The 549,722-nt window shown below is 52.8% G+C and overlaps 27 protein-coding genes across 55 annotated transcripts; 10 read left to right on the top strand and 17 right to left on the bottom strand.

Annotated features, from left to right (window-relative positions):
- Nucleotides 1-21,651: 21,651 nt before the first annotated feature.
- Nucleotides 21,652-91,493, top strand: CREBBP (CREB binding protein). 4 transcript variants are annotated; one of them, XM_035130448.2, is made up of 31 exons: nt 21,652-22,405; nt 25,050-25,765; nt 36,655-36,837; nt 43,296-43,545; nt 51,344-51,457; nt 52,697-52,939; nt 53,592-53,688; nt 56,923-57,045; nt 57,451-57,568; nt 58,099-58,291; nt 60,077-60,130; nt 61,315-61,409; nt 62,245-62,433; nt 64,123-64,536; nt 67,979-68,158; nt 68,569-68,743; nt 69,228-69,346; nt 70,783-71,022; nt 72,436-72,524; nt 75,212-75,292; nt 76,845-76,901; nt 78,231-78,308; nt 79,885-79,952; nt 82,150-82,300; nt 83,544-83,690; nt 84,668-84,781; nt 85,241-85,406; nt 86,024-86,191; nt 86,681-86,842; nt 87,012-87,293; nt 88,153-91,493. In XM_035130448.2, the coding sequence occupies exons 1-31, from the start codon at nt 22,321-22,323 to the stop codon at nt 90,403-90,405; spliced, it is 7,404 nt and encodes a 2,467-aa protein (XP_034986339.2). In that variant the 5' UTR covers nt 21,652-22,320; the 3' UTR covers nt 90,406-91,493. The 4 variants fall into 4 exon arrangements, with proteins under 4 accessions (XP_034986339.2, XP_034986337.2, XP_034986340.2 ...); XM_035130446.2 differs by having other exon boundaries at nt 61,285-61,409; XM_035130449.2 differs by lacking the exon at nt 36,655-36,837 and having other exon boundaries at nt 61,285-61,409.
- A 2,325-nt stretch (nt 91,494-93,818) lies between these two features.
- SLX4 (SLX4 structure-specific endonuclease subunit) lies at nt 93,819-104,957 on the bottom strand. 2 transcript variants are annotated; one of them, XM_035130450.2, is made up of 14 exons: nt 104,718-104,957; nt 104,334-104,537; nt 103,875-104,016; nt 103,096-103,320; nt 102,068-102,273; nt 101,316-101,617; nt 99,692-99,908; nt 99,422-99,510; nt 98,795-98,941; nt 98,087-98,256; nt 96,397-97,931; nt 96,086-96,191; nt 95,541-95,978; nt 93,819-94,579 (listed from the first exon to the last, which is right to left on the bottom strand). In XM_035130450.2, exons 1-14 carry the CDS (start codon nt 104,929-104,931, stop codon nt 94,258-94,260), a joined length of 4,317 nt encoding a protein of 1,438 aa, XP_034986341.2. In that variant the 5' UTR covers nt 104,932-104,957; the 3' UTR covers nt 93,819-94,257. The 2 variants fall into 2 exon arrangements, with proteins under 2 accessions (XP_034986341.2, XP_034986342.2); XM_035130451.2 differs by having other exon boundaries at nt 104,364-104,537.
- A 1,670-nt stretch (nt 104,958-106,627) lies between these two features.
- Nucleotides 106,628-119,286, bottom strand: TRAP1 (TNF receptor associated protein 1). The gene is made up of 18 exons (XM_035131480.2): nt 119,176-119,286; nt 117,615-117,770; nt 117,401-117,483; nt 115,323-115,463; nt 114,870-114,941; nt 114,513-114,673; nt 114,012-114,121; nt 113,458-113,531; nt 112,459-112,614; nt 112,179-112,299; nt 111,997-112,066; nt 110,783-110,930; nt 110,387-110,572; nt 110,116-110,254; nt 109,802-109,887; nt 107,859-108,004; nt 107,489-107,561; nt 106,628-107,008 (listed from the first exon to the last, which is right to left on the bottom strand). The coding sequence occupies exons 1-18, from the start codon at nt 119,264-119,266 to the stop codon at nt 106,907-106,909; spliced, it is 2,115 nt and encodes a 704-aa protein (XP_034987371.2). The 5' UTR covers nt 119,267-119,286; the 3' UTR covers nt 106,628-106,906.
- A 134-nt stretch (nt 119,287-119,420) lies between these two features.
- On the top strand, nt 119,421-129,544 carry FAM234A (family with sequence similarity 234 member A). 2 transcript variants are annotated; one of them, XM_035131481.2, is made up of 12 exons: nt 119,421-119,474; nt 121,598-121,889; nt 121,983-122,102; nt 122,210-122,389; nt 123,647-123,777; nt 124,570-124,702; nt 124,857-124,998; nt 125,812-125,952; nt 126,382-126,457; nt 127,571-127,729; nt 128,333-128,438; nt 128,553-129,544. In XM_035131481.2, the coding sequence occupies exons 2-12, from the start codon at nt 121,634-121,636 to the stop codon at nt 128,762-128,764; spliced, it is 1,656 nt and encodes a 551-aa protein (XP_034987372.2). In that variant the 5' UTR covers nt 119,421-119,474; nt 121,598-121,633; the 3' UTR covers nt 128,765-129,544. The 2 variants fall into 2 exon arrangements, with proteins under 2 accessions (XP_034987372.2, XP_034987373.2); XM_035131482.2 differs by having other exon boundaries at nt 119,433-119,474; nt 121,601-121,889.
- Nucleotides 129,545-132,849: 3,305 nt separating this feature from the next.
- On the bottom strand, nt 132,850-142,103 carry RGS11 (regulator of G protein signaling 11). The gene is made up of 15 exons (XM_035131364.2): nt 142,007-142,103; nt 141,691-141,741; nt 141,433-141,539; nt 140,838-140,889; nt 140,646-140,704; nt 140,456-140,532; nt 140,271-140,352; nt 139,153-139,221; nt 137,439-137,468; nt 136,489-136,550; nt 134,560-134,673; nt 134,224-134,339; nt 133,674-133,761; nt 133,047-133,185; nt 132,850-132,936 (listed from the first exon to the last, which is right to left on the bottom strand). The coding sequence occupies exons 1-15, from the start codon at nt 142,101-142,103 to the stop codon at nt 132,850-132,852; spliced, it is 1,230 nt and encodes a 409-aa protein (XP_034987255.1).
- A 10,135-nt stretch (nt 142,104-152,238) lies between these two features.
- Nucleotides 152,239-161,613, top strand: PDIA2 (protein disulfide isomerase family A member 2). The gene is made up of 11 exons (XM_035131363.2): nt 152,239-152,445; nt 153,203-153,409; nt 154,471-154,604; nt 154,980-155,120; nt 155,867-155,983; nt 157,514-157,639; nt 157,817-158,014; nt 159,612-159,732; nt 160,868-161,049; nt 161,235-161,324; nt 161,412-161,613. The coding sequence occupies exons 1-11, from the start codon at nt 152,256-152,258 to the stop codon at nt 161,487-161,489; spliced, it is 1,584 nt and encodes a 527-aa protein (XP_034987254.2). The 5' UTR covers nt 152,239-152,255; the 3' UTR covers nt 161,490-161,613.
- A 979-nt stretch (nt 161,614-162,592) lies between these two features.
- AXIN1 (axin 1) lies at nt 162,593-186,687 on the bottom strand. Of its 5 annotated transcripts, none has more exons than XM_060282654.1 (11): nt 186,369-186,687; nt 184,488-185,477; nt 174,910-175,050; nt 172,546-172,642; nt 172,203-172,340; nt 171,162-171,697; nt 170,640-170,816; nt 169,264-169,509; nt 167,327-167,434; nt 164,807-164,974; nt 162,593-163,771 (listed from the first exon to the last, which is right to left on the bottom strand). In XM_060282654.1, exons 2-11 carry the CDS (start codon nt 185,366-185,368, stop codon nt 163,645-163,647), a joined length of 2,619 nt encoding a protein of 872 aa, XP_060138637.1. In that variant the 5' UTR covers nt 185,369-185,477; nt 186,369-186,687; the 3' UTR covers nt 162,593-163,644. The 5 variants fall into 5 exon arrangements, with proteins under 5 accessions (XP_060138637.1, XP_060138639.1, XP_060138640.1 ...); XM_060282656.1 differs by having other exon boundaries at nt 171,162-171,694; nt 186,369-186,686; XM_060282657.1 differs by lacking the exon at nt 167,327-167,434 and having other exon boundaries at nt 186,369-186,686.
- Nucleotides 186,688-196,365: 9,678 nt separating this feature from the next.
- On the bottom strand, nt 196,366-199,616 carry MRPL28 (mitochondrial ribosomal protein L28). Its single transcript, XM_035130553.2, has 5 exons — nt 199,203-199,616; nt 198,822-198,974; nt 198,400-198,534; nt 197,524-197,610; nt 196,366-197,012 (listed from the first exon to the last, which is right to left on the bottom strand). Exons 1-5 carry the CDS (start codon nt 199,494-199,496, stop codon nt 196,917-196,919), a joined length of 765 nt encoding a protein of 254 aa, XP_034986444.1. The 5' UTR covers nt 199,497-199,616; the 3' UTR covers nt 196,366-196,916.
- A 200-nt stretch (nt 199,617-199,816) lies between these two features.
- Nucleotides 199,817-220,341, top strand: LOC118092497 (hemoglobin subunit beta-Z-like). 3 transcript variants are annotated; one of them, XM_060282653.1, is made up of 4 exons: nt 199,817-201,067; nt 215,750-215,866; nt 218,552-218,774; nt 220,117-220,341. In XM_060282653.1, the coding sequence occupies exons 1-4, from the start codon at nt 200,907-200,909 to the stop codon at nt 220,258-220,260; spliced, it is 645 nt and encodes a 214-aa protein (XP_060138636.1). In that variant the 5' UTR covers nt 199,817-200,906; the 3' UTR covers nt 220,261-220,341. The 3 variants fall into 3 exon arrangements, with proteins under 3 accessions (XP_060138636.1, XP_034986447.1, XP_034986450.1); XM_035130556.2 differs by lacking the exon at nt 199,817-201,067 and adding an exon at nt 210,172-210,259; XM_035130559.2 differs by lacking the exon at nt 199,817-201,067 and adding an exon at nt 210,315-210,462.
- On the bottom strand, nt 201,712-209,802 carry PGAP6 (post-GPI attachment to proteins 6). 2 transcript variants are annotated; one of them, XM_035130554.2, is made up of 13 exons: nt 209,581-209,802; nt 207,793-207,970; nt 207,464-207,671; nt 207,108-207,241; nt 206,737-206,996; nt 206,269-206,561; nt 206,076-206,169; nt 205,764-205,887; nt 205,431-205,564; nt 204,898-205,076; nt 204,392-204,538; nt 203,651-203,767; nt 201,712-203,321 (listed from the first exon to the last, which is right to left on the bottom strand). In XM_035130554.2, exons 1-13 carry the CDS (start codon nt 209,681-209,683, stop codon nt 203,025-203,027), a joined length of 2,268 nt encoding a protein of 755 aa, XP_034986445.2. In that variant the 5' UTR covers nt 209,684-209,802; the 3' UTR covers nt 201,712-203,024. The 2 variants fall into 2 exon arrangements, with proteins under 2 accessions (XP_034986445.2, XP_034986446.2); XM_035130555.2 differs by having other exon boundaries at nt 201,712-203,172.
- Nucleotides 220,342-222,916: 2,575 nt separating the features above from the next.
- On the bottom strand, nt 222,917-223,705 carry LOC118092499 (hemoglobin subunit alpha-A). Its single transcript, XM_035130561.1, has 3 exons — nt 223,556-223,705; nt 223,244-223,448; nt 222,917-223,133 (listed from the first exon to the last, which is right to left on the bottom strand). The coding sequence occupies exons 1-3, from the start codon at nt 223,648-223,650 to the stop codon at nt 223,005-223,007; spliced, it is 429 nt and encodes a 142-aa protein (XP_034986452.1). The 5' UTR covers nt 223,651-223,705; the 3' UTR covers nt 222,917-223,004.
- Nucleotides 223,706-229,631: 5,926 nt separating this feature from the next.
- Nucleotides 229,632-230,435, bottom strand: LOC118092498 (hemoglobin subunit alpha-D). Its single transcript, XM_035130560.2, has 3 exons — nt 230,261-230,435; nt 229,964-230,168; nt 229,632-229,855 (listed from the first exon to the last, which is right to left on the bottom strand). Exons 1-3 carry the CDS (start codon nt 230,353-230,355, stop codon nt 229,727-229,729), a joined length of 429 nt encoding a protein of 142 aa, XP_034986451.1. The 5' UTR covers nt 230,356-230,435; the 3' UTR covers nt 229,632-229,726.
- Nucleotides 230,436-239,471: 9,036 nt separating this feature from the next.
- Nucleotides 239,472-256,204, top strand: NPRL3 (NPR3 like, GATOR1 complex subunit). Of its 4 annotated transcripts, none has more exons than XM_035131518.2 (14): nt 239,472-239,629; nt 240,968-241,037; nt 243,310-243,348; nt 246,485-246,614; nt 248,646-248,720; nt 250,003-250,156; nt 250,458-250,539; nt 251,738-251,875; nt 252,082-252,238; nt 252,979-253,085; nt 253,229-253,358; nt 253,464-253,653; nt 254,449-254,641; nt 255,254-256,204. In XM_035131518.2, the coding sequence occupies exons 1-14, from the start codon at nt 239,512-239,514 to the stop codon at nt 255,417-255,419; spliced, it is 1,749 nt and encodes a 582-aa protein (XP_034987409.2). In that variant the 5' UTR covers nt 239,472-239,511; the 3' UTR covers nt 255,420-256,204. The 4 variants fall into 4 exon arrangements, with proteins under 4 accessions (XP_034987409.2, XP_034987410.2, XP_060138630.1 ...); XM_060282647.1 differs by lacking the exon at nt 239,472-239,629 and adding an exon at nt 240,318-240,641; XM_035131519.2 differs by lacking the exon at nt 243,310-243,348.
- Nucleotides 256,150-259,561, bottom strand: MPG (N-methylpurine DNA glycosylase). The gene is made up of 3 exons (XM_035131575.2): nt 259,395-259,561; nt 258,314-258,518; nt 256,150-256,670 (listed from the first exon to the last, which is right to left on the bottom strand). The coding sequence occupies exons 1-3, from the start codon at nt 259,557-259,559 to the stop codon at nt 256,273-256,275; spliced, it is 768 nt and encodes a 255-aa protein (XP_034987466.2). The 5' UTR covers nt 259,560-259,561; the 3' UTR covers nt 256,150-256,272.
- Nucleotides 259,562-271,712: 12,151 nt separating this feature from the next.
- RHBDF1 (rhomboid 5 homolog 1) lies at nt 271,713-291,799 on the top strand. Of its 5 annotated transcripts, none has more exons than XM_035130537.2 (19): nt 271,713-272,011; nt 279,464-279,593; nt 280,970-281,100; nt 281,752-281,853; nt 282,542-282,755; nt 283,013-283,219; nt 284,352-284,474; nt 284,576-284,745; nt 286,019-286,276; nt 286,537-286,648; nt 286,879-286,953; nt 287,783-287,944; nt 288,103-288,203; nt 288,376-288,439; nt 289,819-289,913; nt 290,133-290,208; nt 290,293-290,393; nt 290,509-290,662; nt 291,103-291,799. In XM_035130537.2, the coding sequence occupies exons 2-19, from the start codon at nt 279,477-279,479 to the stop codon at nt 291,520-291,522; spliced, it is 2,682 nt and encodes an 893-aa protein (XP_034986428.1). In that variant the 5' UTR covers nt 271,713-272,011; nt 279,464-279,476; the 3' UTR covers nt 291,523-291,799. The 5 variants fall into 5 exon arrangements, with proteins under 5 accessions (XP_034986428.1, XP_034986430.1, XP_060138626.1 ...); XM_035130538.2 differs by lacking the exon at nt 271,713-272,011 and adding an exon at nt 272,305-272,713; XM_060282642.1 differs by lacking the exon at nt 271,713-272,011 and adding an exon at nt 274,632-275,153.
- Nucleotides 291,800-292,253: 454 nt separating this feature from the next.
- Nucleotides 292,254-295,766, bottom strand: SNRNP25 (small nuclear ribonucleoprotein U11/U12 subunit 25). Its single transcript, XM_035131576.2, has 6 exons — nt 295,598-295,766; nt 295,427-295,523; nt 294,439-294,544; nt 293,905-293,979; nt 293,302-293,364; nt 292,254-292,597 (listed from the first exon to the last, which is right to left on the bottom strand). Exons 1-5 carry the CDS (start codon nt 295,730-295,732, stop codon nt 293,310-293,312), a joined length of 468 nt encoding a protein of 155 aa, XP_034987467.1. The 5' UTR covers nt 295,733-295,766; the 3' UTR covers nt 292,254-292,597; nt 293,302-293,309.
- Nucleotides 295,767-295,775: 9 nt separating this feature from the next.
- On the top strand, nt 295,776-299,141 carry POLR3K (RNA polymerase III subunit K). Of its 2 annotated transcripts, XM_035130543.2 has the most exons (4): nt 295,776-295,946; nt 296,038-296,125; nt 296,884-297,041; nt 299,041-299,141. In XM_035130543.2, the coding sequence occupies exons 1-3, from the start codon at nt 295,836-295,838 to the stop codon at nt 297,009-297,011; spliced, it is 327 nt and encodes a 108-aa protein (XP_034986434.1). In that variant the 5' UTR covers nt 295,776-295,835; the 3' UTR covers nt 297,012-297,041; nt 299,041-299,141. The 2 variants fall into 2 exon arrangements, with proteins under 2 accessions (XP_034986434.1, XP_034986433.1); XM_035130542.2 differs by lacking the exon at nt 299,041-299,141 and having other exon boundaries at nt 296,884-297,097.
- On the bottom strand, nt 297,167-336,925 carry GTF3C1 (general transcription factor IIIC subunit 1). Of its 2 annotated transcripts, XM_035130536.2 has the most exons (37): nt 336,673-336,925; nt 335,361-335,570; nt 334,017-334,190; nt 333,131-333,274; nt 331,456-331,552; nt 330,965-331,088; nt 329,971-330,129; nt 329,472-329,587; nt 329,024-329,366; nt 328,447-328,658; nt 326,911-327,053; nt 326,608-326,761; nt 325,153-325,256; nt 324,348-324,517; nt 323,976-324,224; nt 322,452-322,597; nt 322,019-322,116; nt 320,990-321,086; nt 319,551-319,728; nt 319,226-319,367; nt 318,297-318,432; nt 316,185-316,266; nt 314,158-314,355; nt 313,694-313,851; nt 313,364-313,506; nt 309,804-309,885; nt 308,552-308,664; nt 308,157-308,219; nt 307,766-307,859; nt 306,514-306,686; nt 305,134-305,421; nt 303,132-303,394; nt 302,716-302,999; nt 301,508-302,063; nt 300,590-300,629; nt 299,135-299,327; nt 297,167-297,760 (listed from the first exon to the last, which is right to left on the bottom strand). In XM_035130536.2, the coding sequence occupies exons 1-37, from the start codon at nt 336,891-336,893 to the stop codon at nt 297,539-297,541; spliced, it is 6,369 nt and encodes a 2,122-aa protein (XP_034986427.2). In that variant the 5' UTR covers nt 336,894-336,925; the 3' UTR covers nt 297,167-297,538. The 2 variants fall into 2 exon arrangements, with proteins under 2 accessions (XP_034986427.2, XP_060138621.1); XM_060282638.1 differs by lacking the exons at nt 329,971-330,129; nt 330,965-331,088; nt 331,456-331,552; ... (2 more) ...; nt 335,361-335,570; nt 336,673-336,925 and having other exon boundaries at nt 329,024-329,383; nt 329,472-329,565.
- A 56-nt stretch (nt 336,926-336,981) lies between these two features.
- On the top strand, nt 336,982-371,176 carry KATNIP (katanin interacting protein). 2 transcript variants are annotated; one of them, XM_035131801.2, is made up of 27 exons: nt 336,982-337,134; nt 339,132-339,208; nt 340,373-340,542; nt 341,362-341,465; nt 343,503-343,637; nt 345,055-345,177; nt 347,396-347,681; nt 348,029-348,169; nt 349,342-349,538; nt 352,424-352,533; nt 353,160-353,232; nt 353,571-353,783; nt 355,429-355,569; nt 357,766-358,585; nt 360,600-361,340; nt 362,045-362,253; nt 362,642-362,717; nt 363,044-363,221; nt 364,073-364,238; nt 364,499-364,656; nt 364,759-364,823; nt 365,100-365,210; nt 365,756-365,895; nt 366,902-367,003; nt 367,997-368,157; nt 369,713-369,801; nt 370,241-371,176. In XM_035131801.2, the coding sequence occupies exons 2-27, from the start codon at nt 339,147-339,149 to the stop codon at nt 370,297-370,299; spliced, it is 4,830 nt and encodes a 1,609-aa protein (XP_034987692.2). In that variant the 5' UTR covers nt 336,982-337,134; nt 339,132-339,146; the 3' UTR covers nt 370,300-371,176. The 2 variants fall into 2 exon arrangements, with proteins under 2 accessions (XP_034987692.2, XP_060138622.1); XM_060282639.1 differs by lacking the exons at nt 336,982-337,134; nt 339,132-339,208; nt 340,373-340,542; ... (1 more) ...; nt 343,503-343,637; nt 345,055-345,177 and adding an exon at nt 346,038-347,309.
- Nucleotides 371,177-372,450: 1,274 nt separating this feature from the next.
- Nucleotides 372,451-400,676, bottom strand: LOC118092903 (germ cell-specific gene 1-like protein). The gene is made up of 7 exons (XM_060282421.1): nt 400,304-400,676; nt 392,788-392,835; nt 391,367-391,519; nt 390,128-390,239; nt 387,601-387,768; nt 373,923-374,426; nt 372,451-373,220 (listed from the first exon to the last, which is right to left on the bottom strand). The coding sequence occupies exons 1-7, from the start codon at nt 400,674-400,676 to the stop codon at nt 372,815-372,817; spliced, it is 1,764 nt and encodes a 587-aa protein (XP_060138404.1). The 3' UTR covers nt 372,451-372,814.
- Nucleotides 400,677-404,326: 3,650 nt separating this feature from the next.
- Nucleotides 404,327-408,597, top strand: LOC118093266 (hemoglobin subunit alpha). 2 transcript variants are annotated; one of them, XM_060282645.1, is made up of 3 exons: nt 404,327-404,938; nt 407,746-407,950; nt 408,057-408,597. In XM_060282645.1, the coding sequence occupies exons 1-3, from the start codon at nt 404,622-404,624 to the stop codon at nt 408,183-408,185; spliced, it is 651 nt and encodes a 216-aa protein (XP_060138628.1). In that variant the 5' UTR covers nt 404,327-404,621; the 3' UTR covers nt 408,186-408,597. The 2 variants fall into 2 exon arrangements, with proteins under 2 accessions (XP_060138628.1, XP_034988134.1); XM_035132243.2 differs by lacking the exon at nt 404,327-404,938 and adding an exon at nt 407,454-407,645 and having other exon boundaries at nt 408,057-408,593.
- LOC118093265 (hemoglobin subunit alpha-2) lies at nt 405,058-405,844 on the bottom strand. The gene is made up of 3 exons (XM_035132242.1): nt 405,697-405,844; nt 405,385-405,589; nt 405,058-405,274 (listed from the first exon to the last, which is right to left on the bottom strand). The coding sequence occupies exons 1-3, from the start codon at nt 405,789-405,791 to the stop codon at nt 405,146-405,148; spliced, it is 429 nt and encodes a 142-aa protein (XP_034988133.1). The 5' UTR covers nt 405,792-405,844; the 3' UTR covers nt 405,058-405,145.
- A 5,853-nt stretch (nt 408,598-414,450) lies between the features above and the next one.
- ADCY9 (adenylate cyclase 9) lies at nt 414,451-444,680 on the bottom strand. Of its 2 annotated transcripts, none has more exons than XM_035131579.2 (12): nt 442,464-444,680; nt 439,446-439,618; nt 433,300-433,404; nt 432,169-432,386; nt 430,122-430,224; nt 428,136-428,344; nt 427,416-427,575; nt 425,858-426,006; nt 425,383-425,424; nt 424,010-424,051; nt 422,668-422,709; nt 414,451-421,376 (listed from the first exon to the last, which is right to left on the bottom strand). In XM_035131579.2, the coding sequence occupies exons 1-12, from the start codon at nt 444,331-444,333 to the stop codon at nt 420,185-420,187; spliced, it is 4,305 nt and encodes a 1,434-aa protein (XP_034987470.2). In that variant the 5' UTR covers nt 444,334-444,680; the 3' UTR covers nt 414,451-420,184. The 2 variants fall into 2 exon arrangements, with proteins under 2 accessions (XP_034987470.2, XP_060138624.1); XM_060282641.1 differs by having other exon boundaries at nt 432,169-432,284.
- Nucleotides 444,681-454,530: 9,850 nt separating this feature from the next.
- Nucleotides 454,531-483,542, bottom strand: SRL (sarcalumenin). Of its 2 annotated transcripts, XM_035130874.1 has the most exons (8): nt 483,347-483,542; nt 469,884-471,335; nt 465,558-465,656; nt 463,651-463,746; nt 462,522-462,557; nt 461,127-461,243; nt 459,421-459,654; nt 454,531-458,224 (listed from the first exon to the last, which is right to left on the bottom strand). In XM_035130874.1, exons 1-8 carry the CDS (start codon nt 483,408-483,410, stop codon nt 457,413-457,415), a joined length of 2,910 nt encoding a protein of 969 aa, XP_034986765.1. In that variant the 5' UTR covers nt 483,411-483,542; the 3' UTR covers nt 454,531-457,412. The 2 variants fall into 2 exon arrangements, with proteins under 2 accessions (XP_034986765.1, XP_034986766.1); XM_035130875.1 differs by lacking the exon at nt 462,522-462,557.
- A 3,890-nt stretch (nt 483,543-487,432) lies between these two features.
- TFAP4 (transcription factor AP-4) lies at nt 487,433-499,363 on the bottom strand. 3 transcript variants are annotated; one of them, XM_035130876.2, is made up of 7 exons: nt 498,970-499,363; nt 496,231-496,396; nt 493,897-493,995; nt 493,427-493,597; nt 492,653-492,796; nt 490,365-490,526; nt 487,435-489,155 (listed from the first exon to the last, which is right to left on the bottom strand). In XM_035130876.2, exons 1-7 carry the CDS (start codon nt 499,056-499,058, stop codon nt 488,967-488,969), a joined length of 1,020 nt encoding a protein of 339 aa, XP_034986767.1. In that variant the 5' UTR covers nt 499,059-499,363; the 3' UTR covers nt 487,435-488,966. The 3 variants fall into 3 exon arrangements, with proteins under 3 accessions (XP_034986769.1, XP_034986767.1, XP_034986768.1); XM_035130877.2 differs by having other exon boundaries at nt 492,707-492,796; XM_035130878.2 differs by lacking the exon at nt 492,653-492,796 and having other exon boundaries at nt 487,433-489,155.
- Nucleotides 499,364-515,597: 16,234 nt separating this feature from the next.
- On the top strand, nt 515,598-543,542 carry GLIS2 (GLIS family zinc finger 2). Of its 2 annotated transcripts, none has more exons than XM_060282636.1 (7): nt 515,598-515,863; nt 536,350-536,600; nt 536,738-536,919; nt 538,223-538,399; nt 538,507-538,640; nt 539,227-539,345; nt 540,404-543,542. In XM_060282636.1, exons 2-7 carry the CDS (start codon nt 536,432-536,434, stop codon nt 541,171-541,173), a joined length of 1,551 nt encoding a protein of 516 aa, XP_060138619.1. In that variant the 5' UTR covers nt 515,598-515,863; nt 536,350-536,431; the 3' UTR covers nt 541,174-543,542. The 2 variants fall into 2 exon arrangements, with proteins under 2 accessions (XP_060138619.1, XP_034987816.1); XM_035131925.2 differs by lacking the exon at nt 515,598-515,863 and adding an exon at nt 516,435-516,885.
- A 1,336-nt stretch (nt 543,543-544,878) lies between these two features.
- Nucleotides 544,879-549,148, bottom strand: PAM16 (presequence translocase associated motor 16). The gene is made up of 5 exons (XM_035132217.2): nt 549,020-549,148; nt 548,128-548,212; nt 547,670-547,806; nt 545,672-545,737; nt 544,879-545,035 (listed from the first exon to the last, which is right to left on the bottom strand). Exons 1-5 carry the CDS (start codon nt 549,020-549,022, stop codon nt 544,943-544,945), a joined length of 384 nt encoding a protein of 127 aa, XP_034988108.1. The 5' UTR covers nt 549,023-549,148; the 3' UTR covers nt 544,879-544,942.
- Nucleotides 549,149-549,722: the final 574 nt, after the last annotated feature.

Below are 549,722 nucleotides of genomic sequence, written 5' to 3'. Positions count from 1 at the left end.
GAGGGCCAAGGTTGCCTATGCCTGCCATAAGGGAAGGCGGCATCTGGAGCCGAAGGGAAGCTAGAGCTGCAGGTCGCCTGCAGAGAAAAAGGGGTGGGGCCATCTGCTTTCTGATTTGGGGGTCCCCCCATGCAGAAAGTGAGCAACCCCCCCCAGGGCCCCTCCCCTGCAGCCCTGGGACTCCCCCATGGCCAAAGGGAGGAGGCGCCCAGGCAGCACTTGCAGAGGAGAGAGACCAAGGCCGCCCCACCCTGGCAGAAAGGGGAAGGGCTTTGGCTCGGGAAGACCTGCCCCTCCCCGCCTTTCTTGCCCGGCTCATGTTAACCCTTGGCAAGCCAGGCGTGCCCACTTCACCCCCCTCAGAGTCATAGACAGGGCCGTCTCGAGCAGGTCGGGTGCCCTGGCGCTGAGATCGCTCCGGTGCCCCCGCCCTCGCAGTGTGCTCCCCGCGCCACTGGGACTGCACCTAGAGCCAGGTTCTGGTCATAGAATCATAGATTCATAGGGTTGGAAGAGACCACAAGGGCCATCCAGTCCAACCCCCTGCCAAGCAGGAAACACCATGAAAGCATTCCTGACAGATGGCTGTCAAGCCTCTGCTTAAAGACCTCCAAAGAAGGAGACTCCACCACACTCCTTGGCAGCAAATTCCACTGTTGAACAGCTCTTACTGTCAGGAAGTTCTTTCTAATGTTGAGGTGGAATCTTCTTTCTTGTAGTTTGAATCCATTGCTCCGTGTCTGCTTCTCTGGAGCAGCAGAAAACAACCTTTCTCCCTCCTCTATATGACATCCTTTTATATATTTGAACATGGCTATCATATCACCCCTTAACCTTCTCTTCTCCAGGCTAAACATACCCAGCTCCCTAAGCCGTTCCTCATAAGGCATCGTTTCCAGGCCTTTGACCATTTGGGTTGCCCTCTTCTGGACACGTTCCAGCTTATCAGTATCCTTCTTGAACTGTGGTGCCCAGAACTGGACACAGTACTCCAGGTGAGGTCTGACCAGAGCAGAATACAGTGGTACTATTGCTTCCCTAGATCTAGATGCTATACTCCTATTGATGCAGCCCAGAATTGCATTGGCTTTTTTAGCTGCTGCATCACACTGCTGACTCATGTCAAGTCTGTGGTCTACCAAGACTCCTAGATCCTTTTCACATGTACTGCTCTCAAGCCAGGTGTCTCCCATCCTGTATTTGTGCCTTTCATTTTTTTTGCCCAAGTCTCCCAAGCAGGTGGAGCCACGTGTCTCGCGACCCCCAAAGAAGGTTCATGGGGGGGGGGCGAACAAGAGTGGGAAAGGGAAGCCCCATCCTAGAATCCCAGGAGACGAGAGTGGGAAGGGTCTACCCCCGGGCCATCTAGTCCAGCCCCCTCCTCGAAAGCATCCCAGGCAACCTTCCTCTGAGCACACGCAGAGCGCGCCTGGGAGCCCGGCAGCCCTCCTCCTGCTCGGCCCGGAGAGGCTCCCGCACCGCCAATCCTCCACTCCCAAAGGCCGCCAGCCTGACCCCTCCGCTCGCCAAGAGGCGCGTGCATGACGGGGACCGCAGCACTCCCGACTCCGCCGCAGGCACAGCAGGAGCGCCCCCTCCCCTCCTCGCAGGCGGGGGAAGAGACGGTCACTCCCACACACGCCACACGCCCCCCAGGAATGGGAAGGGCGCCCCTTCGCCCCCAGGAACCACCCAAGAGCCAGATTGGAACTCAGTGCCGGATCAGAACTCAGAAGGCAACCCGATGGCCCCTCGCCGGCTACAGCCTTCACCTCGGCCAGCCCCCTTGGAAAGCCACCCCAGGGGGAGCCCGGGCAGTGGGGGTGGGCTCTCTTGGATGGAAGGACCGGAGCACAGGGGTCAGTCCCATGCATGCCTCACTAGTGGGGGGGCTGGAAATAAGGCCCAACTGTCACTCACATCACAAAGAGCTCATAAACCCCCACCACCACCACTCTCATCGCGTAGCCAGACCCTGGAGAGACCTGTCAGGAGTAAGCATAGACCAATGGTATCAAATACAGTGGTACCTCAACTTACGAATGCCTCGACTTCCAAAGGTTTCGACTTCCAAAGTCCGCTAACCCAGAAGTATTTTCACCGTGCATGCGTTCTGCGGAAGCGGCGCGCGCGCGCTTTGCACATGCACAAAATGCACAAAATCCTTCAACTTATGAAGGATTCGACTTCCCAAGAGCGCAGCGGAACGGATCGCCTTTGTAAGTTGAGGTACCACTGTAGTGTGGAAAACAGCCCTATTTGAAAAAACTGAATACTGTATATTCCTGCTTATAAGACTACTTTTTAACCCAGGAAAATCTTCTCAAAAGTCGGGGGTCGTCTTATACGCCGGGTCGTATTTCTTATATGGCGAGTATATCCAAAACTCTATATTTTAACTGGAAAAGTTGGGGGCCATCTTATATGCCCAGCCGTCTTATACGCCGGAATATACGGGAAGCTGAAACTGACACGGGGACAAATGAAAGAGGACGCCTTCACCCCGCATGGCTCCTCTTGATCACATACACAGCTCAACAAGACAACGACAAGAATCTGCCAACAGCATGCAAATCCATCTGGCTAACCTGATTCAAAAATGCACCCACAAATCTCACTACAGCGAACCAACCACCCCCTAGGCTCTGGGCCTCTCTCACCACCAAGGAAACACAACGAGTGAATAGTAAGAGACTCCGCACAAGTGAAGCGGACACAGGTCAGTCTCAAGCACGTTGGGCGCCCTGGCGCAGAGATCGCTCCGGCGCCACTGCCCTCGCAGCATGCAGCGCCCCACCTCCCAGCCCAGCGCCCTGGCACTCCCCCACCACCGGGACTATACCTAGAGCCGGCCCTGAGCTGACACAAAACCCCACACATACGCCAAGTAGAAGAAGAGAAGCATTGCCACCCCACTCACCCTTCCCCCCCTTTCCCCCTCTTCTCTTCCTAACCTAGCATTGTATGTAACACTAATGTCTCACAACAAGTGAAACTGAATTGTAGAAAACACAACTTGGAAAAAGAGACAACGCATGTGTTTATGTACACTAAGAAATCTTTAATAAAAAAATTTTTTAAAAAAGGATGGGCTGCCCCTGCTGCTCCGAGTCTGAGCCAAAAAGGCCACACAGACCATCATCAGAGAAGTTAAATAAGGCATGGAAATACAATGAACAATCATAGAATGGTGGAGTTGGAAGGAGCCCAAAGGCCATCTAGTCCAACCCCCTGCAACCAGGAATCTCAACCTAAGCATCCATGGCCATATCTATGAATAAGTACACACAAAATATTCTGATGTTTCCTTTATTGCATGCTTATTTGAAAATTTAATTTAAAACATCCTTGAATAGTGCCTAAGAAAACATTCAAACATTAAATAAAGGCCGTCCCGCATCCAGTCATTAATCCTCGGTCTAAAATGTTGTCTGAAAAGATTAGTTACTTGTAATGGGTGCGAAGAACACAATAAACAGTAAATCCGTCGCCCAACATCTTCGGAGGAGGGAGAGGATTTGGCTATTCTGAATTTGGATGTTTGGGGGCACCTGCGAGGTCCTCATTCTTCCTCCTCCTCCTCCTCCTCCTCCTCCTCCTCCTCCTCCTTCTGCTCTTGCTCTCCCACCTCCAGCTCCCTGGGGGGCACCTGGATGCCCAGTATGGCCTCCACCCGCCAAAGTCTGCTCCGCACTTTCTGCAGCTGCGCCCTCAGCTCCCGGAGGGACCTCAGGCACTCCTGGCATGTCCGAATGTCCCTTTTCCCTGCAGGGGAAGAGAGAAGAAGGTGATGGACGGGTGGGTGAGGGCCCCTCCTTGTCCTGGGTGCTCCTGGCCCCTTCCCAGGTGGGGGCGGCCAATTGCTCTGCTTTTGCAATTGCTGTGGATCGCTGTGGTTTCAATGGGTTTTAGGGAATCTGTGGGCATTGAACTTTGAATCATGGAATGCCTGGGACGAGATGGATTTCTGGGGGGTGCACCTCTGGCTGAAGAGGATGGCATGCTTAAGGGAGGAAAGCTGACGGTTTGGGGACTGGGGTTGGAAAAGACACAGAGACCGGACTTGCTCTCTGTGCGAATCCAAAATGGATAGCTTTGGTGCTGCACCTGGAACCCTAAAGGGAGGAAGGGGGATCAGTTGGAGTGTTAATGCTGGGAGCTGCTCTGTCTTCTTCTCAGCCTGAATGTACATGAAAATAAACCTTGGACCACAGGACATGCCGCCAATTTCCAGTAGAACTTCATCCCAAGGAAGCCAGGCCCAAGAAATGCCCAGCTCAGAGACTGGGGTATTGGCAATGATGGGATAGTTAGAAAATTGAGCTATGATATACTGTACTTTTCCGTGTATAACACCCCACCCTCTTGCATAAGACGCCCCCTATTTGGGGGGGCCTCCAAATTAAGAAAATGGCCCACAGTTGTTGAGCATTTTTTTTGGAGAGGATGGCCAAAAGTTGTTGAACTTTTTGGGGGGGAGGACTGGAGTTGTTGAGCTTCTTTTGGGGAGGATGACCCAAAGTTGTTGAGCTTTTTGAGAGGAAGTGCCACTCGCTAACAATCCCTCGTGTCTGCAAAACGTGTCTGTAAGATCACCAACAGCAGAAGGAAATCCCAAGCCCAATTGCAGCAGCAGCAGCAGCAAATCAACAACAGCCTTTGCCACAGCCACCAATCACACCCCAACTCGCCAATGACAATCATCCTTCAGCGCCACCCACTGCCCATGTATAAAACGCCCCCAGTTTTTCGGCATTAAAAAGGTAAAGGTAAAGGGACCCCTGGCCATTAGGTCCAGCCATGACCGACTCTGGGGTTGCACGCTCATCTCGCATTATTGGCCGAGGGAGCCGGCGTATAGCTTCCAGATCATGTGGCCAGCATGACAAAGCCGCTTCTGGCAAACCAGAGCAGCACATGGAAACGCCGTTTACCTTCCCGCTGTAGCGGTTCCTATTTATCTACTTGCATTTTGACGTGCTTTCGAACTGCTAGGTTGGCAGGAGCTGGGACCGAGCAACGGGAGCTCACCCCGTCACAGGGATTCGAACCGCCGACCTTCTGATCAGCAAGCCCTAGGCTCAGTAGTTTAACCACAGCGCCACCTGGGTCCCCTTTTTGGCATTATTTTAGAGTAAAAGAAACCTTGTCGTATACACGGAAAAGTATGGTAGCTATTAATGATAAATTAACATGTGCCATTAAGGTAAGATGGAGAATATGCAGGAGAAATGATTTTTAAGAGATATGCAGGGTGTTTGTAGAATTTGTACTGTTTAAACGGAAAGGGGTCAAACCATTGCAAGAGGTGTTGAAATTTTGGGAGGTTGGATAGTTACAATGGAATGGTCTTGGCGCTGCGGTGCACATCTTTATTCTTATTTATGTATGATTATTACTTTGTCAAAGTAAAGAAAAAAGAAAAATGTGCTATAGGGACTATGAGTTAGTGAGATAGTTTGCCGAGGAAGGTGTCTGTGATCTGAAAGGCCATCTCCATTGCTAGGACCTCCTCGGGAGCGAAGTTCCGCAGGGGTGAAGCGGTCTTCCATGGTAGTTCCACTGGCCCTCAGAAGTATGGGGGAGTGTGGCCCAGAGGGCAAGAGAGAGTGGGGAGACAGGACCTTCTCTGTGGCGGCCCCCACATTGTGGAACTCCCTCCCTCCCTCCCTATGGAGATGCACCTGGCCCCTTCATTGTGGGAGGTTTAATCTCTTTCACCTTAGCCTTTGCCATCTCTGTGGGACTCCTTTGGCTGAAATGTATGCTGCTCTCCACTGGGAACAGTTTTATCTGCCCAGCAAGGGTTGGACTGGATGAGCTCTGGGTTCCTTTCCGATTCTATGATTCTACACCTCTTTTTTATAACTGTATATTATAGGACTGTCACCGACCCTGGGGATAAGGCATCTTGTAAACGGAATCAAAGGGAAGAGCCACGGGAGGGAGAAGGTTCTGTCTGGTACTTACGCTCCTGCAGCTGGTGGGCCTCAATTTCAAGCAAAGTCTCCAACCCTTCTTGGAGGACCCTGATATCTGGCTGGAGGAGGGGCGGGGAGGGGGGAGGCGGGGAAAGCGGGTTGGCCGGGAGGGAGAAGCTGGAGGTGGTGGGGGTGATGGAGACCACCTCCCCAGAGCTGGAGGCGGAAGTTGACTCCAAAGTGGGCTTCAAAGAAGACAGGCTTGTGCCTGGGGTGCTTTGGCAGACACCTGCAAGAAATGAGGTTGGGGCAGTAGAAAGCATAAATTTGGCAGGCATGGAAGGCCAGCAGCCCCCACCATCCACCTGCTTGGCCCCTCCATCCCCTGTTTATCCTTTTAAGCTGTTTTCACACCACCAGAGGAACTTGGAGGCCAGCAAGACAGAAAGGAATGGGGCATTTCATCAGAGTCTAGCCAAGGATGTGTTGAGTATTGTTAAATTGTACATTGAAATGGAAAATTGCTCTGTGTGTCTATTGCTAAAGGTTTAACATTGGAAAATTCCATTGAGGTCAACTAGAGCTCTCAGAATGCCTAACAGGTTAATGGTTACCGTAGCTGCTGATGTATCTCTGCTGCTCTGACATGAGGTGTTTAACACAGATCACCTGAGAAAGGTATTCAGTTACAAATCTCCATTTCGGGTCTGTGAGTTAGGCTTTGTTCTCAGGCCACCAGAGAAAAGGGGTGTGCTTCGTCTCTCTTCAGGAACACAGCCTCCTGCTAAGGTAGTCCGTGTTTCGGAAACACAGAGCGTTGTTTTCAGTTCCAGGTGAAGTAATTTCCTATTTCTAAGATGTTGTTCCTATGCTATGTTCCAAGCACATGATATTATGAAACTATCTGGATGTAACATTATTTGTTTTTTTATCTGTTTTACTAACAAGTTCTGTTAGTAAAGCTTTGGAACCATATTTTTGGACTGGACAGTTTTTATTTCAATAAGAGTGTGTTTTAGTTCATCCTATATATTTGAGTGTCAAAATGTGTGATTTGCAAAATAAGTGATTTGCAAAACAAACCAAAACAAACCCCCCAAAATGAAGCTACAATGTTAACATTATAAATCAAGAGGGTTAAAATCCATTTGGCAGATGATTGAAACCCGCAGCAGCTTCCGAAGAGGCTCACCGGGGCTGCTGGCTTGACGCTGCAGGCGGACCTCCGTGCGGATGAGCCTCCTCCGGGTGCGGCAGATCTGGAGGCTGGCAGCCCGCAGGGAGCGTGGGAACTGATGGCAAGCGCTGCGGATTTTCACTTCTGGAATTGGGGAGGGGGAAGGAGAGGAAAGGGATCAGGCCCCTGGCAAGCGGGTTCCCCGGCTGGGAGCTGAAGGCCAGGAGGTACCCCTCTCCAAGACTGACTTACCTGCCTGAAGGTACTGGCCCTGCATCTCCTTGAGGACCTGCAGGTGCTTCTGCAGAAGCAACAGGGGGTCCCTGGTGGGGTCCAGGAGGGTCTCCGCAGGGGGGCTGGCCAGGAGCGGCTTGACTTCCTGCTGTTGCGGCTCTGGGTGCGGGGCAGGAGTCGTCGCAGGAGCAGCAGGGAGGGTTTCTGCAGGAGGCAAGAAAGGGGACTCGCAAGAAAGAGCAGGAGACAGCTAGCCCAGTGGGCTAAGGCCCTGACCTGCCTCCTCTGCAGCAGGGGGCAGGCTGGTGAGGGGCAGGCGGCATGTTTCCTTGGCAACCCCCGTGGGGCAAATGTGGGCTGGGGCAGGGTCCCCAAGCAGAGCCCAGCATGTTGTTGGTGGGGTGGGGTATGAATTTGGGGGGTGATCTGGGTTGCTGTACTGGACACCCCCAGATCCCCACTCACCCCCTTCCTGTGGCTCCTCTTTCGTCTTAGGCAGCCTGGAAAGAGAGAGAAGCAAGGACTGCTCTTTGCAGCAGGGGGGCACCGGGAATGCCCCCCAGGATGCCAAGGGGAACAAGGCACCCCCTTGGGACATGCACAGCGCCCTCCCCCAATGACCCCAGAGGTGGCCCTGGCTAGCTGGGGGTGCCTGCCAGCCTGCCCTTGACCTTCCAAGCGTGGGCAAGAGGAGCAGCTTCTCTTGCTGGACCCTCCGGAATCGGAAGCTGATACTTTCTTATCAAAGGTACATTCAAGGGTGTGAAAGAGCCACTCACTTTGTATCATTTTCAGATCTGCTCCTGAGGGAGGAGAAAGAGGAGGAAAAGGTTGAGGCAAATTTCTTGGAAGTAACTCTGGGAAATTTAATGCAGACAAATGCAGCTGTGCATTGGAATCAGGGCCGGATTGAGGTTTGATGTGGCCCTAAGCTACCAAAGGTAATGGGGCCCTTTTTATGTCCAGCTGTCCTTTGTCAACAACAAATTGTTGCTTTTTTGTGTGTTGAATATATGCTTAATAATAATAATAATTTATTATTTATACCCTGCCCATCTGGCTGGGTTTCCCCAGCCACTCTGGGCAGCTACCAACAAAAGATTTAAAATACATTAAAACATCAGTCATTAAAAAGTTCCCTGAACAGGGCTGCCTTCAGATGTCTTCTAAATGTCAGATAGTTGTTTATTTCTTTGACATCTGGTGGGAGGGCGTTCCACAGGGCGGGCGCCACTACCGAGAAGGCCCTCTCTGCCTGGTAATTGATGGACCTAATAGGTACCTAAAGCCATTTGCTCAGGGTGCCCTGCAACCAGTCCATGCAGAATGTAGGCACCCTATATATAGAAATGAGCAAACCAGTGATATTTGAGGGAGCAGGCTAGCAGGCGGGGGCCATGACTTACATCCTGGGAGCCTACACAACACAAAACACTGTTGCTGTAGGTAGGTTTTATTTTATTTGTTTTTTATCTTGTATTTTGGAAATGTACATCCAGGTTTTTTTCCTTTAATTTTTTTTTGGGGGGGGCAAGAGAGTAGGGCCTTGAGCTAGAGTTTGTTTAGCTTATAGGTAAATCCGGCACTGGAGAACAACCAGAGCAGGGTCCCCAACCTAAGGCCCGGGGGCCAGATCCGGCCCAATCACCTTCTAAATCTGGCCCGCGGTAAAAGGTAAAGGGTAAAGGGACCCCTGACCATTAGGTCCAGTCGTGACCGACTCTGGGGTTGCGCGCTCATCTCGCATTATTGGCCGAAGGAGCCGGCGTACAGCTTCCAGGTCATGGGGCCAGCATGACAAAGCCGCTTCTGGCAAACCAGAGCAGCACACGGAAACGCCGTTTACCTTCCCGCTGTAGCGGTTCCTATTTATCTACTTGCACTTTGACGTGCTTTCGAACTGCTAGGTTGGCAGGAGCTGGGACCAAGCAATGGGAGCTCACCCCGTCACAGGGATTCGAACCGCCGACCTTCTGATCAGCAAGCCCTAGGCTCAGTGGTTTAACCACAGCGCCACCTGGGTCCCTGCCCTGGCCCGCGGAGGGTCCGGCAATCAGCATGTTTTTACATGAGTAGAATGTGTCCTTTTATTTAAAATGCATCTCTGAGTTATTTGTGGGGCAAAGGAATTCGTTCATTTAAATATATATATAGTCCGGCCCCCCACAAGGTCTGAGGGACAGTGGAGCGGCCCCCTGCTGAAAAAGTTTGCTGACCCCTGAAGTCTTTAAATCCTGGAGAAAGCTCCGTGTGGTCGCGATCCCTCATCTCTCCAGCAGGAGGAGTCAAAGGGTCCGTTTGCCTTTGCCAAGCAGTGCAATTTCTCTCTCCCTGAGCTCTGGAACCGAAGGGATGTCTGGCGGCTGCAGGCGCGCGCAGAGGACCTTCCAGCTGCTGCTAACATCTGTATTTTTGCTCTGAGTCGATCTCCTGTGCCTCGCTCTGCCTATATCCATACTGCACCGAAGGGCACAAGTTCCCTGTAAGTAAACCTTTCTCTTCTTACTTGAAAGGCCGCTCTGATTGTTTTGCAAGCGTCCGGAAAGAGGCTTCGCCGCCTGGTCCCTCCCTGCTGGATTGCTGGGCAAACGAGGAAACTTCGCGGCGAGAGGCTTTCAGGCGAGAGCCAAGTCTCGTGGATTTGAATGCAGGTCCCGGGGTTGTTGCAAATGCACGGGGGGGGGGCAGCCGAGGTAGATTTAGGGGAGTGCAAGGGGCACGGAGCCTGGCCTGGGGGGCGATGCTGCGGCGCCCCAACTGTGCCTTCGAGAAGAATGCTGGATGCTGGCGCTGAAATTGGAGACCCTGGGATCCGCCGCTAGTAGCAGGGATCACTAGGAAAGCATTCAATGTATTGCTCAGTAACATCGGTCCATTTGCCCCGTAGAGGAAGGTCTGCCACTCCGTGGGAGAGCATCGACTTTGCGTGCAGAAGGTTGCAGGATCAGTTCCCCCTGGGAGAGAATCCTCCTCGCCTGAAGCCCTGGACAGCGCCTGCCGGTCTGGCTTGAAAGGGCTGCGCTAGGGTAGAATTTGTTCTAGATCTTTCAACATTTTTATTAAGTGCAATGGAATATTTATTTATATCTTAGAATATGTAGTTGAGGATCAATTTATTCTTTTTATTTGTTCTTTGTAAACTTTTTAAATGAAATAAAATGAAGGAAGGAAGGACGGAAGGAAGGAGGGAAAGAAAGAAAGAAAGAAAGAAAGAAAGAAAGAAAGAAAGAAAGAAAGAAAGAAAGAAAGAAAGAAAGAAAGAAAGAAAGAAAGAAAGAAAGAAAGAAGAGGCTAGTGGATAGTGCCCATTACATCATAGGAGCCTACACAACACAAAACACTCTTGCTGTACGTAGGTTTTATTTTATTTCTTTTTTTATCTTATATTTTGGAAATGTGCATCCAGTTTTGTTTCCCTTTAAAAAAAATTGGGGCCCCCAAGAGAGTGGGGCCCTAAACTAGAGCTTGTCTGGCTTATTCGTAAATCCAGCACTGTTCAAGGGGACTGACAGCTCTTTGGTGCTTGTGTCACAGAGGACTAGCCCCTTGAATGCAATTTAAGACGCTGGAAATGCACCCGAGGAAGGAGCACCCAAGAGGGCAGCTGTGAGCCCTGCAGAGGTGGAGGGTGTATTTCAGGGCTGAGTGTAAGATGGGCTTCCAGGGTTCCTCATCCTATTTGGGGGTGGTGAAAGTGGGGGCAAGGGGGTGCATTTGTCTGAATATTTGCTGGGTTGGGTGGGGTTCTCCTGCAAATTGAACGGAGACGAGAAAGAAAACTCTCAGAATATTCACCAGGAAAACTTTTGTCTCCCGTAACAGCCAGCACAGGAGTTGTTGTTGTTTAGTCGTTTAGTCGTGTCCGACTCTTCGTGACCCCATGGACCATAGCACGCCAGGCACTCCTGTCTTGCACTGCCTCCCGCAGTTTGGTCAAACTCATGTTCGTAGCTTCGAGAACACTGTCCAACCATCTCGTCCTCTGTCGTCCCCTTCTCCTTGTGCCCTCCATCTTTCCCAACATCAGGGTCTTTTCCGGGGAGTCCTCTCTTCTCATGAGGTGGCCAAAGTATTGGAGCCTCAGCTTCAGGATCTGTCCTTCCAGTGAGCACTCAGGGCTGATTTCCTTCAGAATGGATAGGTTTGGTCTTATTGCAGTCCATGGGACTCTCAAGAGTCTCCTCCAGCACCAGAATTCAAAAGCATCAATTCTTCAGTGATCAGCTTTCCTGATGGTCCAGCTCTCACTTCCATACATCACTGCTGGGAAAACCATAGCTTTAACTATACGAACCTTTGTCGGCAAGGTGATGTCTCTGCTTTTTAAGATGCTGTCTAGGTTTGTCATTGCTTTTCTCCCAAGAAGCAGGCGTCTTTTAATTTCGTGACTGCTGTCACCATCTGCAGTGATCAAGGAGCCCAAGAAGGTAAAATCTCTCACTGCCTCCATTTCTTCCCCTTCCATTTGCCAGGAGGTGATGGGACCAGTGGCCATGATTTTTTTTTTTTTTTGATGTTGAGCTTCAGACCATATTTTGATGTTGAGCTTCAGACCATATCTGAGGTTGTTGATATTGTTGATATTTCTTCCGGCAATCTTAATTCCGGTTTGGGATTCATCCAGTCCAGCCTTTCACATGATGAATATAAGTTAAATAAGCAGGGAGACAATATACCGGTACAACCTTGTCGTACTCCTTTCCCAATTTTGAACCAATCAGTTGTTCCATATCCAGTTCTAACTGTAGCTTCTTGTCCCACATAGAGATTTCTCAGGAGACAGATGAGGTGATCAGGCACTCCCATTTCTTTAAGAACTTGCCATAGTTTGCTGTGGTCGACACAGTCAAAGGCTTTTGCATAGTCAATGAAGCAGAAGTAGACGTTTTTCTGGAACTCTCTAGCTTTCTCCATAATCCAGCGCATGTTTGCTATTTGGTCTCTGGTTCCTCTGCCCTTTCGAAATCCAGCTTGCACTTCTGGGAGTTCTCGGTCCACATACTGCCTAAGCCTGCCTTGTAGAATTTTAAGCATAACCTTGCTAGCGTGTGAAATGAGCGCAATTGTGCGGTAGTTGGAGCATTCTTTGGCACTGCCCTTCTTTGGAATTGGGATGTAGACTGATCTTCTCCAATCCTCTGGCCACTGCTGAGTTTTCCAAACTTGCTGGCACATTGGGTGTAGCATCTTCATGGATCCTTCATGGATCACTGCCTTGTCGTGGTAAAGGGTTTGAATCACTCAGAGAGTTATGCCATGCAGGGCCACCCAAGATGGACAGTTCATAGTGGAGAGTTTTGACTAAACGTGATCCACCTGGAGAAGGAACTGGCAAGCCACTCCAGTATCCCTGCCAAGAAAACTCCATGGAGGAAGACAGCACAGGAGTTAGAGGAGTCAAATAACAATTCAAAGTATTGGTGCTGAACTTGAAAGCCCTAAACGGCCCGGCCCAGTAGACCTGAAGGAGCATCTCCACCCCCATCGTTCTGCCCAGACACTGAGGTCCAGTGCTGAGGGCCTTCTGGCAGGTCCCTCCAGGGGCGGAGCAAGCGGGGGCGGGGGGCGGTCCGCCCCGGACACCGCCCTGGAGGGGGTGTGTCCATAAGCTTTAATTAGCTTGTGTTTAAGTAAACAACGTTACCGGTCCAGTCGCGCTTCCGGACGTAAATCTTCCCTTTCAGCAGAGCTTTTTTTAGCACAACGGCAAAGAGTAAGGTGAGTCAGCAAGAGTTAATTCAGGAACTCTGGAGCATGTTGCAAACTCAAAAGGCTTTATTTACAAAACGTAGCCAGGAGATAAGGCAGACATTCTTCATCTCTGGCCAAGTAAAAACTTAAACAAAACTGTGTCTCAGTGCACAAACTTGAGGCATCACTCCTACACACAGCAATCAAAACTAAGAGATAACGCTACTCAGAGAGAAAAAACGCTCCTAAGAGAAAGAACACATCAAGGAACTGACTATTTATACAGGCTGTCTTACATTCCCGGATGCTTAATTAGGTTCAGCTGCTCAGTGTTTAGAGCGACTAGTGTAACTTAACCCTTTAATACCAACAGGGTGTCACTCGGGGCCATGCCCCCGCCCCTCGCCTCTGCACGGCAGCCTCAGGAAACAAACAAACAAAAAAGCTGCCGGCGCGGCCGAGCGATTGGGCGTCGCGTGGGTGCCTGCTGGAAGGGGAGGTGGCACTCAGGGCCGAGGCCCCACCCCGCAATCGGCACCTGAGCCTGGACGCTCTGTTTAGAAGTCACAGGGGGCGCGATCCCCCTCTACCTAGCACACATATGCAGCGGGATGCTGCGCATGCGTACAACGTACAGGGGATCGCATCCTCCCCCCCCCAATGACTTCAAAACAGAGCCTAAACGGAGCATTCAGGCTCTGTTTTGAATTCGCAGGGGGGTTGTGATCCTCCTCTACATAGCGACGCATGCATCGTTACATAGCGGCGATGCCCCCCCCGGGGGGGCATGGCAATTTGCGGCCCCCGGTGTTGCGGCGCCTCGCTACGTCCCTGGTTCCCTCCCTGTGAGAAGTGAGGTTACAGGGAACCAGGCAGAGGGCCTTCTCGGTAGTGGCGCCCGCCCTGTGGAACGCCCTCCCTCCCATCAGATGTCAAGGAAATAAACAACTATCTGAATTTTAGAAGACATTTGTTTAGGGATGTTTTTTCATGTTTGATGCTGTATTGTGCTTTTAATTCTGTTGGGAGCCGCCCAGAGTGGCTGGAGAAACCCTGCTAGATGGATGGGGTATAAATAATAAGTTGTTGTTGTTGTTGTTATATATATTATTATCAAAGATTGTCTTTAAAATCTTGCGGGGGGGGGGGGAACAAGGCTTCAGGATGTCTCCCCTCTCCCCCCTGACTTTACCTTCTCTGGCAGCAGGTGAAGCAGCCTGGCATGGTGCCACAGGGAGGCCGAAGCCCGTTCCCTTGGCTTTCAACAGATCCAAAGAAGACAGTTCTCCAAAGGAGACAGGTGTCTGCGATGTCAGCTGATCTAGGGGTCCTTTCAAACAACCCACCTGGTCTCCTGGGAAACAGGCTTCCGCAGCCTACTGTGAGGTCAGAGCCTGGCCAGGGATTGGCCCCGAGGGATGCTGGGCTCCCGGCCCGGGTCACCACTTGGTACCTTCAGGCCGGTGGATCTGGGCTCCCCTTTTAGCTATCTCCAAACGCCCCCAGCCTTGTGTCCCTCTGGGGCATAAAAGGAAATAAAGTAGACCACAACTGTTAGCCTCTGACCAGTGCCTCCTTAAAACTCACCTGTTCACCCAGATGTTGCCCGACTCATTTGTGTGCCAAAAAAATGGCTCCCTTCATTGAGAATGAAGTCTTATTCAACCTCTTTATCAATGACTTGGATGATGGGCTTGAGGGCAACCTGAGCAAGTCTGCAGATGACACCAAATTGGGAGGGGTGGCTAATACCCCAGAGGACAGGATCACACTTCAAAATGACCTTAGCAGATTGGACAACTGGGCCAAAGCAAACAAGATGAATTTTTAACAAGGAGAAATGTAAGGTACTACACTTGGGCAGAAAAAATGAAAGGCACAAATACAGGATGGGTGACACCTGGCTTGAGAGCAGTACATGTGAAAAGGATCTAGGAGTCTTGGTAGACCACAAACTTGACATGAGTCAGCAGTGTGATGCAGCAGCTAAAAAAGCCAATGCAATTCTGGGCTGCATCAATAGGAGTATAGCATCTAGATCTAGGGAAGTAATAGTACCACTGTATTCTGCTCTGGTCAGACCTCACCTGGAGTACTGTGTCCAGTTCTGGGCATCACAGTTCAAGAAGGATACTGACAAGCTGGAACGTGTCCAGAAGAGGGCAACCAAAATGGTCAAAGGCCTGGAAACGATGCCTTATGAGGAACGGCTTAGGGAGCTGGGTATGTTTAGCCTGGAGAAGAGAAGGTTAAGGGGTGATATGATAGCCATGTTCAAATATATAAAAGAATGTCATATAGAAGAGGGTGAAAGATGGTTTTCTGCTGCTCCAGAGAAGCGGACACGGAGCAATGGATTCAAACTACAAGAAAGAAGATTCCACCTCAACATTAGGAAGAACTTCCTGACAGTAAGAGCTGTTCGGCAGTGGAATTTGCTACCAAGGAGTGTGGTGGAGTCTCCCTCTTTGGAGGTCTTTAAGCAGAGGCTTGACAGGCATATGTCAAGAATGCTTTGATGGTGTTTCCTGCTTGGCAGGGGGTTGGACTGGATGGCCCTTGTGGTCTCTTCCAACTCTATGATTCTAGGATAGCATCCCACCAATGGGGCCACTGCAGAAAATCCTTCCCGTTCCAGCGGCAGAGGATGGGCTGACCCGTCTTACGGAGCCATCTTCTCTCTCCACCTGGGTGTGAACCTGCAGTCCCCACCTCCAAGGGAAAGTTTAGTTTCTGTTGGGCAGGTTGAGTCCCCAGGTGTTTTCTTTTCCTTTTTTCCCTCCCAGCAATTGATTAAGGTACGGCAGCCTCTGATTGGCTGAGGTTCCAGGAGGGGGAGTTGAAAAGGAGAGGATTTGGAGAGACAGAGTTAGTTGAGGGAGGAGGGTGGGATTGAGGTTGGGAGGATCGGGTAGGTCACAGGGGTCAGCAATCTTTTTCAGGAGGGAGACGGTCCACTGTCCCCCAGAGCTTGTGGGGGACCGGACTAGATTTAGAAAAGAAAAATGGAAAAATGCCCCACAAATAACCCAGAGATGCATTTTAAATAAAAGGACACATTCTACTCATGTAAAAACTCGCTGATTCCTGGACCGTCCGTTGGCCGGATTTAGAAGGCGATTTGGCCGGATCCGGCCCCTGGGCCTTAGTTTGCCTACCCATGGTATTTTAAAGGTTAAACCTGACCCTATATTCCACCGGGAGCCAGTGCAGCTGGTGTAGCACTGGATGAATGTGATCCCACGACGAGGACCCTGTAAGGAGCCTCGCTGCGGTTTCAGGGTCAGCTTCATGGGCAGCCCCGCGTAGAGCGAGTTACAATAATCAAGCCTGGAGGTGACCGTCACAAGGATCACAGTGGCGAGATCAGGGTGAGAAAGATAAGGAACCAACTGCTTAACACAGTGGGGGTGGGAAAATGCCACCTTTGCTGTAGCTGCAACCTGCGTCTCCATAGAGAGGGCGTCGTCGAGGGTTACACCCAGACTCTTGACAGAAGGTGCTGGCACGCATTGAGCCCCCGCAAGGGATGGGAGTTTACCCCCCAAATAGAGATGGGAAGGCCTGGGGGGAGACCTGGAAAAATGGGGGGCAGGTTTTTTTCTCCTGGAAAAATTGAAAAAAAATATTTGATATAGTTTGAATATTTCTCTTCTTCTTCTTCTTCTTCTTTCAAATTTCCTGAATTTTTTTTCCATCCGCCCCCCCCCCCGGCTTCCGGGCACCCACACTTTGAAGCTCCCTTCCGACTGACACCAGGCAGGTGCTCTCACTGTCCTCTTTCCGGCAACTGCTCAAAACATTTTTGTTAGGGCAGCCCATCTGAACACGTAGAAGCTGCATGTGATTTACGTCCTTTTAACCCCTGCTGACTTTAATCATCTTTTGAATACTCTTAAATACCTGCCTTTAACTGTGTTTTAGCAATCATTTTAATGTTCTGCTGTATATTTTTGTAAACTGTTTAGAAGCTCTCTTACCATCATGTGGTTTATAATATATAATAACAAATTCAATTTAAAACACACACACACTCCTTTTCCTTTCAAACAGAGTTTGAGCCTGGGTGCTCAAATATAAATAAAATACCGGTATAAATAAAATATATAAATAAATATAAATAAATTATTATTATTAAACAACCTCAAGGGTTTGGGGATCTTTGAGAGAGGCCATTCTCGCAGTCCTGCCACCCTCAAAGGCACACTTGGTAAGGATGCAGGAGAAGGCCTTCTCGGTGGTGGCTCCTCCCAGACAACTTTGGAACTCCCTGCCTAGGGAAACCAGACTGGCTCCCTCCTTGCTGTCCTTGCGTTGGCAGACAGAGACCTTCTTGTTCAAACAGGCTTTGGGGATCTGACTGCTTTTAATGAAAGGGGTGGTCCCATGCTGCTTTTATTGTAATGATTGGTATGGGTTTAATATATTTTATATGCGTATATGTCACGGTCTGGTCGGTGGGCGTCAGGACCAGAGGCAAGATGGTGGTGAAGAAGCAGGAACAGGTGCAGGGCTGAGGGTCCAGCAGTAGGCAGTCGCAGGGTCAAGGAGCAAGGCAGAGGCGAGGGTCTGGGAGTCAAGGAGCAAGGTGTCGGCAAGGCGAAGGTCCAAGGAGCAAGGAGCAAGGCGAAGGTCCAAGGGTCAAGGATCAAGGCGAAGGTCCAAGGGTCAAGGATCAAGGCGTCGGCAAGGCAAGGGTCCAAGGAGCAAGGTGTTGGCAAGGCAAGGGTCCACGTAGCAAGAATCAAGGCATCGGCAAGGCAAGGGTCCACGGAGCAAGAATCAAGGCGTCGGCAAGGCAAGGGTCCACGGAGCAAGGATCAAGACGTCGGCAAGGCAAGGGTCCAAGGAGCAAGGTGTTGGCAAGGCAAGGGTCCACGTAGCAAGAATCAAGGCATCGGCAAGGCAAGGGTCCACGGAGCAAGAATCAAGGCGTCGGCAAGGCAAGGGTCCACGGAGCAAGGATCAAGACGTCGGCAAGGCAAGGGTCCAAGGAGCAAGGATCAAGAGGCCAGCTGCAACCAGGCAGAGATAGTGTTGCTGTGGCAAAGAGCTGAAGGGAAATGCTGAGCTTTTATCCCTCCCAGCTCCTGCCACCAGGTGCAGTGAGGTATCAAGTGGCCTCACCTGAGTGACCACTCCTTGCCTCTCCAGCACAAGCTGAGGTCTTCACCTGTGTGGCCACGCCTTGCTTCTCCAGCACAAGCTGAGGCAGGCCCCAGTCCTGCAAAGCACTACAGGCCCCAGAGCCTGACTCCTGCCCATACTCCTGACAGTATATAGTTTTAATTCTATCAACGTTTAATTGCTTTATGTCAGTGCTGGCAGGGCTGCCGCACACCCGGTACTTATCTCCACATGTGGTGGGAATGTACAAAAATCCAGCCTTTCTGGAATTTGATATTCCAATAAATTAACAAAATGAGAAAACTACCATTGGAAGTCAAACCAAATTTAGCTTTATGAAATATATTTCAAGACAACAATCTGGATTTACATAATAAAGAATTATTAACCATTTATTACAAGCAGTGAGAAGTAACATAACTAGACTGGAAAGACATTTCAGGGACGATGATAGACAATTGATACAAAACAGCTTGGGAAACAGCCCTTTTTGAGAGATTAGCAAATAGCCTACGGTTGACACACGGACAGATCAAGAAATATGGTTTTACTTTAAGATTTAATCAATAACATGCCAATATTCCAGAAAATGAACAATCCCTCTTCAGCATTTGGCTCAATCTAGTGGATCTAAATTTAAATTTAAACATAAATTATTATCTTCCCTTTGACCCCTGCTCCCACATTCATCAATATACCTTCATATTGATTCATTGGTAGCTTAAGAGGAAAAATGACTATTACTCACACTTCATCTAAGCACAACCGCAAGGGTTCCTGACTAGGCATTTAGCTATGCAATGCTGCATGTTATCTGTTAATTCTGTTCTATCCTGTTTCCCTTTTGGTTTTGTTTAAAACCAATTCACAAACCAAGAACTCACACATTGACCGCTAATAATGAGCCCTATGTTGCTGCAAATTTATCATGCTGTTTTTATGACACACAAACAACACAAGAAGACTTGGTCTATTAATTTGTGTCCTTTCTTATTCCTATGATCCTTGTTTATAAAACCCAACAAAAAGTTATTCAAAAAGGGGGGGACAAGAGGTCCTCAGGGTGACCCTTTCCCTAGTAGTATTCTCCATGTACTAGTTTGATTTTTAATTCCCTGCTTCTCTTGAGGATGATGAGATTTGCTCCATAGTTGTTCATTACAGAGCTCAGAGGGGGCAGGAAGAGATTCCTGGATGCTACCGAAATGCTGCAATGAAGTGTGGCTCTTTCGGATGCCCTGTTTTGGAGAGGGGCTTGCAAAGCGAATGTTTGGCTCTTGGAATGTAGTTTAGATTCTTAATTATATCCTTTTGTGTTAATATTCAGCAGAAGACAGTGGAGCAGCTTGCAGGACAGCAGGGGTACTGTGACCAAGAGAAGGCGAGAACTAGGAAGCATAAACAGCAGAGCAGCCGAGGAGTGTGAGGTTAGGAAAAGGTAAAGTTAGGTAAAGGTAAAGGGACCCCTGACCATTAGGTCCAGTCGTGACCGACTCTGGGGTTGCGCGCTCATCTCCTCGCATTATTGGCCGAGGGAGCCGGCGTATAGCTTCCAGGTCATGTGGCCAGCATGACAAAGCCGCTGCTGGCAAACCAGAGCAGCACATGGAAACGCCGTTTACCTTCCCGCTGTAGCGGTTCCTATTTATCTACTTGCATTTTGACGTGCTTTCGAACTGCTAGGTTGGCAGGAGCTGGGACCAAGCAACAGGAGCTCACCCCGTCACAGGGATTCGAACCGCCAACCTTCTGATCAGCAAGCCCTAGGCTCAGTGGTTTAACCCACAGCGCCACCTGGGTCCCTAAAAGTAAAGTTAAGTCCAGTCCAAGGTGACTCTTTATCTACTTGCACTGGCACGTACTTTCGAACTGCTAGGTTGGCAGGTGCTGGGACAGCAAGAGGAGCTCAACCCCTTGGAGGGGGGGCTGAAGGGTTTGGGCTCTACAAATGCACAAACTTTATGCCACCCTTCACCAATGGTCAGGTGAAAATAGCTGGAAGACATACAAAAGACAGTCCACAGCTGAACAAAGTGCCTAAACTATGGCAGTCACTCACTCCCATAAGAGCCACCAATTTGGATGGTTTTAGAAAAAGATTTGTCACGTTCGTGGAGGATGGGGAAGCTATCAGAGCCTCCTAGCCAGAGCCACGTTCTGCTTGGAGGCAGCGATGCTTCTGAGTCCCTGTTGCCAGAAACCGCAGGAGGGGAGAATTTGGATCTCAGGTAGGAACAAAGTTGACCAGGGGCTTCTGCAGAACAGCAAGAGCTGCAAACTGCACATTCAGGTCACAGGCCCAACTCTCCTGCAAGTCTTTGTGCCATTTGCACAAGTCTCAAACCCACTGCTCCCCTTAAAAAAACAACTGCCTTTTCTTCCTCCCAGAGCTCACCCCCTTGCCCGCTGACCTTCCGCAGCCCACTGCATCAAAGAGCGTCCAAGTGGTCCCTGCCTGCCTGCCTGCCACCTTGCCCAACAAAGTCCCAGGGTGGGGGGGGGGGACCTTGCTGGCTACTTTCTGCTTCCCCTGGGAATCTGCTCGGCCACCAGGAGGTCAGGAAGTCTGGCCACATGGCCGGCTCCCCTGATGTTCTTAACCTCCATGTCTCTGGCCACCCCACAGCTTCCACACAATAACCACAACCAGCAGCTCTTTCCTCCTTCGAGGCCCCAGCCTTTGCCTGTTGCCTGGGTGGGCCTTGCGATGGATTGGCTGACTCTCCCAAGGCAAATCTGAAAAAATGTAGCATAATCACGACAACTGGGAAACACTGGCCTGCGAGCGCTCCGGTTGGAGAACAGCCTTGACCAAAGGTGTTATGGGCTTTGAAGACACTCGAACTCAGGACACAAGGGAGAAATGTGCTAAGAGGAAGTCACGCTTGGCAAATGTCCAGCTGTCCTTTGTCAACAACAAATTGTTGCTTTTTGTGTGTTGAATATAGTGTGCTTTATGTGGGGCCCATGACTTACATCCTAGGAGCCTACACAACACAAACACTGTTGCTGTAGGTAGGGTGTTTTTTTTTAATCTTGTATTTTGGAAGTGTACATCCAGTTGTTTTTTCCTTTACATTTTTTTTGGGAGGGGGGGCCAATAGAGTGGGGCCCTAAGCTAGAGCTTGTTTAGCTTATACGGTACGTCAATCTGGCCATGGCTGCCCCTCCAGTGGCAGAGAGTTCCGCCGGACTGGGCCGGGCGGTGTCTCTTGTCGACCAAGGAGCCTCACCAACTCGCTATGCCAGGAGCGGGACCCGACCCTGCCGGGCAGCCGGGGAACCAGCCACGCCCGCGACGGAGCCGCCCGTCCCTCGCCAGCCGCGGCTGCTCCCCGGCGGGCGCTCCTTCTTCTCCTGCCTCCCTCCCGCTGCTGCGCCTCTGCTCGCGCCTTTACGGCGGACGGCGGGGGCGTGTCCTGGCGCGCTGACGCCACCGCGCACGCCCCGCCCCTCCGTCTCTGGAAAAGAGAAGAGAAAAAACTTTTCTCTTTTTTTTTTAATTGAGGAATCAACAGCCGCCATCTTGTCGCGGAGCCGGAGCGCGTCGCGGGCGGGAGCCGGGCCGGGCCAGGCAGGCGAGCCAGCGAGCGAGCCAGGCGGGCCGGGGGGCGCGGGCACGTCGACGCGGACGCCGCCGCCGCAGGACACCACCCCGACGCCGGCCCTCGCCGAGCCCCAGCCGGGCCGGACGCCGCGCCGGGAAGGCGGCCAGAGACGCCGCCGCCGCTGAGGAGACGCCGCCCGGCCGCCCGCCCGCCTGCCTGTCCGGGGCCTGGTACCTGGCGGGCCGCCCGCCTGCCCGGCTCTCTCCCTCCGCTCGCCCGCCTGCCTCTGGGCCCGAGGCGAGGCCGCGCCGCTGGGAGGGGCGAGCGAGCGAGAGGGGGGGCCGGGGCGGCGGGGCGGGCGCCATCCGGGCACCTCCGGGGGGCAGGGGGAGGGGCTCCCGGGCCTGCCTGCCTGCCTGCCTGCTTGCCGCCGGCCTGGGCCATGGGGGGGCAGCGGCGGCGGCGGCAGCAGCAGCAGCAGCGGGAGGCCCCTCCGCCCCCCGCGGCCGTGCAGCGCTGATCGCCGCCGGCGGCGCCGCCCCGAGGAGGAGCAGCTGCCTCCGGGCAGCTCCAGCGCCAGCGCTACGGGGACGCCGACGAGGAGCCGCCGCTGCTGCAGGCCATGGCGGAGAACTTGCTGGACGGGCCGCCCAACGCCAAGCGGGCCAAGCTCAACTCGCCCGGCTTCTCCGCCGCCGACCCCGCAGGTGAGCCCGGCCCGACACATCCCACATCCCACATGGAAGGGATGCGGAAAGCCTCCCGGTTAGGGTTGGGCCACGGAGACCCGCCGGAGGGGGTGGCTCTGCCTGCTCGTCCTCCCTGGCCCCCCGGAGTAATGGGATGCTGCCCGGCCTCTCCCCTCGGGGATCCCGCGCAGGTGTGGGCAGCCGCCTGGCAGCCGCGCACATGGACTCACTCCCGGGTTCAGGGATGAAAGGAAGGCGGAGTTTCAGTGGGTGTCAGGAATGGATCGCCCTCGCTCTCCGCAGATCCCCCTGCAAGGGCAGAGCAGCGGTTCATTTGGTGGGGTTGCTCTGGCAGGTTCAAAGGGCACCGGGGCCGATCCAGCGTGGGGCTTGGGGATGCTGGGGAACTTCCCTTCTTTTCCAGCAGGTTGAGTCTTCTGGTATCTATTGAGGGGAAGTAACATTGTGGCCCTTCGAAGATGCTGAGCAAAGCTGTATCCTTTCGCCACAGCCGGATCGCTGTCCCTTGGAAGTTTTCTGTCCACACAATGTTGCGCTAATGCCAATGCTGCTATACAACTTCAAGGGTTGAGCATTAGATCTTACCGCCTGGGACAAAAGCTGGCTTGGTGTTGGAATACCAATTTTATGGTAGAAGGAGCTTCAGTAGGTGGTTTATCTGATGATGCCTATTCTTGCTGTATTTAGCTTTCAAATTACTAAATGTTTCCACAATTTGGACTGTACGTATTCCAATAGCTGTTTAACTCAGTGGAACGCCTCCATCAGAAATCAACTTTGTCTCAATGAAGGAGAGAGCTTGCTTGGCAATGTGGCACCCCAGCTATGGAATGCCCTCCCTAGAGAGGGACATCTGACGCCAACTTGGTTGTCTTTTAAGCGCTGGGCAAAATATTTTCTATTTATCCAGATGTTTAAAGCATTTCCACTGTTGTGACTATTTTAAACTGTCTCATCAGGTGGTGGCCTTGTATCTTTATTTTTGGTTTACTTGTTTATTGCTTTCAAACTGTTTGAAATATCGGATAAAATGTTCCATATTAATATTTTAAACAGATAATTTGGGCTTGAAATTATATAAAAATAAATATTTACGCTGATACCTAAATACTGAAACTATATGCATGCATTGTACACCCCAAACTCGGTTAAGGAGTTGGTTCATAGGTAATGCTTCGCCATGGTTTGGTCCTGTGCTCATGTGCCGCACTGTCTGGTTTTCAGCAAACTACTTTGCATGTAACAGCAAGCTAAACTATGGCATATTGGGACTATGCAAAGGTGCTGGCTCCCTGAGAGGAGCTTGGACCCTTTTATAGTCCTGTGCAGCATTGGCAGCAACGCCAAGGTATGCTTTAGCACATTGTTTGAAAACAGGATCATAATTAAGCGTTGTCTTCCTTAAACACCTTCCGCAGCAAAGAAAAAACCTCAGCTATAGATCATGGTTAGGGAAGAGAGAGCTTAACTACACTGCTGGGTCCAGACAACATGCTAAACCCTCCCTTGGCTTAGTTGCCACTGCCATGCCTGGCTGAGCTAAAAGGAGGAGCAAAGTGACTGGGATCTCCTCTTTGGGAGCCTTGTGTTTGTGCTAAGCCATGGTCTGCCTTAGTGTTCCATGTGAACGTGGCCATTATTTCCAACTGAGTTTGTGCAAGCCTTGGAAACTAGGCTTTGAAGTGGGTCTTCAAACCAAAAGTGGTGCTGAGTATGGCTTGGTGAGATACTACTAATAGGCTTCTACATGGAAAGGGTGTTGCAATATCTGATTCTAACATACTTTTCCATTGGCAATGTCTTGACATAAGCATCAGATTAGTTTATCCTAAATTTGTGTGTGCTGCTTCGTTCTTGATTGCTCTTTGTTTTGTTATGACGTGGAAGGTACATTAGTTCATTCCACATTTATCTCACCCTTCCTTCTAGACACTAAGGCAGGCATCCCCAAACTTGGTCCTCCAGATGTTTGGGCACTACTATTCCCATCATCCCTGACCACTGTTCCTGTTAGCTAGGGATGATGAGAGTTGTAGCCCCAAAACATCTGGAGGGCTGAGTTTGGGGGTGCCTGCACTAAGGTGTTGACAGGTCCCCACTCTCTCTCAAGGCTAACATACATGATTTGATTTAGATCTGAGTACTATCTTGAAGCAGTTCTACTGTGGAAAGAAGTTCATAAACCTCATGCATGTGGAAACTAGATTTAAAAAGAGAGGAAAGCGTTTGACAGATTGTTATTTGCTTAAAGATTTTGCTTCCCAGTCATACTTGAGTAGAGATAGTTGAGAGGACAACATTACATTCCCCCCCTTGCTCCTACATGCACCTAATTTACTGGTATTTTGCTTCTTGTGTACAAGGTATTTTTGCGTTATGCTAAAGTTAAGCCATATGGTGCTTTATACAACAATTTAAAACATGTTGGGCTGCTCAGCAAAGTATCAGAATACAGAATGGCTTCGCTTTTCTTTAGCAACTGCCTCTCAGTTATTTGGACGGGGAAGCTGTAACATGTAGGCATAGTTGCACACAGCAGAACTTGTCTTGAGCAGCGTTGCTGAGCAGCTGCATCAAGAAGGAAATCAACTGGGTGTGAATGTTCTGTCTCTTACACCAACCTCTTCTGTTCACCTTGCAGATTTTGAACCCCTGTTTGACTTGGAAAATGATCTTCCGGATGAGCTGATCCCTAATGGAGAGTTGAGTCTCTTAAGCAGCAGTGGGAACCTTATTCAAGATGCAGCTTCCAAACACAAGCAACTTTCTGAACTTCTGAGGGGAGGCAGTGGCTCTTCTCTTAATCCGGGAATTGGGGCCGTGAACTCCAGCAGCCCCTCCACGCCAGGAGTGAATAACCAAGTCCAGGGGCAGCCGAGCGGCGTCACCATTAGCAGCCTGGGGGTCCTGGGCAAGAACCCCTTAAGCCAGGTGGACGCTGCGGCATCGAGTCTGACCAAGCAGGCCGCCAGCACGTCTGGGCCTAGCACCCCAGCTGCTCCAGCCTTGAACTCCCAAGCCCAGAAGCAAGTGGGGATGGTGGCGAGCAGCCCAGCAGCCTCCCAGGCAGGAGCTGCGATGTGCCTGAACACTGGCTTCAACCAGGCTCACCCGGGTCTTCACAATAGTAACTCTGGCAGCCACACGTTAATGAACCAGGCCCAGCAAGGGCAAGGGCAGGTAATGAATGGATCCCTTGGAGCAGCTGGAAGAGGACGAGGTGCCGGAATGCAGTATTCTACCCCCGCCATGCAGGGAAATGCAAGCAGCGTGCTGGCAGAGACCTTGACGCAAGTGTCTCCTCAAATGACGGGTCATACAGGCCTGAACACAGCCCAGGCAGGAACCATGGCAAAAGTACGTGGCACTCGCTTTAGTTGTTTTTGTTATAGTGTCTCAGACTGATCTTACGGATGCTAAAGTTGAAGACGTTTGCTTCTGGCTTGGGTCCTATTTAAATGATTGGTCTCCGTGTGCAGCTATCAGAATTCTTGTAGGAATAAATACTACGGAATTGTCCTAAGCAGTCAAGGAATTAGCTGGGCCAGTTAAAGTATTGATTCTTTGTGTTTAGTGAGGAGGATAATGTTAAATCTTGCAAGTGTGCCTCTATAACCTTACTTTTAAATATGTGCCCATGTGTTATTGTTTCTCAAACACTGGTTTTCACAAGCAGCAGTTGTTGACAATTTCCAAGTAAGTCAGGATGCCACTTTTGTGGTACAGTCAAACCTTGGTTGTCGAACGTAATCCATTCCGGAAGCCCTTTCAGAAATGTCCGACAACCAAGGCGCAGCTTCCGGTGGGTTGCAGGAGCTTCCTGCACTCAAGCGGAAGCTACGTCGGACGTTTGGCTTCTGAAAAATGTTCGAATACCGGAACACTTCTGGGGTTTTGGTGTTTGGGAGCCGAAACATACCACCAAGGAGGCTTTCAGGAGCTGAGGTTTGAATGTACCTGGTAAACTTCATTTTTCTTGGAACTACACACTTACTTAGGGTTGTATCCAACTAAGCTCTACTCAGCATAGACCTTTAAAAATCAATGGATCTACTGGTAAGTTAATCATGTCCATTGCTTTAATGGGTCTTTCTTCTCTGAGTAGGACTAGCCTTGGATACAGCTCTTAATACTTTCAGGTAAATATTCTGTGTAAGGAGCCCTTTATTCTATTGCTGTTCAGGAAAGGATTTTGGTTGGACTTGAGCATCTCTACTAAATGCTGCCACCAGTTGCAGGGAAGAAGACAATGGAACAGAAAGCAGCCTTATATACCTGGGTGGGATAAAGGGGACAAGCAAGAGCAGCCCCCTCCCCAAAAACGTTCTGAGGGTCATATCATTAACTCAGCTTGCTTTACATTAACATTCAATGTTACGGTCTCGAACTTTGATCAACCTGAGGGCTGCTGTCCCCTGTGGAAGATCTGCTGGGGAGGGGGGCATGGCAGTGGTAGATGAGGCCAGAGGCAAAAAAGTTGGCAGAGCAATGGCTATGCAATCTTTTCACAGTAGAGTGTATTTCACCCTCACAAAGAAGCCGGGTTTATACACAAACAGCAACTGCACGTGAGGTGGATGTGGCCCAGCATAGGAGAGAGATGACCTGGGGAGATCCCAAGGGCCAGGCAGAGAAGCCTGAAGGTCCCTGCTTCTGCTATGGATCACAGATATTTTACAGTGTTGGATACCTCGTTTTCAGTGGAATTAAAAAATAGTTACATGTACATTTGTAACAGGGACCCAGGTGGCGCTGTGGTTAAACCACTGAGCCTAGGGCTTGCTGATCAGAAGGTCGGCGGTTCGAATCCCTGTGACGGGGTGAGCTCCCGTTGCTTGGTCCCAGCTCCTGCCAACCTAGCAGTTTGAAAGCACGTCAAAATGCAAGTAGATAAATAGGAACTGCTACAGCGGGAAAGTAAACGGCGTTTCCATGTGCTGCTCTGGTTTGCCAGAAGCGGCTTTGTCATGCTGGCCACATGACCTGGAAGCTGTACACCGGCTCCCTCGGCCAATAATGCGAGATGAGCGCGCAACCCCCGAGTTGGTCACAACTGGACCTAATGGTCAGGGGTCCCTTTACCTTTACATTTGTAACACTGAATTGTACTTAAAACCCAGAAGCCCAAATTAATCTCTTCTCCGCCTCAAAACGTCTGAGGGTCAAATACTGAAAATGTAATAGGCATGAGTTTCTGTATTCTAATTCCAGGTGAGAACAGCTCCTCCTCAGAGGGATTAGAATTGGAGGGTCTGCGGTGAATCACTAAAGTCTCTCCTACCTTGAGGAGTTGCATGCTCTTCCATCTCTCCATGGCAAAGCAGACTTTGCTGCCTTTTGCTTTTCATGCGAAATGTGAAGTTTTGACTTCAGGAGATAAAATTAGTGTGGCAAAAGAGTGTGTGTGTGTGTTTGTGTGTAGAGGTGATCTTTTCTCCCTTTGGACCTGGAAGCTTGTACTGTAATAGCTATTGTCCAGTTGTGGAAACCTTGTTTTTGGATGAGGAGCTGTAGAAGGTGGCGGAGATTCAGCTCCAAGTGCAGCTGGATATAGTGGGTTACCTGGGTCCATTTTAGTCCAGGTTCAGTGCTAGGTTTGATCCTGAGACAGTCTTGCCATGATGAATGACCATTGTTGGGGGAGAAATGGGAGATGTGTGACCCTGTTGATTCTCAGTGGCTTGGGCCATGTTATCCTGCTGTATCATCTCTGAGATGGGAGTCGGTGACTTTTTTTTTACTGGTTTGCTGCTTTTAACAAATATGTGATCTGGGGGTGCTTCTGCATCCAACATTGTTACTTATAGGTTCAGGTGGCCTTTTTCCATGTTCAGGTGGTTCATTGGCCATGACTGTCCCTAGGCAAGGATAGTCTCAGGTCGTAGTACCTTTGCTCTAGTATCCATCTGACTGCATTGCTGTGATGTGATGTGATGTGATGGATGTGGGGCTGCCCTTGAAGACGGTCAGAGAACATGAATTACCTGTCAGAATTGGTAGACTCAAACCAATTCTAAAAGAATTATATTGACTGCCTATTTGCTTTCAAGGCCAGTTAGAAATACTGTTGCTTACCTTTAAGAATCCTACATGTCTTGGGATCCAAATACTTTAAGGATTGCCTCTTCCATAGACCAGTCTGCCAGATTCTTGGGATCATCAAAAGAGGCTCCTCTTTGCATTCCACTGTTGGCAGCAGCTTGCTATGTGGTGATTTGGGATAAACCCTTCTCCTTGTTGGTGCCTTGTCTGGAATGACTGGTGCAAACTTTGCTATAACTTAAGTGGCATGTTAAGACTGACACATTTTCCCAGGCATTGTAAGTTGGTGAACATTTGGCCTGCTCTGCTGCTTTTAAGCTACATTTATTTGTTTTAATGGGTGTGTGTGTGTGTTGTTGTTGTATGTTACATTATTTGCTTTGTATGTTCTGGTATCTCTGTAGATGAAGAGTTGGTTATAAATAGTTTAAAGAAGTAGCATTGGTCAGCAGCTAGTTTTGCTGGTGGGCCACTGAGATTGCATGTGATAAAGGACAACAGACCCAGGTGGCGCTAAGGGACCCAGGTGGCGCTGTGGGCTAAACCACTGAGCCTAGGGCTTGCTGATCAGAAGGTCGGCGGTTCGAATCCCTGCGATGGGGTGAGCTCCCATTGCTTGGTCCCAGCTCCTGCCAACCTAGCAGTTCAAAAGCACATCAAAATGCAAGTAGATAAATAGGAACCGCTACAGCGGGAAGGTAAACGGCGTTTCCATGTGCTGCTCTGGTTTGCCAAAAGCGGCTTTGTCATGCTGGCCACATGACTTGGAAGCTATACGCCGGCTTTCTCGGCCGAATAATGCGAGATGAGCGTGCAACCCCAGAGTCGGTCACGACTGGACCTAATGGTCAGGGGTCCCTTTACCTTTATCTCTGTAGATGAAGAGTTGGATATAAATAGTTTAAAGAAGTAGTATTGGTCAGCAGCTAGTTTTGCTGGTGGGCCACTGAGATTGCATGTGATAAAGGACAACAGACTTCCATAGGTATTAGAGAGAACTCCCATGGACTCCAGACTGTACTTGAGTCTCATGTACATTATCTAGGTGGCAGAAAGCCAAGATATCAGTTGTCCTTTTTACTTGGGTTAAGGTTTTGCAGCTGTTGCCCCACCCAGAAAGGATTTTAGGTCATTTAGCTTGGTGTTCTTGTGAATGGAAGTCATGTTGGCTCCAAATCCCTACCAGCAGTTAATGCAGGCTTCCTCAACCTCGGCCCTCCAGCTGTTTTGAGACTACAATTCCCATCATTCCTGACCACTGGTCTTGCTAGCTAGGAATGATGGGAATTGTAGTCTGAAAACAGCTGGAGGCACAAGGTTGGGAAACACGGCTCTACTCCACCTCCTGCAATGCAGGAATCTCAGCTAGGTCATAAATGACAAATCGCCATCCATCCTCTTCTTAAAAACCTCCAAGAAAGGAGAGTCCACAACCTTCCAAGGGAGACCGTTCCACTGTCGAACAGCTCTTACTGTCAGAAAGGTCTTCCTGATGTTGATTTGGAATCTCCTTTCTTGTAACTTGAAGCCATTTTATGACACTTTATTATTGTTTATTCAGTATTTTGCTGGAAGCTGCCCAGAGTGGCTGGGGAAACCCAGCCAGATGGGTGGGGTATAAACAATAAAATTATCATTATCATTATTGGTTCAAGCCCTACCCTCCAGAGCAGGAGGAAACAAGCTTGCTCCATCTTCCATGTGACAGCATTTAGATATTTGAAGAAGACCCTCATATCTCCTCTCAGTCTCCTCTTTTCCAGGCTAAACATACCCAGCTCCTTCAACCTTTCCAGACGCTTTATCATCTTGGTCACTCTCCTCTGCACACATTTCAGCTTGTCAATACCCTCCTTACATTGTTGTGTGCAGAACTGGGCACAGTACTCCAGGTGTGGTACAAGGCACAAGAGAGTGGTACTATTGCTTTCCTTGATCGGTTTTGCTGCTGCATCACACTGTTGACTTGTGTTCAGCTTGTGGTCTGCCTAGATCCTTTTCACATGTGCTACTGGCAAGCCAGGTGTCCCCCATCTTCTATTTGTGCAGCTGGTTATTCCTGCCTGTGTAGAATCTTACATTGTCTCTGCTGAAATTAATTTTCTTAGGTTGGGCCCAGTTCTCCAATCTGTTACGGCCATATTGAATCCCAATTCTGTTTTCTGCTGCATTAGCCACCTTCCGAATTTGGTGTCATCTGCCAATTGGATGAGCATCCCCTCAATACCTTCACTGAGGTTTATAAAGACATTGAACAACAACAGCCCCAGGCCAGACCTTCTACAAACATGGAACGGAATGGAAAACCCCAGGTTTCTTCCCCCCACTTTTCATTATATTCAGGGGGAATTGCAGTAAAGGATGTAATTTTAGACCTTTCCCAGTGTTGCTCCCAAACCGTTTCAGCACAAGGCCTTGTTACAGGCTGATCTGGTGTTTAATGGCACCACCACTAAACTAGAGGGCTCAGCAGATGAGCTACCAGGAACTTCCAGAGAAATGTGGGTTGAAACTGGGGGTGGGGACCAAACATCTGGGCCTCTGCCTGAGGTGGTAGTCAACTGCTCTGCTCAGACTGTACCTTCCGCTGAAATTGGGGTCATGTAAGCCCCTATGACACACACACCACACACACACACACACACACACGGGCAAATCATAACACCAGCACCACTAAGTGCAGCACAGAGATGATAAGCTTGCAACTAGCAGGAAGCACCCAGGTGGCGCTGTGGTTAAACCACAGAGTCTCTAGGGCTTGCCGATCAGAAGGTCGGCAGTTCGAATCCCTGCAACGGGGTGAGCTCCCATTGCTCGGTCCCAGCTCCTGCCCACCTAGCAGTTCGAAAGCACGTCAAAGTGCAAGTAGATAAATAGGGACCGCTCCGGCGGGAAGGTAAAGCGGTGTTTCCGTGCGCTGCTCTGGTTCGCCAGAAGCAGCTTTGTCATGCTGGCCACATGACCCGGAAGCTGTCTGCGGACAAATGCCGGCTCCCTCGGCCTATAGAGCGAGATGAGCGCCGCAACCCCAGAGTCGGACACGACTGGACCTGATGGTCAGGGGCCCCTTTAGCAGGAAGCACACCTTACACTGCCAGCTGGAAGACTGAAATGCCTTGGCCACACTTCTCCCCCTGCCTCCCACTCCTCAGGAGGAGCCCATCAAACCAAATCCTAACTGTCCTGTAAATCCCCCCAATGGCAATATCCTTTGGTCTCAGCCCTTTGGGGGATGACCTGACCACAGCCCCCCCTCCCACTGCTGGTAAGAGAGTTCTTACTACTCCTGCTTTGTTCACTCAGCCAGCAGTCAAATCTGCCACACTTTGCAGTCGGCCAGAAGACCCCTCTAACCTGCAGGCAAATACTAAGTGGGACAAGGCAACCAAGCAACTGAGGCCGACAAATACACACACTCACTCACTCTCCCCACCCCCACCCCCCTCTTTCTCTGGCCAGGAGAGCAGGCAGGCAGGGGCCAGGATAGTGCCAACCAGCCCCTTCACCTTCATCTTCCTGTGGGTCTGCTTCTTATAGCCAAGGCCAGGTTCTGGAATCTGGACCATGCCCACCCTCCAGCTGGGTTCATTCAGCCAGTGATCAAACAGTGCCACACTCTGCCCCTGTGGTTATAAAAACAAATAGCACCCTTGCAATTATAAAAACAAGTCAAGCCATTCTAAATGGAGCAGAATGGTACAAATTCAGCCAAGCAACTCTTGAGGGCCAGGGCAAAGAGGTGCGTCCTCAGCATGCTATGGAAACTGTACAGTGAAGGTGTTAGGAGGAGCACCTCGGGGGGGGGGGAGGGAGTTCCACAATTTAGGGGCTGCCATCATAATAATAATAATAATAATAATAATAATAATAATAATAATAATTTATTATTTATACCCTGCCCATCTGGCCAGGTTCCCCCAGCCACTCTGGGCAGCTTCCAACAAGATATTAAAATACAGAAATCCATCAAACATTAAAAGCTTCCCTAAACAGGGCTGCCTTAAGATGCCTTCTAAAGGTCTGGTAATTGTTATTCTCTTTGACCTCTGGTGGGAGGGCATTCCACAGGGTGGGTGCCACTACCAAGAAGGCCCTCTGCCTGGTTCCCTGTAACTTAGCTTCTCGTAGCGAGGGAACCGCCAGAAGGCCCTCGGTGCTGGAAAGCCCTCCCCCCCTGAGGGCCATTCCCCACACTTCTGAGCGTGGTGGAACTACCAAGAAACACAAACCCACCCACTCACCCAGAAAGAGAGCTAAACACCCATGAAGGTCAGTAGGGATGGAGGTGGTCAGATATTTGGGGCACAAGTCATGTACCGTGTTTCCCCTTTTTTAATACGTAGTCAAAAAGTAAGCCATGGCAGGGTTTTTAATCATTTGAGAAATGTAAGACATACCCCGAAAATAAGCCATACTTCCGCGATGTGCGGAGCAAGACCACTGAGCGCCCCAACCAGCTAGCGGGACCCAGCACGCTGGCTGTAAGAGGAGGAGGAAGCCTGCCGGGTCGGGTCGGTGCCCGGAAGCGGCGGCGGCCCGGAAGCGGCGGCAGCAATGCCGATAAAGCGTGCAGCAGTGCCGCACGGAGCACCGAGGGCACAAGCTAGCAGAACCCAGCTCCTGCAATGCCGGCCGCGGCAGGAGGAAGAAGCCTGCCAGGTCGGGTCAGCGTCCGGAAGCGGCGGCGGCTGCAGCGCTGACAAAGCGCGAAGCAGCGCCGCACGGAGCACCAAGGGCACGAGCGTCAGGAGGAAAGAGAGAGGGGCTCGTTGCTTGCGGAGAGAAAAGTGTGGGCTCGTTGCAGGTTTACCTCACAGCTGAGGGGGCAGCAGGGGCCAAGCACCTTCCCACCCCTCCCCAGAGCCCAGCCCGCAGGCTGCTCCCCTCAGGAAATGCGGCTCTTCCCGTCCCCGAGGAGAGCCGCCGGCCCTGGAGCGCCTCTCTGCCGCCCAAGTGAGGCTCTCGAAAGGCCGTCTCAGAAGCGGGCAGCTCCCTTACGCCATCTCCGTATCCCGCCGGCGGGGTTACTCAACCCGTTCGGCAGGACTGCCCCCGCCCCCGCCTCTTTGCAGAGTTTGTGCAGCTTGTGCGGCTCTGCCTAACTTCTTGCGCGGCAGGCAGGCGGGCGTCCTCCCATCGGCGCGGCGAGCTTTGCAGAATCAGGTGCTGCAACTCGGAAGCCGGCCAGGCGAAGCTTAGCTGCCAATCAAAAGGACAGGGGTGTATGCAAGACGTTCTCCTTAGTTGCTTGGACCAGTTTGGTGATGGTGATGATTATGCCCTTTGTTGAGTCGGTAGAATTGTAGAGTTAGAAGGGACCCTCGGGGGTCATCTAGTCCAACCCCCTACAATGCAAAAATCTCAGCTAGGTCATACATGGCAGGTGGCCATCCAGCCTCTGCTTAAAAGGAAGGAGAGCCCTTGACTCAGGATGGGTAGGAGGGGAAAGGGAGAGAATGCATAAGGATCCCAGGTTTAACCGCCAGGTACCCCCAAGTTTGAAATCCTGGAGAGCTGCTGCCAGCCTGGTTGACAGCAATAATGGTAGAGGACACACGTAGCATGACAAAAGAATATTTTTTTTTAAAAAAAAATCCCAGTTTCAATTGCTGCCATTGCTTGCTGTGTATTATGTATTGTATTTAAATAATCACCTTATTTTCTTGTTTCATTTAATGGATGTTATGTACATCATGTTGTGCATTATGTTACAGGATTATGTTGTAAAACCTGGATAGCTCAGTTGGCTAGAGTGTGGTGCTGATAATGCACATGGAAGAGAGCGCCGAGCATCCTGAGCCAGTGGGACCCAGTTGTACCGGCACTTTAAAAAAAAGAAAGAAAAAAAGACACCCCCTGAAAATAAGCCACCGTGTGGTTTTTTGAGGGGAAAAAGTTATAAGACGGTGTCTTAAAAAAGGGGAAACACGGTACCTATTTTGAGTTTTTATCTTTTATCTTTATGTTATGAACCACCCTGAGATTTTCAGATGAAGCATGCTATACAAATTTAATAAACAAATAAGTAAAATGTAGGGCTTTAAGCAGTAATGGGAGCACCTTGACTTGGACTGTATAGGGTGTAGGGGACCACTGGCTCTCCAGATGTTGTTGAACTACAACTCCCATCACTGACATAGGCTCGTGTGCTAGGTCTGATGGGAGTTGTAGTTTGAAACTGTGGCTATCCTCAGGGTGTTGAGGGTGGGGATAGATGGAGGCACCTCTCTGCTCATAATGGACTTGGAGAACTCTTTGCTACAAGTAGCTTAGATGGGCTATAAGAAAATGATTGGACAAATTTGTGAGTGCTAGATGCAGGGTTCCTCTGCTTGCTAAATGTCAGGAACAAACAGCAGGCTTGGGAGTTCACATTGTGCCCTCCTTGTGAGCTGCTCAGATGTGTCTGGTGAGCCCCAGAACGGGAAACAAGGCTGGTGTTGATGGCCTTTGATTAGGTGAGATGCTGATGTAGCTTTTGATGTGGCCCAATCCTCAACACTTACAGGAGGGCGCAGTAAGTCTGATGATGTAAGGGCATTGCAAATAAAATGACAAAAAGGAAGAGAGAACCTCAAAAAGGTATGTCCCTTCCCACACCATGTGGGGGTGCGTATTCCATGTTGCAGGCACATGCTGCAACCCCCCCCCCCCTTTTCAGCAGATTGTAGCAGACAGTGCAATGAGGGCAAGGGCAGAGGCCAGCTTGGCTGTGTGGAACTGTGACCAGCATTTAAAGGCACGTCTTAACCCACACTGAAGCGAACAGAAGCATGTTTTTAATAATTGCTATTTAATTGACAGCAAAAGTGCTGGGCTTTAGTTAGAGGTTTGTCTAAGCTTTGCCCTTTGAAAGTTGCCTTAAGGCAACTTTGTTCAAGAATTTCACAGGGAAGGACTGCCACTCACTGGCAGAGCATGCTCTTTGCACACAGAAGGTCTCGCAGGCTCAGTTAAGACCCTGGAGGGCTGCTGCCTGCCAGAGTAGGCAGCATTGGTCTTAGGTGAACAAAGAGTCCGTCCTCTAGTGTAATGCAGCTTCTTATGTAAATCATTGTATTCAGCAACATAAGAATATTGGAGGAGCCTTGCTTGTCCAGACTAGTCACTTGAAGCTCTGCATGAAGACCAAGAGTCCTGTTCCACTCCTGTCTCCAGCAGCTGCTTTCCAGAGCCACGAAGGTGTGAGGTGTTGGGAGTGGAAAGTGAATATATAAAGTCTAATGCAAGCACACCAGCAGGGCCTAATATTGAAAAGGTGTAGAAAACTGACCGCCTACATTTTCAGATGCACTGACAATTTGTTTCAGGGAACAGGGCTAAAAAAGTTGAGGCTCAAGAATTGTTCCTTGGCACTGTCACTTTCCACAGTAGGATGCCTGGTAATGCCTCACACTTGGTATTTCTGCATAGCATTGTGCTCCCTCAGGACACAACTGAATCATGGCTTTCCTTTGCCACCGTTTGCTCCACTGGTGTCACAAACAGCAGAGAGTCTCAACTGGAGGAAAAATATGTTGGTGTTAAAAATGTGCATCCCATCTGATAATGAAAAAATTTGGTAGCTTGCTTAGAGAGAGCCATAAATCAGGAAATACAAGTTAAAAATACAGTACTCCTAAAGAGCATCACCTTTCGAGTGGCGAGGCAGCCACTGCAGCCTCCTGGACCTTGGTTGGCTGGTAGACTCAAGGGAGAGCAAAACAGCTGCCATTCTGCCCTTTTCCTTTGGCTTGAGGGGCAGGAGCTGCGCATTTTGAGCATCAGAACTGCAAACTCTTAAGCATTGCCTGTCAGAGTAGACAGAGAAGTTGCAATTTGCTCTTCTGCTTCCCACTTACAGGATGTGGTTGCAGCCCAAACTCTTTTGGGCAGAGCTTTAGCTATCCTTGGGCCATCACAATGAAGTGTTCTAAGCAGGAATAAAAAGGTAACAGGCAAGCAACTTCCCCTTTGTGGGTTGTGTGCTTAACCCCATGTTAAGTACGGTGGCAAATCTCATTTATTCAAAAGAAATATTTGCAGTTTGTGGCTGGGGTAAAGCAAAACCATACCTGTAGTTAGATCACTCACTTGTAAGATAGGGGCAGGTTATTCAGTCAGCTGAGACTCAGAGAAAGAGATAGCTTTCCTTACTGTCTGTACCCGCATTTGGTTGAATTCAAGGCACTAATGGTACCGTAATCCTGTTGCTTTCATTCCAGATGGGAATGGCCAGTAACCCAAGTCCCTTTGGGCAGCCATTTAGTCAAGCTGGAGGGCAGCAGCAGATGGGAGGAGCAGCAGGAGTCAACTCTCCATTACCAAATAAGCCAGGCATGGCAAATAGCTTGTCGCCTTTTCCTTCAGACATCAAGAGTGTTTCAGTTACCAGTGTGCCAAATATGGTGAGTTTTCTGCAGCTCACAGTTTTTCTCCATAGTTCTTGTATGTCTTGCATTGACACACAATTTCTAAGCCGGTAAAAATTGACCTGGAAAAGACAGCTTCTTATATTCAGTAGAAATTGTGTTGGATCTGTCATATGACACGGGGAAATGGGCACCCTGAGTAGCTTGGAGTCACAGCAGTCAGTTTTACCAGACTACCTGCTAAGATGCACATGTGCCAATCCTGCTTCTTAGCTGGATATTTGGCATCCTTGTGCACCATGCATTTCAGCCGTTTTCAGGAACAGCTCTGATGGTTTGTGCTGCTGGAGTTTCATTTGTTAAAATAAGGAAGCTAATGAGAAACATTAATTGTCATGCAACTTTTGGAAACATAACTATAAATGAAAGGGGTGTTTTTCAAACATATAATGCATATAATCTCTTCAGTCTCTACACCAAGGAAGGAATATACTTCTGTAAATGAGTTGGAGGGTTTTATCTGCTCATGCTTGGCATCTCAAAACCCTTTTTGCTTCTGAAAATATTGAGGTAGGTGGCAGTGCAAGACCATTCAGGATTTGGAAACCTCAGACTTTTAACCATAAATGCGAGTTGGGGTAATCTCTTGGAACAGTTTGCTATGATCTCTTCCTCTTCTAGCTGTCCCTACTAAGCTTTCCTCCTGTCTGCGTTGCTTGATGAATTGACCACCCTGCTGTCCTCCTCTAACCCTCCAGATGTGCCCACCTCATCCTGTCCTGTTTTCTGGGTTGCCATCTGTCCTGCCATTATTCTCCTCCACACAATCAGACCCTTTGCTCCTTTTTCCAGCCCCATTTTGAATGTGTCAATACCTCCGTCCTCAAGAAACCATCTTTAGGTCCACCTTCCTTGTTTGGAGCGTGCTCCATCTGCCCAGGACTTTTCCTCCTCCAGCTTCTGCCCCCCCCCCCCCAGCATTCCCCTGCCTTCACAGAGACCACTGGCCCTCCACACTGCAAAATCTAAAACCTTCTTGGTACTTCAAACACCTTTGATACTTGATCACTCTTCCCTACTTGATTCCTTTTACACGTTAGGTTTCCATGATTCTCTTACTGAAGCATTCTTTCAGTTTTTGGGTAGGCATAAGCTCTTCCACTGCTTTTCTCCTCTTTCTGTCGGGATCTCTGCACACACTGTCCCTGGGTGACCTTATGTACTCCCCATGGCCTTTAGTACTCCCTGTGCAGAAGTGACCTAGCTCTGTGTGCTTCTGAACTGTCTCCCCTCGCACCAGTCTCACATCTCCAGCTGCTTTTCTGATGCTTCTGCTGGGATGCATTGTTACTGTCTCCAACTCAACATGTCTCTGGCTGAACTTCTCATCTTTTCCCCCAAGCCCTCCTTGCTTCGCATGTTTTCCTTCTCCAGTGGCAATGCTACCACCCACCCTCGTGAACGTGCACATAGCCTTGGCTTAGATCTTTGACTCTCTGTTCCCCATATTCAATCCATGGCCCGGTTGTGGCACTCCGCCCTTTTTGAAACGTTAGATCAATAGGGCTTTTCTAAGACCAGCCGTTGTGCCCTGCAGAAGCATGTCCAAAACAACCTGGAAAACTGAGGGAAGGCAAGCTTTTGAGAGGAAGCTATGTTATACAAACAAGTTCACTCCCTAGAATTCCATTTGTGCCACAGAACCTGTTAGTGCCCAGGTCAAAATCAATAACCACATATTGACAAAAATAAAATTATTTATTCAGTTAAGACCAATATTAAGGCTCTGTTATGGATAAGGATAGGAAAATAATCTTTGGAGGGGAATCTTACATAATAAACATAGGTTTAGAAATTTGGGATTGATATAAACAGTCTTTATCACCCAAAACATCCCCATTGGTTTCTTTATTGGAAGGTGAATGGTTTAATCTAAAACACCATTGAGCAAGTAAAAGCCAAAATGAAGATAGTCCCACCTAGATATCAGTATTTGCAAATTTTGACTTTGCTGAATAGGTGGTCTATTTGGAGGGATAACACTTGAGTTTGAAATAGGACTAGAGAGAAATAAACCAGGGTGTTTCTCAAAGATATATTGTTATTTTTTAAAAAAAAAGCATAGGAAACATAATTATATGATGAAATGCAATAAAGATCAAAATAGATGAATTCCAAGGGAAGTAAGGCAATTTTTGTTTCAATAGGCTCCAGTTTCTCAATTGGCACATCTTATAATGAAAACCATTTTAAAAAGGCAGTTAGGTAGTATTGGACTCCATGAAAAATAAAATGATCAGGAAAGAGAAAGTGTTGGATTTGTCATGAACCAGCACAGTCATTTTGGTGAATGGGCGTAGGAATACTTGGAGAATGGCTTTGGATGAAAGTAGATGCGGATCCATTGTTTTGCTTGTTGAATTGTACACATGCACAGGAGAGGGTTAAAAAGCATCAAAGACAAGTTTTTCATATAATGACCATTGTGAGGATACTGTGTGCTAAATGGGACACGAGTGGCGCTGTGGTCTAAACCACTGAGCCTCTTGGGCATGCCGATCAGAAGGTCAGCGATTCAGATCTGTCCCAGCTCCTGCCAACCTAGCAGTTCGAAAGCTCACCAGTGCAAGTAGATAAGAGAGTACTGCTGCAGCGGGAATGTAAACGGCGTTTCTTTTGCGCTTTGGCTTACATCACGGTGTCCCGTTGCGCCAGAAGCAGTTTAGTCCTGCTAGCCACATGACCTGGAAAGCTGTCTGTGGACAAACGGCAGCTCCCTCGGCCTGAAAAGCGAGATGAGCCCCTCACCCCATAGTCGCCTTTGACTGGACTTAACCATCTAGGGGTCCTTTACCCTTTTTACTGTGTGCTAAAACAGAATAGAGCACAAAATAACCCTGGACTTATAGGAAAATTTGGGCACAGTTAGAGACCACAAAACAAACACTGATAATGCACCCCTATAAAATTATTGTTATCATTTATTAATTAATTAAATTTGTATACCGCCCTATAGCTGTCGGCCTCAGGGCTGTTCACAACATTAGAGAGGAAATGGCTGAGTGGGTTGCGTGGGTCCCTGCATTAGTTTTGTTGAAAGAGAATTGGGTGTAATGACTGCAGGGGTAAATTACATGCTGCCATTAAGAATGTAAGCGACATGGAAAATGAGGAATCAGCTGTGTTCGTTTTTAAGATTGATATCTGCATATTTAATCCAGGGGTCAATTTTCCCATGCATGTATGTGTGTGTTATTGAATGTGAGCAAGTGGGGAAAAGATTTACGGATAGTTTTTAAAAAAAATTCAATAAATTTATATTTTTATCAGAAGAAAAACGTGGTGGGGAGGGGACCTTCCCTTTTTCATTGGTCTTCCGTTATCTTAAAATTATTCCTCGCCTCTCTTTATCACATGACCCCTGTCCTAAAATCCATTCCCAGATGTTGCTCCTCCCGCTCCTTGTCCTTGCCTTCAGAACCTTGCATGGCCTTTCTGCAGCTGTGATCTTTCCTTGCCCTTCTCCCTTGTGGCCACCAGGGCTTGGATTTCCTCGTGTTTTGCCACCTCTCGTCACTTAAACGCGTCTTCAAGACACATTTTCACTCCCTAGTTCCCATGCGCTGTGTGTCATCTTAAGCATGTGCAGCTGAAAGAACCACACATTGCTTCCCTCTTTTCTCGTGCCTCTCCTTGCCCTTTCTCTGCTTCTCTGCTTCTTTTTCTCAAATTTTAGAGGATTTGCTCCTGACCACAGGATGGCCTGTCCTCCTGTACTCTCTAAAGCAGATGAGCGCCGCAACCCCAGAGTCGTCCTCGACTGGACCTAATGGTCAGGGGTCCCTTTACCTTTATCCCTTGACCAACTACATTCTTTTTGCGGCGCCCGGAAATCCCAAATGTATGGCAACCCTGGCTTGGAAGCCCAATTATGTCACCCCAGTGCTGGCGCCTCCTCATACTGCCCCACAGGGGCCTGGGAAGAGGATGTCCCCAGCTTTACTGGTCCAGAGGTGAACATGAGGCCCTCACCTTGGGGGGGGGGCGGCAGTGGGCGTTGCCAGGCCTACATGGCAGAAAGGCTCCCCTTCAGCATTGGGCACTCAGCTCCCAGGCAGGCCTTGCACACAGCAAGCACAAGAAAGGCCAGCGCACTGCCTGCCTACCTGCCGGATCTCCCACTAATCCAGGCATCCCCAAACTGCAGCCCTCCAGATGTTTTGGCCTACAACTCCCATGATTCCTAGCTAACAGGACCAGTGGTCGGGGAAGGTGGGAATTGTAGTCCAAAACATCTGGAGGGCCGAAGTTTGGGGATGCCTGCACTAGTCTGTCCCTCTCCAGCCACAAGGGCTGGTGGACTAGCTGGCTGGGCTCCCTGCCTTGCTTGCTTGCTTGCTTGCTTGCTTGCTCTGAGGCCGCCTCAGCTCCTGGCAACCAGCACCCCCTAGCCAGCCCCAGAGGCAGCACTCGCCTGCGGAGTTTGTAGCTGGGGCTGCTGCAATAAACAACTGTGCAAGCCTTTGGGAAGCAGAGACACAAGAGGACATCAGAGGAAGGAGGGAAGGAAAACGGGACAGAGGCCAGGGTTGCCCGTGGCACCCTTGACCATCATTCAAGGCACCCCAGGGTGCCACGACACACTGGTTGAAAGCCACTGCTCTAAAGCATCAGGCACACTGAAGGTGCTATATATGAACATAAATGATATTTGATGTTAAATCCAGTGCTGCTTTTGATTCAGCAGAAGGGCCTGCTGTCTGAGGAGGAGGCAGTGTTCTTCGTTTTCCTCTTCCTGATCCAGCCTCGCAGGCTTTCCCCTGCTGTTCTGCAGTGGCTCCCCATTTGTGGAATGCTCCCCCCAGGGAGGTTCTCCTGGCACATTCATTGCACACCTTCAGGCACCAGGTGAAAACGTTCCTCTTTGACCAGGCCTTTGGCTGATTGATACCCAATGCCCTCCTAAAATGTGTTCATAGAATCTCAGCGTTGGAAGAGGCCACAAGGGCCATCCAGTCCAACCCCCTGCCAAGCAGGAAACACCACCCAAGCATTCCTGATATATGGCCGCCAAGCCTCCGCTTAAAGACCTCCAAAGAAGGAGACTCCACTACACTCCTTGGCAGCAAATTCCACTCTTGGGGAGGGTGGAAGTTATTGGGTTGTGTTTGTTTTTGCTTTTATTATGTATCTTGTGCTTTTACACTGTAACCGGCCTGAGACCTGCAGGGAAAGGACGGTATACAAACTTAATAAAGAATAATTTAACAAGCAATAATAATAAAATAATGGCCAGGGCCTGAGGTTTTCCGAGACACTTGGCCTTATAAATGGAGCCAGTTCTGGTTGCTTGCAGGAGCCACCAATCCTTAAAGCCTTTTAAGCCACTGGGGAGCATTTTCCAAACCCAGGAGGAACCAGCTGCTGCTTTGGTAGAGTGAAGGAGAAATGTTGGGGTTCCCTGCCTTGTTCTTCTTCCACTTGCTAAGAAGGCAGGAGGTGGAGGCCTTAGCAGAGAAGAGCCCCGCATTGGTGGGGCTGCTGTGCTTGGCAGCTTCCCCACTGGGTCATTCCCACATTGGTCACGGGTTTGGGATGTGTCTTCAGAAGTGAAGGGGATGGGCTTCCTTCAGAAACCGCCTTGTATGAAAGAAGACCATGTTGGGCCAGTCAGTACCTGTTGATATGAGAGTGTACTGTTCTCTTTACCTGCAGAACATACTTAGCAAAGTCTGAGGAACAGTGCCTGCTTCTGTTAGGACATTTCTGTGCCAGCTATTGTTGGCCCAGGAAAAGCACTGCAGTTTTTGTTTGATATCTCTAATTCTTTGGGATGGCAGCGACTTTTTCTTTGCTGAATAAGCATGAATGCTTTGCCTGTTTCCCAAACTAAAAATGAAAGCTTTTTAAAATACCTGTTTTAAACTGACAAATGTGATCTGGAGAAGAGTGAATTGACCTCCAGGTATGTCTAAGGTGGTCCACATTGAACTGCTTGGAGTGCTAGTTGTGATTTAGTGATAATTTAGCAAGAGAACATACAGTACTGCCTGCTGAAATATTACTAAAAAGGAAAGCAACAAATGTGGAAGGAGACAAGAACAGGTGCTTTCAGATGGAGGCAAAGTAGCTTAAACTGTCAGTCATTCTCATCTAATATCATGTGGGTGGCAGCTGCATTGAAAGGAACGAGACTTGCATGCAACATGTTTAGAATCATGCACACATCTGATTCACAGCACACCTCAGGAGGTCCCATTGAATTTACTGGCACTTCTGAGTATTTATGTCCATAGTAGAGTGCTTAGCTATAAGTTCTCCCCCAAAGTAAATGCTAAAAATTGCATGGTGGAATCTTAGTAGCTGTTAGTTTTGGCAGATTAGTTTGAGATGGTGATCAAACGGATGCTCTGTAATAAGATTGCCTTGCAAGTTGTTCTGTCCTAAGTGAAGCTTTGTAAGGTGATACAACAATGTTTTGTCTTTCTTTTTAGTCTCAAATGCAAACCCAGGTACAGCAGGTGGGAATTGTACCAACGCAGGCGATGGCAGCCGGGCCAACAGCTGACCCCGAGAAACGCAAACTTATTCAGCAACAGTTGGTTCTGCTCCTTCATGCTCACAAGTGTCAGAGGCGAGAGCAAGCCAACGGAGAGGTGCGGCCATGTGCCCTCCCCCACTGCCGGACCATGAAAAATGTCCTCAATCATATGACCCATTGTCAAGCTGGAAAGGCCTGTCAAGGTAAGAGCAAGGCTTTAAAACCATGTCAGGAGGTCTGCGGTATATGGTCCCCCAGTTGTTTGTCTTCTGCATGATTGTGTCCCTCTCTCTGGTCAGTGAAACTGGGCCTCCTTAGGTTTGAGTGTCATGGCCAAGTTGACTTTATTGCAGCAGGAGGCACTTCTCCAATTCCAGACCAGACCAGATACGGAGTTCAGGGCTTCTGGCATTGGGGGTTAATTCCCTCCCTTGTGGTTTAGTCCTATGTTGTTTCTGAAACTGGCATCATGCCTCAGTTCACTTGGAAGCCGATGGGATCATAAGTAGAGATTGCCTCTAGAAGCACACCTGTTGGCCCCAGCAGAAGGTTCCAGGCTATTGCTGCTTTTCTCAGCAGTCCTCAAGGTCTTGCAACAAACCTGCAGCACAAGACGGGCAGGACACTCGGATCCTTTCAGAAGTACTTTGGCAGGCTGAGCAAGTTGGGGTAGCAAGTCCCACCCTGGCCATGTAGGCATGTAGCTTGACCCCCTGCTAAAAGTTGGAGATCCAGAGCTAGAGTACTCCCCTCCCTACGCACGACAAAGAGATGACTGCCCACCCTCTGCTGGAGGCCCCCTTTCCAGAAAACTGCTTCCATTGCCAAGCTGCTCTTACTCTTCTAAAGTTCAGCTGAAATCTACCCCATTGATCTTAAACCTGTGTGTTCCCTCTTTGCTCTCTTCATGGGTTGGAAGAGGGCTGCTATGTCTCCTCTCAGTCTTCAACCTTTCCTGATAAGACTTGTTTCTCATACTACCGACCAACTTCATTCCCCTTCTGAATCTATCCCCGTTTGCCTGCATTCTTGGAAGTGTGGCGCCCAGAGCTAGACTCAGGACTCCAGAACTCCAGATGCAGTCTTACTAATGCAGAATAAAGTGGACCTGCTAATTCTCACCACTTAGAAACACTGGTTGACATCTGTCTGTCTCGGGAGACAGTGGAAGAGTGTGCCTTCAAGGGTGAAGTCAAACCATTGGAGAGTTACAGCGCCTGCTGTGGCTGCAGAGGACGATATGGAGGGGAATATGTTTTGCTGTGGCTGGTTGTGCTGGTGCAGGTGTGCCATGATGTTTCTTCTGATAAACAGTGGTTCTACTAAAGCAGCCTAAACTTGTATTAGCCTATTTCTGTAGCTGCAGCAGACGACTCAGGTGCTCTTTGCAAATTACTTCAATCCCAAGGTCCTTTTCATGTGTACTTCTGTCCGGCCTGGTATCCCCCACACTAGACCTGAGCAGCTAATTTTGCTTGAATGCAGAACTCTGCATTTGTCTCTGTTGAATTTTATTTCGTTAGTTTCAGTCCAGTTTTCCACTCTTTATCATTTCTTCATCATTATGATCCCCGTCTTCTGAGGTTTGGTTATCCCCCCCCCAGTTTTGTTTCGGTTGAAAATTAGATAATAATTTCCTTCCTCGTAAGTCAGACATGTCCAACCGGTCGACCGCAATCGAACAGTAGATTGCAGGAGTGATCCTGGTCGATTGCAGGATTAAATAAAGCAGCCAAGGAATGTTGCTGCCCCCAGCGCTGGGTCCCTCCGCTGCCGCAACAGCAGGGAAGGCTGGGACAGGCGGCAAGCACAAGGAATGTCACCCAGCCTGGCCTTCCCTGCTGCAGTGGTGGCCCTGGCGCTGGGGCCCTTGGCAAGGGGGGAGGAGGAGGGAGGGAGGGAGGGTGCAATTGGGATCCGCATCAACTGCGCAGCTCCCTTTGACAGGGAGGGGGAAGAAAGAAAGGACTGGCTTGGTGTGGGGAGAGAGCTACTTGGGGGGAGGGAAGGAGAAAGGGATGGTTTGGGGGAGGAGAAGCTGACTGGCTTATCAAAGAGAGAACTTTTGCCTCCCTTCCCTTCCCTCCACTTAAACTCCCCCCTCCTGTGTCCAGTTAGCCACCTCCTTCCACACACACACACACCCCATGCGCGCTCCTCGTCCCTCCAATGACAATGGGTAGATCACTGCCAGTTTTTTATACTGGGAGTAGATTGCAGTCCTTTGGAAGTTGGACATGCCTGGTCTAAGTCACTGATAAAAATGTTACACAGCTGCTCCCAGGACAGCCCTGCAGCACCTCCTTGAAACTTCCCTCCGACATGATGCAGAGCCTTGATGGGCCTGCATCCCTCTGTGAACCCACCGGGTGGTTTTCATCATCTACCCTGCCTTCAGTCCATGGCATGGAGATTTTTGTGTAATGCTTTGCTGAAACCAAGGTGAATTGCACTGAGAGCGTTCTCACAATCCTTCAAAGGATACGAGGACAAAAGGGGGAGAAGGCTGCTTTTCTGTGCCAGGAATGTGACTCTTGACTTCAAAAAGTTTGCCTACCAATAAGATGGTACGGTAGTCCAGGGTGAGGCCCCGGTCCCCGTTCGTGTGGTGGGCAGGGCTGGAACCTGCTGCTCTCTTATGAGTCCACCTGCAGAAGAGGAAACGGGGCAGGGCAGGCATTTCCCCCGCAGCTGACTAGTAACGAAAGGTTTGTAAGGCCCTCCTACAGCTGGATGCTGCCCCAGCAGACCCAACCTACCACTGTCCTCCCTCATAGGTTCATGGCAGCCAGAATTTGACCTACCTCTGAATTCTGCTTTTGCACAGGTACCTGTTTGGTTGCTCATTAAGGTTATCCATTGTTAGTTAAGCCTCGTAACTTTACTGTAATGAGTATAAATAAAAGAGCTCTGCAGAATCAGGCCAAAGACCCATGTGGTCCACCCCCCTGCTGTAATAGTTGCCAGTCAGGTGCCTGTGGGAAGCCTGCAAGCAGGACATGAGGGCAAGAACAACTCTCCCCCCTCCTGTGGTTTCCAGCAACTGCTTTTCAGAGGCACATTGCCTCTCCCAGTGGAGGTCCAACAAAGTCACTGTGGCTGGTAGCCCTTGGCAGCCCTCTTCTCCTCCAGGAATCTGCTTAATCCTCTTTTGAAGGCCTCCACTCGAGTTCCTCCCTGCCTCTTGCAGGAGCAAATTCCATAGTCTTACTTGTGCTGTGTGCAGAAGTCACTTCCTTTGTCTATCCTGAATCTTCCAACATTCAGCTTCATTAGTTGTCATTGAGCTCTAGTATTATGGAAGAGGAAGAAAAACATCTCTACTCATTTTCTCCACATCACAAAGTCCCCTCTCACTGGCCTTTTCTCTTAACGAAAAGATCCGATCCTCGCAGGGGAGCTGCTCCATTTCCTTCTTTGAACTCTTTCCAGTTCTACTGTATCCTCCTTGAGATGAGGCAACCAAAACAGCACACAGTTCCAAGTTCCAATGAGAGCAGTAGGATACTGATAGTTTTATCCTTGGTTCCTTTCTTAATAATGATCCCTTGTATGAAATCCGCCTTTTTCACAGCTGCTGCAGACTGGGTCGACCTCTTCATTGAATGATCCACTTCTGGCCCCAAAGTCTCATTCCTGGTCAGTTGCTGCCAGCTGAGATCCTATAAACATATATGCAGAGATTGTGCATTACTTTGCATTTGCTTCCATCGAATGAGCATTGAAATGGCAACTGCAATCCACACAGTTTGGCAAGATCCTTTTGGTGCTACTCACTGTCTCTTTGTTTTAACCACACTAAACAATTTTGGTATCATCAGTGAACTTGGCTACCTCACTGCTCACCCCTGACTCTAGATCATCCATGACAGATTAAAAAGCACGTCCCAGTAACAATAATTGGGGAACCCCATTTCTTACATCCCTCCATTGGGAGAGCTGTCTATTCATATGCCATGCTTCCCGTTCCTTAACTAGTTACTGATCAATAAGAACAACTTTGCCTCTTATTCCTTGACTGCTGCGCTTACTCAGGAGTCTTTGGTAAGGTACTTTATCAAACCTGTTTTGGTTATGAATGTTGCATTGATTATGAAAGGCACAAATACAGGATGGGTGACACCTGGCTTGAGAGCAGTACATGTGAAAAGGACCACAAACTTGACATGAGTCAGCAGTGTGATGCAGCAGCTAAAAAAGCCAATGCAATTCTGGGCTGCATCAATAGGAGTATAGCATCAAGGGAAGTAATAGTACCACTGTATTCCGCTCTGGTCAGACCTCACCTGGAATACTGTGCCCAGTTATGGCCACCACGGTTGAAGAAGGATACTGACAAGCTGGAATGTGTCCTGAAGAGGGCAACCAAAATGGTCAAAGGCCTGGAAACGATGCCTCATGAGGAACGGCTTAGAGAGCTGGGTATGTTTAGCCTGGAGAAGAGAAGGTTAAGGGGTGATATGATAGTAAAGGTAAAGGGACCCCTGACCATTAGGTCCAGTCGTGACCGACTCTGGGGTTGCGCGCTCATCTCGCATTATTGGCCAAGGGAGCCGGTGTATAGCTTCCAGGTCATGTGGCCAGCATGACAAAGCCGCTTCTGGCAAACCAGAGCAGCACATGGAAACGCCGTTTACCTTCCCGCTATAGCGGTTCCTATTTATCTACTTGCACTTTGACGTGCTTTTGAACTGCTAGGTTGGCAGGAGCTGGGACCAAGCAACAGGAGCTCACCCCGTCACAGGGATTCGAACCGCCAACCTTCTGATCAGCAAGCCCTAGGCTCAGTGGTTTAACCACAGCGCCACCTGGGTCCTGGTGATATGATAGCCATGTTCAAATATATAAAAGGATGTCATGTAGAGGAGGGAGAAAGATTGTTTTCTGCTGCTCCAGAGAAGCGGACACGGAGCAATGGATTCAAACTACAAGAAAGAAGCTTCCACCTCAACATTAGGAAGAACTTCCTGACAGTAAGAGCTGTTCGGCAGTGGAATTTGCTGCCAAGGAGTGTGGTGGAGTCTCCTTCTTTGGAGGTCTTTAAGCGGAGGCTTGACAGCCATCTGTCAGGAATGCTTTGATAGTGTTTCCTGCTTGGCAGGGGGTTGGACTGGATGGCCCTTGTGGTCTCTTCCAACTCTATGATTCTATGACAGTTGATAGGGCAATTGCAGTCTCCGCTCCGTTTTGCAAGTTAAGAAAGAAAAACATGTTCTCTATGTGCAGTGTGCATGTTGGAGTTGCACTCATTTTCGGAAAAGTCTGTCTGAAGAATTCCTCCAGTTCTTCTCCAAATGGATAACAGTCTTCCCAGAAAAGTTAATGCTCTGACTTCTGTACAGAAACCCATTGTGGTCCGCTTCCATTTTTCTGGCACCAGAGGAAGCTAAGCACCAGGCAGAAGGTGATAAGAAAGGAGTACTAAGCAAGATGTCATTCACAGCAGCCTATCTTGCAAATGTCAATCTGTCAGGGACTGGCTGGACACAGAGGAATGGTGGGAAGCAGCAACTGGGGAAACCCCAAGGGAGGAAGGCTCAGAGTTTGGGGGTTGGTGGTGGGACGACAGGGAGTCAGAAGAGGGAGAAGAGGGAGCAGAGATAGGCCTGTCAGCGGAATCTCGGATTGCTTGAGAAGGATCTGGGGGTGGGGGGAGACTGTGAGAAGGCAGGGACCTTCAACCTCCACAATGCCTCTTTGGGGGCAAGAACTTCTACGAAGAGTTGCTGGCCTCCTTAGGCCTGGCACTCCAGATCAGACCTTCTTTCTTCTAGCAAAGAGTTAACTTCACTTACTCCCTGACCCGCTCTCTTCTCTTATTCCTGACCTGCTCCTGACACAATCTCCCTTTGAGCAGAATTTCAGCTCAGGCCATTGCTATAGGCATGACAACTAGAGGGCATTTGTTGCTCCGACCGTGGAGCGCAGGCGCCTTGTGTGATAGGCCTGCCTTGTCAATGGGCTCAGCAGCTGTGCTCAGTCACCTGCTCATTGAACTAGCAGGAGCCTGGGAAAGGTCTCCACCAACATCCATGCCAAAATCTAGCTTGATACTCCTCCCGGGGCTTTCTGCACTACCCATCAGCTATGTCAACATGTGCCTGCAAAGAGTGGAAGAGGAAGAAGAAGAAGTTCCTTACCTGTAACTGATTATCTTCCAGTGGCTTTTTCACAGGCACAATACAAAAGCATAGCTTCCCCATTGCAGGTGTCTTCATATTTTCTGTGTATATAATTTTTTACTAGTTGGGGAGTAAGAAAGTAGGGAGACACTTTCACATCCATTTTGGCATGTGGCCAGTACAGGACCCTTGAGGGACTGCCTGGTCCTGGGTTTTAGCTCTGGAAAGTTTCCCCAGCTGTGATCTGCCTAAGGACAGATCTCACGGGTATAGCTGGACCAATTGCCTCTTGGAACAGCATCCGTTTCTGTGGTTTATTCTGAAGGGTGGTAGCCCTTCTCCTTGGCAATATAAACAGGGAACTGGAGTTCGGTGCTTTATCTCTACGAAAGCAGGATGTGCATAATTCGTAAGGATAAGACTGCCCTTGAATCCGGCTCAGGCTTTCAACCCGTTGTGATTCCTGTTTCAGGGTTTGCAAGATCCAAAACCACAGGGAAGAAGTGTGGCACACAGCAGGTGTTTGGAGAGCAGCTAAGATCTCCGGGATGAGTTCTCTTAGACCAGGCATTGCTGCTGGTGGGGGGGGGGTCTTGAAAGGCTTGGAGAATTTCTGTATTAAACTGTCTCTCTAACCTTTGGGGCTTCCCGCTGTCCCAGTTCACTGTGATGGGGGGCCGGCAATGGAGGAGCCACTTCCTGGGCACTGCAACCCAAGGCCAACTTTGCAGGCCATGACACGGAGGGCTTTGACTTGTTCTATTGTTGTTGTTGTTGTTTGTTTGTTTAAATTTGTATACCACCCTTCATGCAAAGCTCTCAGTGTAGTTCGTAACAAAAAAAAATACATAATAAGAATACATAATAAAACAAAAACTGCAGTCAGCCCAGGCCCTGCCCTCCTAGTCTAGGTGGAAATATCGCCTGAGCGGGGGGGGGGGGAGAGGTCTGGACTTGGAAACATTGCCTGCTCTCAATTTCCCTGCTCTGGATCTATTTGCCCAGGAGAAATGGACTCGGGGCTCCAGTGGAGGAAGGAGAACTCCCTCTACAGTGTCTGTAGCCTTTTCCTTCACAATGTTCACATTGCATTTATTCAGGGATTAATGGCTAAAGTGGGGTGTGTTGTTGCTTTGGAAGAACGGTGAGAGGCTGAGGTTGCAGGATGGGGCCTGGTCTCTTGAGGCGCGATCTCTACTCCCTTTTTGGAGCATAGTTGCAAAAGCCCTAGGAGCGGATTTAAGTTCAGTTGGCCTTCTCTCGCTAAGAGTTCTGAGGTTTACTTTTTCTATTTCTGGTGGCGAAGCATCAGTGCTGAGCCCATGTCTTTGGGATATCAGCCACTGTGCAGTGGGTACAAATTGCATTTCTTGTCTTTCCATCAATTGTAATTGAGCGGCATGTTGAGGGTTCTGTTATTACAGTCATGGAAGGTGGATTTAATGTTGGATAGTCTTATTTCAGTTTGCCATTTATGCATTTTTAGATATATCCTTTTACCTTCTGAGAACCTCTAAATAGCTTTAAATAGGTGAAGCATCTTTCAAATATTTCATTTTTATAAGTTACTGTTACTTACCTTTGGTAGGAGACCATTTAGTCATGAAAGCCTTTTTAAAAAGATAAAATAGAATAAGGAAATGATTTGTGTCGCCCTTATCTTCATTAGTCTAGTAGGTGACACTGTCAGCGTTCAGTTTCTACACCAATGTAGAATGTTCTCCTGCTGCATTGTCTGCTTTGCTTTTCCCAGAAATGCTCCTTGTTCGTAGATGTGAACTTCTGCAGCATTTGCAGGAGAAAACAGGTGACCTCAGAGTGGAAATGAGATCCTTCGAACCTATGAAGGTGTTGCTTATGGCTTCTCTTCTTGTCCTAGTTGCCCACTGTGCATCGTCACGTCAGATCATATCCCACTGGAAGAATTGTACGCGGCACGATTGTCCTGTGTGTCTCCCGTTGAAAAATGCCAGTGACAAGAGAAACCAGCAACGTACGTATTCACCAGTGTCAGGAAAGTCTGGTTTGGAATACATACTTAGGAGATTCTGCCCTGAAGAATTCCAGCGTAAATGTAATGCCAGCCTGATTCCCCTTCTGATTATTTTTGTGATTTGCTAGTTCGCTAACCTGCACTAGCAAGTTGAGATTCTTCTTCTTTGGCGATCCCTCGTAGCTGAGTAAGATTGTCTTCCATAAACACTGTTTTAACAATGAGTCCATAAGTGACTGTGGAGGCCAATTCTGGATCCACACGTCCTTCCACAGTGAGGACATTGGTTTCCAGGCGGGAGTTGATCCCGGTGAGGGTTTGCCAAGCGTTCCTTCCTCTTAGCACATATCTCCCTTGTGTCCTGAGTTCAAGTGTCTTCAAAGCCCATGACACCTTTGGTAAAGGCTGTTCTCCAGTTGGAGCGCTTGCAGGCAAGGGTTTCCCAGTTGTCAGTGTTTATACTACATTTTTTTAGATTTGCCTTGCATAAAACTGTAAGGGTGTATCTCATGCTGTCTCTACATGAGAAGGTGCAATGGGTTCTCTCCCCCTGCCTTCAGCACCCCCCCCTCCAGCACCCCTTTGCAATCTCCTGTGGAGGGTTGAGGGACCCCACCTCCCCAAAATGGTCTTGGCATGCTTGTAAGACTGCAATGGGGAAGAGAAAGGTGGGATCTCGTTGCACAAGTCCACTTCCACAATGTTGGATTCCACTCACAGCAGTTAGAAGAATCCCTAAAAAGATCTCTTTGTTGCCAGGCGTCTTGGATGACAACTATAGCAAACGAAACACAGGCTGAGCAAGGGTCAGTCAACGTGCCTGCTCCTCCGTCGTGTGGGGCAGTGGGGTGTAGTTCTTCGCCTTGGCCCAGGTCTCTCCAGTCTGTAAAAAGGCAGTTACAGTGGTACCTCGGTTTACAACCACAATTGGTTCCGGAACTCTGTACTTAACCTGAAGCGAACTTCCCATTGAAAGTAATGGAAAGTGGATTAATCCGTTCCAGATGGGTCCGCGGTGGTTGTAAACCGAGGTATGACTGTATTTCGAGCCCCTTGCCATCTCATCCTAACCTACATCCCAGGGTTGTTGTGAGGATAAAGAGGGTGAACACTGCCACAAGCTTCTTAGAGGAAAGGCCATTCAGGAAAGGTTTTAAGAATCCAACCCTAATTTGGCCAGGTTCCTCTGCTCTGTCCAACAGCATTTCATGCTTCTTCTTTTCTCCTCCTCTTTTGCAGCACTCCTTGGATCCCCAGTTGGCGGCATCCAGAATTCTATTGCCTCTGGGACAGGACAGGCAACGACTCCTGCTTTGAGCAACCCAAACCCCATTGACCCCAGTTCCATGCAACGAGCCTATGCAGCTCTTGGCCTGCCCTATGGCAACCAGGCCCAGCAGGCGCCCCTGCCGCCCCAAGTGCAAAGCCAGCCAGCCGCCCAGCCCCAGGCTCATCCGCAAATGAGAACCATGAATGCACTGGGTAGGTGGGGGCGCATGCAGGAGGGGGGCGGGGCGGGCTTCAGACAAATGTTAACTGCTTTAGGGAGGGCATGGAGGGGAAGGGGGAACAAATCTTAGTAGAAATACAACAGCAAATGTAACTGCAGCCTCATTCAGAAACTGCAAAAAAGTGGAGTCTCCCCTTTTTGTGTTTGGTCTCTCTCTCTCTCTCTCTCTCTCTCTCTCTCTCTCTCTCTCTCTCTCTCTTGTCCTCCTTGACACCCACCCTTGTGCCACAGATTCCTCTTTCCTGGTGTAGAAATTGTGGGGGTGTGGGTGGAATAACAGTTAACAATGACAAGGGAAATATATGAGATGAAACGGGGTGGAATAAAAGGATATGCAGCAGAATACTTTTTGAGTAGAATGCCAAGGCGAGATGGACTGGGAAGTCCTGAGAGAGGTGATTTGTGAGGGAAAAGGCATAATGTATATACTATAACTTTGGGAAATGTATATATATATATGTGTGTATATATATTTAAAATAGTGAATCTGGTAGGACCACTATTTATACAGTTAAAGATCTTGCTTGATTTATCTCACAGTACATATAAAAATGTTAGTGATTTAATGGTGTGAATTGACTGGTATTTCCTCTGAACTAAATGAGGGATCATCTTATTCCACAGGAACTAATCAAATGACCCTGACTGCTGGAGGAATAACAGACCAGCAACCGAGCATGATCCCAGAAACCGCTCTTCCGACTTCACTTGGGGCAGCAAAGTAAGAAATGTTTTTGAAGGGTCATTGCGTGTTTACATATGATTCCTATTTTCAGTTGTAGAAATAACTAGTCCTTAGTAACACTTTTTCTCACAGTTGTTTCATAGTCCCCTTTTCCAAACAACTCCTCAGTTCTTTGTTTTCTATTTTCCCTTCAAAAGCAAAATTGTACTTGTCACGGTCCTTGTTTGGCTACCGTGTTTCTCATATTATAAGTCATGTCTTATATTAATTTTTTTTTCCAAAAAACACGACATGGCTTATTTTTGAGGGATGTCTTATTTTTTAATAAAGTGCACGCGGGCGCTGTTTGCCGGGCTTCTCAAGCCCGGCAAACAGCGCCCGCCGATCTTCGGTGACAGGCGGGGGTGGGCGGAGAGCGGAGAACGATCTCCGCTTCCCCCCCACCCCCGCCTGTCACACAGCACAGGTCGGCGGGCGCTGTTTGCCGGGCTTGTCAAGCCCAGCTAGGAGCGCCCGCCGATCTTCGGTGACAGGCGGGGATGGGGGGAGAGCGGAGAACGATCTCCGCATCTCCCCCACCCCCGCCTGTCACACAGCACAGGTCGGCGGGCGCTGTTTGCCGGGCTTGTCAAGCCCAGCAAACAGCGCCCGCCGATCTTTGGTGACAGGCGGGGGTGGGGGGAGAGCGGAGCACGATCTCCGCTTCCCCCCCACCCCCGCCTGTAACACAGGACAGGTCCGAAGATCGGCGGGCGCTGTTTGCCGGGCTTGTCAAGCCCAGCAAACAGCGCCCGCCGATCTTTGGTGACAGGCGGGGGTGGGGGGAGAGCGGAGCACGATCTCCGCTTCCCCCCCACCCCCGCCTGTCACACAGGACAGGTCGGCGGGCGCTGTTTGCCGGGCTTGTCAAGCCCAGCTAGGAGCGCCCGCCGATCTTCGGTGACAGGCGGGGATGGGGGGAGAGCGGAGAACGATCTCCGCTTCTCCCCCACCCCCGCCTGTCACACAGCACAGGGCCGAAGATCGGCGGGCGCTGTTTGCCGGGCTTGTCAAGCCCAGCAAACAGCGCCCGCCGATCTTCGGTGACAGGCGGGGGTGGGCGGAGAGCAGAGAACGATCTCCGCTTCCCCCCCACCCCCGCCTGTCACACAGCACAGGTCGGCGGGCGCTGTTTGCCGGGCTTGTCAAGCCCAGCTAGGAGCGCCCGCCGATCTTCGGTGACAGGCGGGGATGGGGGGAGAGCGGAGAACGATCTCCGCATCTCCCCCACCCCCGCCTGTCACACAGCACAGGTCGGCGGGCGCTGTTTGCCGGGCTTGTCAAGCCCAGCAAACAGCGCCCGCCGATCTTTGGTGACAGGCGGGGGTGGGGGGAGAGCGGAGCACGATCTCCGCTTCCCCCCCACCCCCGCCTGTCACACAGGACAGGTCCGAAGATCGGCGGGCGCTGTTTGCCGGGCTTGTCAAGCCCAGCAAACAGCGCCCGCCGATCTTTGGTGACAGGCGGGGGTGGGGGGAGAGCGGAGCACGATCTCCGCTTCCCCCCCACCCCCGCCTGTCACACAGGACAGGTCCGAAGATCGGCGGGCGCTGTTTGCCGGGCTTGTCAAGCCCAGCAAACAGCGCCCGCCGATCTTTGGTGACAGGCGGGGGTGGGGGGAGAGCGGAGCACGATCTCCGCTTCCCCCCCACCCCCGCCTGTCACACAGGACAGGTCCGAAGATCGGCGGGCGCTGTTTGCCGGGCTTGTCAAGCCCAGCAAACAGCGCCCGCCGATCTTCGGTGACAGGCGGGGGTGGGGGGAGAGCGGAGAACGATCTCCGCTTCCCCCCCACCCCCGCCTGTCACACAGCACAGGTCGGCGGGCGCTGTTTGCCGGGCTTGTCAAGCCCAGCTAGGAGCGCCCGCCGATCTTCGGTGACAGGCGGGGATGGGGGGAGAGCGGAGAACGATCTCCGCTTCCCCCCCACCCCCGCCTGTCACACAGCACAGGTCGGCGGGCGCTGTTTGCCGGGCTTGTCAAGCCCAGCTAGGAGCGCCCGCCGATCTTCGGTGACAGGCGGGGATGGGGGGAGAGCGGAGAACGATCTCCGCTTCTCCCCCACCCCCGCCTGTCACACAGCACAGGGCCGAAGATCGGCGGGCGCTGTTTGCCGGGCTTGTCAAGCCCAGCAAACAGCGCCCGCCGATCTTCGGTGACAGGCGGGGATGGGGGGAGAGCGGAGAACGATCTCCGCTTCTCCCCCACCCCCGCCTGTCACACAGCACAGGGCCGAAGATCGGCGGGCGCTGTTTGCCGGGCTTGTCAAGCCCAGCAAACAGCGCCCGCCGATCTTCGGTGACAGGCGGGGGTGGGGGGAGAGCGGAGAACGATCTCCGCTTCCCCCCACCCCCGCCTGTCACACAGGACAGGTCCGAAGATCGGCGGGCGCTCCTTGCTGGGCTTGACAAGCCCGGCAAACAGCGCCCGCCGATCTTTGGTGACAGGCGGGGGTGGGGGGAGAGCGGAGAACGATCTCCGCTTCCCCCCACCCCTGCCTGTCACACAGCACAGGTCCGAAGATCGGCGGGCGCTGTTTGCCGGGCTTGTCAAGCCCAGCAAGGAGCGCCCGCCGATCTTCGGCTCTGTCCCCCGATGCGCGACGGCTCGGGGAAGCAGGCAGGGAGCTCCTGCTGTGTCCCGCGCCTTCGCCTCTCGCTCGGTCGGGGCTACACGACATGGCTTATTTTCGGGGTATGTCTTATTTTTCACCAACCCTTAGAAATCCTGTCATGGCTTATTTTTTGGGGATGCCTTAAAATATGAGAAACACGGTACTTCTGAGAAACTCGTACCACAGCCATTCTGTCTTTAAGGCTTTTATTTTGCCTGATATTTACAATGTGATTCAGTATCAAGAATACATGTCCGATCAGTCTGACGAAGATTCCTGCCCTCCTCCCTTTGCGCCTGCGCACCTTGGAATGTCTTAAGTCAGGCATGAACTTAAAAGGGCGAGGCATCTCCCCGCTGGACACTTCCCTTGATCCCTCCCCCTGATATCCTGTCTGAGGTTGCAGTAAGGGCTCTAGGATGCTGCCTGAGCCAGGGTGCCTCTCTTCTGCAATTATCAGGGGATGCTCACTGCTAGAACAATCTCTGACAGTACTTGAATTTCATTACCTGCTTTGTTGTAGTCAGTTACTGGATAATTTCTTAGCCTTAAAAGCAAGACTTTTCTGGAATGCAACAGAGAGCTTCAAGAGTTTCCCTCGCTGCCTTTTCTTTTAGCTCCTTAATGAATGATGGCACAAATTCGATGCCCACAGCTGCACCACCTTCAAGCACTGGGGTGAGGAAAGCCTGGCACGAGCATGTCACTCAGGACCTGCGCAATCACTTAGTGCACAAACTGTAAGTGTGTCACGTGGGTGGACCCAGATTGCTGCGGGACAGGGCCAGAGTCTTGCCAGAGCTGCACCCCTGCTCCTTGCCTTTGGGGGGCTTCATGAGTCTGAAGGCTTCAGGAGGGGTTGGAGGGTAGCAGTCAGAACTGGTTTAAGAAGATTCTCCATTCTTTCCACTTCCATTTTTATTTTCAACAACCCGACCCTAGACCCACATTTCCCCCCAGGTAACTATCATCGATTTCAATTATGCCATCCTAGGGGAAGACTGAATCTCTCCCAATTACCTGAAAGCTGGGCTTTTGAAATCATTTTGCATGGTGTAGGGCACTGTAGGCAGAGAGGGGAAGGTAAGGTTTACCAGGTCTTCCAGCAGCATTCGTGATGGAATTTATGTCTCTTCTTTCTGCAGCGTGCAAGCCATCTTCCCAACTCCTGACCCAGCGGCGCTGAAAGATCGCCGGATGGAGAATCTGGTGGCTTACGCTAGGAAAGTAGAAGGGGATATGTATGAATCGGCTAACAGTAGGGTAGGTTCTGTGCTGGACAAGAGCTTGGTCTTGTGAAGTCCTGTGTGGCTAAAAGCGGCTCCTTTGGACTGTGCTCCTCAGTCAACTGCAAGGCATGCCAATGCTTCCATTGCAGGTTGTGTTGCTTTCTAGCAAGCAGCTCTGAAATAGACTGGGATTAGTACAGTGTATAATTCCTGAAATCTTGAGTGCTGCACCTCCTTTGTTCAACAAACCAAGGAGCGCCTCGAAGTGTTCCTAGTTAAAGAAAATACTGTAATCTTACTGGGGATAGCCTTCATAAATCGGCAAAAGCTGGACTGGCTGTGGCCCTTCCAGGCCTTGTTATTGCCAATTTAGCCATTGTTCCTTTTGTCAAAGAGTCTGCTTGTTGGTCAAGGTCTTCACAGCATAGGCACTCAAGTTATGAAGGAGAACTCTTCAGATCACTTTTCACACAAAATAAAATTTCAGCCAGTATTAACCAGTCATCCTTGCTGCTTTTTTCTAATATATTCTAAAACCTAATCCTCACATTTTCCCCCTTCTAGGATGAATATTACCATTTATTGGCAGAGAAAATATATAAAATACAAAAGGAGCTAGAAGAGAAGCGGAGGTCTCGTTTACATAAGCAAGGGATCTTGGGTAATCCGCCAGCCTTACAGGCTCCCGGGACTCAGCCTCCTGGCATTCCACAGGTGGCGGCAGCTGTGGGACAAGCCCAGCCTGTGAGACCTCCCAGTAAGTACTCCCCAAAGGAATGGACAAGTGAAGCAAGGAAGTCTTGGTCAGCTTCTGTCTCTATGGTGCACCATTCAGACTTTCATGAGACACAGAAAGTGGGTTACAATAAGAACACAAAAGGAAAAAGCAGTATTGAATAAAATCACCCCAGAAAGGAAAATACTGTGTCTATAAAGCCATGTTGAGCAGCAGCATGCTTTCATCCCCTAGAGCCCAAAGGCCCTCTCAGGCAGAAGTACTTTACCGCCTTCTAACAATCTGAAAAGAAGGTGCCACAAAGGAAAAGGCCCTGCTCCTTGCAGATGTACAGGTAGCTTCTGTGAAGGATGATATGTGGAGAAGGTGCTCTTTGAGGGGGCCTGAATTTAGGGTGGTTTGTTGTCAAGATCAAAAGCAACATATTGAATTGACCAAGATGCAAACTGTTAGCCGGTGAGCTTCTTGCAGGACTGGCATTGTCTTCCATACTTGTAGGTTCTCGCAGTAGGTTGAGGGGTTTTTTGCCATTCTGAGCTGTCATCAAGTACGCTGCCCCCCCCCCACATTACAGCAGTTCAGCTGAGACACTGTGGAAGGTGTGGTAGTGACAGGTTCCCGTCCACCAAGGAGAGAATGCCATTGGTGCACCAGCCAAAACCGCGAGAATTATATCTAGGTCTCCGGGGGGCAGCAGCCCCAGAGAGAGCACGGCCAAAATGAAGACGTCTTCCTTCAGAGGCCAATGTGAGCAGAAGCAGCTCACTAGCTCAAACCCTGACCATCCCCTCTTCCATGGATGGACCTGGTTTAGCATAAACCCCATTACTGTCTTCAGACATCATTTGGGAAACCGCTCACGGAGGAAAAGAGAAGTAAATAGGTGCCATCAACATCCAGAGACTTCCCTCAGCAGTTTCATGTACAGTGGTACCTCGGTTTACAAACACAATTTGCTCCGGAAGTCTGTACTTAACCTGAAGTATACTTAACCTGAAGCGAACTTCCCATTGAAAGTAATGGAAAGTGGATTAATCCGTTCCAGACGATCCGTGGAGTACTTAAACTGAAGCGTACTTAACCTGAAGCAAACTTTTCCATTGAAAGTAATGGAAAGTGGATTAATCCGTTCCAGATGGGTCTGCAGAGTACTTAAACTGAAAATACTCAAACCAAGGCGTACTTAAACCGAGGTATGACTGTAGATGTTCAGCAGTGCGGGAAACAAGATTGAACTCTACAGCACCCCACAGGTTACTTTCCTTGGAGTGGAGCAACTATCTTCTCTCACATCCTTCTGGAACCACCATCCCCCCCCTCCAAACTAGTAAGCCCAGGGCTGCCGTAATACAGGGGCCCCGCTCCACACCAGGCAGGTAAGGAGGACACCCTGGTTGGTGGCCTCGGAAGACAGTTACAACCCCAAAGCTCACCTGGAGCCCCAGTTGCAGGGCTGTTTGTTGATTAAAGACCTCTGAGTTGATTGTTCAGTGAGTTTTAATCATTTTAAATTGCCATATGCCTAAAATGCGTCTGTTGCACCATCTTGGAAGAGGCATCAGCTGTAGTTTTGATAGGCTCTGATATTAAAAATAGGGTTTGTTTTTGTTTGTTTGTTTTTTAAAAAACAATGCCTAACTTGGGTGACTTTCTATTTAATTGAAATCTATTTTAATCTACACATTATATGAAGTTTGCAGCCCTGTTGGTTTGATTTCTAGCATTTTGATTTGTCTGTTAAGTGAAGATTCTGCTGAATGAAGCCGCCAAGGGAAAACTGACCGTGCTGCTTTTGTCCTCTTGCAGGTGGGCCTCTGTCCATGCCGAATGGGCCTCTCAGCCGCATGCAGGGCTCTCAAGGTATTCCACTTGCGCTCACCTGCTCCTTTCCTTAGCCCCACTCTTGCGAGTCTCCTATTTTGGGGGGGATGAGGTTGTATCCTGCCTCCTCTGTGCCACACTTTCACCTGAGCCTTTGTTCCAAGGGAATAGACTGAGAGCATGCCACAGGGGGAGGGCACGGCCATTGAGGCAGATACTTCCCCCAACCCACAGCAAACCAGGGCTGCAACTTGGTAGCAGTCTTGGGGAGAAACACCAATCCTCTCTCAACATGGCACTACTGGATGGCCCAGTTGCTGGGAGTGGTAGAGGGGATGGAGGTCAGCTGTTAGTGGGGGTGGGGAGGGATGCCCAGGGCTGGGAGTGTCTGTGGCTAGACCTGCGCAGGACATATCCCATGTGGGGAAGACCACTAAGACATGCCCTAAACGGCCTTGGTCCAGTATACCTAAAGGAGCGTCTCCACCCCCATCGTTCTGCCCAGACACTGAGGTCCAGCTCCGAGGGCCTTCTGGCAGTTCCCTCATTGCGAGAAGCCAAGTTGCAGGGAACCAGGCAGAGGGCCTTTTTGGTGGTGGCACCTGCCCTGTGGAACGCCCTCCCATCAGATGTCAAAAAGGAAAACAGCTACCAGATTTTTAGAAGACATCTGAAGGCAGCCCTGTTTGGGGAGGCTTTTAATGTTTAAGAAATTAGTGTATTTTAATGTTTCTGTTGGAAGCCGCCCAGAGTGGCTGGGGAAACCCAGCCAGATGGGCGGGGTATAAATAATAAATTATTATTATTATTATTATTATTATTATTATTATTATTATTATATGCTTGGAGAACAGTGTTTGCTGACAGTAGCAACTCTTCTCCCATCCGGGCCCAGGCATCGCTCAAGAACAAGACAAGGGACAACGAATGTCCCTGTGCTGCCCTTTAAACAGAGTAAGAAGAAGAAGAGAGCTCTCCACATTTAGAGCTTTCTGTCTTTAGTCCCTCTGCTAAGTGTCTTCTGGCTGCATCTTGACTTCTGTGGGTTTCCTCCACAGTCACTACTGCAAAGAGGGCTTAGCTCTCCTCTGCTCAGCTGCCCTGCAGGCCAGGCTGGAATGGGGACAGGAACGGGGTGGGCTGATCTGTGTGTCGATCCTCCTAATGAGCTCTTCTGGGGGTGCATTTTGCAGGGGTGAATCAGTTTAACCCCATGTCCACAGGGAATGTCCAAATGTCCCAGGCATCGATAGGACCCCGCAGCACCCCTCCAATGAACCATCCTGTCCAGATGAACAACATGGGATCCATTTCAACGGTTTGTAGCGCTCGCTCTCTCTCTCTCTCTCTCTCTCTCTCTCTCTCTCTCTTCTTCCTGGCAATTTAAAGCTTAGGATACGTCAAGAGAAATAAATTCAGGTGCTGGTTACCTCATGTTGTTTCCGGTATTGCATCATTCTGTTTTGGATTAATTCGGTCACTTTATTTTATTTCATAAAAGTTATGTACCGTAGGCCTGCAACTTGCATGGGAGCTGTGTTCCAGGGTTCTGCACGCAAAGTCAGGAAGGCCCTGGAACCAGTTCTCCATGTGATCCCTCGCTTACTGGGCTTTCTGGAAGGCTGTGGGTGGATCCTGCAAAATCTGGGGGAGCGCCTTCCAACAATCCCCCCTCCCCCATTCTCCATTTACTTATTTAGTTTCCCGCCACCTCTGCAAATCTGTAAGTTGTGGGTGTACTGAACCACTTGATTTTTATTTATTTAAAAAACCCTCAAAGCTATTCACAAAAAGAATAAAACAATGTTGTTTTTAGTTAAAAACAACTATTTAGAACGTTTAAAAAATAATTAAAATCAATGATAAGCTGGAAACCAGGTTAAAATACATGTCAGCTTTCTAAATTAGACATTGTCAGGGCAATTTTCTGTTTCAGTTAGAAATAGAAATCAAATAAATACATTGGATGATTCAGTGTAGTGAAAATGTAAGAGGGTAGCCTGGCGGGAGGGAAGAAGAGACTGCAGCTGGCGAGCCCATTCAGCCCCCTGGTGCCTGGTGCCTGTTTTTCCTCTCTTCTGAAACGGATTCCGTGAGCACCGAACTCTCTTGTGGTCCAGACCCTTAATGCGCAGGGCCTGCTTTCTTTGCAGATGGCTCTGTCTCCCTCCCGGATGCCTCAGTCCCAGAACCTGATAGCAGCTCATTCCAACAGTCTGATGGGCCAGGCCTCCGCCCCCAGCCCCTTCCTGCCACAGAACCAGTTTTCTGCCTCCAGTGGAGCTTTGAATGTCAACAGCGTTGCTTTGGGGCCAGCAGCAGCGCAGGCAGGAGTGGCACAGGTACGACTCACGGTTTGCTTTCTCTTGCTAGCCTTGGTATAATGTGGAATTCCAGGTTTTCATCAAAACGGTGAGGACCATTCGCTCACTTCAGATATTTGTGTCTGCACCTTAGCATTCCTGTGGCTTCCACCATTTCCCTGAATGTCAGAGTCAAGGCCCTGTTTCGCTGTGGGCCTGCTGTGAACCTTTGTATGCAAGAGAACCCCAGCAATGCCGTCTTGTGACAGTGGTGGAGGAGCTGAGCTCTCAAGCCCAGCCATGACTCTGACATGGACCACAGCCACTTGCTTCCCAGGCCTCATGAGTAAATTCTAACCTGGGTGATCTCAGGAGTTGTCTACCGAGCTTACCTAATGTGCACCTCTTCCCTCAGTCTGTTCTCCTGGCAGATGGTGAGCCAGCCCCTGTGGGCCACGTCATAGCCTGTTCCCCCAGCCCGCTGCAAAATCCTGGTGAATCTGCATATCCCCTTCCTCTGTGCCTTTGCAGACCTCTCCTTTCCTCCTCGGTCCTGCTTGTGCCGAGGTGTAGCAGTATCTCTCTTCCTCTCTTATGTGGTTCTTTCCTTGCCCTCCCATCTCCTGGGGGGACACCCCACTTTTGCATCTCCCCCTCCCACCTTTCCTCCTCTCCCCCAACCTCACTCTGGCTCCAAGGCAGCAGAATCCAATGCAGCCTCTTTCCTGGCCGCTCAGGCAGCTTCCCATGCAAAGCCCATGGGCAACATGGCTCAGCCTTCAGCTGCAGCATGCAGGGAGCAGCACGCCATGCCTCCCTGGCCCAGCAATGCCTCCAGCCACATCTGGACGGGGTGGGGAACTCCCAAGCAAGAAGAGGATGCAAATGTACCAGAAATGGCCTCAGCACACACCCGCAGGTTAGACAACTCCTGAGAGGAGCCCCTCTCCTCAGTCCGCCAACCACCCACACATTCACAGCCATGGAAAATACAGTCCTTCAAGCACTAGCACAGACTCCCTTGAACCTCTTAGGGCTGTGCTTCCTGCTGGTCATCCCAGCCAGGCGAGTTTTAGAGCTCAACACCCTCCGGAAGGAAGGAACTGTTTCTTCCACAAGCCCAGCATGACATTTGCATACAGACCTTGCCTTTATCCAAAAGGGAAGAGGGAATCCTGCTGTTCCCCCCCTTCCCATCCGATCGAGAGGACCAGGGGATCCCCGAGAGGTTAGAAGGGCACTTAGGAGTTCCATCAAGAGCACTGAAACAAACAGTGGCCTTCTCTGGCAGGCAAGGGAGCTGGCCACCACCCAGCCCTGCATAGCAGCTGCTCACCACAAGTCTCGCCAGGCCTCAGGATCCGTCCTTCTGCCACAGCTGTCTGTGTCCATCCACTGATCCATCTGTCAACTCAGGAACTGATCTGACCAAGCTTAGTCACAAACGGAAACTTGAAGGGGAGGCAGGAGGAGGAGGTTGGTGCAAATTAATTGAGTTTCCCATTTTAGTGAAACGCATATGATGTAACTCACAGTGGCTGGCTCACCTGCCTACCCAAAAAGCGTACTTTGTGCCACATGGGATATTTCCCGTTTGAGTACTGGTAACTCTTGGGGAAACGGTGTGGCAGAGGGACGCAGCCAGACTGGCGCTTGGTCTCCTTGTGTTGCCGACTTTTGCCCAGAGGAGTTTTTGAATGCAGCACTAACAGTGTCTCCTTCCGGCAGGGGCAAGTTCCTGGAGCTGCTCTTCCCAACTCCGTGGATATTCTGGGACCACAAAGCCAGCAGCTCTCGTGTCCTCCTGCGACCCAACCAGCCCTTCACCAGCCCGTGGCTCCTCTCTTGTCCAGCGTGGCAGCTGGCATGCCGCCGGTCCAGCACCAGACCCCGCCAGGGATGACGCCTCCACAGCCTGCAGCGCCTGCCCAGCCATCCACACCGGTCTCCGCAGCGGGACAGGCGCCCACGCCAGCAGCCGGCTCCGTCCCCAATGCCACGCAGGTGCAGAGCACACCTTCAGGGCAAGCCGCAGCCCAGTCGCAGATCCCACCGCAGCCTCAGACCCCAGTGCAGCCCCCACCTGTGCCAACCCCACAGCAGCAGCAGCAGCCAATGTCTGCCCAGGCGCCTGGCACTCCGGTGAGTATTTGGCCTTTTTGCATTACTGGGCGCAGCATTTGCACCCGGGAGCACTCTGTCATGAAGGACAGCGGGGCTCTCGCAGCCCCCGTGCAGCACCCCAGAGTACAGGGCACGTTTCCTCACCTTCGGAGCAGCATAGGAAGCCGCCTGACCCTGAGACAGGCACCTGGTCCACCTCCCTCAGTACCGCAACAAGCAGAATCTCTCCTAGTCAGGGACAGAACCGGGAGCCTTTTGTCTCTCCCACTGAACTAGGGCTTCTCTAGAAGCATGGTGCGTAGTTTCAGAACTGAAGGAGATCGGGGCTCCTGTTCCCAAGTTGCTTGCAATCCAGATTCCATCTAAGAGGATTAGGAGAAGAACAAAAGAAGAGAAGATCCTAGGATGGGCTGGAGAACCTGTGGCCCTTCAGATATGCAGGCCACATGGTCAGGGTGACAAGGGTTGTAGCCTAACAACATCTGGAGAGACGCAGGTTCTAACCAGGTGCTAGTTCACAGCCCAGGTGTTTCAATAGCACATGGTCTGGCAGCCAGCCAAGCTGCTCCTAATGCTTAGAGTGGCTGCTGAAGAGCAGAAGTATCTCTCCCACCTGGGAGGGTAAGCCTGCCTGCCTGCCTGCCTGCCTGCCTACTCAGGAGACGGCTCAAGTCTTTTAAGCCTTCTGATGTTGGAAGATGGGCAGAAGAGCATGTCTTGTTCGCATGTTCCCCTCAGGCTGCTCTTCCTTTGACGTTGGCGGAGTGTGGCTCTTACTGTGACACAATCATATTTCCCAGCCTTTCACCAGTTGGTGTGCTCTCAGCAAAGGGCAGCCCCCTATTTTTGTACCGTCAGGAGATGTTGATGTTGGTGTTGATGTAATAATTGTGTTTGTATAAGGGGAAAGGCCACAGCCCCTCAGCAGGCAGCACTGGGTGAAGAGGTAAAGGCAAGCTCTGAGGAGGAGGCCAAGACTAGTTGTGTTCATGTAGGTCAGGAGGCCCCACCCCACGAGGCCATTGTGGCCAAGAAGACATGAGCCCACCCGCCTACAAGGGGAGACAGGTAAAGAGCGGGGTGGAAGGGGGCATCGTGGGCAAAGTAGCAGCTGAGCATGGGCACCTGCACAACCCCATATCGAGCGCTTGGCAAGTTCCATCTCACCCGATGGGCTTCCCCTGCCGGCCTTAATCTTGGGCCAAAATGGGTCACCCAACATCATTGTGAGGCCCTTAGGAAACTGAGCCAGCCTGACTAGGGGGAGGCCGGAAGGGACCACAGAATGAGCACAAAGTTAGCAGAGACAACTCCTGGGAAGAAATGGCTCCGTTTAGGAGGAATGGAATGTGTGCGCTTAGAGAGCACAATGTTAGGGCTGGCTGGAGAAGCTGCATGCGCCAGTGGAGTCCGGCGGAGGGGAGCTGAGGATGGCAAGAAGCAGCCTTGGGACATGGGGGACCACTTTTGTTGGGCATTTTCAAGGAAAGGTTGCTTGGGTGAGCTTGAAGAAAATATGGTGTTCCGTTAGGCAGGAGCAATGGCATGGAGGCAACTGCAGAACATGCAGGGTTCCGCTCTTGCTTCCATGCTTCTAACTCTGGTGGGAATTGTAGTCCCAAAAGATCTGGAGGGCCGAGTTTGGAGATGCCTGTGTTAGCCTATCAAAACTAGGAGGAGGGTATGGAGAGGGTTGCAGCGCTTGAGGAGGGTCCCTGCTGCTCTTGTGTGCAGAGCAGAGGAATGTCCGAATCCCACCTCTGGTCCTGAGCTTCCCTCTCCTGACCAGTAAGTGCAGAGATCGGCCAGCTGAGGACACTCTTCAGGCCTCTGACAAAGTGGCCTCTAGGCAGGGAAAGCTTTGGCCACAATCAATGTTAATATTTAAGAAGTTGATATTTAATACCAGTATCCTGTCCTCTGAAAACTTTTCCCAGGGCTGCTCACAGACTCCTGTGTTTGTTTTCTGTGCATTTGGATCCCTCTTAAGAGATCACAATCATACTTTGAGGGGTGGTTGCTGAGATCGAGGAGCAGGTTTTTGACTGTTTGGATGTACAGCAAACTCAGCTCTTCCAAATCACTGGCTTTGTTGGTTTGTTTCTTAAAATTCCCAAGCAGCTATTGGAACATAAAGCAAAGTAGTGAGAGGGGAGAGGAACAATCCAAAATACAACTAAAAACCACCACCAAGAGTAATAACAGGCAGCAGACAAAGAGCAAGTGAAAAATAAAAGCCAGGCACCAGAATGAGGTTAACATGGGTGTCAGGGAAGCTCTCTTTGTGAGAAGCATTTCATATTCAGAACACCACCACACCACTTGAAAGATTCTATCTCTGAGAAGTGGAGTCCCCAGAGAGTAGCCTCTTCACATGACTTTTCAGTTGCAGGGAGGCTCAGGTGGGGAAAGGGAACCGACTAGCACCCTGATCCTAAGCTGTGCAGGGTTGATCCAGCAAAATCATGGCGCTCCCAAAATCATTTGCACAGCAGAAGTCCCCACCCCTGCACCCCACTAAATCTGCTCCAGGGGGCTTGGGGTGCCTTCAGAGCAGATATTGGGGGGGGGGGGTGAGAGGAAGTTCTGTTCCCTGAGCACAGCAAATGCACAACCCTTTTTGGACTGAGCTTGGAAATGGATCCTGCTCCGGGTCTCTGCACTCTCACAGCCATAGCTTGTTCTATCTGCAGAATATTTTCCAGGGCAGCCTCAGGTATAATGCCTGACTATCCTCCAGCTTCCAGCACCATGCATAATGGATCCTAGGGTATTTTTCAAGACTTTCTTTATAGTTTGCTATAACACAGCTGCCCTTCCAGTATTTGCAGCCATGCTATGGGAGACACTTCTTGAGTATTCCCCATTTTAGACTATTAACAGTTATTTACTGATTAGATTTCTACACCACTCCTCGGATAAATTATCAGGGCAGCTTACAATAAGAAGCTTAGGAGGCGGATGATTCCCTGACGGTTATGCTATAACATCCTGTTAGGCCTCTTGTTATCAGATGTGAATTCTAGGCAAGGATAAACGAAATGGATTACTCATAGTATTATAGAAGGTACCCCCAAGGGTCACCTAGTCCAACCCCCTGCGATGCAGGAATCTCAACTTAAGCCTCCATGACTGATGGCCACCCGACCTCTGCTTAAGAACCTCCAAGGAAGGTGATCCCACTGTCGAATGGCTCTTACTGTCAGAAAGGTCTTCCTGGTGTTTAGTCACAATCTCCTTTCTTGTCATTTGAATCAGTCGCTTTGGGTCTTGCCCTCGGGAACAGCAGGAAATAAGGTGGCTCCATCTTCCATGGGATAGCCTTTCAGGTGGCGTGCTGGGTGCTGTTGGTGATGCCCCTGTCCTCTCGCCTGGCCTTTCCTCTTTTTTTGGAGTTCTGCACTGGAACACAAGGCTTCCGTGTCTTCAGTGTCTTTTCCCCCCCTCCCCCCCCCACCAGCTATCCCAAGCAGCAGCAAGCATCGACAACAGGGTGCCCACACCAGGCTCTGCCGCCAGTGCCGACATGAATGCTCAGCAGCTGGGGCTGGAGACCCAAACACAAGAGATTAAGCAGGAAGGGAAGGTGGAAAAAGCAGAGTCGGAATGTGGTGAAACTCAACTCGATCCAAAATCGGAGGTAAGCAAGGGCCCAAGGGATAGTGCTGTTCAGGGACACAGGGGGGAGGAGGAGTTTGGTGCCCACCAGATATTGTTGGGCTTCTTACCTCCAGCATAACCTGTAGTTGGGGCTTATGGGAATTCTAGCCCAGAAGCACCTGGTGGTTCCCCATATTGGGATTAGGCAGCAATTTCTAGCTTTCGGGAGGAAACGGTAAGGAAATAAAGCCTGCTCTTTGTGGGATAGAGCAGAGAAGACCCACTGCCTGGTAAACTAGAAGGAGAATTGACAGGGAAGGGAAATCATCCAGAATATTGGATGGATGGATATTAACACGTTAAATATTCCATTCTCTCTTGCTTTGCTGGGGGAGCTGACCTGCGTGGCTGCCGCGGTCGTGACTCCTCACTGTGCCATGTGCTTTTCAGGTGGAGGAGGACGTTCCAGGCCCCACACAAACCAAAGAAGAAACAAATGGGGTGGAGATCAAGCAGGAGCCCATGGAGATAGAAGGGAAGAAACCGGAGATAAAAGAGGAGGAGGACGGGGGCAGTAACGGTGCCGCTTCCCAGTCCACGTCACCATCTCAGCCACGGAAAAAGAGTAAGTCTACATCTGTGGAGCCCTCAAGTCTGTCTGCCTGCCACTAGCTTGTGCTCCACTTTAATGTTCTCCCCGTCTTCTTAAATTCAAGTAGGAAGCTCAGAAGCATCTTGCTCAGTCGGGCTTCCCCAGGTTAACTCCTGCACTTTGCTGTCCCTCAGCCTCTCCTGAGCAAAGGCATTCTGTCTCTGAATAGGGAGAGACTTCTTTTTTACCTGTCACAGTTCAAGACACTTCTTTCTTCCCTGTGAAGTGGTCCAAGTCCTCTAGTTGTTATTGTTATTTAAATGCATAAACCGCCCTTCATCTATCGATCCCAGAGTGACTCCCTGCATAAAAACAAAGCGCCACATCTTATAGATTGAATTCCACCAGCTCTTTACGAATTGATGACGAAATACTGCTTATTTCATGAATGAGATGACTGTAGATAGAATGGACCTGTGGTTTTATTTACGTTAACTCATTTGGATGTTTTCAACAGTCTTTAAGCCTGAAGAGCTGCGCCAAGCCCTCATGCCCACCCTGGAAGCTTTGTATCGCCAGGACCCAGAGTCCTTGCCCTTCCGGCAGCCTGTGGACCCTCAACTCCTGGGGATTCCGGTAAGTGAGAAGGTGGACCTTCCCAGGAACCAATGGGTCAGTCTTTGCACCATAGCTGAGTAACAATCTCAGGCAGATTGGATTGAAGCCAGTTGAGCAGCAGAGTGTTTTGCAAGCAGGTCACAGCCATCTCTCGCAGGGTGGGGGCCGTTGGGCAGTCCTTGGACTGGTGGCAATTATTTTGGGTTGAGGTTCTCAAGTAGTCCATGTGGTCTTGCTGCCCAGGAACTCCTGTAGCTCCCAGAGCCAAGCGCTTAGTTTATTAGTCTGCCCTGCAGCCAGAGTCGTCTTCCACGTCTGTCTCCAAGTAGACAAATGCTGTACAGGAAATTAGAATTTCTTTCAAGTGGGGACTGTTTTCAAGATTTACTGTACCTTTCTGTCTAGGTCATTACAGTATTTTGTGTAGCACTGCTCAGAAGTTGGGAGAGTTGGCTTCAGTATGTGGGGCGAGGATGTGTGAGCTGCTTAATGGCTGCTGTTGCTAACGGAGATTTGGGCATCCGTTGATTCAGAGCTGTAGGAATCCAGAGGGTGGTGATGTCATCCCACCCAGAGGGCAGCTCAGCCCAACTCTCTCTAAACCCGGACAAGGGGTGATTTTTGCAAGAAACATCCACCTGTGACAGCACCCTAATTTCAGGTGCATCAGACTGGTCAATAGTCATTTTTGGGAAACTTTGAATTTGAGAGCTTGAGAGCAGTACATGTGAAAAGGATCTAGGAGTCTTGGTAGACCACAGACTTGACATGAGTCAACAGTGTGATGCAGCAGCTAAAAAAGCCAATGCAATTCTGGGCTGCTTCAATAGGAGTATAGCATCTAGATCAAGGGAAGTAATAGTACCACTGTATTCTGCTCTGGTCAGACCTCACCTGGAGTACTGTGTCCAGTTCTGGGCACCACAGTTCAAGAAGGATACTGACAAGCTGGAACGTGTCCAGAAGAGGGCAACCAAAATGGTAAAAGGCCTGGAAACAATGCCTTATGAGGAACGGCTTAGGGAGCTGGGTATGTTTAGCCTGGAGAAGAGAAGGTTAAGGGGCAATATGATAGCCATGTTCAAATATATGAAAGGACGTCATATGGAGGAAGGAGAAGGATTGTTTTCTGCTTCTCTAGAGAAGCGGACACGGAGCAATGGATTCAAACTACAAGAAAGAAGATTCCACCTAAACATTAGGAAGAACTTCCTGACAGTAAGAGCTGTTCAGCAGTGGAATTTGCTGCCAAGGAGTGTGGTGGAGTCTCCTTCTTTGGAGGTCTTTAAGCAGAGGCTTGACAGCCATCTGTCAGGAATGCTTTGATGGTGTTTCCTGCTTGGCAGGGGGTTGGACTGGATGGCCCTTGTGGTCTCTTCCAACTCTATGATTCTATTCTATCATTCTATGAATGCCCAGCTGACGCTGTGTTTCTTCTTTTTTCTAATTTGCAGGACTATTTTGACATCGTGAAGAATCCCATGGATCTTTCCACCATTAAGCGCAAGTTGGACACAGGGCAGTATCAAGAGCCCTGGCAGTACGTGGACGATGTCTGGCTAATGTTCAATAATGCCTGGCTTTATAATCGCAAGACGTCACGAGTCTATAAATTTTGCACTAAGCTGGCTGAGGTCTTTGAACAAGAAATCGACCCTGTTATGCAGTCCTTGGGATACTGTTGTGGACGCAAGGTATTCATGGTTTCTTCACAGCTCTGGTCTTTGAACATACAAAACCTGTGTGTTTCATATTCACAGTGTGCATTTATCAGAATACGTGCATTTATCAGAACTTTCTGTTTGAGAAGCTGCTTTTATGAGATTTACTTTAAATGTCATTGAAAAGAGGTTGTATCCATTAGGCATAATGACCCCCTGAAATTAGTGGACCCAAGTTAATCCTATTAATTTCAATGGATCTACTCTGAGTAGGGCCAGCAGATCCTTATTTTCAAAATCCCTGTGTTGAATTTTGACTAATTCTTATATTATACTTAAAAACTTTGACTCAGATATATGTGCAGATATGTGTTCCATTTGTTACAATTTGATGAGAACTAGATTGACTTCATATGCGCAGCACATCATGCTCTAGAACTAGTAGAATTGTGAAAGTGTGGGCTTCTTTTGTGGCTCCTCGCAACAGGGGCTGCATGCTTCCCTCAGAATGAGGCCGCAAAAGCCGCTGAGTATCAGTTGGGGCGGAGCAGCAGCAGGAGAGAGGGCTTGTGATCTCATGCCCTGCTTGCAGGCTTCCCCGATGCGCCTGGTTGGACACTGTGGGAAATGGGGTGTGAGACCAGAGGGACCACTTTGGTCTGATCCAGCAGTAGCCAGGCTTTTTTAATTCTTCCTAAAAAGTGCTCTTCAATTTTTAAAAAGATGAGCCGCTGTCATGTTTTTGGAACACATGGATCTTTCTCAGGGAGATCTGTGTGTGAACCTTCCTGCCTTGAGCATTTGGTTATTGATTTTAGGGTGCAGATCGTGAGAGCAAACATTTTAAGGTATTGTGCTTTGCCAATATGATGCAGAATGTTGCAGTTGTCTACTGTCTGTAATAAAGTGAGCCAGCAGCTAACACTATTTTAAATTCATACATAAAGGTCAGAACACAGAACATTCTGCTTAAAATATTTTTTTAATACTACAGATTTTAGTTAGATGTTGCATTATGCTCAATCTCTTACTGTTTTCTGTGAATTTCAAACTTTCTGGATTGATCTCTTTTAATGAGAGCAAGCGCAGCCCAGTGTGGCTGTGTCTCCTTCCTGCTCTTCCCAGAGGCAGCCCAGCTGTGCTCTTCAGCCGCCTGTCAGTTCCAGGGGCTCAAACCGGCCACTTTGCACCCACCCACTTTGCTTTTCCAATTGGCACATGGTATTCAGTGACTGCTGGCTATGCTCTCCATACAGGACTATTTGTTGAGGGGAAGGGGGTTGTCCGCTTGGAGAGAACAACAGTGAACAGTGAATTGAAACCCTAAAATGCTGAAACTAAAAAAAAGTGCTGCCTCTGCTGTAGAAGAAATTTGTGCCACACAAATGTGTGCCCATAGGTGTTGCATATAGTCATCTGTTCTCTCTGGCTTTTCTTCTTTTTCAGTACGAATTTTCTCCCCAGACCTTGTGCTGTTATGGGAAGCAGCTGTGTACTATTCCACGGGATGCCGCCTACTTCAGTTACCAGAACAGGTAAGTCTGGGCCTTCTTAGGACTCAGAGTGCCGTAGTATTTTCTTAGAGCAGGACCTGAGCTTAGAGGCGGCTCCTCGCCCCGCAAGAACACGGACAAGGAGTCCCTGGAAAGTTCCCACCAAGACTTACTGGCCCCCGAGGGGCTGCAAGTGGCATATTTTGATGTTTTCAGAAAAGCTCCCCAGCCCACTTCAGGCTTGGGCTATTGCGGTGATTTAGTGAAGGTACCCCCTGGCAAGGTCCTTGGCTGGTGGGCTGCATGTAGCTTGGAAGCTCATGAGTCAAAATAAAAGAGAGAGAGCGAAAATCAAGAGAAGGGGAAGGAAGGAGAGGTGGCAATTTCACGTTGGCTTATTTACAATACAGTGGGACCTTGGTTTAAGAACAGCTTATTTTATGAACAACTTGGATTAAGAACGCTGCAAACCCGGAAGTGCGTAGGTGTTTTGGTTTGTGAACTGTGTTCAGTGTGTTCCATTTGTAAATTCTGCTATGGGAAAGCACGCCTTGGTTTAAGAACAGCCATATGTCAAGAATGCTTTGATGGTGTCTCCTGCTTGGCAGGGGGTTGGACTGGATGGCCCTTGTGGTCTCTTCCAACTCTAGGATTCTATGGTTTAAGAACGGACTTCCGGAACGGTTTAAGTTCATAAACCAAGGTACCACTGTACCATATTGGGACTAGCAGGTTGTTCCAAAAAACTTCCAGGAAAGGTGGGTTTTTAGGTTGCAATCCTATAAATGCTTACCTAAACAGCCTCAATCCTGCATACCTGAAGGAGCGTCTCCACCCCCATCATTCAGCCCGGACACTGAGATCCAGGGCCGAGGGCCTTCTGGCGGTTCCCTCATTGCAAGAAGTGAGGTTACAGGGAACCAGACAGAGGGCCTTCTCGGTAGTGGCACCCGCCCTGTGGAACACCCTCCCAGCAGATGTCAAGGAAATAAGCAGCTATCCTATTTTTAAAAGACACCTGAAGGCAGCCTTGTTTAGGGAAGTTTTTAATATTTAATGCTGTATTGTTTAATATTCAATTAGGAGCCGCCCAGAGTGGCTGGGGAGACTCAGCCAGATGGGCGGGGTACAAATAATAAATTATTATTATTATTATTATTATTATTATTATTATTATTATTATTATTATTATATTACCTGGGAGCAAATCAGCTGAACTCAACGTGGATTACTTCTGAGCAGGATGTGCTCTTATATTGTCCAAGAATCATGGAGTTATATATTTTTTGTAGTTATTCAGTGACTGCACACATAGTCAGAATGTAAAAACGTCAACTACTGAATGGAGGCCTTGGGCAAAGTCCTGGTTTTAAAAATTCCTCCCTCTGGTTGCTGTCAGTTGTGCCCCCTGCTCTCGAGGCCACCCAGCCCTCCTCACTTGCTCACGGGGTCCCCTATGGAGGAGCGGGTGCCTGTTCTGCTGCCTGAACAGATGCTCCTTTCAGCACCGGCCCCTGATTTTATGAGTAGCTCTTGGTTGCGAGCTTGTCTTCCGGGAACAGACCTGCTCCCTTGAACGAGATAGTCCCAGGAGACTCTCGGCCTGTGGACATTGGTGTGCTTGTGTTTGTCAAGACCTCCCAGGAAACGGCTTTCTCACCTCCCCTTGGTTGGTTCATTGTGGTGACCAGAGTGGAGAGCGGTGGCGTTTGGACGGCGGAAGCTGCTGCCAGGGCTGCTCCCACCTGCTTCCTCCCTTTGTGTCTCTATGGATTGCCCTAGCCTGTGTTTCTTACCTTCCTTGGTGTGTCAGTTCATACCCTTTCCAAACATTTAGTCAAGATTGCCTTAGAAGGGGATAGTTTGGCTTCCAGTTTACCCAAAGCAAAACAAGAAAGATGGACTTGGGCCTTATTCGAGCGCAGGTTGTGTCTGAAAGAGACCTTTGCTTTTAACCTCCTTGGATTACTTAAAAGCAGCAAGGGATGCGGAAGACTGACCAGTTCAGTTTGGTTCACAAAATTTTTCACAAGTTCCTATTTCAGTTTGCAAAGTCTTGATCTATTTTTTATTTTTGGTCTATATTGTATTTAATTACAATATAAATGATGTAATTCATAAAGTTTACATACGTGACTGGAAACACAGTGATAGAAATGCATTTCTGTTAAATGTTTGTCTAGAGTATGAATTGGGTGTCATTTGTGTTCTACTACATTTTAATTGAGCAGCTGGTCACATTCGACGCAAGGTTATCAATCTTGGGTGCATGAATGCATTTGGCAATGTTAAAATTCTTCCTGCTTCTGTAGCTTTAATAAAATAATGGCAGTCTCATGATTCTGGCTACCGTAAGACTGCTTGCTTCTTTAAACCTGGCCTGAGAATTGGATCCAAATTCTGAAATGGATGCCCTTGGAAGTCTGCTCCAGAGCCTCTTCTGGTCACCGGCGGTGGCCTGTGGCGGCTGGAATGCGACCGAATGCTCCCCTGCGCTCTTGGCCGTGCCTGTCTGCTCTGCCGTGTCCTGGTGTTTGTCTCTTACTACTTCTGTCTGTGCTGTTTGTCCCTTTCCCTCCCCTCTGCTCCTCCTCAATCGACCAACCAACGACGCTCCCCCTCCTCTCGCCTTGGGGATCTCTGCCCTGCTCTGATTGGTGGCTCCCTTGCTGGGGTTGCTCTGTGTTTTGATGGACCAGTTCACCCAAATATGGCCTTCTTGCTGACAGGTATCACTTCTGTGAGAGATGTTTCACTGAAATCCAGGGGGAAAACGTTACCCTTGGGGATGACCCTGCCCAGCCACAAACGTAAGTCATTTCTTTTCTTTAAATGCTCGGTAAATGTCATGAGAGGACACGTTCCGTCGTGCCTCGGGTGAAGCGGGAAGAGATGTGCTCATCCCTCCAGGTGCAACTTCTGCTTGGCTGTGGAGTCTTGTTCACTCAAGGAAAGCGGCATCTCCCGGCCTTTGCCTGGAACAAAGGAGCATGGCGCTTAGAAGTTCCACAGGGTTCACGCGGAAGGGCCCCAGTTCACACACTCGGCGACCTCACTTGGGAAAACCCTTGTGCTTCAGCCTTCAGCCCTGTGTTCTGCAATTTGTGGTTAATAATCTAGGCTGGTTGAAAAGATTTCGAAAAGTGAATTAAGTGCAGATTTTCAATGCCCAGGCAAGATGCCCAAAACGTAGCTTTTGTGAATGTTGTTTATTCTCCGTAGGTGATGTGTTTGCTTAGGTGGCCCTCTGACCTGCAAGGCCCTTCCCTGCCATGTCCCTTGGCAGCTTGGAATGCAGCTATTGTGATTAACCTACATGATAGCCTAAGTGGTTTCTCAAATTGGGTTCAAGAATTGAATAGACTTGGGATCTGTTCTTACTCCCTGATAGTTAGCCTGCCATAGCTGGTGTGGCATATCTGGGCTGGCAATTATTTAGTTCAAAGGTTTGCTTGTTTAAAAAGTTTATGGCCCTCTCTTCCTTCAAATAATCCCAGAGCAAGGTACAATATAAAATAGAGACTCTAAATTATACACAGCAATAAAAGATGAATATGTCAATAGCACAAGTCACGTGGATCCAGTGGGAAGGCGTGCTGTCTCTACCCATAAAAATTAGCCAAGTCCAAAAGCTTGAGCGAATAAATGCTGCAAACACTCCAGGGTCAGCCACCCCCGAGAGAGGAGGGTGCCTCTATAATGGGGACACCAGCCCTGAGAATGCCTCTCCCAAGTTGCATCCTAACAGAGACTGCAAACACAGAGTCCTAGCAAATGAGCAGGTCCACATGGGAGCAAGTGAATCGTCAAATATCTAGGTCCTGAGCCGTGAGGGAGGGGCTTTGTGTGTTGGAACAAGCACCTTGAACTTGGTTGGGGAGCAAACCAGCCGCCTATGCAGCTCTTTCAGAATGGGTGTCCTGATTTCTTGGCGGGCTGCTGCTGCTGAGGCTTCTGGACCTGGTTCAAGGGATGCCCCACAGGGAGCACATTGCAGTAATCCAGACACGAGGTACCAGTGTGTGGATTGCCATAGCCAAGCTATCCCTGCCCAGGAATGTCAGCCAGAGCCGATAACAGGCCCTCCTTGCCTTGGAGCCCACTTTTACCTTCTTCAGACACCTTGGATCCAGGGGTGCCCCAGGCTATGACCCTCTTCCTCCAGGGGGTGTGTGACCCCGTCCCAAAGCAGCAAACTGCCCAGTTCCCAGACCTGGCAGGCAGCTGCCTTCTCCCCACATCCTTGCTCTTGGGAGTGTCCTGAAGGAGCCCGGCCTGCCTCAGCAGGTGCCTTTTTAGGAAGAGGATGAAGCCAAGCGAATTGCAAGACTTCCCTTCCTTACGCTGTGTCTCTTTCTGCAGAACAATATCAAAAGAACAGTTTGAGAAGAAGAAAAATGATACACTAGACCCAGAGCCGTAAGTATCAAGACATCTCCGCACGAAGCCCTTTTTCCTACTTTTTTAACGTCCTTGGCTAGAATTAGCATGAGCCAGTCAAAGGAATCGCAGAGGCAGGCAGGCAGTTTATTGTATCACATTAGCCTTTATTTCGTAAAGACGCATTAGCGCATGTGGCTCCATGGAGTGAGGTATTTCGATTCCAGCAGCTGTTGCTGTTCAGCTGCGGCCCTTCCCTAGCAGCCGTTGCTGCTTAAACCAAAACGAACTAATTCAATATAATTTTGCCTTTTGTGCTGCTGTTTCCCTATTGCATCCTCCCTGATTACTAGCCACACACAACTTTAGTATTTCCTCTTGTGGTCTGAGTAATGTCGCAGGTGTGGATGCTCATTACCCAGCCCAAACAGAGCTGCTGGGGGCCTGATCCTGATTCATTTGGGAGAGATCCCCGCCTGCATCGTGTGCTTTTTGCCTGGTTAGCAAGTGCAGGACACCTGCACACAGCCTCTCTTGCCATCTGGGCCTAAGCGAGAACTGCTTCTGTTTCCGTTTGCCTCGTGGTGGCACTTTGTCCTCACGTAGCAGATCTGCTCTGCGCTCTTTGTGCCAAATCTGTTGTCTTTATACCATCTACTGATGGGTGCAAGTATTGCAGCTTCACTCCCAATGTTTCTGCAAGAGCCAGTTTCTAATTCAACTACTCCAGCAGTTTCCCAGGGAGTCAGTAAGAAATGATGCTCTAGGCTGCAAACAAGGGACAGATTTAATGGGGTTTCCATGAAATGCCCATTCCTGCCTACCACCTTTGAACTTTTTCTTCATGGCTTTAGGTATATAGTGCAAAACATAAGCTGGACATGATATAGTCGTCGTATTTCATATTTATTGTCCACTGAGGTTCCCCAACCCTTTAAAAATCCAAATTCCAAGAAAACTATATTTTTTTAAAAAAAAAATACTGGCAATATAAAATACTACACATTGCTCAAATCACCCTTTCTTATTCTTGGTCGTAGCATAGCATAGCATAGCATAGCACCATAGCATGGACCATAGACCTGCCTGGCGTGCTATGGTCCATGGGGTCACGAAGAGTCGGACACGACTAAATGACTAAACAACAACATTCTTGGTCGTTAAAACAAGTGAAAGGTTTTGCAAACTTAGGGAGGAAGTGAGTTAATAATCTCCTTATAACATTCAGACATTTAAAATATTATTATTATTTATGTTATTATTTAAAGTTTTGTGGCCAGGGAAGTATTCTCTGGCTCCTCTTTGTGCTTCCACATTTTCGCTTTAAGAAAACCAAGGCTTGTTCTCTTGCCTGCTTTCCTCCCTCAGCTTTGTGGACTGCAAAGAATGTGGCCGGAAGATGCACCAGATCTGCGTGTTGCATTATGACATTATTTGGCCTTCGGGGTGAGTAGCTTCAAAAGGTGCCGAGGTTTGGGATGGTGAAGCTCTAGCAAACGTCCTGGGTTCTGTTTCAGTTCAAATGATTCGGAACAATAATGCCTGCACTCTGGCCAAGATGCAAAGTTTTAATGGGAAGCTCAGCATTTGCCCAAGCGCCTTGGGGTCGAGTCCCCTTGGGGTCTTGAGCCAGAGGCCTCCCTCTCATTTTCTGCTTTCCCACGGGATGCCCAGTCCCAGCCCTCTCGGCAGTTTCTCCCTAGCATTCACTCTCTGCCTCGCTGCCAGCAAGTTTCTAAAGGTATAGGCTTTTGTGCGCACTTCGTCCATTGCCGGAAGGGGGGCAGATGAATGGGTCGGAGGATTTCGAAGTAAATTTTTTACCAAAAATTTTAACTTTTTTGGGACATACATGTAATATGGTCAACAAAATAGCTTTGACCATATCATTGCAGAAGTGTTTTACACAATAAAATGAACAAGGGCTCTGAGATGTATTTTGTTTTTTATTATATAATCAATAAAACTTAATTTTCAAAATACATCAAATGACATTGTAACGTAAGAGGGTACAATTTTAACTATTCTCATGAATGTGTGAGTTATTTCAGGGTCAAAGAGACCTTAAACCTGTCATTTTTTTGTAAAAAAAAAAAATTACTTCAAGATCAATCTATTTTATAACCACAAAAACACCCTCCTTATTTTTACAACATAACAAGTACATGGTTAGCCTATTCTACAACAAAAGTATGACACACATGTTAGGCATGGTTTGCGCGCTATGGCTTATTGAACCTACCAGGAATAAAATGACAAAAATTCACTTTGAATGGTCGGTGACACTTTTCTGTGGTGCTTAGTACCATTTTTATACCTTATTTTGAAAGAGACCACAACTACCTTTATTTTGATACCAAAATAAGCCCAATCGATTGAAAAAGAAGCGAAACAGGAGGTTTTTTCTAAACTGATGCAGAAATTGCATTACCCAAAATAATGTGAAAATCGAAATTTTCAAAAAAATTCCCCTGCGCCCAATTTTGAACCAAAAAAATCTTTTAAAATGAATTTTTGTAAAGAAAATCTGAGTTGTGAGAGCACATGGCACCAGGTGGTTTGGTATGGAATGATCCCCATGTGACCTCTAAAGGAAGGAAGGGGAGAGAGGTCTTTGGCCCCCCTGGTTTCTCTGCACTCAGGTGCTGTGGCCTCTTCCCTCCGGCAGAACTGCCCTGCCAGGTGCTGGATGTGCCTGTTTGGGAGAGCCTGTCAGAGCTGCCGCCAGGCCGGGTTGAGGTTTGGTGTCACCCAGTGGTCAGTAGGCAACATGGCAAGCTTGCCCATGGACTGCCAGGCAGCACCAAACCCAAACCCAATCCTGCCCAAGATGCCCCCCTGAAAGCCAGAAGGGCTGGAGCTGGAGCCCCCCGAACATGGGCTGGAGCCCCCCCCCCGGTGGTAGGGCCAGGGCCAGGAAGAAGCGGCTGAAACACCCAGAGATTTGTGTCTGCCACTGTGCTCACTGTGTTTGCGTCTATATTAACTTTCATAACTTACTAGCTCTCCGTTGTGGTTTTAGCTTTGTGTGTGACAACTGCTTGAAGAAAACTGGCCGAACACGCAAAGAAAACAAATTCTGTGCCAAAAGTAAGTCTGTGGCCTCCTTAGTTGTATATATGAAGATGCTATTAATGCAGTGTCTTGATGCACCTTTCTAAGATCTCTATTTTTGGAAAGTAAGCTTGCGGGGGAAGGGGTGCTGTCGGGCTAGATCCTGCGGGGAGGAAAATCAAGGGTGCCGTTTTAAAACTCAAGTAAAAGCATGTAGTCTGTTACAAATAAGCAGAATATGCCTAGCACTGGTATGTAGATTGCATCAAATGAGTCGTAAGTTGACTGTTGTGATGTACTGTTAATCCCGTGGACACTCTCCAAAGGCTACTGAGTAGATGTAGCAGTCACAGAATCAGAGGGCAGGACTCCTCTTCTGGGCAGGAAGCTGGTTAAAGAACAGGAAGCAGGAAAGACAGAAGGAAACAGACATTCTCACAAATCAAGGGAAATAGGAAGTAGAGTCCCCGAGAATCTGTTCTGGGGCTGGTGGTATTTCACATGCTCACCAATGATCTTGTCGGGGATGAGCAGTGAAGTGGCAAGTTTGCCGATAACACCAAAGTATTTAGAATTGAGTTGGGACCTTTTAGGATTTACATTGGGTGTCTAGGTAAGCAAGTTAGTACCAGATAGTTGTGGGATAGTAACTTATTTTGGAGGCTGTGGTAAGGTTAAGGGAAATTGCTCGAATAAGTGGGAAAGTTGGTTAAACAAGGAGAATGCAGTATAAACATGTTTAGGATTCAGAAGGTGGTAGATCTTGAAAAGGGAAATGTGAAAAGAATGGCCCTTGATACTTGCCGGGAGGGCAAGATTCACTATTTATGCATTGTGCCACTTCAGCAAGTAGGCAGGACTCATAGAATCATAGAGTTGGAAGAGACCACAAGGGCCATCCAGTCCAACCCCCTGCCAAGCAGGAAACACCATCAAAGCATTCTTGACATATGCCTGTCAAGCCTCTGCTTAAAGACCTCCAAAGAAGGAGACTCCACCACACTCCTTGGCAGAAAGTTCCACTGTCGAACAGCTCTTACTGTCAGGAAGTTCTTCCTAATGTTTAGGTGGAATCTTCTTTCTTGTAGTGTGAATCCATTGCTCCGTGTCCGCTTCTCTGGAGCAGCAGAAAACAATCTTTCTCCCTCCTCCATATGACATCCTTTCATATATTTGAACATGGCTATCATGTCACCCCTTACCCTTCTCTTCTCCAGGCTAAACATACCCAGCTCCCTAAGCTGTTCCTCATAAGGCATTGTTTCCAGGCCTTTGACCATTTTGGTTGCCCTCCTCTGGACACGTTCTAGCTTGTCACTATCCTTCTTGATCTGTGGTGCCCAGAACTGGACACAGTACTCCAGGTGAGGTCTGACCAGAGCAGAATACAGTGGTACTATTACTTCCCTTGATCTAGATGCTATACTCCTATTGATGCAGCCCAGAATTGCATTGACTTTTTTAGCTGCTGCATCACACTGCTGACTCATGTCAGGTTTGTGGTCTACCAAGACTCCTAGATCCTTTTCACATGTACTGCTCTCAAGCCAGGTGTCACCCATCCTGTATTTGTGCCTTTCATTTTTTTTGCCCAAGTGTAGTACTTTACATTTCTCCTTGTTAAAATTCATCTTGTTTGCTTTGGCCCAGTTGTCTAATCTGTTAAGGTCATTTTGAAGTGTGATCCTGTCCTCTGGGGTATTAGCCACCCCTCCCAATTTGGGAGTCATCTGCAAACTTGCTCAGGATGCCCTCAAGCCCATCATCCAAGTCATTGATAAAGATGTTGAAGAAGACTTGGCCCAAGACAGAACCCTGTGGCACCCCACTAGTCACCACTCTCCAGGATGAGGAGGAGCCATTGATGAGCACCCTTTGGGTTCGGTCAGTCAGCCAGTTACAAATCCACTGAAGGGTAGCATTCAACATGCCTTTGCTAGCCAGGTAAATGTTCTTATTCCATGGAGCCTTCAGACACAAACACTTCCCTGCCTTCCCCTTTGCTTCCTGCTCAGTTCTTCTCAGCTTGGAACACAGACATCGTTTTTCAAAGCTGGCTTTGAACCCGACCCAAACTATCTTTCCCCATTGGTTTCCAAGGGAGCACAGCAAAGGGATCAAGCCTTACATTTTCCCAAGTCTGACCTGAACATGCTTGGAATCTGGATGCTCTCTTTCTGCCTCCCAAGGGGGACTTCCTCCCACAGCTCATTCCTTGCACTTTCCCCTGTAGGGTTGCAGACCACGCGGCTAGGAAACCATTTGGAAGAGAGAGTCAATAAATTTTTGCGACGGCAGAATCACCCGGAAGCTGGCGAAGTGTTTGTGAGAGTGGTGGCCAGCTCAGATAAAACGGTGGAAGTGAAACCGGGGATGAAATCCAGGTGAGTTCTGCCCTTCCTCAGTGGGCACACACGGCTACCAAACTATTGAAACAGTTGTCATCTGCACCATTTCATTTATTCTGACTACATAAATATTAATTCTTAATTATACTATACTATTAGCATTTTGTCTCCATAGAACCTTTTTTTAATGTGCTTTATAGGCAGGTGAGGAGAAGACCTGGTTGAGTGCATAGCAGCAGCACATAGAGCTGGAATCAGCTTGGGGGGGGGATTCCCAAAACATTGTCATTTTCAGCTGTTTTCATGCAAGATACTAGCCAGTGGGCTGGATTGAGCCCAGTATCATAGAATGGCAGTTGCAAACGGTGCCGCTTGGCTGCCCGGGGCGGCACCCCCTGGGGACGGGGCGAGGCGTCGCTCCACAGCATGCATGCGTCCTGACATCACGACGCACGACATGTGTGCCAGGACAAGCCAGGACGGACTGCGCATGTCCGCACATGCGCAGTCTGTCCGGGTTGGCGCTGCTGCTCTGCTCGGCCGGCACGCTCTGAAGCAGGGCGGTTGCCACCCAGCAACCTGCTCCGTAGCGCGCTCTGCTTCTTCCTGCTCGGGCAGAGGAGGCGAGGGGCAGGCCAGGGGCCGGGGGCGCTGCCCCCGCACGCTGCCCCCACCAGAGTGGAGCTAGGGGCGGCCCGCCCCCTTCACCCCTCCCTTTCTATGCGCCTGTAGAATGGTAGGGTTGGAAGGGACCCTGAGGGTCATCTATTCTAGGACAACCCCCTGCAATGCAGGAATCTCATGTAAAACTTCCCTGAGAGATGGCTGTCCAACCTCTGCTTAAAAACCTCCAAGGAAGGAGAATCGGAGGAAGTCTGTTCCACTGTTGAACAGTTCTTACAGTCAGAAAGGTCTCCCTGATGTTGAGTCGGCACCTCCTTTCTTGTAACTTGAATCCTTTGGTTTGTGCCCTGCCCTATGTAGCAGTAGGAAACACTCTCGCACCGTCTTCCATGTGACAGCCCTTAAGATAGTTGGCTATCGTACCTCCTCATTTCCAAGCTAAACATTCCCAGTTCCTTTGGTACAAAGCCTAACTGGCCTATTCCAAAGCTAGCGGCCTGTTTCCAGTCTAACTTTCCCCATAACTTAATCGTATAGGAAGGTTTCCTTGAGAATAGCAGGGGCTCTGTTGCCGTTGATAATCAGCCCATCCTAATAGTTCCAGAGGAGTATGTGTGCAATGAAGTGTCTGGTGACAGCATTCTCTTTCCTTCAGATTTGTAGACTCTCGTGAGATGCCCGAGTCGTTCCCCTATCGCACAAAGGCTCTCTTTGCTTTTGAAGAGATAGATGGCGTGGACGTCTGTTTCTTTGGCATGCATGTGCAGGAATATGGTTGGGATTGCCCGCCCCCAAACACCAGGTACGTGGCATTGCTTCCTGTAGCGTTCTGGGTGCAAAGGAAGAACTAACTGGACTCTGGTTAAAGTAAAAGAAAGAAGACAGACACGAGGCTTGGCCAGCAAAGCCTCTGGGAGCAAGTGCGCCCCCCACTCACTCACCGCCCAGGGCTGCGTTTTTATTAACAAGGGAATTTCCACACCGCATTTGTAAGAACCAATCAAATCCTCTCTGGACATTTCCAAAAATATCCCCACGTGGGACACAGTGACAGGAAACTTTTCGATTACAAAGGCTACTTTGAGGTACGCCTACATAATCAAAACAGATAAACAGGAGGCAAGAAGGGATGCACTTCGGAAATCACTTCCATGCTGCAATCTATTTAGAGCTTACAAAACCACATCAAAGCTATCTTGTATCTTTATGGTAGGAAGGATGCCTTGAAAGGATGCCTGGCAAATGGTCTGCGGTATGTGACTGCTTTGTGCTGCTTTGTACGTGATTGTCATGCTTTGAGAAAATGACATAGCTGCAGAGGCTTCTGGGATTTGATCAGAAATCATGTCTCATGAACCCAGACCCAGTCGACACAATGGCCTGCTTCAGATTCATAATTCCTCATAGTAATTCCCTATGGAATTATCCCCACACTTCCAGTGGGGCTCCAGGAAAGGAGGGGCGGTGGTTCTACTTGCCTTGCCAATGAGACACATTTCCCTCAATTTTGCCTTGATTCCTCTCCTTGGTTCCATTTTTGTCTCTTTCTCCCCTTCTCTTCTATCTTGTTCTCAGATGTCAAAAATTGTGTTGCTTAGGTCTGCATGCAACTTAGCTCTGCCCACGCATTAAAAACACATGGCCTGAAATTGTAGGTCATTTGAATTGTGATGACGATGAGGCCCAGCAGGCAACTCTCCTTCCAACTCTGTCGTTTTGGGGACAACCACGTAGCTGCCAAGCGCAACTCCACAAACTCTCTCTTCCCTTTTGTCACAGGCGTGTTTACATCTCCTACTTAGATAGCATTCATTTCTTCCGCCCAAGATGCCTGCGAACTGCCGTCTATCATGAAATCCTTATTGGGTATCTGGAATATGTCAAGAAACTGGGGTGAGTGTTTCGTTGGGGCGTCTGCATCAGCACATCCCGGGGGGGGGGGCTCTGCCTCATTACGTGCTGCTTACTCCTGCGTTGTGAAGTAGGGTCATGTATGAAGGCATTTCAGTGCAAAAAAGTGTGTTGCCTGGTGCGCTAGCCGCAAGGTCACATGCACTAGTTCTGGAAACGTTGCAGGGCTGCTTCAACTCTGAGCCGCTGCAGAAGCAGCCAGATGTTAGAGCTCCACCAAGGTTGTGGTGGCTGATAGTAGAGGCTGATGGGAGGGGTAAGGCAGGCCAAATGCGTTTTCCAAGCCTCCCTCTGGTCCTTAGATGTTCCTGTCCGTAGGTGGCAATACCTTCAGGTGTGGGCCCAAGGCATCTCTCGGCCTCCAACTGAGCAGTTTCCCAGCAGTGGCCATCCTGAGATTCTGGGTGGGACAGTCCTTAACCGGGACGCTTTTGCTTCCAGGTACGTGACGGGCCACATCTGGGCCTGCCCCCCGAGTGAGGGGGATGATTACATCTTCCACTGCCACCCTCCTGACCAGAAAATCCCCAAGCCCAAGCGCCTGCAGGAATGGTACAAGAAGATGCTGGACAAGGCCTTTGCGGAGAGGATCATTCATGACTACAAGGTGAGGGGGAAGGGGAGCTGGGGAGACAGGCTGGCCAGGCCTCTCTGAGATGAAGGGTCACCTCCTTCAAGCTAAGAAGGGGGTGCTTGTTTTTAAGCATCCATATTGGAAATTTAAAATACTGTACGGCTAATTTGGCATTAGTATTTTAGGGGATTTTTTAAATGTTTGATCATGTTTTTAATATTCTGTTGGGAGCTGCCCAGAGTGGCTGGGGAAACCCAGCCAGATGGGCAGGGTATAAATAAATAAAGTATTACTATTAATATTTATTTATTTATTTATTTATTTATTTATTGTTTTAAATGAAAAGGAGTGTCTATTTTATGACCTTCAGCACAGTGGCATGTGTTTTTTTCACAAATGCCTGGTGTGTGATAGACTCTGGCTGCAATCCTAAACCCATCTGCTGGGGAATAAGGCTCATTTAGCAGAGCAGACATTCAGAAGATCGTGAACAAGCTGAAATGAAACATAGGAAAGAGCCTGCAAGTACTAGGAGCCGGATTGCGCTAAAGGAGCCTCACCCTGTACGTTCCTGGGCCTCTGTTGCTGCATCTGCTGGGGGTGTCATCCTGTCCGCCATTGTAACTAAGCCTCTTGTGGTGTTTTTGCAGGACATCTTCAAGCAAGCAACGGAGGACCGGCTGACAAGTGCCAAGGAGCTGCCTTACTTTGAGGGTGACTTTTGGCCCAACGTGCTGGAAGAGAGCATTAAGGAGCTGGAACAAGAGGAGGAGGAGAGGAAGAAGGAGGAAAGCACGGCAGCCTGCGAAACAACGGAGGTGACTGGAGTCCTGAGGGCTGGGGGTGGCTGGGAGGTTTGGGCTGGTCTGCTTGGAAATCAGGGGCAGAAATTCAGTGAGTGGTAATGGTAACAGACACGTGTCGTTCTCCCAGCTCCAGAGCTGATCAGAAAATCCAGGGCCTCCCCTTGTCCTTTGCTGGGCAAGTTCTGGGCTGGAGGAGCCTGCTGGAGCCAATGGGGTGGGCGGGGTATCCTGAAGCCTGAACAAATCAGAATGCCACCCTGCAAAAAAGGGTGTTTAAGAAATTCCTTTTACCTGGCTTTCCAGGGTGTGGGATACCACAAATTGTCTTCTTTGGGCAGTTCCTCCTGCCCCCGCCTCTATTCATTCCAATCTCTGCCCCACTTGATTGCAAACCCTCCTGTTTCTATGGGAGCGAGAAACGGCTTCCCCCTCCCCACGCTCCCCTGCCTGCCTTGGCGGGAGAAGGTGCTGAGGCCTTTCTGCGTCCGCCTTGCCTTGCAGGGCAGTCAGGGGGACAGCAAGAATGCCAAGAAGAAGAACAACAAGAAGACCAACAAGAACAAGAGCAGCATCAGCAGAGCCAACAAGAAGAAGCCCACCCTGCCCAGCGTCTCCAATGACTTGTCCCAGAAGCTGTATGCCACCATGGAGAAGCATAAGGAGGTACCTACAGATGCCCTTCCTTCCTTCCCCCCCTCTCCCTCCCTCCCTCCCTCCCTCTGCACTGACTTGGGGCATCCATGGGGAGGTGGGGGGGCAGGGAGCTCCTTCCCCAGGCCCCGCCTCGGAGGTGTCTTTGGGCTCACCTGTCACTTTGCCTGCGCACCTGCAGGTCTTTTTTGTCATCCACCTGCACGCCGGGCCCGTCGTCAACACCTTGCCCCCCATTGTGGATCCGGACCCGATGCTCAGCTGCGACCTGATGGACGGCCGGGACGCCTTCCTCACCTTGGCCAGAGACAAGCACTGGGAGTTCTCCTCGCTGCGCCGCTCAAAGTGGTCCACGCTCTGCATGCTGGTGGAGCTGCACACGCAGGGCCAGGACCGCTTTGTCTACACCTGCAACGAGTGCAAGCACCACGTGGAGACCCGCTGGCATTGCACTGTCTGCGAGGTGAGTGCCTGTCGGCTGCTGGGGGGGGGGGCTCCCGGGATGGCATCCCTTCCTTGTTTGGGGAATGCAGGAAGCCATCTCAGTCAAGGGCACGGACAGGAATGTGTTCTGCCTTCTGCTGTGCTGTAGAGAGACTTCCCTGCGGTGTCCAGGTTCTGCGAGGCAAGGGAGCCTCTGGACATTTTCATTCCTGTTTTCTCAAGAGCATTGCTCAGTAGGAACGAAGCCCTTTAATCCTTTATTCTCCCCATCCCAGTCCTGTGCCTCGGGGCATTTCCCTCCGGCCAGACCAGACAGCCTTCTGCATTGTGGAGAGAGAGAGAGAGGCTCATGGGCCTTCGTTTCCCCTTCCAGTGTCCTTGGCAATTAACTGGGTGGCTCCTATGACAAGAACAGACAACCTGCTTTGTGTGGAATGCTGTCTGTTTCAGGGGGACAGGTTTTGTTGCCATATTTTAAAAGCTGACCACAAGCAGCTACATGTCGCAGTTGTATTTGGCTCTGAAGCCCACAAAGTTGACTCCCTTGGGAAGTTGTGGACTCTCCTTCCCGGGAGGTTTTTAAGCAGAACTTGGATGGCCATCTGTCAGGGATGCTTTAGCTGAGATTCCTGCATTGCAAGGGGCATAATCCCATGAAATGAATGTGCCTCCTTATCTAAAGGATGTGCATCTTGGAGCTCTCTTGGGTGGTTGGGATGCGTGTCCACAGGCCCAACAGGGAGGGTGGCCCAGCCTGAGACCCCACATTTGTGACGGACGGGGTTTGTGGACCCCCAGGCCCCCTCGGCGGTCTGGTCTCCCTTGTGTGTGTGCCCTGTTTGAGCTCTGACTTTTGCCTCCCTCCCCTCCGCTTCCAGGATTACGACCTCTGCATCAACTGCTACAACAGCAAGAGCCACGAGCACAAGATGGTCAAGTGGGGCCTGGGCCTGGACGACGACAGCAACAGCCAGGGGGAGCAGCAGTCCAAGAGCCCCCAGGAGTCTCGCCGCCTCAGCATCCAGCGCTGCATCCAGTCCCTGGTGCACGCCTGCCAGTGCCGCAACGCCAACTGCTCGCTGCCGTCCTGCCAGAAGATGAAGCGGGTGGTGCAGCACACCAAGGGCTGCAAGCGCAAGACCAACGGCGGCTGCCCCGTCTGCAAGCAGCTGATCGCCCTGTGCTGCTACCACGCCAAGCACTGCCAGGAGAACAAGTGCCCCGTGCCCTTCTGCATCAACATCAAACACAAGCTCCGCCAGCAGCAGCTCCAGCACCGCCTGCAGCAGGCGCAGCTCATCCGCCGCAGGATGGCCACCATGACCACCCGCAATGTGCCTCAGCAAAGTTTGCCTTCTCCTACCTCAGCCACGCCGGGGACCCCCACGCAGCAGCCAAGCACCCCGCAGGCGCCCCAGCCCACGCCCCAGCCCACGCCCGTCAACATGTCGCCAGCCGCCTTCCCTCCCGGGACAAGGACTCAGCCTCCGCCCCCCATTTCCGCTGGAAAGGCTGCTCCCCAGGCCCAGGCCCCCCCGCCACCTGCCCAGCCACCCCCCGGAGCCGTGGAAGCAGCACGGCAGATCGAGATCGAGGCTGCCCAGCAGCAGCAGCAGCAGCAGCTCTATCGGGTGAGCAGCAACGGCTTGCCTCCTGCCCGCGCTGCTGCAATGGGGAGCCCGGCCGTGGGCGCCGTGAACCCCCTGCAGGCAGCTGGCATGAGCGTGCCCCGGGGGCCCAGCTCTGGGAGCGGCCCCCTCATGCCCAGCATGCCGGCCGGGCAGTGGCAGGCAGCCGCCCTGGCCCCGCAGCAGCCCCTGCAGCCCGGCATGCCCCGGCCATCCCTGCCCCTCGCCACTCAGCAGGCGGGGCCCGGCCCCCGCATGCCGGGCGTCCAGCAGCCCCCTCGCAGCATCCCCCCCAACGCCGCTCTGCAGGAGCTGCTGCGGACTCTCAAGTCTCCCAGCTCCCCCCAGCAGCAGCAGCAGGTGCTCAACATCCTCAAGTCCAACCCGCAGCTCATGGCCGCTTTCATCAAGCAGAGAACAGCCAAGTACGTAGCCAACCAGCCGGGCATCCAGCCCCAGCCCCAGCCCCAGCCCCAGCCGGCCCTGCAGCAGCAGCCCCCGCCGCCTCCACCCCCGCCGGCAGGCCTGCACCCTCCGGCCGGCTTGCAGAACCTGAGCGCCCTGCAGGCAGGCGTCCAGCGGCCAGGCGTCCCGCTGCAGCAGCCGGGAATGGGGGGCTTGAGCCCCCAGGGCCAGCCCATCAGCATCATGAACCCCGCCCATGGCGCTGGCATGGCCAACATGAGCCCGCAGTACCGGGAGATGATCCGGAGGCAGTTGCTGCAGCAGCAACAACAGCAGCAGCAGCAGCAGCAACAGCAAGGAGTGGCAGGGCTGCCTGCGCACGGCCAGTTCCCGCAGCCGCAAGGCCCAGGGGGAGGCTACTCGCAAGCCATGCAGCAGCAGCGTCTGCAACAGCAGCAACAGCAGCAGCAGCACCTCTCCATGCAGGCCGGGGGGCTGGGCCAAATGGCTTCCATGGGACAGCTGAACCCCATGGGGGGGCAGCCCGGCCTTGGCGGGGCCGAGGGCAGCACCAACCTCCAGCAGGCGCTGCAGCAGCGGATCCTCCAGCAGCAGCAGCAGCAGCAGATGAAGCAGCAGATGGGCTCCCCGGGGCAGCCCAACCCCATGAGCCCCCAGCAGCAGCAGCAGCAGCAGCACCTGCTCTCAGGACAGACGCAGCCAGCCCCCCACCTCCCCGGGGGGCAGCAGCAGCAGCAGCAGCTCAGCGCCTCCCTGGGCAGCCAGGTGCGGTCGCCTGCACCAGTCCAGTCCCCCCGGCCCCAGTCGCAGCCGCCACATTCCAGCCCGTCCCCCCGGATCCAGCCCCAGCCCTCCCCACACCACGCCTCCCCGCAGACTGGCTCCCCCCACCCGGGGCTGGGGGGCGTGGCGGCCCTGGCCGGCCCCCTGGACCAGCAGGGGCACCTGGGCAACCCCGAGCAGCAGATGCTGCCCCAGCTCAACCCGCCCAACAGGAACGTGCTGCCCAGCGAGCTGTCCCTGGTGGGCGACACGACGGGGGGGGACACGCTGGAGAAGTTTGTGGAGGGCTTGTAGCAGCAGCCGCCGCCACTGCCGCCGTCCTCGCAGGCCTGGACCTTTGGCTCCCCAAACACTCGAGGGCAACCCTGGATGGGGCTGGTCGATCCTGAACCCACGGGAGGGTGAATTGCTGTTAAAAACAAACAAAGAATATATAAATATATATATTTTTTGTTAAAGCCAGCCAGGTGTGGTTAAAATATCTGGTCTCTCTTTGTTGTTCTTGTTGTGGGGGGTTTTTTGGTTTGTTTTTTTAGTTGTTACTGTTTGTTGACTTTGCTTTTTTAAAGGGGGAGAACAAGTCCATTTTAGTCATATTTTTATTTGTACTTTCAAGACTAAGCATTTGTGTTTTAACAGAGAAGAACAATAATATTCAGAAACGGATTCCTCAAATAATGCCACATTCTAATGTATCCTGCTCACTTTCTGGCGTTTGGCAGAAAGGATTTTTTAAAATTCTATACTGAACTCTGCAGGTATTTGAAGTATTATCACCCCTGGGAAAGATGAGAACGGACTCTCGTGCTCGCACAGACACCGAGATACCTGTCTTGCAATGTAGAAATCGTTGCTTTGTTTCTCTGACAAAAACTGGTTTTAGATTTACAAAGAAATAAAATACAATAGGGATGATCACTTCTTAGGCCATGCTAATTTTAATACAGAAGAAGCATATTCTTTTCTTTAATTCATCGATGTGAAACTTGAAATGAGGAAAAGCAATTAGAGTGTAAATCATGCAAGTTCTAGAATTACTATAAATATGAAAAATGCAAGAAGATTCAATCACTGTATAGAATGTGGGGGGGACAAAACTCATTTCTTACTTCTATAGCATATTGTTAAATAAACTGCAACAGACAAAAGGGTGGTCCTTCTTGAATTCATGTACATGGTATTAACTTAGTGTTTGGATTTTTTGTTATGAAAAATGCTGTTTTCAACATTGTATTTGGACTATGCATGTCTTTTTCCATTGTATATAAAGTATTGCTTCAAAGTGATATAAATTACTGAAGTTTTTAACATGTATTCTGTTCTTCAAAACCCATGTAAGAATGTTTAAGGTTTTTATTTATTTATATATATATTTTGGATCATGTTCTTTGTAAGACATGGCTAATTATTCACTCATCACATAGACCCAGCCAGCGGTACCTTGCAAACAGCATATCTGGTCTACAGAGCCCATCGGTGTGTGCCTACGAAAGGGATGGAGAAGGGCAGCCATAGGTTCCACAGTGGTTTAGTATTTGGAGATGTGCATAAGTGTTAAGTGGAATAAAAAAAATCATCTTTGCTTTTTCTAAAAATCAAAAGCATTAATTTTGGCAGAGACCGCCAATTGGGAGTTAAACATTAATTTTAGGATCCAGGAAATTTGCCCCATACAAATTCCTGATTTGAAAACCAAGGGCAAAATCCAGGGCTTTCTGTGCAGGAACTGATGCAAGCAGCCCTCTTCCATTTTCTCTTGCTTGTTGGACAAGCCAGTATCACTTGGGAGGCTGCTGCTGCTGTGAGCCTCTTGCCTCATCTGTAGAATCCAATTTTTTGGCCAGGAAATGGTAAAAACAACTTGCCTTTTTCATGTGTTGAACATCTGACCTGCTTGGTTTTGAACGTGAAATACGGGCTTCCTTCTATCGTTTGTGTTGGAATAGGAACCCAAACACACCAGTGTTTCCCAATGCGAACTGCAGTCGCGTCGTCTCTGATTTCCTAAACTGGACACCTGCACACCAGACAGTTGGAGCTCTGGGCTCGTCTCCCTTGTAACAATCTTCTTCAGCAAGCAAGATGTCCAGTCTGAGCTGCGGTCAGTGGGTACAACCCAAGACATGTTTAAAAGGATGGAAAGCCCTAATGCTGTGTCATATTGTATACGTAAAAAGAAAAGCAAAAACCTATATTTGTGATCAAAAAGGAAGAAACTTGAAATGTGCTGGTGTTTCTAATAAAGCTGGTAAAAAATGCGTCAAGGGTGGTTCCAAGTGGCTCAGTGCCCTATTGGGCCAAGTGGAGATTTGCTGGCAACTCGCTCTTCCGGCGGCTATTTCTGCCTGGCTTCTGATGTTGAAGCGGAAAAGATCGAAAGCGGCAGCCACTGACTCCATGCAAGCTACCATTTCCCTCGTAAGTAGCACATCTCCAGCCTTTGTAGATGAAAGCAGCCCACGGCTGGACCCTCGCCAAGTTTTAGTCCTATGGAGTTTTTAGTTACCTTTTGGGGTTGCGGCTACAAACACCCAAGCGCATTTGATGCGAGTCAGACCTCTTGCATGCATCAGGGCATGTTTCTGCCTTAAAACGTTTTAAGTGCTAGTGTGAAAAAGAGGGTAGATTCCTCATCAACTGCCGTTGCCCCCCCCCCAAAGAAAACACTCAAACTTTTTTACTGGTTAAAAGGCTGCTTGTGTGTTCTATATAGAATCCCTGATAGAAATAGTTAAAAGTCCACGAACAAGTGACAATTGGCAGTGCTCTTGGCCAGAGAGACATCACAGCTTTACAATAAACAACTTGCACTGAATGCTAGTCATGTGAAGGGCATCTTAGGGAGTCCACCAGAGTTCGGTTTTCTGCTAGAAAGAGCACAAGGCCGAAATGGCAGTCGATTTGATTCTGAGCTTCCTGTGCTCTTCCCTTTGAGATACGCCTATGCAGGCCAAGGGGCCTGTTGCAGAAGCACAGCCACTGGGAACAACGGCAGGTGCATCATTTAAAAACAAATCCAGGCTCCAGTGTAGACTAAACTGCAAAAACACTCAATATAAAGCCTCTCTCCTGCTATAGAGTAAGCTTAAGCCATAGAATCATAGGATCCTAGAGTTGGAAGAGACCACAAGGGCCATCCAGTCCAACCCCCTGCCAAGCAGGAAACACCATCAAAGCATTCTTGACATATGCCTGTCAAGCCTCTGCTTAAAGACCTCCAAAGAAGGAGACTCCCGCCAACCTGTTTTTGTGCACAGTACAAACACTTCAACTTCAGCCTTATACTGTACAGTCAAACCTTGGTTCTCAAAACTGCTCTGTTTTTGAACGTTTCGGCTCCCAGACGCTGAAAACCCAGAAGTAAATTGCTCCCGTTTTCAAACGTTTTTTGGAAGCTGAACGTCTGATGTGGCTTGTTTTGAGTTTCCCTATTGAATTGAGGCTTCTGCTTTCAGTTTTTGAATGTTTCAGAAGTCTTCTGGAACAGATTACGTTCAAAAACAGGTTCCACTGTATATGAGCAGCTAGAAATGCCAGCCCCAATTCTCCCGCCTTGGGACCAGCCCCTAGCAGCACCAGGCCACCTTGCAAAAGATGTGGGTTGCACAGCACTTGCTGGAGCTGACGGCAGTTGTCCAGACAATGGGGAAAGCAGCACGTTGGGGGCAGGCTGAGGAAACCTCTCACTCGCTGCTCATCCCAATCGCTTTCAGTGAAACATTTTTATTACACAGGCATGTTACACCCACATGTTTAAAACTTTAATGGTCGGCACAGATCAATGGGTACAGAGGGATGCTCAAGCTGAGCCACACCTAACTCTCAATCTTGGCCAGCGAACACAGGTCGAGATGCGGCAGCAGCTGCACCTGCAATGAGGATGCCTTGAAGCAACTGCAGTGTGTTTCAGCTTCTCTCTTCGCTCCCCCTCAAGCTGCTCCAGGGACCTCTGTACAGATTTGAACTGACTTCCAAGGAAGCGCTTTTCTCCCAGTTCAGTCCGAGTGCATCATCTAAGTGGAAGGCTTAGTCGTGTCTTTGCCACAGCTCTTCCAGTCAAAGAAAAACCACACACAGGGAAATGAGAAGAGGCGGCTGAGTGGGCAAAGCACCAGCGGTTCCACCCTCAAGGCCCATAGAAACCCCTCAGAACCGCCGCCTCCTCTTTTTGGAGTGCCGTTGCTTCTCCCTCCGGGCTTCTGCAGTAGTGAAGGTGATGCAGTGCGCATCGAGGAAGTCCATCAGCTTGCCCATCGCAATCCTGATGCCGCTTTCCTTCAGTTCTGCCTGCAGCCCAGCCAACTCAATGGGCTGGTACAGGAGGATTTGGCGGCAAAGAGCTGGCTTTGAGACGAGGTGGCGCCGCAAGGCCTCTAGTTTGTGTGCCTCACGGACTGCAGCCTGAGAAGCCGGGACGTGCTCCTCCTCTTCCTCCTCAACCAGCGAGCCAAATTCCATTGAAGAAGAGCTGAGAGAGAGAGAGAGAGTGTCAGAAGCTCTTCCCTTAGTCAGGGACCAGGCGCCACAACAGGAGAAAACATAGGCAGATTGTTTGCTATCTAGCAGACTGGGAAGCAGGTATTGGGGGGGTTAGGCAGGAGTTATTTACTCATTTCATTAAATGTATACATCACTAGACTGTAAACCACTTTAAGGTTTTTTTAACAAACGGAATAAAAAAATAAAATTATCAGTAAACGGTAAACAAACCGTTTACTGGTAATAACATTACCAGTAAACCATTCAATAAACTAAAGCCAAATTTAAACGCACACCCCTCTTCTGCATCTAAAGAGAAATGTTTTCAGCAGGTGCCGAAAAGAGGACCGTGAAGGCGTTTGCCTGGTGTCCAGAGGCAGGGAGTTCCAAAGTAGGTGGAGCCATGCTAAAAGATTGGAGTTCTTGCCAAGACAGAACAAGATGCAAGGGATTGAAGGTGGGGACTTCTGCATGCAAAGCAGCTGCTCTGCCCTTCCCTTCCCAAACCCTGTTGCAGCCAAAGTAACTGCCTGCCTAGGCACCCTTGGGAAACCACTCCAGCGTGGCTCTGGGCACACAATCCGCTTCCTAAGTCTCTCTGCTCTCAGTGTGTTTCTAAAGAAGCCCTGATTCCACCTGGGACAGCGATGTTTACAGGCAGTGGGTTGAGGCTGCTGTGGAAACTCAAGAGAGGAAGGAAGAGCAGCTGGATGGGACAGGGTGGGTTGGTTGCAGCTCTGAGCAAATTCCCACTGAGTAGGAAAAGGAGAATAGATTATGTGGAGTCACAGGAATGCCTTTTCATCCACAGGACACACTTTCAAGGGGTGAGAAAGGCTGGGTTTGGGTTTTGGCAGCCTGGGCATTGTCTGAACAGCTCTGTTCAGTGGCATTTTCTGGCCAGAGGGAACCAGCAGGAAGGAGCGTGCCACCCCCAGCCAGCCTCCTACCTCTGGGACACGACAGACACATCACTGCCAGTCCCTGAAGACGCAGTTGATTCCTGGGAAGCTGTGGGTGCCGAATCCTTGGTGCTTCCTCCAGGGGGAAATCCTGTTGGGAGTGAGGCTGTCCCCTGCAGCCGCCCTGAAGTGTGAGGATCGGACACCTGCCCAAGCCTCTCATCCCTGAAGCCGCAGACCATCTGGCTGCCCCGAGCGCCCTGGTGAGGCTCAGCAGATCCTGGTAGCCGCTTGCCAACGGGGCTGGAGGCGACGGCCAGCCTTGGCTTCCTCGGGACCGGCTGGGCTGGGCTGTGGGGCAAGGTCCGCTGGGAGGCCACAGCCGCCTTTTCCTGGGGGTTGGCTCTCGCCCCTTGGTGAGTGTACTGAAATATTTCCTTCAGCTTCAAGATCATCTTCCGCTTGGGGAGAGCACGGACTCCAAACCTGAAAAGACACAAAAGACAGGCGGTCGCAGGGGTAAACGCCTTTCTCTCCTCGGCCGTTCTCCCTGCTGGAGGGGCCTGCCTCCCCCCCGCCCCGACAGCACCCACCTGCGCAGCTCCTTCTTCAGCTTCGGGGTCTCCATGATGGAGTAAGATGGCATCGGGGTGGGTGGAGCTGCGCTCGGCGTCTCACTCCCGGCCTCAAAGGCAAGATCTGGAACAGAGCAAGGTGGAGGCAACCCTTGGGAGGTCAGCTGGGCGGCCCGACGAGGGGAAGGTGACCAGCAGGGCCAAAGGGGCTTGGCCAGGGGGTAGCACTCCAGGCAGCAAGTGACCAGAGCCCCAATGCCACACAGCACAAGCACAGAGCCCCATGCCCAGCACTCACCACCCTCTGCTCCCCCAAAGCGGCCACTTACCAGGCGTTCTCTGGGTCAAAGGAAAGACCTCGCTGCTATCAGAGTCTTCTGTCGAGGCACCTCTCTCTCCTAAGTGGGGGGCAGCTGCTCCCCCAGCCATGGGACTCCTAGCTGGGGGGCTTTTCACACCCACGGCTGGTGGCGGAGTCCCCAGTGGGGCTGGGGCATTTGGTGTCAGACAAAGAAGGCTGTCACCTTCCCCCTCCGAGGGACACAGGGAGTCCTCCCCAGGCACAAGGGTGCCACTCTGGGGCAAAGGAGCTGCTGAATCGAGCTCCTCTTCGCTGTCGCCCACGATCACCACGGGGCTGCTGGAAGGCTTCTCCTGGGCAGACGGGGGTCCCAGCAGAGGCAGCCTGGGAGTGGAGCTGTGGGTGGGCAGGCTCTCTCCAGCCCCTTTAGAGCCCTGCTCCTCGGTCCCAGGCGCCAAGGTGTACCCGCCCAGCAGTGGAGTGTCTGGCACCCTCCAACTGGAGGCCTCCTCCCAGCTGTCCTCTCCATTGCTGGCCAGCCTCAGAAGCAGAGGACTTCCTCCACCAGCATCCCAAAGCTCCCCAGGGCCCACCTGGGCGGGGGACAGGGATGGCCTCTGCCCACTGGAAACACCTGCCCCCCCTTGGCTCGACTGCAAGGCCCCTGTGCATGGCCCAGAGAGGGCCGCTCCAGCAAGCAAGACGCCGGCCTCTGCCCGCTCTGCCTCTTCATCAGAATCCAAAAGCACAATGGGGCTGCTCTCCAAGGTCCCACAGCCACCTGGGCTCTTGTTCCGCGCAGGCCGCTCTAACTCGCCGTGCGGAGGGGGAGATGACAAGCCCAGGGGGCTCAGCCCTGGCAGAACAAGAGAGAGGACTGCCAAGGGGCTGGTGGGCGATGCTGCGCTCTGTTTGGGAGAGGAGGATCCCAGGGGCAAGAGGTCCCTCGGTGGCCCCCAGAGGAGGCTGGGAAATCCCTGAGATGCAGGGCCTTGGCTGGCTGCATTGCCCTTCTGCTCCTTGGCGCAATGGCTCTGCTGAGAGAGCCCAGAGCAGTCACCCTGGGTGGCAGGAAACAGGACAGCCGAATGCTCGTGCTGTTCTGAATTCTCCTCCTCCTCCATCTGGGGAACGCTTCCGGTGGCAGCTCTGAGGGGGGGCCCTGTGCCCCTGGCGGCGGCATCAGCAGCAGCACCTGGCAACTGGGACTGTTCCGGGCAGAGGCTTCCTGTCCACTCTGCCATGGCTGCCCTGCTCTCTGCAGGCTCCTTCCTGGGGTTGGCGGCTCCCTTGCGGAAGACAAGCCTATCGTGGGCAGCTTTGCGCTGGGTGGCAGCAAACTCGTAGATCTGCTCCAGTTCCTGCTCGCCCACTTCCTCGCTGTCGGCTTCCTCCAGCTGCCCGCCCTGCAACACGGCTTCTTCCTCTTCCTCCAGCCACATGGATCTCAGGAGCTCCTCAAAGGTCCCGGCCCTGTCCTCTCCTGCCTCATCTTCGGCTCCAGGAACCCCCGGGCCAGGCTGGCAGCTGCGGCACATGCCAGCCAGCTCCGTCGCTCCAAACCTGCAACGAAAGACATGTGTGCAAATGGTCCTCCAGGGGGGGGGGGTGTCTCCATCAGGCTTCAAAGTGGAAGTCAGCCTGGGAGGGGGGGGGCAGAGGGCAGGGCCCAATCCAGCAGCACCAAGGAAAACACCAGGAAGCAGCAGCCCACCAACCTCCTGGCCAAAGCAGCCACTTCTGACAGCACATGGCGAGGGACGGAGACGTCAGCCGTGTAAAGGTAGCTCAGGAAGACGCCCAGGGCCTCCTTCGACACATCGCTCAGCAGCACCCGGCGGGTCCCTGCGCCCCCTTCTTCAGCCACGAGGAAACCTTCGCAGCCCACCTAGCAAGAGACGGAGGACTCTGAAGCAGCCACCAGATTGGGGGGGCACCTGCTTTGAGCACCATTCCCTCTTGCCAAAGTGCCCCTAAGCAGCCTGGCTGCAGGCTCACTCTTCCTCCTTGGATAAAAGGCAAGCTCCAATCCCTCCCTCTCTCTCTCTCTCACCCTTTTTGGCCCCCGCTTCCCTCGGTCCTCCCTGCCTCCTCTCGCCCCTCAACCCCACACCCTCCTGCACAAGGAGCTCTTGCCTGCAACAGCGCATGGCTGCTGGGTGCTCCGCGGAACAAACCCTCCCCTCCTGTGGCTCCTGCGTTGGAGCGACAAAGACCCAAAGGCTGCAGGGGATTCCATCGCCCTCGCCCTCACCCTGGCTGGGCTTCCTCCTCAAAGCCAACATGAAGAGAAACCGGCAAGGGCAAAGTATTGCTCCACGGCTGAGACCCAGACCCAGAACCCAGGCCAGGAGCAATGAGCAAGGATCCCCCTCCATTTGTTTGAAGTGCCTGTTTACACCAACCCCCCAGCTGCTCCTCCTTACCATTTCCATCAGCTGGGGGCACCGGGCATAAAGCACAAACAGGTGCGCATAGAGGACCTCCCCAGTGTCCACCTGAAACTGGATGTCGCTCAGGTGGGGGTTGTTCACCATCCCCCTGAAGGCATCAGCCAAGGAGCCAAGCGGGAGCTGAGAGAGAGAGAGAGAGAGAGAGAGAGAGAGAGAGAGAGAGAGAGAGAGAGAGAGAGAGAGAGAGAGAGAGAGAGAGAGAATATGGCCACACTCCACCTCCTGCTCAAGCTCCTCCCTGGAAAGCAGCAGGGGCCAGACGGACCTTGAGGAAGGACTGCAGTGGGACTCAACCCCCCCCTCACCCCCCCCTCCTCACGCAGAGGCACCCAGGTTCCCCTTGCACATCAACAAGAGGCTGAGGGGGGGGGCTTCCTCCCAGGGTGTCGCCTCTGTTTTCAGAAGACATCTGAAGGCAGCCCTGTATAGGGAAGTTTTGAATGTTTGATGTTTTATCATGTTTTTAATATTCTCTTGGGAGCCGCCCAGGCCAGCCAGATGGGCAGGGTACAAATAATTATTTATTATTGTTATTTTATTTTTTATTCCCAGCTAATACAGTGCCCCCCCTTCCAACAAAGCATGAGGATCTAACCTTACCGTTTGAGGACAGATCCTTTGGGGCAGCTGCTTCTCCAGTGGTTGGAGAAAACTGCTCTGCTGAGCGTCCCCAGGAAGCCAACCTTGACCTGGAGCAAAGAGAGAAAAACACAGGCCCACAAGAAGGAGCCTGACGGCCTGCCCTGGGGTCCAGGGCCCAGGCAAGTCTCTGCCCCCGTCCGCAGCCCAGACTCCCCGAGGGGATGGGCCTCTTTCCAGGCTCACTTCTACGCTTGCCGGCCCCTTTTCCCCCAGGAAGTCCTTCCTCACCTGGCCCCTCCATCTGCCACTGGGTGAGGGTCAGCCCTTCTCCCGCCAGCTCCACCAGGTCCTCCAGGGCCTCTGCATCGCCCGGTCGGCAAGGCAGCCTCTCCCGTGAATCTCCAGGGGCGCTTCCTTGGAGAAGCACAGCACCAGCCAGCCCTTGCTCCCTCTCTGGCGCTCTGGCGGGCCCCAAGGATGGCAAAGCCACGCCCAGCACAGCTCCCTGGGAAAGGAAGGGGGTTTGGGGTGCAGACAGGAAGTTTAGCCTCAACATGCCAGAAGCCAGTCCAAACGCCAACACTTCCAGCATCTCTCAACCCATATATATATATATATATATATATATATATATATATATATATATACTCTCTCCCTCTCTCTCTGTGTGTGTGTGTGTGTGTGTGTGTGAGAGAGAGAGAGAGAGAGAGAGAGAGAGAGAGAGAGAGAGAGAGAGAGAGAGAGATTTTTATTAAATTCTCTGTTTTACAATTTAAAGTACTCATTTTCACATCCTTAAGATATCAATGACTTCCCTTCTTTTTCCATGGTTCATTTTGCATACCATAAATCAGGCATCCCCAAACTTCGGCCCTCCAGATGTTTTGGCCTACAACTCCCATGATCCCTAGCTAACAGGACCAGTGGTCGGGGAAGATGGGAATTGTACTCCAAAACATCTGGAGGGCCGAAGTTTGGGGGTGCCTGGCATAAATCCCTGCATATTTGACAGAAACTATACCACAGGAATCCATTATCACAACCATCACAACTTATTTACACTGTTGAATTTTATCTTAATGCTGCCACCCTTTTCAGCTGTACGCAGTTATTTCCCATATATTCAATAAACGTTTTCCAAATCTCTCTAAACATATGTTCTTCTTGTTCTCTTATTCTTTGTGTTAAGTCTACAAGCTGCGCACATCCCATCAGTTTAAGTTGCCCTCCTCCTTTAGCTGGGACCTCGCTCCTTTTCCATTTTGGGGCGGCATCTCTCAACCCTTGTCCAGCCTCCTAGGATGGAGGTGTCTATCTCCTATCTGCCTGTGAGCAGCCAGCCCCAGAGCACCCAGGGGAAGAAGCTGCTGAGCGAGGCTGGCCCCAAACCAAGGGGGGGCCATTTCATGTCCAAAACACCCCACCCACCTCCCCTACCCATTTGCCCAGAAACGGGACCCAGCAGAGGAGGGGGCTGGGGGTCACCTGCTCCTCCCCACCGCACCTCAGGGCAGAGCATCCTGGGCCTGCTGAGGCCCCTTCCGTGGTCCAAGCCCCACCCCCATGCCCCAGAGGCAGCAGCAGGAAGAGACTGGGAACCATGAGAACAGGCAGCAGAAGGAAAGAGAAACAGAATGAAGCAAAAGTGGAGGCCCCGGCAAATGATGGGCGCAGATCTGGCCTCAACAGAGCATCTTGAAGCCACGGGCGGCACTTCTGGGAAGCTCCTCGGCGGGGCCAGGGGGCCAGAACCCGGGAGTCCCAGGCTCCATTGCTCCCTGGCTAGACAGTCCCAGGAACGCCAATGGGTGGATGAGATTGCCTACACCTTGCAAACCTGAGCCCAGCCACTCTGCCTGCACCGAGGGTGGGAGGGGGACCCTTATAAGTCCCCACAGACCCAGACACCCACCTCCTTGGGCATCTGCAACGAGACAGAGCGGGCAAAGTCCGTGGCCCGAAAGCTCCCCGGAGGACAAAGTCTGGCCAGTGAGCTGGCTTCCCACAGAGATCCGCCTGCTCCCTGGGGCAGCTCAGCATCCATGAGGCGGCTGGGGGGGAGCAGGGGGGTGCTGGGGAACTCCTCCTCCTCCGCTTCGGAGAGCAGCTGCGCCACACGAGCCTCAATCCGCCGGCGGGTCTCCTGGGGGTCCTGGGGCAGCAGCAGAGGCAGAGGAGGCAGCGGGAGGCCCAGCTTCGCTCGGCTCTTCTTCTCTAGGAAGCAACACACAGGGAATGGGGCTGTGAGCCGCCAGTCTCCCCACGGAGGAAGCCCCGGCCTGCCCCACAGCAAGCGTTGCCCAGGCCTCCGAAGGGCAAGGAGGAGAAGCAGGGGGAGGAAGCAGCCCCAATGCAGCGGGGGCCACAGCCGTTCCCCACATCGCCCTCTGGGAACAACGGCACTTTGTCTGAGAAGCTTCTTTTGAAGGATGCTGGCAGGAGAGAGTCAGGGAGGGGGAAAGAGACCCCAGGGGTCATCCAGTCCAACCCCCCGCAGTGAAGAAATCGCAACCACAGACAGAAATGCAGGAAATGGACCTGCGTCTGGCCTGGAGCACATTTCGAGAGGACATAGAAGACACCTGCCTGTTCCCTTGAGCCCAGAAGCCAGAGGCAGCTGCCAGACCTTCCCTGGGTGCCAACCACCTTCCACCTGCAGCTCACCTGCTTTTCGGGGCTTCCTGCTTTTCAAAGCGCCATCCTGCCTGCTCCCAGCCAGCTGTTTGGCCTTCCCCTCCTCCTCCTCCAAGAGAGAGCGGGACATCGCCATGGCAACCAGCAGGTCCTCCGTCGCTCCGTCCACCTCGGCCGCCACCTTGCGCTTCTTCGGCAAGCGTTGCGTGGAAGAGGCGCCTTTTCGCTTGGACCCGCTGGACGGGGCAGGAGAGGTCGGTTAACCCACCTCAGGAGCTGCAGTGGGCAGCAGCTGCCCCCCCCCCAATCTGAGCAGACCACCCTAAGCGCCCTGCATCACTCATGTCTACAGACCAGGCTGCCTTTCAGAGGGGAGATGCTCCTATCTCGGCTGGCCAGGAAGCTCCCTCACGTCAGGGCAGCTCCGTCTCTAAGCATCTGAACCACCTCTTCTGATTCAAGCAGAGCTACTGGGGAGATCTCACTCCTGACCTCCAGACAATGACAGCTCCCAGCTGCTTCAGACAGACATCAAATAGGGCAAGGAACAAGAAGGGAGCAGGAGGCCACAGAAAGTGCCCCGTGGTACCAAGCAGTGCCCTTTCTAAAAATGGTCCTGGAGGCAGCAGCAAAATCACTGGCTTACGATGTCCCCAGTGCCCACCTCCCTGGGCCGCTCCAGAAGGACAGCAAGGTCCCCAGCGCCAAAAGACCGAGGAGAAGGAGAAGAGTGAGCCTTCCCATGACAAGTGTGACGTCCCCAGCCAGGGTGACCAAGCCACTTCAGCACCACTGAGCAAGCCTGGAGGCAGGGAAGCGCTTTTCTCCAAGTCCCAAAAGGAGGAGGGTTGCTCAGCACTTGGGGGTCCAGAGAGGTCTTCTCAAGAAGGGGAACGGGCGCAGCACCCCCTCCTCCCCTCGGCCCAAGTGAGGCATTCATTGCGCCCCAGGCCCACCCTGTTAACTCCAGAGGCCAAGAGGGGAAAGAGAGCAGGACAGCTTCCCTGAGCAAGACTCCACATCCATTGGGCTATTGCTTGGTAGGACTCTGGACTCACCTCTGGGCAGCTGGGAGGCCAAGGAGCAAGGTCTCCTGTTGCTGCTGCCGCACCGCCTGAAGGAGCAGCGTGGGGGGGACCTCCATCCTGGCTGCGCAGCGCTTCAAGTGGCCGCCCCGGCTCCTGAGGGAGCTGAAGCCCTTTCCGCAGATGGGGCACTCGGGAACAACAGGGCCCCTGGCAGCAGGGGGGGCAGGAAGGGGGCCCTCTAGGTCATCCAGGCACCTGGAGGAAAAGCAGAGTCTCTTCAGGCAGGAAGCCCTCGGAGCAGAGGAGACGCCCCCCCCCCCGCCCCCCCCAAGTCAGCTTCAAAAGCAGCCTTTTGTTTTTTATTTAGATTTTAGTCATATTTGGTTGAACTCTTTACAGATTAAATAGAAAAGAAAAAAACATGAAAATGTAGTTTGTTACACATACGTATGTATGTATAAATGTATATATATGTACATATACGGTATGTATATGCAATGTATATATAAATAGACCTGTTTTATTCCCTACATATACATTAGTTCATGAGTCACTCTGGTTTTGATAAATGCTTTTCAGCCTTTCCCAAAGAAATGAAAAAAAGGCCTGGAGCCACTGCCTGCCAGGCTTTCTGGATGTCACTGTTTCTCAGCAAGGCTGTTGAAGGTGAGGCCCAGGAGAAAATGCAACAAGCCGAGCCAGCAGACACCGAGGCAGCCCAGCCAGGCCTCTCTCAGGCTGCCACTCAAAAGCAGGACGGCTCACCTGGCCAGAGTCTCCCAGCAGTGCCCAAACCAAGGAGCCCCCACCTGTTGACATGCTGCTCCCTCCGGACGGAGTTCATGGCAGAGAGGTCCTTCTGGCAGATCTGGCAGAACACCCAGCCTGCCTCCTCCAGGCTTCCTGGCTGCAGCTCCTCCGGAACAGCCCCCTGGCACCCCCAGGACTGGTCTAGGGTGGAAGAAGAGAGTCAGCCCCAGGCCCCCTGGCTCCCTCAGAGCAGCCTCACCCCCGGGACACCCTGGGCGGGGTGTGTGGAGGAGGGCGGTGGTCTGGCGCCTGGGACACGGCCGGTGCCTCTTTGGACCGTGACCCACCGTGGGAGCCAGACCTTAAATCCAGCAAGCAGGCTTGGACAGGATCCTGTTTTCCTTGGATGCAAACACTGTGTCTGAGCTGGGGGGGGGGGGTTGAAGGATCTGCCCATCGCCAGCCCCCCACACACCGCCCCGAGCCGTGGCAGGAAACAGGGCAGTCCTGACACTGACCACCCCTCAATGCCTCCTCCTCCTCCTCACAAGCGGGTGGCCTCCTGGCATGGTCCTTCTCCTCCTCCTCCTTCCTGGCTGAGGCACCTGGGAGTGCCAGGGGCTCCAGCGTCACCTGCGCGGATCCCTGCGCCTGCTCCTGGCAGTGGCGGCTGCCCCTTCCTCCTTCCTCTGCTGCTGCGTCTCCCGCTCCTGGAGGGGCTCCTGCCAGGGAAAAACCAGGCGGGCTCCATCGCTGCTGCTGCAAAGAGAGGAGCTGCCCCAGGTGTGTGTCCCCCAGGTCCCCCACCCCACCAGAACCCCCAGAAACAGGCTGAGACACCCACCCCCGCATCGCTTATTGGTATGACCCGCCTGAGCGAAGCAAAAGGAAGGGGGCCATACCAAGAAGCGATGCGGGGGGGAGTCCAGACGCCCCTGAAGGGGCCCCTCCGCCTCCTTCTCCGCCATCCTGGGTCTTCCCGGGGGCCTCCGCCTCGTCCCCGCGGGCAGGAGCAGGGGGAGGTGGCCGGCGGCGGAGGCGGCGACCCCCCTGCGGACCCCCGGCTTTGAGGCGCCCGCGGCGGGACTCCCGGAACTCGTCCTCGGAGTCGCCCATGGGCGGCGGAGTGCCTGCCGCGCATGCGCCGCTCGCGGCCGGAGGACTCGCCATAGAGACGCAGAAGGGGAGAGCAGCCAGGATGGGAGGCGGAAGCGCCGCCCCGCCCCCGGAAGGGGTCCGGAGGCGTCGGGTGGGGGCGCGGAGCATGCCGGGACCCGGCCTGGGAGCCGATGGGCGGATCCACCTCCGCGCCGGATGAGCGAGACGGAGGGAGGGCCGGGCTGTAGTTTTCGGACTACAATTCCCATCATCCTTAGCTAGCAAGACCAGTGGTCAGGGATGATGGGAATTGTAGTCCGAAAACTGCTGGAGACCCGAGTGGGAAACCCTGGACTACGGTAGATGACCCCGGGACCCCCCCTCCCCTTCCAGACCCCCAGCTGATTCTTGCTCAGGTCCAAGGGCAGCAGAAGGCTGGCTGCTTGACTTGCCCCTCAAGGAGGCAGCTGCCTCGGGGTAGCCAAGGGCCAGGCGAGCTCTGCAAAGCGCCCGGACTGTGACGGCGCTGCCCCTTTTGCAAGGCACAGCGACCAAGAAAATTGGACCCCCGACACACACACACACGAGGAGTCTCCGCTGCACATTACCACACCAGTCCCTCACACACATTTCCCCGCCCTTCACCTGTCAAAGCAAATCCTCCAGTGTCAAGAGAAAAGAACAGCAACATCTCTGCAAAATAAAAAAATTCCTTCAGTAGCACCTTAAAGACCAACTAAGTTCTTTAAGGTGCTACTGAAGGAATTTTTTTATTTTGCTTCGACTCAGACCAACACGGCTACCTACCTGTAACTAGATCTCTGCAAAGGCATTGATTGCACCTGCAAAGGGAGCTCAGCTCAGGAGCCTGCGGTCTCCAACAAAGGAAAGCAGGGAAAGTGTCAATACCAAATGTAGCAATTCGCTGATAAATGTATCTATATAGTGGCTCAATGAGAAAACTTTAGAAATTCATAAGAAATCACTCGTATCAATCTTCTCCGTTCCAATGGCATTTAGGACCCAGGGAAGTGAGGTATAAGGTATAAGGTATAAGGAGGATATCCTGCCCCAAGAGTGTCAGACAGGTAGCCATCTCAATCACAATGCCTACCCACCCCATGTGGATGAAGCCCCGTCAAGACAAAGGGGTGTATTTGACGTGACTCGGGACCTGGAAACTGTAAATGCTTTCCTTTGTACTGTGATGGAGTAAGTGTGGAAGGCTATACAGTATTTGAGTGACAGGGGCATGCCTCAGGTTCTACCCGAGACCGCACCTTTTCTGACATATCTATGATGTCTTGATGATGCATTCTGGGAAACTTTGGGAAACTTTGAAATGAGATGTAACCCATTGATCGGGGCTTCTGTCTGCTCCTATGTTGTAGCTGGGAGCTTTGTTGCAACAATAAAGATCAGGCCTCTTGGCTGCTGGCCCGCTGCTTTGTTTCAGTTTCTTGGCTGTAGTCCATTTGACCTTCCAACCTAAGCCTGCGGAACTCACTGCTGCAGGAAAAGATCTGCTCCTTGCATCTGCCACTGGGGGCGGGGGGAGTTCTGTGCATGTTTAGAAGCACTTCGTCCTAACTGCCAGTACGTTTTGTGAACAGTGCGGAGCCACTCTCTTCCCAGGTGCACTGTAGAAGGGATCCAAGGACCACCCGCTCCCAGACAGGCTCAGAATAAAAGCAGGGCAAGACATTTCAGAACTGGGGGTTGAAAAGTCTTTACTTAGAGGTACTGCCAACACACGCAGCCTGAAGGGAAGTCCAGAAATGCACACTCTGACAGCCGGCTGCACAAACACACGTTTTGAAATAAAGGACAACGGCTCCACGAGGCTCTACTCTGACCCCTCTGCTCTTTCCAACGGGCCAAGAGCCGGACGTGGGACCCCAGGCCAAGAGCTTGCCCAAAGAGCAGGCAAGCCAGGCCAGACCCCCCTCTGAAGACAGGCAGAACTATCGCAGCTCTGCTCCAGGCAGGACTCTCAGTGCTTCTCCAGGGCTTTGGCAAGGAGCTCGTTCAGCCGGTTCACCATCGGCCGGGGGTCATCATTCAGGCCTGCTGCTATCATGGCGTTGTCGTAGATCTGCCAGCAAAGGAAGGAACAATGAAGCGGCTTGGGGTAGAGTGGGCTACCTTGGCTTGCTGTGTCCCAGGGTATGGCAGGAGCACCAAGGGACAGAGATGGGATTCTGCTGAATGCCAGCCAGGAGTGGGCAAGGAGAACATGACAGGAGGGACCCATTCCCCTCAGTAGCTGCTCTCCTAGGGGGTTGGAATACATGATCCGCTTGGCCCCTTCTATGATAATTCTATGATTCTTGTGCCCACCCCTCGAAGGCTCTCAGAGAAGCCCCAGGGAATCCACGTGGGGGTGGCAGGGGGTTACATTGTTCCCTGCTTGTGCAGGTGCCAATTGTTTCAGCTCCAGACATTGCAAAGGCACTGGATGCCTCCCCCCCCTTCCACTGCTCTCCTAGGGCATGACAAGACCCTGGCAGTCCATGTGTCCCTCCCTGTGTGTGCCTAGGCTTCTCCCCTGAGGAGGAAGCAGAAGCTAGCTCACCTGGTCAAGCAGCATAAGGGCCAGATCAGGCTGGCTGGAGCGGAGCTGGTTGAGCTTCTGGATCAGAGCATGCCTAGCAAGAGAAGGCGAAGGGGAAGATTGAGCACTGCAGCAGGCAGAGCGCATGGGCTTCCTCCCCCAAAGCCTCCTCTTCACCTCTCCCCAAGGAGAGCCCTTGCAGAGGCCCCAAAGGGAGGCGTCCGAAAGCAAGATATCCGGGTGAGAATGTGGTCCCCAGGGCATCACATCCAGGGCTGGAGGAAGCCCACAGGCCCTTCAACCAGCACCTGCTGGAAGGCAGATGTATTCAGAGCCCCCCTTCCCCAGGTCCAGCTCTGCCTGCCCCCCCGCCCGCCCCCAAACCCAATACCCGGTATTGATCTCCAGTGTGGGCTGCAGGATCTGGGCTCGCTCCTCGGTGGTCTTGGCCAGCTGCTGCATCCGGAGGAAGTGGCGGGCGGCACCCATTTCCAGCACGGTGATCATGGCCGGGTGCATCTCCAGGCGCGGAGTCACCTGCGGGAAGGAGGGCTGGGGCGTCAAGGCCAAGCTGCCCCTTCTGCCTCCCCACCAGGTCCCAGGAAGCAAGCCCCCCCCCCGGCTGCTGAGAGGAAATGGCAGGCCGGTACATGGGTTTGCCCAGGTCCCCCCACAACCGCCCTGCTTCCAGTCATTTACGCTCTCAGCCCTTCACACAAACAGTCCCCACCATCCTGACACGTCACACTGTGGCTGCAGAAAGAGCTCCCAGTGACGGCCAATCCTGGAAAGGCCTCCCTGAAGCCCAAAGTCTTGCCAGGCCCAGCCAGGGGGCTTCCCGAGACCCAAGCCCTCAAGGTGGCCAAAATGTGTGCAAATGCAGGCCTCCCTCTCAGGCAGAGTGGTGCATGCTCTGCTTATCTCCTGCTTGGACTCCTGCCATGCAATCTACACGGGGCTACCTTTTTATTACGGTATTACAGTATTATTATTATTAAAGGTTTTCTTGATTGACAGAAATATATGCAATGTCTCTCGTAACAAATTGGTTTCAGTTTTGAGACACTGGGAAGAAAGAGGGGGATAGAAGGAGATGGGGGAGATGGGGGGGTCAGGTGACGGTGTTTCTATTTTACTTAATATAAGTTGGGGGGTTGTCAGCGTCGCTTGTGCAGGTTCTCTGTTGTTCCCTTGTGTTCCTTTGGTGGTGAGAGAGGTTGGGATCGGCCAAGGGTATGGTTGTTCATTTGTGGTTGGCTGTGGTGGTCTTTGTTTCATGTGTGAGTGGGGTGGGTGGGTGTTTTGGATCAGGTAAGCCATATTGATTTGTATGCTGATGGTGGATTTTTGTCATTGTCTTGTTGGGCTGTGTATGTGATAAAGGGGAGCCATACCGGGGTGAAGTCGTCTTCTTCTATTTGTCCCCGTCTCAGTTTCAGCTTATTGGTTAATTTTTCTAGAAGAGCTGTTTCCCATACTATTTGGTACCATTGGTCCATGCTTACTCCTGACAGGTCTTTCCAGTGTCTGGTTATGGTGCTTCTGGTTGCGGAGAGTAAGTGGATTATGAGTTCTTTGTAGTGTACTTGGGCATTGTTGTCTTAGAAAATGTTTAGAAAGGCCAATTATGGGGTCATTTCTAATGTTTGCTTCATTATTTTACTTATTTCCCGTATGGTTGTTGTCCAGAATAGTTGAATTTTGGGGCACTCCCACAACATGTGGAAATATGTGCCTGTTAGGATGCACCCTCTCCAGCACCCAGAAACTGCAACTAATCCAGAATGCAGCCACCAGGACCATATAACACTGGTTCTAAAGGATCTTCACTAGCTCCCAGTATGTTTCCGAGCACAATTCAAAGCGTTGGTGCTGACCTTGAAAGCCCTGAATGGCCTTGAAAGACCCTGAAAGCCACTATACCTGAATGACCTTGAAAGACCCTGAAAGCCACTATACCTGAAAGAGCGTCTCCACCCCCATCATTCAGCCGGGACACTGGGGTCCAGCTCCGAGGGCCTTCTGGCGGTTCCTTCACTGCTAGAAGTGAAGTTAGAGGGAACCAGGTGGAGGGCCTTATTGGTAGTGGCACCTGGCCTGTAGAACGCCCTCCCATCAGATGTCAAGGAAATAAACAACTATCCGACTTTTAGAAGACATCTGAAAGTAGCCCTGTATTGAGAAATATTTTGTGTCTGATGTTTTACAATGTTTTATGTGCTCTAAGCCACTCAGAGTGGCTGGGGAAATCGAGCTGGATGGGCAGGGTATAAATTATAAAATTATTCTAATTATTACTTACCCGCCCCCCCCTCCCCTGCCCTGGACCCTCACCTTGATGGCAGCAACCCGTGGACCAAGCGCATTCCTCATCCAGGCCAGGAGCTCCTCTGCAACCGAGGCACTCAGAGACTCTTCTCCTGCAGGAGGAGGAGGAGGAGGAACACAGTGGAATGGATCAGGGTGGGGGAAGAGGAGAGACACCCCTCAATCACAGCCTCAAAGTCCTTCCTGAGAGGGTGGGGAGTGCTGACAAGAGGCCAGCCTCTAGGACGCCTCCTGGGGTTTTCCCACCTCCTCCAAGCTAGGCAGCCAACTCTGCTTGAAAAGGGCTCACACCCTCTTCCCGCCCCACAGCAGAAGCCCACCTGGGTGCTTCTCCTCAAACTTCTCCTCCTTGTAGTGGTCGACGACGATATCCGTCTCCACAGACATCAGCTTCTTCTTGTCAAACTCCCGGAGGTGCAGGAGGGTCAGTTCATCAAACTGCTCGTAGCAGAAGAGCACCTGTGGGGCCCAAATGGGGGGGGGCGGTGCTCAGTTCCAAGGAAAGGAAGAGTGGCCACCCCCCGGGCACAGGGCTTCCTCCTCTGAGCCCAGCGCCCAACCCTACAGGCCCCTCTTTGCTCTCCTGCTCACCTCCACATCCTTCTTCTTCATGGCTTCGTAGTAGGGCGAGTGCTCGGCCAGGTGGCGGTTGGGAGAGCACAGGTAGTAGATGTTCCGGCTGCCGGCCTGCATGCGGCCGGCGTAGTCCGAGAGGCTGGTCAGCTGGCCAGCGGGCAGTGCCGATGACTCGTAGCGAAGCAGCTTAGCTATGTCTTCCTGCGAAGGAGAGTCCCGCCGGTCACAGGGCAAAGGAGGCAGGCCCCTCGCCCCTCGCCCTTGGGGCATCCATTCCCCAAGTAAACCACTTTTGAGGATGTGTTTTACAATCACATTTTATGAAGTAGGTGGCACCACTCCCGGTTTCCCACCTCCCTCTGGAAACTTGGCAAGGAAAAAACCTCACCCACCAGCTGTCGGCCAACACACCTTGACATCCTGCTCAGCGATTGTGACAATCCCTTCGCGCATGAAGAGCCCGTAGTCCTCAAAGAACTTGGCGTACTTCTCAGGGTCCTTCTTGCTCTGCTCAATGAAGAACTTGATCAGCCTCTGCTGCAAGACTCCCCGGAGCTTCCTGCAGGACGACACCCAACATCAGGGAGACTGGGGGCAGGGGGAGAGAAGTGCCTGGAAGCCCCAAAGATCAAAAGAGGAGCAGGAGAGGCAGCGGAGGAAAGAAGCACCTCTGGCTGGGAGGGGGGGTTCTATTCTTTCCCCCCTTTACCAAGAGATCTGCCCAGGTGCCATGTGCAATCTCAATGAAGCTGGCATTGCTCTGTGACCAAGAAGCCTCCCTCCGCCTGCCGGGATCCCAACTCCTGGCATTAGGCACACCAGGTGCCAGGGCTGATGGGAACAGGAGTCACAGCAACACTGGGAGGGCCCAATCCCTGCTCCCTGGTGACCAAGCAGGGAGCAGGCCTGCAGGAGGAGGTACCAGGGCCCAGCCCAAAGGAGCAGGCAGGAAAGGGGGAGCCAATTTTTCTGGCAAAGGGTGTCTAAGGAGATAACAGAAATCACTGGGATAAAGCTGACCAAAAGTCCAGAGGTAGCATTATTATCAGTTTACAATGGGGTGGAAGGTTCGCAGGCTAGGAAAGACTTGCTCACAAATTTATTGACAGCTGCACACATTATTATAGCTAGGAAGTGGAAGGGGCAAGCAGAATATAAAATGGAAGAATGGTATAAAGAGGTGTGGGATATAGCTATTAATGATAAATTAACATGTGCCATTAAGGCAAGACGGGGAATATGCAGGAGAAGTGATTTTGAGGAGATATGGAGGGTGTTTGTAGAATTTCTATTGTTAAAATGGAAAGGGGTCAAACCATCACAAGAGGTGTTGAAATTGTGGGAGGTTGGATAGTTACAATGGAATGGTCTCAGTGGTGGGGTGCATTTTTTATTATTACTTTGTCAAAAAAAACAAAAAGGAAAGGGGAACCTTGGAGGGCCACTGCCAGTTAGAGCAGCCGACACTGGGCAGGGCAGATCAACAGCCTGTCTTGGGGGGAGGCAGATCAGCGAGCTGAGCCTCACACTCCCCCTTGCAGGCCACAGCAGAATTGCTTCCAGGAAAGCCCCAGGGCAGAAGGGTGGGCAGGCGCAGACACCGACACGGCCCACAGGTAGCTCACCTGACGAGTGCGCTCTCCTGGAGCAGCTCCCGGCTGAGGTTCAGAGGGAGATCTTCGCTGTCCACAACTCCTGCACCAAACAGAGGGAGGGGCAGCCTCAGGGGGGGGGGGCAAGGGGGAGCTGGGGCCCAGAAGCAACCCCCTTGCCTGCCCAGGGCACCTGAAAAGGGGAGGGTGGCTACCTTTCAGGAAGCGGAGCCATTTCGGCAAGATGTCTGCGGCTTTGGTCAGGATGAGGACCTTGCGGCTGTAGAGAGAGACGCTGGAGCCCAGCTCCCGGCTGACGTCAAACATAGAGGGCTTCTGGAGGCACAGGAAGTCATAAGAATGATGTTATTATTTGTACCCATCCATCTGATTGGGTTGCCCAGGTTGAAACCGGATATTCTGCCAGCCAGGAGGGACTTGGCTCAACCTCCCTTCTGGGGTGTGGCTGCCCCCCTCCTGCAGACCACTCCTCACCGCCTCTGGGACATAGAAGATGCTGCGGATATTGATAGGCGCATCTGTCTTGTAATGCAGGACGTAGCGCGGCTCGTCGTAGGCCTGAGCAATGAAGCGGTAGAACTCCTTGTGCTGCCAGTCCCCGATGTCCTTTGGCTCCAGGGTCCAGAGGGCCTGCGCAGAGGGAGGGGGAACAGGGGGGGCTCAGCTCCTGCCAAGGCCAGAGGGATTCGTGGGGTGGAGGCTGCTGAGGCATTCAGAAGGCGCAAGGGACCAAGGCCAATGCTGTCAGAAGGAGTTTGGTAGAGGCAAGCCCAAAACACCCGGAGGCTCCAGGAAGACCAGCAAAGAGGAGCCCAGAATCATTCTCCTCCTCCTCCTGCCCCCAAAGCGGACCAAGTGTGGGACTAGGAGGGCATTAGCAACCTTCTCCAAGCCACTACCCCACCCTGAAATGAAAAGGCCACGGGAAGAGGACCCGGCATTGAGAAGCACGTGAGAATAATAATAATAATAATAATAATAATAATAATAATAATAATAATAATAATAATAATAATATATTATTATTATTATTATTATTATTTATACCCCGTCCATCTGGCCGGGTTCCCCCAGCCACTCTGGGCGGCTTCCAACAAAACACTAAAATACAGAAATCCATCAAACATTAAAAGCTTCCCTAAACAGGGCTGCCTTGAGATGCCTTCTAAAGGTCTGGTAATTGTTGTTCTCTTTGACCTCTAGTGGGAGGGCATCCTCCACTGTCCTTTTGGGAACTCACAGGAGAGAGCAAGCGCTGCCCCTGTGCTCCAGAGAGGGGGCTGCTCCTCTGAGCCACTTGCACAGGACCCCCACAAAGCCCAGGGTGGAGGCAAAATCCCAGGCAGGCCTTTCCTAAGCCTTTCCTCTTCCTGACCAGCACCTTGTTCTGAGCTGGGCGGAAGAGGGCAGAAGAGGACCCTGGGGCCTCTGCACATTCAAGGCCCAGGCAGCACAAGTCGGCAGCCGCCTTACCTGCATGGCGTTGACACGCCGACCGTTGAGGAAGAGGGGGTAGCCAACAAAGTTGCTGTACTTTGTGATGACCTCTGGCGGAAGAAAGGAAGGAAGGAAGGGGTTTGATGATCAACCTGGGTCAACAGCCCTGCCCGGGATACCCAAACTCCAGAAGTGCCCACTGGCCCACCCACCCACCCAAGGGGGGCCCAGAAACACTCTGGAACAGCCCACAGCAGCCCACTAGGAAAGGAAAGGCGGGGCTGGATGCTGCGGAGATCCTGGAAGGCGGAACCGCGAGCGCATGGAGGTCCACCGCAGACATGTTGCACGTGGAGGACCAGAAGGGGTCAGAAAGGCCCCCCAGCCCAGTTAACAAGCCCAGAAGCCAGGGACAGCAAATCTTTGGTGGTGGCAGCTCTTTGGATTCTTGATCCTCACAGGAGATGCTGCCAGAGACCGAAAGTGGGAGCTTCTCAGTGCAAAGCCTTTCTCCCACCCCCACGCACATTCCCCAAGCCAAAGCCCGCAAAGCCTCCCTGGGGAACCCCAGCTAGCTGCAGGGGGATCACCTTTGACGCGCTCCTCGTTGGCGAACTCCTTGCAGTCTTCCTTGAGGTGGAGAATTATTTTCGTCCCTGTTTGAACTCCAGAGGCTTCCAAGATCTCAAATGTCCCAGATCTAGAATTAGAAAACCATTTCCTTAATAACAATTTAAACAATTTATTTAACTAAATCATTAACATTATAGGATATGTATCCGTGTTTGTTAACTGAGGTGGTTAAACCATTTTTTAAAATAAAAAAACCCTAGACTTGAGCTTTAGCACACATGAGAAACTTAAAACGAATCCTTCTTTCCTGATAAATAGCCTTTGGGCTATAATGAAACTTAAATGGAACACTACCTTTAGAAAGATTTTTCCTCTAAAAGCATTTTATTTTAAAAATCCAATTTAAATGGTAAAAAAATGATTTAAATTTAAAAAATATCCAAGATTTCTGCCCCCAACCTGCACTTCCTCCTGCCCGCCCCCTAGTCTTGCCCAGGTCCCTCCAGAGCACCACTTACCCATCCGAGTGCCAACAGTACCCAGGGCTGCCTGGCTCTGCGGACTGTGAGAAAACTTCCACCCGATCCGCCACCATGAAGGCCGAGTAGAAGCCCACTCCAAACTGGCCAATGATCCTGCTGCCGGCTTCTGCCTGGTTCCGCAGCGTGTCCAGGAAGGCCTGTGGACACAAAAGCCCCTTGCTTGCAGCCAGGCTGCCACGACAGATGTCTAGCCACTTCCCAACAACTCAAAGGTGGGTCACAAACGTGCCAGAAGCCAGTGCCCCCTCTCCTTGTAGCCTCAGGGATCGCTCCACCCTGGAACAGTGGCAAGCCTAGCTGCACCCGCTGTCAAAAACCCTTCTGCCCTGTTACCTTGGAGCCAGACCTGGCGATGGTCCCAAGATTAGAGATTAGCTCCTCCTGGGTCATCCCGATGCCTGTGTCCTGCAGGGAAGAGAATGGCAAAGACATCTGTGTCATGTCCTGGCCCCCACTCTGGAACAGGAAGGGCAAAGCTCTCTCATCTCCACAGACTCGGGCAAGAGAGAGATTTTGTTTCTAGCTCTGACCTGAGCAAAGCACAAGAAGGTTGCTCTATGGGGTCCAGCACTAAGGTCAGAAGTTAAGTCAGGGCCAAATCTCACCAGACACCAAGCTCATTGGGTAGCTGCGGCCAAGGCTACATCTCAAGCCAGGCAGTCTCCGCACACCAGTCCCCCTTGGGCCAGAGGCAGCAAAATCTCTCCGGTCCAGAGACCTTCCTTGGTAGCCCTGGCCAAGGAAAAGGAACACAGGGTGCACAAGGCACCCTCCCAGCAGCAGTACCTGGATGGTGATGGTTCCTTGTTTGGAGTCTGTCTCAAGGTGGATTTCCAGTTCTGGCAGGACCTCCCCTTTGGACATCATCTTGTGGCGCAATTTTTCTAAAGCATCACTGCAGTTGGAGATCAGCTCTCGGATAAACACCTGCAGGGAGAGGCCACACTGAGGCAAATGGGCACCACAGAGACAGCAGAGACTAGCCAAAGACAGGGTAGACTTCACACACCCTAACAGCAGGCATCCTCTAGAGCAGGCACGTCCAACAGGTAGATCGTGATCTACTGGTAGATCACTGGCTCCCCCCAAACTTTAGCTCCCGTAAAAAAAAAGCTCAAAAAGTTTGTCCTGCACCCCCCAAAAATGTGGCTTTACTCCTCCCTAAAAGGTCAACAACTCTGACCTGAACCCCCCCCCCAAAAAAAACAGGGCTTTCCTCCTCCCTAAAAAGCTCAACAACTTCAACCTGAACCTCAAAAAACAGGGCTTTCCTTCATAGAAAAAGTTCAACAACCTGAAACGGGGGTAGATCACTGCCAGTTTTTAACTCTATGAGTAGATCACAGTCTCTTGGGAGTTGGCCACCCCTGCTCTAGAGCAGAGCTTTCCAAACTGTGTGTCGTGACATGTTGGTGTGTCAGCTGCAGTAATGCTGGCGGTCAACGAAAGAGGTTTAAAGACTGTCTCTAGGCAAATCTTTAAAAATGTAGTATAAACACCAACAATTGGGAAACCCTTGCCTGCAAGCGCTCCAACTGGAGAACAGCCTTTACCAAAGGGGTCATGGGCTTTGAAGACACTTGAATTCAGGACACAAGGGAGAAATGTGCTAAGAGGAAGGCACGCTTGGCAAATCCACACCGTGATCAACTCCTGCCCAGAAACCAATGTCCCCACCGTGGAAGGTCGTGTGGATCCAGAATTGGTTTCCACAGTCATTTACAGACTCATTGTTAAAACTGTGTTTATGGAAGACAATCTTACTCAGCTACGAGGGATCACCAAAGAAGAAGAAGCAGAAGCAGGTATGTCACGTGAATGCTCTCTACACTCATCCAGAGCCGGAAAGGGGTGAGTTTAACCTCCGGTTTGCTAGTAAAACTGAATTGCTCTGTTGTGTAATGTTGCACGTCTAAAAAGTATGTCACCAACATGAAATGTTTGTTGGAGCTACCCTGGATTTGCAAGCACACTGCACTGCTGCCCCAATCTGATCGGACTCCTCAAGCCCTTCAACTCACTCCCTTTCCTGGAAGCCTGTTCTGGTTCTTGCAGTTCCCAGGAGTTGGAGGGCTTCAGGGAAGCTCCACGGACTGTGGCGTGTGCAGCTTGGAAGAAAGACATGTCGGGCAAGCCCCTACATCAGCCATATCCCCTAAGACAGGCATGTCCAACAGGTAGATCGTGATCTACCGGTAGATCCCTGGACGTCTGCGGTAGATCACTGGTAGATCACTTGCTCCCCCCAAAGAAGCTGAACAACTGTGGCTGCCCTAAAAAAGCTCAACATCTTTGCCCTGCACCCCTAAAATGACCTGAACCACAAAAAACAGGGCTTTCCTTCCAAAAAAAAGAAGCTCAACGTCACTTTCTTCCCTAAAGAAGCTCTTTTACAAATTTTATGTGAACTCCCCAAAACAGGGCTTTCTTTCTTAAAAAAAAAGCTCCACAACTTTGACCAGAACCCCAAAAAGGGGGTAGATCACTGCCACTTTTTAAACTCTGTGAGTAGATCGCAGTCTCTTGGAAGTTGGCCACCCCTGCCCTAAGAGGTCCAAGGACTGTACAAGGACTGCTTCCCGACTGAGGTGAGAGGAGAGTCGAGTCTGTAACAAAGCACACCTGCTTTCCACCAACCTGGGGAAACTAACCAACCCACTGCAGAAGAGGTGCAGTGATGCCCTCCAAATGTCTGCATCTGGGAAGTTGCTTCAAATTAAGGCAGCAGCCCCTACCAGGGCTCAGGATCCTCCAACGAGGAGTTAGGGTCAAGCCACCTCAGCAGGTATGAGCAGTGGCAGGCGCTGGTTGCAGCCCTGCAAAAGGACCCTTGGGATGCACCAGGGCAGGAGCGGCTAGCCTACCTCCTTCTCCGAGTAGAGAGAGCGGGCCACGATATCCAGCAGCTCCTTGGTCTCTGCTTGAAACTCGTGCCTGGAGGCAGAACCTGCAAGATGGAGAGGAGGGAGAGGAAAGGGCTGCTGCTGCTGCTGTTCTCGGCAAAGGGCTGCCCCTTTGCCCCCCACAGCAGGGCGCAGGGTGGAGCATAGCTTGCCTCCAGGGGAGGGGGAGCCTGACCTGGGAGTGCCTCAGGGTTGCTGGTCAGCCGGTGCAGCGGAGGGGCCTCCTCATCGTTCTGGGCAGCTTGAGAGCTGTAGCTCTTCCTGGACGCCCAGCTCAGCCCTGGAGGCAGCAGCGAAGGGGCCGGTCGGGGCAGGAGTGCAGCCCTTGGACCTGAAACGGAAGAAGCATTGGGCAAGGAACCCTTATGAACACAGAGCTTTAGTGGATGCTACCCGCTGTTATAAGAATTCTAAGGCCTCCAATATAGAATAAATGTTCATAAATGTACAAGGCAAACACATATGTAAGTATATAAACCACATCTGAAATAGTACAGGAGAGCAATCCTGAAGCCATTTGTCTCTCCCAAATTGACCTCAAATATTTCTCTGCAAGGAGGAAGGAAATGGGAAAAGCTTTCCAATTGTCTTTGGACTGTAGGGGCTGAAACATCCCGGCAAATACAGTCCGGCAAGTATCTGTTAAACTGAGCACACTATCAATATGCTTAAGAGATTCAGGAACTATAGTATTTATGATCTCAACATGCAATCAAGAAAGGCATTTTCAGGTATCTTGGCAGACAGGCGAGAAGCAACACACTCAAATCTCTGCTGGAGGCTGCCTCCTTCTGTATGATGTTTTTGGGGGGGTCTTGGGCTACAGGGTGCACAATTTCAAAAGTCTTTATAGATGCTTGCACACCATTGTTCTGGGAATCCTGTTGCAACAGTTACTAGCCACTTTGCTTCTCAATATACTCTGGTTGGCCTCTGCGTTCTCTCCTGAGGGACTCTAGATACCCCATAAGGCAGGGATGTCCAAGAAGTCGATCGTGGAGCGCCCCTGATTGATCATGTGATCCTAATGGACCCCCCCCCAAAAAAAGCTCAACAACTTTGGTCAAAGCAATGGGTAGATCACTGCCAGTTTTTAGTGGGGGGTAAATCGCAGTCTCTTGGAAGTTGGACATCACTGCCATAAGGGAATTTGAACCATGGTTCCCAATGTATGGCCCCACGGGGTGGGGGTGGGGCAATTTGATTTTTAAGAGGGGCAATTCGAGAATGAGTTATTAAGAGTGAATGGCCTTTCAGGCTTCCTCCACGTGAATAGATCATAGAATCATAGAGTTGGAAGAGACCACAAGGGCCATCCAGTCCAACCCCTGCCAAGCAGGAAACACCACCATATGCCTGTCAAGCCTCTGCTTAAAGACCTCCAAAGAAGGAGACTCCACCACACTCCTTGGTAGCAAATTCCACTGCCGAACAGCTCTTACTGTCAAGAAGTTCTTCCTAATATTTAGGTGGAATTTAGGTGGAGCTCACTTTTTGAATAATAAGAATTAAATGTCACGGGGGGGCGGGGATCAGGATTTGAGAGATGCTTAGGTGGAGCCTGGCCAAGAAAAGGTTGGCAACCCCTGAATTAGACGTGTTTTTCTTGTAACGGGCCAGATCCGCGGCGGGGACGGGGCCTGTGGGGTCAGAGGGTCGCGAGGGTCACGCGGCGCCCAGGGAAGCAGCCGCCGCCGCCTCCTCCTGGGGCCTCGCCAGGGCCCGGCCTCCCTCACCTGCTCCCGCCGCCGCCGCCGCCGCTGCTCCCGGGCGGACCAGGAGACGGAGGAGGCATCGCCCGCCGCGCAGCACCTCCAACCTCGCCATCGCGACTTCTCTCACGCCGACCCGACTTCCGGCGCGGGAATAGCGTCATGCGAGCAGTAGCCGGCGCTCCCGTGACGTCGATTCTCCTCAGCCCCGCCCCCTCGCCGGGCTCCGGAGCGAGGCGGCGCTTGGCGCATGCGCTCTTCCGGTGCTCGCCAGGCCCCGCCCCTCGGCCGGACCGGTCGGAAGGAGCGCCGGCGCCCCCGAGGTAAGCCGGGACGGCGCCCCTGGGCATGTGCAGAGCGCCGCCAGGAGGGAGGCAGCGGGCACTGGAAGGACCCCCGGCGTCGAGGCGGAGGGAGGGCGCCGTCGGGGCAGCCGAGGGGCTCCGGGCCCGGCTCCGCTTGGGTGCCCCTTCCGCCTTCCGGGGCTCCGGACTACAGCTCCCAGCAGCCCCGGCAGGGCGGCCCCAGAGGGGGCCGATGGGAGTCGTAGTACGAAGCGCCTGCAGGCCACGGGGGGGCGGAGGAATACCCAACTGCAGCAGGGAGCCTGCCCCCTCCGCCTCGCTTTCCTGCTTCCCCGGGCACAACACTCCCAGCCCGGGACGCCCCCCCCCCCGGTGCCTCCGCGGTCCCGATCCGGGGGCTCCGTCGGTGGCAAAGAGAATTAGGCCCGTTCCTGGAGCAGAAGGACGCTGCTGGGGGCTGCTAGGCGACTCTCAGCCGCCTCTAGCATATCATATTATCATTATTATTAATGTTGCTATGATGAGTATTATCATTAATTATTTCAACCCCTATAACGACTATAATTATTAATTCTTAGTATTACTTGCAGGAAGAAATAGGAATCGCTAAAAACATAGAAAAAAGCAATAATTTATAAAGAAACTAGCTGGCCTGGCCATGTGTTGCGGTAGCTTGTCCCTGTGACTGCCCCCACCCTGTTCTGACCTATGACCTATTCTGCCCCCCCCATGCTGTGGAGAGGGAAGCTTTCCTAGCTGCAGTACCAGTGTAGCCATTGCTAGACTCCGAGGACTGTTTTGCAACCTCTCCTGTGCTCCCAGCATCCCCGGCTGTCGTGAGTTTTGTGTTCAGGAACAATGGGTTTTACCTGCCATAGGTGTGACATGTTAAGATTTCCTCCTAATGAGCAATTTAGGTGGCTCATTCGAGGCTTTGCCAACCTTCCCACAGTCCAGCCCGCTTCCTTAGTAGCTGCGGACCTTGGCAAAGATAGCAAAGTAAATCATCTTCTGTCTCTCTTCTTGCGCAGCTGGAAGTCTGCGTGTGAACTAACAAGAAGCAGCACACTAAAAATCACAAAGAATAGCTTCTGTCTTCTAAACTAAAAGCTTTATTTACAGAGCAATAAACAACAGCCCTGGCGAGAGACAAGGCATGACTGCTCTCTTCGCCAGGCAAAAAACGAAACTGAACCATGTAGACTCAGAGAACAAAGAACTGTAACATGATCCCCCTTTGCTCCCTCCTTCCCAGTGATCAGGCGACACAGCAAAACAGCTCAACCCTTTAGTGGGTCTTCTGCTACTCCTTACATGACATCTATCTACACAAACTGTATATGGTCAGTCGCATTCAGTGGTACTTCTACTTACAAATTTAATGCGTTCCGAAGGCACATTTGTAAGTCGAATCCCATAGGAATGCATTGGGAGAAAAGAAATTGTAAGTCGAAGCAACCCTATCTAAAAATTCGTAAGTAGAAAAAATCCTATCTAAACCTCATCCAAGATGGCAGACGGAGCGCCGTTCATAAGTAAAAACATTTGTAAGTAGAGTTATTCGTAAGTCGAGGTACCACTGTATTCGCTTGGGACGTTGTGCCCAAATTTGAACACAATCAGTCAAGCGGTTTCAGAGAAAAGTGGAGACACACCCACATGGTCAGTTTACATTTCTTTTATATACAGTACAGTGGTACCTCGACTTACGAATGACTCGACTTACAAATGTTTCGACTTACGAACGGAACTCCGTCTGCCATCTTGGATGCGGTTTAGATAGGATTTTTCCGACTTACGAATTTTTAGATAGGTAGGGTTGCTTCGACTTACGAATTTTTTCTCCCAATGCATTCCTATGGGATTTGACTTACGAATGTACGTTTGGAACGCATTAAATTCGTAAGTCGAGGTACCACTGTATATAGATTACACATTTTAAAAAGCAGCTGTGCACAAATGAATTCTGTGCGGACCCCACAAACTGTAGCAAGGAAAGCACCGCTCTGAATGCTGTTTGCTGGGAAAGGCGAGAGGGCTGTTGTCCTGCTTACAGGCTTTCTGCAGGAGTTGGGTTGGCCGCTGTGGGTCTGGGCCAGGGCGGCATTTGTTTGGCCTGATCTAGGCTCCCTTGCGTGCAGCAGGATCCAAGCCCCTTGCCCAAAGAGTCGGCTAGGATGGAGAGCAAAGACCTGGAAGCCGAGATCCACCCGCTCAAGAACGACGAGGGCAAAGGTCCCGAGGGCCTGGCCAACTGCACCCAGAAGGAAGCGGCCCCCAAGAAGCTCAAGCGGCTCTCGCAATGGCGTACGGCAGCCTTCTTCCTCTCCCTGTTCCTGTGCCTCACGGTGGTGTTTGCCTTCTCCTTTATTATCCCATGCCCTGTGAGGCCCATTTCCCAAAGGATGTGGAGCAGAACGTACGAGGACGCAGGTGAGTGCGTGGGCGCAGGGGCGGCAGCCGCTCCTGGGACCCACGGGTGCTTGCGGCCCATTGCTGAAGCCGCCCATTCTGGCCTCTTTGCAGCGACCTACGCATTCCTGGCCTTGCGGGACGTCAACAAGGACCGGGTGCAGGATGTCCTCTTTGCCTTCAAGGCTGCCAATGCCAACAGCAACAGCACCAACAGCTCTTGCTCCAGCCAAGGTGAGGGTTCCTGGGGCTCAAGCAGGCTCGGCTCTGCAGGGGCTGCTCCTTGGGGGAGAGAGGGAAGGAGGCCGTCGGGGCTGAACGGGCTGCTCCTCTTCCTCCAGGCTTGGCCTCCCCCTGTGCCTTCCTGGCCGCTCATTCAGGCACCAACGGCAGCACGCTCTGGCAGAGGCCTGTCGCCCAAGAGCTCCTGCTGATGGACTGCTCTGGGCAGCATGAGCACACCCCAGCCTGCCTCATTGTAGGGGAGCCGGACATCCTGGAAGCCATCAGCTTGGAGACAGGTAGGCAGGTGTCCAGCAGTCCCTTGCCCAGAGCGTCACGGCAAGAGGCATGCAGGGAACCTTCCTGGTGCGACAAGGGGGTTGTGGGGGGTGTCTTGCCAAAGGCAAGGTGGTTCTACAGCGGTGCCTCGCTAGACGAATTTAATTCGTTCCACATGTCTTTTCTTATAACGAAAAATTTGTCTAGCGAATCCCATAGGAATGCATTGATATATTTTTTTATTTTTTTTTTGCCCATAGGAACGCATCAATTGAATTTCAATGCATTCCTATGGGAAACCGCGATTCGCTAGACGAATTTTTCACAAAACGAATTCGTCTAGCGAGGCAACCTCCGCTAGAAAAAACCTTTCGTTAAGCGGAAATTTAGTTAAGTAGGGCATTCGTTAAGCGAGGCACCACTGTATTAAAATGAAATTAGTGAGCAATACAAAATACACAAGCGAGTGGGAAGATTAAAAATTACATTCTAAAATATAATACATACCAAGCACGCACTTCAGCCTGCCACTTGGAAACCCTCAAGAAGCGGCAAAGCGACTCCCCCAGGTAGCCTCCACTTGCATGGCCCTGTGGCCGCTCAGTCCACGTACAAGCTTCAGAGAAACTCTTCCCAAACTGTCTGATTTTATAGATAGCCACCCCCTCCCAATGCCTCACTTTTTCAAAACAATGTCCAACATCAAAGAAGGTACCCATGTGGAGCTTCTCCTCCTCCCCACATTCCTAGGACATTGAAGACTGTTCTCACACCATCAGAAAAGTCAACAAGGGGGGGAAGGAACAGAGGAGGCAGGAAGGGCTCTGTGTCAGATCACTAGCTCCTCAATATAGTTTGTCTTCCGCATGCACTTCCCATACGGCGGGGATTCCATTCTGCTCCGACAGACGAGAGCTGCCTACAGGATCACCCACAGATCTGTCTGCCTGGATCAGCCACAGGAGGGATCAGCGACTGGGTGGCTGCTGGGCCTCTTGAGTCTAATTCCATTGGGTGCCAGAGCCTGCTCTGCTGCAGTCCACTTTGATGCCCAAGCCAGGAGAGCCTTGGAGCTCCTGACTTCTGGACATTTCTATTCTAGCCCATATTGTGAGTTCCAAAACAGAAAGTGGGCAAGAGGGAAGGAGAGGCAGAGTTGTGGCCGGGAGTGTGAGTTGGCTACCATGGCAAAGGCCCCCCAAATGCTGGGAACTGCGGTCCTTTATCCCCTTCCTCCCCTTACCCCACAAGGCCCTTGCTTCCTGCTTATTCCTCAGGCCAGACTCTGTGGAAGGAGCCTGCCGACCTCAGGCCTAATTCGACAGTGCTGAGTCCATTGCTGAAGATCCCAGACGTCAACGGAGACGGCACTTCTGACCTTTTGGTCTTCACTGAGATGGAAGAGGAGGTGAGCTTGCCTGCTGGGGCAGCTAGAGGTGCCCCCCCTCCAACCGCCCGGGGAAGGGTGGGCCACTTTCCCTCTCCGAGGGAAAGAACTATAGATAACTAGCTGGCCCTGCACACCTTGCTGTGCGTTAGTCTGTGAAATGGAGGGTAATAGTCCCCCTTCAGATACCCCTGAGCCTCAGAGTCCCCCTGAGTCGAGGTGAGATACTGTGGAGAGGGCAGGTTTCATCCCTGTGTCTCCCCCCACCCTGTTCTGACCCATTACGTATCCCTGCTCCCTATTTGCCCCCCCCCCCCGGCATCCCCTCCAGGCAGGCCCCTACCTCCACTTGGCAATGTTGGTTATTTGGTGGTGGCCTAGGGGTCTGATAATGGCCGCCTTGGTGGTTTCAGTTGCTTGGTTGATGATGTCATTTGGTTTGTGGGTGTGGCTTAGATTTCACAGGAAGGGAGGGGGTGGGGGAGGGTATTACGCCACTTGAGGGCGCTGTTTGACTTGGTGGAAAACCAGGTCTATACCTGCCCAGGTGTGTGATTTGAGGGATTTGAGTGGCCTGGATCGTTGTGTCAAAATTTCAGGGCGATCGGTCAAGTGGTTACGGAGAAAAGTGGAAAACGCAGTTTCACGATTTTTACATTTATATATATATATATAGACTATAGCAAGGAAACTTGGCATTTATTCAGCTTTGCCATGCAAGCCTCTTTAAGGCTGGGCAGGCAATGGCGGCAGCAAGGGAGCTCAGCTTCCTCCCCAGGAGCGAGAATCCCATGGCCTTCGCTTGCTCTGCAGATTCAAGCCCACTTCTATTCAGGGAAACATGGCACCCAGATTGGATCGGCTGGCACCTTGCATCTTCTGGGACATGTCAGCTACCTCATGCAAGTCACTCCGAAGGGCTCCTACTATGTGCTCCTGTACACAGGTGAGTCCTTCCGCCTCCAGAGACGGGCCCTGTCTTGGCCCAGCGGTCCCTGGCGAGGGCGGGGTCCTCTCTGGAGAAGGGCTGTCCTGAGACGCTCTTTGGAGTCTGGCAAAGACGCTGCTGCTTGGCTCACCTGACTCCCTTCCTCCCCCAGCAAAGGCCCTTTATGCCTTCTCTCTGAAAGCGCTTTGTGAGATGGCGTTCATCTCTCCTGTCCACAGCAGCTCTGGTCTGACAGAAGATCCCCACTGGGAGATGGCCATCAACAGTGCTACGCACCAAATCACCTTGCTCAGGTACCGCTTGTAGCTCTTCCAGCAGGGGCGGGAGGCGGGGTTGACCATTGGGGGGCTTGGGGAGAATCCGTAGGATGGGAACTTGGGAAGAACTCAGTTCATAGGAAGGGGGACGCCTGAGAGCAGCAAGTGGGGTTGAGAGAGAGAGGTGGTGCTGCTCCTGTGAGCCAAAAAGTCGCCAGTTCAGCTGGTGACCTTGTATTAGGAAGCCCCAGTGCTTTTTTTCTTAAAAAATGTTTAGGGCAACCATACCCTAGGCTGAGCCCAACTTCTCTCACCACCAAACACAAGGGAACAACGTATATTAAGTAAAATAGAAACACCATCACCTGACCCCCCCATCTCCTTCTATCCCCCTCTTTCTTCCCAATGTCTCAACAAGTGAAACTGATTTGTAAAAATGTTATGTAAATCAAGAAAACCTTTAATAAAAAAAATGTTTAGGGGTACTTTCATTTTGACTCAAGAAATACGGCAAATGAACAAAAGTACAAAGAACATGCATTACAGCGGGAAAGGAAAGGAAGCCGCCATCGGAGGTGGTAACAGCAAAACGGAACGATCCCTGTGCTAGATTCCAACTCCTACTTCACACATTAAACGCTCACTTCGCTTCCGTCTGAGACTCAGGAAATGAGGCCACCATCGGGGGGGGGCAGCAACAGAACTGACGATTCTCTTCTGGGGGTCAGGAGGGTAATGTGGGTCTCTCCCCACCAGCCTCCTCTTGCCCTCATTGGTGTCAGCTGGCACAAGCGCCCCCTGCAGGCCCAGCTGAGCAATGACCGGTGCTCTTGGTCCCTCCCTCTTTAGCACGGGAGAAATCCAGTACCTGACAAAGATGCCTGTGACTTCGAGCGCCGATTTTCTGGTTTCAAGATCGAACATGCTTGAGCTGGTGGACGGGCAGCACTTGGGCTCGATGTGGGTCACAGAGACACCCCGCATCCTAAGGTAAGGGGTGCCTGCCAACAACCATGACCTGTGGGGTCTGACTCTGGCTTGTGCCTCGCCTTCAGTGGTGCAGGGAGAGTGACCTGAGCTGTGACTTTGCACAGGAGGGAGAAGGGGAAAGGAGGGCAGGCCAGCCGGTGGTTTTGCCATGTGTGAGGCTCTGAGCAATTAATTACAGGTGGGCTTAGCAGCCCAGAGGAATTTGCCAATGGTGCTTCTGAGCGCAGGCAGACTGCCCAAGGAAAGAGAAGGTCTTGTGCAACTGGGAAGGGAGGGGGGCTTCCCCACAGCTCTCTGGAGATAAATCCCTCTCTCCGCTTCCCGTTTTTCACCAAAGATTTCTTCCCCCTTTTCGGGAAGGGTGGGGTGGAGGAGGGAGAGGGCTGCTGGGAAGGGCTTGTTCAGCTCCTCCTCGTCTCCCTCTTGCAGCAAACCCGTGCTCGGATCCTACAGGAAGGATGAGGTCGACGTTATTCTTGTGACCAGAGAGTCTTCCAGGAAGAAGGTTTGTTTAAAGGCCCTTGCAGCAAAGGCAGAGTTTTATGAGGCTGATCGATTTCTTTTATCAATTAAATTCCAATGCTGCCTTCATCTGGGGATCACAGGGTGGTCTGCAGCAAAAAAGAGCAGACCTGTTCAGGGAAGTTTTTAATGTCTGCCATTTTATTATTTTTTTGTATTGTGCTGGAAGCTGCCCAGAGTGGCTGGGGCAACCAGCCAGATGGGCAGGGCATAAACAAGGAAATCATCATCATCATCATCATCATCAAAATGCACAGCACAATAGCAAGCAAGAACAATGCCTTTGGCCCCCTGGGGCCCTGCCCCCCCCATTAAAAAGGCGCCTGGCAATCCTTCCTGGGGAGAACATCCACATCGGGAGTCCTTGTGTCACCACCCTCCAGACTTCTTGTGGAGTAGAGCCGTGGGCACAGATAGAAGGGCCTTGGGTGACAATCGCAGGGTCTCGGTCGGTTCATATGGGGAGAGACAGTTCCTTGGGGTATTGAAGGCTTTTAAACCAGTACTTTGAATTGGGCCCCCAAACTGATTGGCAGCCAGTGCAGTTGGGCCAGGCTTGGCAATGCACGCTCAGACCGTCTTGCCCCGCTGAGCATCGTGGCCACTGAATTCCAGAGTGTCTTCAGAGGCAGCCCCAGGTGTACCGCCTTGCAGTAACCTAGCCTAGAGGTTACAGGAGGACAGGTGACAGAGGTTGGGCTGCCCCAGTGCAGGTGGGGGCACAGCTGGACCACCAGCCAAAGCTGAAGGAGGGCCCCAAGCAACAGCAGTGCACCCAGGAGGACCCCAAGTTGCGTACCTGCTCCTTCAGGGAGAGTGTCACCCCCTCAAGCAGGACACCTCCCACCCTCAGGACTTGGGTGGCTCCTTAAAGATGGCACAACCTCTGGTGAAGTAGAGTCCGCTTGATCAGTTACAGATAGGCGTGCATTTTATAGGCTTGGTCCTGGCCTGCCATGGAGCAGCTTCCGGGTGCTGAGAGCTGTTGCATTGCCCAGCACCCCGTGGCAGAAAGACCCGGAGGGGCTCCTTGGGGGCAGGGGCTGCTGAGAAGGCAGCACCCTCTAAGGCGGGCCTCCTCTCTCTCTCTCTGCAGGTCCTGGTCATCGGAGGCACCTCTGGAGACACCGAGTGGGAGGCCGGCCTGCAGCTGCTCTCGGGCGCTGACACCCCCCGGCCGGCCACCCTGCCCACTGCCGACCGCAGATCGATCTTCCTCTTCTGGGGCCTGTACCAGAGGGATGCAAACGGAACGGTAAGCGGAGATGGTCGGGGGGGGGGGCAGGCAGCCTTCACTGCAGGGAGGGGGGCATGCTGGAGCTGCAGGGAGGGAATGCAAAGAAAGTGTTTCTTCTGCCAGCTGGCTTTGGATGGGGAGGGTTGGCTGAATGGAATTTGCCTTTGGGAATCTCTAGCTCAGTTGGCAGAGCATGAGACTCTGAATCCCAAGGTCGTCGGTTTGAGCCCCACGTTGGGCAAAAGAGTGGACTTCGCATGCAGTTGGACTAACGACCTTTGCGCTCCCTCCCAACTCCACTGCGATTCTATGAATGCCTTCTGTACCCCAAAAGGAGAACCCCAGCCTTCCCCCAGATCTGGCTTGGTGTGCCCGGGGCGACAGTCGCGCTGGCACGGAGTTGCCCGGTGCCCCTGCCCCTCTCTTCTGCCGCCATGTAACAGAATCACTTTCCCTAATTTCCACAACCTCGCCAGGGCACATTTCAAGCAGGGAATGCGCTGCCTCTGCGTGTTTGGGGGGGGGGTCTTGTTGGCAGGGCCTGCTCTGCACGGTTTGCCCAGCCTGGGCCGCCCTTGCCTGGCGCCTGGACTGCAGCGCTCTCTTCTCTCTTGGCGCCAGGGGTCCTGGGACGGCGCCCAGCAGCACCTGTACCTGTTCCACCCCGCCTTGCCCAACGTCCTCCTGGAGGCGAGCAACGGCACGGAGCACATCGTGGCCTTTGAGGGTGAGTCGGGGGCCTCCCGGGACCCTTCCCCAGGCTGGCTGGGTGGCTGCAAAGAGGAGGAGGGTGTCGCTGCTGCAGCCTATCCCCCAATCCCTCACCCTCTTTCACTTCCAGGGGTGCTCTTTGAGCGGAGCCGCCATGCCTGCTATGTTCTCCTGACGGGGCCCCAGGTGGGGCAGCCCCCTGGGCAGGTGGTGCTGTCGAAGCAGAAGCTGAAGGAGGCCATCGCCGGCAGCCGCGTGATCTGGCTCAACCAGGTGGTGCAGGACAGCGAGCAGAACGTCCGGGAGCACTTCCTCCGGATGAGGTACCGCAGCCCCCGCTGAGCGCCGGCAGGGCAGGGGTGCGAGGAGAAGACGACCCCCCAGGACCCGAGGCAGCGCCAGAAGGCAGAGAGAAGAGCTGCCGTGAGGCTGACGATGGGCAGGGGGGGAAACGGGCAGGGCTGGCATGGCGGAGGGGGCCTTCCCAGCGCTGCTCCTCACCTGAACCCCGGGAGATTCCTGCAGGAAATGCTCCCCTCTGTCTTTGCGGAGGCCTGGATTGGGGGGCAAGCAAGCATGTGGCCCCTTGACTGGCGCTGGAAGGCTCCTCCACCAATGGACTCTCCTGGGGGGAGGAGAGGGCTCGGCACCCCCCACCTCACTGGGGCTGATGTCAGCAGCCCCCACTCCCTTGGCTGCCCAGCTCCTCCTTCCTCCCTCCCTCGCTGCTGCCTCCACCGGCAGGGAGCCAGGGCCAGTCGCTTGGGTGGGGGGGCCTTGAGTGGTCAGGGGGACCCTGGCCCGCAGCCTGGGAGGAGGCTGTGGGGCTCTCCCTTCCTCCCCCTTCCCCAGGCGCCTGCCTTGCCCCCCTGCTGGCCTTGGCTTCAGGCCCCACCTGGCAGAGGGAGGAGGAAGGGGGTTGGCTGCTTTGCAAGGGGAAGGGCCCGAGACTCGCCGCCCCCAACCTCCTTTGCGCAGGCAGCCCACCCCCCACTGTCAGGACTGGAGCCAATGGGGCTGTTTTTCGGCCTCCTTTGGGCTTTGGTGGTGGAAGTTTCGCACGCAGGGCCACTTCTTGTGCCTGAGGCGGTGGGGACTTAGCCAGCTCGCTGCTGCTGCTGCTGCTGCTGTTGCTGCTACTGTGGTTTCAATAAATCCTGGTTCCTTGTCCACAACCTCCGTTTTCCGTCTGTCTCGGGGCTCCTGCATTTGGTCGCCAGAATGAGCTGGGCCCCCAAACCTGTGGCATTCACTTGGGGGGAAGGAAGGAGGCGCCATTGGCAGAGGCACCTCCCCTCGACACCCTCTCCCCCTGCACATGCTCTCTCGGGGATGAAGAGGCTCAAATTCAAATCCCCAGGACTGGCAAGGAGAACCCCGTGACCTGGTTATATGCCAAATAAATGGGGGGTGGGGGTTTCAAAGAGAGGCCTCTGTGGCAGGGAAGCCCCCCCCCTTCGCCCCAATAAGCCCTTAGGGACTCGCAAGCGTCTCTTGACATAAGAGGGGAGTGTTTGCGGTCTTGCCGAGTCCTTGGTCGGCCATACCCTTGCTGGAGACCTGCCTGCCACCTCCTGGACTCAGTAGCAAGAGGACCTCTGCCCTTCGGCAGAGTTGATCCTGCGCAGGTTTTCGGTGAAGGACTGGTTTGCTTTCTGCCATGTCAGACCACTGGTTCCTAGAGCCTGCTGCTGCCTACACTGCCAGGCAGGAGACGTCCAAGGAGCCAGAGCTTGGCCGGGAGAGGCTAATGGGAAAGGACTTCTGGAGGCCAAGCAGCCGCTCTGCTCCTGCACTTTGTTCCACGCTGCATCCCCTGGGAGCAGGAGCTGGAGGAGGAGTCCCCCCTCCGTGAAGCCTGCGGCGAGCACAGCCGCACCAGAAAGAGAGCTGCAGCAGGGACTGCAGAAGAAGCGGCTCTTGGCCCTGGCACCAGGGGCTTGGCTTGCCCCCCTCTCAGCTGTGCATGTCCCCCCCCCCCCCGGCAGAGCAGCTCCTGGCTGACTTCCAGCCCTCGGCCCCCATCCATCTGCTCCCAAAGTGCTTTGCTGGCATCCATTCAGCAGTGGCGGCAGAACGCCACGCTGGGATTAGCGAGAGGGAAAGGGCAGCAGTGCCAGGCTAAGAGGATGCCCTGCCCCAGTTTCCCCCAGGCATGAGGACGGTGGGCCAGGCAGCAGAAATGTGGGGGGCAAAGCGGCCCTTTTGCGGCCCAGGCCTGCCAGGGGAATGAGGGAGACTCGGCTGCAAGCCTCTGCTCAAAGATGGGGCCAAGTGGGGCTTTCAGGCTCTGCAATGGGAGAGCGGAGCTTGGCAGCCCCTGCTAATCTCCTTAGTGGGCAGATGGCAAATACCTCCCAAGCCCCAGAAATGCGGAAAGATCCTCGCAGGGGATTTGGGGCTGGGGGGGGGGCATGGAGCAGATGGACACAGCTGGTCCCGGAGCTCTTTGATGATCTGCCCAAAGCCTCAAGGTTAGGTTACTGCAATGCCTTCTACGTGGGGCTGCCTCTGAAGACGCTTTGGAAACTTCAGCTGGTGCCGAATTCAGGGGCCAGGTTGCGCACTGGCTGCCAGTTAGTTTCCGGGCCCAATTCAAAGTGCTGTTTTTGACCTATAAAGCCTTAAACTGCTCAGGATGGCAAGACCTCAAGGACCGTCTCTCTCCAGATGACCCTACCCAGACCCTGAGATCATCTCCTGAGGCCCTCCCTGTTTGCCACCTCCTGAGAAGTCCAGAGGGTTGCAACACGAGAACGGGGCCTTCTCTGCGGTGGCTCCCCTTCTGTGGAATGCTCTCCCCAGGGAAGTTTGCCTGGTGCCTTCATTATACACTTTTAGGCGCCGGGCCTTTGGATGATCCGAATTGCATCCTATGCCCTTTTAAAATGTGTTTTTGGTGGGGGGTGGGCTATTGGGTTGTTTTTATTTTTACTGTATTAGGTATTTTGGGGTTTTATATCTTGATTTTGTTTTGTGAACCACCCTGAAACCCCCGGGTATAGGGTGGTATATAAACTAGAAGAAGAAGAAGAAGAATTGGAAGGGACCCCCCACACCCACAAGGGTCATCCAGGCCAGCCCCCGCAATGCAGGAATGGCACTGTGAGGGTCTCATCCGCTGCTTCTCTCCCCACCACCACCACCATTGCAGGCCACCTGACTCCTTGCAACTGCCTGAAGCCCAGGCATCTTCCCTGCCCAAGACATGGCTGCCCCCTCCCCTCCCCCTGCTCAGACCCCTGCCACCCCCTTTGGGGAAGGAAAGGCACTGGGGAAAAAAGGCACTGGGGGCTCCTGAATGAGCAGCCTTTGCTCCCTGCCCTCCACCCTTTCTCCCTGTTGACTGCAAATCCCCCCCCCGGTTCTTTGGGGTGGAGAAAGGAAGAAAAACTGACCAGCCCCCAGGCAGCTCTGCTGTTTCTACGGGTTTTTATTGGATTCCATCTTTGCCACGAGGTTCCAGGGTGGTTTCTTAGACTGCAAGAACAGATCCTGCAGCTCCTTCGCACATCAGACAGGTGCTGGAAGACATCTGGAGGGGGTGAGTGGGTGCAGGGGGGGGCGCAGAGCAGAAGAAAGTCTGGCCCTTCCGGCCTTGCACTGCCCCCTCCCCTCGGGCAGCTGCGGGAGCAAAGGACACCCCCACCCTGCTCAGGGACCCATCTGGTCAGGGGTGGGTGGCATCCCTCACAAACCACGGGAGGAGGACGACCCGGGGGGGGGCACACACAAGGCCTTCCACCTCGGGGGTTTTATGGACAGCCTGAGTCAGTTGTGCATGGAAGGGAGGGGGCCAGGAGCGCTGCTCAGCTGAAGGAGGGGGGCTAGGAGCAGGGGGGCGCTGTAGGCAGGGAGGGGGGCAATTCCTGAGGCAAGACAGTGTCTGGGGGCAGCTGTGCTCCAAGAAGCAGATAAGGCAGAGGAGGTGATGCGACTGTGCTGGGCTCCTGCCCAGCCGCCAGCATCCTATGGCTTCTTTCCAGTGGGGGGGGGGACAGGAAGGTCAGTTGTGAGGGTCAGTCGAGGGACGTCCAGGCGAGTCAGCAGTACTTGTCTAGGGGGGCAAAGGCAGGCCGTTCTCCTGCCGGTGTGGATGGTAAGGGGAATGGGGGGGGCAGGCTCAGCGGCAAAGCCCCGCCCCACCCCCTAGGTGCCGGCGTCCTCTTCGCCCCCCTCCTCCACCGGGGCAGGCGGCCCCGCTTTGCTCTTGTCTTCGGCCTTTGCCTCGTGGTCCCCCTGGGGGGGCGGCAGGGCAGGGCTGGGGCTGGAGTGACGCTGCTTCCGCATGAAGGGAAAGACCCTGCGGGGGGAGAGGAAGGGTCCGGTCGGACACTGCAGAGAGGCAATCTCACCCCAGCCCCGCCGTGAGCACCCTCCCTCTCCCTGGAGTGGGGGGGGCACTTGCGGACCCCCTCCCCATCCGCTCACCGCTTCTTAGTCTCCGGGGGGATGACAGCCTCGGCCAACAGGTTCTTGTAGAGATCGGACTTCAGGAAGCGAGGGTAGGAGTCCTGGCAGGGAAGGGGGAGAGCTCTGGGGTGACTGGTGGGGGGGCGGCAGTGGCCAAGGCAGCCCCAACCCGGCCAGGCCCTGAGCACCCTCCCCCGGAAGGGCTCCGCACCTTCTTCATCAGCATGTAGATGTGCATCTGGGCATCATCCATGACGTAGCGGTGGGGGGTCTTTATCCCTTCCAGGGTCCGCTCCATCGTCTTGCTGTCGATGTTCACCCAGCGGGTGGCCCCGGGGGCCAGGAACTGCCTGGAAGGAGCAAGAGCCACCTTGGCATGGGTGGGGGGCAGAGAGCTGCTGGGGTGGGCACTGAGCAGAGGAGCCTGTGTGGGGTCTGGGAAACACAGCCTGGCTTGGAGGTCCTGGCTTGGAGGGCTCTGGAGAAGTGCCAGACGGCCCCATTGGAGCCCCCTAGAGGTGAGAGGCCATCCAGGGCCGGCCCTACCATGAGGCAGCTACCTCGGGTGGCAAAGGTTGAAGACCAGCCAAGCGCAGGGAGCTCCGGGTGGGCGAGTGCTTTGCAACCCGTCCTGAACCCGCTAAACTCAGCCGCTGCCTTTTGGGGTGCAGCAGAGGAGGCAGAAACAAGAGCCGAGGGTCCGCTGAGATTTCGCGCATGGAATGGGACAGGGAAGGGGCTGCTTCTTGCCCTCGCCTTCGGGCAGCAAAACGGCTTGGGCCGGCCGTGCACCCCAGGCCTGCGGGAGCCAGCGAGGGGAGGAGAGCAAGGCGCTTACTGGTAGATGGAGTCCACGATCTCCTCGATCCGGCCCTGCTCTCCGTAGCGCAGCTCTTCGCAGGCCTCCCAGAAGCTCAGGTTCTCGGCTGGAGAAGCAGGAGAGGAAGAGGAGAGAGGTAAGAAGCCAAAGAGGCAGCAGCACGACAGGCCCCAGGGGGAAAGGCAAGTGGGTCTTCCGAGCACTTCCGAGTGTTGGTGCTGACCTTGAAAGCCCTAAACAGCCTCAGCCCAGAATATCTGAAGGAGCATCTCCACCCCCATCGTTCTGCCCGGACACTGAGGTCCAGCTCCGAGGGCCGCCTGGCAGTTCCCTCACTGAGAAGTGAGGTTGCAGGGAACCAGGCAGAGGGCCTTCTTGGTGGTGGCACCCGCCCTGTGGAACACCCTCCCATTGTCAAAGAGATAAACAACAATCCGATTGTATTTTTAGTATTTTGTTGGAAGGCACCCTGAGTGGCTGGAGAAACCCAGCCAGATGGGCGGGGTATAAAAATTATTATTATTATTATTATTATTATTATTATTATTATTATTATAGCTGGACCTACCGCTGAACTCCTTCTTGAGGAACTCCAGGAGCTGCACCCGGCCCAGGGTGTCCCCGATCAGCTCACTGAAGCCAAAGCTCCAGCGCTCCACTCGCAGCTTGGTGGGGGCCGTCACCCTGCAGGCAAGCGGGGGGGGGGGGAGAGAGAGGTCAGGGTGTAATGCAAGCCCAGAGGGACCCCTGAAAGCCAAGGGGCCTTTCCCCAAAGAGAGAGGAAGGCAGGCAAGGGGAGCCCTGTCTGGACCATGGCCCTCCTGGTCACCTTCCCAGCACAGATGCAGGAGGGGGGGCGGGGGGGCCTCTGGGGCTCCTCCCCCAATTGGGAGGGTGCACTTACGTGGGGGCGTTCATGGCCCAGTAGGTGGTGTCGTCTGTGATCCAGGGATTACTGGGGAGGCATCCGGACATGATGGGGTCGTGCGGCACGTATTGCTCGTTGAACTTGAGGTACCTGCAGAGACAGCAGGAGGCCAGTGGGGGGGGTCATGGGGGGGATTCCCCGGGGGGGTGCTTCTCTGCTGCCAGGTACAGCAAAGAGGCTAAGCCCACCCTGGGAGTAACAGGCAGAGAGATGCAAGGATCCCCCCCAACAAGAAACACGTATGAAAGAGGCGACTCACATCACCCAGTAAGGCTTGGAATCAAGGAATGGGCAGATCCCGGCTTCCCCCCCCCACCTGCCCCTCCGTCATTGTCAGTGTCAGATTTATGTATAAGCTAAACAAGCTCTAGCTTAGGGGGCCCCCCACTCTTGGGAGCCCCCCAAAAAATTAAAGGAAAAAAACTGGATGTACATTTCCAAAATGTAAGATGAAAAAAGAAATAAAGTAAAACCTACATACAGCAACCGTGTTTTGTGTTGTGTAGGCTCCCTCAAATATCCCTGGTTTGCTCCTTTCTATATATAGGGCGCCTACAATCTGCATGGACTGTTATGTTCAAATGGCTTGAGGTCCATACCTATTAGGTCCATAAATAGCATCTGTTAGGTCCATAAATAGCATCTATTAGGTCCATATATAGCACCCAGACTGGTGACTGGGAGCGGCCGCCGGGACCACATAACACCGGTCCTGAAAGACCTACATTGGCTCCCAGTGCGTTTCCGAGCACAATTCAAAGTGTTGGTGTTGACCTTTAAAGCCCTAAACGGCCTCGGTCCGGTATACCTGAAGGAGCGTCTCCACCCCCATCGTTCTGCCTGGACACTGAGGTCCAGCTCCGAGGGCCTTCTGGCGGTTCCCTCATTACGAGAAGCCAAGTTACAGGGAACCAGGCAGAGGGCCTTCTCGGTAGTGGCACCCACCCTGTGGAATGCCCTCCCACTAGAGGTCAAGGAGAACAACAATTAGAAGGCATCTCAAGGCAGCCCTGTTTAGGGAAGCTTTTAATGTTTGATGGATTTCTGTATTTTAGAATTTCTGTTTTGTTGGAAGCCGCCCAGAGTGGCTGGGGGGACCCGGCCAGATGGGCGGGGTATAAATAAATTATTATTATTATTATTATTATTATTATTATTATTATTATTATTATTATATATTCAGGGACCCAGGTGGCGCTGTGGGTTAAACGACAGAGTCTAGGGCTTGCTGATCAGAAGGTCGGTGGTTCGAATACCTGCAACGGGGTGAGCTCCCGTTGCTCGGTCCCAGCTCCTGCCCACCTAGCAGTTCGAAAGCACATCAAAGTGCAAGTAGATAAATAGGGACCGCTCTGGCGGGAAGGTAAACGGCGTTTCCGTGCGCTGCTCTGGTTTGCCAGAAGCAGCTTTGTCATGCTGGCCACATGACCCAGAAGCTGTCTGCGGACAAATGCCGGCTCCCTCGGCCTATAGAGCGAGATGAGTGCCGCAACCCCAGTCGGACACGACTGGACCTGATGGTGAGGGGCCCCTTTACCTTTATAGCATATATTCAACACAAAAAACAGCAACAATTTGTTGTTGACAAAGGACAGCTGGACATACCAAGGGCCCCATTACCTTCAGGAGCTGAGGGCCTCATCAAACCTAAATCTGACCCTGGTCATTGCCACCTGCCTTTTAGATTGTAAGCCTGAGGACTGGAACCAAATGTGGCTGGATGAGGCAACTGTGAGGTGGATTTGTAGCTGGTTCACTGAAAGAACCCAAAGATTGCTCATTCATGGTTCCTCATCCTCCTGGGGGAAAGTGGGCCTGTTGTTGTTCCACCTGCAGAGCCCCAGGTGAGCCCCACCTGCCCTTGGAAGCCCCATGCCAGCTGGGAGCCCTGGCACTGCCACTCACCCTTCCAGGCAGACGGAAGACTTGACCCTTGTCCTGCCCATGGCAGCGCGGCAGTAGCGGATCTGTGTCCAAGAGAGCGGGGGGGGGGGTCAAGGAGCTGCCTGCAACCCCCACCACCCACTCCAGCTGGCCCAAGGCATCTCAGCAACAGCCTCAAGGGAGGCAGGATAGGGCAGGGCACCTCCGGATCCGAACCTGCGTCGCTCTTGGCCCACCTGCCTCCCATATTAACCCTTCAAGAGGTAAGGGGGGGTCTCCCCCCATCCCTGATCCCTGACACCCAGGAGCTGCAGGCCTGACTGGGCAAACTAGGAAGGAAACACAACCCTCCCACGTTCCCCAGACCGAGTCTGGAACATGGTGTCTCCACCCCCATGACCCTGAGGTCCAGATCCAAAGGCCTTCTGGCAGTTCCCTCCCTGCGAGAAGCGACGTTACAGGGAACCAGGCAGAGGGCCTTCTCGGTGGTGGCGCCCGCCCTGTGGAACACCCTCCCATCAGATGTCAAGGAAATAAACAACTATCCAACTTTTGGAAGACATCTGAAGGCAGCCCTGTTTAGGGAAGTTTTTAATGTTTGAAGTTTTTTGCTGGAAGCTGCCCAGAGTGGCTGGGGAAACCCAGCCAAATTATCATTATCATCATCATCATCATCATCATCATCATCATCATCACTGCCCTCTGGAAGATAAAGCCAGTTTGTTTTTCTCCTGCTCTGGAGGGTAGGACCCAAAAGAATGGCTTCAAGTTCTAAGAAAGGAGATTCTGAAGGTGGTGGGCTCTCCTTCCTGGGAGGTTTTTAACCAGAGGTTGAATGGCCGTCTGTCAGGGGTGCTTTAGCTGAGACTCCTGCATTGCCGGGGGTGGGACTAGAAGACCCTGGAGGTCCCCTCCAACTCTACAGTTCTGTGATTCCTGTATCCCTCCCCCCCAAAAAAAAAAAAACTCACCTCCCGTTTGTAATGATCTGTGTTCTTTTCCTGGGAAGGGAAGAGGGAGAGAAAGAGGTGAGGAAATCTCAGGGGCTGCCTTTGCCTCGCTGCCCCCCCCTCATTTCCTCAGAGAGGGTCAGACTCCAGGGTTGCTGCTCCCTTCCCCCCCCCACTGGCCTTTCCCTCCCCTGCCCCCCAGCTCCCTTTAACCAGAGATGCCCACAGTTGAAGCAAGAGGGCAAAGCGGCAGGCTCAGACCTCTCCCGATGGGTGGGCCTGCCTCCCACCCACTCAAAAGGCTGCATGGGGCTAAGGGACCCTTCCCACCCACCTCCGAGCTGAGCCCACCCCCAGCCCCAGCCCAGCGGCAAACAGTGAGTTAGTTACATGGCCGTGTTAGTGACTTACGTGGACGGACAGACGGACAAAGCGGCAGACAGAAGAGAAGAAAGCAGACCCCAGTGGTCAGTAGGGAGGGGAGCACAGGCAGACAGAGCAATATGAGACAGACAGACAGACAGACAGACAGACAGATGCAGCTCTGCCCCCCCTCCCAGCACACAAACAAGGGGGGAGGCCCTTCCCTCTGTCATCATCTCCCCCCTTCGCAGCCCTTCTTGGTGGGGATTCAAGGAGGGCCTTCTCGGTGGTGGCTCCTCCCAGGGAACTTTGGAACTCCCTGCCTAGGGAAGCCCGGCTGGTTCCCTCCTGGTACCATATCGGCCCGAATATAAGCCACACTTTTCCCCCCAAATTCCAACTGTGAAAATTAAAGTGCGGCTTAAATTCATGGTCATACAAAAATTGGCTTTTTTGTGAAATCGCTGCTGAGACAGACATATGGTCAAAGGGAACGGGTGTGAGTGCCTGCGGAATTTTAAGGGAGCGGCTTATATTCAGGTATTGTCTTTTTTCTTTTTCCCGCTTGAATTTTAAAGGTGTGGCTTATATTTGGGTGCAGCTTATATTCAAGCCGATATGGTATACTGTTTTACTTCTATGAATGTTCAATTATTTTTTAACAACACACCCCCCCCCCGGCCAGCTTTATAGCAGTTTTTATTTGCATCTGTAAGCCGCCTTGAGTCCCATTAGGGGAAAAGGTGAAATATGAATAATTATATTAATATTATAAGCTGCAAAGCACGGGGGGGTCTGCCGAGGGGGAGAAGGGAGCCAGGGCAACAGGCAGGGCACTCTCGAGCAGGTCAGGCGCCCTGGCGCTGAGGGGCGGAGATCGCTCTGGCGCCCCCGTCCTCACAGGGCGCAGTATGGTTTCCGCGTGGCTTTGCCGCGCAGCGCCCCACCTACCGGCCTGGCGCCCTGGCGCACCGCACCACCGGGACTCTACCTAGAGCCGGCCCTGCCAACAGGCACCTCACCAAAGGGGATCCCGCAGTGGGGCCAGGCACAGGTGGGGGTTGGCAGCCCCACCCTGGGCCGGGCAACTCACCCACTACAATGGAGGAGCAGGGAACAGAGAGAACCCCTTCCATGGAAGCCAAAGGCAGGCATAGCTCTACCACCAAGCAAAAGCAGGCGGTAAGGCTGGCACAAAGGGTGCCCCCCACCATGGGTGAACAAGAGGCAGGCACTGGGGGGGAGTGTTGCTGGGAGCCAGCAAGCCCTGCCAGAGGCTCCTAGCACAGAGCCCAGAGCAAGGGTGGCCCAGCAGTGCGCCCATCTCTCACCACTGCCCCCCAGATCTGCCATCCCCTCCCCCTGCGCTCACCAGCTGGACTCGGGTGCTCTGGCAGTTCCTCCTCTCAGGCCCTTCCTCCATCACGTTCAGGCTGCCAGGCTGCAAGCAGGGGAGAAAGGCTGGATTTTACTTTTCCCTCCCAGAGCGGGAGACCCACCCTGCGCCCGGTCTCTGCCGCCAACCTGGAGGCGTCCTGTGGGTGCAGGATAAACCCTTGGCCTGCCTCCTGGAGCGAGAGGGGTCAAGGAGGGGCCTCCAGGGCCTCCTCTGCTCTGGACTGGGCAAGGGAAGCCAGCGCTGGAGAAGGAGGAGGAGCTCAATGGCCAGGAGATGCCAGCCACCCCCTCTCTCTGCAATGCCATTCTGCCTGGAAGAACAGGGCCGTGGGAGGCAGTAAGGTAAGATGGCTGGGAAAGGGAGCCAAGAAGCTCATGTGGTGCCTATTAGCAATAACAACCATATAGGCCAAGGACCCCTGGGTGGTGAAGTCCAGCCCAAGGCGACTATGGGGTGTGGGGCTCATCTCGCTTTTCAGGCCATTTGTCCACAGACAGCTTTCCAGGTCATGTGGTCAGCAGGACTAAACCACTTCTGGCGCAACAGGACACCATGGCAGAAGCCAGAGCGCACAGAAACGCCGTTTACCTTCCTGCCACAGTGGTACCTATTTATCTACTTGCACTGGCGTGCTTTCAAACTGCTACATTGGCAGGAGCTGGGACAGAGCAATGGGAGCACACACTGTTGCACAGATTCGAACCGCCGACTTTCTAATCGGCAAGCTCCAGAGGCTCAGTGATTTAGACCACTGCACCACCTGCATCCCAAATAGCCACACAGACCCTCCCTGTTCATGGGCAGTCTACCCCTAAACACCAGTTGCTAGGGGGTCACACTGTTCAGCTCGTGCCCCACTTGTGGGCTTCTTAGGAGGCATCTGCCTGGCCTAGAAGGGCCTTTGGTCCAATCCAACGACAGGTCTCCTCTGGAGTCCTTCTGACAGCTACACTGGAAGTGGAGGGATGCGAATTCAAATCCCGGCTCAGCCATAAAGCTGGGGCTGGTGGGCATGGCTGGCCGACAGCAGCCCAAAGCCCCTGCCCCCATGGGCCCCTGCAAGTTAGCACAAAGCCCCTTCCCCGCCTCACCGGGGGCCTGTTGACGAGCCAGTAGGCCTGTTCCTGGCACTCGATGACAATCCGGTCGCCTTTCCGCCGCTGCTTGGCTGCCCTGGGGGGGTCAAGAGGAGGGAGGGAGGGAGTTTCAGGGCCTCTGGCTTCCCAGCCCTGCATCCCACATGGCTGCCCCCTCCGCCTGCCCCCCACAAACTCACCGGAGCTGCTCTCTGGCCTGCATCACCACAAAGTCCCAGGTGTGGTTGATCCTCTTGTGGAGCTGGTTGTAATCTTCCTGCAGGGGAGGCCGTCATTCCAGAGGAGGGGAGCCAGGAAGCATGAAGAGGGGGGCTGCACTTCCCCCTCCCCCTCCCCCACCTGCCCCCACCCACCATGCCCCCCCTTTACCTTCTCATGCTCAATGAGCTCTCCCTGCTTCCGGATGTTCTTCTTGGCCAGGTAGATGGCTGAAAAGGGGAGGGTCTGTCGTTGGCCAGGGAACCTGGGTGGGGCTTCCCCCACTGCCTGGGGTCAAGCTGCCCAGAGGGCTCCTGGGACTCCCTTGACTCTGGGGGGGCCAGGGAAGTAGCTCGCTCTCACCATAATCCAGGTCTGTCGCTGGCCACTTGGTGCTCATCCAAAAATAGGGGGTCTGTGGAGCCCAGAGAAAGAGGCCGGATTAACTATGAACCGAAACCAGCACCTGCTAAGGGCATCAAGGAAAGAGGGGGCACCACAGACATCTCCCGCTGCCGGATTTACCATGGACTTTGCAGATAGAAAAAGTATGGGATCCCCCCCCCATGTAAATAAAGTATATGAAAATGAATGTTATTTTCCATTTGAATGTAGGTTTTGTTTCATTTCGAAAAACAAAAATCTATTCTGCAGTTTATTATAGTTTATATCTTGAATTAGATATCTATTGGGGGGGCACCCAAATCTTCGAAGTGCTTAGGGCCTCTAGAGATCTTAACCCTGCCCTGCCTGATTCGGGGGAGTTGGGGGAGGGGGCAAGAGCCAGCCAAGCCCCTTTGGCCCGCAGAGGCCGCGCTGCCCCCCACCCAGCTGTGCTCCAAGGCCCTCCTGGAGGGCGATGGTGCTCCCCCAGGCTTCCTGGAGCCTGAGAGGAGGACCGCCCTCCTCCTCCTCCTCGTCCTCCTCCCTCCCCCGAGATGCTCGCTCGCCGACCCACCTGGAAGCGGTAGGGCGTCTCGTCGACGCGCAGGGCGAGGCTGCGGGGCTCCTTCAGCGGGTAGATGTAGCCGTGCTTCACGATCAGCTTGCCCAGGTGCAGGGACTCTGCGAGAGGGACGAGGGTGGCGAGCAGACCCCCGGGACTGAGGCGCCCCCTGCCCAGCCGCCCCCTACCCGCCCTCCCGCAGCCCCTCGCCCCAGCAGCGCCGCGCCCTAGAGCAGCGCCTCCGCGGGGCGCGCGGCGGCAGAGACTCACCCTCTTCCGAGAGGCCGTATTTCTGCAGGAGCCACTCCACGATGTCGCTTCCTGCGGGGAGAGGGAGCCCCCCGGTCAGCAGGGAGCCCCCCGCCGCCCGCCCCCACCGGCCCCGTCATTGCTGGGGCAGGGGCGCCACGGCGGGGCTCAGACAGACCGGCCCTCCCGCGTCCATCCATCCATCTCCAGAGGCAGCTTTGCGCCGCCGGCGCCGCCGAGATCCCCGCGGGCGGGCGGGAGGCGCCGCTGCCGGGAAGGCGAAGGGGCGGCGGGCGGGCGGGGCGGGCGCCCCCTCGGGGGAGACTCAGTCACTCACCGGTCATGGCGTGCGGGATGACCGTGAGCAGGAGGCGCTGACTGCGCAGCTTGATGCCCATGTCCGGGTCCTGCATGCCCAGCACCACGCGCTCCATCTGCGGGGCGGCAGCCGCTCAGAGTAGACCCAGACCTCCGGGCTCCCTCCCGGAGGGGCAGCGCGGGGAGTCGGGACCCGGCCGGGGCTCCCTCCCCCACCCCGACCCGACCCAAGGCAACCTCCGGTGCCCCTCGGGCGTTGCAGGCGCGCGAGCAACCGCCCTCCGCCCGCCCCCACCCACCTTGGCCAGGCAGGGCAGCTGCAGGCGCGGGCTGCCCCCCGGGCGGAGCGCGCTGATGGTCATGGCGGCGGCCCCGGAGCGCCCGGGCTGCTGCAGGCGGGCGGCGGCGGCGGCGGCGCCAAGTGGCCGCTTCTGCGGCGGGGCACCGTCGTCGGGCCGGAGGCCGGGCGACTCTTGGCTGCCCCCTGCTGGCCTGCACCGCCAGGCTTAGCTCCACCTGACGCCCGGTGCCTCTGCGCGCGTGCAGAGCGCGGCAGCGGGATGCGGCCAACCCTGGGAAGCCCCGCAGCAGCGGCGGGGAAGCGCCCCGTCCGGCTCCTTCAGTTTTGCGCGGGGCTGGTGCGGGGCCAGCAGCAGCAGCAGCCCGGCGGGCGAGTCCCTTCCCTCCTCTTGGCCGGACCGCCGAGTGGGCCGGACGGTGCGGAGTCGGACAGGAGCAGAGGTGGCGCCTTGGGTCGCCGCCGCCATCCTTCGCGGCCCCTTCTTTGCACTTCGAGGCCGCTTTTGCAGAAAGCTCGTTCCAAGTGCCTCCCGTTCGAAGGAGCCTCCGCTCCCTCGCCCACTTCTCCCTGCGAAACCTGGCCCCCGACGCAGCAATCAGGCCCGAGACAGGCGGCTGGCTCTTCGGCTCTTTATTGGGAAGGGATCAAGACAGGGGCTGGGTCCGCACGGCTAGCGCAGGGGGCGCCGTCGAGGCCGCGCGGAGCGGCGCGGGGCCGTCTTCAGCGGGCTGCTCCGCGCGGACTTGCGCGAGAAGCCACGGAGCGGGTAGGAAGACATGGAGGTGCCCAGGCCAGGGTCTCCCGCGGCGGCGGCGGCGGCGGCTGCCGTTGGCCCTTCCCTCGACGGCCGGTATCTGCAGCCGGGCGACTTGCACAGGCAAGCCCAGCGGCGGCCGTTCGCCTCCCAGAAGCGCTCGCCGTAGTCGAACCTGCGAGGGGCAGAAACGCCGTCGGTCCTCGCCGGGGGCAAACTGGGCCCCTCCCGCCGCCCCCATTCCGGCAGGGGATCAGAGGAAGCATCGGGACGGGACCGGCTCTCGCCACCCCAGCTGCTGCAGCCAAAGTGCTGCTCTGTTCAAGGGCGGGGAGGGCCCTGGAGCAGGCAGAGAGCCACGTCTCCGGCGGTTGCCAGGCGCCCATGCGGGAGTGGCTGAAGCCCCCCCCCGGGAGGCCACCAGCAGGTGGCGCCAGAGCCGATGACGGGCGGAGCCAAGTGGCTTGGCTCCAAGCAGCGCCTCCTCCCGGCTGAGTCTTCCAAGGGCAAACCTGAGACCGAAGTCCGAGAAGCCCCCCTCCTGGCTGGTTGTAAGTCCAGGGGGCAGGCATGGAGGTGGCGGGGGCCCCTTCAACCCACGGCAAGCCCCCCTTTCTCTCCGGCGGCAGCACCACCTACACCAGCTCTTCGCCCGCCTGGATGGCCCGGGCGCTGAAGAAAGCGATGCCGGGGATCTCATGCCCAACGACCACCGGCAGAGCCACCAGGTTGGGCTGGCACGAATGGTTCAGGAAGCGGCCCACGCTGCCGTAGAAGCGCCCGTCCAGGCAGCACCCAGGGCCCGCCTGCGGGGAGAGGTGGGCAACGCTGAGCTCCAGTGCCACCGCCCCCCGCCCAGGAAGGGGGCACAATCCCTCCCACCGCCCAAGTGGAGGCGGAGATGTCACCTGCATGTCCACCACAAAGGAGTAGGCGGCGTCCTCTCGCTGGGCAGCTTCTGTGCTGGAAATCAGCTCCCCAAAGTACCTGGGGGGGGGAGAGAAGGGCCATGAGGTTTTTTTGGGGGGGGGGAATTGCCTGGATTCAGTCCCTCTCTTCTCTCCCCCCCCCCCCGCTCTGGGACTTACTGGCAAAGGAAGGCTCCTCGGGGCAGCTCCTGCATCGTGCGCACTGCCCAGCCCTTGCCTGGCATCCGGTAGAGCTGCAGCTGAGTCCTGTGGGCGAGAGGCTGCTGGGGCCCACCTCGGGCAGCGGAAAGCGGGGCCCCCAGAGGGGCGAGGGGAGTTATGGGGCGAGAAGAGAAGCAGGCAAGCAAGAGTCCCAATGGCGGGGTGACAAGTGTGTTGTTTTTTAGGGGGCGACTTGGAAATTGGGGTTCTCAGCTCTATCGCGCCCCCCAGGCCTCTCCCCTTGGCAGCTGGGCTGGCACGGAGTGAGAGGAAAGTGGCCCCTTTGCTCCTCTTGCTGGGCTGCTGCAAGTATTTCTGCCCCAATGGAAGGGGCAGGGTTTGAACACGCAAAGCGCTGTCTCAGAGGAAAAGAACAAAGGATCCCCTCACAGAAGCGGGAATCTGGAAAGGGGCTGCTCATAGAATCACAGAATGGCAAGGTTGGGAGGGACACCAGGGGTCATCTAGTCCAACCCCCTGCCATGCGGGAGTCCATCCAAGCTCTGCTTCAGAATGTCCCAATCGTGTGCCATTTGGCCAGGGGCAAAGGAAGAGGGTGCTGCCAAGGAGTGTGGTGGAGTCTCCTTCTTTGGAGGTCTTTAAGCGGAGGCTTGACAGCCATATTTGATGGTGTTTCCTGCTTGGCAGGGGGTTGGACTGGATGGCCCTTGGGGTCTCTTCCAACTCTAGGATTCTAAGAGGGTGCCAAGGCATCTGACCCAGGCTGGTGGTTGCTCCTACCAGTGGTAGAAATGAGCCAGGCACCTGACCCATTTCACGACGTGCACGGGTGCCAATTGCGACCTCACGGAGATCTCTGGGCACCAGGTTGGTGTTGCTGACATGCCCACCTGGCTGGCCCCTCCAGCTTTCTTAAGCAAGTCAGCAGAAGAGCCTATTCAGGCATAGGGCAAACTTGGCCCTGCAGATGTAATGGGACTACAACTCCCATCATCCCTAGCTAACAGGACCAGTGGTCAGGGATGATGGGAATTGTAGTCCCATAACATCTGGAGGGCCAAGTTTGCCTGTGCCTGAGCTTATTCATTGCATTTGTCTCCCACCTTTTTCTCCAAGGAGTTCATGGTCCATCCCCCACCTCAGCTGATCCCTACGACGACCCTGCGAGGTAGGCTAAGAGGCTGAGACTGACTCCAAGGTCACCCAGTGAGCTTCATGACAAAGTGGGGATTCGAACCCTGATCCCCCAGGTCTTCGTCTGACATTCTCACCACTACACCCCACTGCCTTCCTGAAGTACTTCTGCTGTGGGGCAGCTCTAAATTGAGGAGGCCGGGGAGCCCGCAGGCCCTGGCCCAGGGAACGGGGGCTCACCTGAGGCCCCTCTGCACCACCCGGTTGGGGCAGGAGCTGGCGCAAGAGCAGAGCATGTGGCACTCGTAGATGGGGCCCCCCTCGGCTGTACTGCCGGCCGCGTCTGGTGCCAGCCGGCCATCCTGGACCACGAGAGGAGAGAAAGGGGCGGCTGGCCCTCAGTGGCTCCAGCTGACCTCCCCGCCTGACCCCAGGAAGGGCAGGAGCGGTTCTCACCGGAGTGTACCAGGAGCGCAGGCCGCGCGCGACACACGGGCAGGTGGGCGCAGAGCAGGAACTGGCACACTCGCAGTGCTGAAAGAAGGCAAGGCAGTCAGGCCCCAGGGAAGGCGGTTCAGGGGTCATGCTCAGACACTCTGCAGCCACAGCTTGGCAGACGCCTAATTTATTATTATTATTATTTGATTGATTGATTGCTATTTTGCTTTTGCAGTCCTCTGCAGGGAGCCAGCCCAGGCAGAGGCCCGCCAGATCCTCCCTCCCAAGCCACCTGGTTTGGGTATCCTCCAGGCTCCCGGTGCAGCATTCGCCAACCAGCCGCCCTCCAGGGGGTTCTGAGGACAGACTCTGTCAGCCCCAGATCATCCAAAACATGCTCTTTGTTGGGTTTGGGAGAGCGCCAGGTTGGCAAAGGATGCTTTCAAACAGCACAGGGAGGCCTGAATGGTCAAAATGCAGGTGGGGATCAGGCCTGCGAAATGTCTCTGGTTTGGAGGGGCTGCTCAGAAGATGCCCCAGAGTTGTGGGGCATCTGGATGGATGGTGGGGCAACTCCAGCCCCTCCGATTCACCCTGGGGCACAGAAGAGGAGTGGGTGGGAAATGCCCCTCACCTGACTTCTGCCGCAGCCCGTCCCTGGGAGCACCACAGAGTCCGACACAAAGTTCTGCGTGACATAGAGGAAGCCTCCGGGGGCCGGCTCCTCGTCCACCCCGTTGACGCAAGGGATGGGGACTTGCTCAAAGCCCCGGGAGATGTCTCTGGGGATGACAGGAGCGGCCGTTGAGCCACAGCTGCAGCCCAGTCGAAGGGAGGGGGTCCCACCTTAGACCGGCCACCCCAGGGTCCCGCTCACCTGCAGAGGAGCCTCTCCGTCGGGTGGGGGGGCCGTGCCGAGGCCGCCTCCAGGGCCCGCCAGGAAGGGGAGCTGGGCTTGGAGCACTGCAGGGCCACTTGGCCAGCTCTGTTCTTCAGGGAGACTTTGGCTCCATGGGCAAGAAGCAGGCTGTGGGACACAAAGAGGGGCAGCCCCCAAGTCCTCCAGTCAGAAGTACTAAGAAGGGCTGGGGGAGGCCCTATCTACCCCGACAGGAGCCCCAGGGGGAACCTCGGGGGGGTCATTTCTTTGCTCTTCATCCACACAACACCCCCCCCCGGAAGCCTCCTGCTGCCTTCTCCTCTAGCCAAGCTCTCCCCCCCCCCCAAGACCTCCCTCCTCTCCTGTTGCAACTCCTGACTCCCTGGGGGGTCAGCTAGGTTAAGGTTACCAGAAGTCCCCGTTTCCCGGGGACAGTCCCCAGATTTACAAATCAGTCCCCTGACAAAATCCTATCATTCCAACTCATTTCAATGAAGTGTCCCTGGATTCATTGGAAAAAATCTGGCAACCTTAGGCGAGGGTGACCCCCCCCCAAAAAAAATCCTTCCCATCTGGCTCAGAGCGGCTAGGAGCTCGCCTGCCGGCCTCTGGGCTCCTCCACTGCTCTCTCTTGGGATGAGAATAGATGCTGAGAGAGGATATATTGCTTAGATATTATCCTTCCTGCCTCGCGGTTTGTGAGTTCAGCAGAGTGTCCTTCCTTTGCAGCTTAAAAGGAAAGCTTAGATCGGCTGGTTTGAGCCTTTTTGATGGAGGAATCCAGGATGCTTTAAGGTGGAGCGTCAGACTCAGCAGAATGATGCTCTCACAGTTCTGTCTGGGTGGGAAGTGACGGAAAAGAGAGGAAGACGTAGCTGGGCCCCCCCCCCCCCGCTCTCAGGGCATAGCGGGAGCATCTCTCACTGCAGAGCCCTCTCCAGCAGACTAGAGCAGTGGTCCTCAACCTTGGGCCTCCAGATGTTTTGAGACTACAATTCCCATCATCCCTGACCACTGGTCCTGCTAGCTAGGGATCATGGGAGTTGTAGGTCAAAAACATCTGGAGGCCCAAGGTTGAGGATCACTGGTTAGAGCTTCAGCGCCTCTCATGTGCCTGCCTAGCAAAGAGTGAGCGTCTGGTCTGCACAGCTCTTGAAATATCCCAGCCTGCACAGCCAGGCCAAGGGAGAGGCGGGGGCTGACCTATCATCTCCTTGCCAAGGGCACAAGGGAGCTTTTGGGCGATGGCTGCTTCGCCGCCGCAGCCAAGCTCTGGGCCTGGCTAGGACCACTGGGCTGCGGGATGGGACACCACTGGAGCAGTCAAATGCTGTACCACATTTCCTGTTTGCCCAGAGTGGACACGCACTCCCACCTGTCTGGAGCATCCTCCCCCTGCATGTAACCAGGTAGGTGGGCGTGACCTGGCATGCAGCCATCTTTCTCTTGTTGCTCTTGATGCCTTTTGCTGTCTGCTGGCTCTCAGCCAGCAGCACATGGGCTCAATCCCCATATGGGATGAACCCACACTCTCTTCTGTAACTACAAGCTAAAGGCTGCCTTCAGGATCATACTGTGAACGGAATGTAAGTAAACTTCTTACTTTTAAGAGAAGACTGTTGTGTCTTTATTCTTTTTAAAGGGGAATTGACCAGGAATAATCCAATCTGGACAAGCCAAACTGGATTGCTTAACTCAAGAGAGTCGTAACGAATCTACCAACTAGCTTCCTGCAATATACAGGGGAATGTAATAGCGTGGGTGAGGAAGGATAATATTTAATCAATAGATCCTCTCCTATTATCCACAACATTCCCACATGAGACCCTCACTCACACGAGACATTCATAGCGCCTCTCCTGGGCCGCCAGGTGCAGGGGAGAGTCGCCTTGGCCATTCAGCGCATCCACATCGGACCCGGCATCCAGCAGCATTCTGGCGATGGAGGGGCTGCCCACATACACCGCCCAGTGCAGACAGAGGTTCCCTTCCTAAGGAGGGAAGGGGGGTGGGCAGCAGAGAGAAGGGGTTGAGCTGAGCTGGGGGAGAAGGGGGGCCCTCGACCAAGGACCTCCCAGGCCACCCTTGAGGGGTTGTGTGACTCTGCAGTCTGTGGACCCCAGGGGCCCCACGGCCTGCTGCCCCCAGGATCCCCAAGTGAGCAGCAGCCTTCCCTTGCAGCCTCCCTGCCTGCCTCTGGTTGCAACACACAGTCACACACAGCGTCTCCTCGGTCAGCCCCACAAGGTGCCTCCGGCTTCCTCCCTGGCTGGCAGAGCCCACCCTCTCCAGTGCCGTGGCACCATGTGGCAGTATGCCAGCAGGGAACTTGTGCCTGGGAGAGCTGCTTCTCCACACTGGCAGCCCAGCCCACTTTGGAGATTCCCCACTCAGCTCTGCCCTCTTCCTACCAGCTGGGCCAGATCTACTAAGAAATGAACGAAGCTTCAGTTTATGGGCCCCTCATTCCACAGGGGCCCGAGAAGCCACTTTAATCCACATACTTTAATTTGGGGGACACCATTTGAGTCACATGATGGAGGCCAATTGCTTTGACTCAAATTGATTATTTTTGTGGTGTATATATCAATCAACACAAAGTTTGAGAGTAAGTAGTGCAGATGTTGTAAAGGAAGGAAGGAAGGAAGGAAGGAAGGAAGGAAGGAAGGAAGGAAGGAAGGAAGGAAGGAAGGAAGGAAGGAAGGAAGGAAGGGAGGGGAAAGTTGTCTGCTCTGCTGTGGCTCATGTAACACCCCCCCCTTTCTCACAGACCTCTTTCTGGTTGTGAAGGGGGCCCCATAACAGTTTAAGCTTGAGGTGCATCACTGCTCCCAACTGGTCATCTGGCTGGGTGGGCAATAGGGAGTGAATACCCCCACCCCAATTCATTCCTCCCCACCCCCAGGTGTCCAGCCTCGCAGCGCAATCGGAGGGCCAATTCCTCACGTGATCCCGCACGGCTGGATCTGCTCCACGGGCCAGCAGGAACTCCACCAGGCTCTCGTGTCTGTACTCCGTGGCCCAGAAAAGGGGCGTCCTGCCACTGGCATCCTGGAGAGAGCAAGCGTGGGGTGGGCCTTGTGCAGACGCGGGGCCTTGGAGGGGGGCAAGGAGTCATCTCCCACCAAGGGAAGGGGGTCCAGGGGGCAGGTGGGCCCCCCAACCCATCCTCTGCAGCCGCTGGCTGTCCTACCTGGCTGTTGAGGGCCTCTGGGTCCTGGGCAAGGAGTTGGCGGGCTGTGTCGCAGTGGCCCTTCCTGGCCTCCATGTGCAAAGGGGGGTCTGCGGCTGCCGCCTCGCCCTCCTCATCCACCTGCAGGCAGGAAGCCCAAAGCAATTGGCCTCCAAGCAGCCTCTGCCCCCCTGCCCTGGCCCTCCCCACAAACGGGCCATCCTGGCTGTGAGTGGCCGAGCCCAAGGGAGTCTGCGGGACCCCCTTCTACTCCTCACAGAGGGCCAAGGCCAGAGACCTGGAGAATCTGCTTTGCTGGGCAATGGAGCAGACGGCCAAGGGTCAGGGAGATGGAGGCTCCCCTCTTGCTCAGCAATGTGGGGAGGGAGGAAAGAAGCCAGTCCCCCCCATCAGGGACCCCAAGGGGGTCTCTGCCCACCAGCATTCCTTACCTGTCTTTCAGAAGGGGCTTCACCAGGCCCCAAACCTCTACTCTCTGTGGGGAAAGGGTTAATACAACGTGCAGTTAGCTTGATGCTGGTTGGGGTGCAAAGCTGAATAAAATATGGGGGGGGGGAATAAGCCCTATCCCATATAATCAATCACAAGATGCAGTGCATGCCCACCATTTGAATGGCAATACCCATCAATTGGGGGGGGTGTTCCTGGCCCCCTCAAATATTTTATTGCGGAGGCCAAAGGGACCTCAGCCAATAGGAGTTGGCTCCTACACTGGGGGGGGGTGAGCACTTGAGAAACACACACACGCCACTGCTTCTTGGAGGAAGAACTATGTTCCTCAGTTTCTTTTGCTCCCCCTGCTCAGGGAAGAAGCCCCCCACTCTGTGCCCTGGTTCCCATTTCCAACACACCCACCCCACCAAGCCTCCCTCACCGCTGAGCCCCATGGTCGTGCCACTCTGCCTGGGCAGCAGCCGTTGGGGAGGAATTCAAACAATGCCTGGAGCAGAGCGGACATTCCATGGAATGGCGCTGCGTCCGGCCAAGACCAAGTGAGGAAGGGCAAGGGGTAGCTGGCCAGGACCCCAGACAAGAGCCCCATGTGGGGCCGCTGCTCCTGCTTGGGGAGCCCCCCTCTGGGTTGCTGAGCACAGGAGGTCTGGCCAAGCAAGGAGAGACCTTCTAGAGATGGCCTGCTATTGCTTATTGCTATTACTCTTCCCTTTACTCTAAAGTCCCAGGGATTAGGGAGGTTACAGCAATTAAACAACATCATGAATAGTGTTGTGATTTGGGAGCAGGGTCAGTCTGCAGGGGGTCTGGAGCCCCTCGGAGTCCTGAGTCCAGGAAGGGTTAATAGCTGGTGAGAGAAGCCATTGCTAATTGGACAGTTGCAAGTGAATGGCTTGTCATTTAAGCCCCTCCACCAGCATCTCTTTGCCCAGCCAATGGGTCAAAAAAAAATAAAAAAATTGTCCAGCGGCACCTAAAAGGTAAAGGGTAAAGGGACCCCTGGCCATTAGGTCCAGTCGTGACCGTCTCTGGGGTTGCAGCTTAGAGACCAACTAAATAGGTGTTGGCCAAGGACTAGCGCTGCCGGATTTCAGAAGGTGAAAATCCTGAAACAAAAGTTGTTTGGCTTTTCTTTTCTTTTTGCCCAAAGTTGTTGATCTTTTTGGGCAAAATCGCAGAAAAGACATAAAGACATGTATGCCAAAATGGCACTGTTAACATGGCTGGCCACACACCTGGATTTTCCTGGACATTTTGCTGAACGCTGCTTCCCACTGCAGTATTCTGGGTATGTCCAGGAAATTCACACCAAGGACCACCAGTGTCCGGATTGCCAAGGCAATGACTGACTGCGGGTGCCCCGCCCGGCTGGGGTGTGGAAGGACAATGGCCAGTGGGGTGGGGTGAGAGCTGAGCTGAGTGGAGGCTGCAGGCTGAGAAGCCAGGCTTGATCTAGGGGTGATTCCAAGGCTGTCACAATGAGAGAAGAAAGGCCTTTTGGGGTGTCAGTGCTGCGAGATCCTCCATCTTTGGCTCAGGCTGTAGGCATGTAAATAAACCATCGATCCTACAAACACCACAGTCTCTGCTGTCCTTCATTCCAAGGGAACCCAATCCTGCAATCTCGCCCTGCTTGGCAACCAGCACTTTTCTTCTAGGGGGAAAAGGTGCCAGTGCTGCGTACCCTCCAGTACCCCCAGAAAAAAAGCACGGATGCCATCAAAGTTGGCCAATTAGCTTCTATCAAAGCAAGTGAGTATAAATAAGTTCATTGCTCCAATTAATGGTGGGGTTATCTTGACTTCCAAGATGGTGTTTGCCGAGCTTCCAGAGCAGTTTGCCTTGGGTTCAGCACCCCCTCCCCAGCAGCTCTTATCGGGCAGCCAGTGGGGAAGGGCCACGTGGGGCAAACTCTGGCTCCACGTCACGGAAAGGCTTGCCCCCGGAGCGTTATCTGCCCCCTTCCCTGCCTGGCATCTCCTGGCTCCGCCACTCTGCTGCCTCTCTCTCTCCTCCAGGCCACTATGGGCTGCCTCCCGAGACTCCTGCTGGCCGTGGGGCTGGCGGTGGCTTTAGTGCAGCCTTTGGGGGCTCAGGAGGGCAGGAACCAGGCAGAGGAAGAGGAGGAACGGGAGGACGAGGGGGTCTTGGTGCTCAACCAGAGCAACTTTGCACAAGCCCTGCAGAAGCACAAACTGCTCCTGGTGGAGTTCTGTGAGTAGCAGCTGCTGGGGGGGGGACTTGAACAGGGCACCACCAGGGACTCCCCTGGCCTGCACCCCCAGGCGAAAAGCAGCAGGCGCTGGGAGGGGGCAGGTGGGGAAAACTAGAGTGCCCCCTTCAGAGGGTGGCTGCTTGGTTGCTTAGGGGAGGGAGCACGGCGGACCCTGTTAAGAGACATCCCCTCTGGCAAGGGTGCCCTTCTTGGAGCTCTTGTCTCTCCTTCCAGCCCCCCCACCACCACCATCACCCCCACCAAGCAAGAGAGCTGCCTCTGTTCTATGCGCTGGAAGGCGAAAAAGGAGATGAGATTAAGCAGAAGCAGCTATCAGCAGCCTCTTGGGAGAGGAAACATGGCATGCCAGGCCCACAGAGCCTGCCCCATGGGACAGGAGGGAGGGCAGCTCAAAGAACCACACACTCCTCCTGCTGTGCCTGTGGCTCCTGACACCCACCGGGGTGCATGTACCCCCCCCACACACACACACCACCACAATGGGGTTGCTCTGGCCCCACAGTCAGAGACAGCAAATGCTTCCCAAGGCCAGTTGCCAGAAACCGCAGGAGGGGAGAGTAGCTCTCGCACCCAGGTCTCGCTTGTGGGCTTCTCTGTGGGGCTGCTGGCTGGCCACTGTGAGAACAGGATGCTGGACCCGATCCAGCAGGCTCCTCGGATGTCCTTACACAGCTCCACACTGCTATTTGTTGCCTGCGGGGTTGACGCTTCGCCCCTCCTCCTTTTCCCTCCCAGATGCCCCCTGGAGCGGGCACTGCCAGGCTCTGGCCCCGGAGTATGCCAAGGCCGCTGCCCTGCTGAAGGAGGAGGGCTCTGCGCTGAGGCTGGCCAAGGTGGACGGGGAGCAGGAGAAGGAGCTGAGCGCGGAGTTCGGAGTCAGCAGGTTCCCCGTCCTCAAGCTGTTCAGAGATGGCAACCGCACTCACCCGGCAGACTTCACAGGTCAGAAGAGGCAGTGGTTTTGCATGGTGTTCTCCGCCACCCTGGTGTCTCTGAATACCCATTGGCCGGAAGGAAGCATTGGTGTGGCCCTTAGGTCCCTTTGGGGGCATCCCATTGGCCCTTTGAGAACAAGACGCTAGACTAGACTAGACTTTGGCCTGATCCAGCAGCAGCTCGGGTCTCCCTTGGTTCTTGTCCTGTGGCTCTTTGGGCATGAGATGCCAAGCGTGGGAGTTCCCCTCTCCCTCCAGTAGCTCACAGATAACAATCAACGAGCAGTTGATAGATTTATAGTCCTTTATTACAGCATCGTGTTGCAAGCACACACAGACAACCCTCTGCAAGGAGATCAGTTGCCTATTCTGAATCTGACTTCCAACGCCCGACTTCCGCAGCAAGGAGTACACCAATGGGAAGTCCCTCCCCCTCTCAGTCTCCTTTGTTCTCTGATCTGTTTGGACCTCTGAGTCAGGGAGGGGGTTTCCCCACACACACTTTCAATTGATGTGTCTCCCAGCTGCCCCTTCCCTTCCAGATCTCTTGTCATTCTCTCGTAGCTGGGTTGTTGTTGTTGTTTAGTCGTTTAGTCGTGTCCGACTCTTCATGACCCCATGGGCCAGACCAGAGCACAGCAGGCACTCCTGTCTTGCACCGCCTCCCGCAGTTTGGTCAGACTCATGTTCGTAGCTACTCCTCCCTAATCTGTTCAGCTTCTACGTTTCTTTCTGCCTCTCTCTCTGCTTCTACGCTGGAGGCAGCCGGGGGGGGGTATTCTCCCTCCTCTTCTGAGAGGAGCTGATCTGCCTGCGACTGCGTCCCCCAATCTTCAGGTCCAGGCCATTCCCTGACATGAGGGCTTCACCTCAGAGGAAGCAACAAGAGCTCTTCGCTTCAGCTCCTCGCCTAGATTTCCCGGGCATCACACCAGGGGCTTATTCTCATCTGAACCTCAGCCGCCATGAGCCCCTGCGAGAGAGAGGAGTGGTGCCATTCTTAACGCAGCGCCTGGTCCAGCAGGTGGCGTGGCCCCACAACTCACACTTTTGCCGCCTGTTTGCCAGGCCAGCGAGACGCCGAGGGAATCGTGAAGTGGCTGAAACGGAAAGCTGGGCCCAGTGCGGTGCTGCTGGAGAATGTCAGCCAGGCGGCTGCTTTCCTGGATGCCAACGTGGTGGCGGTGGTCGGATTCTTCCCCGTGAGTGGCCCGCGTGAGCCTCTGCACTCCTGCAGCCAAGCCAAACTGCTACTCCTGAGCTGCTGTTTCCTGGTGCAGCCTGCTGCTTGTTCCCTGCAGCTGGGGAAGGGGGGAAATGCGAGGGTCAGCCTCTGGCATATTCCAGGGGACGTTTGGGCCCCAATTGGAAGGCTAGGGAGCCCCCAGGGAGTTGCTTGTGTCTTAGGGCAGCTTCCCTGCAGTCAAGCCGAGGTGCCCAAGGCTCTGCCAGGAGAAGCAGGTCTCCCAGAATGAGGCTCTCTTTCCTCTCCGCAAACAGAGTGCAGGCCTCGGACATCCTTTGTGTGCTGCTCCTGGCCCCTTGTGCCCGGCTCAGCCGCTGTGTGTTGCTTGCAGGACCTGCAGGATGAAGACGTGCGCCTCTTCTACGATGTGGCCAGCGATGCTCCAGACGTTGCCTTTGCACTCACCAACCGCTCGGAGCTCTTTGAGAAGTTCAACGTGACCCACCCTGGCACCGTCGCTCTCTTCCGGAAGGTGAGAGCTGTGCCAGGCGGGCACTTCCAGGAGCTTAGCAGGGTTGGGTAAAAGACCGGGGGGGGGGGGGCCTTGAGAGGGGGGTGTTTCTTTCTGTGGCCGATGCAGCTGCTGAGATGGAGATGGTGCCCTCCTGGATCTGCCCAGACAGACTCTGCCACCTCTTGCAGCACAGGGACATAACCGTTTTTTGAGTGGAACTTTTTGGAAACGTCCCTCAAGTACAGTTGATGGCAGTATATTGAATCTGGCAAGAGTAAAGGGGCATCTAATTATTAAGTTATGCAAACAGGGTGCCAGAGAGTCAAGACAACTGGTTGGAAAATAGTCATACCATGGGCAAAATTCCTTATTGTGGCCAGATTGTTCTGTCACTCGATATCATTTTAGGCGCTGTCTAATTAAGTTGTTTGCTTTTCTAAAACCCAGTGTGAGTAGCTGGGTTCTTATCCCTCGATTATTGTCCACTCTGGGTCATCCAAGCACTCTTATAGTGTCCTTTCTCTTGGCAGATCAAGATGAGCAGGGGACAGCAAAGGTGGCAAGGGGCAATTAGAATAAGATCCATTATTTGACTATTGACCCAAACCCCCAAAATGTATTTTATATAATTGACTTTTTACCTTTATCCTCTGTATACCCCAATTTTGTTTGTTTTATTGCTATGGCTGGTGGCTGATGCAAAGAAAGATTCATTCATTCATTCATTCATTCATTCATTCATTCATTCATTCATTCTCTTGCAGCATGATGAGTCCCGGGAAGACTTCTTGGTGGATGAAGAGCTGGGCCTGGACGGGGCGGAGCTGGCACAATTCATCCTGGCACAGAGTCTGGAGCTGGTGATGGAGTTTACGAGCCAGGTGAGAGGGAGACCCTTCTTCCTCCTGGCTGCCAGCCAGGGCCCAGCTCCTCCTTTGAGGGATTTTCCAGCATTGCAGGGGGTTGGCCCCGGGGGGGGGGCTTCCAACTCTGCAATTCTGTGATTCCAAAATATGACCTCCCCTTCTACCAAGCAAAGCCCTGCCGCAGCTCAGCACCTCCAGAGGGAGAGAAATCACCGTGTGTCAGGCTCTAGGGAATATGATCCCTCTCACGGTGGCAGCCAAGAAGCAGATAAAAAAAAAGAGTTCTTACCAAGTCTTTTATTCAATATTTACAGAGGAAGAATGCAGAAACCACAATTTCTGCATTCTTTCTCTGTAAATATGTCCAGGGAGGCAGGAGAGGATATATTGTTTATTAATATCCTTCCAAACTTGTGCTAGCAAGTTCTATCACTTAGTAGAGTTTTAACATTCCCCTTTAAACACAGAGTAGGTAGCTGGTTGCAAGCTTGTTTAAGTTTCTCGATTGGTAAGATCCCTTATTTCCCTCTTAAAAGAATAAGCACGCCACCATCTTATTTAAGATATATAAAAGTAGTTTACTCACATCATCTGTTCACAGCTGGATCCCTGAAGGCAGACTTAGTTACAGATATATATACAAGTGAGTCTATCCCATATGGAGATAGTCTCTTTGTCCTCTGTTGGCCAACAGAGCATCTCTAGCTAAAAAGCTAGATGGCTGCATGCCTTGTGCTTTTGTTACCTGCACAGGTAAGGTCATGCCACCTCTAGCCACCTGCCAGAGGAAGTATGTCCCAGCCCAGGAGGAAACAGGAAGTTTTTGACTGGCCGGTCCAAACATCCCCTTGCATGTCCACTGTAGGAAAACAAGGAATGTTGTACTTGACTGCTACTTATGTATCATATCCCACAGAAATGCTCTGAGTTGCTCCGAGTAAAGCCCCACCCCCTCCGTCTCTCCTACTGTACGTCATCCCTGCTCCAGTTGGGCTGTGCTTTCTGCCTCTGAGCTTTCTGTTCTACTACTCTCAATGCACACCTGGTCCTAGGAGATGCTTTCGAATGATAACGTGTCAGTCAGCTGCTCCCGCTCTGGTGCTCCCCCCTCCTCTTCCATTACCTCCCAGCTATTTCCCCCTTCTGTCTCAGAGTCATGGCTTTCTGCAAACCACCGTTGTGATTCTATACTGCCCTCCTCCTCTTGGGAAAGTTCAGGAGGGGGGGGCTGTCTCCACTATTCCTCCTCCAATGTCCAGTCCCCGACGCTGCAGGTGGGACCCCTCTGCTCAGTGGAAGAACCCTGGCTGGGCCTGGAGCCTCCCTGGGAGGCAGCTGCTCACGGTCAGCTCTGGGCCTTTGGGTCTGCCTGACAGGGAAGGGGGGCCCTGAGAGCCCAGCGCAGCCCCCTCGCCCTTTCTGCTGCAGAGATGCAGGCCTCCTCCCTGGGGAGAGTGGGCTGCTCTTCTGCTTCTGGGATTTGGGGGCACCTGTCCTCACACCCCTCCACCCCTGGGGGGGTCCACACCTGTGTCTTTCCTTTAGAACTCCTCCAGGATATTTGGGGCAAAGATCCCAAACCACCTGCTGCTCTTCATCAACAAGACACAGGACTCTCACCTGGAGCTCCTGAGCAGCTTCCGAGATGCTGCCCCTCCCTTCCGGGGACAGGTGAGTCCCCCGGCCAGCCGGCACATTTGCCCTGGGGCTTTGGGGGGGTCCCATGCAGGGAGGGGGCTGGGGTTTGTGTGGGTGCTGTTTTTCTGCTTCTGGGAGGCAAGTCTCCGGGAGCATATACCGGGGGTTGGACTAGACGCATCTCTGCCCCTCTATGCATCCCCTGGGCAGGTGCTTTTTGTGCTGGCCGACGTCAACGGGGAAGGAGCCCAGATCCTGCACTTCTTTGGCCTCAAGAGCCACGAGGCTCCCGCCATCCGCTTCATCAACATCGAGAGCAACAGGAAATACCTCTTGGGGGCAGACGGATCCCTCACGGCTCCTGCCATCCATGCCTTCTGCCAGGAGGCGATGGAGGGCAAAGTCCAGGTGGGCAGCCGCATGGTCAGGCTGGGCGTGTGTGGGAGAAAGGGACAAGGACTCTTCTTTATATTCATTTATACTGTATTAGGAGTTTCACAAAAAAATGTATTTCACATACAATTTATCATTCCCTTGTATGTTTCTTTTTGTCTTCCCACCCTCCCCTCGCTGATGTTTTTATCCTTAAATGCTGCATTTATACTTCTTACTAGGCCCTCCAATTCCATCTTATCATCCTTTTCCCTCACACTCCTATTTCAAATCCTGCACACGATTTCCTACCACTCAAATAGTCCAAAAAAGGCCTCCCATTTCCCATAAGCAGTTCATCGTTGTGATCTCTGAGTTTTACCGTCCGTTTTGCCAGTTTCAGCATAATCCGTTCTTTTTATAAAGCATTCTTCTTTGGTTGGAGTCTCTTGGAAGGCTCTCCAGGGATGCCCCCCTCCCTCACCCCAGATGGGAAAGAGCAGATGCGGAGCAAGGTGGGGGCGGTTCGCCCCGGGTGTCATCCTGAGCGCGGGTGACATTCGGCGCCCCTCCCTCCCCGCCCGCGGCTCCCAAGCCTACAGCAAGTGGCAGCAAAACTCTCCCCCCCTTCCCCAGGCTCGCTGTGGACTTGGGGGTCGCAGGCAGGGGGGTGACAAACAAATTTCCGCACCGGGTACCACTTGAACCTGCTACACCTCTGGGAAGGAGCTCTGCCCCACATGTGAGCTGCTGGTGGGGCAGCGGCCACAGCCTCCGCCAGGTCCCCTCTCCCCCCAGTAGAAGGGAAGGGGCAAAAAATGCAGAGTGGAGAGGGCTACCCCCCTTGCCAAGCTGCCTCTCTTGCTTCCTGTCCAGGCAAGCTTGCAGGGGGGGAACTGCCCTCGGCAGCCAGTGGGGGGGAGACCCTAGGCCTGAAGTCTCTCACCACTCCTGGTCTTGTAGTAAGGTTAAAGCTTACTGGGAAATGATATATAATGAATTGAAAAAGATGTTTAAAATAACGTTTGTAAAAAAAAAACCCAGAAGCTTTCCTTTTGGGAATTATAGGGTATAATTATAGGGTATAATTCCCTTTTGGGAATTATAGGGAAGTATTGGGTATTTCTATACCCAAACAGCACAGAAATTTATTCATGTATGCGATTACAGTGGCAAGAATGGTACTTGCCCAAAAATGGAAAGAAGAAGTCCCAGCAAAAGAAGAATGGATACAAAAACTTATGGAATATGCAGAAATGGTGAAACTTATAAGAAAAACATGAAATCAAGATAGCAAACTTTTTATAAAAGAATGGAAACAGTTTATTGAATATTTACAAATAAACTGTAGACAGATAAGAACATTGGCAGGGTTATTGTAATAACCTGCAGTTTTATAAGAGTATGTATTTAGAGTAGATGGATAAATGAGCAAATTAAGTTAATTTGGATGTGCAGAGAATATTAAAAATTAATTTAAGGAACCACAGAAAGAGGGAGAAGGAAGTCAAGTTTTGAAATGATTGCAAAATTGTTGAAATGCATAAAAGAAGAAAATAAAAAATAAAAAATAAAAATAAGTCTCTCCCCACTCCACCGACCCACAGCACTAAGCGTTGCTTCATCTTTTCAGCCACACCTGATGAGCGAGGAGATTCCAGAGGACTGGGATAAGGCACCCGTCAAGACCCTGGTGGGCAGAAACTTTGAGCAAGTGGCGTTTGACGAGAGCAAGAGCGTCTTTGTGAAGTTCTGTAAGTGGCACTTTGGGACTGGGGAGGGGGAACCTCCAAGCTGCCTCTGGGGCTCGTCCACGTTCCCTCCTGGCGTCCTGTGGAAACTCACCGGGAGGGCAGAGGAAGCAGAGGGCAGCCCTCCTTGGGGGTTTTCCTTCTCATCCCCGGATGGCAGAAGCAGGCTCAGTGATATATACATCTACAGAATTGCAGGAATCTTTTTGCCCAGTGTGGGACTCGAAGCCATGACCCTGAGATTCGAAGTCTCACGCTCTACTGACTGAGCTGTCTCCAGGCAAATTGCTGTCGAGAGACCTTGCCTGCTTTGCAGACTTTCAGAGCCCAGTCCTTTCCAAGCAGTTCAGAAAACATTGATTGCAAAAATCACATAGAAATAATTTACCAAAGTGTCCCCTTCGAGGAACAGCAAATGTGTATCAGCCAAACAGTTTGGAATTTCTAAAGTCTTCACAGGATACTTTGAAACGGGGCCAGGATACTCAATGGGACCAGAATTCCCTGTGGAGGAAATCCCAAAAGGCTGGGCCCACCACCGAGAAGGTCCCTTTTCCAGTACCCGTCAATCCAATAGGCCAAAACAACAGGCCACAACGGAGCGGGGGCTTTGAAGCTGAAGTCCCAGCAGGCTGACAGTGGGGCAAGGGGTCCCAAACTATGTAGGGTTTTAACAGTTAAAACCAGGGCCTGAAAATGGGAACAGAAAGCAACCGGCAGCCGGTTCAATTCGCACTGAATCAGTGCAAACACCCACAGCCTCTTCATCCTCTGTGCCAGTTGCCAGAGAGTGGCTGGGGAAACCCAGCCAGATGGGCAGGGTATAAATTTTATTATTATTATTATTATTATTATTATTATTATTATTATTATTATTATTATTGACAGCCCCACAGCAAGGTGTTAATGAGGGACGCAGCCTGCACAACTTTCTCCAGGTCAGCTTTTTCCAGAGAGGGATGCAGCTGGTGAACTTGTTGTTGTTGTTGTTTAGTCGTTTAGTCGTGTCCGACTCATTGTGACTCCATAGACCATAGCATGCCAGGCACTCCTGTCTTGCACTGCCTCCCGCAGTTTGGTGAACTGGCCTGGTGATAAAACAGACTTGCGTCTTCCTAACTCCATCCCGCTTCCACAGATGCCCCCTGGTGCCCCCACTCCAAGGCGATGGCGCCTGCCTGGGCAGAGCTGGGCGAGAAATATAAAGACCGCGAGGATGTCCTCATCGCCGAGATGGACGCCACGGCCAACGAGGTAGCAGAGATCCCTATCCGAGCCTACCCAACGCTGTACTACTTCCCTGCAGGGCAGGGCAAGAAGGTAATGCAGGTGCCCCATGGGGTGGGGGGGACGGTGCTGTGGCTCCTGGGATCCTCTGCAGAATGTGCCTGGGTCCTATGGGACAGTAGAGCAAGGAGGCTGCGACAGGAGGTACTGTAGATGGGAGGCGGCAGCAGCCGCTTGTGGGGCAAAGCCAGGCCAACGCCCCCCGTTTTCCGCCCCAGATGATCGAGTACCGGAGCACCAGAGAGCTGGAATCCTTCTCGGCGTTCTTGGAGAACGGGGGTGAGGTCCCTCCCCAGGACGACCCCAAGGTGAGTTTCAGCGGCAACCCCTCATGCCCACCCCAAACATTGAGTTTGTCCCCGTTCCCACGGTGACACTGGGCTCTGGCTTTCCAGGCTGCTGAGACCCCCGAGGAACCCCAGGAGAATCGAACGAGCCCACCCGGCTCCCCAGAACCAAGAGACGAGCTGTAGAGCCTGCCGTGGCCTCCGAGGGCCTCGCTTCCTTCGTGGCTCCGCTGCACGTTTGCCGGGGGCCAAAAACCTGAGAATCTGGGACAGCCGCCACGTGTGAGAATTGTGCAATGGAGGGCACAACAGCTCCCTTCGCCCCCCCCCCGCCACTGATCAGGCCCCCCCCCTCCTGCCTAAATGCTGCCCTGGGAAGAGGCCAGCAGCCCCTTCCTCCTCCTCCTTGTTTTTATATATTTATTTATATCCTGCCTTCTCCCCTGAAAGGGACTCAAAGGTGGCTTACAGATGAAAACATCCGAAGGAAGCAGCAACTGAAAAGCAATTAAGCACTAACAGAAATCTATCTATCAATCATTATGATCTATTAAAAACATGCAGATAATTACAGCAACAGTGTGGTGTAGTGGTTAAGAACGGTAGACTTGTAATCTGGGGAACCGGGTTCGTGTCTCCGCTCCTCCCCATGCAGCTGCTGGGTGACCTTGGGCTAGTCACACTTCTCTGAAGTCTCTCAGCCTCACTCACCTCACAGAGTGTTTGTTGTGGGAGAGGAAGGGAAAGGAGAATGTGAGCCGCTTTAAGACTCCTTCGGGTAGTGATAAAGCGGGATATCAAATCCAAACTCCTCCTCCTCCTCTTCTTCTTCTTTTAATAGCAGCCCCCGTGTCCCACCCTCCCCAGGGACAGCCTCCATCCCGGGGAGAAAGCTGCAAATATCTGCAGCTTAGTTAGAAGGCGGCAGCGCTAGAGGAGAAGCAAGTTTAGAAGTCACACAGGGCTCTTCCTCGGGGAGAAGGGAAAGGCTGCAAGCACAGACCATTGGGGTCTGTTGCTGCATCTGCGCAGATTGCAAGAGCAACGCTGCTTCTGCTGCTGTTCCCCACATGGAAAAAGGGTCCCAGAGCATGTCCGGTGTCTACCAGGGCTGCGTATTGGCCACATCTGAGTGAGCTCAGTTCCTGAGGGGTCTCAGTGCAGGTTGAGGTGATCGGTGCCCCAAATAGTCCATGTTGGAGCAGGCTTCGCCCCCCTCTCCCCCAACGCAAGCACAGGCACCCTCAGGAAGAGGACGGCGACACACACAACTCACAAACACGCAGAGCTGCCATCTGAACATGGGCTTTTATTCCATTATTATCCAAGTACCTTTTAAAAGATAAATTGTACAAGTCAACATGTGAAAAAACATTCGGAAGATGCCAGCCGCTGTCCCAACCGCTGGTGGCTGATGCCGTCTTTAGAAAATGTACATATTTACAATGGAACCCTTCAGGAAAAAAGGGAAAAGAAAAACCCGCAACGGGTCCGAGGCCTTCGGGGTCCCCCCTGGCGCAGAGGGCAAGCGGGACCCGGGGAGGAGGCCGTCCGGGGCAGCGGGTGGCTAACAGAACAGGCGTTTGAAGGCACTCGGTGACGTACGCAAGAAGGTGCAGGGCTCTGGCGAGGGCAGGCAGCCCCCCACAGCCCAGGGGTACCTGGAGAGCAGCAGGGGGAGGAGCAGGCACCTGGGGAGGAGTGGGGAGGTGAAGGGAGGCAGAGCAGGGGCAGCCACCATCCAGGGTGGGGGCACTGAATGCACCCAGATCTATGGGGCACAAGGAAGAGGCTCAAAGGGGCAGCCCAGATCTGAGGTCCCGTCCCACCTCCCAGCAAATACCAGGCTGCCCCTTCTCTAGACGATGAAATCTGCCCTCTCCTCAAGACTCCCCCCCCAACCTGGCAAGGTGGGCAGCAAGGCGTGGAAACGAAAGGCCACGGGCTGAGATGGAGGGGCCAGTTGCCAGCCGCAGAGCAGCAAGGTGCAAAGTATCAAGAGGCAGCTTGTTCCACGGGTGAACAAGCACCCTTTGGAGCTTCCCCACCTGTGGGGCTGCTGCCGCCCTCCCCGTCCCAGAGGAGCGTGTGCACTTTTTTTTGGGAGGGGGGGATGGCTGGGCCGCCCCGTTCCTAATGATATCAAAACGGGCGGCTTCGGTGAACAGCCCCCTAATGCGCAAAACATTGACGTGCTGAGGGGGCTGGTGGCCGCCCCAGAGGCAGGCAGGGGAAGGCAGCGGGTGTGGAAAGATGCCAGGGCTGCCGGTGCCCCCCCTGCCCCCCGCCCGGCGCTTCCGCCCATCTCTGGCTGCTTCTGTCTCGCTCGGCCTCCTCTGGGCTAGTCAATCTTCTCCACCTTCCCAATGATCTTCTCCTCAAAAATGGGCAGGACGGCCTCATCCTCCCGCACCTCTTCGAACACCACGCCGCAGTCAAACTCGTCGCTTACTTTCTTGAAGTAATACCTGCAAGACAGGGACAGAGAGCTGTGGGGGGGTCCAGAGCCTGCGGCCTCTCGGAGGCTCAGTGGGGGCTTTCCAGCACTAACTCAAAGCAGAAGGCAAAGGGGCAGCAAGGAGGACCCCGGGCCAGAATCCCACCCTGCCCGCAGCTGGGCCCTGTCCTCCGAGCACCCATGTTGGGCAAAATATTCTTGGACCAGAAGAACCTCAGGCTCTCTTCCAACTCTACAGATTCACTGGAAACCATCAACAGCGTTTTAGCACAAGTGACGAGGACAGAGGAAATGTGCAAACTTTTGCAGGGCTTCCGGCAGACTAATGGGCCGAACCCTCTGCGGATCCTGATGCAGAATGACCGGCAACCCAGCGCACTTTTTAAACCGGGGTGGAGAAATCTGTGTCACTCCAGGGGATTTGGGACTGCAGCTCCCATAATTTCTGACTGCTGGCCATGCTGTTGGGAGCTGAAGTCTGGCGACACCAGGAGGATCCCCACAGCTCCCCCTGATTTAAAGCAAGTCTCTAGTCCTCATCAGAATGTGAAGAAGGGTCATGTGGTGCATGGCTGCGCTGACAGAGGGCTCCCCTCACAGCTCAGCTGCCCCCGAATCCCGCCACCCCCACCTCTAAAATGGGCCCAATCTGCTCTCTGCCCAGAAACTAAAGGAGAGGTTCTGCAAAAAAATGGAAATTGTCGGTTCAGAAGAAAGCGTGCAACTCTGAACATGCTCAACTGACGTGCCATATAGTGTGTTTGGGGTTTCCCTTGGCACAGGCTTCCTCAGCTCTGGTGCAAACAAAATCGGGTTTTGACTTGAGTTTCCTTCTCCAAGGACCTCTTGGCTTGGTTTTGTGGAGGTGAGATTTGCACAGTGATCCGTCTCCCAGGCGCCCTCCCCCTGCCTCTTTCCTGGTTCTGTGCCAACCATCAGAGTTGGGCCCACACGTCTGTGGGGCTTGTCACCCCTAGGGGCAGAGGCTGGAGCCAAAGAGGCGAGGCTCATTGGCCAGGGACCTGAGGCATCCCTCCCTGCTCACCTGTAGTTCCCTTTCTTGGTGAGCAGCTCCTTGAAGTGGCCCAGGGTGACGACGCGGCCTTTGACCAGGGTGCGGTAGGGGATGGGCTCTCCGCAGAAGTAGTAGGCCACCACAATGTTCTCGCAGGGCTGAGCGGAGCTGCCCCCCGGCCTCTTCTGCACCTTCGCCCTGCAAGGCAAACACAGTGCAAGCCCTTTACACCGCGGGAAGCGGATACATCACCTGCTGAGCTTCCTTGGAGGAGGGAGGGAACCGGCTCCCTTGCGAACCAGGGGCAAGAACGGCACAGGCACCCCCTATCAGAACCCAGGAAGCTCTGGGGGGAGAACAGCTTCCTCTACAGTCCCAGAAGCGCAAAGGAGAAGGGCGGCAGGTGACTGGAACTTCCTGTAACCAAAGGGCAGGAACACAGAGAGAAGAACAAGGCACAGCCCAGAGAAGGGGGTGACCAGGCCAGGGGGGGTCCTGCAGGTCCTGCAGCCATACCGGCATTGCTATCTGGGGAAGGGGGAGACAGATGCCCCCAATGTAGCGACGCTTACTAGGCAGGGAGCTGAGCAAAAGACATTCCCAAAAGAGTGGGGGGGGGAGGCTGCCCCAAAGACTGGAGGGTTTGTTCAGACAAAAGAATGCCACCTCTTTCTCGGGGAACGACTCGGCCCCAAGATGTCCCTGCTAAGGCAAAAGCCCTCGCTTGCCAAGGAGCCTCCTTCAAGGAGCTTCGCCAAGAGCCCTGGACCAGCCCACAGCTCGGCTCCTGCACAATTCAGCTCTCCTCTCAAGGAAAAGGGGCAGGAGGGGCTCCAAGCAAGAAGCCGTCCCAGCCCACTGCTCCAGCGCAAGCAATGAGGGGCCATTGGCCGCACCAGACACAAAACCTTCTAGTGCGGCAGGAGAGCTGGAATAAAATTCACATCTGGCAACCGAGCGCCCCTTTGGTATCAGTGCATGGGTAAAGGAGACTAAAAAGACCAGAACACAAATGTTCATGGCCCTCTAGTGGTTATGGTGGCTCACTTACAGAAGTAATGTACTGTAGTCAAAACAAAACAAAAAAATTCCTTCCAGCAGCACCTTAGAGACCAACTAAGTTTGTCATTGACATGCGTGCACACTTCTTCTGATTGGTTTGAGAAAGCTCAGACCAATGACAAACTTAGTTGGTCTCTAAGGTGCTGCTGGAAGGAATTTTTTTTTGTTTTGTTTTGACTACATTACTTCTGTAAGTGAGCCACCATAACCACTAGAGGAAGCTCCTGCAGCCAAGCAGAAGCCGTGGAAGCCCTGTCGGATGTTCGGGTTCCAAAAGAAAGTTCGCAAACCAGAACAGTCACTTCCGGGTTTGCGGCATTTGGGAGCCAAAACGTCCGAGTTCCAGGGCGTTTGGGATCCAAGGTATGACTGTATACACCAGGAGGCTTAATTTAGTCAGAATCGAGTCTGCACTTCCAGAGTTAACACTAAATACATTCCTTCTGGTAAGTGAGCCACCAGAACCTCTAGAGATCTGTGGAAATGTGTGTCCTGGGCTTTTGAGACTCATGTACTACCCATGTAGGAGCACATTGGTTGACAGATGCGAAAAATCTTGGCATTCTTTTCAGCTCCCCTACCCCACTATTCTCCAAAAGGCAAGCCACAGAACCAGCCTGACAGGCCTCCTGGCAACAGGTTGGGAAGAACATCGGAGAAACTCTGCTGCCACAAAGGCCCCCCTGGCCCAGCACCCTCTCCCTGTGGCCAAATGCAGCAGCTGGAGGCCAGAAGCTTCAAGAAAGAAGATTCCACCTCAACATTAGGAAGAACTTCCTGACAGTAAGAGCTGTTCGGCAGTGGAACTTGCTACCAAGGAGTGTGGTGGAGTCTCCTTCTTTGGAGGTCTTTAAGCAGAGGCTTGACAGGCATATGTCAAGAATGCTTTGATGGTGTTTCCTGCTTGGCAGGGGGTTGGACTGGATGGCCCTCGTGGTCTCTTCCAACTCTATGATTCTGGGATTCTATGATTCTATGAAGCCCTCTCCTGCTGTTGCCCCCCCCCCCAATGAGAAGCAGGTGGCCTTCCACTGGCACCACTTGGCATCAGCACTAGAAGCCACGGACCCTCCTCCTCCTCCTCCTCGTCCTCCTCCTCCAACTTGTCTACTCCCATTTCAAAGCTGCCCCAAACTACCTGCCGCTAGCACCTGAGCTGCACTGGGCACCAGGGGCAGGTGGGAGGCTGAGGCCAGAAAAAAAACTAGGCTCTCCACCTGCCTAGTGGCTGCTGCCTCCCAGATCGGAGGCTTCCCAGCAGCGAGCAAACGGGCACGTTGGGGCCAAGGGGGCTCCAGAGGGGTCGCTGCAGCCTCTCTGCTGTGCCCAGTGGCATTTGGGCTCCCTGGTCCAGCTGCCCCATGGGTGAGGCCGGTCCTGGCAAGGCGGCAGAGTGAAGCCCCCCAGGGTGGGGGGTGGGGAGGGTTCTAGAGGCACTACAGGGCGGGTAGGTGGGAGGGAGAAGACACGAAGAGCTGGGGCACATACTCAGACTCGGAGAGATCCAGGTCGGAGACGGCAGGCACCACACTCAGCAGCGGCATGCAAGCCGGCCTGACAGAGGAGCGACCTCGCTGGATCACCTCTTGGGCATACCTGGGGAACAATCTCAGACATTAGACAAGCCTTCCTGCCGCAGGCCGGGGAGCCCCGTGGGGTGCAGGCCCCAAAGGCTGGGGAACTGGGGCCTCTTCTCTCTGGCCCTCTCCCGGGGAGAACAGGAGGGAAGCTCTGCCGGCTGCTGAGAAGCCACGTGGGAAAGGAGGGAGTCCGGGAGAGACGCCTCGCCTGGCAAGAGACCCAAAGCACAGCTCTGCTCGGGGCCCAGAAACACAACAGGAGCCGACCTCGTGGCTGCTTTGGGCAGGAGGATGAATGGGTTTCAAAGGGGATCAGACAACTTTGCGGAGGAGAAGAGGGCTCTCAATGGCCAGTAGTCCCCCGGCTACGCTCTGACGGCGCAGTCAGAGGAGGCAGCGATGCTTCTGATCGACAGCAGCTGAGAGTCTCCCTGGGCTCAGGCAGGCCCTGCGTCCAGATTCCCTTTGGGGCTTTGGGATGTTGGACTAGATGGGCCACTGGCTGGATCCAGCAGGATCTCCTTTGTTCCTATGAAGGGGGCGCCAGCAGCAGAGGTGGCTTCCCCCCATGAGCAAGGGGGCTGAGAGCTAGTCACCTGTGCCCAAAATGCACACAGCCCACACCCCCTCAGCCCCCTCACATTCGCCAGTGTCTTTGCTGGGGGGTTCTCACAGAGCCAGTGAGTCTCACGCCACAGACCCCCAACTGCAGCAGAGAACCCAAGCAGCTCTGTCCGTTCCTCAAGTCAAAGAAGCAGCGAGCAACATGGAGCAATAATAATAATAATAATAATAATAATAATAATAATTTATTATTTATACCCTGCCCATCTGGCTAGGTTTCCCCAGCCACCCTGGGCGGCTCCCAACAAATTATTAAAAATAGAATCCAACATTAAAAACTTCCCTAAACAGGGCTGCCTTCATGTGTCTTCTAAAAGTCAGATAGTTGTTTATTTCCTTGACATTTGACAGGAGGGTGTTCCACAGGGCGGGCACCACTACCGAGAAGGCCCTCTGCCTGGTTCCCTGTAACCTCGCTTCTCGCAGTGAGGGCAAAGGGAGCTGCTCTCTCCGTTGCAGCTGAGAAACCCCCGCCAGCCACTACCCCAAGGCCCCAGAGGAGAAGGGGGCACTTTCTCTTCCCAGGCCCCTCAGGGCTGCTGGGACCCCTTCTCCACCCCCACCCCCAAGTGCTGCTCTGCTTTGCAGGTAAAAGTGCAAAGGGGAGGACTGTGCACAGAACCCACCAGTCAGCAGCAAGCGCCGGGTTGCAGTTTCACCCGTGAGTGGAGTGGCCAGACCAGCCCCTGGAGGGCAGCAGAACCCCTGCAAGGCACATGCTCCCCCCCCCCGTTGGCTACAAGCCCTTGAGGGTGGGGAGTGTCTTTTGGCCCCCATCTGCAGCTGCTCGGGGCTTTTTTGCCTGCCTGCCTGCCTGGGAGCCAAACCCGCGCAAAACAACAACAACAAAACTATGCCGTGATAAATCCCTGACACGAGATATTGATAAAGTGAACGATACTAAAACTCAACTAACGATTACTCAAAGAAACATAATAGGTTTAAATTTCCCCAAAGAAACTTGGATATAGAAAAGACAAAAATTTCTCAAAGTAACGTCTAAATAAAGTAAACCTTGACGAGGTGCCGGCTAAGTGACTCGTTTCACTGGAAAAGCTCTATCTGTTTCCTAGCAGCCCTCTCCTCGCTCTAAAAGACAGTGGACCAGGTGCAGGCCCAGGGGCTTTGGGGGGAGACAGTCACCCACCCATTCTTGGTCCATCCCGCGGCCAGGACAAGGCCACCCCCCTCCCCCCCAAAGAGCGCCCCCCTTGGCCGTACCGCTGCTTGGCTGGCGGCTTCCCCGTCCTCTTCTCCTCCTCCTCCAGGCGCCGCCGGGCTTCCTCCAGCTGCGTCAGCGGGTTGGGGGCCGGGTTGGGGGGCATGGTGGGGTCCTGGATGAAGGGGTGCGAAGGCTGGACGACGTTGCGCAGCTGGGCGCTGACCCACGGGTGGACGGCCATGGGGCGCTCCACAGAGACCGGCCGGGGCAACTCATGGGGCAGCTGCTTCTTGACCCCGGAAGAGCTGTGGGGGGGGGAGAGAAAGGAGAAGAGGTTTTGGGATAGTACAACTGCTGTAGAAGGGACTGAAAGAGGCGGGGGGGGGGTGAATTTTAGAATCACACAGAGTGCCACTGGAATTAGAGAAACCAATTTCCCCCTCCTTGTGGAATTGGAAGAAAAACCTGTCAAAGGTCTGGCCGGTTCTTTCCCTCTCGTATGCCCCCCCCCCCGCAAGAACCCCCTTCCCGACAGATCAGTGCAGAGCAGCAGATAAGAGGCCCTCTGCCTCCTGCCCCTTCCCTGGGTAACTGCACCCTCTGAATGGAGGGGGAGGAGCTCCATGGGGAAGTGGGGGGGCATCTTCTTCGGAAGGCCTGGAGGGGGGAAGTTGGGGCAGCCAAACATGCAAAGAGAGAAGCTGCGAGGGGCTAAGGTTGTGGTTCCTGACGTGGGGCACACGCCCCACAAGGGAGCAATTTGATTTTTAAGGGGGGCAATTTGAGAATGAGTTGTTAACAGTGAATGGCCCTTTAGGCTTCCGCCACATGAATCGTTCACTTTTTGAATAATAATAATAATAATAATAATAATAATAATAATAATAATATGTCACAGGGGGGGTCCAGGATTCGAGAGATGCTTAGGTGGGGCTTGGCCCAAAAAAAGTTGGCAACCACAGGGCTAAAGGGGAGCCCCAAGAACAGAAGCAGCACCAGCTGATCTCCGAGGGAGGAGCATAAGAGTTGCCTCATACAGAGCCAGACTCTTGGTCCATCTAGCTCAGTATTGCCCACACTGACTGGCAGCAGCAGCTCTCTGGGATTCAGGCAGCCTCTGCTAGCCCCACCTGGAGACACCAGCAAAGATGGAGCCAGGGACCTTCTGCCAGCCAGGAAGGGGCTCTGCTGCTGAGCCACGGCCCCTAAAGAAACGGAGGCCTGCGAGGGGAGGGGGTGCTCTGGCTTGTGGCATGAGGGATGCCCCCCGCGAGTTGCTCCCAAGGCTGCCAACTAGGAGCAATGAGAGGATTGGGACCATGCTGATGCTGAAGGAGGCAAGCCCCCTTGGGCTCCCCCCTGCAGCCAGGCAGCCTTGCTCTCTGGCAGCGGAGCTTTCGCACCCGTGACCGCCCGCTCCCCCTGCCCCTCTCACCCATGGCCTGTCTTCTTGTGCCTGCTGATCTCCTTCTCGCCTTCGATGATCCACTGCATGATCTTCTGGTTCTTCTCCACGTCCTCCGAGGAGCCTGCAGCATCGTAGCCGCTGCCGTCGCTCTTCCCCAAATCGGCTTTCTTGACGCTCCTCTTGGAGAGCAGGCCGGCTTTCCCGCTGCGAGGAAGGAGGAGGAGGCAGCGGCCTCAGCCATGAGTTGCTCCCAAGAGTGGGGTGGGCAGCAGAGGCCCAGGGGGTCGGGACCCCAACCCTGCGCTTGCCAGCAGAAGGAGCTCTCTCTCTGTGCTGGGACACCCTCCCTCGCTGCCCCGCAGACACTGGACCTCTTCCAGGCCCAGCGCTCCAGCCTGCCACTGGCTTGCACCAGAAATCCTCCTCGCCAGGAAGGAAGCTCCATGGAGTCCCCCAACCCCTTGAGCATTTCTGCCTGGCTGCCCCTGCCCAGCTGCGGCTCACAGCGGCCAACGCCCGTCCCAATGGGCCCCCTCCGCCGCCACTCACCCATAAGCCGAGGCCTCTGGAGGGCCCAGGCTCTCCCCGTAGGCCCGCGACTTGGCAGCGTAGCTGTGTGCGTCCACGTTCCAGGCAAAGGGTCCTGGGGCGCCCTGGCCGGCCTCTGCCTCAGGCGGCTCCTTGGGCTTGAGCGCCCCATGGTGGTGGACTAGGTGGTGGTGGTAGACGTGCTTGTGGTGGTGGAGGCCGGCCGCGTCCGCCTTGAGGGCCGCCTTGGCGCCGTGCTTGCCGTGCCCGAGGGGCACCGTGCCCAGGAAGTTGTGCAGCTTGCCGGCCAGGCCGCCCTCGGGGGAGCGGGGCTTGGGCGAGTGGCGCCCGGGGCCTGGGGACTGGCAGCCCGGCGTCTTCATGACCCTCTGCACGTGCTCGTCCAGGATGCTCTCGGGGTTCTCCTCGTGGGCGTCCCGGAGCTGCAGCTCGGCAAAGCGGGGGGCAAAGTGGGGCAAGGCCTGCGGCAGAGGGAGCTTGTGGCCCGCCACGGGGGCCCCCAAGGAGACGTCGCCTTCCTCGCCTTCCTCCTCCTGCTGGGAAACAAAAGGCGGGTCAAGGGAGGGTGGGGGGAGACAGATCTTAGGGAACTCCGGCAGGGAAGAATAAGTGAGGGGGCTGGAGGGGGGGGCAAGATGTCAGGGGCTGGCTGGAGAAAGAGGAGAGGTGGGGGACTCCAGCTGGGGAACCCCCAGAGGAGCCAGGGGGTTGGTGGTGGGACTCCGGGGAGACGTCAGAGGGAGAAGATTGGGAAGTGGAGGTGGAGGATGCTGAAGGGGCAACAGGGTTTAGGGAGCAGGTAGAGCCAGTGTCAGGGAGCAGTTCAGACTCGGAGGCTGAAGCGGGGTGGGGTGGGGGGTCTCCCTCTCCGTTTGTGACAAGCCCTGCTCCCCCCGGTCTCTGAGAGCGTGCAGAGTAATGAGAAGAGCAGAACAGAGGTGCACAGACACCGTCTGAGACTGCTTAGGAAACATCCAGGCGGGGCTGGGGCAGGGATCCCCACCCAGGCCGCAGCTGCCCCCTCCGCCTGCCCCTACTGACCGCTCGGACACGCTTCAGGCGCTCCTCCAGCTTGGCCGCCGCCTCCCGGTCCCTGAGGACTTCCTCCAGGCGGTTGATCAGCTCGGCAGCAAATTTCTGTGGTTCAACGTGGATATCCTTTGGCATTCGGTAAGTACGCTGTGGGAACGACACACAGCCCCGGTTGGCAAAGGGGCCGGCCACACCCCAGGCCATGCAGCGCACAAGGCCCCGGCCAGAGCCCACCCTCGTTTGCCCTCCAGCCCTCCCACTCTGACTGGCAGCTGCAGAGGGAGAAAGGCCTTTCCTCATCCCATAAGCAGAGCGGATGCTCTCCCTCTGCCCTCTGGAAGTCGTGACTCACGGGAATGTGAGGTAGTGGCACACGTCCATTTGCTTTGGCACTTTCCTGCATCTCTCGGCGATGCTGCTTCCGGAGTCGGTACGGCGGGATCCCGTCTCTGGCAAGAGGAAACAGCGACAGTTTGCGCAGGGCAAAGCAAGCTCCAGGTGGAAAGGGGTGCAGGGGACACAGGCCAGATGTTATGGACCAGCTGGAGGCAGCAGCCGGGGAACCCCCAGGGGAAGGAGCCTCAGGGCCAGAGGACTGGAGGCTGGGTGACCGGGAGAGGGAGAAGAGGGAGCAGGCTGGCAGGTGTCGGAAGCAGAAGAGGCAACGGGGTTTAGTGAGCAGGAAGAGAGCAGGGCGGACTCCGAGGCAGAGTGTAGGCAGGCTGTGGAAGAAGACAGGGAGACTCCCCTCCTCCTGTGAGCAGCTGCCCTCCCTGCTGGTCTCCCAGAATATGCGGAGCAACGAGAGGCAAGAAGGCAACTTAGGCTTCCTTAGAGAGCGAAAGGAACTCCTTGCAACTGCTTCAGTGGGGAAAGAGTTCCTGAGACCACTAGGCCTGGGTAGTGGTTTGTTTCTTTGAAGAAAGAGGTAACTTCACTGGCCTTGGGGGATTTATTGTGTCATTGCTGACCTGAGTGGGGGGTTTTCAGGGGGTACTCAAAAAGTGCGGCACATACCGTAACAGCTTCATGGCAAGGACTGGCACTTATTTTTCTAGGGGAAAAGCCCTGCCTGCACCTGACACTGGGTGGGGCTGCCTTTCCCCGCAGAGGCTGATTCCAGAAGCCCTCCCTGGATGCCAGGCCCACACCCTGAAGCAGGGGAGCAGGGTCCACATGGAAGGGTGTGAGGGCCACATTGCAAGGCATCTCACAAGGCGGGATCTTGTCCCCACCCCCCGAGGCCAAGTCCTGCCAGCATCCTCCTCGGACGCAGGCTGGCTGCCACCATTGCATTCCCACAGCGGCCTCCGTGCTCAGCTGCTCAGACTTCTCCCCATCTCTCACTGCCATTGCAGGTGCCAACTTGCCCAGGGCAACTTGTAGATGGCTCAAGACCACCCCACCCCCCTTATTTATAAGAAGAGGCTGGCCAATGTGTCCTCTGTGGCAGGCATGGCAGGGGGCCTTAGGCGTGGAGCTGTAATTGCGGCAAAGATTCAGTATTTATTAGGTGTTCTTTTTAGAAATAGGCAGCCTGTGGGGATCATTCTTAAGGGTGAACCACAACCCCCTTTCGACCAGCATCTCTGCAATGGGGAAGGGGCTTCACCCCCCACTGCAGCTCCAGCAGCAGTTTCCTGACCTTCAGCACAGAAAAAAACCCTTGTAAACCCAACATTTGTTCTTCATTAGAGACTGCTGCTGGCGGCTCTCGTTACAGCTTGCGTGGATTTATTCAGGTTAAAGAAATCCGGAGTTTCAAAAAGGAATTCCTGCAGAAAGGGAAGGTCGAGCCTTGCAGAGACCCTTGTGATGCTGCAAGGGTGGCGAGCGTGTCTCTGCCCTCAGAGGAACGCAAATGGCTCTGACCGCAAGCAGGTGCATGCTTTCCAAACACACAAGTCCTCCGGGGACAGGGAAAGTCACACCTGGCCACCACTCCAAAGGAGGCCTGGCAAGGAGAGCCCTCGCCCACGGTGCAACGTGAAGCTTCTCCTAGCGGGCAGGGGGGGGGATGGAGCTATTAGTCCTGCATCTGGGAAAGCCCAGGGGGTCTGTAGAAACAGCCGGAGCAGGCGATGGGAGGCAGGCTCTGAGGACAAGACTCCCCTCAGCCACTTGCTGGGAGCCAGGCCTACTTGCCTGCAGCGATGGGAAGGGCAAGGCAAGCTGCCATTTTGCTAATATTGCTTTACAGATTATAACTGCTTTACTGATGACTTGTTAATCATATAACATGACTTTTGCTGTAACTGTGATGCTGGGCTTATTTTTTAGCTGCTGGCTTGTTAAGTGTAATTGCTTTACTGGCTATTTGTTAATTATTACATATATCATATGCAATCCTATTATATTTTAGGCTGTTCTTGTGATGCTCTCTTCTGCTGTTGCTGTTTGTTTGTAAGCCACTTTGGGATTCGTTGGAATGGAAGGGAGTGTAGAAAGACAGTAAACCAAATTGAATCAAGGCAGTGAGAAGCAGGCTCCCCTTAGCTCCCTGCGTCCTCCAGGTGTTGCTGGCCTTTGACTCTCCCCTTCCTCCTCCTCCTCCTCCTCCTCCTCCTCCTCCCTGGCTCCCATGGGGCCAAGCTGGCAGCTGGGGCTGATGGGATTTGGAGTCCAGCAGCGCCTGGAGAGGACTCCTGCGCAGGCGACGCCCCCTCTGCTCCCTGCTCCACCCCCTGGTCCTGGCAGCCCAGTCCCAGGTACTCACACACTGCTGTCTGTCAGCGACATGGTGTCGGCGTCACTGGACATGCTGTGCTGCTCGCTGTCGTTGGCGCTGGTGGCGGGTGCCAAGGCATAGCCCGTGTTGACGTAGTAAGGGTTGACTGGCTCTCTCCAAGGCCCATGCCTGCAAAGGAGCAAAAAGAGACTCCAGACTCCAGTTCCTTGAGGACCCCTCCCATCTAGCATTCAAAATTCCCCAGGCACCAAGGGCGTTTCACGACCACACAGAGATCTCTGTGCACCAGATTGGTGACAGACATGCCCACCTGGCTGGCCCCTCCAGCTTTCTCAAGCAGGTCAGCAGAAGAGCTTATTTGTTCCATTCGTCTCCCACCTTTTTCTCCAAGGAGTCCATGGTTCATGCCCCTCCTCAGTTGATCCCTACAGTGACCGTGTGAAGTAGGCTAAGAGCCTGTGGCTGACTCCAAGGTCACCCAGTGAGTTGGGATTTGAACCCTGATCTCTTAGGTCCTCCGCCAACCCTCTAACCACTACACCCCACTGCCTTCCTAAAGTACTTCTGCTATGGGGCTGCTCTGAACATTAAGTAGGTCAATAAATAGTGGGAAAGCAATATGTCCCTTAGAGAAGGATCAGAAATATTTTCCGGGAAGCCTGAATTTGATTTATTCTGGATGGTTTAATTTGAGGTTTTAATGCGTTACAAATCACCGAGAACTTTTCTCTTTAAAATATTAAGCGGTAGAGACATGAACGATGGTGATCATGGCGATGAAGAATAGTCCCCACTGGGGGGAAATGGCTCCTCTGACATTCAGTTGTGGCAACCATAATAACCAAGGTTGAAGGTGCCATTCGGCAATTAGCTTATATATCTGAGCCACTACAGAAACATGGAGCCAACGCAAGTGGAGGACGGCACGTATAGGACACTTAACTCACCACCAGAGGGCGATAAGAGGAACAACAAAGAAAAGTGGGCTTGATTCTGCCCAGTCTCAATTTATATCTTTGATGACCAACAGCACAGACATCTCCCTCCCATCTCAGTCACAGCAGCCACTATGGAGAAATCATCTTAAGGCTTTAGACCAGGGGTAGGCAAACTAAGGCCCATGGCCCGGATCAGGCCCAAGGGCCTTCTGGATCCAGCCTCGGACAGTCCAGGAATCGTCACGTGGATCGCCAGCACACACGTTCCTCTCCTTCATGTGGCGGCACCTCCCCCCCCCTCCTGGCTTCTCCCCGCCCTGCCTAGAGGAGGAAGGGGGCTGGGCTTTGTTGGTGCCAACAGCAGCAGCAGCAGCAGCAGCAGCAGCAGCAGCAGCACTCAAGTGGCCGCCAGTTTAAGCAGCCCCTCTCCGGAGCCCTTTTGTGCGCCGCTCACTGTCCCGCCGCCGCCAGCCCCTGCCGCTCGCAAGACACAGGTAAGCAGCCACTGGGGCTCGTGGTACTCTTGCATCATTTTTATTTTATTTTTTTCAAAATATAGTCCAGCCCCCCACAAGGTCTGAGGGACAGTGGACCAGCCCCCTGCTGAAAAAGTTTGCTGACCCCTGCTTTAGACTGACGTGTACCCTGAGGATGGCAGCTTAATCTCTAATGTCAAAGTTTTTCCAAGTTGGTTTTGTTGCCCATACAACTGTATACAAGACTTAACACCTGTACGTGTATTTCGTCCTGGAAAGCAACACTTCCTGCTTGGTAACTGTTTTGAAAAGTCCCCATAAAGTTTGTAATGAAAAATAAATGATAATGGAATGTTTTGCCTTTGGCACCTTCCTGATCCCACCAATGGGGTCTGCAAAGGGGGCAGAAGCAGATTGGAAGCTCCTGCAGAGAAGCAGCCCCACAACTCGGAAGTGCCAAAGGCCTCTGATCACACGTACAAAAGCCCCGACCCCAGCACAGACCTCCACCATTTCCCAAACTAGATGGCACTGAGCAGCCAGCAGAGGGAAAACACCAGCCCCACAAGGCACCACCACATTGCACTGGGTCAAGGGGTAAGTCACGGGAAGCCAAAACTTCCCCAAACCCCAAGAAGGCAGCCAAGGAGCTGGGCTCAGGGGCAGAGCTCAGGCTAGCCGGCAGGAGGCCCCAATTCATTCCCTGGCAGCTGGGGAGGAAAGTGCTGGGGGAAATCCTTGGAAAGAAGACAGCGGCCAACCAGAGAGGACCCAAGGCTGCTTCACATGCGCCTCTGGAGAGAGTCTTGGGCAGAAGTCTCCCAAAGAGAGCAAAGGAGCAAGGATCCCGTATTGCCCACCCCCAGGGCTGGGCTCTTACAGGTGCTATAAATGGGGAAAGGTAAAGGTAAAGGGCCCTTGGACGGTTAAGTCCAATGAAAAGCAACTATGGGGTTGCGGCGCTCATCTCGCTTTCAGGCCAAGGGAGCCAGCATTTGTCCACAGACAGCTTTCCGGGTCATGTGGCTAGCATGACTAAACCGCTTCTGGCCCTATGGAACACTGTGACGGAAGCCAGAGCGCATGGAAATGCCATTTACCTTCTCGCCACAGCGCTCCCTATTTATCTACTTGCGCTGGCGTGCTTTCGAACTGCTAGGTTGGCAGGAGCTAGGACAGAGCATCGGGAGCGCACCCTGTTGCGGGGATTTGAATCGCCGACCTTCCGATCGGCAAGCCCAAGAGGCTCAGTGGTTTAGACCACAGCGCCACCCGCATCCCTGCTGTAAATGAAAGTGGGAAGGAGACCTGGGTTTTCCACTTGAGGCTGGAGTTTAAAAATGCTTCCCTGTGGACGTGGAATGCCCAAAGGGAGACCCAGCCGGCCATGAACAGGGACAGCACAGTTTAAAACACCACATAAAGCTGATTAATATTCTACAGTGGTACCTCGGTTTATGAACACAATTGGTTCCGGAAATCTGTTCATAAACTGAAGCGTTCATAAACTGAAGCGAACTTTCCCATTGAAAGTAATCGAAAGTGGATTACTCCGTTCCAGATGGGTCCGCGGAGTACTCAACCTGAAGCGTACTTAACCCAAAGCATGGGTGTAATTGGTTCCGGAAGTCTGTTCATAAACTGAAGCGTTCATAAACTGAAGCGAACTTTCCCATTGAAAGTAATGGAAAGTGAATTAATCCGTTCCAGATGGGTCCACGGCATTCGTAAACCGAAAATTCGTAAACCGAGGTGTTCATAAACCGAGGTTCCACTGTGCACACTTTTAAATATGCTGGGGGGTTAGGGTGTTTTCTTTGTTTTGCTTTAACTATTTACTTGTGTTTTTACCTTGCATTTTCCCCTGTGACTCACCCCCCCCTGAGATCTTGTGAGAAAGGGCTGAATAGAAATCTAATACATAACAACAACAATAATATGATCAAGTGTGGGGCAAACTGAAAGGGCTTCTGGAAGAAGCAGCAGCTGCATCCTTCACCCACCCTCATACTCCCCCCCCCCGGGGTGTGGATCTGGCTCAGGAGATCAGGCTGCTCCACGTTTAGGGCCCTCGGAAGTGCCAGCACAAGGCTTCCTCCGACCCGAGACAGCGGAGCTCTCCCCAAAGGCACCGCCGGCGTCCCTCCCTTGCTGGCTGTGCAAGAAGCAGCCCCTGAGCTTCTCCAGGTGACCCTTCCCAGAAAGGCCCAAGCTTTCTCCGCATCCAGCAGGCCCAGCTCAGGGCAGGCAGCCATGAACATTTCCCTTTATTAACAGAAATTCCAGGGAACTTTTCATCTGGAATGCATTACTATGAGCAGAAGGAAGGAATGAAAGAAAGAAACGCCACCATCCGCACACAGGCAGACGGGGGCAAACTGCTCCAGATCCCTTTCTGCCATGTTTACAAGAGCAGCTTCGGCTAGGGAAGTCGAGGCAGAAAACAAGCCTCCTGTTTCGGGAACTCCAGCCATTGTTCCCGCAGGGCGCAGGCAGCCTCTGGGGCCAGCACGGCTCCTTCACCTCCAAGGAGCAGGACCCAGGTCCCAGCATGGGCAAAAGCCACCTTCACATGGCTCAGGACACCCAGCTGGGCCAAGAGCAGCCCTCAGGGGCCAAAGCAAGAGGGGCAGCAGGATGGGCAGGGGGGGGGGACTCCACCAGAACATGCCAGCAGGAGGCCTGAGCTGAGGGATTGGTAGAAAGGCTCAGCACTGGTGATGGAAGGGAAAGATGGAGCAAGCGAAGCTGCTGAGATGCTGGAAGAAGGAGCCTCAGGTGGGGAGAGAGTCAAAGCCTGGGGGTGAGGGGCAGGAGGGCTGGCCGGAGGTGGCAGGGGGCTGGAAGGAAGCAAGGCATGGAGAGGAGGCAGCAGAGGCCTCCTCTGGCAGGCAGTTCTGGCTGTGTGACGCAGGATCTGAGCAAGAGCCTGAGAGGTGGACAGACCCAAGGGGGAGTGGAGGGGTCAGGCCGTGGCCATGCCCCCCTGGGCGGAAGAGCAAAGGAAGGAGACAGGCCCCGACCCAACGGAAAGAGGCCCCGGTCCCCAAGCAGCGAGGAGTCTGAGGGTGCCCATCCACAGGGCAGGCCAGGGATGAGGTGGGCTCAGGGGCCCAGCCTGCGTCCAGAAGCATACCAGCCTGGCTTCACCTCAGGGCACAGGCCGGCCTTCAGGGTGAGCAAGTTGGGAGCTTTCAGCTCTGGCGGCTGAAATGTCTCTCTTGGCAGAGCTCAGAAGGAATCTCAACAATTTAAACAACAAGAGCCTCCCCCGCCCCCTCCCAGGCCGCCAGATTCGGAGCCACATTTTCCATTTCAGCCAAATCCCATCTGCAAAGCTTCTGGTTTTTTGTGGGGGTTTTTTAACACCTGTGCTACTTCGGATGCGGTGCAAGAGGGGCAAAAGGTTCCACGAAAAGCGTTTTTTACAGAGTTGCTTCCATTCCTAACCCTTCCATTCTGCAGTCTATTTTTACCCCCAACATTTGGTGCACAATTGAGGAGCAGCAGCAACAGGTGATGCCTGCAAGGCGGGACGTGTGTTCGGATCACACTCACCAATCCAATTAGCTGTCAAAAGGGGATGCAGGCAGAACCCTTCGGCAGAAATAAATCGCCCCAGCACAAGCCCGCATGCTTGGAGCTCCCTTTATTGGTAGGAAGTGCCACAGGTGTCTATTGCACCCACAAGCTTTACGGCAACCCCTAGCATGGTCTGGAGGCACCTGGCACAGGTACCCTGCTGAAGGCGGGCAGGTCTGGGGAGAGGAGCCTCCTGGAAAGAACACAGATGCTGCCTTGCGTTCCACGACTGTGGAAAGGCAGGCAGGACATCATGGTGGAAATGGTTAAAAATAAAACCGCAAAATCGGCAAGATACGGTATTTATGTAGAAATGGGACTTCTTGTTCCAAGAGGCAGTCAATATTTTTTAATGGATACTATAACGCAGAGGATGTGTAGCAAATTGTGTTTTGATCCAGTCAAAAAGTCTCTACCTGCCTTTGAGGGACTGTGCAAATGTATAGCTAGGGGGGCTCATTTGGGTGACTCCAAGGGAGAGAAAAACAGCCCCCCAAGTGCGCACGCAAAACCGCTGAGACCCTTCCTGGGTCACATGTTCCCCATGGAATTGTGCTAGGAGGAGAACGTGCTTTTTCACATTATGTGCCATGAAAAACACTTTCCTGAAGATGAATGAGTTCTTCTCCCTTGGAAACACACCAAGGGGCAATCTGAAGTTGAACTCTGAACTGATCCAGGTGCATCAACTTCAACACAAAACAAACACCCAATGAGACTGACATTTGGGGGGGAATTGGGAATAAAACAGCCTTGAAGCTTGCCACTTCCACTGCCAGTATCGGGGCCCAAAGAAGACGATCCCATTGATCCCTTAGGCAGGGCAGCAGCAACTTTTAAACCAGTGAAGTAAGAAAACCAGATGGCTGTGGGCTCTGCTTAATAATAATAATAATAATAATAATAATTTTATTATTTATACCCCGCCCATCTGGCTGGGTTTCCCCAGCCACTCTGAGTGGCTCTGCTTGCCCTCTCTTGCTAGCTCTGGAAACTGGGGAGGAAGAGGAGCAGGAGCAGAAGGAGAAGGTTTCTCTTCCCATCGGCCCTGAAATAGGGTTTCCTTAGGAGTCTGAAAGCAGCCCCCAAGAAACAAGGACCACAGGTGTACTTTGCAAGGAAAACTTTGCAAGGATGTCTAGGCAAATGTTGCTAAAAGTGTCCCATCTCAGCATCAGCAGGTGCCCCAGCAGGTCCCAAAGCTTCTCTACCCCCCTCCCCGCTTGCCTCCCTCCCCCTAGGAGCATCCTTCAGATCATGAGTCATTTATGAGACCAGCTCTATCATGGCAGACACTCAGGAAGGAAGGCCTTCACCACCTCATGGGCTGGGCGCAAAAGGGGCTTTTCAGCAACAGCCACCTGGAACGTTTTTCATGAAGGTGGTACTGGCAGCCCCGCCCCACCCCCCGGTCACAATTCACCCAGAGAACCCTGTTCCCGGGAGGGACTGCTTCCCATCTCCAAACACACTGGCGACCTTAAATCAAGGAATCCAGGAATCATGTTGCCAGAGGTAATCCTGGGTGATAGTCCATTAAGTTTTACTCAAGTGCAGACTGGCTGAAATTAATCGACCTGTACAGATGGTGTTCATTCATTTCAAAGGGATTACTCTGAGTAAAACTTAGCAGACTACCACCCCACAGATTTCATTCTGGTGACCAGCAGGAAAAGCTCCCAGTGGGGTGACTCTGCCATAGGGACCAGCAAGGGAGGCAGAGAATCCATCTTTTCAAATGGCACCAGGCTGTGTCGAGATGCTGTGTCAGCATCGCAGGTGGACCAGGAAGGGATGCTCAGAGCGTGTCCCACTTTGTCCCTTTCCCCATATAATCCCCCCTCCCTTTGCACACCTTCACAAGACATAAACAAGGAACACACATACTCTGTCATTGTAGAAGAAGAAGAAACCTCTATAGGCCTTGCAGTCTAGAGCAGGGGGCGGCAAAGTTTTTGTGGCCTGGGCCGGTTCACAGTCCCGCAGACACCGTGGTGGGCCAGAGTGTGTGCGCACAAACACTATTTCTGACGCTCCTTCCGGCGCAGAGGAGGCATACACAGCTTCCCATTGGCTGCAGAAGCTTCCTGCAGCCAATGGGAAGCCAGCCAGCATCGCAGAAAGCTGTCCCTGGTCTGCACTGCGCCGGTTTAGCGTGGTGCATGGGAACCGACCGAGCGGGTGGCGGGGGTCCATTGGCCAGTTAAATGACCCCCATGGACCACTTGTGGCCCATGGGCCTTAGGTTGCCAACCCCTGGTCTAGAGAAACAGTGAATGGTTACCAAACTCAGCCAAAGTTACTTCAAAGCTACCATCTTGCAACCACCCATCCCCGACAGCCAGTGTTAGAAATTCCCCAGGTGCCAAGTGCGTTTTGCGACTGGTATGGGTCCAATTATGCCCATGTGAAGATCTCTGGGTGCCAAGTTGGCAACACCATCTGGCTGGCCCCTCCCGCTTTCTTAAGCAGAGAAGCAGAAGAGTTTATTTACTGCCTTTATATCCCACCTTTTTCTCCAAGGAGTCCATGGTTCACCCCCCCCCCTTTTCAGTTTGATCCCTACAAAAATATCTCAGGGTCCCCCTTGGGTCCTAGAGTCCTTCTGCTATGGGCAGCTATATAAATTAAGTAGCTAAATAAATATGGGGAAAGCAAAATGTCACATAGAGAAGGATCTGAAATGTTTTCATTGAAGCTTGAATTTGTTTTATTCTGGATTGTTTAATTTGATGTTTTAGTACAGGCATCCCCAAACTTCAGCCCTCCAGATGTTTTGGGCTACAATTCCCATCATCCCTGACCACTGGTCCTCTTAGCTAGGGATCATGGGAGTTGTAGGCCAAAACATCTGGAGGGCCGCGGTTTGGGGATGCCTGTTTTAGTGTGTCGTAAACCATTTTTAGATTTTTTTTTCTTTAAAATATGAAGCTGTATAGTTAATCATCATCATTCTCATCATCATCATCATCCCCGACTTGGGGGGGGGGGGGCTAAGCATTCCATTGTGGCAACCATAACTGAGGTTTGAGGTGCCAGTTGGTGATTTGCTTAGACATTGGAGTTTCTAACACAGCCTGAACTGCTGCAGCTCGCCTGGATGTTAACACCACCCTTTAAATGCAACTGTGCAGACTTCCAGCAACTCACCTGTCCACGAGAGTCACAGCATAAGTCTCTGGGTCTGACCTCTGTAGTGTCAAATGGTGGCCTTGCTTAAGCTAGAGTTGGCTACTTGCTGGCCTACAAAGTTTCCCATCTCTTATCTAGGAGGGGAAAGTTCCGGGACCTTTTGTATCTGGAAGACCTCCAAGGCCAGGAATGGTCACCTGGAGTTCAGGTGGAGGAATGCCATGGAGATACAGAGGAACAAGTCATAAACCTCTCTCTCTCTCTCTCTCTCTCTCTCCCTCCCTCCCTGAAAGGGTCTCTTAGGAGTTCCAAAACTTTGCCCCCAGACCAGGTGGTGGGCCGGTCTATATTTTGGAGGAAAAAAAGAACGAATTTTTATGCCCCACAAATAAGCCAGAGATGCATTTTAAATAAAAGTACACATTCCACTCATGTAAAAACACGCTGATTCCCAGACCGTCCGCGGGCCGGATTTAGAAGGCGATTGGGCCGCATCCGGCCCCCGGGCCTTAGACTGCCTACCCCTGACTTGGAGGTTCAAACTCCACAAGGAAGTTTGAACCTCCTGATTAAACTAGCAAGAGATCAGTGAAGGGTCTCCTTCTCTTGCAGTTTCGCATGCAACATTCCTGTTTCAAAACTCAGATGAAAACGGTACTCAAAACAGAAAGCTCCCAGCATCTGCAACAAGGGGGGGGGAATTTGCTTGGTGGACGATGAAATCCAGCTGTTGCCCTCCAGACTGCTAAGACAGTAAATGCAATAGGGGGAGGGGGGTGGAAGAGCCTATCTCCAGATCCTAGCAAGAGGGAGGGGGTCCCGCAAAAGCACTCCTTGGAGCTCCCGGGCTGTTTCTAGAACCTGTTTATGTTGGGGTTGGGTGGGGGGGCAAAGAGAGACAATCATAAAATAAAATGTAATTCGAGCCTGGAAGTTGATCATGGGATATCTGGATTGAGTGGGTCTTCTTTAATCTTACTAGTTTATGTGCTATGTTCTTCTAGCAAGTTTAGAGCTTATTCTACGGTAGGTTATGACAAAGTCGTTGGGATGGGGTGGAATAGACAGTGTGAGACCCAGAGGCCAATTCTGGAGAAATTTCCAGCAATGCATCTATCGATAACTTCACCAAATTTGTTGCGAGAGCAGTTAGGCAGGACAGCAAAACTGCCAGGAGCTTCAGGCAGGGGCCGCAGCCAAGCGGCAGAGCACCTGTTCTGCACACAGATCCAGGATCGGGCCCCAGCACCTGCACCCTCCAGGCGGCAGGGCTGGGGATGAGCTTCGCTCAAATCTCTGCCGCTGAAAGGAGCTGGGCCTGTAACCCCCTTCCAGCTCTTCCCCAGCTGCCAGGGGGCGCCTCCACATCCTGCCCTGCTACCTGGCGGAAGCAGGCTTCTGTCCCCCCTGCAACCACCAGCACCACATGGCGGGGCAAGCAAGCGCGGCTCACGCGAAGACAACCTGCAGCTCTCACCTGAACTCTCTCCCCTCACTGTATCTCCTGGACGACGTGGCTCGCTGCGTGGCCGTCTCCAGGAGAAGCTTCTGGGTGAGTCGGCTGGAGGGAGCAGACTCCCGGCCGGCCATCTCCTCCTCCACCTCTTTGTCGCACTTCCATTCCTCGTCCTCGTTAAGGGTAGGCAAATAGCCGGGGAGACACTTTCCTGTCCCCGACCCTGAGCTCTGGTCACTGTACACCTTCGGACTCTCCCCACCCGTCCTTGTATACTCCAAATAAATATCCGACTTAAGGAAGAGGGGGTACGTGTTCTCCTCGATCATGGACTGGATCTCTGTCTGGGCCTGGTCAAACATGGCCGGGTCAATCAGCTGCTTCATCACGCAATCTTTTATAAAGCTCTTCGTGGCTGGCTTGATCTGCCGCGACACAATCCCGTTATTGTCCAGAATGTACTTTTTGTAAATGGCCTTGGCCAGCTTGAGCCTCTTCTCCTCGTTGGAGTCACATGGCTCCAGCTTCCGGAAGCCACTGCAAGCAAACCAGAAGTCCAGCAGGTCCACGCAATCCTCCTGCTTCAGGAAGGTCCGGAAGAGGTTGATCCCATCTTGGTCGTCCAGCAGAGAGTGAAGAGACTCTGCCCACCTCAGGTAGGGAGGGGTGGGAGAAGCGCTCCCCTCCGGCTCGTAGCCCAGGTCCAGGTCGGGGCGCCTCGGAGTGGCCGTGGAAGTCTCGCTTTTGATGGCATCGCACTTCCCGGAGTAGAAGCCGTGGCCGCTTAGCCGCAGGTCCGTGGAAACGAGTTCCCCTTCCTCTCCTGGCACCGGGGGCCTCGGAGCATCCTCGGTGAATCTCCCCCCAAGGTCCAGAGGGAAACCTTGGCCCTGCACACTCATCTTGACGGCATCCGCGGGTGCAGCAGCAGCAGCAGCAGCAGCAGCAGAACGGCGGCCCACGCCTCAGCGGCCCAGCAGCCCCTGCCCCAGGGGGGAGACACACGGCCGGCTGCAAGGTTGGAGAAGGACGGTTAGAAAGCAGCGCAACGCTCGCAGGCTCACCCTTCCCAAGGCCCTGCAGCCCATTCGAAGGAAAATAAGGCAAGGCTTTGTCGGGCAAAGCGGGAAAAAGATGAGCATCTTCTCCCCCAAATTAAGAGCCCAGGGCTCCGAACGAGCCACGCAAAGAGCCTGAACGTATCACACGCTCCTTTCCCCATCATCCTCAGACGGGCGATGGCCCCCCTGAACCCTAAGAACTTCCTGTCAATTCCCGCACTGCAAAGATAACACGACCAATTTCCCTTTCTGGTCCTGATCCTGGAAAGGCCCAAAGGGGGGAAATCAACACCGGTCGTAGCTTTTTTTTTGACAGCACACCGGGATGCAATACGATGCAGCAGGGACTTTAAAGAAACCTCCCGAAAAGATTATTTGTGCAAAGTGTCGCTGAGGGATCTTAAGAGGTGAATGGGCAAGAACCCACCAGCAGGAAGAGCTCTCTCTCCAGGACAGGAGAGTCATTTCTGGAGGACTGAGGGGCTGCCCTGTCCCCCCCATTCCCAGCTGCCCTGGAAAAAGCCACCCCCCTCTGAGTCTCAGGGTGGGGGTGCAACAGACTCCTGCCTTGCAGGGGGTGGACTAGATGACCCTGGGGGTCCCTCCGGAGGGAGCTCTCAGCGACCCCTTCGTGGGGGCCCGGCCCGCCCCGCCGAGGGGGGGGGTCCGACGGGGCACTTCCTGGGGGGAGACCCTCCTCCCTCCGCGCCCCTTCGGAACCCGCCGCCTGACCCCGACACGCGACGGGCACGTGTGAAGGCGGCCGCCCGACCCCGGCGCCGGGCGAGGGCAGGAGGCGCAGGCCCGCCTTGCTCCGTCTCCCTCCGCCTGTCTCCCTCACCGGGACAAGGAGGCCAGCGACGGCCGCGGCCCCGGACAGGAAGCCGCCGCCGCGCAAGGCCGGCGGGCCCGAGACTCCTCCTCCGCCGCCGCCATCATCCGCGCCGCCGCCGCCGCCGCCTCTCCGGCCGAGGGCTTCCGCTGCGCCGCCGCCGCCGCCGCTGCTCCTGGTGCTGGTGGTTGGGGTGGGCCTCCGTCTCCTCCGTCTCCCGGCCTGGGCCTCCTCTCCGGCCTCCCTCGCGCTCCCTTCCGCCGCCGCCGCCGGAGACGGACGAGGCTCGCCAGCGCCCCCACAGGACGCTCCGGGGCACCGGAGGCCGAGGCAGGCAGGGAGGGAGCGCAGGGGCTGCGCGCGCATGCGGGCCGCGGGGGAGGTCGCCTAGCAACGCGAGGGGAGGACTCGGCCCGGCGCGGACCACTAGGCGGCGCTGCTGCCTGCCTGCCTGCCCGCCCGCCCGGCCGGGGGAAAGAGCGGACCGGAAGCACGGGAGGCTTGGGCCCAGGCACCGGCCCGGCCAGGGGTCGGACTAGACCACCCCCGGGGTCCCCCCCGGGCTCCATGAAATAAACCACCCTCAAGGAGGACGCGGGGTCCTCGAAGAGGCCTTGGGACGATGAATATTCCACAGCTTTTTAAACACGTTTTTTGGGGGGTTACTGTTTTCGTTTTGTTTTTTGATAACATTTGTTTGATTTTCCAAAAATAACAAAACGGGGGGGGGGGGCGGAAAAAAATCATAACCAGATTAAACCATAATTTTTTTGGTCGACTTCCCTCCACTCCCCCTCTTGGTTCCATTATAATGTACTGTACTTGTTCATGCACGTCCATAAAGCCTTATATTCTTTAAAACCTTCTTCCTCTTATTACAAGTGACTTTTAAAGGTTATACCCATGTGAAAAAATCTATACACAAAGCTTAGAAAATATGCATTGAGCCGTTGCCCTTTTGGGGGGGGGGCGTACTGTTTTGTTGCTTCTGTCGGGGCTATTTGTTTGTGCATCTTTGATCTAGGTCTGTTTTTTATATCTCGCGAAGCACCCTGAGATATTTTTGACGAAGGGAGGTATAAATCAAATAAATAGAAGGCAACAGCCAAGTGCAGGGAGACGGGAGGCAGCTGCTTCTGCTCTTAAACTTCAGCAGCATTCAAAACATTGGTGAGCTGAAGCCAAGGGACAAGCCACCCCCATCCACACAGAGGCCCACGTGGCCAGGCTGACACACACACACACACATGCCTTTGTTGTCGTAGAATCATGGAGTTGGAAGGGACCCCCAAGAGTCATCTAGCCCAACTAAATCGGCTTCCCCATCTTCCCCCGAGGGTTTTCTGGGCCTGTGTCACACATGTGAAGCGCCCTGAGACCTCTGGGTATAGGGCGGTATATAAATTCAATAAGTAAATAAAGTGACATCTCGGACTCTGCTCTGCCCTCCCACTTATCCAACGCAAGGATGGAAGACCACCTTGCAGGCGAAGCCAACTGGGGGAACCTTTCGTTTTTGGCTATCCCTTGCCGTCAACCTTTTATGATTTTGCTGTCAGGTTTAAAATTGTTATAAACTGCTATGGTATAATTCTATGCACACACACACACACACACTGCTGCATTCTACACAGGATTACAGGCCAGCACAAAAATTGGAAGTGTAAATTTGCTAGTACAGTTCTGCTGTGCTAGCACAATCCTCTGCCTAAGAATCCCCCCAGCTGTGGGACTATAGCACCCAGCAAAAGCCCCGCTTTCCTATGAAAATGGCAGACAGGCCATGGCTATATATTGATCCATTGATTTACTGCACTTCCCACCATTTTCTCCAAGGAGCTCCAGGTTGCCTTCATGGAGCTCTTCCTGGTTCATCCTCACAACCCTGTGAGGTAAGCTGGGCTGAGTGGCAGGCACTGGCCCCCAAGGTCACCCACTGCGCCCAATGGCCGAGTGCCGTGCTTTTTTCTCGCAAAAGAGGTGCCCGGACTCACCTTGAAGTTGTTACAGCAAGTGCCACACTTATTAACAACAACAACAACAAGAGGTGCTGGTACTGCGTGCCCCTTAGTACCCCTGGGGGGAAAGCACTGGCCAAGTGGGGAATCTGAACCCAGGTCTCCCAGGTCCCAGTCCACTGCCTCTCGGGTGATGGTAGATGCTTGCTGGCAGGAGGCAGCACCCAGCCCATCTGAAGGGGGGGGGGCACCTGCACCCCTCAAGTCCAGAGGGAGGCACTGCTTGCTTCCTCCGAGATCTAAAAACTGTGCTGTTAACACAGACCATCGGAATGTGAGCTTTTTCTGTACAGTGGTACCTTGGTACTCAAATGGCTTGGCTCCCAAACAAATCAGCTCCCAAACGCCGCAAACCTGTAAGTAAGTGTCCCGTTTCTCGGAAGTCAAATTTTCGACGCGGCTTCCCCTGAAGTGCAGGAAGCTCCTGCAGCCAATCAGAAGCCCTGCCTCAGTTTTCGAACGGTTCCAGGGGTCGAACAGACTAAGTTCACACTGATTTTATTGCGTTGACCAGGTCACATTCACCATGAAAGTGCAGCTTATAAATACTTAAACAAATGCTGTATTGCTATTACCTTAAGAGAAGCTGTCCTCTTGCATGCTTGCAGTGAAGGGTTGGGGGGGGAGGGGGCTACCTCTGAAAACAGTCGGCTTCCTTCAGCCGGGGCAGAGGACCCCATGACCCCACCCAGCACGGGCTGCAGGCTCTTTTGTGGGCTCCAATCCAGGTGACGAGTTTCGCCTACAGAGAAAATCCTAAACAGCGTGTGGCCTTACTCTCTCCAGTTGCCCACGCAGACATCAAGGTCTGCTCCAAGGGCCCATTTCTCCCAAGGGGCAAAGAGGGGCAAAGCGGGAGGGGGGAGGAACCAACAGGAACCAACACGGTGGCAGCAGCCAAAAACTCTCCTCTTCTCCAAGGACATTTAAAAGCATTTTTAAGGGTGTCCCTTCCACCCAGCAGCTTCAACAGATCCCCTTTGTTGGGATGCTGCAGCACACAGCAGATACAGATGGAGAGATCACACGGAGACTGTGCGCTATAGCAGTGTCTTGGGCCAGGACCTGGGAGACCAGAGTTCGAATTCCCCACCTAGCTTTCAAAGCACAGTGGGTGACCTTGGCCTGGTCACTGCCTCCCTCTACCTGACTTACCTTTCAGGGTTGTTGTGAGGTTAAGATGTGGCCGGGGGGGAGACCATGTGCACCACCTTTAGCTGCTCAGAGGAAATGTGATATACAGTAAATCCAAATAATAATAAAAGTAGGACTGTTATCTGTTTAAATAATGGATCACCTCAATTATTCTTTATTAGTCTCCATAACACCTCTGGGAGACTTGCAATGCCTGCCTCCGTGGGCCACAGATCTCTGGCAAGTGCAGCGGCTGGACTGCCTTGGTCCCCATCTCCATCACCATTTGTGGCATCACCAGTCGCAAGCCCTGCCAGCCCTTTGGGAACATCTTGGTAATACACTAGATCTGTCCGTCCCCCCCTTTCTGCACAGCATTAACCTGCCCATCTCCCCCTCCCCAAACACTGAAAAGAGCAAGAAGCCACTATGCCCTTCAGTAGCTCCCCTGCCCCATAAGTCAGTGCCCCCTGGCATCGGCAGCAGTGCAAGAGATTTGTGCTCTACAAGGATACCCGTGCAAGGTCAAAGGAGCGGGGAGACAGAAGGTTCACAGGACCCTCCTCACCAACCTGTCCTGGTGGGCATGCATGCCCAGAGCTGGACACAGCAAAATGTGGGAGCAAAACCAAGCAGCGCTCTACAGAATCAGGTTGGGGCCAGCTTCAAAAGAATGCAGGATGGGCAGGCCTCGCCCTGAGGCACCTTCTCGCCTCTTAGCTATTTGGAAATCATCAGCAGATACTTGGGACTCATGCATTTAAAATTGCAGAGATCCTACCTAGTCTAAGCAAAACAAGCCAGCCCACTAGCCCAAGTCTTGCACACCGGGGGGGGGGCACTTTGCACAGCAGCAGGAGCACCCCCACAGTTAGGGGGGTGTTTGTGGGCTGCGACCCACCCCCTGCCTCGAAAGAATGTCTTTGTCACTGGCCCTGAAAGTGCTGCTGGGGCAAATTCGAAGTCCTATTCCTAGCATCCCAAACCCTAAATCCCCTGGCCCCAAGTACCTGCAAGGGCCCCTCTGCCAAGGCGAACCACTTCAGACCCTGCTGTGAGTGGATGAGGCCATGGCTGGAGCTGCCCATTTGGCCCGGACCCCAGGCAGGGCCTTTGCAGCGACTGCTTCCCATTTGTGGAAGGACCACCTGGCCAGGTGCATCAGCCTCCCTCTTCCAAGAGAGATGCGTTGGATGGCCAAGAGATACTGTTCCCGGCACCCCTGAAATCATGGGTGGGGAGACAAGTGAATGTTCGTAGCTTTTTTTTAGAAGGTTTTCAATCCTGTGTTGGCTGCCCTGGACTCCTTTGGGAGGAATGGTGGGGTCTGAATTGAATATTGATCTTAATCCTATTTACCTGCCACTGAGAGTAAACCTTTGTACATAAGAACAGGAGGAAAGCCTACAGCTGGATCAGGCCCATGGCTCATCTCGCCTAGCATCCTGTTCTCAAAGGGGCCAACCAGAAGTCCCAATGCAGGATGTGAGCACAACCCCCCCTCCCTCCCAGCGCTTTCCAGCAGCTGCGATTCAGAGGTATTGCTACTTGCAACTGGGGAGGCAAAGCAGAGCCCTCCTGGCTGGGAGCCATCCATAGATTGTTTTTATTTTCTATCTATGTCGTTTTAAATTGTTATTGATATTAATGTTGTATTTTTAGTTTTAGATTTTATGATTTATGCGGAAATGTTTTCCATTTGGTTGTGTACCTTTGTGTTTCATTTATTGCTTACGGCTTTTGTTACGTTGGTAATTATGTAAATCTCGTCATGTCGTAAGCCGCCTTGAGCGTTGTTTTAACTATGGAAAGGCAGCTTACAAATAAAATGATGGTGGTGGTGGTGGTGGTGGTGAAATGGACCTATAAAAGCCACTGCTGAAATAAAATCTGGTAGCATTTAAGGTACAACAAACATCGTGAAACCGCCCTTGGGACCAAGAAGCTCCCTCCGCTGCTCAGCTGAGCTCTCCGGCCTTCCTTCTGCCCCAGAGACCTCCTCTCGGCCTCAGCGAGGGGCAGCAGAGAGTCTTGGCTCTCCTCCATGCAGCTGCCTTACCAGGAAGAGAGAGCTGGGGGGAGGCAGGCTCTCCCTCTTCCCACCCCCTTTTCACATTTCTTCCCAGGACCATCTTCCCTGCCCTCTCCAGAGCCCTTGCCAGGGAAGAGGCAGCTGCCCATTTTGAAGGGACAGACTGTGCCGCCCTATTCCAGCCCACTCTGAAGCCGCACACAGCCCATGGGACTCCCTGGAGGCTTAAGGGGGGCAGAGGGACCCAAAGTGACCAGGAGGGGCAGGTCGCAGGCTGTGAAAACCCCCCCACACCCTGCTTAATCCGATCAGCAGCCCCCTTAACTATCACCTACCCCCACCCTGCCCAAAATGTGCTTGCTCCATGTCCAGAATCCTCTTGCCTGTGGAGCTGCGCTTGGCAGGGAATGGGCAGCCTCCCCCTGCACTGACGGCGAGGAAGGGGCGACTGCACTTTTGACGGCCCCAGTGGCGAGATCCCAGGGTCCCTTTTGGGCAAAGCCCCCTGGCTCCTCTCCCAGCTGTTCACGGCTCCTGCAAAAGGCAATGTCAGCCCCGCTCTGCCCCCCCTTGAGGTTGCCGGCCTGAGCGCTCCAGCCAAGCCCAGCGGGAGAGAGGATTCCGCTTTAAGCGAGGTGCCGATTCCTTCATTTTCTTGCACACCAAGCAAAGCTCTTTGGAACGAGAGATGAAAACTTGATAAAAGTTTGGCGGCGCCTCTGTCCCAGCCCCAGGGGGGCGGCGGAAGGGAGGGGGGAGCCTGTCAATCTGCCGCTCTGACAGCAGAGCAGCCGGGTTACAAATGCATTATGTATGCCGGTGTCGACCCCGAAGCACCTTTTGTTGGGGCTGAATGTGTCATGGCCAACAAAAGTAGACTGGATTAGCCACAGTGGATTAAAAGATTTTCTTCTTTGAGTTCACCTAATAATGCAACAATCGCCCTAGAATGTCCCTTTGAAGGGGACGCAATGGCCTTCCCTTTGCCATCTGTGAGATTCCTCCCCATCCAAGATACATGGCGGGAGGCTTTTGCGTCCGGCAGGAGGAGAGAAATCGCTGGACACTATTTCCGTCAGGTAGGAAAGAGTTTGTGCCCACCTCCTAAGCCCACAGCCACATGGTTTGGGGAGGAAAATGGACAGTCTGTCGCCTCCACCAGACTGGCAAAGAAAGCCTCCGTCAGCTTCAGACAAGGACAAGAGCCGCTGGACAGCTCACAAGGTGCTCAGAGCCTCCTGCTGGGAGAAGCTGACCGATGAGGGGCAGATCACAGATTCAAGCAGTTCTGCTTTTCACGCACCCCCCCCCACCCTGTGTTAGTTTGGAGAAGTTTAGAGCCCCCTCTTCCTCTCCCCACCAGGCTTCGTTCCCTGCCGTGTCCATTGTGCAAGGCAAGTTCATCTGTTAGTGCCAAGACATTTACAAGCGTGGGGGTGGCAGCGGGGACACCCCCCGCCCTCCTGACGCTGTCACCCAGCGCCCCTCCTCCTCCTCCCTCCCCACCATCACAATAGCAAACGTGCAACTCTGCCACAACCCTTGGGGGCTTTGATCTCCAAGCGGGCATTTGGGCATTACCTCCAGGAAAGGGGCTGGGGAGGGCGGCAAATTTGGGCACAGCGCTCCCCCACCCCACCCCGCTGAGAAATGCGCCTCCCAAGCTGGAGTGGCTTTGCGGCAAATGGTGGCCCTCAGGGGGGGAGGGGCCAGTGGGTGGCAGCCGTGGGGCGTTAACCTCGCTCTGCAGGAGCCCAGCTGGGGGCTTCTAATGAGCTGGCTTTGCGAAATGCAATCTGAAAGGCCCACAAAGGCAACCCAGGGAGAGGAGCTCCATATTTCCCCATCCCGGTTTCCTTTGTCCGCCTTTTATTCTTATTTCGTGGGGCAGGGCAGGGTGGCGGCTTGCGGCGGCCCAGGGCAGGACGGGGCAGCCGAGGGGTGATGGCGAAAGAAGGAGCCGTCAATGGCGGCCGAGGAAGGGCCTCCATTGTCTCACCTGCCGTCTGCGCAGCGCCGGCCTCCTGCTGGTTCTTCCGCCGTCCGCCATGACAGGACCCATCCGGAACACTTCCCAGCACTCTGGGAGCCTCTTTGCCTTTCATGGCCACGGACTGGCTGGAAGATGATGGCAATCTTTACTTTATACTGCAGCTTTGGCTCCTCACCCTGATTGGCTGAGGCCACGACCAAAGGATGGTCCTTCAAATCCTATTGTAGCTATGGCAACCAGCCCCCGTAGGCACCACTGATGTACTTATAATTGCCGGATAAACAGTCGAGACAGGACACTTTCATCCCGCCTAGGACCGCTTCCCCCCCCCCCTCGGCTTTTAGGGCGAGGCAAGAAGAGGCAGCAAACTCCCCGACGCCGTGGGAAGAAGGTGCCACCTCACTTTCCCCATCTGAGCACCTTCCACTCCTCGTGGCAACTGAGCGCACAGCGCCTCGCGGTCATGGGACTCCTCTGGTGCACGGGCGGCCCTACCCAGCGCCAAACCGAGGAATCTTTGGGCGGAAAACGAAGGCTGAAGGCAGAGAGAGAGGAGAGCGAAAAGCATCGAGCTGCAGCGGGGTGCGGGGAGGATATTGTGGCAGTCCAATTGAATGAACATTATTCTTGCATCAGCTGCTTTTGCCTTTCACGGGAATTTATTGCAGACTGACTAGGACCTTCCTTCCCACGGTACCAGCGGTGAAGCGGGCACCTGTCTAGCATGGAAGAGGCACATCACCAAACGCCACTTTCTCCAAGGAGTCAGATGAAGACATGGCCAGTAAAAGGCACGAGACTCTCTCCATGGGGGGGCTCCACTGTCATGTGGGCCTCTGCCTTCGGGCAGGAGCATATCGTGGGCACCTGCATCGCTTTGGACTTGCCCCCAAGCCCACAGGTGTCTGGTGGCCCCACACCCCTGTAGTCCCAAGGATAGGGATTTTCCAGCCCTGAAGTGCCCTTGGCTGGCAAATGCGACCTGGAACCCTAACAGCCAGCAACTGACATTTAAGTAAGTTCCTGCAAAAAGAGAGGAGGCAAAGGCCAAAGGATGGAACCTGCTGCACCAAGAGAAGGAGAAGAAGAGGAGGGAGCCTCTTCCATAGCATTGGCAGCTCATCAAGGAGGCTTCCCACCCATAGAAGCCACACCACAGAACGATACATTCCGAAGAGCATCCGGAGAATCTGGAGCAGGCAATGGCCACAGAGATAGAGAGAGTCTCAAAAAGGATAGCCTGGCCTTGGAAAAGTCGCAGAAAAGGACAGCTGAGGCCATCAGGGAATTTGAGGATGATAGAACTAGAGACTGGAGCTGTTATTTCTCAGACAGCCCCCAAAACACACACAAACATCTCAGGGGGGCATCAGAGGCAACAGCAGGCAGCAGGTTCCAAACAAAAAGACAGGATTATTCCCCCAGGTGTCAACTATGTTGTAATGACCATAACACAAATGACTTTAGAAACATTTACATCAAGGTATCTGGTCATTCATTACCAGCTAGACAAGACAGCAAATGATGAAGGCCCTGTTTCTGTGCCTCCCCAAGGCATCTGGCAGACTCCAGTCAGAGGCAGCAAGCAGAAGCCCCAGCACTCCACAAGCTCTCCTATCCGTCCTGCTCACATCAGCACATCTGCAAAGGCTCATCTAGTCTAGCATCCTGTACTCACAAGCAGATGCCTGTGGGACATGATCACAACAGCCCTCTCTTTACTCGTACCCCCAAGCAGCTGCTACTCAAGAGCCAGGGGGGTGCAGCAGTTGGAGCGGCCAGGGTTCCATTTCCCTTTCAGCCATAAAGCTTGCTCAGTGACCTTAGGCCAGTGGCTCCCTCACAGGGTTGTCGTAAGGATAAAGGGGAAAGTGGGGAGGAGAACAAGTGTAACAAACAGGTGAAGAGGCAAACCACCTCCAATACTGGAGCTCGTACAGGGCCATTACTAGCAGCCAATGACCACCTTTTTGTGGTCAAATTATACTATACGTTTGTGTGTGTGTGTGTGTGTGAGAGAGAGAGAGAGAGAGAGAGAGAGAGAGAGAGAGAGAGAGAGAGAGAGAGAGAATTCTGCAAGGCAAGATTTGAAGTAGAAACTTTCAGTCCCACATGCTATTTAAATTCTTTAGATTTTAAATTTTAACATTTTTAATTTTGTATTTGTTGTTTAGTCATTTAGTCGTGGCTGACTCTTCGTGACCCCATGGACCAGAGCATGCCAGGCACTCCTGTCTTCATTTTTGTATACTGTGTGTTTTATCCTGTAAGCGACTTTGCACCCTATAAATGGTGAAAAGTGGGGTGTATAATTTTAAAATAAATAAATGAGGGCCATTACACTGCAGCCTGACTCATCAAGGTGACTCTTTCATTTAAAACTAAGGAGCCATAGGATACTTGGCAACTAAAGCTGAACTCAGATGACTTCAGGACAGGAACAGATGCTTGCATACAGAAATTCTTGCTGCTCTATGTAAACAAAGCTGCCGTGCCCCCACCCCTTGATGCTGCCCAGGCTGCCTCTCCCAGTGGCTGCTGCTGCTGCTGCCACTTTCCTGGTCTATGCCTGGGAGGGCAAATGGGCTTGTGTTCCTTCTACACATCAAAACAGCCAGACCATGTCCTGGTAGGCATGTGCCTTAACTGGGCTTGAGGGACATTCCAGAAAGCAGGGACACAGGGGCTCAGAGGTCTGCCACACAGCATCCAGGTAGATCAAAGCAGAAGCTGGGGAGGCAGGAAGCCAGTTCCTAACGCTCCAGCTTTTGTCCCTTTGGTTTCTTTGGTTTCTTACTCCAGCTAAAAAGAACAACTACACTGTTTCAATAATATTTCACAAGCCATTTATTCTTTTCTTTCCTGCTGTGCTTTGGATCTTAATTAAGGTTACAGGATGTGGCTTATTCCTCAAGAGAAGTCAGCCGACTGCTTTTCTATTCTGCTGCAAATGTTGCTGTCTGGCCCTGCAGACCTGAGGGTGTACGAGGACTCCAAGGCGGGCTGCATTCTAGGGTGCTCCAAAGCCTGGTGGCAAAAGGCTCTCATGACGACCAGCCTCAAAGTTGGGGATCACGGACCACATGGTGGCTGCAGGTGTAGAGACTGAGCAGCAACCTGCAGGAGAAGCTGGGAAGCCATGAAGGAAAGCCTCCTCCTTTTCTTTACGGCAAAAGCATCGTAAATGGAACGTGAGGAGGTAACTCAAGGCAGCTTAGTCCCTCCCAAGTCCAGGGGGCAGAGCAGCCTTTATGCCACAAGTATCAGACAATGAGCACATACTTAACCATTCTGGATCCAGCTCTATCAGGGGGAAAGTTCCATCCCTTGGTCTGTTTAATATGAGCCCAAAGAGAAGTTCACAGCACTTGATTCTCCTGTTAGACCTTCTGCACTTCAGCCGATTCAGACAGTTTCTGTGCTTCGAGCTGCTGCACCAGTTCTTCTGCATAGACTTTGAACAAAGGAACAGGGTCCTGAGAGAAAGATTGGGGGCAGGGAGGGAAGACACGGTGAGGAAGAGACCGGATTGCACAAAGGCTAGGTTTGCACCTTATAACAAGGCCACAGTCAATGTTAACCACAGATTATAATCCCAGATTTACTAACGTGGCTTTTTCACAGTGAAGCCTCTGGGCTGGGCTCAGATAATCCAAGTAAGACACGCCTTAAGTGTTATGTGTGAGCTAATCCAAAGCATCACAGCAGCCCTCGAGAGAAATCCACAGCATTTTGGATACAAGTGATTACAGGAGCCAGACTAGCATCTGCAGAGTCTGACTAAGTTGCCTCCCACCCCTCGGTAACTAAGCAAACTATATTGCATGTAGTCCCATAAACAGCAAACCTTAGCAATGGAATGTATTGCACCTTAGCATAAAAGCATAAAGCACTGTTATTTTACACAGCTTCGAGGGTCATAGGTGGATGTTTCAGAGACAATACTTGACTGGGACTGGGCCACAAACACAAAGGGTGAAGACATACCTTCTTCTCCAGGAGTCGCTGCTTTTCCACAGCTTCTTCCAAACTCAGCCCAACCCATTCTGCCTCTTCCTCTGGGATCACAAACTCCTGCATGCAAAGGTAACACATGTTAGCTCTCAGCACAGAGACTCATTGGGAGACAGCAAAGACAGCAAGATTGAAAACTACCTTGTCAGACCACTAGCCCATCATATTGTTCACTGACTAGCAGCTTTTCAGGGGTTCCCAACCCTATCCTGCTGATAATAGGGCATACAAAGCAAATGTGGGCTCTATCACCCTTGTCACTACAGCCTTTCCCAAGATGCCACTGGATTCCACATTACCAGGGGTGGAAAGACAGTAACAACCCCCATTATATCCGCAGGCATATTAAGGATAGTTATACGGGCCTTTCTATGCCCTCTAACTATGCAACTTCCACCAGCGCCGTGTGTCCCTCTAGCCAAATTCTAGGAATTGGGAGATAGAGCACAGCTGGGGAAAAAGCTGGGGAAAGCTTTCATAACAAATCTACAGCCCTTATTGTTGCTACAAGAATGATGATTTGCAGATTATGGTGGATGCTGGCTCAAAAGCAAAAAATTAGCTACTGCAATCACCCAACCAATGTGGGCATCTTGGGGTGGGGAAATAATTTTTACTATTATGTATTTAAAGCATTCTACAGACATTATTCTATTTGTAATCCTTAAAGCAACACTGCAAGATCTGAACTGGGACTTCCTGATTCGTAGGTGTGCCTCTTCACCCACTACAATAGCTCCCTGGACCAAACTGAACTGAGAGGGAACTGAAATGGTACTGCAGCATTCCCACGGGAAGGCCACCACTTATGGGCCCCTCCAGGCCCTCGCAGCAAAGGAAGGCACCCACCTTGTATTTGTCGTAAATAGCCTCCCTCTTTGCTGGGTCATCTGGATGGAGGGAAGGATCCCGGCGGGCAAGTCGTAAAAGCATTGTGCGTTTCAGGTCCATGCCCAGTTTAGAACACAGCTCAGCTTTTGGGGTCTGTGAGGTCAGAGAAAGATGCAACGGCTCGTCAACAGTTTCCACTTATTTGTTCAGGGCAAAGAGAGGCCTTCAAGGGCAAGCAGACTACAGTCCTTATGATTTCTGGCAAATAGTTCAGGGAAGAACCTGCATCACTCAAAGGAGAGCTCTGGGATGTGGCCCACAAAGGCTGCTTCATGCCACACCGTTCACAGCCATCATGAAGTATCCATCTGATAGCTGTCATATTGACTTTCCCACGCTTGCAGACAGAACAGCCTGTCAAGCTATCACCACAAACCTACCTTTAAGATGTAATAATCAAAGCCATAGGCGGCATCAATCTGGTCCATCGTCCGCATAGTGACTGTAATCGTCAGCGTCTTATCCAGGATCTCACTGTAGAGAGTTCGATAGAAGAGCTGCGGCTTCCAGGTCTTCTTTACCCTGGCGGCAAGCTGTGGACACAAGGAAGAGCAGGTGCAGCCAAGATCCTGGCAGCTGGGAAGGGACAGCTTAGACTGAATGGGAGGCCCCACTGGGCGTCGCTTCTACTGACCGGCAGCAGCGGCTCCCCGGATCCTGGAGCCAGGCGCCTCCTCCGCCGTGCGAGGCATGCGCCCCCGACCTTCCCCCGAGCCGGGGTCCGCCCGCCCCGCCCCGCCCCCTGGGCCCCGGCTGCGCACCTTGTCTCCCTTGGCGTAGCGCCAGCCGCACACCAGGCCCTCGCCGCCCCACAGGCCCTGCTGGCTCTCGGGAGGGAAGTAGACAGGCACGGGCACGTCCTGCACGCGCTCCCGCTGGCCGGTCTTGCGGTTCCGCGCGTGCTGGACGCCGCGGGGCTTCCAGTGGACGGCGACGGGCGGCGCCGCGGTCTCCTCCTTCAGCGCGCGGAGGTAGTGGGCCGGCAGGCGCGCGTAGATGCCCTTCTGCAGCTTCAGCGCGTCCCACAGCCGCGGAGGGATCTTGTGCAGAGGCATCCCGCCGCCGGCTGAACCGAGAGGGCGAGAGAGCGAAGGAGGGCTGCCGGTCAGTCGGTCGGGCGTCCCCTAGGCCTCCGTCTGCGCCCGCCGAGCCATGGCGCAAGCTCCTTCCGCCAAAGCGAGGGCAAAGGTCAAGAAGCGGTCTCGCGCAGGCGCAGGGCACCGCCGACCCGGAAGCAAAGCGCGGCCGCGAGACGGGGAGGAAAGAAGGATGTTCTTCCTGCTTCCTTCTCATTGGAGCAGAGCGCCGCTGAGGGCGTGACCTAAGGGAAGCGAGAGCGCCGCGTTTCCGAGAGTTCCGCCGTTACCATGGCAGCGGGCCCGCGGCGCCTCGCGAGGATCCGAGGGGGCTTCGCTCGACAAGGCCGCGCGCGGGAGTCGGGGCGACCAGGCCTTCTCCTTGCTTCGGCTTCGCCCCCACAGCGCCCCGCTTTCCCCAGGGGCTCCAGGCGGGCGCGGGTGCTGCGCTTCTCCCCCCGCGCCCTCTTCCCCTCGTACAACAACCACGGGAGGCGGACTGAAGCAGGGAATGGGGTCACTAACCCTCTTATCATTAGGGTGTATTAATCTATTGTTATTATTATTATTATTTATTAAATTTATGTGCTGCGTCAGGGAAATTGGGTATCACATGGCAGGACAGATGTGCTCTCCCAAGCCCACATTCCCAGCATGTTTGCACTCCTGTCTCAGCAACATCTACGCTGGCTTGGCCATATCCACGGACTGGAAGATGGCAGGATCCCCAAGGATGTGCTCTTTTGGGAGCTGGCTTCACGCACCAGGCCAACGCTGTGTTACAAAGATGTCTGCAAATGGGACATGAAGGCTGGCCGACATCAATGCTGCCGTGTGGCAATTCCTTGCAGGCAACCACAGTAAAAAGGGTCAATGATCCCTGGGCGGTTAAGTCCAGTCAAAGGCGACTCTGGGGTTGCGGTGCTCCTCTCGCTTTTCAGGCCAAAGGAGCCAGCGTTTGTCCGCAGACAGCTTTCCGGGTCATGTGGCCAGGCCACCATGACCAAACCGCTTCTGGCACAATGGAGGGCTGTCAATGGAGAGCACACGGAAACGCCATTTACCTTCCCACCGCAGCGGTACCTGTTTATCTACTTGCACTGGTGTGCTTTCAAACTGCTAGATTGGCAGAAGCTGGGACAGAGCAATGGGAGCTCACCCCCAGATTCAAACCACCGACCTTCCGATTGGCAAGCCCAAGTGGCTCAGTGGTTTAGACCACAGCAGCAGCACCCGCTCCCTACTACGACCACAGTGCCTGGAGGCAGTCAGATTGTGCATCCATAGCAGTGACCAGAGGAGGAATAACCACTGGGAGGAGCACAGAGATAAGAAACACCATGGTGCAGCACAACTGGATGTCTTCACCTGCCCCTGCTGCAATAAAACATGTCTCTCCTGTATCGGTCTCGTCACCTCACAGGTCTCTACAGCCACAGCAAGCACTGCAACCTTCCAAGAGTTTGCCTTCGCCCCCAAGGGCACAGTCCCCTGAGACAGATGGATCCAACCAACCAACCATACACTGCCCTTCATCAAAAGACCACAGGGTAGGTTACAGCATAAAACACAAAATGCATAATATAATAATGGGAAAAGGGGAGGGGAAAAGACAACCCCCCCCTCTACTAAACCTTGAGAGCCAGTGTGGTGTAGTGGTTAGGAGCAGTAGATTCGCTTCCCCGCTCCTCCACAAGCAGCTGCTGGGTGACCTTGGGCTAGTCACACTGCTCTGAAGTCTCTCAGCCCCACTCACCTCACAGATAAAGCGGGATATCAAATCCAAACTCTTCTAAATTGTTTAGTTAAGTTTCTGGCGCCTAAAGATATGTAATAAAGGCGCCGTGCGAGGCTCTCCAAGGAGAGCATCCTACAGCAGGCAGTCACTGCAGAAAAGGCCCCATGATCATGTTGCCACCCTCTGGACCTTTGATGAAGTAAGTGGCACACAGAGAATTGAAGCAAGAAGCCCCCTCATCTCTGAGCAAACTTTGTGTGGCTGGCCAGCCATCACCCCACACAGCAGAAGGCAGCTCTTCCAAGGTCGAGGTAAGAGTCCCAAAGTGGAGGCTGCCCAGTCTGCTGTGGGGCGGGGGGGGGGAAGGGTGCCTCCTGCTTCTGCTCCAAGGGTTGTCAGGCGCACTCCCTGCACTTTTTATTAGATTGCTGGAAGTAAGCACCAAAGGCAAAGGAGCACAGTGTGCATGACTTTTAATTGAACGAAATGACAGTTTAAACAGCTTAAAATGATTTAAACAGCTTCCAAAAGGCAAAGTATTATAACATTAAGTTAACAAGGTACTAACAGAACTTTCTGAACTGCAGTTGCTGAAGTTCTTCCTGAGGTAATCAACAAAATAACCATTTTCCCATTTAAGATTAGTGTCCCTTCCATCCCCTGCAGTGACTACGGGGAAGAAAAAATAAATAAACACCCCAAATTAAGGACCTTGAAACAGGAGTGTGTGTTATTGCGCTAAAAGAACACTCTGGAGTTCCTGGCTCTTCCACTTGTGTCTGCATTTGCAAAAGGGTCTCATCCTGGCCCAGCAGTGCCAGCTGCAAGAGCCAGAAGACGGGTGAGCAAACAGTGCTGGGCTCTTGCCTGCCCACGAGGACTAAGAGCTCCTGGACTGCAAAGAGCTCAGTCATTTGGCTGAGGGCTTTTACATTCATTGTGGCTCCCCCAAAACGGGGAACAGCCCCAAAGTGGGGGAGAGAAAGATGCAAGAACAGGATCCCCCTGCTTGCACCCAAGTCCAAAGCCCACCAGCAGTTGAAGAATCTTAAACCACCTGGCTGGTGGATGCGCACCGCTGAATGGCAACAGTGCCATGAGGTTTTCATTCAGCAATATCACATGACCAAGTCAGGCCTGGCAGTGAGCGGCAGAGCTCGCTTGGCACCCACAGGCAGGGGAACAGAACTGGGCTGCTCCAGCTCAGCTTTTTAGTTCAGGACAGAGAAACTTGGCACCTCCCTGAGCAATACATGGTACCTCCAACCATGGCCAGCAAGGACGCCTCTCCTCCTGTCCCAGGCATTCATTCATTCACACACCCTTCCTGGGTTTGAGCAACCCACACTAACTGGAGTGAGGGTGCCAAGAGCTGCACACCAGCCTCCTGTCTTGGGATCGCCCACCACGCTACAAACACTGGACTCTCGTTGTCACTCCAGCCCCACTCCCAGCATTGCAGGACTGCCTGCTTCCCAGTTCCCAGCCACGCAGATTCAATGAAAGCAGGCTGCGGTGATGCACCTGAAGGCTCCAGAAAGCGCTGCTGGTTCCACTGGAGGAGAGACCTGCTCCATGAGGGAGCGACCTCTCAGGTTAGGATGAAGACCAGTGAGCTGTCTGTCTTGTGGACCCTCGCAGCTCCCTGTTCTTCACCCAGCCAGCGTGATGGTCTCTCCTGCAGGATGGGTGGCCCCGACCCGGAAGCGTGGAGGGAGACACTTGGGGCCAGAGCCTCGCCTCATGAGAGCCCGCCCCCTCTCAGTCCGTCACGTCACCGCATAGAGCTCCTCGCGGTCGTTCTTGCAAATCTGGTAGCGGCAGAGCAGCTTGCGGGGCCAGTCCCACGGATTCTGGAGCTTGTCTCCGGGTGGGAGGAGGAAGGCCACACTGGAGGCCACCAGGATGTGCCAGATGCTGTGGGTGTAGAAATAGTTCTCTTTGGTCTGAATGAAGGCATAAACCAGAATTGCCACCACAGCCAGGGTGATCCCAGGGCAGAGGAAGAAAGCCCAGCGCTTCCAGGAGGGCGGGTAGCAGTCGCGCCGTGTCACGCCACGGTGAACCTGCAGGAGGAGGTCGGGGGTTATGAGCCATCCCAGGTAGGGCAGAGGACAGCCAGAGGGTCTCTAGATGTGGGCTCTGCCCATCCACGGAGACCAGGCGTACCCACCCACCCAGCCCAAGGCTCTGGGAGGAGTCAGCTGGGTCTTTCCTCAGCTGGCTGCGCTCCAAAAGCGCTTGATGGGTGATGAAGTTAAGGGCGGGGGAAGCCTACACCTTAAAGGTAAAATACCTGCTGCAGGTTCCGCCCAGCCCACTGCTAAGAGCTGCAACCTGAGCCAGGAGATGCTCAAGACTCGATCCATAAGGGGTCATAGAAGGAGCCACCTACCCAAGCGGCAATCATGATGAGGAGGGCAACAAGGCAGGGCCCCATCATGTTCCAAACCCCTCGGCGGTCCAGCTGCAGTGACATGGCGATGAACAGGGTCCCCATCACACAGAGGACCTGCAAGGAAGGAGAGGAGAAGTCAGAGCTGTTCTTGGAACCTCCTTGGGAGTCTGTGGCTGGTGGATGAGGAAGGCAGCCCGGGCCGCTCCAGCTCACCTGCTGGTATCACTTCAGGATGCCAGGGGCAAAGACAGGAGGTCCCAGCCACAAAATCTTGCTGGGATAGTTCATTTCTGAACTCTGCATTCTGCCTTTTGGCGAAATGGTGCCTTGAGTCCTCATGCAGCCCCTTCCGCCTTTGGGACATTTGGCCATACTGCTGGCATCTTTACCTTTTCTAACATCCAGTGACACCCTTGCTTTTCAATGAGAAACAGCAGCGGAGGCCCAGGAAGACGGGAAGCCTGCCTGCCTGCCTCTCTGGCCCAACTCTGGCTCTCAGTCCACCTGGCAACACCAGGATGGGAAACCCGCAAAATACACAGGGCAAAAATACATAGCGTTCATTTTCTTGCATCCATTTTGTTTCTTATTCAGTGCCTCCCGCCCGAGGGGAAGTCGTGCTGGCGACACTCAAGGTGTGAGCTCAGGACTGGGCCTGCCCTGGCTTTAGAGGGGCTCGCTGCCAACAACAGCCCCCTCCCATGCAGTACCCCACCTGCTGGCTTGCCCCCAACGTACATATTTCAGGGTCTTCTCCAGTCGAGCCATGCACAGGACGGTCACCCAGATGGAGACCACAGAGCCAAAGAAGTCGCAGAACTGCAGTGTGTCATAATCCATGATGCACATCACTGCAACGCCGGGCTGGTCACAGGCATGGTAGAACTGTGGCCACAGAGGAGAGAAAAGGTGCCGGTCAGAAGGCCCCACTCCCACTGCAGCTCTTTGCCACCTGAGCCCAAAGTCTGGAGGTGCCAAAGCCCCACTGGGCACATGGCCAGAGCAGCAGCCTGAGGATGCCACAGGGCAGTGCAAGGGGCACTGAACCAGGATCAAGGAGCCCTCCGCTTTCCCCCAGCCGCCCCACTACCAGAATGAGGCAAGCAGAGAAAGTGGAGGGTTGGGCTGGCTTGCCTGCCTGCCGTGCCCCCCAGAGAAGGGCCTGCTCGGGCCTTGCCCCACCCCAACAGGCGGCTGGGATCCCGCTCAGCACCCATCCCACTGAAGGGGAAGCCTGGACGTACGGTGGAGAAGAACATGTTGAAGGTGTAAACGGAGGCTTCCACCAAGTGGTAGTGGTAAAGTGCAACAGCGATCGCCGGCAGGAAGAAGAGGTTGCTGAGCGTCAGCAGGAGCGTGGCCAGGATCTGTGTGCCGACAGGCTGGGCCTTGGTGTCTTCCGTGCAGCTCCAGCCACTCCAGCCTGCCAGGGGAGGCAGCGTTACCTGTCAGGAGCATCGCGCCAATGCAGCCTCTGCCCCAGGTGGGGAGCGGAGGGCCCATCCTTAAGGCTGCCACCTTGCGCAGCATCCCCCAGAGCCCCCAGGATGGGCCCCCTCCAGCTAGGCTCACTTTCTAAGAGGCTGGTTGCTGTGCAGGATACCACCCTGCGGCCTTTTCACTCTGGGCTTGGGGCATGAGAGGTTTGAGGAGAACAGATGCTGATTATGGTCAGGCTAGCCCTGCCCAGGGAAGGAAGCCAAAGAGGAGGAAAGGAGGGTAGAGGAGGGACAGGCCCTGGTGGCCTTGGCCCCAGGCAGTCCAGAAAAGCTCTTACCCGCTTTGCAGCTGCACCCGGCATAAGGGTAACTGCGTCCCAGGAGGCTACACTGCCCATACGTCCCACAGTTATCGAAGCAGGGGCTGAGGTAGGTCACAATAGACACCCGGGCTTTGGCTTTGTCACATTCCCTGCAGAGAGAGAGAGAGCACCCATGTGCCACTCAAGGACACTGAGCCCTCCTGGCACCAACCCACAAAGGCAAAGAGGCCCAAGGCAAGGGGAGTACCAGGCAGCAGAAACCCCTGCCTGAGAGGTGCTCAGGAACCTTGGCCCCAGAGGCCTTGCTGCCACCACTACTGCTGGCACCACCAGAGTGACAGGACTCACCCCACAGCCTCCGGACAGAGGAGCTGCAGGGACAGGAACCAGTTGTCCGTTTCTGGGTACGGGATGATGAGTGTAGCATCTGGAGAAGAGGTGGACACGTTCAGCGGGTAGCCTTGGGAGAAAGCTGTGGGGCAGAGAAGAGAGGCAGGCCTGCTGTTAGTGCCCAAACTCCGTCAGCAACCAGCGCCCAGCCTGCCAGTTTCAGTGCCCTCCCAGGGCTCGGGTGCAACAAGCAGAGAAGCACTTTGTCCCGGGCATTCCCACCCCCAGCACCGGTCGTTGCTGCGAGCAAGGACCTGCTGTGCCATGTACCTGTGTGGCAGCCCCTCGTGGCGTTCGCAGAGAGCACAGGGGAGCTGGCACTCAAGCAGGCCCACACCGAGGCATTCCCAAGGCTCCAGTCAGTCTGCAAGGACAAAGCAGGAAAGAAACTCAGCTGGCACCTCTCCCCTAGCAGTCAGGCTTCAGTGCCCCAAGAGGGGCAGTGCCAGGTCAACCCTCTTACCTGGTTAAGGGCCAGATTCAGCACCAGCGTCCCCCCGCTGTCCATGCCCGAGTTCAGGTTGAAGAGAAGCAAAGCCGGGGGCTCGGCCTGGACAGGCACACCAACGTCCCCAAGGACACGGAAATGCAGAGACACCACGTCCAGGTCTTCGCGGATGACAGGCTGGTTGCGCAGGCAGGGGCTGCTTTGGCCAAGGGTGGCGTTGGGGCTTCCTCCTGGCAAAGGTGCCTCCTGGCTCCGGTTCAGGCTCTGGTAGAAGCTGAGGAAGGAGCTGGCCCTGTCAGGCTGGCATACTGCAAAGGATACGGCACAGGGTCAGCGAGGGCCTCAGGACAAGAAGGCAGCAGGGCAGGGCAACCCACCTCCTGACCCACAGCTGGGGCATCCGCAGCAGAGACTCAGGCACTGGCGAGCTGACACAGCTTGGCACCCCACCTTTGCCCCTCCCCTCTTGCAGCTGGCACACACCTGTGAAGGAGGCCTTCAGCTGAAAGGAGACCTTGGTCCCAGGGCCGCTGAGGCTTTCCACCGTGATGGGCAGCCACTTCTCCCACGGTGGCGAAGCGAGGACGCCGCTGCAGTCCCCGGAGCAGTTGAGCACCTTCTGGGAGCGCAAAGGCAGCGTGGCAGAGCCCAGCGTGACACGGAGGGCGCAGGGGCTGGAAGTGTTCACCTTGCAGCCGCTCAGCTCAAAGTGCAGCACGGCACTGTAGCCGGGGACAAAGACCCTGCAGGGGGAAGAAGGATAGAGAGGGAGGAGCGGCTGACTCTAGCTGGCCAGCACATGGCAGGCCCACCAGCACCAGGATTTGGTGCCCAGGGAGATGGGGGGCACTCACTTGGCATGAAGGGGCCTGGCGGGCTGGGCAATGGACTGCTGCACAGGAGTGTCGGGCTCAAGAATCAGCGTGTCGATGACGCGCAGCACAAACATGTCCGGCTGGAAACTGTAGGTGCATGGCGTTGAGATGCCCTGCAGGGAGGGAGGGACGCATCACGGCCAGCCTCCTGGACCACCGTGGCTGGCAGGAGGAGGCCACACTCGGCACAAGAGGACATTCAGGGGCCTCCGCCTGCAGCCCCGGGCACAGCAGAAGATCGTCCAGAAACTGCCAGCAAAGTCCCAATGCAGCAGCTGCAGGATCCTCCCACCCCCACCCCCCAGACTCCAACCAAGCAGGCCCCCTGCTCTCACCTTCACCTCAATCCTCTCTGCAGCCTTGGGCAGGTGGGCCACCATGAACCAGTCGCCTGCGGCAGGCCCTGTGACATTGACAAAGGTGGTGTTCTGCACCAGAGTGGCCAGAGTCGTGGTCAGATTGTAGGCGAGGCGGACGCTTGTGTTGGCTGGGAACTGCGTGCCCAGGGGGTTGATAACAGGAGGGGCACCATGGCGGAAGTGGCTGGAAGTCAGCAGGAGACACACAGGTCAGTGGGGCAGAAGGAGGGGAGGCGGCCACCCTCTTTCCAGGAGGAAGCCGGCAGGCTGAGCTCCCCGGGGAGAAGGGGGAGGTAGCTACGTACATGGTGACGTTTGTGCTGCCGCAGTCGGGACCCCTTCCCTGGGCCGCCTGAAGGAGCCAGCGCAGCTGGACGGTATCCTCTGGCACGCGGAAGCGGAAGAGCCTGGCATTGGCATACCAGCTGTAGAAGGAGAGTTTCTGGGCACCCTGGACGAAATACTCCGCCACTAAGGACCGGTCTGCGGGGGGAGGAGGGGGGCAGGCGGTCAGGAAATGGGCAGGGGAAAGAATTCTGGCTCAGCCAGCCTTGGGCAGGTAGTGCTTCCCACCACAGGCGGATCAGCAGCCAGCCCCCCCCCCCCCGCCAGTCTCTGCCAAGTGCAGCAGCATGAAGGGGCGGGCAGTGCCCCCCCATGCCTCTGGCTTCCCACAAGGAGCTGGCAGGGGGCTTGTCCAAAGCCACGGGATCCTCTCTGGCCTCCAGGCAATAGAAGCTGGCCTGGTGCTTGCCCCTTCCCCCTGAGGGCCAGGAAGGTCTTGCCTTGCCCAAGCTTGCCCTGCAGCAAGGTCAAGGGGAGTTCAGGAAAGGAGGTCATGGGGAGGAGGCAGCTCTGCCAAGCACACAGCCTGCCACAAGGACTGGCATTTCCTGAAAGGGCTGAGCCGGCAAGCCCAGGGGATTGGCCTGCGGGGACCAGGGCGCCAGGCACCTGCCTGTTTGCGGAGTGCACAGCGCAGTGACTGACAAACAAAGGTGCGATAGGCAGGGATAGGGGACGGGGCAGGGTGTGCCATGCCAACCCCCTGCACCCCATGCTCAGCCCCTCACGCAACAAGATCAAGTCTAAGATGGGCAAGAAGTGGAGGTTCGGGTGACCGACCCTAAAAGGAAAGGAATCCGCTGGGGGAGGGGTGCTGGTTCTCCCCAAGGCAGAGGAAGCAGTGGGCGCTGAGTCAAGGCGCACACGCGAGAGAATGCGGACAAGCCGGCTGACCCGTCGGGCGGGAGGGAGGGAGCCTGCCTGACCGGTCCAGCCATCCGCCGCTCTTCCGGCGAGGAGAGAGACCCCCTCCGCCGCTTTCCACGCGCCCAAGTGATGCTCAACCAACGTCCCGCCCCGCCGCCCGCGCAACTCGCTGCAAAGGCAAAGGTTGCCCTGCGGGTAACTGGGAACCGGGCGTTGCGCCACCGGCCTCCCCGGGCAAAGCAAGGACTCCGTGACCCGGGCGCCGCCCCAGCCTGGCAGCGGCACTTTTCCATCGCGGCACCGCCCCGCCCCCCCCCCGCGCCAAGCGAGAACCGGACGAACCATCCGTTCCCCCAAATAAGAGACGAAAACACGGCGCCCCTCCCCCCCAGGCAACCCGAGGAAGGGGTCACCTCCAACAGGGACTGGCCGGGAGGGGGCCCTTTTAGCCAAATGACTGCTGGGGTCCCCACAAGCGCCTTCTCTCTGCGGGCGAGGGGGCTAAAGGGGGCTGGAAGACTGAAGACGGGGCGGCCCGCGGGCCTCTCCCCGAGGTAACCCAAGGCCACCTGCGCCGTGGCTGAACTGGACCTCCGTCTCGCCTCCTTGCGCCCCTCCTCCGCTGCCGCCGCCGCCACGGGCTCAAACCCGAGCGAGCATCCAAAGGTGTCGGGTCAGGAAGAGGGAAACGGTCCACACACACACACCCAATCCCCCCAAGCAGCTGCGGGGCAGGAGGCGCCGCTGTCCCTGCCAGGCGCGACCCTGTCACGAAGGCGCAGGAGCCGCGGTCCTCTAGGCGTGTGCAGAGTGCCACTCCGTCCCGCTGCTCCGCAGTGCGGCTCCGCCGGGCAGTGGCGCTGCCTCCGGCCGTTACTTACCGTCGGGGCCGCCGCCGTTGCTGCTCCGCGTCTCCTTGGCGGGCGAGGGGGCGGCGGGGGCCAGGAGCACCAGCAGCGCCAGCACGAGCGGGCCGGACGCCATCGGAGCCGTGGCGGCGGCGGCCCCCGGGGCCAGGGGAAGCCGGCAGCAGCAGGCGCGCCTCAGCCCGGAGCGCCTGCCTTCTCGCCCTCCTGCGTCGCCATCGCCCGCCGAGGCCCCGGGCCGGCGCTGACGTCACGGGGACACCCGAGGGGGGGGGCCAGGGAGGGACGGACAGAGGGAGGGAGGCGGTTGCGGGCGCGCGCCTCGGCCGCTGCGCTGCGGGCTGTGCCCCGCCCCTAACCCTCCCGGAGACGGGCACGAGCGACGGGCCTGGCAGTGGCACCGCTGCACCGCGCACGGGGACGGGGACGGGGAGCCTCGCCGGGAAGCCGCCCGCCGGCGCACGGGCGCATCTTGCGCGGAGCCCCCTGGGCCACATGGCCCTTTGGGGGTGGAGCCCCCCTCGACAGGAGCTTTGCAAAAAAAAAAACCCCTCATATGGCAAGCGGCAGCGTCTCCCCGGCGCGCCTCGCGAAGCGCCCCCCAACCGCCCCCCGCGGCCGTTGTCGGTCGAAAGTTCGGTGGTGGCAGAGGCATGGCTTCCCCCGGGCGCTCCTGGTGCAGGGCGCCCCCTGAGTGAGTGGGGTAGGGGCGGGGGCCGAGCCAGGCCCGGGAAGGGAGGGAGCCGGACAGGGGGACTGCGCCCGAGCAGGGAGGCTCCATTGAGACGGCCTGCCTGGAGCTGCGGAGAGCGCTTCTCCGTGGATTGGACTCATCGCCTTTTAAGCCAAGGGAGCCCGTGCAGATAAGATCTCACCAATGGCACATTGTCTAAGGAAGTAATAATAATAATAATAATAATTAATAAGTATGATGATGACGATGTAGTTTCCCCAGCCACTCTGGGAGTCCTCCAACAAAAGATTTAAAATATATTAAAACATCAGTCATTAAAAACTTCCCTAAACAGGGAAGAACTTCCCTAAAGAAGAACTTGCCTCTCTTCTGAATTTGCTGCCAGAGTAGCTGCAAGTTCTTATTTATTACAGAAGAGAGGGAAGCTGTCCATGCCGCTTGCCTTTCTTCTAAACAGGTTCAGGTTCCCTCTCTTCTGTAATAAATAAGAACTTGCAGCTACTCTGGCAGCAAATTCAGAATGACCTTAACAGATTAGACAACTGGGCCAAAGCAAACAAGATGAATTTTAACAAGGAGAAATGTAAAGTACTACATTTGGGCAAAAAAAATGAAAGGCACAAATACAGGATGGGAGACACCTGGCTTGAGAGCAGTACATGTGAAAAGGATCTAGGAGTCTTGGTAGACCACAGACTTGACATGAGTCAGCAGTGTGATGCAGCAGCTAAAAAAGCCAATGCAATTCTGGGCTGCATCAATAGGAGTATAGCATCTAGATCAGGCATGTCAAACCTGCAGCCCTCCAGATGTTTTGGCCTACAACTCCCATGATCCCTAGCTAGCAGGACCAGTGGTTGGGGAAGATGGGAATTGTAGTCCAAAACATCTGGAGGGCCGCAGGTTTGACATGCCTGATCTAGATCAAGGGAAGTAATAGTACCACTGTATTCTGCTCTGGTCAGACCTCACCTGGAGTACTGTGTCCAGTTCTGGGCACCACAGTTCAAGAAGGATACTGATAAGCTGGAACGTGTCCAGAAGAGGGCAACCAAAATGGTCAAAGGCCTGGAAACGATGCCTTATGAGGAACGGCTTAGGGAGCTGGGTATGTTTAGCCTGGAGAAGAGAAGGTTAAGGGGTGATATGATAGCCATGTTCAAATATATAAAAGGATGTCATATAGAGGAGGGAGAAAGGTTGTTTTCTGCTGCTCCAGAGAAGCGGACACGGAGCAACGGATTCAAACTACAAGAGGGAAAATTCCACCTAAACATTAGGAAGAACTTCCTGACAGTAAGAGCTGTTCGGCAGTGGAATTTGCTGCCAAGGAGTGTGGTGGAGTCTCCTTCTTTGGAGGTCTTTAAGCAGAGGCTTGACAGCCATCTGTCAGGAATGCTTTGATGGTGTTTCCTGCTTGGCAGGGGGTTGGACTGGATGGCCCTTGTGGTCTCTTCCAACTCTATGATTCTATGATTCTATGATTCTATAAACGCAACAGACTCTAAAGTTGCCGACTGGGTGCCATTTTCTACCCAAACAATACATACATAACAATAACAAGTACAGCATAAATCCTGCAATAGAAAATGGTCTGTAGCGTGATTGCAATCCATGAAAGCACCATTATCAAACCAGCATCTAAAAAATAAGCTAAACAGCATAATTGCAGCATACGTCATACGATCACCAAATAGACATTTATAATCTATGAAGCAATATTAACAAGTTAGCAACTAAAAAATAAGCTAAACTCTATGAATGTACTATTTTTTAAATCCACGGCATCCGCCACACACCCCATGACTCGTAGTAACCTTTTGCGCTATTGAATTCATTAAAATCCACCTGGATGACACGCATCATACAAGAGGACCCTAGAGGTAGACTTTATGAGTAACTCCAAGCCATGATGAGCGACGTTCAAGGCAGTTGCCAGCTAAAGCACAGATGCCGCAAGCTACAGTGGAGCCTCGCCAGACGAATTTAATTCGTTCCACGGGTCTTTTCTTATAACGAAAAAATTCGTCCAGCGAGTCCCATAGGAATGCATTTGCATTTTTTCCGAATTGTTTTTTGCCCATGTTGTTGTTGAGTCGTTTAGCCGTGTCCGACTCTTCGTGACCCCATGGACCAGAGGACGCCAGGCACTCCTGTCTTCCACTGCCTCCCGCAGTTTGGTCAAACTCATGTTCGTAGCTTCGAGAACACTTTTGCCCATAGGAACGCATTAATTGAATTTCAATGCATTCCTATGGGAAACCGCGATTTGCTAGACGAAAACGCATTCGTCTAGCGAAGCAACCTCCGCTCGAAAAATCCTTTCGTTAAGCGGAAATTTCGTTAAGCAGGGCGTTCGTTAAGCGAGGCACCACTGTACTTTTTCCTCTCAAGCCCTTGGCCCCCGTCTCTCTCGGATCTGCCCCCACCTCACTGAGCAACCCTTTATCTGAAGGTTTTTTCTCTTCAAATTCTAACCCATATTATCCTGTGGGGGACCGTTGTGAGGGGATAACTAGCCAGTTGGAGTCTCAGGTGGGTTTTCTTTAAATAAACAATAAAGATTTGTTTAAGGCAAGATAGTATATAACACAAGTAAAAAAACTTAGGTTACTTCAGGAATACAATGCTATTTAACTCATCCTCAGTTGTTTTTGGTTGCGTTATAAGTTGGTTCCTTTTTTTTTATAATAGGCATAGCCAAACTTTGCCCTCCAGATGTTTTGGGACTACAACTCCCACCATCCCTAGCTAACAGGACCAGTGGTCAGAGATGATGGGAATTGGAGTCCCAAAATATCTGGTGGAAATTCTTTTTTGTTTGTTCGCAACCTTTCCCTCTTTTTACCTCAACCTGTCTCCCAACCTCTCCACCCTCAATTCCAACTGCACCTCCCTGTCTCTCTTCAAATCCTCTGCTTTTAAACTCTCCCTCCCGGAACCACAGCCAATCAGAAGCTGCCTTTTCTGAACCATTTGCTGGCAGGGAAAGAAAGAAAAAAGAAACTCTTGTTGAACCAACCTGTCCAGCAAAACCAACTTTTTCGCCACACCTACTCCCCACCCCTGGCCTCTGCTCTGCAACTGTAGGGCTGTGGTTCCTGTTGGGCTGTCTCAGCCTGACGGCAATCAAATTGTTCCCTTTCCTTTTGGGGAACTTGCTCCTCCAACCACTGATCGTCTCCATTGCCCTCTCCTGCGCTTTTCCCAGCTCTTAAAATATTTTTTAGGTAATAACCAGAACTGTATGCACTACATCATGGGTAGTTAAACTCAGGCCCGGGAGCCAGAGCCAGCCCAATGGCCTTCTAAATACGGTCCAGGAATCAGTGTGTTTTTACGTGAGTAGAATGTGTGCTTTTATTTCCAATGCATCTCTGGGTTATTGGTGGGGCATAGGAATTCGTTCATATTTTATTTATTTTTTTCAAAATATAGTCCGTCCGCCCCCCACAAGGTCTGAGGGACGGTGGAACGCCCCCCTGCTGAAAAAGTTTGCTGGCCCCTGAATTACATCCCGGAAAGTAGAATAAAGAGAACTGTGATAAGTAAAGCGTTCCACGTGTGGCCGTGCCATAGATGTGTTACAATACAGCTCGTAACACAGTTTTAAGTTTTCACAATGCCCTCCTAAGTGCCAATAATCTGGAAGCGCAAAGAAAAGGCCTTCCTAGTCCAGCCTCCTGTTCTCACAGCGGCCGACCAGATGCCTCAAAAGGGAAGTCCGGCAGCAGGACCTGAGTGCAAAACTGAGACAAATGACCTCCAGTTGTGGAAGTAGAACATAATCAATGGCCACTAGCTGCAGTGGCAATCTTCCATTAATTTTCCCATCCCTCTTAAAGCTGTCCAAGCTGCTGGCCATTAATACATCTTGTGGGAGCAAAGTCCACAGAGCAACTGTGCAGCGTGTGCAAGTTCTTTTTAAAAGTCCCCACTTTTAAACTAATTTGTATTTAATTATTTCAACATATAAAGACGTCATATAGATAAATCATTAAATATCTCAGCCCAACCCTGAAGCTGGGGTTTAGAAAGCACATGATGCAGAATAAGAACCAAAGAGCATAGTAAGTTCTTATCCAAAAAAAACTTCTGTTTGTACAGCAGGCAAAAAACTGTTTAAGGAAACCAAAATGTTTTGCAATGTGAAGGAAGTTTATATTTAACCATGCGCATAATAAAGCTGAGCCAATCAGCAGCAAGAGAATCTTTGTGCCTCGAGCCTTGTAGCAATTTTATTTTATTGCTTTATAATTCCACAAGTTCAGTTTGGCATACTTAATTGGACCAATTTGTCAGAGAAACCTCCTTGAAGTTCTTCCCGTATCTTGTTCTTATGAGCCTGGCAGCTCGAAAAAGGTTTACTAAAGGGTGAAGCTGTAAGTTAATACTCCCTCCTGTAAAAAGATTGCAGAGAGCCAGCTCCAGGCATTTAGAGGCATTTGTCCAGTAGTTGCTTCTATTTGGACAAATACTTCCGCCCAGAACTGAGCCACTTTCCCACACGTCCACCACATGGTTTGGTTAGAACCTGAGATACTCCAGCAGTTTGGCCATAGAATCAGAATTGAAAGGTACCCCCAAGGGTCACCTAGCCCAACCCCCTGCAATGCAGGAATCTCAGCTCAAGCATCCATGACAGGTGGCCATTCAACCTCTGCTTTAAAACCTCCAAGGAAGGGGACTCTGCAACCTCCTGAGGGAGACAGTTCCCCTGCTGAACAGCTCTGGGCCCTGCTACCCTCTTACTGTCAGGCCTTCCTGATGTTGAGTCAGAATCTCCTTTCTTGTATGTAACTTGAAGCCATGGGTTCAAGTCCTACCCTCCAGACCAGGAGAAAACAAGTTTGCTTCCTCTTCCGTGCGACAGGCCTTCAGATACTTGAAGGTGGCACTAATATCTCCTCTCAGTCTCCTCCAGGCGAGTAGGAGGAGCGAGTAAGGGCCAAGACTGATTTAAAAGGAAATTCCCTCCTGCACATTGAGGTCCACACCTCCTTGCTGATAGTCATCTGCCAATCAGCTTCCCACATCTACCTGAAGCCACCTGCTGTAGCCATATCCACTAGGATTAGCATACTTTAGAGTCTGGACTCCCCACCCTGTTCTGCCTTCCTAGCCAATCCCAACAATAATTCAAAAGGAGTTGGGGCTCTCAATGACTGTCCCTTGACGTGGGTTTGGCGTATCGATAATATTTCTACTGCTCTGCACAAACTCCGGATGAAAGTCAAATGGACAAAGCGGGAGAATCTTAGGCGCACAATCCCACTGCCCTCCTTGCCGCAAAGGTCCTCCATCAGCACCACCAAGCCCGATTCGGGGGCCCCTACCTAACGGGGCCTGAGCCCCACCTGGAACTGCAGATGGAACCAGGGGCTCTCTCTCCCTCTGGGCCCCAGGGGATGCTGCTTGCTGGCCTCCAAGCCTGAGCTCTCCAAGGTCCTGAGGCCCAGCTCACCTGCCTCCTTCTTCTCCCCTCCCCAGGCTGCCCATCCTGGAGCCCCTGGTGCCTCTGACTGATCTACAGCTGCTGCACATCCAGACTTGCTGGCTCAAGGCTTTTGACGAGGCGGAAGCCAATGGCAGGCTCATTCTCATCAGGTCAGGTGCTGCCGCCTGGTGGCCGGAGGCGGTTTCTCCCCGCCTGGCCTTTCTCTTTTAAAGTGATACCTTGGTTTATAACCGTAATCCGTTCTGGAGGTCCAGTTGTAAACCAAAACAGGTTATAACCCAAGGCACGCTTTCGCCAATGCCCCCCCCCAAAGGGTTGCAATAAAAAAAAGGGGGTTGTAAGGGACACACACTTCAGGGTTTGACGTGGTTGTAATTCAAAACGGTTGCAAACCAAGGTACCACTGTATATAGATACATTCTTTATTAACTTTGCTTGTTAGAACTGCTGTTATTTCTATTCATTACTCAAAACACAATAACATACATAAAGGAAAATCATAATAGCTCAACATCAAGTAACACTTCTACGTTCATACTTCAAAAATGACTTCTCTCCACGGACCCTTCATTCTTTCTTTTTAACTGTGTCCTTTTTCACCTTTTCGCAGTTTAGCTCATTGCTCTTACATGACGTACATTATCTGCCTGTTATCTAATTTGCGAAAGTTAATCACGGCATGTTAAGAATTTTGGTTTGGGAATGCTGTTCTTCTAAATATACTCTGTAACACTCCCATTCAGTTTTGAATTTTTGGATTGTTTGGTTCCTGATTGCCTCTGTCATATTTGCTAGTTCTAAGTGTTCACATAATTTGATTTGCCGTTCTTTCTTCGTTGTAATTTTATCTCCCTTCTAGTTTTTGGCAATCAACATTCTTGCTGCTGTTGTTGCATGTAAGAAAACCCTCCTCTTGTCATCTGGAATATCAGTTGTCAGAATGTCTGGAAGAAAGGCTTCCGGTTTTTTCCGCAAATGTTTGTTTAAACATTTTTTTAAGTTCCTCATATACAATATCCCAAAAGTTCTTACTTTTTTCACAGCCCCACCCCATTGTCCCCTCCCCCTGTTTGCACCTCCAACATAGGATTGAATTAGTTTTGTGTAACAGCCTGGCCTTTTTCATACCTCATTTGCAGTCCATGCAGAAGGCAACGGGCCTCAACCCACTGCAGCCCTTTGCTTCACTCAGCTCGCTCAGCGGCGTAGCGAGCCGCTGCGGCACCCAGGGCGGCAAATTGCCATGCACCGGGGGGGGGGGTCGCTACATAACAACGCATGCGTCGCTACGTGGCGGGGTATCGCTGCCCCCCCGGCGCCTCCAAAGCCCCGCGCCTCCAGCTACAAACTCCAGGTAAAAAGCCTATTCAGGAGTTTGTAGCTCAGGAGTGGGCTTTCTACCTGGAGTTTGTAGCTGGAGGCGCGCGGCTATGGAGGCGCCGGGGGGGCGGCGATACCCTGCTACGTAACATGCATGTACAGCATCCCGAGCGGGTTTTCTACCTGGAGTTTGTAGCTGGAGGTGAGCGGCTTTGGAGGCGCGGGGGCGGTGATATCCCGCCACATAACGACGCATGCGCAGCATCGCGCTGCGCATGCGTGTTACGTAGCGGGGTATCGCCGCCCCGCCCCCGGCGACTCCAAAGCCGCGTGCCTCCAGATCCAGGTAGAAGGCCCACTTGGCACAGCGGGGGGGGGTGCCACTTGGTGCCCCCACCCCCGCGACTCCCAAGCCCAGCCTCCCGGTAAAAAGTCCGCTTGGCGCACCGCTGAGCGGACTTTTTACCGGGAGCCTGGAGGCTCGGCTTGGGAATCGAGGGGGTGAGGGCGCCAAGTGGCACCCCCCTGGAGTGGAACCCAGGGCGGACCGCCCCCATCCAATGCCCCTGGCTTCACTCCCTCACCATTTAAGAGACCACCTCCTGAGCACCTCCTGGAGCCATATCAGAATGACTTTTAGAAAGAGTTAGGAGATGGAGGGCACCATCCTCTCCTCCTCCTCCTGAGGGCCCTTTGGGTGCACATCATCGGTGAACCCCTCAGAGACAAAAAGAGACAGAAAGCAGGGGGTGGCCATTTCTCCACCTCTGTTCAGGGAGGAGCCCCCACTAGCAGCTTCAGGGAGAGCAGAGGGGCCTCTGGGATGCTGGGCTCCTCTTCAGAACCCTGCAGTGTGCTGGCTGGCTGGGGAAGGGCGACTTCCAGGTGAGCAGCTCTTGGAGGGAAGCAGGAGGCCATTGTTGTGGGAGCCAGAGGAGGCTGGCAGAATGTCTGCTGCAGAAGATATGCTGCAGCTCCCCTGGCATCCTCTGCTTTCCGGAGGTCCCAAGTGGGTGTGTGGGTGAAAGCCATCTACAAATTCCTTTCTGGAATTAAGTGGAAGGGGGGGGGGCAGAGCAGGACAAGTAAGATCAGACTTCTGTGAATGCTGTTTTGTCCAGGTTTGGAAGCAGAGATTTCTGTGGTCGAGGGGCCTATTGATTAGTGAAAGAAACAGGCCACTGGGCATTACTGCCACCCACCCAACAGAGTTGAGGGAGTGCACCATCTATGCAAACCAAATCCACAGGGGATCAAGCGGGGCGGTCAGGGAGGGAGCAGCCGGCAGCCAGCAGACACTTCTAGAAAGAACCCAGCTGAGACTCCTGAGCAAAGCAGACTCTGCAGACCGTGAGGCCAGGCTGTCCTCCTCAGCCAGGCCCAGAGGGGGGGGGGAGAGTTAAGAAGGGGGTCAAATGCTGCTTCCCCCACAGCCTTTGGCAGCGATACTCAAAAGGGTCTGTACGAAATCTGAGCTCTGCGCTCAAGGCGAACCTTCGCTCTTCCGCACGCAGGTTCTTCACAGACCACCCTGACAGCAAGCAGTTCTTCAAGAACATCCCAACGGAAGGCGACCTGCTGGGGGACCCTGAGGTGGGCTCCCATGGCCGGAGGGTCATGGTGGCTCTGAACCAGCTGGTTGAAAACGTGGACAACCGGAAGCAGGGCTGCCGGCTGGTGGCGCGCCTGGTGGAAAACCACAAGAACGTCCACCAAGTGCCCTCACAGATGTTCCAGGTAGTGGGGGGGGGCGAGCAAGCGGGGAGGACACAGGAGCTGCTGGGCTGGCAGCGTGCCCTCGGGGCAACTGGGATCCTTCAAACCGGAGGGGGCACAGGGGGTGTGGGCATGTTGAGGAAAGTAGGAGAGGATATATTGATTAAACATCATCCCTCCTCACTCACGCTAGTGAGCAAGCAGCAGAGCACATTCCCTTGTGCATTGCCAAGTTGATGGATTCGTTAGAATCATTTAAGTTACGCAATCCAGTCTGGATTGTTGCTGGTAAGTTTCCCCTTTTATTTCCCACTAATAATAATAATAATAATAATAATAACAACAACAACAACAACAACACGACAGTCTTGTTTAAAAGTAAGGGTAAAGAATTTTGAAGGCAGGCTTCATGTTGCAGTTACAGTTACATTTGTAGAGAAAAGAAGTCTGAGCTAGGCCTCAGACTTTCCACCTTGTGGCTTCCGTCCTGCCATGTGCTGCTGGCTAAGAGCCAGCAGAGAGCCCAAGAGAGCAGAAGAGGAAGGTGCCTGCATGGCCAGCCCTTTTGTAGGGTCTGCTAAGGTCCCGCCCACCTACCTGGCCACACACAGGGGGAGGATGCTCCAGAGCAGGTATGACAGGAAGCCCTCCCGGTCTAGAGCCACATTCCCCTGTGTGTCCACCATTCTAGGCAACAGGAAATGTTGCATTTGACTGCATCGTTGATTATACATCCCATGGGGGGGGGGGACCTGAGTCTGATCCTGGCATCCCCAGCAGGCCACCCCCTGCCACTCTCCTGGCATTGTCTTGAGGTCAGGGGGCCACATCAGTGGGGCTCACTGCAAAGCCTGTCTGGCGCAGGGGTGCTCTGAAGCCAAGCCAAGCAGGTCTCACTGAAGGCACCAGGGGGCTGCAGACAGGACCTTCCAGACGAAGAACTCCCTGGCGCAGCCCACCCCAGCTTTCCCTGCAAGGAGGCCCCAGGAAGTGTGCAAGTGCCCGGGCCACACCTGCTGGCACAGGTGGCATCAGGTGTGGGACAGGTGGGCACGGCTTGGGGGGAAATGGCCTCAGGGACCAGATAGGGAGCCCAGCTGGGCCTCCTCAGCACTGCTCTTTGCCACAAGAGCAGCCACAGGCTTCCTCCGCTGCCCTCCCCCCCCCCATCAGGCTTAATGCCTTTCCTGGGGCTGTCTCCTGCAGGCTAAGCCAGGCAGGGAATCCATGAGGCGCTCAAGCAAGGGCTTCTGGAAAGGGAGCCTAGTGGTTAGAGCCTTGGAGGTCACTGGGAATGCATCCCAAGCTGCCCCCTAAATAATAATAATAATAATAATAATAATAATAATAATTTTTTGCCCAGCTTCTGTTTCAGACCATTCTCTGTGTCTTCCAAGAACTCCTGGAAGATGAGTTCACCGATGACATGAGGCTCTCTTGGGTAAAGTTCTTTGACGCCGTCTTTGCAGAAGTAGAAGCCGCCTACAGTCGCCCCCTTTCTCCCTAGAGAAAGGAAGGGGGTACCCTGCTCCACGCTCTCCCCCCCTTCTTACGTTTGTATTGATGGAATAAAGAGGACAGCATTTACTTTTGGGACCTCTATCCAGGGTGCCTGGTCAATTCTGCCACGGGTTTCTTGCAGGATTGGGCCCCTTCTCCGCAGGTGCAGAAGCATGCCTAAGGCCACAGCAAGGAGTCAAGCAAGGGAGCAGGGATGTAGCTCAGGGGTTGAGCACCTGCCTTGCATGCAGAATGCTTCGCCAGGTGCTGCTGCCAGACAGACCCCTGAGCTGCCTGGAAACCTGAAGATCCATTGGTCCGAAAAGGCAGCTATGAGCCAGTCTGGCCCGTCCCCTGGCAGGCTGCCATCTTCCTTTGAGACCACATGGGCCAAGGCAAAAGTCAGAAGAAGGGCGAGGCTCAAGCTGGCAGGACGGGGAGAGTCCAGGAAGATCCCCTGCAGAAGCAGGCGAGAGAAGGCAGGATGGTGGGAGGTGACTGGCTGGAAGCAGATGCCAAGCTGGTGGCAACCCAGGGGAGCAGGTTGGGCATGAAAGGGTGAGGCGGCCCAGGCCTGAGCTCTGCCCTGGGTGCTTAGGTGGCCAGTCAGCAGCCAGGTCTGCACTCATAGCAAAGGGCCACAGCTCTGCAACAGAGAAGCTGCTTGGCATGCAGAAGTTCCCAGCTTCATTCCCCACCTAGGCCTGTCTCCACACCAGGCAGCTTCCCAGCTGCGGTCTTTCCCTTGGAGGGCGCAGGGTCCTGGACTCCCCGTCCTCCAGAGCGACTGGTCTGGGGCAGGAGAGCAGGCAAGCGCCACTTCTTCCTACCCCCCATTGCCCTTCTGCAGCTCAGAGCAGCCTTCTCTGAAGAATCTCCTGAGCCCCACAACTCACACGAAACACACACCCTGCCCTGCACTGGAGTTCTGCTGGCTCAGGCAGCAGTAGCACCCCCCCAGCCCCAGCCCCTTAACCCCCACACAGCCACCACCTGCCCTCCATGCTGGCAGGAAGCCTCTAGGGCACCCCCCCCAAAGGCTTTGGCTTAGCAGTCCAGGGGAGGAGACAGGATGCTAAGGTGGCAGTAAAGGGGCCTTTCCACTTCATTGCAGCATTTTTTAGGTAACTGCGGGAGAGAGGTGCGTGTTGGATTGGGGCCAAAAGCCCGGCTGGCTCTGCAGCCCTCGACTCGTGCAGGGGGGCACGGGGGGAGCACCACATGCAGAAAAGCCCCTCCGGCGGGGGCACATGAGCTGATGGGGGGGGGCAGACTGAGGCCTCGCTTCCCAAAGGGCTGCCCTTCCTGCCATTCCCACCCAGGAGCAGCAGGGGGCGCCTGCGCGCTGGGAATTCAGCGGCTGCCCCGAGGCCCCACATGGGGTTAACCCCTTGGGGCCCAGAGCCAACTCCTTTCTGCTTCAGAGGTGCCTGACGTTTGCCTTCCTGCCTGACCCGAGGCTCTGCCTGGCCGAGCGAGCAGGACGTGGGACACCGAGGAAGGAGCTTGCCTGGGCAGCCCGTAAGGACAGGATGCGGAGCTAGAGGGGCATTTGGCCTGATCCAGCGGGCTCCGCTTACAGTAGTTTCTTAGAGCATCATCTCAGAGAGCAGCAGCGGGGAAGGGGAGGTGTTTTTTTGGGGGGGGAGCGGGAAGCTGCCCCCTCTCTCTGCTGGGGCTGTGGGTATTTTTAGAGGGTCTCTGATTCCCCAGAGACAGGTAGACAAGTCGTGCATCCAAAGCAATGAGCAGAGGAAGAAGAACCTCTGCGGGGAGCAGAGAGAAGAGATGTCTTGGTGCGTCTGCAGCAGCAGCAGGTGCGTCTACAACCGGACATCTTCAGGTGCCCCGCCCGGCCCCCAACTGCACCAAAGCACGTCACGTCTCTCCCATATCGGCCTCTGCAGCCACAGCAGGCGCCGCAGCCTTCCAACGGTTTGACTTGACCCCCAAAAGCCCAAGACGCAGGGATGCAAACTCTGGTTCCCCTCCTGCAACCCGGAGGGCTTTTGGCCCTGCCTCTGGGGCGCCGCCGCCATTGCAATGGGCCTCCTGGCGCTGGGCTAGATCTGGCCCACGCAGCCCACCTGTGCCACTGTGTGCGTGGCTTCTCCGACTGCCGCCATGCGCCCTTCCCCATTGCTCTGGTGGGTCCTCGGGATCTCAGGAACTGGCGGTGGTTCCAGAGCCCGAGTCGCCCCCTCCCAGGCAGAGTTCCTGCTTGGGGGCCTCTTCCCGTGCCCTCTCAGTGCGGGTGTGGAGGGGACCCCTAGCACTGCCCCCCGGCCTTGAAGTGGGCTTGGCTGTGGGGAGGGGGCTGCCTCTGCCCTCGAGCGGAGAGTCCTAGGAAGCTGCCTTCTTTTGCATCCAACCTGGGCCGTACTGCATACACGGGCTGGCAGCTGTGGTTCTCGGGGCTTTCGGGCTGGACGGAGCCGGACTCTGCGCCCCCGTCCGGCAAAGGCCACGCGTGCCTGCGGCTCTTTCAGGGCCCCCACCTAGCAGGCGACTCGGTCCAAGGGCCCCGGGTTCAAGGAGCGCCAAGGTAGGGACTATCCCGCGGGACGGGGTCTCCCTCGCCAGAGCCGTCCAGGCCCCCGGGGCCCCCTCTCCCTTCTTCCCGCCCGCCCCCAGTTCAGCCCAAGAAGACGTGAGAGATCAGATAAAGTCAAGAGCAGGTTTATTGTGGTGTTTGGGGGTCGCGGGGCGGCGTCGAGGCGGCTCCTCCGGCGGGCTTGGGCTTCGTGGGGTCTAGCGGTACTTGGAGGTCAGCACGATACCGACGCGGCCCAGGAACTTGTCCATGGAGACGAGGGTGCTGGCCTTGAGGAGCCCCGGGTGGTTGGAGGCGATGGCCACCAGGATGCAGTGGCCCAGCAGCTGCGGGAAAAGCGGAGGGAGAGCGTTAGTCGGGGCCCCGGACGGAGCGAAGCAGGAATCCAGCCCGCCCGCCTGCCCTGGAGCCCCGACGGGGAGCGAGAGAGACTCACCGCGAAGTTGACGGGGTCCACGCGCAGCTTCTGGGCATGCAGGTCGCTGAGCTTGTCGAGGGCGCCGGCGATGTTGTCGATGTGCGCCACGGCCTCACCGATGGCCGCCGCGACCTTCTTGCCGTGCGCCTTGATGTCAGCGGAGCCGGGGTGCACGTCGATGTGCGCGAAGTAGGTCTTGGTGGTGGGGTGCGCTGCGAACATCCTGCGGGAGAAGGAGGAGGAGAGGAGCAGGGAGACGACGGTCCGACTCCCGCCCGGCCCGCGGCCTCGTCCCCGGGAGAGGGTCTGTGCCCGACGGGGCGGGCTTACCTGGTGATGGCCTCGGCGCCGATGTCCCCGGCATGGGACTGGATCTCGGCCCAAACGGCCTTCACGTGGTTCTTGTCGTCGTCGGTCAACACCATCCTGGCAGCTCAAAGTCTCGGGTGCCGTCAGAGCGCGAGCGGCTCTTTTAAAGGGGGCGCCCCGCCCCGCCTGGGGCCTCTCCCTCGGTCTCCAGGGGCTCTCCGCCCATCAGCGCCGCCTCTGGGCACCTCCTGGAGGGAAGGGATAGGGGCCACGCCCGCAGGCTGTTACAGGGAGGGGGCGCCAACTGCCCCCATCAGCTGGCTGGGCTCCAGGCAAGCCCGGGAGCGCTGCTCCTGTCCCGCCGCATCCCCGGCTTGCGGAGGCTGGCGAGGCTAACGCGGCTGCGTCTTTGCGACATGGAGGAGCCGCTTCAAAGCAGCCGGGCTCAGTCGCGAGCTCCCCAATCTCCCGATCTCCTCTACCCTAAGGTCTCTCCGTGGCTAAACTGAGCGTCCACAGTCAGGGGCAGTGTACCTCTGCAAAGGAAATAAAAATTTAAAAAGATTACTCCAGTAGCACCATAGAGACCAACTCAGTTTGTTATAGGTATAAGCTTTCGTGTGCATGCACACGAAGCTTATACTGTACCTAGAACAAACTTAGTTGGTCGCTAAGGTTCTACTGTATTTCGTTTGCAGAGGTACTGCGTCAGACCTACACGGCTACCTACCTGACTCTGCAAACGAGTAACAGGCGCACCGCGGGTGGCCCTGAGGCCCCGCTCTCAAAGCGTCCGCGGGCTTTCAAGAGCCTTTCGACAAAGTACTTCACCAACTACTCTCGAGTAAAATAAAAAATTCCTTCAGTAGCACCTTAAAGACCAACTAAGTTTATATTTTGGTATGAGCTTTCGTGTGCATGCACACTTCTTCAGATACACTACTCTCGAGTAAGCTTAGCAGTGAAGGAATAAGAGGAACTGCTTTCGCTGCGGTTCCTGCATCGCAGGGAGTTGAAACAGATGACATTTGAGGTCCCTTCCAAGTTCCAACTCTTCAATTCCATAATTCTAAGAGCAGAGATGTCCTCTTCCGGATCAGAGGTTGGCTAAGTTTCATGAAGCAGGGAGAAATGCCCCTATTTTCAAAAAGGGGGAAAGAGAGGACCCAAACAATTACCGCCCAGTCAGCCTGACATCAATACCAGGAAAGATTCTAGAGCAGATCATTAAGCAAACAGTCTGTGAGCATCTAGAAAGGAACGCTGTGATCACTAAAAGTCAGCATGGGTTCCTGAAAAATAAGTCATGTCAGACTAATTGATCTCATTTTTTGACAGAATTACAAGCCTGGTAGATGAAGGGAACGCTGTGGATATAGCCTATCTTGATTTCAGCAAGGCCTTTGACAAGGTGCTCCATGATATTCTTGTAATGAAGCTGGTAAAATGCGGGCTAGACAATGCTACCATTCAGTGGATTTGTAACTGGCTGACTGACCGAACCCAAAGGGTGCTCATCAATGGCTCCTCCTCATCCTGGAGAGTAGTGACTAGTGGGGTGCCACAGGATTCTGTCTTGGGCCCAGTCTTATTCAACATCTTTATCAATGACTTGGATGATGGGCTTGAGGGCATCCTGAGCAAGTTTGCAGATGACACCAAATTGGGAGCGGTGGCTAATACCCCAGAGGACAGGATCACACTTCAAAATGACCTTAACAGATTAGACAACTGGGCCAAAGCAAACAAGATGAATTTTAACAAGGAGAAATGTAAGGTACTACACTTGGGCAAAAAAAAAAATGAAAGGCACAAATACAGGATGGGAGACACGTGGCTTGAGAGCAGTACATGTGAAAAGGATCTAGGAGTCTTGGTAGACCACAAACTTGACATGAGTCAGCAGTGTGATGCAGCAGCTTAAAAAGCCAATGCAATTCTGGGCTGCATCAATAGGAGTATAGCATCTTTTGTTGTTGTTTAGTCGTTTAGTCGTGTCCGACTCTTCGTGACCCCATGGACCTATGCCTGTTGTCTTTGTCCATGGAGTTTTCTTGGCAGGGATACTGGAGTGGCTTGCCAGTTCCTTCTCCAGGTGGATCACGTTTAGTCAAAACTCTCCACTATGACCTGTCCATCTTGGGTGGCCCTGCATGGCATAGCTCATAGCTTCTCTGAGTTATTCAAGCCCCTTCGCCACGACAAGGCATTGATCCATGAAGGGGAGGGAAGTAATAGTACCACTGTATTCTGCTCTGGTCAGACCTCACCTGACCTGGAGTACTGTGTCCAGTTCTGGGCACCACAGTTCAAGAAGGATACTGACAAGCTGGAACGTGTCCAGAAGAGGGCAACCAAAATGGTCAAAGGCCTGGAAAAGATGCCTTATGAGGAACGGCTTAGTGAGCTGGGTATGTTTAGCCTGGAGAAGAGAAGCTTAAGGGGTGATATGATAGCCATGTTCAAATATATCAAAGGATGTCATATAGAGGAGGGAGAAAGGTTGTTTTCTGCTGCTCCAGAGAAGCGGACACGGAGCAATGGATTCAAACTACAAGAAAGAAGATTCCACCTAAACATTAGGAAGAACTTCCTGACAGTAAGAGCTGTTCGGCAGTGGAATTTGCTACCAAGGAGTGTGGTGGAGTCTCCTTCTTTGGAGGTCTTTAAGCAGAGGCTTGACAGCCATCTGACAGGAATGCTTTGATGGTGTTTCCTGCTTGGCAGGGGGTTGGACTGGATGACCCTTGTGGTCTCTTCCAACTCTATGATTCTATGATTCTATGAAATGGACCCGGCCACCAAAGGAGAGATGCAGAAGCGGAGTCCTCCAAGGATCGGGATCTGTGCTTTCTAAACGAGTTATAGATGAGCGGCGAAGTGGTCACGTTTGCTGGAGGCACTAAACCAGGCATCCCCAAGCTCGGCCCTCCAGATGTTTTGGGACTACAACTCCGATCATCCCTGACCACTGTTCCTGTTAGCTAGGGATGATGGGAGTTGTAGTCTCAAGACATCTGGAGGACCGAGCTTGGGGATGCCTGCACTAAACTGTTCAGGGTCATTGTAACCAAAGGGCAATTCATTGTAGAAAAGTGTCTACAATACACGGGGGCGAAAAGTCTTAATGTCACATGTTTATGGAGTCTGAACTGGCAGAGACTGGTCAGGATCACGACTTTGTGGTCCTAGTGGAGATACGGATGAAGATGCGCCCTCTGTGCGCGGCAGCTCTGGAAAAGGCAACCTCCGCGCTAAGGATCATTATTGACAAGAAAGCTGTCTATATCATAATGCTATTATTCAAATCTATGGGGCGTCCGCAGGATATTGTTTGTGGAAAAGGTTCGGGAAAGGGCCACAAAATGATCAAGGCGCTGGAGCGACTGCCCTATGGGGAAAAGTTGCGTGTTTGAGACTGTTTGGTTTAACTTTAGAGAAAAGGCAAATAAAATGAGACATGGGGGGGGGGGGAGTTTATAGTATTACGCACGGCCTAGAGAAAGTGGAAAGTTTTTTCCTTCCTCTCTCACGACACTCGAACGGGAGCCGAATGTCGGAAGATTCGGGACAGAAAGAAAGTCTTTCTTCACGCTGCGCAAGAATTAACCTATGGAACTCGCTACCACAGGAGGTAGGCGATGGGCAGCAACTTGGACGGCTTGACAAAAAGATCGTATAAATTCCTGGAGGAGGAGGAGGAGGAGCGAGACTATCGAGGAGGGCTACCAGCCACGAAGGGTCGTCTCTGCCCTCCACAGTCAGAGGCAGCCATGCTTCTGAATACGTTACTGGAAACCACAGGACGAGAGAGTGTCGCTCCTGGGCTCGGATCCTGCTTGCTGGTTTCCTACGGGCATCTGGTTGTCCACTGCTGGCTTTCCTTATGTTCCTACATTCGTCTTTCCTCGCCGGCGCCCCCAAGGACAGCTGCCTTCTCTCTACGTTCCTCTATGCGCCTGACTCACTCCACCCCCGGGGGTTCGACGGAGCAGGCTCTCACCCCCCCCCAGTCTCTTAACTCTGCGGGTCCCTGCCAAGGGGGCTCCAGGCGGCTGCCTAGGCGCGGCTCGCTGGCCTCTTTGGCGTGGCCCGTGGACGTCCAGCGGCGCCCACCCCCGTCACCGGTGCTGGGATGCCGGCGGCGCCCCCCGCGCAAGACCAGGAGAGGCTTACAGCTGCCCCCCCACATTCCTCTCTGCCCCCAAACAGGCACTCCAGAGTCTTTGAACTGTGCTCTGCCTGGGCGGGCACATCCCTGCTCCCGATAGTCCTCACAACCCGCTTGCGGAGTAGCCCAGTGTCCCCAAAAGATATATTATTTCCACAATAATTCCTTTTGGTACAGCCGCTTTCTTACGGATCTTCTCATTAGGCTCACTGAAAATTACATTACAAAAACTTTATTCACACATTCATACATTCTGATTTTTTGGGGGTATTATTGGGTTGTTTTTATTTTGATTATATATGTTGTGGTTTCTATGTTGATCTTTTTTTGCGAACTGCCCTGAGACCTCTGGGTATGGGGCGGTATATAAATTCAATAAATAATAATTATCCTTATCATTATTTTGCGTCCCCTCGGCTCGGTCCCCTGTGCTGCTCTCCTTCAGTGCTTTACGCATGAGCACCAGAGGAGGGTGTCTAACTTGACGTTGCATAACGCCATTAAAAGATGACACGTGTGTGAGGGTCCCTGGGAAGTGAGAACTTGGTTCGGTCAAAGCACAAGGGCCGGAAACAGGCGCACCCCGCACCCTGCAACTCCCCTCCCCACCAGCATCACCCCCAAAGGCTTTCCAGGGAAGGGGAGGGCCGTTTGTGCGGGCGGGCCCATGAGGAGCCAAGGCGGGAGTGCCTCTGAGCAGGGGCAGAGCGCGTCCCCTCGGAGAGGGAGAGATTCTAGACGGCAGTGGGGCGGGTGCACGTGAGCATGTGCAGAGTGCTCTGGAACGGCTCTGGCGGGAAGGACGGGCGGCCCTCTCGCCCACCGAAGGAGTCATGCTGCTCCATGTCAAGGGCCCGGAGGGGGCGGGGGTACGGGTGCTGTAGGGCGCCTGGCCGTTCCCTCCCCCACTTGGGGTGCCCCTCGGGGGCAGAGTCCTGGCCCCACGGCTGGGAGAGCGGGCGCCCACATTCCGAGGCAGCGGCGAAGAGGCCTGCCTCCGCCCCGGGACAGGTGTGGGCTTCGGGGGCCCACCTGAGCAGGCGGCGGTCGCCCCGGCACCCTTTCTTAGTTCTTTCCTTATTTTATTCGTATTTTTAAAAACAACTTTTAATAGGCAGCGTCCGGGCGCGATCACTTTGTTGTGTTCACTTCGAAAGCATCCGAGAATACTCCCCCCCCCCGATAAAAGGATGCTTATTCCCAGGTGCCTCAGGGCAGCAAAGAGCAGCTTTAAAAATGAGAAAATGTGTGCATAGTCAGAGGACTTCCCCCTTTTAAACAGGGCCGGGGGGTTGGCAAGCCTCCCCCTCTGTAGTCTATAATATCAGAAACGTACGGTAGAAGCCGCAGAGAAATGAGCCTGGGGGTCTCCTTCATGCCAGCCCCAGCCCCGCCGCCTCCCTCTTCTTCTGCCCTCCCCAGATGCTTCGGGGGGGGCAGACTCGCACACCTGGGGGTAAGGGCTCCCTCCTCGGCGGGATCCCTGGGAGAGCCCTCTCCCCGCCGGGTCAGGTTGCCTCTGAGGGTGAAGAGCTCTGGACCGCCCCCTCCGTCGAGTTTCTGCCCGGGCTCCGCTGCGTTTAGCGGAGGACTTGGTGGGGTGGAAGTGGGGAGAAAGGGGTCTCAGCGGGCACTGGACTCCGTCTTCCCTCCCCTCCCCTCCGGAGGTGCCTGCGAAACGGGACAGGGCTACGGGGGAGTTGGGGAGGCGGTTGTGGCGTGCGCTCCCTCGGAAGTGGACGGCAGAATTGCCGAGGCGGCGACGGTTGTCTCTTCTCTGTCTCCCCCACCCTCTTCTCTGCGAAGCTCACTTGAGGCTTTCTCGCCCCCCTTGGCATACAGTATCTGCTCCCCCTGAGACCCCTCCCCGCGTCTCCCACGCATGGGACCCCCTCCCCACGGCAGAAAAGTGAAGGACGCCAGAGCGAGGTTCACGCATTTTATTGCTCAGTGGCACAGCGGAGGCGGAGTGCCCGAGACGGGGCGCAAACGGCAGCTCCGAGGCGAGAGGGGGGTGGGGCTCATCTGTACTTCTCGGTCAGCACCTCGCCCACCAGGCAGAAGAACTTGTCAAAGGCCATGTAGACCAGGGCGTTGTAGTCTCCGCGGAGGCTGGAAGCCAGTGTCACGTGGAGGCACCTGGTCATAAACTGCAAAGAAGAGAGAGAGAGACAGGGGGGGTCAGGTGGGGGGGTCGGTCAAGGGAAGACCCAAGGCGCGCCCCTCCTGGCCCTCGTCCGCCCCGTCGGCGCGCTTGCCTTGAAGTTGACGGGGTCCACGCGGAGGTTGTAGGCGTGCAGGTCGCTGAGATCGGACAGGCAGGCGCGGATGTTGTCCAGGTTCTTGATGGCGCCGTCGAGGGCCTTGATGATCTTGTGGCCCTGGCGGTGAATGTCGTTGGAGCCGGGGCACAGGTCGAAGTGCGGGAAGTAGATCTTGGACTGCGGGTAGACCTGGAAAAGCCTGCGGGGAGAGATGGAAGGGGGCCGTCAGAAAAAAGGACGCGGCGGGAGGAACCAGAGGCTTCTCTCCCTTGGCCGCCCCGTCGAGCCTACCTGGTCATGCATTCGCCGCCCAGATCCTCGTGCTCGGAGGCCAGTTTGGACCAGGTGGTCTGGATCAGCTTGCGCTCTTCACCAGTCAGCACCATGTTGACAGCAGGCAGGAGGTCGAGTTGCTCTGTAAGTCCCAGGAGGTGGCGGAGCTGGGAGTCCTGCAGGGGCCGCCGCTTTTATAGCGGCCCGCGCTGCCCTCCTCGGCCCGCCCCAGCTTATCTTATCGCCCTGGGACTGCCGGAGAGGTCGGCTGCGCGGCGGAGCAGCCAAACCCACCGACAGCGCAAGGAGGGGCCTCGGCGACGGCGGTACTACTGGGGAAGAGCCGTCTGTGCTGCCGGAGGGGAGGCGGGGGCGACTTAGAAGAACAGAATAGCATCAGAAGAGACGGCTGGATCCGTGCAGCCTCCTGTTTTCACGGTGGTCACCCAGCTGCCTCTCGCAGGAAACGCGCAAGCAGGATCCGAGCGCAAGAGCGCCTTCCCCACCAAACAGCAGCTGCCCTTCAGAAGCCTTTATGTCTCCCCCGTTAGCCCTCTCTTCCTCCCTGAATTTCTCTCCTCGTTTAAAGCCATCCCACTTGGACTGAGGAAGCCTTCTGCCGGGGCACGTGGCAAGTGGGGAGAGGACACAGGACTTCAGGCGCTGCCAAAGTTCAGACGACCAAAGAACCCGGGAAGATGCCCCGACTCTTTTCGCGACGCGGGAGAGCCCGGCGGCATATAAATCCGGCCGCCCCCGCCCCCGCCCCCGATTTAATGGCCTCGCAGGTCCCCATCCCAAATCAAACACGCAGGGGATTTACGGTATCCGTCTGAAAAGCCTCTCGAGGCGCCCCAGGCGGTGGCATGAGGGCCGCGCAGGAGACGAATAGGTGGCAGGCTGATGCGTAAAGCGCATATTGTTAAGTTCAGCCGGGCAGGGAAAGGTGGATTTTTTTTTTGCTTAGAATGATCAAGCTCAGAAAAAGGGGTCGAGAGATCCTTGAAAGGCAAGCAGGAGACACCTGCAGCAGTCTGTCTGAGGCCAAGGATGTGTTTTCAGTCCCAGGAACAAACTCCTGGTTTCTCACACTATTCCTGGTTCTCCCCTCCCCACCAAAAACAGCCTTCATTTGTTCCAATAGCTTAATTTGTTAAACAATTCGGGACCACAAAAAGCGCTGTTTTGTTTCATACAACCAAGCGGTATATAAATGTTATCAAACAAACAAACAAGTCTTCAGAGATCTACCACGAATCAATCCCTGCTCCCCTCAACACACCACTTCCCCCCTCCCATCCCCCGACCTGGTGCCAGGAGGTTCTCAGCCTAGCCCCCCTCACAGGGGTGTGGTGGGGATTAAATGGTGGGGAGAGGAGGACCACGTAGAGCACCTTGAGATCCTTGGAATATATTCATGACATAAATACAATACAGCAAAAAAGGAAAAAGAGCATAAAAAATCTTTTTGGAATTAAACATTCTGAGGACCTAACTTCACATTACATTAAGTGTGTAGTGATTTTGAGTTGATCTGGGGAGGCAGATTTGCAACAGGACTATAGTGCTTGGGGAAGGGAAGTTTCATCTTTTGTACCACAGTCGTGGAAGGATACAGAACTCTTAGAATTTTGAAGTGTCAGGCATAGCTCTAGTGGCTTTAGCCCAAACATAGCAGAGTTTTCCTGCACAGCGCAGAAGCTAGTTGAGGTGGAAATGACTAGTCGGCTAGATGCAGAATAACTATTTACAGGATTTATTAAAAGAAAATAAAACCAGCAGAGTTTCTGCATACAAAGCAAAGCAAAATAAATCCTCTCTCTCTCTCTCTCTCTCTCTCTCTCTCTCTCTCTCTCTCTCTCTCTCTCTCTCTCTCTCTCTCCCCAACCATACGCAGTACTCCTACTGCTAACACCCACAAGAAACAACTGTGCTAGCATTCCTAGATAACAGAGTTCAGTGCTGGTCATTAACCAGTCAGAGAGCTGTTGCCAGGCCAGGCAAACCTTGGCTTTCTGCCAAGAGTAAATTGACACTGCCTGCCTTGAGTTAATTGTGTGAAGCAAGAATCTGTAAGTTTCCCATGAGAACCAATTATCAGAAACCGAACAAGAACGGCCAGCAACAGGTGACTTGGGAACATCAGGCAGCACTAGCCAGAACCAAGAGGACCTCTGGCACCTCCTGTCCTACCGTGCTGTGCCTTGAGTCCTTGCTATATGGGCTCTCTAATCATCATCATCATCATCATCATCATCATCATTATTAATACCCCACCCATCTGACTGGGTTTCCCCAGCCACTGGGCAGCTCCCGATAGAATGTTAAAAATATGATAAAACATCAAACATTAAAAATGTCCCTAAACAGATGTCTTCTAAAAGTCAGAGAGTTTTTTATTTCCTTGACATCTGATGGGAGGGCGCCACCACCAAAGAGGCCCTCTGCCTGGTTCCCTGTAGCCTCACTTCTCGCAGGGAGAGAACCGCCAGAAGGCCCTTGGAGCTGGACCTCAGTGTCCAGGTCGGACGATGGGGGTGGAGATGCTCCTTCAGGTCTACTGGGCCGAGGCCGTTTAGGGCTTTCAAGGTCAGCACCAACACTTTGAATTGTGCTTGGAAACATACTGGCAGCCAATGTAGGTCTTTCAGGACCGGTGTTATATGGTCTCGGTGGCCGCTCCCAGTTACCAGAACATACCATGGACACAAGCCAGGCCTGGCAACTGAGCTGCAATGGCGGTGGGAGGAGTGGAGGGAGCTGCTGGGGACCAGGTGAGCATGTTTAAACAGGCACATTCCCTTTCCCTCCCTGCCCCAAGGGTGGGAGGAGTGTGAGAGGAAGGGCCAGGCAGAAGTTATGTTCTGGGTGCTTTCACACAGGGGCAATGCCAATGGCAATAATCATCAACTTGGGGTGGGTGGCCCCTCAAAATATTTGGGGGGTCCCAAGAGCCCTCAAACCCTAGTTGGTGCCCATGTACTGTGTGAAGAAGCATTTCTCCGTCCTGAATCTCAGGTGAACAGGGAGCCAGGCATTGGCCAGCTCCAGGCACTCTTGGCTGAAACTTATTTTCTCCATCCATTCAAGTTTGGGTTCAGCTCTGATTCTGGAACAGTCACAGTCAGGGGCAGCCCATCCCATTTCACCACCTGAGGCAAAAAGGGGAAGGTGTTGCAGGCTTGGGCGCGCAGGGACTTTTGGCGAGATCTCCCTGGAAGCAGCTGCCACAGCCGCAGCAGGACCCCCTGGCAGCAGGCCCCATGGGATTCTCCCGCCTGAGGCAGGCTGCTTCTACACTTTGCCTCATAGTCACTGGTCATTGCCTGACTGTCCTGCTGCCCCAGCTCTTTGCTGAGAGAAGGGCAGGGTGAGAGCGACCTCCCTTTGACGCCTCTCCCACAGCCTTCCATACCATTTCCCCTGACATCCTCCTCCTGGAGAGTCCGCATGAGTCGCCGTGTTGGAGGTCCTGTGAGGCTCCTCCTGGGCTGGCCAATGCCGGAAGGGAAGTTACTAGTAATTCATGGATTTATTGCCAGGTGTTGTTCAGAAAAGCAGGCCTTCTGGCGAACGGGGAGCTGCGATTCTGAGCAGAGAAGCAGGAGGGGGGGTGCTTAACCCTTTCTCCACCATATTCTGCTCCAGAAAGTCCCTCTCCAAAGCTGCCTTTCCAGCTGCGAGGATCCAGATGTCTGTGCCCACTCTCAGACTAATGGGCTACTGAAACTGACCTGGCTCATTAAGGACATCTGGCGACCTGCTTCCCTGCTGCCAATGCCAAAGAGGCCTGTGAGTGATCGCCTTCATGTGCATCCTCAGAACTCTCCATCCTTCCACTTCAACCTCCTGGCTCAATCTCAAGTTCTGAGCTGGTCAAGAGGCAGAGCCTCCATTCCCTCTCCCTCCTGGAGAACCATCTCCTGCAGCAGCATCTGGGACCCTTCCCTGGGCAGCAAGGATTCAGCCAGGCCCTCACCCTCATATCTCCTTCCCCTCGACTCTCCTCTTCCCCACTTTTCACTTTCATTTGAAGTGTGTGTGTGTGTGTGTGTGTGTGTGTGTGTGTGTGTGTGTAATTAAATGGTGTGTATTAAATGGAGAGCTCAGAAATCAAGAATACAATAACTTTTAAAAGGATGGGAAATATTTATAATTTATATACGAGACCACTGCAAGCAGATTAAAACATTGGCAGGATTTTCATTATACTTGTAAAGTAACGCAAACTATGGATAATTCAGAAGGAAAATATTTAGATAATTATTGATATGCAGATGTATTTATTTGTACTAGGAGCCATGGAAGGGATGGAGGGAAGTTAAGAGATTCAAAGTGTTAACGGTAATCTCAATATTTGGATGTTGAATTGATGTTTGTTGTGTGTATTTTTAAAAGGCAAATAAAAATTATTATTTTTTAAAATATGTATTTATTTATTCAGAGTCCTAAGACACAAACAACCACCACAACTCGCCTTGGTTAGGAGGTCGCAATGCACACCTAGGGACAGGTGCTGCAAGTGTGCAAGTCATTAAGAGCTCCTTGTTTATTTTTGCATGGCTGAGAGGGAATCTTGCAAGCCTGAGCTTGAAGCGTAGGTTGGAAAGTCCCCCCCCAAAACAGCACAGAAATGTCTGGGTGTTTCTTTTCCTCCAAGCCCCCTGGTCCTCCCCCCCCACGACCCCTTTAGGCAGCAGGCCTGGGGGCAAGGAAGGGCCCTGCCCTTTCTCCTTCTAGGGCAGCCACTTTAGGAGTCCTCATCCCCATCTATACTGCTTATTTCTTTCCCAGTGAAGAATTGGACTCTTTGGCTGGCAGAAAGAGCCAGAGTTGCTGGAGGCCTGAGGGAGCTGCCCTGCCAGAGTACCCTCCCTCCCGCTATCTCCTCAGAGACACAGCCTGCCTTATCCTCCAGCTTGCAGGGGGTGGCCAGGGTGATAGGAAGGAGGAGAAGGAGCCTGGGCTCTCCGCCCACCACGATCTCTGCGCAGAAAGCCACCCTGCTGGCCTCATCCTGAGGGATGCTCCTCTCCTGCGATCTCACCAAACTGGCAGGCACGGGACTCTGTGCTCCCTGCTGCTTCGGGTGCAGAAAGAAAGATGTCTTTTCGTGGAGGCAACGGAGCTCTGCTTCAGGGCAGAACCCAGGAGGGCGGAATCCGTTCCTCAATCCGTCCAGTGCTGCTCTGAGTGCCTCTTAAGCAGACAGGAGAAGACATCTCAGTGAAAGAATTAATTGAAAATCCACCCGAGTCCATTTTTGCTGACTGTGCATTGCAATTCCTTGTTTTTCTGACCACACAGGCATTGTCCTCCCAGAGGATCTGAGATGGGAATTTCTCTTCTGGGGGACTCTGCAGTTGGGGATTCCCCCTCCCCATACCATCCTCTGTAATTATTCCAGTTTATTTAGCCTGGCAATTGAGGGATAAAGGGGTGGTGGTGGTGGTGAACCTCCCCACTCCCCCCCTTGGGCCCCCTTGAGCTGCTACTCTGAATGAAAACTTCCTAGACCAGGCGTGGTCCTCATTTGACAGGAGCATCACACCGAGCAAAAACAGGATCTGCATAGGAGTGTCAGGCCTAATGACCACAGCGACGCATCTCCAGTAGGTCTTGCCCCTCATGGATCACTTGCTGATACTAATGGTCCCCACCTCCGACTACTGGTATGTGTCCCCCCCAAGAAATCTGAAACTATGCCTATGTGAAGCTAACTTATCCTCTGCCCTTTTCATGCCTCTCCTGGTTCTGGGCGACCAGAGGAGAAGAGAGCTTGTTGCAGCAGAAGAGGGAGACTCCTGCGCCTCTTCACCAGCCGGACTCATCTCTGCCTCTTGGCCTCCCTCCTCTCCTTGTTTCAACTTTTGCCTCTGATTCTGGACTTCTCTCTGCCACAGACTCTCCCAGCTCACTAAACCCTGTTACCTCTTCCGCTTCCAACACCTCCTCTTCTAAGTCTCCTCCCTCTTACCCAGGCATCCCCAAACTGCGGCCCTCCAGATGTTTTGGCCTACAACTCCCATGATCCCTAGCTAAGAGGACCAGTGGTCAGGGATGATGGGAATTGTAGTCCAAAACAGTGGTTCCCAACAGGTGGTCCGCGGACCCCCAGGGGTCCGCGAGCTATGCTAGAGGGGTCCGCAAGATGCTATTAGAATAAAAAATATATTAAATATATTTTGTATGATAACAGATTTTTTGTTTTGGCCGCTTCCTGCGTGAGCAGAGTCTAGCGCAAAACTAGAATTAGATAGAGGCAGTAGTTCTGCTGTATGCCGTTAGGTGGCGCTTCACAAACACTACTGTTTTGCAAAGAGGCAGCGCGTGCATTCTACTCACGCTCACCTCCCCAAGATGCTTTGCGCGCGTCGGCTTCATTTGCGCGCTACTGCACAGATACCCTGTCTTCTCCATTCCCCTCCCTCCTCCCTGGCGCGCGCTGCCTCTTTGCAAAACAGTCGTGTTTGTAAAGAAAGCGTTGTTTTTCGCAGAAGCTACAATTCGCGTAGTTAAAAATGGACCGTTGGTTAAAAAGCGGTTCGTTAAAACGACAAAGGCCTACAGATGAAGAGGAAGATAATGCATTTGATGTTTAAGCAAGTAAGTCAGTGACTCTCGAACCGATCTCGTCAGTGTCCATTGAACCTAAATCGTCGGCGTCCCTTGAACCTAACCCTTCCAAGATCAGTGTTAAGTTTACTGGAAAAATTAGATTAGGAATTAGAAATTAGATTGAGGATTAGGAATTAATGGGGGTCCTTGTCACAATAGCGTCTCAATGAGGGGTCCTCGAGAAAATTTTGTTGGGAACCCCTGGTCCAAAACATCTGGAGGGCCGCAGTTTGGGGATGCCTGCTCTTACCAGTCATCATAGCTGCCAAGTTCTCCCTTTTTTAAAGGGAAATTCCCTTATGCTGAATAGGCTTCCTCATGAGAAAAGGGAAAACTTGGCAGCTATGCCAGTCATGTTGTCCCACCACCAATCCCTGGGCTCTGAGCCTTCTTCCCTTGATGGTTCCCCAGCTGGTTCCTCCCATCATTCCTCTGCATCCAACCAGTTCAGGACATCATTTTGCGTTTGGGGGAAACAGGTGGAGCCCAACGGGTCAAGCAAGTCTCCTGCCAGGGCCAGGCAGGGTGGGCACAGGAGGATGAGCTGTGTTAGGGGGTGGGGGAGCCCTGCTTGTCTGCTGCAGAGAAAGCACCCACGTCTTGTGGCACCTCAGGTTCCCACAGATTTAATGTGACACCACAGAACCTTTCGTGGCCTGAAAGGCCGCTTCCCCAGAAGCATCAGATACATTTCCAGCTGGCAGTGAATTTAATCATTTTACATTGTTCTGTATGATTTGTGGTATTTTATGTACTGCATTGTGATTCGCTGGTATTTTTATTGATTATAGATGAGTAATTCTTTATTGGAATTGATGTGTAAACTGTTTAATTATTAATTAGTGTTAATTAATTATTATTATTGTTTACTATTGGATTCTAATGCATTGTTGCATACTGCTTTATTTGCTCAAAGTTGTTTATTTTAAAGTTATTGTGACTTTTAGTATAGGATCTGATTGTTACTATTTATGTTTGATTATTATTATTATTATGGTGTGTGTTGGAAGCCGCCCAGAGTGGCTGGGGCAACGGGGTATGTATGTATGTATGTATAAATAAATTTGGGTGCAAAGCCTCCTCTGCCATGGGGGCCACAAAATGCCAAACAGCAGCTCTGGGTGATGATGATCTTAGCTTTGGGATGTTTTTTCTTTTTCTTTTTCTTTTAAAGATCTAATTTGTTGCTTTTTCACATCCAATAAATGTAATTTAAAATGCAATAAACTAACCTGTCATTTCTTTACCTGCTTTCAGCTGCCCAGCGAAAACTATTCTCCCAGGCCTTTGGCCTTTTAAACTGTGGGTGTCTAGGGAGGGGCTGGTCTTGTGTGTTCTTGTTTTGCCTTGCATTCTGTGCTTTGCATTCTGTGTTTCCATACTATATACCAACCTGTGATCCTCTCCTGAAGGGCGGCATCTAAATTATTATTATTATTATTATTTAGAAGACATCTGAAGGCAGCCCTGTTTAGGGAGGTTTTTAATGACTGATGTTTTAATGTATTTTAAATCTTTTGTTGGAAGCAGCCCAGAGTGGCTGGGGAAACCCAGCCTGATGGGCAGGGTTGTTGTTGTTGTTTAGTCATTTAGTCGTGTCCGACTCTTCATTACCCCATGGACCAGAGCACGCCAGGCACTCCTGTCTTCCACCGCCTCTCGCAGTTTGGTCAGACTCATGTTGGTGGCTTCAAGAACACTGTCAACCATCTCATCCTCTGTCGTCCCCTTCTCCTAGTGCCCTCCATCTTTCCCAACATCAGGGTCTTTTCCAGGGAGCCTTCTCTTCTCATGAGGTGGCCAAAGTATTGGAGCCTCAGCTTCACGATCTGTCCTTCCAGGGTGCACTCAGGGCTGATTTCCTTCAGAATGGATGGGCTTGATCTTCTTGCAGTCCATGGGACTCTCAAGAGTCTCCTCCAGCACCATAATTCAAAAGCATCAATTCTTCGGCGATCAGCCTTCTTTATGGTCCAGCTCTCACTTCCATACATCACTACTGGTAAAACCATAGCTTTAACTATACGGACCTTTGTCCGCAAGGTGATGTCTCTGCTTTTGAAGATGCTGTCTAGGTTTGTCATTGCTTTTCTCCCAAGAAGCAGGCGTCTTTTAATTTCGTGACTGCTGTCACCATCTGCAGGGATCAAGGAGCCCAAGAAAGTAAAATCTCTCACTGACTCCATTTCTTCCCCTTCTATTTGCCAGGAGGTGATGGGACCACTGGCCATGATCTTGGCTTTTTTGATGTTGAGCTTCAGACGGACCAGGGTAGAAATCATTTGTTGTTGTTGTTGTTGTTGTTGTTGTTGTTGTTGTTGTTGTTGCTGTTGTTGTTGCTGTTGTTGTAGAATAACGATGGGAAATTATTGGGAAAGCACCGCCGCTTCAAGCTGCCCCCGGTCCTTGGAGCCGGTTTCTGCTACCGCCTATGGCAAGCTCGCTCAGCCCCAGCTGCTCTGGACTACCACTCCCGGCGTGCCTTGCCGCTAGCCGCGCCGGCCGAGGCCGATGGGAGCTGTAGTTCAGAGAGGCGGGGACCGCGCATGCGTCTTGGTGACGCTGCTGCCGCCGCTCCTCCTCCTTTAGCGCACCACGTGACCCCTCTTGCGCATGCGCGGCGTCCTGTGTCCGCTCCGTGGGGCGCGAGGATGGGCGAGAGTTCGAGCCCCATCAGCGTCATCCTGGTCAGCTCCGGCAGCCGCGGGAACAAGCTGCTCTTCCGCTTCCCCTTCCAGAGGGGGCCCGGCAGCCCCGCCGCCCACACCGGTGAGGAGGAGCAGCGCGTGCCGCCGCTGCCCGGGACCCCTCGCGCGCCCGCGTTCACACGTGCACCACAAGCACACGCGACACCCTGACACGCGGGCGGGGGGCGGGGCGACGCGGAAGGGGAGCCTCCTCCCTGAGAAGAGGTCTTGGGTGGGGGAACCCAGCAGGGAGGATTTAGCTGCCATTCCTACAGGGGTCAGACTAGATGGCCCTCGGGACCCCTCCAGCTCTACAGTTCTCTACAGGGCAGAATGGTCACTCCACTCCCACAAGGAGCGGCCACCGGTTTGGGGGCGCTGCAACTATGATTCAGAATGGGGCGCGAGAGGTGGGCATGGCTGAAATTCGAGGACCCCCCAGGTGGCTGCTGCTTTCTGCCCCACCTGCCTGCCTCTCCCCCCCCCCCCGGCTGCCAACCCCCTCCTCAGCTCCAGCAGCTCTGCCCTTGAACTCAGCAGGGTGGAGAAGGAGGAGGGGGGCAAACCGAGGAGGAGCTGGCTGTGCCCCCCCTGGCAACCTCCCTGCCGCTCCCAAAGGGCACTAGCCACCCCTGGTCCTGCCCCTGCTGCCTGGGGCAGCCGCCTTCCGAATCCGGCTGCTGCGCTCCGGTCCTGTTTGTTGGAGGCAGCAATGCCAGTTGCTGGAAGATGCAGGAAGGAAGGGAGGGAGGGAGGGAGAGGGCTCTGGGGCCTAAGTCCTGCCGGGGGGGGGGGCTTCCCCCAACTGAGGAGCACCCAATGACAAGAAGAGCGTCAGAAAAGCCTGGGCCGCTCATTCAGGCCCCAAGGGTCCCCTCATAGCCTGGCGTCCTTTTCTCCCCGCAGCCAGCCAGGTGTCCCCTTTTGGCCCTCCCATGCCTCTTCCCTTCCAGCTGAGCTCTGAGAAACATCTCAGTCGATTCTTGAAATCAACAGTAAAGCATCGGGGAGATGGGGGCCCTCGGAATACAGTATGTAGAGCTCAAGCCATGGTGGGCTTCTGAGGTCAAAAGCGGCAACTTGAATTGTTACAGGTAGGTAGCCGTGTTGGTCTGAGTCGAAGCAAAATAAAAAAATTCCTTCAGTAGCACCTTAAAGACCAACTAAGTTTATATTTTGGTATGAGCTTTCATGTGCATGCACACTTGGTATCTGAAGAAGTGTGCATGCACACGAAAGCTCATACCAAAAAATAAACCTAGTTGGTCTTTAAGGTGCTACTGAAGGAATTTTTTTATTTAACTTGAATTGTGCCACATTTCATATCTAACTTATTTGCTAAGAATTCGGTGGAGGAGGTTTCTGCTCTAACCCAAATCTCTCTAGACTTCTGGACTTCCCCCCTTTTTTCCTTTCCTAGGGAAACCAAGGAGCAGGTATGCGGTGAACAGTCTGGGCGATGGCGTGGAAGACCCAGATGGGGACTCCAGGTACGTGGGGCTCCTCTTCCCTCCAGCTCCAGCCCTCCTGCGGAGGACGCTAGGTGTCCTGGGTTGGTGCAGTAAAAGACACCTTTGCACCTGGATCCTCCCCAGGTGGGGTGGGGTTGGAGTCCCAGAGCTCTGGCATTTGCTGGCTGGCTTGGGGCTGCTGGGATCCTGATCAAAGCGGACCCTGACCTTCGCAGCTGGGGTGGGGGGCACCTGTGGCTCCGCAGGTGTGGCAGGGAGGTGTGGCTTTTAATGCTGGGGTGTCTACCTTGACTTTTGAAAGAGGTCTCTAGCCAACCCAGGCATGAGACTCTTGCATGGGAATTTCCTGCGCAAGCCTTGCTTTATTATTTATTCAGCTTGTATCAGATCCTTCATCTGAGGATCACAGAGTGATTTACATCATAAAAACACAAAAATGCATAACACAGTAACCAACAAAAACAATTACCCCCTCTCTCCAGTTTAAGAGGCCATGTTGTTGTTGTTGTTGTTGTTGTTGTTTAGTCTTTTAGTCGTGTCCGACTCTTCATGACCCCATGGACCAGAGCACGCCAGGCACTCCTGTCTTGCACTGCCTCCCGCAGTTTGGTCAAACTCATGTTCGTAGCTTCCAGAACACTGTCCAACCATCTTGTCCTCTGACGTCCCCTTCTCCCCTTCTTAAGAGGCCATAGATTGTTCAATTGGCCCAAGACCTGGGGAAAGAGGAATGTTTTTGCCCAGCACATAAAGATGTGTTGGTTGTTTGGTCCAAAAGAGAGCTGAGTTTCCTCATTCCAGAAAACCAGAAAGTCATTGCAGTGGGCAGGCCAGAAATGTTCCCCTGGACCCTGATGCTTCCAGGTAAAATAACCTGAAAAGGCAATAAGGGTCTTCCTCTCTCACTTTCCCTTGAATTGGCAGCCAGGGAGTTTCCAAGGGAGCATCCCTTTGAGCCTTTCGCCTCTGCCTGGCCTGGATCAGGCCTGTGGGGCTTGTACTTGGTCCCATTTGTAATCCCAGTTCCCCAGTCGTGCCGGTGCTGCGCTCAGCTTCAGCATGGGGAGGGGGGCATTTCTGAAGGAGGCATTCCAGGCCTGGCTACAGGAAAGGGGCAGGGCGGGGTGGCTCCTGGAGCCCCCGGTGCAGCAGCTCCCCTGGCCCCACTGCTGGGGGATAGGGATAAGTTTGTGGGGGGCTGCTGAATCCTCCTGCAGAGGCTGCCTCTTGCGCAGTACATAGATAGTCATGAAGCAGGGGTCAGCAGCCTTTTTCAGCCGGGGGCCGGTCCACCATCCCTTAGACCATGTGGGGGGCCGGACTATATTTGGCGGGGGGGGGGCACATGAACGAATTCCTATGCCCCACAAATAACCCAGAGATGCATTTTAAATAAAAGGACACATTCTGCTCATGTAAAAACACGTTGATTCCCGGACCGTCCGCGGGCCGGTTTGAGAGGGCGATTGGGCCGCATCCGACCCCCAGGCTTTAGGTTGCCTACTCCTGGCATGAAGGTTGCTGCTGCCGTTCTGGGCTGGCACAGCCTGGCAGTGTGAGCAGAAAGTGCTCCTTGGGGGCCTTCATCTGCCAGGCAATAATAATAATAATAATAATAATAATAATTATACTCTGCCCATCTGGCTGGGTTTCCCCAGCCGCTCCAGCAGAATATTAAGATACAATGATTCATCAAATATTAAAAGTTTCCCTAAACAGAGCTGCCTTCAGATGTCTTCAAAAAGTCAGATAATTGTTTATTTCTTTGACATCTGGTGGGAAGGCGTCCCACAGGGTGGGCGCCACCACTGAGAAGGCCCTCTGCCTGGTTCCCTGTAACTTGGCTTCTCGCAGTGCAGAACCGCCAGACGGCCCTCGGCGCTGGACCTCAGTGTCCGGGCTGAACGATGGGGGTGGAGACGCTCCTTCAGGTCTACTGGGCCGAGACCGTTTAGGGCTTTCAAGGCCAGCACCAACACTTTGAATTGTGTTTGGAAACGTACTGGGAGCCAATGCAAGTCCTTCCGGACCGATGTTATGTGGTTTCGGCGGCCGCTCCCAGTCACCAGTCTAACCCCAGCCAGGCTTTCTGGGTGTGTCTCTTACTTGAGGCACTAGGCAAGGGCTTGTTCTCGACGGAGCCTTTGTTGATTTCAATATGGGACAGTCCCCTAACCTTCAGCTGCCCGGTTTTGCCGTGCTGACATTTTTGTGCCTTGCGTGACTTTGCCTGGTTGATTCCTGTGTTCTGTTTCCGAGTGGTGCTCATCGCCCCTGTTCCTGTTTTCAGAGAGCCCTCGCCGCTCACTGATGAGCAGGTGGTGTCGGGGTAAGACCAAACCTTCTCCGCCAGCAGCACCTCTCTCTCTCTCGAATGGCTTCCCTGTCTCCACCATCTTCTCCTTCTCCTCGCACTTTGTTTCTCACTTCTCTTTCCCACCAAGCTGCAAATGTCATGGGACGACACGCTGGTGTGCAGGGAGGCCGGCAAAGGGCCTGCGAAACAGGCAGGTCAGCCAGGAAGGAAATGGCTGCTCAGGGGCAGAGCAAAAGGTCCCAGACCCCAAGGGCTAGGGCTGGGGGAGAGACCCCCTGTGCCTGACACCCCAGTCAGGGCGGGCACGCCTGAGCTACGTGGCCCACCAGTCTGACCCGGGAGAAGGCTGTTGCCTGTGTTTCTTTTTCCGCCCCAGGGTAGAAGCAGCCATGCTGGGCTTTGCAGCGAGTGGGGAACTGATTTCTCCACGGAGACGAAAAGGTCACGTTTTCCCTCCGAAGGCATTTGGGGGACGCCCTTGTCTGAAGGCTGGCTGCTCTGCTGCTCCAGTTCTCCAGGGTGCAAGTTGCCCAGCCTGTGATGCAGACAGTGCGAGGCTCCTGTCGCCCTCCTTTTGCCTCTTTGCGACAAATGGTCGGAGCTCCACCCCCCCCCCCCGGGGATCCTCAGTTCCAGCAGACTTGCTTAGGAGGGCTACACAGGCCCCCAGCCCCTGTGAGGGCAGCCCCTACCACGGGGGAAGCTCAGAGGGACACAGTGCTGGTTTGGCCCAGCCTCCCATTTCAGAGACTCAGTGAGGGTTGCGGCTGTGGACCTCCGTCAGGGTAGGGTGGCTAGGAGTTGGCTGAGCTGCGCTCCTGCATGTGCCATGCGGCCCCCCGGAGCCCGCCCCCGGCTCGTCTCCATTCCCTCTGCCTCTGGGGGAGGCTGCCTCCCAGTGCTCAGAGCAATGGGGCATCCTTCAGGGGTGTGGGCCTGGAGCAGCCCAGGAGGTTTTGGAACTCCCTCGCTCCCTCCCCCCCCGGTTCTGAACAGCTTCTCAAGAAGCTCATGGCTTGATGGCTGCTGTCTCAGAGCACCGCCTGCCCTGAAGATGCTTGTTTAAAATAAAATACTTTGTGTGCCTTTAAAGCAAGTTTGCCTTTCCGTAGCTGCTCAAAGAGGCCGTCAAGTGGATTCAAACAAAGTCTCCGGCTCTGAATAAGCAGATGAGCTCTTAACAATAGTGGGAGGTGGAGAGCAATATTCTCATGTGCAACCAGAGAAACCCCTTTTTTTGAGCTCAGTCACTTTGCTTCTCTGCTTTCAGAGAAAGGTTGGGGGTAGGCGGAGGTCGCAACACTCTGCCCCCTGCCCCCAATGCACAATAGCCACTCCTCTGAAAAGCCGCTCTGACTCGTTTACAAAGCTTTTGGCCTTTCCGTTGCCAGAACAGATGAGTGGTGGAAGTGATCTGTGCGCCCCAGATTCCAAGTTTGGCTTCAAGAAACCAGTTTCTTAATTTCCAGAGGGGTGGCAGGCAGCAGCCGTGTGATTCTGGTTGCCGCCAAAGGAGCAGGGAGTCTTTTCTGGGTGGTAGCGGAGGAAAGGCACCGTGGTTCTCCAGCGGTTTGACTTCACCCCCAGAAGCACACTCCATTGTCTCTCGAGACAGACGGAGGCCGGCAAGTGTTTGGAAATGGTTTTCAAGATGTAACAAGACTTTGTTGAGCTTCTTACTGTAGACACTTCTCCATTTCCATACAGTCTTATTCCCCCCGCAGCTGGACTGCTGTCTTCTCCGATGCCACTGGTTTTGTGGCCGGGAAGGAGCCCTGCGTGGCCTCCCTTGGCTGCATTGTGCAGCCTCCCGTTGGATCTCTTCTGCCGGGGCTGATAAGCTGGCAATCTCTCCCAGCCGCGGCCCCTGCAGCTCCTGCCTGCACCCAGGGCAGGGCAGGGCATTCTTTCTGGGTGAAGTTTAAGGGCAAAGAGGGGCATAGGGCATAGCTTGTTCTGGGCCTCGTTGTCTCCCTGGTGCCCGGAGGTTGGCCTCCTGGCAGGTGTGAGACGGAAAAGCAGTGGGCAAGTCCCCCGTTGATCTGGCAGGTTTGCCGCTGCTTTGCCAGTTTGCCACCCAAGGGGTGCCCCTGCTTAGGCCAACTTCTGCCTGCAAAGCTAGTTTCTTTTTGAGTTACGCAGGCAGATGCTGACGGCCCCCCTTTACAGTTTCATGCCTTTCCCTAAAGCTGAGCAAGCAGCAACTTTGCAGAATATCCCCTTGGAGAGATGTTAGACAGTTCATAGAATTGTAGAGTGGGAAGGGGCTCCCAGGGGCCATCTAGTCCAGCCTTCTTAACAGATGGCCATCTGGGACAGACAAAAGGAAGTCCTTCTTTCTCTCCCCCCCCCCCACTCCACCTGCCCTGGTTCAGAGAGGATCCTTCCCTCTGAGGAACTTTGCCCGTGCATAAATGCATCTTTTCCTCCACAGAAGTAAATCTGGGATAGCTGCAGTGGGAGGAGAGACACAGGAAGGGCTTCTGAGTTTGGCCCTTCAAGTCAGAGGCGAGGCTGCCTGGCCTGTGGCTCCCAGCTGCAGACGGGCCCTTCTGGCCACCCCAAGACCTAAAGCTCTGGCGTCTCTGGGAGGGGGCCACAGGGCTCAGCTGCTTCCCCCCGCAGACACACCTGAGGCAGGGAGCAGAGCTGGGCACACCTGCCCCTTTGGCCCAGGGAGCCCTTTTTTGCAGGGGTGGCCAGTCGGTGGGGCCCCCAGGCGGTGTTGGCACCCCTGACTGTCGGAAGGCACACAGCTGCCTCCTCACCCCCCCTGCTCTGGATCAAAGCCCCATCGCGCTGCCTGTCCCCAAGCGACCTGCCCGCCACACCTTGCTGCTTAGGGGAACCTCACCTGTCCTTCCAAACCACCACCTGCAAACTCTGCCTAATCTTTCCTCCTGGGAGCTTGTCATTAACGAAAGTTGCATGAGCCTCTGACGCTTTCCCACTCGATATAATTCTGATGATTTGAAAGACGGTGATTTCCCCCACCTGATGGACTCCAAGGTGCCCCCATGTTGTGTGTGTGTGTGTGTGTGTGTGTTTGTAGACTTAATGGCGACACAATGCATATAAACTCATCCCGCCTCCGGGACGTGGAGGGGGGGGGCTGTGCAAGCGCTGATGCCCCTTTCTGCTCCCGAAGGTTCTCGGACGTCATCCTGGCCACGATCCTGGCCACCAAATCCGATATGTGTGGCAAGAAGTTTGAGCTGAAGATCGACAACGTCCGTTTTGTGGGACACCCCACCCTGGTGCAGCATGCCTTTGGCCAGGTAGGTTCCGCGGGCACAAGGGCAGGGAGGGGCCACGGGCAGCCTGGGCACAGCCTGTGAGTTGGGCGGGGAAGCCTTGTCCAGTTGGGTCCCTCTGCTGCCCCGGCCACTTTCCTGATGGTTCAGCTAGCCGTGGGGGGCTGGGGGGCCAGATGCAGTCGCCCAGTGCCGTCCTCTCACGCTCTGCTCTTTGGCCTGCTGGCTGGCCCCCAGGTGGCCCTTTCTCCCCCTATAACGCCTCCAAAGTACACCATTCAGTCCTTGAAGCCCCAACCTCCTCTTCTCTCTGGGGAGCTGAACCCCTTTCAGGCTCTCCTGCGGGGGGGGGGGGAGTTCTGTTTCCACACTTGCTAAGGGTGCACTGCACTACCCCACCTGTATGGGTGCTCTCCTGGAACCCGTGTCTGCCTGAACTTCTGAACTGGCCTGCCAAATTTAGACGGGTGCTGAGTTCAGTCACGAGGCGTCGGACTGGCACTCCACAGTTTGTAATGCGGCTGCTGGGGGTCTTGGAAGCTGAGCCAGGGCACAGGGACAGAGGAAGCTGCCTTATTCACACCCTTGGTCCATCTAATCCTATATTGTCTGCACTGACTGGCAGCAGCAGCTCCCTAGGGTTTCAGGCAGGAGTCTCTCCCAGCCTTCCCTGGAGGTAATGCCAGCAGGGGTTAAACCTGGGACTTCTGCATGCCAAGCAGCTGCTCTGCCACTGAGCCTATGGCCTTTCCCCTTGGGGCGCTCTAGGAAAGGACCAGCCATGTTCTTTCCATGTTTCCCCCCTTAAAAACAACAGCTCTGCTCTTAGTGGGGGGGGGGGGACGACTTCAGTTCAGCGTTGGAGAGTCTCCCGGGCAGGGGTCTTCTTGGTCCTTGTCCTGCAGCCTCCCTTGGAGTGGAGACAGGGGTGCCAAAGGCCTTTGGGGGGGGTCTCGGCCTTCAGGCTCTCCTGCACCTCCTTGTGGTGACATGCAGACCCTGCAAAGTCCTTTAGCAGCTGCTGCAAACTTTCCTGGGCTTCCCTTGTCTCCCTTCTGTTTGTGAAGCCCAGAGAGTCCTTCAAAATGAGGTGGGAGGGCTGGGGGCGGCCAGGGCTCTGCATGTGCTCAGAGGCACTTTCCCTCCCCTGTCCCTAAGCATTGGGAAGAGGTGCCGAGCCTCTGATCGGATCAGGCCCCTGGTAGGCTGATGTTGGTGGACACAAACCCCATGCAGGCGAGGGGAGGAAGCAGTATTAGTAATAATAGTATTCATTCATTCATTCATTCATGCCCCATCCATCTGGCTGGGTTCCCCCAGCCACTCTGGGCAGCTTCCAACAGAATATTAAAAACACAATAAAACACCAAACATTAAAAAACTTCCTTAAACAGGGCTGCCTTCAGATGTCTTCTAAAAGTCTGGTACTGTAGTGTTTTTCCCTTTGACATCTGATGGGAGGGCGTTCCACAGGGCGGGTGCCACCACCGAGAAGGCCCTCTGCCTGGTTCTCTGTAACCTCAATTCTCGCAGGGAGGGAACCGCCAGAAGGCCCTTGGCGCTGGGCCTCAGTGTCCGGGCTGAACAAGGGGGTGGAGATTGGGGGGGTCTGCCCTCTCCCTGGCACCCCCTGTTCCTTTTCTTTCGCTTCTTCCTTGCCTCCAGGCTGCCTCCTCCACACAAGCCCAGGGAGTGGGCCACAGCCAGTGGGAAGGAAGGGGAGGCCAGTAAGCTTTGTGGCTTTATTCGAATGATGGGTTGACTCCATTTCTCTCCTGCCTTTTTCTCCAAGGAGGTGACCTGTGTGGTTCTCTCCCCACCTGCTCATTCAATCCCCACAACGACCCTGTGAGGTAGGGGAGGCTGAGAAGCAGAGCCTACCTGAAGCCCTGCCACGTGGGCCAGCCGCCTGATTCCCTAGTGTATGGCAGGGTGAGGTAGTTCTGCAGCCCCACCGCCCTCCCCAGCCCTCCCCCGACCCTCCTGGCCAGCGGCTGCCCCCTCCCCTGCTCCCCTCGCTTGGCTGCCCCCTTAAAAGTCCGACTTGCTCTGCAGATCTCCAAGACAGACCCCTCCCCAAAGCGGGAGCTGCCCACCATGATCCTCTTCAATGTCGTCTTCGCCTTGAGGGTAAGGACCCCCCCCCCCGGGTTCTGAGAAACAGAGCAGCCAGGCCGGGGGGGGGACACCTGCCGGTTCCTGGCAGTCAGAGCCCAGGAGCGGGGGGCAGAATGTGGGTCTGGCTTGGGCAGGGGGTTCCCTGGTGTTGTGCAGCAGGCCCCATGGCTCTTCTGCAGGGATGTGTGGGGCCGAGGGTCTCCAGGCTGCTTGGGGGAGGCCAGTGGGGGGGGGCAAGCCTTCCTTGCTTCTGCTGCCCCCCGAGGGCCTGGCTGGGCTTTGGGTGGGGCAGGCAGAGGCCCCGACCTGGTAATCAGCGGAGGAGCAGCTCTGTGACTCAGCAGGAGCTCAGAAAGCTGAGTCACGGTTTGCGGACCAGGGTGGCAAACGTTATCGGCCGCCCGGCCCTCCTTAACTGGGGCTTGGCAGCCGCCTTCCAACCCCCTCTGGCTTGCCTCTCCAGCCCCACCTTGCCAGCTGCGTGGGGCTGATAGCAGCCTCCACCTGTGGGCTAGGGGGAGGCCTGAGCAAGCTCTCAGGGTGGCCAGCGATGGGGATGTCCTTTGGCTGGTAGCCCAGGCAGGGGCCTGCGGGTTAGGGACCCAGCTCCAACCTCCCTGAGGCTGAGGGGCACAGGCTCAGGGCAGGCGGGGGGGGGGGCGTTGCACAGGGGGCCTGGTCTGGTCTGCCCTCCCTCAGGACCGGGTCTCCTTGGGTGGGCCCACAGCACGTGGGGCTAAGGGGGCAGCCCCCATGATGGAGCAAAAAAGGAGCATCATTGGGAGATTCAGGACAGATCAAAGAAAGTCAGCTATGGAACTCACTGCCGCAGGATTGGACAAATTCCTGGAGGAGGAGAGGGCTTCTCGTGGCTCCTAGGTCTGCTCTGCCTCCCCGGTCAGAGACAGCCATGCTCCTGAATGCCAGTTGCTCTTGTGGCCTGATCCTGGCCTGCTGGTTCCCCACAAGCACCTGCTGCCACTGTGAGGATGGGATCCTGGACTAGATGGGCCTGATTCTTGTGTTCCTCATGAGGGGTGTCAGGCAGCTGGCTCAATTTGTTGCCTGCAGCCAAAAGGACCAGAAGGTTCTGGGGGGAGAGGAGGTTTCTGGGGGGCTTTTGCGCATGTAAATGTGAAGGCCCCAAACGGCGCCAGTCCTGGTCTCCAGGCGGCGGCTTCCCCCTAGTCCTCTGGATGAGCTGGTTGGGCCCCTTCTGTCCTGCGGCGGCTGCCCTGCCTGCCCCCTTCCCAGGCCTCCTCTCTCTCTCTCTCTCCCCCCGGGTCTCCCTTAGGCCACGGCGGACCCTTCGGTCATCAACTGCCTCCACAATCTCTCTCGCCGCATCGCCATTGTCCTCCAGCACGAGGAGCGCCGCTGCCAGTACCTGACGCGGGAGGCCAAGCTCATCCTGGCCATTCAGGACGAAGCCTCTGCCATCTCGGAGAGTGAGTCCTGCCCTTCTCCTGCTTGCCCCCCACCCTGGCAGGCACCCGTCTGTTCAGAGGGGAGGGGCGGCTTTATGGCGATGGAGTTATTAAATTGGTATCCCGCCCTTCACCCAAAGATCACAGGGTGGTTTGCAACGCAAAAACGCCCTGCCTGCCGCTCATGGCGCTTCCAGTGGCCGTGGGTGGGTGGGCATGTCGATTGGGAGCTGGGGGGGGGCAAGGGGGTTGGGTGGCCTTTCCTGGGGAAGCGCTTGGAAGGCCCGAGAAGCCACCCCTGGCTGTTGTTCCCCTTCCCCAGCGCCTGAGGGGCCCCAGTCGCCTTTCCTCCACATCCTCCCCAAGTGCAAGCTAGCCAGAGACCTGAAGGAGGCTTACGACAGGTAAGGACGCCCGGAGGTGGGCGGATTCCCCCGGGAGACGGGGGGCTCTCCTTCCTTGGAGGTTTTTATGCAGCGCTTGGGGGGCTGGCTGTCGTTCATCATCTAGCCGAGATGCCTGCTCTGAAGGGGGTCGGGGCTCCCTTCCCACTCTGCAATTCTACAGTTCTAGGGTTCCAAGTAAGCCTTTGGGGTCTCAGCCCTGGGGTGGATGTGTGGGGGGTGTGTGTGCTGAAGGTTGAAAGCCCAGGGGTCTCCATCCCAGGCATTTCTCTGGCCCAGGCATCCCCAAACTGCGGCCCTCCAGATGTTTTGGCCTACAACTCCCATGATCCCTAGGTAACAGGACCAGTGGTCGGAGAAGATGGGAATTGTAGTCCAAAACATCTGGAGGGCCGAAGTTTGGGAATGCCTGCTCTGGCCCCTGGGTCAGGCTGCCCGCCTGGGTCTTTTTGCAACTTTTCCAGCTCCGCAATATCCTAGCTGAGGCAGCTAGAACTGCGCTCAGCATCCTAAACACGGGTGCCCTCCCTCTAGAGCAGGCATGTCAAACCTGTGGCCCTCCAGATGTTTTGGACTACAATTCCCATCTTCCCCAACCACTGGTCCTGCTAGCTAGGGATCATGGGAGTTGTAGGCCAAAACATCTGGAGGGCCGCAGGTTTGACATGCCTGCTCTAGAGCAATGCCAGGTTCTAGATCCTGCTTCTCACTTGGGTCAGGCTCACAGCCGCCCAGCGCCACCTGGTGGCCTTCAAGTGGGCTGCAGCGGGAGCTGCGCTTGGTGGCCCCTGTTCTTTATTATAATCATACAGCCCAACCTCGGTTGTCGAATGTGCCGTAATTCATTCGTTTGACAACCGAGGCGCGGCTTCCGACTGGTTGCAAGAGCTTCTTGCACTCAAGTAGAAGCCAAAAAACGAAAAACGTTCAAAAGTCTGGAGCATTTACTTCTGGGTTTTTGGCATCCGGGAGCCAAAACGTTCGAAAATCTAGCCGTTCAAGAACCGAGGTTTGGCTGTAACAGTTTTATTATTTGTACCCCTCCCCCCTGACTGGGTTGCCCCAGCCACTCTTGGCTCAGCCAGTGTGAGGGGGGGGGGGGCTGTTCCTTTGAGTCGAGGGTCAACCCCCTTTGCTGAGTGGGCCTGCGGCTCAGACCCTGCCCGGCCTCTTCCACCTGCTCCTCTGTCCCCCGCAGCCTCTGCACGACAGGCGTGGTCCAGCTGCACATCAACAACTGGCTGGAAGTGAGCTTCTGCCTGCCCCACAAGATCCACTACGCTGCCTCTCGCTTCATCCCTCCCGAAGCCATCGAGAGGAGCCTCAAGGCCATTCGGTAAAGATCTGGAGTTTTTTTGTGCCGCTTCCTGGTCCTGGAGTGCTTCAGGCCGTTGCCTGGATCTGTGCTTCGGGGGGCAGTGGGGTCCCTCTGTGACACCTGTGTTGCAGGGGGGTTGGGCTAGATGACCTTGGGGGGCCCTTTCCAGCTCTGCAGTGCCCTGAATGCCTGTGTTGTGCCCCCCTCGTCTCTCCCCGCTGCAGGCCGTACCACGCCTTGCTGCTGCTGAAGGACGAGAAGGCGCTTCTGAGTGAGCTGCCGCTGGACTGCTCCCCCGCCCTGGTGCGCGTGATCAGAACCACCTCGGCTGTCAAGAACCTCCAGCAGCTGGCCCAGGACGCCGACCTGGCACTGCTGCAGGTGACGGGGCGGGGGGGGGTGTCCTGCCCAAGACTCTGGGGGCTGCCGGCAGAAGCGCCGCCCCCTCCTCAGTTCTGGGCTGGGCCCAGCAAGGCCTCCTGCCTGCTCCCTGGCCAAAGCCACTCTCCGCTTTTACTGCAATCATTCCTGCATTGCAGAGGCTTGGGCTAGAGGAGCCTTGGGGGTCCTTTCCGACTCGGCGGTTCTGTGAAACCTCACCCCCCCACCCCTCCCCGGATATCCCAGTGGCCTCGGAGGGCAGGGAGGCAGCAGCTGCTCCGTGCCTCACTCAGGACTAGTAGCTCTGCTGCCGCTGTTGCCCGGAGAGATTGGCAGTTGGGCTGGGGGCTTCCTGAGCAGTGGCTCCTCCTCTGACCCTGTATGGCACCCACTGCTGCCTCCTGTGGCGCTGGGGGAGGCTGGAGAACGTCTCTTAACTGGCTAGCTCAGGGGACCTTGGGCCAGCTCTCCTCAAAAGCAGAGCAGGTGTCCCCAAGTCAACAGGTGAGAAAAGAAGGTGGGACCCTTCTTCTGGAGATGCCCGTGGGTGGGGAGGTACTTTTGTGGGTGGAGGAGAAGCCAGGCAGTTTCTGAGAAAAAGGGGGACTCCCTAGACGTGGCCCCGATCCAGGTTTTTCTCCCTGGTGAGGCAGCTTCCTCCTGTCGCTTGGGTCCAGGAACCTGGGGGGGGGGTTCAGCTGGTGCCGAGTGCGAGTCTGCTGCTTCCCTCCCTGCGGCAGGTGTTTCAGCTGGCAGCGCACCTGGTCTACTGGGGGAAGGCCATCATCGTGTACCCGCTGTGCGAGAACAACGTCTACATGCTGTCTCCCAATGCCAGCGTCTGCCTGTAAGTCTCTTGGCGTCCGGCTCTGCCGAGTGCGAGACTAGCACCCTGTCGTTTCCCCCCCCCTGGGGAGGCTGGGGGGTCCATGTGCGTGTGCAGAGAGAGACCCCCCTGACCCCCTGCCTGCTCTGCCTCTCCCCCCGCAGCTACTCCCCCCTGGCGGACGACTTTGCCTGCCACTTCCCCGGCCACGACCTGCCTTCCGTCCTCTCCAAGTTCTCCTTGCCGGTGTCCCTGGCGGAGTTCAAAGACCCCCTGGCTCCCCCCGTGCAGGAGGTAAGCTGCCCCTGGCACCCCTCTGGCCCCTGGGCGGCCCCCGGGGGTGGTGGTGGTGGCAGCGTGTGGCACCACACTGAGCCCCTCTTGGCCTCCCCCCCCCAGACACAGCTCATCCAAATGGTCGTCTGGATGCTGCAACACCGACTGCTCATGCAGCTGCACACCTACGCCTGCCTGATGGTGCCCCCCAGGGAGGAAGACGTCCGGCCCCGGGCGGAGGAAATGCCCCTGGCGGCCAGAGTCGGGGGGCGCAGCCTCAGCACCCCCAACGCCCTCAGCTTTGGCTCCCCAAGTAGGTGGTGTGTGGGTCTTTGGGAGGGGCCGAAGCCCGGCCGCAAAGGGGCCCTGGGTCACGGATTCTGTCTCCATCTTCCCTTTTGCCAGATGCCCCAGATGTTTTTTTATCATACTTCTGGGCATAAGAGGCTTTACCATTTTATTTTATTTATTACCTTTATATGCAGTATAAAAACGGAAAATGAGAACACAAAATGCATAGCCTAATAACAAATACCCCGAGAAACCGCATAGCCCCCTCTCCACAAACACAAGCTGTAGATTTTTGGATCAGTCCAAGGCCTGGTTGAAGAGGAATGCTTTTGCCTGGCCCCTAAAGCGATGTAATGAAGGTGTCAGGCCCTGTTTTGAGGTGTGGGGAGGAGGAGGAGGAGCTGTGGCTGTTGAGTTGCCCCCCCCCACTCCAGTGAAAGATGGAAAGGGGTTGTGGTGGATGCTGGGGCTTCCAAATGCCTCCGTCTGCACAACGGATCTTGCAAGGCCTCATCCTTCCACACCCTTCACAGAGAAGGGGGTGGCAGGGGCGGCTGTGCTATGGGGGGGGGGCCCTGAGCATTGCTCTCTCCACACGAGGCGCATGCATGCACACTCTGCCCAGGCTACTCTTCTCTCCTGCTTTGCTTTGGGGGCCTGGGGGCCCTCTCGCGACGGGCCCCAAGCAGCAGGACAGACGTCTGCCTCTGTTGGGTGTGTGAGAGAGAGGGTGCGCATGAGCCCCGTGGGCAAGGGGGCGGCCAAGGGGGGCGGCCCACTCCACGCTCCCTTGCGTCTTTGTGTCCCGTCCCCCCAGCCAGCAGCGACGACATGACTCTCACCAGCCCCAGCATGGACAACTCCAGCGCAGAGCTGCTGCCCGGAGGGGACTCCCCCGTCAACAAGCGCATGACCGAGAACCTGCTGACCAGCCTCCCGGAGCATGAGCGAGAGGCCATCCTCAGTGTCCCAGCCGCCAACAACCCCGAAGACCTGCGCACCTTTGCCAGGTAGGCAGGCAGGCAGGGAGGGAGGGAGGGGGGCAGCTGCCTTAAAAGAACCAAAGGGCTGGGTGGGCCGATGGCTGATTCTAGGAAGAGGGCAGAAGCCGAGCTGCAGGAGTCCCTATGGGGGGGGGGGGACACACACACACACACACCCTAAAACGGCACATGAGCATAGCCAGGGTTTTTGTTAGAGGAGCAGAACCAACATGATTTGTCAGTTAGTGAAGTATTTCTGTCGTTTTACCTGACCTGGCTGGGCGGCTTCTGTATTTTGAAGACCATTTCTGAAGCTCCCAATGAGCAGCGGAGATGAGCAGCCCCTTCCGACCTCCTTCTGCCTCTCTGCCCCCTGCACTGGGTGGGGGGAGCTGCCCTGCTCCCCCCGACTTCTGGCATGTGTGGCCGTTTCTTCCTTTGGGGGAGTAAAGCTGCTCTGGGAGAGTGGAGAGATCCAGGGGGAGATTTTGGGGTTCCCCTGCCCGTCCCTTGCAGCTCTCCCGGCTGGGGTGGGGGGTCCCGTGACCAGCGACCCCCCTCTGCCTCCGGTTCTCCACTGGAGGCTCCTTGCCCAGGCTGCCGCTGCTGCCCCCCCACCCCTGCCCTCCTTCCCCCCAGGCTGCTGCACTACTTCCGTGGGCGCCACCACCTGGAGGAGATCATGTACAACGAGAACATGCGCCGCTCCCACCTCCTGATGCTCTTCGACAAGTTCCGGGGCGTGCTAGTGGTGACCAACCACGAGGACCCCGTCATCTCCGTCTTCCAGTCCTTCCAGAAGTGAGGAGAAGCAGCCGCTGCCCAGGACTTGGAAGGAGGGTGGCTGGCCCTTGGGATGGGGGGAAGAACACCAGATATGGGGGGGCAAGGAGGGGACTCGGGGGCCTTGTGCACAGACGCCTGCCAGCGGGCCTGATTCAGCCGCACTCCTGGCACTGCCAGGCCTCGGGTGCTGCTCCTGGGCCTCTGCTGATGGCTGCCAACCGACAGAGCAATCTGTTGGATGCTTCTCTTGGCTGGGGACCTGTGTCCCGATAGTTGCAGGCAACCCTCAGACTGTTCACCTGCAGTTGCACAATTACAAGCACATGCTGGAAAATGTGAACTCTTTCTCCTCGTAAGTCAGGGAACAAGTTCGTTGTGAAGTACCGTCTCTCTTCCTCCCTACCTTGACCCACAAACCTCCCTTCCTCACTTCCGAAGGGCAGGGGACCACTGCAGAGCCTGGCCGCTGGCTTGGCCTCCTCTCTCAGGACACCAGAACTGGCCTCATCCTGCTTGCTTGATCAGGTGGCCCCTCTCTCCTCTGCAAGGACCAGGGGCAGGAGCAGGTTTAACAAAGGGAATGGGGGGGATTTGTTGGGGTGATTCTGGTACCTCTTCCTAGCAACAGAGGAACTCTTTTATCTCTCCACATCTTGGAAGGGGGTGTCTTCCTCCTTCCAATTCTGCGTTTTGCAGGCAGCTCCTTTACGCTACAAGCAGGAAGGCTTTCCTGCAGCCACAACCACCAGTCTCAAAGCAAAGCAATCTATTTTATTTTGGAAATAAATAAATACATAAGGCTGACAGAGTCCTGGCCTTCCCTGTTATTCTTCCCATCCTGGAATGCCCCCTCACCCCCCAGTTCCTGGGCATCAGCAGCAGGGAGAGGCCTCCGCTGGCGGTTGACTGCCCCTGGCCCCCTCGGCCCCCTTGTCCGTCACGCTCACACACTGGTTGCCCCAGACGTAGAAGCGCAGTGGCTGCTGTGCCCACTCGCCGCTGATGCCAATGCGGGGAGCGGAGATGATGTCTTCCTCCCTGGGCGTCCCCAGGCTGGGCTCCAGCCACACGGCCGGGTGGCAGGCTAGGTCCTGCTGGTCAAAGGTCTTGTCCACAGCCAGGGCCTGGCAGAGCTTGGAAGGCCCGTTGCACAGGTGGCGGTCCTTGAGGGAGCGGGTGGCCCCTTTCCGCTGAGCCAGGCGCAGCTCTCTCATCGCCTCCAGGCCCTGCAGGGGCTCCAAGGAGCGCAGCAGGACGGCCGCCCCCTCCCCTGGCGAGAGAGAGAGACCGGAGGGGGCAAAGGTCAGGACAGGCCAATCCCAGTTCAAGGGATCTTTCAGAAGGGGGTCAGAACAAAACCTCCCGTATTCTAATGCTCTTCTACAAATCTATGGGGAGACCATGTGCAGATCCTGTCATCTCCCCTTGAAAGGTGAAGAAGGGTCAGAAAAGGGGCAACCAAGAGGATCTGGAAGTTGCCTGGACCAGCTCCCTGAGGAGGAAAAGTTGGATACTCTGGGGACGTTGAGTTTAGGAAAAAAGTGAGTACGGAGGTGGATGAGACAGGTGTACAGTGGAACCTCAGTTTTTGAGCGTTTCAGAAGCGGAACAATTTGAAACCCGAACGCCAACAACCCGGAAGTGAATGCTTCTGTTTTCAAACGCACCTCAGAAGTTGGAACGGCTTCCGAGGCGCCTTTCTCCATTTTCTCAATGGAATTTGCCAACCGCCCATTGCGCCTTGGTTGTCGAACGTTTAAGAAGTTGAGTGGTCTTCCAGAACGGATTACGTTCGACAACTGAGGTTCCACTGTACAAAATTAGGCATGGTGGGCAGAAAATGAAGAGAGAGGTGTTTTCCTCCCTCTCGTACTAGGTAGGACTTGGCAGAATTATTCTTAGTGTATCTGCTGGAAGTGTCAGAACAGACAAAAGAGGCAACTTCTCACCTCACATACACCATCAAAGCTGATGGGCCCCCACCTTCTTTTAAGAAAGGACTAGGCTGCCTGGGAAGCAGGAAAAAAAATCCTTCCAGCAGCACCTTAGAGACCAACTAAGTTTGCCATTGGTATGAGCTTCCGTGTGCATGCACACTTCTTCATAGAATCATAGAGTTGGAAGAGACCACAAGGGCCATCCAGTCCAACCCCCTGCCAAGCAGGAAACACCATCAAAGCATTCGTGACATATGGCTGTCAAGCCTCTGCTTAAAGACCTCCAAAGAAGGAGACTCCACCACACTCCTTGGCAGCAAATTCCACTGCCGAACAGCTCTTACTGTCAGGAAGTTCTTCCTAATGTTTAGGTGGAATCTTCTTTCTTGTAGTTTGAATCCATTGCTCCGTGTCCGCTTCTCTGGAGCAGCAGAAAACAACCTTTCACCCTCCTCTATATGACATCCTTTTATATATTTGAACATGGCTATCATATCACCCCTTAACCTTCTCTTCTCCAGGCTAAACATACCCAGCTCCCTAAGCCATTCCTCATAAGGCATCGTTTCCAGGCCTTTGACCATTTTGGTTGTCCTCTTCTGGACACGTTCCAGCTTGTCAGTATCCTTCTTGAACTGTGGTGCCCAGAACTGGACACTGTATTCCAGGTGAGGTCTGACCAGAGCAGAACACAGTGGTACTATTACTTCCCTTGATCAGATGTAATGGGAAGCAGAAAGCCAGCCCAGGTGCTTCCCATGAGTTTCTGGATGGACACAGAGAATGTTGGCTTTTTGGGCCCTTTGGCCTGATCCATCAATCTGGCTCTCTTCTGATGATGCTCAGAACAAAGCACAGCCCCCTCGCCCCCATGACAGGGTCTGTACTCCTGCCGGATGAGGGGTTGGGGGGGGTGAGGCTTACGAAAATCCCCTGGGGAGCACAGACCTTTCCTGCAGGACGGCCACCTGCTTACCTTGGCTGGAGATGTTCATGCAGAAGTAGATCCCGTAGATCTGGTACACGTACAGAGTGCCTGGCGCCATGAACATGGCTGTGTTCCTTGCAGTCTGCCGCCCGCCCCTTGAGTGGGACGCAGTGTCATCTCCTCCCAGGTAGGCCTCCGTTTCCACAATGCGTCCCCGGAGCTCTCTCCCATCTGGAAGCTTCCGGACCAGGATCTGGGAAGCGGAGCGAAGGCTGAGCCCCACAAGCCCCCAGAGCTGCCTGGGGGGCTGCAGGAGAGCGGGCAAGGTGGGGGGGGGACGCCAGCACCTCCACCCCTGGCTGCGGTCCTGCTGCTGGCAGGGTCTCCCCACATTTCAGAAAGCCAACTCTTGCAGCCAATGCCACAGCTGGCCCCAAAACACTTGCAGGCAGTGCACAGAGACTCCCCATGCGGTTGCAAAGATGGGGGCAAGCGATGGGTTCGGAAGAGGTGGCAGCGGCTGAGCCCTGGCAGGGCAGCCCTGGCAGGAGAGGTCCAGGGAGGCTCCCACCCTGACCTCCGAGATCTGAAAAGAGTCCTGGCTGCGCAGCAAGAAGATGCTCCTGTAAAGGAAGCCAGAAGCTGTGCACAAAAAAAGCAGGAGTCGTCCAACCCTGCCTGGCATCGCCCCAACAGCTGCAGGGTCTCTGGCACCCTAGATGGGCGGGGGGAGCACCTGCCTGGCATGCAGAAGGTCTCAGGTAACACTCCCCCCGTTTGGAAGGAGTGGACAGGAGCAGGGAGGCGCGAGGGGGCTGCATGGCAAAATATATTATTATTATTATTAAATTTATATACTGCCTTTTCTCCACACGGGGAGCCAAGGCGTCTTACAGATGAAATAGAAGCAGCTAAAATCATCGGGGTGGGGGACACAACAGTTAAACAATGAAACATTAGTAGAATTCTTCAAGCATGCGATTCCCTGAGTGCGTAATTGCGCTTTTTCGCTATTGCCCTATCCAGGCCCCACTGGGAGCCGGAGGGTCTCCTCTCCGCTCTGCCTCCCCGGCGAAGGAAGCCGTGCCCCCGAGGGGCGGCGGGGTCCCCGTCCCTCCCCTCCGCTCACCTGTCCGAGCAGCGCCCTGGCCAGGCGGACGCAGGGCTGGCCGAAGAAGGCGGCGCCCAGGCGGGGCGGGGAGGGCGCCTTTGGCTTGGCCAGGGTCCCGTCCGCCGCCTCCGCTGCCGCCGCCGCCTCCTGCTCGCGAGGAAGCCGCTTCCGCGGCCCCGGCATGGCTGCGCCAGAGGGAGGGGATTCTGGCCGCCCCGCCCCCTCGAGGTCTCCGCCCCCTCGAGTCCGGGGGGCGCCCCCTGCCGGGGGGAGCCAGGGGAACCCCGAAGGCTGCGCGGAATCCCGGCTTCTCTCGGCATCCACGCATCCAGGCACAGCAGGCCTTGGCTTTCCTGAGTCTGCTTTTGTTTCATGGCTGTGTATTTGCTCAACAGGGAAGCGTAATTGTATCATCAGGTCCTGTTTGAGAAAATTAATCCTTCCTGAAAATTAATAAAAAGTATTAAAAATAAACACCCAATTAATAACGGTTCAGCCAAATAAGAAATGTTATCCCTTTGCCCTGACTTGAGCACACAAGTCCCCAGGATCTGAAGCCACCCCCCTTTACTGCCTCAGTTCCTCCTTCAGATGCTTCCTTGAATTCATTCTTCATCTTTACATCACCTTGAGCAATTTGATCAGGGCGACAATGGCACAACCCAGGACCATATTACTATTATTATTATTATTATTATTATTATTATTATTATTATGCCACCATCCAAAGATCTCAGGGCAGCTCACAACATAAAATTACAATACAAGAGAGCCAGTCCCTGAGGTATTGGCATCAAAACGTTGCTGAGCTTTTTCGGCAAAATCGCATTAACGTTTTAGGGATTTCTGGATATGCAGCAGTAGTCTGGATATGTCCAGGAAATTCTGGACCTAGGACAACCCCTAGCATCAACATCAATTCTGGGAAGGGCTCCTCCATTTGGGGTTTCTGGTTTGCTGCATTTGATGCTGCCTTTGAGGTACAGAGCGGCCCCACCTCTGTTACACCCCTCCCTGTCCTTCTTATGGGCTTTGTGTCCAGAGATAAGCTTGTCCCACTGGTTCTCTTTCTTCCACCAGGTTTCTGTTTTGCCCACTGTTATCAGTGCTGTTCCCTAAGACTAGATCGCCCATCTTGACTCGGAGGCTCCCAGCATTAGTGCATGAACACTTATAACTGCATAGCTGTCAACTTTCGGATTTGAAAATAAGGGATCAGCAGCCTCACCTGTCCTGGGGACAGTCTATGGTATATCTAACAATCCAATATAGCAGTGGGAAACGGCAATGGAATAAGGGCATTTCCAGCAGAAAAAGGGAAAGTTGACAGCTGTGGCTTGGAATAAGGGAGTTTCCCACAAAAAAGCGAGGGTTGGCAGCTATGTTATACTGTAGTCAGATCTTCCGTCTCTCTCTTCATGTGTCTTTGGCAAGTGCTCTGGCCTCTCAATTGCTTTCCTGTGTCCTGGCACTCACCATGCCCAGTTTAATAATAATAATAATTAATAATAATAATAATTTATTATTTATACCCCGCCCATCTGGCTGGGTTTCCCCAGCCACTCTGGGCGGCTTCCAACAGAAAAATAAAATAATCAATTAAACATTAAAAGCCTCCCTAAACAGGGCTGCCTTCAGATGTCTTCTAAAAATCTGGTAGCTGTTTTTCTCTTTGACATCTGATGGGAGGGCGTTCCACAGGGTGGGCGCCACTACCGAGAAGGCCCTCTGCCTGGTTCCCTGTAACTTGGCTTCTCGCAACGAGGGAACCGCCAGAAGGCCCTTGGCACTGGACCTCAGTGTCTGGGCAGAACGATGGGGGTGGAGACGCTCCTTCAGGTATACTGGACCGAGGCCATTTAGGGCTTTAAGGGTCAGCACCAACACTTTGAATTGTGCTCAGAAACATACTGGGAGCCAATGTAAGTCTTTCAGGACCAATGTTACATGGTCTCGGCGGCCACTCCCAGTCACCAGTCTAGCTGCCGCATTCTGGATTAGTTGTAGTTTCCAGGTCACCTTCAAAGGTAGCCCCACGTAGAGCGCATTGCAGTAGTCCAAGCGGGAGAGAACTAGTGCGTAATAATAATAATAATATTTATTTTATTTATACCCCACCCATCTGGCTGGGTTTCCCCAGCCACTCTGGGCGGCTCCCAATCAAGTATTAAAAACCGCTCCCCTGTTTGAATTTCCACCAGTTTTACCATCTTCATCCCAGGAAGGAGATCATTCATTCTTCATCGGACCCTCCTCAGCACCTGTTGGCTTCCCTAGAATGCTTCACCCAAGATAGGCATCTATTTGGTAGAAGCAGTGCTCTGCCCCTGAGCCCAGGAGACTGCAAATAGGAAGCCCACTGCCCAGTCCCTCCCTTCCCCAACAGAGCCCCCTTATTTCCAGAGGAGGACAAAAGCGATGGACTCCTATGGGCTGCTTCTGTCTCTTGGCCAGCAGGAAATGCCTTCTGGAGCGGAAGATGAGCCCCTCTGCAAGGCGGGGTGTCAGGGAGGCTGGGCCAGTGCCCCTTCTTCCATGGGGCAGGGGCTGCTGGGGTTTGCTGAAGCAGGGCCTGGGGGCTGAGGGGCTCCGCAGAGTCTCGGCATGCAGCCCAGCTGGCCCAGCCCACCATGATGGCAGATACTGTTGCCTGACAAATGCCCAAAGATAAAAATGTCCCCCTAGCTGGTGCAGAGTCTCCCACTGCAGTTAATAGCACGGGATGCCAGCCAGCCAGCCCCTCCCTCCTCACGGGCAGCCAGAGAATTCGGGCAGAGCAGGAGGACGGACTCTGACTTTGCAGCCTTCCCTGGGTGGGTTGGTGACTGGATGGCAGCTTGCAGAAGCTGGGGCTGCTCTGCCAGACACCATTTAGTCCAGAGGAATTCCTGAGAACTGGCATTTTTGTGTAACCACAGTTTCACCGTTGATTTTCTATCTTCTGGGGTGGGGTGGGGAAGGCTATTGTCTGCCAGAGGAGGAGGCCCTGGAGGGCTGCTGCCAGTCAGAGCAGGCCACACTGGAGGGGTTGAGGGGCACCAGCCGTCTCTGGAGGGATGCAGCAGCTTCTTGTTCCTCCAGGCATTCTGTGGCTTGCATTGTTCTTGAAACATAAAAAATATTTGCCATGTAACAATTGGAAGGCACATAGCGAAGGAAAGGCAAATTGTGGTGCAACAACTCATCTATTTTTGCCGCAGAGCCTGTGCTGCTCAGCCACGGCGGAGCTCAGGGGAGCGAGAAGCCAGCCAACCAGCCGAGTCTCAGAGCGGTACTGGCCTGGAGGCAGAGTCCGTTTACAAGGTCCAGTCCAGTCCTAAGGTCAAGATTATCTCAGTTCACGTAGTTAGATGTTCCGGGGGTCAAGAAAGCCGAGGAGCAAGAAGCAGCAAGGTCTGGCCAGGAACGATGAATGTTTCCAGCAACTGACTGAGGCTGCAAACCCTGCTGAAGAAAGCTGCAGCTAGCAGGATCATACCAGGAGCAAGAAGGCTGATCAGCAGCAGGCGGAGTCACTTGGCCCTCTGCTCCTTCAGGCTGCTGCTCAACAGGTGAAGCGACTCCTGGCCCATGACAGTTTCGGGTGTTACTCGGTCCGCCAGGAACAAATATGCTGGCCAGCTCAGAGGAGGCCCCTGGACATTCCAAGCCCTTGTTCTGGACTGCTCTTCTGGGACCCCCCCCCAAGGGAAGCTGGGGCACCAGTAAACAACTGGGGGGGGCGGAAACCCTGGTGAATTAATTGATCTCCCAGTGATCATTCTTTGCGCTCATTTACTTGGGCAAAAAAAATGAAAGGCACAAATACAGGATGGGAGACACCTGGCTTGAGAGCAGTACATGTGAAAAGGATCTAGGAGTCTTGGTAGACCACAAACCTGACATGAGTCAGCAGTGTGATGCAGCAGCTAAAAAAGCCAATGCAATTCTGGGCTGCATCAATAGGAGTATAGCATCTAGATCTAGGGAAGTAATAGTACCACTGTATTCTGCTCTGGTCAGACCTCACCTGGAGTACTGTGTCCAGTTCTGGGCACCACAGTTCAAGAAGGATACTGACAAGCTGGAACATGTCCAGAAGAGGGCAACCAAAATGGTCAAAGGCCTGGAAACGATGCCTTATGAGGAACGGCTTAGGGAGCTGGGTATGTTTAGCCTGGAGAAGAGAAGGTTAAGGGGTGATATGATAGCCATGTTCAAATATATGAAATGATGTCATATGGAGGAGGGAGAAAGGTTGTTTTCTGCTGCTCCAGAGAAGCGGACACGGAGCAATGGATTTAAACTACAAGAAAGAAGATTCCACCTAAACATTAGGAAGATCTTCCTGACAGTAAGAGCTGTTCAACAGTGGAATTTGCTACCAAGGAGTGTGGTGGAGTCTCCTTCTTTGGAGGTCTTTAAGCGGAGGCTTGACAGCCATATGTCACGAATGCTTTGATGGTGTTTCCTGCTTGGCAGGGGGTTGGACTGGATGGCCCTTGTGGTCTCTTCCAACTCTATGATTCTATGATTCTACTGATGACCAAATAGCTTTGACAACAATATAATTCACCATGCGGTTGCTTTTGCTCTTCGACTTGGAAGCTCAGTATCTCAAACTGTCTCAATGCTCCAGTGGGATCCACTGGCTTTTGAGGGTCCGTCAAGTAGATACTGAAACAATTGCAGAATGCCTGGATGGCTGAAATTCCAGGTTGAACCAGCTGCGGCCATTGCTCCCTGGCACCGTTTGCGCACCTCCTGTCGACTGGGGGCACCTGAGAGTGGCAGCCACAGACCTTCCTCTCTGCCGCCTCCTTCAATTCTGAGCCGGCCTGGCTTAGAGCTGCCTTGCTGCATCCGTCACTAGCACAAAGATTGTATCCTGCTTGTCCCCTTGTTCCTCCTCCTCCTGTTGCTCCGTTTCTGTGCTCCATCAATGCTTTTGTGCTCAACAGACACACTAGACTTCTTAGCCAAAAAAGCAGGGGAGCCCCAGCTGGATTTGGGGATCCTCCCATTTGCAAGACTCCCCCCCCCACACTCCTTCTGCTAGGATGTGACAGTGGAGGGGTGGGCACAAGGCTTGAAGCTTGCAGTACAGTGGTACCTTGGGTTATAGATGCCTCAGGTTACAGATGCTTCAGCCTACAGACTCCGCTACGCCAGAAATAGTACCTTGGGTTAAGAACTTTTGTGGAGAGAGGTTTGCCAATTGTATTATTGAGCTAAATCTGATCATATAGTTGCATTGTATAATTATGATTTGCCTCTCTCTGTGTGCCAAAGTGGAACAGCAAAAGGAACAGGATGCCCAGCTTGCTATCAAGGACAAATAGTTGGCCTTGTCTGGAGACAGAACAAGAGGCAGAGAGGGGCTTATTATCAGCTATGATGCACTTCCAGCCTGACGCTGGAAGTTGCTAGCTTGATGCGTAAACTAACCTTACTGAAGGCTTACTGAAGGCTTACTGAAGGCTGAAGGCTTTGTTGAGTCAGCATGTGTTTATTATGCACAGGACCGGACACAGGAAGATCCTTATATGTACTTGTGACCCCCTTGCATGCACACATTTACAGAGCCCAAGAAGTGTATAAGAAGCTTTGCAATTTGTGTTTCTTTACTCTTGTCGTGAGCTGATCACCTTGAGTCTCTTATTAATAAGAAATTAAATTCTTTCTCTGAATTCAACCCCGATGTCATTATTGACTATCTCTGTCCTGCCTGGGCGCAACTTAAAGGACCCTTAGTAGCTGATAAGGCTACACTTTGCTTCAGGATGAGAACAGAAATCGTGCTCTGGCAGCGCGGCAGCAGCGGGAGGCCCCATTAGCTAAAGTGGTGCTTCAGGTTAAGAACAGTTTCAGGTTAAGAACGGACCTCCGGAACGAATTAAGTTATTAACCCAAGGTACCACTGTACATCCATAAGAAGCATCTAATGAAAGCTCAAATAAAATGACGGCCTCTCCCCCCCCCCTGTTGCCCACCCCCCTCAATTTTACTGTTGAAATGGATGAAGCCCAGAAGTGAATGTTTGTGTTCTGGAAGACCTGTGATTCCTGCTCCTCGCAATGCATTCTCGGGCTCCAGATCCTTCAGGCTCCTGTGGGTGGATCTTGGGACTCAAAAACAGATCCCAAGCCAGCGCTGCCGTTGGGCAGGGTCAGGGAGAGATATTCCCAGAGAGATGGAAATCTCATACTTGGTCTCATCCTCTGGAAAGCCCCAGAAATGAGCAGGGAAACAGGGAAGGAAGGAAGGGCTCCAGCTGCTGCAGCTGTGAGCTGTTTTGGGGGCGGCAGAGGAGGAGGCCAACATTCCTCTGTGCTGCCCCACCCTCCTCCCAGGAGCCTCTGCTGGACCGAAAGAGAGACTGAGGCACAGCAAAGGATGGAGGAAGCGCAACAGCACATTTCAAATTCAAAATGCTGGCTAATCTCCAGGGGCTTCGGTTTCCAAGCAAGCAGCCTCCAGTCCCATCTGACGGTTTGCAGAGGGGAAGGCAAGCACTGGGACATAAACCCCACCTCCCACCTCCGGAGATGGCTGAAGGGACTGGACTGTCCTCTTCTTAGCTTGGCCTCCTCTGTGGGAGGATGAACCAGGGGGCGACGTTCCCTGTAGACATGGGAAAATCTGCTGGGAAGTTGCACAAACCCGGCAAATGCGCAGCTGCTCCCCATTTTAAAATAGCCCCTCATGAATGTCTGGAAGCAGTTGGAGGATGGATGGCGGCTAACAGATTTGAGGTTGAATCCTGACAAGACAGAAGTACTGTTTTTTTGGGGGGCAGGGGGTTGGCAGGTGTGGGGGACTCCCTAATCCTGAATGGGGTAACTGTGCCCTTGAAGGACCAGGAGCGCAGCCTGGGAGTCATTTTGGACTCACAGGTCAATTCTGTGTCCAGGGCAGCTGCCTACCAGCTCAATCTGGTATGCAGGATAAGACCCTCCCTGCCCACAGACTGTCTTGCCAGTGTGGTGCATGCTCTGGTTATCTCCCACTTGGACTACTGCAATGTGCTCTACGTGGGGCTACCTTTGAAGGTGACCCGGAAACTACAACTAATCCAGAATGCGGCAGCTAGACTGGTGACTGGGAGCGGCCGCCGAGACCACATAACACTGGTCCTGAAAGACCTACATTGGCTCCCAGTATGTTTCCGGGTCTTGGCCTAGTAGACCTGAAGGAGCGTCTCCACCCCCATCGTTCAGCTCAGACACTGAGGTCCAGCTCCGAGGGCCTTCTGGCGGTTCCCTCCCTGCGAGAAATGAGGTTACAGGGAACCAAGCAGAGGGCCTTCTCAGTAGTGGCGCCCGCCCTGTGGAACACCCTCCCATCGGATGTCAAGGAAATAAACAACTATCTAATGTCAAGGAAATAAACAACTATCTGACTTTTAGAAGACATCTGAAGGCAGCCCTGTTTAGGGAAGTTTTTAATGTTTTATTCTATTTTTAGTCCTCTGTTGGGAGCCACCCAGAGTGGCTGGGGTATAAATAATAAATTATTATTATTATTATTATTATTATTATTATTATTATTATTAACATGGGTCTGCCCCAAAGGGAAGTGCCTTACCCACCGGGTGACCCTCCTCTTGCCAACTACCCTGGTCGACCTCGGAAGGAGGGGGCAAAGTCTGCCTGGAACCACCTGGGTCATTCCCCCGAAGGCAGAGGGGTGTCAGGGTGGGGGGAGGAGCTGCTCCACTGAATGCTCCAAGGGTCTTTTGTTGACCCCAGACTGTTGCAAAGGGCCTGGCAAGGAGGAGCGGCCCTGATCCAGATGCTCAGAGACCAGGTGCCTCTGCTGGGAGACACCCCCCCCCCAGTCACACTTCAGCAGGTGCTCTCTTATCACCCAGGTGGGCTACAACTCAAAACGGGGAAAGCAAACACACCTCTCAGGTGCCAAAGGCCAAGGTAAGGAGGTGGGTCTTCAGCCTGTGTTGGGAGCCAGATTCGCCTCTGTGGAGAGGGAATGCCGCATTTAGGGGGCTGACACAGAGAAGGCCACCCGAGAGGGTCTGTAGCATGGGTAGGCAAACTAAGGCCCGGGGGCCGGATCTAGCCCAATCGCCTTCTCAATCTGGCCCGTGGACGGTCTGGGAATCAGCGTGTTTTTACATGAGTTGAATGTGTCCTTTTATTTAAAATGCATCTCTGGGTTATTTGTGGGGCACAGGAATTCGTTCATTTTAATTATTTTTTCCAAAATATAGTCCGCCCCCCCCCCACAAGGTCTGAGGGACGGTGGACCGGTCCCCTGCTGAAAAAGTATGCTGACCCCTGGTAGGGACCCAAGCAGTCTAAGTTGCTTAGGGCTTTAAACACTCGTGTGGGCACTTCAGATTGTCTTGAGGGCAGGACCTGGCCCCGATTGCCGTGGGGAATTCTGTGACCTACTTACTACAGCTTTGGTTTCCTTCCATGTTCCATCACCCATGACGATCCACTTGGACCTTACCTGGCACCAGGTATCCCCTGCCCGCCTCCAACTGCATTTCGACTCTTGACCCCTGGAGACCCCTGGGGAGCGAGGGAAATGCCCGCCCTTGCTCTGGCATAGCCCTGCAGCCCAGAAGCTGCTCCTGTGCAGCCACACCTTTGCCAAGGCCAAACCGCTGCCCTGATCCTGATGCCCCTTGATGGGTGGGCAAGGCAGCCTGGCTCTCCTACTGAAACAGGTGCAGCTGCAGCCCTGGTGCCTTGGGAAGGAGGGAGGGAGGGCCTCACCCTGCTGCCTCTCTGGGAAAGTCCTTTGCTGAAAGGACAGCTGACGCCACTCTCAATGGGGACATTCTTGCGCTTCCCGCGGGGCCTCTGCCAGGGCCAGCCTTGGTCACAAAGGGCCATTCACTCTCCTTTCCTTCCTCGCCATTCATGGTCAGAGGAGACCAACCTCGGGCAAAGGCCCACCCTCTCCAGCCCCCTCCCAGATGGCTTCAGCAGAAGCCGCTTCCAGCTTCCTGTGGACAAAGCAGCCAAAGAGCCTTGGCCTGTCCCTGGGGAGAGGGAGGGGGGTCAGGGTGTTGCTGCCCTCTTGGCCTGTTCAGGAACAGGGAGAGCAAGCTCTGCCGGAGGGAGGAGGCTGCTGGGACCACAGTGGCTGGAGCAGGGGGGCAGCCCAGGGAGGCTGATATGGAGGTAGAAAACAGCCCCCCCCCCCGCTAGTAACCATTGATAGGAACTTGTCTAATCCTCTTTGAAAGCCATCCAGGTTGGTGGCTATCATTGCCTCCTGCAGGAGCAAGTTCCACATTTTGACTATGAATTTCCCAGAAACAGCCAGGAAACGGTTGTCGGAAAGAGCTTAAATGTCCAGAAAAATCCAGACGTCTGGCAAGCCATGTGGGAACTGGATTTTGGCAAATTTCCTTAAAAATAGCTCAAAAACTTAACATTTTTTTGGGGGGGGGATTTTGCAAATTAAAGCTCAACAACTTTTTGTGTTTGGATTCCAACTTTTTGAAATATGGCAACCCTGGAGTCTGCGTGGTGTGAAGCATCAGCTTCCTTTTCTCTGTCCTGAATCTTCCAGCGCTCAGCTTCATTGGTGCCCCCAAGTTCTAGCTATGAGCGAGAGATAAGAGCTTTTCCCCACCCGCCCTTCCCACGCCAGGCCGAGTTTCACGCAGCTCGGCCACATTTCCTCTTCCTCGCCTTTTCTCTCTGCTAAAAATCCCCGAGTGCTGCAACCTTTCTTTGTTGCTCCTTCCCTGGATCACTTTGGCTGCCCTTTTCTGAACCCTTTCCAACTCTGCAATATCCTCTTGGAGGTGAGGCAGCCAGAGCAGAACATGGCCTTCACTCCAAGGTGTGTGGGGGGGTGTCGTCCCAGGGATGCCGTATCCATTCCGTTCCTAATGATCCGCTGCAGACGAGGTTGACGTCTTTCCCAGGCGCTCTGCTGGGACCCCAAGGTCTCACTCCTGGTCTGGTCTGTCTCCTCCAGTTCGGACCCCATGAGCTTGGATGTGAAATTAAGATTTCCAGCTCCAACAGGCATCACTTTAGAGTTGCCTACATGAGCCGCAATACCTCAAGGGCCGCCTCTTTCCATATGAACCTACCTGGACCCTGAGATCATATTCTGAGGCCCTCCTTCATGTGCCCCCTCCTCAAGAGGTCCGGAGGGTGGCAACACAAGAACGGGGCCTTCTCTGCAGTGGCTCCCCATCTGTGGGATGCTCTCCCCAGGGAAGTTTGCCTGGTGCCCTCGTTATACACCTTTACGCTCCAGGCAAAAATGTTCCTTTTTAACCAGGCCTTTGGTTGATCCGATTTACATCCTATGCCCTTAAAAAAATGAGGGGGGGCTATTGGGTTGTTGTTTTAATTTTTATTAGGTATTTTGTGGTTTTATATCTTGATTTTATTCTGCGAATCACCCTGAGACCCCCAGGTATAGGGCGGTATATAGATAATAATAATAATAATAATAATAATAATAATAATAATAATAATAATAATTTTACTGCCCATTCACCCAGTTTGAAGAGGTCCTTTTGGAGCTCTTTGCAATCTCTTTTTGTTTTAACAACCCTGAACGATTTAGCACCACCAGCAGCAAACTTGGCCCTCTCCCTGCTCATGTCTAACTCTGGGTCATTTGTGAAGAAGTTAAAAAGCAGAGGCTTCAATACAGATCCTTGGGAGACTCGTCTTCCGACTTCCCTCCACTTCTTCCTCCTTTCTGCTTCCCGTTTCTTAACCGGCTCCCGATCCACAAGAGGATCTCTCCTCTTACTCTGTGACTGCGAAGCTCAGCCAGGAATCTTGGGGGACATACATTGTGGAAAGCTTCTGAAAAGTCCCAGTACCCCATATGCCAACCAGATCACATCGACATACCTTTGAAGCTGTCAAAGAACTCTGATGGGAGGCCGTGGGGGGGGGGCAAACCAGTGGGTCTGAATTGGCCTACAAGGCTGTTCCTGCCAAGCCATGCTCACCAGCCCCACGGTTTCATGACAATGCGAGATAACATGAGACGCTTAATTTCAGGGTTAATTCTTGCATTGCAGGCGGCTGGACAAATGACCCCCAGGGTCTCTTGCAACTCTGCACTTCCATGATGCTATGCCTGTCAGGTGGGCCATCCCAGCCACCTGTGAAGCCTGCCTGCCCCACAGCTCTGGTGGAGATGGAGCTCTTGCCTGCTGGGCTGCACACGCCCCCCCCCCGTCAGTGAGGCAGGATTATTTTGTCAATAAGGCCTAGAACAGGCATCCCCAAACTTCGGCCCTCCAGATGTTTTGGACTACAATTCCCATCATCCCTGACCACTGGTCCTGTTAGCTAGGGATCATGGGAGTTGTAGGCCAGAACATCTGGAGGGCCGCAGTTTGGGGATGCCTGGCCTAGAATGTTGTCTCTCGCCACCAGTTGCCTCCGTTCCTCAGACTCCCTTTCTGCAGAACTTATTTCGGGCACAGCCTGGGGTCCGCCTTCCATCTTCTGCTGCAAATGCAGATGCGACGAATTAATCTGGTTTTTCTGCAATCTCCTCCTTCTCTTTTGGCACTCACACCTTTGACCCCTTTGCCATCCAAGGGCCCAACTGCCTCTCCACACTCCTGCTACTCATGCAGCTAAGATTTTCTGTTTCTCCTGGGTCTTTGTTTTCGCCAACCTTCTCCCCCCCCCATTTTTGCACCCCTTAATGTGCTTGCATTTCTTCCCCAAAAGTGTACATGCCCTTTTTTTTCATTTTCCACATTTGGATTGCTTGAAGGAAGTCTTTGACTCCGCTGGTTAACCACGCTGGCATCCTCGGGGCCCTCCCGGTTCCTCTCGGGATGCGTCTCTGCATTTTCTCTGAGCTTCTCACGGGGTGGTTTTGAGCGCCTCCCAAGCATTGCGGAGAGACTGGATCCCCTGGACTCTGCCTTTCGGATCCCTTTCTTAATCTTAACCCAAACCCTCGCCGGGAGGGGGGCCAGTCATCTTCCTCTTCTGAAGTCCGACGTGACTGCGCTGGGGGCTCTTACCGTACCCACTTTCACGCGTATGGAAGGTGAGAGCCGGAGGCTCCCTGTCCCCCCGGCTAAGTTCAGCGACAGTCCGGGGTTCCCGTTCAGATCCAACCCCGCTGGTTCGACGGCCAACCGTCCCGGGGCCCCGTCGGTTAGGGCCGATCATGGGCAGGTTCCCTCGGGCGGCCAGGGGAGCGCACGGGCAGCGACCCTCCGGCAGCCTCCCCGCGAGGCGCAGGCGCCGCGTCCGCGCCGGGGATTCCCGTCCCGCCCCGCCCCGGCGCCAGAGCAGCCCGTCGGGGGCCGCCGCCCCGGCGCGTCCTGGCGGCTCCGGCTGCCCGTCCTTTCCTTTCCTTTCCTTTCCTTGGCGGCCTGCTGCGGCTGCTGCTGCTGCTGCGTGCCTTCCGCGCGGCGGGCTCCCCGGCCCGGCCCGGCCCGGTCGGCGGAGGCGGCCTCCTGGCTGCTCCCGGGGAGGGCTCCCTCCGTCGTCCGTGGTCCGCCTCCGCGGCGCTGGCCGGCCAGGGCGCATTCCTGAGGCCTGAGTCACGCCCGGCCCGCCTCCGTCGCCCGGCGGGCGGGCCGCCCTTCGCGCTCCAGGCCGGGCCGCGCCGACGCCGGCCCCCTCGCTGCATGGCCGCCCGGCCAGCGCCACTCGCTCCCCGGAGCCACGGTGAGCGGGCGCCCGGCGCGGGGATCGGGAGGGCTCTCCGCGGGGTCGCCCTGCGCGCGCGGGCGGGCGGGCGGGGGGGGGGGGCTCCGGCTTGGCCCGGGGGTCCGTCGGGCCGGAGCCCCCGAAGGAGGCGGCGTCGAGAGGGAGGCCTCCCGGGGACTCCCCGAGGGCAGGCGGCGGGAAGCGGGGCCCCGAAACGCCCCCCCCCCAAAGCCGATGCCCCCCTGGACGCCGAGCCAGTGCCCCTCTTGGGCCCGATCCCAAGCCGGCCAGGGTCTCCTTTAGCCATAGCTGCCAAGTTTTCCCTTTTCTCGCGAGGAAGCCTATTCAGCATAAGGGAAAATCCCTTAAAAAAGGGATAACTTGGCAGCTATGCCTTTAGCAAGGGGGGGGGCAAGCTAGCGGGTCAGGAAACCCCCCCCTGTCTAGCCAGGGGTACCTTTGATATCCCGTTTGTTTGGGCACGTCCTGAACCCCCGAGCTGCAAGCGGGGGGCCGGGCGGGGTCTTTCCTCCCCAGCCTGCAGCTTCTGTCTGCATCCGCCGGGAGAGTTGGGAGACTTTTCCTGTACTGTAATGCGCCCCCCCCCAATGGCTGGTCTGCATCCTGAGCGTTTTTGCGCGGAGTTTCTCTCCGCCCGCGTGTCGTGTTTGCAGCTGTGCAACGCCGGCGTGACTGACTCTCTCGCCTGTTCCCTCCGGAGTGAGTCCCTCTGGGTTTGGCTGGGTGGGGGTGGGTGGGGTGGGGGCTCTGTCTTGCTGAACCCTTTTCGCCCCTGCTGCGGCTTCCAAGCTCGATCCCTCCTCCTTGCATGCTTGCTCCTAACATTTCCCACTTGGGTGTCTGCGGGATGTGATTTCCCCCAGTGAAGGTCTGCACTTAAAAGTATGATTTTGTCCTCTGCAGGATTTGCAGCCCTTCCTGCTTGTGGGGGTGGTGGGGTCCCCCCTTCCTCCAGGGCCTCATCCATGCCACCTGTGTCCCTGGATTCCTGGACTGGAGTATCATTAGGGGAATTCCTCCTCCCAGCCTGACCCTGAGTCCTTCCTCAGCCTTTCGGAGGTGTGGTTTTTCCAGCCTCTTGTGATACACCGCCTGTCATGGGACCTGGCATGAAATGCCACATGCAAATTGTGAGCTGCCCTGTCTGAAACCTCGGAAGAAACTCCTTCCTCCTCTGAACTGTGGGCAGCTGGGTGGGCATTTCTGGGCAGCATGGTCCTTGCAGTCAGGCACGTCCCTCCCTCGTCCCCCTTCCACGCTTTCCTGCTTCCTTCTCCTCTGGGCCTTTGGCAAAGGCAGGGCCGTCTTGCCCATAGGCGCTAGGAGTGCTGGGCACCTGGCGCCGGGCTCTCAGGGGCGCTAGGCTGAGAGTCTGGGGCCTGAGAGTTGAGTCCGGGGAAGAGCCCTCCCAATGGTTGGAGTGCCACGGCGGGCTCTTCTGCTGCGGGCAGCTCTGCACCGTGAGTTTGGGGGTGACCAAGCCAGTGAGACGCTGAGGCGGCCAGCCGGCTCCGCCCTCCTGCGCACCTGGGAGTGGGCAACTGGGGGAGGGGGGCACTGGGCAAATCTTTGCACCCCGGCGCCGCATATGCTTAATACAGCCCTGGGCGAAGGAGAGAGTGCCCTGGTTCCTCTCCTCCCAAGTTCGGGGTCCCGAGGGGCAGGCGGGACTCCCTTGCCAGGGACTGGCACCATGGGGCAAAGCCTGCTCTGGAGTAACCTGGCTGCCAGTTTGGGGCAGGTTCCGTCCTCAGCAGGGCCAAAGCAAGGCAAGCGAGTCAGGCTGCTTCTGCGCAGCTCTGACCAAGCGCAGGATTTGGGCCTGGGCAGCCCAGCAGGTGGGGCAGAATTCTGCAAGGGATGACCAGTGTTTAGAGAATAGAGAATAAAGAGGCTTTTTTGCAGGGTGGGAAGAAGGAATTCTAAAGATGTGGAAGTTCTTTTTAAAAATATAATCTTTTTTATTGATTTTTCAAAAATATAAACGTACAACATAAAAGAGTACAAAATCCAAATATTGAGATTACTCTGAACCTCTTGACTCTCCCCCCCCAATCCCTTCCATGGGTCCTTTTAATTTTATTTTGAACTGCGTATCAGTAGTACTTCTTCCAATTTTTCATCTTCCTAAGTTATCTATACGGTCTGCTACTTTACAAGTGTATTTAAAACCCTGCTAATGTTCTGACCTGTTTACAATGATTTTGTTTATAAATTATAAAAATTTCCCATTGTTTCTTAAATTCCTTGTCTTCCCAGTTAATTTTGCCATTTTGGCATAGTGCATCAACTTGGATTTGCCATTCAAGAAGTGGCAGTTCTCTTCCTGTCCCTGTTCAGACGCATTCATTGCGCTCATGCCCCTCCTTCCCCTGGGGAACCCTGCTGGGCACTGTGGGAAACAGGATACTGGGCAAGGTGGACCCCCCCCTTGCTCCGATAAAGAAACCAGGTTCCCCTTCTGCCCTGGTCTTCCTTCCACACCCAACTTTTGTCTCCTTTCCTACGCGCCGCAAAAGAAAACTGCCACAGCGGTTCAAATTCTGGAATTGCTTGGCAATTTCAGGTTCTGTCGACGCACCTTTTGATGGTTTCTGCCACCAGTGGAGTTTGGCCCTTGAAGCCCCATGCTCCTGAGCCTGGCCCCCCAAGTGGATCCCTCCCAGGCCAGGGCCCTTGGGTGCTTGAGAGGCGGAGGAGAGTCTGGGTGCTTGGGAGGGAGGAAGGGCCCAGGACGCTTCTGCTCGCATCCGCCACTGGCTGGCACCGGATCCTTCCCCCCTTCTGGAATAGCTTCCATGGGGCTGCCAGCTTTGGTGCTGTGATGACTGGGCCAGGCCTGGAGGTGGGTGGCCTAGGTGGGCTGCATGCGTGAGCAGAGCTGGGTAGGGGTCCCCTTCCCTTTGCCCTTTGTGGCTGCGGCAGAACCAGCGGGGGACGCCTCCCTCCCGAGTCGGATGGCGTGGCAAGCAGGAAGCTTCCTTCCTTCCTGTTGTTGTCCTTGTATTGTGGTCTTCCTCTGGCAGGAAAGAGGCCAGATTCTCCAACAGGGACGCAAAATGTCCCAGGCCAGCAACCGGAGGCTGAAACGCAGCGGGTCTTTTTCTTGGGTGGGCTGTGCTTGAGGCTGCTGCGTGGGGTGAGTCCTGCCCTATCTCCTGGCGTGGTGGGTGAGCCGTGGCCTAGTGGCCCTGGCGGCCTGGTGCCCCCCCCTGGCTGCGACCTGGGCTGTGGGGTGGGATGGAGAGGACGACCTTTCACTGTCCCCCAACTTGTGACCTCAACCGACTCTGTCCCAGTTCTCTTTCTGCAGCGGTGGTGCCAGCCTTCTGTGGCAGAGGGGGGGGGCTCTGTGGGCCTGCTGGAGTCACCTGCTTTCCAAGGGGTCTTACAGGGCCTTCTGAAGGTGGCAGTGGGATGGGGGCCAGGAGGAGGCCTGGCTTGCCCCCCCCGCACCTGCTGGAAATGTTGCTTTGTGTGTGTGTACGTGGTGGTGGAGGCAGGTTTGGGGACTGGGGGTGTGTGGTTTCAGCTGTGTTTTGCCTTCCCTCTGCTGGGCTGGGGGGGGCAGGCTGGTTGTGCCATCTCCCTGCGTGGGAGGTGGTGGGGGGTAGCTGCCTCCCTCCCCCCTGCTCTTGAGAATGGCGCCTTTGTGAGCCGAGAGATGCCCACTGGAAAATCAGCATCACCCTTTGTGTAAGGGCTTTGTGGTCATGGCAGAGCTGCCACGGAGGGAGGAGGGGAGAGGGGGCTGGTCAAGGGGGCATGGCTGCCCCTTGATGGCTCAGGTGCCACCTGTGTCTCTGTGTGTTGATCAGCTGAAGGGGGGGGGAGACAGGTCGGATTTGCAGCTTCTCGGGCCAAGAAGGGAAAAGATTTGGGGTCTGGGGAGCAGAGAATGTCTGCTGCGGTTCTTGTGAAGCTCTGGCCATCCTGGTCTGCGCTGGGGTGTCCCCAGAGAAGAACTCAGAAAGGCCTGTGGGACAGATCTGAGCCCTAAACTGGCTTTTCTGGTTCCTGGAGGGAGGCGGGAGCTGAGCTGCCGGTTCTTAGGAATGTCCTTCTCTCTCTCTCTCTCTCTCTCTCTCTCTCTCTCTCTCTCTCTCTCTCTCTCTCTCTCTCTCTCTCTTTCTCTTCCCGCCCAGGGCTTGTGGGCATCTGCTCTGAGAGGGAGACAGAGGTGGCTTCCCTTAAAGGTCATGGAATCATGGAATCCTAGAGCTGGAAGGGACCCCAAGGGTCATCTAGTCCAACCCCCGTCAATTCAGGACTCACAGCTAAAGCATCCCGGGCAGATGCCCTCCCCCCCAGACCTCTTCCGAAAAGCCCCTTTCCCTGTTAAACTGCTCCTACCACCAGAAAGGCCTTCCTAATGTTTTGTGGGAATCTCCCTTCTTTTTTCCTTATATTTTACTGAGAGTATTACAGTGAGTTAAATAGAGGGGAGGGGGAGGAAAGGCAAACATAAAAAGGTTACATGCATTAAAAACAAAAGCAGAGGAAAACAGCAATAACAAAATAGCAATGGAATATAATTAAGGTTACAGGGCTATACTGTATATGTAAATGGATATACAGTACTTATTCTTTCCCTCAAAGATACAGTGATTCATTTGTTACTATGGTTTCGATCAATACTTTCCAAACAGAGGAAAGACAGGGAACTTTTCCCTGCAGAGTTAGACCCCTTGGCTGTCATTCCTGTGTTGCAGGGTTGGGCTACATGGCCCTGAGGGGTCCCTTCCAACTGCACGTTTTCTGGGCGTTTTGCTGGTGGGGGGCTGTGTGGGGGGCCTGGGTGAAGTCGGGAGAGGAAGCTTGCAGGCCTGGTTGTCTGTTGGGGGCAGCAGGAAGAGGCGGAGGGCAGAATGTGCAGCAGCCCCTGTGGGACCAAGGAAGCTGGCCTGGAGGGGGAACTTGGCTGCTGGCCTTGGTTGCCGAGGAGGCAGTGTGGGAACGCCGGTCCCAAGGGCAGCCTCTGCCATCTGGGTGTTGCTGCAAAGGCTAGGGGGGGGCTGCCTCTCCCGGCCGCAATCTGACCAGCCAAAGCTGACCCACAACATTGCAACCCAGTGTGTGTGTGTTTGTATGGGGAACCTTGCAAGTTGAAAGGTAGAGGCTCAGCACCACCCTGCGCAGGGTCAGCCCCGGAGGGGCTCCTGAGCTCCTTCTGTTGTACGAAGATTTGAGGTTGGCCTTTATAGCTCAACTCCCCAAGGGGCTCAAAGCCTCCCCCAAGAGAAGAATGAGTGGAAGCAGGAAGCTGTAGAAGTAATGCGGGAAGGGGGGGGGTTCTTTGTTTTTCTGTTGAAACAGAGCCCTCCCTCCCACCGCCATTTGCAAGGAGGCGAGGACCCCAAAGAAAGGTGTGTAGCAGCTTTGAAAGACATTTAATCGTCAGGAAGAGCTTTTTGACAGTAAGAGCTGTTCAGACCGTGGAACGGTGGTCTCCCTAGGGAGGTGGTGGTCTCTCCTTCCTGGGAGAGGCTGGACCTGAAGCATCTGTCAGGGATGCTTGAGCTGAGATTCCTGCATTGCGGGGGGTTGGACTAGATGACCCTTGGGGTCCCTTCCATCTCTATGATTCCATTATGATTCTATGATTAGCTGCAGCACCTGAGAGCATAATACAAGCGTCTCAGGAAGAGGCAACTACAACAGGCACCCGAGAGTGTGGCTTCTCTCCTGTCTGTCAAGGGACCTGAGGAGGCCGATTGCCTTACCTGGTCAGTTCCTTAGGATTGGTAGATACAGCCGTACCTTGGTACTCGAACAGAACGCGTTCCGGGAGCCCATTTGACTCCCGGAACCATTCGAAAACCAGAGTGCGGCTTCTGATTGGCTGCAGGAGCGTCCTGCAGCCAATCAGAAGCCGCGCCGGACGTTCGCCTTCCGAAAATCATTTGAAAACCGGAACACTCACTTCCGGGTTTCGATTGTTCGGAAGCCGATTTGTTTGGGAGCCAAGGCACTCGGCTTCCCAGGTATGACTGTACCTGAGCTCTTGACTCCCTTTCTCAGACCTACACCTACCTATTCCTGCTCTATTGACAGGCCTCCTTTCCTTTTGACAAATACTTGCCAGGCTAGTTTTTTCCTGCCAGGAAGTTCATCTATTCACAGGGTTTGGAGGATTTGCAAGTGAAAAGAACTACAGTATTGGGAAAGGTTTTCCCAGAGGAGCCAGGATAGCTTTGGGATGGTTGTGTGACCTCAAATGAGGTGTATTATCCTCAGGGAATATTTCCTAATTTCTGAAGGGTGATGGATCGGTGGTGCGGCTTAAAAAATTTTTTTTTACACTTATTTCTGCCTGCAGGGGCTTGGATGGTGGACAGGATGTGGCCTGTGTGTGTTGTGGGGGGGGGGGCCTTCATTGCCTTGCTGGGCTCCTAACCCCCCCTCTGCCCTCTGTGGAAGGGCAGCCTTGTAAGGTGGGGTTGCTCCAGACGACAGGCCGGCCTTCGCCATCCTGCTGCCCTCCAGGCGCAGCCAGCAGGACCAATGGCTAGGGCTGAGGGGGACCGTTGGAGATCCGGCCCTGTTGCCCTTGCTGCCTCGGACGGCCCCTTAGCTGTGCTTCCTGCATTGCAGGGGGTTGGACTGGATGGCCCTCCCTAGGAGGCAAGGACAAGAGAGATTTTTTAAAAGACTGGGAACCGTTTATGTTGTGTTTACAGTAACTTTGTAAAGAAGTGGACTCACTAGCAGGGTTGGAGTAAACACAATCAACAAAACAAACGCAGAAATTAAGATAACTGGAAATAACAAAATGTAAATAATACAATTTGAAAAGAATTATGGTACAAAACTGACGAGTATAACAATATTTACTTTAAAGATTACAGTATTCAGGTAGAACAGATAAGCAGAAGAAGCAAATATTTAAAGAACCAGAAGAGAAAGTGGAGGGAAGTCATGGGGGGGGGAGGGAGATTGGGAATTATACTTTTTTTCTTTTTATGTGATAATGGTGATTGTAGAATCATAGAATCATAGAGCTGGAAGAGACCACAAGGGCCATCCAATCCAACCCCCTGCCAAGCAGGAAACACCATCAAAGCATTCCTGACAGATGGCTGTCAAGCCTCTGCTTAAAGACCTCCAAAGAAGGAGACTCCACCACACTCCTTGGCAGCAAATTCCACTGCCGAACAGCTCTTACTGTCAGGAAGTTCTTCCTAATGTTTAGGTGGAATCTTCTTTCTTGTAGTTTGAATCCATTGCTCCGTGTCCACTTCTCTGATTTTATATTGTGATGAATATAAAACTGTAAAATTTAATAAAAACTTTTTTAAAAAAAGACCCTCAGGCTCCCTTCCCACGCTGCAATGCTGGGATTCTAGATCATGTTTGGGGGGCCACAGGAAGCCCCCTTGGCAGGCCCTCTTGATGCTGCCAGCCAGGCCTTGGGAGACCCACTGCTGACCCTCCTCTTCCCTTCCCTAGGCTTGACAGGACCATGTCGGAGGTGGGGGGCCGGGCCAGCACCAGCAGTTTGCAGAGGAAGAAGCCCCCCTGGCTGATGCTGGACATTCCCGCCCCGACGGTGTTGGCAGAGGAGCCAGCCATGGCACAGGTAGTCCTTTTTATCATTTGTTACATTTTTAAAAATTCCATTTATACTTCTCATATATATATATATACATTTCACTGATTTTACAATCATTTTGACATTTGAAAACTTGACTTCCTTCCCCCTCTTTCTGCGGTTCCTTAAATTTATTTTTAATACCTTCTGCATATCCAAATTAACTTAACTCACTCATTTCTTCATCTTCTTTAAATATATACTCCTATGTAACTGCAGGTTATTGCAACAATCCTGCCAGTGTTGTTATCTGTTTGCAATTTATTATCTGTCAACATCCAATAAACCGTTTCCATTCTTTTATAAAAAGTTGGTTATTTTGATTTCTTATTCTTCTAGTAAGTTTTGCCATTTCTGCATATTCCGTAAGTTTTTGTATCCATTCTTCCTTTGCTGGGACTTCCGCTTCTTTCCATTTTGGGCCAAGAAACATTCTTGTGCTGTTGTCGCACACATGAATACGTTTCTATACAATTTAGGTCGTTCTGTCCCTATAATTCTCAAGAGAAAAGCCTCTGGCTTTTTAACAAAACATTATTTTAAACCAGGGGTTGGCAACCGAAGTATAAATATTATTATTATTATTATTATTATTATTATTATTATTATTATTATTATAACTGCCTGGCAGATGAAGGCCCCCAAGGAGCACTTTCTGCTCACACTGGCAGGCTGTGCCAGCCCAGAACGGCAGCAGCAACCTTCATGCCAGGAGTAGGCAACCGAAGGCCCGTGGGCCGGATGCGGCCCAATCGCCTTCTAAATCCGGCCCGCGGACAGTCCGGGAATCAACGTGTTTTTACATGAGTAGAATGTGTGCTTTTATTTAAAATGCATCTCTGGGTTATTTGTGGGGCATAGGAATTCGTTCACCCCCCCCCCCCCCCCGTGGCTGAAAAAGGTTTGCTGACACATCCTTTTCATTTTGTTGTATATCATTTCCCAGTGAGCCTTAACCTTGCCACAGGACTACCACATATGATAAAAAGAACCGACAGTATTTGTTACATTTGCACACCGCTATTTCCTCCCGGGAGTTCAGGGTGCTGCCCCTGGTCCCCCCCCCATTTTATCCTCACAACAACCCTGATAGTCGCACCCTGTGCGCTTCGTGGCCGAGTGGGGGACCCCTGAGCCCAGGTCTCTCTGGCCATAGTCCCGTGCTCTAACCACTAGGCCACACTCCCAAGTGAGGCGGGGAAGGGAAGAGGGTCATAGGATTGGGTGCCCCACCCATAAGGGGTTGGGGGATTCCCATGCCTGAGACCTCTGGCAGCCAGCAGTCTTGCAGTCAGTGCCTCGTTCTCTGGGCGCGTTTCCGCCCCCCCAGTTTTGCTCCAACCCCTTTTGTTTCCCCTCGGCAGCCCCCCAAGCACCGGGCCTTCCTCCGCAGCGTCAGCATGCCCACCGAACACACCCGCTTCCCCTCCCCCTTCGGCGACCTGCGGCGCCCCGTCCTCCAGCGACACACCTCCATCACCCAGACCATCCGGAGGTAAGATCGCAGAATCGGAGCATGATTGGGGGGGGGACTCTGAGGGTCATCTAGTCCAACCCCCTGCAATGCAGGAACCTCAACTATAGCATCCGTGGCAGATGGCCATCCAGCCTCTGCTCAAAATCCTCCAAGAAAGGAGAGAGGGAAGAAGTCTCTCCCACTGTCAAACAGCTCTCACAGGCAGAAAGTTCTTCCTGATGTTGAGTCGGAATCTCCTTTCTTGTAACTTGAAGCTGTGGGTTCAAGTCCTGCCCTCTGAAGCAGGAGAAAACTTCCATCTTCCGTGTGACTCCTCCAGGCTAAACTCTTCTGGGTTAGATCCTCCTCGCCGGCTCCTTTCTCCTCCTCACCTGGGTCTTTTGCCTTTGCCAATCTGGTGCCCTGCAGACGGTTGGGATGCCAACTCTCATCAGCCCCCTGGGCCAGTGCAGCTGTGGGGCACTAGGCTAATGGGGGCAGAGCTCCCCCCCAAACCTCAGGAGGGCAGCAGGTTGGCAAAGACTCGTGGAAGGACTCTCTTTCCCCACCCCTCCAGTCTTGGAAGGGTGTTGGGTAGGGAGCCCCTGCCAGGGTCCCCGTGGGCGCTGCCAGGCCGCCGCCTACCCCCCCACTGCCGGCGCCCCCTCAGCTCTCTCTCCTTTGCAACAGGCAGGTCCGCTTTGAGATGACTCAGACTTTGCCCGTTCAGGGGCGCCAGGTGGGCAGGAGGGCCCCAAGGAGGCACCAGTCTCTGCCCAAAACGGTCTTCAGGTACCTGCAGTGCTGGTGTGACCCCCTCACCTGCCCCCCCCCGCCCCAGTGCATGTGTGTGATGTGCATCCGGGTCCCCAGGAGCAATGGCTGCTCCTCCTGCCCCATGCCTCTCCCCACCTCACAACCAACAGGTGGCCATTGGTTATTCCTCTCCTTCCCTCCCCCCCACATGCACACACCTGCCCACCCCAAACCTGGCATGGCCCCATTGCTTGCCTGCAGGAGAACAGCCTGCCACCCACTTGCCTTTCCAACCCGGTCTTGGATCGTCCGGCTTGGACCGAGGCGAAGCCACAAACGGGCTCGGCTCTCCGTCCTGCCTGTCTTGGCGCTCTCCCTGCAGAGTGGTCTCTGGCCTTGCGATGGGACCCTTGTGGCTCTCCCTTTCTCTCTGTGCCCCCCCCCGACCCTGCAAGGATGGGCCGGGATAGGGAAGGCTGTGCGGCCGCAGCTCCCACAGCGCCCCATCCAGCTCAGATGAGCAGCGCAGCGCTGTGGCGTCTGCCCGCAGCCTAAACTCTTGTCCCTGCCTGCCTGTTGTGAATAACCTCTACTAATGTGGGGTCCCGTCCCCCCCAGAGGCCATCCTGTGACAGACGCACTAATAGCAGCAGCAAAAGGGCTAGCCCCCACCGGGAACCATTCTGTTTGGGCCCCCTGAGTTTGGCTGCTTCCTCCTTCTCAGGGGCACGGCCGACTGGTTTGGCGTCAGCAAGGAGAGTGACGCCACGCAGAAGTGGCAGCGGAAGAGCCTTCGCCACTGCAGCCTGCGCTACGGGAAGCTGAAGCCCCAGGTCATCCGAGAAATGGACCTCCCCAGCCAGGACAACATCTCCCTGGCCAGCGCCGAGACGCCGCCTCCGCTCTATGTGCCGCCTTCCCAGCTGGGCATGCAGAGGGTGAGCAGGCATGGGGCCCTGTTGTGGGGTGAGGGGGCTGCTGGGTGTGGGTCAGGAGATGCCCTGCGCCCGCGGGACCCTTGGGCGCTGGGGAAAGGGTGTATTGGGGCAGGGGCTGACTCTTCCCACCATCCCAGGGCACCCCTGGTCTTGTGCCAGGGGCATGGGGGGACAAACGAGTGAGGGGGGGGTTCCAGGGCGGCCTGCGGCGAGGGCTCTCCCTGGCTAACGGGCCCCTTCCTCCTTGGCACCGGCAGATCATCGACCCCCTGGCCCGGGGACGGGCCTTCCGGATGGCTGAGGACAGTGACGGCTGCAGCATGCCCCACACGCCAGCTACGCCGGGGGCCATGTCGCTCTGCTCCTTCACCAGCTCCCGGTCAGGTTTCAACCGGTGGCCGCGGCGGAGGAAGAGGGAGTCGGTGGCCAAAATGAGCTTCCGAGCTGCGGCAGCCTTGGTGAAGGTAAGGCAGGGGGGTTGGCAGAGGGGGGGGCATTCACTGGGCAAGGAATTCCTGCTTGCCTTCAAGCACTCATTCCTGGCCTGGAGCCTCCTTCCTTGCATGTGACTAGAGGTGGGCATGACCTTACCTGCCCAGGTAACAAAAGGACGAGTCACGCAGCACCCTTTCCCTTTTTTCACTTCCTTCTTTGTTCGACCAGCTTTTTAGCTAGCAGAAGCACTGGGATTATTCCCCCATATGGGGTAGATCCACATGTACATATTTGTAACTAAGTCTGCCTTCAGGGATCCAACTGTGAACTGATGTGAGTAAACTTCTTTGATTGACTTTAAATAAGATTGTCGTGTCTTCATTCTTCTAAGAGGGATTCAAGGGAACTTACCAGGAACATGCAATTCAATCTGAGACAGACTGAATTGTAGAATAGTGAGAGGCTTACATGAGCCTGCAACCAGCTATCTGCTATGCCCCGCGGAGGACCTTAAGGTCCACAAACAACAATACTCTGGAGAACCCAAGCCATAAGGTGGCTAGATTGGCCTCTACTAGGGCCAGGGCCTTTTTAGTATTGGCCCCAACTTGGTGGAACGCTCTTTCCCAGGAGACCAGGGCCCTGCGGGATTTGTCATCTTTCCGCAGGGCCTGCAAGACAGAGCTGTTCCGCCTGGCCTTTGGGTTGGACTTAGCCTGACCCCTGTGTTTTCCTCCCTCATGGCCTGGATTTATGGACTACTTGAAATGAGGCTGCATTTTAAATTGTAATACTGTATTTTAATCTGTATTTTAATTGTTTTTATGTTTTATTGTGGTTTTGTTGGTGTGAGCCGCCCTGAGCCCGTTTTTTGACTGGGGAGGGCGGGGTATAAATAAAATTTTTTTTATTTATTATTATTATTATTATTATTATTATTATTATTGTTATCTAAAAAGGGGAATGTAAACTCTGCTACATAAGGAAACTTGCTGGTGCAAGTTAGGAAGGATATTAATAAACAATAAATCTTCTCCTGCCACCCTGAACATTCCCACACTTTCTGAGCTGTGGCGACCAGAACTGGGCACAGTATACATTCCTAATGCTGTTTCAGCCTGGATTTGCGCAACAGCTTCTGCCATCTCTCCTCCCTGGCAGGGCCGGTCCGTGCGGGACAGCCACTTGCACCAGGCTCAGCAACGCAGCTTCACCCCGGCCAGCTTCCTGGAGGAAGACACGGGAGACTTCCCAGAGGAGCTGGACACCTCCTTCTTTGCTCGGGTAGGGAAGGGCCGGAGCTGGCACTGGGGGTGGCAGAGGAGGCAGAGCCTGGCCGGCGTTGGCCTGGCTTCTGCGGCTGAGCGCCCCCCTCTCCTTCCCAGGAAGGGGTTCTGCACGAAGAGCTCTCCACGTACCCCGACGATGTCTTTGAGTCGCCCTCGGAAAGCGCCATCAAGGACCCCGAAGCGAAGCTGCCCCAGCCGCAGCCAGAACCCGGCCTCACTGGGGGGGCACTGGACAGAACCGAGCTGGAGAGGAGTCACCTGATGCTGTGAGTCCTCTGGGGGGCTCCCTGGGGGGCCAGAGAGGGAATGGGGCTGGGGGTGTGCTGCTTGCTGGCCAGACCCCACCCCCCAGCTGCACGCTACCCAATGCTTTGTCTGTTCTCTCTGGCTGGCAAGGCTTCCAAGCCTCTCTGGGCCACTGGGCGCCACAAGGCAAGACTGCAGCTTGGCCCGCCTTTTGCAAGACCCCGTGTGGTGCTTGCCCCACAGCGAGCTACCCTGCCTGCTGCCTCCCACTGCTTGCACTTGAATGGGGCTCCCTGGGACGGCCGCTGGCCGCCATGGGACAAGCTCAGGCGCTTCCCCTCTCGTGTGGTGCTTGCCCCTCAGCGAGCTTCCCTGCCTGCTGCCTCCCACTGCTTGCACTTGAATGGGGCTCCCTGGGACGGCCACTGGCCGCCATGGGACAAGCTCAGGCGCTTCCCCTCTCGAGTCAGCGGGTCATCCTGCAAATCGCCACCAGCAGAGGGTCAGGGACACGGTCTGCTGGGCTTCCAGTTGTAAAAAAAGGGCTCCTCCGCACTTTTGATCAGCCACGAAACCCCTTAAGGGTTTGATCTCTAGAATTACGTAAGAGAACAAGAGGAACATGCATTTAGAGAAGATTGGAAAACATTTATTGACTAGAAGGGGGGAAATTGTGTACACCTGAAAACGTTGGCAGCATTAAGATAAAGTCAACAGTGTAAATAAGTTTAGATGGATGTAATAATGGAATACTGAATGGTTTAGTTCAGGCATCCCCAAGCTGCGGCCCTCCAGATGTTTTGGCCTACAACTCTCATGATCCCTAGCTAACAGGACCAGTGGTCGGGGAAGGTGGGAATTGTAGTCCAAAACATCTGGAGGGCCAAAGTTTGGGGATGCCTGGTTTAGTTTTTGTAAAATATGCTGGGATTTATGATATGTCAAATGAAACATGGAAAGAGAAGAAGGGAAGTCATTGCTATCTTAAGGATGTTAAATTGCTGAACAGAAAATATAATCATCCTCACCTCTAGAATTAGGCCCCTTGGGTGATTGCAAAGGTCACCCCCAAAGCCAAGGGCCATCTTTTCAAAAGAGTGTCGAGAATCACCGGCTGAGCAGGAAGCGAGCTCTGCGGCAGGGGCTGGAGGGGTTTGGGCCCTGCAAGCAGAAAGGACCCTGCCCTGCCCTGCCCCACGGAGCGATGGCTCCTTCCCTGCCCCTGACCAGCTGGGGGTCCCATTCCATGGCCGTTGCTGAGTGCCTCTCTCTCTCCCCCCTCCCGTCCTGCAGCCCCCTGGAGCGCGGCTGGCGGAAGCAGAAGGAGGGGGCACAGGTGGGGCAGCAACCCAAGGTTCGCCTGCGGCAGGAGGTGGTGAGCCTGGGCCTCCAGCGGCGTGGGCAGCGCATCCGGGTTCCCGTCCGGAAGCTCTTTGCCAAGGAGAAGCGCCCCTACGGGCTGGGCATGGTGGGCCGGCTGACCAACCGGACGTATCGCAGGCGGATCGACAGCTTCGTCAAGCAGCAGATCGAGGACATGGATGACCACCGGTGGGTGGCAAAGCGGGTGGGGGCTTTGAGTTGGAAGGGACCCCCAGGGGCCATCTAGTCCAACCCTGAGCAATGCCGGAATCTCAGCTAAAGCATGGCTGACAGACGGCCGCCCAGCCTCCGCTTAAGAATCTCCAAGGAGATTCCTTCCCGCGGAGGGAGTTTGTTCTGCCATCGAGCAGCTCCTAGTCTTGGGAAGTTCTTCCTGATGTCGAGTTGGGATCTCTCCCTGTGAAGCCTGACCCCTCTCCCCACTGCAGGCCCTTCTTCACCTACTGGCTCACCTTTGTCCATTCGCTCATCACCATCCTGGCCGTCTCCATCTACGGAATTGCCCCCGTGGGGTTTTCACAGCACGAGACGGTGGATTCGGTGAGTGGCAGGCAACGTGGCCATTGGGGAGCTGGGGAGCAGCAGCAGCCCACCCACCCAATTGCCTCTGTGGCCCCTTCCCCTTCCTGGACTATCTCCCCCCCCCCCCCCGAGCAAAGAGGCACCTGCCTCCCTGCCAGGCTTCTGCTCCTTTGCCCTGTGGGGTGAAGGGGGGTTGTTCATCTGCAGGGCCCCTTTGCCCCCCCCAACTCTCCCTTCCTTTTTGGCAGGTCTTGAGAAACCGCGGGGTCTACGAGAACGTGAAGTATATGCAGCAGGAGAACTTCTGGATCGGCCCCAGTTCGGTGAGTGGCCCAGGCTGGTGTGGCTCTGAGGCTGCTGGCCTTCTCTGTGGTGGCTCCTTGCTTGTGGGGTGCTCTCCCCAGCCAGGGGGGGGGCTCACCTGGTGCCTTCCTTGCACACCATCAGCTGCCAGGCGAAAACGATGCACTTCTCCTAGGCCTTTGCCTGTTGTTTTTTAAAATAAATATTTGATTTTACAAATATCATTTTAAAACAAAACCAATTACATATCCATAATAATATTTTCTGCTCCTCTGGATTCTCGGTACCTATAACTCCTAATAGAAAATCTTCTGGTTTTTTTAAACAAAGGTTATTTTTAAACATTTTCTCATTTTGTTATATATCATCTCCTAGTTAACCCATTACGGCCTTTTAAAGCAGATTGTGTGTACGTTAGTGTTCTTGTATTTCCCCCTCTTTTACTCTTACTTATAGAATTTCATGGAATTGTAGAGTCGGACGGGACCCCAGGGTCCTCTAGTCCACCCCCTTGCAAGGCAGGGACCTTTTGCTCAGCCTAGGGATCAAACCCACGACTCTGATATTATAAGAGCTCCGCTCTCTCCTGACTGAGCTCTCTGCCTTCTATGCCAGGCATCCCCAAACATTGGCACTCCAGGTGTTTTGGACTACAATTCCCATCTTCCCGGCCACTGGTCCTGTTAGCTAGGGATCATGGGAGTTGTAGGCCAAAACATCTGGAGGGCCACAGTTTGGGGATGCCTGGTCTATGCTGTCAGCTGCCCTGGGGTCTCTGGATGAAGGGCGGCCTGCAAGCTTGATAAGCCGCGATCCAGAGTAACAATGCGGCTGTCCCCCCCCCCCCAGGAAGCCCTCATCCACCTGGGTGCAAAGTTTGCCCCTTGCATGCGCCAGGACCAGCAGGTGCACAGCTTCATCCGCGCCGCCCGCCAGAAGGAGAAGCACTCGGCCTGCTGCGTGCGCAACGACAAGTCGGGCTGTGTGCAGACGTCTGCAGAGGAGTGCTCGGTGAGCCACCGCTGGCCTGGGCACCCAGACTGGGCGGGGGGGGCCCCTCTCTGCCCCACTGCCTGGCACCTGCTCCTGGGTGCCAGGGCCCCTCCGCTCCCTGCAAAGGGAGGCCCTCCTCCCCCTCCTCCTCTCACCCCCCTCGCTCTCCCTTGCAGTCCACCCTGGCCGTGTGGGTGAAATGGCCGGGGCACCCCAGCGCCCCCCTGCTGGCAGGAGAAAAGCGGCAGTTTGGCTCGGTCTGTCACCAAGACCCCAGGTAGGTCGGTCGATGGGTGCTGGGAGGCCTAGCCAGCGGCCCCGTCCCTCTCCCGCTGCGCTGACGGCCTGAACCTCCCCAGGGATGCTAAAAGGAACAGCAGAGGAGGTGAGGGAATCAGGGTTCAACCTCTGCCCCCCCCCCAAGCACTGCTGATCTCTTTCCTGCGCAGGGTCTGTGAACAGCCAGCCTCCATGGACCCCCACGAGTGGCCAGATGACATCACCAAGTGGCCGGTAAGCCTGCTGGCGATTTGGGGACTAATATGAGTGGGGGGGGCATTGCACTTGCGACAGAGTGGGGGGAGGCCAAAGGAGCCCCTCACGCTCCCTTCGTTGAGCAACTGCAGCACAGCAGCCCCATAGAGCTGCCCGTGGGTTTCGCTCTCTGTAAGACTGCTGCCCCCCCCCCACTTAACTCTGCAGCCCCAGATGGGAGGGAAGACTAATTTCTAAAAGTTCTTTGGGGGTTTCCCTGGAGTGCAGAGGCAGCTCACTATAATAGCAATAGCAATAATTTATTATTTGCACTCTGCCCATCTGGCTGGGTTTCCCCAGCCACTCTCAACAGAACATTAAAAACGGAATAAAACACCAAACATTCAAAACTTCCTTAAACAGGACTGCCTTCAGATGTCTTCTAAACATCAGATAGTTGTTTATTTCCTTGACATCTGAAGGGAGGGCATTCCACAGGGCGGGCGCCACCACAGAGAAGGCCCTTGGAACTGGACCTGAGTGTCCAGGCTGAACGATGGGAGTGGAGATGCTCCTTCCGGTCTACTGGGTATACACTCTGTCTCAGAGTCTATCCTGGACGTAGGAAGAGTGCGCTGGTCCCCAGCAACTCTTAGGAGTTTGATCCTAAACTCCCAGGAGCCTGAAGGCCCAGCCTCTGGGGATCCTAAAGCCCTGGGGTTGAAAATCGCAAACATGACAGCTGCCAAACGAAGGAATTTCATTAGGAAGAAATCAGGAGCAGGAGAAGATCAAAACAGATTGCAAAGGAAACCCAAGGAAACCAAGCCAGGTTTGCTGACAAGGAATGAGGAAGGTGGCTCAGCTTCATCCAAGACCCCGCCTTGGATCCCTGGTGCTGGGAGAGGAACAAGCGGCAGGAAGCAGCTCAGCTTCTAGAACTTGTGATCTCCCTTTTAAAACTTTTTCATGGGGACCTCCTGGCCCTTTCTGACCTGGTCCTGCCCTGTTCCTCAGCTGGGCATTTCAAGGACTGGCAGGAAATATCTGCGGGTTGCCTTAGGTAGGTTAAAGCAACCAACAAATAATAATAATAATAATAATAATAATAATAATAATAATAATAATAATAATAATACGATGACTCAGGAATGGTGGGCCGCTCTGGCCTTTCTTGCTGGCTCTTGCTGGAAGCCCCTTAGGCGAGGGACAGACTTCCTTGCCCCCCCAACTGCCCAGCAGCTGCTCTTTTTCTGGGGACTCCGGCAGAGAGGTGTGTGTGTGTTGGGGGTACGTGCGCCTTTCCCTTCGCCTCTGGGACCTGCAGAGATGGGGGGGTGGTGGTGGCAGGAAGCCCCTCCAGCCGGGACGTGTTCCGAGGAGGGAGGCCCCCACCCACTGCCCCCCTCTCCTTCCAGATCTGCACCAAGAACAGCGCTGGCAACTACACGAACCACCCTCACATGGACTGCGCCATCACGGGGCGCCCCTGCTGCATTGGCACCAAGGGAAGGTAGGGGGAGGCCTGGGGGAGGCGGGGCAGCGCTAGGTTGCAGGCTCCCCGCTGGCCACTCCGGGAAGGGGGGGGGATGGACAGCCACCCCCCCCAAGGGATCAGCTTGGACCGTATGGGTTCTTCAGCAGTGCTTGGGGTCAGCGGGAGGCGGCTCCCCTTCTCTGCCCTTCTGCCGCCCCCCTTAACTTCCCAGCTCTCTGCCCTCTTTCCTCCCAGGTGTGAGATCACATCTCGAGAATACTGCACCTTCATGCACGGCTACTTCCACGAGGAGGCCACCCTCTGCTCCCAGGTAACGCCCTCTCCCCGACGGCCAAATCCGGTGCCTTCCTTGCAGGGCAGTGCTAAGCCCAGGTGTGCTCTCCCCCTCCCCCAGGTGCACTGCATGGATGATGTCTGCGGTCTCCTGCCCTTCCTCAACCCAGAGGTCCCAGACCAGGTGTACCGCCTGTGGCTCTCACTGTTCCTCCACGCAGGGTAAGGCTGGCCCTGGGCTCCCACCAGGACACGCCAGCAAGGCGGGTGGGGGGTAGGGAGGGTTGTTCTCTCTCCCCCCCCCATCCAACTGGCCTCTCTCTCCCCTGCCCAGCAGGATCCTGCACTGCTTGGTGTCCGTGTGCTTCCAGATGACCATCCTGCGAGACCTGGAGAAGCTGGCTGGCTGGCACCGAATCTCCATCATCTACCTGCTGAGCGGCATCACGGGCAACCTGGCCAGTGCCATCTTCCTGCCCTACAGAGCTGAGGTGGGTCTGGGGCGGCCAGGGGCAACGGAGCCCTTTCCTTTGGACCCAGGGCTAGGGCACCTCCTGGGCAGGGACATGGCCCAGGCTCGGCCTCGGAGGAGCTTTCCTGACAGAGACCCTGGCGGAGCAGGACGGAGCCTGATGGGCCCATAGCCTGACTCTGGCCAAGGCAGCTCCCTGGTCCCCCCCCCCCAAACCCCAGGCTGCTCCTTCCTCTTCCATCTCCCTTTGTCAGGCTTTTGCCTCCTGCTCCCGGCTCTGGAGGCCCCCTTTTCTGGCCTGGAAGTGGGGGCCCCTCCTTGCTCTACTTTTGTAGGGAAGCCCTTTCTCAGCTGCCTCCCCTCCACACACCCCCAAGGCCATCCCTGAGCAGGTGTTTCTCCAGAGGCAGGCCTAACGGGGAACTCTGCCTGCCTGCCTCCCTCTTCTCTCTCTCTCAGGTGGGCCCTGCGGGCTCCCAGTTTGGCATCCTGGCCTGCCTCTTTGTGGAGCTCTTCCAGAGCTGGCAGATCCTGGCGCGTCCCTGGAGGGCCTTCTTCAAGCTGCTGGCCGTGGTGCTCTTCCTCTTCGCCTTTGGCCTCCTGCCCTGGATCGACAACTTTGCGCACGTCGGCGGCTTCGTCAGCGGCCTCTTCCTCTCCTTCGCCTTCCTGCCCTACATCAGCTTTGGCAAGTTTGACCTGTACCGCAAGCGCTGCCAGATCATCGTCTTCCAGCTGGTCTTTGCGGGGCTCCTGTCGGGACTGGTGGTCCTCTTCTACTTCTACCCCATCCGTTGCGAGTGGTGCGAGTTCCTCACCTGCATCCCTTTCACGGACAAGTTCTGCGAGAAGTACGACCTGGATGCGCAGCTCCACTGAGCGGGGGGATGGACCCCCTCCCTCTCCAACTCCCCAGCGCACTTAATTTAAACTCTTGCTTCTTCTTGCACCCGAGCTGCCTTAGCCCAGAGGAACGGAGACTCGCCTGCTGCCACCGGAACCCTCTCGCTGTGCCTTGTTTTACGGAACTCATTTTTCCCCGCTGCCCTGTTTTTATGACGCTCCCTTTCAAAATGGCCTTTTTAACGGGATTTGTTACTTGTTGCCCAGGTGGTGATTAAAACACACAGGTAGCGTTTTAGCTACATTTCCAAAAGGGCCTCGGGCGTTTCATTTGCACTCGATGGCGAAAGGTGGGGCCACGGGTGTGTCCTTCGCGCAGTGCCAGAAACCCAGATTCTAACACCAGAAAAGCAAAAAGCTACCCCTGGATAGAGATGTCAGGACCCTCAAAATGAAGGAGCGCCCTGATACTGAGAGAGGCCCTAGATGCCCTCTGCTGGGATGAATCCTTCTGTGTAGGGAGGGGGGGTCAAGTTGGGGGCTGCAGAGCTGCGGCCAGAGGAGAGGACAACCTTGGAGCTCCTTAGGAGAAGCTGCACTGCAGGGGGTTGGGCTAGATGAGCTTTGGGGGTCCCTTCCAACCCTAGAGTTCTATGATGCTATGCTCCCAAGTCACCTGGGCTGCGCTTTCTGCAAGCTCCTCCTGGGTTTGGGGACGTTAGCCCCATTCTGCAAGAACCGCTTCTCCAAATCACAACACAGCCGCCTCCCTTTGCTCATGCACTTTATTGAAAGTCCAGCGAAGGCTGATGCCTCCAGCGGGTGGGAGCCTTTGGCTGGGCCCAGTGGGCACCTGCTGCTGTGTGGCTGCTGCTCCCAAATCTGCCCAGTTCACAGACAGCCCCCTCTCTTCCAACCTGGACTCATAGCTGCCTTTGCCAGCCTCACAGGAAACACCTTTACCCTCCTGGGTCCAAAACCACTTCCAGCAGCAGTGGTCCCTTGGGTGACGCAGTCGCTGACCAGACAGAAGCAGAGCAAGTCTCAAGTGCTCCTGGGTCACGGCTGTGGCTTTCAAAGACTGGCCTCTCCCCATTTCAGAAATGGGCACCTGCAAGGGAAGACACAAGGCAAAGGCTCCTTTAGGCCTGAGAGGCAGTTCCTGGGCTCTCCAAGTATCTGAGTGCAGCTGAATAATGTAGCTCAGAGCCTCGGCCTTGAGCACTGCAAAAGCTCACTGCATTCAGGTCCAGGGCGAGAAAACCTGCCCCCCCCATCCTGGTGAGGTCATGTTGGTTATGGGGACCAAGTATGAGCCTAGTGGCTTCAGCATCTGCTCACATCCAAGGCTGATGGATTTAACAAAACTGCCCCCCCCCCACTGACAAAGCCACTAGCACCTTTCTCCAAAAGGCAGGCACAGCTGGTGGAGGGGGCACTTTCTGCCAGCCAGCTACGGAATGAAACAATTTCCCAAACTGACCCCCAGATGCTCAGCTTAAAAGCATAACAATTCCCCCGCAAGAGCTTTTCACCACGTTGTAAACAATCATTTCTGATACTGCATTAAGCATGTTACTGAACTTAGTTGAGTTCAGCAGTGCTGGTTTCCTTCTCAGCAAAGGGAATCTATTCCTTGCCTGTCCAGGACCTTCAACGGACCCAAAGAGGGAAGACTCTCTCCCCCCCCCCGCCCAAGCTTTCTCCTGCCCACAGCAGAGAGCTGCTGAGAGGTAGCCAAGCACGAGACGTGGGACAGACAGCAGTGGGTAACAGAAGACCCAGCAAAGAGGTCAGGGGTATTTTGGGACTTGCCTGGCTGCTCATTTCCGGAGCTTTTTCACGAAGCTGACTTCATCTCGGTTTCGGATGCCGTACCTAAAAATAGCGTTGCTCATGTTACACGTCTGCCAAAACACACACATTGCTGTCGTGACAGACCCACCCATCCTTTCTCCCAAAGGCCGAGGAACATCAGGGGAGCAGCCGGACCAGGCCACCGGTCCCCTAGTCCAGCATCCTCTTCTCAGCACATCCCCCCCCCTTCGTACTGCTCGTCTCAGCAACCACAGCCCTGCACCGTGTGATGGTGAATTCAACGGCTGAGTTCTGCGCTGAATATTGCTGCACCCCACCCTGATCCATTTCTCTACCCTGAGCCTGTCCAGAGTCGCAGCTTTTCAAACGCAATGGTTTATTTCTGGAGGAGAGAACAGCAGCCACACCCCCTTTTTTGGCTCTCCCAAGTCCCAGGGCAGCTGGTTTCCTGCCCTCGCCTCGCTGCTGGGGCTTCTTTCCCCACACAGATGGGTAATGAACTCCAGCTGTGTCCCCCCCACCTTCCCTGAGGCTCGGCCCCAAAATGATGCAAGTTGGGTGAGCCCCAGCAAGGCCGGCTCGAGCCTCCCCGCCACTCACTCTCTCAGCTTCTTCCTGTCGTCTGTCAGCTTCTCTGCGCCAAACGTTAAGCAGTATGTTCGCCACACATACTTCCTGCAAGGGGAGGTTGGCTTATTTGTAAAAATACTTCTATGCTGCTTTCTCATGGTAATACAGCACAGTGGCTCACAGCAATATAAAAGCATGCAGTAAAATCACTTAACCTTTTAATGATTTTACTGTATGGTTTTATATTGCTGCAAATCACAGTGATTTACTTTAGCGATCCAGCGGTATATAAATATATTTAAGAAGCAAGTTAAAAGCAAAAGAATTAAACACAGGCACCGGCAGACCATTGTGGTGGGACACACTTGTAACTGCCTGCAAAGGCCTAGTGGAACAAAGGTTTTTGACAAACTTGGCACAGAAGGTGCCTGATGGCAGTGTGAGGACAGAGGGCTGGCAGGTGGGAGCAGCCGATCCCAGGATACTAGAGGCTGGTCCACCCGCCTGGGAGGGTCACCCAGGAGGGTCCCACCCATCCTGGCAAGGGGGGATGGCTCAACTCACCAGCTGATGTGCTCGATGCCCCCTGTCCGCTCCTGCTTCAGCTGCACAAATCGCTGGATGGCTTTCTTCAGGTCCAGGACACTGGCATTCTGCACCACCACCACGGCTGCGAAGAAGAAAGTCTCGTCACCCCCAGGCAGCATCTTGCGCATCCTGCCAGGGCCCAAGAGGTGCTCAGGACAGTCACTTCTAACCCCCCCCCCCCCGGAAAGACCTTCAACACAAGCTGAGGGAGGGGCTTTGCAGGGCAAGAGAGGAGACCTTGGGCGGCGAAGTGGGCTTTGTTCAGGGAAAAGGGCTGGAAGGGCAATCAGGGCCTTGCTTGCTTGCTTGCATTATTGTATTTTAATATTTTGCTGGAAGCCGCCCAGAGTGGCTGGGGAAACCCAGCCAGATGGGCAGGGTATAAATAATAAATTATTATTATTATTAAAGGTAAAGGTAAAAGGACCCCTGACCATTAGGTCCAGTCGTGACCAACTCTGGGGTTGCGCGCTCATTTTGCATTATTGGACGAGGGAGCCGGCGTATAGCTTCCAGGTCATGTGGCCAGCATGACAAAGCCGCTTCTGGCGAACCAGAGCAGCACATGGAAATGCCGTTTACCTTCCTGCTGTAGCGGTTCCTATTTATCTACTTGCATTTTGACGTGCTTTCGAACTGCTAGGTTGGCAGGAGCTGGGACCGAGCAATGGGAGCTCACCCCGTCACAGGGATTCGAACCGCTGACCTTCTGATCAGCAAGCCCTAGGCTCAGTGGTTTAACCACAGCGCCACCTGGGTCCCTATTATTATTATTATTACTACTACTATTATTATTGCTCCCTGCACCTCCAGCGCATAAAGCCACGGGGTAGGAGGCTGGGTGGCGTTTGCTCCTGTTGCTGAGACTGATCTAGAGTCGGAAGGGACCTCGTGGGTCATCTAGCCCACCCCCAAACGCTCAATGGGGCCGGGCCACGCTGGGGGCGGGGCCTCGCCGACTTACGCATGGGGGCCTCGGGGGCGTCGGCTCTGCGCACGCGCACCGTCATGGCCTGGCCGTACTCGAGCGCCACCTGCGAGCCGATCTCCTCGGGGGTCACCTGAGGGCGAGAGGAGGGCGGAGTCAGCGCCGGTGATCGACAGCCGCGGCCGGCCCCGCCCCCCGGCGGCCTACCTGCGCGGGGAGGTCGCAGAGCAGCGGGTCCCTCACGAGGCGCGCCAGGCCGGCCTGCCACAGCTGCAGCACCTCGGCGTGGGCCGCGTCCACGGCGCCCTCCTCGCCCGCCTCCGCCGTCTCAGGCGCCGCCATCTTGGGAAAGGGAAAGGGGCGAGGCCTCAGGGGGTGTGTCGGCCGGAAGCGGAAGTGCCTGAGCGAGGGGCGTGGCCTGGACGTCGAGAGAGACGCGGGAGCCATGCTGCTCTTCTGCCCGGCCTGCGGGAACGTCCTGGTGGCCGAGGAGGGCGCGCGCTGCCACCGCTTCGCCTGCACCACGTGCCCCTACGTGCGCAACGTCACGCGCAAGGTAGGGAGGGGGTTCCCCCGAGGGAGGGGGGAGGGGTCTGGGTCTCCCCGCTCTCGCCCCCCGCCCACGCCCCCCTCTTGCTCTCTCTCAGGTGACGAGCCGGCGCTACCCGAAGCTCAAGGAGGTGGACGACGTGCTGGGCGGGGCCGCCGCCTGGGAGAACGTGGACTCCACCGCAGGTGCCCAGGGGGTGGGAAAGGGGGCCGGGGTCTCCCAGAGGGACCCCCAGGGGGCATCCAGGCCAACCCCCTCGCAGGCAGCGCGGGGATCGAGCTCTCCCCACGCCCCACCTGGAGATGCCTGGGAGCCCCCTTTGGAAGGCGAAACGGATTATTATTATTATTATTACTATTATTAATATTTCTACCCTGCCCATCTGGCTGGGTTTCCCCAGCCACTCTGGACAGCTTCCAACGAAAGATTAAAAATACATTCAAACATCAGTCATTAAAAACTTCCCTAAACAGGGCTGCCTTCAGAGGTCTTCTAAATGTCAGATAGCTGAGATCTGATGGGAGGGAGTTCCACAGGGCGGGCGCCACTCCCGAGAAGGCCCTCTACCTGGTTCCATCCATTAACAGTGTAACTTGGCTTCTCTGCGCTGTGAAGGTTCTGGCCCTCGCAGCTCTGATTTAAGAGGGAGCTCAGGAAGCCGCCTTCTACTGAGTCAGACCTGCCTGGCTCAGCGTGGTCTGCAATGGCTGGCAGCCACAGATCCGAAGGATTCCAGGCAGGGGATCTTTCTCTCAGGCCCTCGGGGAGATGCAAAACAAGCACCCCGCTTGTCAAGTTGAGGGTCCTCATCATCTCCGGCCTCCACCAGCCTGGGCACTTGAGGCTGCAGGAGCCACCCTCTGGCCTAGAGGGGGGAATGTTCCACCACCCACCAGATCCTGACACCCTTTTCTCTGTCTCCTTCTCTCTCCCCTCCCCCCAGAGCCGTGCCCCAAGTGCGAGCACCCACGGGCCTACTTCATGCAGCTGCAGACGCGCTCGGCCGACGAGCCCATGACCACTTTCTACAAGTGCTGCAGCGCCCAGTGCGGACACCGCTGGAGGGACTGAGGCCGCAGTGGAGCTGACTGGGCAACTGGGGTGCGGGCGTCTGCTACTCTGTACATAATAAATCGTATGCCTGAGAAAGGGCTGCAGCTATGTTCTCTCATTCTCTATGGGCAGGGAGGGTTGCATCCTAAAATGCAATCCTGTGCACACCTGCTCAACGGGACAAGAGGAAAGATTGGAGAGCTTTGTGTTTAGGGGACCATCCTAATTTTTTGCAGTTCTTTCTGCTATGTTTTAAAAAGCTGGCTTGAGCTGAGGTTCCACAGATGAAAGTAGCTTCTCCCACTCCCACCCCCACCTGAGAGGAGCCACTGCCTTGCCCACAGTAGGAGCTGTTCGGGTGTTTCACCTGCTTACCCTGTGCTGCCACAGCACCAGACTCTGCCACAGTCATCAGTATCCTCCCAGTTGCGTGTTAATAGAGTCAAGCAAGAAGCTGAGAGTCAGGAGGAGGTACGCAAACAATCTCTTTACTTAACAAAAGCACACAACGACATTCACGGTCCTACTGTACAAGAAAGGCCTCATCACAAGGGAGCCATCTGCACCCACTTGTTCCAGTTCAGTTCATAGGGAAAGACCCTGCCCATTTTCAGGGTGCAGTCAACAGTGGGCTCATAGAAGACGGCTGGCGTGCTGCTCAGTTTGGGGCTGCCAACCACCTCCTCAAGGGTCGGCTTCGAGAAGAGTGAGGCTGGTCTCTGCTGCTTCAAGTGGAATTTTCTGATGCAGCCAAGAAATTCAAGGCCCTGTAAAGCAAAGGGGGAAATTTAACACACACAGAGTGAGTTACTGAACGCTAACCTTTTTTAAAAAGAGTTAGGCTGTATTGAAAGCAGTGGTTTCATGGAGGGAGGGGGCAAGTTGACCCTCCAGATTTGCTGGATTCCAATTGGCCATACTGGCTGAAGCTAATGAGAGATGTACAACAGCACCTGGGGAACAGCAGTTCCCTCCATCACGGGGCCATTTAGCATTTTCAACATGTAAGAAAATAGCAGCTGCTTACCGGTATGGGTACATGTGAAGGTGGAGTGTGCCTCCTAAATGCCTTCCTATGCAGGAAGAGAACCGTACCTTTCCCTGAGGTGGCTCCTTCCTTGCTCTGTGCCACCAGAGTCAGGCTCTGCTCCCTAACAATGATAGGAGTTTGGGTGGGCGGGTGCTGCTCTGCGGCCATCAAGGACGCAGAAAACTGTTTTGAGAATGTTACGGTTTGTAAAGGTCTTTTTATATATATGTATTAAATGTTCATAGATGTACCAAGCAAACATGTGCAAGAGGGCAGTCCTGTGGCCATTTTGACTCTCCCAGGCTGACAAGGCCTTTCTCTTTGAAAGGAGGGAGGAAATGAGAAAAAAAAACCTCCCCATTGTCTCTCTGCTCACAGATCCTGCCTTAAGGGCACATTTAAGGTGTGAATAGGGGAGCTTCTCACACCTCTTATTTTTGATGTGTGACATGAGGTGGTGGTGGTCTTGGGCTACACCCCTTCTGTGATTTATGTCTGATGCTTCTGGGGGTGGGCTGGACTGGGAAGGAGGGAATTTTCAAAGTTCTATATATGGGGAGGGAGGCCCTTTGTCCTGGGTCCTTCTTTTCTCCTGTGCTAGAGAGAACACCCTGCTGCAGCAGATTGTTTTATTTTCTTGGCAAATAAACCGCAAGCAACTAGCCTTGCTTTCCTCTACCTTGGGTTGGTCTCTGTTTTGCACTATTGAAGAGGGGTAATGAACTTCGCCCGATCTCTTCGGAGGTTCGGACTCCCTACTGGGGTAGGGCCCTTTTAAACAGGCAAGAAAGCCTTTTAAAATTCTTACAACACAACCAAAGCAGCTCCATCTCCAAAACTCCTGAATAGGAGTTGCCAGAAAATGCCCAAGTGCTTTACTCTGGGCCTTGGAAGTAGGGTGGGAAACAAATGTGGCTAAATATATAAACTCCTATTTTAAGACAGAGGCTGGGACTGGCTGGCCTCCTGCCTCTGCCCTGGGCCTGCATATAACATTCCCTTCTTTGCCACCAACAGCACTGGGAAGGGACACATGCAGCAATACAACACAGGTAAGCTGGAAACACCTGGACAGAGTGGATCCACCTTGACCCCAGGAGACCAAACATACCTGCAGAATCTCCAGAAGAGCCACCGGCTGCAGGACGCCCAAATAGTGGTGGCACAGAGCTGCTTCCGTTATGCCAGGCTTGGTCATGATGTGGCAGAGCACCCCCTCCATGATGCCCTTGCAGACTGGATTGTTCAGGCTGCCATCCACGATGCGCCACGGACGGCCGACAAAGCAGATGTTCTCGCCAGCGCTGTTTTGAGAGCCGAGGTGCACGGAGAGATTGAGAGGATCAGAACCACTGCTGGGATTGGCAAAGGGGACAGCCTCTCTCCCCTTGAAGCAACCGGGAGCCTGTGACCACCATCTAAGGCCCTTATTTGTGTGCCTCTTGTGTGGGAAATTCAAAAGGCAGCAACATGAGAATGGGCCTTCTTTGGGGTGGCTTCCTGCTCGTCTGGCACATTCCTAGTCTTTAGGTACCAGTCAAAAACTTTCCTCTATAATCAAGCCTTTGATTATCTCTGGCCTTTTAGAAGTGGGTGGGATGTTTCTAATTTATTTCTCTAATGTATCTATATGGGCTTTTCTTTTGTTTTTTGGTTGGCTGGTTGTAGGTTGCTTTGGGCAAGGTAAAATGACTAACAAATTTAACAAATAATGTACAGGCAAAGGCCAGGCCCTGCTTAAGGCTGCAGCACAGCGAGTGAGCAGATCCCAGCAGCTTTTGGTGGCCTGTCCCAGCCAGGCCTACTCGCGACTCAAAAGCCAGAGGCATCTTTAAGGCTGGTGCCAACCTCCTGGAGAACAACCCCCAGGGGGCAGGTTGGGTCTCCAAAACACAGCACAGCTAACTAGAGGTCCCAGGAGTACTGGACTCAGCAGGAAGTCCCTCTCTGAAAACCCCTCAGATCCACTGGCACAAGTGCTGCCCTGGCCACAAATGGAGCCTCGTTCCCTTTTGAGATCCTGCCACAGCAGCAGGAACATCTCCAGGGGTTTGGTGGGGGGAACTTGAATAACTGTTGTTTGCTTCTGAATACCTGTTGTCTGCTTCTGAATGCCAGTTGCTGGAAATGGCAGGAGGGGCAGTAGTGCCTTTGTGCTCGAATCCTCCTTGCAGGTTTTCACAGGATCACAGAGCCTGTAGAGTTGGGAATATGCAGCCGCCCCATACGGGGACTGAGGCTGCAACCTTGGTGTTCTCAGCATCAGGCTCTGACCAAGAGTGTTCCATTACAATATCTGGTGAGAACAGGATGCTGGAGCAGGGGGGCCATTGGCCGGATCCAGCAAGATTTTCTTAAACTAACCAATGGGGGAGTTGAGAGTCCCTAAAACTTTTTGAGGTGGGAATCAAGTGAATGTGGTTGCTAATGTCCCCAACTGCCTCCGACTACAAAGTGGGTGTGTTGAAGCAACACCGAAGCCGATCTAAGTTATGTTGTGACTCTTTGGACGCAGCTCTGCTCAAGCAAAGGGAATTCCATCGTTTCATCTGATCTGCACACTCACCTTTCGTATTCTGCCTGCCATACTTTCCCCGTGGAAGATCCTAGGGGAAAAAAGAGCAGAAAGCACAAATGGCACCAGGAGCTCAACAACAGGGGTCCCCCCCCCACCTCCTCACATTGCTGGGCTGTGTGACAACCGCATGGAGAGTTTGGATGAGCAGCACAACCAGGAACAGGAAGGCCCTGTGCAGGTGGAAGGGGCTTGTGGAACAAAAGCAGCCACCAGGAATGAGCAATCGTTGAGAGAGAGAAAATACGGACCAGGGAACCAGAAGATGGCAGACCCTGCGGACCGGCTGGTGGTCTTGCCCCTCCATGGCTCTGCAGGAGCCCCAAGACGAAAGCCATGGCAAAGGCACTGAGTGGGGGGGGGGGCAGCCCTGCCTTGCAGGCCTTTTCCCACCTGGTCTGGGTGGGGGAGGCCCTGACTGACATGGCTGATGGACTACAAAAGCTGTAAGGTTTTTTTTTGGGGGGGGGAGGTCTTGTTGGCGTTGGTGCTGTTAATTCTTTGTACCTTTATTTTGGATCTTACGGTTCATGTGGAAATTGTTCAATTTGGTTGTGCACTTTTTAATGTTCAATATATTTTCTAATGTTTGCAATTATTCAATTCTTTAAATCCTGCAAGCCGCCTAGAGCAGGGTTAAAACTGTGGAAAGGCAGAATGAGTGATTGATACAAATCAAATGGCTGATGGGTTGCCTCTGCACAAAGGCCCTCCCTATCATCTCAACCACGAGGAGGGGGTTGTGCTCTGACCCAGCTTGTGGGCTTCACCGTGACTCGCCTGGCTGGCTGCTATGAGAAGAGGATGTGGGCCTGGATGGGGCCCCCTCTGGCCTGATCCTGCTGCAGGCTCCCACCAACCCACTCCTGACGTTGCTCCTGCCTGCCCAGTGGGGCTCCTCACACATACCGCTGGAGTCACCAAGGGCTGCTTCCGGCTGCGAGACAGGCTCCCTGCCTGGCTCCCTGGTGTGATCCCCAGAGTCTTCAGCTTCCTGGCTACTCAGGCCAGAGGCCTCTTTCCCACTGTCCTTTCCCACAGCGTCCATCCTGCAGCCTTGTATGGAGCCTGGCTCTTGTGCGGCAGTTCCTTCTGGCATCTCTGGAGACCTGGCGCCACCAAGGCTGGCATTCAGGGCCGTAGTGCTGTTGGCTCCTTCTCCCAGCATGCTCTGGGTGCCTTGGGCAGCAGCTTCTCCATGCAGACTCTCCTCATCCATCTTCTGCCTTTTCCTGGCTGGTTCTTCCTCCGTCAGAGCAGAAGGAGAAGCCCGGCTGAGCTCCGTCTCCTCCTCCCCTGACTCAGCCGGGTCCTTCGGGAGAGCAGAGTCCTTGCCTTGCAGGACTTCGCCACCGTCCTCCTTGAGGCGTGCAGAGTGCAGCAGCCAGGGGTCGGCGAGTCTCCTTGCCACCAGCCGAGTGGTGTGGCCGCCGACTGCCAACACATGCTCCAGGTCAATGAGGTCCTAAGGGGGAGAAGGAAAACCAGGAGCACCCTCAAAGAGAATCAGAGCAACAGCCTACAGAACTAGATCTCTCTCCCTCATCATGTGGGGATCTCTGCAGTCCAAAGGGCAATTTGTGCTTGCCATATATGAAGGGGTTAAGACCTACACAATTGCAGAATTCCCAGACAGGACAATTTTTGAGATCGTATCCCCTACGTACTGTGGCGGGGAAAGGAGTCAAAAGATATCTTAGTATTGTCTCCTTCCTGCTTGGCTCAGTCTCTTTCTTTGATGGTCCATTCTCCCCTGAGAGAAGATTCCATCTGGATTTTTAGAATGCAACTTTAAAAGCAGATTTGCCTGCCTTGTATTTGCTGCTGTTACTGCTGAAATTGAGTACAAGACTAACTAAAGCACATAGACGTTTTTATGCTTACCATACAGTTTATTGCCGAAATTATTTATTTATTGAGAGGGAAGGGAAATTCTAGCCTGCTAACACAGTCTGGACAAAACAAAATTAAACTAATTTAACCTTAAGTCTCTAGTTCCTGTTTTAAACTCTGCTAACCCAATGTTTTAAATCCTACGTGCATGGGAGACAGGGAGGAGAACTGTCGTTAAGAAGCTTTTCCTACCTGACGAAATCCACCCGACACATCGCACCCACCTGGAGGTACTGGGGCAAGAGCTGTGTGCGCTCCCCGCCTGCCACTTCGTAGTGCTGGAACTGCCTGGCAAGGTCCACTGTGGTCACCCCAAAGTGTGAGGCCTCACCAATGGCTCTGCAGACTTCCAGGGCGGCAGCAGCATCTCCAGGGCTGTAAGAGAGGCGCTCCAGGGACCGGAGAAGTTGGTCTGCTTCGCAATCTTCTTCCTGGACACCGAGGAGTCTGGTGAAGGCGATGGGGAGGCAGGAGGCTCCGACGGGAAGGTTCTCCAGAACTGGTGGACCTACAAGCACAAAATGGGATGGGTCAGGACAAAGGGAGCCTAGCAGGCCACCCTAGCTAGTTGCTCTGCCACAGGCAGCCCACTTCCTGCCAGAGGGAAGGTGAGGAACAGCTCTTCTGCCAACAGACTCACCTTGGGCCCAGAGGCTGTCCTGGGCAGGGGTCTTCCTCATCTTCACCTTCACTTGGCAGGAATTGACGACGATGTTGTCGGTGGGGCTCAGGTTGCGAGTGCTGACGATGCCGGGAGCATAGTAGCCTCTCATGAGGAGGTAGTTGGTGTGCGACGCCTGGTGGGCCTTCACTTCAATCTGCCGCTTGCTGGCCGTGTTCTCCTCCAAGTCCTCGTCCTCCTCCTCATCCTCGTCGTCGTCCTCCAGCCCCTCTTTCCCCAGGCTGCAAGGAGCAGACAGGATCCCCACCCACCCAATCAAGGTCTGCTACATCAAAGGAGCAACCAGCCCCGCCCCCTCGCCAGCAGCATTTCCTGCAGGTTGCCCTCCTGTGTGGCCACAGGCCAGACACTATCTCTCAGCCTAACTTGCCCAGGTGGTTGTGCAACTCAAATGGAAGGAAATGAGAGCCACAGATTCTTCCTGGACTGACGTGTGAGATCTATTAATCCCCACCAATCTAAGACCAAAAGCGGCTCTGGCACATTTGATTCTGGGTGGTGCTCCATTGCCATTTGCCATTTGTGTGTGTTCTTTGGGTGGCCGGTTCTGCTGTGGAACCTACAGCTGCTCTGCCAAGGTCCCCTGGTGCCAGTTCCCCCAACGGAGCCTCTGGCTAGCAAACCTTCAGCGGCAGAGGTCAGCTCTCCACCCAAAGGACACCGCTGCTTTGCAAACATCATTTAAACAGTCCTGTGAACACCTTTCTGTGGGGTGGGTAGGACTTGTCTAAAACGTTCACCCAGTGACATAATGGCCTTTTGCATTAAGCACCGTTATACAAAAAGGGACCCAGGTGGCGCTGTGGTTAAACCACTGAGCCTAGGGCTTGCTGATCAGAAGGTCGGCGGTTCGAATCCCTGTGACGGGGTGAGCTCCTGTTGCTTGGTCCCAGCTCCTGCCAACCTAGCAGTTCGAAAGCACGTCAAAGTGCAAGTAGATAAATAGGAACCGCTACAGCGGGAAGGTAAACAGCGTTTCCATGTGCTGCTCTGGTTTGCCAGAAGCGGCTTTGTCATGCTGGCCACATGATCTGGAAGCTATACGCCGGCTCACTTGGCCAATAATGCGAGAACCCCAGAGTCGGTCACGACTGGACCTAATGGTCAGGGGTCCCTTTACCTTTACCTTTTACTGTTATACATTTTCTGTTTCAGTTGTTTCCATCTGTTCTAGTTTATCTAGTTAATAATAATAATAATAATAATAATAATAATAATAATAATAATAATAATAAAATTAAAAAAATGTTTATACATACATACCCCGCCCATCTGACTGGGTTTCCCCAGCTACTCTGGGTGGCTCCCAATAGAATATTATTATTATTATTATTATTAAAGCAATAAAACCTCAAACATTAAAAACTTCCCTAAACAGGGCTGCCTTGAGATGTCTTCTAAAAGTGAAATGGTTGTTTATTTCCTTGACATCTGATGGGAGGGTGGGCACCACTACTGAGAAGGCCCTCTGCCAATTTCCCTGTAACCTCATATCTTGCAGGGAGGGAACCGCCAGAAGGCCCTCGGAGCTGGACCTTGGTGTCTGGCCTGAAGACGCTCTTTCAGGTATACTGGACCGAGGCCATTTAGTTGTTTTTGATCTTTTTGCAAACTGCAACCAACAAATGTCACAACAACGCAAGACAAAGGCAGCCCACCGATCTCGCTGCTGCTGCTGCTGCTGCTGCCGCCTGAAGTGTGGAAGAGCAGCTATGAGCCTCTCCTTGCTCGTCTCTCTCACTGTTCCCCACATGTACGAAACCCCAGGCAATAGCCTCACCAGAAAAGGCTCTCCTCCCCCCCCCCGGCTTAGCAGCTCACGCAGAGGCCTCAGGGAAAGGGGTTGAGGAAGAGCCCCAGGGCTGCTGCTGCTGCTGTGCACCCCAAATGGATGGGTGGGCTTCAGTTGGCCTCCCCCCACTGCCAGCCCCTTCCAAACTCAGTGCCAAGGCAGCCCCACCTTTTAATGACTTCGTTCTCCACCAGGGTGCTGTCCACCACCACAATCTGCTCTGGGATTGTCACGTCCACAGACACCAAGCCCAGGGAGAAGAGGGCCAGGATGGCGGCACAGTAGCCCCCAGGGCCGTCCAGAGGAAAGGTCACCATCTCCTCGGAGGCAAAGGAGTCCTCTTGGTCCTTGAAAGAGAAGCGAGTGGCTTGGTCCTGCACTCCGGCCTCCTGGAGCTTCAAGAGGAACTGGTACGATTCGCTGCAGAGCATGCTGGGAAACCGCCACGTGAACACCCTGGAGAGAGAATCCGAGAATTGTCAATAAAGAATCCCTGGCAGAGGTTTTCAGGGGACGTCACGATTGATGGCGGTCAATCTCCACTGCCCTCCAGGGAATTTAGCAACGGACTTCATTTTAAATTATCTTTGAACTGGACCAGGAGTATAAGGGAGCAATTCAAAGTAAGACGAGGAACAGCTACTAATTAAAGCTGTCAAGAGGCTGCATTTGTGAAACAGGATCTGTTTTTAGCTGTGTGCCGAGGAAGAACCCAGAGAGGAATTTTAATGGCGGAGAGTGGACATGTTATCCGGGAGTTATTTATAGGCGCAGCCTGTATGCAAGCTGGTGGACAGCGGAAGGGATGGAATGCACAAAGAATAACTCTCTCAGCACACGAGACCAACGTTTATGAAGCACTACACTACACACATGAAATGGATCTTATATTTATGAGAAACCACAAAGGTGCTGTATGCGAGGAAACAATAAAGGTCAGCTGTGAGAGTAGACTAACATCAAGGGAAGAATTAAAGGGATGAAAGAAAGATGAAATGGCTACATGAGGAAGTAGTGGACATACGTTTGCAACAGGAGGGAGAACCTGATTTTTAAGAAGAATCATCCCGGGCAGATGGCCATCCAAAGAACTTCCAAGGAAGGAGAGTCCACCACACCACCTCCCAAGGGAGTCTGTTCCTCTCTTGAACAGCTCTTACCGCCATAAAGTTCTTCCTAATGTTTAGTTGGAATGCCCTTTCTTGCAATTGGACTCCCATGGGTGGGATCCTGCCCTCTGAAGCAGCAGGAAGCACAAACGTGCTCCATGTGACGGCTCTTTATAGATACCTGAAGACGCCGCTCATAAAGGGCTGTTGCGTGGAAGATGGCACAAGAGCTAAGCTACCTTCTGTTCCCCTGGCTGGACAAAGTGGTGGCCTCCCCTGTGCTCCAGCATGCCAGGCAGAAGGGGGCGAGGGGAGCCCCCAGGAAGGGCCACCTGGGCTCCCCTGGGAGGGGGTGTTGGTTCCCCTGGCTGCCCCTCCCCACCATCCCCACAGCCTCTGCTTTGCACTGGCAGCCTCAGGGTGCGGGTAGGGCACTGACCTATAGTAGCTCTGAGAGAGCTGGTAAGACATGGGCACAAAGGGCAGTGCCCGGCTCTTCTTGGGGCCCAGGCTGTGGTTGCCCCTCCGGCGGTTCACGAGGCTCCTCTTCTGGCAGTCCAAGAAAGCCTTGACCAGGAGGTCGTCCCCGTACTCCCGGTAGAGGCGGAAGGTCTGTGGACACAAACACACACGCAGGAAGCTAAGAGATGGGAACTTCGGCTCCCCATTTTAACATCTCTCAACGTTTGTTTCCTTTTGGGAAGGGTGACACTTCCGTGGTATTTTCAAACATCTCTTCCAGTCACTTTTGCCATTTCCAACATGCCCAAATCATTTCGCCAGCATTTTGAAGTGCCTCCTAGACATTTTCCTCCATCACACTTACAACCTCCCAGCATTGTAGGCCACTGTTATTATCAGGGGACCGAGGGACCAGAGGCTGGGTGGCCTGAGGCAGAGGTGAGCTTTGAACCAAGGACTGCCTGACCATTTCTAGCTTCTGATGCTCCAGCTCTCATCAGCCTCAATCGGCATCGCCAAGGGCTCAAGTACGAAGGGGTTTTGTAGCTCAGCACCATCTGGGGGGGGGCGGGGGGCACGAGGTTCCTGTTCTCCTCTCAGCCACCACCACTCTGGCTTCTTTTGGCAGGAGGGAATCTAAGTGTTGGTGGGCAGAAGTGGTCTAGCGTGTGTGTAGGGGGGCCGTGGCCTTGGGCACAGAATCGGTGTGTGTGTGAACCAGGCTCCCCCCTTCATGTGCACCTGATGAGTGCTCTTCACCCTCTGCGCCCTGCCCCTGCCTGGCATTGGCGAGGGCTGGCTTAGAGCACTCCGTCCCCGCTGGCAAGCATTGCAGGAGGGGCACACAGCACGTAGCTTAACTAGGGAACTCATCTCACACAGGAAGCTGTGATGGAATCACCTTGTTTGGCTTTAAAGGAGGATGGGAGGAGGGGTGTGTGTCAATGGTGAGAGGCATCATTGCTTTGCTGGAAACTTCAGGAGGGGAGAGTGTTGCTCTTATGCTCGGATCCTGCTTGCTGGCTTCCCACAGCCACTGTGAGAACAGGATTCTGGAATAGAGGGGCCACTGGCTTTATAAGTTCTCAGGCGCACAGGCCAGTTGTCTTCCCACCTACTCCCCCAGGCACCAGTGTCCTCAGCAGATGCTCAAGCCCCAGGATGTTTCCTTGAGCCCCCAAGATAGGTGAGGGGACGCACACACCTCAGCAGACCAAGGTTCTCTCTACCTGAAATGACTGGCAGGACTTCATCTGGTTGTCGGAGAGGGCCAGCGTGCTCTGGATCAAGTTCTGCAGCACCAGAAAGTGGATGTCGGAGATGCTGGAAGGAAAGAGGGGCGGAAGAGGGCAAGCTCAGCGCATGTTCAGCTCCTGACTTTCTGCGTCAACCTGAAATCGACCTTTGCAGCACAGATCCTTCCTTCTTAAAGATAAAGCCTGACTTCAGTGATGAATAAACCGCTCCACATCTTAGTAATGGGATCCCAGCTTGGGAAGCTGGAATGGGGGGTTGGGGGTGGGGCGTCTTGGCACTTGGGGAGACTGGATTTCAGGGTCAAATGGTTTCCAACAGGAGAAGGAAGCATTTTATGCTTCTCCCCTTCCCACTTTGCCTCACCTGCTGAGCACATCCTCTTTCTTGCTTTGGTTCGTTTCATCTCCGATGGCCAGAACTCGGAACCTGGAAAAGGACAAGGAAGGAGCCACGGGGAGATCTCACCAAGACTTGAAGCTGCCACTCATAGGCACATCTCCCTTTCTCCCAGGGGTAGCGTACCCCCACCCCGGCACGCAGGCGGCCCAAAAGGACCCCTGGGCCCCAAACCCCAGAAAGTCCCTGCCAGGCTGAGTTGGTTCAAGGCAGCTTCCTACAGACCCGCCAGGGACTGCGACAGACTGTGATGGGCAAGAGCCAGGTCCGCCATTCCCCGGGGCAGAGCAGGCTGGCTTCTCGGCAGACAGGGAGCTCAGCTCCTGCAGTGACACCCTCTCGGAGATTGGCAAAGGAGATACCTGCGGAAAAGCTCCTCCAGGGTGTCTGGGATGGCAGGTCTGGGATTCCCCATCGTGGAGCTGAACTTCTCCTTCAGCCTCTCCACAAATTCCTTGAACTCTTCTGAGCAAACCTTTCGGCAGAGGAGGGAGGGAGGGAGGGAGGTCAGCTCTGAACAAAGCCAGGTCAGGTCCTGGGAGCCAGCAAGGCGGGGACCACACCTGGTTCCGTCTCCCAGGGTCACCTGCATGAATGGCACCTGGGCATTCATCTCTCTTTCAAGGGCTCCTCTGGCAGGGCAGGGGCGGGAGGAGGGGCTGGGAGGAGGCTGGGGGTCTCCTGCCCCCCTTCCAAAGCCCAAGAGGGGCAGCAGGCGGCAGAAGAACCTCCAGTGGCTCTGGCATCAGCCCACTCCTCGTTTGGGTCCGCTGCTGAGGGGCTGGCAAGGGTTGCCCATTTGCTACGGGGCCATGTTCAAGGTGTTACTGTTTCTATAGGAAGCCCTTAACTACTTAACTTGCGACAGTTTCCCTAGGAGATCGCCTTTCCCGACTCCACCGCGTCCCTCAGTGGAACTGGCCCTGTTACAGGCAACACATCATTCCCATTCCACACCTCTAATAACTGGATCGTTTAGTGTGGGATCTACACTTTGGAACTCCCTGCCTATTGATATCACTGTACTCATTTTGGCGCCTGCTCAAAGCATTCTTGGTTAGGCATGCCTACCCAGAGGCTTAGAAGTTGAGGTATTCTTGCTCTATTTTAACTTGTGCACGTTTTAAAGCAGGGCTGTGATTTTTTTATTGAGTTGATTGTTTTATCTTCTTGTAAATCTGACTCTCCTGCTGCCTTCGTTGCATATTCTTAGGTGCCAGGCAAAACGTTCCTCTTCTCCCAGGCCTTTGGCTAATTAAACAATCTATGGCCTTTTAAACCGGGGGGCGGGGGGCGGGAGAGTATTGTTTTTGTTTCTTATTATGGTATGTCTTGTTGTGTTTTTATATTGTAAACCGCTCTGGGATCTTTGGATGAAGGGTGGTATAGAAAAGAACGATGATGATGATAATAAATTGCTTTTTTACAATCAAGTGTTATATGCAACTAAAGAAAATAATTCAAGGGTGAAGCGGCACAGAGAAACACCCCCTGGAGCTGTGCTCAGCATCTCTGCCCATGCAGGGCAGGGCTACTTCAGGCAGATCCTGAGGGGTGTGCATGGACCCAGAGCCCCACACCTGCCCCTGCTCATGCTGTTGAGAAACCTCTCACCTTGGGGTCCTGGTAGTTGCTCTTCCTGCTCATGAAGTCGTCGATCAGAGTCCGGTCTTGGTAGACTTCAGCCAGGCAAACCCTGCGGAAGACAGCCCTCAGTTTAGCCCTGAAGCTGAGCCTCCCTCCAAGAATGCTGGCTTCTGTACAAAGCACTTCAAGAGCCACAGGGGCAGCAAAAAGTGGGCATCCCCTGGCACCAGCTTCTTCTCCCCAAGGAGGGATGGCCTGCTCTGTTTGATGGCGAGAGGGGAAATGTTGGCTTTCAGACAATCGCCTCATGGGGAGAGCCCTTGGCCACAGCATTCCTGTCTTCTCAGCACATTCACATTCACATTCCCTGCTTAAAGCTGGGGAAGAGGAACCCAGGAGGGAGGGAGCCCTGAGAGTAGGGGAGCCAGCGAAGGACAGAACACCAGGACACAGAGAGGGCCTTCTCGGTGGTGGCTGCTCCCAGGCAACTTGGTGTCCATCCGTTGGCAGGTGAATACCTTTTTGTTCCCACAGACTTTGGGGAACTGACTGTTTCTGAGGAAAGGGCTGGTGCTATGATCTTTTCATTGCAATGATCTGCATGTTCTGACAAAGCAATATATATCTATATTTATCTGTATAGATGTTTTGATGTTTTCTTTTATCCGTTGGAAGCTGCCCAGAGTGGCTGGGGCAACCGAGTCAGACGGGAAGGGTACAAATATTAAAATTACTATTATTATTAGTAGTAGTAGTAACAGTGGCAGTAATAGTAATAGTTTTTAAATGATTGCTTCCCCACCCCCTGGTGGTTTTAGCTGTTTCTATTTTAGCTGTAAGCTACCTTGAGTCCCTAAGTCAGGGGAAAAGGTGGGATATGAATGAATTAATAAAATAATAATAATTTCAAAGCCACAGCAGCCTCAAAAGCTCAGAAAGAGCACTTATTAAATGCTTAACAAAGTCTGGACTTTGAAGTCATCTTATTTCACTTGTTATTTTGTATCGTATTTACTGTTTTTAATTAGGTTTTGTAGTAATTTTGGATTATGCAGAATGCTTTATCTGAGGGGATGTAGCACCCGAGTAATTTCGTTGTTCCCGCAAGGGGACAATGACAATAAAGATACCTTATCTTAACTCACCACCAGAGGGTGAGAAGAGGTTTAACAATGAAAGGTGGGTGTGACTCCATGTGGTCTCAGTTTATATCGTTTATTAACAATAAATGGCACAGCCATCTCCCCCCTGTCTCAGTTGCAGCAGCCACCGTGGAGAAATCACCGTAACACTTTAGATTGAAGTATCCCCCGAGGACAGCTGCTGAATTTGTAATGTAAAAAGGTTTTCCAAGTTGGTGGGCGACTGCAAGGAAGACTTAACATCTGCATGTTATTTGTCTTGGGAGACAACACTCTGCGTTTGGTAACTGCTCTCAAAATCTCCAATAAAGCTTATGAAACGAGACTTCCGGTCTGTCGCGGCGGAGAGAAGGACGCAGGGACCTCGCGCGCCGATGTCCCTGGCTTCGCGGAGGGGGGGGAGGTCCGCAGAGCGAGCGGATTCCCCGTAAAAACACCGGGTAGAGAGTCCCGGTGACTCATGCGCCTAGCGGTTGCTCCATTTTTTGTGCGGATCCCCCGCTGCCTGAGAGCTCAATAGAGCGATCGAGAGCCGGTGGGGTGGAACCGCGGGAGCCATTTTGGGCTTGATCTTACCTCCGAGAAGTGAAGCTCCGAGTCCCGACCCGGCAAGCGGCAGATTCTTCCGAAATAAATTCGAACTTCCAAAAAAGTAAGTGGAATTGTGATTACGGACTTTAAATTCGTTAATTGGAAAAATAGGAGAGACTCTAAAGAAACGGAAGTCGGTCTCTTCCTAATGGAAAATTGAGAGGCGCTATAAATAATCTTAAGCTGAACGATAAAAGACTTTTGAGATTGTGAACCCGAGAGAAAGAAGACCTTTTTGAACCCTCTCAACTCCCGAGTCCGGCCCCCCTTGAGGTACAGCATCATTAAGGGGGAGAGCGCTTTGACAGCTGTCAAAAAGCTGTCAAGCTGTCAAAAGACCGGGTGGATTGATTGTACTGTTAAAATCGGAAAAATTGGATGAAAATGTGCTAGAACTGTTTAATTTTGGATTTAAGAATGGAGTTGTGATTGAGTTAAAAGACAAAGGAAAAGACCAGCCAAAATGGAGTCGACCGTCTGAGAAAGGAATTTTCCAGTACTTCTTTGTTCTCCACCTCCTGTTTGTCTGCGGTCAGGAGAAATATGAAAACAAAGTACTCTCGAGCCTTCCAGGAGGCTGTGCTAAACTATCTACAAACATGGGAGGATATCTACAAGGAACGGCAGCATCCCAATTTACCAACAGACAAGGATGAAGTCCAAGCCCAGGACATAGAGGAAAATTTGACTTTAGAGACTGTGGAGATTGAACTTGGATGTCAGGAGGAACAATTGGATGAAAATTTTAAAGAGGACTTGGACTTTAAAAAATATGTTTGGGATGAAGCAAAGCATGGACCTCAAAAGGATGAAAATCAAACAGAGCAAGACAATGAGAAGCAAAGGAATTTGAGGATTGATGGACTTGAAGATCCTGGAGGGGGTGAAATGTGGGATGATTTTAGGGAGGAATGGAAAAGACAGGGGCAGGGGGGGACAAGGGCCTGGAGATGGACATGGGAAAGAATGGGTGTGGGGTGAATATTATAGTTAAAAGACTTTGTTCTTAGTTTCTGAGAGACGGTTTTTCGAAATTTTGGCTTGCTTAACGGAAATGCTGATCCAATTGGGGGAAAAGACTTAGGGAGAGGAGATGGAGTCTAAAAATGAATGGAAAAAGTTGTGCTTTCTGGAGGGAATTATAAGAGCAGCTTAGGAAAGAATTTAAGTGAATGTAAATTTTTGTAAGATAAGTTAGGTTTAGGCAGAAAGCTGTCTACTCTCCTTTCCTTACTCTGAGATACTCAGTGGCAGGGGGTGCTCGGAGGGGTGAGGAGGGGATATAATGGAACCTTGGAAATGCTGTGCCCCACGGATTTCTCTTGTGGCAGGAGGGGATCTGTGGGAGGACAGCATGGAAAAGGAGGAGGGTTGAGTTAATATTACAAGAAAAGGATTTTAAACTGAAATAGAAAACCCGCCATCAATTCTAGATTTTGTTTTAAAGAAAACCAGGAGGAAGACCACCGAGGAAGTCACAAGTATAAGGTTAAGGTAATAGGAATTGGGGAGTTAAAACTCTCCCCTATTATGTGTATGTTTGTATTGTGTTAAGGTATCTATGAAAGAGCTGGGGGAAACCAATCCTCAGAACTCCTCCACTCCTGTCCTCTCAGTGGCAGGGGGGGGAAGAGGGGGGAGGAGGGTGGGGGGAGGCTAAACCCAACTTACAATGGACCCCTTTGACTCTCAAAGCACACTGGTTTCACTGGTGGCAGAGGTGAATCAGTGGGTGGAGGGAGAACGAAGGGACAGTATTATATTGTATGTTTGTGTAGTTTGTGTAGTTTTGTTTGTAAAAACAATAAAAATCATTTAAAAAAAAAAGCTTATGAAACGAGGAAAGCGCCTCACTTGTAGTTGAGGTAGGTCTGGGGGTTCTTGACGATGTAGCGCGCCCTCCGCCCCACCGAGTGGCACGTCTTGTCCAGTGACTCCTCGAAGTTGCTGTGCATGATGTCTCGGACCACCTGCCAGGGGACAAACGGCCCCTTCACCTGCACAGGAGAAAAAGAGAAAGGAGCCCCCGCTCAGCCGAGGCCAGGACCCCTGGACCCTTTGCACACAAGGGAAGCCCAAAGTCACCCTCCTGTTCTCCCCCCTTGCTGGCTGCCAAGTCGCCCCCTCCCAGCCTCGCTGCTGAGATCAGCTTCCCCCCACCCCCACCCCCGCTGCCCTGCCCACCTTGGCATTGAGGACGTTGCTGGCGATCCGGCACAGCATGAGCAAGCTGTCCTCCTGCCCGGTCCACGTCACGCGCAGGCGGGTCATCCTCTGCAAAGCGCTCTGGTCCGCTTCGTCGTGGTAGCGCGGCTTTTTCCTCTTCCCGGCAGCGCCCCCCTCTTAGAAATGAAGGAGGCAACTTGTGGTGAGTGAGCCGCTCCTGGCTCTCCCTCTCCCATGTGTGTATGTGTGCGGGGGGAGGAGGTGGGCATCCAAGGCCCACAGATGTGGGGGGCCAGGGCACAGCCACTCCGGCCCCCCTGTGCCCAGCAGCCCCAAAAGGCAGGCAGGAGGGTTTGCCCCAAGCCATTAGGAGGACATGGAGATCTCAAAGGAAGAGGACGATCCAGACCAACTTGGCGCTCAGAGCACTAAGTGGTTCTTGGCCAGCAGGTGCCATGCACAGCCTGCCCCCCCGCCCCCACCTCTTTTCTTCTTCCTTTTCCTTGTCTTCTTCACCGGGTCCTTCTTCAGCCGCTTCCTCTTCTGGCTCTTTCCGCCCCTCACTCTCTGGCTTCTGTTCAGCGTGGTTTCGCTTTCGACCTCCAGGTCTTCCTTCTGGACCGCAGGCTCCGCACCCAGCAGCCCGTCTCCCCAAAGAGAGCTGCTGCTGCCGCCACCACCTGGGAACCAACAGGGAAATTCTGAACCAGCGAGGGAATGCACAGCAACACACGCAGCCACCGCCTGTCTGGGGGAGCAGCTCATGGGGGAGCAGTGGGGGGGGGGGCTTTTACGGGCCCCAAAAGCATGGAAGAGGGAGGCAGGAACTGGAAATGTCAACTGCCGGTCTAAAGAGACTCTCCCAGGAGCATGCGCGAGAATTGCAACCCTGTTTTGCACACACACACACACACATACAGAGCAGTTAAAAAGCTTTTGATCTATTAAGCTATTTGAGCTGCTACTATTTACTAATTTATGTATAACCTGTCCTTCACTTGAAGGTCCCAGGGCAGGTTACAACATTAAAACAAGTATTAAAAACACTATACAACAACTTCATGGATCAATGCCTTGTCGTGGCGAAGGGGCTTGAATAACTCAGAGAAGCTATGAGCTATGCCATGCAGGGCCACCCAAGATGGACAGGTCATAGTGGAGAGTTTTGACTAAACGTGATCCACCTGGAGAAGGAACTGGCAAGCCACTCCAGTATCCCTGCCAAGAAAACTCCATGGACAAAGAAAACCAAGATCATGGCCACTGGTCCCATCACCTCCTGGCAAATAGAAGGGGAAGAAATGGAGGCAGTGAGAGATTTTACTTTCTTGGGCTCCTTGATCACTGCAGATGGTGACAGCAGTCACGAAATTAAAAGACGCCTGCTTCTTGGGAGAAAAGCAATGACAAACCTAGACAGCATCTTAAAAAGCAGAGACATCACCTTGCCGACAAAGGTCCGTATAGTTAAAGCTATGGTTTTCCCAGTAGTGATGTATGGAAGTGAGAGCTGGACCATAAAGAAGGCTGATCGCCAAAGAATTGATGCTTTTGAATTATGGTGCTGGAGGAGACTCTTGAGAGTCCCATGGACTGCAAGAAGATCAAACCTATCCATTCTTAAGGAAATCAGCTCTGAGTGCTCCCTGGAAGGACAGATCGTGAAGCTGAGGCTCCAATACTTTGGCCACCTCATGAGAAGAGAAGAATCCTTGGAAAAGACCCTGATGTTGGGAAAGATTGAGGGCACTAGGAGAAGGGGACGACAGAGGACAAGATGGTTGGACAGTGTTCTCGAAGCTACGAACATGAGTTTGACCAAACTGCGGGAGGCAGTGCCTGGCGTGCTATGGTCCATGGGGTCACGAAGAGTCGGACACGACTAAACGACTAAACAACAACAACAACAACAACATACAACAACTTGCAATCACCCAAATAAGGTTGGTGCCAAAAATATGCACCTCAGGTGTAAAAAGCCAGGGTAAAGAGATGCACAGTGAAGGCGACAGGCGCACCTCTGCGGCGAGGGAGTTTGCCACCTCAGGGGCCACCACAGAGAAGGCGCTGGGCCACCACCCACTGAGCCTGAGAGGAACTACCGAGAGAGCTCTCTCTGTTGATCTCAGCACCCGGGGAGGTCTGTAGGGAAGGAAGCGGCCTACGGGAATTTGGAGCCTGAGTTGTTTAGGGTTTAATTTGATCTGACTTCTCCTGAGAGATCCTCAAAAGGAGCACCAGGTGCCGCCAAAATACCTCGGTGCGATTTAGGAAGAAGGTCATCTTGCCTCTAGTCTCCACTGCCCAGTTCCGTAAAGCGTTTTTCCGCAGCAAGGGCTGCGCAGGACGTCAGTCTCTTTGGACCTGTACCAGCATCACAGCTCCCACAACGGCCACGTGAGAGCTGGGTCGTCCCCCCCAATTCCCCTGCAGGAGTAGGAGCCACGCGCGACCATATCTGTGGACCCCACCCCCCCCATATCCACAGGGGAGCCCCCAGCCCCATTACCTCTTGTGCTCAGCGGCAGGGAGCGCTTGGTCAGGAAGGTCTGCAGCCTGACCGTGTTCCTGACTTCAGCAGCGGCGTTCTCCTAGCGGCAAAGCACACAGGGTTACCAGCCATGCAAAGCCGCAGGTGGTTCAAGCTCAGAGGGGAGAGAGGGTTTTGCTTCCTAGCCAAGCTCGGCAGCATCTGGCAGTCACCTGCACAGCCTGAGCTCCACATCTGCATTCAGCTGACCAAAAAGGAGCCATTCCTAACCAACTGCAGAGGAGCCCTGGGAGGAGGGTGGAGAAAAGCTTAATACTGACAACCAGGTGAAGGTTCCGTTTTTGGAATAAAAAATTTTCAGAGTAGTTTTTACCGTTATATCAAAAATTACTGATTTGGTTATACTATTAGAAATACATAGACAGATAATTATGAAATTATTGTTTATATTTGCACAACTTTTCTGCTGTACTCTATTGGAAGGAGAAAAATAATCATTTCCATAATAACAATTTAAACAATTTATTTAACTAAAACAGTAACATTACAGCATATGTATCCATGTTTGTTAACTGATGTGGCTAAAAAAAACTTAAAACCGAGTTTTAGCACACATGAAAAACTTAAAACAAATCCTTATTTCCTGATGAATAGCCTTTGGACTATAATGTAACTTAAATAGAAAAATGCCTTTAGAAAGATTTTTTTCCTCCAAAAGCATTTTATTTTAAAAATACGATTTAATTTTTTTTTATAAAAAATCTGATTTTATTTATTTATTTATAAATCATTTATTTATACCAGCAAGAATGAGCCTTTCTGTAAAAAAGTGATTTAAATCAAGTCTTACTGACTAGTGACTTAAATCGATTTGATTTAAATCAAATCCACCCTGCCTGGGAGTGAGCAGGAGGAACGGATCCAGGTGACAGCCCTGGGGGAAATGTGTGGATTTGGCGTTGCATGTGGGCTGCAGAGTGAACAGAGAGCTTCCCACACAAAGCAGGTTCTTAGAGAAGCTTTTGGCCATTAAGGACTGGGAAAGCACCGTCCATGGCTGCTCTTGCCTCCTGTGCTCCTGCTATGGAGGGTTGCAATGCTGTGCCCACCTGCCCAAAACAGGTCCAGGGCAGCTGTCTATCAGCTCCACCTGGTACGCAGGCTGAGTCCCTACCTGCCCGCTGACTGTCTCTCCAGAGTGGTGCATGCTCTGGTTATCTCTCGCTTGGACTACTGCAATGCGCTCTACGTGGGGCTACCTTTGAAGGTGACCCGGAAACTGCAACTAATCCAGAATGCGGCAGCTAGACTGGTGACTGGGAGTGGCCGCCGAGACCACATAACACCGGTCTTGAAAGATCTACATTGGCTTCCAGTATGTTTCCGAGAACAATTCAAAGTGTTGGTGCTGACCTTTAAAGCCCTAAATGGCCTTGGTCCCGTATACCTGAAGGAGCGTCTCCACCCCCATCGTTCTGCCCGGACACTGAGGTCCAGCTCCGAGGGCCTTTTGGTGGTTCCCTCATTGCGAGAAGCCAAGTTGCAGGGAACCAGGCAGAGGGCCTTCTCGGTGGTGGCGCCTGCCCTGTGGAACGCCCTCCCATCAGATGTCAAAAAGGAAAACAGCTACCAGATTTTTAGAAGACATCTGAAGGCAGCCCTGTTTAGGGAGGCTTTTAATGTTTAAGAAATTAGTGTATTTTAATGTTTCTGTTGGAAGCCGCCCAGAGTGGCTGGGGAAACCCGGCCAGATGGGCGGGGTATAAATAATAAATTATTATTATTATTATTATTATTAGGTATGCAGAATGTCCTTTTGACTTCACAGGGGTGGCATTCAGAATCCTTTGATTTCAGTACTTAGCGGACACCGGCACCATTCAGAAATAAGTTTCAGTTATAGCCACGCAAAATACAGGCAGCTGGAAAGGTGATTTTTGGGAGCAGTCTCTCTCTCCCTCCCAAAAATAAAATGCACGTCAAAGCAAAATTTAGCACAGAATGGCTTGTGCTAAAAAATCTGGTTTATTTCTTCAACCGTCTGCATTGTTTAAAAAGGTATCAATTTTTTTTTGGGGGGGGGGGAGTGAGGCAGTTTTTAAAAAGAATTGTTTGGGAAGAAAAACTCACCCTCCTGGTCTTGTTCATAATGTAGCTGGTCCAAATCCAATTGCGTTTCAAATGGCTGTAAAAGCTGGAATCCAAGCCACCAGCCCCGAGCCCGTCGCCAGGAATGGTGCCGTTCTCCTCCACCTCTCGGCGTCCTCTTAAAGGGGGTGAAAAGGGCACTGTGAAGGGAACAGCTTAGCCCAGGAATCCTCAAAGGCCAGCTCTGCTCTGCTTAGGACCAGGCGGTGTGGGCGGAGGCTTGGTCTTGTCATGCAACTATTCCAGCGATTTTTGACTAAACCTTACAAAGTACTTTCTCAGGTGGTGGTGGACTCTCCTTCCTTGGAGGTTTTTAAGCACAGGTGGGATGGCCATGGCTGCTTTAGCTGAGATTCCTGCATTGCAGGGGGTTGGACTGGGTGTCCCTTGGGGGTCCCTTCCAACTCCACAGTTCTATGATCCCGAGTGACTTCCTGCTCCTCTCTCTTCCTGATGCTGCTAACCCAACTTCAGGAAAGGGTGCCTAATTCTTCCAGACAGTAGTAGCTGCAGTACAGCTTAGTTTTTGTGCTGGGCCTTTTCTGTGTTAACTTTGAAAAGGCAAATAAAGAAATGCCTTTAAAAGGAGAGGGGAAGGAAACCCCAATGGGCCTTTTACGTTGTTTTTGATCCTATCTGCTGCTCTCTTATTACACTACAAGAAGCGTGAATCTGCGCAGAAAGGGCTCAACAGCGCAACTTCCAAGGCGCATTTAAGCCTCTGCATCTCAGATCTGATCAGCTAAGACCTGGAGAAAGCCCAGGGGGCTCCTCTTTTCCTCCCTGCTGGAGCCCTTTACCAGCCCCGCCTCCGCTGGCGGATGGGAGACACCTTCCACCCCCGAGTGCGTTCTGCGCTGCCAAAGCAACATCCGAACTCTGCAAGCAACCACAGAGGAAAGGAGACGTACGTGGTGTATTCCAGCATGGCGCACTTGCGCTCAAGGTTGTGCCTGTGGGCTGCCGACTCTTGCTCCATTGCCACGTCCAGGGTGGTGCCAGCCTCGCTGGCTTGTGCTCCGCCCCTCCTGGCACGGGGGTGGCGGACAATTCCTGAAAGGAGGAGGAGGAGGAGCTGGTCAGCAGCAGCAGCAGCAGCAACCTTGCCATGGGCCAGAGAATGCAGAGGCAGGTGGCCAGAGGCTAGGAGCTGAGAGCTGCAGGATATGGCAGGAGAGGAGGCAGGAAGGGGCCATCAGTGCAGGACGGTAGCGGCTAGCGAGTCTGGCTCTGTACCTAGTGGTGTATTGAGGCAGACGCACTGCAGGTCAAACCAGAAGTTCTCCACGTCTTGCAGAGTGTTCAGGACATACAAGCGCCTGTCAAAGGGGCGGCTGCTCTGAGCCAGGTTGTAGTGGGGCTCGCAGACGGTGGTGTCCACAATCACAGCGTTCTTCTTCAGGTAGACAAAGACCTGCAAGGCAACCACAAAAGCTCAGGGGCAAAGCAACTGAGCAACGAGGAACTTGAGGGATTTAGGGTGTGTTAGCTGTGTGTTTGGATAGCAGCCGAGTGCTCTCCTTCCAGAGGCATCCTTTCACACACACACACACACGAGCTGAAGAAGCAGGAGCATCTTCACAAGCCTCGTGAAGCCACCCTGCGAAAAGCATTGCTGGGGGGGGGGCACCCTGGGCCAGGCTCAGTTGTTTAGCCAGTATTATGATGCAGCCGCTCAAGGCCATTTCAGCTGCGACCTAGTGCTTTGGGAAAGAGCAATCCAGCTCCAGAGACAGATGGGGAAGAGAACGGCCTGCCCAGCAACTGCCTGGACCCACAGAGGCGCAGCTTGGCTCAGGATGGGCACCACGGCTTTGCAACCATTTCCCTTTTCCAAAAATGGCAAATTGACTCTTGTAAAGTGTGCACTAGAGGAGCAAACTGGGATATTCACACGCCAGGTTTACTTTTATAGGTTGTTCTGCCTCCTTGAGGTGTTAACTGCTTAGCAATGTTAGGGTACTTTGGCTGCTGTCAAATGCTTTTTTTTGGGAAACCTCTAAGCCAGGATTCCTCAACCCCGGCCCTCCAGATGTTTTTGGCCTACAACTCCCATGATCCCTAGCTAGCAGGGCCAGTGGTCAGGGATGAAGGGAATTGTAGCCTCAAAACACCTGGAGGGCCGAGGTTGAGGAAGCCTGCTCTAAGCGGCCACAGACTGCATTCCTTGCAATTCATTCCTATCTGGCCTCAAGGGTTGGCCTTTTTCTCCCTCTCCACCCAGGTTGAGAGGGTCACATAGGGCAAAGCAGACTCCAGTCCACAAATCTTTCTGCAACAGTAGGTCCCTCTTTAGAGTGCTTCCTTCTTTTGCTGCCACAGACTACGGTAAAACGATTTTCTCTTGTTACTCAACAAGAAGGACACAAATGTTTAACAGGAAATTAGATGAGAAACACAGGGAAGCAAGCACAGCTCCTGGGAACTGGGCAATGCAGGGAAGGGATGGGGCTGAAGCCTCTTCTACCTGCCCAGGTGCATCTGGTGCCCTTGCAAGTCTGGTGGGACAGGAGGGAGGCAGAACGCACACCTGGGTGTCTCCTTCCCCACTGGGGACAGGGGAAGTTTCCCTCATTACTCCTCTAGGCATTGGGTTGTTGTTGTTTTTTGTTTTAAAAAGCAAGCTGCTTCGACCATCAAGTGTCAGAGGTGCAGATACGTAGCACTCACTGTACCTGATCTTTTTCTTGAAATTTCTCTGTGGGTCCAAACTGAACCAGGCCCATGTAACACAGCCGCTGAAGGCTTTCCACTACTGAGAAGATGTATCTCCTGTAGTGAAGAGATTAAGGACTTGGGATTCATCAATTTATTTCTGTCCGTTAGCTTCCAGGCACTCCACCAGTCACCTCCCCTCCCCCCCGCAAAAAAAAATAATAATAAAAAAGACCTGGCAGGTTTTCCAATACTATGTGCATAATTCCCAGACATGTCCCATATTCAAACAGCTTGAACCATCCTGTGGAATATTTATAGCCCTCCCTGGGTCCCAGTTCAAAACATTCTGACCTAGGCCCAAGGAGGGGTGGGTGGGAGTGTCTACAGGCCACCCGTTTTAGTTCAGAGCTGCTTCAAACCGACCACCAAGGCAACCTTTGAAAGTCAGAGACATCCCCCCCTGCCCACAAAATGATGTTTTGGGTCAATAGGGGCTAAAGCAGTGAATCTGTTCCCTCTCCTTTCTCTAAGGAAGGCTTTGGGGCACCGGTGGATGGCTGCCTAGTGAACAGACTATATCGCAAGCTGGGTTTCTTGGTGCTATGACTTGAACACTGTGATCACGAAGCCCTATATAATGGAGTTGGGGGTGGCAGAAGAGGAGAAAGAGGCAGGACCAACAGAACTTTCTGAATGTTTTACACGAGACACAAAGTGAGATGTTCTTTCACAATGCCTTTGACTCCCTGATCCTTTCTGAGCCCTTCATCTTACTGCAGCTCTTTCTTCGTAGCTTTCTCTCCGCTCTCAGTTGCATTCAGAAATTTTACCTTGTCCAGAGGATGAGAGTGATGTTGATTTGACATGGACAGCTCTTATAAAATCACACGGCTGTTCTACCTTTTTAGAGAATAATTTGCACTGCTCTAATATTGCCCAGGTGTGGATTCCAAGCTCATGGAGCTGGACCTTTGAAAAGTTTGGTATTCTCCGCTATTCTGAAATCGCACCCTTCGCCCAAATCTACACCTGCTGAAGATGCTTACCTCTTGTAAAGGAGCTTCTGGCGGATCGATCTTGGAAGGTTTCGGATCAACATGTGCTTCTTCAGGGGATCATTTAAATAGTCTTCCAGGTTATCTACCTAAAAATTATGAATTCAATTTCAATGTAGCTTAAGTCTGGATAACTTTCTGCTTTTCCTAAGCGAAGCCCAGGGATATTTTGTTAGAAAACAGAACGACTGCAAGGAAGGCTGTGGCAGCTGCATGGAAGCTGAAAAGGTCCCCAAAGGAGGCTGGCCAGGACCTCCGCCTGTGGCCTTGGCTAGCGGTGCCCATGGGTGTGGCAAGCAGCTCTTGCCCCCCCACCAAAGGATTTAACTGCCACCCCTCCAAAGGATCAGGCGGCAACTTGTAGCCACAGCAGGACTGACGGGAAATTGGGTGCAGGAGAAACCCCTGAACTGAAGCCCAGCACCTTGTAGCTGACTTGCACTAGCTGGGTAAAGATGGAGAGTGGCAGACAGAGGAGGATGTCGCTGACGAGAGCCCAGCCATGGCCAAACTCCCGGTGGAGCGGGAGAGGAGGGATGTGCCGCTTCCACGAGGCATCGTCCACGTACACTGCAAGGGAAAGAGAGAACACTCTTCTCGTGGGGTGGTCAAGGGAGATTCATGCCAACACACGGATCTCTGGCGTGGAATACTGGGGGGAGCTCGGGCGGAAAAGAGCCACCAAAGGGATGAAAGGGGTGGAGTGACTCCCCCAGGAGGAAACGTAGAGAGTGAAGTTGAGGAAGAAGAGACAATAGAGATGTATAAAGCGAGGCAAAGTGTGAAGAAAGTGGACAGAGGAAAGCTTTCCTCCCTCTAACTCATGGGTAGGCAAACTAAGGCCTGGGGGCCGGATCCGGCCCAATCGCCTTCTAAATCCAGCCCACGGACGGTCCGGGAATCAGCATGTTTCATGAGTAGAATGTGTCCTTTTATTTAAAATGCATCTCTGGGTTATTTGTGGGGCATAGGAATTCGTTCATCCCCCCCCCCCCCGGCAAAAAAATATAGTCTGGCTCCTCACAAGGTCTGAGGGACAGTGGACCGGCCCCCTGCTGAAAAAGTTTGCTGACCCCTGCTAACTTTACAACGTGGCCACTGTGCAAACAGGAGGGGGGAAGAAATGGACCACAAGGTTGTTCCTATGTTTATGAACAGCTTGTGTTCACCCCCATTCATGCTGAAATGAATATCCTCAGGTCACGTCTCATTTATTTTGCACTGTGTGCTACAGTGACACAGGAATGTCAGAATTTGCTCCAGCAAACACTAGCTGAGCAGGGCCCTTGTTTAGTAAAGGTGGAGGGGGGGATCCTCCGACTCAGGGTTGGTGCTAGAGGGAAGAAGCGGAAAAAGAAGAGAGCAAGCTCCACGAGGGCTTCCAGATTCTTCCCACACCCCTTCCCCACAACTGGGCAGAGGTCACAGATGGCTCCTTGCGGCTGATCCCAAACGAGGCACTGGGGCCGCCCAGAGTCCACAGTGCACACAACCCTCAGCCCCTCATACGTGCATTTCCCATTTCCCCATAGCAGCAGCAAGCACTGTGAAAGCCCTTTGCTGCCCCTGCAGAGCCCTAGGAGAGCCCCTAGGCGCCCTGGGACTCTTTTCCTGGTGGTCCTGCACCCTCCAGGACACCGTGGGGCAGTGGCCCGAAAACGGGCCTTCCCGCCATTGCCCCTGTGCTGTAGAAACAAGCCCTTCCCTTTGCCCTATCAGCTGCTTCAGGCATCCCGTAAACAGGAATCTTTTTGCCCAGGCTTCCCCCGACTCATAGGATTACTGAACTCCTCTTTTTAGCATGCTGTTATTAGTATTTATGCTCTCTTTTTGTTATAGTTTCATTGCTTCTATTCAAAATGCTTTCAAATATTAACTGATGGAGAAATGCTTTCAGACCAAGCGTCAAGCCATCCTCTGGGCTCCTGGCTTGCTCCCGATTCCTCACCTGTCTGGTCCCCTAGCGCCTCGCCGCCTTCCTGGCTCCCGGCTCCTGCTCTCAGCTCCTTCTCTTCCGTTCCACCAGGCAGGCTGGCATCAAGGCCTTGCAGGCTGTCCGCTGCCTCCTGGCTGCAGCTCCATCTCCTCTGCTGGGCGCTGAGAGGATGCCCATAAACCAAGTACCAGAGGAAGAGGTGGGCCACCTTTAAGCGAGGCATTTTGGGGAGGAAGCCCAGGGAGCGTCCAAGGCCTGGCACTGAAGAGAAGCAGAGGGTTTGTGTTGGAGAGACACACGCAGGAGCTACTGCCCAACACTCCCTACTCCCCCCCCCTCCAAATTCAGGAAGCCGGAAACAGCAGAAGCAGGAAAGGCCTTTACCTGTGACTGGGTGGTAGCTTAGCTTGGCAGTGCGCACCTTTCTGCCAGCCGCCTCCGCTTTGCAAGGAGAGAAGCAGCCCTCCATCTCCCTCAGGGCAGCCCCAACTCCAGACTCCTGGCTTTCTTCGTCCAGACACTCCTGAGACATTGGTGTCTGTGGGACTTTGATCCTGCAGTTATGAAGGGAAAGTGAAGCTAGGCACCAGCGTCAAGAAACTGCAAAGCAGGCTCCAATGCTCAGTCCCCAGAAACATCACAATGTTCCCTGAACCACTAGCTCTTCTGCAGCCATCTGTAGGGCACTGGAAAGTGTTTCAGAAACCCGAGTGAGGGGCTCCCCCCACCAGGAAGTAGGAATGAATGGGTGCCAGAGGGAAGAGAAACCAAGCCTTTCATGTCATTAGCCCAGTCCTGTGGAACACCCTGCCACTAGAGATTCAGTGGGCACCTTCTGTTCCACTTTTCTGTTCCGCCAGACCTAGGCAGGCCATTAGGAGCACACACACACCAATGGTCTACTGCTGTTTGTTTTTAATTCTTTTGATTTAAATTTTTATCATTTTACTGTATGGTTTTATGATCTTATATTGTTGTAAACCACTGTGATGTATTTCTATGATACAGCAGTACATACATTACATAGAAAATAAATAAGAGACCTCAGTCCACCAGCCCAAATCACCGGGGGGGGGGGGGGAGCTGCCAAGCTCTGAACGCTCTCCTGTTGCTTGGAAATCTTGCCAGTCGGAGCCTGCCCAGCTCATGCCGGCAGCCCCCGCCACCCTCTTCCCCTCCCACCACCTACCTGTTCACGGTGCTTGAGTTGGAGATTCGGAAGCGAACTTGCTCAATCGCGCTCTTCACCAGTGGGTCGCTGGGATTCACCGAGGGGTCGACCACAAACTCCACCTGCCAAGCAGAGGCAGAGAAAGACACAGAAGCAGGCTTGGTGAGGAGAGGCCAAGCAAAAGAAGCGTGGTGCTGAGGGCAGCCCTTTCCCCTTCCTGTCTGTGAAGCTCCTTGGGAGACACCTTGCTTCTGCCCAAGGTCCCAGGCAGCCTTCTGAGCAGGCCAACTAGGAGGAACAGCCACTCTGGGTTGGAGGAGCTCTGCATGGCTTCAGAGCAGAACGGGGCTCAGGCACTGGGATTCTGACGTGCCCTGCTCTGCAGGCACCTTGCCCTGCCCCCCTCTCCCCTGGCACCCAAGCAGATAGCTACACCACTAAGACAAGCAGAGCAAACAGGCCCCTGAGAGCAGGTAAGATTCCTTGTCCACATAGGATTGCCCATTGGATTCAAGTTACAAGAAAGGGGACTCCCACTAAACATCAGGAAGAATTTTCTGGCCATGGAACTGTTCAACAGTACAACAGGCTCCCACAGAAGGTGGTGGACCCTCGTTCAGCAGAAGTTTTTAAACAAGAGGTTGGAAGTGTGGGAGATTAGCAGCCAAACCTAGCATGCCTATTTGGGCCAGTTAGCATGAGAAGGGGCTAAATTTCACACAGCTGTATTGCCAACAGACACATACAGCTGGTAGAGCGGGCTCTGTGTGATGTCATTTCCCCTCCTCTCCTGGAGAGAAAGGAGCATCTAGTACTTCCTGTTCCTGTCCCTTTGACCAGCGCTGGGTGCTCCAACTTTAGGCACGTGCCTGAAGCTGGTTATACAGTACATAGAAGTATTTTGCCTGCATTGGTTTTACTGCTGCTATTGTTGTGAACCAATGCACGTTTATAAAGTGAGTAAATCCTTTGTTTAAACTTATTTTAGAAGTTGTTGAACGGGTAAGAAAGGGAGAGCCAGCTTACTTCGTAGCTGGACTTGCCCAGAATAAGGTTTTACAGCCTAATTCCGATGCTTTTATTTTTTTTCTGCCAAGGATGGGAGTTTAAAACTCTGCTCAAGCCACACGTGTGGGAGCTGGGAGGGAGAAATTGCAATTAAACCCATCCCACAGGATGGCCATCTGTCAGCTGTGATTCCTGCATTGCAGGGGGCTGAACTAGATGACCCTCGGGGTCCCTTGTGACTCTACCATTTCATGATTCTATGAGTGGCAGGGCCTCCCCAGCAGGGGACTCAGGCTGGTGTCTCTTTCTTATCACTGAGTACCTTGAGACCCTTTAGGAGGACTGGACTTCAACTTATCTCCATCACCCTTCCCCAAATTCACTAGCTAGAAAGGATTGGCACTTCCAAGACCACCCGGATGGGCAACACTAACGTGCCGGGGGGAGCCTTGGCAGGTGAAGTACCTTTCTGCTGATGCCATCCTGGATGACTGTGGTGCGGAAGAGGCGCAGGAGGCCTTCCTGGGAGAGCTTCTGCACTAGGCGGACAATGGACTTCTTGCAGCACCTGGTGGAAACCCCTTCCTGCTTCTCCTGGTCCATTATCATCTTCTGAAGGCTGCAACAAGGCATACACACACTTATTGATTATTGCTGTCAATCCCTCATTTTCCTCCAAGGAGCCCAACTCACTCCCTGTGGAATGTGCCCTGGTGGAGCAGGCGGGAGGGGGAAAAGCTGGCGCTCGCTTCCAAACCCCCAACTTACGCAAACAAGCTTTCGATCAAGCGAAGGTTGCGCACGGCCTCTATGATGAGGTTGCGGCGCTTCAGCAGGCGGTAGGTCTCATGGGACCGCTCCACCCCCGAGGCTCGCCAGCCCTTCTCTTTCTTCTTGACATCACAGCTTTTCTGTGGGCAGGGGCAGAAAACCAGTTTAGAGGCCAGATAAAATCCTGCCGCCCAGACACTCATTACACCACACTCAGGACAAGGAAACTGAAAGAGAACCCACCGGCAGTGAGAGGGAAAGGGAGAGGCTGAGGCAAGAGCAGCCAAGTTTGATTTGGGTCCAGGTTGTTACAGCTGGGGCTCAGCAGCTGATTGGCTGATTGGCAGCCCTAAAAACAGACTTGCTGCAGCCTAGTGGGCTATGCCTGTGACATCAACCCCAAAGGGACTGTGGCTTCGCGGTTGGACTGAAGTTTGCGAGTTTGGGAAGAAGTGCCTACGTTCTTGGCCATGCACGAAACTTTCAGTCCACCCAAACTGAAGGGCCCTAGGAGTTAATCCCCCCCGGATGTGAGACAGGTTTCAATGCCCAGGTGAGAGGTGGTGTGCAAGGTCTGCGATGCACTCCCAGCTCTTTGTGGCTGGGACTTTTGGTGTGTGAAACAAGTGCCCTGCTGCTGAAGGAGAGGTTCAGGACAAATTGATACACTTCCTGGACCAGCGCAGAAGTCCTGCCACCTCCTTGTTTTTGTCTTTTTATTTATTTTGACAAAGTAATAATCATACATAAATAAGAATAAACATGTGCATCCCACCACTGAGACCATTTCATTGTAACTATACTGTACAACCTTCCAAAATTTCAACACCTCTTGCGATGGTTTGACCCCTTTCCGTTTTAACAGTACAAATTCTACAAACACCCTCCATATCTCCTCAAATTAATTTCTCCTGCATATTCCCCATCTTGCCTTAATGCTAATTTATCATTAATAGGTATATCCCACACCTCTTTATATACCATTCTTCCATTTTATAATCTGCTTGCCCCTTCCACTTCCTAGCTATTAATTGATGCAGCTGGCAATAATTTTGTGCGCCAGTCCTTCATAGCCTGCAAACCTTCCCTCCGTTGTATCCTTTTTCCACACCTTTTACAATTGATCTTCTCGATCCTCCATTTCTATTAATATTTTATAAATTTCACTGGTTTCCCCTTTTATAAATGTCTTGCTGTGGCACCTTTGGATGCCCACTGTGTTGCAGAAATGCCAGCTCAAAAGCCCCCAGGAACATTCCCTCTCACTCCCTGAGGCTGGCTCCTCCATCTGACAACCGGCAGCGAAAGTGGCCCTCCATGGCATGTCCAAGCTGCCCAAAGCAGGCTTGGCAAGGGAGGCCTGGCTAAGCCAAGGAGGTCTTCTCTGGGGCACAAGAGAGAGCAGGTGGCCCCCCTCCAGTGACTCTGGTCCCCCTGTCCCAGCTCACACCTTGCGAAAGACTCTCCACCCCAAGTGTGCCAAGACATGCGCACTAACAGCAAATGTTCTGGCTTTAAGGCCTGGGCTCTTACTTTGGGCGTCTCCAGCTTGACTTCCTCAACCAGAGCCATATCACCAGCATGATCTATAAAATGGGTACAATTTGAGAGGCCACTTTCCTGCTTTAGTATGTCCAAAGTGGAATCATCATTTGCCGTGTGTTCAGGAAGCTCTTCTGGGTATTCAGAAGGGCGCAATGGAGACAGCTTCTTCCCCAAGGTCCTTGGAGCTAGCAATTTCTTGGCTAGTTTTAAGAAAAGACACAGAGGGGGAGAAAACACACAGCTGGTCAGCAACACAACCAAGCAATTGTTGCAAGCTTTACTATATCACAGGCAATGGGTCAGATGCTTACAGAGATCATGGATTTCTGGCGATCTTGAGCAATCCTAACCCCCGTCATTAAGCACAACTGCTTGTGAGGGGAGCCCACCCACATGCCCCCTTTATACAGATAAAGATCTCAGCACTCAGACCTTATTAAAAACTGTTGCAGAGTCATGCAATTTCTTTGTGGTGCTTAAGGCTGCAAGTAGACAGGCAGGCAGGCAGACACAGAGCCTAACATGGGCACTGAGGAAGGAAGTGGCCCTCTTGGCCAAAGCTCACCCCTTGTACCTTTCACTGGCGTCGACTGGCAGGGGCTGCCTCCTCCCCGGAAACTGAGCCTGAGCAATGAGGCTGAGCTGGCATTCCTCAGCTTCCCGCCTTCTCTCTCCTCTTCCTCGTTCTCCGACTCAGAGAGCAGAGGCGTTTCCTCCTCCTCCTCAGCTGCAGAGAGCTGCTCCTCCCCAGGCAAGGAGTCGTCAGGGGCCACCGACACACTGGCCATGGCAAGCTGCTCACTCCGGGCCTTCTCCCGCTCAAACTGCCGGCTGAGGTCGCTCTCTTCCGCAAACGTGCAGGTGATGTATTTGGTCGTCCGCTGCCTGCCTTCGTCTTCCATGAATCCCTAAGCAAGGATCAAGACTGTTCTCAGCCTTCACCTGGCATTTCCTGTACGTTGGGGAAGGGGGACGTCCGCAAGGCCAGCAGCGGAGGCCGTGACAAGCATTACCTTGATCACTTTGTACCTCTCCAAGAGGCGGCAGAGCATCCTGGCTTCCAGCTTCCCCACGTTCATGGCGGCTCGGAGTTCAGCTTGAGAAATGCCTTTGGTCCCCCAGCTTTCAACTGCAGAGGGGGAGGAGGAGAAAACATAAGACTAGGTCCCCGAGGGGCTCACCCAAAGGTGCTGAATGGTAGGAGAGTTCGGATGGGCAGAAGGAGAAGGCGGACCTTAAAACATACACCTTAAGTGTCAAAGGCCAGGGTAAAGAGGTGTGCCTTCAGCATTTGCTGAAAGCTGTATAATGAAGGTGGCAGGCCCACTTCTGTGGGGAGTTCCACAGATCAGGGGCCACCACAGGTAAGGCTCTCTCTCAGGCCACCGCCCCAAACGGTGGTGAGGGTGAAGGAACTGCCAAGAGGCCCCCTCTACTGATCGCAGCACCTGAGAGGGTCTGTAGGGAAGGAGGCGGCCTTTCAGAGGTTTGGGGCCACAGCCGTTCACCTACTTAGCTCATACGCTTGCGTCAGCATATCTTTCTCGTAGACAATGTCCACAGGCTGCACGGCTTTGGTGATCATCTCTTCGTCGTCGTCGTCATGGTAATCATCCACCTTCTTCCGAAACTCCTTCACCAGCTTCAGGCAGCGAACCATGACGTCCGTTCCTGGGAGCGAATGAACAAGCATACCCCCCCCCCCAGTTTGTCAAAACACAAAAGGAGACTTAGCGAGGCAGAAAACCGGCAGTTCCAGGCAAAGCACAAACAAATCAAACACAACTAGCATGAAATGCAGATGCAGCTGTCAGGATACACAACTGTTTTCAAGTATTTTATTTTATTTTTAATCTTAAAATATTCAAGGTCTATTTTATGTATTATTGGTTTTCTTTTTCTTTTTTGCTGGTCTATGACCGTAATAAAGATATTATTATTATTTTTAATCGTATCCTTTCGCTAATCTGTAACTTACTTTCTTTTACTAATTATCTTTCTCCCCCCCCCCTAACTTTTCTCCTTTGGGAGGAAGGATGAGATAGAAATTAAACAAATGAAAGAACCTCAAGAAATTGTGCACCTGGGGTGATATGCCTAAAAGAGGCCTCGTTGGACACCTACCTCCAAATTCCATCCCCAGTTTTAACATGGAGTGTTCAGCCCCCTGCATACAGAGGAGGGACAGGAAAACATCTGTTCTTGGACTATAACTCCCATATCCATTGCCCCTGCTGGCTGGGGCTGATGGGAGATGGAGTCCAGCAATATCTGGAGGGTTGAAAGTTCCCCATCCCTGATCTAGAGAGAAGTACTGTGGAGGCAAAAGCTTCCACAGGGCCCTGCCCCTTCACTTGGAAGCAGGAGAACAACAGCAGCAGCAGCAATAATAAAAAAAATCTAATTTGTTAATCGCTTTATCTTGTCCAAGGCTACTCTTCTGCACAAGGATGGGAGTGCCAAGGCAGCCTGACCCCCTTCCAGAAGCTGTGAGGTGCCCCCTTACCCTTCTTGGTCTTGAAAGGACCTCCATCAGGGCGAACGTCTTGTAACGGCACGGTCACAATCTTTCCAAAGCCGGCATTCAGCATGTACTGATAGAGACGCTTAAATGTTTTCTCACAGAGACCCTGTCGTTGTGCAACGAGAGAGAGAATCAGTTTCAAGGCTGGCCACAACCGACTTCAGGACAGAGTGGCAGGCAAGCTTGTTTCCCCCATAAGCCTCATGCCAAGCCCCCAACCCTCCTTGGAGGCGAGAGAAAACAAGGGTTGGTCCAAAGGCCCACAGAGCCAATAGAACACCTTTCTGCTTGGCTCTCGCTGGAGGCGAAACACAGCAGGGCGGGCAGGGCCTTCATGGGTGGGCACCCCCAAATGCCCCCATGGCCACCTGAGAAGCTCCTCTCCATCAGAAAGATTCCGGCAAAACAAGCACCACACGCTCGGATACACGCAGTCGGGTTTCAAGCACATGGAAGAACAGGCAGGTGCTCACCAATTCCTCCCTTATGTTCGCCATCGTCTCCATATGAGCAGGTCGCTTGCTGAGCATAGTGGACAGCTTCTCCATAAGGATATCATATTTGCTCCTCCTAAAACCCCAAGAGAGGCAACCGTAAGCGGGCGGCACCAATGCCTCCTCACAGCTAGAGGACGCCCACCCCTTGGGTGGGGCGTAAGCTGTGAGTGACACAAGGAAAGCTCTGGCCACCCCTAGGAAGAAGAAGAGCAGGGGGGATAAAAATCAATGATTAGAAATAAATAAATCGATTTTTAAAAATATTTAAATGGGATTTTTAAAATAAAATGCTTTTGGAGGAAAAATCTTTCTAAAGATAGTTTTCTATTTAAGTTACATTATAGTCCAAAGGCTATTCATCAGGAAATAAGGATTTATTTTCAGTTTTTCATGTGTGCTAAAACTCAATCTAAGTTTTTTGTTGTTGTTGTTTAAACTGTTTAACCACATCAGTTAACAAACATGGGTACATATGCTATAATGTTATTGTTTTAGTTAAATTAATTGTTTAAATTGTTATTAATGAAATGATTATTTTTCTCCTTCCAATAAAGTACAGCTGAAAAGTTGTCCAAATATAAACAGTTAACTTATAAAACCTCACAATAATTTCATAAGTAACTGTCTATGTATTTCTAACCGTACAACCAAATCAGCAATTTTTGATATAACAGTAAAAACTACTCTGAAAATTTATTATTCCAGAAATGAAACTTTATCTCGTTGTAAATATTAAGATTATACTAGCAAGAATGAGTCTTTCTGTAAAAAAAAAATTGATTTAAATGAAGTCTTACTGACTAGTGATTTCAATCATGATTTCAATCGATTTGATTTAAATCAAATCCACCCTGAAGAAAACAGAGTCACCATTGCTGCCACCCTCACAGGATGAAAGAGGCTTCATCCTGTGGGGCTCAGCTAGATTGGATACCAAGGCCAGACTCTTCCATCCTCTGGCCTACAACAAAACTGCGCCAGTCAGAGAGGAGACAAGCTCCAGTACTCACTGAAAGATGTTTGTTTTGCTCTATGCATTTCAGAGTCAAATCTCTTTGACAGGAACTGTGAACACTTCCAATTTGGGGGGGGGGGGACGCAAAACGGCTTCAGAGAAAGTATCACGTTTTTCTTTCTGTGCCTCCGCCATGAGTAGTATTCTCCAGGTGATACCAAAAACAAGCAAAGTGGCCTATGACTGGGGTGCCTGAGGGTGCCTTGGTGCCACACTGGGGACTGCCAGATGTGGTATTTAAAACTAGCTGGGATATTCTGCTGGTATCCTGGCTTGAATGTTATTGGGGTGGATTTTAATTGGTTAACCGGTCTTGCTATTGGATTTTAGGGGTTTATATTTGCACATGGCTATAAATGGCTTTTAGAGGCCACTCTGTCCCAAAAATAGTCTAAAAACTTTTAAAATAAAGTAATAATTTGATCAGGAGAGCAGCAATGAAGGATGTTCGGTCATTTCCTCCAACGACATTTCCCCTTCCCCAAGTCACTCCCCCAAGTTGTGATTCTCAGGTACTAATTTGCCTTTCCTGTGAAGGTGAAGGGGTGCATATAGATCAGGGGAAGAGTGTAGGAGGAAGCAATTAAAACACCCCCTCCCCCAGCACTGCTTCCTTGACCTCCCTGCAACGCACACCTGTCAATATGAAAGTGGGTCAGGAGCAGGAGGATGGAGTGCTGCTGGGCCCCAGTCGGCAGCCTGATCACGTGGGACTGCATGGTGATGAGCCCATTTCTGTCCAGGACTCGTCGGTGGTAATGAAGCTTCCCAGAATCCACCCTATGATGACAGATTTTACAAAAATTAAGTATGCCACAGAAGTTGAAAGGAGACAAACTCTAACCCTGTAGACCAGCCATAGGCAAACTCCGGCCCTCCAGATCTTTGGGACTAAAATTCCCATCATCCCTGTCCACTGGTCCTGTTAGCTAGGGAGGATGGGAACTGTAGTCCCAAACATCTTGAGGGCCGGAGTTTGCTGTAGACCAACAATAACGGGGCCAGAACCTGCATCTTCCAGGGAGCCATGCAAGTGCCTTACACTACGTTAAGCCTGCTTAAAATTTAAGCTGGGATAAAACGGGCTAAAGAATGCTTCCCCCAAGCAATCAGCCAGCATTTGCCAGGCCTGTGATGTTTTGAAAGGGTGGGCTCTGGATACAGCTCAGGGCTGTGGCATGTCCACAGTGATTTGGGGCTGAGGCTTGTCTATCATCACAGCAGCTCCACAAGAGACAGGCTCTAGCCTAACTTGGCCATGCTAGAACACCGCTGCAAAACAAACCAAGGCAATCCTATCCTCTTACGCCAGCCCATAATAATAATAATAATAATAATTTATTATTTATACCCCGCCCATCTGGCCGGGTTCCCCCAGCCACTCTGGGCGGCTATCATGGGACAAGGTATCTTCTCCAAACCAGAGGTGGACACCTGCCCACATGCTATCCCTTCTGCCACTGCAGCGCCACAGCTGGAGCCAGAAGGAGTTACTGCAACAGGCTGCAACCCGGGCACTTACTTAAAAGCTGCGCTGAGGTCTCTTTGCAGCTCTCCCTGCCATCGGGCACGCCCCAAGCGCTCCAAGATGCAGTAGGAGAAGTCGGGAAGTTTTAAGTCTGGATCCCCTTCCCATCCTATTAGCGTTCTGTGGCGCAGCATCTGAGAGGCAACGATCACCAGCTTCTCTCCCCACCTGCAAAGCAGTAAGACATGGCAAAGAAGGTACTTCCCCCCATTCCCCAATGAATTACCCACTTTCTGTGCCACATCAGCACTGCCACCAAGCTATGCAGGATTCCCTCTCTTGGGATCATTTTGAGTCTAGCAGGGGCTGTATGGCTGGAATATGCAAAGCAACATGGCACATTTCAACCATGACCCCACCCAAAGAATAGGCTTTCTTGTCCAGATCCGCCCTATTCCCGAAATGACACTGCATAGCTGACCAAAGCTCCCATGAATCTGGAGTGCCTGTGGGCTCCATCCACTTTAAGCAAGCAGCACGTAGCAAACCCAATCACCTCTCAGTAGCAAGAGGCTGAAGGAACATGCTGACGAGCCTAACTCCCACTTCACTAATTACTTCCAAGCAAGCAGAGGAAAAGCTGACAATTACTAGATCCCCACATTTCCTTTTCCCCAAGGTGGGCATCGCAGCTAGTAACAGAACCACAGAGGTGACAGGCGGACAAAGATATTTCTTCTCTGGCAGCCTTTTTTTTAACAAGATAAACTTGGAAGGAGTAGGCAGGGAAGAACCTGCTGTTGGTTATTAGTCCAAAGTACAGGGGGCTAACCTGTGCCCCTACTGTGATGTTGCTGGACTGGAATGATGATTCCTGACCACAATGACTGGGACGGACAGGTGTTGGGGGACCAACAACATCTGGAAGGCCACAGGTTAACCACCTCATTTGGTGGCCCTTGTTTTAGCACATTCATACAAAGGCACCTCTTAATTTCCTTTCGTCCCATCTCCACTTAGCTAGCCTGCGTAAATTCAAGTGCAGACATGTGGCACTCCAGCCTTCCCTTCTTTTGTCCTCCAGGAATAAGTTTTCACATTGATGTGTCAATTGAGAATGACACCTGCCCACCCACATCTAGCAAGTCTTAATGGTAGTGACATTGTCACACTCCTTCATCTTGTTCCAGGTATGCTTGACACCGGCATTCAAACTTTTACTGGAAAACACACTTTTCTTTCTACCTTATGACAAAGCTATAGAACTCTCCTTTTGACTCCATGGACAGTTCTGCAATGGAATGAATTCAACAGTCCTGCTCCACTTGCCCACTCTGCAGACATCTCCCCCACCAAAAGAGAGCCTGGAGCAAAGCCAACCAGCAAATGCTTACTCACTTCTCATAAGCTTCTGTATATGTGCAAAGGGGCTGTAAGTCTTTTGTTCTGACCAGGTCAGTAATATCCAGCCTTTCTTTATAATACTGGCACGAACCCTGAATGCCTTCAGGGTCATCCAAAATCATGTGCACAGGATAAATGTCATCTAAAGGAACAGGATCTCTCTTGGTCTCCAGTATTCCTGTTTCAAGATCAATTTCTTCATACCTAAAACGAGAAGAGGAGAATGAGTTCTTCTCAACCCCAGCCTGCCTGCCCAAAATTTGCAGCGGGTTTTTATTTGTTTAGGTTTTTTTTAAAAAAAAGAAGCAGCACCCCTCATTTCCTCTAAACTAAGATGTCCTTGTCTCATTTTGGCTGCCCTTTTCTGAAGTTTCTATAATATCCTTTTTGAGGGGAGGCGACCAGAACTGTACACAGCAAATCCCAAGCGTGATGGCAGGGCCGGATTTAGGTTTGATGCGGCCCTAAGCTCCTGAAGGTAATGGGGCCCTTTCTATGTCCAGCTGTCCTTTGTCAACAACAAATTGTCGCTGTTTTTTGTGTTGAATATATGCTATACAGTATTGTAATTGATGGACCTAATAGGTACCGGTATGTAAAGCCATTTGCACATGTTGCCCTGCAACCAGTCCATGCAGAATGTCGGCACCCTACATATAGAAAGGAGAAAACCAGTGATATTTGAGGGAGCAGGCTAGCAGGCAGGGCCCATGACTTACATCATGGGAGCCTACACAACACAAAACACTGTTGCTGTATGTAGGTTTTATTTTATTGTTTATTATCTTATATTTTGGAAATGTACATTCATGGGTTTTTTCCTTTAACTTTTTTGGGGCTCCCAAGAGAGTGGGGCCCTAAGCTATAGCTTGTTTAGCTTATACGTATATCTGGCACTGCATGATGGCAACACAGATCTGTAGAGTGGAACTCTGTGCTTTTTTCCTGGGGGGGGTACTCAAGGGTACACAGGACTGGCACCTTTTTTTCTTATAAGAACTGGAGCACGGGGGCTCTCGGATATCGCCCATCTTATTTCAAACTCCTTTTTCCACACCTTGGCGGCGCTACCCACGGGGACTCCCCAGCGGCTGCCTCCCCAGGACAAGAAACATGAATGACACCCGAGACTTTGGGAAGAGCTTCTTGCGGGGCGGGGGGAGACATCCGCTCGGTGGTGAAGGCTCTCTTTCCCGGGAGGCTTCTTAAAGAGAGGCTCGGGGGTCGGTCCCCCCTTGTCCGCGACGCCCCTGCTCCTGCAGGGGGGCTGGACTAGGTGACCATTGGGGGACCCCTCCCGGCTCACCGGTCGTAGAGGTGCAGCGGCGGCCTGGGCTGAGGGAGCCGGTAGAAGCGGAGCTGCGCGTGCGCGGCGAGGGAGGCCCAGAGGAGCTGCCGGGAGTCGGGCTCGAGCGGCAGCGGGAAGGGCGGCACGCGGCCGGCCAGGCGCTCCCAGAGGGCCCCGGGGGTCACGCCGTCCAGGCCCTCCAGCGCCACCTCGCCCAGCGCAGCCCACAGGGCCTCCATGGCGCCTCTGTCGCCCTCCTCCGTCGCCTCTCCTCGTCCTCCTTCCGGCGCGCCGGAAATGACGCGCCCCGCCCCGCCGAGGGCCGCTTCCCGCGGGGTCTCCATGGCAACGGCCCAACAGCGGCGCCTGGCAGGAGGGCGAGGAAGAGGAGGAGGAGGAAGAGGAGGATGGAGTGAGCCCCGCCGCGCCTGCCAGGGCCGCGGCGCCCCCGGGAGGGTCCGGCGAGTGCGGGGCGACGGGGTAGGCGGCGAGTGGGGCTCCGGGGAAAGGGCGCTGGGGGGACGGGGGAGGGGACGGAGCGGACGGGCGGCTCCACAGGCCTCCAGGCGCCCCGGCAGCCCCACCGCTGGCAGCACTAGCCAGGCTGGCTGCTGCAGGGACTGGTCATAATTAATAATCATAATCATAATTTATTTCTACTCTGGGCGGCTCCCAGCAGAATATTAAAAACACGATAAAAAAAGATTTGTAAAATGAAATTACTACCTATTCAGGATGAGTAATGTAATAACTTTAGGTAATGATATAACAAGAATAGGAAAGTTACAGGTAGGTAGCCGTGTTGGTCTGACGTAGTCGAAACAAAATAAAAAAAATTCCTTCCAGCAGCGCCTTACAGACCAACTAAGTTTTTATTTTGGTATGAGCTTTTGTGTGCATGCACACTTCTTCAGATACACTGAAATAGAGTGAATTGCCGTGATGCAAAATTTTAGTTTGTCAACCATTAGGCGGGAGGGAGGGAAGTCATTAGGCTCAGTTGAGCCAAAGAGATTTAATAAGAGGATATGATGTTACACAATGTGGTTATATGTAAAACTAATAAAAATTATTGTAAAAAACACACACGATAAAACATCAGACATTAAAAACTTCCCTAAATAGGGCTGCCTTCAGAGAAAAGTCAGATAGTTGTTTATTTCCTTGACATCTGATGGGAGGGCGTTCCACAGGCCGGGCGCCACTACCGAGAAGGCCCTCTGCCTGGTTCCCTGTAACCTCACTTCTCACAGGAAGGGAGCTGCCAGAAGGCCCTCGGAGCTGGATCTCAGTATCCAGACTGAACAATGGGGGTGGAGACGCTCCTTCAGATATATGATTATCATTATCATTATTATGTTGACTTATTATTAGTTCAACCTCACCCGCAATGGTGCACTCCCCTTATGTCTCCCAAGACAGACAGATTTCAAAGCAAACTATTGTCATTATATATATATATATATATATATATATATATATATATATACACACACACACACACACCGCTTTTTTTCTCAAGGCGGTTTACACATAAAGTAACAGCTACAAACGTAGAAGTAGCCCTTCCTCAATGAGCTAGGACAGGCACCCCCAAACTTCGACCCTCCAGATGTTTTGGACTACAATTCCCACCTTCCCTGACCACTGGTCCTGTTAGCTAGGGATCATGGGAGTTGTAGGCCAAAACATCTGGAGGGCCGCAGTTTGGGGATGCCTGAGCTAGGATGACCTTTGTGGTTCCTTCCAACTCTACAGTTCTATGATTCTGTGAAGAAAAACTCTCTCTCAAAAGACATCAAGCATTAATAGAATTAAAACCATGCAAATAATTACCATGACAACAGCATGGCACCATTCCTTGAAAACAGCCCGTTCCCAAAAGCCTGTTTGAACAAGAAGGGCTTTACCTGTCGGTGGAAGGACAGCAAGGAGGGGAGCAGCCTGGCTCCTCTAGGCAGGGAGTTCCAAAGGCCGATGGGAGTTGGAGTCCAACGGCATCTGGAGGGCAGCACCGGGATGGGGAATGATGGCCTGCCCCCCCCCCCCAGGAGGCAGTGCCACAGCTGCCCCCACTCAGCTTGCGCAAGGGCCCTGTCAGGAGAGGTGCCCCTTTGGGCATGAGAAATTTACTGGTAGGCTGAAGGAGCACCACCCTGGGCACCCCCAAAGCCAGGCATCCCCCATGCAGCAGACTCCTCCCCCCCCCCAAACAAGAACACAACCAGCACGTGGGCACCAGCTACTTAGGCAGCCAAGGCAGAATGTCAGGCATTGGATTTGCAGGGTGACATGTGCCAGCCAATGAAGCTGAATGTTGGTGATTATTCAGGACAGTCAGAAGGAATTGCTTTATCCAGAGCCAAATTAAACTGGAATTTTCTCCAAAGGGGTTGAAGTGGCGGCCTCCAATGTGGGCAGCTTTATAAACACTGCTCAGGGCCCATGCAAAATGTTGCTTTGTTTCTGTGTTTCAGGCTTAACCAAAGGACATGGTGACTGACTTTGATGAAAAACATGATCAACATATAGTATTTCTTCAGCATAGAAACAGGTAGGCTGAAGGGTGACTGGCAGAACAGATTTTTTGGGGCCTTGGCTAGGTCTGCGGCCTGCTGCCTCCTCTGGTTGACCTGAGCTGCCTGCTTGTCAACAGCATTTGACTCCAAGAGAATTTGCACTAATGGCCAATATGCTACCAGCCCAAATTTAAGGCGTTACTGTGAGGGTATGAAGCCCTACACAACATGGGATCAGCCTGTCTCAAGACCTTCTTTCTCCATATATTTGCACCTATTCTTTGAGATCTGCTGGAGAAGCATTGCTTGACTGCCTCTTGTGAATGGGACATTCATTCATTCATTCATTCATTCAATTCATATATAACCCTTTATCCAAAGATCCCAGGGCAGCGTGCAGCATTAAAAGCATACTTAACATGGCATAATAAAAACCAATAAAACAAAAATCATAGTAATAGTCTCCACTCTTTTAAAAGGGCCATGGTCTGTTTAATGGCCATAGGCCTGAGTAAAAAGCAGCACCTGCATTGTGAAATGTATTTTCATTAGGCAGGCAACCTCTGAGCCAGATTCTTTCCTGGCAGGATTTATTTATTCAAACATTCTTGATGTCAGCTTAAGACAAGTAGCTTAAGAAATGTATGTATGTATGAATGAATGAATAAATAAATAAATCCTGTCAGGAAAGAATCTGGCTCAGACCATGAAGGTCTTCCTGCTTAGATCTTCCTGCAAGAATCATCTACACAAGCAGACTGCAGACAAGGACATGAATTTGGGGCTGGCTCTTGGATAGCATTTTTTAAGGCAGAAAACCAGCTTATTGATTTAAAATATCAATAAACAACAGGTTTGTAGAAAAGCAAGCAGTAGCTTAGTAAACTCAACAGTCCATCTTGGGGATTCCCAGGAACTCCTCCTTCCAGGGCAAGACGAGTCTATATTGTCCTTAAATCTAGCAGGCCCTGCACTCTGAGCAGAGGCAGGTTTCAGCAGACTACTTCTCTCACTCGGTGCTCCCCCAAATTTGGATAAATTTTGATGGTATTCCTCAGCTATTTGTAGGAGGATCTCCATCATGGCTTTGTGGAGACTTCTGCATCACCACAGATGTCCGCATGGTAGCATTTTCTGTAGAGAGAACGTGATCCTTGGAGAACCCTCAAATCAGAAAATTGGTGTGCTGCATATTTTAGGATATTGAAAGAGCTCAGAAGAAAGGACCCTATGCAGATCAAGCTGGAGCAGCTGGAACAAGGGTTTATTCTGTATGTGAACGGAGCAAACTCCGAACTAGCCAACCATCGTCAGAAAGTCAACCCTCGGAACTTCTTCAGAAGTGGCACACGAACAGCAAGGGGAAACTGTGAGTTCCTTCGTGACATAACCTTATTGAAACGCCATTGCACTGCTGCACCAGGAGTAGGCAGAATGTAAGCTGGTGGTCAGTTTCCAGTGTGCCACCTGGTATCTGCTAGCCTTGAGAATCCTTAAATGAAGAAAACTTTGGGCCAATCTTGTCTTTAGCAAGAGTGAAGGCTCAACAGAGAACTCATCCCTCAGCTCTTAAGAGGTTCTCCTGATCACACCACCTTGTTTGTGAATTTGACACACGTTGGTGGACTTGAGGGAATCTCTAGCTTTTTAGTAAATCACCCAGTCAAAAGCAGACTCCATCTGCCCTGCATTGTTCCACTGAAGGGTAGATTTCTGTGCCTGGGCACACAGGCTTTCTGCCATGTGCAGAGCCTAGGATAGAAACCAGCTTAGGAAAGGCAATTTATTCTAGTTGACCCCATCCTCCCATTTGCATCTACAGTAACTCTCTTCAAATAACTGTACCGCCTCCAAGATGCTACAGCATCACCTCTGCCCATTTTAGTCCCCATTGTCAAGTCCTTCTACAGTTAACGAAAGCTGTGACATGCGTGTGGTGAAGCATATAGTGAGAAAGCGGCATAAGCTGCCAGGCTCACTGCCTGGTGTCCCATACTTGCCATTACCAGCGCTGCTCCCTAGTCAGCTGACACAGAAGGCATTTGGCACCGTGTTCCCCTCTGTCCTTGGAGCACACGATAATCTGTAGGAGAGTTTGTGAGTTGAAAGCCTTGCCTCGGGGCAGGGAATGGCACTTGACGGCCTTTGAACCCTCCTTCTTCCAAGACTGCCCCAAATTTCTTTTCAGGTTCCAGTTCCAGAGCCCTGTTACAAGACGACGACGACGACAAGCTGCAAGGGAGGAGCACGCAAAGTGCACCAAGTAAAATCCAGCGCCGAGGGTGGCTCCAGGTAGGGAGGAGGAGGGTGCATACGCTTGGCTCCTCGATGGCCCCAGATTCTAGTTGGGAAAAGTGGCAGAGCAGCTTTTAAACTGATCACTGGGGTGAGGGGGAAAGCCGGCAGGAGCCAAGGAGTGTCCCATTTGGAACAAATGTCCCTGGAGGATGAAGATGAAAAAGGAAGTTTAACTTGGGAGGTGTAGAGCTGGGCACTGAGTTTGTAGTCTAGTCCAAGTTTGACGCTCAGGCTAACCATTGCACCACATTAGCCCTTCATTGCAGGTTCACATTGAGAGACAGTGTGGTGTAGTGGTTAAGAGCAGTGGACTCGTAATGTGGTGAACCGGGTTCGCTTTCCCGCTCCTCCACATGCAGCTGCTGGGTGACCTTGGGCTAGTCACACTTCTCTGAAGTCTCTCAGCCTCACTCACCTCACAGAGTGTTTGTTGTGGGGGAGGAAGGGAAAGGAGATTGTTAGCCGCTTTGAGACTCCATAAAGGTAAAGGGACCCCCAGTCATGGACGACTCTAGGGTTGCGGCACTCATCTCACTCTATTGGCCGAGGGAGCTGGTGTACACCTTCCCGGTCATGTGGCCAGCATGACCAAGCCACTTCTGGCGTAACAGAGCAGCACACGGAAACACCGTTTACCTTCGCGCTGGAGTGGTACCTATTTATCTACTTGCAGTTCGTGCTTTCGAACTGCTAGGTTGGCAGGAACAGGGACTGAACAATGGAAGCTCACCCCATCACAGGGATTCGAACCGCCAACCTTCTGATCGGCAAGCCCTAGGCTCTGTGGTTTAACCCAAAGTGCCAGCCACTTCCCTTGAGACTCCTTAGGGTAGTGATAAAGTGGGATATCAAATCCAAACTCCTCCTCCACTTCTTCTTCTTCTTCTTCTTCTTCTTCTTCTTCTTCTTCTTCTTCTTCTTCTTCTTCTTCTTCTTCACATCAAGCCTTCTAGCCCAGTGGTTCCCAACAGGTGGTCCGGGGACCCCCAGGGGTCCGCGAGCTATGCCAGAGGGGTCCGCAAGATGCTATTAGAATAAAAAATATATTTAATATATTTCGTATGATAACATATTTTTTTGTTTTGGCCGCTTCGTGCATGAGCAGAGTCTAGCGCAAAACTAGAATTAGATAGAGGCAGTAGTTCTGCTGTATGCCGTTAGGTGGCGCTTTACAAACACTACTGTTTTGCAAAGAGGCAGCGCACGCATTCTACTAACGCTCACCTCCCCAAGATGCTTTGCGCGCGTTGGCTTCATTTGTGCGCTACTGCGCAGGTACCCTGTCTTCTCCATTCCCCTCCCTCCTCCCTGGCGCGCGCTGCCTCTTTGCAAAACAGTAGTGTTTGTAAACAAGAAACTTGGAGATAAGGCAATGAAAAAGATCCTTCCATTTGCAACCACATATCGGTGTGAGCAAGCATTTTCTTCCATGTGTTTCATGAAAAACAAATATAGGAATCGGCTCGACATGCGGTCGGATTTCAGAGTGAAAGTTTCAAGTTTGGAACCTAATATTTCAGAAATAATGGACTCAAAGGACAGATTTAACTCATCTCATTAAGAACTGAAAATTTAAACTAACTGTATACTGATGGAGTACTCTGTTGTAACTGTAAAAAACGTATAAATATAAAAAATAAAAAGACTCTTAATTTGGCTCTCACTTTTTAATTTTAGGATTAGGAATTAATGGGGGTCCTTGTCACAATAGCGGCTCGATGAGGGGTCCTCGAGAAAATTTTGTTGGGAACCCCTGTTCTAGCCTGTTGGTTTGATCCCGCTTAGGGGATTCAGCTTGTTAATGTAGGGCCAAAAGCATGCAAGAGAAAGTGTGAAAACAATGAGGGCCATTAGACTGGATTAAGGACATTCCAGAGCCCAGTGGATGCAAGAGTAGGCATTGAACATCAGCCAAATAATAGCTGGTGGGATTACAATGGATACTTGCCAGCATGAAGGCAGTAGCAGATTCCTGTTTATTCCTCAAAAGAGTCAAACTTAACACACACAATGGGCTTTTCCCTTTTCTAGAAAGCAGTGCAGATCAAAACAGAAAGTGGATCCAAACTCCATGTCTCTCCTCCTTCAGAGTACTCTGAGGATTTTGAACCTTATGAAAGCCTAAGCTCACATTCAAGTGACTGTGAACAGGATGACGCTGGCCAGGTATGTGCCTCACCATTTTGCAAAAAGCATCTTTTATTATTGAGGGTGAAACCCTAGCACTAACGCCGGGAAACAATTCTCTGCCTTCCAAGAAGCGTCTTACATTGATTTTTGTGCCTTGTTTCTTCTTAAGATCACGACACACACACAAACACACACATTTGCATGTGTGTGTGTACATATGCACAGACTCAAACTAGCCACCCAGCCAAGGAATTTTAGCATCTATATATAAAAAAAATGTACTCTGCCCATGTTTGTTATATTCCACTTTTCTCCGAAACCGCTTGACCGATTGCGTTGAAATTTGGACACAACGTCACATGCAAATAGGCGAGTGTTTGTATAAACTTAGATTATACAGATGTCACACCTATCACAGGTAAAAACATGTTTTTTGGGAAAAGCCAGAAAAATAGGAACATGAGAGGTTGCAAAACATCGCCCTCTAGCGGCGACTCCACTGGTACTGCAGCTAGAAAAGCTTTCCTCTCCAAAACAGCTCAGCTTGGGTTTGTAGGGAAGAGCGAAACAGCAGACTGGGCTGAGTGGAGGTGGAGGCTCGTCTGGATTGGGGGTGGGGGCAGGCCAGGTTCGGGATGGGTCATGGGTCGGGTCGGGACAGGACGGGGTGGGGGGAGTCACAGGGATGACCCACAGCAACGCGTGGCTGGGTTCAGCTAGTTTTCAAATATTACTTCTTGGGTCTTTTGCAGGAAGGTGATGTCTCCAGCAAAACTTCTGAATCCATTGTGGGTCTTGCATTCATGAGCAGCAACACAAGCTGTTGCATGTGCCATGAAGATCCACTGCTTTACCTTTGTGCTGTTTGGTTTTTAATGTGTGCTAAACTGTGGTCTGCAACTTTAAACAATATTTAAGGTAACTCTAAAAAATCCGTAGTAGGGCAGTAGCTACATTAGGCTCACCAGAATGTCAAAATAGCGTGCAAGCTTAAAAGTTCTCCTCTTTGTCAGATTTGATGGCAAACAAAGCAAGAGTGGTGGAGGGAAAAAGCTGGCTGATCTCAGTCTCTAGCTGGAATGTGGAAGGAAGCAGGAGACATTCAAAGGAGGCCTGTCAGATGCTGTACAGGTTTCAGGTTGCAGCTATGGAAGAAGGAACATGTCGCAGGGAACCTGTATCATTTGCTGGTGCTCTGTGAAGAACGCCAATCTTGCACAAGATGTTATACCTCTAACTTCCTCCCCTCTCAGCAGTTTTTGCAAGTATGGTGTTTTTTCTCCCTGACAGAAACTGCCTCCAAGATGCTTACCTTGCCCTGCAGAGTTTGTGTCGGAAATGAAGTCTGGTGGATGTTGGCAGCATCCCCAGGCTTTGCTCTTGGCAATTTGCCTCTCCTAAGCAGAGAAGCATCAGGAAGTTTATTTACTGCTACTTCTCTGTCTGTTTCCAGAGTCTCAAATCTCCAGAAAGCACAACCTCCAGTGGCTATATCCTCTCCGTTCCAAGGGCAAAACGAAGCATGAGCAATTATGGTGAAAAGGAAGAGTTGCTTCTCAGCATGGAGGACATGAAGGTAGTGAGCAGACTTGGGTTTGCCTGGTGGCCAGCATCTCCAGAGCCCTGACGAGATGAATCAAGAGCTCTTCCTAGGTGCCCCCGCCCTGACAGTGACAGCCCCTCCTTGATACCCTTGATACCCCAAAAAAATGAAAGGCACAAATACAGGATGGGAGACACCTGGCTTGAGAGCAGTACATGTGAAAAGGATCTAGGAGTTTTGGTTGACCACAAACTTGACATGAGTCAGCAGTGTGATGCAGCAGCTAAAAAAGCCAATGCAATTCTGGGCTGCATCAATAGGAGTATAGCATCTAGATCAAGGGAAGTAATAGTACCACTGTATTCTGCTCTGGTCAGACCTCACCTGGAGTATTGTGTCCAGTTCTGGGCACCACAGTTCAAGAAGGATACTGATAAGCTGGAACGTGTCCAGAAGAGGGCAACCAAAATGGTCAAAGGCCTGGAAACGATGCCTTATGAGGAACGGCTTAGGGAGCTGGGTATGTTTAGCCTGGAGAAGAGAAGGTTAAGGGGTGATATGATAGCCATGTTCAAATATATCAAAGGATGTCATATAAAGGAGGGAGAAAGGTTGTTTTCTGCTGCTCCAGAGAAGCGGACACGGAGCAACGGATTCAAACTACAAGAAAGAAAATTCCACCTAAACATTAGGAAGAACTTCCTGACAGTAAGAGCTGTTCGGCAGTGGAATTTGCTGCCAAGGAGTTTGGTGGAGTCTCCTTCTTTGGAGGTCTTTAAGCAGAGGCTTGACAGCCATCTGTCAGGAATGCTTTGATGGTGTTTCCTGCTTGGCAGGGGGTTGGACTGGATGGCCCTTGTGGTCTCTTCCAACTCTATGATTCTATGATTCTATACCCTGTTGGAAAAGAGAGAGGGGTCTTTCTCCCTCAGTAGCCTTTGGTTTTTCTCTTACTGCAGAACCCTAGCTCTGTTTACTGCAAGTGTTTCATCAGGCTTATCACTTGGTAAACGTGTTTAGGGTTGCAGTCATAGTCTCCCTCATCTGCATGCTGTCCTATTTATTGGCAGCCTTTTTACCTGTGTCATTCTCCAAAGGGAGGGGTCCCAGGTATAGAAACCTTCACCAAAGTACTCGCCAACAAGGACAGGATGCCTCATGCAGCACAGTCTGTTCAAACCAAGGCAAAGCACAGAGCATCAGTCTAGGTCCAGACCTGACCCGGAGTCAAGGTCCAGAAACAGTCCAAGGTCAATAATACCGGTATCCCAGGGAGGCCAGGCAAGGCACAGCAAGGCAGACTAGACTCAAGCTGTAAGCAACAAGGGGTCAGCAGTCTGCACTGTTTCCAGAAACTGGAGGGCTTAAGAGGAAGGCCTTGACCTCCTAGACCACACCTTGAGCGCAGCTGCTGGTTGTGAAGGAATATCGGGGGTTGCTTAACCATGAGTAGACACCCACCTCACAAGGAGACCAATGACCCTGGGTCCATAGGTGCATACATGCTAGTGCTCTTTGATCTGGACCTGAAGCTTTATGCCCTGATGCACTCGAGGCCTGTGGGGTGGCTCCACCTCCTCTGGTGGTTCTAGGTTTGTTTGTTTGTTTGTTTTTGTTAGATGTCAACCTGAAGGGCCTCTCAGGGCGATCCTCAGATCCAGGGGGCCCTGCCTGCTGCTCAGGGTCCTCGACCTGTAGGGTGCTTGGATCGTCCTCTGAGGACTCTGTGTTGGGTCACAGGTCAGGGCTAGGCAAGACTCATCCCTCTTGTTCAGCCAAAAAGTCTCCCAGAGTGACTTTGCAATGATCACTGGTAAGACAGTCCTCTAAGGCTGAGTCTAAACAACAAAACACACAAGGAAAAAGGGATGAGGAAGAAGTAAACAAGCTCTGGTAGAACAAGAGGTGCAGAGAACTGAGGATTTGAGCTTCGTTCTGCAAGCTTTGCTTTCTTTTGGCTGGGTGACTCATCCGAGTTCTCCTAGCTGTGATTCTGGGAGTTCCTGGGACCTGCGTAGAGCTAACAGCTCCCAGCAACAGCAGCTGCCTCCTGATGGCCTCTTCCTTGTCGCAGCATGTTGGATATGGAAGGGAATTTATAGCAGAATCTTACATACATCAACCCAGAGCAGAGTCACATTGAGTTTCCTGTGGTTTCCTGCAAGGTAAACAGATACCCTGTAGCAGCCTTGATGTGGATCCTTTTTTTATTGTGAGATTTTCAACCTGGCTCTCTGGAATTTTGTGGCAGGAACTCCGGCAGAACTTGGAGTTCAGCGTGAGTCAGAAGAGAATGGAGGAAGATGGCTCGGAAGGGGAGACCTCGGACTCTGTGGAGGAGGACGTGCCTGCGGGGGCCTCGGAGGCAGAGGAGCCCCTTGAGTCTTCTGGAGAAGGCACTGGGCTTCTCCTCAGCAACGCAGGAGACTCCCCAGCAGCAGCAGCAGCAGCAGCAGCAGCAGCAGCAGCAGCAGCAGCAGCAGCAGCAGCTGTGCCCACCTCTCTCCTGGTGCTGGAATTCAAGCCCAACTGCCAAAGTAAGTCCAGAGGGAGCTAACTCTGCCTGCCTTGGACCAGAGAGGAAAGAGAGAGTGTCTTTTGTGTTGCTTGTAGAGAATTCTGCCAATCTCCCTTTCCCTTTTTGTGTCTTGTCTTGTTGGACTGTGGATGTGCTGGTGGAAGGTGATGTGCTGGCATTTAGCCTTGTTTTCCACCACTCCCATTCTCTCACGGTACCAAAATAGGCAGCGTCTGAGAAACAGTGCCCCCCCCCCGTGTACCTTGGGGAGTGCCTGATTGCCTTTCCTCTTCCATTCCCCATGTGCATGTGCTGCCTTCCTCAAGGAAGCCAGCCTGGGCATCACTTCTGTTTGTCTTTCCATAGACATGAAGAAGGAGCGGAGCCTCTCTGCAAAAAGGAAGGGCAGCGCTGAGACCTACGTCCCCACCAAGCCTGGTAGCCAAGGGGCTCGGCCGCTCTCCGCTGGGTGCCTGCACCAGGAGGATCAGGATCAGACCCCCTCCAGTAAGGGAGATGGTGATTGTTTCATTGCAACGCCTAAAAGTTTGAGGATAAAAAGGGACCACAGGCAGGTCCTGTTCCCTCGCAAGGGCCCAGCTGGGTGTGCTGCTTGCTTGCATTCATGCTCTCGTTGGCATGTATCACCATCTCGCTGGGGAGCCCATTGGGATCTCATTAGCGAGGCACACAAAGCCAAAAGCCTTCCTTGCCGAGAGAAGAGAGGAAAGGGAGCGTGACTTGGGCATGCCTCTTGGCAGTCGACTGACGTCTTTCTCTTGTGACATAGCATTTTCAAGCATTGCACGGCACGGATGTAGAACCCCCAAGAGCTCGCCAGTGTTTGGGAAGACTGGCTTGCAAAGCAGCCCCCAGAAGTCGCCATCTTGCTCAAATCTGTTCTCCACAAACAGCCCTTCACAGGTTTCTTGGCTGCACACGTTTCTCCCGCTCTTTCTGCCTTTCTCTTTCTCAAAGAGCTCAGCTTTCAAATGTGCCCCCGCAGCCCTGGCATCAGAGAAATGCCTCTTGACTCCACCTCTCTCGACAGCTTGCAAACTTCTCAAAAGGCTACTCTGTTTACTTTCTTCCCTCTTTGCTGTGTCCCTCCTTTTCGGCTGAATCCTTACCTTTGCAAGGTAATGCCCTCCTCCTCCTCTATGCTGGTTTTTCTGCTTCCCCTGAGCGTCTGTCTCTTCCTTCATGCCTGCTCTGCCTCTTCCCTGGCAGGTTTTCCTCCCCACTTGGTGGAAGTGGCACAGGGCCCTGACCGTCCTCTTCTCCCTCTGCTGCTCAGACCTGAGTGGAGCCCACCTCAGCTCTCTGCTCTAGGTCTGGAGTCACATCCTTACACCCAGCAGAGTGTTAGTTAAGGGGAAATGGCTGGAGCTGAGCGGCAGCTGCTTTGGCCTCTCTGACATCCTTGTGGGGCTGGAGGCTTGCGCCACTGTGCCAGGGAGAAGGGTCCATATCTTGCCCTGGGTGGTGCATGGGAGAGCCCTGGGTTTCCTTACTGTGCATCACAGACAAGACATGCCTCCTCCTCTTCCTCCCCCCGGCATTTCCTATCCTGTGGCACAGGAGGCTTTTCAGCCTTAGCCTGGGGTTGGCTGGGGCAGGACTCACTTGCTCTTTGAGAAAATGGTCAGAAAGTCTTTTCTGCTTCTTTTGGGCATCAGGGCCAATCAGCCGATCCGAAAGGCCTCTCTCAGCCACCCGGAAGAATGTGTGTGAGAAAAAAGACCCTGTGCGCTCGGCTTCTGTGGTCCTGAAGGCGGTGCAGGCAGAAAACGAGACCCTCCGGAAGGAGCTTCTCTGCAGGCAGCTGCAGGCTGGGCCCCTGTGGGCTGAGCTGGAGCCAGCCACTTCTGCTGAGGTCAGTAGCAGAAGCCGTCTCTCTCCCCACCGAGCGAGTTGGTGCTCCCTGTGTACACCCACCCCACTCTCGCCCTGCCCACTGCAAGCTTTCTCTGCTGACGATGGATAGACTGACAGTGCCACGCTTAGGACTGCAAACCCCTTCCCAGCTGCTGAGGGCAGCCCTGGAAGAGTTTGCACGACTGGCACTTTCGTGGCAATGGAGAGTGAGCTCCTCCCACTGCCTGATCCTGAATATAGTCAGCTGCGGGGGGACAGCGCCAATGGCTCCCTCTGTGACTTAGCGGAAGGAAGGGGTCATTTGGAAAACAAGAGGGGCAGTTCCTTGGGCTGGGGGACAGAAGAGGCAAAATGGTTTATCAAAAGCGAAAGCTCAAACAGTCAAAAGTGGCTTCATCCACTGCATGGGAATAGGAGGATGAAGAGGTCAATTTAGGGCAATGCTGCTGGGCACAGAAGTGTGCTAAAGTGGCAGTGATTTGGAACAGCAGCTGGGGAGAGAAGCCGCCTGCTTCCTTGCACTGTCTCTGTCTGCCTGTTGCCAGCCACTGCCACAGAGTCACACTTGATTTCAGAAGAGGAAACTCTCCCGAAATGCTAAAAAGGCAGATTCAAGAGGGCCAAATCACTGGAGTTGTATGAAAGCTCAACTGGAGAGTATAGTGCAGATCAGGAAAGGCAGCTCCAGGGCCAGTAGGATGCCAGCATGGTTAACAGGCAGAGTCAAAGAAGCCCTCAGAGACGGAAGTCTTGTCCAAGTGAGAAGAACCAAAAGGAGCACAAACTTCTCCCCCCCCCTCAAGTGCAAGCAGAGAGGGAGGGATCATAGAATTGTAGAGTAGGAAAGGCCCCAAGGGTCTAACTCCCTGCAATGCAGGAATCTTAATTAAAGCATCCCTGACAAATGGCCATCCAAACTCTGCTTAAAAACCTCCAAGGAAGGAGAGCCCACCACCTCCCAAGGGAGTCTGTTCCACAGTCAAACAGTTCTTATTGTCGGAAAGTTTTTTCTGATGTTTAGTCAGAATCTCCTTTCTTGGAACTTGAATCCATGGGTTCGAGTCCTGACCTCCAGAGCAGCAGAAAACAAGCTTGCTCCATACTCCATACTTGCCCTTGAGATATTTGAAGATTGCAATCATATCTCCTCTCAGTCTCCTCTTTTCCAGGCTAAACCTACCCAGCTCCTTCAACCATTCCTCATAAGGCTTGGTTTCCAGACCCTTGATCATTTTAGTTACCCTCCTCTGCACACCTTCCAGCTTCTCAACATCCTTCCTAAATTGTGGTGCCCAGAACTGGACACAGCACTCCAGGTGTGGTCTGACCAAGGCAGAATAGAGTGGGACTATTACTTCTCTTCATCTGGACACTGGACTGCTGTTGATGCAACCTAGAATTGGATTAGTTTCTTTTGCTGCTGCATCACACTGTTGACTCATGTTAAGTTTGTGGTCTACAGAGACCCCCTAGATCCTTTTCACATATACTGCTAGTAAGCCAGGTGTCCCCTATCCTACTTTTGTGCATCTGGTTCTTCCTGCCTAAGTGCAGAACCTTACCTTTGTCCCTATTGAAATTCATTTTGTTGGCTTGCGCCCAGTTTGCCAATCTGCTAAGTTCATTTTGAGTTCAGATTCTGTCTTCTGTGGCAGTTTGGTGACACCTGCCAATTTGATGAGCATCTTCTCTTGCAAGCCTGAGCTCATTCTGAGTTTTAGCCATCCTGACCTTCATCCTGCAAGTGTTGGCTGCTTGTGGACACTCCTTGTTTAGGATTCCCCCTTTCTTCCCTTTCTTATACATTCCCTTCTTACAGCTCAAGTCATCTGTAAAAGGTGCCTCTCACTTTTCTTTGTTGCTGGAATTGTCTGCCTTTGTACCTTCAATATTTCATCTTTAAGAAACTCCCATCCATCTTGGACTCTCTTCTCTTTGAGTATTTCTTCTTCTTTCTCTTTTTTCCATAATACAATAAGATAAAATAAACTAAATAAAAACAAAAAAAGATAAAGAGAAAAGGAAACAAAAAAATGGAAAAAGAGAAAAAAGAAGAAAAATAAATGTCCAGGAAAATCCGGACGTACGGCAACCCTAGTGTAGAGACAACTGAAACCAAGATCTAGGGCAGATCCCATGGTGGTGGAGGAGGAACAAGCTGGCAGCCAGGTCTCTTCAGGGCCAGTCCCACCAGCTGGTGGAGTGAAGCACTTGCCTGAGGTTGCACTTGCTGGGTGGCAGAGAGCAGTCTTGCAGGAGGGAGCTTGCCCTTCTCCCCTTGAGCTAGTCTCTGCCCTCCAGTGTGGTGGAGAGCTGCTGTCCTCTTGCCATTGTTGAAGAAGGGTTAGAATCATAGAATCACAGAGTTGGAAGAGACCACAAGGGCCATCCAGTCCAACCCCCTGCCAAGCAGGAAACACCACCAAAGCATTCTTGACATATGCCTGTCAAGCCTCTGCTTAAAGACCTCCAAAGAAGGAGACTCCACCACACTCCTTGGCAGCAAATTCCACTACCAAAGGGCTAAGCGCTCATCCAGCTGGCTCCTGTCTGCTATCTAGGGAGGGAGGGAGGGAGGGCCACGTCGCCCTTAACCTCAGGCACCCCCCAAGAGGAAGGAAGTGCCACATTTTGACTGCCAGCCTCCTGGGTGATCCGTACATGAAGGGAGTGTCCCCCTGAGCCCTCGCAGGCCCTCTAAAGATGAACAGTGGTGCACATGTGACTGCCAAGTCACTCTCTTACCTTTGGTTACCAAAGTGCCCTGCAAATGCATGGCCAGGTTGTCCTCCTAGATGCTTTACTTGTCCGGCCTAAGCTTGTTCTGGAGCTCCCAGGTGGCGACCCCGTGACCTGTTGTGTTTGCGTTTCCCCCTTGCGCAGCTGCCTTCGCCTTTGCCACCTGCGTCTGCAACAAATGAGCCTCCTCAAAAGCTGCAGGAGGGAAGCGTCGTCTCCACGGCCATGGAGAGGATTGGGCACCTAGGAAACAGGTGGCTGTGTGGGTTTATTTTGAATCCTTTTCCAGGGGCAATTCTGAGCCAAGCGGGGGGAGGGGGTCTGGTATGGGCAAGTAAGCCCCTAGTGCCTTCCCCTGTCTCTGCTGGGTCCCCTTGTCATCCTGCCCATGTTGAAGAAGCGCCAGCTCACGGGGTGCCATTGTGAGGGCCTCATCCAGGGGGCAGAGGTTGTGGTCCATTGTGGGGCCGATTCCGAGGTTGGAGGTGAGGTGCTGGGGCCATTGGCTCTCCTCCTCCCTGAATGCCCGGCAAGAGAGAGATGTCTGGGGACTGGGCTCAGGTGGGGAACACCGTGTCGTACCCGAGGGGGACACATTCCTACCTGCTCCTAAACAAAAATGATCCTGGAACAGACCTGGAGTTTCAGGCCAGTTTGCTAACTCTTGAGAGCATTTCCAATCTTTGGCGAGGTAGCCCGGATCTTGCCCATCCTCAGCCGAGTCAGCAGAGCAGCACCTCATTCTCCAGGTGGTCCAGGTCTTGGCCTGAAGGGTGAGGCTGTGCAATGATCCAGGCAGGAGCCGAGCTGGGCCTTCAGTTGTCCATCCCGGGACTTCCTGCCAGAGCCTGGCCTGTGACTGTTCTGCTCCCTATTTCAGGCAACAGAAGAAGCTTCTGAAAGTGCTGCAAGAGATTGAGAGCCAGTCTTCCTGCCGCAGCCCCCCAGTGCTGGTAGGGAAGGAGGCTTTTTCTTCCCCAGGCCCCGTAGAAATCAGTAGTGGAAGTGAAGTGACCTCCGGTGGGATGAAAGCCTCAGAAGCCTCGCCTGGGAAAGGGGCCTCCAGCCAGTGGCTGCTCGAGGCAGACGGGCCATGCCAGGGTTGGGATGGCAGGCTCAAGAACGGATCCCTTGGCATGGCTGCACGATTTGCTCTGTGTGGCATGGGACAGAGGGGCTATGTGTCAGGACCGCCCCCCCCCCCGGGAAGGCCCTTTCCCCTCGCCTTCCTGCTGCTCACCTTGGGGCCTCAGCACCTGTAGGGGCGGCCTCTCAGTTTCCCCTCTCCTAGGGCCAGCTGGAATTGGAGAGAGAGGTCCGGGATGCCATTTACATCACTGTGGAGATCCTCTCCAACTGGGGCAACGCCACCAGGGTGGGCCTGACGGAAGTGGAGTTCTTTGATCTGCACCACGCCAAAGTGTTTGTGTCTCCTCACGACGTGGACATCCGGCACGCTGACACGCCAGGAGAGCTGGGCTGCCTGGTCAACAGGAACTCCAAGGTAGGCTCTTTCCCGCAGGATCCAGGGCTCACCTGCCTTTCCAGGGCGGTGCGATGCCCCTCCTCCATTTCAGCAAATGCCCTGTGGTGGGTTTCAAACAGCACCTGCCTCCGGGGGTTCTCCTGGTTCAACTCCTCACGACAGAGAGTGGGCCATGCAGCGTATCTCAGCCCCCTCCACAGAAACACTAGGGTTGTTCCAATCTCATGCACAGCTTCCCTGCTTTTTGCCCCTGGGTGGACTGTGATCCACACGATGGCCACCTTCAGGCTTGATTATTGTAACTCACTCTACGTGAGACTGACCCAGAAACTCCAGTGGGTGCAGAATGCCACGGCGAGACTCCTTATGGGGTCTTCACCGCGGGGTCACATTCACCCGGTGCTATACCAGCTGCACTGGCTCCTGGTGGAGTACAGGATCAGGTTCAAGGTACTGGTTTTAACCTTTAAAGCGCTATACAGCCTGGGACCCTCATACCTATGGGACCGCCTCTCCTGCTTTGTCCCACAGAGGACCTTACGGTCTTCAAATAAAAATATCTTGGAGATCCCGGGCCACAGGGAGGTTAGGCTGGCCTCAACCGGAGCCAGGGCTTTTTCAGCCGTGGCCCCGATCTGGTGGAACACTCTGTCACAAGAGACTAGGGCCCTGCGGGACTTGACATCTTTCCGCAGGGCCTGCAAGACAGAGCTGTTCCACCAGGCCTTGGGCCAAGGCACAGTCTGACCCCGCTCTCCTTCTGTAATTCTCATAGAACTGTAGCCCAATGGTTGCCATTAATTTGATTCTGAATTGATTTTAGAATGTATTTTCATTAATTGATTGTGCGATTTTATGTACACTTTGCTATTTTTACTTCTTGTAGCCGCTCTGAGCCCAGCTTTGGCCAGGGAGGGCGGGATACAAATAAAAATGTATTATGATTGTTTTAAGCATTTGTTTTGTTTCCCCCTGCTCAGCTTGTTGCAAGGAGTGGCGAGGATGAGCCTCCCTAGGGGAGGCTGCGGCTGTTCTTGGGAGGTAGCTTTGAGGCCTGGCTGGGCGGGGGGGGGGAGGGGAGCCCCAGCTTTGCTGCATTCCATGCCAGGGCCCTCTTACCCATGAAGGTCAAAGTGCGCAGGTGGGGGGAGCAGGATCAAAAGGAACTGGCAGGCAAGGAGAAGCAAGTTGAAGAGGCCTCTGTTTGTTTGAGAAACAGGCAGGCATCTTTCATCACTTGAAGCATGGATATTTATTTAAGGCTTTAAAAACATTTAAATATGTACTGTCAACTCAGTCTGCTTGAGAAAAGTTTGCTGTCCAGGAGGGAGGTGGTCAGAAATGCCCATCGCTCTTAAAGGTCCTGCCTGCTAATCTGCAAGCCGGTGTCCTGTTGGGATCCTGGCAAGCTGCAAAGCTGATTTACTTTGATTAGAATACCCCCCCCCCCCGGGGTTTGACCCAGGCAGCGGCTCTCTGGAGCTGCAGGGAGGCTGCCACTCGCTCTCCCCGAGGCAAGCCTGGCTTCCCCCAGGAGCAGGTGGGCATGTGGCTCTGGCCCTCCTCTGCCCCCCCTTCTGCTCTCCCAGCTGCAGCAGCAGCAGCGTCCGGGCTCCTTCCTTCCCAGCCATCTGCTGCGAGGGTTTACTTCCATGTCTCCTAGGTCAGCAAAGAGCGCTTCCCCTGGACGTGCCTCTTCCAGCCTCCAGTGCAGCTGTACTTCGTGGTCCGAAATCCCAGCTTGTCTGATGACTTTGGTCTATCCCGGATCAGGATTTGGAATTACAGCACCCCTGTGCCTAGTGTAAGTGATGGCTTTGGTCTTGGCCACCTCGGGGTGTGGCATGTGCTGTTCTCAGCTGTTTCAGTATTGTGTTAGCCTTGGAGAGAGGGGAGGGGAGGGGAGGAGGGGTTTGTTTTTGCCACTGCTGCAGAAATGCTTGGATGATGCCTTCAAAACAAGACTTGCCCTTGAGGCTGCATCGTGAGAATTTCCAAACAACAAAAAGAGCCTGCAGAGTTTCGGACTGTCCTTTCCCATTTGGAATTGGCTTTTGGGCATGATCAGAAAGAAAGAGAGACGTTACTAGGAGATCATGCCGTAGGGGGGGAAAAATGCCTTGGGATCTGCTGTTGCTGCCGCCAAGTGGGGCCTGCAACAGACAGTTGCAGTATGGAGTGCTCCTGATCAGGGTTCTAGCCAGCCTGCCCTACCTCCTATCAGGACACTCCATTTCTTAGGCACATGGTTTTCCTTTCCCTCCCACAGTAGGCAGACATTGTTCTGTGGTCCCTTCACAGGCTGAGTCCTCAATGGGCCGCTTTTTCAGCTTTTTTGCCCCATTCAGTTTCTTCTCGTACTCAATATTTTTTTTTATAAACCTTGACGATCCAGCTGGTCTTTGGTTGGACACTAAGCCTCTGTTCGCAATGCTGCTGGCAAATGTGGTGCACAGCCAAAGCCACCCCCTACAGCAGATGGCAACCGCTTCATGGTTCTGGAAATTTGCTGTGAGAATTGCTCAGAGAGCCTGCTGGGATGATTTGTTTAGAATGGCTCCAGGTACTGAGCGAAAGAGGATTTTCTATTCTGGATTATAGATGAGCTAAGCCTTATCCTCCATGACTCATTCTCATCTGTGCTGTTAGAGAGACAGTACTCATATGGCAGCGCAAATAGAAGGGAAATGGGGAAGCCGAGAGCAAAGAGGGAGGCCTCATACAGCTTTCAAAGCAGATCAGGAGTGGCTGGGGGAACCCGGCCAGATGGGCGGGGTATAAATAATTTATTATTATTATTATTATTATTATTATTATTATTATTATTATTATTATTATTATTATCAGGAGCAACCCTTTCCCCTGGGAAACAGGTGGCAGGGGGGCAGTTTGCTTGCTGGTCTTCTTGGGAGTCAGGTGCTTGCCTGGTGTAACTCCAGGGTCTTGAGAACAGGTCCTGAAGTCCAGGCTCTGACGGGAAGAGGAATTGTCCAAGCCCAAATGGAGCAATTGTGAGGGTTAGCAGGGATGGCTCACCTGTGGTCCTTCAGGTGTTCATGGACCCGACTCCCATCATTCCTGACCATTGGCTTCACTGGCTGGGAATGATGGGAGCGAAGACTCCAACAACATCTGGGCAGTCACAGGTTGGCCATCCCTGGTTTAAGGAATGGAGAGAAACACGGAAGCTTCAAAAAAGCAGCCTCAAGGGCAGCGGGCCAGCTTGGGAGGAGTAGGTAATGGTCTCATCCGGGAGTGTGGGGGGAATCTGTGGCCCTCCAGATGTTGTTGGCCTGCAACCTCCATCATCCTTGATGGGCCTATAACTGTATAAATAAATCTGACCTTACCATAGTCCTCCTCTGTCGGCCATGCCAGCTGGGACTGATGGCATTTGGAATGCAGCAAGATGAAGAGGGCGCCGGGTGCCCCATCCCTGCCCCGAATTGTGCTTTAGCATCACAAGAACAAGCAGCTCTCATGCTCCCTCTGCACTTCTGGCGTGGCACATGGAGGAGTTCAGAGCTTTTGCTTGCCTTTTACATTAACAGCCGTTTAGTGTGTTATCTGAACCCAGACACTGAGGCTGACTTTGATTTATTAAAGCAAACCAACTTCTAACCATAAGCTTTAGCTTAACCACTCTTTAGGGCTTGGGCAGCACGCTAATCTAAAGAGGAACTTCCCTTCCCCACAGCCTCACCTGGTGGCTGGTGGGAGCACATGAGTCTGAGGCTTGCACAGGCTCGCTCTTGTAACACTAAACCATGGTTTGGTGTTATGCCTGAACACAGCCAATTCCTCAACACCTACAGGTTTAATTGTGAGGAAGATATTGGTACCCCTTTACATGTGTCAGAGCTGAAGTGCTTTGCATATGTTTTTAGCTCTCTCTTCACATCTTATGAATTGGGCTTCTTTGGGAAGGCATGAATTGAAAACCACTGACTTTTGCTTGGCTCCCAGACCCAGGTCCTTTTGTTTTTCTGTGTGTTTTCAGGATCTTGACATCGGAGCAAGAAACATCATTGTCTATGTGGATGGAAACCTTGTATTTGCCGGTGAACTGCAAAAGGGCTGTGGGAACGAGGGCGCTGATGGCAGCAGCTGCGCCACCATTGAGCTCCCAGAAAGTTGCTCCGTTCCTGGGAAGGAGAGGGAGGGAAGGGGCTGGGGCGCGGCAGATTGGAGCCACGAGCCAGGCAGGGGGCCGTTGACTCTGAAGCCTCCCTTGGGGGGGAATTGCTCCGAGGAAGAGGACAGCTCTCTTGGCCTGGTTAAGTTGAAGCAAAATCTCCAAGCAGCACCTGGCTCAGTTTCGAGGGAAAATGTCCATAGCCCCCTCTCGCCTGAGACCATGGAGCCTGCTCATTCCGACGACGATGTTTCTCTGAGTGAACAAATGGAAAAACTCTCTGGAAGGAAATTGTCTCAGCTGCCTGGCATAGAGCCCCCCTGCATCCTGCCCGCTTCTGAGCCCAAAGAAAAGAGCCGCCTTTGCTCTCCTAAGCCAAACCCATTCCCCTGGCTTGAATCACAGCGAGCCCAGCTGCCCACCCAGACCGTTGGGAGGGGCTGCCTAGGAACAAGCGACAGGAGCCCCCACCCCTGCCCAGATGATCTAGAGAGATCCCACCTTGAGTCCGCCGAGGGGAAGCTGCTGGCAGGCACCAGGAAAGAGTCAGCCGCCGGCTTGGACTTCCTGAGTCCCCTGCCCAGCAAGTGCAACTATGCAGCCGACCTGCTGCTTCCCGGGCGAAGCCAGGGAAGGGAAGAGTTTGGCCATGCCATCTTCAAGGAGGAAGCCCCACCGGACATAGGTAAGAACTGATCCCCAGCCAGCTTCCCTTAGGTGTCCAATCGGGTCATCTGGTTTTCTGGGGGGACCACCTTAGACAGCCAGCACTCGCCTGCTGGCCACAAAGGGGAAATGTGGCTACAACTTCTTCCTTGGCACAACTCACCCGCCCCGTCTCCTTGGGATGCCTTGACGAACTCTTGAAGGAGAGGTTGCTTATAATCACACAGCGAGCAGTGGAGGTGGAAGTGGCAGTTATGGGAAGTGACTCCCTTGGCAGCTGAAGGAAATCCCCCTCCCCTCGCAATCTCCCCATCCTTCAGCTGCACTCACTAAGTGCCTAGCCTAGAGAGCCTGCACACCGTCTTCCTGGTAGAATTGGGGACTATGCAGACCCTTTCAGCCTGGCAACTGCGGTGGTTGGAGAAGTTGCCACAGGAGGGTTGCTTCTAGGAAGTGCCGCTATGGCTCCTGGGGCTGGGGGGGGGTGTATGCTGATGGATGGATGGGCCTTCCTCCCTCCCTCCCTTGCCTGCATTCAGAGGTTGGCTCTGGTTGGCCATGCTGTGATGCTCTTGCTCCCCTCCCCTCAGCTTGAAGCTCTGTCGGCTCCTGCCGTGTGGTTCTCAGTGGGCAGCCCCCCTGGCTGTTCTGGGCTGCCCTTAGGTGGGTCTCATTGGGAGGAAAAGAACTCAGGGGCAGGGAGAGCTTCATCTCTTCACTGCCTGTGTTTTTTCAGGGCCAGGTTGGTTTTCCCGGGCCAGGTGCTCAAACGGCCTTCCTTCCTTCTTTTCCTAACTTCAGGAGTTCATCTCCTGCCCTGGGCTGTCCTTTCATCTTCTAAGAAGCAGCCCTTTCTATATCCTGCTTGATGGGGCTGTGCTGGGGAGCTTGCAGGATGGGGCTCAGCTCTGAGTCACATTTAGCTGCAGCATTTCTCAGGAGGGAGCAGCAGTCTGTGAAGTATGTAAGAGCAATTTGTAGCCAGAGGTCTTAAACCCCTTGATTTTCTCTGCTTAAATCCTAATTGTTTTGTTCAGGGATGTATTTTATCTGAAACAGATCTTTTAATAAGATTCTGTTCTCTTGTAAGAAATCGAGACCCACAGGTCCCGGGCACATTCATCCCATTGGCAGATGTGGGGATGTGGCCTTACGAGAGCAAATTGACGTCTCTGCCTGGCTTGTATCAGTGGCATGTAAAGCTTACGTTATTGGATTTCCTGCCTTTTTGCTACATCTCTTAAAACCTCCTTTCACAACAAAGCCATGTGCCAACTGTGTCATGCGTCAAGCACGCCTTGGCTTGAGCCGAGTCACGCGCAGACTCTTCCTCCTGTAGATGTTGTGGGTCCAGCACTCAGAAATGTTGTGAAAAGGGGGCACCTCTGAGCATCCTCTAAACTGGGCTGGAGAGCCTGCAGCCCTCCAGGTGTGGCTGGAGCCCAGCTCCCAGCAGCCAGCATGCACAGTGGTCGGGGAGGGGTTGTAGTTGGTGAAAGAACACACACATCATGTGCAGAAATGCTCCAGCAGCACTGGGAGGCCAGAATGGGAGAAGACTCCTGCCTGGCATCCTGAGGAGCCCCTGCCAGTCCAAGGGGCCTGGCTCAGCGTAAAGCAGGTTCCTGCGTTCCTACAGTGGGAGCTGCCTTCCAGCTCCATCTAGAGGACTATAGGTTCCCCACCCCAATTTAAACTGTACAGCTTACTTCCCATGAAGCTCAAGCTTGAGAACCGTTAGTCCATTTTGATAGCTGGCTTCCAAATGCTTTGGAGAGTCTTAGTTGTAGGAGTCAAGCTCAGCCTGGCTCAGAGCCACCCTCTGCTTTGGGGTCTCCCTCATCTAAGGGTGTGTGAGCTCCCTCGGTCCCCAGAGGCAGATCTTTCCATGGGGCTCTTCTTAGCAGAGCAGCAGGGCTGTGCTGTGAGACCCTCTTGTCCCTGGTTAAGCTGGGCTTGCAGTCTTTGGGGGCCGGAGGCTTCAGCCAAGCAGGCACCAGAGGCACTCTCTGTTTCTCCCTCCTTCCTTCCAGGTGAGGCTCTGCTGGCGAAGGGCAATGCCACCCGGTCTTCCCGAGCAAAGTGGGGCAGTTCCCAAGAGGAGGTTCTGCAGGAGTCCTGGAACTCCCTGCTGAAGTTCAATCACTTGCACCATGGCCGAATCTCCAACATGGACTTCCAAGGGGACATTTTTGACGAGTTTCTCCACCAGCAGAAAATCAGCCGGCAAGGAGACCAGAAGCTGCGGGGGAAGGAGAGTGGGCAGGGGCTGCCCAGGCGCCAGGAAGGGGAGGGCTGCTTGGACCTGGAGGACGGGGGCGACTTCCAAATCCCGGTCCTGCCTTTTGGGCAGCGCTTGAGAATCGAGATCCACTCCACCTGGGGAGACAGGCACTACGTGGGTCTTAACGGGCTGGAGCTCTTCAGCTCCAAAGGGGAGCCCATCCAGGTTGCCAAAATCACAGCCAACCCCCCCGATATCAACATCTTGCCCTCCTATGGCCAAGATCCGCGAGTGGCCAGCAATTTGCTGGACGGGGTGAACCGGACTCAGGACGACATGCACCTTTGGCTGGCTCCCTTCACCCCTGGGAAATCCCACTGCATCTTCCTGGACTTTGCCCAGGCCTGCCAGGTGGCCATGGTCCGCATCTGGAATTACAACAAGTCCCGCATCCACTCCTTCCGGGGCGCAAAGGACGTCACCATGCTGCTGAATGAGCAGTGCATCTTCCGAGGGGAGATTGCCAAGGCTTCTGGGACTCTGGCTGGAGGTGCGCGCGGGGGGGGGGAGGCTTTTAAGTTTCTGCTTCTAATTATGCCTTGCAGAGAAAGCAAGAGGAGCTGGCTCCCAGTCCTGGTCACACGCCCAGCCCCTTCCCTCAGCTGTTACTTGCCTTGGACCAGGAAGTGCTTAGTTATGGGAAGAGATGCGCTGGGAATAGAGAGGGTGAGGGGAAGGGAAGGCCAGGCTGCTTTTATCCCGTATTCTTATATTGTGAACCACCCTGAGATCTTTGGGTGAAGGGGCAGTATATAAATCTGAGAAATAATAGTAATAACTTGAAAGCAGGCTGTTTGCGCGTGTGCCTGCAGCCCTTCTGCCCTTCTGGAGAGGTGCCCCAGCAAGCTCTCGTCTCTCATATCCCTTTGTCCCTTTGCTTTTGTTTCTTGCTGATGGCTTAAACAGCCCCAAACCCACAGCCATCCTCAGAAGCGATGCTTCTTTTCAGGGGGTGTCCCAGGGTGCGCAGTCCCAGCACAGGACCCAGTATGAAGCACCACTACAGCCTCTCCTGGTCTGCCTTCCTGGTCTGGGTGTTGTGGGATTTGGTGCAAAATAATTGTTAGGAGGGGCAGGGGAGCAGTGGCTGCGTAGATCCTTCCTCCGGCAGACCTTCCTGTTGGCTTGCAGAAGAGGTAGGAAGAGGGCGGTTTTAGCGCTTGAGTCGTCACCATAGAGTTGACCATGTTTCAGCTCCAGAGCAGTTTGGAGACACCATTCTGTTCACCACGGACGACGACATCCTGGAGGCCATCTTCTGTTACGACGAGTCCTACGACGAGGAGGCAGAAGGCGCCTGCAGCCTGAGGTACGAGGAGGAGCTGAAGAGGCCGAGAACTGCAGATGGGGAGGGGGACGAGAGACCCTTCACGCAGGCGGGCTCACGGACAGAAGACAGACAGGTAAAGGTGCCTGTCGTGAAAAGGCTGGCTGGGGAAGAGGTGGCGCAGAGGCTCGGTCTAGAAGATAAAATCCAGGCGATAAACATGCCCTTTGTTGAACTGAATGCGTCAGAAAGTGGTCTCTAACCCAAGCAGGGAGCTTTGGCCGGGAAGGACCTTACTGCTGTGATTCCTGGCACCCCTCATGGGGAGGGGGGGTGGATGAGCTGGCCACCTGTGCTGCAGAGAGAGAGGGGACATGGGCCAGGATGTGGTGGGTCTCTGCCCTGCAAGTCTCGAGGCACCTTTTTCCTCCCCCAAGTGCTCCTGTCATGGAGGAACAGGCGGCCTTTGCTTCTGTTGAACGCTAGAGAACAATCTACGTCGTTCTAACCGGCTTTCGTTTCAGGGCTGGATGCAGACAGCTGTGCCAGATTCTGTCCCTGGGATGGTGACCAAGGAACCAGGTGTCTATACTGGGAAGTGTAAGTCTGACTCTGCACACACGGCTCCTGCTACTTTCTCTCAACGGTTCCACTGTGTTTGCTGCCAGGCTCTGCAGAGCGGTGCCCCTTTGCCCCCAGCCTCGCCTCTGGCTTCTCCCCCTCCTCGCTCGGGGGGGGGGCGCTTTTAGTGCCCTCTGTCCTCAGCTTTCCTTCTTCCAGGAGGCACCTCAGGCAGGCCATGGATGCCTCTGGACCCTTGATTTAGGGTTGTGCATATGTGGCCTTGACAGTTTATAGTGGCCTCTTCTTTATAGACCTTTCTCCTGGCGGCTCACTCACTCCGCTGCCTGTCTGCCTTTGTTTAGGCCTTCTGCTGAATTTCACCGTTTCCTGGGGAGACTCTCACTACCTTGGACTGACAGGGCTGGAAGTGGTAGGAAAGGAGGGCCAAGCCATCCCCTTTTCTCTGGATCAGCTCTCTGCCTCTCCACGGGACCTGAACGAACTTGCAGAGTACACAGATGACTGTAGGACCTTAGATAAGTGAGTATCTCTGCAGGCTGCTAGGACAGGAGAGAAAGCGGCCCTGTGTGTGTGTGTGGCTGTCTCTTCCTCCCCAGGGTGCTTCCGGGAGGGGCTCCTGGGGTCCAAGAGAAGTGCCGCGGACTGCACTGTGCCTTGGACATGTTCATTTAAAACATTCCTGCCTTGGCCCATCTAATTGTCACACTGAGCAACAGAGCTGGTGGGTCTTGAGACTGGGGCAGGGCCTGCAAAGTGTAGCCATAGAAGGGGCTCCCCCAAGTAAACTCTGGGGTGATGGTGAGGGGCCAGTAAGAAGGCCTTTTTGTGGTGGTGGCTGAAAGCTTGTGGTCTCCCTGGAGACAGAAGAGATGCCGTGGGCCTCCTCCGTGGCACAGGAATAGCAAACACCCTTTTCGAAGGCCGAAAAGCTCAGCCAACTCGTGCAAGTTTGCAAATTGGGGGGAAAACAAACCACCACAGGGAGGAGGTGGTTTGGTGTGTTTTCAATTGTAATTACAGAATGCTGAGGAGCCAACAGATGGCAAGTGAAGCTGGCCAAATTGAAATTGAAATTTGGGCAAAAATCAGACTCAAGAGATTTGCCAAAAATAAGAAGAACCCTCTGGAGTGAGCTTCTCTCTGCCACCTCCATTTTGGGTTCCTCCCCCCCCCCTTAACATTGTTATGCAGAGCAGTCCTCTGTCTTCCTCGAAAATGAAGTAAGAAAAGTGATGACTACTACTTCTTCTTATATTAGCATTAGTATTATGCCCATCTAACTGGGTTTTCCCAGCCACTCTGAGCGACTTGACACTTTTCCAAAATATTGTACCTCTTTCTCTCAACTTCCCCCCCCCCCCTTCTCCTAGATTAATTGATGGGATCAACATTACTATGGAAGATGAGCACATGTGGCTCATTCCCTTCAGTCCTGGAGAAGCTCACGTGGTCACCATCCATTTCACACGGGCGGAGAGCATTGCTGGGCTTCGCATCTGGAACTATAATAAATCTCCCGAGGACACCTACAGAGGGGTGAGCGGACGTCCTGAGCCAGCTCCCAGAATGCACCACGCTTCCCCTGGATGTGGCCCCAGGCAGCAGGAGGAGGTGCTCTGTGGGCCAGTGGTCACCCTGGGCACCTGGAGAGCATCCTGTGGGCAAAGGGGGGCCTCCCCACCCCCTCCAAGGAGCGGCTGCCTGTCCCTGGCCAGGCAGCCTCCTCCGCAGGAGCCAGGAAGGCTAGTGTAGTGCCCCGGCTCCTGACCGCTTTCTCTGCGTTTTCTTTTCCGCAGGCAAAGGTGGTCCACGTCTCCCTGGACGGTTGCTGCATCTCCCCTCCGGGAGGCTTCCTCATTCGCAAAGGACCCGGCAACTGCCACTTTGACTTTGCTCAAGAAATCCTCTTTGTAGACTACCTGAAGGGTCCCCCGGTCATGCCAGCCTGCGAACGGTGAGGGACGTGTGCCCTCTGGGGCTCTGCGCCCACTGGCATGTGCATTTAGGAAGTCTGGTGCCCTCAGGCCCCCTGACTTATGTGCTTATCTTTTGGCAGAACGGAAGTGGGGAAGGCAGAACAAGCCAGCATGGACTATGAGGCTCCCCTGATGCCCTGCGGCTGTATCCTTCTCTGTCCGGCCTGCCTGCCCCCAGGCCCTGTGAACTGGTTTGACTGGTGTGGGAGGGGGAGGAGGACCCTGGCACAGCATAAACCGCCTTGGGATTTGTTTGCATTCCTTTAATCATCATCACCCTCTGTACTGTTTTGTGGTGTATCGTTTTGTGTTTTGCCGTTTGAACTACGTTCTCTGTTTTCTTTGTCCCCTGCTGTGGGAGGCCAAGGCCCAAGAGATGGGATGCAAACATTCGCAATATTTCCTCAACGTCTTTCATCAGTCATTTTCCAGTTCCAGCTTCTTACAAGTTGGGGTGATCCGTATTACATTGGTTTGAATGGGCTGGAGCTGTATAATGAACGCGGGCAGAAGATTTTCCTCAGTGAGAACAGTATCCTTTTCGAGAAACGGCTGGAATCTGGGAAAAGCTACGCTGCAGAGGAGCCCCCACAAATGAAACATGACCGTCTGGGGGGGCGGAGGGGGAAATTCAGCTGGAATTAGTGTCATGGGGAGTTTTGTAACCCCGGCCTGATCTGCCCCATTTCTTCAACTCGGGACCAGAACGGGGCCTCCTCCAATATTGACCAGAGATGCAAATGCCCTCATTTAATTCCACTGGAGGGTGGGCAGCCCACTTGGCAAGTTTTTCCAATGACCAGAGACTGCCCTCTGGGCAGGATTTGGCCGACCTCCTTCTGGGTGGCAAAACTGGCACTCCCCCTTTTGCTCACTAGCTTTTTGCCACGTTTGCTTCCTTGCGGAAAGAAGCTTTCCTGAGGTTGCAGCCTGGCATTCAATCTCCCTTGCACTGGGTGGGGCTCACATCCAAGGGAGCAAGGCCTGCCTGTGCCTTTTCCTGGGGAGGCCTACTGGCTTGTAACAAGTTTGCGCAGCAGACAGCTCGGACGTTGTGCTTGACAAAGCGCCCTTCAGACATTGCGGCTTTCCCAGACAGCATCAACATATTGGAAGGCGTCTGTGGAGACGTCCGAACACCAGACAAGCTCATCGATGGCGTGAACGACACGACGGACGGGAGGCACACCTGGCTAGCCCCCATTCTCCCTGGCTTGGTAGGTCTCCTTTGCATATTCTGCCCGAGCTTTTGCATCAGTGCCGTGCGATGCCTCATGCAGCCGGGCACGTACCTGCGCAAGTCCTTTCCTAAAGTAATCAGCAGCTGTCTTCGTAGCTCTGGGCATGTCAGAGCCCTGGCGTGGGAGCTCAGCCCCAGGCTGTCCCCTGCAGCCTGAGTTTAGGGGCAAAGGATCTCTGTCGCTGCCTGCAAAGCTGATTCACCAGAAGTCAGAATAGGAGATGAGCCTTCCCACCTGTGCCAAGGAGCAGGCAAAGGTGCCAGGAAAGAGCCTGCAAAGAGTGGCCTGCTAAAGGACACCCCCCCCCCGAAGAGTAGCTAGATAATCTTTATTGTCATTGTCCCCTACAGAACAATGAAACTGAAAAGGAGGAGGAGCTGGCCAGGGAGTTGGTGTTGGGATTAGGGCTGGGAGATTTCTGGTTTTCAACATCGTGAAAACCAGCTAAATGTCGCGATTATACTAATGTATCACAATGTCTGAAAAATAAGGAGGAAGCTATGTAGAGACCTTGACTGGTTTCACAGTTTACCTGCTTTGTGATTTTTGGCAGCACCTGCTGTTGTGATTCGCTGCCCCCTGAAGGAGGAGGCAAGAGCAAAGTTAACAGGGGCTGCAGGAATCAAGAGGCGGCTTGGCCGGCTGCACATTGTGATTTTTGCATAGTACACACACATCCCATGATTCACGATGTATTGCCAGGTCAAAAATTGTGAAACCGATATCATGATCTGGACTTAAAACCACTTTGGGATGATATATTGCCCTGCCCTAGTTGTGATGGAGCCACGAGCTTTGGGATTGGCAGGCCTTTCTGTCGCTCATAATGGGATGCTAAGAAGAGGTTATCCAGGCATTTCACAACTCCTTTTATTCTTTACAAATTATCTGGAATTTGGTTTCCAGGATGAGCAAGAAATATATTGTCGGTTACATGAATTCTGTTTAATTTGTGCCCCTGTGTTGTTGCTTCCTGTGGCAGGTGAATCGCGTTTATGTCATTTTTGACTCGCCTACGACAGTCTCCATGATTAAGCTGTGGAATTACGCAAAAACTCCCCAGAGAGGAGTCAAAGAATTTGGAGTAAGTGACGGCGCCCCAGAGCAGCTTATGAACCCTCTTCTTGTCTCTCTGAGGGCCTTGTGTCCCCATTGCCAACCATGTCCACCAACTGGTTCAAACTGACCCTCCCAGGCCAGCCTTGGCATTGCTGGGCAGAAGGGTTCCCCCTGGCAGAACCTCCTTGCAGATTGAGCCTTAGAACCCTCTAAAGCGGCTTCTGTTTTGAGCCTGCTTTCATTTATCTTATGGGATTGTGGCTTGTTGTTTTTTAACAAGTTGTTGGATGGATGGTACATAATTAATGTGTTTGTTTTGGGGGGGAAAGCTCTCCTCCTATGAGCTGGTGGAGCTGCCCTTCTGCAGAGATTCAGACTTTTGGTCTTGCCACTCACGGACATTGACTACTGCAGCCCACCCCCAACTTGGTGCCCTCCCACAGTTCATAGATTCATTGATTTGTAGGGTTGGAAGGGAGCCTGAGGGTCATCCAGCCCAACCCACTGCAATGCAGGTATCACACCTGAAGCACCCATGACAGGTGGCCACCCAACCTCTGCTTAAAAGCACCCAAGGAAGGAGAGTCCTGGACTGCGGCTCCCTTCCCCCCCCCTGCTGGTTGGGATGATGAAGAGAAGCCTGGTCTCCTGTGCTTGGCAGCAGCTCTTCAGGACCCTCAGGCAGGCGAGGGTCTCTCTCCTTACCAGAGAGGCTGCCAGGGACTGAACTCCAGGTCTGCCTGCTCAGGGGCTCTACTCCTGAGCAAAAAGCTCGGCCTTCTCTGAGACTAGGATTACTGGAGCTGGGTTTGAGGCTCAGCCTGTTGCTGGCTGCTAGGCAGGCCAGGGCTTGGGGCTGGGTGGTCAGCTGCCTGCTCATCTCCCTGACCTGGAAGTCCCTCCTTCAGGCCAACTGGTCCCTTGACCCTCAGGTGGTGATGGGGGAGGGAGCGGATGGGGGGATTCTTCCATCTTTCTCACTTGTCAGACTGGGCTCTTTCCTCCTCTTCCTGCCCAGCTCCTTGTGGATGACCTGCTTGTCTATAACGGGATCCTGGACCTGGTGAGCCACCTGGTCCAGGGCATCCTCCCAACCTGCGACCCCGTCGTCCCCCATCACACCGTTCTCTTCACGGACAACGAGAAGATCTGCCGTCAGGAGAAGAACTCCGTCATCAGGTAGGCCTGCCTGCGTAGCAGCTGGCATGGAAAGCTCTTGTGGCCAGCTCTGCGCCCGAGTTAGGCACCTTGAAACAGCTGCCCTTTGGGTCTGAGGGCACCTTCCTCAGGGGCAGCAGCCGCAGCAGCCCTCCTCTCTTCATGGGTCCCAGACATGGACCCCTGGACCCGTCTCTCCATTTTGGAGCAACAGCTGTCATCTCCTTTGTTTTCAACTAGTTCCACGCCCCAAATGCTTGTTCTTTCCTCCAGTGAAAGGATCCACAATCAGTGGCTTCTTGCCTGTAAGAGAGTCGGTGCTTTGTGTCCAGGAAACTGTCCACACACACCCCCGCCCCCACCCCCGCTGCCCTTGCCACCCTCTGGTTAATTCACTGTTCTGATCCATTTCCTGCCTGTGGCCAGCCTAAAAGCTCAGCAAGGCTGCAGTCGAGGGATTTCTCTCTGGGTGGATATAAGAAGAAAGCAAAACCCTCTGACATCAAGGCCAGATGAAAGCAAACAACAAGGAATAATCTAATTTGACAAGCATGTTCTGGAGAGGGTTTCTCACTGAGCATCTCTGGGGTCAGATAATCCTCTGATGCAGGAGCGGAAAGGCTGTCGAGAGCCATGGCAAGCGGCAGCAAGAGGGAGGGGAGGGGGCCCCCAAAGCCATCTGTCTCTGGAAGCAGGTTGGAGCCCGACCACAGCAGCGCTGCTTCCACCAGCCCCAAATCGTGTCCTGGTTCCTCGTTCAGAATTACCCAAGGCCGGCGTCTGTGCACATGCGGAGGCACAAGAGGAGAAGGGGGGGCTGCTGGCAAACAGAGGGGCAGCTGTGCATGTGATCTCTGGGGTAGGGCAGGGCAGGGGGCATCGGGGGGGGGGGCTAAGAGCAAGGCCTGCACATCATCCCTCCCAGAACTGGCTGGGGGGTTGGGGTGGGAACAGGAGGTCTTGCCTTCCCTTGCTTGTGCCTTCCACTCTTCCTTTCTCCACCCCCAGCTTTGCTCTTCCTGAGATGACCGGGGTGGGTTGGGGTGGGGTGGGGAGGGCAGAGAAGGGCCTCTCCTCTGCTCTGGCCAACAGCAGCAAAAGAGAGGTCAGGAAGCTCCCCCAAAACTTCTTTGAACAGGGGCCAAATGAGGCATGTGCTCGCTTTTTCTTTACTACATAGCAAGGTGTGTGTGTGTGTGTGTGTTCCACTCTGGTTCCTTTTGCAGCTACTCTTTAGTAAAGAAAAAGGCCCGCCCCCTGATCCACAGCTGAAAGGTGGCCAACGGGCAGATTCACTACATCTGCCTCCACTCAGCTGCTGGACTTCTAGAGGAGCCCCTTGACCATAAGAACTTCAGAAGAGCCTGCTAGATCAGGCCGGGGGGGGGGCAGCTAGTCCAGCACCCCCTTCTCTCTCTGTGGCCTAGAAGCCCACAAGCACAAGAGCAACTCTCCCCTCCTGCGGTTTCTGGGAGCTGACCTTCAGAAGCCTTGCTCCTCATGGCCGTCATGGCGAGTGGCCGCTGCAAGCCCACTCCTCTTTCTCTTTCTCTTCCTTTTTCTCTTGGACTGACAGCAATTACATAGAAGACCAGGACGTGCGGATGATGAATGAAAACCAGATAATTTCCTATTCGAAGAAGAAGCAGGTGCCTGCAGACCCAGGTGGGCTCCTCTTCTGGGGCTCCTCGGACGAGGGAAGGCAGCCCTGGGGGGTCTTTCCAGGGAGCCAGAGGCCACGCTCCCTTGGTGGGGGGTGGGAGCTGCTTTGCTGTGGCTGCTCAGCCTCTTTAGGGGAGGGCTGAGATTGCTGCTCCCCTTGACTGGATCCCTGCCCAGGGGGAGGGCCCAGATCTCTGAGGAAAGGCAGCTGCTGCTTCTCCTTGATGGGTGGGGTATTAAGCATCATGCAGTAACAGCAGCACATGGTCCCCAACAAAGGAGCCCTTCAAGGGCTGTTTCTGCAGACAAAATGGTTCCACCTGGTGCTGGCTGGCTGGCCCGGATTGGTCGGCCTTTGGGGCTGAGGCCCTCAAAGTCTCCTTACCTGCAGAGGCAGCGTCCGTATCTGAAAGCCACCTCTCTCCCCTTCTCCCTCTCCCAGCACTTCGCCCTAAAACCTGCATCCAGGACAAAGGATTGCTGCGGAGGATGAGACAGTGACACGAGGAAGAGACGGAGCTGGCATCTCACGCTGCTAAGCCTTGGGCTACTCCCCCCACTGCCCCACAGAGAGGGGGCACCACCTGGCCTCCTCGGGGCCAGGGCCGAAACCCCCAGGACTGCTTTTCTCAGCTGAAGCTGCATTAAATCTATTCCCTGAAGCCCCCCCGTATGCTTGGGCCAGGAGAGGCTTTGGCAGGGGGACTGCTGCAGAGAGAGGCCTTGCCAAGGCTCCCGGCGGCTCCCAGGCAGAGGAGCTGCCACAGGCCCCAATTCAGGTGCAGCTGGGGTGGGGAGAGTGCATGGCCAATGAAGAGGAGCAGTTAGGAGGAGGGGGCAGCTGGCAGCCAAGGAGACCCCTCTCCCCCCCCCCACCCAGAGCCTCTGAGCTGCTTCTGACACTTGCAGTCTGCCTTGCCCTGAGTGTGCCACAGGTAGGACACAAGGGGGTGAAGGGGGTCAGAGCGATGCCTCCTGCCCCCACTCCCTCCTTCCAGGCTTCCCAAGCTCTCTGGAAAAGGAGGCAGCGGCGGGGCCCACAACCCCAATAGGACCCCGAAGGAGAGAGCACCAATCCATAGCGGCAAGAAGCTCAAGGGGTCAAGGAGCTGCTATACAGCCCCCCCTGTTTCTAAGGCAGGGCTGGCCAGGAGCTGCAGCCACCTTGGCCCCCTCCCTCACGGTAGGAGGAGGGTTCCAGCCTGATGGGAGGGGGGTGGGTGTCCCTGGAGAGGAGGGGGGCTCGGTGGCACAATTCACCATGTCCACAGATAGGGATGCTGAATGGCAAGTTATCAGGTTGTCTCAAGGTTGTCTCCCCCCCCCCCTCGCTCCCCTTCCTCCGATGCTGTTTTGTTATTACATGGTTGCCTTATGACCTGGCTTTTTTGGTGGATTCTGTGGGGGTCTTTTTAGCAAGCTGGGGGGTGGGCCACTCACACGGCAATAAACACAAGCCGCTCCCCCTCCTGTGAGGACAGGTCCTGGGGGCTATTATGGGGTGGGGAGAGACTGCGTGGGAGCTGGAAAGCAAAGATCACTGGGCAGCCTCCGGAGGGCACCCTCCAACCCTCCACCATGGGGCTGTGGCAACTTCTTGCAGCCGGTCCTTCAAGTAACTCCCTCTGTCTCCTGCAGTGCCAATGGGGGGGGGAGCACAGAGCCTGGCCCAGGTGGGGTGGCCCCCTTCTTGGAGGAAGGAGGAGCCTCTAGAGGGCTCAGCTGCCCTCATGGGGTCTAACCCATGAACCTGTTTCCTAGTAAACCCTCCTCCCCATGAAAATCAGCCCCACTTCCCATCCTTCCAGCCCCTTCCCACAAGAGGGGGGGAAGCTGGGCTCCCCTCCCTCATCTCCTCCTGGGGGGAGCACAAGCCCCCTCTCAGCAGCAGAGGCAAGCATGGCCCAGTGCTGCCCCCCCCCCGCCTTCCCCCCCCCCAGGCAGCATTGGAGGAAATGAATCAGGCTGACATTTCTATTAGCAACCAGCGAGGAGAATGCGTGAAGGAGGAGGCTGGCTGTGGCCAGGATTATTTATCCCACTTAGGGCTGTCAGGAAAGCGAAATGGTGGTCAGTCAGCCATGGCCAGGAGGATAGGCATTGCCCCCCCCCCCAGCACTGGCTCTCTCTCTCACACATCCTCCCCCTCCCCTCCCCGCTCAGTTGGTGGCCTTTGCGGCAGAAGAAGTCGAGGTTCTCTTGGTGCTTTGCGCCATCCCACCTTTCCCGAGGGCACACAAACCCACCCATGTCATGTTTGGCTGCCCCTTAATCCCCTCCCCAAGTATAAGACTTGGAGGCCGAGTTTGTGGCGCAGGCAGTGATATCATAGAGTCATAGAGTTGGAAGAGACCACAAGGGCCATCCAGTCCAACCCCCTGCCAAGCAGGAAACACCATCAAAGCATTCCTGACAGATGGCTGTCAAGCCTCCGCTTAAAGACCTCCAAAGAAGGAGACTCCACCACATTTCTTGGCAGCTAATTCCACTGCCGAACAGCTCTTACTTTCAGGAAGTTCTTCCTAATGTTTAGGTGGAAAAGTGTTGACAGCCAGCTATGGCAGGGAGGAGCAGAGAGAGAGAGAAGGGGGCCAGATGTATGGCTGGCCAAGGTACCAGCCTCGGGGTCAGCCTCTGCCAAAGCTGCCCCCCCCCAAGCAGGACACACCATCGCCTTGAAGCAGCTGCACAGACGGCAACATCCGAGGATGGAATCCCTGAGACTGCAAAACAAAAACCTTGACTAAATATCAGCAGCACAGAAAGCAAGAGGCAACCTTTTAAAAAACAAAACCAGCAATATTTAATACATATCTGTCTTCTTTTTTTAAAAAAAGCTATGAATGAATATATGCGGTGTTCTGCAGACTCAGGATTGTCCCAAGCCAAGTCCACCTGCTTCTCCCCAGGCCTCTAGCGGTGGCAGGGACCGTGGGTGGGAGGGGGCCAAGGTCACCCCTGCCTGCCTGCTGGCCCTTGGCTGGGCGCCCTTTGTCCCCAGCGGCCTTTGGCCTTCCTACACGCCCGGCTGCATCCTCTCCCGCAGGGCCTGGCTGCTCATCCCGGGGAAGATGCTCTGCAGGATGTCGCAGTAGACCGTGTACAGCTCCGGGTCCATTTGGGGTCTGGGGAGGGTCCTGGAGTTGCAGGCCTGGTCGGCCACCGCCAGGTGCTGCAGCAGGTAGACGTCGCTGAAGAGTAGGGCCAGGATCTTGTGGGCAGCCTTACAGGGGTCCTTTTCGGACTGCACCAAGGCCTTCAGCTCCGTCAGGGTGTAGCCGTTGTAGCGCTTGCTCTCCTCGGCCAGAGGCTGCACCGTCTCCCCGATGTGCCGGACCTTCCACCGGAGGCACTTCAGCTCTTCCCGGACCTCCTGCAGCTCTTGCTCCACCGCCAGCAGCTCCTGACGGGTCACCAGGCCTCTGCTGGGAAGAGAGGGGGGGAGGGGGCATCATGGACTTAGCAGCCCCTCCCTCTGCTAGCACTGCTTGTGCCCCTTTCAGGCCACCTGCTGGGAGAGGGAGGGGAAGTGCCCTTGTGCCCCGTGAGGATGGGCTTCCTGGAGGCATTATTTGCCGGATACTGCCAGAGGCAAGCTGGGAAGGCTTTGCTCACAGCCAGTGGCAGGGCCCTAGCAAAGTCCGTCCACACAGACCTGAATGCCACTCGGGAGACCCGTCTCTTTCTCTCTCCGGCCACAGAGGCAGTGCGCACAGCAGGAGAACATTCCTTGCACACCATGGGCATCTCATCCTCCACACATCCCACATTCAACTCTCTTTTAGGTCTGCAGGACGACAGTGTCACAGACACACAACACTTTCCCTTGCCACATTTTTCTAAAGTGGCGCATGGGACCACACAGAGAGCCTCTTGCTGTTGCCATGGCTGAACTCTGACACTGCAGACCAATAGGAAGAGGCAGGTGTTGGCACCCACAAAGCCCCCAGCAAGAGCCCCAAGATGGAACCTCAGCCACTTCTTGGATGAACGAGGCGGAACAGCTCCCTCCTTTACACTACCATGAGACTCATTCCTACAGAGTTGAGCAGAGAGGCTCTCGCAATCCCCGCTGCAGAATGAGGCCGCCTTTTGGCAGCAGGCCCCTCCCTCAAACCACAAACCTCTTCAAGTCCTCCTCTTCCTGAGCTGCTCTCATGTCCTCTTCTGCCAGCTTCACATGCCCAAGGGGCTGGGCACGCATCTGTCTTGCCAGCTGGTTTGCTGATGCCGCAGCCAGTAGCTCTCGGCTCGCAGGAGGATTGCCATGGCGAGGCAGCAGGACTCTGCGCATCATGTTCTCTGGCACCAGGTTGGGCCTTGGGGGGGCTGGGCGGGACGCCGGCCTTGAGGAGGGGCGAGGGGCATGGGGCCCAGGTCCTGCTGCTGACACCCCCGCCTGCGCACTTAGATTCAGGCGGCCGTGCTCAGCAGTCCCTCGAGTGGCGGCTGGGGCCGCGTCCAGATGCCTGGCTTCAGGGGAGGCGAGGCGGCTGCTGGGCTCCGACAAAAGCGAGGAAGAATTGGCGGTGCTGGTGGAAGAGTTGGACGGGGACTGCGAGGCGCTCCTCTGCCCATCGTGGCTCCTGGCATTTCTCTGCGGCTTCACAGCTGAGTGTTGTGCAGCCCTGCAAGAGAGCAAGAATTTTCACTCTCCTGGCCAGCACATTTTATGTCCCGTGAGCAAAGGACGCGGCTGCTCCAAATGCATGGAGAGCAGGATCTCTCCCCACTCAGACAAATGGGGGGGTTGCAATGAGAATTTGGGGGGCAGGTGGAGGCAAAGGCCTTGCATGCATTTTCTCCTTCCCTCTGCAAAAAAAGGAAAGGAAAAAGGTCTGTGGGGGTCTTTTGCACAGCAGTTCCCTCCTGAACCAGCCAGGGGCTGAATCCCCAAAACTCTGTGGAAGGGCACCAGAGCATGCTTGTGGTGGGAGGCAGAAATCCCCCCTGGGATCCTGGCCACAGTAAGCAGGCCAACCACAACACAGGCCCACAGGCTTGGAGGGGGGAGGGCTCCTGCTGCCCACTTCCTCCATGACCATTGGGCAAAGGACCCAAGCTGGCAGGATGGCATTGCCCCCCCCACCTACTGCTGGCTGTCCCAGGTGCAAGTTCTGCTTATGGGCTCCTTCAGGGAGCAGGGAGCCCAGCTGGCCTGGGCAGACTTTGCAGGGAGCCAGACCCTCTTCAGCAGAAGACTTTACTTGGCCCTCTCTTGCCGCCAGCAGTCCAGGTGTGCCCTTCTGCCCCAAACGCAGCCAGCCTCCCTTGCAGCCAGAGGTTCCTTCCAGCCGGACGTGCGCCTTCTCCCATCTTATGCCCCCAAGGTGACTCAGGGAAGCACTGCGGCAATCAATGTGTCTGTGCACAAGCAGAGGTAGAAAAGTAGGATCCAGTCTACACTGGGGGGAAAGGATGGCAGGGCTGCAACAAACGGCCTCAGTTGCCCAGAGGAAGCTGCCTGGGCCTGGGCAACCTAGCTCATTGTGGTCCACACTGACAGGCAGCAGCGATCCAGGGTTTCAGGCAGGGCTCTGCCCCAGGCGTAACAAGGTGCTGCTGGGGATCACGGCTGGGACTTCCTGGGTGTACAGCAGCTGCTGTCCCCCCTGGCCTACAGCCCTGGCCAAGCCCAGGTGCAACAGGGTGGGAGAGGGAGAGGGAGAGGGAGGGGACTCCTGGAAAACCAGCAACATTCGGCTTCTCTCCTTGAAATCTCTCCATTCCAGCTGGTCCTTTACAAAAGTTCTGTTGCCAAGAAGCAGCACACAGGTTTCCTTTTTCCCTCCTCCCTCCCTCCCTCCCTCCCTCCCTCCCTCCCAATCCCTTTCTTTTACTGTTGTGTCTTTTAGACTGTCAGCTCGAACGCAGGACGACTGCCTTATCACTGGCCGCTCTGGGAAAGCGAGATAAAGAGGCTTTAAATGAACAAGGAACAGGTCCCTGTCACACAGACACGGTAAATGTGGCAGAAAGGACCGTCCCCAACCAACCCCCAGCTCAAAGAGCAGCCACAGAATCCAAGTGCCAAGTCAGACGGGCAACACAGCCAGCCCATCACAGAACCAGGCAATTGTCAAATTGGAAAGGGACTCCCAAGGGTCATCTAGTCAGCTAGGGAATCCCTGAGTGATGGCCATCCAACCTGGTCACTCAGGTGAAGAAGCTTCGGGTCTCTGGGTGGTTTTGGGGTTTTTTGTGGAGGGGGGTCAGCTGCATACTGATAAATTCAGTTTGGGCAACTAAAGCTGACTGGGACTTGTTGTGCAAGAACCCCAAAGGATCAGATAAGGAAAGTGACTGGAAAACTGGGCTAACTCTGGAAAGTGTGGTGTAAATAATGAGCAATCAGTAAATAAGAACTGGCAGCCCCCTTCTCCGCCTTTGCCCACAGGGCCACCCCCACCCCCGCCGGTCCCTGGAGATCGGTGAAACAGACAAAGCAGGACTCAAATGGTGCAGAGAAGAAGCCCACCCCATCCACGTGGAGGTGCCAGCATTTTTTGGGGGGGGGGGACACATGACGTGTGCCTGGTCACACCAGGCCTGGGCTGAGCATCTCCCCGTGGCTCTGCAGGGCAGCAGAGGAAAGGGCAGGGGTGGCGCTGGCTCAGGCGGCTTCCACGGCCGGACGGAGCTGGCACCTGCCTCTTGGCCCAGCAGTGAGATTCTTCCAGAAGCAGGAAACCAGAGTGCCAGGTGCCCTCGGGGAGCGGAAGAGGCACCAGGGAGGGTTCTGGATTTAGACAGCCCTTCTGTCCAAGGGGCTCTTCTGACATCCACAAAACGTTACTCTGAAGCGCAACTCACACCCGCATGCAGAGCCCCCCCTTTACCAAATCACCCAGCAAGACACACGGCGGGCCAAAGGGGATTGCCACAGCCCACAAAGTCGACGCAGAAGCATCAGGCAAGCAGGCACCTGTGCCACTGGTTCAGAAATGAGCCCGGCGCCTATTTAGCTACTGGTAGGAGTCCAATTGGGGAGGTGAGAGCGGCAGGCCTGGTTGGAAGCCCTCCAGCCAGTCTCTCTCAGGCCCCTTACAGGATTAATGCAAGGGCAAAGGGGTGCAGGGAGGGCTGCCAATGACATGAGGAGAAGAATCAGCTGGTTGAGAAAGAGGAGTGGCCACCGGTGCAACCCTTCCAGTCATGAGAACCACCGGTCATCATCCAAAATTGCATTCACAAGGCGAGTAATTGGTGGCCTAAGCCAAAGCAGCTTTGCAAAACCTGACCTGTGAGACCTTTGCTAAACCTCAGCTGCCTGAGAAAGCCATGCTGGGCAATTCCTTGTTCCCCATGCAAGCCAAGCAGGTGGAGCCTGAACGACAAATGCGGCAGGACAAGACAGATGCAGCTATTGGGCGGCACACAGGAACGCAGAGCAGCCCCCCATTTGAAGGCAAACCCAGGTGGTTCCCCCCACCACACACACAACACTGAGGTTGGTGCTGCTCTGCTTGCCCCATGAAGCCAGGCTGGCATCCCAGAAGGCGAGGCTTCCATGCCCAGAGAGACAGGGTGAAGTCAGGAATTGGGGGTGAGGGCGTCAAAGGTGGTTGTGTGGCCTCTGACACTTTGAGGCCCTCGGCAGTCTGTGCCCCCCCTGGAGAGCCGCCATGCAAGACAGACCGCGAGTCGGAGACAGGCAGGCGGCACTTACTATGGGAGGAGTAGCCATGGAGGCATGCTAGCCTCACGTCCCCCGTCTCACCTCTTTCCTCCTCCAGCCTGGAAAAGAGAACATACAAGTCGCGCCTTGGGCAGGAGCCGACTCCCCAGCCCCGGATTGGGGCCCGGGAGGAGCCCAGCTGCCTCCACAGCCAAAGCCACAGGAAACACAGCGACACAGTCAGGCCCTTGGGTCCATCTGGCCCAGCAGTGCCCACACTGACTGGCAGCAGCGCCTCTCCAAGAGTCCCTGTCAGCCCTGCCTGGAAGTGCCAGCAGAGACTGAGCCAGGAATCCTCCGCTTGCAAGGCAGAAACTCTGCTGTGGAGCTACAGCCAGCTGCCTCTTCCTCCTTCCTCACATACAAGGCAAAGGCTGGGGGGCAGGTCAGGAAAAGGGGGACACTGTTTGCTCTCTCTCTCTCTGCTTTCAAAAGAGTGTGGCCTGGGGGGGGGTGCAGCCATTCCAGAACTGAACCCCCACAACAACCCCCGCCCTGCCCTGCCCACAGCTGCGGGATCCCAGAAGATCAGATGAGATCACCTTACCTATATCCCCCCTCCCAATGCGGAATTGACGCTGCTATAGGGGACACACAACCCTTTGCTCTGCATTTTTAAGAACTCGGACCCCACCCCACCTAGGAAGGTCCAGCAAGCTGTCTGTAGGACATTGCCGCAAGAGGAAGAGTCCAGGAAGGACTTTTGCAGGGAAACGTCACCAGGATTGTTGATGCTCCCCTGCCATTCCCAGGGACGAGCCCTGCTCCTCCGCACCTCACCAGCCCACGCTGGTCAACCAGGAAGAGTCACAGGAAAGGCAATGAGCAGGAAAAGGGCTGAAATGCCTCTTCAACACTTGCCGCGCTTCCCTTCAGCACCTCCATTTTGTTATCGGAATTCTAAGGTCTCAGGTATAGAATCAATGCTCACAAATGTACAAGGCAAATGCACATACGTAAGTATCTAAACCGCGTGTCTGAAATAGTACAGGAGAGCAATCCTGAAGCCATTTTGACTCTCCCAAATTGACCTCAAATATTTCTCTGCAAGGAGGGAGGAAATGGGAAAAGCTTTCCAATTGCCTTTGGACTGGAGGGGCTGAAACATCCCGGCAAATACAGTCCACCATGTATCTGTTAAGCTGAGCACACTATCAATATGCGCAAGAGATTCAGGAACTATAGTATTTATGATCTCAAAGGAATGGCCAGGCTGTGCAGAAAATGCAATTAAGTAAGGCATTTCCAGGTAACCTGGCAGACAGGCGAGAAGCAACACACTCAAATCTCTGCTGGAGACCGCCTCCTCCTGTGATGTATGTATGATGTTTTTGGGGTGGTCTTGGGCTAGAGGGTGGGCAATTTCAAAAGTCTTTATAGAGGCCTGCACACCATTTTTCTGGGTCTCTCTTGCTTTCTTGCTAGGAGGGAGGGGACTCTGTTGCATCAGAAGAATAAAGACCTGCCTTACTTTCACTGCATCCTGCCTCCATTCATTCATCTCTGACCGATTGTGGACTCAGTCCCTTGGGGGAGTTGGGCAGCAAAAGCCAAACCCCCCCCTCATTTTCTATATCGGTTTGCAAGCCCCACCCATCCTCACAAGGCAGGCCAAGCCCTTGAGTTACCACAAGAGGGGGGGGACCAAGGAAATATCACATTGTACAACCAGCTGCCACTGTCGCAAAGCCCCTGCGCTTGACCATAAACATGCCCAGAGCAAGGCAGGAGAAGGAAAGGTTCTCTCTTCCCAGCATCAGCATTTGCTGTCACTTAAATGGGGGGGGGGCAGAACTGCAGGGCTTTGAGACAGCAAACATTAAAATACAGGACTCTTCCCTTCCTGTTGTTATAAGAATTTTGAGGTCATATCTATATATATATAATAATTGTTCATAAAACATGTACATGAATGTACAGGCACATGTCTGAAGCAGCACAGGAAGACAGGCCTTTCTGACACCATTTTGACTCTCTCTCTCTGACCAGGTGTTCCTCTGCAAGGAAGAAGTGGGGTGGGGGGAACCTTCTCATTGTCTCAGGAATTAAAGTGATAATCCCTGGCATCCTGATACCTGACTGCCAGACAAAAGGGTGTGATTAACTTGGCTGGGAAACAGGGAAATGTAAATATCTCTCAATTTTGTTGATTAGGTTTTGGGGGGCAGGGGGCAGGGTCCAGACTGCTCAGATTACTGCCACCAGACCTCCCCTTTCATGATGTACCTATGATGAATCTAGGGAGGGGGGTCTTGGGCTACACCCCTTCTGTGACATATGGATGATGCTTCTGGGGGGGTGGGCTGAAACCAATTTCAAATTTCTTTTTAAGGGCAAGACATCTTTGTTTGGGGTTCCTTCCTTGTTCTCCTGTGTGAGAGGAAGGACCCTGTTGCAACAGTTAAAATAAAAGTGCCTTGCTTCGTACGTCCTGGTTTGGTCTCTGTTATTTGGTGGGCAGGAGACGCTTAAATTCGTCTGCTTGCCTGGATCCTTGAGCTCTCCCTGGGTCAAGATCCATTTCTCTGGGTTCATAGGAACCAGCTTAAATTTTAAAACAATTTGGCGACCACTTCGGGGACCCAGTTTTGCCTTGAGCTCCGGGTTCACTGAGGAAGGGGAGCCCAGCGCGCCCTTGCCTCTTTTGCAGGGGGGTAAACCAACCTCAGGACCCGAGGCACTTGGTAGTAATTGAGAGTCCAAGCGGGACCCCCAGGACGAAGCAACGTTTAAAGGGACAAGGCTGTTTTTTTTTAGGAACCAGTTGGAAGCTGGAGACAACGGGATTCGACTGAAAGGATCGGTCGTGAGTATTAAAAGGGGACACCTTGGGTGAGCTAAGAACCACAGCAACTAAAAATCTATTTCTCCACTTGGACTATCCTTTTCTACTCTCCTCTTTGGACCTTAGTTGCAGCAAGGCTGCCAGGCACAGTTACAGAGTAGAACTGAGGTCCCGGGCAACAGTCTTTACGTTAAACGCAGAGCTTAGAAAGACTGTCCCAGCTCCCTTCTGCCAAACTGAGCAGAAGTCTGAGCAAACTGTCGCTTTTCTACCAATCTGGGAATCTGGCTATCCCAGCTCTGTTTCCTATTCCTCTGCTCTTAATCTTCGGGTGAAGCCGCCCCTAGACACCCCCGATCCCCACCGGGAAGTGACGGGGTTGTTCTAGATCGCAAGGTCACCCGTTCTTTTCAAAAAACCTTCCTTCCAAGGCTAACCACCCGGCATTGCGTGGGCAAGCGTCCAGGGCAGGTAGTCTTTCTATTAGATTGTAAGAGGCAGGAAGTTGCTGTGGAACCCTCAGGCAATTGATGACCAGTGGGAGGGTTCCAATAGGGTTTTAGCTGCACCAGGCCGCCTAGTAGTTAGTGCACGCGAACGGCAGGCAGGAACACCACTAGGACGTGGGGGTGAGTCATAGACTCGGGAAGTTAAGAGTGTCCAGGAACAGGGTCGGGGACCCGAACTGCAGTATAAAAAGGCTTAAGTAAAATGGGTGCAACCCACTCTAAGGAATTCCTTTCCCAGACTCCCAACCGAGGCAAAGCACAACTGAGGCTTGGCTCCGGTAAGGACTTTGAGGATGAAAGTCCACTCCAATTCGTTCTCTTAAATTGGCACGAAATCCCCGGGGCGGACAAGCTTGAAGGGAACCAATTGCAAAAACTTTGTAAGAAAAAAACACTGGGTCCGCTTTACTATGGACCACCCAGATGAGGGGAAATGGCTACCAGGAGGTTCCTTTAACATACAGTGAATCTCCGCTTTAAAATTAACCCTGGTGAACTCTGAATGAGAAAAGTTTTGTGAGGAATCCTACAAAGTATGTTATGGTATAAAATTATATATGTTTGCATGTTACATGTTGTCTGTGTTGTCTGTGAAGTGTATGTGCGTCTGATCCTTGTGTCTGCTATAGTTCATTGTTCCCCTTAAAGTAAATGAGAGATATAATCCAGGTTTAGGAAATTAGGGGTTTGTGTAAAATTTGGCCATGACACCCACAGACTGCCTTTTTTAAAGCATGCATAGTTTAAAATAATATAATAATAAGGCAAGCTTGCTTAAATAATCTTATGTAAGGGCTTGATCAACCCAAAAACAATGGCAAATATTTAAAAGAGTGGAGGTAGTGTGTAAAGGTTTGTTTTAAAGAGGCTGTAGAAGGCCATTTTTTCCTCTCCAAAAGTAAAAAGAGGGGGCAGGATGAAGGAAAATAAGAGTAGTAAGTTTGAAAATGCTTGCTCAATGCTTTGAAAATATTTTGAAACTTGAAAATGTTCACTTCATGAGGTGTGCAAATGTTGTTATTGAGAGAGGCTACAAAGGGGAGTCTTCCTCCAAGTGACTAGAGGAATATTGACTAAAGGAAAATTGAACAGCTATTCCTATAAAGGTGAATTGTTTGTCAAAAGTAGAGCTTCCTTAGCCAGGAATTGTCTATCTGAGTCTAGTTTTAACTTCAATTGTGTTGGGCTCCTGATATCACCTCTTAAGGAAAAAAACTCATCTGCTAAAGGGTTCTATATAAAGTTGGTATTTTCATTCAAATCTTGTGAATCCTGTATCTTAGAGGGTTAGACTAAATGACCTCAGGGTCCCTTCTAACCCCCATTTTAGAGCTATGTGAAAGGCAATGTGTCTGATGTGGTGATGGGTTGAAATTCAGCCCAGCTCTGCTTTCTGGCAAGGAAAGATTATTGGTTTTCAGAGTTGGAACAAGAGTGTAATTGTTGTTTTTGTGGAGTGATTATATAAGTTTTTATCACTTTCTCTATTAAGGGTTAAAGTTTAAGCACATATGAAAGTCTTGAACATTTCCCAATCTTTCTCTAGAGAGTAAAAGTGGGGTGTATGTGCATACCTACCCCTTTCTGTACAGAAAGGGGGAGCGGGAAGGGAAAAGGGAGATTGTAACCTTGAAAATGTTTGTTTGTGAACTCATAATATTTAAGGTCTGTGTCACAAGGGAGCCATGTGCTCTGTATGTAATGTTTCACCATGTGACTATGGAATATGGTGTTCCTTCTAGGGAAATGTTATTAAAAGTAGAGGATCCATAGCCAGCAAATGTCTATCTGAGTCACTTTAACCTTGATTCAAATGGACAGAATGGTTTTAGTAAGGAAGTAAATTCCCTCTTAAACTGTTTATCCAATCTTAAGGTTTGCTAAAGGCTTCTATATAACGTTGGTACTTTTAATCTTCCCCTTCCTTATTTTTCCCTTAGTACACACATGTGCTTCCGTGATAGGGCATAGCCTGTGTTTCCTTCCCAGTCAGGCGTCTGTACTCAAATGTATGTGTATCCTAAGGGCAGTGATAGTGTTGAGATCCCCATATTTCAGAAGGGGTGGACTAGATTACTCAAGATCCCTTCCAACCCTTTCCAAACTTGCAAAAAGGAGGGAGAGAAAATGTGTTTGTAAGCACTGAAAAGTGAGTTTCTGTGTAAAATCTAACCCTATTTTAAAATCTACTCTTTCCCCTTCCCTTCCTTTATTCAGATGGTAATTTTGTCAAGAGGTGCAGCACTTTAAAAAATGGTACAATAGACTGCCGAATCATGAACTCTGTACATGCACAGAGGCTATGTCAGCTTGAAGAGGAAAATAGAGGAGAAAAATGAGGTTTTAACTAAGGGGCGAAAAGGTTATAATCTGCTCATGAAATATTATTCAAATTTCTTAATGTAAAGCTTTGAACCACTGAGGGAAAACAACCTCATGTGTGTTACTGGTCCATCAAGGTTAAGTGGTTGCCAAGTTCCAAAAATCTTAACATGCCAGATTCTTTCCACAGGTATAAATAGCAGAGTACTACTATAAGTCTGTCTCTTGAGTAGTTTATAAATTAATTAAGAGGTTCAAGGTTATGCTTTGCACATGAAACTTAAATTTAAATTTCCTTATGTAAAAATAAATAGATAAAGAACCATTGAGAACCATCAACTGTTTAGAAGCTGCCAATTCCAGTTCAACATGCAAAACTCTGTACATTTTAGGAACATTTCCTGACTGATTTTCACATGAAATAATTTTCCCTTTCCAGCAGAATACTGAGATTCAGGGTGTGGAGAAATTCTTTCAGAACCTTAATGCAAAATTATCTCCCAATGGGGGGGGGGGGACGCCACCTAAACAAGCCCCTCCACACTTGGAAATTCATAGAAAATTGCTGTCTACCAGTTGACAGACTATGCAAACAAAAGGCTCCATTTCTTTCCTAGCAGGTACTCAGGATGGATACTTATCTCCCATTTGCATTTCACCCCGAAGCATTACCCTATGTTAATATAACCCTCCCTTTTCTAATGTAGCAATGATTGAGTGTTTTGCCAATTCTTTTCTTCCACAGCAAAAAAAAAAAAAAAAAAGTGAGGAGTGAGGAGATACAAACAGTAATTTCATTTCTCTTTGGCGCTTCTCTTTAGCTTATAAATAATCTGCTTCCATTTATTATATCAGTTTTTCCATTATGTCTATGAAATTATTCTAACAATAACCAGGTAAAAATTGTTGTGTGAGTGGTAATCTAAATTTTATTTTGTTTTATTTTTGTATCTTTTTTTTTTTGGTATTTCTACTTTTTCTTTCTGTACATACAAATGTAGCATCTAAGTCATTCTTTCCTGTAAATAATAATAATAATAATCCCTTTCAAACAAGATACATGAACCTCAAAGAGAATTCAGAACCACATAAGGAAAATGTTAATAACTTATCGATTGTGTCCTAATTAACAAAATTTTTGTCCTTTGTTTCCTCCACAGCCAAACTAGGTGAAGTAAATTAAACTGACTGAGTAGACAATAACAGCAGTAATTAAATAACTATGATCTTATATTATTTGCAGCTCCCCAAGAAGAAATTTCTAGAATATTCTCCCCTTTCTTGACTATTTATCACTATTATTTTTTAACTAATTATATCTTCAGGCCCCAACCCCCTGCAGGCCTATTTTCAAAAGGATGTTTTACAGGAAACCAAATTGACATTTTATCTCTTTGATCACAACCTAAGAAGGAGGACCTAGAAAGCTATAACGTTTCAGCAAGGTTTAGAAGTGCTGTTATAGAAGTACTGTTAACTTCCTCCCAGTGACTCGAAGGCAGACAAGAAAACCCCCTTGTTGGAGATACATGCAAAAGCAGCAAGAATTATCTCAAGTTCACCTGATTGCCTCAAGATATACAAATGGCGTATAATTAATAATTTGAAGGTTTTGTGCATTATGTGTTATATAGGAATACTGAAATGTGTCAAATGACTTTGGGACAAAGGGGGAAAGTGAATTGCAAGGACATTCTCTCTCCTTGACCTCAAGACTCTGTGCCCTAGGATTTAAAAGCAGCCGGAATTGTCTCAAGATCATGATGGCCTCAAGACATACAACTGATATATAATTATTAGGTCTTATGTTGCGTGATATTCGACAGAAACATTGAACTATGTCTGACAGTATGTTATTTCCACAAGGAGGGGGAGGTGAACCAATTTTGTGTTTAATTGTTGGGTTTTTTTTTAAAAAAAAAATGTATAGTGTCCCAATGTTTTTTTTTTGTATTATTGCCATGCATTGTATGCCTTTTAAAGGATCAGGATATTGCATAGTTCAGTATTTAGATTAGATCAACTTATGACCACATTTTCTTGTCCCACCTGGCACTCTGCAGTGTGCCAACCTTCTCTACACATTTTTTAAATTTGTTTTTACTCATTTTACCAAGAATAAGCTCCAAGATCCATGAAACACCAGATAAATGAAGGTATTTATGTCTTGATTTAACAGGAATGATCCCTTTTAGAGTTAAATTTGACTAATTTGGACATGTTTTATGGGGCTGTATAAATTTTAATTTGGCTTCAGTTCTAATTGGGCAAGTGTATCCAAGGTGCAAGTAGCTTTCTTCCTTTAAGAGCAACTGGGCAACTCCCTACAGTGCAAGGCCAGAGCCTATAATAAAGGCCCATAGAAAGCCCAAGGCAAAGGCATCTCTCTCATGACATGTCCAAACCTGTGGCAGCTATGGTGAGTGCCAGGCGACATGGTCAATATGAAAGCCCTAAGGGGATTCACCAGGGATTGTTGCTGTTGTGCCACGTTGGAGGTGTGCAACCAGAGGAGAGCTAGCTTTTGACACCTGAGAACACACAAAAGGGTAAACAAGCAAACTGCACTTTCCAGTCAATATTGGTGGACCATCCTGTTAAGTGTAATACATAGACCATTTTTGAGAAATGCTTCTCCCAAAGTACTAAAACAACACATCTGGTTATTCTTTTGTGGGGCAACAATTTTTAAGAAAAATTATAGCCCCAAATGGGGAATTGTTATAAGAATTTTGAGGTCATATCTATATATATATAATAATTGTTCATAAAACATGTACATGAATGTACAGGCACATGTCTGAAGCAGCACAGGAAGACAGGCCTTTCTGACACCATTTTGACTCTCTCTCTGACCAGGTGTTCCTCTGCAAGGAAGAAGTGGGGTGGGGGGAACCTTCTCATTGTCTCAGGAATTAAAGTGATAATCCCTGGCATCCTGATACCTGACTGCCAGACAAAAGGGTGTGATTAACTTGGCTGGGAAACAGGGAAATGTAAATATCTCTCAATTTTGTTGATTAGGTTTTGGGGGGCAGGGGGCAGGGTCCAGACTGCTCAGATTACTGCCACCAGACCTCCCCTTTCATGATGTACCTATGATGAATCTAGGGAGGGGGGTCTTGGGCTACACCCCTTCTGTGACATATGGATGATGCTTCTGGGGGGGTGGGCTGAAACCAATTTCAAATTTCTTTTTAAGGGCAAGACATCTTTGTTTGGGGTTCCTTCCTTGTTCTCCTGTGTGAGAGGAAGGACCCTGTTGCAACAGTTAAAATAAAAGTGCCTTGCTTCGTACGTCCTGGTTTGGTCTCTGTTATTTGGTGGGCAGGAGACGCTTAAATTCGTCTGCTTGCCTGGATCCTTGAGCTCTCCCTGGGTCAAGATCCATTTCTCTGGGTTCATAGGAACCAGCTTAAATTTTAAAACACTGTCTTTGCTTCCTGGCTGGGGTGTAGGTCAGTGGGGGAAATATTCTGCTCATATCTTTGCGAGAGAGATTTTGAGAAGTTGGAATCTGTCAGGCAACCCCAAGGCTCTCTCTGCCGGAGGAACCCCAGGCAACACTTTGGCCACCTTCTTCCAGGCACAGACACTGGCTCTTGACGGGTCCCTGCCCCAGTCCAAAGTCCAAAGGGGGGAAGCCCCCCCAGGGCCCAGGCGGGGGGAGAGTGGCCCCTTCAGGAGGCTCATTATCACTTTGACTTGGTGCACGAGGGATGGTTTGGATGGCTGCTGCCTCCTCACCCAACACAAGCCGGGCCTGGAGAGATCTCCTTCCCAAGGCGAGCAGAAGAGAGTCACCGCCGTGGACCCTCTTCTCTCCCCACCTCCCTTTGCACACTTGGAACCACAGCATCACAGAGTTAAGTTCCCAACAGATCTTGCACCAAACCCATTCCATTCCGGCCAGTCATGACCTTCAGATGAGCTTCAGAGAGCCAAATTACTTCATTCCACCAAAAGTCACATTCAGTAACCCAGATCATCTTCTCCAGCTAGATGACAAACCCAGAAATTATTGGGGGGCCTGGGGAAAGATTTGGTCCCCACCCCTGCCGTGCTGGCCAACCAATGGCAACGTCCTTGTGGGTGAGAGTCAGCAAGAGCCAAGCCTCTTGAGGAGTCAAGAAAGAGACAGAGAGCTCTCTATTCTGCAGGTTGGCATCTGATTGGATTGGATCCTGATCCTGATCTGATTTTAGGCTGTATTTTAATTGGTTGCCTGATTTTATATTCATATGTTATACATTTGATGTTAGCCGCTCTGAGCTCAGTTTTGGCCAGGGAGGGTGGGGTATAAATACATTATTATTATTATTATTATTATTATTATTATTATTATTATTATTATTTAGGGCGTTTCCTCTCCCATCGAAAGGAAGCTGCGCCTTGCTCAGAGGAAAGTGGGAGCCACCCACCCAGAGGAATCCTTGCCCTCTGCATGCCCACCCCTGCCCCCCTCCTTCTCCCTGCCCCACAGCCCCCTTAAGGCCAGCCCCACTGACCTTCCATGGAAGTAGGGGATGGGCTCGTGGTCCGTGTAGGCGGCCTCTTCGGGGAAGCCCTGCTCAAAGACCTTGCGCTTGTGGCGGAACTCAATGATGGTCTTGGTGTAGGAGTTCAAGGTGGTGACGGAGGCAGCCATGCAGCAGGTGAAGGAGCCCCAGGCCAGGCTGCAGAGAGAGGAGGGGGGAGAAGGGAGAAAGGGGGCTGGGTGGCAGACACAGGACTAGGACCCCCACCCCCAGCGATGCCTCTCTCTGGCATGTCGGATGTGAAACACAAGAGCAGTCAAGTACAACATCCCTAGAGTGTTTCTCCTGGGCTGGGACAGACATCCTCTGCATGTGACTAGAGGTGGGCGTGGTCTCACCTGTGCAGGTAACAAAAGGCATAGGGCTGGCCGCCATCTCTCTCTCTTTGAGTTCGTTCTTCAAGCAAGCAACATCTGCTTAGCCAGAGATGCCCTCTTGGCTTCCAGCCAAGAGAGGACAAAGGAGCTATCTCCTTATGGGATAGATTCCAGATGTATCTACAGTGGTGCCTCGCTAGACGAATTTAATTCGTTCCACGGGTCTTTTCTTATAACGAAAAATTTGTCTAGTCAATCCCATAGGAATGCAATGAATTTTTTTGATTTTTATTATTATTATTTTTGCCCATAGGAACTCATTAATTGAATTTCAATGCATTCCTATGGGAAACCGCGATTCGCTAGACGAATTTTTTGTAAAACGAATTCATCTAGCGAGGCAACCTCCGCTAGAAAAAACCTTTCGTTAAGCGGAAATTTCGTTAATCAGGGCATTCGTTAAGCGAGGCACCACTGTAACTTTTTCTAAGCTAAGTCTGCCTTCTGGGATCCTATTGTGAACAGATGTCTGAACTCTTTTTATACTTTTATAGAAGGCTGTGTCGTGTCTTATCTTTTAGGAGGGAATAAAGGGGAAAATACCAGGACAATATTATTATAGAGGTTTTAGCGAATCTGAGCAAACGTATCCACAATGTGACTTTAAAAGGGGACTGTTACTCTCATCCCTGAACATTCCCACATGGCAGGGTGCCCTAAGGGAGCAAAGGGCCCATCCTGGACATTCCCTCCTTCATGTTTTGATATTTCATTTGCATTTCACCTTTCCACCAAACGGTGCTTAAGGTGGCTCATAGCAATCAAACAAATATAATAATATAATAAGGGGTCAATCGAGTCAAAGGTATAAAAAGGAATGGGACTGTTTTGAAATGTATCTACGCAAGCAATGGTGTCGGGGGGGGGATTAAGAGGTGCTGAAAATAAATTTCACAAAGGGAGAAATTAGTCAGGGAAGAACTATTCTTTTTAACGACAATAAACAAAGAGGAAAACAACACAGTATGGAGAAAAGGAAGCACGAAGAAGCCGTCAAGGGGGAGGGGGAAACCAACCTGGAGAAAAAGAAATTTATGGCGGGAAATGTATTTTGTGTGTGACTGGTATAGTGTTTTGAAAAGGGAAATGCAATGTATGTAAGAATGAATATAGTATATAAAACTAACAGGAATGGAAGAAGATATTTGCATATGTATATGTAATTGTGAAAATGCAATAATAATAACAACAACAACAACAACAACAACAACAACAACAAAGATAATAACAGCCATAGGATATCAAGTAAAGAATATTAAAACAGGAAAGTAAAATATTAATTGGTGGGACCCAGGTGGCGCTGTGGTTAAACCACTGAGCCTAGGGCTTGCTGATCAGAAGGTTGGCGGTTCGAATCCCTGTGACGGGGTGAGCTCCCGTTGCTTGGTCCCAGCTCCTGCCAACCTAGCAGTTCGAAAGCACATCAAAGTGCAAGTAGATAAATAGGAACCGCTACAGCGGGAAGGTAAACGGCGTTTCCATGTGCTGCTCTGGTTTGCCAGAAGCGGCTTTGTCATGCTGGCCACATGACCTGGAAGCTATACGCCGGCTCCCTCGGCCAATAGAGCGAGATGAGCGCGCAACCCCAGAGTCGGTCACGACTGGACCTAATGGTCAGGGGTCCCTTTACCTTTAAAATATTAATTAAGTGACCTTTGGGGGCACAGCCCACCCCAGCTCAAGGTGAGTCACAACAAAGCACCCCCCCCATGTACATTTCCCCTCCCGACTGGTGGATGACCGGGACTGAGCTCCTTCCTTAGACCCAGAGTCTTGACTTAGGAGGGGCACCTAACGCCTTGTTCTGCACCAGAAGCAGCCTCTCTTTTTCTCGCTTGACCTGTCCTTCCACCCTGGGGAATGCAAAAGAGGAAGGGATGCCCACAGATCCCTCCCCTGCAATTCCAGAGGTGCCAGGAGGCCTCTTGGTGCAGGAGACTGACAGGAGCCCAAACAAGGCAACGTGATCCTTGGGGGGGCGGGGGGGGAGAGAGAAAAGTCTCTGCCTGCAGCAGCCTCCAGTGTTTTGCTCTCCTGGTAACCCGTCACTGGGCCAGCCAAGTCCTCTGTTTCCAAGAGGGCCCTCCGTGAGGGTCCCCCCGCAAGCCACGCAGACTCACCAGAAGGACCAGCCGTAGTCCCACGAGTGCGGCCTCCAGTCTTCCGGGCCAAGGCTGACCGTCACCTGGAACACCTGGGTGTACATCATGTGAGCCACCATTCCCAAGAGCCCTGCGAGGAGACACAGACCCAAAGGTTTGAATCGCTGGGACAGGGGAGACCCTGAGGCTGCCCTGGAGCCAGGCCACCACCAAGCCCAGCAACTGGGGGGCACGCTCCCCATCACCAGGGACCCACCTCCCTCTACAGCTGGAGATGCTGCCAGCGACCAGCCCTGGGACCTTCTGCTGGCTAAGCTGCTGTCCTGTCACTTGGGGGCAGGGGGGCTGTAGCTCAGCAGCACAGGGAACCAGGCAGAGGGCCTTCTCGGTCGTGGCCTCCACCCTGTGAAATTCCCTCCCATCAGATGTCGAGACAAACAACTATCTGAAGGCAGCCCTGTTTAGGGAAGCTTTGTAAGGTTTAAGGTTTCATGTTTTTATATATGTTAGAAGATGCCCAGAGTGGCAGGGCAACCCGGTCAGATGGGTGGGGTACAAATAAATAAATAAATAAATAAATAAATAAATAAATAATAATTTATTACCGGTAGTTATACCCCGCCCATCTGGCCGGGTTCCCCCAGCCACTCTGGGCGGCTTCCAACAAAACATTAAAATACAGAAATCAAACATTAAAAGCTTCCCTAAACAGGGCTGCCTTGAGATGCCTTCTAAAGGTCTGGTAATTGTTGTTCTCTTTGACCTCTGATGGGAGGGCGTTCCACAGGGTGGGTGCCACTACCGAGAAGGCCCTCTGCCTGGTTCCCTGTAACTTGGCTTCTCGTAGCGAGGGAACCGCCAGAAGACCCTCAGCGCTCGATCTCAGTGTCCGGGCAGAACGATGGGGGTGGAGACGCTCCTTCAGGTATACTGGACCGAGGCCGTTTATTATTATTATTATCATCATCATCATCATCATCATTTGTGAGCGAGAAGTTCTGGGTTCAACGCCCTGTGTGGCCAGGCAGTGAAAATGTCCTCTGCCGAAGGTCGGCATAGAATGCAGTGGATCGAGGTGGGTCCAACTCAGAGCAAGACATCCTCCGATCTGGGAGAGGAATGAAATGGTCTTCACTGATGAGCCCAGCCTTAAAAGCAAACCATTCCAGCTCGACCAAGTAGCTGTTTTCCGCTGGCTGCAGTGCAAGGAGTGCAGCTACTCCCCGGACTATTTCCTGGGCTTGCACAGGGACCTACCTGAGAGCACCGTGAAGACGGCCGCAAAAGCGTTGAGTTTGAGCCCGTCTATCACGTTGTTGGAGTGGAGGAGCTCAAGGCACATGAGGCTGAAACCGATGACCAGCAAAGCGATGTAGAGCACTTCCGACACCACCGACAGCCACAGGACTCCTGCAAGCACACAAGGGACACCGTCCGCACTGGGAGGGAGCTCTCTCTCAGATCAGAGAGCCGGGGGGAGGCTGGGGCAGGGCAAGTTTGAGCTGCGATTCCCGCAGGTTTGGGCTAGATGACCCTCGAGGGTCCCTTCCGATTTGACAATTCTATGATCCTAAGCTGAGCAAGGGAGTTTCCAGCTGAGCTGCTGCGGGGTTGATTCCAAGCTCAATTGAAAAACAGCCCTGCTCCCAGAACCATGGATCTGCCCTCAGCTGCCTTTCGAGGCAAAGAGGAGCAAGCATTTTTCTGGGAAGGGGCTACCAGGATGGGGTGGGGGTTCATTTCATAACCCACTGGCAGCTGGTAGCAATCATATTCCGTCATTTGGCCCCAGCCTTCCCTCCCTCCCTCCCTCCCTCCCTCCCTCCGTGGCCACGACAAGCCCACTAGTCCGCAGAGTTCACTGGCTGCCTCAGGAAAGGAAGAGAACAGAACGTGCAAAGCATTATTTGTTCAGGAAATTTATGTCCTGCCTTTCCCCTGAATAGTCCTCATGTGGACTTACCCCCTCCCAAAAAAAAGCAACAAAATAAATACCCTCTAAAATCAGCATCCAAAAATAAATACTGTACCAAGAAAGTAGCTCCAGCACGAGCGAAGAGGGCCAATTTCACCCAAGCATCTAAAATCACCATTTTTATTTAGAACACCATCAGTGTTGGTGATGCTGAAACGAGGACAAGGTCTCAGCCCTGGGAAGCTTACAATCCAGGTGGAGTGGCAGCCAGGTGGCATTCCTGCAGGATCTGGGAGGAAGGATGGGGGCCCCAAAGCAGCAGGAGTTACCAGGGCAAAGCCTGGGGGGGAGCAAGACACCCCCCAGCACGGGACCCTGAGTCGACAAGTCAACCCTTGTGGTTTTTAGAGGTCTGCACCGCAGGACTCTTGCATTGCCCTTCCCTTCCCACTTCAGCACAGGCACAAAAGGGGCAAAAGAGTCGACAGGGAACAGCCGTTCTGCCCCCCCCCCAGCAGCCTCCTTAATTCAGTTATGAACAGGCCCCTCCCAGCGAAGGAAGCAAGGATACGCCTGTTGCTCTTGGCTCTCCTCTGCAAAAGGACAGGATTTCTCAGATCAGCACTGCTGATCTCACCATCAAAACACTGGGGGGAGGAATAAGAGACAGAGGCAGACAAACACGCTCCCTCCCTCCTTCCCTCTCCTGGCGCTGCCAATGTCACCTGTGCAAAGGTGACCCCGGCTGATGTGCATCTCTTACCTTTCTCGGAAGCTGGAGCCAGGTCAATGAAACTTCGGCATTTCTCACCTTTAAGAGAAGAGGAAAGCTTTGACAGGCAGACGGGGGGGGGGCAGAGTGGGCATCGTCACACCCCCAGCAAGGCTCCTCTCGCTCCTGCCCTCACCCCCAGCCCCCCAAACAGCCACCCCTGGGAGGCCCCTTCAGGCAGGAAGAGAGGCGGCTGGCCTTGGAAGCTCCGTAAAATATCCCTGGTTTGCTCCTTTCTATATATAGGGTGGCTACATTCTGCATGGACTGGTCGCAGGGCAACATGGGCAAAGGGCTTTAAGTACCTATTAGGTCCATCAATTACCATATAGCATATATTCAACACAGAAAATAGTGACAATTTGTTGTTGACAAAGGACAGCTGGACATATCAAGGGCCCCATGACCTAAATCTGGCCCTGGTTGCACACCCCACTTATCAATCAATCAATAACACCACAGTCTTAAAAATATGACAAAGCAAGAGAATAATAAGCTCAAGATCAATGGCACAGGGTTGGGCCATATTTCAGGGAAAGCCTATTTAGGGGGCTTTGAAAGCCCTGCACTGTTTCGGATTAAAACTCCCTTCTTTCCTTTCCAACAGGGCCCTGTAGGATGACAGGAAGAGCCTTTCAACAATGGATCTCTCCATCCTTGGCAGACTCTCCTTCCCTGGAGGTTTCTAAGCAGAGGTTGGATGGCCACCTGTCAGGGATGCTTTAGCTGAGATTCCCAGGGGGCTGGACTGGATGACCCCCAGGGTCCCTTCCAATCCTATGACACTGTGATTCTATAATGCTGAGGCTTCTGGGAGTCCAAAACACCTGGAGGAAGCAGGTTGGGCAAAGTTGGCCAGTGCCCTCGCCTCCTTCCAAACCCTGGCAGCAGCACCCCTGAGGATTATGAGGATCATGGCACGGCAGAGGTGGAAGGGACCCCCAAGGGTCATGTAGTCCAACCTCCTGCAATGATGTTGGGAAGCCAGAGCCCTCCCCTTCGTGCCAGGCTGCCCCACCTGAGCCAGCAAGAGCGCCCTGGCGCCTAAGGTCCCAGTGGCCGGGCCTTACAGCTCTCCCCTTCTGGGCTCCTCCTGGCAGCCACTCGGCAAGGGGGTCTTTCTGCTCCAGCCCAAAACACTTTCCCCTGGGATTCAGCTTCTTAATCACCAACACGGCACACAATGCGAGATTGCATAACCATGAATAATTTTACATTACTGAGTTATGTAACAATGGTATTTATGCAGCTATTAATAGCTTATACTATTCATAGTGTGCTAATAACAGTAATGGACCGATAGACCGACTCTCTCTCTGTCCATCCACTTCCCCTAAAAATAAAAATGAAACCCTGGGAGGGGCATCATGTGTGGCAGGAAAGAGCAGTCCGAATCCTGTTGTGTTTTGCTGCTCTAGCCCTATCCATCAGCTGGCAGAGAGGGAGGCAAAAGCTGAACCGCTAATGAAGGGTACCTATGCCAGTAATTAAGATCCACCCATCCCCCTCGCCTGAGCCACATCGCCCACATCCCCACCCCACACACAATTGCTTCAACCATCTGGCGGAGGAAAGGCCTTGGAACCCAAATGTCCGACGTGGCTTATGCGGATTCCGATTGCCTGCAGGCCTTGGTTTCTGCGCCTTGGTTTCTGAACATTTTGGAAGTCGAACGGACTTCTGAAACAGATTCCGTTTGACTCCAAGGTACCACAAATGGTTAAACGGCAGTCTTATTACAGCCGAGGGAATCAGCTTCAGTTGCTGAAACAGCTGGAGGACATGGCTGGGCACCTGCAGGAAGATGGGAAGCCAAGTCCATCCCTGCCCATCATGGCTGGTACAACCTGGGAGGCAGAGGCTGGCCAGGTGGGTCCAGAGAATAGTTAATGCATGTGGGAGTTATGCCCGCTGCCTTGATCAAAAGTGGAAATGGTGTGGCCTCTCTTGAAGAGCCCCTCTCTGCTTCCAGTGGATTTAGAAAACTGCCACCTGGTCTAGAATACTCCTTTCTGGAGCAAAGTGACACAGAGGGTGGTGGCTTGACAGCTCCAAAGGCGCCCAGACCCAGATATGTCCCATGGCTTGCTGGCCAGCAGGACTAAACCGCTTCTGGCACAACGGAACACTGTGACGGAAGCCAGAGCACACGGAAACGCCATTTACTTTCCCACTGCAGCGGTACCTATTTATCTACTTGCACTGGCGTACTTTCTAATTAGGTTGGCAGGAGCTGGGACAGAGCAACGGGAGCTAACCCTGTCACGGGGATTTGAACCGCCAACCTTCCGATTAGCAAGCCCAAGAGGCTGAGGGGTTTAGACCACAGCACCACCCGCATCCCCAACCAGAAAGTAGTACTAGGGGACTAAGCACAGCCTGCTGGATCAGGCCAAGGGACATTTGGCCCAGCATCCTGTTCTCACAGCGCGCAACCAAATGCCCATTAAGGGAGGCCTGCAAGCAGAACATGAGCACAGGAACACTCTCCCCTCCTACAGTTTCCATGCTCTCCCGACTGAGCATCTCTCGCTCCCAAGGAACCTGAAAGCAAGTGGCTGGAACAGAACTTGGGCTCAGCCACCAAGTCTCATCGACCTGGCAAAACTCCAGCTCCTTCATTCAAAGCTGCAGTGCTAATTCCCAGCTCAGTGGCCACAGCAAAGTCTCAGCTCCACACACAAGGAAAACGAATCACCCTGGAATGCCATGGGCCCTGATTTTCCTTGGCACCTTTTAAAGTGCCCCTTTGGCAAAAGGAAGCCCTTTGGCTCACAGCAGTCGGGACCCAGGTGGCGCTGTGGTTAAACCACTGAATCTAGGGCTCGCTGATCAGAAGGTCGGCGGTTCGAATCCCTGTGACAGGGTGAGCTCCTGTTGCTTGGTCCCAGCTCCTGCCAACCTAGCAGTTCGAAAGCACATCAAAGTGCAAGTAGATAAATAGGAACCGCTACAGCGGGAAGGTAAACGGTGTTTCCATGTGCTGCTCTGGTTCGCCAGAAGCGGCTTTGTCATGCTGGCCCCATGACCTGGAAGCTATACGCCGGCTCCCTCGGCCAATAATGCGAGATGAGCGCGCAACCCCAGAGTCGGTCACGGCTGGACCTAATGGTCAGGGGTCCCTTTACCTTTACCTTTTAGTCAACCCCTAATACCACAAGAGACACACAGAGAAAGGTGAGTCCAGGGCTGGGAATTAGCAGGGAAGGGATGGAGAGCAAGAATTCCCCACCCTTTTCTAACAGCAAAAGTGTAAAGTTATTTCTGACTTTCTTCACATCTGCTACAGATGCTCCAGTCATGAAGGGTGCTCCCTGCAAGGCCCTTTCCATCTGGCCTAGCAACAAATCCTAATTATTGGATTATTCTGCCTCATCTTTTTGTGCCTGCCAAACAGCCGTGTCATGCTCATAGTATTTTATTCTCTTGTTCATTATGCTGTTTTAAATGTGCATTTTATATTTGACTTCACTTGTTTTCTTTTGAAATGTTTGAGATTTTGTTTGTCGTTGGCTTTGTTTGTGTTAAATATGTATTCTGTAGTTGACCTCCTTTGTAATGTTTTATTTTGAAATCTTTGCGATGGTATTTTGGTTTCCTGTTAATTGTGTTGCTAGTTTGCGGGTGCTTTATATTTGACTTTCTTCAGAAACATTTGATTCTCCATTGTTTTGTGGATGTTCAATAGGCTGTAAACCGCTTTGAGATTTTTCTTAAAAATATAAAGCAGTATAGAAATGAAATAATAATAATAATAATAATAATAATAATAATAATAATAAAAGATGCAAATAAGAGCATTTTGCAGCAGGCATGACGCATGTTTCAAAGCACTTCTCTCAAAAACCTTTCATTTCCACGACTCTTTTAATGAGCCCCCACTGCACCCCATCTCTTGTAGCCTTGCCCCATTGTTGTTGTTTTAATCCGAAGCCAGTTGAGCCCCCTTCCCCAACAGTCCCCATGCTTCCGTGTCAACGGAAACAGCACACCATGTCGATTTAATTGGGACCTTTACAGAAGAATTGCCTCCTTTCCCTCTCACTGGGCCGCAATGCCTGCTGGCTCCCTGTTGATTCTGTTTCCTGGGTCCCCAGACAATGACCGATTTAAGAGCCTTTCTTGGAGCTCCATCAAATGCAGGTTTTCTGAAGGGCACTTGAGTAGCAGATCATCTTCCATCTTTCCACCACTGCCACAACCTCAGGCACATCCTAGCAGGAATCTCTTTTCAGTGGCCCCTGCACCCCCAACCAGGCTTCCTCACCAAGGACTGTCCCACCAGGTGGCGGATCTGGGGCGGGGGGGAGGGACTGGACCTTTGACTTTAACCAGCAGCCCGAGAAGGTGACTTCCATGTGCCAGCAGAAAATGCCCCCCCCCACACACAGCAAAGTGCCACCACTTCCTCTTTGCTGCCGAGGATTTATTCCTGCTATTTTTGAGCATATTGTATAACTGATCTTCTTCTAAGCTTTTTAGATTTAATTTCAGACTTGGCAGGGGAGCTGGGCAGCCGCACTGCCTTTTCCCAGTCCCAAATACACCGGAATTTGGACGGAGTCGGTACTCCCCCCCCCCCGGCAGGTCTTCATGCTCTGCGTCCGTCCCCCCCAACAGCCACCACTGCTCCCCTTGTCCCACGGTTGCAAGAGGATTGGAGGAGTGGGGGGGGGTTGTGAGGGCCAGGGGGGCCGCAGCTCTTCTCCTGCTTACTTTCAGCACCTGATTCTGGCTATGGCAGTGAAAACATCTTTGCAAAACAGACACAGATGGAGCGTGCAGAGCTGTTTTGGCACAAACAACAGGCACAGGCAAAACCAGGCCCTTTTCCCACCAGGAGCCCACACACCCAGAGGGAAGCTGCACAGTCGATGCGCTGAGCTGCAGCAGGCCTCCCTCAAAGGTCTCCTCTGAGTCAAGTTCAGACAAATGCATGGAGGAGAGAGGGCTATGAGGGTGACTGGCTGCAAGAGCTGCACTCTGCCGCCACAGTGGGAAGCAGCAATGCTTCCGAATGCTTGTTGCTAGACGCCACAGGAGGGGAGACTTGCTCTTGTGCTCGGATCCTGCTTGCTGGTTTCCCACAGGCACCTGGTTAGCCACTGTGAGAACAGGATGCTGGACTAGAGGGGCCATGGGCCTGATCCAGCAGGCACTTCTTACGAGTGCATTTATGCATTTGCAGGAAAAGCTCATAGCAGCTCTGAGACTTTTAGAGTTTCAGACATTCAAGTGGCTCAAATAAAGAGATTACCTGAGAGCTGCTGCTCAGAGTGGGCTCCCCTGCAGGAGGTCCAATCCCTAGTACCTTGGGGAGCAAGAACAGGTGCTGGAAAAGGCCCTCCTCCCCCTGCTGGAGACCCCAGAGAGCTGTTTCCCCTCTGAGATCTCAGACCCCCAGCCTTACAAGCTGCCTTGGAAGAGCCTGCTTCTAGCAACACAAGCCGTCCCCCTGCAGCCCAGTTGCCCAGGGGATAATGGAGGGAGCTAGGGAGCTTTGCCCTGCTCAGAAACTGGAGGAATTATTCCCTCCCTGATGGCTGATGAATCAAAGCATTAACGCTGCTTATCTCCACTACAGTGCAAGGTTTTCCCAGACACACACAGCTGATTATAAGAGAGCCACAGTTTAACACAGAGCTCAGCTCCATGAAGCAAAAGCCAAGATGCTTGGGTCGCTTGGCAGCCCCACACCGCCTGTGTCTGCAGGGAGAGGCTTCAGGACCCCCAAGCTGCGCAACTTCCAGACCTCAGAGAAGCTGCTGCAGCTGCTTTGCCTGCAAACTCAGCCCAGGTTGCTCCTTTGCGGGAAGGCTTGCCCAGCCCAGGAGAATAGCCCTGGCAGCTCAGTGGCAGGGCAAATGCCTCGCAGGCAGAAGGTCCCAGGTCCAATCCAGGTGGGGCTGGGAGGGACTCCTGCCAGAATCCCTGGAGAGCAGCTGCTGGCCAGTGCGGACAATGCTGAGCTGGATGGGCCAATGGTCTGGCTTCATAAGGCAGCTTCATATGTTCCAAGTATGTTCTCTATAAAAAGATGTGCTTGCATGCACCCATGGATTGCCCTGATGAAGTTGTGGAGTGGTTTGAAGGAGGTGGGGGGAGATCAAATCAAGAGCTTTGCTTGCTTGAGATGCAAAGAGCAGCTGGGGGGGGGGTGTCGATTACTGTCTCAACCTTGGCAGGCTTAAACTCTCCCACCTTCCCACTCCCACCCCCCTCCAAAGCTGCCCAGGCTGCTATTTAACTGCTTTTTCAAAAAGCAAAAAAAACAAAACAAAACTACCATGCTGGTTTATTTCACCCACACAACTAGTTTGGCACTGATTTAACTTGCAGGTTTTGGAAAATGTTTCTCATGTAGAATCAAAAACAAAGTCAGGACTCCAAGACTGTGCCCAGCATGTTTTAAAAGGGGGGGGGCTCTCAGACACACTTCTAAGTGAGCAGGTGAACTGCGCCATGCTTTGCTAGGAGACAGGAGGGGAGCTGCAGCTGGTTTGCAGGGGGGGGCACGAAGCAGGGGTGTCCTAGGGGACCAGGAGAGCCTCCGGTTGCTCCTTCCGTGGCTCCCAGCAAAGACGGGGGCACACAGCCCCCGGCAGGACTCAACGTGGAGGGGGACAAGCCCCATGAGGAGGCAGAGGGCTCATCCATACTGCCATCATCTCATATGGACAGGAAACTCCCCGGCTCTCCGTGGGAATCTCTGCTGTCCATATTGCCCTCTTTCGGAATCGGCTCCTTCAATCTGGGTGTTCTCATACCAGGGATATTCTGAGGCTACGAGAAAATCCGGGCCGAGGGAGAGGAAAGTGTGCGAAGGCAGGGATTGGGAGGAGAGCAGACTGACAGTCAGTGGAGGGTCCGGGATGCTTCTTCCCGGTCAGGATGAGCCCGGAGCCTCGAAGCCCTTTCTTTGCCCTCGACCAAGAGCGCTGGAACGACCCTCCTGCGCGGCGGCGCAAGGAAGAGGGAGCCAAGGAAGGGGAAGGCGCGGAAGAGAATCCGCCGCCCTCGAGGGGGGCATTGGGCTGGGCTCTCCCCATCCCTGCGCTGTGCTTGAGGCCGGTCCCCCTCCTCTCAGCCGGGGTTGGCCGGGGCCCCGGAGCGGGCAGAGGCCGCTTTGCCTGCTGCTGCCTGCGACGCTGCCCGTGCCAACGCGCCATCCGCCGTCGCCACAGCAACGCCAGCAGATGCTGCAAGGCCAGGCAGACTTACCTGCGCGTAAACGCCACTCAGCTAAGGGGGGATTACTTCCGAGGAGGCCTCTGCTGCAGCAGCCCAAGCCTCCCTCCGGGTCCCAGGCAGACGGGCAGGGTGACAGCCAGGCGCCCTCCTGGCCGGCCAGAAGTCCAACAGTGCCGGGCCCTGGCGCCCCCCCCCACCGCGAACGGCGTCCCTTGCCGGCGGGGCACGAAGCCCCTCGGGCCAAGGATGAGCCTGGGCATTGGGGAGGTTGTTGCGCGCGGTGCCCCCCGGCCCGCAGGTACAGCCAGGTACTCACCGGGCGTGTTGATGTTCTCCTCGCACGAGTACCAGATGCCGGCGTGGAAGTACCTGAAGAGGAAGCGGTCGTCGCCCGTCTCCCAGCTGTAGTGCACGACGTTGGCGGCGGGCGGCGAGGCGCCGGAGGAGCCGTTGCGCGCCGTCTCGTTGGCGGCGGCTTCGTAGCCGTAGTCGAGGCAGTTGGTGCGCTTGTGGGGCCCGCAGGTGGGCTTGGGCACCCTCTGCGTCCCTTCGCACCAGTGCGTCGTGCCGAAGGCCGTGGCCGAAAAAAGCAGCGCCAGCAGGTTGAGCCCCACGGCCAGCAGCGCCCGCGCCCGACGGCCCCCGACGGCCCCCGACGGGGCCCCGCTCCCGCCCGCCGCTGCCTTCATGCTCGCCCGCGCCACGCACCAGGCAGGCGGCGCCGGCGGCGGAGGAGGCCTGCCATGGCTAGGAGGGGGCGCGCGCCTCGGGCTCAGCCGCCGCGCCACTGGCCAGCCAGCGCCGCCGCCGCCGCCAGGGCCAGGGAGGCCGGCCGGCCCGCCCGCCCGCCGAGAGGGAGCCGCCCCGGAGGGAGGGCCTGGCGCCGCCTCTCCCGCTCCGGGGGCGGCCCCTCCATCGCCAGCAAGGGACGCTCTTCGGAAGGAGCGGAGAGGCCGGAGAGGAGGAGGCGGGCGGGGGGGGCAGCTCCTAGGAATCGAGTGGCGGCGCGCGCGCGGTTCACTTAGGGAACTCGCTGCCGCAGGAGGCAGGAGTGGCTTTAGAAGAGGATGGCGTGGGACCAAGTCATGGAGGAGGAAAGGGCGATTGATGGCTAATAGCCAGGATGGCTCGGCTCTGCCTTCATGGTTGGAAGGCCACTTGCTAGAAACCGCTAGTACAGTATCCCCCATCTTTTGTTCGCGCAGCTGGTTCTTCCTGCCTAAGTGCGGGACCTTACATTTGTCCCTATGGAAACTCCTTGTGTTCGTCGGGGGCCAGTTCTCCAGTCTGTGATGGTCGTCGGTTTTCCGAGGCATTAGGTACCCCTCCCCATTTGGTGTCGTCTGCACATTTGCACCCTCTCAAGTCCTTCGCCAAGTCATTTATAGAGATGCTGAACAACAAGGGGCCCCAGGACAGAACCGCCTTCTTACTTTCCCCCAGGATGCTTAGGAACCATTAGAGAGCAGTCTTTGGATTCCAGCTACAAATAAATCCACCTAACAGTTACCTCATCCAGCCCACATTATATTACTTGTTAACAACAAGTGGTGGTTTGTTTTTTATAAAAAAAAAAGTTTCATTTTTACAGTATTAGGAGATATAATGTATAGCAACTTATAGCCTTATAATTTTAAAGCTGGTAGCACTGGATCAAGCTAATCAATTTTATTTAATGAATTAAATTGTTTTAATTGGGTCTCAAATGAATGTGCAATTAATTGCTGCTGTTTTGAATTTTATTTTATTGCGTCTGTTTTCCTTAGCAGGTCGTACAAACTGCTTTTCTGAGTCATGCTTTTTATAGGGTTTGGTATGGGGCGCTCGGGGAGGGGGGAGTTTATGGAACCAAGCAGGGGTGGCCTGAAACAAAATCGGGGTCCCGTGGGGGGTAGGGCCACAGCAAAAGGGAAACTGAGGCATCTCTCTCATACGCAGCTTGGCCTCCTGCATCTCACTTCCGCAACTGAGTGACTTCTTTGCAGCAAAACACCCCCACCCACGCCGAGGCTCCGGAGGGAGTCAGGCTGGAGGGGGGCCCAAGGTAAGAAGGGGGCTTTGCTGCGCAACTGAGACCAGGCTCGACTGAGGCGCCGGTGTTGTAAGGAGCAGAAGGGGCTGAGAAAACCCTCAGCAGGGGAGCCACAGGCTCGTGCATCTCCTTGGGGGCGGGGGGGGGCAGGGCGGATTTGGGGACTTCAGGGGAGGGTGCCTGGGAAAGAGAGGAGGGGGCGAGAGAAAAGCCCAGGCAGTCCAACGATTGGCGGGCTAAGAGCCTCAGCGCGCCCCCTGGAGGCTTCGCTCCGGGCAAAATTCCTGGCTAAAGGCCCTTCGTTTCACCGCTGCAAACAGAAGCTCTGGGGTGGCACCTGTTGGGCAGTCTTTGCCACCAGCACTGGGCAGCCAGGCTCCTGCCCGGGGACGGGGGGTGGGCAGGGAAGGGTTGGGAGAAAGCCCATACGGCAAAGTGAAGTGACCACTTTGGGCAGCGCAGCAAGATCCACCGGGGCAGTAGATCCAGCCTCCGTGGGATGCATCCCCCCTACTGCTGTTGCCATGGTGGCAGCAATTGCAGTGGCACAGCTTCGTGGAGGCCAGATCCTGCACCGCCCCTGCAATACACGCCCCACGTCGCCTCACAGCTGCCTCTTGATGAAGAGTGTTGGATGGATTTAAGATGCGGAGGAGCCTATATTTTATTCATTAATTGTTCTTCATATTTTCCCCCTCTCCCGTTCTGTGAAAAGGCAAGTGCATTTCTCAGCGGAGTCATATCGCCACCCGCGTGCAGCTTATCTTGAGACGCTTTTAGGACTAACCTAAACCTTCTAGAACAATAATGATATCCAAGGATGGTCAGGCAGGCTCGGGTCATTTTTCTCCTTTATGTTTCCCTCTTAACAAATAAATCAGGCCAGGCGGTTGAGGTGTTTTAATTAGTGTTCATGTGTGAAGACTGTGTGTCAGACTTTGAGAATATAATCAAGATCCGTGTGTACCTGCTTCTGAGCATCAGCAATTAGCATGCGAAGAGTTAATTAAGCCTATGTAAATGTCCTAGTTGTGTGTATCAGCCTCTTAGTTGGTCTCTAAGGTGCTACTGGAAGGATTTTTTTAATTTTGTTTTGACTACGTCAGACCAACACGGCTACCTACCGGTACCTGTAACCAACAAGTGTTGATGAAGTCAGGGGAACTCCTTTGTTAGGTGACACCTGGGGGGGGGTAATTAGTACTTCAAAGCATCGAAAGAACTAGCCGTGAGGATGCAACCGAATAAAGGAGGCTCAGAATTAGGCGCCTTGGATTCCCCCAACTGCACTCCTGCTGCAAGGAACAAGCCCCACTTGAGATGACCGTGCTGTAAGAGCTGGACTACCTCCCTGAAGGTGTGAAGAAGTGAATAGAAGTGAATAGATCTTAAAGCTGCTGCGACGGTCTCCGCCGCTCCATTTCCCCAAAGGAGCGCAGGCCCTGGACCCCCCTGGACACTTGCCCCCGCTCAGCAGAGAGAAGAGGAGGCAGCCGGCCTTTGCAACGATATTGGCATACAGCTGACGCCAGGAAGGTGACTCATTCCTCCTCTGCCACCCGCCTCAATCCCAAGCCTTTGCTGTTTGTTTGCACCCTCGCCAGGCAATATTTATTGCTTATTTTCGGTGCTAGAGGAGTTCTGCAAAATAAAGAAACGCGGCAATCACAATTACTATTAAGTTCCCCTTTGGCCGATTGGAGCAAAATGGGTGCTATAGGCGCCCCCGTGCAAAACACCTCCCTCGATGGGTCTCCTGGGGGGGGGGTGGCCATCCAGGCCCTGCCAGAGAGAGGAGTCTGGCCGGGGCAGCCTTGGGAGAGGCCCCCGGCTAAAGAAGGGGTCCCGCCTCTGCTCCCAGTCCCACACCCAGATGCCTCTCCTGGGAAGAAGCCCGCTTGCAGGACCTGGAAGCCAGAGAGCAGTGCTCTCCCCAGCGGGGCTACGCAACAACTGCTCTTCAGAAGCCCCCTGCCCCCGACACCTGCACGGTAGGGGGTTGGACTAGATGACCCTTGGGGTCTCTTTATGGCTTTACACCGGAGGTTGGACACAGCAGCTGCGGGGCTTTGGATAGTCTTCTTAGCCTCCGTGAATGCGTCACAGCCCAGGTAGAGATAGCAGAGGCCTAACCCCCCCCCCCCAGGCCTCCTGGAGTTGGGGTAGATGTTGGCACCCTGTGTGCCTGCTTATCTGCTCCCCAGACCTCCGTACCCGCCCTGGGCGTGGCTCCTTCTCCTGGCTGCTGTGAGCAGATAGGGTGGGTGAGCCCCCCCCCCCGGCCGCCGCCGCCATGCGCCCTTCCCCAATGCTCTGGTGGTTTGTCGGGATCTCAGGAACTGGCGGTGGTTCCAGAGGCCGAGTCGCCCCCTCCCAGGCATAGTTCTTCCTTGGGGGCCTCTTCTCGTGCCCTCTCAGTGTGCGGGTGTGGAGGGGACCCTTGGCACTGTTCCCCCCCACCCCGTCCCCGGCCTTGGAGTGGGCTAGGTTCGTGGTGAGGGGGCTGCCTCTGCCCTCGAGCGCAGGATCCTACCGTAAGAAGCTGCCTTCTATTGTATCCAACCTGAGCCGTATTGCCTAATGCCTACACGGGCTGGCAGCTATGGCTCTCGGGGCTTTCGGGCTGGACGGAGCCGAGCGGGGCCCTTCTGCGAGCACAACCCCACGCCGAGACCGGCCCTTCCGAATCGTCCGTCTGCTTCATCCCCGTCAGCTCAGCCAGGGGCGCAAAGGCCTGGGGAGCCCCACCCCACGAGTCCCCCGAAAGGAACGGGAAGGAAGACCCCCAAGGAGACGGAGCCCTTCTGGGGCTGACTCTGCGCCCCCTTCCGGCAAAGGCCACGCGTGCCAGCGGCTCTTTCAGGGCCCCCACCTAGCAGGCGACTCGGTCCAAGGGGCCCGGGTTCAAGGAGCGCCAAGGTAGGGACTATCCCGCCGGACGGGGTCTCCCTCGCCAGAGCCGTCCAGGCCCCCGGGGTCCCCCTCTCCCTTCTTCCCGCCCACCCCCAGTTCAGCCCAAGAAGACGCGAGAGATCAGGGAGAGTCAAGAGCAGGTTTATTGTGGTGTTTGGGGGTCGCGGGGCGGCGTCGAGGCGGCTCCTCCGGCGGGCTTGGGTTTCGTGGGGTCTAGCGGTACTTGGAGGTCAGCACGATGCCGACGCGGCCCAGGAACTTGTCCATGGAGACGAGGGTGTTGGCCTTGAGGAGCCCCTGGTGGTTGGCGGCGATGGCCACTAGAATGCAGTGGCTCAGCAGCTGCGGGAAAAGCGGAGGGAGAGCGTTAGTCGGGGCCCCGGACGGAGCGAAGCAGGAATCCAGCCCGCCCGCCTGCCCTGGAGCTCCGACGGGGAGCGAGAGAGACTCACCGCGAAGTTGACGGGGTCCACGCGCAGCTTCTGGGCATGCAGGTCGCTGAGCTTGTCGAGGGCGCCGGCGATGTTGTCGATGTGCGCCACGGCCTCACCGATGGCCGCCGCGACCTTCTTGCCGTGCGCCTTGATGTCAGCGGAGCCGGGGTGCACGTCGATGTGCGCGAAGTAGGTCTTGGTGGTGGGGTGCGCTGCGAACATCCTGCGGGAGAAGGAGGAGGAGAGGAGCAGGGAGACGACGGTCCGACTCCCGCCCGGCCCGCGGCCTCGTCCCCGGGAGAGGGTCTGTGCCCGACGGGGCGGGCTTACCTGGTGATGGCCTCGGCGCCGATGTCCCCGGCGTGGGACTGGATCTCGGCCCAAACGGCCTTCACGTGGTTCTTGTCGTCGTCTGTCAACACCATCCTGGCAGCTCAAAGTCTCCGATGCCGTCGGAGCGCGAGCGGCTCTTTTATAGGGGGCGCCCCGCCCCGCCCTGGGCCTCTCCCTCGGCCTCCGCCCGTCGGCGCTGCGGTTTCTCCCCGCGTTATCTCCTTTTACGGCTCATGCTAGGATGCGGGAGGGAGCGCATGAACAGCCTCCCCGCAATTCCCGCTGCCTCCCCCAGGCAGGCCTTGCCGGCATCTCCCTGGGCGATGACATGCCTGTCCTTGCTAGTTGAAATAATCTACGGAGCTTGGCAGGCAAGGAAGAGCTCAAATGAAGAGTCACCACGTGCCGAGGAGTGGAGGCCTGAAGACTTTCCTGGATGTTGAGGCCTTTGCCGCGCACTTAAACCAACGTCCCGCGCCCCCCGTGTTCACCAACACAGTAGCGGTTATTACAGGCGTCCGGGGGGGGGGTTGCCATAGCTGCCATGTTTTCCCTTTTCTCGCGAGGAAGCCTATTCAGCATAAGGGAAAATCCCTTTTAAAAAAGGGATAACTTGGCAGCTATGGCGGTTGCATGCACGTGCATTCATTCCTATCCACACGCGCACTCTTTCGGTGCATGCTTATGGGTGGCACAGTCCGTGAGAATGCAGGACCGTGAGTGGCAGCAGAATTCCTGGGTTAAACTAACGCAGCATTTAAAAGAAGAGGGGCCCTTGCAAGACATTTCTCCCCTTCTCCTACCGTAGGAAGGGTTATCCAAGGTGGTTGGGCGTGGGAGCCGGGCTGAAGGCACCCGCAGAGAGGCTCGGGGAGGGCGCCCTGCGAAGCTTACGGTATCAGTGGATGGAAGTAACGGGGGGGGGCAGCGGCGGGAGCGTGCATTGTATTGGGGCGCTGTGCTCTTGCGGGAGACCACGACGCCCCCAAAACGGGATGTCCGGAACAGTTGTTCCACGGACCCTCTGGGTGGGTTACGCTGGGGTCTGGGGACCCCTGCTTAGATAAAATACGAGGGAGAGGTGACATGATAGAAGCCTTTACGCATGGCACGAAGAAAATGGATACAGGATAGGTTTTTTTGCAGGAAGGTTCAGGACACAGAAAAGGAAGTCCTTCTTCACGCAGCACAGAGTTAAACTGTGGACCTCTCTCCCACAAGAGGCAGTGACGGCCACCAACTTGGAAGGCTTTTAAAGAGGATTGGGTGGACTGTGACTGGCCCGGGTCACCTGGAGAGTTTCTGTGCTGAGGGGGGCGGCGGCGGGGTGTTTCACAGAGGCATCCCCAAGAGCCCCCGCAAGCGACAACCCTCCGGGGAAGGTGCCCAAAGCCCATCAGAGAGAAGCAAGCGTGATTTGCCCGGCAGGCGCCCGCGGGCTCCAAGTGGCCTCGACGGTGGTCTCTGGGTCCACCTGAGTTGGCCTTTTGCTGCATTTCCCTTTGCGCCTTAGCGGCCGCCTCAAGCAGCAGTCTGCTGGAAAGGGAGGTATCAAAATGACCCAATGGGGTGAAGATTGGGGGGGGGGCGGCGGACTGAGTTCTAAGCGCTCGAAAACAGGGCGAAGATTTGGGGAAAGAGAAACTGAGCAAGGCGCCACGGCACGGCCCCACCGGGCCTCTGCGCGTGGCTGGCCTTCAGCCAGCTAGTGGTGCCTTCGCAAGGCCTCTCCTTGTGGCGCCCAGTCGCAGCGGTGAAGGGCGGGACCCTCTGGGTCGGAGGCCCACTGCGCAGCGCCGATTAAAGACTGGCTGCCTGCGCGCGCGGCGCCCAGGACGCCCCACTGCCAAGATGGGGCTGACCGAGGAAGAGAAGAAGCGCGTGAGGGCCATCTGGGTCCCCGTGAGCCGACACGCCGAAGCCGTGGGCGTCGAGGTGCTCACCAGGTAAGTCCGCCCCGTCGGCTGCCCATCCGTGGGTGGAGACTGAAACCCCGACGGCGAGGCCGCTGGCCTGACCCTGTCCCTGTCCCCGTCCTGCTCGCAGGCTGCTGGCGGCGCACCCCACCACCAAGACCTACTTCCACCATCTCGACCTCTCGCCGGACTCGGCCCAGCTGCGGGCGCTGGGCAAGAAGGTGGTGGACGCACTCAGCCGCGCCGTCGAGAACCTGGACGACCTGCCGGGCGCCCTCGGCAAGCTCAGCGAGCTGCACGCCTTCGAGCTGCAGGTGTCGCCCACCAGCTTCGAGGTGAGTCGCGCTCCCGGAGGCAGTGCCCCGGCCTCCTGCTGCCCTCCCCGTCGGGCGGCTCAGGGTCCTATTCTCTAACGCTGGCGCTCTCCTCTCTCCCCCACAGTGCCTTAACCACTGCATCCTGGTGACCATCGGTGCCCACAGTCGCGGCACCCTCGACCCGGCGCTCCTCCTTTCCCTGGACAAATTCCTGAGCAGCGTCGCCCACGTCCTGACCTCCTGCTATCGCTAGGCTGGGCAAGACGGGCTCGCCCGGGCGCCCTCCCCGTCTTCTCCCTCCTAATAAAGCTATGGGCTCTTTCAACTGCAGCGCTGCGCCCTCACCTCTCTCTGGGGGGCGGGTGGTGGGGCAGCTGGACGGACTTCGGAGGAGCCCTCGACGGCGCTCCCCTCGAGACCTGTGAGGTTGCCCGTAGTGTGAATGTCTGTCACATTGCCCCGGGGCCGGATGGCGAAGACTGGGTAATAAATGAGCTTACGGTATTCACCAGGAAGCTTTTTCGTACCTGCGGCTTTCCCCTCTACATCCCTGTGCTGAGAGAGAATAGTATAGAAAGAATCGCAGAATTGGAGGGCACTCCAAAGGTTATAAAGCTCAGCCCGCTGCAATGCATGCAGGATCTGCAGTAAAGGAGGCATGGGCAAAGCCAGGGTTTTTGTTGGGGGGGGGAGAGGGCAGAACCTACGTTAGCTACCGTATGTATTTCTATTGATTGCTATTGATTTAGGGGGGCTGCCCCTCTCTGCTCCCTCTTGGCTACGCCCATGAAAGGGAGGCTGCTCAAACCACCCCCATCCTTTGCTTCCACTCAATGATGGGGAGGCCAGCCCCCCCCCAAAAAACATGCGCACGCTGAGAAGGGCGCAGGGAAGTCTCCGCGCAGGCAGGGGGCGCCTCAGGCCCCAGTTCCCCGAGATCATGATGACCAGAGCAATGGGGAAGGGCACGTGGCGGGGGGGGGCGCTGCCTCCTTCCCTATCTGCACCCAGCAGCAGGCAGGAGGACACCACCCAGACAACCACAGGCACAACCGCTCAGGGCGGCGCAGCAGGCCTTGGGGTGGGGTGGGGACGACACAGATAAGGAGGCCGACCCTGGGTGTCAACTTCTCCAGTTCCGGGGCGGGGGTGGACTTTGTGCGTGGGTTGCAGGACACCCCCCCCCCCGGAGCAGCAGCTCAAGGATGGGACCAAAGGCCAGTGGCCGAATGCTGATGCTGCCGCCTTTTCCCCGTTGCCCCAAGAGGTGCAGAGGCCAGTTGAAGCTTTGGCACGAAGAGAGGAGAGGGGACTCGCTCCTCTTTTGGCGGTGGGCATCAAAACCCCGCCCCTGAAGGGAAAAGCAAGGGGGGAGGTAAACACGTTTGGTTTTTAAAGCATTTTATTCATTTTCAAGAAAATAATACAAACATATTACATAAACCTTATCAAAACAATAGGTTTCTCCCCACCCTCACCCTCCCCCAGAGCAGAAGACTATTGTGTCAAATTCCCCCATAAATAATCCATACACGTAGTTTGTGGGCGCCAGGCGTCAGAGCAGCTCAATTGAATGTTTTCTTTAAAAAGGTGCCATTTTTCAACAAAACCATCCATATCCGAAGCATCGATTCAGGGCATGTATTCTCTCAGCTTCTCAGATAAAGCAAGGGTCTATACATTCTGCTTCCATTGTGTGATCTACAGGGGAGCTTCCTTTCTAGTTTCATGCTATAGGCAACCTTGCCACAACCAGAAGTGGAAAGTTCCTCGTGTGATAATTTGAGTATATTTAAATATTATTAATAAACCTAGGCGTGGGTTGCATTGTTTGCAATAAACCTAGGCGTGGGTTGCATCCTGGTTTGTAATTTTGCTTATTTCTGTCAATGCAGTTTCCCAAAATGGTTGCACCAATTCACATGCCCATCACCTACGGAACAATTTCTGTGCCTAGGTCCTTTCCCCAATTTTGCTTAATAGTCTAGCATTGTCCAATGGCTAGGTCAGCGAGTATTTTGCATAAAACCGATATTATTTTTTTGGCTGGGGGTGCTCAGTGATATTCAGAATCAGTTTTTCAAATTGTGTGAATGGTCTAATTCCTTGAGATTCAGCTGCTGAAATTGAGATAATATGTATCACCTGATAGCCAATTCACATTACAACCCTCAAATCTTTCCATAATTTGCCTTGTGAGAAAAACATTATTTTTATAATGGTGAATCAATCTGCACAAGCGTTTTTCTTTCCATTTCATATCCATCACAGTGCCACCCGTGTCCCTAAAGGAAATTTTTATACCCAGGATCGCCAGATCTCCAATTCTGCTTTTGCAAATGGGTTTGTTATCATTACAAAATATTTTGTTGTTATTTAAAAAATGGGATATCTGGTATTATATGTTGCACAGGTTCATGTAATTTCAATTGCATCCAAATCTTCTCTTTCCCACTGAATATCATATTAATGACATTCTATATATGGGCCACATGGTGTGGTAGACCCATTTACCCTTCTCTGGGAAGGCTGATAAAAATACAGTTAGGTGCAGCTGTGATGAATCAAGCTTAAAATCTTTGTCTTTTTTTGCCATATCCTTAGGATATTTGCTGAAATAGATATAGATAGGGTTTCTAACAAAAAACATTTTTTTTTGTAATACTGGTACTATTTTAACCAATCCAACCTACCCATCCAAGAGATTCAAGGTCCTTTGTGTGGTTTAAGTTTCTTAATTACTTTGGTTACATCTTCCAGCATTAGTGGTGTTACCAAAGAGAGTTGGTTCTATTTCTGAGATTTCACTGTTTGAATTTATATGGAATTTTTATAAACAGAGCATTATAAACAGTGCAACAGAGCATCACATTTAAGTGTCCACAGGTATGGCATTTGAACAGGGGGCGAGGCAGCTCGCACTCTGCTCTCCCTGCCCAAATTCAAACAGTTGAATATGTCAAGAATATTTTCTCTTGCCAAGAAAAAAGAAATGCCAGTTTCAGATTTCCTTCACTCCCCCCCCCCCGCCATTTTCTTCACTTAGCATAATAGAGATACTAGCTGGCCCGGCCACGCGTTGCTGTGGTTCTTTCCTGTGATTCCCCCCACTCTGTCCGGACACATGACTTATCCTGCCCCTCCTCCCCCCACCCCCTGGTTCATCCCTGTGACTGGCCCCACCCTGACCCAACCCATGAGCTATCGAGCCCCCTCCTCCCCCCACCCACCCCGTCTGAGCCCTCTGTTGTCTCCGGGGAGTGTTGGCCCCTCCCCCATTTCTCCATACCTTGGCCCCCACCCTTGGAGAAGGAACTGTCAGCTTCTGGGTTCTGTTTCCCAGCATGCACTTTTGTCTGAGCCCTCTTTTGTCCCTGGGGAGTGTTGTTCCTCCCCATATCTTCCTACATTGGCCCCCATCCTTGGAGAAGAAACTGTCAGTTTCTGGGTTCTATTTCCCAGTATTTACTTTTGTTTGAGCCCTCTGTTGTCCCCAGGGAGTGTTGTTCCCTCCCCCTTGTATCTCCACACATTGGCTACTGTGCACGCATCGTGAACATTTTTATATATATAGGTTACTTTTTTGAAATAAGAACATGAGAAGCAGAAGTTACTACAGTATTGTTTAATTTTATTTTTGGGGTTGTCATTTATTTTGGTGGGTATTGTATGATTTGGGTGTTGTGTCTTTTGTTTGTTTTGTTATTTGGATTTTCTAATTTTGGAGTAGGTGTTTTGAATGTAGGATGTGGTGTTGGTTTGAGGACTTAAACTGGGGAGAGAAAGTGCATGGTTGTTGCTTTTTTTAAAGACACAGAGGCTGGCAATCAGTCATAGTATAAAGCCTAGGTTAAAAGGGGCACGACTGCCCTTACTTAAAATGGCCGCCGTAGCCTCACATGTGACACGCCTACTAAATTAAAAAGCAAAAAACCCTCGCCGTACCCCCAAGTGCATGTTAGGGGAAATGATGAATGACTGCCTAATGCTGCCAGGCGTTTATTAATGCAGCCGCCGGTAGAGGCTTTGGGCTTGGGCTTTGGAGGTGGAATGGCCGTTTTGGCAGTCGGCCTACTCAGTTTTCCCTGTCCCAACCCACCCCCCCACTGCTTTGGATGACTCAGGGTCCCCCCTTCACCCCTATGACTATGTGTTCCCCCCCTTTGTTGTGCCTCATCCCTGTGCCCCCCCCCCGTTGTGAAAGGCCCTATTCTGTTTGTTTTTCCCTGCTTGGCAATGCTGCGGCCTATTGAAAAAGCTGGGCCTTGTTTTGTGTTTAATCATTATTTTAGATGTGAAAGGTGTGGTTTTTTTGGGGGGGAATTATGCCAGATCCCTCCCTGATGGGCATGGAACACTGTAGCCAAATTTGTTACATTACGGTTCAGCAGTTATGGAGAAAGGCTGTTTCATCCGTGTGCGCAATGCCTACCATATATATATATATATATATATTATAAAAATTAAAAGTCAAACCATTCAGTTTGCTGAACAATGATGTTTCTAATTTCTTTAAGAAACTCTTAGGTTTCTTATTGCTCTCTGACCTCCCTTGCCATCCATATTGTCTCTGTTTCTCTCCTTCTCCTGCCTCTTCCTGTTGTGTGTATTGGAACTCCAATTGTTCCCAATGCTAGTTTGGCTTCAGTCAGAGTGGTGATGGTGGCTGGATCTAGAGACGTCAAAGAAGCGATTCAGTTAAATCCGTTGTGAACTCATACAGGGAAACCAGGCAGGGAAAGATGGAACTCCACATCGCCATCTGGTGTCAGAGTCTCATATCGCACATACAAAGCGCATGAAACGCTTTTCCTTTACTAATCTAGCTGAGCCCTATCAGTGTTGCTGTCTGCAAAATAACACGTTTAAATGGGAAGACCCATCTGTGTTTCACTCCAGCAGCATGTAGAATAGTATTTATTGGAGGTTTCCTTTTTGTAGTGGACTTTCTTCCCTTCCATGTTAAATTCTGTTGATTCTCTTGCTACTTTCTTAATTGCTTCTTTGAAGGAGGAATGTGCCATTTTCTTCATGTGCCTCCTCCATGTGGTCTGGAGGGCAGCAACACGATAACAGGGCCTTTTCTGCAGTGGCACCGTTTGTGGAATGCTCTCCACAGGAAGATTGGTCTGGCACCTTCATTATACACCTTTAGGCACCAAACAAAAGCGTTCCTCTTTAACCAGCCTTTGCCCTTTTAAAATGTGTTGGGGGGGGGTGTTACTGGGTTGTTTTTGGTTTTATTTTGATTATGTATTTTGTTTTTATGTTGCAATTTTATTCTGTGAACCGCCCTGAGACCTGCGTGTATAGGGCAGGATACCAGTTTAATAAATAATAAAAACTGTTGTTATTGTATCACAGGGTTGCTGTCTTGTGGGGATGGGGGGTGCCGAAGCCTCATGCATTCTCTGTGTGCAGTTTGCATTCATGCTAAAGGTTAACAAAAAGGGCTTTCATACCTGTTTTCTCAATGCCTTCCGGGCTCCTTTCAGTCATAAATTATCCATTCTACTCCTATCCTCCCAGGACTCCATATGAAGTTGCATGTCTGATACAGATTTAGTGAGTCTTTTAATGGTGGATTTATGGCATTTTCCTAAATCCAAAGCTTCATTAGCTGAAGCAGGCAGTTCAGTAAATTTTGTCGGCAAGTCTTTCAATTCCATTTTGATTTCCTCTCTAGAATTTTTGAAGGCTGCATTCCTTTTTCCACTGCTAAATCTTTCTGCAATTGTTTTAGAAGGTCCTGGAAGGGTTCGAAGTCCTCTTTAGAAAGACGCGCAACTTTCAGAGCCATTTCTGATCTCATTTCTTCCTGACCCATATCTGATCTTCTGCTGCCAAAGTATCTAAAGAAAAATGGCTCAGAAGCTATTTGGGGTGAGGTTGGCATAGCCTTTTAGCACCCAGTTCTTTCCTGGGTACCCTTTAGGTTTCAGAAGTTTGTAACAGCTGACAAGTGCAGGCGAAGGGCTGAAACTAGATTATTATTTTGCAATCTTGAACGATGACATCACCACCCTCCCCAGACAAGAAAAATGGAATAGAACTGTCCAGAACTGCTCCCCTTTGAAAGGACATGTATTTCCTAGCAACTGGTGGAAAAGGCCACATGGTTGTGTTACTGTCAAAAGTGTGCCTACATTTACACAAGTAGCAGCATAGTGCAATTGTAAGGGGAACACCTTCAGAAGCTGAAATTGGCTACGAGACACATTCACAGTGCCCAAGCAGAGCAGGCAAGGTTAGGGCAACTGACTAAAAAATTACCATTCCAACTTCTCCATCATATATATGACTTGCCCCCAAGCCACTTTGCTACCTTGAGTAGACAGATAAATACCATCCTAAGAGTTTGTTGTGAGGGCAGTGCCAAGTGATAGCAAGCTATTGGGAAACACATGCAGATAAATCCAGCCCACTTATCCCTTGGAAGAATGAGCGTTTCCACAAAGTGGTACGAGAATCACTTATCCAGATCTACCAAATTTAAGATGGCACAAAGGAATCTCCAGTACAGGAAAACCGTTTAATATACAATTGATTACAGATCTGCAGTAACAAGTCAAAGTGAATGTGTATATTTACCTTCTATATACATACAGTATAGTATTTCACACATAGTTTTGTTTGTGTGTGTCTTTAGAGCCAGACGTATGCAGGCTATTTACAGTTAAGCTACTGTAGTGAAGGATGGCCTTCGGCACTTCCAGCAAGCAAAACTCTGTGAAGCCACTGCCTTCTCCTCCTCACCTGGTGAGAGGAGGGGCCTGCTCTTCCTTTCTGCAGGGAGGGCAAGACAATGTCAACCAGAGTAGTGAACGCAGAAAAAGGAAGAGAAAGCTGGATGGTTTTCTGCTCACACCTACGCCCGCAAGTACAGAATTTGGGGCATTTTCCATTGACACCAATACTGCATGGAGGCAATATTCCAGGAAAGCCCTTCTTCAAGGCAGACCAGGACCAATACTGTGGGGTGTTTTTTTTTTTACAAAATGAAAGGAGTTTCAAGTTGCTTTCATCTTTTGCCTCTCCCAAGTTTCTCAGCACACCAGGCTAAAATGATGAAAATTAGGAGAGGCTCGTTTGTGCATATCAAATACTGAATTAGTGTTGCATAGGCTGCCTAAAGGCTGGCACCCTCCTTCCACCACCCCAGTAACTGGTAGTTTATTCAACATAAAGCCTCAGGGCCAGTAACAGCATTATCTCAAAACCAAATAAAAATATAAATACACCTTAAAATACAACCATACATGTCTAAAACAACCCTGTAGATACTGCTGGTGAAGAACACCAGTTTGAACCTTCTTGGATGGTTTGCAGAGGACTCTCGTTCTCCACGAGGAGGAGCGTTCTGAGAAGGGAAAGTCAGGCTCTAAAGGATCAGCCCCGACAGAAGGCTTCTCTCCAGCCTCCCCACCGAGGGCTAAAGAAACAAAAGGGTTGCTTTGCGTCAGCCAGGAAGGGAGAGTCAGAGGAGGCCGTGGACCCTCAAAGCTGCTTCCAAGTCAAACTGCTCAGTCGGCACCTGACCAAGGCACAGGACCAATTCTTTCCAGCGGCTCTTTGCAAGTATGTAAAGCCCAGGCCACCAGTTAAGAGTTTCTGAATGGTATTGCCATCAAAATAAGGAGTTGGCTTTAAGTCATCAGGTCCTGAGAAGTGAAGAGCCAGGCTCCCTCTCCATGGCAGCAACTGGAGGGTGGGAAGAGGGGAGCACGCAGCCTCCTCCGTGGCCCTGGAACTGGACCAAAGCCTTCAGCACCTAAAGGAAGGGGCACCCTTGACAGAGGCAGAAGGAGTCGTCCTGCGGACACAACGCCACAGGCCTCCTACTGTGCTTGTTGAGGTGGAGTCCGCCTCCCCCATCTTGTTAAGGCTTTGGGCTTCTTATTACTTCTGTTTGTCCTCGTGACAGTGAGGCAACAACCTAAAAAAGCTGCTGCCCCAAAGGGATGCTTTGGAGCCCTTGGTTTACATTGCTGCAATATTTCCAGGAAGTCATGTTTGGCTATGGCTACTGCAGAAGCAGGATGCTGGCCTGCCGGCGGGGAGCGCGGCTGAAGTCAGACAGAGGAAGGCAGGAGTGCAGCTGCGGTTCATAAACCAACCAGGATTTACAAGCGAGATACGCTAGCCTTAGGCTTGTTTCTAAGAGGAGAAGCTATTGCCTTGGAGACCCAGGAAGTGCCAAAAAGAAATGCTTTCTGCTTTATGATGCTTCTCCCCAGGTAAGTGGGCAGGGCATATTGCATTAGGGATATAGGCATTAGGAGCGTGGGATGGGGGGGGGGAGGAGAGAACAGAGAAGAGGCAGTAAAGAGCTTTGTGGGACTCTCTCAGCAGGACACCAAGAGCTCCTCCTCCTCCCACCAATTGGACCTGAGTGGGAATAAGCGCCAAGAATGCTGCCTCTCTGTGGGGCAGATGCAGGAGGAGGGGCTGGTGGTCACTGCCTTTCAGTTCACAGGAGGGGCAAAGAGAGGGTGGGGCTCCTAAGAGCGGCCAAAGTCACACAGGCGCATTTCCTCCACCTTGCACACCCAGCCCTCAGAGATGCCCCTCCAGCTCCTGTGGAAGAAAAAGGGAAGCCACCCTTCTCATCATGTGGCTCTGCTAGGAAGCCAAATGGCAACAAGCCTCCAGTGACAAGTTAAAAGAGCCTTTGGAAAAGAAGTCAAGTGCATTGTTTCTATTTATATATAGTCAGCACATGAGGGAGAGTAAGTTCTAAATAATTAAGTAGTTATTTAGTCCTTAAAAGGTGCTTTGTTTCCTTGATTTCTGTAGGACTGAAGCAGGCCTCAATGAGTGCAGTTGAATAAAAAGCCTCATTTACTGCTTTCAGAGACCTTGGAGCACAGCAGGACAGAACTTGCTTGATTTGGGGCACTTTCTCGTGTAGCCCAAAACTTTGTTGCCAAAAAGTTGGCAGCAGAAGACCAAGGCTTCTGCAAACCTCGCCTCCCCCTGCCTTCGCCCTCCAATATTTCCTTCCGCCACCCGACTTCCCATCCCAACTCTAGCAAAAATAACTGTTTGTGGTGTGATCAAGGCCACTTTAGTGCCAAGTTAATTAGCATCGTTAGTTCCAGAGCCCTGGAAATAAGGCTTCTGCTGGAAAAAACCTAAAATCGACACCCCTGCCTCATGTCCAGCCTGCTCTTCAAAAGAACAACTGCCTCCTTTGCATGTCACTACTTGCAATACACCTCACCAGGCTTGTGTATTTATCATCTTGCATTATTGCTACCAACGTAGCGCTCCAGTTTTATTGCTATAATTTTAGGCATGGTGTGACGAACCGGTGGCCCTCCAGCTGCTGCTGGGATTCCCTGCGCCCCAGCAACCAGCATGGCCGATGCGCAGGGGTGGTGGGAACTGGAGTCTAGCAACATCTGGAGGGCTCCTTCAGGTTCCTCACCCCTGCACCCGCCAAGGCCTAAAGTACAGGCAACAAGCCTTCGGGGACCGTTCCACAGGCAAGCAGTAGAAGAGCTCCCTGCTACCTCTGTGTAAGTAGCAATGATATGCAAGGTGCTTTGCAGGCAACGTCCCACTGCAGGTAACCCTGTTGTTGAGAGCAGCCCATGAATTCACACAAAGAGCAGCTGAGATGTTGCTATTTCAGCATCCAGGATTAAGCAGACACCAATCAGAGCCTTCTGAAAACACCTTTCATCGGCCTGGCCAGGGAAAGAGCAAGCCAACCCCTGTCCCATGACTGAAGACATCACCTGCCTGGCAGAGAGCAAGACACATTTGCCAAGGGCCTGAAGCACCTACACAAATAAAGAAAATTAAATAAAAGACTCCAACCATTTGAGCATTTTTACACTGCAAAGAGCTGGTCTTAGGAACATTCCCCCAAGCCAGGGTAATGCTGCTCTTCCCGCCTCTATTGCAGTCTTTTTACAAAAGTAAATAGCCAAATTCCTTGTGGCTAGAAATCTAGAAGTTTCCAACAATTCTCACAACTGAGAGAAGCAGGTCACACATTAAGACAGCTGGCCCCAAAGCCTCTCATGCTCACAGGGCCAGATCCACCACAAGCCATCATCCTTGCTGGTGATTATCAGCGTCCTTAAACTTTCCTCTTCTGACTTTTAGCTCTTGTTGAACCCCAGCTCTGTTCTGTATGCTGCAGGTGGCCTGGCAACATCTTGGGACTAAATCAGCTCAGCCATGGGGGAAACAGGAGTTCAGTTGAGAAACCAGTAGCTAGAATCCTGGCAATTACCTTCGAAAGTTTCTTTGATTTGACTGAGGCAAGAGAAGTTTACAAAATACTAATCTTCTGGAAAGCCTCCTCCAAAGCATTTTATTCACAATTAAGTCCACTGCATACGCTGGAGTTACAACCTAGTAAATGTGCTTAGGATTGCAGCCACAGCGGAGGCTAGTACAGTACTTGGGGCTGAAGAAAATAAGATTGTTTTAACGGTGCAGCTCTGTCTTCCGGGACCCAGCCTGCTCCAGAAATTCACTACCCCCATGTTGGTTCAGCCCCCAAAGGCTTTTATCGAAAGATGCACATATTACAATGCTGCTCAGTGTGGTTGTCGGAATGTGAGACATACAGAAGAGAAAGTGGCCCACAGAAAAAGTCTTCTATGTGATATCAAGCAAAAGCCCCTTTAGGATAAAAAAAAATTCCAGGGATGCTCTTAACAACTGAGCCAAAAGAGATTCTGGATTTAGTTTTAAAGAAGATTAGCATGTCAACCAAATAACAGAAGCGACCAGCTGATGAGAATGGTCACAGTTGTCCATTTCACTCCAAAGGTCAGAACACAGGAGATGCAAGGTTTTTACTGGACCAATTTAGGTTGCAGGATAAGAAAGTGCAAAAGGAAGTGTTCTATGGAACAACAAACTTTCTAACCCTAAAGTACTTTAACCGTTTTCACATCTTCTAAACCTGAAAAAATGTAGAACAGCCCCTACTTTATTCTGCATGTGTATTTGTGGGACAGATTTATGCTTGGCTACATCACCTTTAGGTGAATCACAAAATTTGGCAGCATTTAGTGTCAAACACGTTTGACTCTTCATTCAATAATACAACAGGAGTGAAAATGCAAAAAAATAATGTCAAAGGGAGTTCATTCTGACTGAATCCACACAATAAAGCACTGAAGGCTTATGATCTCTCTACTCTTGTGCTTTTCAGCTCTGAACAGACTTCTCATTCCAACTCCCACAAAGGACATGCACAAGAAGGGCAAAATATGTGCCCCAACCCTGCTGAGTCAGCCACCTCTGACAACTTGAGTGCTGTTGGCACCCACTGTGCCTAAAGAAAGGCTGGACTGAGTATGCAGACACGCTAAATTGGCACCTGCCTTACAATCGGCACCACTGCTTACAATCCCTACTGTCCCCACAAATACAGAATTAAGGGGGAAGGGAGGAATAAAAAGGAAGGGAGAAACCCCCCTATCATTTATTAGTTCTTTCTCTTAGGCCTGACCAGATTTAGAGAAAACAGTTTCACCCAAATGCTCAGAAGTCGCTCCTGGCAGAGGTCAGAAGCGAAACACCTGAGGCTGAGATTGGCCACGCTTTTGTCGCTGGAGCACTGTGCAGCCAGCGCCAATCCCCACACGGCAGAGGCCTGTGGGGTGAATGGCAAGAGGCCACATGTCCCAGAACACACAAGGGCACTTGAGCCTGATTATGGCAAACAGAGCAGCCCACGGGTCACTTCAGGTAAGTGCTGGACTGCCAAGGCAAGCCCCCTGCTCCTCCTCCTCCTCCTCCTCCTCCTCCACTCTTGCCTCACATCATCTTCCCTTAGTGGCTGTTTGTGTCAGTCAGGTAAACATGCATTTGTCTGTGTTTACATACAAAAGGCTTAACATGAATATGGGCTGCAATAGGCAAAACAAAAACAAAATAGCAGTGCCAGTGAGAAACAATAAAAATGATATAACCACGGCTTATCCATTGAACATATGGTCAACTTTGTGCCTCTGTTCCTAGACAAGGAGTCCAGCGGAGTCTATCGGAAGGCACTTGATGTCTCATCTCAGCTGAAAGACTGCTCCAAGGGGACCTGGGGGGTGAGAGAGGCACACAAGCCCTGGCACACCAGTGACCCCCTCGGATCCCGTTGCCAAAGTGAAGTCAGATGACAGAGCCGCCCAGCCCCTCCCTCTCCTGCCCCCTCCTCCAGGAGAACACAGCCTGCCGAGAGCACCTGCGCTCTTGCAGACAGAGCAGACCACACAGCTCTCCAGCGCGTCATACGCTCTGCGAGTTATTCAGCTTCGTCAGCTCACTGGTCTCACCGGGACCTGCTTCTTTGCAGTCGTTTTTCTCAACAGACTTACCAAACCTCCGCCCATCCTCTGGCTTCACTGTCTCTTTTGGGAGATTCTTGAAACAGGAGAGCCCGCCCTTGAGCTCCAAATTATGGTCCGAGACGTGGGGCATCTTGTCCAAATTCTGTACAGAAGGCACCAGGTTGGTGATCTCGTCCGTCGGAGACCGCCCAATGCTGCCATCCACTTGAACACGGATGTCTGGAGATATAGATAGCTGGTGGTGGGGGACGATCCCGTTGTCCATGCACTTGGGGTACAGGAAGGTCTTCATCTGCCCTTTGCCCTTCACATTCACCGTCCCCCTGTAATCAAAGTCATACCCCATTTTGTTCAGGATGCGGTAGCTCTCCTCACTCACCTGGATGCGACACTCCACTCCGGTCGTGTCCATCCTGCTGGCGATGTTCACAGTGTCACCCCAAATGTCATACAGGAGCTTGGTGGTGCCAATGACCCCGGCAGTCAAGGGGCCGTGGTTGAAGCCAATCCGTAGCTTGAAATTGAACCACAGCATGTTGTTGTTAAAGTCATCCACCACTCGCATCATTTCTTTGGCAAATTCGAAGAGGGTTTGCAAGTGGCCGTGCGGGCTGTTGCTGTCTTGGCACTGGGACGTGTTCAGGCCAGAGGCGGCCATATACGTGGCTCCGATGGTTTTGATCTTCTCGATGTTGCTGTAGTCAGACTTGCTCAGCAGCTCGTCAAAGTCCCCGATCAGTTCGTTCAGGACTCGGTAACACTCCTTGCCTCCTTCATAGTTCTCCTCATAGAACTCACTGAAGTTCACGATGCTGGCAAAGATCACGCCGCCACTGTCGTGGTTTTTGGAGTAGCTCTGCGAGACTTTCAGCTGCTCCGCCACGTGGTACGGAATGATATTCCGCAGCAGCCAGTCCGCCTGGTCCCTCATGCTCTGGATCTTGGTGCGGTGAAGGTCGGCTTCCACGTCCCCATGGTAATGCAGGCGGTAGCTCACTTCAAACTCACGGTTTAAGAACCAAACCAGGAGGAGGAGGAGGAAGAAGCCCAGAATCACTTCGTGGCCAATAAGGTCTGCTGGCCTCCTGAAGTCTCCCAAGGTCGATCGGTAGCATGGATTCCTTATGGAGCTGGAGTTAATTTTTAAAAAGAAAATATAGACACACGCACATACGCAGAGTAAATGTAAAACGAAAAAGAAAATAAGCATTTGTAGGTTTCCTATATTCTGATATTCCTATATTCTAATCACAAGCACACGTTACTCTATTTTAAAATGTTATTCTATTTTAAAATATGATTTTCTAGTCCCCCATGGCAACAGAGACAATTATGACAACTTCATATGCGCAGGACCAAACTAGACATCGTGCCATTCACACAATGGGACACTCTCTTTTTTGGGAGTGGGGGGGGGGGAGTGGAGATTCAGATCAGGACTGCTGTGGTGAGCAAAGATCCAGATTACACACACACATACACACTACCTAGTTTCTTTTTCAAAAATGTTTTATTGTTTTATTCATTTCAAAGGGTATACTCCAAGTAAAACGTAGTTGAATAAAACCTAAAAGTTTTATCACTCAGATATGATGCCAATGTATTTAACTAAATATATGCAAATAAAAAAAACAAAATTAGCAAACCAAATAAAATTCTGTGCTGCCATCAAAAGGCAAACAATCAAATCCTTATTCTTCAAATATTTATTTTAGCTGGTACAGTGGTACCTCAGTTTTCGAACGTAATCCATTCTGGAAGACAGTTCAAGTTCCGAAATGTTCAAAAATGGAAAACTCAATACAGAAGCCTCAAAAGGGAAAACTCAAAACGGAAGCCACGTTTCATGTTGACTTCCAAGGCGTGTTTGAAAACAAAGTGTTTACTACTTCCGGGTTTACAGCGTTCGAAAACGGAAACTTTCGTCAACAGAGATGTTCGAAAACCAAGGTACCACTGTATAGAAATTTAAGAGGGCCTATTGGGTCCTGATAGTATATCATGTTTCACAATTTTCTGAATCCCTCCAAAAATCCCAAAATTCATTTGCAGGTTCACCACTTATGTTGTGGTGTACCAGTTTTGTTCCAATCCAGATTTTCTCCACTTGTTATTTACTTTCCCTCTCCCCCACTCTCTCACACACATACACAGATCGTGTCACAATTAGTTACTACTTGGGTGAATCACATCATGTCCAGTTTGGTCCTCAGAAGTCAAATAAAGTATTTTGTCAGACTTAAGACACTCATCCCATGTTTTCATGTGAGAGTCTGTTTAACCTTCATCTGTCACTTATCGGCAGATAATATTCTATGACTGACTAATCTAACTGCACCACTCTCTACATTTCAGAAATATGAATGATCAAGCAAGCAAAGGAAAAGCACAAAATACTGGGAACTAGGTATCAATTCTTACCTATAGTTCTGTTCTGACTGAAGATGGGAGATTTCTGTGGAGCTGAAATCCAAATATAGCAAAACATCAACAGAAATGTACAGGAGAGGTAATAATTGCAGGATTTAGTGAGCTTCATCTACATTTAGAATTTCCATGTCTTAGTCCCAGGGATTCCACTGGAGTTTTACCTATATATAGCTTGGTGGCTTCAGACATTCACCTTGAAATGATGAAAATAATGAAGCTTGATGTTGATCAAGCCCTTAAATGAAAAACCATTTGCTTAAGTCTGAAAACAGCTACTTCTGTTCTAGCCATTATTTAGGGTACAGTCACATGGTGAGCGTTTCCTCTTCTCACTTTCACTTCTGTGACACCACATATACCAGGCTTCAAAACTAACACCGATTTAGGCACACACTTCTTTTTTTTAAATCCAGGCAACTGTTATATTTCTGTAGTTTATTTGGCATTTTTTTTACAGTCAATTTGGTTGTTCCTGAGCCAAATTCTGAAGCAGGCCGCTGATGTCTAACTCTTTGGACATGGAGTTCAGTGTACAGTTGACCTTTTTTAGTGTTTCTAATCAATACACAAGCATTCAGTGGTACCTTGGTTCGCAAACACCTTGGTTCTCAAATGCTGAAAACCCGGAATTAAGTGTTCTGGTTTTCAAACGTTTTTCAGAAGCCGAACATCTGATGGCGTGTCGGCTACTGTTCCCGGGGCACCTGCACCAATCAGAAGCTGTGCCTTGGTTTTCAAACGTTTTGGAAGTTATAATGGACTTCTGGAATGGATTAAGTTTGGGTATTTTGTTTTGGCTATTTATTTTGCATTTTTGTTTTTGAGACTTTTTTTGGTTAATTTGTTTTTGTGACTGTATGGAACCCGGGTCAGCTACCGATTGATTGATTGTGTGACTGCAGAAATGGATTAAAAAACCCATCCAAACAATGACTATCATCAGTGCAGGTAAGAAACTTTTAAAATTTTTATCATCTACAATACTGTCTTATTTATTTTATAGTACAATAGATTGATTATTGCTTTCATTTTATGGATCAATGGTCTTGTTAGATAGTAAAATTAATGTTAAACTGCTGTTTTAGGGGTTGTTCTTAAAAGTCTGGAATGGATTAATCTGTTTTGCATTACTTTCTACGCGAAAGCGCACCTTGGTTTTGGAACGGACTTCCGGAACGGATTAAATTTGAGAACCAAGGTACCACTATAATAGTTTTAAGTAACAGTTCTTTTAAAGCTTTCTTTTTTTAAAAAAAATTGTTATAGCACTTCATTTAAGCCTTTGAGGAGAAAGCAGAAAGTGCAAGGAAGACTGCTAGATGTTAATGATTACCTGATGTTCTGTGTAGAGTTGAAGATTTCCATGGAGCTTAAACTGAAATGCAAGAAGCACCAGATCAGCAAGAAAATTCACAGGCCACTATTCCCACTGCAGCAACAGCTGCTTGACAAAATGTGAATCTGCCCTGATGCATCAGTTATTGCATCAAGCAATTCTTCAGAAATGGGCGACGAGCCTCATGTATGTCTGCTGTCTCCAAGGTTCACATGCTACAGCTTCCTTATACCAAGGAAGTCTCCATACTCCTGGCAACAAGAGACTTGCACCACAGTTCACAAGGTTCAGTAAACATCTTTCTCTGGCAGAGAGACTTAGTCCATGTCGGGTGGCCAGGTCTACAAGACGGTCCTTAATGTGTTTAGTTCAATTCACATGAAAAAGGCCATTTTAACACCTGCATAGTGCATGTTTTATGAGGGTTGTGGCTGTGTAGAACCAAACGGGGAAAATGTTCTGGAAGGCCTATAAACACCACCTTGGTAGCCAAGATAAATTCAGGACGAATTGGCAGTCGCTGCCAGAAGCAGATCATATTATGTTTGATGTTATGCTTATCTGGGGGCTCAAGACGTTCAGTTATTGGCCATGGGAGGGGAGCTATCAGTAAGACTGGGGGGCCTGCCACCCATGCCTTCATCAATGGGAGGTTCTGGCCAAACTGACGTATGCTGTGCTTTGTGAAAGTGATGCAGAAATGTTTTCCAGGGTGCACCCAAGTCATGACGAGCGCTTCCTGTTTCAGAGTCTATAACGACATAAAGCAGGCATAGGCAAACTCGGCCCTCCAGCTGTTTGGGGACTACAACTCCCATCACCCCTAGCTACCAGTCGTCAGGGATGATGGGAATTGTAGTCTGAAAACATCTGGAGGGCCGAGTTTGCCTATGCATGCAGGCTGTGCTGCAAGTTTACACTTTATTCTAAAAAAGCACTAGAACTGGCCATTCTGTCATTCTTTTTTGGTATCCCAACATCAAACCACTTGCACAGGCTCTCTTGCAATCCACCTGATTACTATCATGCAGTAAAGCATGATGACTTCAGATACAGAGTTCCAGAGCTTCTCAAAACCGTGTGAATATAAGCTGGGGGTGGAGGAGAAGAAGGAGAAAGCAATTGTTCAAGGTCTAAAAATGCTGCTAGTTGATATAAAGCAGGCATCCCCAAACTGTGGCCCTCCAGATGTTTTGGCCTACAACTCCCATGATCCCTAGCTAACAGGGCCAGTGGTCAGGGAAGATGGGAATTGTAGTCCAAAACATCTGGAGGGCCGAAGTTTGGGGATGCCTGATATAAAGACTTAAGGAAAAGTCTGCCAGGCTCAGTAATAGCCAGAAACGAAAGGAAATCCAATGAATGCTTACCTAAAGTTCTTTACTGATTCAATATATGATTCCTCCACAGAGCTGAAACAGAAACGCAAGAGACAGACAACAACAAATCAAAAGCATGGATGGGAAAAAAAGAACAGTTGCAAAAAAACACCCCTAAAAACAGAAAAACGAAACACCCCTCCTGGCTGCCACTCTCTAAATCTCATTCTGGGCTGCTAAATACCCATTCTGACACGGAGTTCTACACCCGCCTCAATCCTCCTTCCTCCCGGGGGTTAACCACATTACTTCAGAAAACGTCAAAGTATACATCTGATGGCTACAGTGGCAGCACTTCTAAGACACCTGGTGAATCTGCTTGCAGGTGGAAGAGGGATGAGCCAGAAGAAGACCCATTTCACTCCAGCTGCCTGATGAGGCCCTCCAAGACTCCTCACTGGGGAGAAGACACTGTCCCAACTCACAGGCAACAGGCAGGCAGCATCACGTTTCCTCAAAGGCTCACCTGCCAGGGCAGAGAGGCACCCACAGCAAAACTAGCAAGACTCCTCCAACAAGAGTAGCCAGAGATGATCTCATCCAGGAGCTGAGCTGGCAGAAGTTACAGTACTGGACAATAGTGATGAGAATTGCAGAACACATAAACATGGCATACTGCAACAAACAGAAACAGCAGCTATTAGTCATATATGATCTATTGGAATGGGATGTCTAAGTAAATGCACAGGAATCCCCTTTTTTTTAAAAAATGGCTGTGGCCAAGGCAAAATTTCATTAGTCATTATGCCTCCCCTCAGGGCTGGATTTAGATTTGATGAGACTCTAAGCTACTGAAGGTAATGGGGTCCTTTATATGTCCAGCTGTCCTGTGCCAACATCAAACTGTCGCTGTTTTTGTGTTGAAGATATGCTATATGGTAATTTATGGACCTACACTGTTGCTGTATGTAAGGTTTTATTTTATTTGTATTTTATCTTATATTTTGGAAATGTACATCCAGGTTTTTTTCCTTTAAATTTTTTTTGGGGGGGCCAAGAGAGTGGGGCCCTAAGCTATAGCTTGTTTAGTTTATATGTAAATCCGGCACTGCCTCCTCTCTTCAGGCTCACAACATCGCTCACTCCATTTAACGTATGTTGGCTTCACCTGCAGTCAGCCTCTCCAATGTTGCCTACTCTCTCTCCTTCGAAGAATGAAGCACCCCATAGCCAGCTCACTGGAATTGGCAGATGTTGAGCCCTAGCTTGCTAGCCACTCCCTTTCCCATCACCCTCAGCGCTGGTTCCAACTCCTCTCGGGAAGAAAGCAACCGTCCCATGCGAATGTCCGAAGGATCTTAGAGAGTTTGCAAAGACAAATGTCACACCTGGGCCACGTAAGAACCCCTGTTCCAGAACACACCACTCAGCCAAATAGGCATGCTGGGAAAAGAAGCAGGTTGCAAACCAGCGCCCTCTAGCGGTGGCTACACTGGTACTGCACCTATAAAACCTTCCCTCTCAACAGCACCTCGGCTCCCGTTTGCATACTAGGCCAGGCATCCCCAAACTGCGGCCCTCCAGATGTTTTGGCCTACAACTCCCATGATCCCTAGCTAACAGGACCAGTGGTTGGGGAAGATGGGAATTGTAGTCCAAAACATCTGGAGGGCCGAAGTTTGGGGGTGCCTGTACTAGGCCAAAGCCTTTACAGACTAGGCTGACTGGAGGTACTGACTCGCCTGGGTGGGGGTTTGGGGGAGGAGGGGATGGGATAGGTCAGGACACAGTGGGACCAGTCACAGGGATGAGCCGGGAGGTGGGGGGGAAGAGGGGGTGTGATACGTCATGGGTCAGGACAGGGTGGAGGGAATCATAGGGATAAGCCGGGGGTGGGGGGGAGGGGGCGGAATACGTTATGGATCGGCACAGGGTGGGGGGAGTCACAGGGATGCACCTGTGTAAACAGAACACACGTAAAACAGGGGGACTCTGAAGACGAGGGGAGTCTGAAGGGGGACTCTGAGTCTCCATTTAACAGAATGAGCCACAGCAACACGTGGCAGGGCCAACTAGTGACTTACATAAATGTTTGTTTCAAATTCCAAGCTGAAGTGTGAGAAGACTGCGACAGCGGGGAGGGAGATCCAAACGGCACCAATGAAGTGTCGTGGCAACCAGCCGGCAATCCCCTCCAACAGCCGCTTCGTGCAAGCCATTACGTCCTCCAGAAAGAACACCATTCTGAAAACAACATACAGTACATCCAAGTCAGCCAGTGTAGCCGCTTCTGTCTATGACAGAACTGAGCCTGGAAAGGCAAAGAAGCAGAGAGGAATGGTTTTGCAAGTCTCTCTGTATTAGCTGCAGTCCTCAAGCCACTTCACTCAGAGCCAGCCTCTAAGCAAGGAAATAGCATGCTTGATCTCCTGTATTAATTAGACTAGCAGCGGCAGCCCCGCCACTTAGTTTGATCCTGTTCTCTTCCCTTTCCTGTCATGTTCTCACCTTTAGGATGAGAGGGAACTGTGCTGCACTGCCTTATACGTTTAATTATGTCCAAAGTGACTCAACTGGGTTTTGCCTGGCCTAGGGTGGACCACTAGAACAAATCTGAGAGTCATGGCTCACCTCTTAAGTGGTGAAAGGAGGAGTCTGTTTTCCATACATCAGAGTTGCGAAGGCCCACACAGAACTCTCTATCCCATTCTTAGCTATTCCCCTTTCAAATCCAAGAAGCAGGCCCAGCCTCTGCTGCTACCCTACGCGCCCTGTGAGAGTGATCCAGACTCTGCCTCATTTACCTAATGGAGACGATAAGGGACAGCACCTCTAGCAGGATGGCAATGACCACCACAACCACTGCTGCAGGTGGCGGAGGAGTTGCAGCCATCCCATGTTTCAGGAAGCAGGTGACAGAGAGGATGAGGAAGACTGTTGTGGACAGCAAAACATCCAGAAGTGAACTAAAGGTAGCACTGGCGAAGGTCTTCACGGGGGTGTTCCTCATAACCTGTTTCAGTAAAGGCAAAAATAACAGAATGACACAGTGCACAAATATGTGGTTGCCCTCTTTCTTTCTTTCTTTCTTTTTCTTTCTTGTTTGTCTTTTAAACAGAATCAAATCCAGCGTGGGCATTTCTGTCAAATATGATGGCACAGACAGAGCTTAGGACTTTGCAGATTGGGGGTGGGAGACGGAAGGTGTTACATTATTTAATAAAATGTATATACCACTGGTTCAACTGAAGACTTCCAAGCTGTTTACAAAGAGCAATATAATATATTCATTTAAAAACACAGCTAAAAAACAAACATTAAAAACAAGTCAGTACAATTTTTTTACATATAAATAACTCATCACTGATTCTGTCCATTTGGATGCTTTATTTCCTTGGGTTAAAAAAATTCTCCTTTTTTAAACCCTCCTTTGGCCTTCCTTCAGCATAATAGGGTAAAAAGGAGATTTTTTTAACCCAAGGAAATAAAGCTATTTCTGTTCCTCCCGCTCTGGAGTGAAGCTTCCCAGCAGCTTCCCCCTGTCCCTGTCCTCAACCCTCTTGCTCTCCTCCCTTTCTTTCTTCCTCCCTCCCAACCTCTTACTGCACCTTCACTCTCCTCTCCATCCTTCATCCCCTTTGCCCAAATCTGTCACCCTTACCTGCTTTCTTGTTCTCAGCTTGGGAAATGCAGCCAGCTGCCTTTTTCTTCTTCAGCTGTGTGCATTCCTCAGCTCTGACTGCATTGCTAGGAGCCCTCCTTCTGGGAGGCCACTCAGTTCAGCTGCCAGCTGAGGAGTTGTCTTCGGACAGTATCTTATATTCCACACTCTCAACAGCAGCTTATTGCAGTGCTGAATGCAGGGGGCAGCTGCAGCTTTGGGGTCTTCAAAAGGCCACGTGAGGGGACTCTTTACCAGAAGCGGTGATAGTGTAATAAAACACGAGGGATTTCAGCAACGCAAATTTAGACTGGATATTAGGAAACACCTTACAAACAATTTAAGAAGAGGCAAAACTCCCATGAATGTTGAGAAACTCCCCCAGGGTATCACTGCACGTTCAGGATGGTTTAAGGACAGAGAACCTTTACAGTGTGATGGACCTTTGTCCTCTCTTTTGCCTACATCAAGGATGTTCAGGTGCTGTCACACGAAAGATGGAGGCGGCTCATTTTCTCCTGCTCTGGAGGGTAGGACTCGAACCCATGGCTTCAAGTTACAAGAAAGGAGATTCCGACTCAACATCAGGAAGAACTTTCTGAATTTAAAGAGCTGTTGAGCAGTGGAATGGATTCCCTTGGACTCACTGTAGGTTTTTAAGCAGAGGTTGGATGGCCATCTGTCATGGATTCTTTAGTCGAGATTCTTGCATTGCAGGGGGTTGGACTAGAGGACCCTTGGGATCCCTTCCAACTCTACGATTCTATGGTTCCTGCAACAGCGTATGGTTCTCTATCCTTAAACCATCCTGGCATCAAGTTAGTAACTGCCCCAAAAGGAACCGAGTACAAACCATCACATCCTCCAAAACAACTCCTAAAAGCCACAGACATGAAGGAGTTAAAGCATCTCTCCCCTCTCCTACAAAGCTCCAAATGTATGTTCAGAAGTATGAATTCAGAACCCTGGGACAAAAGCAACTGGGCTGGGTGAGATTAAGAGCAGAGGACAATGATAAAGCAGCCTTCCCTCCACAAAATGCAACACTCCAGGACTACTTTTCAGTAAAAAATGAAAAATTCATTTGCTTCTCAGAGACAACCAGAACATACACCACACACAAACACACCTCTTCTTGATAGCTGCTCCTATAGTTCATCTCCAATTCCTGATCCAGGAAGTTCAGACTCAGTCTGTTAATGGGCGGCTTAAAAAAATAGTCTTTCATCAAGCTAGAGGAAGAATGGAAAAGAGTTTACTTCTGCATAATTATCATTTGAAGAAACAATTCCTAATGTCCCATTTCCAGGTTACTTCTTGGTTGAGCAACAGCTCTTAGTCTCTCACTATTCAGTATCTGTGTTCACACAAGGAAGGAAGGCAGTGCTCAGAATATTTCCATCAGCTAGACAGAGCCCATTCTAAATTTGTCCCCATCCTCCCCCCTACTGGATTGTATAACGGCAACAATGAGACGGAGGAGGAGGAAGCCGACAGCGTGCGTGTGCTACCTGCTGGACTGTGAAAGTAAGAAAGCAGGCAGGCAGGGACGGGTTGAGGGAGATTCTTGCATTGCAGGCGGTTGGACTACCACCCTCCAGCCTCCAGGGGAGCTACAATTACAGTGAGGCATAACAGCAGAATGATCCACCTACGTCTTGCAAGTAACTCGACTTCTGAGACACCCCCCCCCCCTATATGGCAAATGTCATCCCATATATTATCCCCAAGGACTGCACACATCACTTGCACAATTTACAAAGTCTCACCACGGATGGCACAAATGTCCTGCAAGATATGGGGTGGCATGTTATTTCCTTCATGCATAGACTTATTGTGTTTTAATTTGTTGGAAGCTGCCCAGAGGGCCTGGGGCAACCCAGTCAGGTGGGCGGCAGAATAGTAATTTCCATTTACACTAAGATGGGGAGCAAGCCTGTGTAGCACAATGTAGACCCAATTTGCACAAACTGTTGGAGTATGCAGAAATGGCAAAATTTACTGGAAGATTAAGATGTTGCATATCATCTTTGCAACACCCATATAAGGTAGCTCAGTATTATTATCCACACATGCAGATGGAGGACAAAGGCTGAGAGAGGAGTAACCTAGCAAGTTACTACAAGTGCCCACTAGGATGCCCTCGTCAAAGCAGAGGAGAAACACCAAAACCCCTGGAGAGATCAGCTGCTTTGCTGGGGCTGGAATGCTCATGGCCAACTGCCCACCTAACAAGGCGCTGCTTAGGCAAAGCTCACAGTCGCCTCCTGAAAATATTTATTTAAAAACTGTGACTAGTTATTTAAGAACATGTGGAGAACCCTGATGGATCAGACCAAACAGCTATTTAATTCAACATCCCATTTCCCCCTCTCCCCAATGTTGTTTCACGGCAGCTGGTATTCAAAGCCTATTTTCCCAAAGGTAGCACATAGCCTTATTTTCCTGCCTCATCCCATTTTAAAGCCAGCTAAGTGGGTGACTGCCACAATATCAAGTGGTAGTGAAATCCAGTTTAACTGTGTGCTGTGTAAAATAAAAAAATTCCTTCAGTAGCACCTTAAAGACCAACTAAGTTTATATTTTGGTATGAGCTTTCGTGTGCATGCACACGAAAGCTCATACCAAAATATAAACTTAGTTGGTCTTTAAGGTGCTACTGAAGGAATTTTTTTATTTTGCTTCGACTCAGACCAACACGGCTACCTACCTGTAACTGTGTGCTGTGTGATGACTCTACTGGGTTTTCGTACGTCTACCTAGCTTCTCTACACAATGCATAAACTTATGTAGCTCTGTAATGGTAAACTAAAAAGCTCCTTATGTTGCAAACCTTCCCTTGATCACTCCGATTGCCCTTTTCTGACCCTTTCCCAGCTCTTTCCCAGCTCTACAGCCATTGTTTCTGAGGTGAGGTGGCAAGAATGACAAACAGCACTCCGAGTGTGGTTGCACTGCAGATTTGTATGAAAGCAGTAACATATCAGCAGTTTAATTTTCAGTCCCTTTCCTAACGATCCCCAACATGGATTTTGCCTTTTTCACAGCTACCATGTACTGCACGGGGTCCATGTTTCCACTGAGCTATCCACCATGAGATCAAGACACCTTTCCTATTCAGTTGCTGCTAGTTCAGACCCCACCAGTGTGTATGTGAAGCTGGGATTCCTTCTCACCTGTCTTCTTTTATCACGTCAACAAAATGAGCGTCCGTTTTCTCCCTGATGTTTTTGAAGCGCAGTGGCAGAAGTGGTGACTGATCCAAGCTCACGCCAACCCATCTTCCTTTCTCCTGCAACATTTCATAAAGGGACGTTTGGCTGTTGCTCAGTTTCTCCTCTTGTGGAGGACTTAGAAGACCATTCTGGGACTTTGGACTGCATCCTCCAGGGCCCTGATTCAGATCAAAGGAGGGGCAAAAGCACAAAGAGACAGAGTGATCGTGCTATTCTATTGCTCATCCTCAAGAAATTTTGACAGAAAAACTGCCTCAGCTCTAACTGGAAGTGAGAAAGTCTGCAAGCTTTCTTTTTTCAACGATTTTCAGGTTTGCAAACAGAACCAAACAATTAAGACAGAAGAAAATTTCAGGATATTTTTACAATGCAAATTATTTTTACGTACATTATTTGTTGTTTTGCAAGTCAAAACACCTCTTGTCTGAAACAGAAGGGATGGTATTCAACTCAATTTTACACAGCGTAGTGCTACTGAAATTAATGGACCTAACTTTGCCACGTTCATTAATTTCTATGTATCTCTATGTAAAACTTATGTAATACTATCAAAGATTTTCACAGCACTGTGCAACCTACACTTTTTGCCACAAACTAGCTAGTGATGTTCACGGGGATCTGAGTACAGGATGTACAGTACTGTATTGGTCTCTTATTCAATTAAGGCACACTGGCTCCGCCAAACATTATTTTACAATTTATTATTTACTTTTAAAATTCCTATGGCACCTTTTATCCGATACCTGGGCAGCACTGTTTTTTGTTGTTTTTTAAATTCACTCTTCTACAAATATGGATTGGAGGAAGCTAGATAAGGCTAGTCATGGAACTTTGCTGCTGGCTCTAATGTGTTACACCACTAATAGTTAATAGTTCAAAGTGGTCAGTTTGAAGCACCCAAGTGCAACTTCTGGAAGTATACAGATCAGTTCTGAGAATGGAATTCTGGATGTCAGTGGTTAAGTCAGTTTTCTCTCGAGACTACCCTAAGTGAGTTTCCAAATCTTGGACTTACCACATGAATGAGACAGGGGAGCTAGAGAAGAATGCAAGCTGATAAATTAGTGTTACCTTTGTGCTGTTTTTATGTTCATCCTGGCCCCCATTTTGGATAGCTCCTTCCTCTATACTTGCAGCAGAAGCAGATGCCAACGTAGTATTACATGAAGGGCATGTCTGGAGGCCAAAAGAGAAAAACACTGCAAGATTAATTTGTCTCTTTTAAATAGCACTGACATTGCAAATCTTAGCATGTCCAATAGGTATAAATTTCAGGATTCTTGGCAAAAGGTTTCTCAAATGCAGCCCATGGGATGTTGCCAGCAGGCTGCACATCACACTTAGTTGTCCTTTTTCCTTCCTTGAGTATTTGGGAATAGAATTAAAATCACTTGAGCATAAATGAAAGTCGTATCACATATAAGAAAAGTGATCACCACTTAATGGAAGCCTAACTATAATTAAACAAAAAGACAGTTAATGCACTTGTACTTAGATAATCTGTTTGGAATAATGGAAATGCCATCTGGGGGAAAAAATTCTAGTTCTCATGGCCAGAGAGACAGAATGTTAAAGCTGAGAACACAGTCCATAAAAGATAGAGAAGTATCTCTAATTCATCATTTATCTTATTTTTATATCCCGCCTTCCAGCTCACAAGAAGGGACCAGGAGGAAGATCTCAGTTGACACACAGTATCAAGAGCCCCTTTCTCACAAGGTGTACTTGTTCAGAAAAGCACCACACACACACAATAATAATAATAATTTATTATTTATACCCCGCCCATCTGGCCGGGTCCCCCCCCCCCCGCCACTGGGTGGCTTCCAACACACATCAAAATACATTAAAATGTCACAGACTAAAAACTTCCCTAAACAGGGCTGCCTTTAGGTATTTTCTAAATGTCAGGTAGTTATTTATTTCTCTGACCTCTGATGGGAGGGCGTTCCACAGGGCGGGTGCCACTACCGAGAAGGCCCTCGGCGCTGGATCTCAGTGTCCGGGCTGAATGATGGGGGTGGAAACACTCCTTCAGGTATACAGGACCGAGGCTGTTTAGGGCTTTAAAGGTCAGCACCAACACTTTGAATTATGCTCGGAAACGTACTGGGAGCCAATGTAGATCTCTCAAGACCAGTGTTATGTGGTCCCGGCAACCGCTCCCAGTCACCAGTCTGGCTGCCGCATTCTGAATTAATTGCAGTTTCTGGGTCACTTTCAAAGGTAGCCCCACGTAGAGCGCATTGCAGTAGTCCAAGCGGGAGATAACCAGAGCATGCACTACTCTGGTGAGACTGTGGGCAGGTAGGGTCTCAGCCTGCATACCAGATGGAGCTGGTAGACAGCCGCCCTGGACACAGAATTAACCTGTGCCTCCATGGACACCTGTGAGTCCAAAATGACTCCCAGGCCTGGTCCCTCAGGGGGACAGTTATCCCATTCAGGACCAGGGAGTCCCCCACACCCGCCCGCTCCCTGTCCCCCCAAAACAGTACGTCAGTCTTGTCAGGATTCAACCTCAGCACTCACACAGAACATTCACCGCCCTCATTGGTTCTGATTTAAAAGAGAGGTAGAGCTGGGTGTCATCCGCATACTGATGAACACCCAGCCCAAACCTCCTGATGATCTCTCCCAGCAGCTTCATTTGGATATTAAAAAGCATGGGGGAGAGGACGGAACCCTGAGGCACCCCACAAGCGAGAGCCCAGGGGTCTGAACACTCATCCCCCAACATCACTTTCTGGACACGACCCCGGAGAAAAGAGCGGAACCACTGTATAACAGTGCCCCTAGCTCCCAGCCCCTCTAGACGGTCCTGAAGGATGTTATGGTCAATGGTATCAAAGGCCGCTGAGAGATCCAGCACAACTAGGAAACAGCTCTCACCTTTGTCCCTTAAAGTGGCAGCTTCTTTAAAAAAAAAATTGCTGGACCCGAACATTATGGCCAATTATTGCCCAGTCTCCAATATTTCATTTCTGGGTAAGGCAACTGAGTTTATCACAGAGTTTAAGAAATGCATTTGACATATCTAATGCTGGCCTGCACACTGATGTACACTGATGTACATAATAATTCATTTATTTAACCTTGACTTTGGCCCCTTTTATGTTAAATGTTAATTTCTCTGCCAGGGCAAAGTTCCACAGTTTGTGGAACTATACTTCAAATGCTAGTTCATCTGTCATTTTCCTGCACTTTTAATCTGTGCAGCTATTAACATAACTGAAAGTAAAAATCTGTGCATCACAACTTCATCCCCCCCCCAATATTTAAATGTATCAGCTGTCAGGAGTGCTACATTTTGCTTTGCGCCAACACCAACTTCTTTGAAAACCACAGTCCAATAAGAGACAACCTTCAGACACTCCCAACAGACAGGTGTGCATGAGCCTCTTAGTTCTCAACCCCTGGTACTTCCTACAGTGGTGATGTATTTCAATGAGGACACCGACTATTGCAGAAGTTGACTTCAGAGGCTCTATCCCTGTATAGTTTGCCCTATGCCATTCTTCCTGTTAGTCCTTCAATGAGCTGAATGAATTTGTCATATAATAATAATAATAATAATAATAATAATAATAATAATAATAAATTTTATTTATACCCCTCCCTCCCCGGCCGGGACCGGGCTCAGGGGAACACCAAATATATAATACATTAAAAACACAAAATCAAATGATTAATTTAAAATACAATTCGAATCACATTTAAAATCAAAATAAAATTAAGTGGGAACCCACGAATCATAACCGTTGGGGTAAGGAATTAAAAGTTCACCAGGCCCAGCCACTTGTGGGCCGATAGAAAGAGCCAAGGAGTCCACTTACAATAAAGTACACATTTTGGAGACAAAGCCTTGTGTTCATTGCTCATTCTCCAAAATCAGATGCTTCAAATGAGTGAGGTCCCTGAGTGAGGTCCCTTATACCAGTTTCTCTCGTAACTTGGTTTGCTATAAAATAATGCAGTTGGTGCAAATGGACCCAATTAACATGGAGTGGCAATCCTCTCTACTGATACGGGTTTTCTATTTGTGTAGACAAGTCCTTATTCATAGGACCATGCTTTAAACTGTGCTAGCTTGTCTTGTCTTGAGGGCAGAAAGTGAGGAGGAATTAAAGAACCTTTTAATGAGGGTGAAAGAGGAGAGCGCAAAATATGGTCTGAAGCTCAACATAAAAAAAACCAAGATCATGGCCACTGGTCCCATCACCTCCTGGCAAATAGAAGGGGAAGAAATGGAGGCAGTGAGAGATTTTACTTTCTTGGGCTCCTTGATCACTGCAGATGGTGACAGCAGTCACAAAATTAAAAGACGCCTGCTTCTTGGGAGAAAAGCAATGACAAACCTAGACAGCATCTTAAAAAGCAGAGACATCACCTTGCCGACAAAGGTCTGTATAGTTAAAGCTATGGTTTTCCCAGTAGTGATGCATGGAAGTGAGAGCTGGACCATAAAGAAGGCTGATTGCCGAAGAATTGATGCTTTTGAATTATGGTGCTGGAGGAGACTCTTGAGAGTCCCATGGAGTGCAAGAAGATCAAACCTCTCCATTCTAAAGGAAATCAGCCCTGACTGCTCACTGGAAGGACAGATCCTGAAGCTGAGGCTCCAATACTTTGGCCACATCATGAGAAGAAAAGACTCCCTGGAAAAGACCCTGATGCTGGGAAAGATTGAGGGCACTAGGAGAAGGGGATGACAGAGGACGAGATGGTTGGACAGTGTTCTCGAAGCTACGAACATGAGTCTGACCAAAGTGCGGGAGGCAGTGGAAGACAGGAGTGCCTGGCGTGCTCTGGTCCATGGGGTCACAAAGAGTCGGACACGACTAAACAACTAAACAACAAACAAGCTGTCTTGTCTATAAAAGGGTGGTGGAGTACCAATGGAAGCAATGGGGAAACAGAAATCTCGAACTTCTGTTTCTTCCAGACCATCAATGTTCCCTTTGTGGAAGGCAATCAATCCACTCCAAAATATCTGACACCGGTATGTGACTGTCCCAAAATCAAGGTACTGTATTAGATTTCTCTTTTTCAGTCCCTTCCACTGCTATCCACAGCCTGTCCTGTGGCTTATGTATACACAGGCTGCAACATTCAAAAACTAATAATGCAACAAGCATGGCTCCCCCACCCCACCTGTTTTGCACACTCGTGGGGTTTTCCTTTACCAAGTCAGGGCTTGGCACTTAAAGTGATGTATTTTGTAGCAACCCTTTGCCCCACAGAAATAAGTTGTGTTTGAATTTCAATACATAAGATTTGGAAGTAAAAGCTTATTTCTGAGAGATCAACCATTAAAAACACTTTCCCTGTGTTGATAATTTGACTTCCATTGATTGAAACCTTTTTTAGCACAATCCAACCGCTGGAAATAAGTTTAATGGTAATAACATATATATTGAGATTCCTGCATTGCATGGGGTTGGAATAGATGACCTTTCGGGATCCCTTCCAACACTACAATTCTATGAATGTTTTAATAATAATAATAATAATAATAATAATAATAATAATAATTTATTATTTATACCCCGCCCATCTGGCCGGGTTCCCCCAGCCACTCCTGAGGATTATGACCCACAGGAAGCAAATCCATTAGTGTGACATAGATATAGCGTGAAGCTCTATATGGTGTACAGCTGTCTCTGACACTCTAGGGCTAAACTGAAACACCTTATTCAAGATTCATTATAAATTTGAAGGACAGCCACGCTGCCATAATCGTTAACATTTCATCTGCAATTGCAGATAAAAATAATCATATTCTTTTTTACTGAAAACACACAATCACATAAAGAACCATAGCCTAAAGGGATGAGTAAAATATTTAACAGACTTGCTATGAATTAAAAACTACAAATGCATCAGTTGATATTGACGACATGTCCATCCTATCTACATCCTACCAACTCAAGGCAGATAACAACCTTACATCTCATTTATTCATCCCTCCCACCACCCTGTGAAGGCTCATATAGGCAAAGATGAACCAAGTATCTATAGAGCAAAGAATATGGAATTTGTACCTAAGCCTCTCAGGGCTACTGGCTGCACTCGAAATGGCTCTGGAACACCCTTAACCAGCAAGGTGCACCCCAGATGTTTTTAATACAGCTCCCATCAGTTCCTGCCAACACACCATTGTTTTTAGTTAACAAATAAAAAAACTTATATCCCACCCTTTCTCTCCAAAGGGTGCCAGGGTAGGGAACCCAATCTCCAGTATACAGTATTTTTTATATTAAAAATGTTAATATATATTGCAAATTATTAATAATATATAGTTTACTCCTTACACAGTGCTTCAGTTCAGTTTACATGTGCTTTGGCTTAATGAAACAGACATCTCCTCCTCCTTCCTATTCCCTCCCTACAAGCTCCTTGAGGCAGAGTCCTCCCTTCTTTGTTCGTTACTCCTTTTTAAAGCTTTTGATACAATTATTGACAATTTTATGAGAAAGTTTAAGTGGTATGATTAATGTAGGTATTAGAATCAATGGAATCTTGTTTCCTCTACCATCACAGCATTTAAGCTAAAGAATGCTTTTATGTTAAAACAAAACCAAAAGGTTTCTGCTCTGTCACCTGCTTTACTTTGTAAGCAACACACACACACAAATTTCAATCAGTTATTTTTCACATGTAGATAACAGAAAAGCAACCCTGAAAAGTGACTGGTTTGCTGGAACAAATATTGCACTAGGAACAAATGCTTGGAAGAGCACACCAATTTGTGCACAGATAAGAAGTGTCTCTTCCCACATACATTTGGGGATCTTAAGAACCCGAGAACAAGAGTTCCCTGCCAACCCCTTGTTCCATTTGCCACCTGCTCCGAGGAACTCAAAGCAGCATTTCTTCACTAACACTGCTGCTGTGAGGTAGGTTGCACTGAGATATGGAGACTTGTCCACCTGGGGAGCTTCATGGCAGAATGGGAATTTGAACTGGGTCTCTCACAGCCAACCTTCCGCTTTAGCTATTATCACACAGTATGGTTCCCCTCTCATTTTAGGGCTTCATAAGCAATAAAATGAAGAAGGAAATCTTTCTATTTCTCCTTCTTCAAGGATTCAGTGATGCATGTTCCAAGTTCTACTCCAACCACCCAAGTGGCTATTTAATGTCCCCAATGAAAGCTTCTCAAACAAGTTTCTGATTAATAACCCTTAGAAGTTTGAAGAATACATTTGACAAACCTTGTTTTTTTCCAACTGTCTGAAACCTTTTGCTAAGTTGCCAACATTCTCTGCTGATGAGGTTCCCTGTAACTTGCTTCTGTCTCCTGCTTCTAGACCTGGAAGCAGCATCTGTGAGCAGCTGCAGTGGGGCTCCTTCACTTTCAAACCAGAAATCAGGTATGTTTTCAAACCTACAGGAAAATTACAGTTAGGAAAGCTGAAACCATTCTTCCACTACTATCCCCCCACTTGTTTGTAGAACCCCTCTCTCCAATGTGCACTCCACTATGACTAGGCAAACCACAGCAGCCAGCTACTGCTGCCAGCGAGCCAGCTATTCCCATGGCTCACTGCTGCTCTTGGGAACAGTCAGGCCCATCCTCTGGCAACAAAAAGACATTTCATAAACTGCTCTTAACAGACTTTTGTTTCCCTTTTCCTGCCTTCCTAATGCCTCACAATAAAAAGAAAGGCAAGAATAGGCTTATACAATACAGGGCTGCAGTATTTTACAATTTTTGAATACTGTAGGCATTTCTGTCCCACGCAGTAGCACTTGATTTCATTGGCAAGTGTGAATGTTTGCTTTTAAAAAAAACCCACACACACACAAACACACACACACTTTACATGTTATGAAGAGTGGGAATCCTGCACCAAGGACTACTGCACTGCAGCATCTGAATAATAGTAAGACTTTTCTCGAGTAGCTGAATGCTAGCAAGACTCTCCCCCCCCCCCACCCACCCACCAGTTTAGCAAGGAGGTACAGCCTAATGGCCTGTAGATTATCTTCCTACAGCAAACATGGTGTCAAAAACATTCAGCAGTAAGCAGAATGGTTTGTGTACACATAGAAGTCCTTCAGGACACAAAGCTGACCCACCACTCAAGGTAAGATTTCTTCAACATTTCCAAGGCTGCAACCCTATGCACATCTTAAACAGAAGTCCTGTTGAATTCATTTTCCAGAAGGGAACCTACAATAGTTAACTGCAGAAGCAAAGACTCCTGCATCTAGTATATCTAGAATACTAACAGTATTCAAAGCTCATTCCTGCATATTTTAATCCCTCTAACTGAGCTGAATCTAAACAAAAGCCATGAGAGTGACATAACCACATTAATTACCTGCATATGTTTATTATATTTTCAATATAACACTATACAAAGCTTAACCCAGTTTAGAACTATCCATAAAATCAAGTTTTTAACTGAATTTATCCAGTCTATGCAAGTTAAACAGCCATTCAGTGTTAAGTGTGTTGCTGCAGAAAACAAAGGCTTCTCTTTACACAGCACAGTGCTCCTCTGCAGGCTAGACATAAGAAAATCTTCTAATTATGTCGTCTTATCTTTGTTAAATGCTTAAGTGTACAGTACTGCTAGAACAGCAAGTAGGCGCTTTGTGGTAGTCATTCCCATCAAAGGCTTTCTACCACATATGGAAGAGCCAGAAACCCCTTTTCTTAAAAAAACAAAACAAAATAAAATCAGATTTCACTATTAAATTGTTAATATTGTATTTGCAACTACTGACCTAGGAGTATTCTGTACTGAAAACACAGACTATAAATGCTATAAAGAAATAGATACGTATATAATAAACCAATATAAATTAGTTGTCCTAGGGTGCAGCATATCTTGTACACTTCAGGGAGCCACAGAGTAAACAGCACAGGCTTTCTTCAAAAATCAGGTTGGCCTAACAGCAGCTGACTTGGCTGAGGTCAAATGACAGTTTGAAATTCAAAACAATTTATACAGATAAGAATTACAGGTACCCTCCATCTGCTGTCAAGGAAGGCAGGCTGAGTCCATTACTATATTTCGACTTTCTGCCTTTTAAATTTCACCATGCTAAGAAAACTCAAGAGGAGGAAAGATGGAGACATTTTTCAAGCTTGTCTTGAGGAAGTTTTAGCTTTGCATATTTTATGTCATTTTATGCTCCATGCCCCATCTGTTCCAGTGCACTCTGCTCTTGCCTACGGTTTCTAAAACTGACTACTGTCATACCTTGGATTACAGCTACTTCAGGTTGCGCTCTGCACCGAACCTGGAAGTACCCGAACAGGTTACTTCTGGCTTTCGGCATGCATGCATGCGCAGAACCACTAAATTATGCTTTGCGCATGTGCAGAAGCGCTGAAGTGCAACCCGCGCGTGCGCAGACGTGGGTTGCAAACGCTGTGGGTTGCGAACGTGTCTCCCGCATGGATCACGTTCGCAACCCGAGTGTCCACTGTATTAATTAAAACAGTATCAAATACTTCATTTTGGATCACATTCAGCTCTCTTTCATCTGTTCTCCAGACTCATAAATACAGTACAAAGTACCTGAAACAAAACACTTATTTGACTGTTTTCAGATATATTCTGAGTTCTGACTTCTATTTGAAATTCATTAAAATATATGCCTTTTCCCTAAAGTACTTGTCAAACTGCCACAAGTTCTCTAAAGAACAGATTTGTAACAGGGTGCCTCAAATCTATTTGTAGCTTCAACAAAATAGGTTAGTACTTTATAACTCAAGTTCTAACCATTACAACTCACCAAACAGTGGTATTTTTCTGGAGAAACAAAAAAGCAAATCTGCCTTCATACGAGGTGCCTGCAGTCTGCTCCTCAGCACGAAGACAAAGTTTTTCCCCCTGAACGTCATATTTTTTTTCTAGAAGCCTATGAATCACTTCAAACCCAACCACCCAAAGTACAGACTATATGAAAGTATATTAACTATAAAATATCTGGCAGACGATTAAAATTCAACATTTATTAAAACTGCCCTTTAAAATAATCAGTTCTAAAATCAGAAAGCATTGCACCCGCCAAGCATATGACCTCAAATATCTTATCTTTCATCCCTCGAAGAATCATCAAGGAGAACCTCAAAACTAATTCTCTGAATCTCAGATGTTGTACTTGATGTGTCCAGACATGTCAGCACAACAAACATAAGAAGCTATGGGAGGAAAGTACTGAAGTATACCAGTTCATTTTAGACACACACACACACACGTATATATATATACCTTTAAGCTGGTCTACAACCACACTCTGACCAACACGCTCAGTCACCTTTCCATCCTCCATTTCATAGCGGTCATCTAAGTATTTTGCAGTCGCTTCTGAAATATGGACCTTTCCTGCCACGCCCAGTTGCTCCATAAGGTTGGCCAAGTTGACATCATTGGACCACACATCGAACTTGAACCTTCTCATCCCCAGAATGCCACACAGGACCGTCCCAGTGTGAACACCAACCCTCATGTTCACCATCTCTTTCTTCTCCTGACAAAACTGCTCAATGGCTTTAATCATGCCCAGCCCCATCTCGATGCAGCAATAAGCATGGTCCTCTCGGGGCTCAGGGCACCCTGCCACACAGTAGTAACAGTCCCCCAAAGTGCTTATCTTCTCACATTTTGTGTCCTCGCACAGGCGGTCAAAGCGACCAAAGAGATCGTTCAAGAGTCCCACCAGGGCATGCGCAGATTTGTTGGCACTCATTTTTGTGAAGCCCACAATATCTGCAAACAAAATACTGACTTGTTCTATCTGCTGCATTTTAAAAGGACGGAATATGATGGGGTTCTTCTGTATAGAAGGCTTTTTCTTTTTGTTTTTGGGGCTGGAGGTGGAGTGGCGCTTCACGGAGTTCTCGCTTTCGTCGTCCCCCTGCTTCATCAGGTCGTCGGCAATAATCCTGGGCATGACCGAATGGATCATCCTCTCCTTGAGGGCCTTTTCCACCTCCAGGTCTTTGCCGTGCATGATGGATTGCCCCACTTTCAGGAAGGTGCTTCTGGACCGGACTTCGGACATGATGAAGAGGTGGATGCCGGTGGCGTGGATGCACACGTGCAGCAGGGCCTTGCTGAGCAGGTCCCAGGCCAGGAGGCGCTCCCCGAAGGGCGAGAAGCAGCTCTCCTCGCGGAAGTAGTAGCCGAAGGTCTCGAAGAGGACCGAGTAGGAGAGGCCCAGCAAGAAGCTCAGGTAGAGGGGCAGGTGCATGACGGTGTAGAGCAGCAGCAGCACCTCGATGCACATGGAGAAGCTGCCCACCTGCGACAGGCAGGGCCCCGACGGCGGCGAGGGCCCGACGGGACCCCCCCAGTCGTCCCGGCCCTCCGCCGCCGCCGGGGGTCCCAGCGCCTGCAGCTGCGGCGCCAGCGTGATGGCGAAGACGAGCAGCACGAGGGCCAGCGAGGTGCGCGCCGGGTGGCGCCCGTAGGCGCGCGTGAAGGTGAAGGCGAAGAAGGCGAGGCAGGCGGCCAGGAAGGCCAGCGCGGGCGCCACGAAGGGGGCCTGCTGCCGCCGCCCTCCGCCGGGGGGGCCCAGCCGCAGCGCGAAGTAGCCGCCCCACAGCAGCCCCGCCGCGCCCAGGTACGAGAGCGCGTAGCGGAAGCGGCGCCGCGTCTGCGGGAAGCAGCGCTCCCGGCAGGCCTCCTCCAGGTTGCTCGAGTCGAACGTGGGGTTCCACCACTGCGCCGAGGCGCGCTCGAACAGCTGCGGGAGCCGCGTCGAGCGGCGCCGGGAGCCCAGGCCCAGGCCCAGGCCCAAGCCCAGGCCGAACCCGCCGCCGCCGCCGCCGCCCTTGTCCCTCTTCTTCTTGCCCCGGCCGCCTCTTCCTCCGGCCGCCGCCGCCTGGGCCCTCCTGACCGCTGCCGCCGCCACTGCGTCTCCCGAGCTGCTGCCGCTGGAGGAAGAGATGCTGGCCTTGGCCGGCTGGGCCCCCGGGGGGCTCCGGGCGCAGATCCTCACCGTGACGCTGCCGCTGCCGCTCGAGTCGCAGCTCACCTCGGTGCTCCGCCGGCGCCGCTGAGGCTGAGGCTGCTGCTGCTGCTGGAGGAGCTGCTGGTGCGCCGACGAGCCCGACGGCGGCGACGACGAGGAGGCCATGGCCGCGGCCCTTCTCCCTAGGCAGCGGCTCTCAGCGCGGGCCGGACCTGCTCTCGCCGCTCGGGCCGCCTTCGCCTCCGCCTCCGCCGCCCTCGCCTCCTCCGCTGCCGGGGTTCTGAGTGCCGCCCAAGACCGCGCTGCTCAGGCTCCCGCCAGGCCGCTCCGGGCCCCGCCGCATGGCGCTGCGCCAGGGCCGCTCCTCCCTCACGGCGGGCCGCTCGGCCGCATCGCCCGCCTCCCTGGAAGCGCCTCACAGGCCGCGGCGCCGGGTCGGCCGCCCTCGGGAAGAAGAACCACAAGCAGCAGCAGCAGCAGGGCGAGGGCGGAGGCGGCTGTCACTGAGGCGCGCGGCTGGGCTCAGGCGCGCTCGGGAGGGGGGCGGGGACTCGCGCGCGCGCACACGGAAGAGACCCCAGCGGGGCGCGCGCGCAGCGGCGGCGGCCACGAGGATTCCGCGACCAGGAGAAGTCGCGCTGCCCACTGCGCAAGCGCCCGCTTGTCTTGTGCAGCCAAGTTTCCCGCCTTTCGTCTCCTCCCTCGCCTCAGCGCCCCTCCCCCCCCGCGATTTCTCGTGAGGAAAAACTAGATGGCGGGAGAAAGGCAAGGGGGGCCATCCTCACGAAGACCCCGTCTCTCCCCGAGTTATCATGAGCTATTTTCTTTTTTTAAAAAAGCATTTGTTAGCTTGTCATTTCCAACAAAACTTCTCCGAGCAATTTCTCCATACCGTAGCTCAGTTGAGCAACGATGAGTCAGTGAGTGACCGGTATTTACACCCAGGGCGACTTTAGCAAAGGGTTCCCACACGGATTGGCACCCTTAATGCTCCCAGTTTATCTTTTTGCGAAATGTAATGTAATGCCTCACTCTTTGACTCCCAAGAGCACCGTCCTAAGACGTTGGAAAGGAAATCCTTTCCTTCCTAAGCTGCAGCACTGAAGAGCGTGAGGGCCGATCGCATCCGCAGCGGGAGAAACTCGAGCAAAGCTGGCGAGTCGGACCAAAAGCAAAATGGCCGCTGGGCAGAGACGACTTAAGTGCCCCAGGTGATAAAGGCACCCAGCGGCTTCTTTCCATCTTGCTTCAGAGTTTCTGAATGGTTAGATAGCCGAATCAACATTTTCCAGTAAAAGGTTTTTAAAGCCAATTCATTGTTTCTTTTTCAACAAACAGCTGATAAGTTCCAACCCAAATTTCGGTGACAGGCACCATTTTGAGAAATTGCTGAGGGAAGACTGAGAAGTTACATGTGAGGGAAGAACTGGCGAAAGACTCTTGGCGACTCTTGGGGAATGCCGCTCTCCGTTTGAGGGAGCTGGTCGCCCCAGAGTAGCTCCCAGCTTCTCTTCTCCATATTCCCACTGCATTTATTGTCTCCAGAATTGCAGCCCTTGAACTCTGCAGCACCAGGCAAGTTACCAAGGTCAGCAGCCCTGCAGCAAAGTCAAGCAAAGTGGCGGCTGACCTTTCACGAGGCAGGGAAAGGTGCAAATGGTTAGTTATTCCACTGAACGGACCCCCGAGGTTCATCTAGTCCAACCTCCTGCCATGCAGGGATGGCAGCAAAACCATCCCTGCCAGGTGGGCACCCAACCTTTGCTGAAAACCCTCCAATAAAGGAGACTCCATCACCTTGAGCTTAAGAATGCATGGTTACTGTGGTTTTATTTCCAAGGAGATGCACTCGCGGGGTTTTCTGCCACCATAATGGGCAGCCTCGGTCGGGAAAGGAGCTCTTTTGCTGTTGCGCCTCAGGCAGCGAAGGTCTCGGGCTCATCCTGCAGGACCACCTGGCTCTGGTTCGCCCTGCAGAACTTGGGTTCTTCGATGCTGAGAAGATGGGAGGATGAGCCCCAAAGCCACCGCCGCAGCTCCAAATGACACTGCGCATAAGCAAAGAGATCGGCTTTGCGCCGCCGTTTGCCCAAGGGTGCTCCTGGGCCACAGGTCTGCGGTCCTCCTCCATGGCACCGACCGCTTTGGATGAGTTTCGCTTCCCCTGGGGATGGCCTTTGGCAGCCAGGAGCCGCCTGAGGAGCCACAGGCGTGTGCCGCCTGCTCTCAGCCCAGATCCCCCCACCGGGCTGCCCAAAGTACCTTGCTGCTCTTAATAGCTTTTCCCTGGACCTGCTTCTCTCTCTCATTACAGCTAATTAATTGCTGCCGTCGAAAGGGTAAATTATTCAGCAGGGAAGAAGCCAGCTGGTTCCATTGTGGCACCGTTTATGATGCGCGGCCTGAGTCAGAGAGCAATTAAAGGCTTGGCGCGCAGCAGCCGCAGCTGCAGGGGGGGGGGGGTTGCGCCTGATCTCACTGCCGCCCTCTCTCCCCTTCTGCGCCCTCATTAGCTGCAGCTGACACAGTTGCCTTTGCATGTTTCTGCCCTGCGTTCTGTTATCTCTTCCTGCCTCCCGCTTGCCATCTTGGGCTCCCACACAGAGTCCTCTGATGCTGTCACAGAGTGTTCTTCTAGTTTCTCCTCCTTTCCCTCACATCCTCACATCCCGATCCTATGTAGAGTGGAAAACCAACAGGCAACACGCCTCTCCTTGCCGAGGCCTACATCCTATGCAGCGGGGTTTATTCATTAGGACTTTCTCTGAAGCAAACATGCATAAGGTGATGGAGAAAGTGTTGCATTATGGGCCCGGCAATTAAAAAACATATCTGGTGCAGCCGGCAAGCTATTTATTATATTTATTTATAAACTGTTTCCCTACCAGGCTTCAGTACATCCTCTCACTGGTGCTACTCTGCAGTCTTACCTCAGCACTGAAACTACATTTTTATATCAGAAAGAGGGGGGAGAAAACAAACCTTGAGAATTTATAAAATGTCATAAATTTGGGGGCTTCTCTGACAAACTCTACTGATAATTTCATCTTTTTTACAAGGTGACTCTTCAGGTTGCATTCGTATGTGGGGAGAATAATTACCTTTGAAATTAGAACACATATTGACACCGCTGCCCTCAATATGCTTCCATGTCACTACAGTGGTACCTCGGTTTATGAACACAATTGGTTCTGGAAGTCTGTTCATAAACTGAAGCGTTCATGTTGTTGTTTAGTCGTTTAGTCGTGTCCGACTCTTCGTGACCCCATGGACCATAGCACGCCAGGCACTCCTGTCTTGCACTGCCTCCCGCAGTTTGGTCACACTCATGTTCGTAGCTTCGAGAACACTGTCCAACCATCTTGTCCTCTGTCGTCCCCTTCTCCTAGTGCCCTCAATCTTTCCCAACATCAGGGTCTTTTCCAAGGATTCTTCTCTTCTCATGAGGTGGCCAAAGTATTGGAGCCTCAGCTTCACGATCTGTCCTTCCAGGGAGCACTCAGGGCTGATTTCCTTAAGAATGGATAGGTTTGATCTTCTTGCAGTCCATGGGACTCTCAAGAGTCTCCTCCAGCACCATAATTCAAAAGCATCAATTCTTCGGCGATCAGCCTTCTTGATGGTCCAGCTCTCACTTCCATACATCACTACTGGGAAAACCATAGCTTTAACTATACGGACCTTTGTCGGCAAGGTGATGTCTCTGCTTTTTAAGATGCTGTCTAGGTTTGTCATTGCTTTTCTCCCAAGAAGCAGGCGTCTTTTAATTTCGTGACTGCTGTCACCATCTGCAGTGATCAAGGAGCTCAAGAAAGTAAAATCTCTCACTGCCTCCATTTCTTCCCCTTCTATTTGCCAGGAGGTGATGGGACCAGTGGCCATGATCTTGGTTTTTTTGATGTTGAGCTTCAGACCATATTTTGCGCTCTCCTCTTTCACCCTCATTAAAAGGTTCTTTAATTCCTCCTCGCTTTCTGCCATCAAGGTTGTGTCATCTGCATATCTGAGGTTGTTGATATTTCTTCCGGCAATCTTAATTCCGGCTTGGGATTCATCTAGTCCAGCCTTTCGCATGATGAATTCTGCATATAAGTTAAATAAGCAGGGAGACAATATACAACCTTGTCGTACTCCTTTCCCAATTTTGAACCAATCAGTTGTTCCATATCCAGTTCTAACTGTAGCTTCTTGTCCCACATAGAGATTTCTCAGGAGACAGATGAGGTGATCAGGCACTCCCATTTCTTTAAGAACTTGCCATAGTTTGCTGTGGTCGACACAGTCAAAGGCTTTTGCATAGTCAATGAAGCAGAAGTAGACGTTTTTCTGGAACTCTCTAGCTTTCTCCATAATCCAGCGCATGTTTGCTATTTGGTCTCTGGTTCCTCTGCCCTTTCGAAATCCAGCTTGCACTTCTGGGAGTTCTCGATCCACATACTGCCTAAGTCTGCCTTGTAGAATTTTAAGCATAACCTTGCTAGCGTGTGAAATGAGCGCAATTGTGCGGTAGTTGGAGCATTCTTTGGCACTGCCCTTCTTTGGGATTGGGATGTAGACTGATCTTCTCCAATCCTCTGGCCATTGCTGAGTTTTCCAAACTTGCTGGCATATTGGGTGTAGCACCTTAACAGCATCATCTTTTAAAATTTTAAATAGTTCAGCTGGAATATCATCACTTCCACTGGCCTTGTTATTAGCAGTGCTTTCTAAGGCCCATTTGACTTCACTCTCCAAGATGTCTGGCTCAAGGTCAGCAACCACACTACCTGGGGTGTACGAGACCTCCATATCTTTCTGGTATAATTCCTCTGTGTATTCTTGCCACCTCTTCTTGATGTCTTCTGCTTCTGTTAGGTCCTTACCACTTTTGTCCTTGATTATGGTAATCTTTGTACGAAATGTTCCTTTCATATCTCCAATTTTCTTGAACAGATCTCTGGTTTTCCCCATTCTATTGTTTTCCTCTATTTCTTTGCATTGCTCATTTAAGAAGACCCTCTTGTCTCTCCTTGCTGTTTTTTGGAAATCTGCATTCAGTTTCCTGTATCTTTCCCTATCTCCCTTGCATTTTGCTTGCCTCCTCTCCTCCGCTATTTGTAAGGCCTCATTGGATAGCCATTTTGCTTTCTTGCATTTCCTTTTCCTTGGGATGGTTTTCGTTGCTGCCTCCTGTATAATGTTACGAGCCTCCATCCATAGTTCTTCAGGCACTCTGTCCACCAAATCTAAATCCTTAAACCTGTTCCTCACTTCCACTGTGTATTCATAAGGGATTTGATTCAGATTGTATCTTACTGGCCCAGTGGTTTTTCCTACTTTCTTCAGTTTAAGCTGGAATTTTGCTATAAGAAGCTGATGATCTGAGTTACAGTCAGCTCCAGGTCTTGTTCTTGCTGACTGTATAGAGCTTCTCCATCTTTGGCTGCAGAGAATATAATCAATCTGATTTCGATGCTGCCCATTTGGTGATATCCATGTGTACAGTCGTCTCTTGTGTTGTTGGAAGAGAGTGTTTGTGATGACCAGCTTGTTCTCTTGACAGAACTCTATTAGCCTTTGCCCTGCTTCATTTTGAACTCCAAGGCCAAACTTGCCAGTTGTTCCTTTTATCTCTTGATTCCCTACTTTAGCATTCCAATCCCCTGTAATGAGAAGAACATCCTTCTTAAGCGTTCATAAACTGAAGCAAACTTTCCCATTGGAAGTAATGGAAAGTGGATTAATCCGTTCCAGACGGTCCGCGGAGTAACTGTTCATAAACTGAAGCAAACTTTTCCATTGAAAGTAATGGAAAGTGGATTAATCCGTTCCAGACGGGTCCGCGAAGTACTTAAACTGAAGCGTTCATAAACTGAAACATGGGTGTAATTGGTTCCGGAAGTCTGTTCATAAACTAAAGCGTTCATAAACTGAAGCGAACTTTCCCATTGAAAGTAATGGAAAGTGAATTAATCCGTTCCAGATGAGTCCGCGGCGTTCATAAACCGAAAATTCATAAACCGAGGTGTTCATAAACTGAGGTTCCACTGTATAAACTCTGCACATGCTAAGACACTCGTTAATACATGCATACATAACAGAAGAATGTATTGAATATTCAATATTATTATTTCATCACCAGTTTCTCAAAAAGCACTTTTCAGGGGCAAAATATATATGCAATAGATCTAGATTATTTGAGGACTGAAAACAAGTGTTCCATCTCCAATGGTTATAGAATAAAATGTGTGTGACAATTTGTAAGCAGGCTTTCTTGGTGATAGTACCCATCCTTTGGAATGTTCTCTGTCAGGTATTAGTGTGGTAGAGATAGTTGTTGTTTAGTTGTTTAGTCGTGTCCGACTCTTCATGACCCCATGGACCATAGCACGCCAGGCACTCCTGTCTTCCACTGCCTCCTGCAGTTTGGTCAAACTCACGTTTGTAGCTTCAAGAACACTGTCCAACCATCTCATCCTCTGTCGTCCCCTTCTCCTAGTGCCCTCAATCTTTGCCTTCTCTTCTCATGAGGTGGCCAAAGTTTTGGAGCCTCAGCTTCAGGATCTGTCCTTCCAGTGAGCACTCAGGGCTGATTTCCTTAAGAATGGATAGGTTTGATCTTCTTGCAGTCCATGGGACTCTCAAGAGTCTCCTCCAGCACCAGAATTCAAAAGCATGAATTCTTCAGCGATCAGCCTTCTTTATGGTCCTGCTCTCACTTCCATACATCACTACTGGGAAAACCATAGCTTTAACTATACAGACCTTTGTCGGCAAGGTGATGTCTCTGTTGTTTTAAGATGCTGTCTAGGTTTGTCATTGCTTTTCTCCCAAGAAGCAGGCGTCTTTTCATTTCGTGACTGCTGTCACCATCTGCAGTGATCAAGGAGCCCAAGAAAGTAAAATCTCTCACTGCCTCCATTTCTTCCCCTTCTATTTGCCAGGAGGTGATGGGACCAGTGGCCATGATCTTGGTTTTTTTGATGTTGAGCTTCAGACCATATTTTGCGCTCTCCTCTTTCACCCTCATTAAAAGGTTCTTTAATTCCTCTTCACTTTCTGCCATCAAGGTTGTGTCATCTGCATATCTGAGGTTGTTGATATTTCTTCCTCCAATCTTAATTCCGGCGTGAGATTCATCTAGTCCAGCCTTTCACATGATGAATTCTGCATATAAGTTAAATGAGCAGGGAGACAATATACAACCTTGTCGTACTGTGTCCAGTTCTGGGCACCACACTTCAAGAAGGATACTGCCCCAGAAGAGGGCGACCAAAATGGTCAAAGGCCTGGAAACGATGCCTTATGAGGAACGGCTTAGGGAGCTGGGTATGTTTAGCCTGGAGAAGAGAAGGTTATATATAAAAGGATATAAAGGATATATAACCCAAATATATAAAAGGATGTCATATAGGCTCACTGGAAGGACAGATCATGAAGCTGAGGCTCTTCATGAGAAGAGAAGAATCCTTGGAAAAGACCCTGATGTTGGGAAAGATTGAGGGCACTAGGAGAAGGGGACGACAGAGGACGAGATGGTTGGACAGTGTTCTCGAAGCTACCAACATGAGTTTGACCAAACTGCGGGAGGCAGTGCAAGACAGGAGTGCCTGGCGTGCTATGGTCCATGGGGTCACGAAGAGTCGGACACGACTAAACGACTAAACAACAACAACAACATGTCATATAGAGGAGGGAGAAAGGTTGTTTTCTGCTGCTCCAGAGAAGTGGACATGGAGCAATTTCAAACTACAAGAAAGACGATTCCACCTAAACATTAGGAAGAACTTCCTGACAGTAAGAGCTGTTTGGCAGTGAAATTTGCTACCAAAGAGTGTGGTGGAGTCTCCTTCTTTGGAGGTATTTAAGCAGAGGCTTGACAGGCATATGTCAAGAATGCTTTGATGGTGTTTCCTGCTTGGCAGGGGGTTGGACTGGATGGCCCTTGTGGTCTCTTCCAACTGTATGATTCTATGATTCTACTCCTTTCCCAATTTTGAACCAATCAGTTGTTCCATATCCAGTTCTAACTGTAGCTTCTTGTCCCACATAGAGATTTCTCAGGAGACAGATGAGGTGATCAGGCACTCTCATTTCTTTAAGAACTTGCCATAGTTTGCTGTGGTCGACACAGTCAAAGGCTTTCGCATAGTCAATGAAGCAGAAGTAGATGTTTTTCTGGAACTCTCTAGCTTTCTCCATAATCCAGCGCATGTTTGCTATTTGGTCTCTGGTTCCTCTGCCCCTTCGAAATCCAGCTTGCACTTCTGGGAGTTCTCGATCCACATACTGCCTAAGCCTGCCTTGTAGAATTTTAAGCATAACCTTGCTAGCGTGTGAAATGAGCGCAATTGTGCGGCAGTTGGAACATTCTTTGGCATTGCCCTTCTTTGGGATTGGGATGTAGACTGATCTTCTCCAATCCTCTGGCCACTGCTGAGTTTTCCAAACTTGCTGGCATATTGAGTGTAGCACCTTAACAACATCATATTTTAAAATTTTAAATAGTTCAGCTGGAATATCATCACTTCCACTGGCCTTGTTATTAGCAGTGCTTTCTAAGGCCCATTTGACTTCACTCTCCAGGATGTCTGGCTCAAGGTCAGCAACCACACTACCTGGGGTATACGAGACCTCCATATCTTTCTGGTATAATTCCTCTGTGTATTCTTGCCACCTCTTCTTGATGTCTTCTGCTTCTGTTAGGTCCTTACCACTTTTGTCCTTTATTATGGTAATCTTTGTACGGGTAGAGATAGTAATGACCTTTAAATGCATCTTAAAAGTTTATGCAAGCTTTCATCAACTCTGGCTCTTAACTTTCTAATATTTTTGCTTTGTATACAGGTGTCTCCTCCCCACTTACGCACATTCAACTTGCACATGACTGTGTATACGTGTGACGCTGGGAAAGAAATCAATTTAAACTGCAAATGGCCCTAAAATGACCCAAAAAGATACCAGCAACAGCAAGTGAATCTGACACACAGCCAACCTCTTCGGGGTACCAGTCTCTCTGCTCTTGTTGTTTCCACGTCATCCTCCAGTGATGAAGAAGACTAAGAGCCACCATTGCCACAATTCATGCCAGTCTGGTAAGTGCTTCTGGTTTTTTAAAGGATTTTGCAAAGTTTTCCAGAGATTTAGAAGGCTTTTTAGATGGTATTCCCCACTATATGTGATTTCACGTATACGTGCGGTACCTGGAAACGTAACCCTTGCATAAGTGGGGAAACGTCTGTACTGCTCACTTTATCGGTGTGTGATATACAACTTGTATATTTTCATAAACTGCAAATTTTCATTTGCATTTTGGTTTTATCTGATTTTTATAAAACTGTATTGAATGTTGTATTTTTATTGTTTTTATATGAGCTGCTTGGATTTGTATAAAAGGTATAAAATGTAAAAAATGAACATGTTATACAATTTCTAATTATATGGAAATGTTTTTGATGCAGTTCACAATATACCATGATCCTGGTGGTTTTGCACAAACACTCATGAGGTGCTGGGTTAGTTTTGTCTGTAGCAAGTCTGATCCTGCAAGGGATCAGAGAATGGAATTACTTGTGAGGATGAAGCATGATGGAGATGTGAGTGACAATCCAATCTGACACTTCTGCAGACATCCTTCCGTTTTCTAAAGCATACTAAATCTAGGCCTTCAAAATATTAGGAAGCAGAGTGATGGATTTTGGGAATCCCGATCATTGACAGCAACAGAGAATCGGCATTAAAGCTGAGCATATGAGCTATACAGAGTGAAAGGAAAGAATCTCTGCAGCACCCTATTGTGGTTTAGCCACTTCCTGATTACAGCTTGAAGCCTTCCCCTAACGACTTCCTCCTTCCTCACTGTAGAGGGGAAACCCTTTCAGTAACCTCACCAAAACTCAGACCACAATTATAATCTAGTGAAACAAAATACAGCTAATAAGAGATTTGTGTTTCTAATAGATTATTTATTTTCCCAATGTATGACAACTATCACCCATTATTGAAAAAACCAGGACAGAACATAGTGGAAATAGGTGGGTGCAGCCACTTAATGGAGTCAAAAGGATTAATCCAGATATTTTGGTAGACTTGATAGGATAGTACTGAAATGGCCAAAAAGCAGGGGAGAGCAGTATAACAGGAAAGCACTTTCCTTGGGTTTTTAAAGTTCAGGCCTGCAGGTTTGATGAGAAGAGTGCTTACAATGTCATCATTAAGTAAAGAGTTGGCTCAAAGTCAGGTCTTGGCTCATCTTTTGTAAATAAGGCAACTAACCATGTTTGTGCATCTGAGAGCATCCTTTCACCAGTTTGCTAGACCCCAAATTATTTTATCTACCAGCTCAAATATGTCTTCTCTACAACAGAACAAAGCATCAAGGAATGTGATTGGAAAAGATCAGAATTTATTAGAATGGCTGATGTACATGGTCTCTCCAAATACAGATTATTATTGTGAACCACTAACTGGAAATATATTACAGCTATGTAATTCCTTTAAATGTATCTGTCCAAATTCCTGTTCAAAAGAAGCACACAACAGTGAATTTGATTTGGTTTTGGTAATTTAACCAACTGGAGAAGTACACAGGCTCCCCTGCCCCCCCCATCAGTGGCCCACAAAGTTGTATATTCTCAGGACTGAGAAGAGACAGACTGGTAATGCTAGGAACCATCTGTTCTGGCTGATCCTCAGACAGTGCCAGTTTAGGTGGATGCCAAACTATTTCAGCCATGCTGTCAATGGCTAAAATTCCCCAGAGAAATCACCTACTTAGTTTTCGGTGCTGGAGTTTCCACTGCTCTTGAAACACCACGTGATTGTCAAGTGCCAACAGAACATTTTATTGTGAAGTGGGCACCACTCAAAAGAGACCCTGAGTGTGGATTTGAGGGTGGGGGAAGGGAAGGAGTGCAAGGCGGGACCTGGGGAGCCCTGGGATGTTGCAGTCCCAAGGAACCAGGAGGTTTTATTCAGTGCATTGGGCTGAATCGCCACCTTTCAGCACAAGTTAGCAAGATTGTCGCTCAGCATTTCTCCCCACCTCCCAGCATCTCATTCCAGCAAGCAGCAGGCAGCTGCACACCTTGACTCCCTTTTCTTTCAGCACTACCAGTGAATTGCAATTTCTGCTGTATTGGGTTTCTGGTGTCATCCCAGATCCTACTGCTCCTCAGCAGCCCTCAAAGTCATGCCAGCGGACAAGACACCTGTGCCTGTGGGTTATAGACCATGGGGGTGGCCATTGCATCCAAATTGTCACTTGAGACTTGCACCCCACACGGAACAAGTTGCTAAGTGCATCTTGCAGGAAACAACCTCATCTCATTGGACATGACCTGTAGTACATTGATGCATAAGAAGAAAGGGGGCAAGAAAGATGAATGAGAACAAGAAAGTCAAGTGGCAGAAGAGGAGAAGAGGGGAAACACAACACATGAGGACGAGAAAGGCAATGGAGGCGGTGGGGCCCATCTGTTGGGGTCACTGCTTCCTCAGAGAGCAAGGCAATTTTCACTTTGGGGAGCCAGTTGCAGCATACTTCTTTTTTTCTGTTCCACCAGTTGTAGAGACAGATGCAGGACCATTTACAAGAACAGAGCATCTGATTTGGAAAAAGCACTGCAGGGTGGGAAGCAGTTGGTGACATGAGAAGGGTAGGAAGCTAATATACAAGAGAAGAATGAAGGAGGAAGTTGCAGCTGCAGCAGCAATTCCTAGATATTGGGGGGTGGGGGGCTTCGCTCTGCACTGACTCTTTCCCTAGCTGTTATCTGGTGCTGAGCTGCATTTTCACCTGCTGTCCATTTCCTCAAAACTTTCAAATTTCAAATACTTTATTTGGGTGGGAAAGCAAGCAAACCAATCCATCATGCTATCTTCATCTGCTTCACCTTTTCTTCTTCACTTCTGTCTTTCTCAGGTTGCTTAATTATACCTTTCTTGAACCTCCCTTGCAAGATTAATAAGGCATACCAGCATGGATGTCATAATTGCTCCAGGCTCCCTTACTCAGAGAACATTATCATCAGGGTGCAAGGCCTGGACATCTCTGCCTACCACTCACTAACCTCCAGTTTGCGCTCAGCACTGCCATCAGCTGTGCTACCTAAAGGACTGCTTCTCCTATTTCACCTTCAAGAAAGCTGAGTTTTGTTCTAACTTAAGAAATAACCATTTGCAATTAACCACAAAAATTTGATGCTGAGGTGCAGGGAATGAACAACTGGGAAGCTATAAAAGAGAAAAGACAGGCAAAGACTAGCCAGTTTTTAACCCACAGTGAGAAACCTGGAAGGGCAAGGGCGGCAGCAGTAGCGGCAGCAAGAGGACGCTAAAGGGGCAGGAGATGCCTGGCAATCTTGGATCTCAGATACCAGCCCCATCACCATGCCAAGTCCTAGCAAGTGAAGTGCTAAGACTCACAATTTTATGCTTGTAGCAGCAGGTTTCTGTGTCCATGTACACACATACAAAGTAGCCTCCACTGAAAATGAGACTCCCCAAAGGCTAGGCTTCAAATGGCCTCTGCAGGAGCTGCTTGGATTCTGATGTGTGCTGGAGGATTTCTGTTTCTGAACCAGGTTTCCAAGAGAGTAGGAAGCTGCCTTCTTTCGGACCAGGCAGAATCCAGAGGAACAGCAGTCTGTAATTTCAGTTATGGGGCAGTAGGGGCACTGAATGCACTACAGGGGGAATGCTCAGATGCAGGCGAAGTGGGGATTGCTGATGAAGAGTTAGTGATGGTGGCCTGTTGTGAGTCTCAAGCAGAATGCTGGTTATACATGTGGTGATGAATTCTGTGGTCCTCAATCCCAAGTGCAGCAGAGGGAGCTGGAAAAACTACATACAGATTGTGTGCAAGGGAGGGCCATGCCTGTGCTTCTCCTAATGTCAGGAGACCAGCCTCTTTTCGCCCTCAGCACTCTCATCTTTCCTTCCTCCTCCCTGCTTGTTCAGTACATGCAAGGGCCTATGACTGCCTCAGAAGAAATGGCCCCTCCATTGGACTTTCAGCTCGATACATGGCCTCCTACTTAGAATAACAGGTTAGATAATAAACATCAGAAATTCACAGTGTTTTATTCTCTTCTGTAGGCTCACCCAACTTCCCTGCCACTGATGCTAGTGACTCCAGTCCTCATTGCATATTAGCTCTTGCCGGTGTGGCACTCAAAGGGTTAACAGACCTTGGCTTCTTGGACAGATAAGACATAAGCTCATTCACCAACAGGAACACAGGAGTGGTTACACTGAACAGATTACTAATGTTTCTTGTAACGGTTCTTTGGAGTCTCACCACAGCCAGTTGTGTCGCAGGAGAGGACGCTGGGTTTCTTTCCCAGGCCAATACTCCCCAAGAGCTCTGGCAGCTCATGGGTTATAGCCCTCTCAATCTTCTCCAGGAAACAGCCTCCCATGTAGGAACACTGCTGAGCAAGAAGCTTAAAGGAGTTGATTGGGTTGATCCCAAAGAAGTCCTTGTAAGCTTCACGATTAGGGAGGTCAAACTTGCTGACATTGGTCTTGGCCAGGATTGTTTTAAAGATGTAAAACTTGTCTGGATCCTCCACAATGTCCTTGAACACAAGCTCTCCATCGCTGAAGAAGGTCATTTTGTCCTTGTAGGTCTGCAAGTAGCGATCAACTAAGAGTGCATGGATGCGGACGCGGATGGCATGTTGGCGGATAAAAGCAATCTTGTTCTCCAGCCTGTTTTCAATCACTTGGTTCAGGTCTTCTAGGAGTGAAATCTCCTCTTTCAAGAAGAGTTCTCTGTGGGTGTCGGGCTCGTAATCCAGGGGCCAGAAGGAGCTGACATAGACTCTGGGGGGCTCAGTGACGTTGATCAGTGGAGCCAGGCTCCAGAACAAGGCTCCGTAGACTCGCATGAGCTCTTGCGTAGCCAGGCTGTCAGCTTTGTTCAGAATTATCCTAATCTGAGATTCCCGTCCCTTTAGCTGGCGGAAAAGCATCTCCAGCTCCAGCCCCACATCTAGCTTTGTGGGGTCAAACACTACAAAGATGAGGTCAGCTCTGTCAATGAACCACTGGCAGACATCATTGAAAGGGTAGCCTGTAAGAGAAGGGGAAGAGGAACATCAAGTTAGAGCCCAGGAACCTTCTGACATCTGGTACATGACAATGATTGCCCAGAACCCTTAGTGATACATCTTTGGAAATCCATGCTTCACTAAGGCAGGGATGTTCCTGGGCTCCAGCTCCCACCAACCCCAGCACCTGGGGTGACCAGTGGTCAGGGATGATGGGAGCTGTAGTCCAGAAACATCTGGAAGACTGCAGGTGTAGCTGCCCTGCATGAAGGACCCCATCCTATTTGCTGTTATCCCTTGAGTGGATGGTTAGATCGCAATGGAGAAAGCAAAGTTCAAAAGGGGGGGATGCAATTCAAAAGCTTGGCCAAACTGTGAAGTCGAACTGATGTACCGTACATATTGCAACAAATGCTAAAAACGTGAAAAATATTGATATCTCATTTGACTATTGACAATGCTATATGAATAGGGAACAGGGAACGCTGTGGATGTAGCATATCTTGATTTCAGCAAGGCCTTTGACAAGGTGCCCCATGATATTCTTGTAAAGAAGCTGGTAAAATGCGGGCTAGACAATGCTACCATTCAGTGGATTTGTAACTGGCTGACTGACCGAACCCAAAGGGTGCTCATCAATGGCTCCTCCTCATCCTGGAGAGTAGTGACTAGTGGGGTGCCACAGGGTTCTGTCTTGGGCCCAGTCTTATTCAACATCTTTATCAATGACTTGGATGATGTGCTCATAGCTGCCAAGTTTTCGCTTTTCTCGCGAGGAAGCCTATTCAGCATAATGGAAAATCCCTTTAAAAAAGGGATAACTTGGCAGCTATGGATGTGCTTGTCATATGGAGGAGGGAGAAAGATTGTTTTCTGCTGCTCCAGAGAAGCGGACACGGAGCAATGGATTCAAACTTCAAGAAAGAAGATTCCACCTAAACATTAGGAAGAACTTCCTGACAGTAAGAGCTGTTCGGCAGTGGAATTTGCTACCAATGAGTGTGGTGGAGTCTCCTTCTTTGGAGGTCTTTAAGCAGAGGCTTGACAGCCATATGTCAAGAATGCTTTGATGGTGTTTCCTGCTTGGCAGGGGGTTGGACTGGATGGCCCTTGTGGTCTCTTCCAACTCTATGATTCTATGATTCTAATTTTGTGATTGACCAAAAACTCAAATTGAAGCACCTCAAGACCCTCTGAACATTAAGGCATAGGGCTTTACCTCGTTCCTGCTGCTTCCGGTTTTCAATGATCCCCGGCGTATCCACAAAGGTAACCCTTTCCAAGAGCTTATGAGGGACCTCGATCCCTATCAGCTTCTCCAGAAAGTTCTGACCAAATTTCTCAAGAGGTGAGAAAGAGCGTGTGCTGTCCGCAGCCATCACAATGCCTTCAATGGTCTTGAGTTTGGGCCCATGCATGATGACGGTGAACTCTGAGGTGGTGGGTTCAGCTCCTGTTCAAGGAGAAAGCAAAACAAAGGCCACACTCACACATTTGGCAAAAAGCAGTTAAAATCTCAGCTCCCTCAAAGCCCTTGCTCCTGTCTGATGACTGTGACTTCAGAATACATCCCCGATGGCTTAAAACAAATAGCTTCTTGAAGATGTTAAATGATTATTAAATCAGCATTCATTGTCCCAACTTCTACCACGCTCAAGAGAAGAGGGCAATTCCCTGCTCTGTTTGGCAGAAACCTGGGTAGCTATAGCACTACGCAAGGGGAGATTGTACAGCTCAGACAACCGTCTCTACTCTGGAGACCACATTTTTGCTGCAGTTTCTAGAGCTGTGCTTAGAAGCATTTTGCCACCAGGTACAAGCTGCGCAGCATCTTATGCAGAAAAGGAACCCCCAAACTGCAGAGCTTGTTTCATCTTGCTTAGAAATTTCATTTAAATAGAAAGCTTTGCTCATTGGGAATCAGAGAGAAAGGAAGTCCCGGAGGGTGGTAGGAGGTGGGGAGGGGAGAACATTGAAAAGGTCACTCCTGCTCAACCTAATTGGCTCCATGCAGGGAAGGCAGAAAATTGCAAGTCCCTTGTGCTTGCCAACTGTGGTTCTTGCAGTCAGGCAACCACCTGAGGAGGGAAGCCAGCCCGATGGGGAGTCTCCTGGCGTAGCCTGACCTGCTAAGCAGGGTGCACTCCAGAGAGGCTGGAAAAGCTGGAGCTTGTAGCACAGCTACCAGAAACTGTTGTTGTTGTTGTTGTTGTTGTTGTTGTTGTTGTTGTTGTTGTTGCTGCTGCTGCTGCTGCTCCCGCTCCCTCCCTCCCTCTCTCCCTCTCTCCCTCCCTCCCTCCCTCTCTCCCTCTTATACCTGGCTTGGCCAATGCAGAGACTTTTTTCTGCATATGAGGCCTGGGCACACCAGGGAGCTCACTGCTGGACCCTGACCACAAAAAGGTCTGTTCTGACACCACCTACAGAGATTTTAACAGCCTCTATGCTGTAGGGTGGAGGAGAAATCCAATTCAGTACATGTTTAAAGCCAAATCTATAAAATTCACATTTTACGAAACAATATGATAACAAATACAGCTATCCTTTGAAATGTGCACTTATCCAAGCTTTGTGATTCACCTCTCCAACCAAATCATGTCTATAAGAACACATTATATGTGAGAAAGTGCATAACAAAGACAACTTTAGTGAAAATGACATACAAAAATGCATTAGAGCAGGGGAAATTGCTTGTAAAAATGTGAACATTTGTCAAAACTGCATATAAAATGTGTTAATTAGGAGAAATTTGCACTAAAATGTTGATGAATTTTCAAGAAGAAATTCCCATATTCCTGCAAAATGTAGAGAACTGGATTCAAGACTGGAAAAATTAGAAACTGAGAGAACTGAATTGGACAGCTCCTTTCAACCCTAGCAGAAAGGGGCAGGTTATACAGGTGCCTAAGACTGCAGAGATGCTACCTGTGTAGAGCTGGTAGGGAGTGTTATCCAGCCCCAGGAGGTAGTTTATCATGGTGGATTTGCCAACACTCCATGGTCCCAGGAATAGCACCATCGGCTTGGAAGTGATCTCTCCATCTGCAAAGGGAAAGCAATAATACCACAGGGTGATTTTTTCCCTTAAGCAGGAAAAGCTCAGGTGTGCCCTTGAAAATTTTCCACTCGCCTCTTAAATAACTAACTGGACCCATGCCCCTAAGCTCGCAGGAACATTGTCCAGCCTAAACAGCCATTCCTTGGGGCAATCAGTGCAAGCCAGGGATGAAGGCATCACAACCTACACAGAGTGGGTAGAGTGAATCATGACAGTGCACACACAAGCTGCTCACCGCCATCACCCTCCACAGTCTCCAAAAGCAGGAGCAGTCCAAGCAGATGGGAACTCTTAGCCATGCGAGTCCTCTCCAGGGTTGCCCAAGCCCCTGCTGGGACCAGGGAAGGGCCCTTCAGTTACATTAAGATTTTTTAAATGAACATTATCAGTTGGTAACTTACTCTGGACAGATTAAATCAGGTCTACATGTGCTGGAGATGTAAAGCTGCACATGCTGCTCTTATGCACATATTTTGGCCATGCTGGAGGATAAAATCATTCTGGGCAGTTGTATTAAGTACCATTGAGAGCATTACAGGAGGCTTCTGGGATATAAAAGAGATCATGTCATAGAGAATTGGTAACGTATTTCTGATCTGACAGTTATCATTGGAGAAAAATAAACACAACCACCCCACAGACACTGAATAATTGGATTACAAAAGAATGTTTTAATTGTAAAGCTGATGGACCTTGTAAGAGGGAAGGCAATATATATACATATACACATATACATACATACATACATACATACATACATACATACATACATGAGAGAGAGCGCCCTTTCATTATGCAGTGATGCAACAAAATGTAGGAGGATGCTGAGCTACAAATATCACTAGAAACACTGTGATAAGATTGTGTACTCCTTTCCATCTCCCCTTGTATCTCTCCTTTTTTCTGTCTAAACAAAAGTATGAATATTTCATATTATGTTTGCATTGGTATTTACTTGGTTTGTTTCTGTATGTGCAGATTTAATAATAGTAATAAGTTGTTGTTGCTGCTGTTGTTTGTTATTTAACAATAGCCTGGTTAGCTCAGCCAGGCACGTAGGAGGCCTACTGGTGATGGTGCAGAAGCCAGCTTAGGCAACCAAAGAGGCACAAGGGGTGCGTTTTCCTTCTGGTCCAGCAAGAGGGGCTGCTAGGTGCAGCAAGGAGGTGGGGGAGATGTCTTGTGACACTTCCTTGCTCAGCAGAGAGAGGCTGCCTGAGAGGAGCCGTGCTCACATGCAAGTGACAGGAAGCCATACCCACCTGTGGCTGAGGAGCCCAAGGTGCGTCCAGGGTAAGCTGTTAGGCAGGAGAGGACAGGGCCAAGGGGAGAGAAAAGGCAACGTGAGTAGGGAAAGGCTCAAGGAAAAGGGATGCTTGGTTAGGCTGGTATCAATCAAGAACGGAAGGTGGGCATTGGCATTCTCTGAGGAAGGATGCAGGGCCAACGGATCTTTCCCCCCCGCCCTATGAAAGAGGCCGGAATCATGATCCATGATCCATTCAGTAACACAAGGAGCTCATGCATCAAATACCTCTTTTCCACAGGGATTAGCATGCAAATCCCATCCCAATTTAGTTGGGAGGATCATGAGCTAGGGGCTTCTTTGCATACTCAGCCCCTCTGCAGTCTGATGGATTTTACAGAGACATAGAATTGTAGAGCTGGAAAGTAACCCCAAGGGTCATCTAGTCCAACCTCTCACAATGCAGGAATCACAATTAAAATATCCCTGGCAGATGGTCACCCAACCTCTACTTAAAAGCATTCAAGGAAGGAGATCCCACCTTCACAGGGAGTCTGTTCTACTGCTGAACAGCTCTTACTGCCGGAAAGTTCTTCCTAGTGTTTAGCTGAAATCTCCATTCTTGTAACTTGAATCTGTTGGTCCGGGTTACAAGAAAGGAGATTTTGAAAGGGCATCTGCTCTCCTTAGCCTTTTTCACATGGGCTTAAAGGACATTGAGAGTGGAAAGACCAGCACAGTCCACGGACCAGGGGTGTATCGGCTGTACTGGAGAAACAGAGGCTGGCAGAAGGAGAAATGAATTTTAGGGGGAACAGACACTAAATGGTGGGGGAACACCCCACTGAGAAGGTGCTCAGTGGTCACAGAATGCTGTGGAAGGGGGAATAGAATGAAGTATCCAGAAGGGGGGCATATCCAGAACAGGGGCATTCCACACTGCAACATTTTGTTGTAGGTCCTGCTAGTAAGTTTCTACTTCTGATTCCAGCAGCACCAGGGCCTTCTAAAATACTGCAGTGTGAGATGAGGCCCCTTTGGGCTGAATGTTCTGACTCTCCACTTCCCTCCTACCCCACAAGATTGGCCACAAAACATGGCAGCCCATCAAAACATAAAAGTGGTGCCCTGAACCCAACCCTCACCTGTGATTTCATGCTGCCGTAGTTCGTTATACTTGTAAGACTGCTCCAAGGGCTTGATAGAAGTGTGGTAGATCTTCCTCAGCCGCTGCAGTGTGCCTGCAATGAGAAAGGAGGCCAAGAGGAACATATCAAAGCAGAAACCAGACCAGCCTGTCCACCACCACAGCCCCTTGCACCCAGTGCCGGGTCAGTGAAGTGGCCAGTGGCAGTCGGAAGCTAAATGTGCAGGCATATGAGGCAGGCGGCTCTCCCAGTTGGCCTTTCCCCTGTTACACACACATGTTTTACCAACAACATTGCAAAGGAGATGCAAGAGGATTTTACGTTTTCTTGAAATAGGAAGAGGCTGCCCTTTTGTTGTGCAGGGCTGTTGGGATGGTGCTTCTGGCAGGAGGAACAAGCGATGCCACTTGGCAACACCTTTGCTCTTCTTCCCCCATCTCCACCTCCTTTTCCCTCCCTCCAGTGGCTTCCCAGATCCTACGGGGCAGTTTCCTCACTCTGCAGAGGGGCACCTGCATTCATCTTCGGAGAAACAAGAGAACACACACGGACATCTCTGCGGCTCTCCAGTTTGGGGTTTCTCTTTGGGAGGCTGGGTACATGCCTCCAAGGAATCTGATCTCTGCAGTCCACGCATGCAAGATGCTCCAGCCTCAGAAAGAAAGGCTGACCCACATCATGCAGTGGGGTTTAAAGAGGAGCCTCCAGCCCAGGGCTCCTTCCCCCGCTCTCCTCTGATGGGGATGGCACTGCTGATCCAGCCAGGAGGGCTTTGCTTGCAGAGGAGGACACCCAGTGGTGAAGAGTAGCAAGGGCAGGAGAGCCAGAGAAACCATGAATGGAGGGCCACCAGCTCCCATTCTCCTGCACCTGCCAGAAGGAGGCAATCAATCAGTTTCTTCCGTGTGTGTGTGTGTGTGTGTTTTTTTTCTATGTTTGTGCACTTGGAGAAGGATTGTTGTGGAAGACTGCGAATGTTCAGTCCCTGCTATATCCAGGTTAGGAATGGAAGATAAATTTGTTTCAGTTTGCACTTAAAAGCAGATCTATCAGATAAACACTTTCTGAAACCATGTGCAAACCGAAACACAGCTGTTCTTCAAAATTTACACTTACCCAAATTTTTTGATGAGGTTCTCCAATCAGGCAATGTTTACAAAAATGCATTATATACGGGGAAAGTGTGCATGAGGATGAAGGTATTAGTGAAAAATGACACACACAGAAGCATATATTAGGAGAGGCTGCTTGCAAAAAGGTGCACAGTAAAAACTGCATACAAAAATGGGTTCATTGGGATAAATTTGTACTAAAAATCTGACAAACTTTAATTTAAAAATTGCTGGAAAAATTGCTGGAAAAATGAAAAACCAAGAGGACCTAAGGTGATCCTTCTGTCCCCTCATCTGAAAACCTTGAGAGCTGCTGCTAGTCAGAGATGACATTATGGAGCCTGATGTGCCTGACTCAGTAGAAGGCAGCCTCCATAAGTGCGTCTGTACGGTACCATCATCCCTTGCTATGGCCTGCTAGTCCTTCTTCCAGAGGGCACTAGAAGAGGTCTCAGGCCCCTTCAATAAGCTGGAAGAGGGAAAGTTTGAGAGCTGGTGATGCCACAAGAGCTTCTGAGTAGGGAGCAAGCCCAGGAATAAGGCTCAGGGGAAGTAGACGCCTGATGGTCAGTGATGAGATCCTGGAGGCACAGATATGTGGTCCTATGCAATGTGAGAGGGTGCTGTAGGAAAACAGAATGGACTGGGCCTCAGGGCCCTCTCTGGAGAAGGAGCTTGGGGCCCTGTCAGGCAGCATGGGCTACACACAGGGTATAGTATGTGCCCATCTCTCCCAGGACATCTTTGCATCCTCCCCCTCCCCACCACCAACCTGTCCCCTTCCACTGCTACCTGAATAGTCATCTGCAGGCTTCTCTTCCTTCAGCTTCAAGGTGCTTTCAATGTGGGTGCGGTCCCTCCGGACAGACTCCCCGGCATCCTCTGCCTCTTCTGCAGAAAGAGCAGAGACAGAATCACAGCCTGCAGGGAAGGTATCCAGGAGGAGGGGGAGGGCTCAGTCCCAGCTCCCAAAGGGGAAAGGAAGAGGCTTTCCATGGTGCTCATCCAGGCCTTTGGCACGCAGTGAGGTTTCCCTTGTGCAGGCATTCCTTCCCCACCCCCAACCTTGCCTCCCAAGCGGAGCTAAGGGGCTGGCAGCTGCCGGAGGGCAATCTTCTAAATTTAGATGCTGCTGCATCCTGACTTCACAATGATGGGCAAGGCGAGGGGGGGGGTCTCTCATGACAGGAATAACCTCTTACAGTATGCCATGCAACACTTTCGGGGCTTTTCCAAATGAACTTGTTCATACACCAGAGCAGAGACCATTTTAAAACCAAGTCGACACTCCTGTCGATTGAGGTTTTATATTATAAAATGCAAAATAACTTCATCACTTGCAAGCCTAACAGGGAATTTCAGAAGATGGCATAGCAGGCCTCCCACCTATCACTTAGCACCTGGGCCACACCTCTAAGCATGTCCCTTGTTTTCTCAATGAAAGTGCTGACTTCAAATTAAAAATAAATTTTCCATGCCACTGTGGGAAAAGAATGCAGCTCAATAAGGAATACTGTGAAGATAGGAGACTGAAGGTAGAGACAGTGAAGATCTAATAATAATTATTATTATTTATTATTTATATCCCACCCATCTGGCTGGGCCTCCCCAGCCACTCTGGGCGGCTTCCAACAGAAAAATGAAATAAAATAATTTTTTAAACATTAAAAGCCTCCCTAAACAGGGCTGCCTTCAGATGTCTTCTAAAAATCTGGTAGCTGTTTTTCTCTTTGACATCTGATGGGAGGGCGTTCCACAGGGCGGGCGCCACCACCAAGAAGGCCCTCTGCCTGGTTCCCTGCAACTTGGCTTCTCGCAACGAGGGAACCACCAGAAGGCCCTCGGTACTGGACCTCTTAAGGTTAAGACTGAGCTATTAAGAAGACCAAGAATATTCAGGATGGCAATGCATCAACTCTGTTGACTGTTGGCATCTTACAACCATTATTGGATGAGCAATTAAAAGAGATCAGAGCTGAGGTTTTTGAAATGGTGAATGAAAATGGACCAGAGAAGGAAGACATGGAAAATGGAATTAAAGAAGACACAGAAGCTTTGGTCAATGGTATTGATAAAGGATAGCCAGAACAGGAGAGGGAAATGGTAAAGTTGGAGGCAGCAGATTATGAAATGGATAAATCCTTCACACAGGTGTCTAGAGGAATGAAACAGCCAAATGACAAAGTTATGGTGTTGGAGGAGTGGAATGAAGCCATGGATGAAGAGATCAAGAGACACCCTGAGCTGGCAGAGATAGAATTGAGAGAGAAAGGATTGTGTGTGCAATTTGGAGTGAATTCAGAGTAAAAAGCTTCCAAGCCTCTGGCGCTTCTCTTGGGGGGGAAATGAAAGAAGTGGAAATGGAAGGTTTTTGTTTCAATTGGGAAGTAAAATAACGGCAAATAGAATTATAAGATATGGAACTGGGTGTGAATGAATATACAATAAATAAATAACTAAAAAATATTATTTTAACATATGACCACAGTGGAGAGACTCTTGTGTAAACAAAGATAACTAATTAGAGAACCACTTTTAGTGTGGAAAGGAAAATGAATGAATTTGAGACAAATATTGCTTAGCTGCAGAAGGAAGAACAGCTGGATGTCCTTTTTATTCCTTTTTTCTTATTATTCTAGTCTATTATCATTATTATCTTCTATTATTATTTTATTTTACTCTCTCTCTCTCTCTCTCTCTCTCTCTCTCTCTCTCTCTCTCTCTCTCTCTCTCTCTCTCTCTCTCTCTGTGTGTGTGTGTGTGTGTGTGTCCTCTACTCTGGGCCACTATTGGGATTATACACACATGAAGGTGATAGTTGGTTGGTGAAGGACCCTGTGTGAGAATCAGAGAAGGGAAGATCTCCCAGGGTGAGAGACTGGAGAAGAAAGGGATGCTCCCAGGTAAGAACTGGGAGGGTCCATCCCTTTCGGTGAAAGACAAGAGTTAAGCCAGGGCTTTTTTCCAGCTGGAACTCACTGGAACTCAGTTCCGGCCCCTCTAAGGTGGGCGCCATTGACATTTGTTGTTTAGTCGTTTAGTCGTGACCCCATGGACCATAGCACGCCAGGCACTCCTGTCTTCCACTGCCTCCAGCAGTTTGGTCAAACTCATGTTCGTGCCATTGACATTATAAGAGAACAAAGGAGGAGTTCAGGGTGAGTTCCGGCACCTCTTTTTCTAGAAAAAGAGCACTGGGTTAAGCTCTACTTTTGGGGAAGGACTTTGTATTTTCTCCTCCTTTTTATGTTTGTGTTTTCATTTAGATTGGCTTGTTTTTTATTGTACTGTAATGTATTATGAAAAAGCTATATACAGTACAGTATATGAAGAAAAATACAGCTACATGGCAGGAAGCCCATGCTCTTTCTCTGATGCAATTCACATTCCCCCTCAGGAGGGGCAGGGGGACCAGCTGCTCCCCCAGACAGTGAGAGGCTTCTTGAAGGGGTCCTTCCTGTTGCCACCCTGACAAAGTGTGTTTGGCCACATGGTCAGGCAATTAATTTTCAGATGCTAGGTGGAATATAAATTTCATAAAGTATAATAATGCACCCCGTCACGTGTAAATAAATAAATAAATAAATAAATAATTTGCTACTTATACCCCGCCCCGCCCATCTGGCTGAGTCTCCCCAGCCACTCTGGGCAGCTCCCAATTGAATATTAAAACAATACAGCATTTAATATCAGCCCACAATGTTTGCCACCCAGTTGTGTGACTGCAGACTAGATTCCCTTTTGTCTCTGTGGTCCAAAATGCCTGTCCCAGTTCCTCCACCGCTCCTGAACTAATTCCTTCCCATGTCCCTGGGAGTCACTGGAGCCCTGCCTCGTTGCTGAGCCTGACTGAATAGGCCCCGTGGTGGCGCAGGTCTGTGGTGCCAGCTGGGAGCTGAGCCCAGGCTACCCCACAAGGCAGTCGATAGCTGCAGAGAAGACTTTCCTGTTCCCCAAATAGCCACTGGATACAGCTCTGGTTACACTTTGGCATCAGCTGTGTGTTCAAGAGCAGCATTAACAAAGGGAAGCTCCTCCTTGCTTCCTGCCCCATCCCTCAATGGCAGGTGATCAGATGAACATTCCTGGCATGGAATTTATTCCAAGCAACACCCCCTCCTGACAGTCATGGCAGCAATTAATTGCCTCTAGAGGGTTTTTCAGAACCTTACTGGTCGAAGCTGCGGGGGGTGGGCTGGGGTTTTCTTTGTGCAGTTGGGGGGGGGGGACATTGTGTGGATTTAAAAACAACGTGGTGAATTTATTTAGCTCATTTGTCAAAACGCTGGAGAAAATCCCTCCAAGCGACAGGCCTTCAGGCAACATGCCAGAGAATTAAAATTATCCTTAGACTTCAAGGAAACATGCAGCTTGTTTGCATGTTTCATTTTATTATTGTTGTTATGCAAAAAATATTATTCATGTTCCCGCTTTGCTGTATTAAAAAAAACCCACAGACCATTTGACATAATAGAGATCTTGGATTTTTGCCTCATTATAACAAACTTGAACTGCTTTTGTTGGTTCAGGTTTTGTATTACCATATTTTCCCAAAAATAAGAAATTAATATTTTAAACATTCCATGTATAAGACAATCCCCAATTTTAAACTTTAAAAATTTAGGGGGGATATAGTTTTATACACAGAAAAATACAGTATTTTCTGCAGAAATGCTGAACTGGTTGCCTCTAGACCACAACCCATACAGGACCACTTGGTAACCTTCCCCATATAGCTGAGGCTTTAAACTGGCAAAAAGGGCACTGCAGATTTTGCATCCAACAGAAGGGGAGGAAATGTAGAAGCACATAGCAAAACAGTGAGAACACCTAGAGGGAGAGAGGCCCACCACCCTTGCTTTGTTTAGATCTGCACTAAAAAATGCAAAATGCCTTTTGACCCAAACTCTTCTCCAAAGCTTCTTGGGCCTCTGCTTCTCTCCTCACTCCTACCCCTTCACTGTCCTGCGCTGATGAGCAAAGGCAATGGGGTAGGGGGCAGGGGAGGGGGGCTTGACAGCCAGGATAGGTCTGTTGGGAATATTGTGTGTGGGAGCTGTTTTATTTAGCCCTTCAATATGGCATGAAGGGGGCTGGAACCTCTCCAGGTGAACTGACCAGCGGTGGAAGTAGCTGGAGGGTTGCTGTGAGGTGCTGGGCTAGCGGCAGGCGGGACTGGGTGGGCTTGCTCAGAGGATGCCTCTTCATGACCACTGAGGGTGTCTTCATTGCTGGGAGGAGTGGGCATTGCTTCTGCTTCACTGGGGCCTCCCTCTTGATGCTGGAGGTGGGTGTCAGCCTCAGGGTCAGATGTCAGGCTGGGATCTCCTGGCTCCACTTCACCCACACCTTTCCCTGGGGAAGTCCCCTCTTCCCCCTCCTCTGCTCTCCCCTCTCTCTCTGATGGGGCAGGACCCTCTTCTTCTCCTCCTATTCCATGGACCATGGCTTCTTCTCCTGCCAAGGCAGTCGCACCCTCTTCTGCGGCTTCCACTGTGCTGTCATCTTCCTGTGGCTGAGGGTCTTCTTCCTCAGCCTCATCTTCCTGAGAATTGTCTCCTTCCTCAACCTCCTCTTCCTCAGAACTGTCTTCTTCCTCAGCCGCATCTTCCTCAGAATTGTCTCCTTCCTCAGCCTCATCTTCCTCAGAACTGTCTTCTTCCTCAGCCGCATCTTCCTCAGAATTGTCTTCTTCCTCAGCCTCATCTTCCTCAGAATCATTTTTCCCCCCAGACTCATCTTCATCAGAACCTTCTCCTTCTTGTAGGCTAGTATCCCCCTCCCTGGCCACTGTAGCCCCTTCTTCTCCCTCCTCCTCCGAATCCTCTGCATCAAGCTGCCCAGGAACACCCGCTGTCTCCTCCTCTGCTTCTTCCTCATGGGGGCTGGTGTCTCCTCCCCCCTCTGCTTCCTCAGACTCTTCTTGCCCGTCTAACAGATGGGGCTCCTGTGGCGCCTTGCCTGGTGCCCCCAAGGTGCTCACTGCAGGGGAGCCATCACTAAAGCGTCTTTCCACAGAGGTAGCTCCATCTTCTCTGCCCAAGTCAGCAGTGATGTTGTCCTCTCTGGTCTTGACAGGGGGCACAAGGAGGCTCTGGGAGGGGGCAGCATCTTTGGCAACTCCCTCTGACTGGGCCTGCTCACTCTCTTCAGCCTCCTCTCCAGCCAAAACCTCCTTCTTGTTGACTGCAAGATATGGCTCAGGTGCTTCCCTTTGCCCATCCATGTCATGCCCTTTGTCGGGGGCATTCTGTGGTTCAGCAACAAGAGCTTCCTTTTCTTCCAGACCCTCAGCTTCCAAGGAGCTGGTGTCCAGTTCAGCAGCTGCCTCAGTGGAGCCATCAGCACGAGGGCTTACTTCCACACCTGTGCTAGCTTCCTCCTGGCTGTCTAAGGGTCGGAAGGGAATTCCTGTCCCAGGTGGGGTGGCAGCGGTGGCAGCAGCAGCAGCAGCAGAGTCTCCATAGAGCAGCTTCTCCTTCTCTGCCAGGCTTGGGTCTCCGGGCAACAAGCCTCCTTCGGCAAAGGTGGCAGAGTCTTCTGTGCCATCCGGGGCAGAAACTTGCAGTTCTAAATAGTCAGAACATGGTCAGTCAGTTTGATCTACGCTCAGCCTGCCTCCCTCCTCAAAACGGCCTGCGTGCTTCACTTGGGGCACACGATTTGCATACGTTCCCTTTGCAGGCTGTTCCCTTTCCTATTAAAGGGATGTTGAAACTGATGCGCAGTTTGAGGAGGCTTTTATAAAGATATTCTTAACCCTGTCCCAACTACCAGGCTTGGAATCCAGCTTGCTTTTCTTGCTCCTATCAATAAACTGTGTGCAAACTGATGCTGGTTGGAGGGAATATAGCTTGGATTACACACAGGCAAACCCTGAGCAAGCCTAAGCGCCGGCTGGCTGGCCCTCTCTCTCTGCTGGGCTTCCTGCCTTCCTAGGTTACAAGTACAGAAAGAGAAAAGCCAAGGAAGGAGAGGAGCAGCTTGGGAGGGAGAAAGCAGCTGCCTTTAAATACTTTTTAAAGGTTTTAGCATATCCCAAAGTACCATGTAAGGGTAGGAATCACCAAACACTTTTTGTTTCCTCTCAAAGTTCATCTTCTGTGCATCCAGAAATTTCCTGCTCTACTTTTCCTTCTGTTGGGGACTAAGGAAAGCTGGACAGAAAAGGAGACAGAGGCCATGGGGGTCAGTTGCCTCCTTCGCCAACCTCACGTTTGCGTTGATGTGATGGCACGGATCCTTCCAAAGTACAGTGGAACCTCAGTTTATGAACACCTCGGTTTATGAATTTTCGGTTTACGAACGCCGCGGACCCATCTGGTACGGATTAATTCACTTTCCATTACTTTCAATGGGAAAGTTCGCTTCAGTTTATGAACGCTTCAGTTTATGAACAGACTTCCGGAACAAATTACACCCATGCTTTGGGTTAAGTACGCTTCAGGTTGAATACTCTGCGGACCCATCTGGAACGGATTAATCCACTTTCCATTACTTTCAATGGGAAAGTTCGCTTCAGTTTATGAACGCTTCAGTTTATTTTACAGACTTCCGGAACCAATTGTGTTCATAAACTGAGGTACCACTGTAGCTAGTTTACAGTTAAGGAGTCCAAACCCACCTGCCTCTCTCTGTGTGAACCTAGATCAGTCTCTATTGTTTGAATATGCTGGCAGGGGTGCATGAGAGAGGCAGGGCTCTCTCCAAACAGCGCAGGCAGAGCTGAAAACGGGAACTGACTCATAAAATCTCCCGAGCCTTGTGGGATGTTTCACATGTCTGGATGCAAATGCTGGCAATGAAAGTTCTTCTTTATTGGTATTGTATCTTCCTTCTCACTCCTACTGCATAGAGCACACCCCAAATACAGAAGAGTCCTATTATTATTATTATTATTATTATTATTATTATTATTCATTTCCCCCAGATCCAGGACTCAAGACAGCTTACACCAATTAAAACAGCACCAACAAAATGCAAAAAGCTAAAAACATGTAAAAGATAATTGTTAAAAGTAATTAAACTCAAATAGAATTAAAATAATATAGAAAGGAAATCTATTAAAATGCAGGTAGTAAAAACAGCACAGCACTATTAAAAGCCCTTTCCTTAAAAAAATAACAACCTTAGTCAGTTCCCAAAAACCTGTTGCCAATGGAAGGACATCAATGAGGGAGCCAGCCTGGCTTCTCCAGGGAGGGAGTTCAAAAGTTGCTTGGGAGCAGCTACCCCCGAGAAGGCCATCTCCCGCTTCCCCACTGAGTGTGCCTGGGAGGTTAGCAGGAGCAAGAGAAGAGTACCCTCCTGAAGATCTAAGAGCCCAGGCAGGGTCATTTGAGGTAACCTGGACTTAAGCCGCATAACCACCCTTGTTAGCTTGTGCCAGGAAAGAGACCAGGAGCCAGTGGAGCTGCTGCAACAAGGGAGTCACCTGCTCCAGTTTCTATCCCCAGCATCTTTAGCTGGCCTGGTGGACATCCTGGTGACCGTGAGCCACAGCCAGGGAATCAGTGTGGACCAAAGTGGGGTCAGTACAGGGCAGTTTCCTATGCTCCTAATGGCAGTTGCTCCCAGACACTGGGGCGGCCTCCCTAGTAAGCAATGTGAACCAGTAGTTCAAGTTAGCCAATCATTTCCTTGTGTCCCGGTTGTCATTGTAGAAAAACATGAGCCGAATTCGGAATGCAGCCCTTACGCCATCCACACCAGGCCTCAACTATCCAGCTGCTTTGTCTGGGTCTATTTCCCTCTGCTCCAAGTCAGGGCCCCTGCACCAGGGAAAATGGTGACTGAATCTGGCCAGTATCCCAGGAGAGAAGGGGTCACTTGTGCTCTTCCTGAGCCTCCCACCCACCACCATTTCTTATTGGCCTGAAATTGATGCCTGGAATTCAGCAGACCTCCGTTGAAAACCGCAGCAACTCCACATCTGATGCCAAGGGGCAGGTCCCATCTGCCCATGCAAAACTTTTCCTTTGTGCAGGGTAGGTAGCTGAAGGCCATCCACCCCTGCCACCTGGGGGAAGGCCCCAGGCCCCAAGCATTGGCCAGCCTCTTTGAAAGGCTTTAGGATCATCGAATCATTGAATGGAAAAGTGGAAGGGACCCCAAGTTCAACCCCCTACAATGCAGGAATCTCAACTAAAGTACCCATGGCAGATGGCCATCCAACCTCTGCTTCAAAACCTCCAAGGCAAGAAGGCTGCCTCCCTGCCTGCCTTGGAGAAGCCTGGCTGTCTTATACTGTATTAGAATATAAAAGGCACAGCACCACAATGTCAACATAATGACTATGCTTTGCTTTTGCTCATTAGAAAGAGAGACCTTGGCTGCTTCAGAGTGCGCCCAAATCCGAAAGGGATGCCCTCTGACCATCATAGGTCAATGGTTCTTCCCAGGAAGTGTCCCTTGGCCTGGGGTTCCTCCTTCTCCTCCCCCCCCCAAAGCTTTGCCCGGGAAGAGGCTGTGGGGATGGTTGCAGGGGGAGCCATGGGGCTCTGACCTGTACATGGAGAGACCTGGGGCATTTGCTCAGAGGCAGGTGGGCTGGGGTGCTTTGGAACTAAGGGCAGAACCTCAGTGGTTGGTTCCCTGTGGAGACCTCAGTGGTGAAAGACCTGAGGAGCTCCCTTGGGGGGCTGGACTCAGGTGGGAGCTCCTGGCCCCTCACTTCCTGTGACCTTCACGGCCTTATATAAAGAGCCCTCCTTGCCCTCGCTGGCCCCAAACTGGAGGCCTCCAACTATATCGAGCTCTGAATTCTGCTGACCTGCAGATAGTTAAGGGATGTTTGCTCTGCAGCAAAACGGGCTGAAGGTTATGGGCTTAACACCCAAGCAGTCTCCCTCATTGGCTAAAAATACCACCAGCAAGTGGGTGGGGGGTGCTGCCGCTGCTGCTGCTACAAACCACAGAAACTCCCTTCATGGTTCCTGCCCCTGCCTCCCCGTTGCCCCCACAACACAAACGCACACACACACAGAAAGGTCTTGGAAGTGTCTCCATGGAGAGGAGCCCAGCAGGACCTTGTATGTAGGAGAGAGGTCTCATTCCTTTCCCTGTGGGTGAGGGGCAGAGGCAGGGGCAGGTGGGGGCAGGAGCCCCTCCAACGCATTGCACAAGCCTGTGGTAAGTTGACACCCTGGGATGCCTCTTGGACACGCTGTACAGTACTGTATGCGTGCCACACCAAGGGAGCCGAGGACGCAGAGAGCCACCGAAAGCACGTCAAGAATGCCAAGTCTGCCATGGCAGGGCAGATTCCAGCCCAGGACCCTGCAGGAGGAAGTGGTGGCGAAGTTGTGAGCAACAAAATGTCCCTGTGGCCTCGGAAGTGAAGGATGTCCGCAGTCCAGGGTCAAGCCTCAGACATACGTACCAATCCCACCAAATGGCAGCAGGCAGAGCAGCAGCCAGGTGAACCAGAGAGTGATGTCCTGTCAGCCGGCAGGCAGCTATCTAGACGCCCCATGCAAAGATTTTGGCCTCAGGCACACGACTTCAGGGTTTGCCCAAACAGAACCCCCCAAGAGCAAGCCACAGCCCTCCACAGGCTCTCTCTGACATGATGGCATTATCCTGGCCCTCTTTGTCAGGACAGCACACACCTAAAAACTAATGAAACAGTGGCTCAGCCTACACAGCAAACTTTTTCCAGGCGTTGTAACCCACTATCCCCAACAGAGCTGTGGTGGGAGAGGAAACGGGGTGCCCACCTGATGCCCACACAAGTCAGGACTATGATGAACGAAGAAGGCAGAGAAGAGGACACCAGTCCTCCACAGCAAGCTAGAAATGATGTGTGATGTTTGCCCCATAATAGAGCAGGATGGCCATAGCTCTTGTCCCACCTGCAACTGCCCCTCCAGGAGGTCCTCTACTCCCCCAACCACCAGCTGCCCTCTGTGGTGCTTCTGGGTAACTCTGCTCTGGCCACTGCTCCCCTTCTGTCAGGGCCAGCAGCCAACCTGGCCCCTGGGAGGGTCCCTGGGGGTCCGCAGTGCTCCCTCTGCAGTCAGCTCATCACCCTCACAAGGTCAAATGCCCACCTGTGATGGGGAAGCAAAAGAGTGTTTCCCACCTGTCCCTGTTGCTGTTTTGACAGCCCCACAAAGTTGTGTCTGCTCTTCCCTGTGTGATGCCTGCCTGCTGGGCCTGGCTGGTAGCCTTCCTCCTCCTCCTCCTCCTCCTCCTCCTCCTCCTCCATTTTCTCAGAGCCCCCAGACTCCCTCCATGGCTGCAGAGGTGACAATCCCTTGCCTTCTGGGCACTCCCAGCACCTGACAGGCTCTGAGCCAAACCCCTGGCCCTCTTCCCACCGTGCCTCTGGCAAGAGGCCCTGATTGCTGTCTGCAGCCCTGGGAATGCTGGAAGCCCCGTCCCTCCAGAGAAGTGGTGAGGCCGCTGGGCATGTGGAGCATGGTTGGCTGGCAGAGAGCTCTGCTTTGCTCTGCAATATTCACCATGCAAGTCTGACAAGTTCTAGGCCAACTTGAAATGGGTGCTGGAACCCAGAGCTTTGGTCCACTTTGGCCAGTGTCATCCACCCTGATGAGAAGCCAGCTGCCACACAAGAAGAGGGACACTAGCCACCACCCCAGGAGCAACCAGGAGCCCAGGGGTCCTTCACCTGGAGTTGCTGGCTGGTTGGGGGTCCCAACATGGCAATGCCTGCAGCTACTCAGCCTCTGGGTCAGGAGACTCCCACCCTCCTGTTTTGGTTTGGACAACAGGACAGAGCGACCCCAGAGGCACTTGCAGAGAGCTGAAGAGCCAGGACTCTGCTCTGCACTCGGTGCCCACCAGCCAGCCATTGCAAGCCCCCTTTTTCCCCTCTCCAAGATAATAAAGTCATAGACTTGTAGAGTCAGAAGGGACCCCAGTGGTCATCTAGTCCAACCCCCTGCAATTTAGGAAGCTCAGCTAAAGCATCCATATCAGATGGCCATCCAACCTCTGCTTAAATACGTCCAAGGAAAGAGAGCCCACAACCTTCTGAGGAAATCTACTCCATTGTCCAACACTTCTTCCCCTCATAAAGCTCTTCCTGATATTTACTCAGAATGCCCTTCCTTGCAAGTCGAATCCATCTACTTGTGTCTGGAGCAGCAGAAAGCACGTTTGCTCCATCTTTCACGGGACAAGATATTTAAAGATGGCTCTCAGCACCTCATGGTCCTTTACTGCGAGGCGACGGCCGGGAGTGGGAATAGCTGGACTTGTTCAGAACAAGAGTGAACCAGAAAGTGTAAACCTGCCTAGGATGCACATGCTTTTGCTTTCCCTTTCAGCATTCGCACGTAGCGCAATGTCCCGGGTTGAAAAGAAGACCCCTACCCGGTCTGTTGACTTCTGTGAAACTGCGGCAGCCGAGACGCACCCTCTAGTGGCCAAATGCAGAGTGGCGGGAGGCCGAGGAATGCAATGCCGGATTCCGCAAGTCCCGAATTAAAGGTGCAAACTTTTGAGCAGCATAGATCTGCACTGCTGCCTGGCAAAGAGAAAAGATTACCAGCTCCCACCCTTGTTCCTCCTAGCCTCTGAAAATAGCCCAGCTCTAAACCTGGCACTGCTCCTCTTTTCTTCAGTCCTCCAGAATGGCTGCCGCTTTGAAGAGTGGATGGACTGCACACCTGGTTAAATGCCCAGCTGGTTGCCCAAGCAAGAAAGGCGTTTTGCTTGCCTGGAGAAAGTTACCAGGAGAAAACACACACGGCATACACCCCTCCTCTGTGCTGCGGCTGCGCTGCTGGCACATCCTTCCGTGAACAGTTAGGCCTCCAAAGGGGCAGGCAGGTCACCAAGGCTTACCCCTTGGCACAGGCAAAATGTGAGGTTGTTTTGAAATCCAAGATAGCTCACTTGGGTACGCCAAGGTCACAGGTTCAATCCCCGTATTGGACAACTGCATATTCCTACTTTGCAGGGGGTTGGACTACATGATCCTCAGGGTCCCTTCCAACTCAACAATTCTGTGATTTAATTATTTTAAGAGGTACCACACCTTTTTAATAACTGTTTGATGGCCTTGCTGCTGTAGGCTGCTAAATACTGGAGATTTTGGGTGAAAGATTTAAGAGAAGGTGCAGAGAGAGGATGAGGAGAGAGAGAGACACATACAGAGAGAGAGAAAGAGGACTGCACATTGTGGATACCATGTTTTCCTGAAAATAAGACATACCCATAAAATATGCCATAGCAGGATTTCTAAGCATTTGTGCAATATAAGACATTCCCTGAAAATAAGCCATAGTGTGTCTTCTTGAGGAAAAATAAATACAAGACAGTGTCTTATTTTCAGGGAAACACAGTATATCTGTAGAATAGAACACAGTAGGCCCTATTAGTGCAATGAAGGACACCTTTCATGAAGTTCTCACAATGGTCTCATATTCCAAAAGTAAATGAAGTCGCATAGCTCCTCCACTAAACGGAGAGGTTTGCGTTGCAGGTGGTGTGTGCAAATTTAGGGACCTTGTGAAAAAATGCCAAAAAAAAAAATCCCCAAAAAGCCTATTAGTGATTACTTCTATGATGCCCACTTTTCTATGCTCACTGTAGGCAATTTTAAAATGAAAATATGCAGGAAAAGGGCCTGCTGGGTGATTTGTAAGCCAATGCAAGAAGGAAATGCCATGTGACTATCTCAGCTGGAGTATTGCTGCAAGAAAGGAACGAGTGTCCCAATCATATGAATGTCTACAGTTTGTAAGGGAGGCAGAGGAGAAGAGGCAATGGCCCCTAAAAAAAGTAGACTCTTACATGCTGTAGAAGAGAAAGGTTGAAAGTACCACTTATTGCATTGGCATATAGGTCTACAAATTAAAAAGAAGTGTTCTTAGGCTCTAGTGAAGCTGGTGGTGACCTTGGGTTGTGTGATTCTGCCGTGTAGCTGTTGCTGGGGATGGAAGAGACACAGGCATACAGGAAAGGGCAAAGTTCAGTTCCTCCAGGAGGCTGAGCCTTTGTCTCCCTGACTCTGGAAGTGAGGGAAATGGGCCAAATGTCTGGAAGGATGACCTCACCCTCCCCCAAGCACTCTTGGTGGCTGCCACAGGTGGAACCTCCAAATCCAGCAACGTTCCTTGCTTGGGAGCAGTGTAAAATACTCACGTGTTACGAGGAAATAAAGGGGGATATTTCAGTGCAAGTTGCAGTTTGGGGAATGGCACTTTCCTCTCCAAATCCATTTCAGCTCAGCCCAGATGAAACACAGGAAAGCCAGCTCAGCTTTGCCAGATGCAGCCTGCTGGCTGGTGGACAATGGCAGAACCATCGCTTGAAGTGAAACTCGGGGGTATCCTGTTTAGTTTTCCTTGTAGATAAGAACACTGCGAGCACGCTGGTGGCCAGGATGCCACCGGCCAGTAGCTTCCCCATGCAAAAGAGATGCATGCAGAATGGGGAAGCAGGAGGCACCTGGCGGAAATTCTGCCTCCTGTTCCCCTGGGACTTTGGGATCACAGCTGCTGGCTTTGATCACTGGCTGATGTTCACACATTCTCATTGCCAGCTCCCCAGCTGTGTTAGTATGTGTTGGACTAGTAGGGTCCAGCTCTCTTGACTTTTGCCTTACAGGCCTCACCCTCCAAAAGTACTCTGATTGCTAGAGAAAGGTAGTGCCAGATAGTGCCCCAATTCTTGCACACAGACCCCACCTTCCTTGCTTGGGCACATCAATGGCAAATTGGGGGGGGCTTTGTTTGTTCCATGCACACACCCCAAAAGCAGTTCTTACAAACCCCAAATCCTGCAACGATCAAGTCTATTTACATTCCCTGTGGTTCAGAATATGAAGAGGAAGGGCATGGAGAAGAAGCACCCAAGTTAGAAACTTGCTTCGTTTGTTTCCATACAAGAGGAGCTGCAATCCACACCGAGGTGCTCATGATGAAGTCACACAGCTCCTGTTTCTCCTAAGTGGAAACTGTTGGACCATCCCAGCAAGAAAAGGGGAGGGAGAGGGGCAGGGAGGGAACGAATGACAGATGCTGTGAAAAAGAGCTCCTGCACAAGCAGCAGCAGAGAGCGGACACAGGGTCCAGGCTCTCTCTAGGGCCCTGCCTGGCTGCCATCCTCCTTACAGGCTCTCCCTCCTGGAGACTTCGCAGGCTTGACTGAGCACCTGCAGTGTGGCCTCTAAACCTCAGTAAAATAAACCTGGGAGCCCTGGATTTCTTTGCAGCCATGCCAAGGCCCCAGCGCTTATTACTGGCTGTGGCTGGGTAACCCCAGGCAGGATAAATATAGCTCCCTTGTGCCGGCTGAGCTGCTCAGGTTCCATCGACTGGCCCCTGCAGGCATCCTCTCTGCAGCTTGAGGGTGAGGGGGGCAGCCAGCTGCAAACCTGCCTGCAGTGCAGGAGGTTCCTGGACTTGCGCTGCGTCACAAATGCACCTCCCGCTTCAATTTCCGACTGCCTTCCAGTCAAACCCCCTCACCCCTTTCCTTTTGAGACCTCATTGGGCTTCCGAGTTACTACCGTATGCAAGGATATCAATGCTCGGAAGTGCAAGTTGGTATTAGGCCTCGAAGGTTCTCCAAAGAGCAGGCAGAAGGGAAGGGAGGGTCACTTCCATTGCAAGAGGCATTTTGAATTAGAGGTGCAGCAGAAATACAAGCAGCTCCATGACTGTTATGGGGGAGGGCTCTGCCTTTGCAGCCCAGAGGCATCGTGGCTTTCTCAAAAGGCAGAAAGAAACCTCCATCTTTCCTGGGTTGTGGGCCCTGGCTGAGCCTGGGGACGCAGCGAACATCCCAACTCTTACTAACTTGTGCATTGCTACAGGATCTGAGATTATTCCATAAAGGTAAATCCACCTGCTTCTGTTTTAAGCAAGAGGTGGGAAGGAAATGAAGGGAAGGGCTTCAGATCTCAGCTGGATGAGTCAGCCAGCACCTGGGCTTGAACCTACCAGAGGGGCGGGGGGGCAACTGCCCCCTTAGATCAAGGAAACAATAGAAATACTAAAGTAACTGACCAATCACTTTGGTTCTCCCCCCCCCAAACAAAAATCCTGGTTATGCCCATGCACCTGGGTGAAGGTAAAACCCAACAGAGCAGCTGAAAAGGGCAGAGAAGTTGGCTGGCGATGGAAGAAGCCATCTTCTTCTGCAAGAAGGTGGGAAAGAACAAGCTCAGCGGCAGGGATGAGTGGGCAATCCCTCCAGACACTGCTGGGCTTCCATCATCTTCTCTGGCCAGGGCTGGTGGGAGTCTGAGCCCAACAACTGCCACCGCAGGTGGGCTGGATTTGGCCAGGAATGTGGCCTCCCAGCAGAATAGGAAGTCAAACAAGACCAGAAAGGACCTTGAGTCAACGGGGAGAGCGGATACAGCGAGGCAGAGGAGGAAGGAACTGCTGACAAAGACCCTCCAAGAACCTGAAAGTCACGGCAGCCTCTGAAATACAGGCAGGGAGCGTTTTGCCAGAACCAAGGGAGAGAGCACCTCAGGCCCATCTCCTCCCAATACTCCACAAATGATGCACAACACTTCCTCAAAAGGGAAACTCAAAACACAACAACTGGGAACAGAGAACGGTGCCCACCTGGGACTCTGCTCCATCAGACTCAAGCTAAAAGGAAGGCTGCTTGGCCTGCCAGGGGGATCAGGCACTGAGCAGGACCACTGGGGCACTCACTGGGGAAAGCGAGGCTCCTGTTGGCTGGAGGGGGGAGCCCAGGAGGCCCCCTCCCCCATTGCACCAGGAGAGAAGGCAGCTTTGGCCCTTTTCATCTCCATTTCAGCCCCTCTCACCTCCCCACTGTCTGCAGAAGTGACAGGCCAGGTAACTCAGGTAGGGCAGCCCCCCCCCCCACCTCCATCCCTGCAGCTGGAGGGCCACAGGGCGTTCATTCCTTGAAAACATTCCTTAAGTGCCTCTCATCAAATGATTCAGGGCTCTGAACAAAGTGTGAATAAAATCAATTCATACAGCATATAAATACAAATTCAAGCTAACAATTAAGCATAACGAAATACAGCAAGACAAAAACCAACCCTGAAAGCTGAAAACAGGATAAGCATGGTTCTGCAAATATCCATCTACTATCCAAAACACCAAAGCAAACAGGGAGGTCTTTGTGGGGCACCCAAAAATGTCACTCCTGGTGCAGGGCAAGCCAGTTCCATACAGAAGGGCATTCCAGAGCCAGGATGCCAACCCAGGCGGCCATCTCTCCCCCCCCAAAGGGTCTTCCTGGGAGCAAGGCAGGGCCTCTCAAGACCATCTCACAGGCCTGGGAAGAGGCCCTGCTAGCCTTCCTGCCAGCCCCCAGCCCCTCAACAGGCCCCCAAGCCAGGGGCACTCGGGACTCAGCCCTGGAAGCTGTTTTCAGTACACAGAGAAGGGCAAAATGGGCTCAGCCAGTGTGACCTGATGGCACACCCCAAGATACCGAGGGGAGAATAATCTGGGATACAGAAAGCCCAGGCAGAGCTGGTCCCCACGGGTGTCTAATCGCCCCTCCACAAGCCTGGCCTTGCTTCTCTGCTCCACCTGGGCTCCAGCTGCAGGTGAGCATCAGCTCAGGCCTTGGCTCAGATGCAGACACCAGGGTCACCAGGAAGTTCTGTGTGCCCCTTTGCCCACAAGACAGAAGGAACCCTTGCCAGGGGGCAAGGACAGGGTCACCATCAAGCTCCAGAGCAGATTCCAAACCAGGTGGGATTCGGGGGCTCAACGTATTTGTGTGTGTGTGTGTGTGTTTTCTACCAGGTCCAGCAGAGCCATAGCAAGGGCACCCCGTGCCCCACAGAAAGTGGGAGGGGAGGGGGACCCCCAGCCCCCCACTAACCCCTTTTGTTCTTGAGAATGACAAAGGATGTCCTTAAAAGGAGGCAAATCCGCAGCCCTGGCTCCTCCGTGACAGTGCGAGGACGCAGCAGCTGAGCTGGCCATGGCAGGGAGGGGGCTTGGGGGGGTCCAGTTACACGCCTGTTTCCATACTTAGCCATCCTGTGGCAGCTGGGCATATAGCGTCCAGCCTGAGAGACCAAATTAACTCAAGGGCAACCAAGGGGAACGCTGGCAGGCGGGCACACACACTCTCCACCGGCAGGTCCCCAAAAGAGGGGGGCAGCTGAAAGCACCACGAGGGCACAGCACAGCAGAACCAGGATGCCCACCCCAGAGCCAACCTTCTACTCTGGTACAGAGAGAAGCCAGCCAGTCACCTTCTCTTTCCACCAGTGGAGGCCAGGTGGTCCAGCAGCAGGTCTGATCCTGCACCCCCCTCCCTCTCACACTGCAGCTGTCCTCAGGTGGCTCCTTGGGCACTGGCGGGGGGTGGGGGTGGTGAAGTAGGCCTGCCAGCTTTGCCCCCCTCCCCTCCCTGCCACTCCAACCCTCCCTCTCTGGAGACGGCGTACCTGGCTGGCTCCCAGGGGGACAGGCTGAAAGGCACCCACAGCCTCCTGCACAACCCACCTGGCCCCTGCCTAACGCTGCCAGGGCCACCCACAGCCCAGAGACCCTGCGCCACCAAGCCGTGGCCCATGACAAGGGAGGGGAGGGCAGAGTGGAGGCCAGGGGTGCAGGTGGGAGACCCGGGAGGGGGCAGGGTGAGCCTCTTACCTGCCCGTGCCCCAAGGAGCAGGATTGGGGCCACGCAGCAGCAGAAGAGCCTCAGTCCATGCATGGTGGTGGCCTGGAGCTGCCTCTCCTTCCACCCTTCTGTCTCTGCCGCACAGGCTGTGGAGCAGGCAGCTGGCCGGCTGGGCTGCAGAGGGGCCTGCACAGATGGTGCCTGGCGCTGGACTGCCTGAGGCCCCTCCCTGCCTGGCCACTTCAGGCCCCCATGTCAGTCACCCAGGAGGCGCAGCCAGGCCCAAGTAGGGAGAGGGGAGGAGCAGAAAACAGGCAGACGGATCCTTGCAGCTCACGCAGGCCATTGCCATGCGAGCCAGCACCAGTGGGGCACAGTGGCTAGGAGTCCTGGGCTATGGGCTGGGGGAGAGCAGGGTTTGAACCACCCCACTTAGCCAAGAAGCTCACTGGGTGTGATTTGGGGTGGCGGCGGCAACAGTCACCATTTCTCTCTCTGCCTCGCAGGGTTGTTGTGGGGATTCAGTGAGGACCCCAGAGAGACCAGAGTAACTGGCCAGGTAACTTGAGGCCAGTCACTGTCTCTCCTGCCTTGCAGGGCTGCTGGGAGGATTAAATGCAGAAGGTGAGAACCCTGTACATGACCTTGAGCTCTGGGGAGAGAAAAAGGCGGTCTATTAATAAACAAGTGGCCAGTTCTCCTCATGCTACTACGCAGAGGAGATAGGGGAAGGGGCTCTTGGAGCAAACCGGGGCAGGGCCACTGAGAGAGCCAAGGGGGCTCCTCAGCCAGGAGTGCTCGAGACAAGGAGCAGCAAGCCTGGGCCCACCTCCCCAGCAGATGCACCTGCCAGTTGTCCCACTCCATAGATTCTTGTTGGCAGCCATCTTTCTCAAGAGACAAGGGAGCGCGCCTTGGAGGGTGAAGCCAAACCTCTCCGGGGCGCAAGCCTGGATAGTGCATATGGGGTTCTTGGGCTGCCCAGACAACAAAGCCCCCCTCTTGGCTGCACTGATGGGATCCAAAGGAAAGCAGAGCAATATGTTTGGCACCTGCTTGGCTGCAGGAGTTGCCAGGAGGAGGAGGAGTACAAGGGGCCACCCAACCGCCTTAGGGACTCCACTCTGGATTTGTGTGGGGTTTCCTCCTGAGTCTTTTCTTCTCCCAAAGATATCCTGCAAGGCAGCAGAGGTTTGGGATTAGAGTTTTCCTTCTCAGGTGGGTGAGCCCCATCTGCCCCTTACTTCCCGCTACAGCAGAAGCTGCCTTGGATTTGAAGAAGAAGAGTTTGGATTTGATATCCCGCTTTATCACTACCCGAAGGAGTCTCAAAGCGGCTCACATTCTCCTTTCCCTTCCTCCCCCACAACAAACACTCTGTGAGGTGAGTGAGGCTGAGAGACTTCAGAGAAGTGTGGCTAGCCCAAGGTCACCCAGCAGCTGCATGGGGAGGAGCGGAGACGTGAACCCGGTTCCCCAGATTACGAGTTTACCGCTCTTAACCACTACACCACACTGGCTCTCTTGGCCACAGGACCCACTCTTGGTCTCATCCGTCCAATCTGGCAGAGCCTGTCTTCACATGCAAGGGAATACAGTACTGTACATACACGTGTGCTGACATACCCTGGGACCCAACAGCAGAAGGGGCCAGGCAGCTAGAGACAGTCCTGGAGAAGGTGTGGCCGTTCAAGCAAGTGACTCTGGCCGCCTTCCTTAGTCCTGGGCACACGTTGGGCAACCTTCAGGAAGCGAGCAGCTGCTCCCCACCATCCCCAGCTGGATGTCTGCCTCTTCCTTGGCTCATCTGTGGGGCTTTTCCAGTGCAACACCCCACTGCCGCCACCCCCCCATTTACCTCCTGCCTTTTAGGGTGGTGGGCCTGTTTGCGCCCTCTCCACGCACAAATCCACTTCCACACAGAGCATGAGCTGCACAGCCCCTCGGATGTCATACAGGGAGTGCTCTCTGGGCTTGCTTCCTAGGATTCAAGTAAAAGCATGTGGGAGAACAGGTGGAGGTGGGGAGAGAAGCAGGTGCCCCCTCAACCCCCCCCCCCAATGGCTCTCGGCACTGCATGATGCACACTTGAACATTTGCACATTGCACCTTACCTTTGTTTCTCATCCTATGAAGACCTCTGGAACTGTGGGGCAAAGGTTTTCTGCCCAGCCGCTGGCCAGTCCCTTCTGCGCCACCCTTGAGCTAGTGAGCAGCAGAGCAGAAGAGGCACCCTAGGACTCCCTGGGCGAGTCATGTGTGATGACGCTCGAGACAAGGAAACTTCCTAGTTCCTCCTGGCATACACTAGACCAAATGGCAGTCACGGGTCCCCAGGAGGAGACAGAGGGCATTCCTTCGCCCCATGGTTTCGTGAAAGAACTTAAAAATATTTAAAATGTGCTGAGCAGTCACCTAGACATCTTTCAATGTCTGTGTCCTACACAGGGTTGGTGTTTTGGAATGTCTCCCTCTGGTGGGAAACCCGGAAACTGCAGACAAAGGAACCCAATTCCAAGCGCAACCAAATTAGAGCGAATTATTCATGCAAGCCTGGTATTGTAGGGGTGTCTACCTGTGTGTGCATTTTTTGCTTCTCGACTGTTCTCACTACTTGCCTTGCACCCTCCTTCCAGGACTGTGAGGTGACCTCTTGTAGCAAACAGATACGGGGCAAGTGAGCTGCTTTGAACAGCAGGAGCCCCAGCAGGTCCTGCGCCAGAGAGCAGGTGAGAGCCCCCTCCCCTCCCAAGCACAGGTGCTGCCATTGTTTGTTTTCGGACCCAATTCAAGATGCTTGCATTTGTGTTCAAAGCCCTAAACAACTCAGGCCCAAAATACCTGCAAGGCTGCCTGCTTCCCTACACTGTCAGGTGCCGAGACTGGTAAAGGGGGCCCTCTTGGTTCCTCCACCCTCTGGGGCTTGGGGGTGGCTGCCCAGGGGGAAGAGGGCCTTCTCTGTGCTGGCCCCTGAGCTGTGGGACTCCCTTCCCACGGTGCCATGTTTGGCACGTTCATTGCACAACTTCTTGCCTTTAACCCTTGAGTTATCACTACACCACACTGGCGAGGTACCACTGCATATAATTCTCTCTTTTTATTTTATTGTTTTTCTATGTTTTATTGGTTCTTATTTTTATCTGTAAGCCACCTTGAATCCCTATCAGGGCAAAAGTAGTAGTAGTAGTAGTAGTAGTAGTAGTACGTAGTAATATTTAAAAATGCCTTTTTTGCTCACGTGCTAAGTTTTGGAATATTTGATTGGACATACAACAAAAGATCATCTGTGCTGTAATTTTGAGCCTGGCAATAAGGACACACTTCAGTCATACTGCCCATGAGAACCTGCTGGCTCAAACTATAATCATCAGTTGGGTTGTACCGAAATGCAAGGCGATTGTAATTGCGTGATTGATGAGCATGGAGTCGTGTTTGACGCTGATCTGTTGTTTCTCGTTGACGTCTTTTAGCCACTCTGCCTGTCGCGTTCATTCTGTTGAGAACGAAGCAGATCTGAAGCTGCAGAACGCGATCGCTGTGATTGCAACCGTGCATGCTCAAGTCTGGCTGCACCTTTCTCTGGTGCTTCCTCATCACATATTTGAGCCATTTTTTGTTGTTTTTGTTCGTTCGATGAGGCCCGTTCTTCCTCAGTTTGATTTGCAATGACTCGTTGTACTGTTTCCGCTCCGCGAGTACGACCACCTACCGTGTTTCTCCGAAAATAAGCCATACCCCAAAAATAAGCCATAGTGATAGGCAGTTTAACTTTGTAGGTTAAACTGTACCATACTTAATAATAATAAAAAAGACATCCCCTGAAAATAAGCCACCGTGGTTTTTTTTGAGGAAAAATAAATATAAGACGGTGTCTTATTTTTGGAGAAATGCGGTAAGTTTGATTTTCTGGGAGGCATTATTTTGCTGTTGCTTTCTGTGTTCTGCTTGGAAAGGCCCACCTTTATATTCAGTAGGTTGCCATGTTCTTTTGTGATGTCGCTGATAGTCTTCAGCCAATGACAGCAGCTGATGCCTGAGATTATGATGCAGCATCCTCAGCTGTGCTGGCTGGGCAATGCCGTGTCATTGTGATGTCACAGATAGTCTGTAGCCAATGGCAGCAGCCGAAGGGATCCTCAGCTGTGCTTCTTTGACATCCAGCAGATGGTAATACAACTAACTTTGCGAGAAGGTTTTTCTAAAAAAGGTCACAGGTGAGACATCTATGTAATCTACGTATATAAAAACGCTCCTCTATGCGAATGCAACATTGTGTGAAAATTTCAAAGCAATTCGTCAAGTACTTTTGGAGCGCATAGATGGGTAACGAACGGACATTTACATTTTTATTTATATAGACAATAATAATAATAATTTGGTGTAACCCTGTCCTGAGGCTTAGGGCGAAAGGTGAGTAATGAATTCTAATAATAATTAGAGAAGATGCAGCCCAAAGACCAAGACCCCAGACAAAGACAGCTAAAAAACAAAGTACAAACTTTATTTTGTTTCTTTACAAAGGCACAAGCCTCATTTTTCCCACTTTCTTAACAAAATATAATAGCATCTCAATGAACACGAAGACCCGAAAACTGTAAAAAAAGAGAAAAAAAGAACAAAAACAAAACAGAAAAACCATATAAAAAATGAAAGAACTGAAGAACAGCTGCGGCTGGGGAGGAACCTACCAAATACCAACAGCCCTAAACAACACTGGCCTAGGCCTCTAGCCAAATTGGGGGAAGCTGGGGGGGGGGGGAACGGGGAAGGACGCAACAAAAAGCAACGATCACAGAACACGCACGCCCTCATGACCCAGTCGGACCCACGGAACAGATTAAGTGCTTCGAAAAAAAGGAGGAAAGAAGCCACGGGGGGTGGGGGCCCAAAGTGGCCAACGTGGCAGGCTGCGGCCCACCCCTCAGAAACGGCGTCATCTTTGAAAAGGAACACCCCCCACCCAGACTGCCACTAAGGCCAGAAGCCTGAACTGGCCCCCTGAGAACGGAGGGAAGCCCGCCGTCCCGTGATGCAGGAGGGGGCTGCAGGCAGGGCCCCCCAGGGTGGCAGCGTGGGTACCGGCCCTGCTACGGGCAGGCCTTCCATCACCCCCTTGGGCCCTTTTGCCTCCCCTGGGGGGGATGCCGAGGAACCGAGCCCCGGGCACAGCCTGTGGGGAGGCAGTCCTTGCAAGGCCAACTAGCAGGGAGAAAACAGAGAAGTCTATCCCAGAGATTTGGGGAGGGGGACGACTGGGGAGGCAAGGCAACCCAGCAGGGCCTAGGAGGGTGCCAGTAGATGGGGGGGGGCACCCGCCACTGCGTGGCCGTAGGCAAATTATATGAACGTTCCCCCCTGAGTATTTGGGGCTCCGAGTTCCAGACCTGGCCCATACTGTCGTATGCAGGCCAGGCACTCTGAAAACCACCGCACTGCTGCCCCCTCCCCTCCGCCCCCCCTCCCCCTTGGCTTTGAAGAGGGCAAGGATTCGGCCCCTGCAGGTTCTAACGCTCCCATTTACAGTATCGAAAGGTCATAAAAGAGACCCGAATTCCATGGTATTTTGTAAAAGAATTCAACGCAAGTTTCTCTGAAGTCCCCTCACCCACACCCTGCCCCGCCTGCCCGCCCCCCGCGGCCAGGTGGGGGTCAGGGCATCTCGGCCTTGCTGTGCTCCATGGAGTCGCTGTCATCCGCCTCAGAGTCGGAGGCCGTGTCTGAGTTGGAGGGCTCCAGGCCGGTCCGCGCAGGGGTCACAATGACGGCACCACGGCACTCCTCCTCCTCTTCCTCCTCCAGCAGCCGCTTCTCCTGTGTCCCCTCGATGTGCTGGATTGCCTGGTTTTTTGGGGGAAGACACCAGTGTAAGACAGCAAGCTGGCCCCCTGAAGCCCCCCAACACACACCCAAGACTCTGTCTGCGGAAAAGAATCTCCCAGGAGCTGCCTAGGATCAGAGAGCCCCCAGGAAGAGTCCTTGGCTAGGTCCACTGGCAGACTGAGGGCCCCACGGGATCTAACCAGATCAGGGCCCCCCGCAAGGTCTCAGACCCAGGTTGGGGGGGGGGGTTGCAGAGGGGCTACCCCAATCCCTTCGTACCCCAGAGCCTTTGAGCTGCCATGGACTGGTCAGAATCAGGTCCACGCCTGCCAACAGCAACCTCCCACAAATCCTTTCCGCTCAAGGTGCCGAGGATCAAACCCGGGACCAAACGTCACCAAGCAGCGTCAAGGAAGGCTCAGTGGTTAGAGCACCTGCTTTGCATGCAGAAGGTCCTAGATTCAGTTTCTGGGGATTCAGCCCCAGGGAAAGGGAGCTTCCCCCCTCTTCTCTCTTTCCCCGACCCCACAGGGATCGCCAGGAGAGCCCGTTGAGCAGCAAAACCTCAAAAGCGCCAAAGGGTCTAAGATTTTGCAACTTCCACAGAAGCTTTCTGCTACGATAAAGGAGCCATGAGACCCTGCGTCATTTTCTAACAACGAGTCTCAAAAACAGCAAGAGACAAACCACGCCAAAAATTGCACCCGGATGAGACACCTCCACCTTCCGCCAGGCTCAGAGGTTCTCTGTGGAGGGCTGCCCCCCTGAGACCCCCCCCAACTGCTCTAGAAGGATCCAGCATCTCTTTCCTCGCCTGGCGCTGAGGAAAATGTGGATGGGATGGGGGGGGGCAGGGGCTGGGGAAACCAAGCCAGATAGGCGGGGTAGAAATAATACATTATTATTATAGGGGGCTTGTCACACAGCAGCAAACAACACTGGTCTAGGGAAACAGGACACAGAGGTGCAAAATTTGGTGCATTTGTGGGGGCCTCTGTCTTCCAGGGCAGGCGCAGGGCACCTCAAGGTCACAGTGAACCCTCAGCACCTGGGGTGATTGGCTGTTGCCTCCAGGATATGGCTTGGCTCACTCACTCGAGCCACGCAACGCTTCTCTCCCCGCCCTCCCTCGGGATGCCACTGGGGATCCGAACCTGGGACCTCCTGCGTCCAAATCAAACGCTCCCTGACCCCCTCCCCTCGTGAACGTGGGTCTCCCCGTCTCACCTGAACGATGGTATCCAGATTCTGCCTGGATGTGGAGATAGTGTTGATCACGGAGGACGGGCCCATGGTTACCACGGTGACGTGGTGAGAGGGTGGCAGTGGCGCAGGCACGATCACAGTCGGGTGGTGGGTGGGGGCTGGGGGGCCGTTTGCCGACAAGAGCTGCGGGGGGAGAGAAAAAGAGACCGGCCATGTCACCAGGGGCTGCCTCTAAGAAGGTCCTGTGGTCGGAGGCAGAATGGCTGAGCCTGGAGGAGATAAGACAGGCATCCCCAAACTGCAGCCCTCCAGATGTTTTGACCTACAACTCCCATGATCCCTAGCTAACAGGACCAGTGGTCAGGGATGATGGGAACTGTAGTCCAAAACATCTGGAGGGCCGAAGTTTGGGGGTGCCTGAGATAAGACCTTGGGGCAGGGAGTCGGCTCTGGCCTAGAGGGGCAGCCATGATCCACTCCTGGCTCCTGACCGGGGTGTGTGTGTGTGTGTGTCTCCCTTTCTCCAGGGGGACTCAGGCCCCACATGGCCACGTCTGGAGGGGGGAGCGGGAGCCCCAGCCTGGGCCTCCCAGACCCACCCCTTCTCTCCCACCCACCCAAGCACAAAGGCATCAGCATGGGCTGGGTTTTGTTGCAGGCAGGTAACCTGTGCTGTGCCCCCCCCCCTGCTGCTTGAACTCGTGGAGCAAGGGCTTGGGAGAGGCAGATCCCAGGGGTGGAAGTGAAAGGTGGGAGAATGACTACATGGCTTCAGTACAGGGGGCGCCGCCCCCCATCCTCCAGGAGGGACCTGGGGACAGCAAGGCCCCCCTGGCACCTCCGAGAAGATGTGGCAAGTGGGCAACCCAGGCGGGCAGGCAGCAGGGCATGAGAAGGTAAGGGCATATTGCACCTGGCACATCTAGGGTCCTCTCTTGACAGCTGCCGCCCAGGCGCACATTTGGGGAAGCTCATGAGCAGAATATGAGCACAAGAACATTCTCCTGCCCCATGGTTTCGCCCCACCATTGAGAGCTGCCAAAGGCAGCTGAGATTTCCCAGCACCATACAATGCGTGGTTGAAATTGTGGAATCAAACATTGAAATTTACTGCATGTACTGCCCTGAAAGAGAATGTTTTGAAGATGATGTATAGATGGCATTTAACCCCAGTAAAATTGGCTAAGATGTTTAGGATGAGTAGTAAAAAATGCTGGAAATGTAAAGAGAAGGATGGTGAATTTTATCATATGTGGTGGACATGCGAAAAAAAATAAAAGATTTTGGGAAATGATATATAACAAATTGAAAAAGATTATTAAATATACCTTTCCCAAAAAACCTGAAGCTTTTCTATTATAGGACAGGAGATTGTGAAAGAAGATCAAGTATTATTTATGCGACAACCGCGGCTAGGACTTTGTTAGCCCAAAAATGGAAAACTCAGGAGTTACCGACGATTGAAGAGTGGCAGACAAAAATGATGGACTATGCGGAATTAGCAAGACTGACTAGCAGGATCCGGAACCAGGGAGAGTCAAAGTTCCAAAAGGACTGGAGTAAATTTGTGGACTATATGGAGAAGAACTGTAGAAGTTTAAAGACACTTGCAGGACTGAAATAAATCCTACGAACTGACTTAAAATAGAAGGAATAAAGAAACTGCAAGACAGGAATGGACAAAAAAAAAAATGACTGGGGGGAGGGAGGGAAGTCAAAGCTCGGCAGAGCAAAGAAAATTGTAATAATTGATAAGATGTTTAGAAGAAAAATTATGTGTTTATTATGTTTATGTTGTGTTTGTTGTTGTTTGTTTTGTTATTGTTTAAATGTGTTTAACTGGAAAATTTAATAAAATGTCTTTTTAAAAAAGAGAGAGAGAGAGAGATTTCCTAGCACCACATAAGCACTGCAGAAGCAGCAGCCAGGGCTGCAGGGGCTGGGGCTGTGCCACGGAGGGGAGGGCAGTTCCCGCAAGACACCTGCCCTCCCCAATTCCAGCCGGAGCTGCGAGGGAAAGTCTCTTGCCAAACGCTTCGCGGCTACGGATGTGTGGCACCTGCCCAAGTGGCAGTCGCTTGCTGGGGATGCAGCCGAGACTCCTGCCTGCCCAGGTGTGCAAGGACCCTCTCCGGGGGGAAGGAAGCCCCCAGGTGAATGCTGAGCCCTCCTTTGGGAGGCACTGTCCAACTCCCTTGGATTTCAGCCCCCACGAGTCTCCCAGGGGACTCTGGGGGGCTGGGGCAAGAGTGCTGGCCCCGCCAGCTGCATCCTAAGGGGGCTGGGCGGGGGGCAAGCCGCGCACTCACCTGGGGGCGGCCCTGCTGCTGGTGCTCAGGTGTCTCCTGGCGCAGGAGCCTCACCTGTTCCTGCTGCTGCTGCTGCTGGAGCTGAACCTGCTGCGCAATCACCTTCAGCTTCTCGGGGTACATGTGGGCCTCTAAGGAGCGCACCTGCCGGGGGACCAGGAGAAGAAGGCCCTGTCATGGGCTGGGAGGGCACGCCAACACCCCACAAAGGCCACAGAGAGGGCCAGGTACTCAGTGGGCTAGTCGGGTGCACAAAGGGCATATCCTGTTCTGCACCCCATTCGCAAGGGAAACCAAATTCCTTGGCCAAACCCTGCTACTCTTTGCTCTCTTTGTTCCTCCAGAAACATTCCGGGGCTTTCGCTTGTTTGACAGCACCCTCCAGAGCAGGGGTCCCCAAACTAAGGCCCGGGGGCTGGATGCGGCCCAATTGCCTTCTAAATCCGGCCCGTGGACGGTTCGGGAATCAGCATGTTTTTACATGAGTAGAATGTGTCCTTTTATTTAAAATGCATCTCTGGGTTATTTGTGGGGCATAGGAATTCATTTTTTCCCCCAAAATATAGTCTGGCCCCCCACAAGGTCTGAGGAACAGTGGACCGGTCCCCTGCTGAAAAAGTTTGCTGACCCCTGCTCCAGAGTGACAAGCAGGAGCCCTGAAGGATGCTCCTCCTGAGCTGTGGGGCCAGGAAAGCGGTCCAAGCCATCTCCCCTCCCCACACAGCCAAGCCCACGGAGACCCCACGGCCCAGGCGATGCCCCCCATTCTCTCACCTGCTCCTCCAGCATCAGGCGGACAGAGCGCTCCTTGTCCAGCTGTTGGCGCAGCTCAATCATCTCCCGGCGGAGGTCCTCGGCCTTCTCGTCCTCCCAAATGTCTGGGGACCCGATGCCCTCGTCTTTGTCCTCCGCCCTCCGCCGCTTTGGGGAGGAGCCGCTGAACTCCTGGCCAAGCAAATGCACCGTGAGCATCAGGGGGGGTGGAGGGGCGAGGCCTGCCCTCTCCCTCTCCCTCCCCCTCCAATGCAGCCAAGCGGCGACTGAGAGGGCATGGCTCAGCCACACAGCCAGGCAAAGCAAGCCACAGGCTTGTGGCAGCTCCAGGGAGAGACTTGGGAGCAAGGAAGGAGCACATGCAGAAGCCCCCCACCCCCTGAGCGTAGAGGAGCACCCCCCTCCCAAGTCTGGAATGTTATGTGCTCTCCTCTCTCTCTCTCTCTCACACACACACACACAGCAGATACCTGGATGAACCTCTTGAGCTGGGCGTTCTGCTGCAGCAAACGTGTCTTCTCCTGTTCCAAAGAGAAGATGTACTCTGCCGTCTGCTGGAGAATCGCTGCCTGGGGAGGGGCAATTGGAAGGGGAGGGGGTGCAGAGTCAAACATAAAATCCAGCATGTATTATTATTATTATCCACATTATCATTATCATCATCATCATCAAAATGCAAAATGGAAGTGCAAAATAAATAGTTAAAACAATTATATCCTTCTCCCACAAACACATTTAAAAGAATATCAGGTATCTATCAGCCCAAGGCCCAGTCAGAGGGGGACATATTTGCCTGGCACCTATAGGTGTATAATGAAGGCGCCAGGTGAACCTCCCTGAGGAAAGCATTCCACAAGTGAGGAGCCACCACAGAAAAGGCCCTGTTCTCATGTTACCACCCTACAGACTTCCTGTGGAGGAGGCACACGAAGAAGGGCCTCAGAAGATGATCTCAGGGTCTAGGTAGGTTCATATAGAAAGAGGCAGTTCTTGAGGTATTGCAGTCCTGAGCCACTGAAGGATTTCTAGGTTGGGGGGCGCAGGCAGAGAGAGCTGGCCAGAGACTTGCTGCCCCTTGTGCCCTCCTTCAAGGCAGCTGGGGAAGCAAACTGTGAGTGGAGTGGGGCTCTTTCCCCAGCCCCTAGAAAGCTCCACAAGAGGGCAGCTGAATGGGATGCAGCTGTGGGCAGCCTGAGGAAGGACCATCCACCTTGAGCTGCCCGTAAAAATCAAGCCTGGAGTGAGAGGCGAGGGCAAAGCTTGTTGTTTCCAGGAACTCTTCTCACTGTGAGACTTTTGTGGGCGAGCTAAGAGTTGGTTTGGACTCTGGGTGAGAACCCGGAGGGTGTGCCAGAAGGAGAATGAACTGACACTGATTTATGCATATTAATAACAATAACTTAGTAGTAAGAGAACATTTCTTTATGTAGCTGTGTGCTTTTTGTAATATTTTAAGTTTTCCGAAGCAGCTTCAGTTTTTGGTACACTGCTTAACGATATGATTTTAATATATTAAGCGCTACAGCGAGTTCCACAGTTTCACTCTGTGCTGCGTGGAAAAGTCCTCCTTCCTTTTGCCTGTACTGAGTGTCCCAGCCTTGGGCTTCCTGGGGAGACTTCCGAGTGTCTCTAGATGAGGGCGTTCTCCTCCTGCCGTTGCTTTAGGGAGCAGAAAAGGCAGCACAGAGGGTCTCTTCTCCCCCCCCACCCCAATTTTATCCTCATAACAGCTCCATGAGGAAGCTCAGGCTGAGAGTTGGTGTTTGGCCAACCTGGAGATGGGCTTTAAAAAAGGCAATGTTTGGACCTTTCTGCATACGGAACTCTCCATTCCCTTGATGATTTTGGTGGCCCTTTTTTGAACCTTTTCCAACTCTACAATACCCCTTTTGAGGAGAGCTGACCTGAACTGTACAAAGAATTCCAAATGCAGCCTCATCATTTGAATGATGGCATTATGGTAGTGGCAGTTTTGTTTTCTATTCCTTTCCTAAAGATCCCTAGCATGGAATTTGCCTTTTTCACAGTGGCAGAACACTGGGTCAACACCATCTTTGGGCCAGCTGCCACAACCATCAGTTCAGACCCCAGGAGAATCTATCTGAAATTAAGATATATATTTTTTTGCCCAAACATGCATCACTTTGCATTTGTTTATACGCTAAACTGCATCTGCGATTTTACCACCCATTTGCTCCTTTCAAAGCTCTTCTCTTCCTGGTTCAACCACCCATAGCTGCCAAGTTTTCACTTTTCTCACGAGGAAGCCTATTCAGCATAAGGGAAAATCCCTGTAAAAAAGGGATAACTTGGCAGCTATGCAACCACCCTCAACAATTTAGTGCCATTGGCAGACTTGGCCACCTCAATGCTCACATCGAGCACTAGATTGTTTCTGAACAAATTAAAAAGTCCCCATACTGATCCTTGGGGGACTCCACTTTCTACCACTCTTCATTGGGAGAACTGCCAATTGGATTCCTCCTCTCTGCTTCCAGTTTCTAACCAACCTCCTGCTCCACAAGAGGACCTCTCCTCTTATCGCCCGGCAGCTAGACTTAGTTACTAAGGTTAAACTCCAGTGGACTCCGAGGAGAGAGGAGTCTCCAACCAAGCTCCTTGCATCTGGTACATAGAAAATGCCAAGCCCAGCTGCCCCCCATCCCAGCCCATCTGCTGCCGCAATCACCAGCAATTGTGGGTTTTTTTGGGGGGGGGGTCATACTTGGCACAGCACAGAAGTCTCCAGCAAGGACTAGCAGGCAACCCCAGAGAGGAGAGGGCTTTGTGCCCCTGACCCTTACCTTGCTGAGCTTCTCCCCATCCGTGTGTGGGATGAGGGTCTTCAGCGACTGGAACCCTGCATTGATGCTTTGCATGCGGCGCCGCTCATTGCTGTTGGCGATCTCCCTGCGTATCCGCCGCTCTTGGTCCCTCTGCGTCTCTGGGGTCAGTGGGATGTTGGCCAGGCTGCGGGGGAGACGAGCAGCTTTAAGGGAGGCTCAGTCCCTCTGTGGCCCTGCACCCCTGGAGAACGGCTGCCCGCCAGTGGGCCCCAGGGCTGGGGGATGCCGTGGCTGCCCAGAGGGTATTGGGCTAGAGTTCCCGCCTGCTCTGGTCAGCACAGCCAACAGCCAGGGATGGGGGGAGTCAGAACACACCATTGCAAGGAGGACAAAGGGTCTGATTTGGCACAGAGTGAGATCCCCCTGCGAAATGAGCAGGGGTAGTTTTCTTTTAATGCCTTTAAATGAAGCGTCAACACCGTGTTGGTTTCTAAAGCAGATCCCTGCCGCCTGGGAACTCGAGTGCTCCCACAGAGAGATGGGGACCCATCCTGTCCCAGGCAGGTCCTCACCCTAGAGAGCTCAGGCTGGCAGGCTAACTCCGCCCTGAATGGCACAAAATGCCCCAAAGCCTCAGGACCATTGCCTAGGGACCTGCAAGTAGCTGGGATGAGGGAAAGGATGAAACCTGTCTGGCTGCAGCCAACAAGCGGTGCAGGATCATCCCCACCGGATGGGGAGCTGGTCCAGGGATGTGCTGGGCCTCAGGCCAACTAATATGCAGCAATGACTTTTTTAAAATAAAATAAAAATCACTTTGGGGCATACCAAAGAGTTAAGACAGAAAAGTTTTTAAATATGCCCAACTATTCAATGCAAAGTCAACTCACAGCTGCAGGACTGTCTCCCAGCACAAGACCCTCGCCAGGTAAGGGGTGGGGGTAGGGGGTGCCCTCCTGGTTTGGCAGGCGGGAAGATACGACTGAGGAGGAGAGATAGGCTAGACAAATTGGGGCCGCTTTTTACACCATGCCTTTATTACTTTCTTTGTGCGTTGTGTGTAGACTGCAGATATCTATTTAACAGCCAACCTTCAAGGGGCCTTTGGTCAAGCAGGTTCCCAGCACAGGGTCAAGAGCCTGCACAATCTGTTTGACTTAAGTCCATCCCACAAGGTGCTGCTCTTTCAAACCTCCTCCAACTCTTTAGAAAAACTCCCCGCTGTGTCGGGACTGAGATCTTGGACCAGCCAGAAATGCTCTTTGCTGGCGCTGAGAACCCAAAGGAGGAATGTGCAACTGGCCGCTTCCTGGGAGCAAGAGGGAGGGGTCGCGGGAGGCCACCTGGACGTGCAGAGGAATCCCACCACCACCCTTTGTGGTGGGTTCAAATCCCACGGTTCCTGGGCTCCAGTTGGCACCTGAAAGCCACCGTTTGCCAATGAATAAAAGGCAGGTGGGGGCAGAAGAGGCAGGTAAGCCAGGTGTGTGTGGCGAGAAGAGAGTCAAGGGGGGGGGCAGATGGGCAGCGACCAGGGCCAAAATTTGGAGCGGAATCATCCCCCCACGGCAACGCGGGACTCTCTTCCCGGACCAGCCCGCCCTGCCGCGCGCTCTGGCCGCAGCTCAGCAGAGCTCGCCGGGGTACCAGCGGGAAGCGGGGCTGCCCCACTGAGCAGGGGCAGGGGGTCCCGCGTCCCCGCCGGAGCCCTCCCGTCCCTGGGCGCCCCGGGAGCCGAGCGGCAAGAGCGTGGCGAAGGGTCCCGGGCTCCCTTTGTCTGGCTGCAGCCGCTCGGCTCCCTTCCCTTCCCGCTGCCCCGGGCGGCTTCAGGGCTCCGTCGGGCACAAAGGCGGCCGGCCGGGCGAGGAGCGCGGCGGCCCCACGCGGAAGACGCGGCCCTGCAAACCGCAGGCTGGCGAGGCCTTCCCCGCGCGGCCTCCGCGTCCCGAGCCACGTGCGCGGCTGGCCGGGAGCGCCCGGGCGCCTTTGTGCGGAGCGGTAGCGGCGGCGGCGGCAGCGTGGCCCGGCCGAGCGCAGCACTACATGTCCCGGCAGCCCGCGGCGGAAAGGCCCGCCCCTTCGGAGGCTGCACAGTCACCGCCAGGCTAGGCCCGGCCGCCGCCGCCGGAGTCCCCACGCGGCCGGGCGGCGGCACGGGAGCCCCGGGGAGCCCCGATGGGGCGGCCGCCCAGCCCCGAAAGCCCCCCGCCCGAGGGGGAGGGCGCCCGGGCAGCCTGGGCGGGCGGCGCGCCGAGGGGAAGGCGAGGGAGCCGCGGCGGCATGGCTGCCTTGTGCCCTCCTCCCTCCCTAGTCCGCCCGTCCGCCCGCCCAGCTGCACGCCTTCGCCCTCGCCGCGCCCGCTCGCTCGCCCTCCCGGTCCGGCAGCCCCTCGCCGCCGCGCTCCCTCCGCCGGGCTCGGGCTGGGCGCGCAGCCAGGCAGCCAGGCAGGCGCAGCGAGCGCAGTAGGTCGGCGGCGGCAGCATGGCCGGGGCACCCGCTCTGCCTGCAAACAGACCCACGTGCTCCCGCCAGCGGCCCTCCCGCCGCTCCGGGGGGCGACCGGGCGCGTCCCGAGGGAGAGAAGAGGGAGACCCCGCCGCCCTCCCCGCACAGCCTCGGCCGGCCCCTTGGCACGGGGGTCCCGGGCAGCGGAGGCTCCCTCGCTCGACCGGCCCGTCGCTCGGTGCCGCTCTCCCCCCCCCCCCATGGGCCCTGCGCGGCTGCCCGTTTCCCGGGCTCGGCGGGGCGCACACCCACCTGCACAGCCCGCCGATCACCTCCTTCTCGGATTTCCTGAAGTGCTGCAGCGACGGCACCTTCTGCGCGGGGACCATGAAGTACTCCATGCCCGGCCGGGGCGCGCGGGAGGCGGAGGGAGGGAGGGAGGGAGGGGAGCGGCGCCCGCGGGGATCGGGGCCGGGAGCGAGCGGGCGGGCAGGCGGCGAGGGGGCTCCGCGTGTGCGTGGGTGCGCGGGCGCGTGTGGGTGCGCGGCGGCGCGTGCGTGTCCGTCCCCCGCCCGGCGGCGCCGCTCCTTCTCGGCTCGCTCGCTCCTCCGTGCGGCTCCGGCTCCTCTGTGCGCGTCTCCTCAAGGCGGGAAACAGCTGGTGCGAGCGCAGCGCTCCCTCCCCGCCGGCGCCGCCTCCGCCAGCCACCGACCCATGTAAACAAAGGACTATTTGCCGCGGCCCCCGCGCCCCGCCGCCGCCCCCCCGGGCACCCCGGACCGCGCGCGCCCCGCCCGCGGCCCCCGCAGCCCCCGCGCCTTGCCTGGCCCCGAGCCCGCCCGCCCTGCCGCCCGCCCGGCCCGCGGCTGCCTGCGCCACTACGGAGTGATGCGGCCCATCAGCTGACGGCTTGGCACGGAGCAGCCCAGCAGGAGCGCACGGGCGGGCGGAGAGGCGCCGGGGACGGCGGCCCCCGAGGGGCCACCCCCGAACTTCCGAGGGGAAGCCACCCGCTTGGCCTTCGGGTGGCAGTCGCCGCGTGCCCGGACACACACACACACACACACACACACCCGCCAAGCGCGAGCTCTGCCCCGAAGAGCTTCCAATCTGCGCGCTGGTTGCAAAGGGAACGGAGCGAGTGGGAGAGGCGCGCCGCGAGGCTCCATCGCAGCAGCCTTTCCTGGGGATAAACGGTTTCGTTGCTCGCCAGTTAACGCCCGCAGAAGCCCAGCCTTTCCCACAGGAAGATCCTCGCACTGTCAGAGGCTCTTCTGGGGAACCTCTGGCCTCGCCTGCTGGACCAGAATCCGCACAGCGCGCACGGCAGGCAAAGCGTCCTGGATCGGGGCCAGCAAGGACAGGCACCCTTTGCCCAGCCGGGACCTGGGGCATTTAATTGTGGCTTTCATGCCTACTGCAGTTGGAATGCAGGGCTATTTATTTATTCTGTTATTAACATCATGCCCATTCTGAGGCTGCCTAAATTTACAAAGGCCCTACATCCATGCTGGCAATAAATGCCTTAAAATTAGGCAACTGAGAGAATTTCTCCTGTGAGTGACACAGGGGGTGGCTCCAGATTACTGTAACTACTGGTGCAGCAATAAGACTGCCAGCAAAACTAAGCAGAGTCCAGGATGCTTTCAAATTGGATGGGAAACCTGTGCTGAGAATCCTTCCTTGCAGGGGGTTGTAGTAGATGACCCTCGGGGACCTTTCCAACTCTGTGATTCTATAACATCACAGTTGAAGGGGGAACTTGGGTCTCTTTCCTCAGGCCTGTCCTGATCCCCAACTTTGTAGCTGTATCCCCCAGATAGAGAGCCCTTCCTCTTCCTCCACTTCTTTATCGCCTGCTGTGGGACCGGGATGCCCAATTTAAGACATTTGCTGCCCAAGGCAGAGCAGAAAGTGACCTTTGCCCTGAAGAGCCAAGGGGCCCAGTACCCCAAGAAGGCAGAAAATCCCACAAGTGGGGTAAAAATACCATAATAATACATTAGGAGTCCACAGCAACTTGCGGCCCCTTCAGGACACGCAAAGCCCGCATCCTGAGATGGACTTTTCCCTCTCCCTAATGGTTGGGCCGGCTCTTTCCTCACCAGCTCTTCTCTAGCTGCCTCCTCATCTTAGCTGACGGGTTCCCTGCCCCTTTGCAGCTGCTGCCCCTTCTACTTTCAAGAGGGTGGGGAGGAGCTTGTGCTGTGCAGGTGTATGTGCCATTTCTCTCCCCTTCCCCCCCCCCCAGGCAGCAGGTGCTGGTCAAGGCCCCTCTACCCACTGAGGCCCGGGGGGGGGCACTGGTAGGGCAGGTCAGAATGGGCTAGGCAGGCCAGAGGCCTGGCTCAAGTCTCCTTTGGTCTGTGCAGGGCCTGAGCAGAAGAGTTTTGGTGACATCCTGCAGCCAGGCTGGGTCTGCAAGGCAGAGATGTTATTGGGGAGAGGGTTGGCTCCGATGCACTTAGACTATTGTCCTTTAGCACCTGGCTGCCAGAGCATCCTTTATCTGACCAACAACTTGTCTTATGGGAGGACAACCTCATCTTTCTAACTTGGCCTCCCCCAGCTTGGTGCTCCTCTGATGTTCTGGCCCAGAATTCCCTTCGGCATCAGGTGGGGGGGAGGTGGTTCTGAGCAGTGACCCTCTCCTCCCTGCCACCATAAATGCACAGGCACACACTATCCTGCCTGGGGGAGAGGCAGACAGGAAGTCACCCACTGGAGGGGCAGTGCCAGGGAAACCTGGTTCTGAGCAGCAGATTTTGGAGAAGTGGCATTTTCTGCCTTACATCCTCTTGCTTTTTTTGGGGGGGGGGGGTTCAACGGAGCAGCAGCAGCAGCAGCAACCCAGAGCAGGAAATGACTTTTGGGGGCCTTTGGGGATGGGGTGACAAATTTCTGCTCCCCAGACAACAAGCACATCCTTTGCCTCTGGCTGGTCTGGTCTAGAGCTCCTTCCTGCACCCTTTTAACCCTACTGGCAAGAGAACTCTGCAGTGGGGGGGGGGCTGTGAGCTACTCCTGCCCTCTCTCCCAGCTGGCAGGTGGCCATGCTCAACTCCGCCCTGGCCACTCACTCACCTTGGCAAGGGACTTTCCCAGCCAGCTCTGAGGGTCTAACTGAGCTTGTCTGCCAACGCCCCGTCCCCAAAACAAGCCAGTGCCAAGGAAGAGCCAGCTTCCGCCAAGCCTGGAGAGAGACTTGTTCACTTCTACTGCTGCAGCCACTCTCTGCTGGCAGCTGACCCCAGGGCAGCAGGAGCATCGGCAAGAGGAAGGGTGGGCACTTGGGGTACCCCGTCCTCCTGTTCCGCAACGGACGTGGCGCCAACTGCCAGGGAATGCTCAAGGCCCGGCATTCCGCCACCCCTCTTGGTCCAGGCCCAAGGCCCTGGCGCAGGGTGAAGGAAGAGGGAGAGACTCTACCCATGCTCTGGCCAGTGGCCAGAGGCAGCAGCAACACGAGAACAGGGCCTTTTCTGCAGTGGCTCCCCTTTTGTGGAATTCTCTCCCCAGGAAGGCTCGCCTGGTGCCTTCATTTAGGTGACAGGCAAAGACATTCCCCTTCAGGCCTCTGGCTGATTGATATTCTACAGGCTTTTAAATGTGTTTGTGGAGGGGGGGATTGCTTTGTTGCTTTTGTTTTAACTATTTATGCTTTTACTTTGCATTTTTATCTTGTGACTTGCCCTTAGATCTTAGGATGAAGGGTGGCATGTCCGTCTAATAAATAAAATAAAAACAAAATATAAATGACCTGGAAATGCCAGTGGTGTGGAATGTTGCTGTTTCTGTGCTGACCGGTGTGTGTGTGTGTGTGTGTGTGTGTGTGTGTGTGTGTGTGTCAGATGATCAGAGCAGATAACACCAGTTCTGAACCAGTTCTGTGCTGGGGACGTACGTGTTTCCAGTTCAATGGGCTGGTTTTGCCCTTTAACCAGCTTGTGACTACGTCACTTGAAGGACCACTTGAAGGTTGCTCATTGGCTGTCTTTAAGGTTAGTTTGGTAGATGGGCAGGAGGGCAGGGCCTTCTCACCAGCAGCACCTACCTTATGGAACTCCCTCCCTAGGGAAGCCCACTCAGCTCAAGTATTTAAAGCAGCATCCATAACTCGCCAGTTTCAAATGGATTTTATTGGTTCTAGTTAGTCATGCTGCAATTTTGTCGATTTCACTGGTTGAATTATTGCACTTTAATGTGCTGCTGCTTTTGCATATCTTTTGAATGTGAATATTTCATCACCATCAACATCATCATCACTCTGGGCGGCTTTCAACAGAACATTAAAAACACAATAAAACTTCAAACATTAAAAACTTCCCAAAACAGAGCTGCCTTTAGATGTCTTCTAAAAGTCGGATAGTTGTTTATTTCCTTGACATCTGATGGGAGGGCGTTCCACAGGGCGGGCGCCACTACTAAGAAGGCCCTCTGCCTGGTTCCCTGTAACCTCACTTCTCACAGTGAGGCAACCGCCAGAAGGCCCTCAGAGCTGGACCTCAGTGTGCGGGCAGAACGATGGGGTGGAGACGCTCCTTCAGGTATACAGGGCCGAGGCCATTTAGGGCTTTTAAGGTTAGTACCAATACTTTGAATTGTGCTATGGTCCTGGCAGCTGCTCCCAGTTGTAGTTTCTGGGTCACCTTCAAAGGTAGCCCAACATAGAGCGCATTGCAGTAATCCAAGCGAGAGATAACCAGAGCATATGATGCACCACTCTGGCGAGACAGTCCACGGCCAGGTAGGGTCTCAGCCTGCGTACCAGATGGAGCTGGTAGACAGCTCCCTGGACACAGAATTGACCTGCACCTCCATAGACAGCTGTGAGTCCAAAATGACTCCCAGGCTGCACACCTGGACCTTCAGGGACACAGTTACCCCATTCAGGACCAGGGAGTCCTCCACACCTGCCCACCCCCTGTCCCCCCCCAAACAGTACTTCTGTCTTGTCATGATACTGTAGTGTAGTGTGTCTTGTGTGTGTCTTTTCAACACTTTACCCCCTTGGGTGCGCCTGGTCTAGAGAGGCAGCGTCCAAATATTTAAGAGAAAGAAAGCTGGCACCCTAGAGAGACTGGGGCCCCTCCGTCCCTGCTTCTTCTTGCTGTGACTTGACTTGCTTGCCTTCTCGAGCCCCCCCCCTTCCGTTTCTTCACTTGCCGTCCTCCAGAGCCGTTGGAGGAGGAGGGGGAGGCGGTTTCCAAAAGCCACCAAAGAAATCGGATGTGGATGACAGTCTGTGTCGCAAGAAGGGCACGGGAGGCCGCTGGAGGGGAGGGGGGTGCGCGCAGGCCGAGCAGAGCCCCATGAACGGTTCTTTTGAGCTCCAGCTGCGGCTCTTTCTGCGCAGGGTTTTGTGGCACCTGGAAGCTAACCCCATTTGTGGCCTCGAAGGTGCCACGGGGCGCTGTCCCTTCTGTGGCTGGCGAGGCTTCGGCCCAAACTCTCCCAACCAGGCGGGCAGAACGCGGCTGCCACGCCAGGCGCTGCCTTGTTTGCACTCTCGTCTTGTTGGTTTCAGTTTCCTGCTCTGCAGCTGACGAGGAGGAGCTGCCTGACCCCAGCTGCAAGGAAGAGAGAGCGCCGAGGGGAATTGTCTAGTCAGGCTTGCTTGCCTCCACCCTGCAGCCCCGCTTTATGCAAAGAGGCAGCGGCGGCAGCACCCTCCAAGCAGCGCCCTCCACCCACTAGGCGCCAGGATCTGGTGCTCAATAAAATAAGAACTCCTGGTTTGGGGGGGGGGTTTGATTGTTCTCTCCCCCCATCCCAGTCTCTGTGCTCTGAGTCTTTCCGACTGGCTTTCCGACTTAGCTGCGGTTCAGTTTTCCTGGGAGGAGATGATCCCAGCGGCTCTCTTGCTGCCATCAACAAAATCCTGCTTGGCTGCCTCGTTAGAGTTCCCTGCGTGGGGAGCCACCGCCACGGAGCCCCTGCCCTCGGCTGCTTCGCCCGCTGCCAGGGATGCTTTTGTGTACAGGAATACACAAATACAGGATGGGACATGGGAGACACCTGGCTTGAGAGCAGTACATGTGAAAAGGATCTAGGAGTCTTGGTAGACCACAGACTTGACATGAGTCAGCAGTGTGATGCAGCAGCTAAAAAAGCCAATGCAATTCTGGGCTGCATCAAAAGGAGTATAGCGTCTAGATCAAGGGAAGTAATAGTACCACTGTATTCTGCTCTGGTCAGACCTCACCTGGAGTACTGTGTCCAGTTCTGGGCACCACAGTTCAAGAAGGATACTGACAAGCTGGAACGTGTCCAGAAGAGGGCAACCAAAATGGTCAAAGGCCTGGAAACGATGCCTTGTGAGGAACGGCTTAGGGAGCTGGGTATGTTTAGCCTGGAGAAGAGAAGGTTAAGGGGTCATATGATAGCCATGTTCAAATATATAAAAGGATGTCATATAGAGGAGGGAGAAAGGTTGTTTTCTGCTGCTCCAGAGAAGCGGACACGGAGCAATGGATTCAAACTACAAGAAAGAAGATTCCACCTAAACATTAGGAAGAACTTCCTGACAGTAAGAGCTATTTGGCAGTGGAATTTGCTACCAAGGAGTGTGGTGGAGTCTCCTTTTTTGGAGGTCTTTAAGCAGAGGCTTGACAGGCATATGTCAAATAAAAAAATTCCTTCAGTAGCACCTTAAAGACCAACTAAGTTTTTATTTTGGTATGAGCTTTCGTGTGCATGCACACTTCTTCAGATACAGTGAAATGGAAGTTTCCAGGCACTTATGTAGAGAAGGGGTGGGGAGGGGTGGGGATGGGGAGGGGGGATCACTCAGAAGGGTGGTGGAAATGGGTGATTGACTGACTGATAGCTGTTGATGACCGCAAACGACTGCAAATGGTTTTGCATGAAAAAGCAAGGGTTGAGATGGCTGAAGATCGCTTATCATGTATAATGAGATAAGAATCCGATATCTCTGTTCAAACCAGGTCCCTCCATGGTTTTGAGCTTGGTGATAAGTTGCAATTCAGCTTGGTGATAAGTTGCAACTTTATCTGTCTGGCTCTGTTGATCTGTTGTTTAACTTCATCAGGTGGATATTTTAGTTCTAAAAAGGTTTGCTGTAGATCTCTTAGGTGAGAGATTCTCTGTCTACAGCAAACCTTTTTAGAACTAAAATATCCACCTGATGAAGTTAAACAACAGATCAACAGAGCCAGACAGATACCTAGAGAGAACCTGCTGCAAGACAGACCCAAAAAAGAAAATAACAGAACACCACTAGTCATCACATACAGCTCCCAAGCTAAAACAGTACAACGCATCATCAGAGATCTACAGCCTCTCCTGGACAATGACAGCTCCCTTTCTCAAGCTCTGGGAGGAAGACCTTTTATTGCCTACAGACAGCCACCCAATCTTAAACAACTCCTCACCCACAATAATACAACCACCAGACTTAACATGGACACTGGTACCAGAGCCTGCAATAAACCCAGATGCCAACTTTGCTGCCACATACACCCGGACAACATCATTACTGGCCCCAACAACATCCAACATACCATCTCAGGACTATTTAATTGCTCATCTTCTAACATTGTGTATGCCATCAAATGCCAACAGTGCCCTTCAGCTCTCTATATTGGACAAACAGGCCAAACCCTACGCCAAAGGATAAATGGACATAAATCTGACATCAGGAACCAGAAGACAGAAAAACCAGTAGGAGAACACTTCAATCTCCCAGGACATTCTATACAAGATCTCAAAGTAGCTGTCTTACTACAAAAGAATTTCAGAAATAGACTGGAAAGAGAAGTTGCTGAATTGCAACTTATCACCAAGCTCAAAACCATGGAGGGACCTGGTTTGAACAGAGATATCGGATTCTTATCTCATTATACATGATAAGCGATCTTCAGCCATCTCAACCCTTGCTTTTTCATGCAAAACCATTTGCAGTCGTTTGCGGTCATCAACAGCTATCAGTCAGTCAATCACCCATTTCCACCACCCTTCTGAGTGATCCCCCATCCCCACCCCTCCCCACCCCTTCTCTACATAAGTGCCTGGAAACTTCCATTTCACTGTATCTGAAGAAGTGTGCATGCACACAAAAGCTCATACCAAAATAAAAACTTAGTTGGTCTTTAAGGTGCTACTGAAGGAATTTTTTTTATTTTACTTCGATCCAGACCAACACGGCTACCTACCTGTAACCAGGCATATGTCAAGAATGCTTTGATGGTGTTTCCTGCTTGGCAGGGGGTAGGGGTCAGCACCGAAGGGGGAAGAAAGGGACAGGCCCGCAGGGTTCCTTCTGCCCTCTGCCAAGGCCTGGGCGAGCCAGCCCAACTCTCGCGGAGGCACTGGTGCAACTGCCACGAGGGGGCTGGTCCCTCGGCTGCCCTTGCAGATCTCACAGCTGCTGCAGTGAGAGCCCAAGGTGCTGGAGGAAGCTGCACGCCTGCCGATAAGGGCTGGATCAGTGCAAGAGCCTGCTCAGTTGCCCACAAAGTGGCACAGAAAGGAGCTTGCCGCACTGCCCTTTTAGCCTCCCGCTGCAAGACGAGAGCCACCTGTCACATGCAAGAGGGAGCAAGCTTGTTTTCTTCTTCTCTGGAGGGCAGGACTCGAACCCATGGCTTCAAGTTACAAGAATGGAGAATCCGACTCAGCATCAGGAAGAACTTTCTGGCGGTAAAAGATGTTCAACAGTGGAACAGACTCCCACAAGAGGTGGGGGACTCTCCTTCCTTGGAGGTTTTTAAGCAGAGGTTGTATGGTCATCTACCATTGATGCTTTAGTGGAGATTGCTGCATTGCAGGGGGTGGGACTAGATGACCCTTAGGGGTCCCTTCCAGCTTTACAATTCTCTGATCCTAAGATGGCCAGATGTTCTCCCCATCTTGGTTCGTAACTCGGACAACGCTGCCTCTGCAGTTAGGACAAGCTTAACCCACTTCAGAAAAGCTTAAACCACTTCAGGTATCTGAAGAAGTGTGCATGCACACGAAAGCTCATACCAAAGTAAAAACTTAGTTGGTCTTTAAGGTGCTACTGAAGGAATTTTTCTATTTTGCTTCCACTTCAGAAAAGTTCTCAAGGCGCCTGTCATTGAATACAGATGGAGGGACCCGTTCCCCAAACATTCCGTCACACTCCAATGTGACCCAGGAACGGCGTGGGCGAGGCTATGTAGATGAAGGGGCGGGGCTATGCAGATAGGCAGCTTGGTTTTCGGGGGCTGAGTTCCCGAGGGGCGGGGCGGCTTCGTGGGGCGTCAGCTCCGTGAAACGCGTGGCTCTTGCACGACCCACAGAACGAGGGACCCTTCTCGAGCGGCTCTCCTTCACGGCGCACTCGGTTTCTTGGCCTCTTCACGACCAGAATGACGGCCTGCAGGTGGAATTGTGGCCAAAGGATGGAGGGTTGCCGAGAGAGGCGCAGGCAAACCCTCCAGTTGGGGGCTGCGGGGGTCGGGGGAGCCAACTGCCTGGCCCCATGCAACCCCCTTGGCTGGGGGAAGAGGGAGCAGCGCGTCCGCCCCTCTCGCCCGGAGGAGGCACGAGGGATGGTGCCGTGCCGTGCCTAGGGCAAAAGAGGACCACGTTCTCCACCTGCCACTTTCCGGCTCGGTCTTCCGGTCTTCATTTGCCTCTCGATCTCCCACATCGGCCAGGATGTGAGCAAAGAAATAGAAATAGTTAATGAACTGACCAATTGCGAAAAACTGGGCAACGGGAGAGCGCCTTGCCAAGGGAGGTGAGCAGGAGCTTGGCTGCCCCCTTGTGGTCCGAAATGTGCACTGCAGCCTCCCAAAGCAGGCAAGGGAGAGCAGGCAAGGGTAATTCCAGATACTGTACAGTATAAGGCAGTTTTGTTTTTGAAGGGCTGATGTTTTATTATGTTTTTATATCTGTTGGAAGCCGCCCAGAGTGGCAGGGCAACCGAGTCACAAATAAAGTATCGTCGTCATCATCATCCAGGGTAATGCACAGAGGATGAGGACGGCCACCCATCTCCCTCCCACTCCAGATCCCGCTGACTCAAGCCTGAAGCTCACTGGGCGATTCAGGGCCAGCCTGGCCCAACCTCACAGGGCTGTCGCAGGGATTAAAGAGGGTAGCCTGAGCCTGCCTGGCAGAAAGGCCCAAGTACACATGAGATGAGGCAGGCAGGTTAGGAAGCCGTTTACTGCATGGATGTCCGCCCTATTTTTGCTGCTGTCAGATTTGCACCCTCCCTTTCTACCCAAATGGTGCTGCAGGCAGCTAACGATGATGGTACAAATATAAGAACAACAAGCAATAAAGCAAGGGTGTCAGGGCTGCACAGAAGAAATGAGAATACTCTTGCAAAAAAGGAGCAAGCAGAGAGGGAAGCCGCTGAGAAGAGAGGGGACCATTTTATTATTTGTTTTGTTTTTTAAACGCTAATGAACTCTTTTTAAAAAAGTATATGTAAAACGGCCCGTGGAATCCACCTACCCTTTCTTCTGCATGGGCGATTGATTGTGGAAGGGCTTGTTCCTAAGCGAGAGACTGGGGAAGGGGTCAGTCGGCCCCCCGGCTTCCTGCCCAGGGAAGGCTGGGGAACTGCATGGATCGATTGGTGGGTATTTGGGGACTTTTGCTTTGATTGATTCATTGCACTTTATTTTTCAATGATAGGCCATTTACCATCCCAGAGGTCTTTGGACCAAAAAGCCAGGCTTGGGGCCGGGAGCGCTCAGTCTCTGGAGGGTGATCTGAGGAGCTTCATGCTGAACAATCTCCCCCTGCAGCTGCTGGGGTGAGGGAGCTGTACTCAGGCGCCATCTTTTAAGGGCCACCAATGAAGCCCCCTTGCAGATGGAGGGGTCCTCTTTCAACCCCTCACGATGGCACAGAGGCGGTTGCAGCGGGCAGTTATTATTAGTTCCTGTGCCCACACACAGAGGGTGACCTCCAGGGGGCATATTTGGAGGGTCTTATCACGCGCACAGGGCATTTCCTGCATCTGCAAGGGAGATAAGACTCCTCGCCGTGAAGATGGTGGGTGGCAAGGTCAGACAACCCTGCCCCGGGGCTCCCTAAGGAGCACTGAAACATCAGGGAGAAAGCTGGCAGGAAAGCACACAACCGTGTTTCCTCCTTAGCCTCCAAGGAGCTGTGGAAAGCTCTGTGTATCCCCTAGTGGGTGGTATGCCCCCAGCAACCTCTCCCATACATAGTGGCATAGCATGGGTTGCCAGGGCCCAGGACACCACCCACTGGTAGGCTGGAACGAAGGGGCAGTAGCTCAGCCACCTACCCGAGTGGCAGCCATGGTGCCCTGTGAGCGTTAAGCATAGCGGAGAGCAGGACGGGGAATTGGTTGGGAGTGAGAATCTTTCTAAAGCCTTAGCAACAAGGCGTCACCCAAATCTGCCCCTCAGCCCCCCCCCCACAAACATTGGGAGATTTCTGTGTGAGGAGGGGGAGGATGCACTATGTACTACTGTCTTTTATGTTTTCTTTTGCAATTTTGCACCCCTTAATTTTGTGCCCAGGGCAACTGCCCCTGCCCAAGCTACGCCACTGCTCATAGAGGTGGTTCTGGCTATGGCATAAGAAGCCCTAAACGATAAATGCTTCTGGACTTCATTTATTGTTGTTGTTGTTGTTGTTCATTTAGATGGGTTTCAAGCCAGGAACTCCCATGCGTGGATTGAAGGTGGCGGGTGAAGGGGTGGCGGGTGGAGTGTCCTTCCTTTGAGGCCTGTGGTGTTGGAGGCAACTGGAGAGATTTCACATTTTCAATAAGAAAGGAAGGAGAGTAAGAGAAGGAAGCAGCTGGAGGAGGATAGGATGTGAATGCAAAGGGAGGAGGGGTGGGAAATAGAGGCAACTGTAGGGTGGGGAGAAGAGAAAGTTTGACTGACCTGCGAAAGGAGAATAAATTATGGGAGATAAGGAAACATAAAAAATTGGCTGGTGGAAGAGAAGAGAAGAGAAGAGATGGGAGGGGCAACTATAAAATTAACCTTTCCCACCTGGAGCTTCTGCATGCATCTGCAATTTCTGCTGAAAAGGCCACTTAGCTTGAGAGGAACAGGACTGCGGAACTCCCTGCCACAAGGAAAAAGGCTACAGCAAAGCGCTTAGCAATTGCCAGAGTGTGATTTGTATCAATAGAAAAAGGTATCTGTAGCTGCCAGCTGCCAATGTTAAATTACACCTCTGTTGTGGCTGGGCTCCATTCCTGAACTGCCATTTTTGTGACACACACAGGGGGGGGGGGTAGGCTCCATAATTTCCATTCTCTCAAGGCGGGAAGAAAGCTTGAGGTTTTAAGGTCTTTGGGGGAGGCCCTTCTCTTGGTCGCCCCACCCTCACTGGCACGCTTGATGGGGACGCAGGAGATGGCTTTCTTGGTGGCAGCTGCTCCCAGGCAACTTTGGAACTCTCTGCCTGGAGAAGCCAGACTGGCCCTCTCCTTGTTGTCCTTCTGTCAGCAGGTGAAGACCTTGTTCTGAAAGGCTTTAGGGAACTGACTGCTTTTAATAAAAGGGCAAGCTATACAGCAGGCACCCCCAAACTTCGGCCCTCCAGATGTTTTGGACTACAATTCCCATCTTCCCCGACCACTGGTCCTGTTAGCGAGGGATCATGGGAGTTGTAGGCCAAAACATCTGGAGGGCTGCAGTTTGGGAATGCCTGCTAGACAGTACCGTGTTTCCCCTTTTTTAAGACACCGTCTTATAACTTTTTTTCCTCAAAAAAACACACGGTGTCTTATTTTCAGGGGATGTCTTTTTTATTATTCTTATTACAGTACCTTACAGCTGTTCTTGGTAATATATGGGAAGCCAGAGCAGGTGGAGAGCATGCAACACTGTCCAGGACAGGGGTCAGCAAACTTTTAATGTGGGGGGCCAGTTCACTGTCCCTCAGAATTTGTGGCGGGCTAGACCGTGCGCGCGTGCACACACACACACACACATACGCCCATGCCTTCCTTCCCTCCCCGCGTTCAGATGGAGCAGGCTTGGCTGAGGAGGGAGCACCCCGTCAGCGCTGGGTCTCGGCTTGTGCTGAGGGGCCGCAGCCACCCTGCCAGGAAGGGCCCCTACCCCGGGGTGTCCATGACCATGCTGCTAAAGTGCCACCGCCAAGCAGCACAGAGGAGTCCTCCTCCTCCTCCTCCCTCCTTGCAGGCTCTCTGCTTCCGCGGCGCTGCTGGGCTCTCCGAGCACTCTGCGCTGCAGCAGCCGCCAGTTCTGGGCTGCAGGGAGAGCAGGCAGGGCGTGTGCGTGCAACCTGCAGGAATCAATGCACTCCCATCTGCGGCACGTGAAAATGGCCCGGGAGGGCCACCTCCGCCACCTCTGCTGCCAGGTCAGGTCCCTGCCGTAGCTGCAGACTTCCCGCGGGGGCCGCCTGCGAAGCGCCGCACCGAGACTCCCCGGGAGACTCCCCGGGAGAAGGCGCGCGGGGGCTGAAACCAGAGGCAGCGGGGAGCGGATTCCGGCCCCGCTGATGTCAGGCGTGTGGCAGTCCCCTGAGCCGAAGCGCAGCTCGGGGGACTGGCGGCAGCAGCGGGGCTTCCTCGGGGAAGGCAGGCAGGCAGGCAACAACAGTCCCGGAGCCGAAGCTCAGTGGGCGCTGCTTGCCGCCTGCCTGCCTGCCTGCCTTCCCCGCCAGTCCCCCGAGCCGAAGCGCAGCTTGGAGACTGGCGGCGACAGCGGGGCTTCCTCGGATCGGCAGCTGGGCGCCGACTCGGCAGGCCACCGGATCAAGGAAGTGGCCTGCCGGGTCGGCGCTGATCAGTGCTGCGCGGAGCACCAGATCGAGGAGCCGGTCTGCAGAGTCAGCGCCCAGCAGCGCCGCACAGAGCATCGCCTCCCACGGCGTTGCTGAGCGCTGACTCTGCAGACCGGCTCCTCGATCCAGTGCTCCGCGCAGCACTGATCAGCGCCGACCCGGCAGGCCGCCGGATCAAGGAAGCAGCCTGCCGGGTCGGCGCCCAGCACGGGTTGAGGAAGCTTCCGGGGGGGGGGGGGGAGAGAGAAAGAGGAAAAAGGTGTCGGCGGGGAGGGAAAACGCGCAAGTCCTCTCCCCTTTCTTTCCTGCTTAGCCGGCTTGCGGGTATTTTACAGGAACAAACAACGTGAATAGAAAAAAGAGGCAACGAGCCCGGTCAGCGGTGTCTCCCTCCCTCCAACTCCCCCCCCACACCAAATGGAACTTCCCGACCCCCCCCCCCAACTTTTGGCCAAAGGCATCCTCGGCCCCGTTCCCACCTTCGCTGCTGGGTGCCTGCATGTCTTATTTTCGGGGTATGTCTTATATTTTAAAAATCTCAAAAATCCTGCCATGGCTTACTTTATGACTACGGCTTAAAAAAGGGGAAACACGGTATACAACCACCACCACTTTGCTCTATTAGTTATGCACTTGCCGTGTGCTGGCACAAATAGCATCAATAGCATTTTGATGGGGTGGCACTCTTGTGCCAGGCAGGGGGTGGGTGCCAAGCACCCAGTCTCCTGTCCCTCCCCCCCCACTTTTAATTAGTATAAAACCCACAGGGAACTCTGTAGCACAAATGAGCCCCTTGCAGAAAGCAGAGCTTGGAGTTGGCTGACAAGGCAGCTGGGCTTGTTGCATGGCACTGTGCTGGCACGACCTCAGCCATTGCCCACCACTTAAATTTCCCAGGGGAATTTGAGTTCGCTGTGGCATGGGCCTGTGCCCAAAGTGCTTCCAAGTACCTAGCCGTAAAGAGACGGGTGCCAGGCAAGGAACCTGTAGGCCCCAGGGGCCACCCTGCTGGTGCTGCCAAGGCCCTGGCGTGGCGGGCCCCGTGGCACTAATGCTGCTCAAGCCTGGAAAGCTCAGAGCTGCCACCTGGCTGGGGCTAAGGAGGTCTGGTCAGTTGCCCAGTGGGAGATGCCATGGTGAAAGCAAGCAAGAGACACCACGCAGGGAGTCAGCCAGCCAGCTGTGTCCTCCAGCCCTTGGCCAGCCTGCAACCCACTGGGGGCAGCCCAGGTGGCGGCTTGGAGGTCAGAGCCAGCTGCTGCTCTGGGGTCTTCCTCCACAGACAGGTGGCTGGGGTGGGGGTGGGGTGCTCCTCCCTCCTACACAGATCAGCTGGGCTTTGCCTAGTGATGAGGAAAGCCCCCTCCCGGGCGATGCTGCCCTCCTCCGCACTTGAGATGGTGCCAAGCCATCCTGGATTTGGGCAATGTGCCCAGTCAACCCCAGAAGGTCCTCCTGCCTCCCTATGGGCAAGGGTGTGGGGGGGTCGTCACTGGGAGAGCAAAGAGAAAGAGCCCTTTGTTGCAGCTTCCCCCAAAGTGGGGAGTGATGGAGGAGACTCCGGGGCACCAAAGGACCCAGGGAGTTTTTTTGCTTCATGTGCCCCACACCCATTCCCTGAAGGAGAGCCCAGGATTCCTGGCCCTGGATCTCCTGGGGAGAGGGGCATGGGCAGGGCAGCTAGGAGGCTTTGATAGCCCCCTTGCCTGTGAGTTTGGCTAGACCTCTTTTCAGGCCCCCCCAGTTGGTGTCCATCATGGCAGTTTGTGAAACTGAATCCCAGAGTTATGCGTCAAATAGCACTTCCTCTTGCCTGCTGCACATCTTCCAACGCTCAGCTTCATGGGATGTCTCAGAGTTATGAGGGAGAAGAATTTCTCGCTCTCCATTCCATGCACAATTTGTTACACACCCCTGCCATGCCTCTTACTTGCCTTTTCTCCAAAAGCCCCAAATGTTGGAACCTTTCTTTATCAGGGAGTTGATCACTTTTGTTGCTCTTTTCTGAGCCTTTTCCAGCTCTACAACATCCCTTTCAAGGGACGCATCCAGAACTGTGCACAGGGCTCCGACTGCAGCTGCACCAGAGGTTTGTTTAACAGCACGGTGATACCTGAGGTTTTGTTTCCAGTTCCTTTCCTAATGATCCCTAGCATGGAATTTGCCTTTTGCCACAGGAGTTAAAATCTTTACCAAGCCATCCACTGGGGCCCCAAATTCTCTCATTCCTGGTTAATCACTGCCAGTTCAGACTCCAGAAACATATATGTGAAATTAAGATTTAGTTATTTTTCTCTGGGCATTTGCCATTTCACCTCCATACACTCAGTTTGGAGAGGTTTTTTTAGGAGCTCCTCACTGTCACTTTTTGATTTCACTACCCTGAACAATTCTGTATCATCGGCAAAATTGGGCCCTTCGCTGCTGCTCACCCTGAAGTCCAGGGATTCAAACTGCCAACCTTCTGATCGGCAAGCCCAAGAGGCTCAGTGGTTTAGACCACAGCGCCACCCACGTCCTCGTATTAATGGAGTAAGCAATAAATAAAAAACAAGGTCCCCAAACCGATCCACTTGCTACATCTCTCCCCCCACAGAACTGTCCCTTGATTTCTCTCCTCTGCTGCTTCAGTTTCTTAACCAGCTCCCGATCCCCAAGAGGATATTTTTCTGGATTGCCAAATAAATCTCCATCGCAGGCCTGCTGCTCAGCTGGTCTTGGAGGGGGTGTCCCTGGCTCAGCCCCCCTAAGGGGAGAAACAAGCCCATGGGGCAACAGCAGCTGCTGCCTCCGCCGCACCGATTTGCCCTTGGGTTGCCATGGGGAAGCCCCCCGCAGATCAGACTAAGCCCTCTGCCAAGAGGCCTTGGGAAGGACGGGACCTCCTCCGCTCCCCTCCCCGCTTTTGCCTCCGGGAGGGCGGCCGGCCGGCCGGGCGTTTCCTCTTGGTCCCATTTCAAGAATGCGCCCCCTCACCCCCTCCTGCACTTCCTCGCTCTGGGCGGGGCGTGCGCTCCCTTCCCCGGCCCCGCTCCCCGGCCAGCATCCTGCCTCCGGAAGGAGCTGCTGCTGCTGCCCCCGCCAGGCCGGCCCCCTGTGCCAAGGAGGGCTGCTGCCAGCGCCCCGCAGTGCCCCCCTCCCTCCGGCGGGGAGGCGGAGCAGCGCCAGCCTGACAGCCAGAGGCCCCTCCTTCTCTCCCCCGAAGACAGAGAAGCAGGCGGCGTCGGGGGTCTTCCAGGGTTCAAGCCCCCGTGCGCCCTGGCAGCCTCTGGGGCTGCAGAGCCCCGCTGCAGCGACGGCGCCCCCAAGCACTGGCCCTATGGCGCGCAAGGGACACCCGGCTCCTAAAAGGCAGGGGGCAAGCAGCTAGAAGGCTGGCTCTCTGGGTCGCCACTCTCTGACCCAGCTCCTCCACCCGGTTTCCCCTTCGCCCCCCCAGCACCTGGCCATCAGCAAGGTAGAGTGCCTCTGGCCAAGGGAGGCTTCTCTGCGGAGCCATCGTGGAAATAAAGTATTGGAAGGCGGGGAGCGGAGACGGGTCAGCGCTGCCCCTCCCTCCCCAGCAACCGGTTGTACGACGGGGCCGGGGAGGGTCCGCCTTGGTTTTGCGCATCCCACTGCGACCGCGATCTCATCTCGGAAGCTCCTCAGGCCGCCGGCGCCTTTGAAAACCGACGCCTCCGGCGCTGCGAGCGGCTCTTCCTCCGGGTCGGGAGGACCCAGGCGTCCTGCGAGAGCCCCTCCCCACCCCAGCTAGAAGCGCAGCAACGCAGCTGCGCATCCCGGCGCTCTCAAGCGGGGATTTGAGGAGGGGGCGGGCTGCAGAGAGAAGTGGCTCCACCCGTGCCCTGTATTGCATGGTGGGGGGGGGGGCGCTTGGATTCCTGGGGAGGGGGGAGGGACTGCGTCTACCTCTCGGCGGGGAAGTGGGCGGAGCCTGGATGGGGGCGGGCATGCGCCCAGTCCCTCTCCGCCCCCTCCGCGCGGTGGGAGGGGCGCCTCCTCTCCAGCCTTCGCAACCGAGACGTTGTCGGAGGCCGCCCCAAGCGGGTCCCTCTCCGCAGCCGCGCGCTCGTAAATCACGCGCGCCGGGAAGGGAAACACCCTCGGCGCGCCTGTCCTCCCCCTCCCTCCGTGCAAGCAGGCGACCCCCTCGCTCCGCAGCCTCCGCCTCGCTCGCCCCCCCGCCTGCTCCCCGGCGCCGCCTCCCTCCCCTTCCCCGCCTCCCCAGGCGCAGATGTGGCGCTGCCGCGGCCCGCCCCGTCGGTGCCGGTGGGGGTGGCCGAGGCAGACGCCGGGCAGATCGCCTCCCGGAGGAGGAGGAGGAGGAGGTCGCTGCTCCCGCCGGTGAGATCCCGCGCAGGGGAGCCGGGCGCGGACAAGACCAGGCCGGGGACCCCCAGCCCGACCTGCGCCCGACGCGCACCGCCGCCGAGGGCGCGCACAAAGCCGCCCCCAGACGCCCCCGGCCGGGCCAAGGTAAGAAGGCGGCGAGCGGGTGGGGAAGGGGAGGCAGAATCCGGTTCCTGCGGAGGGTTTGGCAGCTCAGGGGCCCCTACCACCCCGTGACCCTTCCGAAGAGGGGGCGACGAGGGTCCCCGGCGCTGGCAAAGGGACGGGGCCGGGAGAGATGCGCGCCCGGCTGAGCGCTTGCTTCTCCCTTGGCGCTATTGTCCTTCTCGGCCACCCCACCCCCCGGGTGTGTTTGATCCGCAACCGAGAGAGCTGCAGGGCGGCGGCGTCCTCTCTCTTCTTCTTCTCCCCCACCCTTCGCCCTCCCCCGACGTCGCTGGGGGTCTCTGCACCATCCGGCGGGTGGGAGGAAGATATGCGAGGAATGCCAAACGAGCTGGCGGGGGCACCTTCCTGCGCGGGGCGAACAGGCACCGAGCCCAGGGAGGGAGGGAGGGAAGCGCGTGGGGGGGGGGAGAGCTGCCTCGCGTGAACCCGCCCTTCGATCCCCCCTTCCAGTCAAATATTAAAGAGAGGCAGAGTTAAGGAAGGAGGACCTGCGGAAAGAGAGCAGAGCCGGATGGCAAAGCCACCAGGGGGCCTCTGAGGATGTGCAGAGCGCACTCCTCCGTCGGCAGAGACCTGGGGCAGGACGAGCAGGCCAGAGGATGCCTTGGACAGGGAGTTCTCCCACCAGCCCCTCTTTGTTTAGACAGGAGCCAGCGCCTCTGAGCTGGCAGGATGAGGCCCTCAGCTGGCAGGCTGTAGTGGAGATTCCTGCATTGCAGGGGGGTGGACCATGCGACCCTGGGGGGCCCTTCCAGCTCGAAGGGGCTGGTATTCTAAGCCTCTTTTGTCAAGGGATGGTGCAGTCTGGCGGCTGCCGTTGGTGTTGGGGCCTGTGTCCTGCCTCGCAGGGCTGTGGGGCAGGAAGCCCAGAAAGAGGAGCTTCACTGATGGCACTCCCCCCCCCCCAAGGGCAGACAGCCCTGGATCTGGGGCAGCTGTGGTGATGGTGTCACTTGAGACAGAGCCTTGAGGACCCACTCCCTGTGTTTCTCTGCCACAGGGCCTCCCCCCACATCATAGGGGCTTTCCAGAAGCATAACAAAGGCAGGCCAGCTGCTTGGCATGCAGAAGGTCTCTGGCTCACTCCCCACTGGCACCCCCCAGACAGGTTGGAAATGACCCTTCCCAGGGAGCCTGCTGCTGCCAGTCAGCGCCTGCATGACTGAGCTCGACGCGCCCCTGTTCCGATTGCTTGCCACGGAGGCCGCATTTGTCTGGGGCGGCGCACAAAGTGGCTTGTGGTGTGGACCCCCCCCCCTGCTCTGACCTTGTTGACAATAAGGAGCACAGAGGAATGGGGGTCTTCTCCCTGGATCATGCTCCTCCCTGCCTGGTCTTGGAGACGCTTCACTCCTTGCGCAGCAGCGAAGGGGTCTTCATGGACCTTGCAAGATCTCGGGGCACGTTTGGTTTTGAAGCCCTGCTTGATGGAATTAGGGTTTATTTAGGGGGTACACTTCAGAAAATGGCAAAGGGCACTTGGGAGTCCCTGCCTCCCCACCTTTGGGCACAGCCTGGCAGACAAATAGCCTGGGTTACGAAGGATGACACTGCCTAGGTTGTCAGCCAGGGGGCGCTGTGCCCTCAGAGGTGCCCTCTGTGTCTAGAGGGCTTATCTCAAACTGGGGATCTGCCCTCCTGCTTGACCTCCCCACTGGGATGGGGGCACTTCTCCTGTTGGCAGGTATCTCTCCTCTGGCCTCCTTCACCTGAGAGCCTGGAGAAGAGAAGGTTAAGGGGTGATATGATAGCCATGTTCAAATATATAAAAGGATGCCATATAGAGGAGGGAGAAAGGTTTTTTTCTGCTGCTCCAGAGAAGCGGACATGGAGCAATGGATTCAAACTACAAGAAAGAAGATTCCACCTAAACATTAGGAAGAACTTCCTGACAGTAAGAGCCGTTCGGCACTGGAATTTGCTGCCAAGGAGTGTGGTGGAGTCTCCTTCTTTGGAGGTCTTTAAGAGGAGGCTTGACAGCCATATGTCAAGAATGCTTTGATGGTGTTTCCTGCTTGGCAGGGGGTTGGACTGGATGGCCCTTGTGGTCTCTTCCAACTCTATGATTCTATGAGGAGCAGCTGCAGCAAGTGATGTTCCAGGGGGGGGGGCTGTCTTTGCAAAGAGCCCCTGCACTGGGGGGGGGGTTGTTGGGGTCGGGGGCTCTTTCATGCCTAGCCTAATACTTGGGTGCATTTTCCTTCCGGCCTCCTTGTCTTCATCTCTCTCAGATCCAGGCCAAGAGTTTCATACTCCTTCCTCTCCATCATCGCTGTCAGTTTGCTTGTTTGTAGAGTCTGACTCTTGGGATGTGAATATTAGGATTCCCCTCCGGAAGCCTCAGATTTTGCTTTGAACTTCGAAGTCCACACTGTTTCGATTCAGCCCACCTTCCCCTGAACTGGCTCTGCCCACTCGTCTACGCTGCCTGTCTGCTGGTGGTCTTTCAGCCCCCCCCAGCCCTGAGAGAGAAGCCCCCTGCCCCACAGATCTGGCCCCCTGCTTGCCAGTCCCATCCTTGCTGAAGGCCAAATCTGGCCAGAGTCGGCCACAAGGCAGAGAGAAGCCAGGAGGTGGGCATGGGAAGAAGGAGGCCATGCGCTGGCATGCACTGGGTTGGGCAGAGGGGAGATGTGGGGAAGAAGAAGAGGAGGAGGATCCCAGCTGGCCATTTTGGGGCTGGGGGGCGGTCCATTTAGCTTCAGCTTCCCATCCTGGGCAATATAATAAATGAGTTAAATTTGTAAAAATGCTGAAAACATCCCGAATGCGGGTGTGTTTTTAGTTTATTCCTGGTTTTAATGTTCTGAATGTTCTAATTGTTTTTTCCTGACGATCTTATTTTTCTGTTCTTTTCGTAAACTCCTTTGATTTTTTTTTTAAACAATCAAGTGGTATACTGTATACATTTTCTTAAATAAAATAAATATGCTCCCTCGTGAACGTTTCGAAGGAGGAAGAGGCGCTGTTTAAAGCCAGCGGCACTCACTGCATCCCACTGCAGACAACCCTGGAAACAAGTCAAGCCAGGGCACTGATCCATTTCCCCAGCAATCCTGAGCCCCAGCCTTATTGGACCTGGTGGCTGAGAAATCCTCGCCTTCTGGGTTCTCTTCTCAGCCAGAACTCATACTCCTAGACGCCACAATCACCTTGCAATGGACTTTTCCCTCCCTAAATGCAAGAGCTGCTCCCAGTGGGTTTTGCCTTTCCTGTAGCTCTTCCTGGCCCCCCGTTCAGGGACCCCCAGCAGACCTGTGCTCCCTCCTCCAAACATGGCTGCACCAAGGGGCTGTCCTTCAATATGGGAAGGACCCACCCAGATGGGGTCATAGAATCATATCATAGAGTTGGAAGAGACCACGAGGGCCATCCAGTCCAACCCCTTGCCAAGCAGGAAACACCATCAAAGCATTCCTGACAGATGGCTGTCAAGCCTCTGCTTAAAGACCTCCAAAGAAGGAGACTCCACCACACTCCTTGGCAGAAAATTCCACTGTCGAACAGCTCTTACTGTCATGAAGTTCTTCCTAATGTTTAGGTGGAATCTTCTTAATAATAATAATAATAATAATAATAATAATAATAATAATAATTTATTATTTATAACCCACCCATCTGGCTGGGTTTCCCCAGCCACTCTGGGCGGCTTCCAACAAAATTATAAAACACAGTAATCTATTAAACATTAAAAGCCTCCCTAAACAGGGCTGCCTTCTTTCTTGTAGTTTGACTCCATTGCTCCGTGTCCGCTTCTCTGGAGCAGCAGAAAACTTTCAAACTGCAGGGAAACTGGAGCTGAGCTCTCCTGGGGGCTCCCCCAGCGGGTGGGTGTGGGTGAGGTGGCTATAGAGCACCATCTGCCACCAGGGGTCTGCGTCCGATAGGAGGTGTGTCCTATTTGCATTTGTGCCAAAGGCTGGCGTTTCTGTGCAAGAGGCGGATTTTGTGGGCAGGGATGCTGAGGGACTTCCCAAGCTGTGAAACTGAGTCTTTTTGAGCATTAGAATTCTCTGGGTGTGTGTATTGAATTTTAAAGAGCATGCTTGTAGTCCTCATGGCGTAGAAAGACTTGCAAATGTAGAAACTGTGTATCTGAAGAAGTGTGCATGCACACAGAAGCTTATACCACATAACACTGGTCTTGAAAGACCTACATTGGCTCCCAGTACGTTTCCGAGCACAATTCAAAGTGTTGGTGCTGACCTTGAAAGCCCTAAACGGCCTCAGTCCAGTATACCTGAAGGAGCGTCTCCACCTCCATCATTCTGCCCGGACACTGAGGTCCAGCACCGAGGGCCTTCTGGCGGTTCCCTCATTGCGAGAAGCCAAGTTGCAGGGAACTAGGCAGAGGGCCTTCTTGGTAGTGGCACCCGTCCTGTGGAACACCCTGCCACCAGATGTCAAAGAGAAAAACAACTACCAGACTTTTAGAGGACATCTGAAGGCAGCCCTGTTTAGGGAAGCTTCTAATGTTTAATAAATTATTGTGTTTTAATACTTCTGTTGGAAGCAGCTCAGAGCGGCTGGGGAAAACCAGCCAGATGGGCGGGGTATAAATAATAAATTATGATGATGATGACGACCCTGGGGGTCCCTTCCAATGCTACAAGCCTGTGATTCTCATAGTGGCCAACCAGGCACCTTAAAGGGAGGCCTGCAAGCAGAATCCGAGCATAGGAGCGTCTCTCCCCTCTTGTGGTTTCCAGCAACTGGGCTTCAGAAGCATCATTGCCGCCGACTGTGGAGGCAGAGCTCAGCCATCCTGGCTAGTAGTCCTCTTTCAAAGCCACCCAAGTTGGGGACCTTTGCTGCCTCCTGTGGGAGAGAGTTCCACAGTTTCGCTCTGTGCTGCATGAAAAAGTCCTCCTTCCTTTTGCCTTTCCTGAGCCTCTCAGCCTTGGGCTTTCTGGGGAGACTCCCGAGTGTCTCTAGATTGGGGGTGTTCGCCGTATCCCTCCTGCCTTTGCTCCAAGGAGCAGAAAAGGCAGCACAGAGGGTCTCTTCCCCCCTCCACTCCAATTTTATCCTCACAACAGCTCCGTTCAGGATGAGAGTTGGTGTTTGGCCGAACCTTTGAGCTTGGTGACCAAGTGGGGATTTGAACCCAGGACCCTCTGCTCTGAGCCAACAGCCTCCACCGTTCACCCAGTGCTATATTTGCCTCTGCTCTTCCTGCAGGAAGCAGATCAGAGCTGTGTCTTTTACCGAGGTGGCCTTTGGCTCCTGACGGAGAAGGAAGTCCAAAGGGTGCCCTTGGGGAAGGCGGTGAAAAAGGAGGAAGCTGGTGCCCTTTGACGGGGGTCCAAACCCTCCAGCAACGGGCATCTGCTGCACCCTGCTTCATGGCAACGCCCCCCCCCCATTTAATGGAATATGCTCCTCTCTTTGAGCTCTGGCACAAATGGATGCCCTGTGTTTCCGCAGGGATCCCTGGAAAGATATCCCCAGGGTGGCTGGGCTCCCTAGACCACCTTCCTCTCCCCTTCCCCGACTTCCTCCTCCTCCTCCTGTTTCTGTAGCCATCCATTGATGCAGAACGGCCTTCCTGCTGGCAGTTTCTCCCAGTGCACCGGGGCAAAAGTTCCATCCTTGTCCCCATGACTGTGGCCCCTTGACCTCCTCTTCCTCCGCCACCTCTCCCTCCCTCCCTCCCTCCCTCCCCTCCCCCCCCCAATTCCTGGCTGGCTTTGCATCACAGCTGCGGCTCTGCAGACAGCCTGGGGCCTGGCAGCTTCGCCTTGGCAGCTGCCCAGGTGGAATGCTCGGGATACCACTGGCTCCTTCTCAGCACGTCTTGCATCCAGAGAGGAGGCTGGCCCGCCCTCCCTCCCTCCCTCCCTCCCTCTCTCTCTCTCTCTCTCTCTCTCTCTGGCTGTGTGCTGAGGTGGCAGAGGCTGCTGCTGCTTGGCTGAAGCAGAGGAAGATCAGGGCAGAGGTGCCCGGGCAGGTGCCTGGGCAAGGCAGGCAGGCAGGAGGAGGAGGACCAGCCTCCAAGGTGGGCCTTGACCTGAGCAGAGCCCGGCCTCTAGCCATCGTCCCAGGCTGCTCTTTGAAGGGCCTCACAGCAGCCCACCCCACGGCGCCAACATCTGTCCGACACCAATGTCTCCCTCCGGAACAGCTGGGCTCTTCCTTCCCCTTTGTGAACTTTGGCTCCTCTCCCAAGGGCCCCAGGTGCAGGGAGGGAGGGAGGGAGGCCAAGGAGGATCTGCTTTCAGCCAGGCAAAAGTTCCTGGTCACTCACAACTGCTCCCCCCCCCCCCCGTCCTTGGAGAGCAGCCCAGCCTCTGGGTCAGGAGAGAGGAGTGTCCAGCTTGGCTTGGAGCCCTGCTTGACCTGTCAAGGATGGAGCGGCTTACTTAATAATACTTCATAATAATTGTATCATTTATATGCCGCCCATCTGACTGGGATGCCCCAGCCACTCAGGGAAGTTTCCAGCAAAATATAAAAACACTACAAAATGTTAGCTATTAAAAGATTTCCGTAGAAAAGGCTCCCTTCAGAAGTCTTCTAAAAGTTGTATAGTTTATCTTCTTGACATCTGGTGTGACCTTTATAACCCACCTCCTTGCAAGGGGGATTAAAAAAAAAACCTTCCCAGAGGTTGGGCAGCCATCTGTCATGGGTGCTTTAGCTGAGTTTCCTGCATTGCAGGGGGCTGGACTGGATGACCCCTGGGGGTCCCTCCCAACTCTCCAGTTCTTTGATCTCATTCAAAGCCCTTAAATGTGACCTCAAGGGAGTTGGCCAAAACCACAGGTTGCTGGGGTGGGGACACGACTCCTCCTGGTCCTTAGCTTGGCCTGGATGAGAGCTGTGCTGGGAGAGGCTGCCATTTCTGGCCTCTCCCCCCTCCCCCCCCCCCCGGCCAGCTGCACAGCCATCAAGGCTGGAGTCCAGTGTTAGAAATTAGCCAGGTGCATCTTGCTACTACCATAATGTGGGTCCAATTGCAACTACTTAGAGTGGTACTTAGGTTGGCAACCACAGTTTAAAAACCTTTGCTTTAGTCCATAGTTAATATTCTCCCCCCCCCCCATTTCCACGGAGTGTGTTTCTCCTTCTTGCATCCTGAGACAAGTGTGTTGTTCTAAGAGAAAGCTACAGTCAAGCAACGTAGCTGGAATCATAGAATCGTGAAATTGCAGTGTTGGAAGGGACCCCGAGGGCCATCCAGTCCAACCCCCCCTGGTGAATAGACCGCTGTGGCAACCACAACTTAGCTGTAAGGGGCCATTTGGCACTGATGGAGGTCTCTTGAGCTGCAGATATCATAGAGTTGGAAGAGACCACAAGGGCCATCCAGTCCAACCCCCTGCCAAGCAGGAAACACCATCAAAGCATTCCTGACATATGCCTGTCAAGCCTCTGCTTAAAGACCTCCAAAGAAGGAGACTTTGCAAATTCCACTGCCAAACAGCTCTAACTGTCAGGAAGTTCTTCCTAATGTTTAGGTGGAATCTTCTTTCTTGTAGTTTGAATCCATTGCTCCGTGTCCACTTCTCTGGAGCAGCAGAAAATAACCTTTCTCCCTCCTCTATATGACATCCTTTTATATATTTGAACATGGCTATCATATCACCCCTTTACCTTCTCTTCTCCAGGCTAAACATACCCAGCTCCCTAAGCCGTTCCTCATAAGGCATCGTTTCCAGGCCTTTGACCATTTTGGTTGCCCTCCTCTGGACACTTTACTTTTCTCCCTGTTAAAATTCATCTTGTTTGCTTTGGCCTAGTTCTCTAATCTGTTAAGGTCATTTTGAAGTATGCTCCCGTCCTCTGGGGTATTAGCCACCCCTCCCAATTTGGTGTCATCCAAGTTGTTTATAAAGATATTGAATAAGACTGGGCCCAAGACAGAACCCTGTGGCACCCCACTAGTCACTTCTCTCCAGGATGAAGAGGAGCCATTGATGAGCACCCTTTGGGTTCGGTCAGCCAGCCAGTTACAAATCCATTGAATGGTAGCATTGTCTAGCCCGCATTTTACTACTAGCTTCTTTACAAGAATATCATGGGGCACCTTGTCAAAGGCCTTGCTGAAATCAAGATACGCTTCATCCACAGTGTTGGGGCAACCAAAATGGTCAAAGGCCTGGAAACAATGCCTTATGAGGAACGGCTTAGGGAGCTGGATATGTTTAGCCTGGAGAAGAGAAGGTTCAGGGGTGATATGATAGCCATGTTCAAATATATTAACGGATGCCATATAGAGGAGGGAGAAAGGTGTTTTCTGCTGCTCCAGAGAAGCAGACATCGAGCAATGGATTCAAACTTCAAGTAAGAAGATTCCACCTAAACATTAGGAAGAACTTCCTGACAGTAAGAGCTGTTTGACAGTGGAATTTTCTGCCAAGGAGTGTGGTGGAGTCTCCTTCTTTGGAGGTCTTTAAGCAGAGGCTTGACATCCATCTGTCAGGAATGCTTTGATGGTGTTTCCTGCTTGGCAGGGGTTTGGACTGGATGGCCCTTGTGGTCTCTTTCAACTCTATGATTCTATGGACACGTTCCAGCTTGTCAGTATCCTTCTTGAACTGAGGTGCCCAGAACTGGACACAGTACTCCAGGTGAGGTCTGACCAGAGCAGAATACAGTGGTACTATTACTTCCCTTGATCTAGATGCTATACTCCTTTTGATGCAGCCCAGAATTGCATTGGCTTTTTTAGCTGCTGCATCACACTGCTGACTCATGTCAAGTCTGTGGTCTACCAAGACTCCTAGATTCTTTTTATCATAGAATCGTAGAGTTGGAAGAGACCACAAGGGCCATCCAGTCCAACCCCCTGTACTGCTCTCAAGCCAGGTGTCACCTATCCTGTATTTGTGCCTTTCATTTTTTATTTTTTATTTTGCCCAAGTGTGATGTTGCTTGTTTGTTCCTTGTCCCTGCGAGGGGCACACAGCCTAAAGGGTGTGTGTTGGTGCCAGGAGAACAGCACCTGTCTGGTCAGCTGCACCAAGTGGCAAGTGGCCAGCTGGGGTCAGCATGCCAGGCCAGGGTTGGGGAGGCAGCATGGCCAAGCAGCTGTGGGCTGGCTCTGCCCTGCCTTGAGAGGTCTGTGGATGAAGGGTAGAGGGCCGGAAGAGCCTCAGGGAGGGGCAGAGGCCAAATGGACCAGGGCAAGAGCCAAGAGACATAGCCTGGCCAGGACAGAGTGGAGGAGGAGGAGGAGGAATAGGCGGCACTTTGAAGACACGGCTGCAAAGAGACACGGGATAAAAATAGAGGCCACCTCCAGCCCATCAAGCTCAGCCTGGGCCTCGCTGGCTCTCCAGAATCTGCAACCACCTACAGAATCCCACATAACAGCAGATGCTATGAAACAGAATTCCTTTTGCCCAAAGGAATGAGAGAATCAGTCAACAGCTTGCAAAAGACTTGGTTGAAGCTGATTTTTTTTTATTGTGAACCGTAGTCGTTTGCAGTGTTCCGCGTTGTTTTGTATACGGCTGCAAATTTGTATGCGTATAATATGGATAATATTTGGGTCTCTTTGGTTTGGTTTTGTATCTTGTTACCATGTTATGTAGGGTAGTTTGTCTTTTTATGTTGCAAAGCACCTTGCAATCTTCAGACGGGCAGCATATGATTTTAATAAATAACAATCACCACCTCTATCTATGGTATAGCTGTCCTGGGTTTGGGGCAGGGCCTCTTCCCGGTGCTACCTAGAGATGCCATTGGCTGTTGGCCCTGGGACCTTCTGCATGTAAACAGGTGCTCAGCGCCTGACCCCAACCCTTCCCACGTATGTTCCAGGCTACAGACTCAATAAGGTTGCTTTCAGTCCCCTGGGTGTCCCATTCTACCTGTGGTCAGAAGATGAATTTCCTCTGCCACAGCTTCTCTGATCCACGTGAAAGGCCAATGTCCGGGTCCTGCTGGGTCTTCTGCATTAGTTTGCAGGATAGTAGCCCGCTCTCCTTGGGTCTGGTCTGCCCACACGAAGGCCTTATATTCAGGTCTGGAATTAAGGAGGCAGGTGCAGAGGGGCCTCTTGATGGAGGAGAAGACCAGTCCTTTGCCCTTCCCTGTTGTGGGAAGACATTCAAACATACGAAAGTCAGAAGAGCCTGGCTGGTGCTGGATCAGGCTCCAGGACCCCAGCTAGACCAGTGCCCTGTTCTCTGGGAGGCCAACAAGCAGGTTAGAAACTCAGATATATATAAGCTAGGCCCCAAGTGGCTTCTTAAACCAGGGTTACAGTCACCATTTGGGGGCCAGACTGCTCAGTTCTCATATTTTCCAATACAACTTCTTGGTTCCTGAAATTTGTTCTGAATGTGCACATAAAATACCATGGATAGAATTCTACAGGACCTTCTGCTGGTGTGTGAAAACAGTCAAGATCCAGGGATCCCCAGACACGCTCCTCCAGATGGGGGAGACGTCAGGCACCAACCTGGCCCCTGGGCATCTTCATTTGATTGCAAGAGGCCGGTAGCCAGGTGCAAAATGTGCCTGGCGAATTTCGAATACTGGCCATGAGACACTGCAAAGGGAAGCCCTCCAAGCAGGGACTGGGCCTCAGAGCCCCTTCCCCCTCCTGCGGATTCCAGCAACTGGGATTCAGAAGCCTTGCTGCCAGTGTTCGAAATTCACCAGGTGCCAGAGGTGCATTTTGCCACCTGGCTATCGGCCACCTGCAGCCAAGTGAAGATGCCCGGATGCCTGACGTCTCCCCCATCTGGAGGTGCCTGCCAGGGGATCCTCGGATCTGGAGGGTTTTTACACATCAACAGCGCATCCTGTTGAATTATACCTTTAATATTTTATCTGCATGATCAGAACAACTTTCAGGAACCAAGCCATATGGCCCCCAAATGGCAACTAGACATTCCGTTTGGGCGACTGTAACCCTTCTGTATCCGAGTTTCTGACACTGCTTGCTGCCTCCAGCTGCAGAGGGAGAGAGAGCCATTGTGGCTCCTTGTCACCGATAGCGTTCCTCTCCATGGAGCCGAGAAACAAGCAGGATGGCAGAGCAACCTTTTTCCCCTGCTCCTCGCTTTCAGCTCCCAGCAAACAGCATTTGGAAGGCGACTTTTTGCTCTGCTGGGCAAGGGTGGCAGCCTGTCTGCCATGAAGGAAGCTGATAGGGATGGCTTAACTTTCAGCCTGCCCTCCTGCTGCATGTGTCACATATCGGTGCCCCAGGGAGATGCCACCCCAAGGAGGACTAGCTGATGGGAGGGCCAGGAAGTGTCTTCACCTCGGAATGGGCACAAGAGGTTGGGCACGAGGTCTGAGAACCACCGGGCTGGCCGAGGCCCAGACAGCATCCAGGAAGTTGCACCCGCGCTCTTCCTAGTGTGTGTGTTGGGGGGAGGGAGGGAGGGAAGCTCCCCTGCCTGCTCGCTTGGAGGAGATTCGCACTCGCCACAGGCGAGGGAGAAAGAAAGGATTGTGTTCTTTGGCGGAGCAAAAGCTCCTGGCAGCTCCCTGACCACATCCAGCTCTTGCTTGGCTGCGATTGATATGAGTCAGGACAGGATGGAAGTGGCTTGAAGGGGGGGGGGGGGTTTGAAGAGCAGGGTGTGTTGGGTCTGTTCGTCAGGCACATTTCCTGTTCCAGTGGGGGGGGGGGCTGCAGGAGGAGGGGCAGCCCTGAGCCTCAAAGTCCAGAGCCCCCAGCTGTCTCCCAGGCAGGCACTGACCCAGCAACCCAATCCCTGGAGCAATGAGGGGAAAGGCCCCCAGGAGCCCCTGTCTGGGACGCTGCGGGTCCTCCTGGGTCAAGGAGAGCATTCCAGCCTCTGTCTGGAGAAGGAGGGGGGGCAGCTGCCGGCCAGCACTGGAGGGGCGTCGTCGTCGTCCTTGTGCGCAGCTGCGGAGATGGAGGCAGCTTCCCATTTTTCACAGGCCAGGAACCTCTCCTCCTCCCCACTCCTTTGGCCCCAGGGTGGGGGCTGCCTGCGCCATCCCCCCCCCTGGAAGTCGAGAGAGGTGGCCCTCACCCTTCCAGTTCCTCTGGATTCCAGGCTGGGAGGTTTCTTCCCAGGAATGTTGTGCTGGGGGCCAGTTTGGTTTGGCAGCCTCTGCTTCCAAGGGAGGCAGCCGAGAGGCTTTGCATCCAGAGCGCCCCACCCCAGCCGGCTCCCTGGAGCAGCTCAGGAATCCAATGGCTTTGGGTGGGGGCGGGGGCGGCTGGGAGACTCGGCACCCCGGCTCATTCCTGAGACACTCTGCAAGGCTCTGCCAGGGTGGGGCAGATGTCCCCCCTCCACTCAGCTCCTGCCTGGCCCCATGGAGGCTCCAGAATCCGAGGCAGATGTGGGTCCCTCTCACAAACCTCCGAGAGCCTCTCCTTCCCCAGCAAACAGCCTTGTGGAAATGGGAGGCACTTGCAGACCCCCTGGCGACCTGCCAGCTGTGGGAGTCTCCCCCCCCCCCGCTCTTCTGGGGAGGGGGAAGTGAGGGGGTTGGCCCTCTAAGGCAGTGGTCCTCAACCTTGGGCCTCCAAAAACATCTGGAGGCCCAAGGTTGAGGACCACTGCCTAAGGGCTTGATCCCCAGCCGAACTTTGTTCCCCTGTGTGGGGCAGGCCACGATCCCTTTGAATTGCGGGTGGGCGGAGATATCGGGAAGTAACTGGAGACGTGCTGGGTGGGCTTTGTGGTCAAGGCCGTCTGAGCTGTTGGGTGGAGTGGGGTTTGTGATGGGGAAGGGCAGGGCTAGGCAAGGGGAGTGTGGTGTAGTGGTTGGAGTGTCGGACTAGGACCTGGGAGAGACCAGGGTTTGAATCTCCCCACTCAGTCATGAAGTTCACCGGGCGTGACCTGCCGTGTGTGTGTGTGTGTGTGTGTGTGTGTGTCGCTGCCTCTCTCAACCTAACTTGCCTCCCAGGGGCTTTTGTGGGGATTAGGTGAGGAGAGGAATATTTGAGCTCCTGGATAGCTCAGCTGGTTAAAACAAGGTGCTCATAAGGCCAAGGTTGTGGGTTTTCTGAATCCCCGAATGGTAGAGTTAGAAGGAACCCCAGGGGCCATCTAGTCCAACCCCCTGTGATGCAGGGAACTCAACACACTGCCTCCCATCCAATCTGAAACCATACCTGACCCTGCTTAGCTTTGCAAAGGTGCTGCCAGTTTTATTGCTGCATTACTAGCGTCTATCCCCGTACGGGACAGCTGCATATCCCTGCATTGCAGGGGGTTGGGCTAGATGGCCCTTGGGGTCCCTTCGAACAATTCTTTGATTGTATCCTTGGAGGTGGGGTATAAATGCAATATATAGATCAATGAATAAGTGGGCTCTTTCAGCAAAGGGGGCTGCTTCTCCTAGTGCCTGAGAAGGGATGGAGGCTCAGCGGACGCCAAGGGGTGTGAACACGGGTTCATCCATTTCACTGCATCTACTCTGAGTAGGACCTGGTGGAACACAGACCCAGGTGTGGGAGAATTAGGTGGCTGGCGAGGGGCCTCTCATCTGCTTTGCTGCTTTATGTAACAAGGGGAACTGAGCTAAGCATGCTCTCCCTTTCTTGCTCTGTGTAGAGCAGAGGAATTGTTTTCACTTGGGCTTGTTTTTTCTGGCCCAAGCTGCCTTGGGGCGTTTTCGAGAGAGGCTGAGGAGGAGAAATGTCCCCATATCAAATGGGGTCCCAGAGGCTTCCTGTGGCCAGCGGAGCTCTGACCTGTCTATGGAAGAGGCGAGGCTTCACCTCTCCGCTCTTGGGGGGGGGGGAAGCATAGCCCTGCCAAGGAGCCAGACAGGGTCCTCTTTGCCCCTTCTTATTTCAAGCCCAGCCTTGCTGCCCCCCAGCCTGCTTCCAGGAGGGGTCAGTGAGGGGCACCTTTGGGGGGGGTCTGCTGCTGCTGCCAATGATGTGGTGGTGATGGTCTTCCTATAGGGCCTGCAGCCGCCTGGGCCTCTGCCAAGGGGAGCCTGCAGGATCCTGCCTCCCTCTCTTGGCTGCATGCAATTAAGCAGGGAAGTGGAGCAGCCTTTGGGGAAGGAGGGGGCGCCCCCCTCTCCCCTCTCCTTGCTGCTGCAGCAGCAGCAGCAGCTCCCCACCCACTTCCGCCCTCGCCTCCTTTCTAATAGATTCCTGTTGCAGCTGTGCGACCGACCCCTCAAGCTGACACATGGCAGGGAGGGAGAGGATAGGCCTCTTCCGGCTGGGGGGTGAGCCAGCCAGAGCTGCCTCCTGCCAGCTGCTCCTTCCAGGCAGAGCCGAGTCCCTAGAAGGCCCCTCTCGGGTGGGGAGCAGGGGGAGGGAGGGTCCCTGGGACAGCATCCATCCACACCTCCCCTTACGCTGCTCTAACAGTCGGGGAGAATGCTGGCAACTGTAGTTTGCTAAGGGTACGGATCTCGCGGAGATACAGTTTACCCAACACTCTTCCTTACAGTCAAAGTGGTGTAGTACTGCTTTAAGCATACAGAATAGAATCATAGAATTGTGGAGTTGGATGGGACCCCCCAAGGGTCATCCAGTCCAACCCCCGGCAATGCAGGAATCTCAGCTCAAGCATCCATGACTGGTGGCAATCCCACCTCTGCTTTGGAACCTCCAAGGAAGGAGAGTCCACTGTCTCCCAAGGGGGTCTGCTCCACTGTTGAGCGGCTCTTGCTGTCAGAAATGTCTGCCTGGTGATGCATAGTCAGAACCTCCTCCCTTGTCACTTGAAGCCACTGGTTCGAGTCCTACCCTCCAGAGCAGGAGAAAACAAGCTTGCTCCATCTTCAGATATTTGAAAGTGGCTCTCATATCTCCCCTTAGTCTCCCCTTTTCTTTAGCCTGGAATTTAGGCGGATTTAGGGGAGCCTCGGGTTCTGCAGGAGACGCCACAACTATGGTTTAGAACAGAACATGAGCAGGACAGAGCACCTAATTTTGGCATTGCGCAAGGGGGTGCTGCTGACCTTTGAGACCCCAAGGTCCCCTCCTGCTGCCTGGCTTGGCGGCCTTCCTTTGCTGCCCCAGATGAGCCCCACCACAAGAGGCTGGAGGGCCTCCCTGCCCTGGGCTCTCTTGGTTGGTATCCCCCTCCTTCTGGCCCCAAAGCCCTGGTGGGGTGGGGTGGGGGCACCAGCCCCTCCTGATTTTATATCAAATCATGAATTTGCCTCTGGCCTCCTCCTTCGACACAGTCCTCCTCAAGGACACAAACGCCGTGGGAAAGGAGTAAAGTACTCTAAAGCAGCATGAGACAAGAAATTTAAAACGTTAAGACCAGTACAGGGAAAGCCCAGGGGGAAATACTGTAGTGCGTTTGTTTTTTGAAATCATTTTAATTTGATTTTACAGATATTTATTTGGTATTGTTATAAATTTATATCTGTTTATAGAGAATTCTCTGAATCTCGAGACTTCCCCCCATCTCCTCCATGGGTCCTATTGTCAACATTTTCAAGTGCATATTATTGCATACTCTATATATTATATTTTAAATCCATCCATATTATCCACAATACTTGTTACTTCACAAGTGAAATCAAAACCCTGCTAATATTTCCATCTGCTTATAGTGGTCTCCTAAGTAAACGTCTCCCATTGTTTTTGAAGTTTTTGTCCTCTTGGTTCCTGAAAAGGGAAAACTAGTTTTGCTACGTTTTATTTATTTATTTCATAAAGTTTACAGAAAGCAATAAAGCTGTGTGTTGTTCTTGCTTAAAAAAAATACTTTGAAACCTACTAAATCAGATTAAAATTCACACCAGCACTTCTAAGCACCTGGGCTTATCTAAACAAGAATGTTTTAGCAGGCGCTGAAAGGGGTACAGCATATCAATCAGCAGGGAGTTCCAAAGTGCAGGAGTTGTTACAATTGCGAAACTGGTACCTGGCACCTGTAGCCTATTCTGCCAATCAAAGCAGTCTAGTGGCCATCTATGGGTTAGCAGGCATGGCCAAACTTGGCCCTCCAGATGATGGGATGATGGGAGTTGTAGTCCCAAAACATCTGGAGGGCCAAGTTTGGCCATGCCTAGAAGTGATCTCGCAGGGTAAACTGGTCCCAAGTTGTTAAGAGCGTTATATACTTGAATCTGGCCCATACTGACCTGGCAGCTCCTGGGCCCTTGCAGGGTGGGCCCAGAAGGAAGGTCCCTGCCCCAAGGTGCTTCCCATCCACAGAATCCCATGGAGGGCGTGGGGAGGGCAACTTGTACTCCTTCAGTTCAGCTGGCGAAAGGGCTCAGCCTCAGAGGAAGGGTTCATCTCCTCCCTGGGAGGTTTTGAAGCAGAGCGGAGATGGCCGTCTGCCATGGATGCTTTAGTTTAGATTCCCGCATTGCCGGGGGTTGGACTAGATGACTCTTTGAGAACCCTTCCAGCTACCATTCTAGGATTCTATCCTGTCAGAAGATGCTGACCTCTCCTTTCTTGGTGGTTTGTAAGCAGAGGTCGGATGGCCACCTGTCAGGGACCCTTGAGCTGAGATTCCTTCACTGCAGGGAGTTCATAGTATCCGATAATAGTGGAGTTTGACTAAATGACCCTCGGGGATCCTTTCCATCACCATTCTAAGATTCTATGCCATTTTAAAGTGTGGTGTCTTTTGGGGGGAGTTATTGGGTTGTTTTAATTTTGACTGTGTATTTTGTGGTTTTGTATTTTGATTTTATTTTGTGAACAGCTCTGAGACCCCCGGGGAATAGGGTGGTATATTAATATTAATAATGTCTCAGCCCAGAAGTGTGCTGACTCCACCGCCGACGGCGCTTTTGTTTCGAGAGTGGAGAGTCCGGCTGCAGGAGGGGGGGCAGGGTGCGCTTTCATGCAGCCGCCTCGGACCTCCCAGCGCGCGGGTGGGCAGCCCCCCCCAGGCCGTCGGGGGCCCCTCTGCCTCGGAGGCGTCGGCCCGGCGGGGGCTCCTGCCTGGGCCTGCCCCCCCCCGGTGCTCCGGCTCCGCGGGAGGCGCTGCCGCATTCCTGCGCGTCTGAGCCGCTGCCGCCTGCCGTGGCCCGGTGCCAGGCAGGCAGGGAGGACAGGAGGCGGCCTCCGCCACCCGGGGCGGGCGAGGGAGCAGGTGCCACCTGGAGCTTGCCGGAGAGGGGAAGGCTCCTCCGGCCCCACCACCCCCAGCGACCCTCCGATGGCCGCTTTGGCTTCCTTGCGCTCGTTGCCCGCGCGCCCCGCTCCTCCATTCATGCGCCAGGCCGGCTCTTGGCAGCGGCAATAGCCGGGCGTTCCCGGGCTGCCTGGGAAGGCAGGCGGGGCCGGAGCCGAAGGAAAACAGACCGAGCCGCAACCCTGCCCAGCTCGTCGCAGGGCACTTGGCAGCCGGGCCAGCGAGCCTGGCGGGACGCCCCGTCGAGGCAGAGGCAGCTCGGGGTCACGCAGCTCGGGGCGTGGGGATCCCGCGGCCCGGTGCCTCCGGGAGGGAAAAAAACGAGGCAGGTGGGCGCTCCTGAGCATATGCAGAGTGCATTGACCCAACTCCCCGAGGGGCGGGGCGTCTGGGACGGGGCGGGGGGCCTGGACGTGGGCACAGTTTGTTCCAGGAGATGCGAGGAAGATGCCGCGCGCCAGGTCTTGAGCAAGTCACACGAGCTGGCTCTCCCCTCTCCTCCGGTTGTCCCGTCAGGCAAAGAACGGGCGGGGCGGGGCCCGACAAATCCTGGGGGTCTGGAGGGGGGTTTCCTCCTTGCCGCCGCTCGCTACTTCCCTTCCTTTCCCCCTCTAAGCGCGTCCCTCTCGCCAAGTTGCTGGAGAAGGCAGGAGGGCTGGTGACTTCTCTGGAATTAGGGCTCGATGCCTATGGAGGGGCAGGGGAACTGGCAGGCAGAGCCCCCACCCCACACCCCACTGCCAGGACCCATCCAAGTTCTCGGAGATTCTGCTCCTGGGACCTTCAGGGCAGCCTCCATTCCCTGCGAAAAGAGGAGGCAGCAGCAACAACAACGGAAAGCAGGGTGCGCCCCTTTCCCCCCCCCATCAGCATCCCAGATGGGTTTTAGCCCTGTTGTTGTTGTTTAGTCGTTTAGTCGTGTCCGACTCTTCGTGACCCCATGGACCAGAGCACGCCAGGCACTCCTGTCTTGCACTGCCTCCCGCAGTTTGGTCAAACTCATGTTGGTAGCTTCGAGAACACTGTCCAACCATCTCGTCCTCTGTCGTCCCCTTCTCCTAGTGCCCTCAATCTTTCCCAACATCAAGGTCTTTTCCAAGGATTCTTAAATAACATTAATGTGATTTTGTGGAATTGGGGTGTTTATTGGAGCCTCAATTTTTTGGAAATAACTTGCCTTTATGAAGCAGTAGTCTTTCACCAGGGCTACTGGGGCACATTCCTCTCAATAAGAATGTCAAGCATTATTATTATTTTTTTAAAAAAAACCTCCCCAAATTGCCACACTCTTTTCTGCCCCACATACAATTTATACTCCCATGAATTTACAGAGGGGGTATTTCTGTCAATATCCTCTGCACCACCCAACCCAAAAGCATAACTGTGGCTACAGATGTGAAGGCCTGTTGGGGAGGGGGCAGGGAACCACATAAAAAATGGGCTGGAAAATGTGTTTCCCATTTTTTCAAAAAACAAACAAACAAACCCATTTTTCATTCTTCCCCCACCCTCAGTGAGGAGATAGTGACACTCTGCACATGTGTAAGGATACACTTTCCTAAATAAGTGCTATACAAGTCTTATTGCGATGAAAACGGCAAGGTTAAAAATTGTTGCCCTACCAAACTACACATTACTAGTCACCAATGAGTGTCACGTTTCTTATTTAATTTGAAACCTGTGGTTCTAATTGAAATGAATATTGATGGCAAGAGACAGCAAGTGTGAGTGGATAACCTGTTACAGGGAAATTGGACGGGTCCCCCCAGCCTTGCCTCACCAGTAAACAATTTGCGTGTCTGATTCCCAGTGGGGTGGGCTCTGGCTGTGTCTGCTGAAAGTCCCAGGCAGGATCTGGAGCGAAAGCCCCCCCTTTGCCCTGCCCAGGTGAGCAGCTGGCAGGACGTCTCCAGACCAGAAGGAGGCACCCATCACATCTCCCGGCGCCCGCATGGGACAGAAACTCTTTGTGCACATTTTTTAAGACCTGGTAGGGAAGGAAGAGGCAAAGTTTGGGGCCTAGAGCAAGACAAGGGAGGCAGCCTCCCTTGTGACTCTTTGATCTGCCAGCCTCGAGGGGAGGGGCAGAGCGACTTTGTTCTCTGCTGGTGGTGGTGGTGGTGGGGGGAGCCCTGTGACCCATGCCCTTCTTGCCAGCCTTTCCTGGAGCAGCTGCTGCCCCCTGCTGGCCAGTTCTGGGGAGCCACAAACCCCCGTAACAGGCTTTAAAAGCCTCCACTGAGATTCCAATCGAGATGTTTCCTTTCCTGATGCCCAGCAGGACCATTCTGTAGTGCGACCGCTGGCACAGGGCGGGGCATGGGGCCTGATCCAGAGTGGTGCAGCTACTTCAGCTTCTCTCTCTCTCTCTCTCTCTCTCTCTCATATGTCTCAGGTTGAGGAGCCTCTCGAAACATCCTCCTCCCCCTTCCTTCCCCGATTGACAAGAGTGGCCTCCTTCTCCCTGGCCATTCGCCATGCATTCCCTTGACGAGCCGCTGGACCTCAAGCTGAGCATCTCCAAGCTCCAGGCGGCACAAGCAAAGGGTGAGCAGATCCTGGGCAGCTCCAGGCCCCGAACCTTCCGCCAGGACTTCCGGGTCCGGGAGGACAGCAGCCCCGACTCGCCTCATTCCCCACTTGACGGTGAGTGGCCGAGGGGTGGGCTCGGTGGGTGGGGGGCAGATGCGAAGGGAGATTCTGCTGGAGTCATGGAACTGGGGCAGGGCAGAGCAAGTGTAGGGGGGGAGCTTCTTCACGGCATCTCTCCCCCTCCTTTGCAGGCCTCCAGTTGCACTCCAAATGCCACGACAAGAGGGACACCCGCTTCTCCTCCACCCCCACCATCGACCTGAGCCTTTCTCCTCCTCCCCCTCCCGGCTTTGACTCCCCCTGTGGGGGCCGCGCCTCACTCTCCCCCGACAGGCAGAGCGACGGGGAGTTGGCGAGCTCCTCTGCCCTGCGGGTGAGTTGCTGGTTGTGGTGCCCCAGGGTTCTGAGCAAGGGATGTGGGGGGCAGCTGAGCGAGGACAGAAGGCAACTCTCAAGGACCACCCCCTGCGAAACTCCAGCCCACTGAGAGGAGGCCAGACTCTGGCTGAGCTGGGAGGGCAGGGGGTAGGGCTAGATGGCCCGTGGGGTCCCTTCCAACTCTACAGTTCTATGGGTCTCCTACAGGGGTGGGTGGCAGATGGGGTATAGATGGGAAGGGGGTGCCTCCTGCCTTGCCCACCTTTGCCATTCCTTGCCAAAATAGGAACCTGCAACCTGTCACATAAAGTAATAGCTGTTATATTTAACTAATAAATAGTTGTTAGACTTATATTTATATATAAAAGTTTATATGCCACTCATCAGCCACTCTGGGCAGCTTCCAACCAATTAAAACATCAAACACAGTAAAGCATCAAACACTAAAAACTTCCCTAAACAGATGTCTTCTAAGATTGAGAGAGTTTATTTCCTTGACATCTGGTGGGAGGGTGTTCCACAGGGCAGGCACCACTACCGAGAAGGCCCTGTGCCTGGTTCCCTGTAACCTCACTTCTCGCAGGGAGGGAACCGCCAGAAGGCCTTCGGTGCTGGACCTCAGTGTCCGGGCAGAATGATGGAGGTGGAGACGCTCCTTCAGGTCTACTGGGCCAAGGCAGTTTAGGGCTTTAAAGGTCAGCACCAACACTTTGAATTGTGCTCGGAAACGTACTGGGAGCCAATGTAGGTCTTTCAGGACCGGTGTTATGTTGTCTCGGCGGCCGCTCCCAGTCACCAGTCTAGCTGCCGCATTCTGGATTAGTTGTAGTTTCCGAGTCACCTTCAAAGGTAGCCCCACGTAGAGCGCATTGCAGTAGTCCAAGCAAGAGATAACTAGAGCATGCACCACTCTGGCGAGACAGTCCGCGGGCAGGTAGGGTCTCAGCCTGCGTACCAGGTGGAGTTGATAAACTGGACACAACTGGATGCTGCCCTGGACACAGAATTGACCTGCACCTCCATGGACAGCAGTGAGTCCAAAATGACTCCCAGGCTGCGCACCTGGTCCTTCAGGGGCAGTTACCCCATTCAGGACCAGGGAGCCCCCCCCCCACCCGCCCACCCCGTCTTCCAAAAACAGTACTTTTGTCTTATCAAGATTTCTCCTCAATCCATTGACCGCTATCCCAGCATTCCCAGGCTTCGTGAGCCGGACCATCAAGCCCTTTGCATTGCCAAAACAATGCAGGAGACCTTTCTGTTTCTTCCCAACCACCCCCCTCTCTCTGTCGCCTCAGGACCTCCAGTCCCTGCGCTACATCGATGGCCTCCGCAGCTCCTTTCAGTTCTTCCTGCCCCTCAACTCGGGGGGTGCCTTGCACCTGCCTGCCTCAGCCTTCCTGGGGGCCCCCAAAGAGAAGCGCCTCTCCCCAGAAATGCCTCTGCAGAAGCAGCTGGTGTGCCGATGGTCAAAGGTGAGCAGTGCCTTTGGGGTGGGGGGGGCACCTCTCCCTCCAGGGCCCTGCTGGTCTCTGTTGAGGCTGAAGCCCACCCCTCCACCCTCTGCTTCTTCCTTCTCCAGTGCAACCAGCCCTTTGACCTGCTGCAAGACCTCGTGGACCATGTCAACGACTTCCACGTGAAGCCCGAGAAGGACGCCGGCTACTGCTGCCACTGGGAGGGCTGTGCTCGCCACGGAAGGGGCTTCAATGCCAGGTAAGCCAACGGCACACTGCCCAGGCATCTGGGGAGTGGGAGAGACCCCTGACCCTCCCTTGAGGGGCTTGCAGGCATCCCAGGGACCATGCGCACCAGGCAGAGGAGCGAGACTGAGAGCAGCATCTCCCCCTATGTAGGGCTGTGCTGAGCAGACTTCCAGGCAGCTTCTGGCATTGTTGGTCGTGGGTGTGAGCTGCAGGCTGACAGCGCCTTGGATGGGCACCACGTTGGCTACCCATGGCTCAGAAGAGGGGGGCAGCAAAACCCCTCGTGTTTGAGCTCCCCAAATTGGCTTGGCTTGCGCAGAGCCTCCTGCTTGGAGGATTCTCTCTCTCTCTCCCCCCCTCCCCTCCAGCAGCCCTCTGGCTGTGGGGAGGGAGACAGAGCCTCAGGAGTGGCCAAGCCTGGGGCCCCCTCCCCGTCTTGTTTGGCTCTGGACTCGCCCCAGCAGTCTGCAGCGCCAACAGTCGGGGTGACCATGGCAGCCGCAGGTTCTTTGCCCCTGTTGGAAGCACTCTGGGAAGCAGTCTCTGCTCTCCTCCATCTCCTTCCATCTTGATGGGCTCCTTCCATCCCTCCCCAGGTACAAGATGCTGATCCACATCCGCACCCACACCAATGAAAAGCCCCACCACTGCCCCACCTGCAACAAGAGCTTCTCTCGGCTGGAAAACCTCAAGATCCACAACCGCTCGCACACAGGTGAGTCTTGAGTGGGCCAGGGGAGTGGGCCCAGCTCTCTAAGCCCCCTGCAGGGGACAGGTGGATGACAAAGCTTTCCAGGAAGATTGGGCAAGTTCACGGAGGAGGAGAGGGCTAGGGAAGACTACTAGCTGCAGCGACTATGCTTCTGAATATCGGTTGCTGGAAACCACAGAAGGGGAGAGTCGCTCTTGTGCTCAAATCCTGCTTGCTGGATTCCCAGACATCTGGGCGGCCGCTGGGAGAAGAGCACTCTTCTCATGTTCCTTTGGAATCCTAGAACAGAAGCATGGGGAGGGACCCCCAGAGTCATCTAGCCCAACCTCCTGCAATGCAGAATTATGTCCCAAAAGCTCTGGTGCCCTGACTTCCAAGTCTCCCTGTCCGCTTTCCTTGGGGGGGGGGGATCTGAGATGCTGGTGGCTGCCAACTAGAGTCTGCCATCTAGAGTTGGGAGTGCGCCACAGTTCGGAGCAGAGCTTTCCAGGCTTTGAATGTTGGCGACACGCTTTGTAAGTGTGCATCATTTTGCAACACAGCAGTTCAGTTTTACAGTCAAACCTCGGTTCTCGAACGGCTCCGTTTTCAAACGTTTCGGCTCCTGAACACCGAAAACCCGGAAGTAAATGCTCTGGTTTTCAAACGTTTTTTTGGAACCCAAACAGTTGAGTACAATAAGCTCTTGCAACCAATCAGAAGCTGCATCTCGGAAGTCGAACGGGCTTCTGGAACGGATTATGTTTGACATCTAAGGTTTGATTGTACTAGAAAACTGAAGGTTAAACTAACCCCTTTCCAGCCCTGGGAGGAGCGTGGGGAGCATTTGTGCGACACACCTAACACACTAACGTGTTGCGACACAGTTTGGAAAGCTCTAGTTTAGGGTGCCTTCTGGGCCAGCTCTTTGCGATCTATTGAAGGATGAAGGGGGCAAAAAACGCTGGCGTCTCCAGGCTCCACCTGGGCATCTTCAGTCGTTCTCAAGATGCAAATTTTGACCGCTGGTTTCAAGGAAGCCTTTCCCTTAATCTCTCGCGTGTCCCTTCCTCCCCCCGCAGGCGAGAAGCCCTACATCTGCCCCTACGAAGGCTGCAGCAAGCGCTACTCCAACTCGAGCGACCGCTTCAAGCACACCCGCACCCACTACGTGGACAAGCCCTACTATTGCAAGATGCCCGGCTGCCACAAGCGCTACACCGACCCCAGCTCCCTGCGCAAGCACATCAAGGCGCACGGCCACTTCATCTCCCACGAGCAGCAGGAGCTGCTGCAGCTGCAGCCGGCCCCCAAGCCCTCCCTGGCGGCCCCCGCGGACGTGCCTTACCTCAATGGGGCGCAGATCATCATCCCCAACCCCGCTGCCCTCTTTGGCAGCCACGGCCTGCCCCTCCCACTGGGGCCCGCCCCACTGGACCTCAGCGCCCTGGCTTGCGGGGGGCTGGCTGGCCTCCACAGCCCTGTCCTGGCACCCCTCAACCTGGCCAAGAACCCGCTCCTCGCCTCGCCCTTCGCCGCCAGCAGCCTGGGGCTGCCCGTCGTTTCCTTGCTGGCGGGGGCCGCCTCCGCCAAGGCCCTGCCCGAGAGGAGCGTGGCCCGGCCTGGCAAAGGCGGCGGGGGCGGGCAGGGGCCGCCGCAGAGCTGCAAGGAAGCCAGCGGGAGGACTGAGCGGGGCCGGGTGGGCGCAGAGGGCCTCTCGCTGCTGCCTGCAGGGGGCGCCCTAGACCTCTCCACCGGCATGAACTCTGCGGGTAGCTCGGACGGCCTGCCCCCCGGGTGGGTGGTCATCCCCACAGGCTCTGTGTTGCTGAAGCAAGCCGTGGTGAACTGAAGGGGGGTGGCGACTCACACCAAGGATGGGGGACTGGCTGGGGGGAATCTGGGACTGACCGTGGCCAGTTGAGGGCCCCAGGCAGCCCTGGAAGAGCTTCTGGCCTGTGCCGAAAGGTGCCCTCCTTTCTTCCCCCACCCACACACCAGATCTCCCACCCCCACCCCGCTATGGCTGCTGGGGCTGGCCACCCCCTCGGCTTCCTGGACACTCACGACGGAGGAGCCTGGCTCTCCTGAACAAAGCAATAAGCAGCATTTCCCTGAGCAGCAGCCGTGACGCCCCGTTCTGCCCCCTAGCTACCTCCACACAGGCATTGCGGGGGTTGGACTAGAGGACCCTTGGGGTCCCTGCAGCGGGTCCAGGGCCTTTGCCCTCTCTGCATACAGAAAAGGAGGGTGCTGGTGCTTTCTCTCTCTGTCTCCCACCCAGAGCGCCTCTTAGCACCCCCCTCCAACATGCCGGCTTCTCTGCTGCACCCCCCACCCACCCACCCCAGTCTACTGGCCTCCCCTTGGTGCCTGTTGGCTCAGGGGGTCTTCTGCTTCCAGCGCTTGGCTGCTGTTTAGGGAAGGAGAGCCCCCCCCTCCGCTGAGATTAGAGGTGCTGCCCGTCCCCCTCCCCCAGGGTGGAGCTGCCTCCCTCCCTCTCACTGAACAAAAGCAGCCATGCCTTTTCCTGGCTCAGCCCCCCCCCCCCGACTGACAAGGCACACCCAACGGCTGTGCTGCTCACCAGCTCCTCTTCTGCCTTCCCACCCCCCAAATGACGTGGAGGATCTGAAATATTCACTTCCCCCTATTAGCCCTTCCAGGTGTTTCAAAGCTGCACAGCCTGACCTGCCAATCTCCCGGCCTGAGGTGGTCCTGCGTGGGAACAGCAGCTGACAAGCCTCCCTTGGTTCTTGTCCCACCCAAGAGCCCCCCCCCCTCCCATCAATTCCCTCTGGCCAAGATCCGTGTGGATAGACGGGGCCCAGAAGGAGCAGGGAGGTTTGCTGCTAGTCTGCGCTTCCTCCAGGAAAAGCCCTCTGGAGGCACAGCTTGCCCCCAAGGCAAGAGGTCCAGGGAGCCCCCTCCCTCCCTTGGAGACGGGAGGGGTTGCAAGGACCGGGCACCCATCTGAGGAACAGGACCCCCCCCCCCCATGTCCGGGCACCAATGCAGGGGAGAGGAGCAGAAGCCAGGAGAAATGGATAGTGCATCTCACCTCCAGCAAAGGCTGCCCAGTCCTTTAATGCCATTGTCTCCACCTGCAGGATGGGTCTGTTGTCAAACTGGCCCACCCAACAGGGCTGTTGTAAGGATTGCTTAGACAATATACCTGCTTTGTGGGGTGGGGGGGAGGGCAGGTGGCCAAGCAGTCCCCAATTGGGTATGGCAGTGGCATGGGGGCAATATTAGCAGCACAAACCCGTCCCCCTTGGGTCGCGGCAAAAGAGCCAATAGGAGTAAGACCTGAGGGGTTGCCAGTCACACCCATTGCCACTCCCCATTGGCTGGGACTGGGCAGGGGCCTGACTCACAGGGCCAGGAGGGACCCACTGCAAATGGGGTGCTGCTCCGGCCCCCTGACTGGGGCAGCTGTGAAAGCCACACTTATTCTTGTCTGTGCATCTTGGTTTCTGAAGGGTCCCTGGCTCCCCCCTTGCCACTCGTCCCAGCAGCAGCAGAAAGGCCCCCTGCTTCTCCCCCCAAGCGCACGCTTCTTTGCTGAAGGAGCCCGCTTCACCTCGACTGCCCTCCCCAATTTGGAGGGGTCCTGCTGCTTTTCGCTCCGGTCTCCCCATACAAGGGGGTTCCCACATACCTCTCTCCACGCCACTGTTTCAGCGGGACCCCTGCTCTGGGCTTCCACACAGGCAGGCTCCTTGGGCCTGCTGCTGCCCCTTCTTCTGACGCCCCCCCACCCCCCAAAGGTGCTGGCAGGGGGAGGCCCTGCACCAGCCCCCCCCCTAGCGCTGCCTGGGGCGCCTGGGACCACGCACTGCCGCTCAGCCGAGGGGAGCTGGCCTCCCAGCCACGCAGTGGAAGAAGGCTGAGCACAGGGCCGGGCATGCACAGAGCCCCATGCGCCCCGGGGCCTGATCCTGACCCAGCACGCCTTGCTGACTGACCAGGCCTGCGAGCCGGTGAACGTGTCCGTTTCCTTCCCCTTGTCGTCTGTTGTCGCTCACTCCAGGCCGTCAGTATTTTAAGCCGTTTCTAAGTGCCTTTCGATTGTAGTTTCTGTTGGATTTTGCCCTGCCCCTCTTGCCTCCATCACTGTTAGCGTAGTTGACGACAGGAAGAGATAAGCTACGACCCAGGCCTCTGCGACAAGAGGATGGCTACTAGGACGGAAATAATAAAAGCGGATCTTGACACTTTGCCCAGCGCTGCCTGCTCTCTGTCTCCTGGGGAGGGTGGGGCAGGAGGAGGGGAGCCACACCAAAAGATCCGTATGTGCGCACACCAGGGCTTCCCAAACATGGGTCTCCTGCAGTTGTTGGACTACAGGTCCCATCACCCGTGGCTAGCAGCACAAGTGGTCAGGGGGGATTGGAACTGTGGTCCAAAAACAGCCGGAGACCCATGTTTGGGAAACCCTGGTCTGCACATGCCGTCTCACAAACACGCTCCAACATGAAAGGTAAAGGTAAAGGGACCCCTGACCATTAGGTCCAGTCGTGACCGACTCTGGGGTTGCAGCGCTCATCTCGCATTATTGGCCGAGGGAGCTGGCGTACAGCTTCCAGGTCATGTGGCCAGCATGACAAAGCCGCTTCTGGCAAACCAGAGCAGCACATGGAAATGCCGTTTACCTTCCCGCTGTAGCGGTTCCTATTTATCTACTTGCACTTTGTGCTTTTGAACTGCTAGGTTGACAGGAGCTGGGACCAAGCAACGGCAGCTCACCCCGTCACGGATTCGAACCGCTGACCTTCTGATCAGCAAGCCCTAGGCTCAGTGGTTTAACCCACAGCGCCACCTGGGTCCCTCTCCACGCAAATGAAACGCACACGCAAATGCACACTTCATGCACACCAACGCACACACAGTAATTCACACACACACACACACACACACACACACACACACACACAGCTGGGCTCTGCATGCTCAGCCAAACCAAAACTCTGGCACTGAAGGTACAGCAGATTCTGCCTCCTGGAGCAGCGCATGGCTTCCTGCGTCCTGCCTCTGCCTCTGCCAACCTCAGGGAAGGCCAGAAGCGCAGGGGAAGCTGCTTCCTGACCCGGAAGCCAGGCCCTGGCCACATCTAGCTAGGAACTGTCTGCATCAGGGACAAGGAACCTGTGCTCCCCCCCCCACCAAAAAAAGCTTCCGGACTCCCAGCACCCACCTGCTCGAGTTGCAGGAGGGAAGTGGGGTGTTGGGGTGAGCTGCCTAGGAATTGGCCGCAGGCTCCCACAGGATGTTCAGCATGCTTTGGATGCAGCAGCGAGTGCCGAACTTAGCAGCTGGGCGACGACCGCAGTCAGTCCACAGGCCGGGCTGCTCCTCACAGAGCCACAAGCTGTCGGGGCAAATGCCTCTCTGCAAGCTTTGGGAAGCAGATCGCAGAATTGTTTGTTGCTTGGCCAGAAAAGACACCCCTGAGAAGGAGGGACACTCCAGCCCCTGCCATGGGTCCCATCCTGGCGCTGGATCTGCACCCCCAGCCACCCCCTGGCAACAGACTGCGAGGCCGAGAGGAGCAAGCTACACAAGGGCAATTTATTGGCTAGCTATACTTTAGACGGGGAGGCCGGCGGGAGTGGGCTCTGCTACGTGTCTGGCTTGCGCTCTGCGTCTTGTTCTCGCCGTTGCTGCGACTGGATCCGCAGCTCTTCGTCCAGGCGCTCCTTGGCTCTCACCACCTGCAGGGCACAGACTTGGCACTCAGTAGCTGCTGCTGCTGCTCCAAAAAGACGGCAGGAGGCCAACACACACACAGGGTGAGGGCATCATCGGCTGAGCCAAGGGCATCCGCCAGAGGGCTTTGAAAACAGCTCAGGAGCAAGCAAGGAAGGGGGGTGGGTGGAGGAGGAAATCCTGGCTTTGGGGCCTCTCTGATCTCTGGGAACCCCAAGGAAATGAGGGGGCTTGGCTAGAAGAAAGGGGGCACAGGGTAGAGGTCATTCAGGCTGCCACTTGGGACACACCACATTTTATTTATTTTGGGTAAGTTTGGATCTCTGAAAACGATGCTCAGCTTGCCAATAAAGTACAACAAAGGGAGCAAAACCGTCTCTTAATTGCATCCCCTCCACCAGGGGATTGTGAAAGGCACAATTATATATTATTATAGATAATAATAATCCCTGACAGGGACTCCTGGCAGCTTACAGATAAAACAAGAACAGCTAAAAACATAGGGGGGGGGAAATCCCAGTCATTAATAATCATTAATAGAAATATATGTGTACATACAAAATGAGCAGGGGAATGAGCAGTTTCCCGTGGCTTCCTAGGGGGAGGGGGCACAAGCACAGTTCCACCCCCCCCCAACTCACCTTCGACTGCAGGTAGAAAGAACCCCCCACAGATTTGTCGTTCACCTTGAATAAATGTTCGTAGTTCTGCCAAGGAAAAGCAAAGAATGCCCGCATGACCAACGGCACGATTAATTGCCCCGTCCCTGCCACGCTCTGGGAAAACAGGTGGACCAACGGAAGTAGGAGAACAGCCCAGTTGGATCGGAAGAAAAGGGCCAGCGTTCTGCTCCCCTTGGTGGCTGGCCAGAGGCCTCCAGGGAGCCCACAAAGAAGGCTCCCTGCCCCACCCCCGCCATGCACTCCACCCCTGGTCTCTGCAGGGGGAGGTACTATTAAACTGTCACGGCTAATAAGCACAGACGGCCTTTTCCTCCTCCTCTGTGAGTTTTAATTAATACCTTTTGAAGCTACCTAAGGCATAGGGGTGACTTGTGGCAGGGAGTTCCACTGATCCACAGCCCTTCTTGATGTTGCTGGACTCTGGCTCCCATCAGCTGCAGTCATCCTGGCCAGGGGTGGAGTAGGGCTTAAGAGCGTCAGGCAGGGACCTGGGAGACTAGGGTTCGAATCCCTGTTTGGGCCACGGAAGCTCCCTGGGTGACCTTGGGCCAAGCAACTGCCTCTCAGCCCAACCCACCTCACAGGGTTGATGTGAGGATGAAGGGGGGGGCATGCAGGCCATCTCTAGCTCCTTGGAATAAAAATGCTGGGATATAAATCCAAGGAATAAACAAGCAACATCGGCATGGATCAGTTGTGAAGAGAATCAGCTTTGGGATCAGCCACTAAGTTCTAGCGCCATGAGAAATACTGCTTCCCGGTGTGCCTCGTGTGGTTTCCACGGTGACCGGGGGATCCAAAAGAACATGAATGCCCACATGGGGTAAGGCTGCAACTGGGGGGCAGAGTGTCTGCCTTTCAAGGTCCCTGGTTCAATCTCACTGGCATCTCCAGGTCAGGCTGGGAGAGACGCCTGCCTGCAATCCTGGAGAGCCACTGTTGCCTCTCAGTGGGGCAGATTCATAGAATTGTAGAGTTGGAAGCCGACCCCTTGCAATGCAGGAATCATTTGGCCCAATGTGGTGCGCGAACCCACAACCCTGAGATTAAAATCAGCCTCGTGCTCTACCAACACTGAGCTCGGTGGACCAAAGAACTGACTTGGTATAAATCATAGTAATAATAATAATAATAATAATAATAATTTATTCTTTATACCCTGCCCATCTGGCTGGGTTTCCCCAGCTACTCTGGCGGCTCCCAACAGAATAATAATAATAATAATAATAATAATAATAATAATAATAATAAAGCAATAAAACATCAAACATCAAAAACTTCCCTAAACAGGGCTGCCTTCAGATGTCTTCTAAGAGTCAGATAGTTGTTTATTTCCTTGACATCTGATGAGAGAGTGTTCCACAGGGTGGGCACCACCACCGAGAAGGCCCTGTGCCTGGTTCCCTGTAACCTCACTTCTCGCCATGAGGGAACCGCCAGAAGGCCCTGAGAGCTGGACCTCAGTGTCCAGGCTGAAGAATGGGGGTGGAGACGCTCCTTCAGGTCTACTGGGCCAAGTCCGTTTAGGGGAGGCATCCCCAAACTTCGGCCCTTGAGATGTTTTGGACTACAATTCCCATCTTTCCCGACCACTAGTCCTGTTAGCTAGGGATCATGGGAGTTGTAGGCCAAACTATCTGGAGGGCCGCAGTTTGGGGATGTCTGGTTTAGGGCTTTCAAGGTCAGCACCAACACTTTGAATTGTACTGGGAGCCAATGTAGATCTTTCAAGACCGGTGTTATGTGGTCTCAGCGGCTACTCCCAGTCCCCAGTCTAGCTGCTGCATTCTGGATTAATTGTAGTTTCGGGGTCAGCTTCAAAGGTAGCCCCACATAGAGCGCATTGCAGTAGAACAGTTTCCTGTATCCCTATACAAAAGCTCTGAAAGCTCAATTGTGGGTCTCAGTCACCAAGGAATGAGCCTCATACTCTCCCCCCCCAAAGTTGGTACTTACCTTCTGAATATCCTCTGGGTTGAGCTTGCAGACGTTGAGGATCTGCTGGGCCTCCTGCAGGCTGAGGCCAGAGATGCTGGAGGCTGCTTCCGACTGAGGCCCTGAGCGCCCTCGCGCGTCTGCTGCTGCTTGGCTGGCTGCTTGGAAAGAGGGCTTTGGTTACCCCTCTCCGTCCCCCCACTCTGGACAGTGGGGCTGGCAGTGCTCATGACGCAAATGGGCTCAGGGTGGCCTTGGGAGCTTCCCAGCCCAGGGTCACAAGGCTGGCGTTGGCCAGCCCAGAACTTGGGAGACTTCTGTGACAGCTCCCTGAGACCCCCAAAGAGAAGGCCAAGGGCCACATTGCGCCAGGTCAACGAAGCGTGGGGAGGCCATGGGAGCAAGACAGGCAGCCCACAGAGTCTCTCCACCCCCAAAAAGCAAGCATGGCGGAGAAAGGGTAACCACATGGCACTCACCTGCAAACTCCTGCCGCAGCGCCCGGGCAAAGGCTCTGCCCACCACCTGCACCCCCACGAGGATGATCTGCGCCAGGTACTTGGCCTGCCAAGGGAAGAGTCACCATGCTCAGCACCTGGGATATGGGGGGGGGGAGCATTCACCAGGCAGTTGCCACCCCCTCACGCTCTGTGTGTGTCTGGGAGGGGGGGTTTTGTGTCACCCACTTGACCAGCTTGCTCCTGCCCTTGGGAACCAGCCCCCTTCAGTGCTCAGAGGGCAACAGCCACTGAGCCCCCCCCCAAAGCCTCTCTGCTGGGTCTCCGTTCGGGGGCAGCGCAAGGCCCACCCCCACCCTGGATGGGGATGCCAGGAAGCGGCAGGAAGGGGGGCGCTTGATGGGGAGCCGAAGCCCCCTGTGTGTGGGGGTCCTTGGGGTGGGGGTGGGGGGAGAAAAGGAGGCCCAGGAGGCTGGAGACTGGAGGCGAGGAAGGAGGTTGGAGGGCGAAGGAGGAGGAGGCACTCCCGTTGCCTGTACATCACACAACCTCAGAACCGTGGAGCTGGAAGGGACCCCCGGGGGTCATCTAGTCCAGCCCCCTGAAACCTTCCTGCCCCACGTGGGGCTCGAACCCGCGACCCCGAGGTCCAGAAACTCGGGAGGCGCCAAGTCTCTCTCTGGGCTACGGGAAGCAAAACGGAGAAGGGGGGGGAGCCCCGGACGCCTGGGTCCCTTCCTGGGGCTCCAAGGGAGGAGAAGGGGCGAGGGAGGACGGAGGGATCTGGGGAAGCCACGAGGGTCCCCCTGTGCGGGGCTGAGGGGGGGCGCACTGCTCGGACGCCTGGGTCCCTTTCCCGGGGGGCTGGCGGGGGGCTCCCGGACCCCCTCCCTCCCCTCCCCCCCGGACTCACCATGCCTCTCCCTCCTTCCCTCCCTCCCTCCTTGGGCGGCCCAAGGGCGAGATGATCCGGCGGCTCCCGGGGAAGGAGGGTACCATAGAGACGAGCCGGGCCGGATGGAGAAGCCCTTTCCGCCTTCACGACCGGAAGCGGATCCCGCAGCCTCCTTCGGGCCTAGAGCGCCTCCCCAGGTGGTGGTTCGGAGTCGAGGGCGGCCCCTAGCGACCGGGAGGCGACGCGCAATGCCGGTAGCGCAGTCGAGTTAGGAGGATTCCCCTAGTGGTCATCTAGTCCAGCTGCTCGACGCAGGAACCTCGGCTAAAGCATCCCTGGCAGGCGGCCTCTTTATGAAAGCCTCTCGCGAAGGAGCGCCCCCCCACCGTATGAGAAGCTGGAGCCATGGAAGTGCGGACTTCGGAGGGGCACCCAGGGGCCATCTAGTCCAGCCCCCAGCAATGCAGGCACCGGGGACGGGGTGAAGCGGCGCCTGCATGCCCGGCTGTTAAAATCACAGGAGCAGAGGGGGAAAAAGAAATAATAATAATAATAATAATAATAAATAAGGTGGCAACTCTGCCGGTGGCGCAGGCACAGCAAAGGGTGGCATTTTCTTTGGGGAACAACGTCCGAGTCTCTGAGGGGCCTGGCTGTGGCCGGAGTAGAGCAGGCAGCCCCGTCCAGCAGTCCAGCGCCCAGTGTCCCACGGTCCCCAGCC

The sequence above is a fragment of the Zootoca vivipara genome, chromosome 14 (assembly GCF_963506605.1).
Source record: "Zootoca vivipara chromosome 14, rZooViv1.1, whole genome shotgun sequence".
In the NCBI taxonomy this organism is placed as follows: domain Eukaryota; kingdom Metazoa; phylum Chordata; class Lepidosauria; order Squamata; family Lacertidae; genus Zootoca; species Zootoca vivipara.
This window is presented reverse-complemented; position numbering and strand designations above follow the sequence as displayed.

Excerpts from the sequence above, each read along its gene's own strand:
- LOC118093265 (XM_035132242.1), bottom strand. The coding sequence starts at position 405,791 with ATGGTGTTGACAGACGACGACAAGAACCACGTGAAGGCCGTTTGGGCC. Across the intron at positions 405,590-405,696 it reads GGCGCCGAGGCCATCACCAG|GATGTTCGCAGCGCACCCCA; the intron begins GTAAGCCCGCCC and ends CTTCTCCCGCAG. Across the intron at positions 405,275-405,384 it reads TGGACCCCGTCAACTTCGCG|CTGCTGAGCCACTGCATTCT; the intron begins GTGAGTCTCTCT and ends CTTTTCCCGCAG.
- AXIN1 (XM_060282654.1), bottom strand. The coding sequence starts at position 185,368 with ATGAGTGTGCAGGGCCAAGGTTTCCCTCTGGACCTTGGGGGGAGATTC. Across the intron at positions 170,817-171,161 it reads CCAGAGGCCTCGGCTTATGG|CGGGAAAGCCGGCCTGCTCT; the intron begins GTGAGTGGCGGC and ends CCTTCCTCGCAG. Across the intron at positions 164,975-167,326 it reads CTGGATCTCTCCGAGTCTGA|GGCGAAGGTGCAGAAGAGGC; the intron begins GTATGTGCCCCA and ends TTTGCCTTGCAG.
- PAM16 (XM_035132217.2), bottom strand. Across the intron at positions 547,807-548,127 it reads GCTGCGGCAGGAGTTTGCAG|CCAGCCAAGCAGCAGCAGAC; the intron begins GTGAGTGCCATG and ends CTTTCCAAGCAG. Across the intron at positions 545,738-547,669 it reads ACCCAGAGGATATTCAGAAG|AACTACGAACATTTATTCAA; the intron begins GTAAGTACCAAC and ends TTTCCTTGGCAG.
- LOC118092497 (XM_060282653.1), top strand. The coding sequence starts at position 200,907 with ATGTCTCTCCTGTATCGGTCTCGTCACCTCACAGGTCTCTACAGCCAC. Across the intron at positions 201,068-215,749 it reads CTTCATCAAAAGACCACAGG|GCTGCCCATCCTGGAGCCCC; the intron begins GTAGGTTACAGC and ends TCCCCTCCCCAG. Across the intron at positions 215,867-218,551 it reads GGCAGGCTCATTCTCATCAG|GTTCTTCACAGACCACCCTG; the intron begins GTCAGGTGCTGC and ends TTCCGCACGCAG.
- NPRL3 (XM_035131518.2), top strand. The coding sequence starts at position 239,512 with ATGGGCGAGAGTTCGAGCCCCATCAGCGTCATCCTGGTCAGCTCCGGC. Across the intron at positions 253,359-253,463 it reads TGGCTCCCCCCGTGCAGGAG|ACACAGCTCATCCAAATGGT; the intron begins GTAAGCTGCCCC and ends TCCCCCCCCCAG. Across the intron at positions 254,642-255,253 it reads GACCTGCGCACCTTTGCCAG|GCTGCTGCACTACTTCCGTG; the intron begins GTAGGCAGGCAG and ends CCTTCCCCCCAG.
- FAM234A (XM_035131481.2), top strand. The coding sequence starts at position 121,634 with ATGGAGAGCAAAGACCTGGAAGCCGAGATCCACCCGCTCAAGAACGAC. Across the intron at positions 122,390-123,646 it reads AGCCATCAGCTTGGAGACAG|GCCAGACTCTGTGGAAGGAG; the intron begins GTAGGCAGGTGT and ends CTTATTCCTCAG. Across the intron at positions 127,730-128,332 it reads AGAGGGATGCAAACGGAACG|GGGTCCTGGGACGGCGCCCA; the intron begins GTAAGCGGAGAT and ends TCTTGGCGCCAG.
- PDIA2 (XM_035131363.2), top strand. The coding sequence starts at position 152,256 with ATGGGCTGCCTCCCGAGACTCCTGCTGGCCGTGGGGCTGGCGGTGGCT. Across the intron at positions 154,605-154,979 it reads CGGTGGTCGGATTCTTCCCC|GACCTGCAGGATGAAGACGT; the intron begins GTGAGTGGCCCG and ends TGTTGCTTGCAG. Across the intron at positions 155,121-155,866 it reads CCGTCGCTCTCTTCCGGAAG|CATGATGAGTCCCGGGAAGA; the intron begins GTGAGAGCTGTG and ends ATTCTCTTGCAG.
- LOC118092499 (XM_035130561.1), bottom strand. The coding sequence starts at position 223,650 with ATGGTGTTGACCGACGACGACAAGAACCACGTGAAGGCCGTTTGGGCC. Across the intron at positions 223,449-223,555 it reads GGCGCCGAGGCCATCACCAG|GATGTTCGCAGCGCACCCCA; the intron begins GTAAGCCCGCCC and ends CTTCTCCCGCAG. Across the intron at positions 223,134-223,243 it reads TGGACCCCGTCAACTTCGCG|CTGCTGGGCCACTGCATCCT; the intron begins GTGAGTCTCTCT and ends CTTTTCCCGCAG.
- GLIS2 (XM_060282636.1), top strand. The coding sequence starts at position 536,432 with ATGCATTCCCTTGACGAGCCGCTGGACCTCAAGCTGAGCATCTCCAAG. Across the intron at positions 536,920-538,222 it reads CGAGCTCCTCTGCCCTGCGG|GACCTCCAGTCCCTGCGCTA; the intron begins GTGAGTTGCTGG and ends CTGTCGCCTCAG. Across the intron at positions 539,346-540,403 it reads CCACAACCGCTCGCACACAG|GCGAGAAGCCCTACATCTGC; the intron begins GTGAGTCTTGAG and ends CTCCCCCCGCAG.
- LOC118092903 (XM_060282421.1), bottom strand. The coding sequence starts at position 400,676 with ATGAAGGCAGCGGCGGGCGGGAGCGGGGCCCCGTCGGGGGCCGTCGGG. Across the intron at positions 391,520-392,787 it reads GGCTCCAGCTTCCGAGAAAG|GAGTCCTGTGGCTGTCGGTG; the intron begins GTAAGAGATGCA and ends GTGTGCTTGCAG. Across the intron at positions 390,240-391,366 it reads CGTCTTCACGGTGCTCTCAG|GGCTCTTGGGAATGGTGGCT; the intron begins GTAGGTCCCTGT and ends GTCTCCTCGCAG.
- POLR3K (XM_035130543.2), top strand. The coding sequence starts at position 295,836 with ATGCTGCTCTTCTGCCCGGCCTGCGGGAACGTCCTGGTGGCCGAGGAG. Across the intron at positions 295,947-296,037 it reads TGCGCAACGTCACGCGCAAG|GTGACGAGCCGGCGCTACCC; the intron begins GTAGGGAGGGGG and ends GCTCTCTCTCAG. Across the intron at positions 296,126-296,883 it reads GAACGTGGACTCCACCGCAG|AGCCGTGCCCCAAGTGCGAG; the intron begins GTGCCCAGGGGG and ends CCCTCCCCCCAG.
- SLX4 (XM_035130450.2), bottom strand. The coding sequence starts at position 104,931 with ATGGGCGACTCCGAGGACGAGTTCCGGGAGTCCCGCCGCGGGCGCCTC. Across the intron at positions 103,321-103,874 it reads AGGGAGCAGCATGTCAACAG|GTGCCTGGATGACCTAGAGG; the intron begins GTGGGGGCTCCT and ends CTTTTCCTCCAG. Across the intron at positions 98,942-99,421 it reads AAAGGATCTGTCCTCAAACG|CTCCCGCTTGGCTCCTTGGC; the intron begins GTAAGGTTAGAT and ends TCTCTCTCTCAG.
- KATNIP (XM_035131801.2), top strand. The coding sequence starts at position 339,147 with ATGGTGACTGACTTTGATGAAAAACATGATCAACATATAGTATTTCTT. Across the intron at positions 349,539-352,423 it reads AGCCAGCCACTTCTGCTGAG|CTGCCTTCGCCTTTGCCACC; the intron begins GTCAGTAGCAGA and ends CCCCTTGCGCAG. Across the intron at positions 353,233-353,570 it reads GCCGCAGCCCCCCAGTGCTG|GGCCAGCTGGAATTGGAGAG; the intron begins GTAGGGAAGGAG and ends CCCCTCTCCTAG.
- GTF3C1 (XM_035130536.2), bottom strand. The coding sequence starts at position 336,893 with ATGGAGGCCCTGTGGGCTGCGCTGGGCGAGGTGGCGCTGGAGGGCCTG. Across the intron at positions 330,130-330,964 it reads TCCTTTCAAGACCAAGAAGG|GAACGGACGTCATGGTTCGC; the intron begins GTAAGGGGGCAC and ends ATTCGCTCCCAG. Across the intron at positions 319,729-320,989 it reads AATTTCAAGAAAAAGATCAG|GTCTTTGTCTACCTGAAGAA; the intron begins GTACAGTGAGTG and ends GTTGCCTTGCAG.
- SRL (XM_035130874.1), bottom strand. The coding sequence starts at position 483,410 with ATGCATGGACTGAGGCTCTTCTGCTGCTGCGTGGCCCCAATCCTGCTC. Across the intron at positions 463,747-465,557 it reads GCCTGCAGATGACTATTCAG|GCACACTGCAGCGGCTGAGG; the intron begins GTAGCAGTGGAA and ends TTCTCATTGCAG. Across the intron at positions 462,558-463,650 it reads ACGGCAGCATGAAATCACAG|CTTACCCTGGACGCACCTTG; the intron begins GTGAGGGTTGGG and ends CCTGCCTAACAG.
- MPG (XM_035131575.2), bottom strand. The coding sequence starts at position 259,559 with ATGCCGGGGCCGCGGAAGCGGCTTCCTCGCGAGCAGGAGGCGGCGGCG. Across the intron at positions 258,519-259,394 it reads CCAGGGCGCTGCTCGGACAG|ATCCTGGTCCGGAAGCTTCC; the intron begins GTGAGCGGAGGG and ends TCCGCTTCCCAG. Across the intron at positions 256,671-258,313 it reads CATGAACATCTCCAGCCAAG|GGGAGGGGGCGGCCGTCCTG; the intron begins GTAAGCAGGTGG and ends CTCTCTCGCCAG.
- TRAP1 (XM_035131480.2), bottom strand. The coding sequence starts at position 119,266 with ATGGCGAGGTTGGAGGTGCTGCGCGGCGGGCGATGCCTCCTCCGTCTC. Across the intron at positions 115,464-117,400 it reads CTCTCTACTCGGAGAAGGAG|GTGTTTATCCGAGAGCTGAT; the intron begins GTAGGCTAGCCG and ends CTCTCCCTGCAG. Across the intron at positions 112,067-112,178 it reads ATGGCTCCGCTTCCTGAAAG|GAGTTGTGGACAGCGAAGAT; the intron begins GTAGCCACCCTC and ends TGTTTGGTGCAG.
- CREBBP (XM_035130446.2), top strand. The coding sequence starts at position 22,321 with ATGGCGGAGAACTTGCTGGACGGGCCGCCCAACGCCAAGCGGGCCAAG. Across the intron at positions 58,292-60,076 it reads CCAGCCTGTGAGACCTCCCA|GTGGGCCTCTGTCCATGCCG; the intron begins GTAAGTACTCCC and ends GTCCTCTTGCAG. Across the intron at positions 76,902-78,230 it reads GATACACTAGACCCAGAGCC|CTTTGTGGACTGCAAAGAAT; the intron begins GTAAGTATCAAG and ends TTCCTCCCTCAG.
- RHBDF1 (XM_035130537.2), top strand. The coding sequence starts at position 279,477 with ATGTCGGAGGTGGGGGGCCGGGCCAGCACCAGCAGTTTGCAGAGGAAG. Across the intron at positions 282,756-283,012 it reads CCCAGCTGGGCATGCAGAGG|ATCATCGACCCCCTGGCCCG; the intron begins GTGAGCAGGCAT and ends TGGCACCGGCAG. Across the intron at positions 286,277-286,536 it reads GAGGACATGGATGACCACCG|GCCCTTCTTCACCTACTGGC; the intron begins GTGGGTGGCAAA and ends TCCCCACTGCAG.
- LOC118092498 (XM_035130560.2), bottom strand. The coding sequence starts at position 230,355 with ATGGTGCTGACTGGTGAAGAGCGCAAGCTGATCCAGACCACCTGGTCC. Across the intron at positions 230,169-230,260 it reads GGCGGCGAATGCATGACCAG|GCTTTTCCAGGTCTACCCGC; the intron begins GTAGGCTCGACG and ends CTCTCCCCGCAG. Across the intron at positions 229,856-229,963 it reads TGGACCCCGTCAACTTCAAG|TTTATGACCAGGTGCCTCCA; the intron begins GCAAGCGCGCCG and ends TCTTCTTTGCAG.
- SNRNP25 (XM_035131576.2), bottom strand. The coding sequence starts at position 295,732 with ATGGCGGCGCCTGAGACGGCGGAGGCGGGCGAGGAGGGCGCCGTGGAC. Across the intron at positions 295,524-295,597 it reads TCTGCGACCTCCCCGCGCAG|GTGACCCCCGAGGAGATCGG; the intron begins GTAGGCCGCCGG and ends TCTCGCCCTCAG. Across the intron at positions 293,365-293,904 it reads GACAGGAAGAAGCTGAGAGA|GTACGGCATCCGAAACCGAG; the intron begins GTGAGTGGCGGG and ends CGCTATTTTTAG.
- ADCY9 (XM_035131579.2), bottom strand. The coding sequence starts at position 444,333 with ATGGCCTCCTCGTCGTCGCCGCCGTCGGGCTCGTCGGCGCACCAGCAG. Across the intron at positions 430,225-432,168 it reads GACGTGATAAAAGAAGACAG|CTTGATGAAAGACTATTTTT; the intron begins GTGAGAAGGAAT and ends TTCTTCCTCTAG. Across the intron at positions 427,576-428,135 it reads TCCCTTATCGTCTCCATTAG|AATGGTGTTCTTTCTGGAGG; the intron begins GTAAATGAGGCA and ends TGTTGTTTTCAG.
- PGAP6 (XM_035130554.2), bottom strand. The coding sequence starts at position 209,683 with ATGGCGTCCGGCCCGCTCGTGCTGGCGCTGCTGGTGCTCCTGGCCCCC. Across the intron at positions 205,565-205,763 it reads CTCTGTCCGGAGGCTGTGGG|GGAATGTGACAAAGCCAAAG; the intron begins GTGAGTCCTGTC and ends CTCTCTCTGCAG. Across the intron at positions 204,539-204,897 it reads TCAACATGTTCTTCTCCACC|TTCTACCATGCCTGTGACCA; the intron begins GTACGTCCAGGC and ends CTGTGGCCACAG.
- MRPL28 (XM_035130553.2), bottom strand. The coding sequence starts at position 199,496 with ATGCCTCTGCACAAGATCCCTCCGCGGCTGTGGGACGCGCTGAAGCTG. Across the intron at positions 197,611-198,399 it reads CTATTTACGACAAATACAAG|GAGTTTGTGATCCCAGAGGA; the intron begins GTGGGTGCCTTC and ends CTTTGCATGCAG. Across the intron at positions 197,013-197,523 it reads AGCGACTCCTGGAGAAGAAG|GACCCTGTTCCTTTGTTCAA; the intron begins GTATGTCTTCAC and ends TCTTTCTCTCAG.
- LOC118093266 (XM_060282645.1), top strand. The coding sequence starts at position 404,622 with ATGGCTCTCGGGGCTTTCGGGCTGGACGGAGCCGAGCGGGGCCCTTCT. Across the intron at positions 404,939-407,745 it reads CGGGTTCAAGGAGCGCCAAG|GCTGCTGGCGGCGCACCCCA; the intron begins GTAGGGACTATC and ends TCCTGCTCGCAG. Across the intron at positions 407,951-408,056 it reads TGTCGCCCACCAGCTTCGAG|TGCCTTAACCACTGCATCCT; the intron begins GTGAGTCGCGCT and ends TCTCCCCCACAG.
- TFAP4 (XM_035130876.2), bottom strand. The coding sequence starts at position 499,058 with ATGGAGTACTTCATGGTCCCCGCGCAGAAGGTGCCGTCGCTGCAGCAC. Across the intron at positions 493,598-493,896 it reads AGCTCAAGAGGTTCATCCAG|GAGTTCAGCGGCTCCTCCCC; the intron begins GTATCTGCTGTG and ends TTGCTTGGCCAG. Across the intron at positions 489,156-490,364 it reads ATCTGGATACCATCGTTCAG|GCAATCCAGCACATCGAGGG; the intron begins GTGAGACGGGGA and ends CCAAAAAACCAG.
- RGS11 (XM_035131364.2), bottom strand. The coding sequence starts at position 142,103 with ATGGAGCGCGTGGTGCTGGGCATGCAGGACCCGGACATGGGCATCAAG. Across the intron at positions 140,353-140,455 it reads CAGGCCAGAGAGCAGCTCCG|GGCAGCCAAGCAGCGGCGGA; the intron begins GTGAGTTTGTGG and ends TGACCCCCCCAG. Across the intron at positions 133,762-134,223 it reads CCTCAAGAAGGAGTTCAGCG|CCGAGAACCTGAGCTTCTGG; the intron begins GTAGGTCCAGCT and ends CTGCTTCTCCAG.